Source organism: Phoxinus phoxinus (genome assembly GCF_949152265.1).
Source record: "Phoxinus phoxinus genome assembly, chromosome: 25".
NCBI lineage: Eukaryota > Metazoa > Chordata > Actinopteri > Cypriniformes > Leuciscidae > Phoxinus > Phoxinus phoxinus.
The window spans coordinates 18841878-19345294 of NC_136900.1; the positions used below are offsets into that span (position 1 = coordinate 18841878).

At 37.6% G+C, this 503417-nt stretch overlaps 21 protein-coding genes and 1 long non-coding RNA gene across 48 annotated transcripts in view; 10 read left to right on the top strand and 12 right to left on the bottom strand.

Moving 5' to 3' along the window:
• The window catches only part of washc4 (WASH complex subunit 4), a 17837-nt gene extending 17340 nt beyond the window's left edge, over positions 1-497 (top strand). Inside the window, exon 33 of the mRNA XM_079603951.1 lies at positions 1-497. This exon is cut by the window's left edge and continues 1112 nt beyond it. The gene's annotated coding sequence lies outside the window, so the exon portion shown is untranslated.
• A 406-nt stretch (positions 498-903) lies between these two features.
• On the bottom strand, positions 904-13390 carry cnot2 (CCR4-NOT transcription complex, subunit 2). Its single transcript, XM_079603953.1, has 15 exons — positions 13198-13390; positions 12016-12138; positions 10876-10948; positions 10624-10771; positions 10363-10542; positions 7112-7188; positions 6860-6985; positions 6549-6673; positions 6247-6367; positions 4875-5031; positions 4715-4776; positions 4586-4635; positions 4405-4505; positions 4154-4298; positions 904-1549 (listed from the first exon to the last, which is right to left on the bottom strand). The coding sequence occupies exons 2-15, from the start codon at positions 12124-12126 to the stop codon at positions 1463-1465; spliced, it is 1563 nt and encodes a 520-aa protein (XP_079460079.1). The 5' UTR covers positions 12127-12138; positions 13198-13390; the 3' UTR covers positions 904-1462.
• A 2232-nt stretch (positions 13391-15622) lies between these two features.
• lrrc10 (leucine rich repeat containing 10) lies at positions 15623-16493 on the top strand (the record flags this gene model as incomplete). Its single annotated transcript, XM_079604394.1, has 1 exon — positions 15623-16493. Exon 1 carries the CDS (start codon positions 15666-15668, stop codon positions 16491-16493), a length of 828 nt encoding a protein of 275 aa, XP_079460520.1. The 5' UTR covers positions 15623-15665.
• A 3077-nt stretch (positions 16494-19570) lies between these two features.
• On the top strand, positions 19571-28796 carry fnbp4 (formin binding protein 4). The gene is made up of 17 exons (XM_079603952.1): positions 19571-19924; positions 20513-20587; positions 20802-20932; positions 21372-21522; positions 21631-21775; positions 21973-22069; positions 22189-22515; positions 22706-22907; positions 23960-24051; positions 24766-24870; positions 24970-25103; positions 25945-26105; positions 26572-26813; positions 26901-27036; positions 27135-27328; positions 27655-27812; positions 27907-28796. The coding sequence occupies exons 1-17, from the start codon at positions 19804-19806 to the stop codon at positions 27998-28000; spliced, it is 2565 nt and encodes an 854-aa protein (XP_079460078.1). The 5' UTR covers positions 19571-19803; the 3' UTR covers positions 28001-28796.
• A 548-nt stretch (positions 28797-29344) lies between these two features.
• On the top strand, positions 29345-40027 carry agbl2 (AGBL carboxypeptidase 2). 2 transcript variants are annotated; one of them, XM_079603794.1, is made up of 24 exons: positions 29345-29635; positions 29815-29878; positions 30001-30150; positions 30870-31055; positions 31842-31949; positions 32042-32192; positions 32283-32516; positions 33284-33689; positions 33807-33949; positions 34209-34368; positions 34462-34588; positions 34690-34790; positions 34881-34993; positions 35120-35186; positions 35280-35384; positions 36434-36508; positions 36655-36768; positions 36842-36899; positions 37004-37204; positions 37291-37324; positions 39205-39320; positions 39470-39572; positions 39679-39811; positions 39881-40016. In XM_079603794.1, the coding sequence occupies exons 1-23, from the start codon at positions 29630-29632 to the stop codon at positions 39803-39805; spliced, it is 2949 nt and encodes a 982-aa protein (XP_079459920.1). In that variant the 5' UTR covers positions 29345-29629; the 3' UTR covers positions 39806-39811; positions 39881-40016. The 2 variants fall into 2 exon arrangements, with proteins under 2 accessions (XP_079459920.1, XP_079459921.1); XM_079603795.1 differs by having other exon boundaries at positions 29365-29635; positions 39894-40027.
• A 356-nt stretch (positions 40028-40383) lies between these two features.
• On the bottom strand, positions 40384-43063 carry tmem17 (transmembrane protein 17). Of its 2 annotated transcripts, none has more exons than XM_079603797.1 (5): positions 42832-43063; positions 41321-41424; positions 41082-41195; positions 40870-41013; positions 40384-40751 (listed from the first exon to the last, which is right to left on the bottom strand). In XM_079603797.1, exons 1-5 carry the CDS (start codon positions 42944-42946, stop codon positions 40653-40655), a joined length of 576 nt encoding a protein of 191 aa, XP_079459923.1. In that variant the 5' UTR covers positions 42947-43063; the 3' UTR covers positions 40384-40652. The 2 variants fall into 2 exon arrangements, with proteins under 2 accessions (XP_079459923.1, XP_079459922.1); XM_079603796.1 differs by having other exon boundaries at positions 41321-41427; positions 42832-43050.
• A 973-nt stretch (positions 43064-44036) lies between these two features.
• slc15a5 (solute carrier family 15 member 5) lies at positions 44037-50068 on the bottom strand (the record flags this gene model as incomplete). The annotated part of the gene is made up of 9 exons (XM_079604395.1): positions 49679-50068; positions 48626-48848; positions 47949-48118; positions 47551-47771; positions 47265-47451; positions 46111-46299; positions 44487-44618; positions 44261-44369; positions 44037-44181 (listed from the first exon to the last, which is right to left on the bottom strand). The coding sequence occupies exons 1-9, from the start codon at positions 50031-50033 to the stop codon at positions 44037-44039; spliced, it is 1731 nt and encodes a 576-aa protein (XP_079460521.1). The 5' UTR covers positions 50034-50068.
• Positions 50069-62320: 12252 nt separating this feature from the next.
• Positions 62321-121326, top strand: ptprz1a (protein tyrosine phosphatase receptor type Z1a). 4 transcript variants are annotated; one of them, XM_079603792.1, is made up of 31 exons: positions 62321-62575; positions 82557-82628; positions 90473-90652; positions 91927-92078; positions 92238-92333; positions 92920-92986; positions 93426-93583; positions 99010-99160; positions 101724-101908; positions 102066-102192; positions 103682-103722; positions 103826-104660; positions 105510-106121; positions 107613-107757; positions 110014-110099; positions 110921-111006; positions 112572-112592; positions 112746-112842; positions 112937-113022; positions 113330-113464; positions 114852-114986; positions 115119-115282; positions 115367-115502; positions 115683-115829; positions 115925-116015; positions 116178-116251; positions 116327-116455; positions 116943-117095; positions 117898-118040; positions 119804-119939; positions 120529-121326. In XM_079603792.1, exons 1-31 carry the CDS (start codon positions 62512-62514, stop codon positions 120670-120672), a joined length of 4848 nt encoding a protein of 1615 aa, XP_079459918.1. In that variant the 5' UTR covers positions 62321-62511; the 3' UTR covers positions 120673-121326. The 4 variants fall into 4 exon arrangements, with proteins under 4 accessions (XP_079459918.1, XP_079459916.1, XP_079459919.1 ...); XM_079603790.1 differs by having other exon boundaries at positions 103826-106121; XM_079603793.1 differs by lacking the exon at positions 105510-106121.
• A 1515-nt stretch (positions 121327-122841) lies between these two features.
• aass (aminoadipate-semialdehyde synthase) lies at positions 122842-146489 on the bottom strand. Its single transcript, XM_079603970.1, has 24 exons — positions 146067-146489; positions 144336-144577; positions 140865-141041; positions 140632-140716; positions 139789-139856; positions 139470-139616; positions 137952-138030; positions 137698-137825; positions 137164-137315; positions 136921-137043; positions 134483-134594; positions 134257-134316; positions 133366-133433; positions 129875-129996; positions 129645-129774; positions 129422-129532; positions 128172-128280; positions 127768-127908; positions 127466-127633; positions 127288-127383; positions 126995-127110; positions 126545-126633; positions 126199-126375; positions 122842-123638 (listed from the first exon to the last, which is right to left on the bottom strand). The coding sequence occupies exons 2-24, from the start codon at positions 144573-144575 to the stop codon at positions 123520-123522; spliced, it is 2817 nt and encodes a 938-aa protein (XP_079460096.1). The 5' UTR covers positions 144576-144577; positions 146067-146489; the 3' UTR covers positions 122842-123519.
• Positions 146490-147861: 1372 nt separating this feature from the next.
• Positions 147862-151138, bottom strand: fezf1 (FEZ family zinc finger 1). The gene is made up of 4 exons (XM_079603759.1): positions 150040-151138; positions 149818-149952; positions 148949-149081; positions 147862-148595 (listed from the first exon to the last, which is right to left on the bottom strand). Exons 1-4 carry the CDS (start codon positions 150799-150801, stop codon positions 148333-148335), a joined length of 1293 nt encoding a protein of 430 aa, XP_079459885.1. The 5' UTR covers positions 150802-151138; the 3' UTR covers positions 147862-148332.
• A 3007-nt stretch (positions 151139-154145) lies between these two features.
• cadps2 (Ca++-dependent secretion activator 2) lies at positions 154146-288485 on the bottom strand. 10 transcript variants are annotated; one of them, XR_013796525.1, is made up of 31 exons: positions 287858-288485; positions 256671-256784; positions 240628-240960; positions 223334-223414; positions 221755-221985; positions 221215-221336; positions 214757-214868; positions 214183-214322; positions 209812-209878; positions 209304-209412; positions 208360-208566; positions 205227-205363; positions 198232-198419; positions 188953-189054; positions 186639-186702; positions 186405-186528; positions 185255-185355; positions 180407-180563; positions 172367-172508; positions 170935-171054; positions 168997-169026; positions 166673-166828; positions 166444-166591; positions 164938-164952; positions 163150-163224; positions 162829-162912; positions 162692-162724; positions 157684-157791; positions 156640-156800; positions 155143-155247; positions 154146-154981 (listed from the first exon to the last, which is right to left on the bottom strand). XR_013796525.1 is itself a non-coding variant. In XM_079603800.1 (31 exons), exons 1-31 carry the CDS (start codon positions 288161-288163, stop codon positions 154968-154970), a joined length of 3879 nt encoding a protein of 1292 aa, XP_079459926.1. In that variant the 5' UTR covers positions 288164-288485; the 3' UTR covers positions 154146-154967. The 10 variants fall into 10 exon arrangements, 6 of the variants coding, with proteins under 6 accessions (XP_079459926.1, XP_079459925.1, XP_079459928.1 ...); XM_079603800.1 differs by having other exon boundaries at positions 156647-156800; XM_079603799.1 differs by lacking the exon at positions 156640-156800 and having other exon boundaries at positions 163150-163221.
• A 3647-nt stretch (positions 288486-292132) lies between these two features.
• Positions 292133-298859, bottom strand: slc13a1 (solute carrier family 13 member 1). 2 transcript variants are annotated; one of them, XM_079604483.1, is made up of 15 exons: positions 298623-298859; positions 298223-298351; positions 297953-298089; positions 297662-297849; positions 297518-297557; positions 297362-297422; positions 297116-297273; positions 296849-296968; positions 296273-296368; positions 295213-295314; positions 294988-295082; positions 294806-294900; positions 293857-294018; positions 293627-293764; positions 292133-293055 (listed from the first exon to the last, which is right to left on the bottom strand). In XM_079604483.1, exons 1-15 carry the CDS (start codon positions 298713-298715, stop codon positions 292921-292923), a joined length of 1749 nt encoding a protein of 582 aa, XP_079460609.1. In that variant the 5' UTR covers positions 298716-298859; the 3' UTR covers positions 292133-292920. The 2 variants fall into 2 exon arrangements, with proteins under 2 accessions (XP_079460609.1, XP_079460610.1); XM_079604484.1 differs by having other exon boundaries at positions 292997-293108; positions 293568-293764.
• A 1841-nt stretch (positions 298860-300700) lies between these two features.
• iqub (IQ motif and ubiquitin domain containing) lies at positions 300701-309064 on the bottom strand. 2 transcript variants are annotated; one of them, XM_079604481.1, is made up of 12 exons: positions 308731-309064; positions 307607-307741; positions 307295-307462; positions 307045-307220; positions 305603-305758; positions 305299-305509; positions 304487-304662; positions 304045-304215; positions 303779-303955; positions 303072-303320; positions 302264-302449; positions 300701-301620 (listed from the first exon to the last, which is right to left on the bottom strand). In XM_079604481.1, the coding sequence occupies exons 1-12, from the start codon at positions 308912-308914 to the stop codon at positions 301453-301455; spliced, it is 2157 nt and encodes a 718-aa protein (XP_079460607.1). In that variant the 5' UTR covers positions 308915-309064; the 3' UTR covers positions 300701-301452. The 2 variants fall into 2 exon arrangements, with proteins under 2 accessions (XP_079460607.1, XP_079460608.1); XM_079604482.1 differs by having other exon boundaries at positions 301325-301620; positions 307045-307214.
• Positions 309065-309767: 703 nt separating this feature from the next.
• asb15a (ankyrin repeat and SOCS box containing 15a) lies at positions 309768-329683 on the top strand. The gene is given in 22 exon segments (XM_079604396.1): positions 309768-309943; positions 310072-310112; positions 310231-310277; positions 311122-311250; positions 312220-312378; positions 312476-312631; positions 312634-312708; positions 312791-312962; positions 314309-314879; positions 315936-316089; positions 316320-316475; positions 317582-317669; positions 318115-318210; positions 318317-318354; positions 318496-318627; positions 321945-322103; positions 322174-322419; positions 322551-322722; positions 323217-323745; positions 324048-324201; positions 324312-324499; positions 329324-329683. Coding segments are annotated over 21 exon segments (3474 nt in total). The 5' UTR covers positions 309768-309916; the 3' UTR covers positions 324485-324499; positions 329324-329683.
• Positions 325829-329347, top strand: lmod2a (leiomodin 2 (cardiac) a; the record flags this gene model as incomplete). Its single annotated transcript, XM_079604397.1, has 3 exons — positions 325829-326464; positions 327279-328472; positions 329324-329347. Exons 1-3 carry the CDS (start codon positions 326219-326221, stop codon positions 329345-329347), a joined length of 1464 nt encoding a protein of 487 aa, XP_079460523.1. The 5' UTR covers positions 325829-326218.
• Positions 329684-329833: 150 nt separating the features above from the next.
• Positions 329834-359234, bottom strand: wasla (WASP like actin nucleation promoting factor a). Of its 5 annotated transcripts, XM_079604485.1 has the most exons (12): positions 358533-359192; positions 350629-350763; positions 349966-350052; positions 349676-349772; positions 347187-347210; positions 342155-342335; positions 341970-342012; positions 336608-336761; positions 336296-336313; positions 334629-335143; positions 331626-331731; positions 329834-330964 (listed from the first exon to the last, which is right to left on the bottom strand). In XM_079604485.1, the coding sequence occupies exons 1-12, from the start codon at positions 358635-358637 to the stop codon at positions 330903-330905; spliced, it is 1527 nt and encodes a 508-aa protein (XP_079460611.1). In that variant the 5' UTR covers positions 358638-359192; the 3' UTR covers positions 329834-330902. The 5 variants fall into 5 exon arrangements, with proteins under 5 accessions (XP_079460611.1, XP_079460612.1, XP_079460613.1 ...); XM_079604486.1 differs by lacking the exon at positions 336296-336313 and having other exon boundaries at positions 358533-359234; XM_079604487.1 differs by lacking the exon at positions 347187-347210 and having other exon boundaries at positions 358533-359197.
• A 1646-nt stretch (positions 359235-360880) lies between these two features.
• Positions 360881-372095, top strand: LOC306993398 (uncharacterized protein). Its single transcript, XM_079603130.1, has 19 exons — positions 360881-361223; positions 361739-361867; positions 362014-362133; positions 362290-362442; positions 362620-362802; positions 362892-363069; positions 363694-363810; positions 363945-364130; positions 364236-364373; positions 364982-365122; positions 365238-365645; positions 366897-367034; positions 367247-367390; positions 367811-368224; positions 368345-368557; positions 368655-368798; positions 369915-370217; positions 370319-370459; positions 371407-372095. Exons 1-19 carry the CDS (start codon positions 361026-361028, stop codon positions 371493-371495), a joined length of 3537 nt encoding a protein of 1178 aa, XP_079459256.1. The 5' UTR covers positions 360881-361025; the 3' UTR covers positions 371496-372095.
• Positions 364947-369024, bottom strand: LOC306993399. Its single transcript, XR_013796441.1, has 5 exons — positions 368643-369024; positions 368054-368266; positions 367802-367970; positions 365481-365649; positions 364947-365397 (listed from the first exon to the last, which is right to left on the bottom strand). It is a non-coding gene; the product is annotated as an uncharacterized lncRNA (long non-coding RNA).
• Positions 372096-375469: 3374 nt separating the features above from the next.
• hyal6 (hyaluronoglucosaminidase 6) lies at positions 375470-390972 on the top strand. Of its 3 annotated transcripts, XM_079603383.1 has the most exons (7): positions 375470-375737; positions 378058-378092; positions 379828-379896; positions 381807-381997; positions 382080-382844; positions 384533-384622; positions 385872-390972. In XM_079603383.1, exons 4-7 carry the CDS (start codon positions 381845-381847, stop codon positions 386322-386324), a joined length of 1461 nt encoding a protein of 486 aa, XP_079459509.1. In that variant the 5' UTR covers positions 375470-375737; positions 378058-378092; positions 379828-379896; positions 381807-381844; the 3' UTR covers positions 386325-390972. The 3 variants fall into 3 exon arrangements, with proteins under 3 accessions (XP_079459509.1, XP_079459508.1, XP_079459507.1); XM_079603381.1 differs by lacking the exon at positions 379828-379896 and having other exon boundaries at positions 375507-375737; XM_079603382.1 differs by lacking the exons at positions 378058-378092; positions 379828-379896 and having other exon boundaries at positions 375480-375737.
• A 6693-nt stretch (positions 390973-397665) lies between these two features.
• hyal4 (hyaluronidase 4) lies at positions 397666-412854 on the top strand. Its single transcript, XM_079604398.1, has 9 exons — positions 397666-397838; positions 403342-404333; positions 404717-404806; positions 405339-405798; positions 407398-407424; positions 408821-408870; positions 409630-410550; positions 411268-411357; positions 412540-412854. Exons 2-9 carry the CDS (start codon positions 403380-403382, stop codon positions 412837-412839), a joined length of 2892 nt encoding a protein of 963 aa, XP_079460524.1. The 5' UTR covers positions 397666-397838; positions 403342-403379; the 3' UTR covers positions 412840-412854.
• A 10733-nt stretch (positions 412855-423587) lies between these two features.
• On the bottom strand, positions 423588-428228 carry gpr37a (G protein-coupled receptor 37a). Its single transcript, XM_079604254.1, has 2 exons — positions 427010-428228; positions 423588-425078 (listed from the first exon to the last, which is right to left on the bottom strand). Exons 1-2 carry the CDS (start codon positions 427823-427825, stop codon positions 424254-424256), a joined length of 1641 nt encoding a protein of 546 aa, XP_079460380.1. The 5' UTR covers positions 427826-428228; the 3' UTR covers positions 423588-424253.
• A 123-nt stretch (positions 428229-428351) lies between these two features.
• On the bottom strand, positions 428352-466353 carry pot1 (protection of telomeres 1 homolog). 5 transcript variants are annotated; one of them, XM_079604252.1, is made up of 21 exons: positions 466272-466353; positions 457761-457882; positions 454966-455044; positions 454436-454533; positions 450994-451101; positions 450825-450869; positions 450233-450338; positions 447794-447924; positions 446903-447196; positions 446660-446815; positions 436923-437092; positions 436510-436601; positions 436395-436418; positions 436201-436233; positions 435666-435822; positions 432838-433028; positions 432621-432756; positions 432390-432472; positions 430635-430729; positions 429047-429152; positions 428352-428950 (listed from the first exon to the last, which is right to left on the bottom strand). In XM_079604252.1, the coding sequence occupies exons 2-21, from the start codon at positions 457878-457880 to the stop codon at positions 428844-428846; spliced, it is 2331 nt and encodes a 776-aa protein (XP_079460378.1). In that variant the 5' UTR covers positions 457881-457882; positions 466272-466353; the 3' UTR covers positions 428352-428843. The 5 variants fall into 5 exon arrangements, with proteins under 5 accessions (XP_079460378.1, XP_079460376.1, XP_079460375.1 ...); XM_079604250.1 differs by lacking the exon at positions 466272-466353 and adding an exon at positions 458201-458361 and having other exon boundaries at positions 428355-428950; XM_079604249.1 differs by lacking the exon at positions 466272-466353 and adding an exon at positions 458180-458361 and having other exon boundaries at positions 428355-428950.
• Positions 466354-503417: the final 37064 nt, after the last annotated feature.

A 503417-nucleotide genomic window follows, 5' to 3' on the forward strand; every position in this document is an offset into this window, starting at 1 on the left:
TTACAGAGATTACAAACAGCATGCTGGTACTGTAAGTGCGGTCTCACCCACACAACCCCGTCCCATACAGAGTCCAAACACTGGTTCAGGAAAGCCGTTCTGCTTTATTACAAAGAAAGGGAGCCTTAAATGTGGTCAGAAAATACAAGATTGGTCTGTTTTTCGTACTATCGGTTTTCCCTTTCCTACGAAATGCTTCTATTCAAATAGCTGCAGCTGAAATGTCTCCACCCCCTTGGTTTTTTCCCCGCAATACAGATGTCCTCCTCGGCAGGCCCTCCATGTCGCCTTTTCGTTTAGTTGAATTGGTCTTTAAGTGCACAGGGTAACAAACGTGATTCCCTGTCTGGCAGCTCAACATACTGTTCACTAATTTTTTTTTTTCTTTTGCATTTTTGCTTCTACCACATAATGCCATTTTTGTTTACCTCCTAAAAACGAGGTCAAGCATAGTTACTTCTTCCAAAATAGACGTAATGTATATATATATATAGATACATCTATCTATATATATCATATATATACACATTCATACATACATATCTTTATTCATGTGATGTCAAAAAATTAAAAAAATGTACACGTTTATTACAAAATCGTAACAAAGACTGAAAAGGGTTTGTATTCATTCTGGAACAATGTTTCTCGATAAGCTCACAACCGCCTGGTCCACGGCTTAAGCCCAGCAACGGTCACTGAAACAGTCTGATTGGGTTTTATTGAAACTAAGCAGAAAACAGCTCGGGATGAGGAACGCAGGTGGATGGAGCAAAAGGAATGACAAACGAAAGAAAAAAAGGGGGGGGGGGAAACACCTCCATGATGTTAATGACAGGGCCGAACGTCCTTCCAGACAACGACGTGAGCGGAGCGATTTTCCCACATTAAAAAAAAAGCAGAAAACAATTTTTGTGTTCTTTTATTACTAAATAGTGCAACAATGAACATTGCATTTTCTTTTGCCCTTGTGTATTCACATGTATTGGATTTGTCTTTGTGTCTGTCCTGTTTGTTAGCGCAGCGCGCTTCGGAAAACAAAGCGCGAGCTGCGTATTTTTTTTTTCTCTCTTTAATACCAATGGATGTGTTTGTGTGCTGTACTGCAACTTCAAAGACTCCAGGCAAACACCAAAAGGGGCTTTCCATCAGAGGAGTAAACAAAACATTGACCCTGCTCGAAATGAAATGGAGGGAGAAGAAAAAAAACGTAAGAGGGGGAATTTAAAAACAGAATGAAAATATATAGAAGTGTTTTTTTGTGTTCGGGCAGCACATAATTTGTAGGGCAGGGTCCCTCCCCCCCAGTTCTCAAGGTGGAGACCCCTGCCACCCTCCCCTCCCCCTCCCGCAGTTCTTGTCCAGACAGTTGAGGAATAAAACCAGGTTTTTTGTGGTCGGGCAGGTCGGCTGGCTGTCTCTGGCCGATCGCTCCTAGAGCTCACGGGTGCTGATGGACGCAGCTTCAGAAGGCCTGCTGGGCCGGATTGTAATTGAAGGTGGTTGGCACGTGAGGCCGCTCTTCTAGCTTGTCGTATTCCAGGTGAAACTCCTGAGAGACGAGAGGAAAGCACAGAGCTGACGTCGAGACACATATTTATGACATGCACTTCACACAATTCGTCATTACCAGCATCGACAGATAACTGCACTACTGGTCAAATGAGTACTTCAAGGTGCACGTTTTCAGTTTTCAACTATTTTTTTTGTAAATAATCAGTAATATTTAATCAATGTTCACACTAAAGCAGATCGATTCAAACATTTTTGCCATGTACGTGTGAAAATGAACAATCCCATAAAAAGTACTTCTGATCAAATTAAACAATATCATTTATTACAATTCATTTGAATGCATTTAAAACAAATATAATTCTATCATTAATTACTCACCCTCAAGCCTTTCGTTCATCTTCGCAACTCAAATGAAGATCTTTTTAAAGAAATCTGAGAGCTTTCTGTCCCTTCATAGACAGCTACGCAACTACCACTTTGAAGCTTCAAAGCGTTCATAAAGAGATTGTAAAACTAATTAATATGAAATGAGCGGTTTAGTCCAAATTTTCTGAAGAGACATGATCGCTTTATATGATACAGATTGAATTAAGGCTTTTATTCACATATAAACCATCATCAACTCGCAACCAATGAGGTTCATTCTCGTGTTACGCTTCACGTTTGAGCTTCCGCAAGAACCAATGAGGTTCATTCTCGTGTTACGCTTCACGTTTGAGCTCCCGCAAGAACCAATGAGGTTCATTCTCGTGTTACGCTTCACGTTTGAGCTTCCGCAAGAACCAATGAGGTTCAGTCTCGTGTTACGCTTCACGTTTGAGCTTCCGCAAGAACCAATGAGGTTCATTCTCGTGTTACGCTTCACGTTTGAGCTTCCGCAAGAACCAATGAGGTTAATTCTCGTGTTACGCATCATGTTTGAGCTTCCGCAAGAACCAATGAGATTTATTCTCGTGTTACGCAGCACGTTTGAGCTTCCGCAAGAACCAATGAGGTTCATTCTCGTGTTACGCAGCACGTTTGAGCTTCCGCAAGAACCAATGAGGTTCATTCTCGTGTTACGCTTCACGTTTGAGCTTCCGCAAGAACCAATGAGGTTTATTCTCGTGTTACGCTTCACGTTTGAGCTTACGCAAGAACCAATGAGGTTCATTCTCGTGTTACGCAGCACGTTTGAGCTTCCGCAAGAACCAATGAGGTTCATTCTCGTGTTACGCAGCACGTTTGAGCTTCCGCAAGAACCAATGAGGTTCATTCTCGTGTTACGCTTCACGTTTGAGCTTCCGCAAGAACCAATGAGATTTATTCTCGTGTTAGGCTTCACGTTTGAGCTTCCGCAAGAACCAATGAGGTTTATTCTCGTGTTACGCTTCACGTTTGAGCTTCCGCAAGAACCAATGAGGTTTATTCTCGTGTTACGCTTCACGTTTGAGCTTCCGCAAGAACCAATGAGGTTTATTCTCGTGTTACGCTTCACGTTTGAGCTTCCGCAAGAACCAATGAGGTTTATTCTCGTGTTACGCTTCACGTTTGAGCTTCCGCAAGAACCAATGAGGTTCATTCTTGTGTTACGCTTCACGTTTGAGCTCCCGCAAGAACCAATGAGGTTCATTCTTGTGTTACGCTTCACGTTTGAGCTCCCGCAAGAACCAATGAGGTTCATTCTCGTGTTACGCTTCACGTTTGAGCTTCCGCAAGAACCAATGAGGTTCATTCTCGTGTTACGCTTCACGTTTGAGCTTCCGCAAGAACCAATGAGGTTCATTCTCGTGTTACGCTTCACGTTTCAGCTTCCGCAAGAACCAATGAGGTTCATTCTCGTGTTACGCTTCACGTTTGAGCTTCCGCAAGAACCAATGAGATTCATTCTTGCGTTACGCTTCACGTTTGAGCTCCTGCAAGAACCAATGAGGTTAATTCTCGTGTTACGCTTCACGTTTGAGCACCCACAAGAACCAGTGAGGTTCATTCTCGTGTTACGCTTCACGTTTGAAATTCCGCAAGAACCAATGAGATTCATTCTTGTGTTACGCTTCACGTTTGAGCTTCCGCAAGAACCAATGAGGTTCATTCTCGTGTTACGCTTCACGTTTGAGCTTCCGCAAGAACCAATGAGATTCATTCTTGTGTTACGCTTCACGTTTGAGCTTCCGCAAGAACCAATGAGATTTATTCTCGTGTTACGCTTCACGTTTGAGCTTCCGCAAGAACCAATGAGATTTATTCTCGTGTTACGCTTCACGTTTGAGCTTCCGCAAGAACCAATGAGATTAATTCTCGTTACGCTTACGCTTCACTTGTGTTAAGAATGGTTCAAGCAGATTCGGTTGAGCTGTTTATTTTCACTGATCAATTAAATCTGTTCATCATATAAAGTGATCAAGTCGCTTCAGGAAATTTGGACTAAACCACTCAATTCATATTTCATCAAAAAGATCTTTATTTTTGTTCCGAAGATGAATGAAAATCTTCTGGGTTTGAAACGACATGAGGGTGAGTAATTAATGACAGAATCTTCATTTTTGGGCTAACTCTTTTTTTCTAATTATGGTTATTCAATATCATCATCTACACTTTCTGGATATTTTATTCTGTAGCTGAAGACAAAAAGATTTCAGGACACCGATTTCAGTATCTTTACCTTAGCGACTTTCCTCCAGTTATGACAATCAAAGAAGTAGTATGTTCCTCTCTCGTAGGTGTTGGTCTTTAGCGTGGGCTCCATGCCAGGTGCTCTTGTAATCCAAACCCTTTCCTCTTTATGGTACCGCCAGTCCCGGTTGAAACTGCAATACAACAAAGCGTTCCATTTAACCTTTCGACGTCCACCTGTGGTTGGTTACCAAAAAAAAAAATGGTGGGGCAAAGAATGACTTAATCAGCAGGACGTACAGCTCGACGGCAGCGAGGAGTTGTAAGAGGTCTCCTCCGTTCATGTAGTAGAGGTAGAACAGCAGGTCTTCACCATATCGCCCCAGTTTTATTGCAGCCAGCTGTGTAGAGCACATTATGAGGTCAGCTGGGTGCGCATTACAATTTCAATGCTGTTTTATTGAAGTGTTTATCACCTCACCTTGTCCCTTATGTGAATGTTGGTTAAGTACTCTGAAGGAACATGGAAGTCTAAAAAAAAAAGTTGCATTCATTACTGAAGAGCCCAAATGAGTTGGTCATCTTTACCAGTTGTCAAATTAACTCTTACCAATGTCTTGTGGTCGACATGGAGCTGAAGCCCAGGGAGATGCAAACTTAGGATACAAATTCCTACAAGGTGTTAAAACAGAAATGAAGAAATTAACGTGGGGACGAAAAGAGCACATTGACAGGAAATCACTATTTGGCAAAAAACTAAAGCATCGTACTCTGGAGAGTTGAGGTTGAGTCCTAGCGTTGTTAGGTCGCTTCCTAAAGCCAGGTGAACCATCCCAGGGTCCGTCTCAGCTGCCCGGATGAATGTCAGGAGTCCAATCATTCCAAACTGATCCGTCACCATTCCTGAGGGAATGTTTGTTACCTTGCCTATAAAAGACGAGAACGGATGTCAAGTTTGATTGAGTGTTTCCAATGGACAAGGTTCCCACATCTTTTGACCAATTAATTTGTTTATTTCCTGCAATTAGCAGATGAGGTGTTTGCATTTAGCAGGTGCAGAAAAAGAAGAAGAAGAAAAAAAATCACTCTAGGTGTGTGTATGTATATACAAAAAGACTTCAGATGCAAAAGCCTCTAAGTCCGTCTAAAGTTTTTCTTTAATATTAACATTTTTATCAGGCTCCTTTGTATAGGTTTCTACCCAAGTACCCGCATTTCTGAATGGGTTGAGGCTGGGATTTAGTGAGTTTCAAGTGAAAGTATTTGATGAACGGAGAGTATTCATTCAATATTATTATCTCATTTTTGACAGAGGTGGCTTTTAGAGGCTTTTGCATCAGAGGTCTTCACATATATACATGTACACACATGTCAGGCTGAAACCTTGCATGTTCACGGGTTTTTCATGGTTCAAAAATGTCTTCGGTGGTGCCTGATGGCAAGCGGACTGAGGGGGACACTCCAACTCCACCCCCCCGAAACGTGACTGTGAATGAACTGACGGGGATCCAATATTGAATATTGGAAGATTAAATATTTCCAATATTTAGCAATGATTTAAAGGGATAGCTCACCCAATTTTTTTTTTATTCTGTCATTAACTACTCATCCTCATGTCGTTCCATTATTCTCTTCCGTATCAGTCTCTGATGCGGACGGCTCCTGCGTCATCACCACACGTATGCGTCGTGGTGCTCACGTAAACAGCGCCGGAGACTGACATGATGTCTTTACTACCTTTCTGGGCCTTGAAAGTGGTAATAACGTTGCAGTCTATGGGAGTCAGAAAGCTCTCGGATTTCATCAAAAATATCTTCATTTGTGTTCCGAAGATGAACGAATGTCTTACGGGTTTGGAACAGCATGAGGTTGAGTCATTAATGAAAGACATTTTTGGGTGAACTAACACTAAGATATTGTTTTCAATGACTTTTCATGGGGTTGAAAGTATTATTATTATATTTTTTAAATATAAAACTTGAAATGGAAACCCTGACTGGTGCATTGAAACCTGCCTGAGCAGATTCTTGATACTTTCAAATAATTGATTAAAAAGCACATTACTTGTTTTATTCAACAGTTATGTTTTCAAAGCTGGAAGTTGTTTGAAATACATCCGTGAATGTTGCTAGGGAGCCTCACCGTCAGGCAACACCTGGATCCCTTTCTTTTGCTGGTTGTTATTCTGTGCTGATGATGTCTTGTCGCCGGGAAACTTGGGTCCATCTGCACTTGAGCTGCCTTTGCCTGAGGAGTTCAAGTTCTGTGGAGACAGCATAGGCCAGAACAATGAGTTAAAGGTCATACAATCGTCGCAGCACTGGACAGCATCACTTCAAATTTGAATAGCTAAGTATCCTTACCCATCCTGCAAAACAATGACACATGTTATTTATTTACATCTCTATGAAGCTTATGAAAGATCAAATTCAGGCAATACTGACTGATTTGCTTTCATCCGTGCTCAATGTGGGGTCCTTGTAGTTGGGCCCGGGTAGGGCTGGGAAGTCTTCGTTGTGAATCGAGAAGTCCTGCGACTGTTCGTTCGATGGCTTTGTGACCATTCCAACTACACAGAGAAACATTTTAACAAAGGTTTGAGGGTAATTGTGAGAAAATACAAATAAAACCACTGAACTTGTCATGCATTCACAACAAATCATCCATTCAAGGAGAAGCATGCTTAGTCATAAAAACGAAGAGGGTTTGGGTTTCCGGCTGCTAAGTGATGCGACTGTGTAAAATGAACTCGTACCATAGGGTGCCCTTCCAGCCAGCGGATTATGCAACGGTGTTGGGTTGCCGTTTCCCTCCCTCCGACTTCTGTCTGCAAGTGCTGGGAATTCTGAGAGATCTATTCCTGTCACGTTTTCACTCCCGTCTGCCACACAGGTGATAGAAAAAGAATAAAATGAGAATGGAATGCTTCTTTTTCTAGAACATAATTTAAGCGTCACGTTTCCTGTCGTGGTGTGTCATCACCAAGCACGATCAATGAAGCACTCACCTGTCCCGTTGAAGATGTTATTGGATAAGGAGTTCATTCCAAACCCCTGGCTCCGGCCCATTCCAAATCCTGACATACTACAATGACACACATGAGGATTTGACCCTTTTGTTAAGGTCAGTCTTAATCAGTCTTGATTGGCCTTATCTTGGCCTAAGGTGAAAGTTAATTAAAATACATAATATGTATTTAAGATTATGAGAATCCACTTAACATAAAATCAGCTTTAATTTTAGCAATAAACAAAGGAACAAAGTGTGTATTTAAGAAAGGAGATTCTAACAAGATGGTGTGTGTGCCAATTAACCATAAATGTGCAGAGAAAACAAGCCTTGCAAAAAAAGTAGGCCTGTTATAATGGGAAAAGTCCTTTAACATGGCTCAACAATAAGGATGGCATGCTGATCCAGGGACAGTGTAAGAGAGTTTCGATCCAGTTGACGGAAGTGTGCTATTGGGTCACACTACTTCTATTCAGCAAATCCACATTAAATTGATCAAAAGTGACAGTAAAGACGTTTATAGTATTACAAACGGTTTCAATTAAAAAAATGCTGTTCTTTTCAATTTAATCAAAGAATCCTGAAAAAAAAAATCAGTTTTCACAAAAATATTAAGCAGCACAATTGTTTTCAACATTGATAATAAAAATAAATGTTTCTTGAGCAGAATATCAGCATATTAGAATGATTTTGAAGGATCATATGAGACCGAATACTGGAGTAATGTCTGTTTTATTATCAGTCATTTTTCATTCTAATAAGATTTCACAATATTGCTGTTTTTACTATATTTTTGATCAAATAAATGCAGCCTGGGTGAGCATAAGAGACTTCTTACACTACCGTTCAAAAGATTCAGGTTGGTATCTTACTTTTTTTTTAAAACATTTGTCTTTTGGTGGCAAATTCTACTTGTCAACTTTTTAAAGTTGCTGACACAGAATGACTTGTGATAGACTGGGTTGAATATTCAACACACTTGTAACAAATAAATATAACCAATCAGTAATGTATCCCATTATTTTCCAGTAGAAGTGTTTATTTATTGCGGTCTGAGTTTACGGTGTCATTTTACTAACGGTACAATTTTCAGCTATTAATGCAGATAAAAACACTGACAAAAAGCAATGTGTAATAAGTAATACATTTTAAAGTGTTCCTATTATGCTATTTTAAAGGCTTCTTATGTTGTTTCGAGGTCTCCTACAATATATTTACATGCATCAAAGGTCAAAAAACACTTTAATTTTCTCATAAACATTGCAGCATCACCTCTTTTTGTTTGAAACCGTTCGATCAATAATTCAGTCTCTCCAAACCCTTCCTTTCCCAAGTGCATGCAAAGTGAATTTGCATTCACAGAGCAGAAAACAGCGTCTTCTCGTCATGTCAACAACACATCGCATTTTGGGCAGTCCCTGATGTCTGATTGGTTAGTGTTAGACTGTGTTAGTGCCAGACTGGCGAAATATGGATTTGAAAGTGTGCAGTGATGGCTGGAATCACTTTGATCATGAAAATACAGTTCAGTGCAAGATGAGCAGCACCAATCTGCCATATGCATAATGAAAACACTTTTGTCCGTGTTTCAGAGTTGTTACGGGAAGAGCGCATCCACAACGGAGTTACACATTCAGACAAGTTCGCATCCATTTGTGCAGAAGTAAGTCGTAATATTACTTTCATGTTGTATGTACCTGATTAATCTCATATAGAATGTGTTTGGTTGTGTTTATTAACCCGCTAGCAACGCGGTTCAGTTTACCGGTGTTCAATCACTCTTCAGCGTCAGCTCATAAGCAATGCCTAACATTATTGACTATGATTTGGTTATTTGAGACAGTCATATTCCTTAAAAAAAAAAAAAAAAAAAAAAGTATGATATTATTTTTAAAAATTCTTGCAATTTTTTCAACAGGCCTATGTTTTAGGGCTGTAATGATACGTGATATAAAACCGAAATTGCGATACTCAGATCCACGAACCTGTGTCACGGTGTGAGAAGGCAGAATCGCGACACACCCCTTCCAACTCCCAGAGTTATCCTTCCCGTCCAGATCCAATGCTATTACATCTTCAAATTACTATTAGTATTATTATAAATTATTATTATATTATTATAAGTATACGAACTAGCGCTGATGAAAGCCGACTGTGTTGTCGCCTCGCGTCGGGGTAAAAAGCTGCACTTGAACACACCGAGAGTACTAGAGCCGACTGTTAGCTAGAATGCGCGTTCTGCGCCTGCGTGTAAATGTGACAATGTCTATTTCTGCAGATATATTAGTCTATATTCGTCATGCAAAAACAAAGCAATGCGTGCTTACCGTTTTGAAAATCAATCCTGCTACACACTTTCTTTATTTCACTCTGCTGATGTTGATATTGAAATATTCAGTAAGATAACGTAACATTAGAACAGCCTTCTATCTGTACCGTTTTGACTTCTTTGCTTGCTGTTTTGCTATTATTATCGTGCACTGACTCGTTCAGTAAGCTGAACAGCCAATCAGAGTTCCCTCTTTCACCGACGCCGATTCAACATGTCAAATGGCCGACGAGGACCAATTTCAGCCGACGATGCGGAACACACTGAGAAAACTTAGTCGGCCGACGCACAAACACTGTCAGCTTGGTGTGTTCCAGGCTTTACATGAACCACTGCATCATCAGCACCGAAAACATGGAGATTTTTTTAGACAATAATCGCACAGCCTATTCGATATTCTATAATTAAATGCTCAATGACTCAACCCAACCAAATTATGATTATTTTTTGACATGTTACGTGTCATGTGACTACCTTTCCATGTGACGTGAGCTAGTCTGTTAATAGCTACATTCAGAGAGGGGGAGAGCTGGACTTCACACTCGACCATGGCCCTGCAGTGTGCAGCCTCTCAAAAAAAGCATAATAGGGACACTTGAAATGTATTTTTCTGACTGCTAGCCTAACCCTCAATCCTTACTGTTGAGCCGTGGCATAAACGATAAAGATAAATGAAAGACATTCTATTACTGTGGAAAAAGAAAGCATTCGACGTTACAAAAAGTGTCTTCAGAAGTCAATTTATAGTTAGTTTTATTCCCATTTCATTGAACACAATCTGACCACTGTTTTGGCACTGGTATTTCTGTACATGTATTTTTTATAAATAGTAAACTGTACTAACTAACATGTTAAACTCAGCCTAAAAAAGCCTTAACAAATCAAGTTGTGTTTGCTCACTCGCGTGTGGCCAGTCTTACCTGTTGATGGTGAATGGCTGGCGTGCTGGCTGCTGTTTGGGCATGCAGATAATGCTGGGAGAGCTGCGGTTAGGGCTGCCCAGGCCAGAGCTGCCCATGCTGTTGGTCCTGCCGCTCATACCCATGCCTTGCCCTACCTGCGAGCTCATCATGTTCCTGGTGTTCATGGGAAGGATGCCCCTGCGGAAACATCAGCAAGGCAGGGATTTAGCAGATCACGTCATCCCACACAACATAAATCACACGGAGGAGATGGCGTACCTGTTCGGCGACGGTGGTGTGTGGAGGGACATTGTTGGGACGCCTGTGGTTGGGGTGCTATGGCTCGGTAACTGAGTGCCTTGTGTTAAACTCCGGTTCAGTTGAGGATTGTTGTTGCTCATACCTCTTGTTGAGAAACCTAGTGCACCTACAAATTAAGAACCACTGATCAAATGGTGCTCAAAATGAGAAGCTTTTATGAGAAGCACAACAACTTATCAGTAATAAGCCAGATCGAAGACTTGTACTCACTTTGCGGACCATACAAACTCGCACCAAGTTGTGACAATTGACCTGACAATGACGGCGAGGGAGATGGCAGCATCTGTAAACCAAGTTTTTTTTTTTATACCATGTAAACAAGATCTGACATTATCAAACACACACATTTGAAACCTTTTTCATATACACACATCTATAAGTTATAGAAGGTACGATTTTTGAAAGAAGTCTCTTATGCTCAGCGAGGGTGCATTTATTTGATAGGTAATATATTATTGTTATTATTTTTTAATTGTAATTTATTCTTGTGATTTTCAGCATCAATACTCCAGTCTTCAGTGTCACATGATCCTTCAGAAATAATTCTAATATGATGATTTGCTGCTCAAGAAACATTTATTATTACTATCAATGTTGAAAATAGTTGTGCTTATATTTTCGTAGACACTGTGAAACATTTTTCCAAGATTCCTTGATGACTAGAAAGTTCAAAAGAACAGCATTTATATTAAATGGAAATATTTTGTAACATCACATGTCTCTACAGTCACTTTTGATTATTGCATCCTTGCTGAATACAACTATTGACTTCTTTACTATATATATATATATATATATATATATATTCAATGGTAGTGTATATTTCTAATTTACATTTCTCTCTAGTTCCCTTTCTGACAAATGAAAGACGCTTTTTAGCACTAATGCAACATAAAAACAAATTATGACGCACATTAGATGTGTATTGGATGCTTTATCTGTGTACTTTATCTCTGTTATGTTGCCATTCAGAATGATGGGAAATACAAAACAGCTAAATTGTAGTCATAATTTGTTCCCGCCATGATTCTTTATTGGCACGCTACCAACTTCAACAGTCTGGAAATTATGACATTATAGTGGCATTCACATTAGTTTCTATAATGTAATTTTTATCAGTAATGTTTTGAACCATATATACGTTTATGAAGGACTATTGCAAAGAAATATATTTTAAGCATTTTAAAGCATTTTAACGTATTTTATGGTGGTCAGCTCAGTTGAAATGTTCGCAGTGCATGTAAAATAAGCCAATAATAATGTAATATGTTGTAATTTTATCGGACCTATGGTCAACAAAAACATTAGACAAGATGGACATAATCAGAATTAACCAACTACTGTTCTTACGTCTTTCTCCGATCGATGCGGGAACATTGACTGCTGGCCATAGTACATGCTCTCATCCGGGTAGTCACTTTCGACCCCCTCAACAAACTTCTTTCTCGTTGCACTGAACATTCCGTTTGTCACCTACGGAAAAAGAGGAGACGGTTAAAACCAAGATATTTAATTACTGATCACCCTTATCTGAAGCAAAATCATATCAGATTATCTTTGCACACATCTAGTTGACATCATTAACCAGCTCTATATGGCAATACTGAGAACTTGTAATAAATAATGAATTACCACTGCAGAACAAGACCTAAGGCTATAAGCTGCTTTACTGAGCATTATGAAAACGTACAGTATATATATATTTTTCTTCAGCACAATTTACACCTAAAGTGAAAGATTAAACTTTACTGTAATATAGCGAAAAATCGTATGGTATAAGAGCATAGTCCTGCTATTTCGGTACGTTACTGAACAAATAATGTATTCATCTATTCAAAACACAGCAGATATTTGGTGTATGGTTGGAAAACAAAACAAATATCGCTTTCTGAACTGACACCTGACAACAAACACTAAATCAGCTTAAAACACCAGCTAAATCCATAAAGAAACATCAATTACTAGCCAGATACTTTAACAAACTCACATTTCAATACACCGTAACATTATTCAAAAAATTAAAACTGATTCGTACGTGTTATGGTGTTACGAACATAATTGCAGAGATAAATAAGTAAAATAAACAATGGCATGTCGCGAAATGTTCTCATTTATGTCAGCTAGTTAGCTTTGCCGATAGCTATGTAGCTGCTAACTAGACATTTTCGGCTTAAATAAAGATTAATGAAAACCAAAACACATTGAACCATTTAATCTATATTAGTCATGACGTTTCAGTTCTATACTAGATGTCTAGACATACATAATGCATGTATCTATCTGTTGAAATGGTTTAGGCCGCTGTCTCGGCTGACTGTTTTTGTTAGCACTCAGCGCTAGTCGGCTAACTCTGGCCTCCAGAACAAAAACAGAAACCAGTAAAGCCGTGCAAACGTGTCATTGCATTCATTCAGCAACTAATTATCTGCTTGGATAAACGCATAAAGCTGCAAATGTTCATTTGGCCCTGTATATGCGATGCAAACCCTGTTGTGCAATGTATTTTTTAGGGTGAAAATGAAATTGACTAACCGCATTAATTTACCCTCTCCTCGCAGATCCAAGATGGCTGTGTATCCTACAGGCGAGAATGCTGGGGGAATAGCCTTTACCCTCTGACCCCTTGACCTTCAGTTTATTTCATACTAGACTGAAAATTGTGCTGGACTCATTCTGCTGGATATTAGAGACTCTACAGGGGAATTTTATTATGTTGTAATAGAATGACACCATTACACTCTAGTCTTTCTTTTTATACCTGAAACATCACACCAGCACAGTTTCATTTGATTTTAGTTTATATTTTGCACTTATGATATTTTATAATAATATTTTGTAGTCTGCCATTTAACAAGCCCTGCTTAGAATACAGAAAATCTTACAATCTTACAGAATATGTTTTTTTTTGTTTTTGTTTTTTACATCTGCAGCCAAGTGCAGGTAACATTGATTAAGAATTCATAATTTGAGGTGTAATACAGAAATGGGATGTTTTCAAGATTTAATACTGGGAGTTACAAACAAAGGCCTTTTTCGAAAACACTCGAAAGCAGCATGTAAATAATGGATTATGTACAGTCAACCAGTCATTCTCCCAAAGTACAGCCACACAGTGTGGTGTTTTATCACATTAAAGGTGTTTCTTTAAATAATGTTAACCTACGAACTTGTTTTACTCAAAAACTGGAACTGGGCATACAATTGCTATGTATAGCATAAGCATAGATAATACCATTTCAGTGCTGCTAATCTAATTTTCGCAGCATAAAATATGGTGAAAATGCATTATTATCCTATTTTTTTTACTCTACATAATCTATGATTTTATGTAAAACTGTGTTATGTAAAAAAAAAAATCATAATGAAGCCAAAAGCATTAATAAAATAATGAAATTCTGTGAATTTATTGAATAGAAGGCTTTAGCTTTTGTTTGTCGTCCATCCTATTTGTAAAAAAAACTTCTTACATTGAAATTACGTTTCATAATTTATGATTATGATTTTGAATTATTTTAATAAAAATTACATATATGTGTGTGGGTGTGTATATATAAATTATACTTATTCTATTCTATTATTCTATTCTATATATATACAAACACACACACATATATATATAGAATGCAAAACATGTTAATTGAAAGAATTGTATACCTATATAAATAATTGTTTACCTATGTGATTTTACTGTAACATACTGTCAAATTTATGTTTTTTTGCAAGTACTATGAACTATGAATTACCATACAATTTACAGTAATACAACTGTTGAAATGACATTCCCAGAAGTCCCTGTTTTACACATCACATATGATCATTTAAATAAATAATTTGGTTTCCTATTTTTGTTATCAGTAAGGTACATTAGTCTCCTTTGTGTTACATTTTATGTTATGTAGTTAATGTGTACTGCATTATTTTAGAGTCATGTATGTTACCCTGATGGTGTTTTGTCTTTGTATGTTTGGCCTTATATTGTAAGAACAGGCCAATTACAAACCTTGGTTCATCATGTGGTATTGTGGTGGTTAACGTCTTACGATAAAAAGGCAGCTTTTGTCATTTAACGTATGTATATTAACAATATATCACTTAGTAAAATACACAGTTATAAGTTGTAAAATATACAGGCATTCTATAAAGCTGGATAAACTGTCACAGTATTTTTACGGTGAATTTCTGGCAACCACAGCAGCTTACCGTTTTTACCGTAAATTTAACAGGATATTTTTTTATTATACATTATATTCAGTTTGATTATGAAAAAAAACCTCTTTTTTATTTCCCATTCTTACTCTTAAACTTTCCCAACCAAATACTGTGGCATGCCATGTGATGTTGACAGCCTCTACTGGTTGTCCATAACTGGGTGAGTCTTATCTTTTTGGGGTGGTGCACTCAAGTGGTCTCAGTTATGCAGAGGGTCCTGACTTGAGATAAAAGCGCCTAAATAGAAGGTCTCAGATGACCCTCAAATTCCTTAATCACAAGACACCTTTAGGCTTATCACAGCTCCCGGCCAGCTCCACCTTCCAGAGCTGGAAGAAATCATTTATCCGGAATGGGGAGGAGCATGCTGGATGTCATCTCTGGTGCTCTCGGCGACTGGCAGGGCAGAGGTGTCAGCAGAACACAGGAGCACGAAACACCACACTGACGCCCATTTTGCGCTCTCAGTCTTTCTGACAAAAAAAGCTGGATGGTAAATGAAGATCTACATTTCGGCAACCTGGTAAGAAGAAAGGAATATTTAAGTTTTTATTTAGTCTTTTCATTGTGTCATTCGTATCACTTTTAAAAATAATGGTTCTTAATGGTTCTTTATTGGCATTGTTGGTTCCATTAAGAACCTTTCACATTCTTCCATAGATTAAAGGTTCTTCTTATGTAACCATCAATGCCAATAAAGAACCTTTATTTTTAAGAGTGGATAGCATTGCTGCAGAAACCTTTATATTTGACCCTTGTGTGCCCTTATATTGTGATTCAAGAGACCATGAATGTGGGCCGAGAAGATGGGAAATGTTGTGCGGGGTGCCGTGGCCTTCGTGCCCTCCGAGAGATGTCAACACTTCTTAGTAGGCGACTTGAAGGAGATGCCGCTTGATCGTACTCTAGACCTGAGTAGCCGGCAGTTACGGCGCTTTCCAGCCAGAGCTTCTGCTTTCAATGAACTAGTCAAACTCTATCTAAGCGACAACCACCTGAGCAACCTGCCGTCGGAGCTGCGAAACCTGCAGAAGCTCCAGCTTCTAGCCTTGGACTTCAACCGTTTCGATGAGCTTCCTCTGGTCGTATGCAGCCTCGTTCAGCTGAACATCCTCTACCTCGGTAATAACCGACTGTACGGGCTGCCGAAGGAGCTGAGGCAACTCACCGAGCTTAAAACGTTGTGGCTGGAGACCAACTGCTTCACCAAGTTCCCTCGAGTAATATGCCAGCTTCCCAACATCAAGACCCTTCATTTGGGCTACAATCAGCTGCGTAGTTTACCCTCCGAGCTCGGGCGACTGGAGGAGCTGCGCAGCATCTGGCTGGCGGGGAACGCTCTAAACGACTTCCCTCCTGTCCTGCTGAAGATGCATTACTTGGAGGTGATCGATGTGGACCGCAATCGCATTCAGCAGTTTCCGTCGCTGGCCTACTTAAGAGGCTTGAAGCTCGTCATCTACGACCACAATCCCTGCGTGAACGCACCCGTGGTGGCTGAGGGCGTGAGACGGGTCGGGCGCTGGGCCGACAGCTCTGATGATGAGGAAGACGAGGGTGATGGAAATGTTGTCCAAGCAAGCGTGAAGGTCCAGGGATCACTGGAAGACATCGAGTGAAGAAGATCAGTGAGGAACCGTAGAGCAAACAGCCATATGATACAAAGAGCATCAAGATAATGATGAGTTTTTGAAACTGCAGAGGACGACTGCTGAATAGGGTGAAAAGAGACAATTATATCTCTATAATCTTTTATCGTTTTTATAATAGATATAGGCCTGGTTTCACAGACAAGGCTTAAATTAAGTCAGGGTTAGGCCTTTTGTCATTTTGAGACACTGACATAAGATATTTATGCTCTGTAAAAAAAAAAGTATGATCAATAAGTTGCGTTTACATTGCTTTAACTCATCACAATAAGTTTTATCACTTTTTTCACAAGTTATACAAGATTCAACTAGTTTTTAAATCAGTTTAATGTAATTTAAGTTACAATGACTTAAACATCCAAGTTGGTTGTACTTTAAAATTTAGTCTAAGGCAGCAACTCTTTCTTTTCTTTTTTACAGTGTGCCAGTGCACGTTTCTTTCAGTTAAAACAGCTCAAACATGCATTTTAGTCAGGACTAGGCTTAAATCTGGTCTGTGAGATCGGCACTAGTATATATTTTATAGTAGATTTATAGAGGTGTATAGAAATTATTTAAATGTAAATAATTGTAATATATATTAATCAGATTCATAATAAATAATTGGGACATATATTAGATATTAGAGTAAAAGTATTTATATTTATGAATTTAAAATATTTAATTTTCACATATTTTTTTCTGCCATTTGTAACACAAATATTTAAATTAAAGGGTATCAGCTTTCTTGATATGAAGTGTGCCAACGTCTTTCTTTCTTTTATGATTGCTACATAATTTCAGTGTTTTACAGTATTGGCAACATTTCTTCTTCGGAAAAAGAAACGTTTTTCAGGACTACAATTTTGTTTTTCCAAAATTGCAACCTAAACATTTTCTGTAGAAAGTAGTCTCAGATTTCAGCCAGGAATTATAACCGGATTTCTGAATCTGTTCAGTGAGGTTGGCCATGTCAATGATAAATTGTACAATTCTAACAATGTGCCCCTGTTCATAAATAATGCAGATTTTCTGGAACAGATTCGGGTCTCCATTTTGATGTAAGACTCTTAATAGGTTTTAATCATCCTCTATAATGCTCCTGCTCTGTAATATGAAGTCAAGCAGGAACACTGTTATATTCACGGGTTAAAAATATGTGAACAAGCCAACAAAGGATGACAGAATAATTAAAAGCAATCAGACATTGTTTCAAATTATGTATATTTTTATGTGTATTTACAAAATTGAACCTGTCAATAATGTAGTCACTCAATGGTATTAGGCCTATGTATTTAGGCTAGTAAATTAAACATAAAGGCAGGTCTCATATTCAAAACAGGACTCAGAATTAGCCAGGATTAGGCCTGAGTAAAATTTGCATATTTAAAGGGGTGGTTGATTATGATTTCACTTTTCTAACATTAGTCAGTGTGTAATGTTCCTGTTTGAGCATAAACAACATCTGCAAAGTTACAATGCTCAAAGATCAAAGCAAAGGGAGATATTTGCTTTTAAAGCAATCGTTTTTTAAGGACTACAACAAACCTGGTAGGGACTACATGACATTACCAACCCTAAAATTTACATAAACCCCGCCCCCGGGAACACGCAGTCCATGTTGAGAAGAGGAGGAGTTGTTGTAGTCGAGCACATTTGTGAGTCAGCTCAAACTAGCATCTGTCTTTTCACATGCAATAGAAAGTCACTCTGTGTGCATCTCACAACAGTTCCTATATGAGCGATTTATAGATTATCATGACAGAATACGTTAATTGAAGATAGTTAACGCCACATCAGCAACATAAATTCATCAACTAACCATTCAGAGACGTCCTGTTGCATTACGTGTTGTCACTTCTTGAGTCTCTCCATCATTGTCTGACTCCGTTTAAACATAAAAGGCAGAACAGTTTCTGTCATTTTAGTGTGTGTCTGCATAATTGGAGCTGCTAACACACACACACACACACACACACACACACACACACACACACACACACACACACACACACACACACACTCTCTCTCTGGGGACATCAGAGATTCATTTTACATCTTGTAAAAAGGGCATTTTACCACCCCTTTAAAGAAATTGATTTATGAAATAATTTATGATTATCATGACAGAATATGCTAATCAATGACTAGAAGATAACTACACATAAGCTACATAAATTCGTCAACTAACCATTCAGAAATGTCCTGTTGCATTCTACATGTTGTCACCTCTTCTTGATTATCTCCATCATTGTCTGATTCTGGTTTTAATATAAAAGGCTCAAAGTGATTGAAATTTTCAGTGCATATTTGTATGAGGTAAAAGGACACGAGCTTTCGAAGCTCCGCCCTCTGTGCCGGGAGCAGCAGTACATTTGCATTTAAAGGGACAGACACAAAACGGTGCGTTTTTGCTCACCCTCAAAAAGTGACAATTTTAACATGCTATATACAAATATGTGTGGGATATTTTGAGCTAAAACTTCACATACACTCTCCGGGCACATCAAAGACTTATTTTACATCTTGTGAAAAGGGCATTATACCACCCCTTTAAGTAGCCTTTATAAACGTGCATTAGATAAAAACATTACTGGTGTGCATCGTGACTTGAGACAAAACAATGGTAGGCCTACTAACATATTTTAAATATGTCAGTGCAAGTCGCTTTTAAGACAGCTCAAACATGCATTTTAGACTGGGACTAGCTTAAGCATTGTCTTTGCAAACGGGGGAAGATATTATCGCAAATACCTGATCTGCAGTTAACAGTAGGCTTTTCTAAATCTAGTATAAATATAATATATATATATATATATATATATATATATATATATATATATATATATATATATATATATATATATATATATATATACACACACACACACACACACACACACACACAAACATAGGCTAGCATGAAAAAACAAATACATTTTTTTACGCAGCAGCTTCACAACATGACAAATTTAAAGTCTCCCATCGTAATAATACAAAAGTAAGATATAAACGAAGATCATCGGATCTTTTTTGTTATTAAATAGCCTACGGTTTCATTATACACAGCTGTTTACAACATTTGCGTAAATATTCCTTCCCTGGTAAAATAAAGGTAAATAAATAATAATAAAAAATGTATGTGTTTGGCAGGAAGAACGACAAAACGCTGTCATAAAAGTTATAAGAACTTTTATTTTGAAGGACACGAAGTCAATCAGCCATTTGGAAAGAGCGATCAGTTGTTCCACACACACAGTGCTGACTGAGATTGAGCGGAGCTCCATTGCTAACAGCAGTGATGGGGAAGAAGACTCGCACAGGCACCGGCAGGAGAACCATATTACAGCTCTCACCGCCCGGGCCGAACCGCAGCGCCGCGGGAGCCGCTAGAGAGGACGGGGTCGCCTCTGGATCCGAAGGTGGGCGAGAAAGAGATCAGTAGACATTATTCAAGTCGTATAAAGTCTTCGGTAGAATCAAATACAAAACATGGAGCAAGACGAAACCATTTTAAGATAAACATTCCTGTGGAAAACGGGTTTGTTTAGTAAACTAGTTGGCTTACATTTGCGTCATTTGGCTAACGTTAATCATAATAACGTTACAACAAATAACGTTATGATATTTGTTTTGTTGTGGTATGAGTTAAATTGTTTAATAACCACAGACAAACTGTGTGGTTCTGTTCATACCTTTTGAATAGCCATTTGTCAAGTTTAGCTTTAGCCACAATGGTAACGTTACCGATTAACCGAAAAATGTGCCTGCTGATACTAGTACTTGTCAAGCTGGTTATGACATAAACAACATAAAATCATCCTTAACGATTTACTTGTATATATTAAAGATGTATGTTTCTTATTTAAGTCATTTATAAGCCACATTTGGAGTTAGCAGCACAGCGCTAAGGACAAAGCGTTAGCTAACATGCTAATTCACCCGCACTAGGACAATTTGGTCATAAATGTTTGAAATGTTTTTAACAATCTGGCTGTTTACTTTTGTAGACGAACCTGAGGGAAACACAGACGTGCAAAGAGAAGTTAATGTTGTAATGAATACACCAGCTGTGAAGGCCACACGTAAGTTATACCAAATTGTTGTCACTACATAATATAACCATTGTGTAGAATAATATTGCAAGAATACATATCATAATGTCACACATATAGGCCTACACACACATAAATATACATATATCTATACACACACACACTATTAAAGATTAGTGGGTTATTTATGGGTTAAATAATTTGAATTTAATGTACTACAAATGTCCTTGTATTTGCTCTGTAGAGGGTTTATCTCTGCTTGGAGCTTATGAAGACAGTGAAGATGAAGATTCGGCGGAAAACACCTCGACTGTCCCCAAGGCAAAACTTAACCAGTCTGCAGACATTGACAGCACACTTGCCAATTTTATGGCGGTGAGTGAAGTCATGGGCTACTTGGGTTAATTCACAAATTTGAAAACTGTCATCGATTACTTACCCTCATGTTGTTCCAAACTCACACAGCTTTCGTTTATCTTCGGTACCCCATATTTTTTTGACATCTGAAAGATTTCTGCCCCTCCGTTGAAAGTCTATACACCCAAAACTCTTGATGCTTCAAAACGTTCATAATAAAGTGGTGTAATCAAAGTCTTCTGAAGAGACACAATTGCTTTATATTAGGGCTGGAATTACGCATCGACATAGATTACGTAAATTAGTCGATTTGCTGAAAATCTACCATTATTACACAAGTTTTGAGTGATGTGAGAGTAAGAAGAAGAAACCCTTTAAGACAAGACATGTTGATTTATGCACAGTTTATCTTATCTTTTTTTCTATCAACATGGGTTATCATATGTCTTCCCCAAAGGAAATTGATGCAATTACGACCCTACCAGCCCAGACACCTGAGTCAGGGACAGAGACAAGCGCACCAGCCCCAACTCCTCCTCGCCCCGAACCCAAAACAGACCAGCAGACTCAAGAATTTCAATACAACACTCAGTACTCCCTCGCAGGAGGTACGTTTTCTAGTTGACTGGTTTGGTTTCCTACATAGAGTATCAATCTCAAAATAATTAAAAACGTGAGAGTTAATCCGTATTTTCTTGTGTTCGGGGATGTTGTAGCTGGGTTGGAGATGGGTGATTGGCAGGAAGTGTGGGATGAAAATACCGGCTGTTACTACTACTGGAATACTCAGACCAATGAGGTGGCCTGGGAGCTTCCGCATTACCTGGCAGACCAGATGCAGAGTCCACATTACACTGGCAGGTGAGTGCAGCAAAAGCAACATTTATATAAATATTCAAGTGAATATAAAATTATGTATGTACAATATATAGGAATTTTATCATGTATTATTACTCTTAGTTGAAGTGATCTTAGTTTAAAGGTGTGTGTATATATTAATATATATGTGATTATTGTGTATTTGAGATTCATCTTACTTGGAATGTTATTTTCCACAGCTCATCTGTAAATGGCAATGGTGTTGCACATCATAGCGGTTATACTGAACCGCCTGTTGCAGCTGCTCCTGCATCTAAGAGAGAAACCAAAAAGAAGGCAAGGAGTTTTTTTCCCTTTGCGACTTCCCCCTTAATTGCATGGGATGGGAAAACTACTAGAAATTATTTTATTTTTACAGTTTGGTCATTGGTGTAATTCTTCCTCTATCCTCACAGGAAGTTATCGAGAGTGTTGTGGCTTTGACCAGCGAGGAAGAAGAGAGGAGAGGGGTGGCAGCTACTCTTCTTGCTCCTCTCATCCCAGAAGAGGTGAAGGAGGCAGAGGAGAAGTGGAGAAAGAAGGTGCTGGCCATAGAGGAGACTGTAGAAGCCGCCCAGGAACTAGAGGGAGAAGCCACTCCGTCTTCGGACTCCCCAGCACCCCGGGACACGGATAGTCAGAGTAACCAGCGCAGCAGGAACCACTCAGCAGAATCTTCCGACAGGGAGGAGGAGGCAGAAGAAGACACCATGGAACTAGAATTAGCACTGGAGAGGAAAAAAGTGAGTTGCATAATTATAAATAATTAGGCTATATTATATGAATATTCCTATATTCTGATTATGAATGCATCATGTAAACATCTTGGTCTGATTTTCATGAGCCAGTATTGTCAATTAATTAGTATTTTATTACTTAAAATATAATGTTTCTGTTTTGAAATGGTGATATTGAAAGTTTGTTCTTCTGCAGGCTGAGCTTCGTGCCTTGGAGGAAGGAGACGGCAGTGCCGGTGGGTCGAGCCCCTGTTCTGAAGCTAGTCAGGATGGGCCTCGTAATTTACTCGTGAAGAAGAGCAAATGGAAGACGGCCTTCATCCGTGCGCCAAGTCCTGACTCGAGCAGCCGGGGCTCGGACAAAGCGGGATGGGCCACTCCAGAGCACTCAGACAACGGTAAAGATTCGCAGGAATAACTGAAGTTTGGAAATTATTTTGATTCACAAACTTGTGATTCGATTCAATATCGATTCATTTATATATCAGCTACATGGCAAATTTTCTCAGGAAAAAAAACTCAACTAACTAGTACTGTAAACTAAACATGGATTCGGTCATTACTCTAATATTGAAGGTTAAATAACGGATTTATACAAACAGTTAAATTACACACAATGACGTTTTTATAGCAATAAAGTTATTATACTAACTTTATTATTACAGAATTGTTTCTACTCAAAAGTGTTTTTTGAAATATAAACACTTAAAAGGTGGCTGTCATAAACATTTGATGGATTTATTCAAACATTCATTAAATATTGAAGAACAGTAAAACTTAATAAATATGTAATATAGTGCATAGTATATTTTTAGCAAAATGCTTCTCTAGGTAAATTTTTTCTAGTTTATGGTCACTGAATGGCTTTGAGGTAAATGCAATATTACGTGACATTGTTTATAAGCTGGTTTATTGATGTCTTCCCGTGGTTGAAGCACTGATTGAGAGATTACATGTGACGTGATAGGGATTCTGGTGAGTTGTACTGCATCTTTCAACATACCTTCTGATGTTCATTCATGTTTATTTCGTGCTGTAACTAGTAGTAAAGAAGAAGAGATGATCAGTTCACGTGCCGCTTCGCATGAACTGAGGTGGCGACAGCGATTCGTCACGCCACAATAAAGAGCGCCAAAGCGGTATTTATTGTTTGAATTTCATAAAATGGACAGAATTTGAAATCAGAGACTTTGTTTCATCTCAACCGTAACAAAGCACAAAGCTTATTGCGATTTATTGAATGGGAGGCACGAAAAGCTCTGTTCATTCATCACCTGAAAACAGCAGACTAAAAAAGATCGATTCTTGGGATTTAAGAATCGATAATGGTTCATAAAAATGAGAATCGATTGAAATCGAGAATTCTATATTTTTAGTAATCAACCTTACAGAAATTAGGTTTTGTACATCGTTATGAATGAGTGACTTACTGAACCTTTTGCATTTCAAGCACATTCCAAAACGGCTGAGAAGCAAGGAGAAGAAGATGAAAAGGAGAAGCCTGTAACCAAAGCTCTTCAGAAGGAAGAAGAGGACCTCAAGGTATTTTCAATACACGTCCCTGTTCTTATTGTGCGCAAATAAACTGCACATAACAATTTTTTTCACAATCTATTAGGGATGCACTGATATGAAAATTTTGGTCGATAATTCTATATATGGTATTTGAAAGCTGATAACCGATATATTGGTCGATAAATGTAAATTCAAATTTTTATATAATTTAGGGAGCCTGATTACAAAAACAAGTCTCACCATTAAAAGCCATGTCCCAAGCACACAATTACAATGTTCTCATTATAATTTTATGTAGCCTGTTTGACAGACTTGCTTGCTGCTGTGTTTTTCTTTTTTGAAGTGATTCCAATTATATTTCAAGCAATTTAAAACCATCATGGCGAACAATGCGCATCTGGAGTTTCTCAGCTGAAATATTAATATAGGCTTTAATATATCTGCCAAATTTTCTTATTGGGCCGATAACAATATCATTAAAAATATTGTACATCCCTACAATCTATCGTCAATGTAATGGCTTACTTAAGTTTGGGGTCAGCATCATTACTCCAGTCTGCGGTGTCACGTGATCCTTCAGAAATCATTCTAATATGCTGATTTCGAAATTTAAAGCTTTCTGGTATACCTTATAGATGCTACTACTATGAGAAAATGAGCTACAAGTTACAGTTACTGATATGAAATGTAGTGTGATCGCAATGGTCTTTATTTTAAAGTTGTCCATGTCGCCTGTTTTAGTTTCAGATCGGAGAGCTTGCCAACACACTCACCAGCAAAATGGAGTTCTTGGGAATTGACAAGAAAACCATTTCGAACTTTCAACTGCTGTTGCTGCAAACGGAGGTAAGAAAACACAGACAAAAAGCTCATAAGCGCAGTTAGTTGTTTATGCTTCCGATCGATGTATTGAAGTGGCGCTTCGACTTGTTTCCCTTCCTCCAGACGCGGATCGCAGACTGGCGAGAGGGCGCTCTGAACGGAAACTATCTCCGGCGCAGGCTGCAAGAAGCCGCCGAGCACATAAAACATTACGAACTTAACGCCACTCCCAAAGGCTGGTCCTGCCACTGGGACAGGTACGCGCTCCTTACCTTTCACATCCTTATCACTCCCCCTCCCTAAAAGTCCCCCTCCTCATGTGACGATTGACACTGCCTCCGCCGCTATGACAAAACGCGCGACTGATTTGCACTTGGTTGTATTACTGGGGAGTGTTTACGAGCACGGATAAAGACAGAAGGTAATCCTCATAAGGGAGCGTCTCTAAAGAGCCAGCCTGACCACCAAAAGAATTGGGCCCCATCTCTTCCCCTCAAAGTCAGTCAAAAGGGTTAGGAAGGTGGTTGCGCGTGCGAGAGCTTTGAACTTTGCAGGACTGCCCCCAAAATGATGGGAGAAATGAGTGACCATGTGGAAGCAGCGTGTCACACGAGCATCAGTAAAGGAAGACGATGCCTTGCCTTCGGAGCCTGAAGGTCAGACCAATCTATTTCATTGTTTTACTGGATTTCTTTTCCATGCTCTTGATGATTGTTAAATAAAAATGTTATCTTTTACCCTCTGTTAAAGATGCCTGCCTTAAGGCATCTAGCGGAGGGGTTTTGTCACTGTCAGTGTGAGTATTGCCATGATTTGTAACGATGTTGGTAACTTTTCAGGATTGGAGATTTCTCAATTTTTTTTGCCATGTTTTTTATTTTTTATTCTTTTTTTATAATGATTAAGGTGGGTTCTTTATTAGTGCACCCATTATAATCTGGTTTCTCCTCTGGGCTCCCAATGAAGCCCAGTTCAAGATTCCCTCATTAGGGAACTAGAGCCCCCCTTCCCTTTGACTCTCCAAGGGTCTCACGACCTTGAAATCAGTTGAGGGAAAAGTTGCTAAGACGCATTGTGTGTTTGTTTCTCCACCTCTAGAGAGCACAGGCGGTACTTCTATGTGAACGAGCGGACCAATGCTTCCCAGTGGGAGTTTCCAGTCGTGAAGGAGGAAGAGGAAGCCAAGCCGCCCCTGCCGCCCACAGCTGCACCCGGAGACACAAGCCAACCATCTGGAGAAACCACTGGTGCTTTAACAGGTCAGGGTTGTTGGTCATGACATCTTTACTTAAAAATACATCAAAAATACTAATTATACATACAATGACTTGAATGCACCTCTTTCATGATGAAAAGATTTTTAGATTCTAATAATGTTAAAATCACCAATTGCATAGTCTGCAGTTTTAATTAAATATATGCACTGCATGTTTCAAGTGTAATTTTACAGTTTTAATTATATTTAATAATAATTACAATAGTAATTTTTCATATTTTTTTAATTGGTCAGTATTTATTATCTGGGCCAAAATTTGTATATGAAAAAGACTATTATAATATTAATATCTTAAAACTATACATATATAGTGCTGTTAAATTTTTTTGTTTATATATAATATATGTGCGCATATATTATACACGCACACCTTTGTTTATCATGGCAAAGTAATATAATAAACATGCATGATGTATTATGGAATGCTTTTTATTTATTTTTATAAATAGGAACTTTAGGAGAAGTGCAGTCTTATTGGTTGGCTCCCCAGCCTCCTCAGCCACCATTGCCTCCGCTTCCTCCAAATGTCCCGCCCCCTCCACCCACAGAGCAACCGCCGCCACCCCCTCCACCACCTGAATCTCCACCTCCACCCCCTCCACCACCCCTCGAGGATGACGGAGAGATCGAGGAAGTGGAGATGGAGGATGAGGACTCAGAGCCTCCGGCTCCTGGAACAGAAGAGTTCAAGGTCACCTTTTTTTTGTCTTGAGTTAAGATTGTTTAGCTTGTGCTTTAGTGCAAAGTAAAGCTATACGTTTTCATGTCTCTTCCTTAGGCGGCTGAAGCAGCAGCATCCTTGGCATCCGCCGCTAAAGCACAGAAACGCAAGGCCCCGGGCTCAGTCCCGCTGCCCAAAACTGTCACCATCGGCAGCAGCGCCATTCTTTACTCTCAACCCATTGCCACAGCTGGTAAGAATAAATTACTTTCACACATTACATCTGTATTTTCAAAAAGTCCTGTCTTGTGGCAAGATGTTATTCCTCATGTTCCTCTCGTTCTTTCACAGCCCCTCTTCTTGTTGGTAATGCTTACTGGGGGATGCCTGCTACAGTTGTACCTCCTCTGCCTACAGAAAGTATAGTCCCACCAATGCCAGCACTGCCCCCCCTACCACCCCCTCCTGCTCCACAACCTCCCAGCATCCTGGAACCCATAAACAAAGTCCTAACAGATAAAACCAAGAAACTAAAAAAGGAGAAGGTAGGTGTTTTCCTCTTTTTCTTTTTTCTCGTTTATTTTTTTTATATATATATTAAAAAAAAAAAGTTTTTGTTGCTGTTTTGGGGTTTTTGTTTTGCTATTTTTTTATTTTATTACTTTTTGTTGTTTGATTTTTGTTTTGGGGGTTTTAGTTTTAGTTTTTTTGTTTTGCTTGTATTGTTTTTGTTTATTTTATTACTTTTTTTTTGTGTGTTTTTTATAACTTAATACATATATATTTTTGCCCACTATACTTTTTCCCCTCTTAAATATTTGATTTTTAGAAAGAATAGGGAATAATTTTCTGTGATTTTATTTTCGGAAAGACAAAGAAGAGCAAGACGAAGATGCCGTCCCTTGTAAAGAAGTGGCAGAGCATTCAGAAAGAGCTGGATGAAGAGGAGAAGTCGAGCTCGAGCGACGAAGATCGAGATCAGCTCAACAGCAGACGCATCGAGGAATGGAAAGTGCAACAGCTTTCAACGTAAGTTTGAAGAATCAAATACCAAGGTTATCTACACACATTTGAGAGGGAATACAGATTGTTTAATTACTTGTCTTTTTGTCTTCATTTGCAGAGGGAAGGCTGGGAAGAACGCTAACTTTGAAGCACTGCCTGAAGACTGGAGGGATAGACTGTTAAAGAAAAAAAGAAAGATGCAGAGTTCATAATATCAGTCTTGAACGCTTCTGGCTGGTTGGACTAAACTGCGTTTTGCCGTTGTCTCTCTTACTAAGCTTCAGTGGACTTTGAATGTTTATTTTTGATATACGCACATTACCTGTCGGAGCCTATTTTAGGTAAACTGCGTGGTGTTAAATTCAAATACATCATCTTGTGACTATATACTTTGTCCAAAAGTTATTTTAAAGATGCAGTGAACCTGAAACCAGGTTAAACATGTACAGAATTTTTCTTTCTACTTTTTTTTTTTTATCCCATCTATGAAACCTGTGCACGATTTGTCTATAAATTAAAACGTAATGAAATCAATATTAAAGGACTGTTCCATTTCTTCAATTTCTCAGAATTGTTAACTTAAAAAAAAATTATACGTTTTGTACAATGTCAAGGGTGCGAACATCAGCTGTACAGTGATCTCTGCTCTTTTACATTGCTGTAACTGTATCCAGCTAAGATTAATCTCAGATCAGACAAATTGACCACTTTTAACAAGACTTTCAGCCATGCTTCCAAAAAAAATCATAGTTAAAACTTCAGGTTGTAAACTTCCATAGTTGAAACTTCTTGGCCTCTCCATTGCACTTTAAAGTATTCTTCATATGTGAACTAATTCTCTTTTCCCCCCCACTGATGTGTGATGAACAGTCAACGCAACAAAGATGCCATGGTCACTATGTCTTACTTTTAAATCTTGTGATGTTCAGTGTAAATGTTCCCTGAATTGGGGCTGTAGAGCCATTGAACTTTTTCTACATTGTAGATAATAAACTTTTTTTCCACAAATATTTTGTTTGAAACTGTTTTCTGTTATGTGAGCTGTTATCATAAACTAAAGCTATTTAAACATTTATGTGAAATAAAAAGTTAACGAATAAAGTAAAAAGAAAAAAAGATTCTTCATTAAATAGTATGTTTAGCTCCCAAGACAACAGTTCTAATTGTAGAAGTATGAAAGCTATAGTATGAAAAAAATAATCCAATGGGGTCCATCAACTGGTTACCCATATTTTTTTCAAAATGTGTTATTTTCTGTTTAGCAGAAGAAATAAATTCATACAGGTTTATAACAACTTGAGGGTGGTTAAATTATTTTATTGGGTGAACTACTTTGAGCTAACGTTACTTATGAACACATGACCCCAAGTTAGCAGCGCAAAAAAAACAAGTTTTGCTTAATTTATAAAGCAAAATATTACTTTCCCCTTTATTGTATTTTACATTTACATATTTATCTAAAGACATTAAACAAATTGAAAGGAAAATATATTTCACAACTAGTGTTTATTACTTTCTGCTTTACGTTTTTGTAGCGTGCTTTACACAGGAAACGTGCGTCGTGCCCATGGCAACCGTGACACAAATGGCGTCTAGGGCGCCTCAACAATAATTGTAACGATGAGATTTGCATTAAAAAGTGTAACTGTTTAGCTCTCAACTAGGGCCATACTCATTTTAAAATATTAATTTGGAACAATACGCAGTTTTCCTTGGGGGATTAAAACCAGGAATTCTCAACTAACCAGTGGTGTTATTTGATATCTTGTTAAGCGCTTGTAAACTGTACAGTTGTTTACGATGACTTAATGACCCCCGTCCACTCGCAGTGAGGTTCGGGAATGCAGGTGAGTGATGGCTCAAAATTTACTGCTGCTTTGCAATCTACGGTTACAGTCTAATATTACCCACTGTAGGTTAACATGCCAGCTCACTGATACTCAATGCCTGTTAACATGGATAACCTTCTGCCTCTTTGCTTGTATTTAAACTCACTTCTTTGTTCCCTTATCATGTTGAACAAAAGAAACCAGATGATTCATACGAGAGATTCATTTTTCTCCATCTTCAGCATTATGGCTTCCTCTCAGGTAAGTTAAGTCATTCAAGTCAATCTTTGGGTGGGCTAACGTTAAACTGCTAGTAGATTTTCTGTGTCCTCTAATATAGCATTACATATTATTTTTCTATCTCACATGTTGTTTCTGTATAGACAACGGTGGCTCTGTGCATTCTGGTGTCCCCTTCAAAAGAGAATGGGAGGAAAACCAAGATTCAACTAACTCAGACACGACCAACTCTCCATCTGAGAGCAATGACTCCAACCTAGAAGAGGAACAAGAGGAACCCAAGCCATGTCAAAGTAAATATGTAAAACTGGCTCCATTGACAGTTCTATGATTATGAAGTATGGAATCCCATTTGTCCACATTAAAAATTATGTTTTGGTATATTAAAATTATTATATAAAATGTAATAATTATGGTAGTGAAGAATTATGACCTACTAATCCGAATTGTGACCTTTCCACTTAATTGTCATAATTTCAACATTTTTTGACTTTTTATCTAAATGAAGCATTTTTTCTTTTTTCAGTTTGTTTTATTTTATTTTATGATGTCGTAACTTTGACTTTTTATCTCATGATTATGACTTGTTCTCACAATTATGATTTTCCAAAACATGATTTGTTTTTCTGATGTGGTGAAAGTTGGCTTCCATAATGAAGCATGATATGATCAATTGAAATATTGTAACATACAAGACTATGCTGTGACATCACCATTGCCATCTAAATTGTGCCACATATTTCTTTCTTTCAAGTTGCCACACAATACGTAACACTTGAGGTCTAACCAGTTAGATCCCATTTGAAATTCATTGCCTTTATAAAAGATTCAGACACTAAGAACGCATAATTGTTTTAGGGAGCATGTACCAGTGACGTGTCTTGGTTACATGGGTAATGTGGATAATCGTTGCTGGTGATGGATGCTTCTCACATGTCTTTTAACTACAGCATATCTGTTGGCTAATAGATTTTGCATTGGTATGTCTCTGTGTATATCTTTCTCTCCCAAGGTTTTTTCAGCTTAGACAAAGTTCTCAAAACCCGGCAGCTTGTTTTTGACTTTGATGGGGAGCGGCCCATTCCACGACTAAGGGACCCTTTGGACCTCTTCACAATCTCATCTACCTCCTGTCCATTCCAGGGCGTCCGCTGGCCCATAGAATGTGAAGTGATCCGTGACAAAATACAACATATAGGTATCAATATAGCTTGTTCAAAAATAAAACTTTATAACTTTTAACTTTTTTTTAACACAGTTAAAATAGTATATTAATACGTCAGACTGATACCGGATCTATAGTGATTTGTGTGAAGAAGACACTATTTTTCTGAATTTATTTTAAAGAAGTACATAAAAAATGCAATTTTGGATGATGATGGATTATTTAATAGAGAAAAGTCAAAAAATGAAAATGATCCTGAAGAAAAAAGCCTATTTAAAACAAAGGACAACATAATCACGTTAAAATGTACGTAATATTTTATTATTATTCCTTAGAAAAAAGCAGTACCGTAGTTTTGTTTTATATACAGTATATAGTACATAATATATATATATTTATTTTTCTTCTTCTTTTTTCTATGCCAAATCAAACCAAAACCAACATGCAGGAAAAATGAACATGATATGATATCATAGGTTAATAAGTCTTTTAAAATATCAGATATTTTGATGGATATTTTACCATGCAAAAAATATTTTAAAACATATTTGAGAATTATAATGTTCAAGTTTCACCTGTTTTAATCACCATTTTGATGTGATTTTCACCCAAAACTGATGATAATCATGAACAAACAATTCACAATACATCTATTTTTTGAAAATCCATGCGAAATATATTTAAAAGCATTTTTGAAAACAATCATTTAAAATTAAAATTCACCCTTTTGAAACTAGATTTTTAAAATCTTTTTGCGTGTCTTAATTCATAAACGAGGGCTTTAAACCCTCCATTTCTTATATATCTTCTGAAAAACAGAATGGGACCCCTCAGAGCCAGAGCCGTTCTATCAGCCAACGGGTGAGGAGCAGACTCCCATGCCAGTCAGAGAGGTGAGAGGAAACACTGTCTACTGCATAGACCCAGGTAAGAAAAATATTTTCTCATTGTAAAAACCTCTAACTACTTCCATACTGTGGTTTTATAGCCTAACTTCTTGGTTCACCGCACCATTTTAGCCACAAAACCCTTCTACTTCACCTACTCTCGTGTGGGTGGGAGCAGAGGACCCATTAAAAGTGCCACGTCCTGTGCCAACCATCAGGAGGAGCCTACGCTAGCGTTTGAGTCTCGTTTTGAGAGTGGAAACCTACAAAAATCAGTGCAAGTGTGAGTCATACAGCTTTATAAACACTCCCATAAATACGTATCTGTCTTTTCAGTGATTTAATGTAAACCTGTCTGATCTGGGTGTTCCAGTGGTCAGTATGACTATGAGCTGACTTTGCGTACTGACTTGTACACCACTAAGCACACTCAGTGGTTCTACTTCCGGGTGAGGAACATGAGGGCAGGCGTCACCTACCGCTTCACCATCATCAACCTGATGAAGTCCAGCAGTCTGTATTGTGCCGGTATGCGCCCGTTACTCTACTCTGAACACGCTGCCTGGCTGAAGAGGGAAGGATGGCATCGAGCAGGAACCAACATCAGGTGACAAATAGTGATTTGTCTCTAAGTTCTCATTGTAATGTTTTGTGAAGACACAAGATGTGGCTCAGTTATCATATTCTAATGTCCATGATAAATAAATAGAAAAATATTTGTAAAAACTAGTTGGAAGCCCATTTCTGTTTGAGCTGTTTTAACTGAAAGCAACTTGCACTGACATATCTTAAAATATTTGTTTTAAGATATGTTTTGTCTCAAGATGCACACCAATGGTTTTTTTTTCTAAGGCACTTTTCTAAAAGGAACTTAAATGTCCTTTGAACTAATGCTAAATCCTGGCTTAATCTAAGCCCTGTCTGTGAAACCAGGCCACTAAAGTCATAATTATGAGATAAAACATTGAAATTATGAGGGTAAATTAGAATTATGAGATAAACAAATCGAAATTGAGATATAAAGTTGTAATTATGACAAAAGCTATTTTTGTCATAATTGACTTTTGTGTCAATTTAGAGTTTATCTCATAGTTAAGACTTAGTATCTCTTAATTTTGACATTTTATGTCATAATTTTGATTTACCAAAGCATGATTTTTCCCTTATGATATCAGGACACTGAAATTATTGGCTTTATGCACCCCACAAAATATTAAAATTAGTTTTAATTCAGAAATTACAAACATGCTCATCAAACATGAGGTGTATTCAAGTCTTTGTATGTTGAAATGGCATTTTTTAATAATAAATAGATCCGGACAAAAAAAGGATGGGTGTTATTATTGACCCAACTGCTGTCTCACTGTCTTTTAGGTACTACAGAAACAGCCTTGAGCAGGATGGTAAAGCGCTGTACTCCCTCACCTGGACCCTGGAGTTCCCTTATGACGGTGACACCTGCTACCTGGCCCATTGCTACCCTTATACATATTCAAACCTTCAGCATTACCTGCATGAGGTCATCTCAGACCCTGTCCGTGCAGCTTACTGTAAACTGCGGGTGCTCTGCCGTAGTCTGGCGGGGAATGCGGTGTATGTGTTGACCGTAACATCACCGTCCAGCAGCTTAGCAGAACGGAAAGCCAAGCGGGCAGTTGTCGTGACGGCACGGGTGCACCCAGGAGAAACCAACGGCTCTTGGATGATGCAGGGCTTTCTGGAGTTCCTGCTGAGCGACTTGCCTGACGCGCGTTTGTTGAGGGAAATTTTTGTATTTAAGGTGAGGGAAGGAGGGCAAGGCACGGATGGAGAATGGATTTAGGCGAAAATTTCATGCCAAGTGCTTCACGAAATGTAAACAGTTGGACTACCACAGTAACGGATGTTCTGTCCGCAGGTTATACCGATGCTAAACCCTGACGGTGTGGTGGTGGGAAACTACCGCTGCTCCCTCACAGGCCGCGATTTGAACCGAAACTACCGCAGTCTGCTGCGCGACTCTTTCCCCTGTATTTGGTACACTCGCAACATGGTGAAAAGGTGAGTGATGATCGTGCACCTCTTTTAGCATGCCAATGTGACATATCTTGTGTATGCTAAACATGAAATAAGGTGCACACAGAAGTCACTTTCAAAGCATGCTTTCTGTTGGTTGGCACGGCGAATTCGTGTGACCAACTTGAACACGAGCGGAATCTGCATGAGGAAATCTATCACACGATTCCTATTGGAATGATTGGATTTGGCAATAGTAAATGTGACCGCACTTATACACCTGGCTAATTTGATGATCCCACAGGTTGCTTGCCGAAAGAGAAGTGGTGGTCTACTGTGACTTTCATGGTCATAGCAGGAAAAGCAATGTGTTCATGTACGGATGTAATGATCGGAAAGATGTCTCACGGTGTCTTCAAGAACGCATTTTCCCGCTGATGATGAGCAAGAATGCTAAAGACAAGGTTAGCTATGGCCATCGTTGTGGTAATCGCATGGCGTATAGTCTCTCATGTATGCAACTTTCTTAATTTTGAGTGAATGCTTTTGTCTTTTAGTTTTCCTTTAGGAGTTGCAAGTTCAAAATGCATAAAAGCAAAGAGGGCACCGGCCGCATCGTCATGTGGAGACTAGGCATTAGGAACAGCTACACTATGGAGTCTACTTTCGGAGGATCAACATTGGGTACTTCAAGTTATCAAAAAAGTAGTTTAACTCTTAAATGTGAAAGGTTTGCAGACTGTTTCCTGGCTGTGCTCGCTCATGTGTTTTGTATTCATTTGTAGGGGACAGGAAAGGAACACACTTCAGCACGCAGGACCTGAAATCAATGGGCCATTGCTTTTGTGACACTCTGCTTGACTTTTGTGACCCCGACCCAGCCAAGGTGGCCTGTCTTTGAGCTTTACTCCTTTTTAATATTGCTTTGAAACCGCATAACTGATTGAAAAAAATGCATTTAATACATTTTAAACAGACTACACACTGTCTGGGGGAGTTAGGGGTGTTATTGAGACAAGAGGTCAGACGGAAGCTGGGAAGAGAAGTGGATTCTTTAGAGGATCTGTCTGACATTGACATCGAGTCCAGGTAAAAGTACAGTCAAATAAAAACTATTTGAAACATTTCATTAAAAAAATATTCTTGTGAACATTTAATAACTCTATGTCAGAACAAACCCTATCAATTATTTCACAATGTTGATATTATGTGCAGCACAAGTGGATCAAACAGTACCGAATCAGATGGACTTCCTGTTCATCTTTTAAATGCCACAAACAAGGTGCAGTATGCCCGCAAACCCTCTCAGTGACATCCTTAAGACGATTTTTCTCAATTTGCCTTTATTGCTCTGTGGTTTGTATGACAAAAACAGGGAAAGAAAAAACACCTAAGAAGCCGTAAAGAAAGAAACAGACTCCGGCAAGAACGAGTACAGAGTGCAGGACCCACAATTATTCACAGGAACATCAAACATTTGGTAGGTCTTACTAAACATGCATTTTTATAGGTTATTTCTAATTGATTATGATCTAAAATCTGCAAAAAACACAAATGTTTAGGTACAAGAATCTAATTTATTTATTTAAAGTGGCGGAACCGGTGGCCGTTAAGTGAATTGCAGCCAGCAACTTATTGCTTGTGCTCGCACTCACGCACACATAACATACAAGAGACTGAACACAATTCAAGACCCCAATATAATCATGGCGAAGTTCTTTAAATTTTTTGTCTAGAAGTAAAAAGAAGTTTGAAATAGCAACGATACTGTTAGCGTTAAAGTGATTAAATATGTTAAGTAGTTAAGTAGTTAAATATGTGCTGCGTGCTTTCCTCTCTATTACAAAATAAACATTAAACACACAACAAAAATGACAGCGGTGAGAAAGCATATGTTCATGCCGATGTGGATATGTTTGAATCAGCTCTGCAATTCACCGGCATCATGTCGACAGATGAGGTAATGAAATACACTGTTATGATAGTTTAGATTATATTTTAAAAAAAAATCTTCATGCCTTAAAATAGCTTTAATGTAACTACACCCTTGCCTCATTTAATATATGTGGTTCAATGAATATGCAAATTAGCCCTGCCTCCACTCACTCAGCTCAGAAATCCACTCATTGTCGATCACACGTTGACCTGATTGGTTACAATGTAGTTTGTGACGTCAGAAACACCAGCGATTTCAAACCGTGTCTTTGGTTCACTGCAGTTTTAAGGACAAAAATACTCAGCAATGGTGTTGACTTATGAATGTGCACTCAGCTTATCTTAAAGCATATTAAAAACACCATATAAACAACATTAAAAGATTGATTTTTTGTTTTGTTATAAGGGGTTTTGTTATAAGCTGTTCACATGTTGACAAAAAAAATAAAAGAGATTAATACTTGATTTTAAAAGCGATCTTACATATTGCCCCTTTAAATAAATACATGTATTCATAAATAATAAATGTATTTAAAAGTAAGTATACGGTTTCAATTAGAAGTGTAATCATTATAGCTGTATGCCTTTCTGAAGGATCCTGTGCCCTCAAGTGAAGTGAGAATCCAAGAGAAAACTATGGGTTACATGAAGGACACTAAGAAACAAAAGGTAATGAATCCACATTCTTTGTGTGCGTATGGTACAAATTGATCAGCAAAAACACAAAAATGGGTGCTATAGGATTTAAAATTCCAAAGAAATAGGATTTAAACTCAATAAAATCAATAAAACGATATATTCTTTGTGATGTGTAGGTGCCAAGTTCAGTCAGGGCGAATCAGACTGTGAGGTCTTGGATCCCTCACCCCACCACTCGCATAGGTGTTGTAGATAATGTTGCAGATCTTTGGGGGAACAGACTAGATAAGGTGACCATCAAATCATTTAAAGTATGACAGAATACATGAAACAACAAACAAAAATATATCCTATTTATTCCAGGTTGCGCCTGCCAGCAACCTGCGCAATGGTTTTTCATCTTTTCGTCACTCTGTCTCAGGTAGATACACTTAAATATATTTGAAAAAATGAATCGTATGCTTTCCTTTCCGTCAAGAGAAATTCATGAAGTTTTTTTTTTCATGAAAATGTCATGTTTTTCAGTTGGTCCTGGGGACAAAACGAATCAGCACACTACCTCATCTGCACCCCAAGGGCAATTGCAACGGCAGACCCTTTTAGTTACTGGAGGTTATAAAAGATGTCCGTCTGTACCAGCCTTCAGAGAAAGAGCCCTGACTATACCAGTCCAACCGTACACAATGCCCTTCTACCCCGATTTCAGACCCCAACCAGAAATCAAAGGTATGTCTTTTTTTTTACTTACTTACAGCTTTTCATCAACATTTTGACCACACTGATGACATCTTTATCATTTTGCTGTCTCACAGAAATATCTCATATTTCAGACATTATGCAGAGGAGGTAAGTAGGCTAACTACATCACATGACGGCAATTTACACTTCACAGTGGAAGTGGCGTAATAATACAAGAACACCTTAGCAACTACAAGTTTTTTTCAAGTTTGTAATATATATATATTATTTACATAATTTATTTATTTTGCATAAACAGGATTATACAACATAAATAAAATATGTAAATAAATATATTATGCTAATTTTTTAAGTGTTTATGCATATAAATAAATTGTATGCATATACAGTATATATATGTATATATACCTATTTTATTATATAATTCATTATATATAATGTAACTTTATGCATATAAATAATGTACATAATACTATAATAATATATACACACATTATTTAGATAAATAATTCATACATTATATATATTATTTTATAAATAATGTGTATATTTTTTTATATAAATAATGTATACAATAGTGTATGCATAAAAATAATGTCTATATATACGTGTGTGTTTATATATGCGTGTATATAAATAATCTCAAATATATACAGTATATACAGTCATGGTCAGAATTAATGGCACCCCTGGTAAATATGATCAAAACTGGCTGTAAAAAATAAATCTGCATTGTTTATCCTTTTGATCTTTCATTTAAAAATTTGCCAAAATTCTAACCTTTCATTGAAGCAAGAGAATTGAAAGTGGGGCTAAATCACATTATGAAATAAATGTTTTTCTCCAAAACACGTTGGCCACAATTATTGGCACCCTTTTATTAAATACTTTTTGCAACCTCCTTTTGCCAAGATAACAGCTCTGAGTTTTCTCCTATAATGCCGGATGAGTTTGGAGAACACCTGACAAGAGATCAGAGACCATTCCTCCATACAGAATCTCTCCAGATCCTGCAGATTCCCAGATCCATGTTGGTGCTTCTTCTCTTCAGTTCAGCCCACTCATTTTCTTTAGGGTTCAGGCCAGGGACTGGGATGGCCATTGCAGATCTTGGTTTTGTGCTCAGTGACACATTTTTGTTTTGATTTTGATATTTGTTTTTGGATCACTGTCCTGTTGGAAGATCCAAACATGGCCCGTTATAAGATTTCTAGCACAGTCTGTTAGGTTTCGATTTTTTATCTGTTGGTATTTGATCCAATCCATGATGCCATGTACTGTATCTGAACAAGATGTCCAGGACCTCTGGCAGAAAATTAGGCCCACAGCAGTAAAGATACAGCAGAGTATTTCATTTTACACATTGGGTACTTTTTATCCCTGTGTGCACCAAACCCATCTTACGTGTTTGCTGCCAAAAAAGCTATTTTTTTGGTTCCTCTGTCCATAGAACGTTTGAAAAGTACCGGACACTACTGGCACTTCAAACGGGACGGGTTCTATGGTCAGATGAAACAAAAACAAAAAAGCTTTTTTGGCAGCAAACACGTAAGATGGGTTTGGTGCACACAGGGATAAAAAAGTACCCCATGTGTAAAATGAAATACTCTGCTGTATATTTAATGCTGTGGGCCTAATTTTCTTTTTCATAATGTGATTTAGCCCCACTTTCAATTCTCTTGCTTCAATGAAAGGTTAGAATTTTGGCAATTTTTTGAATGAAAGATCAAAAGGATAAACAATGCAGATTTATTTTTTACAGCCAGTTTTGATCATATTTACCAGGGGTGCCATTAATTCTGACCATGACTGTATATATATACTGTGTGTATATATATATATATATATATATACAAACACACACACATATCTATATATATATATATATAACATTATTTGCATACACGATTACATTATTCTATACATAATATATATTATGTATGAATTGTTCATGTAGATTTAAATGCATAAACGGTCTTGAAACATAATAATAAATAAATATAAGAAATAAAGAACTTTTCCCACAGTCAACAGAAACTCAGACAGGAAAGACAGATGCAAGTGACCCAAATCCCTGTCAAAAACGTAATGCCACTGGACAACATGGGAACACTGAGGATCAGTCATAAGACAGATGGACAAGGTAAATATTTAGTATTTCTTCAAAAATCACGTCTGATATACTTGGACAAACATAATGTATGTGAAATTGAGACTTAAATAAAGCCTCCCAATATTTTTGTCAGTGTTTTACGATACTTGTAACCCGATTCATTTTTCCCATGTTACCAGGTGCTGTGGCTGGCCTTGCATCATCAGATAGAGAGCAGTCCAAGAGGGCCGCTGACCAAATCAGGAAACAAGATGGCTCATGTTTCCTCCCTGACTTGCACAGGTTTAACTCATCATTTTTCTGGAGGTTTGCTTGACACCTGTCACACAGACTGCAGAATGTCACCAGCCGTTCTTACCACCATCATTGTGTGTTCCTCTATCTATAGCCATGCTCAACGGTTTGGGAACCAGGGTGCGTTCAGAAGTCTGAGGTTAGGGAGGCTGCCTAAAGGGAGGAAAACTCCGGTTTTTGGAAGAATTGCTGCTTCTACAGAAAGCCTGAGTGAGCAGTGAGGAGAGGTATGTCGAGAGCATACACATTTTGCTCAATCGTAGCAAGTCAACTCATCAGCTGATTTCCTTGACAAGGTTTCATCTGCAGTTGCCTCAAGAGTCCATGCAGGTGGAGGACGAGTCCACAGATGTTCTTCCTCAAACATCTCACACGCAGAAGTCTCAGGTCAAGCCAGGCAAAAGCACATGAAGAAGATGACGAGAGCAAGAGGTGCTTTCTTGCGAAGCCAAGTGCCTGAGTCACAAGAAAATGTGACTTTTCTTTGCAATCATATGTCATTCACCATTTTAGTTCAGTCCATAATTTTTTTGTACATTTAATAAAAGGGAAAGAATACTGGAAAACAAAGACTTTTTCTCTTGTTTTTACTTTTTTAGCCATTTTCTAAAAATAAATAAAATTAGTATAATCAAGTTATTCTGATACGAACTTCCCCCTTGTGTGTGTGTGTGATGATCAGGATTTGTTCTTGTTTTGGTTTTTTTAAGTGATGTCTAATTTAAATAATGTGTGGAAGTGATTTCCAATGAAGCTGATTTTTAAATTAAATTTGTAATTTTGTTAAATTCAGCATCAATAAATAATATGTTTTAGTGGTTTATAGCATTCTCGTTTAGTGTTCTGTCTTTGTCTTAAAAAGTTCAACTTTTTTTATTTATTTTCCCACATACAAAATATAATACAAGGCTAGATTTGTTTGTATAAAATAAGGCACCAAGGCAAACGCAGTAACAATCCAGCTCAATGACTGACATGTGTCCTCTAGTGGTTGCCACTGCCATCCTTGTAGTCTTTTTTTGTGTTCCCACATTGAATATTTGATCAAGTTCATCAGTGCAGGTCTCGTCACGTTCCCAATTCCTGAATCCCATCAAACTGTCGCAAATGGAAGCGACTTTCAGTGTGTCGGACCATTGCACGCAAGGCAACAAATCCAAAAAGAGCCTGAAAAAAAAAAAAAAAAATTTCAATCGTTAAGTATTTTTTTTAAAACAATTCCTTAGGAAAATATTTAAAGGATCATAAGCTATATAAATACACAAATATATATACAAATGTATACCTCTGCAAAAATAAATAAGGCCAGTATTATATGAACTCCTCTCTCCAGAGGTTGAATGAGAACAGCCTCATTGAAAAGCTGGAACAGAATCAGAGGAAACTGGAGAAGAAGAGTCAGGAGCCAAAAACCAGCCAATTCTGGAACCTATTTAAAAATAAAGGATGTTGGATTATGCAATCATGTAGATTATATTATATTATACTTATATTGACCTTTTCTTGCAGATTTCCAACGTTGCCCAGGTAGAGTCTGATGGCCTCAATCAGGGTCATTAAAATAAGAATTGTGACCAGGATGAACTTGTAATAATCTGCCAGGGCTGGGTACTAGACGAAAATCATATTAATTATATTAATATATGTATTATACTAATAAACATTAATATGATTAAACGGCAGTCAATGATGCCAGACTGAATTGTTATAGGTAGATATAGGTAGAGGAGAATCACCTTTAGTTGTAGCATCACAACCTCACTGATCCACCAGAAGGGAAAGAACCACATGTTAAAGTAAAGTGACATCTGAAGAGGCAGACTCGATACTACATCCTTATCTGCTGAATAAAAGTGCAAAAAAATAAAATTACAGCACACTAAAACTAGCGAGCTGCCCACCTAGACCGTATTTCTGTGAATTATAAGCGCATTAATAGTTCACCCAAAAATCTGTCATTAAATACTCACCCTCATGTCGTTCCAAACCCGTAAGAATCTTGTTAATCTTTGGAACATAAATGAAAATCTTTTTGATGAAATCTGAGAGATTTCTGTCCCTCCATTGACAACTACGCAACTACCACTTTGATGCTTCAAAGCGTTCATAAAGAGATCATAAAACGAATCAATTAAAATTAAGTCCAAATTTAGTCAACATTTTTTTGAAGAGACTCGATCGCTTTATATAAACAGGAGCTTAACTGGATCTTCTTGACGTGTGAGAACAAACCTCTTGCGGAAGCTCAAAAGTGCTGCTTGAAACGAGAGTGAACCTCATAGCTTCCGTTTAACACGTGTGAGTTGATGATTGTTTATATGTGATTAAAAGCCTAAATTCAATCTGTTTATCATATAAAGCGATCGTGTATCTAAAGAAAATTTAGACTAAACTTAGAATTAGTTTTACAATCTCTTTTATGAACGCTTTGAAGCGTCAAAGTGGTAGACCACGTTAGAGTCAATGAAGGGTCAGAAAGCTCTCCGATTTCATCAAAAAGATCTTCATTTGTGTTCCGAAGATGAACGAAAGTCTTACAGGGTTTTGAACGACATGAGGGTGAGTATCCAAATTAATGCCATACTTTAAATTTGTGGGTTAACTATCCCTTTTTAGCATTTTTGGGAATCATAGCCGCGATTCAAGTTAGCTGACTCGGAACCTGTCTATGACGGAGTGTTCGACTCATTTTCGCAAATTTTTTTTTTCCTACAGTTCGTTCATCTAGAAAATTATTTTGTTGTTGTTGCATGTTTAATGCATCCACATAAATGGAATCGTAAAAATATTTTAATTGCGTTTTAATTTTAAAATTAAGATTTACTTATTTGTTTGGTTCTCGGTTTGATAAATCAATAGTGAATTTTTGACTCGTGAACCGCTCGATTCGGACGATTCCTGAACTCGTTCATATCGGGTTTGTGAACAACAGGTTCAATAGATTCATTAAAAAAAGATCCGACTGAAAAGAACGGTTCGTTTCGCTGACTGTTTAACGTTACGTTTAGTAACTTAGGCAGTTCGGTAGGTTCAAGACACTTCCACGGTTAGCCACACCGTTTAACAATGCCATAAAGCATTATTATATCAGCAAATCAGGTAAGAAAAAATGTCCTCTAACAGGAGCTTGACACATAAGCTCGGCTAACCAGATGAATTAGCCCAGTAGCTAGCAGCTCAACCATAGACTGTAAAAAAATAGAGCTCAACACAAAAGTCACCGTTTCAACCACCCAAACACACTTACACTGGTTAAGGAAATTTGCGTGTTCTTCGGGAGAGGGTTGTGTTCGGCTTTGGTCCACAAACACGGTTCTGGAGAAATCTCCAAGCCGTCGCCGTATGGGTTCAGGCAAGTCCATGTTGAGAGGCAGAGACGCCAGTCCGTAGCAACGAAGGCGGATCTCGTGCGGTTGTTACGGTCCAGCTGTGACGGGGTGTGTTTTCTGTTTTCACTCTCACACACACTGCTCAGATGCGCTTATGCTGATTTAACCCAGATGAAGAAGGAAAGTAAATAAGTGGGTTTTAATATAAAGAAGTAATATGATCTATTTATGCAAGTTAAAATTGGTAAAATATGGAAGCCCATTTCTGCCACATAAGAAAAAAAAGCCTTGATAAATCGAAATTATTTATAACACTAAATCATATTTAAAAGTAAAAAAGTACACGTCAAAGTAAAAAAATATGAATCGAAAAAAATAAAAAAAATCGAAATTATGATATAAAGTAATAATTATTACGACATACTAATAAGTAAGATTAAAAAGTCAAAATTATGAGATAAAAAGTTGAAAATTATATCATAATGACGTTTTGTCATATTTCGTATTTAGCATGTCATGATTTTGACTTTCCACCTCATAAATATGAATTAGTAGTAGGCTATGTTATAATTTCGACTTTTCATGTCATAATTACAATTTATTAAATCATGATTTTTTTTCTTCATGTGGCGGAAGTGGACTTCCATAGTAAAAGCCTCAATAAAATTTCAAGCTTTGTTCACAAACAAAAAAAAGTATCATCCCAGCAAACATAACTACGTTGTTAAAAAAAAAGTTCACATCTTTAAATGATTATGATAACGCCCCCCCCGCCTCCCCCAACGTACTAAAATATCACATTATGGATATGTTTTCACTTTCAGAACATTGCAGAAACGTGTTAGGATGTTTTTATCACGTCAACATGTCTCCTTATGTTGTAGAAACATCCTTATCACATACTTCTTCACATGCCAAAACTATGGTTTTGTTTTGTAACATGATTCCGCCATTGTTTTTGGAGTCGTTAACATAATAATTCATATACCATAAAATAACTTTATTTTTTCAATACATTTAAATTGCATTATTTACAGCTTTTGCTCTAGTTCCAAGCGATGAAAATCATTCAAAATCAGTCTCTTGTGTAACGCCAGCATTACAGGGTTTGTGTACGATGAATTCACAAAACGGTTTCCATGGACGTCAAAGTGTCCGAGCGATCCACTGTGTCATAAAAGCGTAGACAGGCCTTGTACTGCAGGAGTTTCTCAGTCAGGTGACTGTGTCCCACTCCGCTACTCAGCTCCACGCTCAGATCTGTGTACCTGCCCAAAAACATCATAAAAAGTCCTGTAAACACTCAAATGTTTTATTATTATGCCATATTCAAAGCTTGAACCGTACCTTTGTGATATTCTCCAAAACACCAGTGTGTTTATAGTCATTAATATGGCCAGCGTAAAGAAAAACCTCTCCATGTTGCCAGTGCCAAGGTTATTGGGATAGAAGTTTCCTGTGATTTATAAAACACAATATTTTCATATTAAACACGAGTTCATGCTGTAAGATGTCACATCTACTTTGCACCACGATAGCAAGTTCAACATTTTCAAGAGAGATGTATGTTTACCTCCAGACACAAAATAAAGGAAGTGAATGAGGAACGCTCCTAGAAAGCAGCCACCTCCGTATGAGAGGGTTAGGAAATGCAAGGAGACGCCTCTAAGGTTGCTGGGAGTCAGACAGAAGGAGATGAGAGAGCCTGAGCAGAGAAACAGGAGAGACGGGTGAGTTAGGTGAATTCCTGACTAATTCTTGGGATTAGAATATATTGTACATTGGAAAAAAAAATTGGTGTAGGATTTACTTTGAAACAATTTTCACTCAGAAATTGCGAGTATATTTCACAAATAATAGCAAAGAAATGGCAAATAACACTTTGAATCTTTGTAAAACACTCAAATAATCTGATTTATTTACAACTTCGAGCCTTTTCAACAAAAATAACTTAATTGATTTGGCACCCTATTTAATTAGCGCTTTAAATAGATAGTTCATCCAAAAATGAAAATTCTGTCATCATGTACCCTTGTGTCGTTCCAAACCCGTAAGACTTTGTTTTTATCTTCAGACCACAAATTAAGAGGTTAAATTAAAGTCTTTAATGTTTTTTTATATGTCTATATGTGGTGTTTTGAATATGCTTTAAGACAAACCATGTGCAAATTCATAAGTCAACATTGCGGAGTATTTTCTCCTTAAAACCGCAGTGATCTAAAAAATGCGGTTTGAAATCGCTGGTGTTTCTGACGTCACAAACTACCTTGTAAATAATCACGTCAACGTGTGATCGTCAACGAGAGGAGGCGGGGCTAATTTGCGTATTCATAGAACCGCATATATTAAACGAGGCAAGCGTGTAGAGTTACATTCAAGCTATTTTAAGGCATGAACAAAAAAAAATCATGGAAAAAAACGTTTAAATGTGTCATTTTGGTGATCAAAGATGAGTTTTAAGGGATAAAATGATTGACTACAGGGGGACTTGAAGAGGTTTTTGTCCTGCCATTGAAAGTCCAGGTGACCAAAACTTAAATGGGTTCTATTATGCCCCTTTTTACAAAATGTTATATAAGTCTCAGGTGTCCCCAGAATGTTTCTATGAAGTTTCAACTCGAAATACCCCACAGATAATTTATTATACCATGTTGCATTTTTGAGTGGAAGGAAAAACACGCTGTTTTCATGCATGTATCTTTAAATGCAAATTAGCTGCTGCTCCCCGCCCTGCTTTTCAGAAGAGGGCGGAGCCTTTACAGCTCCTGCCTCGGATACAAAAAAATTTTTTTGATTATCTCTATCGCGGGCACGCTCTTGTGACATTGCAGTTCTTGATCATCATGAAAGTTTATTATCTGCGTGCGTTTTAAAGCCATATCAGTCTAAATTTCTGATACATGTTTTTTTTTAGCACACACATCCGAAGCACGCGCACAGAAAGCTGGATGTCAGACGGCACATCCCGTGAGTATTAAACTAAGTTCTCTTTAATGTCTTATTGCGCTAAAACTATGTCAAAAACACACTTGAGTTTACTTCTCAGATTTCATAAAAAAATAGGCCCTATGTGTTTTGAAAATTAACCAAAGTCTTATGGGTTTGGAACAACATGAGTAAATTCTGAGAGATATTTTTTGGGGAACTATTATTATGGATACTGTATATATTTTAGAAAGTGAATTGAGAATATTTACACGCTGGTGTTACGAAGGCCTCTGCCACTCCCAGTAATATGTACTGGGGCGTAAGCTGGAAACAGGTCATAGAGGACACGTGCAGGACCTCTCCCGATAGTGTCTGCTCCACTTGTGGATAATCCTTCCTGTGGATTTCTGAGATCCCCGCCAGTAGTGCTGAGAGAGCTGCACAAGCATGACCCACAGCTGTAGGAATATGAAATATAAAGTCTATTGTCTATAGTGTAGCGATGTATGAAAAACAGCTCACACAGATGTCACTTTCAAACCAAGCAGCTTTCTGTTGGTCAATGTGGCGAATTCGCGTAACCGACTTGAATTCGCGTAACCAGCAAATCATTAATTGTAGTTAGCAGAGGCGTTTCCAGCCTTTCATCAGTACTGGGGTACAGGCCCCCCTATCAAAAAACTATGCCCATATTTTGAATAAAAAAAATTGTAATACTGTTTTGGATATAAATGGATATAGATCATATTTACTTGCAGTATAGAGTCATTCACAAGCTACACACACACACACACACACACACACACACACACACACACAATAATTGTCATTGACAAGTGATAGAAGACATTTGCAAGTTTTTTTGAAATATCCAGCTCTTAGAAAAACTCCGTTTTATACTGTCACAAATTATATGATCAATGAGTTATGACTACATATGTTTATACATTGCTTTAACTCATCAAAATAAAGCAAATTTTAACTTTTTTATGTTATATTACAACTCTTTTTTTCTTTTTTGTCAGTTTAATGTAATTTAAGTTGAAATTACTTAAACATCCAAGTTGATTGTACTTAATTTAAGGCTTTTTTTTTTTTACAGTGTACTTGGGTGTGAGAAAGTACTGCAGATGATTCACCGTGTAAGTGAACTTGTTCTAATCTAAAAGAATTATGAACAATTTCAGAGCTTTTTCAAACTCGTTTGATCAATCAGATCAAAAGAGTGATCATTTGCAAATATGAGTAAGTTCTGATTCTAAACAGCTGATAGAAAACATGATTCTCAGGCCAACAGACATTTATCTTCATTGACACATGAGGATTTATCTTTCATTTATTACTGGGGCACAGCGGTATTGCACCGCGGCTCGTACCCCAGTATAAAGGGTGTAGCGACGCCCCTGGTTGCTAGAATGCTCACTTATAAATGTGGCTGGTGAGGGCAGTATTTTCTTTGGAGACTGGTAGCAGGTGTGCACGAGCTCCAGCAGTGGTGCTAAGATCAACACCGGCAGAATACTGATGACCTTCATCACTGCTACTGGCAGGAGAAAACCGTTGAGTTTTAAGTTGGAATGCATAGTCTGCAGATAATAGCCAGATGGAATCTGTTAAAATAATTGTAATGGAGATATTACAAAAGCTAATTTCTGAAACAAAGACTTGTATACAGCTAAGCATTAAGCTGATTTCGCATACACACTTACCTGGGTGATGCAAGCTCGATACAAAAGCTGAAGTCCAAAGAGAGGGAAAAGTTTGACTAGGATCTTGACGTTTTCCACACTGGTCTCACTGTAACAACCCCCGTTGTTTTCCTTTGCACGGTCTAGCCAGTTGGCAACATCTCCGCTCAAATGGCGGTAATGGAGACAGCACATTTTAAGAGAGTTCAGGAACACACCGAGTGTAGTTAGCAAGGAACTGCCTGTTTTTCCACAGAACAAAATTACATGTTGTGTTATTTAAATTTCTAATATTTCACAATATTATTGTTTTACTGTATTGTGATCAAATAAATGCAGACTTGATGAGTATAAGACATTTTTTAAACCCCATTATTACTTTTAAACAGTGTATTTGCATAATGAATGGCATTAAATACCTTTATTTGGACGGAAGGTGAGCTTGTTGCGCACCATGTGTATGGCAATGAGGGCGAGGAGAACAGAGGTGAAAGGGATGAGAAAACACAGGTTTTTGGCAACTGACTGCTGAATGTAGGCAATCCCCAAAAAAACAACTGTTGAATTCAGGTTGACCAGCCAGTAAAACCTGTGGATTGTAGACATTTGAAACTATTGTACAATGCATATTAAAGGTTGCACACATTTAAAACCTTTTTCACGTAAACAAATATATAGTACTTAAAAAAAAAGAAGATTATTAAATAATTTAATCATAACATTAGCCTAATAAAAAAAACAAATTCACATAGAGGGGGTCGACTAATGGAGGCTGCCATTTTGAGATCACGCGATCAGCTGAATGCTACTCACTTTATTTCATTAAACCTGTTTAGAGACATTTGTTTTACGAAATGAATCATGGCGAATGTATTGAGCACATTTCTACAATGCCATCATTAACTGTAAACTTTAGCTTTTTTACATCCACACAGTATAGGTAATGTATAAGTATGTCAGTGTAAGTCATACGATTGCCTTATCTACCAGCACGACTAAGAGAAATTAGTGAGAGCACCTTAAAACGCATGCTGTGTTGTCAAGTACTGCAAATTCTGTGTCTAGATTATGCAATAATAGAAATTTTGCATCTTACCAGTTGAAGAAGGACAAAAGCTGGTGTCGATCACAACCTTGAAGGTAATAGGCTGCCATTGGGCAGAGGATGGCACGGATGCCACCAATGCCAAGTGCCACAGCGACAAGCCCCGTGTAGAATAGGATGTGTTGCTCGTGCGGCTCAAGTTGATGCACAATATTGTTTGTGTTTATATAGAAATCCTCAAAAGGGAATGCGACGACAGGAAGCAAGGCGGTTCCTATAAAGATGGACCAACAACACACTCTTTGAAAAAAAAGGTTCGGTTGGGTTCAATATAGAACCCTAGGGTTCTTGACTCAATTTTAAAGAACTCTTTATGCCAAAAATGTTTGGTTTCACTTCATTTTGATGGTCCCTTTTTAACGCATTCTGTTGACTATAAGTAACATTGCACCTACATGTCTACTAACTCTCATTAGAGTGTAAATAGATTAATAGAGTTAGGGTTAGAATAAGTTGACATGTTACTTATACTCAGTAGAATGTCTGTTGGGGAACCAATATAAAGAGTTAGCAGATATTAAACAGACACTCTGCTAATACTCTAATGATAATTAGTTGACATGTAGATGCAAAGTTACTTCTAGTCAACAGAATGTTCAATCACAATAAAGTGTTACCAAAGGTTCTATCAGGGTAAATGTCTTAAATGATTGCATACTTTATTGTTTAATGGGTTATTTCATTTTTTTCTAGTGATTAAAGTATGTTTACAAGCTGTTTGATTCATAACATTTGTTAAAAATTAATTCAAACCAAATCAATAGGTTAAAAATTATCCCATGATGGGAACCCCTAAAATGAAAGGTTCAATATTGCACCTTTTCTTAAAAGTGCAGGAAGTCAGTTATCCAGTTTTCCTAGACTAGGACCAAACTAGCCTAAACCAGTTTGGACCAGCATGGGTAAGTGGGTTATTCAAGCACGGTTTGTTATATAGCAATACTTAGCTTCTAGTGCAACTCCAAGTGGCAAGATGAGTTAGATGCTAAAGAGAAATGATATGCATATATCTACTAAGGTTTCACTGCAATGGCAACCACTAACCGAGGAAATGAAGGAGTGCACAAAAACAGAGAACGGTTGTCCTTCCCAAAAACGTCTCGGCAAACCATCCCACAAGAACAGGTGTAAGTATGGTGGCTCCCACGAAGCATGTGTTCACCATGGCTGCTTGGTAACTGCTGTATCCCAGCTTGATGGTGCAGAAAAGGATCATATTGCAAACAATCCCAAAGAAGGTGAACCTCTCAAAAAGCTCCACGAAAAGTACACAAACAATCACCTGCAGTTTCTTCCGTGCCTTGTGCGGCTTGCTGACCGTCCCACTGGGATATCGAGATTTGCAGATCCCATGATGGAGGTGGCCATCGTGTCTATCAAAAGCATCTACGGGTGGCATGCTGCTTCTAGAGATCTTCCTGTGGAAGTGATGTTAAGACAATGCTGGTGCCCTGTCTCCATTACTAGAGAGCAAGACAGGCAATTCCTCACAACCTTGTGAAATCTTGTGGAGGCCAAACAACAGAGCCTTAGCAGCAGCCGGCTCACGTGTCTCCTGACTGAGGTTTCTGGGCAATGTTCACGGACTGCCACGAACTTCTCAGTCGCTTGTACTTTGTGCTTGGTCAGTCTCCGGTCGAATCTCATTAAGATGGCTGATGATGATGCAAGTGATTTCAGAGACGTGAGACATACTTTTGTAATGAATGTCTTTAGTTTAGAGAATCAGGGAAGAACGTGTTATCTATTTCCTTCAATGTAGAGGAAAACTGGTGTAAGTTTTGGATGCATTGAAATTCCCAAAGTTAAAGCCTTAAATTAAGTACAATCAACTTGGATGTTTAAGTAAGTTCAACTTAAATTTAAACTGACAAAAAAATTAGTTGTAATAATATAACATAAATATGGACCCTGTGGAGACATGCATATATTTTAATGCTTTTTTATTAAGAACCTAATGATGTGTCTCTCAAATTCATTTCACAAGCATGTATCAACGTGGTGCTAGCAAAAGAAAGATAATTAAACTTTGAAGGACACAAGGTGCCGCTAGTATATTACACCCCACTGTGAAAGATTGCTTAGAAGCAGGGCCAAGTGTCACACGTGAAATACGAAATCCCAGTCCCATCTTGCTGTCTTTCTTTTGAAGTAAGTTAGGAAATATGTTATTGTTGTTTTTGATTTTGTCATTTTATATTTTAGTGATTATTTTCTCCAGTTTGATGTTGAATTGGTTCATTTGAATCAAAAGAGAAAATATTTATTTATTCATTTAATTTTTCCAGTTTGATGTTGATTTGAATCAAAAGAGAAAATAATATTTATATATCCATCCATCCATCTGTCCACTTTGATATTGAATGGGTTAATTTGAATCAAGAGAAAATATTTATTTTTTATCCAGTTTAATGTTGAATTTACTAATTTAGATCAAAAAATAAAATACAAATTTTTCTTGTTTGAAGTTGAATGTAATAATTTGAATAAAAAAATTAAATATTTATTTATTAATTTAATTTTCCCATAAATTATATAATTTAGATTTATTTAATTTCTCCATTGGCCTTTAATTGGTTAATTTGAACCCATTTTAGTTATATTGTTGTCCTAATTTCAGTCTTTCTTTAAAATGTGTTTGTCAATGTATGTGAATTTCTTTGGAAAACCTCTTTGAATCTGTGGTCTTTGGCCTGTGGCCATATAGCATCACACACTCTCTGTTCTGGATGTCTACGGTGTGCTGGGCTTGAATATTTCTGCCTGAGCTCACCAATTATATGAGTGGAGAAAAGACCACTCTGGTGGTGCTGACTGGGCGTGAATACGACTCAAAGCTAGCAGAGCTATGCTGAAAAGAGAAAGAAAACCGGTAAGCGGAGAGAATACAGACTCTGTGTGGTGCATCGGTGACTGAGGCCACACTTTGGTTGCCATGGATCCAACCCTGAGTTTTGTGATTGAGCATATACATATAAACAACAACAAAATAAAAACTTTCGGAGAGACTTTCTGTTCACATTTTTATGACATGAATTGGTGCGCATTCCTGTTTGTTTTAACATTAGGTTATACATATGGTCATAAATACGCACAGTATATATCATGGATGCCTTTTTGATGTTTTTATTCTTCAATTTGATTAAAAAAACTTTAGTGCATCTGAGCTGTATTTTGTAATACGGAAATTATTCCTCTAGAGGGCGCTGTTTAAGTTGGCAAGACATTGCACATAGATTACTGTGAGCTTGTGTAGGATTTAAAACACAAATAGAAACTTTGATTTGTTGATTTCATAGCTATAATTGATGTGACTAAGCTTTAATGTTTGGTTAAATATGTCATATTTTATCATTATAGTGGCTTAATTTTTTTTAAGTGGCTTTATTTAATGCAGAGCTAAGTGGTCTATAATTGAGCGAAGGTTTCCCAGGTTATTTCTTGGGTGTTTAAATGGAATAAAGTTCGGTCACTCTTGGTTATAAGATGAAAAGGATTCACAACAATTATTCAGATTGAATTAGATTGAGAAAACTGCTTTGCAAAACACTCCAGTGTCAAACGCTAAGACGTTGCTTGTTCTAGTCTGACTTGTAGGTTACAGGTCAAACATTTTGAATCACTTCAGTCTCACAACACAGCTTTAAATGACATGCGCACATTCCCTGCATTCGCTTTCACGCACTCTCTCAAGAGCTTTTCTGCTTGTAAATACGACTTCAACTAAAGAGCGGCTTTCCAATGCGTCTTTGAAACCGCATGCATTTTTTCGCCTTTACTTCTATACATAAGGAAACAGAGATCACTTCTCTATGGTGGAATAGCAGTAAAAGGATGGAGGGCTCTAATTAGCAAGGTGGCTTTTGATTCGTGCCACAGAATGGCTGATGTAAATGCACAGGGCAAGAAGATTAGGCGGTTTGCTAGATGACGTACGCCCAGACACTTTTTTCGCCTACTGGGAGCCCGGTCATTGAGACTGAGGAGCCTTGGGGTGTTAAGCTGCTGGGTGCCAAAAGGACTGTTGTATAGGGTGACAATAGGGCTCCCTGGGCCCAGACAGAGGATGTGATAGGGGAGCTAATGCATCCTCTTGGAGAAGGCCCTGGGTGCTGGAGAGAAGTGAGGGAAGCCAAGTCTTCTCTGTTTAAAATGTGCAGCACTCAACCTCGTTGCGTACTGGGATTTATTTTATAGGTAGTTATAATAATGCGGCCAAATTACAACTATGTTATAATAATGTGGCCAAAGTATCATACTTTGATGTTTTGAAGTGCCCCTATAATGCTTTTTTAGACTTTCAGACATTTGTGCATTATATTGCTGTTTGTGAATGTAAAAGGTCTGCAAGGTTTCAAAGATCAAAGTGCATGATAAAAGTTATTGTTTCAGAAAACTTTGAACCGGTTCTGAATTGCCTGAAAACGAGTAGGGATTCCAGTCTTACTTCCTGTATAAATCTATAGGTTTGTAACAAATTTGTATAATACCACCTATGGTCTTCATTGGTCTACTTTGACCCTCAATCATTGTAGTTGTAGCTGAGGCCTGGAAGAGTCTGGTTCGTGTTGTTAATGGATGTCGAGGACACACTTTTTTATGCATAGTGAAAGCAAATCCATTTTGCATACACTTCCAAAGGATGAGAACTTGGGCTCGAATTGATATGGGAAAACTAATGCCATTGTTACAGCTCGTATCACTGTGTATCAAGTGCTGAGGAAGATCCGGAGCTGAAATTCAGATATGGTTATGGACGTTTAGTTTCCAACACACACTGTCAGCTGTTCCGATCACAACAGACTGGCCCATCTGACCAATCAGAGCAGAGTAGACCAATCACAACAGACTGAGCCATCTGACCAATCAGAGCAGAGTAGACCAATCACAACAGACTGAGCCATCTGACCAATCAGAGCAGAGTAGACCAATCACAACAGACTGGACCGTCTGACCAATCAGAGCAGAGTAGACCAATCACAACAGACTGAGCCATCTGACCAATCAGAGCAGAGTAGACCAATCACAAAAGACTGGACCGTCTGACCAATCAGAGCAGAGTAGACCAATCACAACAGACTGGGCCATCTGACCAATCAGAGCAGAGTAGACCAATCACAACAGACGGAGCCATCCGACCAATCAGAGCAGAGTTCTTCCTTTTATCATTTTAACAAATGACTTACTCGGAAAATCGTTACTTACATTTTTAAATATTAACATTTATTATTTTCTATTATATATATATAGTGAGATTTGTACTTATTTATTTATTTTTTACGTTCTATATATATTTATTGTAAACTCTGCACTCCTCATTACCGCAACATATTTCACTTTTGTGAAATTGCATTGCTTTACTTGCATTTGTTTTAAGACCCAGGGGTCTCACTAACCATAAAACTTTACCCATCCCTGAGCCGAGGGAGTTTGAGTTAGTTAGTGCATATGGGGCTGATTGTGAAGAGGAATGCCATTGAATGTGAACCTTTTTTTCACGCGCAAGCCTCTTTTGTGCGCTAGCTGAGGAAATCCATTGTGCAGCTGGACACCCTGAGAAAGAGGGAGCTCAGAGCCGTTGTCTGCAGATGCTTCTGCTCGGCCCCGGGAGCTGAATGGGGTGAATAGCATCGGAAACAGCCATACCCAAGCAAAACAATACCATTGGGCAGCTTTGAAGATTAAGAAATTAGGGATGGGGAGACTGGGGCATAATTACAAATGCTGTTTCATTGTATTTGGATATGCATATGTTTGTGTGCAATAATTTTGTTGGGAACTCTCTGTTTCGCATAGTTTTCCCAATTTACGTACAGTATGTAAATGGAATGGTTATTCCAAAGCACTTCAGCGGGGATTGTTGAAATGCTCCAAATGTGCAACTCTTCTGATTCGCCGGTTTCTTTCCTCCAGTGCGAAATCAAAAGGAACGCAACAACTGGCCTTTACCTCACCGTTCTCCTGTTGCTAGGAAACTCTCGAGCACCGCTTGAGTTCCTTTTCTTTTTAAGGTCTACTCCACTCGCCACATTTTTCTTTAATTGAAGACAGCTTACATATGAGAGGAAAACAATTAGCGCTTTGAATACTTTGTTTGCTGTTTGTCATGGTCGTACTGCTCACCGCCTCGCCAGCCTGGTGGCTCTGTTGTGATATAAGAACAGAGTCAACATCTCATTTGAGCCGCTAAGTGCATTTAATTGAAGGACTTAACCGCTCACGGCACATCACATCTGTAAGAGCTGTAGATGTAAACTTTCTTATTGCTGGACAATGAATGGGCTTGTTTTCTCATTCAAATTGCGTAGGCTTGCAATGGATGTTTAGTGCTTTCTTCTGTTCAGTTGGCTGCCATGTAAATTGGCCACTCAATGACCAAACTAACCTCTGCTACACTATTTTATTATAAATAAGTGTTCTTCAGTTCAGTGGTTCTTGATTGCAATTTAAGTTCTGCACATATTATTTATTTTGACTGTATAATGTCTTTGCTTTCCATAAAATCAGAAGGGAATCTGTCTAGCTGTGGCACCAGTGGACTGGAATGTGTATAAGGGGTCAATGGCCAAAAACAGGTGAACATTCATATGAGAGGAACTCATGGCACTATGATTGACTGATTATTACCCTGCCATTGTGATAAAGCCCGCATCTCAGACATGAATAGGTCAAACTTTTGTAATTGAATGGACTGATTAAAGGGTAAAAGGGTCACTCACTGTGAATCAAAACGAAATGGTGAATTATGGTTTTTAACACACTCAGCTCAGGTGCATTGCAGTGATCATGTGATCATCATCACACCTGTAGTGTTTACTGAGGATTTATTGACTAATTATCTGAAAAATATTTTTACTCTATAGTAGTTGCAATATGAAAAAGATTCAAAAATACATAAAACTTTTGTGTGTTTTAATAATAATAAAATAATTTACAAAAATATATAAATATAATGTATTAAAATAAATATTGTGTTAACAAACATACAAAATACTATTAGTTCAAAAAATGATTTATGTATGAAATATTATTTATATGTTATGTTTATATATTGTAGCCTATAATATGTCTATATATTATATTTACATATGAATGTACTATAGTTATATATTAAATTGTTATTGATATATTTTGTATTACCGGTATGTATTATATTTTATTACAGTTATGATAACGGTCTCATTTTCCTTGTTTGCTGTTTAAGGACTTTTATTGTGTTTCCTGTGTCTAATTGTAGTCCCTTTGTAGTTAGTTTGTTAATTGGTTTACCTTGCTTGTATTCGCAGGTGTGTCTTGTTTCCTTGTTATCCTCTGTGTATAAATAGCCCCTAGTTTCAATCAGGTTTTGTCAGTCATTGTCTTTGCATGGTCAGTAAAGTTTGTGTTGGTTTTTTGTCCTTTGTTTATAAATTATTGTTAGCAATAAGATTCAGCCTCTCCTTTTCCCTGCATCGACCATGACTGACCCTATGGATCTAGCAGCAGTATTGCCTCCAGGAGCTCTTCTCCTCCTCCTTTGTCTGGGTGACTGCTCCCTCAAGGACCACACCTGGGAATTTCTGGACCTTGCACATCAAACTGACTTTCCAGATAAGTCTCTCATTGTTTTTTCTCTCACTTTGGAGTCAATGAACCACTAAAATCTCAACTCCTCTGTGATGATCCTTGAGGGAACTTTGCAGACTTTTTTGAACGGGCTTTGTTGCTGAGCAAATCTTCCCCTAAACAGGAGGAGGATTCACCTCAAGCTCTGGTGGCCACGTACCTCACCAGCCAGCATCATCCCAGCCACTGGATCCATCTCATGGCTGACAAGACTTGCATCCAGTGTAGCGGACCCTCCACTGATGTCTGTGCGAGTTGCTGGCTTCCCAAGTCCAGTGGTCCCAGCACATCCACATCCAGTGGTCTAGAGTCCAGTGGTCTTAGAAGTCCTTCTACCATTGGCTGTGCTTCCTGTGATAGCAACCACCATCTTGTGTGTTATGGCAGCACACATTTCTCCTGCTCTTCCTGAGGCACCGACCACTACAGCTCTTCCTAAGGTTGCGGCGACTGCTTGTGAACCCTTTGCCTGCCCTGTCATGGCCAAGGAGGGCGTCTCTGATCTCTTTGCCTGCCCTGTCATGGCCAAGGAGATCGTTTATGAAGTCTCTGCCTGCCCTGTCATGGCCAAGGAGGGTCTTCACATCTGCCTGCTCCACCTTAGTGGTCTCCTGGTCCGCTATGGTGGTTTTCAGCTCAGTCTAGGTGGTCTCCTCCTTTGCCTGCTCCGTTGTGATGGTCTTCTGCTCTGCTTTTGGTGGTCTCCTGCTCCTCCGGCTCCACCCTGGCCACCTGCTCATTCGACTCCGCCCTTGTTCCCTGATCCGCCTCAGTCTTCAGGCCCTCTTCCACTCCACGGGCCTAGTCCTCAATCCCTCCCCCATTCCGCCTCTGCTCCACCACCCTCCTGGACTTTTATTTGTTGCAGAGCAGGGGTGTCCAATCCTGCTCCTGGAGGGCCACTGTCCTGCAAAGTTAAGCTCCAACCCCAATTAAACACATCTACATCAAGCTGAACCAATTGTGTGAACTTTTAAAGGTTCTCATATAGCATGATAGGAACTTAAAAAGCTCCAGACTGTAAAACCCTTTATTGAACCCTAATTCTTTTTTTAAATGTAGATGGATTAAATGGTTTAGACCTTATTACAGTGCTGAATTTTTTAAATATTACATCTATTTCTATTGTAATGTGTTCTGAACACCAGTAAAAGTAAAGAGCAAGCAATAGAAACAGAGTGAGCATGCGAGTGACAAAGAAAGCAATGACTGAACGAGTCAGATAAAAGCGAGGTAGGAACGGAGTCAACATGTCTACGTCTCGAATCCCCTTTCTTTTTCCCCATATTGCTGAGATCCAAAGTTTGTGTGTGAGTGTGTATGTGTCGACTGTCCCCCATCGGGAGGCTGAGACGTGAGTCTGGGTTTGGCTGCGCCACTGAAGCTCAGATAAAAGGCACTCACTGCTCCCTCTCCTCTTTTCTCTCACAGGGCTCCAGGAACCTGATGTCATTTGGAAGTACTTTGATTTAAAGCCTCTGTTCGAGACTGTGAAGGAGCGTTTTGTTCTGCTGCTGGTATGTAGAGAGCTCCACGCTGCAGTGGACACAACTCTGGACCTGGACAAAATGAGTTTGGGAAATAAGGCTTACACTTGTACACACCGGCCTGGTTGCATTCTGGGCTGCACAATGACTGTTAATCTTCATAAAGTGTGAATGGTAACCATGGGTCTGCAAACTGACAATGGCTCTCCGGGATTTCCAATGCTGATGCTGCATCAAAACTCTGAAAGTAATGGATTGGCACCCAAGCAATTTCCAAATTATTGTGGGGGTCGGCAATGACGGTTTTCTGGAAAACGCAGCCTGTGGTGGCAGAAAGCTTCGCAACTGCATCCAAAACATCAGGCATTGTGGGCTTTGAAGAGATCGGTACAACCCCCTATAGGGCTTCCTAATCAGCAACTTTCCCACCATTTAACCTCACTTTGGCTCAGTGACAAAACACTTTTGCCCTTCATATTGAACTTGGCATTAGGGAAGTTACTCCATTAACATTCGGACTGACTCTAGTTTTTGACAATGTAAGCCTGGAGAGTAAAAGAAGCTGGTCAACACAACATTTGTGGTACTTGCAGTTTAGTGTATCAATTTCAGAGGGATTTTTATTTAAGTAAATCATTTTATTGTTTCCTACGGTTTAAAAATAAAAGTTAAACCAGTAATCCATTTAAACATGTTACTGCAGCCATAGTTGATGTTAATTTACAACAAACATTTAGCAAACAATAATTTAGCCTCAGAGTAAAAAAATAAAAAAGGTTCATTTTGAAATATGAGATATAAAGAGGAACGATTGGAAATGTCAAATTTTTTTAAAGCAGTTGTGAAACAGTCGAAAAAGTCACATTTGTGAGATAAAGATGTGATTGTGATAAATAAAGTCCCAAATTTGAGAGACACTGAACTGAAGGCATAAATACACACTATAACAAACTAAAAGACAAACAGGTGTGCACTTATTAATCAAATAATGAATTGACATGACAACTAAGGAGCAAGAAGAAACAGGAAACAAAGAGAAACATACTAAAAGTCCTTAAACTAAACCAAAGCATCAAATTAAGAATAACTGTGACAGATATTTGTAATTGTGATACATCGCAAATGTTATGTATAAAGTTGTAATTATGAGATATAAGGTCACACTTCTAAATATAAAGTTTTATTTTTCGAAATAGTTGTAAATGTGAGATTTAAACTCCCAAATATAAAATAGCAATTATGAGATCTATATCCCATCTTTTAATTAGTAACTTATTTTGTTATACTTGCATGTTAAATCTAAAAAAAGATGCATAGTTGAAATCAATAATGATGGGTCAGAAAGGGAAGTATGTCATTACAATCAGACACATTGATCTCTTGGACTCCCTATGTGCTGAACTGTGTAGAACTCCACAAAGATCAGCAAAGGCGATAATTCACCGCTTGTTTGCAGTGTTATCACTATAGAGCGCTAAACTCTCCGGAATGTAGAATCCTGTTTTCTTGGAATCATTATGACATGTTTAGGCATATTCATATTTGCCCAACAGCAGTTTACTGGACACTTCGTACTGCAGAAAGTATTTCCGTTCTGAATTCACATACAAAAAAAGTAAACCGAACACCAGCACTTATTATTTGTGCAGTGTAATCAACATTTTAAATTCTGTTCTGCATCATTTGAACAGCTTATATATATTATTTCCAAAGAAAACTGAATTTATTGACAGTGTCTAACAGCTTACTTTTTATTTTTACATTTGTCTTTTCTGGTAGCTTAAATGCACCAAACATCAAAATCATTTTAAGAGTACACTCATATTAAAAGGTAATTTAAGGGCATTTTTAAATATAATTTTTACTGGATGAAATTTTAGGTTTTATAAAAAAGTATTACACACATATACAAAACAATGGCTGCTCCATGGATGTAAACACACTTTTATAGCGGGCCCCCTTGAAACATGCAGTTTTACAACTGAAGAACAGACTCTGCATAAATTAAAGATAATCCTTGGTAAATTATGGTAATGTATTCACATGGTCTCTGCATGCGTAACATGGGTCGTTTATTACTAGTTTTGGAACCCTAATTTTTGTATTGAGTTGAACCGAAACTATAGGCTATATGCCCTTTTAAATGAATGCAAGTCACCAGAAGACACACAATATTGAAAATAAAAGCACTTCCGGTTCCTTACTATGCAATCATTGAAGATGCATCTGAAAGTTATATTATCTGATAGGCCTGCTTTCACATTTGTTTTTGCAGTGAATCATGGTTTGTTTGATCTGTCTGTTTAAACAGTCTGAGCTCATTGTGCCAAATGAGTTGTGCTGCTTATTCAATTCTTCTTATTAAATCGAATTCTTATTAAAAGTTTCTTCAGATAACTTGCTTCTGAAGAGTGTGTGGCCTGCTGTAACTGAAAAATGCTGGAATTAGCATGTTTATCACCTTCAATGTGAATAAATAATATCCAAACGTTTGGCAAATATCATATTTTTATGTCTGAATGCAAGGAATGAACATGTATGCCATCTTTGCTTTGATGCATGATGATAAATAGGAACGTTGATGAATAATAAATATAGCCGTTACTGTAAAGCAGAATATAAGAATCATTGTAGTTAAAAACAGCTGTAATTTTTACTCACCCTTTGCCTAGTTCCAGTCAATGTGACTCACTCTTTTGCTTTTGAATCAAATAACTGTTCAAACAAATGAACCCAGGAACATGCTGATACCTAAGGAGTATAATATGTATAATCAAGCAGTTACACCTTTAACAGAAACTCTTTCTTAAAAACAAATATGTACCTTTTCAAAATCAGATAATCACACTTTCCATTATCTCCTTATTGGAAAGTATGTTAAATGCAGTGCAAGGGTATTTCTTGTTGAGGACTGTTTTCAAACCAGGACAAGAATATGTGCATCCCAGGGGGTGCGCGTGCATAAAAGAGTGCAAATATGCATATAATATCTTGTTTTCAGGGTAATTGATGATGCATTAGCTACTGTTTTACTTAACCATACTCATTCCCTCAAGTTAAGTGGTCTGAATATTGGTTTTTAGTGGTTTTATTTATAAATTCACATTAATTAAAAAAGGATATTGTATCAATTTATGCATGATTATTCCCTAAATACTCACTTTAAAACAAGTAAAATTAAAACACTCACACACAAGATTTTTTTGTGGATACATAAGATGTTGGATCAGTAACGGCCGATATATTAAATCCGATAAATTTATTATTTCCTTCAGCTGAGACACTTCAGATGAGCACTGTTCGCCATGATGGTTTTGAATTGCTTGAAATATGACTGGAATCACTTCAAAAAGGAATACAGTTAATGCAACGTGTGCAGTGCAAGTCTGTCATAAAGACATACAATTATAATGAGAACATTATAATTGCGTGCTTGGGGCATGGATTTTAATGGTGAGACTTTTTGTAGCAGGCTCTCAAAAATTATATAAAAAAATTGGCTTTCAAATATATAATTATCGGTTATCGCTATCGACCAACATGTTCATATTGGTGTATTCCAAATATAGATATATATAGTTATACATATAAAATGCTTTGTATATATATATATTAAAGTGTTCATATCGTCATGACTTTGCGACTTTTTATTACTGTAGCCTACTACAATCTCAAAATTATTCCCCCTTTTTTAATTCATAGATAGCATTGGACATATAATAATATATTATTATTATTAATATATATAATAATAAATCTGGTCACCTTACTCCATATTTCTGTGCCCACTGCGTTCAGTTCCGGATATGAAGAGTGCGGAGTGAAAGCGGAGCAGGAAGCGCTATTTTTTGAAGTTCGGAGCGTGTTTTCTCTCGCTCCAAAAGTGGAAATGAAAACTCGGAGTGGAGCTGGAGCAGAGTGATCATAGCCGATTGATTGAGCGGGTAGGGAAAACATCTGCCTCTCCAGCCTCCACTCCATTTTATGGTGTTCCAGATCAGCTTTCTGTCTGTGAAACATGAAACGTCATTGGCCAAGTTTTGTCTGAAATGTAAGTTTATGAACATTATCAAATTGGTGTAGCCTACTAAAACAATATATGTCGCCTATTGTAATAACACACGAAATCATGCGCATGCGGCCACAGTTTGCTTATTTTTAGAACAGCAGCAAACTTTCTTGTGTGATATTGTTAAAATTAACATCTAATTTTATGGTAGGCTATAGCCTAGCCTAGCCTATAAAGGTATGATCGTTATGTTATAAAACTGTGGGTACAATTATTTATGAAAACATCTAATGTGGTACAGTGTGTATTAGGCTATAAAATGCAGTAGGCTAGTCATTTCTCATGTGATGTGCAGTGCTACCATTTTTTTAATTTAAAAACATCCAAATGTACGGTTACAATTATAGTCTGTGGTTAGAACTATTTATGATAAGACATTACTGATATCAGTCTTATTTATAGTGAATACCTGTATAAAATGTTATATAGAGAGTCTCTATAAGTGTGTTACCAAACTTTTTTTGTGTGGTGGTCTGTGGGCGGCGCGCGCACATCCAGCCGAACTCACGGTGCGCCAGGCGATGCGTTTCATCCGGACGCGCGCACATCCAAGCAGCGGAGAGCGGAGTGGATCTGACCGCTGAAGGGAGCATCTCCTACCGTTATCCAACCAATGTGATACCCTCCGGCTCTTCGGGAGAGGAGTTCCTCTGTCGACGCGCTCGTCTTCGCCTTGTTTACTCTTTCCAGCCATATTTCTCCACATTCAGAGAATAATGGAAGCGCTCGCGACGAGATGCGCACTCTTTCTTGCGCAGATCGCTCTCTTCAGTAACACAGGTATGTAAGGCATCAGAATATGTGGTTTACTTCATCTGCTTTTAATAATTCCTTATTACTTGACTTATAAATGGTTATAGTATCTAGAATGCTATTCAGGTGCGTAAAGTGTTGGGTGTTATAGTTTGCACACCAAGCAAATTTCTATTGAACTTGAGGTTCAAACTTTAAACAGGATTTATTTCTAGCTAAACGTGATTTATGTCCAAAATGTACACTTTGTTGATTCACATTGAGCCATATCATGATGATTTACGTTATTTAAGTGTCTACTGTACTGCCTAGTCAGTCAATATTGAACAAGGGAGCATAAAGTACGTTGTCTAGCCTAGATAGTCTGAGCATATTCTGCTGTATAATCATATGCAACCCTTAAATTCATAACCTGATCCAGTGATAACTTTAGTTTATTTGCTGCTTTATATATACAAATATATATATATAGAGAGATTTTTTTGTTGTTGTTGTTATGGCAAAGTCACATTCTGCAGTGTTAAGTTCATGCATAGTTACTTTCAATCTCTTTAAATATAATTACTAATAAACAAAATCAAGTTTAAACTCAAAAATCAAATCGAATTGACAGAAAATATTGCAAAGAAGTGAGATGGCAACAAAATAATGATAAATAAAAGGAAGGGGCTTATATTCCAGAATATATACATATATTATATATATATAGTCATGCATGTTGAGATCACATGGCCAGCGGTGTTATGCAATTGGCCATGCTACTACTAATAATAATAACTTATCAATTCAGCAACCACCAGGAACAAGCAAAATTTTGTTGAGATCGGATTCAAGAATGTCAAATATAAGGAATGACATGGAGAAAACAGATGAAACAATAAATACAAGAAAGAGAAACACCTTCAGTGTTAATAGTCAGCAGTTATTAAACTTCATTCATCCAGGCCAATAGGTGTCAGTGTAGTCCAAAACCACTGACACTATAATAAGACCAATAAGAGCTTCAAAAAATTAAGTTCACCATTAAGAAGATATTAATACCATACCATTAAAATGGCTAATGGCTATGGCTGTTTTTTGTGTACCCTATGAGAAGAAATGTAACTCAAAGTTTACATGCCAGTATTGTTCAAATAGCCGCCATGTAGTTCAGTAGAAAGAGCCAAATGCTTTAAAACTTAGACTTCAATTCTTGGCTCATTATTTTGTCCGCTTTCTGTTCGGAAGTGCCAAGGAGGCGACCGATATGCCTGGATTAATCTTTTGGATGCAGTCTGAGACAAAGCCCCTAAAAGCTGGCCAAAGCCATTTAACTCAGGACTTGAAAAAAGCCCTTTTGTAAGTCAGCTAGTGAACCGGGATAGCCAACCGGTACCTGCTGAAAAAAAGCGGGGGCTCAGCTGCTTCCTCGTCCCTTACTACTTTTCTTCTTTTCGGTTTGGTGCTCTATAAATGATGCTGTGGTGAAATGTGTGGCACAAAGGAAGGGCTGAATCTTTAGGACGCGAGCTAGTGAATGAATCTCTCTCTCTCACCATCTGTCTTCTCAAGTGCTGTACTATAGCTAACAACTTTTCTTTTTTTTTGCCTTCTACACTTTTTTGGCACTGCTCTGTTTTTCCACTGAGGAAGTCCCTGTGTTGTTTGTTGGGTCTTGGGTTTGTGACAGATGGTAGTTGCGGAGTGTAAAGCTGTCAGTCCGGGGTTCACGCGGCCCCTCCCCTGCCACATGCCTCATGTGTGTCCACCTGTGAGGGACGTGTGGCAGTGTGTGTCACTACATGCTCCAATTAGTGTCCTAGCAGAACAACCATTTTGGGTTTAAAAGGTGAAGTGTGTCATTTTTCAGTGCTAAAATACATGCTCCTCTCCTAGAGTGAAAAAGGACCTAATTTTATACATCAGGATAATTGGATAGTGAAAAGTGTGCGTTACAGTTAGAGTCATGGTGAATGCAAGTTTGCTAAAAAGTAACTACACAATATTGCCATAAGTATTGGGACACCCCTCCAAATCATTCAATTCAGGTGTTCCAATCACTTCCATGGACACAGCTCAATCAAGCACCTAGCCCCCCGTTTACACGTACATGGGTATTTTGAAAAACGGAGACATTTCCCTTCGTTTGTGCCCTTCGTTTACACACACACAAACGGAGAATTCACCTCTGAAAACTATTCTTTCTAAAAACTCCGGCCACAGTGGAGATTTTGGAAAACTTTGTTTGCACGTTTGCATGTGAACTGAGAAAAACAGAGTTTTAGGCAGCCGACATCACAGTAGCCTATGTGACACTGTAAAAAATATTTTCATTATTTGTTATTACAACTTATTTTCCTTTGTCAAATCAACTTTTATAATTAATGTAGTTCAGATAACACACTATTTTGAGTTTCGGTTTATTAAACCAATCTCCTTCATTGCATTAACTCAAATTTTTAATTACAACGAACTCAAATTTTTAAGGCAACCAGGTAACTTACTTTTTTAAGTTAAACCAACAATATTTTTTTACAGTGTAAAAAATGTGGCTGCGATTAGTTATAACAACTTAAAATTTGTTGAGATAACTTAAATATCCAACTTAACTAAACTAAACTAAACTAAAGTTAACTAAACTTAATATTTTAAGTCAAGCATGAACACATACTTTTTAAAGTTGAAACAATGTTGGATTTTAAGTTGTGATAAATAATCGCAGCAATTTTTTTTACAGTGTATTTTCAGGATTCTGATTGGCTAACGTGGGCTTGAGCTTCTCGTTACACTGCCACCTACAGGTTTGGCATGCTCTAGACGGCGTATACACGGGTTTGTGTAAACGAACACTTTTCTGAAAACTGAAAGGTGTGCACAATGTTATTTTTGAAGACGGAGAGGGGTGAAATGTCCGTTTATGAAAATGGCTTTCCACATGTAAACGTAGCCCTAGACATGTAGACTGCTTATACAAACAGTTGTGAAAGAATGGGTCGCTCTCAAGAGCTCAGTGAATTAAACTGTGGTACCGTGATAGGTTGCCACCAGTGCAATGAGTCCAACGTGAAATTTCCTCACTACTAAATATTCCAAGGTCAACTGTTAGTGGTATTAACAGTGGAAGCAATTGGAAACAACCACAACTCAGCCTTAAAGTGGTAGGCCATGTAAAATCACAGAGCGGGGTCAGCGCATGCGCAGAAGTCGCCAACTTTCTGCAGAGTCAATAGCTACAGACCTCCAAACTTTGTGTGGCATTCAGATTAGCCTTACATCACCAAGTGCAATGCAAAGCGTCGGATGAATGTTCTCTCTTGTTTCGACTGTCTACATGTTTGAGTCACATAATCATTTACTCAACCAATTCAACCAATAAAAACACTGATTTAGGAAATGAAACGTGACTTGCTCACTTCAGAATAGTATACAAGTATCACCATACTATATTACCTTTGTGAAATAAATATAGGCCTAGTATATTATTCTGAATTCAGCTACTGTTTTTGTATTGAGTCATTGAATCATTCAGTCAAAACACTTGTTCAAGAACACTGATTTATTTAGAAGCACAACAGATGAGTGTCGTTATGAGTGAGTCATTCAATAATTTACAGTTTTATTTAAAACACAGATTCATTCAGCAAACGAAACTAATTATTGGCAGAATTTGTAATATAATTCAGCCACTGTTTTCATGAATGAGTTATTGAATCATTCAGTCAACCAATTTGTTGAAGAAAACGGATTTATTCAGGAACAAAATTGCACTCTTTTAAAAATGTACAGATTCATTCAAAACACTGATTCATTTTAGGCTTTATATGAAACTGTTAATTATTGGAGCAAAAACAGACTACCCATATTTTGTCTAAAATGTAAATGACTCAACATTAACTGTATAAAATCGATATAACACACACAATCACGTTGTTGTTCTGAATAACGGCTTTACCGATGTAGTCTTTGTGTCCGTTTGTAAAAGTGTCTAGCAGTTTTTTGTCTGTGTTTTCTTCTCTCCTTTTTGCTCTTTGGTGTGGGCACTTGGGTCAGCTTGGCATCCAGACCCCCTGTCCGAATCTGCTTGTGAAAACGGGAGCAGATTTCCCCCCGATGACATCGACGGGGGCATTTGATGAACAGATTATTCGGTATTAGGCTCAAGCACATTCACTCAGGCATGCGGAGGGGACGCACTGAGACTCCGAGTCATGTCTTTTCTCTCCTTCCAGAGACAGTGGAGGGGTTGAGGCTGAATGGACCAGGGCGGTGGATGTGATGGTGGTGAAGGGGGGCTCTGATGGTGAGCCAAATCTCTGCACCATCCTGCCCATGGCCTTGGGCCAGTCTCTCTTAGTGAATTATGCTGTCAGCTGCTCGATTTGTTTTGTGCCTGGCTGGCAAGAGGCGGCCGGTGCTCGTGGGACATGCAACAACGTAGGGTGTCTGGACTGGGAGGGGGGTCTTATTGTTCTGGCATGTGAGTGTGACATTCAGGAGGGCCCCTGATTTGTCCCAATGGTGGTGCTCCCATGTCACAAAGGATGGATGAGCGAGTTGGGGTACTTTTGTGCGTCTGTGTGGGAGAGAGTGCTGAACTTGAACTGAGAGTGTCAGAAGCTTTCCTGTTTGTGCTCTTTTATTGCGAACACCTATGTGGAGCGCTGCTGGGTGTATTAAAGGGATAGTTAACCCAAAAATAAATTCATTTACTCCCCTTCATGTCTGACTCACCAAACCTGTATGTCTTTCTTTCTTCAGTGGAAAACAAAAGATGATATTTCAAGGGAACTCCTTTTGTCTGTATAGTGGACGTTTTTCATTGAATAGATCTTACGTGCTATCTTTAGAATTTTATCTTTAGAATTTTGTCTTGGAACTTCTGTGTTTGCGGTAGCTCTGTATATTTCTACGGTATTGCTGTCGAAAAGTTAATAGCTATCTAAGTGGATTTATTGTAGAGTTAATGAAAATTATCATTAGCATTGTAATGTTTGATGCGGATGTCATTACAAATATCAGAAGCTTTTAAAATGAGCGGTTCATTCATAAATCCGTAAGATCTTACCTTCATGTGGTGGAAATAAAAAAACTTAAGACAGAACACGAGTGTCATGCTGAAAAGGGGCGGGGCTACATAAGGTCTATAGACAAAAAAAAGAAAGATAAAAAAAATATTTTGTGTTCTAGAGATCAAATGTTTTTTTTTTGTGGTCTTTTTGGGCATATCCGACTCGGATCCTTTTTCGATTTTGGTAGTCTGAAGAGCAAAAAAAAACTTTTTTACATTATTTTAGAAATTCCCATTTGAGTGCTATATTAGATTTTAAATTTTAATTTTTTTTTTATTAATCTGTATCGTCTGATATTGGATTTATATGGAGCCCCGGGACATGCAGATGGAGACGAGAGGAAAGATTACATTTGAATGGTTTCAATAGTATTGCATTTCCAGAGAAGATTTACATTTGTTCGCAAAACTTTTTTTTTTAAATACAGTTTTCTTCCTACTTCATATTTCCATCACAAATTTTGGTCCCACTTTGCTTTAAGGACTATGTACTTACATCGAAAAATAAGTACAATGTACTTATTGTGTTCATGTTGTATTGTAAAACACTTTTGCTGCTATTGCGGTGTGATACGGGTAAGGTTAGGGACAGGTGTGGTAGTATGGTTAAGTTTAAGGGTGGGTTAAGGTATAATGGAAGGGTCAACTGTGTAATTACAAATGTAATTACATAAATTAATTACAGTTGTAATTACATGCAGGTATTTTCAAAATATAAGTACAATGCAAAAACATGTATGTATGTACACAACAAGTCCATTGTATCAATGTGTTAATTTAAATTACATAGTACTTAAAGCCACTTAATATAAAGTGGGACCCAAATTTTTTGCTTGCAAACACAGCTCTTCTCAGGGGAATAGAAACATTTTTGTGAGAGAACAAGCGAATGCAAACTTTCTAAAAAAAAAAATGCAAAAGTATAGTGGTGGATTTATACTGTATGCTCATGAGTCCAAATTTTTATATCATAGCAGCCCTAATTAGATTTGTAAATGCATCAGAGTTTAATGGTCAAATCAGAAACCCTCCAGAATACCTTAAAATACACCTAAACTTAGCAACTACATATAGCATCAAGCTAACAACTATTCAGAATACCCTAGCAATGGCTAACAACTACTCAGCAACCACCTAGCAAAGCCTTAGACTTCTTTTGAACACCATAGCAACAGTACATCACTGCCTTGTCAACCACCCCGAACACCCAATATCACAATGCTAGTCTTCATAAAATGTGGAACTCAAATTTAACTTCCGGTCTTTCGTATGCTATCTCATCTCTTCAGATTTTCCTTGATCTCTCTGTCTATTGAAAGTCTGTCTCTTTCTCTCTGTCCCTCGGGAATCTCAGCATCTTCATCTCGGTGGGTGTAGATTGACAGGCTCTGCCGGGGCCCCTATGGCTCTCTGCCGGTTGGGTCAGTATCCCTGACTTGCCACTTAATTAATGACAGCAGACCAGGGTTTGCTGTCATGCTCCTGAAAGAGCTACTCCCGTCTGCCATTGGAGAAAACAAGAGTAGGTCTGTTGAGTGCTAGCTTAAGATGCTTTGAGATCCCTTCCTGTTCTTTTCCAGGCTAGAGGTGTGTGGTCTAGATTCTCTGCTCTTATTCAATGGACCTGGGAGAGGATGCTGAATACAAATCTAAGTAAAGTTTGGACACTATGATATAGTCTGTTGGTCTCTGACACTGTGTGAGTATAAAGTCTGAGGTCATTGCGAGATCCCAAAGAGAGGACAATCAAAGCAGCTTGTGTTTGCTACTTAAATCCCTTTTGTTCTTAAAGTAGTTTCAATTCTGTTTGTATAGAATGTGAGCTGGTTGAAGTTGAATAATTGATAGACTGTATATAGGACTACAAAAGGTTGTATCGTATACTGGCCCGAGAGGCTTGAGTTACACTGTATCTTCTAACAAGGATGGAAGCACTCTGGAGTATCTATCTATCTATCTATCTATCTATCTATCTATCTATCTATCTATCTATCTATCTATCTATCTATCTATCTATCTATCTATCTATCTATCTATCTATCTATCTATCTATCTATCTATCTATCTATCTATCTATCTATCTATGTCTATCTGTCTATCTATCTATCTATCTATCTATCTATCTATCTATCTATCTATCTATCTATCTATCTAATCACGTCTGCCCATCTGTCCATCTGTCCATCTATCTATCTATCTATCTATCTATCTATCTATCTATCTATCTATCTATCTATCTATCTATCTATCTATCTATCTATCTATCTAATCACATCTGCCCATCTGTCCATCTATCTATCTATCTATCTATCTATCTATCTATCTATCTATCTATCTATCTATCTATCTATCTATCTATCTATCTATCTATCTAATCACATCTGCCCATCTGTCCATCTATCTATCTATCTATCTATCTATCTATCTATCTATCTATCTATCTATCTATCTATCTATCTATCTATCTATCTATCTATCTATCTATCTCTATCTATCTATCTATTTGTCTGTCTGTCTGTCTGTCTATCCATCCTTCCTCCCTCCATCCATCCGTTCATCCATCCATCTGTTCATCCATCCATCCATCCATCCATCCATCCATCCATCCATTCATCCATCCATCCATCCATCCATCCATCCATCCATCCATCCATCCATCAATCCATCCATCCATCCATCAATCCATCCATCCATCCATCCATCCATCCATCCATCCATCCATCCATCCATCCATCCATCCATCAATCCATCCATCCATCCATCCATCCATCCATCCATCCATCCATCCATCCATCCATCCATCCATCCATCCATCCATCCATCCATCCATCAATCCATCCATCCATCCATCAATCCATCCATCCATCCATCCATCCATCCATCCATCCATCCATCCATCAATCCATCCATCCATCCATCCATCCATCCATCCATCCATCCATCCATCCATCCATCCATCCATCCATCCATCAATCCATCCATCCATCCATCAATCCATCCATCCATCCATCCATCCATCCATCCATCCATCCATCCATCAATCCATCCATCCATCCATCCATCCATCCATCCATCCATCCATCCATCCATCCATCCATCCATCCATCCATCCATCCATCCATCCATCCATCCATCCATCCATAATCTTTGTTGAATAGTGTATGTCAGGGAATGTCCATCCGTCTGTCTGTCTGCTTGCCTTAATTGGATATTTTTTCAAAAGATTAATTTTGACGAAACATTCACTGTTGTTGAATAAATTTAAAATAAATTAAATGAGACTGTATATCATATGTGAATTATATAAATTGTAACACTCGATATTCTGGCTACAGTCTCATTTTACATATTCATCATGTTAAATTTACCTCCTGTAATTAAAGGATTGGTGCTTTTTTATAGATTTTTTTTGGCTTTTTTGTCTATATTGAAACAAAGTAAGAGAGTGAGGGGTACACGATTGGAAAGGATCACTAGCCAGGACTTGAACGTTGGTCACCTGTCAGAGTGTTTCCCATGAGGCAATCTGCCCAGACGAAAGGGACAGATCTTAAAACTGGACTGATCATAAGAAAGTCTATTCACTGTTGGTGACTGAATGGACATCTTGACTTCGATACTAGCAGGCTAGTTTTGATCATATAAGCAGACTGTTCTGATCACACAAACACAGAAGGATGACACGGATCCACATCTGTAAGAAGGAGACAGCTGGTGGATGAGCTGTGGGTGGTTTGCTGATCTTCCCCAGATGGGACTCAAATGGGACAAAGACCAGGGCAAGAGCTTATCTCACAATCAAGGCTCTTATAAGATTTACAAGCGTATTTGACAGCGATGAGTTACTTTCCTCTTATGACGATATTCTGGAATAAAGGAATAATTCACCCAAAAATGCCAATTATTATAATTTACTCGCCTTTATGTTGCTCCAAACCTGTTCAAAACAGCATAAAGTAACCATAAAAATAAAAATTATGTATTTATATATATGTATGTGAAAAACGATTTCCTGTACTTTATTATTTCGGGAAAAAAAATCTATTGCTGTAAAAAAAAAAAGATTATGCACAATAAAGTTTCATGCCCATATTGATAAAAATATACTATTTACAAAGAATAAATTATGTCAATTATCTAAATTAATTCGGCATTGGGATATGTTTTAAAAAGGTCCAAACACTTACCAAATCTTACAGTTTGACAAAATGCATACACATCCCAATAGCCAAGCGATGATTATTAGGGTTGAGATGGATTTTACAAAATGTTTTGAAACGTTTGAGTGTCACTCAAGGACACTTCAGCACTTCAAACGGTTGACAGTCCTCTGGATACACTCAGAGTCTTCCCCCATCTGAGAATCCATGCCCTTTTCAATTAGGATACCACTCAAAATAGCTATTCGCATGGGTCCTCCAGGCCATCAAAGAAATAATAGGAGATTTCTTAATTAGGGCTGATTCTCGTTCATCCAGTTCCCCCTGCCTGCACCATGTCCCGGGGAAAACCCCTGTGGCCTGATGCAGGTGAAAGAACAATTGCAAATATCTCCCTCCTTTTTCATTCAACCTGTAGTAATGCTTTTGAATTTCCACTTGGTTGAGAGGGTAATCTCTGGTTTGAATGAGAGAAGACCCATCAGAGAGTCTCTCACACTTCTCAGAACTCCCTTTGCTCCAGCCAATTAGCTAAGATTCATCATATTAAACTGCTTTATCACTTGCCAAATTAGATACTCTTATGCAGACTTCAAGGAGTATTTAAAGCTCTTTGGTTTATATGAAATGTTTTATATTCATGACCCCAAAAATGGGTTGCAGGTCTGTTCTGATAGGGTTCGCCGATGGCAGTAGTGGCTTAATATTAATAGTCCGAAAAAATAAATATGTAAAAAATACATTTGATTGGTCTGTTCAGGTTCAGACGTATGGAAGCTTAGAATAATAAAATAAAAAAGGTAATTGTGAATAAGCAAAAAATAAGCCATTTTCTGACTTTTTTTAACTTTTCTCGCAGTTGCGAGTTTAGATACAAAGTCAGAATGGCTATATATAAACTCATAATTGCCAGGAAAAAAGTCAGAATTGTGAAATAAAAAAATAGCTTATTTCATATTCATTCATCTGTTAAAACTTGTGTATTTTTGGAGGTAAATATATATATATATATTTCATTTTATAAGGGCTTTGGGTAATGGCAACAAAGAAAAAGTCGATAAAGTTTCCCACAGAAAAGATTATCAAGACATTTTCACAATAAAATCATGATAAAACATTCTTCGTATCATGTGGCTGTACTATTGAAACGGTGTGTATTTTAACATTTATAGATTGTCCCCATTCACTTCCATTGCAAGTATTCATTGTAGCACATACAATACATATATAGGCTATATATATTTAAAGGACAAGTGGAAATACATTTTTGTGGTATTCAACATTATCGTTGATTCGTGGTTAATCAGAAATGTTTATGGAAATTTTCGACATTTAGAGGTGTGACAAAAGGCTAAAACTTTTATAATCTTGTAGAAGTCTTAAATATGTTTCTATTTTTGGCTCTTACTGAATGCTGGTGGGCTCTAGATTAAGTTGATTTTTTCTTGTGCCAAATCAGAGACTCCTTATGTTCTGAATGAATCCTCTGAGCATGTGGAAATCTGGTGCAAATGATTCGTCTCAGATGTAGAGCGCTCTTTCTTCATCGAGAGACTCTGTATACAAGATGTTCATCTGTGTTGATCATCTCTCAGGATGTTGTTCTTGCTTCGATGTATACTGACATTTTCTTGACAGAATCTTTGAAACACAACTTGAGTCAATTACCTTCCAATAACATTCAAGACATTTAATATGTCACTAATTGGATATACCATATAGTTTACGGTCCAATTCTCACTATTAACTAGTTGCTTTTTGGCATGTTGCTTATTAGCATTCAAAAAATTATTTGTTAGAGAGATCTTAATGTGGTTGAATTGGCAAACATGACTTATAAAGCACTGCAGCCATTCTCATTTGTTTTCATTTTCATTTCAGTTTTGCTCTGCACTCTCTCACACTCGATTGTTTTCTTTCTTTTGTCTATACGTCTTTTATGACTGTGAGATTGCGTCCCCTTTGGACTCCAGCAAAGCACTCTTTCCCTATAAACATAAGGCTCTGATGGACCCCATATTTAAAACACAGCCAACCCAACTGTAAATGTTTACTGCTGTTCTGCTTTGGAGGCAGTGCTGTGATGTGAATGGCACACTTTACTTCGTCATTTTGGCTCAGGACGTTTTTATAGTCACACGAAGAGCTTAAGCTCACTCAAAAGAAGACGAATATAAATAAACTCTCATGTTCAGTGACTCATAGTGAAAGAAACTGGTCTGAAACTGTGTTCTTGGTTTTGGGTGTGAGTTGGCCAAAGGTCCGTTTGTTTTCCCAGAGTAGTAACAAAACGTTTCCCGCATGCTGATTGGCTAATACAGCTCTTTGGCCAAGATAACCTTTTCTAAATGTGGACTGGGGTTGTTACAGTTCTCTTAAAGAGATCATTTGTCATTATTCACTTACCCTCATATTGTTTCAAACCGGTATAAAACGGATACATTTAAAAAATTGAGCTGAACTTGAAAGACAGCGAACTTGAAAGACAGGGAACAAATCATTGAATAAGTTGAACCAGATCAGTCAGATTCATGAACAAATCATTCAGACTGGTACTCTGATTCATTCAAAGAATGATTAATTCATAAATATGAGCTCACGACATGTCTCATGAATACACTAAGAGTTAAAGCTGATGGCAAGATCCTAAATTTAGTGCTCAAATTTAAAGGAAAAGTTCACCCAAAAATGTATTTCATCCCATAATTTACTCACCCTCAAGACATCCTAGGTGTATATAACTTTCTTCTTTCAGCCGATCACAATCAGAGTTATATTAAATGATTTTAATATATGCTTTTCCCAGCTTTGTAATGGCATTATATAGTGCTCCAAAAAGCTCATTCATCCATCATAAAAAGTATAATCCATACGACTAATGTGTACGGCCGTTGCCGGAAGCCAGTATTATACTATATAAAGTTTTAAATATGGATATTTTTCTTACAAAAATCCATCGCTTCGCTTCAGAAGGCCTTTATTAACCCACTGGAGCTGATTACTTTTATGATGGATGGATCCGCTTTATGGAGCTTAAAAAATTCGGCACTAATCAATGCTATTATTAAGGATATTATTTATTATAACTCAGATTGTATTTGGCTGAAAGACGAAAGTCATATACACCTAGGATGGCTTGAGGTTGAGTAAATCATGGGAGAAATTTTATTTTGGGTGAACTCCTTCAAGATTTATATCAAATTTAAATCCATTTGGATTACACAGTTTTAACATTAACACACTAAATAAATTGCAAATCGCTAAAATCTGCATAAATCTGTTCATGTGAAAACAATTACATTTATTCAGTTAAAAAGTATGAACATGGTTGAAAAATGGCTAGCTGTGGAACAAACAATATTCAGTATGAGATTGAAAGAAATTGGATTTATTGATGATAGATAAATAAATAAACCGCTATTGTGTATTTAAAACTAGTACTATTACAGAAATCTTACCTGTTTTATTTATGTCTGACTGACAAATATGCATCATATTCAGTTAATTAGTTTAAGTTAAACTGTGTAATCCAAATGGATCATATGCAATTCAAATACCAAATACAATCAAATCTTAAATTTAGCCTAAATATATGTTTATTAGTACTAAACAGAGTGGCTGTAATGCTAGTGGACACTTACAAACAATGTCCTGTCCTTGATGAACCCAGTCTCCATCCGTCTTATCGGGTAACACCGTAGGGTTGATGCTGGAATGCACTGGAGCGAGATTACAGTCAATTAAAAGCACATAAGCTGTTATCAATAAACGTTTATGATCATTACATGCTTTGTCCATCAAGATAATAATCAAAGATTAACACAACGTTTATGAATTTTGAACCCTAAATTCAGTCACCAGAATGAAAAAGCTAAAGGTAGGCTTTAAATTAACTTCACTTCAGTCCCAAGAATTCAATGCCACCATCACTTTCAGTTTTTATCTAAAAAGCATTTTCACTGATATTTTGAGTTAAGCGGATCTTTTCGGTGTGATGTCGTTTAATGTCCCCGACAGCCTCTGTAGTCCTATTTAGCCACTTTTTAACTGCCTTTTTGAAGTCAAATAACAGCTTAAAAAAATCATGAGTGGGGTAATACTGATTTATTTTATGTCATAGAATAAAATGTGATACCCCAGCCCTTATTTAAGCAATTTAACCAAAAACGCATGAAACAATGGAACCGGAACTGCTAAAATGCTAACTCGTTTCCGCATTTTGGCCTACAAAAATGTGTAATTTGTGCAGGACTCAATAATCTTCTATATATAGATTATTTTTTGCATTATCATTCATAATTAGCAGTCTAAATAGTTGCATGCCAATCCTAAATAAGTGTTTTCTGTTAAAATAGCTATTAGCGTTTAGCATAATTCTATCAATGCCTGATCAAAAATGTAGTAGGCCTATCATGATACCCTGTTTAGCAGGCTAACAGCTTAGCATAGTGTTAACGGCTTACGTTAGTCCTATGCTAAACAAGGCTAACTGAAAACAGGAAAGAAAGGGGAATGTTTAATTTGATGATTTTTGGTATGCTTTTCCAAATTTAGCCAACTCTTAGGCTACTTGTTGTGTTGCTGAAAAGATCATTTGATCAACTGTAGTGATACGCTCGGTATCGATGAACTTAAAGCTAATTGCCCTTGACTAAGAGCCTTGAAACATCAGTTTTGATTTTATTAGATATTTAATATGAAACTGATGGAATGTAGGGTGGCATTTTTCTTTGTTTTCAATAATTAATAGTCAACAATTTTTAAATTAGCTTACATAATACACACACACGCACTCACACACACTTATTGCTATTTCTGTGCGTGTTGCATGTTCTGTGTGTTTATGTGCATTTGGATTGTTGTTGTTTTTTTTGTACAGAATTTTATTTTTATTTTCTATGTCGATTCTGTCATCCTACTTCAAAAACAGAGTTCAGCCCACCTCTTGGCCTTTGAATCCTTGTTCTTACCTCATGTTGACGGGTTTGATCCTGTGTGCTGCTCTCTCCTGTCTCATCTTTTGAGATGACTCTCTTGGGAATACTGTGTGGCTGTACACCTTTAATTTTACTAATGACAGCTGAGGTTTGAAGTGTCCTCCTCTGGCACATGTCTTCCATGTTGGTTGTGTTTTCTCGTTTCTAATGCATTAGAGAGGTGAGGAACAAAGGGTCACCTTCTTTACATTACCCTCTTGATACCTCTCTGTCTTGTCTTGGTTGCTGTTCCTCTTAAAAGTCTTCATGTCAGTCCTTTCATATCCTTTTATCAGATTCTTACTCTTCCGTATTTGTCTGAATAAGCTAAGATTATTGAGCCTAGTTACTTTGCCCTTTTTTCCCATGTATTCACCCTTCATTCACATGTTGGTAAACCTGTATGATCTTTCTTCTGCTAGACACAAAAGAAGATATTTGGAAGAACGTTGGGGCGGAACATACATTTTGACTTTCATTGTATGGACGAAAAAACACAGACATTTTAAAAACAATATTGTTTTTAATGTTTCACAGAAAAAAAGGCATACAGCTGACAGAATTTAGATTTTTGTGTGTACTATCCCTTTAAGGGCAGCAGAAAGTTACCTTCAAATTATTTTTTGTTTTTTTCTAAATATGTTGGAATAGCTATAAATAAATGAACTATTGTACTTAATAAACTATTGCTCTGCCATGACAGTATTTGACTGAAATGAGAAAACTGACAAAATTAAGTCAGTTTATATGACTGCTCGCTATAGCGCCCCTTGTGGCAACAATGAAAATTCAATGTGCATTTAGAACAGCGTTTTATCACATTCCGCGTTTTATCACATTTATCACAGTGTGAGTAAACAAGCTTGTTTAGCTTGAAGCGTTTGTGTCCACATTCTTGGGCTTTAGGATACTCTATGCGAATATAAGTCCACACCGCAACTACTAAAGAAAACGACACAGAGGAACGAACGATATAATTGGAATCACTTTCAGAATGATTTTTTTCCAGCTGATAAACGATAAAATCATTGACAGCCAATCAGAATCCATCCTGGTTTATTGTCCATGCTGTGGACGCTATTATATTTATTGTAATGGTTATCGTTCTGGGTGTGAATCGATCTTTATTTTCATATTTGTAAATATTAAAGGCATTTCAAAGTTTATATGCAGTGGTTTATTAGAACCTCCATGTTGAATGTTTACAACTTCATGAAAGCTTATAAGCTTATAATCGTTCTTCATTAGTGAAATGTCTGTGTAACTGGTCCTACTCGACCCGCTCCGAGTGGGTTTTCGAACCGGGGTCTCCAGAGTGGGACGCTAAACACCGCAGCCTCAAGCTCGCCGCTTGAGATCAGGGATGTGAGAGATTTTTTTCCAGCTGATGAACGATAAAATCATTGACAGTCCATCAGATAGATTGGCCATGAGCAGCTCTTACTGATCTACGTCCATTACATTCATCCCTCTAAACCTCACTCTCATCCGGGTCATGGCACCAAATGTAACCGGTCTTAAGGTCTTACAGGATTCGAACCGGGGTTTACCCGCACAGCTCTGTCCGTTACATCTGCGAAAGATTACTACGTTGAAGAGTAGTAGAGAGTAACCAAACCTTACTCGTCTTATCTAGAACGCAGCAGGTCTTTGTTACATCTCATTCACTCTCTGTTACACCATGTACCAGGAAATCAAGCCGATGTGTAAAGCTCTTGGCTCACATGAGAGCTGTTGGTTGGGTGAAAGGGAATATGGGTCTTTTCAGACAAAAGCAATCACACAGGCAGTAAGGCCTTACAGTGTGTGAACCTGCAGTCTCTCTGTGGCTCTCACGGCTGAGCCACTGATCTCATTGTTGTGTTTGTATTGATACGGTAAATGGGGCAGACCATGAGAAAGTAGACGAATGAAGTTCAACGAGGAGGGAGCGAGTGAATGGCCGCCTCTGCTGACTTCAGTCCTTTTTCATAATTTATTTTCCTTTGTTATTCTCACCTGTGTGCTTTCCAATGTGGCTCAGGTTTCAGAATGGCTCCTGGCAGTTACTGGGCCAAATACACACTATTGTTAAAGTGTTGTAGCTGTTATATTGTAATAACTTACTTTATAACTTACATATTGCAATTTCTTTTCATTTTTCATTTACTCAACTTCATGTTGAACACAAAAGAAAATATTTTGAAGAATGTTAGTAACCAGACAGTTTAAGGTAGCCATTGACTTCCATAGTTTAAAAAAATACAAGTCAATGTCTACCTTTAACTGTCTGGTTACTAACATTCTTCAAAATATATTATTTTGTGTTCAACAGAAGAAAGAAACTCATACAGGCAAGTAAATGATGACAGAATTTAAATTTTTGGGTGAACTATCCCTTTAACACACTTAAGTACATTAAGTACACTTAAGTTTATTTTTAAAGGTATGCTAAAGAGTAGGCCTACTTATTTTAACAGTAACTCTAGCAACTTGTATTTTGGCAAAATTGTTCTAAGACTAAACTAAGTTTAAAAAACAAACACTTCATTGTTGTCGATATTCACAGAGCGTGTTAAATTAGCTCAGAAAAGCTAAACCCTGCGCGAGCTATAATTAGCATGTGTGACTAGACATGACGCTCTGATACACTGTAAAAGTGTGTATGCGTTTGTGTGGCCTAACAGGTGCACAGACCGCCTTGAAAGAACCAAAACCAATGTGTAGACAGACAGACAAAAGCTAACAGAAAGATGAGCCAAGACTGTTCTTCTGTAGCTAGTGAATAGGCGGACAGTTTCCCTCTGCAAACTTGTTCAGTGTAGGGTATCCTTGCTAAAGGTGTAAAGGTGTTTCATGTCAAAGCCATTGTTGCTTTTATTGTGCTCTTTTTCCCAAGGGACAGGGCCCTCTTTAGGGAGGCTTCTTTCATCTTTTAAAAGCATTATGGTCGGGTTTGGCAGTAGGCTGCTGGAACCAAAAAAAGGACGTTGGCTTAAAAGTAATGGAGGGATTGTGTGGTTCAATTTAGTCTAACTTGTTGACAGCTTAATAGAGAACTAAACAGTGAGCATTGAAATAAAAATGTCACTGTCTTAAAGGCAAGTCAGTTCTCTCGGTGGCCATCTTGCTCAATCCCCATGGCACAATATAGGAACTATGTCAAAATACACACCACTGGCCGGTGTATATTTGTGGCAGTACATTGTATGGCAAATTATTTTATGCCAAAAATCATTAGGATATACAAGTAAAGATCATGTTCCATGAAGATATTTAGTAAATTTCCTACCGTAAATATATAAAACATTTATTTTTGTGAGTGAATGCTGCACCATCATGAACATAAATGGACAACTTTAAAGGTGATTTTCTCAATGTTTCAATTGTTTTTGCACCCTCAGTTTCCAGATTTTCAAATAGTTGTATAAATTTCAATATCAAAAAAATTGACCAATGTGACTGGTTTTGTGTTCCAGGGTCACATATGATATAATATAGAGCCTACACGTTTAATCTTATTTCATATCTAGAATGATGTCTTTTATATTGTGTTTATGGACTGAAAACTTGCAGGACATGTTTGGCACCATATTTTGAGAATGATCCTATAATGGTATCGTAAATGTTGCTTGTTTAGCTCAAACCACTCAGAAAACCACATCAAAAACTCTCTCGAAAGGCTCTATCTCTGTTATAATTGACTGCTTTCCTGCAGCCTATCTGATTTGTTCTATTTTTGTTTGAGTTGCAGTGGTGAGACTGAAATGTCACAGACTGAGTTATGGACAGTTATGGATCAGAGGTCCGACCCACATGCAATAGACATGCTGGCTATTATATGCTAACTAGAGCATCGACAGAAGGCTTTTAGGGGTCGTTTACACAACACTATTTTTTAACTAAAAATTGGAAACTTTTTATGCACTTTGGTCATTCATTTACACGACAACAGTGTTTTGGGGGCCTGAAAACGTAAACTTTTAAAAATTGAATTCAGGTTATTGATCAAAAACGTGAATATGTGAAACCGGTGACGTCATGCATGTGTTATGTGTTCAGTCTATAGGCGCGTAGTGTTTCTTTACAAAGTGACATCGCCACCTACTGGCCTGGCATGAAAATACAGCATGTTTAGTCACTTTCGCGGATCTGTGTGATCGTTTTAACAACATTCTCTGTACGCAAAAAAAGCAAAGGAATAACCTTTTCCCTTGTACATCATTGTCGTGTACCCTTAAAAGTTTATATACCACTGCATCTTCTTCTCTCTTTTGTTTGACTAGAAGTTGGTTTTGGAGGATTAAAGGAATAGTTCATCCAAAATGTAAAATTCATGTTGTTCCAAACCCATTTGACTTCCATGAAACACAAAAGAAGATGTAATAACTTATTTTTTTTTTTTGTAAAAAAAGAAATCATATGGATTTGGAATGAATTAAGTTAAACAACATTGATACCTTTTAAGAAACAAACTGAGGTAATTTCTAACCGCTATAAAACTACATTTAATGGCGAATAATTGGTTTTTTTTTTTGGGGGGGGGGGGGGGGGGGGTTAATTGTGTGAATAAATTAATCCTTTAGTATTTTGACAAGGATTGATTTGATGTATTGTGTCCCTTATGGCATGTGATTGGATGACTTTACGTTTAGAGTTTAAAAGGCAAGAAAAGAAAAAAAGACCAAAGCTTGCTGATCAGCAGGATACCCGTGTTTTGTAAGAGCGAAGTGATTATGAGGAAGAACTTTGGAGATGATCTTTTACCTTAAAATCCTGGGTGACGACCTTCTGACAATAAAAGAGACCTTTTTTAAGTCAAGTGAATGAAACCACCAGGCAAAAGACCGAACAAAGAGAATAATAGAGGTTGCCTTTCCATTGAACCCACATCCTCGATGATTTCCATATTGTGCTTATAATCGGACTCATAACTGCATTCTTAAAACAAGTATGCCATTTGAATTTGGCACTGTCACTTGCCTAACACGATTTATGTTGCGGATTACAACCTAACTTCAGTATCTCAAACCTTTAATAGACAAAATACCAAGAAGTCATTCACAACACTGCATTTGACTGTCTGTGGAAGAGCGAGTGTGACAGCAGGTCACAGCAGGCCATGACACGATTTAGCTCAGGCAAAAGGAATTTAAAGATTGATCTCTGTTTTTGAAGCACTTCAATAGCTAATTTAAGCAGTTTTTTTTTATCAATATTTGCCAGACATTTTGAATAACCATGCCACATTTTTAAATCTGAAGATTTATAAGGTTTGATATAGCTAAAGAGACATTTAAACCTATAAGACTTGTATATATCAGTTTTACCTTGGCTTTAAATAAACAAGAACATTTCACTGCATTCAATACAGTGCGATTCCAGTTTTAAGATTTGAATGAAAAACGATATTAATAATAATATAAAGAAATGTAATGGCGTAAAACAAATAAGGAACATTTAAGATTCAGCACTAAGTCACAGATCAAATAATTACATTTGTTTATAATAGTAATTAATTTTTTAATAATAATTTATGTAAGGACTAATAAATAAGTATATATTTAACTATTTGTCATGAAAGCAAAAGGAGGACATACCAAATACTTATAAATTCTGCTTGATTATTTTTATATCATCGCAAAATGTAAAGTATATTATCGCCCAGCTCAACGCGAATGAGGATTTTAAGATATTATAAACATTAATATCATGAAACAATGTGTATTTTGACTTGACTCTGATTAAATTCTATTCTTTTTTAACCTTTCATTCAAATAGTTTACTGAAAATTTTACATGAAAAAGAAAATCATATTACCATTTCTTTTTTCTTTTCTTTTTCAGTGGATGTATCAGAAGCATATGGATTCAGATCACAGAAGAAACTCTCAGAAAACATAGAGTGGTCGTACGCGGGTAAGTGTTGCATTCAGGATTGATATTGTGTTTCATAGTGATTATATCAAGGATTAGACTTCAGTTTGTATAAAGGGCCAGTCAGAATTTGTAAAGATGCACAGACATTTTGAAGTGAAGCACCGTTGGCATCCTTCCCCCATGCCAGCTCAGGTTTAGGGATCATCTGTGTCTAAGCATGCAGAGCTTAACGCCACAGATTAAACTCATCCGTATCTCCTAACTGGGCTTTCAGGGTTAATATGGCCTAAATTACAGGTCCTGTCTGCTCTCGCCCAGACAGTGCACGTCAAATTTTAGAGGGTGTGTTTGGGTCTTCATGCAGGATGACTTCAAGTTGTGGCTCCTTTGTTGTTGTTCTTATATCCTGAAGGATGAAATACTTTTTTTTCATTTGTAAAACTAAGGTTTTTCTCTTGTTATTATGTGTGTATGAAATCATATGTATTTTTGTCTTCTTTTGACACTGACTATTTGCTGTTTAATACCAGTATTGCCATGATTCAAAAGCATGGAACAGAAATATGACCACTTAATGTGTCTTTTATAGTATTCTGTTTGAATAAGTGTAATATTAGAAGACAAGTTAGGACTTTTTTAGATGATTGTTGTACACTTTTGGTAGTAGTGATTTAGTTTTACACAGTGATGGACAGTAACAAAGTAGTTTTTCAAGTAGGCTATCTGTACTTTATACGAGTATTTTTATTCTAGGAAACTTTTATTTGTACTTCACTACATCCCAAAACATAATATTGTACTTTTTACTCCACTACATTCCATAAAAAACATATTTTTCCTCATTATTTCTCCACCCCTAAAATAACCACCCACTGAAACACAAGATTGATGTCCAATTCGAGAACAAAATTATTTTTTCTTTCCAATGAACCTGTTGATATGCCAAAAAAATAAAAGCACTGAATAATTATTTTATGAATCGGAGTGATCTAATTGCAACTGTTTTTGAGTCAACAACTCGCTGACGCTGATTCAATGATCCGGTCAAGAACATGAGCCAATAACAGAGATATCGTGTATATAATGGAATATACTGTATACTGTATGTATATATTATATACATATAATGTTTATGAACTGATTGTGTGAAGAGTAAGTTACTAATGAATTTTAGTATTGATTATTGTCAATCCTTTTTGTGTTGTTCTTGCAGCCGTACCTTTAAGACTTTATGCAAATGACCCCTGTGATGATTGGCTCCTCCTTCACCTTTAAAATGAGTAAAAACAGCCCCAGCAAAATCTTGAGGATCGTATTTTTTGGGTACATTTACACAACAACAATGTAGTAAAAAACTGAAAAGTTTTTCGCGTACAGACGACAACTTTTTGGTAAATTGATCCCCATTCACACGGATCTGCAAAAACTACTAAAAGCGCTGTATGGGCCAGTAGGTGGCGATGTCATTTTGTAAAGAAACACTACGTGCCTATAGACCAGTGTTTCTCAACCCTGCTCCTGAAGGACCCCCAACACTGCATGTTTTCTTTGTCTCCCTAATCAAACACACCTGATTCAACTCATCAGCTCATTAACCCATGTGATAATGAGCTGATGAGTTGAATCAGGTGTGTTTGATTAGGGAGACAAAGAAAACATGCAGAGTTGGGGGTCCTTCAGGAGCAGGGTTGAGAAACACTGCTATAGACTGAACACGTAATACGCCTGCGCATGACATCACTGTTTTTTTTATTTTTTTTTTTATTTTTTATTACAGAGTAAAATAACAAGACAAGCTTCAAACCCCCCACCCACCTCTCCATGCATTCATACCACAATCATCCACGCATTCATAGAGTTATCACACAAAAAAATCAAAATAGAAGGAAGCACAAGGCAAATCGAATAACCTAAGAAACAATAATAAAAAAATAAAAAAAATAAAAAAAACGTAAATAAATCAATAATACCAATCAAGAATCAATAAACAAAATACCACAGAATTAGCAAAACATGTATGCCTTGACACATGGCACATCTTTAAGAAAGTATACATAATATTTATATCTCTAACTCAAGTAAGCAGACATTCCATTTATTTTCATGCTCAGTTTTTCTGTTGTTATTTCCTGCTATAATTGTTTCCAGCGTATACTGATGAAATACTCTATTCCTAAAATGTTTTATACATAAATTTGATAAAGTTTTAGCTTTAAAAATAAAAATTTTACCCATCAAAATAATCATGTTCAAAAAGTGTATGCATTTACCCTCAAAGACATACAACAAAACATTCTGAGGTGTGATTTGAAAAACAATATCCATAGACCTTAACCATAATTGTATACTGACCCAAAACTTAGCCACATGTGGGCAAAAATAAAACAAATGCATCAGGTCCTCCTCCTCATCCCCACAGAACCTGCAACAGGGATCCTTTTCTATTTGCCATTTGTACAGAGATTTTTTTGTTGCAACAATTCTATAAAAGATTTTAAGTTGAAATATTCTGGAATATGAATCGATTGTAGTTTTATAAATTGTTCTAAAATAATCTTTCCACAAAATTGGATCATTAAATTCATCTTCCCAAAACAGGCAGGCTCTGTGTGGAAAAAGTGCAGTGCCTGTAATATTTAAATTCCAAATATATATTATTTTATTTATCTTTACACCAGACAACCATTTGAGGCATCTTATTGGTGGAAGACAAACCTTTAATTTATTTTTCTTTTCATTTTGCAGTTTCATTTTCCAAGTTTTAGGAATTGCAGAAATCAGCTGGTTGAATTGTAACTGGTCGAGAGAAATGCTAAACACATTTCTCAAGTTTTCATAAGAAATAAATTCTCCAGATAAATCTAAAAGGTCATTGACAAAAATTAACCCATTTTTAACACATTCCTCCCACAACAATGGCTTGTCTCCAACCGTAATGTTTGAATTCATCCATAACAACTGTGTCTGAATGTCTTGAATTGTATCTGGAGGGTAGTACTGGAAGTTCAACCAAGCTTTCAATGCATCCTTGAAGAATGGTGATAACTCTTTTAAACTTTTTTGAAATATTTTATCAATATGTATTGCTTTTAATTGGTAAAAAGGAAATATATTATTTGAGAAAAAGGAAAACATCACTGTTTTCACAGATTTGCGTTTTTGCTGTTTACACGGAGACGACAACGATAGTACAAAAACTTGCACTTTGAATCCCGTTTTCAAACGCCGTTGTCATGTAAATAAACGGCCAAAACATATTACAAAATGTTCCCGTTTTTAGTTGAAAACAGTGTCGTGTAAAAAGCCCCATAGTGTGTTGTGTAGGTTGTGATGGCAAGACCATGACCATTTGTAAACAATTAGCATGTAGCATTTTAGCTTCTCAGTTTTCATTAGGGCTTTTCACACTGCGCTTAACCCCGGGTTATTGACTTCTAAACAACGCTTTTAACCCCGAGTAGTTCATACTTGTAATTTAGATGCGGGGTTAGTACTGCGTTTTACCCATGGTTATGAAACCCTGCTCTGGAGGGACCATGCGATGTATATAAACAGTCGTTTCTGCAGGAAAATGTCAATTTGAATGTGCAAATAAAGACGTTAACCTAGGGTTTAGAAATGTACAGTTTGAAACGTCACCTTATGAAAACCCAGAATTAATAGTTAACTATGAGCTGTGTGAAACCTGAAGCAAGCTAACCCAGGATTCAGTTTACCTGGGGGTTTAGAATGACCCAGGGTTAACTAGTTCAAGTGGAAAAAAGATCTATATATACTCTGAGGAGAGAGTGTATATATATATATATATATATATACTCTTTTGTTTGTTTTTTCAAAACAGCAGGAAAAATCTTGTTTTTATTATATGGCCCATTGAAGTTTGGGAAGAGAAAAAGTATCAAATCAAACAACATCAGTGACACATTTTGCCTCTCTCATCTTTTCATCTCCCACTCTTTTCCATTACTAGCATGGAGAATTCCCCAGTCTCGCTTTGTTATTGAAAGTAGGCCAGATTTGATATTCTGCTTATTGTTGTGCACTCTTGATACATAGCTTCGGATCTCTATGATTTACAGATCATTCCTTTGGAAAACGATTCTTCCGACAGGAGCTCAAAGTTTCGGAGCAAAGGTGTTTAATCTAAGAAAGATGATCCTAAGTTTGGATAATAAGTGACCAGTTTATCAGCTTTAAAACTCTTGTCTTCGACCCGTCACAACAAACCAGATCTGGGTGTCATTGAAGTTTTGCACAACAAAGAGGGCATTATAGCGTCTGGGCTGCAGGCGGGCGGTCGGTCGGTCGGTCATGCAGATGGGATATTGTTCATCGGCATTACCCAGAATACCGTGGCCCCTCCTCTTCATTGACCCCTTTTTATATCTCTCATAACGTCTAAATGATACTGAAACATGAATAATCAATCCCTGTACGCTAATTCTGATATACTAAACCTGCAGAGAAGGCCTGAGTAGAGCTAGTGTGGATAATTGAAATGTACTGTGTACACTTTGTTGCTGGCACAGATTGTTTTGCTATTTACAGTACAGCATGACATGTTTTCTCTCCTCATTCAGTAATTGCAACTCAGACTCATTGGAAAAACATGCCCATTTCTGCAAAATGATACAATGTTGCTTCTTGCACATTTTGCGACACTTTCAAAGTGATATGTCCAGAGAGTGGCACTAAAAGCGTTCAGTTTTATCCCAAACAAACGGATTGAACGTAAATCTGGCAATGTTTTATAACTTTGGTTGGTGTACAGTACGTATCATTGCAGTTCGGAAATTAAATGTCTCATGAGTGGCACAGAAAGGTTGTGTTTGAAAATAATGTATCACCTACACGGAGTCCGAAATTCGCGTCTGAAATTTGCGCACGTTATAAAATAAATACGACCTCACGTTATGTCAAACACGCTTGCACACTGCCTGCGAAAACTTCCGAAACTTCGTCCGTCATAAAAAAATTCGGATCAGGTTCGATTTTCTGCGTTTTCCGCATCCGTAGCAAGCATTTTGAATGGTGTTTTGACAATTCAGAGCCACCGAACCACAAATACGAAAAAACGCATGTAAAAATTTCGGACTCAAAAAAAACGTAGGATATAAACGCATTTGCTGAAGCTACAATGCCATTGTAGCTTCCCAGCTGGCAATTTTGCGTTTAACAGATGTCTAATAGCCGTCCAAACACAGCCCAGACGTCGCAAACAAGGCAAAATTTGGGCTGTCAGTGAACATTTTATAGACGCCTAAACCATAGCCCAAGAATATAATGAAATGAAACAACTAGTCTATTCTTGGGCTATGGTTTAGACGTCTATAAAATGTTCACTGACAGCCCAAATTTTGCCTTGTTTGCGACGTCTGGGCTGTGTTTGGACGGCTATTAGACGTCTTTTAAATGCAAAATTGCTTGCTGGGATGTTTGCTGGGTTGCTTCTACAAGTCTTCAAGCTTTTTTTATGTAACTCAAGTTTTGTGGGACTTTTGTACCTCAACGCTTCACAACGCAAATGCAATGCTGTACCAGGTGAGCTACCAAGCAAGTTTACTTTGTCAGAAAAGCAATATATATGGCGCTGATTATGTGATGCAAATGTCAAACTGTAAATCAGAATAAAAGTTGTTGATGTTTTACTGCCATTAGTGGTAATTTGAGATGGAAACTGCAGTTAATTGCATGTATAAGTATGTTTTTGGCGTTTTAAATGGTCATTTTCAGGAAACAGTCCCAGTTATGCTAGAAACATTCAAAGATCATTTTAAACCTCAGGCCCAAAATAGGGGAACCACCATCAGAACACCAGATTTGCAGAGAACCAGTAGTTTAGTTTGACTGACCCTATAGTGGAATATTATTTAAACCCTGTCACAGTAGTACTTAAAATTGGAATTGAAACTGGAGTAAATTTTGTTTATACCAAGCAACTCATTGTATTTCTCTTGACAGCTGCAAGGCTGTAATGGAAATGTGTATTGGTTTGTGTGTGATTATGAGTAACTGGCGGACATGAGTTTGAAACACTTTTTCCATGTCTTTTGTCTATGATCACAATAACCATAATAGGTGCTTTGTTGTTGAATGTTTTGATGATAATATTCTGATTTAAAATAGTGATTAAAAATCCATTTATTAAAAAGTGTGGAACAAAAGTGCTTATTTACGCCACGGCCACGCTAAGATTTGTTTATAAATTGGTTTTAAGTCAGCTTCCGTTCTTTTTCTCTATATCCTTTTATCCCTTTCGATTACACAAGACTGTCTCTTAACGCTGATGTTTCTTAGGGATAACAGAAAAACACAAGGAAACAAATACCGACTTATTTAAATGAAACATGACAGCTTTGAGTGTTTGTATTCTGTTCTCTCTTAAGTCCTTCGCTGAGGAGAGAGGAAATGACAGTACTAATGAAAGAGTGAAAACATTTAACTGGCATTTTCCTCCTCTGATTTACACTTGCTGCAGCTTGTCAGACATCCAATTATCCCTGTCCACTGGAGTCTGAATGGATGGCAGGTCAAAACCCATCAGCATGAAGTCTATTATTACTCTATTGAATGCAATGAGAGTCAAAGACAGATATTAAAAAATCATGCGTTGTTAAAGTAAATGTAAATGTTATCAAGTGGGTTGATACTACATGGTCCTGGAAATTGTGATATACATTTAGGCTATTATGTTACTATAATTTTTTTTTTTCCTGTATTTATGTATGTATGTATGTATATATGTATGCATGTTTCAGAATCACAATCAGCAAGAGCTTTATTGGCAAGTATGTTTGTACACTGTATGTATGTATGTATGTATGTATGTACGTATGTATGTATGTATGTATGTATTAGGGGTGTGCGATATTGACAAATCTCTATATTTTTTATAATGATAATTATGGGATATTTTTTGCTTTCATAACTTGAATTATAGATATGCATTTCCAATAATGTCAGCTCATAACTTGAATTATAGATATGAATTATCAATAATGTCAGCTCATAAGAAATGAATTATCAATAATGTCAGCTCGCACATCATTAAACAACAATTACGATATCATCGTAGGCGATAAATATCGCACACCCCTAGTATGTATGTATGTATTTAGCTTTGTATGTATGTATGTATGCATGTATTTATTTGTGTGTTTGTTTGTTTAAATTTAGTTTTTTATTAATATTTTATTTATTGGATAAAAATATTATTAAAGTGTTGTAAAATAATTGTATTAATAATTCTAATAATTAAGTACCAGTTTTACATATATATTACTTACTATAGTACTTACTTTTAATAATATTAATAATATTAATAAAAAAGTAAAATTAATAATATGGTGTCTTTATCAGATTGCTGATTTTAAATACTTAAAACAAGCAATAAACCACTTAAGAGTGTTCATTACAGTGATTTTGCCACAGTTAACAGGGTTTTGGAAACATTGTTGACATTGTTAAACATCCACATTGTTTAATGCCTACCAACAGCCTTTCTTTATTTATTCATGTGTCGTGTATGTCCTGCTGTTTTTGACTCAACTGTACTGTATCTACTGTACAGCAGTGTTTATGACTCAGCTGGGGGTTTGTAATGCAGCTATTGACATGCTAATGAGAGTGACCTAGAACTGCTGGTGACCTGGTTCATGGGCTCCGTGTTTGCGCTGTAGGAACCTCCAGAGAGAGGACTTTGATTAACCCACCAGCACTCAATACATCTATTGATGCACCTGTGTGTCTGTGAATGTGGTCTTTGGAAAGTGTGTATGTGTGTCTGTACCGGAGCGTCTGTTTTAAAAGCAGACGGTCACCCTCTAACATTTATGAATGATTTTAAGAGGCTTAATTACCCAATTGAACTCTGTTTCTTACAGGAACTCTAAACCAAAATAACTGGGCAAAGAAATACCCATCATGCAACAATGCCAAACAGTCACCAATAAACATTGAAGAGGGCCTGGCGCAGGTCAAAATTCATCTCCAGAAGCTGAGATTAGAGGGATGGGCGGAAAAGACGTCAAACTCCACTACAGTAAAGAATGATGGGAAAACTGGTGAGAACAACTGTATTTTTTTAAATATTGCACAAATAATTTGAATTCAAATTTATTAAGTACATTTTTCCCCCATTATTTTTAGAATATTAATATATATATATTTTTATATTATTTCTTGTGAAATATAATAAAAATAGCTATTTTGTCAGAATACACAGATATATTACGGAGCCCCTAAAGGGATGTGGTGGTGAAAACATTCAAATCTTTTGCGTTTCCCAAAAAAACTTTGCGTTCCCTTGCAAAGATATTTGCGCTCCCTCGGAAAAACGGTTCACTCGGACAAACACTTGCCGTTTAATGTCCCGCTGGCAGCTCTGCACGTTAACAATGGAGCGTTTCATAGTGTTTGAACTTGGACTCAAATATGAAGAAATGCGGTCAGTGAGTGCTTAACTCAAGGAGTTCAGTAAAGTTGGCAATATATTCACAGATTCGAACTTCACGGATCAATAACTCATGAGCTAAACGTTGTTAAAACACAAAACACACCTATTTACAATCATAGTAACGTAGTAGACAACGAGCTACAACCCAATTTTCCTCAAAACGAGCTTTATAATATAAATTGGTATCCAAGCAGGCGGCTGAGAGACAAGTCACATTTTATCAAACTAAGTGTTATATTATGACCAGTAGGAGACCATTGATGTGTAAACTAAATTTGGTGACACTACAGTGTGTTACATTGAAGTTAATAACTATTTAACGTATTTGCAGGCGGTCCCTTCGGACATAGAGATCAATTTATATTCGAAAGCTCTTTTTGAGGGAAATTTGGTTGTAGCTTGTTTTCTACGTTAGTCTATGATTGTAAATAGGTTTGTAAACGTTTAGCTAACGTGTTATTGATCCGTGGAGTTCGAATCTGTGAATAGATTGCCTCTCAAATATCTCTCAAATATATTTGAGAGGGAACGCAAAAGTTTTGTGTTGGGAATGCAAATATCTTTGCGAGTGAATGCAAATATCTTTGTGAGGGGACGCAAACGTTTTGGGAGGGAACGCGAAAGTGTTGCGAGGGGAACAGAAAAGATTTGAAAAATATTTATTTCTCCCATCCCAAATTTTTCCCACCACCATGTCCTTTTAGGGGCTCCGTAAATATACTATAGCATCAATGGAGAAATGCTTTTTGTGGTCACATGGTCTGATCACATGACCAGCAGGTCTACCAGCATGGGTTAAGTAGATTTGCTACCATTGACCTCTCAGACTTGATGTAAATAGATATTAAGCGTTACTTCCTATAATGTGTTGTTTGTCTCCAGTGGCCATCGATGTGGGAGGAGAGTCTTATGTGAGTGGAGGGGGGCTCAGGTCCAAGTTTAAGGTGGGGCGCATCACTTTCCACTGGGGCCTGTGCAACTCCTCCTCTGATGGTTCGGAGCACGGCCTCAACGGAGACAAATTCCCCCTGGAGGTATTTTACTCTCACGTATTAAAATGATGTAAATTTAAATCAGTATTTGTTAATTAGGGTTCATTTAGGCTGGCTTGACTACACATTATACTTTACTTTTCATTCGAAAAGTGAATGTATACAAATGCTGATTAGATGTATTGTTTGTTTATGGTGCAGATGCAGATATATTGTTACGATGCAGATGTTTTCAGTGACCTCGATGAGGCGCTCAGAGAAGGAGGAAAGATCACAGCGTTGGCTGTGCTGTTTGAGGTAAGAATAGCAGCTCAAGTCATCTGGCTGTTTGTTTACACTGCAAAAGATCATTTTATTAAGTAGAAGAAGAAAAAAAATGACAGGCTTAGGCACTCTTCAAAACCTCACCACACCCCCGGCCGGCATTTAGCTTGAGCATACCTTGAGCAGTTTCAGAAATTCTCATCATCTTCACGGTTGTTCTGATGGGAAAGACTGACAGAATGTAACCGCAATGTGTTGCTTAACCTTCGTAATATGTTGGCTTTTCCCTGGGGATATTCTGGTATAATTCATGCGCATGAAGTTGAGTGCTTGTATATTGTGTTGTTCTGTCAGATTGGTCCTGCGTGTTTTGAAATTGAAGCTTGTATGAACGCGTCCTATTTTGAATGCAAATAGTTTGTGGTTAAGATGTAAGGCAGCAAAATCTGATTATTTTCTTATGAAATCTCAAATCCGTTTAGTCAGAAGAGCCGAAAATAACATTGAAATGCTCAACAAGCACTTACATTTGTATTGTTCAGGTGCCAACTTTCTTTTGGCCATATATTGTATCATGTATTTTGTTTATTATGCAGTTAATTAATGCTTCTCTCCACAGACAAGTACTGATGATAATGAAAATTACATGGCCATCATTGACGCAGTCAACAGTGTCAGCCGTTATGGTACGTTCAGTCTTCATATCTACATTTAAAGGGGTCATATACATTTTTTTTGCCGATATTTATCATGAAAATCCGGTTTTCCATGAGGCCCCTTTAAGCTCTTTCATGTCCAAAGGCCCTTAAAGTGACAGTTCAGCCAAAAAGTATAACTTACACAAACCTGTATAACTTTTCTTCTGTGGAACTTAAAAGCAGAAATTCTGACTGTGTTGGTCGCTCTTTTCCATAAAATTATAATAAATGTGAACCAAAGTTTCAAAAAGCACCATAAAAGTGGTCCATATGACTCATGCTCTATATTCTGGAGTCATACGATGGCTTAAATTCTTTTCTCCATGGAAGATAGAAGGTCATATGGGTTTGTAATGACATGAAGGTGGGATAAATAATGGCACAATTTTAATCTTGCGCGTGAACTATTCCTGTTTTCTCCGGTCAGGAAAGAGCGGCCCCATCTCTCCGTTCACCCTGCAGGGTCTCCTGCCCAACTCCACGGAGAAGTACTTCATCTATAACGGCTCTCTGACCACTCCTCCCTGCTCTGAGACTGTCGAGTGGATCGTCTTCAAAAACACAGTGGCCATCTCAGATGTTCAGGTCAGCTTCATGGACAGTTTTTAACAGCATTGACCTGCTAGCACATATAACTGCATGTGTTATTTACAGATTTAAAGGGACCGTTCACCCAAAAAGGAACAATATATCATCGTGGACTAAGACTTTTAAGCTTAAAAAAGGACACATTTTTGTCTTCTTAAACTTGAAAGCCTCAGTTTCATTGCATTTACTTGAAAAAGAGCAACCAGCGCATTATTTAAAATCTCCTTTTTGTGTTTCACTGACGAAAGAAAGTCATACAGGTTTGGAGCAACTCTTAATTTAAAAGCTCTGACACGGTGGGCGATAAACAGATTGTGGCGGGACCGGTGCATATAAAAGATGCATGCATGTCTGAATACTATGACAGATTGAAAGATTGTCAGACAAAAAGACTGCTAAACACAATTGCCTTATACCCACAAAAACATTTCACACATAAATAATGAAAATGACCTTGTTTTGACTAGTATAGTTCAATAAATAACAAATTTTTTTGTACTTTTTAAAAGTAAATACTTTAGTATGTTGTTTTGGAATTGAAACCCTGAGGCCATCGTCACCTGGAATGATATTGTGACTGTGTATTTGTCATTTGGTGTCTGTTGCGCAACACTGACTCTATGTGACGCACGCACTCAGTAACAGAAAACAATTATCAAGAAATGGTACACGCGTCCAAACATGACGGCTAAAACATCAATTAGCATTTCAAGTGTTATTTTACTTTGACGTGTAGATCCGTTTCATTTCCTGTATGTACATTTACACTTGATTTGACGTTTGCTTTCTTAGAAATCCATTCAATCATGTCCAATAATAATAACGTTAGCTGAGCTTTTTGACACTAAATACTAAGTTCGCACAAAAAGGATGCCAACTCCCTCCAGAAGAGGAAGACATCAACATTTTTGATTACTCTGATATTGAATGCCACACATTCAAAAGCAAACTGTCATTAAATGGAATTAGAGGGAGTGAGCATAGAGTTACACGTAACAAAAGACTGTAAATGGTTAAATACAGCCTTTGTAGTGTGTGTCATTCAGTCTGGGGCTGTTGCCCTCGAGTGGCAAGCAAGTCAATACAAGCTGCAGTTGAATCGCATGGTGAAAGCAAGAGCTTTACCGCAAGGTAACATACCCACTCCTGATGACATCACAATGGGAATGACATTGACTCACACACATTAAAAAGCAGCTTTGATGTCCACACAATGGAGGACATCTCGTCTCTGGGCTACACTGTGTTTGTTTAAGGTGTTATAGCTTTTTAATGTATGGAGATTCAATAGTTCTGTCTTAGCTAGGTAAATTCAAGCTTCATAGTACTGTAAGGTTGTAAATATATTATAACATTTTATATATATATTATAAAACGTTAAATTAGCAGTGGTATTAGTAGCATGAGAACGATTTGAAAGCATTGCTCTCGCGGTACGGATTGGCCTGTGCAGCGCCGCTTCAAGTCAAACACACCTTTTGTGAATGGCAGTGAAGAGACACAACTGAAGCCATATAGTATGTCCGAATTTCATTCATACATTCCTTCTATATAGAACATACTTTTTTAATGGTCCCCAAATGTTGATTTCGGACACAGCAACTGATTCATTCAGAAACAGACAAGTCTGTCTTAAAGTCCCTGTAAAGTCAAAATTAAGTATGTGTTCTGAGTTTGTCACATGGAAAAATGTGTTATTAGCCACCCAGCTAAATTTGAATGATAAAAAAGCCGGCAAGTACATAAAATAAGCTATCAAAATCTTGAAAAAATGAGCATTAGTCTCTGCTCTCAAACGCTGGGGGCGTGTCCGCTGGCTGCGCTGAAACCACGCCCACTCGCGGGAAAGCTGCCGTCGCCACACTCAACTGTCACCGCTACAGCCGGAATGGATGCTCCTAGCAGCTTAAAGCTACACTGTGTGATTTTTACCCCCATCTAGCGGTGAAAGGGTATATGACCATCCAGTGAATATTAGTTTCTGTTCCTCTCAATTCCGATTTCGTTTTAACTCCTACGGTGGCCAATGTAGTCCAAGATTAACATGGCTTCCAGTTCGACCTCGTCCATTGTGTTCCTTCAAGTGATGAGGTTACTTTAGAAAACTATTATAATTTGCAGTAATTTAATTGGTCAGTTAACATATAGGTTATGACATCTATGTAAAATGAATAATAGTTTTATGTTTTCGTTATTTTTTTTTACCATTTTATTGCTAACATCAGCTATCAGGTAACTATTGGAAACTATGATACAAATTTTCATGATTCTTTGATGAATAAAAAAATAAAAATAAAAGCATTTATTTACAAACGAAATATTTTGTAACATTACACACGTTTTAATGTCACCTTTGATAACTTTAATGCATTCTTACTGAAAAAAAAAAATCTGACTAACCAACACATTTTTGAATGGCAGTGTACATTCAGTAGGTTATTATTTATTGCAATATAAACACTGTCAGAGTGATCAACAAGGTATCTCTTCATTTACCAGTCGAAGACGGAGCAACTTTCTGCTCTTATGTTTACTCCGTGCACTGTCAAGGTCTTCATCATGTTTGTCGTGGTACTGGTCTTTGCAGCAATTATTTTATCGCAAATACTGCATCGCGCGCTGTTGGCATCGAGCCTGGAGAAATGTACCCACACTTTTGATCGACTTTTCCACATCTTTAAGGTATTATGTGTGTGTGCTCGCGTCTCAAATGAATATGTGCGCGGATAATTTGTGTGTGTGTGTGTGTGTGTGCTCGCGTCTCATATGAATGTGCGCGGAGAATTTGTGTGTGTGTGTGTGTGCTCGCGTCTCAAATGGATATGTGCGCGGAGAATTTGTGTGTGTGTGCTCGCGTCTCATATGAATGTGCGCGGAGAATTTGTGTGTGTGTGTGTGTGCTCGCGTCGCATATGAATGTGCGCGGAGAATTTGTGATTGTGTGTGTGTGTGTTTCTCGCGTCTCATTTGTCTTGTTGATTTGCCTGTTGCGTTGCCGTCTTAATTCTCTTTTTCGCTTCCTTGGCGACTCTGATACATATCCTCGAGAATAAGAGTGATCCTCCATCAGCAACAGACTTTCAAAAAGGCTTTCAGGTTTTTATATAGCAGTCTCAAGCAATCCCCCTCTTCACTTGTGCCAACACGGTGCCGTTCCATCGAGTGTTAAAACGCGAAAGGCGAAGCTTGAATTAACGGGTATGTCCCTCTTTGGCTAATGTACTTTCAAGATGGAGGGGCAACATGGCGACCGGCATTCGAACCCCCCACCCGTATGTATTTTCAATGGCATATTATACACTCACGAGAATACTTTATTACTTGAACGAAGTAAATATACATTAATGAGCACATATATTTTTGAAAGAACTAAGTGTTTTTAGCTAAGAATAAACTAAAGAAGTTACACAGTGTAGCTTTAAATCTACTACCTACTATATTTATAACACAAGCACACACGGCAACTTACACTCATTGGTAGGCACGCACTGCTGATGATGGCACCAGTTGTCGGCGCGACGGGAGGATTATCAGTGAATCCCAGTTGTCTCCGACTAGTTTATAAAACTATCCCGTGTAAAATTATCACTACATAGGCGCGTTTTGGCGGTGATCCTCAGCTCTCTATCAAGGTGGCTCTTCACAAAATTAATCCACCTGTTCTTGATGTGATTGTTTTTCGGAAATTTAAATAAGGACACCGATCTGTTTTGTACGTGATCGTATCCAGGTACGCATTTCTGTGACGAAGGCATAGCTAGCTAGCAAACTGTAGGCTGTAGTAACTAGTACTGACAGTACCTCGCGATTGAGCGGCGAACTGATGTGAATGTGCTCTATTGTTAGGGGAGGGGCTAGCGTCAGGTGCTCCAGTGCGTCATCAAGTAGGGGTGGAGCCAGCGTCAGGTGCTCCAGTGCGTCATCAAGTAGGGGCGTGTCCAGGAGCTCAGTGGCTCCAGTGCGTCATCAAGTAGGGGCGTGTCCAGGAGCTCAGTGGCTCCAGTGCGTCATCAAGTAGGGGTGGAGCCAGCGTCAGGTGCTCCAGTGCGTCATCAAGTAGGGGCGTGTCCAGGAGCTCAGGGGCTCCAGTGCGTCATCAAGTATGGGCGTGTCCAGGAGCTCAGTGGCTCCAGTGCGTCAAGTAGGGGCGTGTCCAGGAGCTCAGTGGCTCCAGTGCGTCATCAAGTAGGGGCGTGTCCAGGAGCTCAGTGGCTCCAGTGCGTCATCAAGTATGGGCGTGTCCAGGAGCTCAGTGGCTCCTGTGCGTCATCAAGTAGGGGCGTGTCCAGGAGCTCAGTGGCTCCAGTGCGTCATCAAGTATGGGCGTGTCCAGGAGCTCAGTGGCTCCTGTGTGTCATCAAGTAGGGGCGTGTCCAGGAGCTCAGTGGCTCCAGTGCGTCATCAAGTAGGGGTGGAGCCAGCGTCAGGTGCTCCAGTGCGTCATCAAGTATGGGCGTGTCCAGGAGCTCAGTGGCTCCAGTGCGTCAAGTAGGGGCGTGTCCAGGAGCTCAGTGGCTCCAGTGCGTCATCAAGTAGGGGCGTGTCCAGGAGCTCAGTGGCTCCAGTGCGTCATCAAGTATGGGCGTGTCCAGGAGCTCAGTGGCTCCTGTGCGTCATCAAGTAGGGGCGTGTCCAGGAGCTCAGTGGCTCCAGTGCGTCATCAAGTATGGGCGTGTCCAGGAGCTCAGTGGCTCCTGTGTGTCATCAAGTAGGGGCGTGTCCAGGAGCTCAGTGGCTCCAGTGCGTCATCAAGTATGGGCGTGTCCAGGAGCTCAGTGGCTCCTGTGTGTCATCAAGTAGGGGCGTGTCCAGGAGCTCAGTGGCTCCAGTGCGTCATCAAGTATGGGCGTGTCCAGGAGCTCAGTGGCTCCTGTGCGTCATCAAGTAGGGGCGTGTCCAGGAGCTCAGTGGCTCCTGTGCGTCATCAAGTATGGGCGTGTCCAGGAGCTCAGTGGCTCCTGTGCGTCATCAAGTAGGGGCGTGTCCAGGAGCTCAGTGGCTCCAGTGCGTCATCGAGCCCCCGTTTTAGCCCCGCCCAAAAAATCTGGAACAGAGCAAGGTTGAAAAACTGTTTAACGGTCTAACTCCACAATTCAGTACTTCATAGTTCAGTCTTTGTAATATGTTTTAGCAATACATTTCTAACATTTATAATGTGTTTAGATTTTTTTTTTTGAGTTCCTTTACAGGGATTTTATTGACTAAGTCACTGAATCATTCACTCAACCGATTCGTTCCAAAATACTGATTCATTAACGAACAAACTAGGTTTCATGAGAATGTTAGTGAATCATTCACTCAACCGACTTTCAGGAATACGAATGTGTGTTGCTCAGAGACGCACAAGCAGCTGTTCTTTTCTATTTTAAACCCCTTCAGAAACAGTTTTGCTGTCTAATCCGTGTCACCGTGTGTGTTCACAGCTGGAGATGTTCTGTGAGGTGATGACCATGCAGCAGGCTGGATATGTCATGCTTATGGATTACCTGCAGAATAACTACAGAGAACAGCAGGAGCAATTTATGGGACAAGTCTTCTCATCCTACACTGGCGTCGAGGAGGTCCACACTCCTAGTACGTACTTCACAAACACATATACATGCGTAAACAAACTAGGGTAGCACGTGTCTAGAATCGCACATTCTTGAGGTCTTAAATCAGTCTGGCAGTTTAAGGGTCATGGATCCAATTAGCCTCCAACACGATTCTAATCCCAAACAACTGCTTCGCAATTAAATAAGGTTTCTATTTTTATACAACGAAGCCCTCTAGACATTTTCCTACTTTCTATATATAAATATAGACAGACATTTGGCCCATTTTTAGCCATACGCAATGCTTTCATGGCCCTTTTAGGGATGATTCCCACTCATTTCACAGTGTTTTCATTACTAGTTCATAGTTCTAAAATGGTTTTAACAATCCATCAAAAGGCTGTGGTTATTTATTTATTTATTGCTTTATTTTATATACGAGGTAAATATCGTCAACCTCAAGGTTTTTGGAGGCAATTTGTTTTTAGCTTTTTGTTATTGTTGAAAAACTACTGTCTAACTGAGTCGATTTTTTTCTTACATTATATTATATTTTACATTTAAGAATAAATAAATAAAAGATTTGGTTGTTGTTGTAAAAGCATAAAATGACTTTTAATGTGATTGCAGAAAATGAGAAAATGAGATCACAAATCTATTACTCGGTTCGACCTGTTCATTTTAAAACACCGCTTACAGATCCGGACTGGCTTGCTCTCAGACTTTCCGCTTTAGCAGATCGTTGATGGAACATCGATGCCCCCATTTCTGATTCCTCCGCTACAGGGCGAACTCTGTAGGGTTGAGAATCACTGGCACGTGGGAGTTGTTTTTATACAGAGACCATTGGCAATGGAAAATGTCCCACTTGTGTCCTTTCAAACATATATATAGATATATAGCCAGGCAAACCAGATTTACTTACTGTAACCTCTCTTTCACTGTGCTCACCGTATTAACAATGTTTACTCACTACTATTCACTCGCATCAATCTCTGTGTCTCTGGCTCATCTATCAAAACATTTTTGAGTTGCTAGGAAACTGTCTTTTTCTGTTTGCCCCTTCACTTGCACAGGCTGAATTCAGTTCAGACTCGTAAATGCATGGTTGTTCAGATACTGTATCCCATACTGTATGTGCTTCCTAATGTATGGGGGATGTTTGGGATAGAGCACCTGCAATAAAGTGAAGTTTAACATGACATCAAACCAGAATAGTGTACATTTGAACTCATAATATATGAGAAATACAGACTTACAAAGTTTCACACATATTCTGCCACAAATTAAACTTGCACAGATTACACACATTATTGTACAATTTTCTTTCTTTAAAAAGAGAGAGAAAAAAAGAGATGAATCAAAATTAGTTTGTTTTATGGGGTTAATAAAAAATTATAATTTGCAAGTACTTCCTGAAAATCGTTTAAAGTCCCCGTGTGGCAAAAATCAAGCTTTTAAATGTTGTTTATATGTCTATGTGGTGTTACCATGTACACATTTATAAGTCAACACCATTGCTGAGTATTTTCTCCTTAGAACTGCAGTGAACCACAGTCTCAAAAACGCGGTTAGAAATCGCTGGTGTTTCTGACATCACAAACTATCTTGTAACCAATCACGTGAACGTGTGATTGTCAACCAGTGGATCTCTGAGCTGGTGTGAGTGGGGCGGGGGCTAATTTACATATTCATAGAATCGCGTATACTAAATAAGGAAAGGGTGTAGTAGAGATACATTCAAGCTATTTTAAGGCATGAATAATTTTTTTCCATGTAAACAATATTTAAATAAGTGATTTTGGTGATCAAAGATGAGTTTTAAGGGATACAATTATTGACTACAGGGGGACTTGAAGTACTTTGGTTGGGAATCAACTGGTTTAGAAGACAGATTGTTTCATCTTTGGGTGCTTTCTGCCCTCTTGTGTTAGAAACTGAGTGCCGGTGGTAGATGAGAAATATTACACATCAGTACACTTTGTTATTGAGAACTCGGAGGGTGATGAATAAGTACATTAAGTAAACCATTGTTAAATCAGGTCATAATTTGACCCAATAAGTGAAGCCTCAGAAATGCTTAATCTGAGTTAAAAAATATATATATTTTGAAAGATATTAATACTTTTATCCAGAAAGGACACATTAAATTGTTCTGAAGTGACATACGATATGTATAATGTTACAAAATATTTAGAAATCAAATTAATTACATTTTAAAATATATTAAATTATATTTCACATATTACTATTTTCACTGTGTTTTTGATCAAGCCTTAGTGAGCATGAGACATTTTTCATGAACATTAAAAAATCTTTTGAATGGTAGTGTTCAAATAGGGTTCAATATAGAATAATAATATATAGAAAAATGAATTAATTTAAACTAAATCCATAAAATTATCCTATTATGGGAACCCCTTAAAGCTTGTACCGTATATATGAAGTGCCAGACAGAACCCTTTTAGGTTCTATATAGAACCTTTTCTTCTAAGATAGTATGGATATTTATTTTGGATATTGCATTGTATTTACAACCATCTTTTCACCTGGCACCATTGTTTAGGATAACATTATGTGTTTGTGTGTGTTTGCTGTCATAGTTTGCAGTTCAGAGCCGGAGAACGTGCAAGTCAACCCTCATAATTACACCAGTATGCTTGTAATCTGGGAGAGGCCGCGCGCCGTTTACGACGCGAGCATAGAGAGATACTCCGTCACCTACCGGCCGGCCCAGGGCGATGATGAATCTGCATTAGAGTACTTGACTGATGGAGACCAGGATGTGGTAATTCAATAACTTTTTTCCATAAACGCCAGATGAATCTTTAAAATCAGGCCTATATCGTGAAGGTCACCTTTCCGTATTTCTCCTCCTATACATTTCATTTGATATGCAACAGAATAATGCATATCAATTATGATTCTTTTTTTTTCACCACCAGGGGGCGATCATTCAGGGCCTGGTGGCCAACACCAGTTACATGGTGCAGGTTGTTGCCGTGTGCACCAATGGTCTGTATGGCAGAGTGAGTGACCAGCTGACAGTGGACATTCCCCTGGATGATCCTGGTAAGACCAATCGCGCCCGCCGCCCTCGCATCCGTGGAGAATAAGTTTAAAACACTCATATCCCCACTTCAAATGTTAGACAAAAGCCAAATGCTTCATACTGTAGATTGATCCTTTGCAAACCAGTTACCTTGTCCAGAAAATTATGTGGTGCCATTTAAGACTTGGAATGGACAGACACCTTGAGTGGTTTACAGCTTTTAGCCAGAAACAAACTTTAAACAAGTACACATTTATGTAACAGAGATCTGAATGCTTGACCTATGCATTGTAAGTGCATGCTCAGATTGAATATACAGTTTGTGCTAATGTACAGTTTTCTCCGGGTATGAAATACTTAATTGGGTCTGACACATTTCAGATCGCAGAAAAACACACTTGAGTTTGCTTAAATATATAGTAGACTTTTTTGTCTTTGTCAGTGTTCTTTGGGTGTCTTTTCCTTTTTTCTCTGTCTGTCTATCTTATACTTTGTCGTCACTATCTGCATTTTGAATTTCCTTCTATATAGATTTTTTTTCCGGTCACTTACGGATATGCATGTTTTCAATGGATAATTTGTGCTTTTTGTGTGCTTTTATAATTCATTGGAATGTTGGGACGTCTGTATTGAGCTTACTAATTTATAATAAACATTTCTGTCTCGCTGAAAGTCCCTGTCATTATATTTCAGTGTCCATGAATATATGTTGTCACAAGACATTTTTTCATGATTATTTGAAAATGTTTAAAAGTGGATTGGGTTTACATCAGTGTAATGGGGATAGAGTGTAATAAAACCATACATGTTCTACCTTTTAATGTTTTCATGCTTCACAAACCGATCTTGTCCACATAACACGAAATCTCTGGGGTCTTTTCCACCATTTTGTGTCATTGAGCTTGATCCCATGACAGGTAAGAGCCTGCAATAGATTGTAAGCTCTCTCCATCTTTGTGTGTTGGGAGCCTTTTTAATGCATGAAGGTGTCCAAACTTTCCTGTCGTGTGATACGTGTGTGATCAAAAACCGACCCTCTGACCCAGAGATTGCTCCTTTTTGCACTCTTTGTATCAAAGATTGACCTAAAAAAATTTCCTATTTGGTGACCTTTCCTTCCTTCTCAACCTCTGTACTCTCAACATTAACAGAGAAGGCCAAAAATGTTCCTTTTGTTTGTGATTGAATACACATTGAAAACCAATTTGTGTGTTCAACTTTTTTTCCCCAAGCATGCAAGTATCTTTGTATATTAAGGATAAAATTATAAACACAGTCTGATTTTCAAATGCATCTGAGGTGTGTGTTTATGTACATGTCTAATGGGAAACTGTTATTTTGAAATTCTTTTATTAACGCAAATATTGAAAATGGTCACAATTGTATATATAAGTTATTGTAACTTGTTATAAAGAGTTAAGGCCATACAGAACACACTTATCTGTAGCTGTGCTGTAAATTATTCACTCATACCATATTTTAACTCTTTTATGTTTGGTTTATTTTCAGATGCAGACAATGACGCTGTATCAATTGAATATGACGAAGAGGTAACTATGTCAATGCTACTTTAGTGCATAGTTTGTTGTTGGTTTCTACGACAGAACTAAATACATGGCTTCTCTTTCTGTCCATCTCTTTCTTCTATTTTAGGAAGAAGATCACATCGACCCCTTTTTAATCAGACCTGATACAAATCAGCTTCCATATCCTTTCCAAACCACCACAACCAGCCCCAGAGTTACTTCAACAGAGCGCCCGGTCCATTCAGTCGTTAAGACAACACCAAGGACTCATGAAAGAAGACTCCCGGTGGAAGACTCCCAGAAGACTCACGATCATCATATTCCAGTGATATACACGGATAAACCTACAGTGAAATACACAGACGAACCTACCACCCCAGCAACCATAACCACCACAGTTGTTATAGATGTACACACCACTAGACCAGATCGTTATAGTGTTGTAGCAGGTGTATCCTCAGAGTCTGATGGCCGAAGCAGTACCGTCACAGATTTTACAGCAAGTGTCTCCCCTGAAACAAGTGTCACCCCTGAAACAAGTGTCACCCCTGAAACAAGTGTCACCCCTGAAACAAGTGTCACCCTTGAAACAAGTGTCACCCCTGAAACAAGTGTCACCCCTGAAACAAGTGTCACCCTTGAAACAAGTGTCACCCCTGAAACAAGTGTCACCCCTGAAACAAGTGTCACCTCTGAAACAAGTGGAACCCTTGAAACATTTGTAACATCAGCTCCAATAGACATTTCGGGGGTTGAGGAAGTGACTCGACCTGTAACTGACTCAGACAGCTATGGGGATAGTTCAGTGACTGTAGCCCCATTGCCTGAAATCCCAATGGATTCAACTTCCTCTGCCTTCCCCCCTGAGGTCCCTCTGTGGCCTACAACTGCTAGCTTGCCTTTTCCAACCACTGCCGCTTTCAGCACTGTTCTGTCGCAGACCACCCAGCCGGTGTCTAATGGTGAGAGCGCCTCGTATGCCCCCTCTGTATCTGACACTTTGTCCTACATGCATGCAAGTCCTGTGTCCCCCTACTCCTTAAGCAGTGTCTTGTCTGAGCCCTTCCCTGACTGGGACATCCCATACACTGTTTCCATGCTGGTGTCTGGTGGTGCACAGTCTATCACCCCTTCCCCTTCCTACCCTACCCTATTCCTCACCGGCTCCGTGTCTTATTTAGACATGGAGCCTGTCTCTAGTGGTGGTTGTAATGATGATGATGGTGATGATGATGTTTTGTCTGGGTCCTTCTCGGCTGACCCCCAGTGTAGAAGTACTCTTCCCCCTCAAACGTTACCAGAAGCGACTGCTTCTTTTGTCTCCATGCAGCCAAACTTTGAACATGACATTTTACACCCCTCTGAGCGCCCCAGTACTGTCTCCATGCTGAGCACTCTTGCATATCTCCAGCCTTCGGTTCCTGTATCTAGGGACTACTCTTTGATGATGACAACCCTTGACTCTGATGCTTCTCTCTCAGGTAGCATTGGGGTCTCTTGCCTGCCGATGGAGTGCGTAGATTCTTCTCTAGTAACTCCTACTTTTAGTCAAGACAGTGGTGGATCTAGTGAAATCTCTTTGCATGCCTCTCCAAACATCCTGCTGCCCTCCGCTACTTCAGGATCTTCCCCTTGTAGTGGTCTCTCGGGTGACCTATCTAGTCCTGTAGATCTAGATTCATTTCTGTCCACCTCCAGCACTGGTACTCCTCTGTGCAGCAACGCAGAATTGGAGCGTCGTGCCGAGGCTCTTTTGTCTTCTCTTCCCTTTTCCACCAAGCCTTCTAGTGACCTCAGCATTTCTGTTGCAGCCACCGTCAGCAGCGTTGCGCAAAGTGCAATAGGACAGTCACAGGGAGCACCTACTCCCATAAGATCTTCAACCATTGCGTCAACCTCTACTCCAGTATTCAGATCCATACCAACTCCGGTGATGACTCCAACCCTTGCGCCAACCTCTGCCCCAGAATCCATCTCTGTGGTTGTCCCTGTTGTGCCCCCAACCGTTGCACTCTCCTCTGCTCCAGAGTCCAGTTCCAGTCCTACACACTCTGCCGATGGGCAGCTGGAGAACAGTGCCTCGGGCTGGGCCCTTGATTTAGATTTGGGCCAGAGCTCAGCATCTGGAGAAGAGAGTATCATCCCATATATCACCACTGCCTCTCCTACAGCGGTACCTCCTGATGAGACGGATGATGGGAATGAGGAGCACTCTTCCTCCTTCTACTTCGAGGGTGAGAACGAGACAGTGAGTGAAGCTACAGACTTCAGGGTCACCCTGCGACCCAGTCCGTCCTGGACTCTACGAGGAAGTGGGGAAGAGGAGAGCGGATCAGGTGAAAACCTCACCGATAATGAGACGTCTTCAGACTTCAGTATTCCAGAGCGCACTGAGAGGGATTCAGAAGAGGAACCAGTGGAAGGTAAAGCTCTCGGTTACTGGCGTCCATTCCTGAAGGTGCTTCTTGATTTAGCCATGCTCAGTGAAGTTTGATCAGTGAATCATCAGTGAAGAGTTTTGAAGTTTCTGAAAACTCTTGTTTCGAGGACAACTAATCCATCCTAAATAATGAATGCCATAATCCCCCACAAATGTAACCTAAACAACTAAAACCTCATCCAGAAAGTGGTAGTTCGCTGGGAAGGTAAGATTTGAAGAGCTCACTACAGCGTCCTTAATTAACGTATACATAAAAGCTTTTGACAAGTTAGGCTAAATGCCATAAAATGTGCTACTAAAGAACCATCATCTTAATTCGAAAATCCCATCATCACAATATGTGTCTTATTCCTAGTCCCATGTGATTCCTGTGTTCTGTGTTGTCTTGCATGTTGATCATGTGATTATTTACTAAAAATGTGTATTAGCATGCTCACACCTGTCATCAGAAACATACCAACAGCATGTTTTCCATCTCAAGTCGAATCCATGTTACCTGGTTACACATTTAGCCATTTGTTTATGGGATCAATTAGTAGATTTATCAAGCGTTTTATGATAGAAAGTCTGAATTGCAAATTAAACCGCATGGAGGTTTATCATCTGAGCTAAGATTTGGTTTAGCTTTGGGAAACAACAATAACAACTGCTTAGATTATTTTTGTTTGCCGATTCCTCCATGGGATATCACAGTAATTTTACTATTTGTCCAGCAGAGGGCAGCACAACTCTTATATGTAGTCACTAGTAAGTGACAGCTGGCAGTGGCAGCATTGTGTTTTGGCTGGGATGCTGAGGTCATCTCAGACAGTCCAAGGCCAGGTCTTAATCTCTCAAACGTGTCTGTCTGCAATGAATTATGACCTGTGAACTCTTTAGCTTCTTAGTGTCAGACCAACTCAAAACACATTTCTGATGGAATAGATTAAGTGGTGCTATGCCAATCCTTATGGGTGACATACTGATTATGGGGTCTTTAAGAATCAAAGAGAAACTGAGTCAATATCCTTGACCTCAGTATCATGGTAAAGGACAAAAGGTGTTGTTTTTTTTGGTACAAATTTTAACTACAAAACAGAATACCTTTACCAAAAACTAAAGGCTTTTTGTCGTCATTATAAATAGCATTGGTTGTACTATTGATTTAACATAGATTAATTCATTGTTTAATCATTTGTGTACAATTTTAAAAATTGTATTTATTGACTTATTTTCCTCAGTTACTCCATGTCTTAAGGCCTACTGGTTTGCAAATGATGTCACTTTAGTGCTTTAGTAAGATCAACCTGAAATGTTGTTACAATTTACGCTTGACTTCAAGGTGTGTAAAACACATATTTTACAATGGTGAGTTTTTATTCCAGTGTAGGCTATATCATACATTTGTATTGTTAATTAGTCTTTTAATGAGTCTGAAAAGAACATTGATTATTGATAATGTTCTGATCGGAGGAGGGTGTTTTTTAACTCATAGACGCCAGTAACAGCAGTCATGAGTCGCGGGTGGCCCTGTCGAGCAGCATTGAGCGGCAGAAGAAGGCTGTGGTTCCTCTGGCTGTGGTCTCCACCCTCACTTTCCTGGGTCTCATTGTTTTGATTGGCATTTTTATCTACTGGAGGTAAGTCTTATGGGTAACAGCATCTTCACAAAACAATTGTAGCAAAATTGTACTCCACAATAGTGGTATTTCTACATAAATTAAATAATATTAAACGGTATTTAACAAAGAATTGTATATTTATACATATATTTATACATTGTATATTAAAAATATATCATATATATATTAGGGATACAACATTTTGGCCGATACCGATAACACTTTATATTTGAAAGCCGATAAGCTATATATTGGCCGATAAATCTGAATCCAAGTTTTTATATAATGTTGTTGAGAGCCTGATTTCAAAAACAAAATTCGCACCATTAAAATCCATGTCCCAAGCACAAAATTATGTTTTCATTATAATTTTATGTATAGCCTATATGCCAGACTTGCACTTAACAGTATTCATTTTTTTAAGTGATTCCAATCATATTTCAATCAATTCAAAACCATCATGTCAAACAGTGTGCTTGTCTCTGCTGAAGGAAATAATCCATTATTTATCGGCTTTATACAGGTGAATCTCGAAAAATTTGAATATTGTGCAAAAGTTCATTTATTTCAGTAATTCAAATTAAAAGGTGAAACTAGTATATTATATAGACTCATTACATGCAAAGTGAGATATTTCAAGCCTTTATTTGTTATAATTTTGATGATTATGGTGTACAACTTATGAAAACCCCAAATTCAAAATGAGAATATTGTGAAAATGTTTTTATAAGTTTATAACAAATAAAGGCTTGAAATATCTCACTTTGCATGTAATGAGTCTATATAGTTTCACCTTTTAAGTTAAATTACTGAAATAAATGAACTTTTGGACAATATTAAAATTGTTCGAGTTTCACCTGTATATCGGCCACATTTTTTTATTGGCCCGATAACGATAAAAACATAAAAAAATAACATGTATCGGCCAATTCCAATATGGTGGCCGATATATTGTTCATCCCTAATATATATATATTGCTGACCATTAAAATTATTAAATCATATTTTCATCATATTTTTGACATGAATAAAAGCAGTTATTTCAAGCAAGCTTTTTTTGTAAACTCTGTTTTGGCATTGGTCATGCAAAGCTGACTTGGACCGGCAATGAAAACAAAAATACACTTCCTCTGAGACAGCTGCTCATGATTTCCCTCATATTGTTACTAATCCATAATCATAACAATCGTCGATAAGGAGGACAAGGGGGAGCAGTGTGGCCCCATGAGAAGCGTGTTGTCTGTCTGTGATGGGGGTCTAATCTTGGGCACAGACCCAATCTCACACCCACCGGGTGAGGGACCACCTCAAAGGGAAGCAAGATAAACAAGCCATGATGTGGCGGTGGTCTATGTGTGTGTGTGTGTATGTGTGTGTGAAACCGGCCAGAATTCCCACCAAAGTGAATAAAATGGTCCTTCCACACCAGGATGGAAGTCTGGAATCCTGTTTTCCTTCAAATATTCCCAACCGTGAAATAAGCAACTTTGGCAATCCCATCAAGAACATGTCTCGGATGTGTAAACAGTTTAGCAGCACAAGATTGTACATTTCTCATTCCGACGTGCCTCTTGACCCTTCAACATATTGCTCATGTTTGACTTTTTGTTGTTACACCGTGAAGATTGCGAGGAGATTAAATCGGTAATCTTGGAGCTGGTGATTAAATCTCCGATATGCTGATCTGTTGTTTGTGGGCCTACAGGGAACACATGCTGCCAGGCTGGAGAAAGAACCTCCACGTGATTATGTTCAACACGACCAAGTCATGTTCATGTCTTGTTAGTGCAGCCGTGGGTGGTTCAATCTCAGCAGAACATGGGCATGTACGACTGCTTGTCCATCTGTAGCTACATGGTGCTCATTTGGAGAGCAGACAGATGCGCACTTAATGGGACGTCTTGAAACGTTAGCGTTAAATCTGTGTCGCCCATCGTTGTGCTCACTAATCCCTTCCAAGAAGTTACGTTTTAGACAAAACAGCTTCCGGTTAAGGAAGTCCTCGAGTGATCCTGTTAAAAACGTGTTGTGGATTAGATTGAATATGGTTTTTGTGTTTCTTTTTTAAGCTTGGAGTTCAGTCTCAAGCACATATGTGGATAAGACACAACAACACAAAGCTTGTGTGTGAGAGCCGTGTACTTTTTTCATGTGTTTTTATTAACTTTGTGTGAAGCAAATTTCCATAGTACATCCACTTTACATGCTGTTCAATCAAAAGTACTTCTGTTACATAAAGTGCTGGTGTAGAAAAAGTGTTTAATGCCGTTGCAGGAAATGTTTTCAGACTGCTCATTTCTACATTGAAGACAGCACGTCACCCAGGGTGATTTCCTCTTCACCAATGCTAAACCCTACAGGTAACACACACTGTTTCATAATCATAACAGGGACTTTCTGTTGATACTATATCTTATCTGTTCATTTATAAAAGAAGAAAAGAAAAAGAATGGCAGTACTTAATGACTTAACTATACCTATTCTGTGATAAGCACAATACACATTTCTGAAATAATTGTAATATTTGTTTGAAATGTCAGAGTGGTGCATAATATTGTTTAGTATAATAAAGAAAAAAAGCCTCATTAAAACAATTCAATTCCTTAAAAGTTGTTTGGCATAATCTTTATTTTTATAATATAACAAATATAATAAAAAATGCTTGTAATATTCACTGTAAAAAAATATTTTCATTATTTGTAATCACAACTTTTTATCTTTTGTCAAATCAACTTAGATAATTAATGTAGTTCAGATAACATAATATTTTGAGTTTCTATTGATTAAACCAATCTCCTCCATTGCATTAATTCAATTGTTTAATTTCAATTAACTAAAATTTTTAAGGCAACCAGGTAACTTACTTTTTTAAGTTAAACCAACAATATTTTACATGTTTTATTTTACAGTGTTTGAACATTTTGTCATGTCACTAACATCCAGGAAAAAAAAATATAATCATGATATCATAAATATCTTCATTTTTGGCCACATGACATTTTTGGTTCCCACAATGTAGGCAAAAACTGACCAACATATAAATGAATCCGGCCGTAAACAGGTTTTTTCACATTATTATTATTATTATTAGCCAATATTACCATTTCTCTGACCACTGCATTCATAAATGCTTTTCATTCCTTTGTTCTTTGTCATTAGTGATTGTGTTTTGCACTTCCAGGTGAACATGAACCCCAGTCAGTAAAGCAATTTGTAAAGCATGTGACTGACCTTCACAACACCAACTCATTTCCCCGAGAGTTTGAGGTTGGTATCCCATCATCCCCCTCTCTTTCCACACTCCTACAAGGACAGCTGTCTCGTACGAGCCTTGATGTAGCAGATCAACATGTCATTAAAGCACGTCTTATAAATGAATTGTTTGGTTCGTTCAGGCACGATTATGCAGTTTCTACCCACTCATGCATGAACCAGGTTGTTGATAATGCACTTGAGTTATAATTAGGTCAGTAACACGCTCAGCTCTATATTCCAGTCAGGTGCACAAAAAGACCCGGTTTCAACTTAATTAACATTAATCAGTGTCAGATAGTACATTCTCACCATAACATTCATTTATTCACACTTGATTAGATCACTCAAAAATCAAGCAAGCTTTAATTGGACACAAACAAGGCAGCAAACCTATTAATTCTTGTCATAAGCGATACCTATGAAAAAGTGATGGATGTGTTTCATAAGTTTCTGTTTAAAAACTGCTACTTTTTGTGTTATGCTCAGGCTGAGTTAAAGTTTATTCTCCACACACCCACTAGTGATACGTGTTTTGTGGCAGGCTAAAACACACACAATGCAAACTGTAGTGTTTAAATGCATGTTCTGGTCAATCCATGACAGAACGGCTTTGGATTCTGTCCATTTTGGTTGATCATAATTGATATTTGTGGTTGTATGAAAGTTCATTCATACAACAGTGAAAAAATGTTTAGTGTGAAAAATGTAGTGGTATTCATTTATTATTTCGACTCACTGTAACTCTAACCCGAAATGCAGAACAAAAAGTGAATCATTCCCTGGATCAAACCAAAACCTCAATTGTCTGTTTAGCACATTGATCTGAAAGAGAAATAATTTAATTAGAAAAGTTTAACTTAATTTGGGTATATTTCCACCTTTCTGCATTTTTAAATATTAAAGAAAAAGATTGGAAAGACTTTCTGGGTCAGAGAAAAAAAGCTACTTGTAACTTCTTGTAATTTAACTTTATATCTCGAAATTGCAGCTTTATTTCACAATTACATTTATTTCTCATAATTTCGACATTATGCCTAACAATTATTTATAAGAAATTAAGACACTTTCTGGCTCAGAGTAAAAATGCTACTTGTAATTGCAACTTTATATTTAAAAATTGCCACTTTATATCTCACAATTACATTTATTTCTCATTACTGCGACAGTCTCACAATTGCAGCTTTATTTCAATTATTTCTCGGAATTGCAACTTTATGTCTCACGATTATGATTTTATTTCTCAAAGTTGTGACTTTATATCTCACAATTGCAGCTTTATTTCTCAATTGCGACTTTATTTCTTGTAATTATGAATTTGTATCGCAAAATTGTAGCTTTATTTCTCATACCTGCACAATGTGACTTTACATTTCAGAATTGCAACTTTATTTCTTAAAGTTGTATCGCTCTATTGACCAATCAGCATCCAGTACTGGAACGTAGGCAATTAGCATAATTAAAATGAACAGAATCCAACCCAGGCTGTCAGTGCTTTTGCTTTAATCTGTTTTGTTTATCAATGGTGCCTGGTTTGTTGTTATATTTCATTGCTTTTCGCATTCTCACCCCCCCATTAGATATTGAAAGAGTATTTCGAGGTAAGCTACATTTCCCTTTAATTTGTTTGCTTTTGATAGCTTTAGCATGTATTTGTGATGCTCACTTGTCTGCATCTTTTGTGTAAAGTCTTTGACAGTGTGTTTGGTTATGGCCGACTGTTGGAATAGAGGATTGTTCGTGTGTTTTTTTAGGAAGTTCAGACATGCACCGTGGACCTTGGAACAACCACAGACTGTTCCAACCATCCGGACAACAAGAACAAGAACCGATACGTCAACATTTTAGCCTGTGAGAACCACTGTCACAATATATGAGCATTAGATGTATGCAGATCTGATATTGACTGATATAAAATGGTCATTTCTTGGATTTCATCCTTTAGATGACCACAGCAGAGTGCGACTCGCACCCCTGAACGACAAAGACGGAAGAAGCGGAGGAGACTATATAAACGCCAACTACGTGGATGTAAGTTGTAGTCAACATTAGCTCAGAAGCATTGCAATGCGGGCATGTCATGATAATTGTATCGTTATTTAATCAGCATGCCTACCTCAAAGTGCAACTGTTTAACTAGCAGATGTGATTAAAACACTTAAAAAGCTATGCTGATTTGCTATTGATTTAATCTTGGAAAGTCAGGCACGGTGTCAGCTCGGGTGTGAGAAAATATTTGGAGCCACTATTGAAAGATTGTGTCAGCTGAGATGTTCTTTCAAAGTTTAAGCTAAGAATACTTGCTAAGAATGCTAGCTTTATTTGTCTCCTCTCTAAGGGTTTTAACAAACAGAGAGCCTACATTGCAGCACAAGGGCCGTTGAAGTCCAGCACACCGGATTTCTGGCGGATGGTGTGGGAGCAGAATGTGGGAGTGATTGTTATGATCACAAACCTAGTGGAGAAAGGAAGGGTGAGCCGTTTTATAAGTCTACCTGAATATGTAAGGAGTTAGGTCACCCAAACATGAGAATTCTGTCATCAACATTGTTGTATGGTTTCAGAAGATTTGGAGTCACATGGACCTGTTTTTTTTTGGTACATTGTGGAGCTTGACAACTCCAGTTCACATTCACTTTCATTGCATGGAAAATACAGCAGTGGCCAAAAGTGATGCCTAGGAAATGTACATCTTTAGCTTTTAATCAAATATGTGACCCTGGGTCACAAAACCAGTCACATGTCGCACGGGTATATTTGTGGCAATAGCCAACAATATGGGTATGTATGTATGGTATGAGTCACAATTATAGATTTTTCTTTTATGCCAAAAATCATTCGGATATTAAGGAAAGATCATGTTCCATGAAGATATTTTGTAAATTTCCTACCGTAAATATATAAAACATTTATTTTTGTGAGTGAATGCAGCACCATCGCGAATATAAATAGATAACTTTAAGGCGATTTTCTCAATGTTTCGATTTATTTGCACCCTCAGATTCTAGATTTTCAAATAGTACCTCGGCCATATATTTTCATATCCTAACAAACATACATCAATGGAAAGCTTATTTATTCAGCTTTCATGATATAAATACATCTCAATTTAAAAAAATTTACCCATGTGGCTGGTTTTCTGGTCCAGGGTCACATATTATTAGAAATCTCTTACAGATTTTGTAAGCATATTGCATAGTTGTGGTTAGAGTCAATTGTTTTATTTGTGATAATGCAAGATGTCAAATTGAGCATACATAGTTTAATGTAAAAAACAAGAGAGAACCAACTAAATATTAATAACTGATTATGTTGTAGTCAATGTATGCTTTTTCCTGTGAGCGTTTTTTTTTTTTTTTGCATAGTAAAATAAAACCTGTAGCTTGTCTTTTTTTTGGTCAGATAAATAGATTAACCAACTTCAGTTTTTTATTCATTTTATTTTAAATATGATACCACTTTAGCTTAGGATCCAATTCTCACGATGAACTAGTTGATTAGCATCCTAGGAGTTATATTATATTATATTATATTATATTATATTATATTAATAAGCAGTAATTATGAGTTTATTGAGGCAAAAGTCATAGTAAATAGTTAGTTAATGGTGAGAATTGGACCCTCAACTAAAGTGTGACCAAAAAGGTTGAATATTTTCCTCATATTTTGATGGTTTAATCTAACTTGTAGGTTCATTAAACACAAATATCCCCTCCGGACATCACTTTTAGCCACTGAACCTGCTTTTTTTCTGTCGGAAACGAAAAAATCAAATGGGTTTGGATGAAGATGAGAATGAATGACAGAATTTATATTGTAAATAGATGTTCACAATGACCAATAGTTTCCCCATTTCTCAGAGGAAGTGTGACCAGTACTGGCCTCTGGAGAACCAGGAAGAGTATGGCTGTTTTCTGGTTACTGTAAAGAGCACAAAAGTCCTCGCGTACTACACCCAGAGAACCTTCACCGTCAGAAACACCAGCATAAAGAAGGTATCCGGCAGGGATGCACAACAGCTCGGCACCATATTGGTTATGGATCGATATTAGAGATTTTTTGTTGTTGTTTATTTGTTACAAAAATCAGCTGAATTGAGACATTACATGCCGTTTTGATTTCCCCAGGGTTCTCAGAGAGGTCATAGTAACGAGAAGACGGTAATACACTATCACTACACACAGTGGCCAGACATGGGCGTTCCTGAGTATGTCCTGCCTGTGCTTTCATTCATCTACAAGTCCTCTAGAGCCAAAACAGAGGACATGGGTCCAGCAATTGTACACTGCAGGTGGGCTACAGGGCTTTCTTTAAATGTAGCAAGTGTCATATTGTATACTTCAAATTTCTTTTGAGTGTTTGTGTGTGTTTTTAGTGCTGGTGTGGGCCGAACAGGGACCTACATAGTGTTGGACAGCATGTTAAAACAGATTAAAGAGCAGGGGACGGTCAACATTCTGGGCTTCCTCAAACACATTCGTACACAACGGAACTATCTAGTTCAAACGGAGGTGAGTGAACAGAAATTAAAGTCTCATAGTGCTCTATAAGTATATTGCAAAGAAAAATGAGCCATGTTTTACCGTTTAATCGATCCTTAGTGTTACTGTGTTTCGCATTATTTGGACTCAAAGTAACATTTTGATGATCAAGTATCCTTCTCAAGATCATCTGGTCTGGTACCCTTACAGGAGCAGTACATCTTTACCCATGATGCTCTAGTTGAGGCCATTTTAAGTCAAGAGACAGAGGTGCCATCAAGCCATATTCATCAGTATGTTAACAACCTCCTGACCCCAGGGTCCTCATGCAAGACATGCCTGGAAAAGCAGTTTAAAGTAAGTGTGCTCTTGGTTTTTAAGGGATTACTGAAGAGCACAGCTGGAAGTGGAAATGATATAACCTCTACATGACAATGACATTGTGGTTGCAGTTGGTGTGCCAGTCAAATGCCAAACAGAACGATTACACCAGTGCCCTGAATGACGGCAACAGGACCAAGAACAGGAGCTCTCTCATTCCTGGTGGGTTCACAAAACTACTGCATTCATGGTTATGCATCATTTTATGTTAGATAGATGGATAGATAGATAGATAGATAGATAGATAGATAGATAGATAGATAGATAGATAGATAGATAACAGATATTTAGTTCCTCAAACTGACTGTTCTGTGTGTTTCGCAGTAGAGAAATCCAGAGTGTGTTTGTCCACATCAGCAGGAGAGACGTCAGACTACATCAATGCTTCATATGCCATGGTGAGACATTCAGTGTTTCTAAAGTCAGTTCTCTCTTCAGACTCATATTAAGACTCATTCATGCGTTCATATCAGGGCTATCGGCAGAGCAAAGAGTTCATCATTACCCAGAATCCTTTACCCAGCACAGTGAAGGACTTGTGGAGGATGGTGTGGGATCACAACGCCCAGGTTATCGTGTCACTGCCGGATACGAGTAACACGGTCAGTACTACGGTAAACATCATTGTAGTATGTATCGCTAACGGCATTATAGTGTCACGTAGGCTGCACGATTCATCAAAATTAAACAGTTTGTTCATTTTCAAACATTAAACAATGTCAGACCTAAATATTAGTCTTATTATTGTATAACTGTTCTTAAATACTTGATTTAGATTTTTTCGTTTTTATTTTGTATAGTAATAATTATATTTTTTTATTAGTAGTTTTATTTTTTAGCCATATTGATATATAATCAGCTCTACAAACAGGCACAGAAAACCTGGATTTGTTTTGTTTTTTTAAATCCCATTTTAAATCGCAATAGCAATTTTTATCAGAAAATCCATTTCCCCCAAAACTGTGCAGCCCTAGTGTCCCACCTGGATTTCCTATTGATCTTCCAGTGCTGAATGAAACAGATTGTCCTTTCATTCATCTCTCGTTCACTCTCTCCCTCCCTCTGTCATGTTCTTTATTCCATTCCCAGACAGAAGACAGCGAGCCAATCGTATTCTGGCCCACGAGAGATCAGCCAATCAGCTACGAGACCTTCTCTGTATCGTTAAGAGGGGAGGGCCACGTGTGCCTGTCCAATGAAGACATGTTGATAGTGCAAGATTACATCTTAGAGGCGACGCAGGTAACATAAGATCCGCTGCACAGCCAATCAGATTTAACGGCTTTTAATTGTCATGAGATAATGAAGAGCGTGCGCTGCTTTGCCAGAGGAATAATGGGAATACATTTTTTATTTTTTAATGTTTTAAATGTTGAATGTTTTTATTGTTTCAGCATGTTTATTAATCTCCCATATAGTCATTGCACGCTATAACCTTAAACCCCGGCGATCGATGATGTGACTTGTTTAACATGATCAACCCAGTTATTTTTGTATGATCAACTCTGGAAGTATTCCTTCATTCAAAAAACGTAAATTGATCCAAGACTGGAGATTGCACAGGAAAGTAAAGTGAGTGAGTGATTTGGTGTCGTGCTACAGACCTAATTTAAATATTATGCAAAAACAGAAATCCGATCGGTTATCCAGATACAGAGGCTACTTAATATGAACAAATGTAAACGCACCGTGTCCTGATTGGATGATGATCCGATCTGCTTGATCGGATCGTGGTGATGGCATGTTAACGCCAAGTGTAAACGCAGCCATACAAAAGCTGCGCTAATCGATTCAGAGAGATGTAAATGAGCGATTTCTGTGCGTCATTTCTCCAAAAACCATTAAAAAACACAAACGCTGGCAGGCATCTGTTTTGAAGATCGCAGCTGGTGCCTGCCGTACGATTGTGGAAAATATTAGGACGAATTTGCTGCTTTTCACACACTTAGCATTAAACCATCTGTATCAAGTGAATCCCATAGACATGAAAACACACACACACATACACACACACACAATTGATCTGTTTTCTCTCGCTTTTCAGGATGATTTTGTTCTAGAAGTGAAGCATTACCGGACGCCACGCTGGCCCAACCCAGACAGTCCTATCAGTAACGTCTTTGAGCTGATCAACATCGTCCAAAAAGAGTCCGGCTCCAAAGATGGACCCGTGGTCGTGCACGACGAGTGAGTTGCATCTTGGCCCTGAAGGAGATGCACATTGCATCTTGGAAAAGACACGTTATGTTTGTTCCAGAAGCTAGTGAGCCGCCTCACTCTCTGCTGTCTGAAAAGATCAGCTAGGACCAGCGTTAGTTTCCAGGCTGGCTTATGATGGACTAGATGTTTGACAGTAATAATAATAATAAATATAGCCGCGAGCAGCAATTATCGGGGTTCAAACGCTTTAAGGCCTTTAAGCATACGCATAAAAATGTATTGTTTTATTTAGCAAGCATGTAATCACTTAGAATAGATCATAGTTGGAAAAGACCATTTGCAGCTAATCCAGGCAGTTTACTAAAGAATATATATCAATTTTAAAGCTTTTTTCACCTTTGTAACAGCCCTTGTGTACATCCCTACATTAGAAAGCCCTAACCCAGTTCAGAACCCACTTTAGAATCATGTGACGCATGTGCTCACCCAATTCCACGAGGTTCTACGCAAATCAGGCAGGAAGAGGGTCATTTTCAGCCATTTCATGGGATTTGCCATAGAAATACAGACACTAGAGCTTAAGGGGAGAATGCTGATCCTATGAAATTTGAACAATTACAATAGAGTTTCAGCGCTATGCACTTAAACCCCTAATAAGAAGCATAATTTAGTAAATAATTATTGGGGAGTATTTAGTTTTTATTTAGCGGACACTGTTTCAAAGTGCACGTTTTTGAAGACGATACCGTTATCGTCTCTGTGTAAACTACAAAAACACGAATTTGTGATAACAGTGACGTCATACGCGTGTGTATTACATGCTCAGTCTATAGGTGCGTAGTGTTTCTTTACAAAACCACCAATTACAGGCCTGGCACGATTAACACCGTGTTTTTAGTCATTTCCGCGGATCCGTGTCAATGGAGATCATTTTGACAACATTGTCGACTGTACGCGAAAAACACACACACACACACACACACACAAAAAAAAGTTTAGCTTTTTAGTACATCGTTGTTGTGTGAACATACCCGTAAAAGTGAAACCAATACAGTTATTGTTTCTGTGTAAACTACAAAAACGCGAATGCGTGTGTGTATTACGGATTCAGTCTATAGGCGTGTAGTTTCTTTACAAAGTGACATCGCCAACTACTGGCCTGGCATGATAATACAGCGTTTTTATTCGTTGGAGTGTTTTAGTACATCATTGTCGTGTAAATATACCCGTAGATACATATTTGTAAGAAGTCTCTTATGCTCACCAAGGCTGCGTTTATTTGATAAAAAATGTGTACATTATACTATACAGTAATATTGTGAAATATTATATAATTAGTATAAAAAAAAAAAAAAATATATATAGCACTTTTCATTACATATATAGTTCCAAAGGCATATTACAGAGTATATATTAAGTGAATAATACAACAACAGTGCAAAATATTCATGTTTTTACAGTGCAAGAAAAGAGAGATGTTTAACTGTTCAAATTAAATGTCAAATACAAATATTTTACTGTAATTGATATGATTATTTTTTACAGAACCCCCTTGTAGCTCACTGGAAGTCCCTGGAAAACCTTTGCTTTAATATAATTTTTTAATCAATACTTGGCAGTATTGAATATAGTACTAAATGCAGTTTACCAGGAATATTTCAAATGATATTTCAAGGTAATAAGTCGGGTGCACGTCTATGATGCCTGAAAATGCCGTGTGGGTTGGCGGAGCAGGCTTTATTTCTGACGGATGTGTTTAATAATGCGCTGTATGCTCTGTGTATCTGCAGAAACGGCGGTGTGACTGCAGGAACGTTCTGTGCGCTGTTCACTGTCCTGCAGCAGCTCGAGGCCGAGAGCGTGGTGGACGTCTACATGGTGGCCAAGATGATCAACCTCATGAGGCCTGGAGTCTTCACTGACATTGTGAGGCTTTCTTTCAATAGAGCTCGTATTACACGCATTTCTTTTATTGGGTTATAGAACTTGAATTAACACAAAAAACATCAATGCTTACCAAACAACGTTTTTGGCTATATAGACATGAATTCTGATATATGTTGAGGAATTTTTAAAACAAAATATATTTAGAATTATACATTATATATGAAAATATATGTAATACTTAAAATTAAAATTATATATATATATATTCATTAAATATAAATAGGTATTGATTTTATTGGATTATTTTATAGGTCTATATTATGTTCTTAGGCAACTACTTTCACAGTTTGTATGAACTCTTTTATATTTGAAGATATTTTTATTTTTGTAAAAGTAGTGTTTTCCAGACTATTGGCATTTAGACATTTTAAAGGAAATGTAGCAACTTTTTTCTCTCTGCATATCTGGAGTTGGCAGCAGTTACGACAAGGAAAAAGTCAGTCATTAATAATCCTGCCCCGAGGTGGAATTAACTCAAATCCACAAGGGAAAATGGAATATTTTGAGTGGTGTGTTGTGGTCAAACTACCAACATGTTCTTGTGTGTGTGTTTTTTTTGGACGGCTAGGATCAGTATCAGTTCCTCTACAAAGCCATCCTAAGTTTGATCAGCACCCAAGAAGACGAGCGAGCGCTTCAGTCCTCTGACAACAACGGCACGGTCCCAGGAGGCGTCTCGAGTGCGGCCGAGAGTCTGGAATCCTTGGTGTAACCATAGTGATGAGCCGGCACAGGAAAAAGACTGTTTTTTTTTCTATCAGAGAATACTCTTGTTTTCCCCAGTCCATCTCTGAACTGATAGCGCTCTGCTGGATGCAGCGCTGTCACTAAATGTGTGCCTTTGTACACTCCGTGTTTTTATTAATTGTTTCTCTCTTAAACCGCCACTTTGTTCTAATGTCTTATGTACTAATGTCTTTTCATAGAGTCTCGTCGTATTTATTTGCTTAAAAGCTTGTTTAAAGGGAAAACAACCTTTTTTATTTTAATAAGACTGTTTTTTTATTAGTGTATTTTTTGTAGTAGAATTTCAGCCACTGTTTTTCATACAAATATACAAAGAAAGTGGCAAAATCAGTCATGGATAAGGGCAGAAAATAATATTCTAATGTGTAAATAATATTACAGCAACCACGTCGATGGACCAAATTTCTATTTATGTCTAGAATTTTATATTTGAGGCAATAGTGCTTTACAAGCAAAGCTGCGTTTGAATAATTTAGTCGCATTTGAAATGGTGTTTTAATATTTCTGACGCCTCACTGTTTTGCTACTGACGTAAGATGAAGCATTACATACTGACACTGTTTAGCTGTACAAGAGCTTTTGTCTGTTTGTAGGATTAAAAGAAACAAGAAAGCACACGAGCAGACTGGGCTGTTCATGCCGAACTTCATAATTCCTGTTTTTTGACAATATCTTTAAAGGTTTAATAATGTTGATTTACGTTCCTTTCTTAAAAAAACTGGGTTACAGTAAAGCACTTACAATGAAAGTTAATGAGGCAATTTTAAACATTAAAATACTTTAAATAGTTTCAATAGTATAGCCATAACAATATGAGTTTTAACATGATTTTAGTAAAAAAAAAACTTTCTAATCTTTTCTTTGTAAAGTTCTATCCAATATAAAACCCTAAAATGACTAAAGTTGACAAGAAAAACTTTACAGATAAAAATTTGTAAATGTTATTTATTCCTGTAATGGTGAATTTATTTTTAAAAATCGGACCCCCAACCATTGATATATACATAATTGTGTATATACAGTATATATACACACACACACATATATATATATATAAATATAATAATGTACACACGCATAACTTTTATGCTTGATCTGATTAATCGACTTGACTGCACTATTATATACATGTGTGTATATATATATATATATATATAAAATCACTTATGTAAATTAAAAATTCATATACCGGTAAATGCTTTTATAAAATTGTAAGCTCCAAATTGGCCCCTTTCACTTCCATTTTAAGTGGCTCACTGTGTTTTTTTGGGGGGGGAAGAAAACAAGGGATGAGTCAAAATTTTGAATAATGCTTTCGTATAATATTGTGCTTTTTTTTGGTAGCAGTTTATCTTTGAAGATCTCTGTAAGATTGTGGTCTTCATCTGCCCTCGGGACAGACTCGTGTTGATTACGGTCTCCAGACAGCAGCCGCTTGGCTCGTGTGAGCTGTTAATTCTCAACTTGCTTTTCTTGTTACCTCGGCATCCTGATTGCCAAACTCCCAAGAAGGTCAGAATAACAGTCCTTCAGTCTTCTCCATCTGGCTCAGGAGGTCAGAAAAAGAGAACAAAGGCAGGTTTCCTCAAAGACGTTCGCCAAATAGGGTTGTTTTTCAATTAACTTCTGCTTCGGCCCTCCTCAGATTCATCTTGGCTTAACCCAACGAGACCATGTTTCTGGTCACTTCTTATTAAGCCACTGCATCTTCAGGAACCGATTATTATAAGTCCGTGGCTTAGGGGTTTGGTGACAAAGATGGCAGCTACATGGAGTTATGAAATAATCCCTTTGAAGAATTGCTTGTAATTATTCCCAAATTCTAATCCAGTCTTAGAGCAAAAGGTTACTCATTTACACAAAAATATGGGTCAAATGGCCAGACACAGTCTTGAGCGGCTACTGGTACCTTCATTTGCATTTTTAACTTCTAATAATTACAGACCCAATTATCCTGCGCTTGGTGGCCTACTTTATAGTGACCGCACACCGTGAACAATGCAGATCGCCACCGGGCAGTCAACACACGGCGGTGGGGGGTGAAGGGTAACTTCCTCTCATTTCTGTCTAATGAAGATGACAAACAATATTTCAGATGTCAATTTGACAAAAAACAAAGGGGGAAAATAACGGATGCAAGAAAACGCAAACCTTTTATTGGACAAATGCTAGTTTTAAAACAACTCTTTGGACATGCTATGGTTAAAATGGCGTAGAAATGATTTTTACATCACATCACCCAATGAAGGTTTACATTAACATCTGAACGTGAAAAGAAAAAAAACAAACAGATTCAAGAAAAAATATTTAAAATAATACACTACAGTTCCAAGTCTCACGTACAAGAAATATTAATCAGAAAATGGGTAATTGAATCAGTAGTATTCAACATGACATCATGTTAAGCATAAATACGACACTACTGCTGGTTTTGAGCTTGATTGAGGCAGACGTTTAAACCCTTTGAGCACAAGGGTAAAATACTGACAGTGTATAAAGTGTCAATGGCAGAAAGCGGAAACTGTGGTTCTGTGTCAAAAGTGCTTTGTGGGAGTTTAACGCTCCTGATTTATGACAACACTGATAACACTGATAAAACGAACACTCGTTTTCAACCAGATCCTCAAAATCTACTTTCAGATTCAAGATTGAAAACAAAGGTACTAACCGTAGTTAATGATCTGCAACCGTTCCATGTGCGATAATGGACGTTTCGGAAACGATTGACTGCTAGCGGTTTCATTACAGACGTGTGGCACAGAGACGAGTGAGAATGAGATGTTAGTGTGTGTGTGTGTGTGTGTGTGTGTGGTTACTCCGATACGGTGCTCGTGGTGATGCACCGGAGACCCTCGTCCTGCAGTCTCTTCAGCACCGGACTGTAGATGTTCTTCGTCATCGGCACCACGAGTCCTTTAGTCGTCAGCTCACCTGCAGTCAGACGTCACACATTCACAGTAAATCAAAGCAGTAGTGTAAAGTTTTTGAGTAAATGTAAATATTTACTGTACTTAAAGTTTCTTTTGGGCTACTTTGTAAAAGGGCATAATAGGACCCCTTTAAGATCTTTGTTTTTTGTTGTTGTACTAGAATATGCGTTCACGCTTAATTGTTTCAAGCACAGATTTCACAGGATGTTTCAGAGTGGTATGTTTTTTAGTTGTCATTTTTTAAATACATATTAGATATGATGTTACACACCATTTAATCATGATATTTGTGTGAATCTATGGTAATACAAACAGTAATCGATCACAAAACTATGGTTAATTTTCCTAAGGGGCGGTGAACAGTCTCACAAAAGCAACAGTAAACACTAGATCAACTCTAATGTTGGCTAGCAGGCTAGCGGAGGTAGAGCTTTGCCTTTGTTTACATCGTAGAAACTACAGCAAACTTGTAGATGCATTTTTTTTTTTATTAGTAGTTCCAATTATAAGTTGTGATCCACAAACAGATTGTCCTGACAAAGCGGGAACTGCTCCGTTTCAGGAGAAGCTTTTGTGCTTAGCCTGCATTGTACTCGCTAAGGGGACGTTTACACAACAACGATATGCTTAAAACGGAGAAGTTTTTGCTTTGTTTTTCTGCGTACAGACGACACCATTGTCAAAATGATCCCCATGCATTCACACGGATCCACGAACACGACAAAAAATGCTGTATTCTGCGGCTCGGCCATTAGATGGCGATGAAACACGATTTAACAAGTAATACGCGTGTGCATGACGTCATTGTTTTCAAAGATTCGCGTTTTTGTTGTTAACACAGAGACCGTTTAAAAAAAAAAACTTGCACTTTGAAACCCATTTTAAAAGTTTTCAGGCACCCAAAACGCCATTGTCGTGTAAATGAACGGCCAAAACGCATACCTTTTTTGACCTTTTTAGTAAGGGTTAGGTTACATGTTAACAGCCTCTTAGTTTCTGGAAGCTGTTCTCCGTAAATGTGCAGCCCACAGATAAACATTGGGGTTATGTTCAGGAACAGTGTTTAAAATAAATTAACCACACTAAGTTTGCTTTAGGAAGGCCAAACAAATGAGTTTTGGAAAAAGGGTGAAAAAAGAGGGTCTCTTTGACAGCAGCAGCTTAAAGTGGATTCTGTTAAATACAATATCTCCCTTTGGAGTGAACTTTGCAAATCTTTGTAACCTTGCAGATCTTTTTTTATGCTCAAACAGCAACATTATACAGTCACAATAACTAAAGTTGAAAAGGTGAAAAAGCATAATAGGACCCCTTTATCAACTTTTACTCTCTACTTGACTACATTTTTGAAGAAGAATATGAAGTCTTTACTCTTTTGCATGGTGCCTAACTTTTTCTGTAGCAATTTATTTCTGCTACAAAAGTAGTGATATCGCCATCTACAGGACATTAAAGGTACTACATCCTGTGCATTTCGCACTTACTCGCTCAAAGGTGTCAACAAGGCTACTTTAAATGAATGTGAGTGTGTTAGCAGGTAGTTGCTGAATCACAGGCGTTTCATATATGAGATGAGGCCGAAACCAGCACGTCCAGTGCAAGTAGGCTTTGACCATTTCATTTTACTTAAAATTATTTTATTTATCCATTATATGGAAAATACCTTTTTGAAGGATATTGGTTTACACTTATGCTCTTTCTGAGCATTTGAGCTTAACTAAGACTTGAGTGTTTGTAGACATTTAAGAGGCTGTTGTGTGCTTGATTTATTTTTTTATTTCAGTTTTATTTTTGAAAAAAAAAAATCGTGATTGCTCTCCTCACAAATCAACCATTTCATGTTTTTCACTGGCATGTTAGGAGTTGAGGACTAGTGCATCTTTGAGCCTACGTTCAGTACGAGTAAAATACTCAAGTACTGTCAACATCTGACACTCTAAGACATTTACTCCAGTTATATTGTAATTGGTGACTTGCAACTTGTAATGGAGTCATTTTCTCTGTAAGGTACCTGTACTTTTATTTAAATTTTCAGTTACTCTTTACACCTCTGAATCAAAGTGACTTTATAAGAACCGCCACTGGCCATCCTGAAAATATTTTTACATTTCTTTTTGAAAATTGTGAACAGAATTCAAACTCCTTCTGAAGTAATTCGAGTGGAATGAAACTAGGGATGCATGAGATATCAGTGATATAATGTTACTGGTATCTTTCCGCTAAGTAAAATTGGTATATTTAAGATACCGGTAAATACTTTTTATAAAATTAGTCTCACAAAATGTAGGTAGTACAGTCAAATCGATTAATTGCACCTAACATACAAGTTTGCAAACATATAACACATTGCATATTTACAAACTTTATGTAAGATGCAATTAATCAATTTTAAGATTGATATATAATATTGGGCAATGTGTCGGTTATCATATTCTAAAAATAAATATTCTGAATTGGCCCATCTTTCTATATCGGTGCAACCAAAAATGAAATGCCTTTTTACTTGATGTGCAGTTAAATGAGCATATAGCGGTAGAGTTTAGTAACTAGCACACACTGACCGCTGAGCACCATGTGGGCTGCGATGGCTGCAGGGTAGCCCACGGTTTTGGCCATGGCCGAGTATCCATTGGGATCCCCATAAACCACCAGACTGATGTGTTTGGTCTCCAGCTCGCCCGTCGGGTGTCTGATTCCAACATCGTTCCTCATGATGATCATATCGCGCTCGCCTTTAGCTGCACGAGACAGAATGATACGAAAACAATGCTCATTTATGTGCAACTGAAGACATTTCTCCTCATCACGGAGCGCAAGGAATGACCATCATAAACATATCATAAATCTTCAAAGCTCTCTGACACACTTGACATGAGTGTGGAAAAGAAAGAGGAGCTGGGTCTTTACCGAAGGAGAGTTTGGCCTCCAGGTGCTTAGCAAGAGCGGCTAAGATGGTGTCAGCGTGAGGAACCGGCTCTTCACTGAGCATCCCGAGCCTGTGGGGATTCAACCATTCACAAACATACTTTATTAGAGATTTTAGACATTATAAAGACATCGTTTATAATTTAAACATTTTCTTGGTCTTGTCTTGGTCTCGGGTTAGGTGGTCTTGACTACAACACTACTTAACCCTAATCATTCTGTATGAATCTGACGTAGCTAGCGCTATGTTTCACTGTTTGAATGTTTTATTTAAATTAAGCTTTAAATGTTACCAAAAAATTACTTAATAAAATCACGCATTAATAATCAATCATATGTTTTATTAATTCGTTGATCTTTTTAATAAGCCGTAAAGCTCCGCTGATAGACAGCAGTAGGCATTGTAACGGAAGGCTGAATTCTTCTACCCACCTTCTGAGGCTCTGCATTCTGAAGTCGTCCCCGCCGGTCCGCTCAAAAACTGCGTCCTCAAAGGCACTGCTGCTCAGAGTTGTGGACAAGCCAATCAGCTTACAGAGAAGCTCTTTCTGTGTACCAGACATAGTGATATTTAAAAAAAAGAGGCCTACTAGTCAAATGAACGCTGTTTAAGTGTTCAGGGCCCTTGTTATAAAACTCATGTCTAGTATTTATCTTTCCATCGTGTATTAATAGATATTTATTAAAGAAAATACATTTTCAATAAAAAGTCAATAAATCCATACCCATGAGAGAGGAGAAGCCGTGTGGCTCAACAGTGGACACGGCTCAGTGTTGATGAGTCCCAGTTTCACAAAGCCACTCATGGCAGAGGAGAAGCCCTGCAGACACATGCAACAAATGACATGTTGGCACTGGAAAACAGAGGCTACAGTGATCCGTACAACCGATCCGCATGAACACCTTGAAGCGCAGAGTTCCTCTGATCAGCGTGTGTGCAGACTCAATCCCATACGGCTGGGCGTACTTGGTGCTGTCTCGGTTGGGGAAGCCTTCCAGGTTGAAACCGGGCATGAAGTCCATGGGCTTTGTGACATCTAGGAGAGCCCCGCCAGGAGGAACACTGACCACCTGAGCAGTGAAGGATGGACAGTTTTGTGAACTGGATTTGTAAAAGCTTGCCTTGGTGTTCTAAATGTTTTTATTGCATTTTTTAAAGCTTCCAGGTGAATTACAGAGGAGATTTTAAAGTGAGCCTGCATCACCTGGTTGTCTTTTAGATAGACGGCCGGACTGATGGTGTTGAGGAGGACACCGTACGGACTCCAGCTAAACTTATAACGCAGTGGGTTGTCCGAGCACTCTGGAGCAGGAAGACCACCACAAAAAGAGCTGTAAGACTCCACCTGTCAAGAAACAGTGATTTCAATTTGGAGCAACTACAAGAACACCATGTGACTTGACCAAATGTTCACAGAGGAGACCATACTCGACCGTTAAGTGAAAATGAACATTCAAAAAGCTGTGAATGATAGCTGAGGTCTGTCAATATGTCTTCCAGACGTGGTGATGAGCGCACCAATGGTGCGACAGTATGTCACTCTATTGCAAATACCCATCAACACATCCAACTGGTAAACAAACATGAGTGCATGCATGCAATACCTACAGTGCAACCGTCTGCCTTGGCCTGGTCGATGCACTCCATGGCCAACATGTGATCAATGCCAGGGTCCAGACCCATCTCATTGACGATGGTGATGCCAGCATCTTCAGCACTTGGGAAACAACAGCCAATCATGGTGAAGCCTCATGCATATATTAATGAACTCAACCAGAGGTTGTTAAAAATCCAACAAAGTAAAAAAAAAAAAAAAGATACTTTCAAAGGGCTTTTAAATGTACCAAAATATAAAGTTTAAATTTTAATATATATATATTTTTTTGTCAGATCTTTTTAATGGATCAAATTGATCCAGTTGACAAAATCTATATGATTCACTTACAAATCTGTTTCTTAACTTACTGACTCTTTTACAGCGGTTTTGTCGACTTGTGATGCAAATTAATTTATTTTACCTCTTCTATGATGAGTATGTTTTTCATTTTTAATTAATTTTGATATTTTTGGGGGGAGCATAGTCAAAAAATGTTGGATGATGCAACTGCTTAAAGGTGACGATCATTATTAATAATGACAGCAGAACAGTTTAACAGTCTTTTACCATTATTTCTTTATATATATATATATTATATATATATATATATATATATATATATATATATATATATATATATATATGTATGTGTGTGTGTGTGTGTGTGTGTGTGTGTGTGTGTGTGTGTGTGTGTGTGTGTGTGTGTGTGTGTGTGTGTGTGTGTGTATGAGACGCCTTTTTCTGGGTTTTTTCATTCAAAAAAAGAAAGAAAAGTAAACAATGAAACGCAAGGTTGGTCCAAAGATCAAACCGTGTCATCATCAGTTGTTTCTCAGTTTTACTGAATAATACTCACAGTTGGAAGGATAATAGTTTGATAAGTTGTTTGATTAGAAAGAGAGGAAATGTAGTTGCATAAAGTTGCATAAACGCTTTAAGAATCCGTACAACTGTAGCAGCGGAGGACTATTATTCTGAAACTGAGGAACAACTGATGCGGTATGGTTTGATCTTTATTTGACCAATCAGCGGAAAGTGAATATTCAAGCTGTTTAATCATTTTCTACCACTGAACATATAAGAAGAAAAATATAATCAAGCTGAATACTTGTTTTTTTTTTAACACCATTTTCAAATTTTTCTACTTTCAATTTTAAAACAAAAACGACTGACTGCACAGATAAAGAACGATGACAGAATTTTCATTTCCTGAGTTATCTCTAAAATAAATACATTTCCTAAGAAACAGGAAGTTCCCTACCTCTTCTGAAGCTCCTTCATGTCGGGGCTCAGGTAACTGGCGGTCACCATGTTCACCTTCATTTTAATGCAGTGCTTGGCTACTTGTGGATGAAACGAGTATGGCAGCATGCTAGACACCAAAAACAACAAATAAATGTGAATTGTTGGCCTTTTAAAGTGTACATTAAAGTAGAATTGCTCATGTAAATGCATAATAAAGTGAATAAAGTTTCTGGTTATGCCTGATGACGATGTCGTGGTCTTTGATCAGAGACTCGAGGTGTCCTTCCTGGCTGGTGATGTCCAGCATCACGGGGATGGTGTTGGGGTACTTGGCTGCCATGTCCTCAGCCTGAAGCATCAGATTTGAAGCTGCGATGCGAAGAGATCACAGGAGATTTAAGGACTGCGACAGTAATTTCGACACTGCAGTAAAACAGCATTCCAGATGGATTTTGCGACGGGAACATACCCACTGTGACCTGAGTGCCAGCGTCCCTGGTGAGATACTCGATAACTGGCCCAGACACATAGCCTGCGCCCAGCAACAGCACCCGCTTCATCCCTCCCTTCTTTAGGATTTGCTCCGATTCCCTGTTTGCCAGATGGTACAGCCATTACTACACACACACACACACACACACTCCTCACTGGCCGAGCAATCTGTGAAATCACAAAACATATCCTGCTGGATAGTGGTGTTAAACTGATTGAAAGGGATGCAAAACCCACAAAAGGACACAGACGATATTGTAGGATTGTCCAGTAGAGATGAAATCAAGAAAATGTATAACACACCAAAGGATCATTCTTCATTTTATCACAAGAATATCCCACCACAAACACATACAAATCATCAAATGGCACTTCAGGAGCAGGGAGAGTGTATAAAAAAAACAAAAACAACAACAGAGGAAAACACACAAATCTACTGTACATCTAGATCGGCCAGTTCTCCAGTCAGAATATAACCAAAGCAAATCAGCGTTTTGCTCCGCGAGTCCCCTGGGAGACACATGTGATCCAAGCACCCCGTCGCTCAGCCTAATTGGATCTGATGCGGCACATGAGCAAATATGTAACACTTAACCCCCCACCACCTGCATGCCTTTCTCAAAATACCACTAAACTAGACATTCATAACCACTAAATATGCGTTTTAGTTGTCAGTTTTACAACTATTTAGTGCTACTTCTACAAAGATCATATAATGAGGTGCATTAGTTCATAATAAAACATTTGAAATAGGAAGGTTTGTCATGGCCTAACAGTTATTCGTACCACAGTTAAAGAGTGTTAAGGAGCATTAACCATTAAAAAAAAAAAGCTGTGCTTAATACTTTAATGACAATACAATATTGATTATTAAAATTATTGCACTGCCTCCAGTGGCTTCAGCCATTTTGCTAAAAGTTTATCATAGGAATGTGCAAACCGGCATATTTTCAAAATCTGTGCGTTGCTTAAACGTCTCAAGAACTAATTAGTCTGCGTACTGTAATTAGTTGAAACACAGACTTGCCAAATAACTAGGTTTAGAACAGATCACAGGGATTTCAAGACGTCTTTTTAAACCTGACATTGCTGACGAGGCATAAGATGTTTAAAACAAATGGGAAAATATGTAGTTTATGGTGGTTTATGCAATGCTCATATTTATTTTTATAATAATACTAAAATGCAATAACATTTACAAAGAAAAATACTTTATAACACTAAAATGTTATAACATAATAATAATAATAAACGACAAATACAGTACTACAGTATTTTTATTTACAATATATTTGTAGTAATAATAAAATAGCATTTTTAAAAATATATTCCTAATGTTATTTTAATAATGATACAATTTAGAAAACAATATATTAAAAATTATAAATGAAGATTCTAAATCAATTTTTACAGCACAAAAATCTAATAACATTTAAAAAAAGAAACCATTTAAAACAAATTAAACGATAATTTTGTCTAAATTGCACGAAGTATCTCAGATTTCAGTGAATGAAATGATGGATCTTTAAAGCTTTCCATTGATTAAATGGAGGTCAATGGTGGCGTGTGGGCGGCTTCATTAAGTATAGACCACACTGGATACAGACTTGCTAATTCAGTCTAACGTTTTGTCGTCTGGTTCTTCACCCTTGAATGAGACAGAAGTGGCATAAAAGAGCTCTGTCAGAGTGTTTCGAGAAAGACGTGTTGACTGCACAGGCACGGGAAGCTTTCATTATGCCTTGAAAAAAGGATTGTGCTATTCCATTTAATGAAAAGGATTAAAAACTAGATATCAATTAACGAGCGTGAAAAGATATTTGGCTCGGGAAAAGTGAAGCTTACCTTGGAGAATAATTGAACTTAAGGAACTTAAAAAGAACTGATGCATTGATTTCTTTTTCTGGCATGCAAAAAATCCCAAGAACAAGAGTGAGTGGGAGAGACTGCGGCTGCGGTGAGAGAATAAGATCATGTACCCATGAGAGAACGTGACGTGTACTTTAGCCAAGAAAGGTGCTATAGCAGAGCAGAGCGAGGCACAGGAGCCGGACCCTGTGTCTGAAGAAACAAACACGGTCAGCAACTCGTCTTCTGTACGGGTGTGAAATGACTGAGGTTTAATGTTTCAAAGTCAGCATGGGAAAATTCATTAGCCTGACAAAAATGAGCTAAGCAGGTTTGGTGAAACTCCTGCTTCGGTGGGTTTTGGACTATTAAAAAAAACGGTCTCAGATATTATAGAAACATTTACATGATCATCCAAAAACACCAACATGTGTCACTTTCACAAAAGGTGTTTGGTAACACTTTATTTTAAGGTGACCGTAGTTACACGTTACTACATGTACTTGCTATAGTAATAACAGGAAGTTATGCATCATTTCAAGTAACTAACCCTAACTCTATAGTAAGTACGCAAGTACTTATTTGAGAAAGTGCAATGTAACTACGTCACCTTAAAAGAATGTGTAACCCAGTGTTTTTCTAAACCATAATAGTGTACACCATTTTATTATTGCAATAAAATGTCTGCAAATGTACACTGGTGGGCAAAAGTTGGGAATAATACATTTTTTGTAATGTTTTTCATAGAAGGCTCACCAAGGCTGAATTTATTTGATCAAAAATACAGCAAAAAGAGTAATATTGTGAAATATTATTATTAGAAAAAGCTGATTTTTCAGCATCATTACTCCAGTCTTCAGTGTCACATGATCCTTCAGAAATCATTCTAAAATGCTGATTTATTGTTCAATTATTATTGATGCACAATTATCAATAATGGTTCTTTTTAACAATACTGAAAACAGTTTTTGTAGAAAACAGTATTTTTGTGGAAACTGAAATTAAGGATTCTTTATAAATAGAAAGTTCAAAAGAACAGCATTAATTTGAAATATAAATATTTTGTAACATTATAAATGTATTTCTGTCACTAGAACCTGTCACTTTACTGTCACTAAAACTAAATCTGTCCTTGTTGAATAAAAGTATTTATTTCTAATAAAAGCAGCTTTGGTGAGCATAAGAGAAACAAACACTAGCATAGTAGTACAGTATACTAGAATAGGGTTGTACAGTATATCAGCCGTAGGGGTTAATGTGCGTTCCTCATATCTTTTGCATTTAAAAGTCTAGATTCAGGCGTAACTGAAAGCATTTTCCTCTATAATGATAAAAGAGCATTTCAAGGCTACAGGCTGTTGAGGGCTGGATTACGACAATGTTTTTACCTGTCTTTCAACCTTTGGAGAAATCTTCTGAATAAGACCACCGTCCTCAGCGTGTAAACACATCATCCAACACAATGTATCAGTACCGTACTTCTGAATCTTATCAGACACATCACATCACGTCCACTGTCCAATCGGACAAAGCAGACTAAAAACACTTTCAGAGCTACTGTACTACAGTGATACCACAAGACATTGAATTCACTTCAAGGAAAGAAAAAGCATTCCTTACTTCCTTTCTCGAAGTTTCTGAATGTATTCAAACTTAGGCGTCAACTTCCCGTTGGACGTAATTACAGCCTAGAATGAGAAAAACAATGCATATGATACTAGTAAACAGACTTAAGAAGCTAACAACAAAGTACCAGGGTAGTGCATTTGGATGTGTATCATGGTATATTTTGAAGTACCTTGAAAATACCATGGCACCAATCATTTAGTACCAAGGTTATGCACCATTCATAAATTAATTCAAAATAGTTTACATTCACATTCAGTTCAGTTTTGAATTTGAACTGAGTTTGAATTGGTAATTAAAGGCATTTCTCTGGCTTGTTTTCTTGAGGTCTCTGAATATCCAAAAGACTGGAGTAATGATGCTGAAAATTCAGCTTTACATTATAGGAATAAATTATATATTTTAAATATATTCAAATAGAAAACAGTTATTTTAAACTGCAATAATATTTCACAATATTACTGCGTTTCTCATAAAATAAATGCAGCCTTGGTGAGCGTAACAGAGTGATTTACAAAAACATAAAAAATATATATTACTGACCCCAAACTTTTGAACGATAGTGTATGTGTGGACATCTTTTTTATTCTGTTCGGTGCTGGTATGAACTTACAATCTCCATACAGATCTAAGATGCGCCCCCTTTACCTCGAATTCATCAGAAATTTGCATTTCAGATTTCCCAGCTTTAGCTCCATACCGAAAATCAATGGATGTATGGATGGACTCCAGCTGACATGCTGCCCGTTTAGCTCGGATTCAAGTTTTTCCACACATTTTTGAGTCTGCCTTCTGCGCACGAACACAACTAATACGAAGCATTGCTCCACGGTTCAAAAGCAATTTAGGGGGGGAGCTGTAAAAACACCCTCTTAATACACTTACATCTCTGACTTGTGGAGAGAAATCCTCTTCCTCTAGCGCTCTGGTGGCGTCTGATGGGAGCTGTGGGACAAAGGCTACCATCACAAATCTGATCAAATATTCACATTAAATCTTCAACAAAAATGCTAAAGTCTCTCAATCAGAACCAGACCAGCACATGTTCAAAGCAATCCTCTCCAGAGCAAAGCTGTTGGGTATTTACTCACCACCCTGTGTCATATCTTACCATCTCCCAGACGTAAGGGAACAGCCGGTCACCAAAATACTCAGTCGCCTCAATAGGCAGCTGGGCGGGAAGATTATCGATGGAGCACATGAGAATGCCGTTACCTTCCACGCTGCACAGAGATACACACACATCAGAGGAGGTTCAAATAGTGGATTTGAAAATGAGTATGTGATGCTAGAGTGTTGCCAGGGTGTTGCTATGCTGTCTATGTTAATGCATTTCCAGGTGTTGATTGGGGGATTGGTGGTTGATAAATGGCCCGCATCAAAATCTCAATGGCTACGTTCACACTGAGAGCATTGAAGGAACACATCGACTTTATGGGACTTTAGCTTATTCACCGGAACTCCCAGAGTTAGATAAGTCCATACATACCCTTTTGATCTCCGTGCGTGCCGTAATTCTGTCTGACGCACCGACCGCTAGCCTAGCTTAGCACAAAGACTGGATGTAAATGGCTCCAGCTAGCATACTGCTCACAATAAGTGACAAAATAAAGCAAACATTTTCCTATTTACATGTTGTGATTTGTATAGTCACAGCGTGTACAAATAACAAGGTCACATGGACACAGCCATCTTCTAACCGTATACATACTGGGAACTATATTCTCAGAAGGTGAAGCACTGCTACTTGGGCGGAGTGATTAGTGCAACACACTGAGCGAACTCTCTGCTCCTTAACACGGGGCTTCACTTATTGTGAGCAGTATGCTAGCTGGAGCCGTTTACCTCCAGTCTTTGTGCTAAGCTAGGCTAGCGGTGGGTGCGTCAGACAGAGTTACGGTACGCACGGAGATGAAAAGTGTATGTGTGGACTTATCTAACTCTGGGGGATACGGTGAATAAGTTAAGTACCAAAAAGTTGGTGTGTTCCTTTAATGCTCAATTTCGATTTATCTGTACAACTGTTCACAAAGTTGTTTTAAATGTTGGCCAATAACAGATTCCAGTGCGAACAGGACTGATCCACATGAACAAAAGAACAATGAACTTTGAAGTGACTCCCATGAGCAAAGAATTGTGACGAATGTTGATCTAGAGTGACGTAAAAGTCGCATGAATTCCTATTTGACTGTTAAGACTGAGGTCGCATTGCAAAACATCTGACCCGTCTCAGATTTAGCACATATGGAAGTGGCCCAAACCGCAGTGCTGTTCACACTGTCATGAGAAAAACAGATCTGAGTCACATATGGTAAAAAGAATTGGATTTGGGACACATTTGCCTGCAGTCTGAACTATGTTGGGGTGCATTTCCATATTAAATATTAAAATGTAAATATATTTAAACAATCAAACCTAGAGAATATACTGAATGGTGGCTTGCTTACTGTGCCCAAGAGCAAGATCTATGCAAGTCCACATGTCATTTTAACAAGAAACTATGCTTTGAACCACAGCTCGAGGGCTATAGTTCAAACCAAACAAGTTTGCGATGCTGTTTGCAAATGTTAGTTGGAACTATGGGTTTGGGAAACGCCAAATCATTCAACTAGGTTGGTAACAATGGAACGTGCGCCCATAGTTGGCTAACAATGCTTTCAGGGAACACACCCCTGGTTTATGGTATTTAAATTTATTGCCATATCAACTTCTCAGGCTTTTACATGGCAGATACGAATTCAACATTCAACAATACAATATAAGGCAGAAGCTATTTTCACTAAATTAAAACAGTATGTTCTTTGCGCAAATAGTGGCAGGTACTACTGGTAGTGTATTGTAGTATATTATAAAACGGGTCAATTGCGTCAAAAGTTAACGCCAGATTTAATAAACATGCTTTTTTTGCGCGTTAAATAATGGTGCAAACACCAGTAAATTAACGAGCGCAAACCTTAGTTAATCACCTTGCGTAATTCATTTAAATACTCTCCTCCCATGAATATTGCGCCTGAAAGGGAAACTCCTACAAATGCATATGCAATAAAGTCAGCCGCAAAAATAACACTGTCCACGCCATTTCAGCGCCAATATTTCACAGCGTGACTATAGTTTAACGCCAAGAGGGTTTGCGCTGGCGCTTACTCTCCACACCACTGCTCCAGGTATGAAACAGGTTTCTTTTGTCATTTTGTCCGGCTCAATCAGACATTGGTGGGCGGAGTTAGTGTATATAGCCTCTGGCAACAAGGTGCGCTATTTGCACTTGGTGTAAATAGACACTCTGATATAATAAATACTATATAGTAAATGCAAACATTTTTTTTTATTCAACTTAGAAAAAAAAAAGATTCCTTCAATGACCTAGGTTTTTCTGGTTCCATCTTACAAAATAATTCCTCAAGCTTGCCCTTAAAAATAGTTGTCTCAGGATAAATTTGGTCACCAAAATCTCTATGACATTCTAGTCTCTGGATATGACTCATATTTATGACTCAGTTTAATATTCATTGTTAGGGGTTAGTTCAGTGGGAGGTTGCAGCGCCACACCTGTCATGGTCAATATGCTGGTTGGCATCATACATGCAGAAGGGTTTCTCAATAGTGGTGCACTCTGTCATGAACTCAATGGAGCCGCCCGTGTCCGCAGAGATGTCGCAAATGGCCATTAACCTGAAATTCACAGATGATCAGATGTGCCTGCTTCTTCAGAAAGGTCAAACCAATTACTTTCATGATACTTTATGGCTTTTTTTGTCATTTTGGAGAACGACAATAATATTAGAGGCTCACTTGTGGGGAAGTGCAGGGCAGCCGTGATCAGGTGACGATGATGCAGGTATAACAGGTCTGATCAGCCGCTGGGCGTCCAGTCGCCGCAGGAGTCTGGGTGTGTGAGGGTCCCAGTATATGCCGTTTATCAGACAGGTTGTGTAAGGGGCCACCTGTGCAAACAAGACTTTTCTAATGCATATCAGTCACATTTACTTTTCAAACACTGCAGCCAATAAAGGTGTGGTCACATTATTGAAATTTCAGCTAAATTTAGTGAGCAAAAGGGTCTATTTTCTATTGTCAATAGTGTAGTGTTGTATGAAGCACAGCTCAGTCAGAAGTTACTTTCAAACCAAGCAGTTCTCAATGAGGAGAATCAGTGATCACTTTGCAAAACATGCATTGAGAAATCTTTCCCAATCGTGTGTATTCCTATTAAAATGACTATCGCCCACGAAAATTTGCCGAACGATGGTAAATATGAGCCCAACTTAAGACGTAGCCACAGGGTGAACCAATCGGCTGCCTGGTACATTTCTTGTGTGCACTCACGGTCTTCCTGAAGTGCGATGTGTAAAGCTCAGGATGGTATTCATACTCCAGGGGGTCGTAGAGTCCATCGCTCTTCCTCATCAGGTGGTGATGTCTGCTGATCACTGTGGCGTACACTTTAGACATGTCTGCAAAGAGGATTAGCATTAGAAAATTTGCAAACACAGCAAAGTGGCAATTACTGCAAACACCTCACATGAAAATACAATTCCTTTTATGTGTAACTGAAATTTACTAGGAAACAGTAGATTTACCTCCACTCTCAGAGACTTCTTTCAATTCATGAGGTTCCACGTACTCGCAGGGTAGCTCGTTGAAAATTTCTTGGGCGCCCTGGAAAGGAAGCATCTTCATTTTTATAACAGTAACACATTTTTGCACATAGATGTGCTTGAGGCGTTTAGTGCGTCTCACATTCATAACACATTCTATAGGCTCACTGCAATAGGCTTTTATGCTTGAATGTTCAAAAAACACATTGTTTATTACATATTTTACATTGTTGCAGGCAGCACCTCTCTTCCCAGTCTGTCAGTAACTCCAGAGCCCGTCTACGGAGAGCCTGGCCACTCCCTATTAAGTCCTATCGTACCGAATTTTGGTTGTAGTTCCACCAGAGTTCCACTGGGGGTGATTGCCCGAGTGCAAAATGAATGGGAGTCTATGGAGCTAGACGGCTACATTTGTCTCTTTCACCCGATTGCCGTTGAGAAATCTCAGATTTGAATGTAGGTTTTGCAAGTTCAACATGGGTTATAAGTCGAAAGTTGAATGAACGAGTACTTATGTCCTTTCGATTTCTTACAGGTTGAGTTGTTGTTGCTCATAACACGCTAGCATTCTGCTAATAAACGCTGATTGGTCAGTGAAGGACTGATTACGACCAGAGGTACCGCTTGATGGCATCCGAAGCGGAACCAGAATGTCTTCAAGCAAAAACTCTTCTAGCTCGTGTATTTATCTGTGTCCGCTGTGTTGTCGATGCCTCGTGAGAAAAGAAAGTGCAGAGCGCGAAAGCACATAAGTGACTGAAGGATTGCCGTAAAGCAGTATCTCTGGTCGTACGATGTGTATGACGTCATTGACATTTTAAAAGACTTTTTAAAGCAAATAAGTGACTCTAAAAAAAATCGAACACCCATCAATGTGTCCTTTCTTTGCATCTCCTTTCGAACACAACATTCAAATTACTAGACAAAAAATGATATCCTGAGAAAAGTGGATTTTGAGGGGTATAGCTCCATAGACCTCCATTCATTCTGCACTCGTCCTCTGAGCGCCCTCATATGGAGCCAGAGTGGAACTGCAACCAGTTCAGAAGCCGGAAGTTTACTGAGAGTTTCAGTTCTCCCCATATTAGACATTCTCTGGTAACGCTCTGTTTAGTTAGCGTCTCTTTAAAGCATCTCCTTCTGAAAAACACAATGTGGTCTGATTGGTTGGCTGGACCAGTGTGTTGTGATTGGTTAACTGCTTCGAGTGTGTTTTGGAAATGTCACAACCCTTACCATAACTGCAAGTTTCAACACACGACTAATTGAGCTCAACCAGGCCTCACCCACATTTATTTTATTATTTAAATGAGGAATATTGAGATGTTGTTCGTTCCCGGAAGAAAAATTGGGATTACAATTGAGGCGTTTCAGGGAGTTCAGAAACAATGCGCACTGATAACTACCTTGGCAATTTTTTCATGCCTAAACAGCAATATTACACACTAAAGAAAGTTGAAAATGTAAAAAACATAATAGGTCCTCTTTAATAGTACTTACCTTAGACACATTGCCGGTGCCAGTGAACACAAATGTGAGAGGACCAATGGACCTGGGCATCAGACCTAAGGATATTTCATACCCACAATCCCTCACTGCCTGGATGGCCTGGCTGACGTTTCTGTAGTTGTGCGCCATACCAATGTGCTGTTAAATGATGAATATTAAAACATATATACCCAAAAATCTTAGTTTTAAACGATGAAACTGAACTAAATAAGCTACTAAATAATCAAGAACCAATAATCAAGTACATAACAGTGTTTGTGCCAAGCCAAGTGTAGACATTAAAATAGAAGTGCAATTGAAAAATTAATACCATAAATGGGGTATGGTGTCCAAGGGCAAGAAAACGCAGGCCCAGACCGTGCAAACTATTAATCATTCCTGTAAAAAACACAAACATCAGGTTAGGCAGGGACAACATACAGCAGGGAAACCCTTTAAAGATTGACACTACTATTCAACAGTTTGTTTTTGCTGAGATTTGTATATATTTTTTAATACGTTTTTACGCTCACCAAGGCTGCTTTTGTTTGATCAAAACTGCATTAAAACAGCAATATTGTGAAATAACCCTAACCCTAACTGTTTTCTATAAAAATATATTTAAAAATGTAATTTATTCCTGTGATGTAAAGCTGAATTTTCATCATCATTACTCTAGTCGTCAGTGTCACATGATCCTTCAGAAATCATTCTAATAAGCTGATTTGCTGCTCAGGAAATATCAATGTTGAAAAAACAGTTGTGCTGATTAATATTTTTTATGAAACCGTGATTCTTTGATGAATAGAAAGTTCTAAAGAACCGCATTTACTGAAATGGAAATCTTTTGTAACACTCTTTACCGTTACTTTTGAACAATTTGATAAATTATTGCTACAAAAAGTAATAATTTCTTTAAAAAAAACTCTCCAAACTTTTAAATGGTAGTGTGGTTCACCCAAAAATAAAAATACATAGCTGTCCTTGGTCTCCATCCACTTTCATTGGAAAATAGTAGTATGGACATTCTGCTAAATGTCTCATTTAGTGTTTCTTGAGTGGAGTTCAGTCAAGCGAGTTTGGAACAAAATAAGGGCGAGTAAATGATCTCAGAATTTAAATTTTTGGGTGAACTATCCCTTTAACTCAGTACATCAGTCAAAAAGTCCCATACCAGCAACTCCAGCCCACTGTCCAAACGCTACAATTCTGAAACCATTGGCGTCCACCATCTTTTCATAATCAATGAGTCGAACTTCCTAAAAAGGAAGAGGTATATGATGACATGAGTATCTTGTGAAACCTGCTTCTCCTGAATAAACATTTCCAAATACAGATGACGCCTGAGAGAGTATTGCAGTTGGCTTTCACTGTCCTTGACCATTTTCATTCTATAAAGAGACTCACCTTTTTAAGAAGGTCGTCTAGGAGCCCCATGTTTGCCTCTTGTGCTTTAATTGTGTGAGAGAAGAAGGCATAGGTCTTGCGGGGGTACACCTTTTCCTCCGCGGGTCTTTTCACACCGATGATGAGAGACGCCTCTGAGATGTCCTCCTGGATAACAGCTCCTGCTTTTTCATAGTACTGAGAACAGAAACAGTCTTGATTCTACTCAATCGGATCAGAATCATATTCATCTAAATCAGCCTTTCTCAAAGTGGGTGCCGCGGCACACTGGGGTGCCCCCTGACTGTGTCAGGGGTGCCGCCAAAAAATTACGTAGGCAAAAAAAAAAAAAAAAAATTGACATTTCATATATAAATATATTTTAATTTACATAAATACATTCTTATTCTTTTTAAACATATAAACGGATTAATAAAATTGTAAATTCATTTTAGATAAAATATATATATAAAATTAACCATAAAAATCCGTCTCACATCAGTAACTGTCATGACGTCCCCGGGGTCGCTCTAGCCCCCTAGGGAGCCGCGCCCTAGAGATACGCGAATGGGCTATTATTTCATCCGCAAAGTTTTGCATCACAAAACTCATCTGTGCGCCATCCATCCACAAAAGCGTTTTTGAAAATTTTTCAAAACCGCACCGCCCGCCATCCGCTGATTGGGCGATGGAAGGAGACTAGAAAGCTTACCTAACAATATCAGTTTGTGAACTCCGTCTCCGATCGGCGCACAGGGACAAAAATAAACAAATAGCATAAATTAAACGCACTTCGGCAAACCTGACCTTATCTGATGCTACTGTACAATATTTTCATTGTAGCCTAATAGAAAACGCATTTTGGCACATCATTTCAACATGCTGCTATTTAGCCTACTACTAATGAATGCCTATTTCACTTTATTTTTTAGCAAATAGATAGAAAGCTCGAATAAAATAACAAGTCATTTACATTATAGGCAAATTCTACGCACTGTTATGTCAGGGTGACAACTAACATTATAGGACAGCGCCGCCGCTCCCACCAAATGCAGACATCCCAAGTCTCCCGGGAGTCTCCCGCATATTGATAGCGGCTCACTGATGCCCGCGAATTAGTTAAAATCTCCCGGAATCTAGAGCGAGCGCGCCCGCGAGACATAGACTGTGCTCCAAACCGCGTAGCGCGTGCACGGCAGAGAGGGAGCGAGAGCAAGAGACCGCCTCATGAAGCGCATGTAATATCATTCCCCTATTTTCTTTTTTTGGATGTAGGTATAGTCAGATATACCTATAATAATAATAATTAATTAATAATTAATACTATTAATATCCCTGATAATAGGGATAATATCCCCGGCTTGTGCATGCGCGCATGTAGATCTTTCTCCCTCTCTCGTTGCGGATTATTGTTTGTGTGTGTGGGTGTATGTGTGTGTGGGTGTGTGCGCATGCGCATATGGCACGGATGAAAACAAGTACTATATGGAAAAACATTCCTGCTTATCTCTGGTGCATTTTTTTAACATGCATCTTTTTCTTATCGTATTGTATCTGATTTTATTTATTTTTGTCATGTCTGCCCCTTTTTATTTTATTTTAACTGCATCCTGCACTTCATGTTCTCCTGTTCTCCTGGTCTGGATATGTTGTTGGGTTCTTGTATTGGGCGGTCCACCTCTTACGGTTTTATGGCATTTGTGTCTCTGATTAATTATTTTGTGAATTACTTTGCAAACCTGTGTTTTTAAAGGTGCTATAAAGTTGTTGTTATTATTGTTATTGTTATTTACAGTTCGCATTATGCTCTGTTCATTACTGTCCTGTCTAAATAAACAGGACTTTTGCATTTATATTTGGGTTATGCAGTGTTTTAAATTATATTTTACACTGGGGTGCCTTGAGATTTTATGCACTTTTGAAAGGTGCCCTGACTGAAAAAAGTTTGAGAAAGGCTGATCTAAATATCAAGTGGGAAAGGAAACATTAAGGGCCCTTAAAAGTGAGGGGAACAAAAATAGAAATGTATCATAGTGGAATGGGGATAGTTGCAACATCCTAGTCATTATTTTAATTTACTATTTATAATTTGTGACACCGACAATGAAAAATAAAATGTGATTTATATATTCACAACTACAATGAAGAGCTAAAATATAAATGGGGAAAAAATAAATTATACAGATAATATATAGATTATACAGATAATATATACAGATAAGCTCTATATTTAAACACATTACCGGTACTGTTGAAACGTTTTTGGGGCAGTACAATTTTTATTATTTTTGAAAGATATTTATTTTATAATAATGTTTATTTATTATCAGAAATACAATAAAAACAGTAATACTGTGATATATTTTAAAATGTAATTTATTCCTGTGATGCAAAGCTGAATTTTCAGCATCATTACTCCAGTCTTCAGTGTCACATGATCCTTCAGAAATCATTCTAATATGCTGATTTGCTGCTCAACAGGGCTCAATGCTTTTGTTTTTCAAGTGGTTCAAATGTACTTGCCCTGCCAAAATGTTCCATATTAAAATGTAAAAAGAAAAAGTTGTTGTTTTGACCCATGTAACATTCTATTCTAATAAATCAGCCACCAAAATTTTAGATACCAGTTAAATTTTACAATTCTCCTATTTCTATACCACAGCAAAACCTACTAGCCTAACTAAAAGTTCAAACATTACTGAAGGCCAGCGAGTCTTCTTCACTAATAAAATAATAACAAATAAACAAATTAAAAGCAACAGCTCAAATACAACAGAACAAATAAACACAACGTAAAATATTGACGTAAAATAACACGGCTTATTACGTGGCTTGGTTGAATTCTAATGTAGAATGCGGTCAGTTATTTCTTGATGACAGACCGCTGCTAAGTATAACACACCGTTGCCATGAAAAACAGAGCGTTGCCATGGACACGGTGTTCTTTAACGGAAGAAATGCAATCGTTTTTAAATCAATAAACTCCTTTTTAAATCAATATTTAGTGTCAAATTATTGATGTATTTGGTAGGTAGCCATGTAATAAGCGGGATAATGTATAGCAAGGCGGTTTTTATAACTAATACAACTCCTTCAGATTCAAGACCCCGAGCCTGTCGGGGGTGTATTCGCTATAACAACTGCCTCGCTATACGTTATCCCTTACATATTCACTGTATGATTAAATATAGATTAATCATTGTTAAATCTAAAAAAGTAATTCAGTCCAGAAAGTGCACAGTGATTTTCTCTATCTTTTGTTGTTTGATTATCAGCAGGTTTATTAGGCTGCTGTCACTTTAATACCGAATGCACGGATCCAATACACTGATACAAACTGACAGTGTTTGTGTGAATACTTGCCAAGACAGGCATTTGACATACTTTTGTTGTGTGTATTTTTCCGTTCCCAAGAAGATGCGAAATAATAATACAAATAATAATATGCACTACAAAAAAGACCTGTGATAGAAATGGCAGTCAGCGACTCACTCTGTCATGGATGGCCCGTCTGTTGGAGGGCTGCACGAGCACCTTGTGTCCAGCCGCTGTCATCTCCCTGACGTGTCGTGGTGCCAGGGGTGCACGTCTCTCCCACACGTTGACATCCTCGCGGCGGATGGCTATGACGCTCTTAGGATTCTGCTGGTGGTGATGGAGATGCTGAGACCTCCGCTGACAGCACATGCAGACCCTAAACCCCCTGCCCTGGCTCCTCACGAGACGCAGCATGACTGGACCGGTTTCCAAAACACACAGGTTACAACTACTACACACATCTGAAACGTATCACACTTGAGAAATGTTGAGAGTAACAGAAGTGCAAACATAAAAATGAGTCTAGAAACACAGTGTATGGTTTGCAAAGGAGAGGATTGCATTTGAACCAAGCAAGTCAAGTTTTATTTTTATATCGCTGTTCATATTGTTTAAAGGACGTTCAAACTGAAAAAAAATAATAATACATGAATTAATGAAACTTAATATCTGCAGTTTGTAAGTCTGGGATGAAACGGATAGGATAATATATATTGAATACAGGACATTTTAATAATACAACAATAGTGGCAATGATAGCTGTTTTATTCATGAGAACTAAACTTATATAACGTAGGAATAACAATATACATGTATGCATGTATGTATGTATGTGTATTCACTTTTTTTGTTGCTCATCACAAAACCAGCAAAAACTTACGCACAATTTCTGTACATGCTGAAAAATGTGCTGTCATTCCTCAAGTTTAATTTATGTTAGTTTTCCTTTAACTTTAGTTTAAAGAGTAGCATATGTCATACGATCACATGAACCCAGTGAACTGACCTGAAATGTAAGTTTGCAGACTTTGCACTGCCCAAGGGGCATTTTTCCACACTATACACGGGTTTCTGTGCAACGTCATCACATAGATGCGCGCGCATAAGAGGCAGAAAGCAACACTCTTTACGGCTATATCTAGCAGAAGCAGAGATGACGCGGAGCTGTTGTGCTGTAAACTAACCTAAATAAATAGAGTATGTCAGGTTTTTATGATTCGCAAACTTAGTTGGACAATTTCATACTAGTCAACTAACTAACGTTTTACATAATGTTATATTAATATGCAAATGAAACACAAGCAAACAGATCCAACTCTGAAATTGCAGTTTATTATTGAGTCAACAAGAATTTACAAACAATGCGAAATCTACGTTAATTACAATGTTCTTTTACAGAACTCGGCATAACATATAGCGGTCTTGCCTCGTGGATGCGCGCGCATCCGGTATTGTTTGTATACAAGAAACCTGTATATACAATCTGTTTAAATGGGAATCTGCTTTTGGAAGACTTCTATTTTCAGATATATGCAACATAAATGCATTTAAAATGTGTTATTACAAAAAAAATTGTTACTAATTAGGCTATTTTAAGCAACATAAATCAATTTAATGAAACCTAAATATACCCTAAACCACATATGACAACTTGAACTTACCCCAACCTGGCTGACATTTATGAAAAATACTGTAAACCTTTCCGTTAAAATTGTCTTTTTGTTATTTAGCTTGAAACCAACATGGACTAACCACTGTTAGAATAACAGCAAGCATTTAGACAAACAGAAATGTGCCTCAAAACCTCAGTGTTCTTGAGAAACAGCCCTTGCTGATTTTCTGCAGTTTAGAAGCAACAAGTGTTTTCCTGCAGCTTGAGTTTTGGCACACGTCGTGTTCACCTACCTGTACTCTTTAAGCAGTTTGCCTGGACCTACAACGTGGTACCGGCTGAATAATCACATTAACGTGAGGTGCAATGCACAGGAGGTTTATATATAAATTGTCGCTCCGGCTCTTATTAGTGACTGTGTCGCGTAAACGTGAATGGCAGAAGAATAACGCCACGGGATTGCCCTGTTTGCTGTTCAAAGGCTTCAGGCGAATAACGTGGCTTTAACTAGCCCTATCCATGCGGTATAGATTACAGCACAAATATTAGTTTCTGCCTGGAATGCAGCGAAGTAATCTGAGCCCTGGATTAGTTCCCACCAATCCCGAGTCAGTACGAGGATCGGCCTCCTCGCGTGCCCTTGACGTCGCGTCGCAGCTTGATGACTGAGCAGAGTGAGGACACAGGCCCCTCCCCTTTCACGCGCTCTCTATTCCGCGCGCTATGTCTATGGCTTCTAGTACAAATATGTGGCAGCAAATAGCGATGACGAGGTAAAAAAGGGGTTATTTCGGTTTTATTTGTTTCTTTTTCCTTCAAGTTAAGAAAAAATATCCTGCTGTGTTATCATTTAAACAACAACAGGCTATTAATGTTAACTACGTTTAAAGTTCCTGAAGGAAATCAAATATATTCAATAATTATTTCTGAAAAACAGCGTTCACATCAGACTAAAGTTGTTTTAACTGGTCTCCCAATGGTCTAGCTTGCTGGTTTTATTGGGTAAAACATCTTGCCGACCAGAAACCAGCTTGACAAAGACCAGCAAATCAGCTAGTTTAAGCGGGGGCTTTTTCAGTTGTTTTCTGTCGGCTGTGAACGAAATACTTAGCCTATATATAAACGTTTATATCTGAAAGGAAATATTTAGGACAGAACAGAGCCATCACAATGCATTATGCAAATAAATGCAAGAAAAAACGCAAAAAATAAGCGAATAAAAATGCATTTTAAGTCAACGAGAGTTTTCCTTAAATTGTCTTACACAGTAGCCTATAAAAACACCTATTATAATAATAAGTATTATTATTATTACTGAAATAATCTTGCCTACAAAACCTGGAATTAAATTTAGAATTAATATTGAATTACATTTGAATGTGCTCCGTTTAATTCAGCGTTGTGGATTAATTAGCATAAACCTAGATAAGAACAGTCGCGCACATCATAAATAATATAGGGATATATTTTGAATTCAGATAATATGGCCTATTTGAGCAATATTGGGAGCTGTTCAGTCCTGTGGTGCTGAAGTAGCTAATTTAAAGTAATTCACCCCATTCCTACAGTGCCTCGAGATCTATTTATTTGAATCAAATCATTGGCATTTATAATCCAATAATATAATATTCACTAATAAAAGCTATTTATTACATATTATTAGTAAAACATTAAATATTTACAAGCAGCCTTTTAAAATCTGACCAATTTCCTCTGAACTCTGGCAACGTTTTGGCAGAAGAGTATGTGAGATGTGAGTCACAGCACGTTTAGTGCCATCATTATCGCAAAGCCTCTTTATTTAATACGTTTATAAATATATTTTTAGAGATTATATTTTCCTTTTAGTTTCGTCCACTAGAGGGAGCATTTTCCCCTCATAATGTGCGCACAGCATCTTGACAGATAATGGTTTCTGCAATTCTATAAGTGCCAATAAAGAGTATCAGAATTATGATTTTATTTAATTAACGTGTGATATATGTCATTGCATAGACCTTAATGAATATTTGTTTGACAAGAGAGAATCACATGGTCTGTTTTTTTCCAAGAGACTGAAAACGCAAAGTGCCTGCATCACACAGAAAATATAGCAATAAGATATGTTTTATTTATTTGGATTCCCTACCCCTTTATCATATGTTTTATAATCTTTTTGACAGATCAGATGTCATTGGAAATATACAACAAGCCTTGCATATATATTCACATTGATTGAACAAAACGTTTACAGTCGGCAAACAGTATAGTTAATACAAAGAACTGTATAAATAATAAACATAAAATGGAGTTTCAAATACACAGCGGTCACGAGAATTAATGTTCCATATACGGGTTTCAATTACTCTCTTTAAGTAAATGACAACAGTACAGTTTCAAATAAATAAGACTGTCGTACCTGAGAGTAAAAAGAATCATGTAATAATCTACCATTCACAGACGAGCTTCAACAATGATGACGGTCGCTCAAAATTATACAAATAATTATTATAAAAAAATACATTTAAAAAAAAAACGTTGCATGCGCGATTTTTTTCTCTCCCGGGAGTCAGAGGGATTTTACTGACCCTCCGTGTTCCCGGTGGGTGTCGGTGGTGAGCGGGATCCTGACGGGGAAATGTCGTGCAGTTTCCTAATGTGTTTTTTAAGATCAAAGTTCCTGCAAAAACCCTTCCCGCACGTCGGACAGGTGAAAGGCTTCTTGTCGTTGTGCGTGTGCATGTGAAATGTGAGGTTGTACACCTGGTGGAAGGCTTTGTTGCAGATATTGCACTTGAACTGTTTTTCTCCGCTGTGAGTCAGTTTGTGGTTCTTGTAGTTTCCTTGAAAATAAAACACGAATATGAGAAGCCAAACCCAATAAACGTGGCAGGAAAACAATACATCCAATCTATCTACTACACTGTAAAATAATAAGAGTTATGACAACGTGTTTGCATTGCTTTAACTCATCAAAATAAGTTAAGCATGTTTCAACTTTTTTTTTTTTAAGTTATACAAGATTCAAAGATTATAAGTCAGTTCAATGTAATTTAAGTCGAAATGACAAACATCCAAGTAGCTATAAAAAAAATAGCAACTTTTTTTTCTGTTTTCTTTTTTTACTGTAGGTTATTGTTATTTTTTTTAAATAACAAATTGCTAGATATTATAACATCCTTTTGAGGACAGATACCTTTCTGATGAAATCCTTTCCCGCAGAATTCACAGATGAAGGGTTTGTATCCCGCGTGAATTCGTGTGTGAGTGTTGAGAGTTGAACTTCGGTTGAAAGCTTTACCACATTGGTTGCATTTATGCGGTTTTTCCTGCAAACAAACGGAGGAAAATAGATTTAAAAACTTGACATTTTATCTCGTAGGCCTAAATTTTTCTTGACATTTTATCATAGGCATACATTTTACTGATAAGCATAGGCTATGATAAACGGAAATATATATTTTTTTAAACATTAACATTATTATTATTTAGCCTATTATTATTATTATTAGTCTATTTATAACTTTTTTTATATTATATAAAAAAATATATTTTTTTAGCTTATATTTTTTTTCATAAGCTATATCATTATTTTAACTTTTATAGTTAAAAAATTAAAAACGTAGCCTATATGCTATCCATGAAACAAAAACCAAAAACGTCTTTAATAGGCCATTTATTAAATATTTAAAATGTAAATATCTAAATATCATAAGAGAGACAAGTAGGCTATGTCATCCCTCCTTTTATTCCATGATTTTTTAAACATGTAAACGGCACGATATGATATTTATAATTGTTAGAAAATGTAACATTTAGAAATTCTGGTAGGCCTATATTATTTTCTTTTTTTATTTTCCTCTATATATATATATACACACAAAATATTTGATATATTTTATAAAAACAAATATATGTTAATACTGAAACATTTATTACATAGCTATAGGCCTATTTACCAATACAATACCACAGAAATGGCAATTTAGTATGGTTAATACATTCATTTGAGATATTACGCAGCAGCAGCTATGTAATTATTTGTAAAATCATGTGCATAATTACCTGAGTGTGTATGATTTTATGGCGACACAGTGTGCTCGCTTGTCTGAATCCTTTGCCGCACACTTTGCACACGAACGGTCTCGCGCCAGTGTGAACCGGCATGTGACGCGTTAAATTATAGTGCGCGTTGAACACCTGAAAAATACAAACCGTGTTAAAAAAAAGTGGGGATCATGTTGGCTAATCTGTGTTAAAACAGAAGATCAATCTCGCTCGTCTCACCTTGCCACAAACTTCACAGGTGAACACCTTTGGTTTGGTTTGAGGAGACCCGCTGTTTAATTTGGCCGCTGAGTTCTTGAACAGCTTCTCCGACAGGATGTGCGCGCTCTCCTTCATGTAATGGTGCAGGTGAGAGTGAGAAAGCTCTTTAAAAGACACGCCAGGAGGACACCTGTCCGCGGCGGCGCTCGCTTTGCTCTTCTCCGAGGAAAACAGGCTCTTCTGGCGCGCGTGCAGTGGCGTGTTGAGGAGGTACGACGCCATGGGGTGCAGGTTCACCAGACCCGCGTGAGACGGACACGCGCCTTCCCCGCAGTTCAGGTAACACACGGCGGCGCCCATCGCGTGGAACGACGACTGGTTGACCACGCGCGGCCGGAAGAGTTTGTACTGTCCGATGGCCGGGGTCGCGTCTTGCTGCTCGTTCTTATAATTCAAACCGATGCTCAGCAGCTCGTTCGCGTTGTGTGAAAAAGCGTCAGGGTGGTCTAATCCGTTAATGTGAAGTTTATGCGGCGGCTCGCAGGCTAGCGGCATGAGGGGGATCATGCAGTGCAGCGGGGCGGGAGACTGCTTGGGCTCCGCTTTCCCCACGGGAGCGTGGAACAAGTTCGGGAACGGTATCGACTTTGGCTCGGGCGTCCTTGCCATAATCCTTTCGATCGAAAAAGCGAGAGGTTTGGAGCTCGCGATCATGCTTCCTCCAGTTGGAGCCGAAGGGGCGCCGAATATTCCCGCTGAGTGGTACAGCGCGCTGTCCATGACTCGAGCGCAGCACCTGTACCTGTGTCCTCCTGTTCTAGATAAGTTTGATTCCTCTCAGTGACCCGCAAGAAAAGACATCATCAAGCGCAAAGGCCCCCTGGCTGCTCCGCTGCTTGTCAATTGCGGACAATCAGCACTTATGTCCGCCCAGGATTGCTCAATAAAGAGTGTTTTGTCAATAGCGCAACTCAGGGCTCACCACGCGCGCGCGTCAAAGACACGTAAAGCAGCCCAGATGCTCGATTTACTCAGGATATATCAATCACTAGAGCGGCTTTTTTTCTCTCTCTCTCTCCCAGCACTTGTCCTACACACTGCTGTGGGTGACTAACTCAAGAAGGTGCTCTTTATTAGCACTGTAAAGCGCTGGGCGAATCTCCGGTCTCCTCGCGCCTCGCTGTGACATCATTGTACCTCGCGCACGATGACAGGCACGCGCATGCATCATGTTTGTCAACATTTGACATATGAAAACTTCGAAATCGCATTTTTTTGGAGGGTTGGACTGGAGGGCGATTTTTTTAACAACATAGCTACTTAATTTAGGACTTTACTGCTTTTTAAATGAGACTTGCCGTAAAGTAGGCTATAGCATAAGAACGAACCAAATTAATGGACATTTACACAATATTTGGATTTAGGGATTTTTTGTTTTTCTTTTTCCGTTGTAATAATCTCACATTTATCTTCTACAAATTAGTTTATAAATCTGCATTTTGTATTTCCCCCTAAACTGTGTAAACGGTTACAAACCGTTAATATAGGCCTATATTTTCATGATTTGTTATCTCAACTGTTTTTCTTTAGTCAAATCATATTGTATAATTAATGTGGTTCATGTAACATAATATTTTGAGTTTCTGTTGATTAAACAAATCTCCTACATTGTATTAACTCAAAATTGTAAGCAACCCGGTAACTTTTTTAAACCAACAATATTTTTTTAGTTGTAACACTAGTTAAAAAAAATAAAAATACAATTTTTGTGCACGAACGTGGTAATCGAATTCACGTAATATATATTTTGCATTTTAATTCGAAAGAGCAAATAAAAAAAGAACAAATAACTTAGGCTAATACCTAAAACCATAACGTTTTAAATAGGGTTTTAAATATGTTAAATGCAGGCAAATGTAGCATATTGCCCTGTTCATTTCTATTATTATACACAGTCTCATAATGTCACCTCAGGGGTGCTGTTGGTCATGTATGATCAACGCTTAATTTTACCCCATGTAGTTATTTTTTAATTGGTTAAACTGTTTCAGCTCCAGTGTGTAAACGGTCGATAAACAGCACATGTTATCTGAATTATAGCGTATGATGAATTCGCTGATTTTTCCAGGCCTATGAGTACATCATTTAATGTGAAATGTAATCAAATAATTATTATAATTATTTGCATGCCATTAGTGAAACTTCACGCGACCATTCCATGGTTTTGACATCACGCGCCACCTCACGCACACATCCCAAAAAGATGATGGAAAAGCCATGTTTCGCATCAGACGACCTTCGTTTCCCAACGCAAACTCGTGAGGACGTTCATCTGGGAATAGTGCGCCAAACGAGAGGTATTAACAGCAAAAACGCCTCCAAGGAGCTGAGATCATGTCATGAGAGAGTGAGAGAGTCGCGCGCGTTACAATCTGTCCGCGAGCTAAAGCAGAAATGAAAAGTGGCAGTTCGGTGTGAAATACAGTTGACACTGATTCGATGCGAAGACGTTTTTTTCGTCAAGGATTATTCTGATTAAAAGGTAACATATAGGCTATGGGAAATGAGTGCGTCAATGACATATTGAGCTTTTAAAATATTTGTATGTTTATTATTAATTATTATTGGCTATAGCCTACTTGGTAGGCTAATATCGTTTTTATTTTTAAAATGGCTATTAATAATCAGCAGTAGGCTACGATACGCTAAAATGATAATGTTTGTGTTTTCAGGGCGACTTTAGAACATTGCTAATTTTTGACTGCTGTTCAATTGGAAGCAGATGGGTGTCAAATAACCTGCAATTTTGAGCTTTTTCACAGAAGCAGTCGCCTCATGTTGTCATGTGCTGCTCCTCAGATTTCTTCAGCTGGGCGAAGGCAAAACGTAAAGAGAGAAATCTAGTAGGCTATATCACGGGCACGGCACAAATGCATCTTAATATTTGTTTATTTTTGTATCTTAATATTTGTTGGCTATTAAAAGCTTGTCGTTTCCCCCCCCCCAACACCCTATTAAATATAAATATACGCTTAATTAGCTGCACATGATAGCTAATTTATAAAAGTTTTTATATATTTTTTTAACGGTTCTATTAGCTTTCTGATATGAAAAATCGTGCATTTAATTTCCCATGACTAATTTCGCTGTAATTCCGTTAAAAGCATATTTCAATAAGATACATAATTTATGATTCGATGACAGCGATTATCTCACAATCGTGATTTATTTATCCGACACTGAAGCTTTGGCATATTTTTTTTTTACACTTAAAAAGGTATTTTTTCAAGGTCTCTGCTAGACTAGATGGCTAAATCGATTTTTTCACAGTAAACCAACGTTATGAAACGGCATTTAAAAATTATTTTAGACGTCGTATAATCTTTAAAAGTAGCCTACAGTATTATCTATATCAATTATCCTTAAACAGATAGTGATGAACAGTTATATATACAGGCAAATGTCTCCTGTTATAGGCCCTACATTTAAAAGTCTTTTTTATATTTTGTTTGACGTTTTATTTTGTTAATTTATAATTTTTCTATTGTTCTTAATTATTAGTCTTATTTAGAGTAAGACGCCTAAATAGTGGGCATCGCGCTATTGTATAGTTGGCAATTTCAGCAATGTGTTTCTATGAACAGAATTCCATTTCTTTTATATGTGTTTGTTTAATATGATGCACAATAAAGATGAAGGCCATTTGAAGTGATAATGAAAAGAACATGCAGAAAACTGCACAGAGTGGGTTTGATATCGAGACCAACAACTGCCATCATTTTTATTAGAGACCCAAAAATGTTGAATAATCCAGGAGAACAAATTCTAGTCATTAATACATATTTTAAAAGTGTTGCTTATTCTTTGGCTGGGAAAAATCTACAACTGTATTTCGTTTTTTGTTTCTACTTTTCCTAAAATGTTATGAGAAATCTAATCTAGAATATGATGAAAATATAAAAAGCATACTCATTTGATGCCTATAAAAATGTTTTTTTTTTTTAAATATATTTTTCTCTTAAGTTGTATTTAGCACTTGTTAAATGTTTTCATTTATAGGCTACTCAGCCTTCATGTACATCACATAACTTCATAATTAAAAAAAAAGACCAGAAAAGTGACATTAAAAACACTTTAATTGTAACACTTAAGACACCTGGGCAATCTCAGGTGCACAAAGACAATAGAAATATACAGCTCTTGTTAAAATCCAGTGATATTTTCTTTCATCGGAAACATAGTTGGACATTGACAGCATACTATACATGACACACTCAACGGTTACTTCTACAGAAAAATCTGAATGTGAACTCATAGCAATTGAGTGGAACAGTGTCACGACTTCATCGGAAAAAAAAAACTGCACAACTAGCATTTCATCCACCATATTTGGAGCTTTGACCTGAGGATCCCAAGCTGATGCAAAAAAAAAAGAAAAAAAAAAAAAGCACATAAGCAGACACTACTTCCCTCACGCTCGGTATTTCTAGCTTTCACTTCGGTACACCGTCTCTATGATACACTTACTAATCATCAGCAGGACCTTTGTGCTATTCGAGCTTGCCGTGCGACGAGCCGCTGCATCACTGCACATCAAATACAAAACGACAGAGACACTTTAGCTGTCTGTAAGTGGCCAATGAGAGTTTTTACACAAGCATGGTGACATCGGCTTAGAAAAGAGGGCAGAGTAGCACTGGCTAGGGAGCATGAAGCGTGAGCTCCAATCAGGAGAGCTGGAATCCGACCTCTTCGTATCGAGTTTATGTCCATCCACATAGGTGGGACGTTAACCCTCCTCTTCATCGCTGTCCCTCATGGTGATGCCCTGCAGGCCGTCCGCGGCCGACACTGCCGCCGTGGCTTCCTCGATAGTGAGCCGGTTGTAAACAGTCTCGTAGCTCTTGTTGTTCAGTGTGCCGTCCAGTACGCCCTGCAGCCTGAAGTCACGGTACGACTTCTGAACCACAAAAATAAAGAGCAAGGAGACCGATTCAATAGTTTAAGGACACGTTTATTTCACTTTTCTGAAACGGCACTCGTGTCACGGTCAATTAGCGTCAATTGAGTTTCCAACAAAAACTTCTTCACGCTGCATTCTTTATTATTTTATTTTTTTACCTTGACAATCTTGATGAGAGTTTTGAGTTGGTAAACGTGCAGCTGTTGGTCTAGTCGGTCCGTCAGCCACACGCACATCGCCTTCATGAAAGAGTTGTACCATTGCTGTGCATGTAAGAAAGAGAGAGATAAACCTTGAAGGAGACATAAATGCGATGGAAAAAACCCTCATCCCTTTAAGCAAATAAAAAGACGTGACCTACGTGGGGCGTGAAAGAAAAAGCTGCTTTTGGTTAAAGTCAAAAGTTCCCTTTTTTTCTTGTTTGTTTGAGCCTTGAAAATTTCACATCTACTAACAAATTTTGCAGGGCTACATTTTTTACAGCCTTTTTAGCAAAGGACATGCAAGAAACCACCGATTACCTATTCAGTGTATTCAAGTATTTAATATTCATTAAGAGTCATTACTTCATTGCTCATTATTGAACTTCCAGCAAGTATCTTCTCCTGCCCCAAGTTTCATGAGGTCACGTTCGCACTTAATAACAAACCTAGAGATACCAAACCAACTAATTACAGGGCTAACACTTGAATCAGTTTGTGAAGGGTCACCTTGCACTCAAAACACCTTTTAAATACACATTTTACTTTAGGTGTGGACACCTTATATAATTAGCGGTTCAGAAGGCCAGACTTCTCTATAAAAGAAGCAGGTTCTTTAATCAACGGCGAATTTGTGCGAGGACCCTCTGACTCCAGCTGGTGTTGGCATTCTGCCCACTGATTTCATTTCGGAAAACATTAGCTCACATCGACGAGATTTGCTTGTGTAGGAGCTCATCACACGCATTCGTTTGAATCCATGCACGAGCAAGACTGTGTCATACAAGACCACACCATCATCTGAAAGACATAAGGCCTGTTTTCATTGAGCTTCCCATGTAATTTACTGTCAGGCTTGGCTTTAACGCTTTCAAATTTGTGACGGGAGCGTAAACGAATCCAAACAGCGCAAAAGTAATCAGGAAAGTCCACTCCTGCCGTTAACGGAAAATGGGCAAAATGGAAAGATGAGAAGCCACTTAATTGAAGCACTTAGGCTGGTTGGGAAACAGATGACTGTGCTCTAATTGTTGGAGGTGAAAGAATGGCGACGCATTTCTCCATGTCAGACGAATCTCCGTCCCGTGTGTCAGTAATCACATGCTTAAGTGTCCACTTGTCTGGTTCATTAGGGAGGCAGAGGAGGGTGGCCTCCACACCTGTGACCAGGCTGAGGGCCGTGCAAACCTCATCGCTCCGCTAATCACAGTGATTTACCGCCCCGGACAAACAGACCGCAGACTGCAAGGGCATGCGGCGACTGATTTTCCTATTTCCTCCGGCATCTCCGCGGCCTGATGTACAACGGCTCGTCCTCAAGAAGCAGCACTGAAATGCATTCACGGCTAAACTTTTAGCCGTCCAGAGATTCGAATTAGATTAAATGTTTTGAAACAGACTGACGGATTGGGAAGACTTGATGTTTGGAGATGCACCACACACACACACACACACAGGCTGCCTGATGAGGATGTTTCTGTGGTGACACACGGCGACCCTTCTCTCGGCTCACTCCTGGTGCATGACTGTGCGCGGGTGACACACATTAGAGGCTGCTGGTGTTCAGCGCACCTCCATCCCACCCGCCTGCCTCCATCGGCGGCCTCGGCAAAGGTCTAATAAATCAAGAGAAGACATCAAACACTGCATCTCTCCAATCTGGCTCGGAATAGAACGTTTTCGAAAGGCAATCTGCTCGGGATTTATAGGGGCGGGAGTGTTGTGTGTACGTTCTCTCGAGTGTTTGTGTCGGTCTATAGATCTGCCGCCTCTGAAAGCGGCTCGGAAGGATGAGCAGTGTGTTTCTAAACAAAATTAAGGAGCGAGAGGTACGCGTTTGCGCCTTCTATCTCTCTCTCGATGTTGTTTGAGAGTAAACGGGTCAACAGGAGCCCTGGGTGAGTGCTCAGACACTGGAAGTGGTCACAATGGGCTGATGAGTGCTCTTGGTGAGGCCTCATTGCCTCTTGCAACAAAAACTTTCCCCACCCCTTCTCACCTCCCTCTGCCTCGGCTTTACAATACCCACGGCTGAGGAGATGCGGCAGGAACGCGGCTGGAAACCAACTGGGACGGATTATAAAAAGGAATAGATGTTGGAACATTCATGCACTTGTAACGGCACACCTGAAAACAACCTTGAAGTAATTCTGCTAGATTTGCGTTGCTCTTTAAACTTATTACGAAACATTTCTACAGCTAGCTAAGGCCTCGTTTACACCTGGTATTTGGATGCGTTTTGGTCGACTGGATCACATAGACGAGGGAGGCATTTCCCGTTTACACCTTATGTTTTAATCCGTCTCTTTTGTTCACTTTTTCAACCACTTCTGTCCTGATTTCTTCAAGGGGAGGGTCTATGGGAGAGTAAATGTATGTTTTTTTTCAGATCTTACGATCTATCGGACAAAATAAGCTCACGCAATTTACATATGACTCTGTTTACACCGGAATTTAACGTAACGGGGCATAATGCAGCGAGTTTGGCATGAAACTTACGTCAAAGATTTTTTCGGTGTACATCTCGTCATTCACACGGTCTCGCAGAATGTCCTGGTTCTGCCGTACGAAGGTGATGTAGGTATCTGCTAGATCCATACCAGGTTTCTGTTGAGAGGGTCACATCCACAGTCAATATGCTCATCAGATTAAGTCATTCTGGGTATTCATTTGATTTTTGTTGATGCATTGCAAAGCGAATTTGACCAGAAAACATGCTGATTAATTTTGAGTCATTCAAACTTTTACTTTCATAAAGGTGCACGAAGTAAAATGTTTTACCCCTAAAGAAATCTACAACATTTTTGACAAATGTTTAAAATATCAGTCAGAACAGTGGCCAAGTAAAAGCCGTTTTATCCCACATAAGGGCAGGTCCCCCAAGCGGCCATTTTGAGATCACATGACCAGATTATTCTTTTACCTTTGACAAATACCTTATTTCTTATTGCACCCTGTTTTTCTATGTGTATTTTGCTTATTTGTGTCAGCTCCTTTTATGATTTAAGGCCTATTCACACAAACTAACTATAACTAGCTATAAAGTTATTATCTATAACATTTTAATAATCGTTATAATAATTATACTAGAATAGTCCACACACCACAACTATAATGATAATGACACAGGAACAATATTATTGGAATCACTTTCAGAGCATTTTTTTTTCCAGTTGATGAACACTAAAAACATCAACAGCCAATCAGAATCCACACGATTTTAAAGAGCTCAAGCATTTAAAGCGACAGATGACAAAACTGGGCGCACTTCTGAATCAATAAACAGATGGTTAGATTCCTATAGTTATCTTTCTTGGTGTGAATTGGCCATTACTGTTCTTTTCTTATTCTTCTATATGTATTACAAATATTAATAGGATGATGATTAACATTATTAATAATAAATACAAGCTGTTTTTTTCTGCTATGGCATTGATAACTAAATTCTTTGTTTTTATATGATGCTGCATTCACAGCAGTTGTGTAAATATGAAGACGTATAAGAAATTCGTGCAGCGAAATTAACAAAAATTACTTCGTACACCTTTAATTCAGCCATTATTTTCTTTGTATGACAGGACGAGCAAATCAAACACCAAGATCAAACACGAATACCAATACATTGACAGTCACCACCATCTTTGCCTGCTGAAGGATAGTTATGAGAAAATGCACAAAAAAACACAAAAAAACAACAACACTTGTAAACGTATTAAACGCACCTACGACACTTATACCCTGTTAAAAGCAATCCTTTTACCTGTGGAAAAAAAATCTATTCACACTGAGGCTGTTAAAACAGGACAAAAATGTCCTAATAGTGCTATAATTGCTGTGACACATTTCCCTCCCATGACTCAGGGGCTGATGTAGCTCGAGGGCTTGAACGCTGGAAAAAAACCTTTTTATTAGAGCGCAAAGAGACACCTGAACATCAACCTCCTGTTCTGGTCAGACCTCGCTTCCTGTGAGTTTGTGTTGGTTGTATGACAGAATGAAGGTCCAATGATGAAATACCTATTTGAAAAATCCTTTTTTCAAAGAATCCTGTAGAGTTGCACGTATAACTTGTAAAAGCAAGCTTGTTCACGGAAAAGCTGCCTTATTTTGAAAGAAGCAAACCGTCACACTATTGACATTTATGTAGTAGCGTCACAAATTCTAGTTAGGTACTCCCCAACACTGGACAGTAACACACACTGGACAGTATAACCTCCTGACCGCATCAGTGATATGAATTGGACAAACAACAGTTGATCAAAAACGACTGGGATCTCAAGAGGGCTTCATATCATGTTGAGTAAGAGGACTTCAGAGGTCTTCACAGACATTTATATTATAGTGGAGGGAAGAAAACTGCCACTTCCTGTGTAGAACCTAATCGCTGACGTATCATGGTAGTCACCTGTGGCTCCACAAAAGGCACTTGGGCGGAAGCAAAAACGGGGTATTTTTAACCCAATGCTCTTCCTTCCATCTTTCTGACAGGACGACAAAGCCCGTGATGGGCCGATAAGTACACAAACACGATCTTCTCACACGAAATCCAACCGGAGGACCGAGGGACAGGCCCGATCCGTCAGGCCAGACAATGCTACGACGACTGGGTGTGGGCCGTGTGTGAAAGAATAAATGGAGAGGTGTGGGATGGTGCGATTAAGGCCAGGTTAATGACTGGTTAAGCTGAGCGGATAAATGGCGTGGATGGGGAAACAGAAGAGAAAGGGAAGGGGAGACGAAATGCGCAGTAATTACACACAACTGCTAGCCTGGCTTCCTGCCACTGCTTCATTCACTGTCCAGGTGCAGGTGTGTGTGAGTGTGTGTGTGCGCGCGCGATAGAGAGCGTGTGAAGTGCGTTTGTGCAAGTTTTGAGTAAATACTCTGTTGTGGTAACGCTAATGCGAACGCAGATTCGAGCCGTGAGTGTTAGCGTGGGTGTGAATGTGCGAACGAGTGTGTTAACAGAGCGCTATCGGGAGGGCGTCTCGCCAGAAAGCCCCGGCGCTTGAATGGCAGCCTTCACAAAGGAGCAGAGGAGCTTAACCTTTCGTGACAAGAGCCCAGACATGTTCAGTGCCAAAGGCCAGACCACAGCCAGGTTCTTCCCTCCCTCTCCGGCTTGAGCGGGAGCTGTGAAAAGGGCTTTACACGGAGCAGCGTTCCTTCTGCACAAAAGCGCAAGGTGGAGGTTACGCTATAATTTGAGAGGGAGATGGGGTGTTCGCCCGCTGCACACCTCGGGGAGCCAGACCCAAGAGCTCAGATGGAGAGATGGGGTTTGGGTGTGCAGGGTTTGAATGACTTTCTGTTCTTAATCTCATCAGTTTGCTTTGCACATTGCCCCCAAATTGTAATTTGGACACTCAAGTCCCACCTAAAAATGTATGAATGTCATCATCAAGAACATCAAGTATCATTTATCTGAAAGAAAGTTAGCATAATTGCAAAGTTTCAAAAATAAAACATAACAAAATAGGTAAACTGTTGGGAAAACTTTACTCGAAGCCTTTATATATAATGTATTGTAAAAGTATTTCTAATGCACATTATAATGCATTGTATGGTCTCATGAATAATTATGACCACAGTCAGTTATAACACATCATAACAATTATGTTAAGCCTATAGAAAGTATAGTGCATTAAAATACATTTAAAAAACTATTTTAGATATTATAATGCAAATATTACCGGTATAATGCATTTTAGCATTGGTTACAATTATTTATGAAAATATATGATACATTTATAATGCATTAAACCTTTATAATACATTATACATACAATCTTTAAGTAAACCGTTATCAAACTTTTTTTACAAAACGTGTTTAGACCATACAGGTGAAACTCGAAAAATTAGAATATCGTGCAAAAGTTCATTTATTTCAGTAATTCAACTTAAATGGTGAAACTAATATAATATATAGACTCATTACATGCAAAGTGAGATATCAAGCCTTTATTTGTTATAATTTTGATGATTATGGCTTACAGCTTATGAAAACCTTTTCACAATATTATAATTTTGAATTTGGGGTTTTCATGAATTTGGGGTTTTCAAAAAAGTTTTTTTAAGTTGCAAATGATAAAACAACAGGTAAACTTTAAAATCAAGACAAAACTTTTTTTCTTTTAATGTTATTGCAATAAATTAAATATCAAATCAAATGTAGTTTAAAAAAAATATATAGTACAACCACTCTTTTGAAGTAAAATATGTTTTTTAAGTTGCAAATGATAAAACACATGGTGACCAAATGGAAAAACTTATTTATACACTTAAATATCTATGAATACATATCTATTAAATGTTATTGCATTAGATCAAATATCAATTAGTTTTTTTAAATAAATATAATCACAAGCACACTTTTGAAGTAAAATATATAAAAAAATACTTTTTTGTTTCAAATGAAAAAACTATTCAAAATGAAGTCAAAAAGTATTGAAAAACTTTTTGGTCATATTTAAAGGATCATGTTGATAGTTAATGTGCTGTGGTTTCTCTTCTAGGACACATGTGTGAGGGGATCTGACTTTTATTAAACGTAGGCCCACATGGAATCTGCATTCACAGAATTCAGCAGAAAATCTGTTTATGACGAGTGTTCCAATTCTGTGGAAATCCAAATAATGCTAATGCTTTCATCTGCCAATAAAAGTGTAGTGCTGTTAGCACTACTGAACATTATACAATATTTAAATTTCGTTCCACAGACTTTCCCTCGATAATCAGAACAGAAAAAGCGGGGGAAATGTCTGGAAATTCTAAGTAAAGATCTTCCTAAAAGAGGCAAAAAATTTACTTTCATCATCAAATTAAAAGACATTAATACAGTTTTTTACGTACTTTTTAGGGCCACTGCATATTAGAATGATTTCTGAAGGATCATGTGAAGTCTCACTGAAGACTGGTGTAACAATGCTGAAAATTCAGCTTTGCCGTCGCAGGAAACTAACTGTAATGAGAAGTTTGTTCATGTTTTAATTCAGAAAGCCCTTCAGTAATACTGCCGTCCTGGTTCAGGAGGTCATGCGATTACTCAGTCTTTCCCTCAACCCGTGTTAGTTTCTTTCTGCTTGCTCACGGTCTGCGCTCTGAACAGTCTTGGTTCCTGGTGATTCATTAGCATCTTTCTCTGCTTGTGACGGCCCATTGTCAACACTGTGGCAGATCGTGAGACTGATTTTAAGCCAATGGGGTTGCTAATTAGTCTTGCTCAGCCAGCTCTGAAAGACGCTCCAATCCCGCTTTCAGTTGGCCATGAGTTGCAAATGATAAAAAAAATATGTAATTGTGTTAAGTAATGATGAAATAAAACGCATTAAGCCTTTTTTAAATATTAAAAACAAAGCAAGATGGAAATGCTTGGCAAAGCTGAATAGAGAATCTGTTTCCCTAAGTAAATAATAAAAACACACACACAAATGCAGAGCAGCATGCACAAAAATATCCACACAGGGCATGCCGGCATCATGCGCACAGTTACCATTTATACACTTACTGGGACGTCCACATATTTGGCTGCTGCTTTTACCTTAAAAAGAAAAAAAAGTACCTGCTTGATATCTTTGGCTTATTTGGTGTTCAGTGCGAAATGAGATCCCGGAAAGGGGGTGTGATAAACGTCACAACACTCACCGTGAAAGACAGGATTGAGGAGAAGAATGTTCCCTCGTCATATCGTGAGATTTTGGACAACACCCCATCCAAAACAGCTGCAAACTGTGAAAGCAAGTTAATGTTTGCGTGACAGGCACAAACACCTTTAGCACGAGCAACAATTAACAATTTAGGACAAAGGTACAACGTAGCAGAAAACACCATATAACGTTTCCTGAAACACACATTCAGTGGAAAGCTACGTGTTGAGTCACAGTGAAGGCCAGCTGAAAAGCCAAATCGCAGTGTTATGAAATGCGGCGTCTCTAAAGAGGCCGAGACAATGCCTGATGGGAGTACCTTTGAGACCAAGGAGGAGATCATTTCCTTAAAGGCCTCATCGATCAGGACATCGATTTTTGAGTGGTACTGCTGCTGTAGGACAGAAGACGGGGGACAAGGAGGAGAAACATCAACAAATACGACGCCGAACAGATCGCAAGGCATCCTAAAAGAACAACACGCTCACAAAGACATATTTCGGGAGAGAGGAAAAATCCTCCCCGTTGCAATAGGGCTGAGTTAAGCAGCTATTAGGCCCATTATGCCAATGAATGGCATTCCTGCTCTCGTTTAGGGCAAAGGAATTTGAAGGATACTTTTTGTGTGGGCCACAATTAGAGCAGCCTTGTGTTTTTCTAAAGAACCCGTCCAGCTGCGGCGACCAAAGGCTCACACTACATTCAATTAATCCGCCATTTCATGTCTGATAAGTCTTATTCACCTATTTTGTGGAAAAAAAAAAAAGAGAGGAGGAAGGAGAAAGCGAGGGCTCAGGGGGTGTGAGAGAGAAAGAGAGAGAGCGCATCCATTTGGGTGTTGAATAGATGCCTTTGCTGCATGCAAGGCAAGCAGGAGTTCATCTCCGCCAACAATGGCCATTCACGCCGAATCTAAAGGACACCCAAATTAAAAATTTCAATCATCAATGCGTGCAGATCGGTGACAAATTGAGGGTGCTAAGAGGTCACTGTCAGCAGCTCTAATTTTCTTTTCACCCTTTTTTTCCCTGCACGCAAAATGGCAGCTTTTTCATAAATGGCATTATAGGAGAATCTCGAGGACTTTTTACCTCAATTAACACTTCCATGTTTGCTTTTTATACGGCTAAACGGCGAGGGCTCTTTTTTTGCATTATCGCCGATTAAATAGGGAGGTCTTCGCCGTGTGTGTGAAAAACCAAAAGAACAATAATTTCTTTTGAAAACATTTATCTGGTAGCCATCCTCTTCAGAGTCACTTCAGCGAGATGGCGGCTTATAAAGCATAACCTTGTATTTTGAAATAAAGCGGCAGACGAACTCGGGTAAAATCATCTTTTCTTTGTTTTTAAATAAAGTCTTTCACAAACGCGCACTGTTGGCCATTAAATTCAATTCCGTGTGAAGGAAAATCAGTTGAGCGTTGAGAAATACCTTTTAACCCAATACTAAGAAGTAAGTGGAAATAAAAGTGGCAGTTTCTCGACTACCTCGCCGCACAAGGCCGCATACTTTAGGTGTCAATGGAGGAGAAAATACAGATTTTTTTTTTCCGTAAAGTTAGCAAGTTTTATTTATTTATTTTGTTCGGACTGGAAAAGGGTAGTATCGACTACGACGACTCGATTCAGAAGAGAGAGAGAGCAGGTTCTCGACTATACAAACAAATAGTTTACTTCTATTTCAGAAGATTTCATACATCTAAATGTGCATTAATATAAAGAAGACAAAGAACTAAGGCAGTGATCAAATTTTAGGGTGCTGTTTAAAAAAAAAACTAAATTATTTGAAGGAGCAACTGCTTTGGTTAAATGAAAACAACACTGGTGTGTTAGTGATTCCACTAATTTGTGATATTTTGAAAATGTCTGTGGTTTTGTCCATAAAATTGAAGTCAATGTTATGTGGTTCCCAACGTTCTTCAAAAATATCTTCTTTTGTGTTCCAGGAAAGAAAGAAAGTCATACAGGTTTGGAATGTCATGAAGGTGAGTAAATGATCACAGAATTTTTCGTTTTTGGGTGAAATATCTCATTAAATGTTAACTGCACAAATTGTATTTTTTCTCTACTCACAAGCACAAAAGAAGGGTAGAGTGTATACTTACCCACTGTTGGTCAACCTTGGGTTCATGCAATAACGTGCAGGACATGCGGGGATGAGTCAAAAAAAGACAATGAGCAAAAAAGATAAAACATCCTTGAATGAAAACTAATCTCAGAGCTGGTTAACAGACAGCCATCAGATAAATACAACTCCTCTTAAGTATGATTTTGATTATTAATTAGGTGAAATCCAACAAATTAATAAACAAACACAACACAAAATCTAACGAACTTGCTTTATACGGCTAAACGGTGAGGGCTCTTTTTTTTTTTTGCAGAAGGACGAATATGAAATGAGATTTACAGTCATTTATTAAAGAGGAAAAAACAAACAAGCCAACTGCCACTTTAATGTCTGAATCACTCATTCTGGAAGCTAAACGAACGTCTAAACCTATTACTAAACTTAAATGTAATCTACAAAGGTCCAAAAAACACAAACGCAAAGTTTATTTACTGTAGAGCAAATTTTTTGTCATTTGTAGCCTGAACAGCACACACAACAAACACAATACACTCCACTTTCACAAATTGAATATGAAGTGTGAAATCAGATTAAAATCAATCAAGTGTCTCAGTGTGAATGGCGCCAAATCTGATTCCGGTTTTCTATGTGGTGCATGTAACGTCATATAAATTTTTTTGTTTAAATAGCATTTATAATTGTCTCGGAGTACACTCATTTTTACTCATTCTTTCCTTAAAGTGAACTGTAACATTCAATTCAGATTCGTCTCTAGTGTGAGCACATCCTAAGTGAAGCCAAACTCTACTCTGGATCATAATTATCCAATTGAGAGCTTTCAAAGACAATCTGAACATCTTTCGCTATCCAGTCAGAAGTTGACAGAACAATGTTTTGATAGAGGTACATGTTTACTGGAGTCAATTCACTTTAGGTAGTATCTGAATACACTACTTATAGTAGTTTCTGCACATTAAGTTGGGATAAAGTATTTTTACTTGAAGAAACTACATCTTTAATGAACACCTATTTAAATGGTTCACAAAGAGAAAAGGAAATTAAATAGCTAGCCAAAGTATTATCATAATTGCCATGCAAATGAGAAGCCAGTATAATGAATTGGCTTGTTTGAAATCAAAATGGCAGTCCTCGGTGCCGAAGGGTCTGTGGAAGTTTGGATGTGATTTTGTTCAAGGCCTCCAGAGCATTAGGACCTTGTGGTCGAGACTTATCTCTAGGCAGAAGAAGAGGAGGATAATATCGCCCACAGAAAGGAAGGACAAACCACTTCAAACCAACCAATAACACCTGTGCTAGTTCAACTCAAAATCAAGTTTGAGGAATAAAAAGAGAAACTGATGGATCCTGACAGCTATTCAAACGGCTGATTAGTGTAACGCAATTTAATGTTCTTAATCTTGTTTTTACCTCCTTGCTGTCAGTTGTACAAAGACAAGATGCTTTTTGCAAGACTTATGGTGTTCATAAAAGATCTACAGCACTAAGATAAACATAGACGTGTCCACTCAAGTTTGTGACGTACCTCTTGACCTTGGTCGAGAACACAGAGCTTGGAGCACTGCTTCTTGGCGTCCATGAGAACATTGAACATTGTGCACACAGACAAGGGAACGCGGAAATCGGTGGACTTGCTAGACTTCTGCATTTTCGAGTCAAAGGCACCTTTGGTCCTAGATATCAGAGATGGCAAGATAAATCAGTTACATGAAGCTGTAGAAGGACAGCCATTTGTTTGTTCTTAAATAGCTGACCTTTTGACACAGGCTTCCATCATATCACTAGCCATCAGTTTGAGCCTCTGCTCCAGATGTTTGGCGAACTCCAGCTCTGGCCAGTGCAGGTCCATCACAAACATCTGAAGAGCATCCAGCTTCCAGAATAGATCTTCGGATGTGGCCGAGCCGTTACTGAGAAAGACAGAAACCGTGACATGTCAGCACACGCTTGATCTTAAAGTCTACATTTCGACTTTACATCATTTGTTCACTGCAAATACATTACAAATCTAAAAAAGAGAAACCATGAATGCCAAGGTCAAAGTACTCAAAACACACTTTATAATAATAATAAAATGAATTTGTTAACAGATTCATGCAAAACAGATCCGTACTTGATGCCCATTGAACTATATTATAATTTCACAGTTTTGTGGCACTATTTGAATGACCATAAACTAACCATTCACTGCATTATTTAACATAAAGTGACAAAAAAGATTACATGATGGCATACAAAAAGAGTATATAGTTGGTCTGGAACATAAATCTTAAGGTGTTTTCACGTTTGCTTTTTTTCAGGGGTCTGAGAATTTTGATTTATTTGAATGTTCTTTATTTGGAAGTTATATAAAAATATATAAAATAAAACTATAAAAAAATATTAAAAGTGATCAAATTAATTAATTAATAAAACGTTTTATTATTATAATAACCTTTTAAAATAATGTTAATATTATAATTAATATATCAAAGGCAAATATTCTTCATAGATAAGATTATTATATATTATAATATTTTAACATTAATTAAATTTTATCGTCATAACATATTCTTGTATAATAATATAAAGAATATTTGACATATGAATTAATATAAATGTATATAATGTATTGTATATAATTATGAATATATTAATTATAAAACAGTTATAATAATAAAAAATATATACATTAATTATATTATAATTACTATAATATGAGTAGTCATTTAAAATAGACCAAAATGACACCTCAGGATGAATGCAAATAAAAAATGTCAGTTCTTTTTAACTCACTTTACGTTTGGGCCTCAATGGTGAAATGATCTCACTTCTGACGTTAATGTAACCCCTACGATGAATCCTATTTCTCATTTGCAAATGTCTGGAAAATTAACTACTGTAAATGAATGAAAGGGTTCAGAGACTGAGAACTCAAATGTGAAAACACCCTACATTGTCAATGAATAGTTAAGTCGTCCCCAAATTGCAAAAAAGCACAGTCGAACCAAACGACTAATCGTGCGAGAGCGACTCAAGTTGTCCTGCAGTCAAGTTGTCCTGCAGCCAGGACTGTCAGTCTAAGAGTGGCTGTTCCACAAGCTGCAGGGAGTCGAGATCGAGAGCGATCTCCACTGATGTTGTGTGCCGACTCCGCTGGGTTCGAAAGGGCTCAAGAGATCTCCGCCAAGCGAGACAGATGGAGCGACATCACCGTGTCAACCGCAGTCGACACAACAACTCAGTCTGGGCTCGAGTGCGTGACGCGACGAGACGAAAAAAGGCCACTCGTTCCACTCGCTGTTAAAAGACTGTTACCTTCACAAGTGGCGGTCCGGGAAAATAAACCGTTTGGCAAAGTCCGCTGTGCAATTAAAAGGGGCGAGCGCGATCTCCCACTCGGTTAATTAGCGGCGGTACGGTCCGTAAGGGCCCCCCCGGGGGTGCGCGCCTCCGCCTCCAGCACAGGATGAACAAATGGACCAGTTTCTCGTCTGTTGAAGAGACTCCCCGAGGGAGAACACAAAGTTCTCGCCGAATCTAACAACCAGCTAACCACAGAGTCCCCTCTGACAGACACCCACAGGACTACACCCACTACAGACACTGTTTCAGGCCTGAAAGCTGGTGTGCTTTTGCAGTTCACACTCTTCAGGCTAATTGAGACGGATGCGATTTAACTTTCCGACGTTATTTAGTCTCTCGTAGCTGTCGGAAGTTCTTTTGTAGAGCGACGCTGTTTACATCTTGCTTTGAGTGAAGCCAATTGTTCAGGGATAAACCTGGATTTTGGTGTATGAGGTCACTATACTATAGTGTTACCCAGATAACCCCCGACGGCAGAGAGAAAATAGTGCTGCCGTTTATCATCACATGCTCACAGCGGGATTAAACGCTCTCGCGCTCCGCAGATTGAACCGATGATACCCGGGCGCTTCACTATAGGAAGAAAAATGAATGTTTATGGAGACTCGGGCGTCCATGTGAATTATCTTTTAAAAAGGTTTCTGTGAATCTGTTGTCTTTCAGACTAAAAACAAAAACAGGATATAGGCACAACACACACCAAACACAAGCATGTGATATCTCTGGTACTCACAAAATATCTGGCAAATTAATTCCTTGTCCGCTGTAAATCAAATGCATAACTGTTAAATTGAACCGATGAATCACACCAAAAAAAGCCACACATCACCGCCTAAAATAACAGTATATAACAGCTATCAAGCAACTTTGGCACAAAAAAGCACTAAAATAAACACACTAATGTTTTCAAGCAAACCATCGCAAACAGGATCATCACACTCTGATGGAGACAGGGATGGGAATCGGAAGTAATTTAATCATTTGGTTCTGGACTTAATACAATAAAAAAAGTAGTAATTAAGCAGAAAAAGTAGTAAATCTTTCGATCATCAGTCAACAACTGAAAGTGATTCAATAAGTTGAGTTTCAAGCATGTCGGTAGATGGATCAAACAAATAACTGTTTAACCAAACATGAGTTTAGCAGATTCATTCAAAAGAACTGACCCATAAGAAATTTTACATAACAAATGAGTTATTTTTCTATTAAAGTAACATTTTAAAGGACTTAAAGCTACACTGTGTAAGATTTACTCCCATCTAGCGGTGAAAGTGTATATGACTACCAACTGAATATTACACTCTAGCCCCTCCCATCCCGAGGGCGTTTTAACTCCTACGGTGGACGTATTATTTCAAATCTATCGGCAGGCGCGAGTCATCTCCCTCTCGCATTCGTCACGGTGCCACTGAGTGTAAAAACGTGAAAGGCGAAGCTTGAATTTCCAGGTATGTCCCTCTTTGGCTAATGTATTTTCAAGATGGAGGCGCAACATGGCTGCCACTATTCGAGCGACTCACTCGAATGTATTATAAATGGCAGATTGTACGCTTATGAGAATACTTGATTAGTTGGTAGAAGTAATTATACATTAATGAGCACATATAATTTTGAAAGAATAAAGTGTTTTTTGCTAATCAACTTAAAAAATGACACCGTGTAGCTTTAAAGTCTGCGTGAACCGGAAGTTGCAAGCGACTTTTCTCCAGTGATGTGACGTATTTCCAAGTGAAAGGGAATATTGAACAGAGGGCAGGGTTTTACTTTAGCGCTCCTCCTCTCCATCTCTCGCCCATAGCAGAGTAACGGTTTGAGGGGAGTGGTTAAACGTTTTCAACCCAAGCTGTCAAACCTACGTCATCAGAAAAGGAATTCCATTCCAGACCCGAAGTAACTTTTCAGACTTTCATTAAAGATTACCACGGCAAACATTTTTTTTTCTGTGTATTAACTTGCACGGATTAATTGTTCACCACAAGACTAGTAATATGCGCTAACAAAGTAAATAGGGTCAATTTTGATTCCATGTCGACTTTAATACAATTAAAAAGGTAGTGGTTCAGTCTCAGCTGCAAGTGATTCAATAAGTCGAGATTCAAGTGAGTCAGCAGACTGATTCGTTTAGACTAAACACGTTTTTTGCCAATTAATTAAAAAGAACAATCAGAAATTACAAGTTGCGTTGTTTTTTTTATTGTTGTGCGAAATAGCTCGCAACTCGGCTGAAACGCGTTTGTTGTGGTGCTGTAGATTCAGCGGACAACAGTAGACATTCGTGACAAGATACATTTTTTTTGGTGGGCAAATTATGGAACCTGTTCTGAATAAAACAACTTCTTGATTCCCAACCCAAGCTGACAGACACGAAACAACCATGCAATTAAGGATGCACTTTATAGGTACTTAAAAATACTAAATTCATAAAGCTCAAATTTATTAATTTTTGTTATAACTTATGTTTAACACACAAATGCTTGTTTTAGCAATAAGTAAAACCAACAATTGGAATCATCCACTGCTGCATTTAAAATGTATATGCCACAATAAATATATTTGAGTGTTTTTAAGGGCTGTAGACTGCTTCTAACTAGTCATGTGACCTCTTTGCAGCTATAATAAGCATATGTCAAGAACAGTAAGCAGCGATGGCGCCCAGCTGGCCCATACACACGTGCTGTCACACAGCGGCCCCATCCAGGACGGGGCTGAGAAGCTGGGCATCTGAGGGAGGTTAAGAGGCAGGTTGGGAACCCTGGGCAGTGGAACGCTTGGCAGATTGTTGGTGATGGTCCTGCCAGAGATCAGAGAGTAAAAGAGCAGAAAGCACTGAGAGGAGGAGGACAATAAGACAGTTCATCAGATGAAGAGCAGAATAAACAGCGGTTGACTGATCATTCTGTGGCATCAGAGAGGAAGGAAGCAGCTTGTTGACAGATTCGGGGAAGAGATTCGCCTTAGTTGGAGAAGACGGCATATTTCATTTGTGAATGTGGTTGTGAGACACGTACATACAATCTGTTCAATGCCGTACTGTATTAAGAGGCATGTTCAGTTTGGAGTCTAAGAGACCCAAGATATATATATATATATATTTTTTTTTAAATTTTGGATTTATTTTTATATTAAATGTCCTTTGCTGGGGTCAAACCAACCCCTTAAGAGTAAAAATGTTACAGTCACATTACTGCAAGGTTCATAACTACTTCTTTATTGTAAAATGACAATAATAATTAAAACATTTTTTATAGAAATAATACATAATAAGTATATAACTATTATTAAAAAAATAAATAATTATATAACTATTATTTGTAATACTATATATTATGTATAAATAATAATAATAAACCCTATAGTGTTTTGGGTCACATTAACAATATACAATAACTATAGAACTTATTATTATTTGAAATGTTTGTGGGCAAAATACAAGTTTATTTATTAGGTCAGAGGAACTTAAAAGGCAAATTATCATAAATAATAATAATACTCATTTTAATTTCTTTCAAATTATTATCATAAATAATAACAATAGGTAGTTATAATAATATTTATTATTAGGATTTATAAAGGAAATGATTATGGGCAAAATATTATTTTAAATGATTATGTAAATCATGGGGGGCATTGGGATACCAAACATTGAAAATGTTTTTTTTTAAAAGGTTTTTAAGGTTTTTTAAAGAGTTAAGGTCCTACGTAAGGCCTAATTTTCCACAACCAGTGTTTTCTGAAGCTCTGGATCCACTGGAAATTGTTTTGTCAACTGAATGATCACAACCCAACATACAGAGTTGACTTCACGACTACAGCCATGTTTTCAGTCACATCAGATTCAATATGGTGAGAATAAACTGGGAACTGAAGTAAATCAGAAAAGTACAAAGCATTAATGGAAAAGGAGGACGACTATCTCGGAGGCTTCATTCTTTTCCCCTTCTCCAATCATCTTTTCATTCTCTGAAACATGAACAAGTTAAATGCTATGCTATTAATAACCTGACATGTTTAAACAAACACGGCACTGTATTCTCCAAAAAGCAAAGAGAATCAATCGATGAAAAAAATAAAAAATCTTAGTGTGCGGTTAAACGGGGTCTTACTTCACAGACTGCCACGTCTCCTGTTCAAAGCCGCGGTGAATGGACTGAGCTATAGACGACTCCATCAGGTCGATGTAGCGCACCACTAGAGGGATGTACAGGTCCTGGAGGTGCTTGTGGAACGGTCCATTGTACAGGTGAGCTGGAGAACATGAAGGAACAATGAAGGCCTTTTCAAACCTTTTCCTACCTGGTTTTTGAAAATGCAAATAATTTTTTGGGGGGGAAAAGGTTTGTACAATGGACCCCTTTAGTCTACTGTACAAGTATAATGTTGAAAATCATCTCAGTCTGTGAAAACGGTCCATTATATATTTAAAAATCTAATTTATGTTAATTGTTCACGGTTTCCAAAAGTTTCTTTTCTTTTGCAGACACCCTCCAATACAATTAGTCACCTAGTAGACAACCTACTGTGTATGTAAAAAAGTGGCACAGCTTACCCCACAGCTTAGCTTAGAGAGAGAGAGAGAGAGAGAGAGAGAGAGAGAGACTTTGACTTTTAGGTCTTCTTTAATTATTCAATAACATAAAAGACCTATTTTAAAAAATGATCCAATTACAGCATTAATTTTCCACACAACGGATGAAAGAATAATAATAAAAAATAATTAAAATAAATAAAATAAAAACATACAATAAAAAACACTCCTGAACACTCATAAATGACATACAAAACCTCCCTGATCATCAGCTTCACATATAAAACCATCAACTCCCCACACATGAAAAAAAGAATCAACATCATTGATGAGGCTAAAATACGCATACTCCATCGTTAATCTCTTCGTTATAAAACCTCTCATCATCAAAACAGTGTCCACGCTTTCCCTCCCTTCTACTTTATTCCTTCTTGTACACCAAATTGCCAACTTTGCTGCACCAAACAAGAAATTTAATAAAATCACTTTGGATTTATGTTTTGTTGAATATTTGGGACCAAAAATAAACAATTCTTGATTAAACCTTCCCACAAGCTGCATACTCCAGCTTTCCATTAAACCCAGAATTTGATCTAAACGTGGACACTCAATAAAAAGATGAAAAACAGTTTCAGACACCCCACAAAAAGGACAACCCTCATCGTCTGAGACATTAAGGAGTGCTTTGTGTCTATTCGTACCTAAAATCCCATGCACAATTCTCCACTGAAGATCCCCCACCCTCTTTTCAATGGGGCTTTTGTACATGGACCGCCAGCTACCTCTCGGGGAAGAGCCTGAATCAAACACCATTGTCCATTTTGTAGCTTTTACATCCTTAAGATGTTGAAAATGTATGGTTTTTACACAAGCTCTGTAAAGTGTTACTCTGCTCAAAGTACTAAAGCTATTCAGTTCTGGTATATCCATAGAAAGCAACTTTCTGCCATCTTCCTGCCAGTCTTCTCTTTTTATGGAAGCGTGCAGCTCAGGAAAAAGGGCATTATCTCTGGCATCACAGTTCTCCACCGGATAAACTTTCATGAAATCCCTTATAGAAACAGGGAGGGCCTCCTCAAGATCATCCAGCATCCTCTTGATAAAACGTTCAGACCTGAAGCCCAACTTTTGTGCCAACTCCTCTACAGATATCCAGCTCAGTCCCCTGCGTAGGTGGCATATTTTGGAGACTCCAGCCTTCAACATTGCTGACCGAACAGTGACAGAGCTCAACAACTCAACAGAGATAAGTGGATTGAAAAACAAAGGCTCTTCATACACCCACTGATTGGATCCTTCCCTTTCTCTTGAAAATGATAGAGTCTTCCAAGCTTGCAAAACACTCTGGTAGAAACCAGCCAATCCTTCCAATGCAAGTCCATCCAAGGACATGACAAACAATTGCTTGTCCAACCCCATTCTTCTGGTTTTCTGCAACAAAGCACATGCTACGTCCATCCACTGCTGATGCTGATAATATAAAAGACGCTGTGCCACTTGCAGACGGAAAACAGCAATCCTGGAACAAATGTCAATTAATCCTTGACCTCCCTCATGAGTTGGAAGGTATAGGACAGCAGCTTTTAGCCAGTGTTGTCCTGACCAGAAGAATTTTACAAGAGTCTTTTGAATTTCTTCAATTATTTTTTTTGGAGGATCCAAAACCATCATCTTATGCCAAAGGGTGGAAGCTATAAGATTGTTGGCTATCAGGACTCTTCCCCTATAAGATAGCTGGGGTAGCAGCCATCGCCATTTAGACAACTTTGCAAGCACTGCCTCGACTAATCCCTCCCAATTCTTCATCCTACATTCATCTTTACCAAGATACACTCCTAAGAATTTAAACCCAGACTTTCCCCACTTAACATTTTCTGGTAATTCAGGTAAAGAGTTTCCTTCAGACCCACACCATAACGCCTCTGTTTTTTGCCAATTGAGTTTAGCGGATGATGCTCCTTCATAAACCTTTAGAGCTTCCTTTACTACTTGGACATCATGCGTATTCCTAACCATAACAGTTATATCGTCAGCATAAGCTGAAAGTTTAATAGCTTCAGCTTTTGGCTTATTACTTACTAGAATACCCGTCAATTTTATTCTTAATAAACAAAGTAGAGGCTCTATTGCCAAGGTATATAACTGACCCGACATCGGGCACCCTTGCCTTATCCCTCTTTTCATTTGAATTGGTACACTTAAACCTCCTCCTATTTTAACCATGCTTACAGCGTCAGTATACAGTATTCTTATCCATGATAGAAAATGTTCTCCAAACCCATAACACTTAAGAACCTTAAAAAGATAGTGATGATCTACACGATCAAAGGCTTTCTCCTGATCAAGAGAAAGCAAACCAAAATCGACATTATATATTCCAGCATAATCCATAATATCTCTCATTAAAAACAAATTATCATAAATAGACCTCTTTGGTATACAATATGTTTGGTCTTTTTGTACTAATACATCAAGAACACCTTTAAGTCTATTTGCCAAACATTTTGATAATATTTTATAATCAGAACATAAAACAGCTACTGGTCTCCAGTTTTTTAGCAGACAAAGATCTCCCTTCTTTGGGATCAAGGAGAGCACTGCTCGTTGGCAACTTTTTGGTAAAACCTCAGCTTTATAGCTTTCTTGTAAAACTTTAAAAAAGTCTTTTCCGATTATTCTCCAAAAAGTTTTAAAAAATTCTGCTGGTAATCCATCGATTCCTGGTGCACGACCAGATGAAAGTTGATTCACTGCTCTTGTAACTTCCTCAAATGTCAGATCAGAGTCTAATTTCTTTACATTTTCTTCATCCAGCACAGGCAAGTTATTAAAAAGTTCATCAGCGACATCATTTCCTGTGCACTCTACAGCATATAAGTCCACATAGAAATTAACAGCAAGTCTCCTCATTTCCAAAGGATCTGAAGTAACATTCCCATCAGGTGTGCGTAATGCATGCATATAATTGGTATGAATACACTTCTTATTCAAATTAAAAAAGAATTTTGTGGGAGCATCCATATCATGTAATGAAACAAAATGTGATTTTACAAGAGCTCTTTTTACCTTTTCATTTAACATATTACTTAGCTCTTGTCTCTTCTGACTAAGAACATCTTGTAAATTTACATCATTTTGATCAATTAACATATTTTGAATAATTAAAATATCTTTCTCTAATTTTGCCATTCCATGTTTAATTTGACAGGAAGTATGTGCCATAAATTGTTGACAGAAAAGCTTAATCTGCGTTTTCCCTACTTCCCACCACTGAAGCAGATTTTCATAATCATTTTTTTCTTCAACCCAACAATTCCAAAACATTTTAAAATTCTCATAGAAATTAACATCATGAATTAATTTAATATCAAAACGCCAATAAAAGAATTGCGGTTTTGTTTCTGATAACACAACATTCATTAAAATGAGCTGATGATCAGAAATAATACAGGGTGTGATATATGCACCTATCACTCTATTACACTGATTCTTATGTAGATAGAAACGATCCAGACGTGCCGCACTAACTCTACCCACTGCCACTTTAATCCAGCTATATTGTCTCACATTTTGATTTTTTTCCCTCCACACATCTACTAGCCCTAACTGAGTGATTATTGCCTTCAAAACTTTAGCAGAAGAGGGATGTGGTTCTTCTCCATTCCGATCAATAACAAAATCAAGGGTGCAATTAAAATCTCCACCCATAATTAAAAAATCTTCTTGTGAAAGAGAAACAAGTGTATCTTTTAGCAACTCAAAAAGCTTAATTCTGTCCTTACCAATATTAGGTGCATAAATATTAACAAAGACAAAACACAAATCTTTTATTTTAGCTTTAATTATAAGAAGTCGCCCCCGTTCCAATTCATTAATAGATAAAATGTTTACATCTAATTCAGGAGAAAACACTATTGCCACCCCTGCACTTAAATTTGTCCCATGACTAAGAACATACTGACCGTCAGACCACAAACCCCAATCTACTTCATTATTTATGTCGCTGTGTGTTTCTTGTAAAAACATCACATTAATTTCTTTTAGCTTTATGCATTCTTTTAACAAAGACAATTTATCACTGGCCCTAAGCCCATTTACATTTAGGGACCCCACTCTTAGGACATCCATAATAAAATAGGGTAGGAAAGCAGAAATAAACAGCATTGTGAAAAGAAAACCAGGAAAAGGATAGATACCCATCGTGCACTTATTTTCGTCTACATTTCACGGCCCGGCGTTTCGCCCTGCCTGGTTTTACTCCTTGTCTAATTGTTGTTATGTATTTTTTTAGTCGAAACCTTTTCTGCTGGGATAAAACTTCTAGGCTACATTCCTGTCTTGCCTTCATAACAGATGACACAAATTTGTCTAAATCTGGAAAAAACTTACCAATCTCGACACTTTTACCCTTTGTCTCATCCAAAAAAGCATTAATCTGCTCAACTGTATACAGATCACCTCCACAATTCGCCACATCAAAGTCAGCACATGAATCATCATCTCTACAACTCTCTACAGTTGCTTCTGACACATAATCCATTTCTTCACTTTGCTCATCATGAGTCTCATTTTCCTGCACTAGACCACCACCACAAACATCTCTATTAACGTTACCAACATCACTACAACTTGGAACCTCAGCATCAATAACAATTTTTCCCAAAACATTTGGCCTTACCTCGGTATTCGTGACTGCCGTGTCAGGTTGTTGCGGTGTACTCTCCGTCACAATCTGCGGCGCGTCAGATGTTTCAGTTGGGCCTTCCTTTTCGATATTAACGTTACGTGCTTTATGTGGGCAGGTGAATCGTTTATGTCCGATATCCCCGCATTCAAAGCAACGCAAAGACTCCGTACTAGCGTACACCATATATGAACTCTCCCCATGAGATATCCGAAAAGATACATCAAGCGTTTTAGTGGGAGAGCTCAAAAACATGTAAACGTGTCTCCTGAAAGACAGCACATGTTTCAGTCCAGCGTTTTTACAACCTAGCGGAATATCTTTTATAGCGCCGGCAATTTTGCCAAATCTGGTCAGCTCTTTAATAATGCTCTCATTGCGGACGAATGGGGGCACATTGGAAATGACGATTTTCGTTGCCGGTGCCGACAACGGTGTAATAGGCACGTACGTTTCATTGATCCATATTCCGCTTTCAATTAAGTTTTTTACTTGATTGTCATTTTTCAAAAAGACAACGACTGCCTTATTCATTCTAGAAGCAGAACTAATATTTTCGTTACCAACCTTGGTTCCTACAGCGAGGAGAACATCCTCAATAGAGGTATTCGCCTCCGGTGCACACCTGAACCCATTCCTGAGGGTGAGAGGCGACGCTCCCCCCGCGGGGGTAGACGTCATACTGCCTCACACACACACCACACGCTATAACCTTAAAACTACACTAAAACCTACAAACGTGCTCAGAGAAGTGAGAAAAAAAAGAAAAAATGAAATAAGAAAAAGGGAAATTCAAAAGATAATAAATCAGTTTGAAAAAAAACAAAACGCTCTCCCACACGTGTCTCTCACACACGCACCCACTCCCAACATCCACTCAGAGAGAGAGAGAGAGAGAGAGAGAGAGAGAGAGAGAGAGAGAGAGAGAGAGAGAGAGAGAGAGAGAGAGAGAGAGAGAGAGAGAGTCTCCTCAGGCATCATTAAGTGTAATTCCCATTGCTCTGTTCCTCATCATTAACACTAGCCTTTTTACTCTCATGGGTGTGTGAGCTCATTCACAACCATTTAATAACAATGAAAGTCATTTGAGTCATTATAGTGTCAATGTCACCAAAAATGTTTGTCATGTGCACGCACTAAAAACTATAAAAGCACTCAAGTAAATGAATCTCTGTCCAAAATCAGGAAAATGTAATGTTTCATTCGTAATATCCTACAAAGTGTTATCTGCTACTTAGGGGCTTCTGGTTGTTCTAAGGATTTGAAATAACATATGATGAATTCAGTGGCTACTTAAGTAGATGACACTAAATGAGGATCTGTCAAGAAAAGTTCAAGGTAACATTGAGATTTATGATTTTTTTATTAAAATGTTTAAAGATTTTTTTTGTCATGTTTGAGCGCTAGTGCTATCGACCTTCATATTGAACAAAATTAAAAAGAGCAGTGTGAACATTCTGCCAAACTTCTCATTTGGAGTTTCACAAAAAAAAGTCTGAAACAACATCAACAATTTCAGGGTGAATTCTTCCATTAAAACTACCAACTACCAAACAGACATATTTAAAATGGTTTTCTAAAAAAAATGTCAACATGTTTCCATCAGGCTTCCCTCATTAGAATTAATTTCGGTGAGATTAATGTAGTGAGAACAGGGCAGAGGAAAGCAATTTGAGACGATCTTCTTCAAGAAAGTTCATACTGTATATGCAAGAGCGTGGGAGTTCCCTATATCTTTCTGCCAACTGACTGTGTTATTACAGGCTGCCATTTCCATTGTCATGCTCCCTAGATAACCAACCAACCATATCTATTCCAAATAAACTGCTGTTTGAACAAGACACTAAAGCAAGTCTCTTTATAACCGTCGCAAATGTCACAGTCGCGCCAAACAATCTTTAACTTGTAGTTGTTGTTCTATCAATACTTGACCTAAAGCTCCACGCACAAGTAACTTCATGTTGTGAAGTATTCAACATTTTCTGGGATCATTTCTTGTTGGTTACGAGAGACCTATGCTCAGGATGTGTCGGACACTTTGTCAGGATTCGGATATTTGACCTGCCGAATAATTGACCCTCCAGAGCCACAAACAGATCACATTGTATATCTAATGAGTGTGTTGACAATAAAAGTGCAGCACGTTAACCTGTTCTCCAAACAAGTATTGTTCTCCAAAGCAACACTGGTGTTAATTAGCACGCTTAGCAGTGAGAACATGCGATCAGAACTTTGGACAAGCGGAAGGGGGGAGAAACAATGCAAGAGCGAGGAGAAAGAAAGACAAACTTATTGCTTATAGCTGAACTCATTTGAACTCATACAGCTGAGCTCAATTGATAAACTTTACATAATTATTGAACGGAATTAAATCTACACTGAACTGACTTTAGCTGAATAAATGACACTTCTGTCAGGACCACTATCGTCAAATATGATTGACAATTAGCATACAGTTTAGATTGGCGAAAGGTGGAGCTGGGGATGGAGGAGGGTAATTTGCTCATGAGAAACGCGATAGCTGCTGATAATACTGAAGAGCTTATATATGTATACGGTGATAGGCGTCGTATTCCTATAGGTAGATGTGGATCAGCTGATGCGAGCTTGACTAACGTGACCTGCCAGAACTAACGCTACGGTTGATTATTATCTTCTTTTGTTTAGAGCTGCTTTACAGCAACATTTTATTTTGTTTGCATCATTGATCATTATTTTCCTATTTATCACTGTAAAGCTGCTTTGAAACAACTGTACACTTTTTTTGCTGCAATTAGTTACAACTTTAGTTTAGTTGGATATTTAAGTTATCTAAACTTAATATTTTAAGTCAAGCAAGCACATACTTTTTTTCTTACATTATTTCTTATTCTAATGTTGAATTTTAAGTTGTGATAGAGCGCTATATAAATAAAGGTGACAAACACTACACACGGTCAGTTCGGAGGAAGTTGTTGAGCAGCTGAAAGAGGGGGAAACTGTCCCAGGAGTCCTGTGGCTGGACGGCCAGTGCTGAGTCCATGTCCACTGTGTAGAGCGACAGGAAGGTCTCGGCGTGCTCACCCATCGCCTCTGGCCACCAGGAGAAGGCCTGCAAAATACACACAAGCATCAACAGCTATATTCTTCAATTAGGGACACTTTTGACTTTTTTCTATTTTAAACATTTATCATGTCCTGGAACTAGTTATTGTAGGATAATTTATCATTTTTGTCATTATTTTGAATTAGATTTTATTTTTAAATTTTCTGTTTTCACTTAATTTGTTGTGTTTTGTCATTTTTATTAGCTGAAAGAAAAAAAACATTTATTTAATTTAATAGTTTGAGTTAATTTCATTTTAGCACTTCAAGTTAAACTACACAACAATGAGAAATGTTGCCTGGGCAACTTGTTGAATTTTTTTTTTTTTTACATTATTAAATAATATTTTATAACATTTATTTTTATTTAAACTAAAGATTTTTTTATGGCTTTACTTTTAAGCTAACAACAATAACCCTGGAACAAAGATCTGATCATGGACTTGAACAACTATCAAGACGTATGTGTGATGGTAATGACATAATACTGAAATATTTCATCAAAAATAAGAATTGTCCATTTTGATTTCATGGTGAATTTAAGCTCTCATTTTTCAGATTAATAGTGCAAAGTAGAAATTGAAATTGATCCCTGATTTTAATACTTTTTTATAATTGTATTAAAAGAGGAATACAAATTGGGAAACTTTGGCAAAATGTAAACTTTAAAATCAGGAAAATATATGAAATTAAAGAGAATTAATATGAATTCTTTATATATTATATAGATAGAATAAATAATAAAGCCCATTGAATCTATCTTTAAAAACATGATTTTTTAATAAATGCATTCTTCATCCCAATGAACATAAAAGTTCCCCTAATTAGACACGAATCACCCATATATGTAACATGCTGAAAATATGCTATGTCTTCTATACCTGTGAAAACATACAATCACAAACAATAATGCCAAAAGGCATAGTGTAGAGAGGAACATGGGTACAATACTGAGGGCTAAGCATTGTGTACTTGGATACTCACAACAAAGCACAATACAAACATGGAATTAAAGCAAGTAGAAGTTGAAGACAATCAATAAAATGATGGGACCTTGAAAAGAACCACACAAAGATCGAGATGGAAAATGGCTTTACAAAACCTGCATGCTTGGTCTACATTTTATCAGTACATATTTGAACAATTTAGACTTATGATTTTCACTTGGTACACTGAAAAAAATGTTTGTGTAGGATTTATTGTTAAATAGATTTCACAGATAATTACAACGGCAAGTAACACGTTGAATTAAATGTGCAATTTTCAAGTAAAGAGGCTGAAATAGTATTTTCTTGTAAAATGCACTCCAATTATCTTTGTTTTATTTAGTATATGTCCTATTTTACCATTTACTTTGAAAAAGATTTGTTCATAGTGTAGATGCACATTTTTAACCCGATGCAAAATCTGTGTGGGGAAATTTTTAACAGATCGTTGTGAATTCCCATTGAAATGACTGGATTTTGCATATTATTTAGGGACCAGAATAGTAGATTTTTGAGCTTGGGCTCCTATGATGTAGACCGATACCCTAGCAACCACTCAGAACACTTTAGCAATGCCATGGCAACCATTCATAAAATGTAGGAAAAATTGGAAATAACATTTGAATATCAACTTTAATCACTTTTAAATATCAACACTGATTTCAATTTTAAAGGTAACAAATAAATGCACATAAAAATAAGTTTATAAGTTTGGAAAAGGGACCTGTACTAGAGAGTAGCTGCCATCAAAAAGGCTAAAGATCAAAAAAGGACAATTAGCCATCCACGTGTCTTTTGTGGTCGACTGCAGCGGACCAGAGCTCATTCATCCTACTGAATTCCCCTGAGAAAAGGGAAAAATTCAGTGCCATCTTTCTACTGTACATAGTGCCGAGCTCCCTATTGTCTGCCAGTATGTGCATTGAAGGCCCTTCTGAAAAGATCCAAGTCCATCAATGCATTTCTCTCTGCATTCTTCCACACGGCCATTCTTGAGGGCGTCTGCAGCCAACTTAATTGAGAGTATCAAAGAAAGCCGGTTCATGTTGTCTTGTATTCTTTGCAGCCAAGAACTTTCCATCCAAAGCGGTCGGCATCGAGCGATAGGAATAAAAGTGCAATCAGCCGTGGTGAAGAATATGTGGTGGAGAGGAGAATGCTGACTTATTGAAGGGTGCTATTGTGTACGGATATCCGAGCGTGTGTGTGTGAGTGTGTGTGGGGAGGGGGTGAACGTCACTCTTGTCTGACTAGATGTTTTACAGTCGCTGGCCTTGAGGGAGATTGTCTTCAGGGCTTTCAGAAGCAGGATTTGAACAGCATAGAGCTGACAAGCGAGTCATTCACGGCTATATCCATTTCAGTCTAAAACATACTCCGAAACGGACCATACTCTTTTCCTGTTGCTTCTAGGAATGTGTCAGGATGGTTAGCTAGTCGATCATATTACAAACTTGTTGTGAGTTAAAGTGTTATACATCTAGTCAAACTGGGAAATACACTACTGTTAAAAAATGCAGGGTAAAATTTGTTCATGTTTTTGAAAGAAGTCTCTTATGCTCACCAAGGCTGCATTTATGTGATTAAAAATACAGTAAAAAACTAAAATATTGTGAAATATTATTAAAATTTAAAATAACTGTTTTCTAATTGAATCTATTTTCAAATGTAATTTATTCCTGTGATCAAAGCTGTATTTTCAGCATCATTACTCCAGTCTTCAGTGTCACATGATCCTCCAGAAATCAAATCCCTCATTATAATATCCACAGATAGTAATTAGCATAATACACACCCAAACCATCTCCATATAAGGGCTGTCCTCACAATCTCAGCCTAGACTGCATGTTATTTGATGCATTCTTATGCAGAATTGATATTCTGGGAAAAAAATATTACATGTAAATATTGCAGAAACTGCAGATCTTACTGTCGTATATGAAGAATATATTTAACAATATGTATATAAACCATATTAATAATTTAATTATATTTATAAATATGAAAATAACTACCGGACAAGTTATTGACTTTCTGAAATACTTAAAGTTTTTAAAAGTCATCTCTTATACTAGCCAATACTGCATTTATTTGATAACAGCAATATTGTGTACAATATTCTATACAATTGTACAGAATTTAAAATCGATCTATTTTAATATATTTAATTTTTTTTTTTTTTTTACTATTTTATTATTTCAACATCATTACTCCAGTCTTCAGAGTCACATGATTCTTCAGAAATCATGCTAATATTTGCTGGTCAATAAACATTTATTCTTATGATCAGTTGAAAACCGTTGTGCTGCTTCATATTTTGTCATTTTTTCTTCACATTTTTCAGGATTCTTTGATGAACAATAAGATAAAAAAAGGCATTTATTTGAAATATAAATATTTTGTAACATTATAAATGTCTGTACTATCACTTGTGAACAATTTAATGCGTCCTTGCTGAATTAAAGTATTAATTTCTCTCTCTCTAAAAAAAAAGAGAAACAAATCTTACTTATCCCAAAAACTTTTGATCTACAGTATATTTTATGTTTATACATATTAGACTTAGGCAGTTCAAAGAGTCAGTGGTTAATGGAGATACATTTAGAAAGTGCAAAAAATTAAATAAAGGCAACATTGATTTCGTTGTCAAATGCTTTAACACACAAATGTACGTTGTGATAAATGACACCGATCTGTTTTGTTTGTAAAAGCATGAATGATAAATAAAAATAAATGAGGTGCAAATGCTAAATAACACAACACAACATGAGAGTGAAATATAAGATGAACCTTACCTCTCTTCCCTAATGCATTACAAACACAGGAGTGGTAAAGAAAGAGAGAAATATCAAATAGACATACACATTCTTAAGCATAGTGAACATAAATATGCTTTCCATTTGATTAGACAATGTTTTACTCCTAGTTTCAAACTGTACTGTGACCATAATTTCACTAACGTAGATCTGAGCACATCACGCACACACACACCTTGATGTTTCCTTAGTGACAGCATGTGGGACATTTGTCTTGTTAGGCACAGCCTGCGTTCTGGCATCATTGTCTCTGTCATCTGTGACAGATGTTGAAAGCTTGAGGCCTAAAAATAGCCCTTGCCAGCAGATGTCTACATCCACATTTTGAGTTAAGAAAATGCTCGCTGTTACTTTCTACGAAGCCTTAACACCTAGTATTGATGAATTTCCTTTGATCTTTTTTTTTTTTTTTTTAAGTTGACGTGAGACCGATAGCGGGCGCTGGCCTTGTGCAGATGGGCCGTGGGCGTTGTTTTCCTGTGCCGCTACTATGAGCTGGCACTGGATGGGTAAGCTGTCACTCGCTAACAGCTGTTACGGCAACGTGGCGAAGTAAATGTACAGCGAGACGGTAAATGATCACAAGTCCGCTCTGAAATGATCATGCAATACCTTCTGGAGAAACATGCAAAACCAAAAGACCCGATGATAAACAAAGATTGATTCTCGGTCTACGTGACTGTGGGGGTTTTCTGAACCTATGTTGTAAAGGACTGGAAGATGTATGAAAGGGTCAATGGCGGGCTCATTATGAACAAAAAGGTGCTGGTATTAAGTTTAATACGAGAAACAAGAAAGAAAAAGCATTGATAACAGAGACATAGCAGGAAATAGTCACGACTTAGACAACACGTGATAACTCTTTATCAAGAGATATTGCACAGGTATTACTGTACCTCCGAGTGATGCTCATCGTTCTGCTGTAACACCTCCATACACAGCTCTCCTAGTCTGATCATGTCCTCCAGTCTTTTCTCCGGAGACGCCTGGCTGCTGTCTGCCGACACACAGACGTCCGAGCAGTCACACCAAATGTCTAACACTCCTAACACTTCACACAAACTAAATGCAAGAACTTAAAGCAATAGATCTAAAGGGCTCAACAATAAGGATTTGGCCAGCTAAACCGTAAAAAAGCTGACTGTATTAACTACGTAGTATACAACTTCACATTTCAAGTTGACTAAACTTCTAAATTTTAAGGCAGCATGTACACATAATTAAGTTGAAACTATTTTTTGTTTTGTACAGGGGAGTCAAACTCATTTTAGGTTGAGGACCGTATGGGGGTAAAAAAATTAACCATGTGCGGGCCGAATTCCCTTTTTTAAACCTTAATGTGCTGACAGTTAGATAAATATTAACCACAAATTAATTAGCAAGAAAACTAGAAAAACACCGCGCTCTTTGAAAACGGCATTTGTTTTTGCTGCGAAAAGACTATTCGATTTTTAAAATAATGTTTTATTTAATTATTTTTTTATTAGTGATGCACCAATTTAGATTTTTCACGGCCAATTTTTTTTACAAGCAAATTGTCAGACTCTGATACCGGTAGCAGATTTATTTTCTTTATTTCAAATCCCCCTTTAGTCAATAACTGTATCCCTTAAAACCCATCTTTGATCACCAAAATGACATATTTCTGTATTTTTATGTGACATTTTTTTTCTTCATGCCTTAAAATAGCTCAAATGTAACTTCATTTAGTATACACGGAACCACAAATATGCAAATTATCCCCGCCTCCACTCACTCACAAGTAACGTAAGAAACACCAGCGATTTCAAACCGCGTTTTTGAGACTGTCTTTAGTTCCCCGCAGTTTTAAAGAGAAAATACTCAGCAGTGTTGACTTATGAATTTGCGCATGATTTGTCTTAAAGTATATTAAAAACGATATGAAGCATAGTGTATTTTTTGGGGCCACTGAAAACATCGGCAGGTGTTCAGCTAGATTTCTCTTCTCAAATCAAAACTACTGACTGACAAGGGCCATCAAAAAAAATCTTCACTGTTGAGCCCTGAAAAGTATTCTGTGAGAACCTTCGATCTGGGCGTAGTCGGTCAGCTGGGAGTAATTGATGAGCGCAGCTTTTTCCAGGCACTTCTGAACTATCTTGTGCATCTCTTCAGTTGGGACAGGTGTGGTGATGTCTTTCATCAGAGCCTGAAGAATGACACTTTTTCTCTCATTTATGTCACTTTAAGCACATGCTAGTACACACAAGACATGCATATAAGGTGCAAAGCATGCACAGTTAATTGGAGGACACTCACCCTTTCTAGAAGAGAGAGTGTGGCTTTAAGAGCCCCCTCCGGTCGCCCGAAGGGGAAACAGTACCTACGGGCAAGAAGACAAGGGGTAAAACTCGAGTGGTAATTAACGAAAGGCATGGAAGAAAGAAGACTGAGCACAAGCTGAAGGAGTCAGTCGCAAACCGCTGTTTCTCAGCTATCATGGGACAATAATGACGTCTTTTAAATAGAGATGTTTTCCAAAGCTTGTCGAGGAGGGACAGGTGTCAGCGTACGTACGGGACAATGCTAAATGGGATGAATGAAGACGAAAGAGAAGTGGTTCTCATAAAGGCCTAACACCACAGGTGTGAAAGTCCACCCGAACGGCCCTCGACGCGCATGTGGGGCAAGAGGCACACTTACCAAGTGACTCAACAAGGTCTAATCAGCTTGGGCTGGGACCCGCGCTTAATCCCCAGCACGCCCCGCACCGGCCTGGCCTCTGTCTGCCGTCTCATTTGCATAATCTGAGATGCTGTTTGTAGCTTTTGTTGGAGTGCTTTTATTAGGTTCTGCTGCAAAAGCAAGACTCAAACCCTCTTTACTAGTGTTTCCAGCACTCCACTGAGGGGGGCCAGCGGGAGGCCGGTTGAAAACGAGGACCAATCAGGAGGGGGTCTGGTAAATGAGTAAACTGTAAGCTGAGATGCTATACAGTGGTTATCAACTGGTTTTGCTTCAGGGACCAGATATAACAATGTTAATACACTGTTATTAAAATGTAATTACATGATTATGTAGTTAGTTTTTATCATTTGATGTTTGCAACCTTATCAAAATAGATCTGAAATCCATTTGCTGATAATATCCAAACATTTGCTGATTTTTTTATATACAGTCAATCCAAAAATTATTCAGACACCAGATATCATTTTTTATATTGTATTACTAGTGGATGCTAGCCTGGGTGCCAGCCCGAACCCCGCCCACAACATTTTTTGGTCGGGAAGTTCGGTCTGGACTCGATCCGTTGAGGAGTAATTATGCTCGGCTCCCAGAATGCCGAGCCAATCAAATTACCAGGGCGGGCTTTAATCGATGATGGACAGATGATCTGCGGTTATGTAATCAACACGTCATCAAAGAGTGGTTGGGTTGAATTGGTTTTCAACAACGATGACTGCAGCTGGAGAATTGAGATGTTTAGATTCCGCTATTGTGTCTGTTATAAAATAAATCGACAGCGCATTAATTTTAAAAGACGAACAGAGAACCGCAATCAAGGCATTTGTCGATCGGAAAGATGTGTTTGCCGTCCTTCCTACGGGATTTGGCAAAAGTTTAATTTATCCGCTGGCTCCGATGGTCACTAAGAAGATAGGACGCAATGAAAACCAATGGAAGGGATGCGCTCACGATCTCTTTTCTCTGAAGCCTCAGATGAACACGCTTCTTCAGCCTGCTCTCTTTCGTCGTCTTTCCATTTTTTAAAATCAGTCAAGTCGCGTTGCAACCGTGCTATAAAGTTGAGACCGGTCCGACAAATGCGAGAAGATTTATTTGCTTTATTGTCGAGATCTAATCCTAAACGGAGAACTTGTAAGTACTCCGCAAATTCTTAAATTATTTTGACAACAACGGCAAAGATCGTTTACACTCATTAATTTACTACTACTTCCAGCGTGCGTGACAACTATGCGTTGCTCAACATACGTCACTTACTGCGTTGCTCTGATTGGTTGTAGGTCTATCCAATTGAGTGCAGAGGTTTTTTTTATTGCTGTTTCGGTTAAGACACGCCTCATAATCAAAGCCCTATAGAGCAGTATCAGACTCACATTCTGCCTAGAGTATGTGTATGACGAAGTCAGGCTAAGTGGGTGCAGGACATAGTTCATTTAAGTAAGTGAGGATAGCAAAATAAAGTAAACTGTGACATTATACCCAAAAATGATTGATAGAGTGGACTACCAGTAAAAATTTGGGACCAAAACTTCAGATACTTTGATCTGACCATGTTTCGCTGAAGTGTTTTTTCTTTAATAGCTAATGCGACATTTTTACACCAGACTGAACAAAATTAAGCATTGCTTTGTAATTTGTTGACCTAAATTGGTATTATCTAAATGTGCACTAAAATTTAACAGCCTAACAGAAGGATGGCCAAAACCAGAGAAATATCGACTAGTTCTTGTCATATTGTATTACCATTTTCTAAACTATAGCAAATAAACTGTGATAATGTGAGAAATGTTGAAGGAGTCCGAATCTATTTTGGTTTGACTGTAGATTAGTTATCTTAATAAATGGATGTACATTATTAAGATTAAGTGGATGTGGCAGCTCATCTTACCTGAAATGTGTGATCTGCTTCTCCAATAAAGTCAACAATCTGCTCCTGATCTCCTCAAACTCCTCCTTCTCCTGTTCTGTAACAGTGCCCATGCCATCCGGTCTGCCAAAACAAGGAGGAAACATTCAATTTTCCGTTTTATTCTTTACAACACCTGTTCTTTCATTCCAAACGCCCTTGGATCCTGTGCTTCAACTTCATAAATCAAAAGATTTTTCAAAGAGATTTGTAAGTTTCACAATTATTCCAGCTGAACTGAACAATGCTTCAGCAGGGCTTTGCAATCCAAAACTCTTCAATAAAAGAAGATCAAAATAAACGTATCCTTGGTGAATCATATCAAGGTAATGCAAGAGGGAAAGCGACTGGAAATATCTTAAAATAATCACACATTTAAAATAAAATAAATATTTTCAATAAATCTTGTGGATTTTGTATATTTTTTTATCCATTTAATATTTGTTTAATAATTAAAAAATGTTCACAATAATCGAAGATATGAGACCAATGAATAAGATGTTTATAAAAATAAAAAAAGACTACAAATTATTCAAAAAGTAATTGAATAAAATAGATTTTAAATCAAATTTAATAGATCAGACATTCTTTTATTTTGAATGAAATTTGTATTATGTCCTAAACATTATTTTATATTTATTGTATTTAGGATGAAATTATTGCATCAATCATCTACTATTTATCAGTCACAGATTTAAACTTAAATACCTCGTAACTGCAATAATCAAATGTAGCCGGCATATGTTCAACCACTAAGTATTGCACAATTGCACTTTAAGCACTAAAGTAATCATTCCAAACTTCAGTTTTTAACTGTAGACAATGGGCAGTTTAGTTAGAAGCCATTGTGTCTTGCTATCCAAACCCTCCACACTTTCTGAATGGCACAGCTTAGCCCTGTAGAGAAAGCGCTTTCCTTACACGCAGAGGTGAAGGCAACTTGTAAACCTGTCTGTTCTGCAAATCCCTCTCTCCATTAAATGAAATCCGCCTTTTCTTTTTGACAAGAGCCAGCTAATCCCGAGAGAACACAAAGAGGGAGTGTGAAGAGCGGCAGAAGATGTGTATGCGCGAGCAGGGGGGTGAGATCAGCACCTACAAATGAAAAAAAAGAAAAAAAAAAGAAAGCTCCTTTTTGCATTATGGTAAAGGCTAAGGAGTGTATAAACTCAACATCGACCCTTTAATCTCAGTGTCTTTGTCTGTCGTACTGTGTAGGCTCATTAGTTCTTAAGGAAGGCCTCTTAGTTTAACTGCTTCTAACAAGAGGCCTGGGAATTGAACTGTTCGCATGAGGGAGAATCACTGGTTTAAAGTCTTTGCTTGTTTGTAGCTCCCAGAACATCACCAAAACCTACGACTACCAAAGCCCTGCGACTTCAGTCAGTAATTAAGTCTCTCACAATTCACACATCCTCCCATTGACTTGACTAATGCTAAACGAATCCTTCAAACCTTGAAACACATCCAATTCTACCTTACATAACACGACGCTATTAGTGGTGTGTGCTGAGGAAGGCATCACTTTTGCTATCATTATTCAGGGCTCTGTGATAAGGACGTCCCACTGGCCGGGGGCCAACGTGAGAGAATTTGGGGCCAGTTGATGGAACCGTCGCTGTATGTCGTGTTGATCATGTGCGTGTACGTTTTATACCTTGCAAAATGTTAACATTTAATTTTCTGTGATATTTGGTCGTAAATTTTCTGCACCTCAAATAACATAGATGACGTTTTGTAGAAACTGGATGAATGACATATTATAGTATTGGTATAAGAAAGAGTTGAAAATGACAAACTAATCAATATATTTTGCCAATTATGCCATTATTTTCCTGTATAATTCTAATACCTATATCATTTGCAGCTATTATTGCAAAACTTTGTGCATGTTGTGTACAATGAAACTAATATTTGCTGAAAAAATGTGGAAAATAATAATAATAAAATATATATGTGTGTGTGTGTGTGTGTGTGTGTGTGCGCGCTTTTAGATTTTTAAAATATTTGATGTATATAAATGATACAATATTATTACAATTATTATACAATATAATATAATATAATGCATATTCTTTGTAAAATAAACTACCCTTTTATAAAAGTAAATACATTTATGTATCATAATAAATAAAACAAATAATCAATTCAACAATAATAAATGTACAAATTAAAATGTTATATTTAAAAAACAAATATTTTATATATTTAAATATTTATAATTTAGTATATATATACACACAATTATGAATGACAAAATTGTCTAATTCAAAAAAAACACACACACGCACACACACACACGCACACACACACACGCACACACACACACACACGCACACACACACACACGCACACACACACACACACACACGCACACACACACACCAACAACCTTGACCGGCACATATTATTCTAAGTTGCTTGGTATGACTATGAATGTCTGCAAAACCATAAATGAAACAGTAAGATTTATAAAATAAGTACACAATCAAAACAAGCTCCGAGATGCTTGATTTCAAAGTGAAGGAACTCAAATGTGCAGAAAGCCCAGTGAAGGTGTTGTTCCCCTCCACCTCACGCAGCGCTGCCTCATGTTTGGCAGTCCTAGGGGGAGCGGGTGCAGTGTGCTGCCCTGTTAGGGGGACGACTTATTGTTCGCGCCTGATGAAGCGAGTGTGTCTGAGGCGAGTGAAGCGTTGACCTGTCCGGGGGCCCGTTAAAGAGGGTTAAACAGCGGCAGGAGTCTTGGGAAAGTCTGGCCGTGCCAACATCTCCAAGAAGTTGGTTGTTAGTTTCAAAGCTGTGCGTTTGCAAGAGTTCAGTCTTGGCTACTAGGGCTACACAATATATATCGAAATAAAATTGATATCCCGAGATGGCTAAGTGTGATTGTAAAATAATGCAGATGGCAATTTAAGCAAATATATGAGCTACTGGTTTGAGAGTGAAGCACGTCATTTACTCGTGTACTTCAGCATCTCATATTGGTTCAGTTTTCACAAGAGTATACAAATGGACTCAATGACAGATGGGTTGGTGTATATCCGATCAAATCAAGACCCAATGGACAAGACAGAAGTGACAATCCAAAGGGTGAGGATCTGGATGTGTGTCATGTTTACAGTGAGTAACTGATTGTGCCGACTGGTAAATACTCTTGTCACATGGGGCAGCCAAGCATGACGGACAGGCGAGAGAGGAGAGAAAGACTGACAGGTGAGAAAGAGGTTAGCTTGTGATTACTGTCACTCTCGTCGCTGTCAGTCCGCCCTCGCCAGTCCATCTCACACACCTGTCCGTTTGCTCTCGCGTACTTGCTTCCAAGTCTCAAGCCTCGTCGAGCCCAGGGTGCATCTGTCAGTCAAACACAGGCGACACCGACTGAAATGTGCCACAAGGATGTTTGCACTGACAAACATGTCTGAAAGGAGTCTCGGTTAACACACCTATCGAAGAGCTTACAGACTCAATGGTTTCGTTTCACATCACAATTGAACAATTGATCTTCTTAATATCAACCAGTTATGATAAATGATATGCTTCAGTAGATGCCATGAGTCAGCTTGATTTCAACGGTCAAAATTGCATTTATTAGCCAGACTTCACTACCCATAATCCTGAAGAGATATCCAACAATCAGAGAAGTTGCTGTTACTATAAAAACAAAAATGAATGCATTAATTTGCATAAAAATGTTTTTTAGCTATTGCTGCAAAATATCTTTGTAATGATAATAACATTAAATTTTGTTGTGGAAAATGTAGATTTTTAAAAAAATATATTTTTTATAATAAATATTATATTACAAAATGTTTCTGTAAAAAAACGTAAAAAATTTCAAAACAATAGGCCTACATATTTGTGTAAAAAATGTATGATAATAAATGTTTAAATTAACATTAATTAAATGTTAAATACATAATTTAAATAATAATATATTTTCTAAAAATGTAGTGCTGGGCAACGATTAATCGCGATTAATCACATCCAAGATAAAAGTTTGTGTTTACATAATATATGTGTGTGTACGGTGTATAATTATTTTGTATATATAAATACACACATATGCATGTATATATTTAAGAAATATTTGCATACACTGATGACAAATATATGTATACACTGTATATATATATATACATAATTTATATTATATATAAATATTTTATATATAAATAACATATTTTTCTTAAATATACATGCATGTGTGTGTATTTATATATACAAAAATAATTATACACCGTACACACATATATTATGCATGTAAACACAAACTTTTACCTTGGTGATTAGTCGCGATTTATTTGTTGCCCAGCCCTAAAAAAAAAAAAGATATATAAAAATATTTTTAGAAATATAAATACCATAATATTGTGAAATAAAATTGTTAGAAAAACGATATATAGTTATATACAATATATTGTTTATCATACAAAATATTTTTTATATACAATATTTTTATTTAATTACATAATTTTCACTATTTCATGTGATTGTAGTCCGAATACACAGTGAACACACGGTAGAGATGCACGGGTCATCACCCGAATACGCCGGTAAAAACAAATCATCCACCCGCCATAGGATTTTCTCCGGTTTAGATATCCGCACCCGTTCGTCACATTACAATCATTCTAATTCTCAGTGTTAAGCTGATGATATGATAGCGTATTACACTGAAGTCGGCTGCTGTTCAATTAACATTAAGTAATTAAGTAAAAATTCTTCTTTGGCTAAATTACATTCCCTTAATAGCCAGGCGTTTCACACGGCTTTACCCTGCAACTGCGTAGTCTGCAAATTAGTGCCTGACAAAAAAAAAATGAAGCTTTAAACACGTTAATATTTCCATCATTAATGGTTTATCTCATCCACATTTAAATGGAATGTTATTTCTTTATTACTTGGCCCGTCTGACCCACTGATATAACTCGGCTTACAACTCTTTATTGATCCATTTAAAAAAATAAAATAATAATCCCTACAGTGAAAATGAATTCCCAAACCCAAGACTGAAGAAAAAGTGTGTGGTCTCTGTTGTGCTCTTGGAGTCGGTGGGTGCAAGATCAGTAGTGAAGATAAAGAAGATGGCAACAATCTTCACAGGTTTTAAGCTGCACACTCACCGTCAGAAAGGCTTACTGTCATAACTGTTCCTCGAGTTATTGACTGACGCATTAGATCAGTTGAGCGGAAGATGAGAGGTTCTCTGGACCAGGGTTAAGGCTGACGTTATTTTCTAGCTGTGCACAAAATAATCTTCACATTAGATGAAAATAAGATGCAAGAGAAGAAAGTTCAACAATAGTGAAACAAATATGATGTCTATCTAAAGTCATTTTTGCTTATTAGTATGGTTGAATTGAATCATCGATGGTCAGCAGCAAAGACATTGGCTAATAAAAAGTGAGATGAGTAAATGCATGCTTACATTTAGTCTAGAAGTAAAGTAACATGTTCACACAACGCCTCCGCACTTGCTCATGATTTCTCTCAACATGGGGACAACTCAAACATTTTGTTGTAAATATATAGGTAATGCTTTACTTTACTAGTTACACATTACTTGTACTGTGTTGTCATGTACTTTGAAAGGAATATCAAAAGAAAAGATCATTTTTTTCATTCTTCTGAACAACAATGCTTAACTGGTGCACTATTGGATTTCCTTTAATACATCCAACACTGAATACATGTACAGATCTGGTCAGAATAATGGGCGACCTTGATAAATATTATCAAAGAAAGCTTGGAAAATAAATCTGCACTGTTTATCCTTAATCTTTCATTGAAGTAAAACAATTGAAAGTGAAAATAAATGTTTTTCTCCAAAACACCAATTGGCCACAATTATTGGCAACCCTAGAAATTCTTATGAGTAAAATATCACATATTTATATCTCAAGCATATTCCCATTGATATTTAATTTGTTCTTTTAGCACACCAGGGCGACTAGGAGCATGAAACTGTAACTTCTTGTTTCATAAATATGAGGATACACAAAGGCCAAATTCCCTTTGAATATAGTTCTGAGAATATAGTTCTGATGTGCAGCAAAAGATTGTTGAGCTTCACAAAATAGAAAGCGACTGTAAGACAAGAGGTAAAGCATTGACAATTTACATTTCCACCGTCAGGGCAATAATTAAGAAGTTCCAATCAACTAAAGATGTTACGAATCTGCCTGGAAGAGGACGTGTGTCTATATCGTCCCAATGCACGGCGAGTCTTGGGGTCAGAAAGCCTAAGAAATAAATACTAAAAATAAAATAAAAAATTCAAACAGCACCAACAATACCACAAGTTGTTTGGGAGGATTTCAAGAAAAATGCTCTGCTCTCCTCCAAAAACAAACTCCAGCATATTCAGTTGTCAGACCCGACTGGAACTTCAAAAAAACTGATGGTTTTGAACTAACAGATGGGATAAAAAGCACCCCATGCCCACGGTTAAATATACCGCTGGATCTTTAATGTTGTGGGCCTATTTTTCTGCTGGAGGTCCTGGAAAAAAATCAAAAAATCAAAACCTGACAGCCTCTGCTAAATCTTTAGATGCCAATTAAACCTTTGTAATTTATATAGACACAATTTTCTATGAACACGTTGAACTGAGCAATGCCATTGTACCATTTTAATAGGCTACTTTTAAACGCATATAGCTCAGTAATGTCAGTTTTATGTATTTGCTGAGAGGGGGCGGGATTTTTGTTGGGAAAGTCGGGGGAGAGACACACACTTCGATTAGACTGGATAAACACATGCAGCATTTTAATTGTTAAGAAAATGAAACGAAATAAATGAATAAATCAAGCCTTTATTACATAACACTAGGCGATATCATACAGCATTCAGAAAAATGCGGCAATCGTGTTGCATTGTGGTATATGGAGCTGCCTGAAGAAGTAGACTCGCTCCCTCGGTCAAAATAAACTTCCCTCGTCTACTTCACGAAGTGGAACGCACTTCAAAATGGCGGCAGGGATTCCCCTGAGGGGAAGTGCTAAGGGAAGTTTGCAAGTGTCTGCAAAAGTGGACTGGAACGCAGCCCTGGGAATCTGAAGGATCTGGAGAGATGATCTTCAGGTGTTCTCCAAACTCATCAGGCATTATGGGAGAAAACTCAGAGCTGTTATCTTGGCAAAAGGTGGTATGGAATAAAAGGGTGTCATTAATTGTGGCCAATATATTAGAGAAACACATTAGAGATTTTCCCCCCATTTTCTTCTTTTTTTTTACGTCAATGAAAGGTTCGACTTTTGTGATTGTTTTTTTTATTAAAAAATCAAAAGGATTAACAATACAGATTCATTTCCACAGGCTTCTTTGTTCATATTTACCAAGGGTGCCAATAATTCTGACCAGGACTGCATAAAGTCATTGAATTATGGCCATGGGTAGTAGCAAAGTACCAAAGTAATAGCAGCACAAACATTCGATATATTCCATGAACACACTCTCCACACGACTGCACGCCTGAACTGTCATTATTCAAACAACACCCCCCTCCAACAAAAAGCTACTCATGCCAATTTTCCTCATTTGTAACTGATGATTATCTTGAGAGGCTAATCATTACTGTTCCTAATTGACTAAATTAGCCATCAAAGAGAAGGAGCACATCCGTGTGTATTTAACATCTAATCAGTCAATTGACGGGTGATTCGAGGTAAGTGGGAAACCAACAGCTTTCAGTACACGCGAACACAAAGGACTTCGCCAACAAGTGGACAAGGGACATTGCTCATACCACGAGCTGCAGTCAGTCCTCTTACCGCTAACGCAAGCCTATTTTAGTCTTTAAGTAATGTCAAACCATCAATAATTCGCATAATCAATTACGGCAAACAAGCTCGTATAAAATTCTGATCCTCAGAGGCCTTATCAAAGAGAAATTATTAAAATATAGAAGGAGCACAAGTGGACTCTGTAATTACGGTTTAATTGCTTTGCGTTTTGAGATAATAGAGAAACATTAATTAATTTGCCAAGCAGACGCTCTCAGTCTCTCTTTGAGTGATGCTGAACATGGCTGCCACGCTGAGCGCCTCCCGAGTGATTAAAGTATTTCTTCTGTCTTCTCGTTCCTTTTGTATGCCCACCCATTATGTGCGGACAAAAGCCATTCTGAGTGTGTGTTTTTTCTTCCTTTTTGTGATCTATCAAACATGTGGGACTTCTCATTTGTCAAACACAAATGAAATCCTTGATTTCAAACACTTAATACGTGAGAATTCAAAATGCACAACCTCCTGGGAAACCAAATGTTCCTTGCTGTTTGAAAGGGCTATAGGGCATTGCTAAAGTGCTTGTTGTTATATATAGTGATAAGAGACCATTTTTCACACGTTGTCAGTTTTATTTAATTTTTGTTTTACTTTCCCCATGACCATGAACAAAAATAAAATATCGGCATCAATAAAATGTGTAAATGTATACTAAAAATTATTTTACAATTGCATATATAAAAAAGAAAAATCTACTATCCCATCTGAAATATAATTATCTGTATATATACATATATATTACTGAGACATTTTTCAAATTCAGAAGAAAGAGAGTCATACAAGTTTGAACATGGAGAGTAAATGACAGAATTAAAATTTTAGGATGAATTTTCCCTTTAATATCCATTAAAAACCCATTAATCTCATGAAATAATTTATGCAATTGTAATTGTAGCGTAAATGCATACATGCCACCTCTGAGCTGCAATAAATGATCTGTAAATATATCTAAATACCAATGATTCAGATGCAGCTTCTGAAAAAAATGGCTGTTGTAACCTAAACGTTTATGTGCAACAAATTCTATGTTGAATCAAATAAAAAATCCCTTCTAAAGTAATTTTTGTAATATATATTTGACGCTTTTCTCATTTAAGACAACAATGACTTTATATTATCTTTTGGGGGTAATTTATCAGCCATATTTGAAGTGTGATTAATTTGTGATTAATTGGATAAAAATGTGATGTATATATATAGTCAATTTAATATTTTACAAATAAAGCAATATTTGAAAAAAATTATTGTATATGTTTATACATATACACTTAGTTAATTGTATTAAAATTCAGAAAGACTTCAGCCCTTCTGTAGCTCAAACAGTACAGCATGGCACTGATATGGTCATGAGTTCGATTCCCATGGAAAGCAAGAACTGATAACAAAAATGTGTATAATTTTGGATAAAAGTATCTGCCAAATCCATAAATGTAAATGAAAATGTGCGCAAAATAACAAAAACATATTGTAATACCTGTTTCCGTGGACATGTGAGGCACAAAAGGCATAGCTGTAGTGCAGGAGGGTGGGGTCCACAAGGGCGTTGTTATCCGAGAAATCCATCAGGTCTTTCAGGTAACAGAGGTGACGATGACAGCCCCTCACCCCGTATCGAGCGCAGTACTCATCCAGAACAAACACCTGACCCGGGCTGAACCAACCCTGCAAACGCAAAGGCACATGATGAGAATAAAACACATTTAATATGAACATGAAATTAGCTGATCTCAGCCATTCCTGACCAGAGTACAATCTTTTTCAGCCAAATGCTTCAGAAATGTTTATCTAATATGACATAACGTAACATAACATAACAACACATAATGTAACGTAACACGTAACGTAACATAACAACACATAGCGTAACACGTAACATAACATAACGTAGAGCAACGGAACATAGCATTGATTAAAAGTGACAGATTTATATCAAATAAATGCTGTTCTTTTGAACTTTCTATTCATAAAAGAATCCTAAAGAAAAAAAACGATTAGTTTCTACAAAAATGTTAAGCAACAACAACTGTTTTCATTTCAACAATTATTATAAGAACCATTATTTTTAATTGAGTACCAAATATAGTTGAGCACTAAATCATAGTATGATTTCTGGAGGATCATGTGTATGTATGCATCTATGTAAGTATGTATGTATGTATGTATGTATGTATGTATGTATACATGTGTATAATGTATGTATACATGTCATGTGTATAATGTATGTATATTTATACATTTCAATAATACTCCTAAATATCCAGCTGTATATAACATTTTTCTTTAATAAACATTTGCACAGCATGTCTTTCATTTGATTCGCTCACATCATAGCCTACATCAGCATCATTCTCACAGAAAAAAAAAACGTATGATTAAGTGCACTTGCATTTGGTGAGTGTTTATTTTTGGACTTTAGATACATGTCACCTAATAAAGGCATAAAACATACACATGTTCTGTATCTGAAGGCCAAAAGCAACAAGTACCACAGTAAACAGTGAAGAAAAAGTTTTTTAAAAATGACCACAGCAGGACCTCCGTGAAGTCATTCGTCAAACGTACACCCGTACCTAGTTTCTCCTCGACAAAACTGCTACGCTAATTGAACTCGAAGTGTCTAATTTCAGCACGCCTCTCATTTCACGCCAAGACACACACACACACACACACACACACACACACACACACACACACACACACAAAACCAAACCGCAGCGTGCGAGACGAGCTCTTCCAAAAAAAAAAATTTGTTAAAAACACCCCGTCTATTTTCAACATTTAAACAAACGAGTGCAAGGTTAAGTGCAAACAATTAATTCATAGGCAGAAAAGTCACACGTAATGCAGGCGGGCGGAGATCGCCGTGAGGCTCCTGTTGCATTCATTAGCTCATTCATCCCTCACATAATAACTAAATTAGGCATGAATCTTACAAACTTAATTAAGACGCCTTCTCTGAAGGAACGTTAGCAAATTAACACTTTGAGGGGGCCGCTCGCCCACGACGGTGCGGAGGGCCGCGAATCAAGGAGGACTGCGATGTCTGAGACGTTCACAGGAGACCGGCAGTCACGAGGGACCGTCGCACGCGAGATACCGAGACCCTCTGACCTCCCGTCAGGAGCAAAGACAGCAAGCTTCATTAAAGTCCGGTGACGCACGATTCCAACAAAGCTGATGCACGGTGTATTTTGAGATGCGTGCACTTGATAGCTCTGTCTCTTCGTCAAACGGTCTGTCTGACCTATGCAAACCCGCTCTGTTGCTATTTGCATTACTCTAAATGTCGGTTAAGTGCTTATATGACAGCCAGACGCCTTTCAAACCTTTCAATATTTACAGATACTATATGAAATCAGTGTGTGCATGAGGTGTTACACAAGAAGCATCCAATCTTGCAATCTCAAAAGTATGGTTTCCCACAGTCATATGCATAAACTCTCAATTTTGAGTAAAAATTGGCTTTGGTGAGTAAATAAACCGGAGTTACTCACCAGTTGGCCGGTAACTTTATAGACATACAAACTATCTACTAAAAGGAAACATCTGTCGAGCTTTCTGACAACTTTGACCTCTGGGGAAAATTTGTCATCAGAAGTTTATCTAGGAGGGCTTTTTTTCTTCCAGAACTTGATGCATATGTGGAGTATTTTTATTTATTTTTATATTGGTGTAGAAACAATCGTCACTCAGATACTGCTATATATTTCACAAATAATTACAAAGAACTGCCATGTAACACGTTGAATTAAACGTAAAAGACTGAAATAGCCTTTTTCTTGTAAAACATACTCCAATAATCAGTTTGATATACAACTGCGAAAAATATTTGTTTTAAGCATCTAAACTTAAAATATATATATATATTTTTAAAATCTCATATATGATGATGATGCAAGTGACACAATGACCCACATGCAATAAAATGCTAAATAATCCCATTGTCATATGGACAGAGCCCAATAAAAATAATGTAAAATTATGACCATTAAAAATAAATAAAGTTTGGACCCTTAAATTTGAATCTCAATAATAACTTGTGATGTGCAAAAACACACTTAATTAAAATGTAAATAATTAAAAAAAGCTAGATAAAAATAATTTTATGGAGCCAACTTCTTTCCCAACTGGCCCAGCAAAAATATATATTTTTTATAAAATAAAAAAAACACATTTAGGGCCTGAGCAACCGCCCTTCTTTCCACTTTTCCCCCCTTCAACTTTCTTCTTTGTCACAGTCCGTCTCTTCCCGTCTTGGTCAGATCTATTAATATTGCACCATTCAGGGCTGAGGCACGGTGGCCCAGCGCCGAGCCGAGTGCCACAAGATGTTCCACTCTGGCAAACAGATGGCCTGCTCGTGTCTTGGCTCCTACCGCTCAATTAACCGCTAACGACCGACTGAGACGGCAGCAGCATCATCCTAACCAACACGGCCCAGTCTGGCTCACACACACACACACACACACACACACACACACACACACACACACACACACACACACACACACACACACACACACACACACGGAGACTGACGACAAAACCTTGCTTGTGGACGACAAAACCAGTTCACTAGAAAAGTTCACTAAGAAAAACAAATATAAGTTATGTATGATAAACTGGATTTTCTAAATCAGTAAAGGATAAAAAAAGAAATGCATTTTTAAAATAGTTTATATTATATGATTTGAATATATATAGTCCACACACACGTACATTTTTTTTTTTTTTTTTTTTATATTGCAATTTATATAAAAAGAAGCATGTTTGCACTGAAACTAATGACTTCATTTAAATATTAGGGCTTTTTCAGCACATTTAGCTCTCGGCTAAACTTGTGTGTCTGTCGCTAGCACCCTAAAATGCCAAAACTTTAGAAAATTCACACCTCAGACCTTCAAAAAAACACATTTATTTTAATATAATTGAAAAAACAAAAACTAATAAGTCAACAGCTTCTCCTGCTGGATTCATATGGGTCTCGTGTGGTCAAGGCTTGAATCACTTTATTTCCTCCAGTAACTGACAGTAATAGAAAGCTTTTTATGGACCATCTATAGGCCATTATGGCTTGTTAATAAGGGCAAGCATGGAGGAGTGTGTCACAGGGAAAGTGTGTGATTATGGGATGGAGGGTGAAGGAGATGTGAGTAATTATATTAAGGTTGGAGCATGACTGCTCATCACTGTCCCTAATTTGAGGACACATTCACAGCCTGAACTTTTTGATTGCAAATATACACTTTTTTTTTTTTTGGAGTCACTTCTGAGGATGCACACACAGTCCAATGAATCTAGTGTTCGCATTCTCTGTAGTTACGAGGAAAGAAAATCCAAATATTGGTCTTTGAATCACCAACAGCTCACTGAACCTAATCCCTGTATCAAACGACAGCTGACGCAAAAAAAAGTTGAGCCTTTACAACAGCATCACTTATTGATTTCCCTTCAGGCCACTTGTATTGATTGTGAGTTTTTTTTTTTTTTGGAGTAAGCTTGAAAATCTGAGACTTGAAGGCTAATATAGTCTATATAATATAATAATATATATGTAATATAATATAATATACTATCTATCTATCTATCTATCTATCTATCTATCTATCTATCTATCTATCTATCTATCTATCTATCTATCTATCTATCTATCTATCTATCTATCTATCTATCAAAATCTGATTTCACACCACATTTGGGATCATACTGAATCGAACACATAAAAAAAGTTTATATATATATATATATATATAAATACACACACACAACATTGACGTTTTCGATGATCCCAAATGTGAAATCAGATTAAAACCAGATTTTTTTGTTAGGATTGGATTTCAAGTCGCTTTTTGACAAATTTGTAATGCCATAAAAGTGAACGTGCTTACATTACAATAGCAACTGATGCAGGTAAACATTTATTGCATAAACTGTCTGAACAAACGGATCGGACTTCATTACTTGCAATCCTACACTGTACACCCGAATAAGTTGGCAGAACTCAAAACATTTAAGGCAATCAATTACCTCAAATTTTTTAAGTTCTGAAATTCAAAGTTTAAGTAAGCAGAACTAGCAGATCTTTATTTTGTACTTTAACATTTCAATTTAAGAACTATTAAAATGTATGAGTACACCAATTCATACAAGTAACTTAAAGCTTTCATGTAATCTCAATGTGAACACTTTTATTAGTATAAAATTAGTTAGCTTTAACAAGCTAGTCCACTAACATTCTAATTTGCTAACATATTGTATGTTATAGAGGCACTTGCTGTATGAGCGCAACAAGGTAAGAATTGCTCTCAAATCAAGCTGAATGCACCACTTGTCACTATGATGGTAACTATCCTAAAACCAATATTAACTTAATTTTCCCACTTAACATTAGTCTGGCACAAAAAAAAACATTATCTTACACTTAATTTTAGCATTTACTCTCCCTTTCGAGTGCCATCGGCAAAGCATGCTGGGAAATAGACATCCCAGCCATTTCAGTTAAACTTAAGTTTGTCTAAATTAAAATAAATAATTTCATAAAACTCAAAACAATGATATAATTAAAATATATCAGTTCTGTGAACTTGAAAGAAAAAGAAAGTGCTAAATACTCATAAAAGTTAATTTGACTGAACTGATTAGTTTAATTTAAGTTTGTCCTACTCAAACCAATTAAGTATTTTGAGCATTAGGGTTTACAGTGAAAAAACCTCATCTGAATCCAAAGATAGAGAGGACTGAAGTCTGTTTTGATTCTATTTACATATAGTCTATATAAGACACATCTTATAGTCAATCATATAGTATGCATGTGGAACTGAAAAATCCGTTCCCCCTCCGTTCGTTTCCCTGAAAACAGGCCCACTCCCCCACAGATGTCGCATCCCAGAAGGCATGGGAAAAGCAGCACATTCAGGTGGCTTTTGTGACTCCCTTTTAGCTGAACACAGAAGTTTGAACAAAGGCTGGGGAGTCTTTACAAAGAGCCAAACGCAGACAGAGTCATTCAGAAGCTGAATGGAAAACAGAAGGTGCTCACTCGGAGCAGGTATGGGGCGACAATGGGGACGAAAAGAGAGAGAGGGGGGGGGGGGGGGGGAATGTTGAGTCAGTGAGGGTGTTAATAGCAAATGGTAAAAAAAAAAATGTATTTATATTATATATATTTTTTCCTGCATATATATATATATATATATATATATATATATATATATATAACTAAATTATTAATTTGCATCATTGGATGTGTACCTCCACCCAACTTGTAGTCCATTGTGGACTATTTACCCGCATATGTTCCTAACGCCTGTTCCAATTTCATCACACGCACACAGGCATAAACATACTAACTCAGTCCCAGCAGGGATCTTTTATTCAAGGCAGTAAATGGAGGAGACGGGATGCAAGTGGATGGTTTTCCTATTTGGGTTGTATTGATTGGAAGTGTTTATCCCTGTCTTAACCGTGAGCCCTCACTCAGCCGGAGGGCTACATCCCTCCCCTCCAGTCATACAATATAAAGCCCTCCTCTATTATACTTTCACCAACACATCACACACTCACTTACGAGCAGGCACAAATAGAATCAACAGACTTTATGCTAATTTTGCAGTTCTCATTTTAAAACAGACAGAACCCAATTTATTCTTATGAATCAGTTTTTTTTTTTTTTTGTAAATCAAAGCCGTACAGCACAACCAGTGAAGTCTAATAAATTCTGAACTAATTATTCTTATATGCCAGTTCATTTTAGTGAATCAAAACCACTCAAAACAACCAGTGTAGTCTGACTTCTGAACAAATGACTCATATGAGCCGATTCTTTTTAGTGAATCAAAACTATTCATCACTACCAGCAAAGTCCAAGCAATTCCTGAATAAATTATCCTTATACGTCGGCTCGTTTTAGTAAATCAAAAACATACAGCGCTACCCAATCGAATCCCAGACGAATGATTCTTACCAATAAGTTATTTTCAGTCATTTAAAACCACTACCAATATATTCCAAACAGTTCCTGGTCATTTTAGCGAATCAAAACCATTCAGCGCTACTAGAGTAGTCCATCTGACTGCTAAATGAATGGTTCTTGAGTCAGTTCTTATAAGTGAATCAAAAACATCCAACACAACCATAGTAGTCCACCATCCAAATGAATTACTTGTATGAACTGGTTATTTTCAACGAATCAAAAACATACAATACAACCAGTGTAGCCCAATTGATTCCCCCAAAAAATATTTTTTTAAGGAGTGAAACACATACAGCTTAATTTTTTACATTTATGCTGCAAATTATATCATCACTCGCCAATTTCCCCCCAAATATTTCTTTCTCAAGTCCTAAAAATACATTAGGAGCCATAGAGTAACCAGAATTGTTCAGAGGACCCGCTAATAAAAACACATCATATAATATGTGTGAGTATTCAAATAACAACACACAGATTTGTGCTCTCTCTCAGCTCACCAGGCAGGAAAAGGAGTCGTTCATGCGATGTGTGAGCGTGTGTTTCTGCAGGACGAAGAACAGGCTGGTGTGGTCGAAGTTGCAGGGCATGGCAGAGATGAGCTCCTCCACTCCCTGTCTCTGAGTCTTCTCCAGACCTGTGCCAGAAACACACACAGTCAGAAGTCTGGCACGCGCTGGCATACGGGGCCGTTTTGTGCTGGGAATCTTATCCCCACCATAAGAGATGGCCAGTTAATGCCCGTACGTGCTGTTAATACATGAAGACATTCATTAGAGAAAAAGGGGGAAAAAATGTATATTTCAAAGAATTTTATACGTACTACTATTCACTGTGACGGTTCACACCTTGCAGCGCTGTGTAAAAGACCAAAATCTGTGTTTGGTTACACAGTCTCCCTCTTCGTACACATCCCGAGTGTTTGCATTTCACCTCTTTTGGCCAAAGCTACGCTGTGAAACTCAGTTTTCCACATTTCAGCTGCGAAAACTGGCAGGCGCTAGGGAAGCGTTGTAAACTGCTGTAAAATATTAGCACTTTGTCCACATGCCCACATAAATATCGGCACCAAAGTGCTCTAATTTATCAATCGAACACCCCTCGCATTCAAACCGGCATTCAGCCTTTTAAAATAAAGGGCAGATGTTCGCTAAGCTACGATGGGCTGAATGTCCTGATCTTTAGCGCATTAAACGTTGTGTGGAAACAGCATATAAACAATAACGCGTGACTCCCGAGCACTTAAAGCTATTTTTCCGCTGGCTGGTGAAGACAGGTGAGTTGTATGAAAGTGATGTCACTCGTTCAGACCGCGCTGATTGAGTCTCGACCTTGAGTAAAAGGAGCGCACCTTTGTGAGAGCGCTGTAATTAGGAGGAACGCGGGCGCACGTTCGCTGACGGTTTGTCCCGTTTGCATTCAGACTTCCTGACACGAGGAAATTGAATGCGGGAGAAGAAGGGAGACAAAAAAAAAGCCGACACGTTGGGCATGATGCAAAGAGGCCGAGGGGTCAGGGCAAGTCAGAGAAAGAGGGAGAGGAAAGAAAGACGCGAGGCAGAAAAAGCAGGAGAAAGCACTAAAAGTGTGCCCAAGTTCATTTCCAGTCCTTTCACAAGCGTCCTCAAAATGGGCTAATGGGAGGTCTGTGAAAAGCCTAACACTCGCTGGCGGCGTGTTGAGAGCCCACATGTGCGGAGCGAGGGCCTTCGCTTCTCAAGGACCACAAAAGACCAAGGCTTTTGAGACGCATCTCCTGACGCCTCCATGGCCAGCGGCACCTTCTTGAGACGAGCATTAGTGATTGCTTTTATTAACGCTGCCATTTCTGGCATGCCAACGACTTCATATTGATGGGGAAAAAGCCCCGTACGTGCCTGGAAGCAGTGTGGGCATTTGTTGGTCCCCCCCCCCCCCCCCCCCCAAAAAAAAAAAACATCACTTGTTGGGTGAGCAGAAGTACGATCTCCAATCGACAAGAGTCGGCCCCATTGTCCGTCCCTTTTAATTCGATGTAGGTCATTTTACATTCATAACATCGAGAAAGCGACAGAAAAGAGACAAAAGGAGATAAAGAGGAGCGAGACGTGGTATTGATCCACGTTGCGAGTCTGACGGATCGGGTTTGACAGGAGCAGCACATTGATCCGTGTCAACTTTAAGTTACCGCTTTTGTCCACGGACAAGTGGACGGAGTCAGAGCGGAGGGGGTGCGTCGTGTTTAATCCCAGCTGAAGGGGCCGGGAACGTGCCTCGTGTGCTTCCCGGTCCAGGAGTCACGTCAGCAGTCACATCCATCTGACATCTCCCGACAAGGAGGACGGGGAGCTTTATGACAGGTATCAACTGCGATATCGCAGGTACGGCCTGGCGGGTCGCTTCAAGTGAAACCAGCCAGGGTTGGGAAGACTAATGAAGCAGGACAGGACATCGGTGTTCACACGCTTGGATATGAAACCCGAGCCTTTGACGTAAAACACAGATCTGTCTATGAGAGGACGCCGGTCACTGTTGAGTATAAGGCAGTGAGACAGCTCAATGCTGAGATCTGTGCGAATCAATCAATGATAGGAAGTCCAATGTCAGGGCGAGTTAATAACTTCACGGACTCGTGGAGCGAAACACGCTGGATTTTGTTAACAGGCATCAAATAGGTCTGGATTTTTGAGTTTTAGGTGAATTCGTTGGATGGCATTTTGAAATTCGTTTTCAACACACGATAAAATTCAATCTGTCAGAAGTATTTCTGAAAGTATGCATGACCTTTTAATTGGCCGAATACCACAGTTATCAGTGGCTTCAATGGTATTCGCACGGTAAGAACAGACAATAATGCTGTTTCCGTGATCCGACAGGCACTCGCCATCACTCGAGGTGCCTTTTGCATCCAATTTCGGAGATATTAAAAGATGCATCGAAAAATGACTGTGTATGAGGTCCAGGGAGACCTTGAAAAATGGTTTATGAAACTCAAATGGCGGTGCTTGCAAGGATAGCGCCACTTGTGAAGTCGAGTGCTGATGCAGGCTTCAGGAAGACACTTTATTCATAACTCAAAAGCCATTTTTTAAGTTTATAATTAATGCTCATAAAAAAAAGATGCTTTACAGTGATTTCATACATATGACCAGATGAGATTGTATCTAGTTTTAAGGCATGTTCCTTAGCACTTCTGCACTAAATGAATGCCCTGTAGCTCTCAGAGCGGTTCTTCAGGAGAGATAATGATATAAACCTCATTCGGCTCACTCTCTGTTTGTTGGAAGTGAGCAAACTGTAGCGTTTCAGTTGTGTAAAGGTTCCTCCTTTCACTCAGCAGCAGTGTTTGGGTTATTCAAGCCCCCCGCTGACATTTGTTTAGACTGTGTCTGTGCAGCGGCCCAATGGATCGATGGCTGGCCACCACAACCTCCGATTTCAAAGTCCATTCACGAGGGGACAGCTGAAGGTGGCAGAAAAAGAGCCCACTTTCTCTTCATTTTCACACATTCGTTTAGCAACCTTAGGAGGTTTTAAATTTGAGCATTAAAAAAAAAAACATTGACGTGTCTGAAATCAAGCAGAATGTAATTTGAAGATGATTAGTGATTAAGATCATATTAGCATCTGAGAGATGAATAAAAGATGACGTACTGAGTAAGGACACAGGGGCATCTTTTTGGGCGTTTCCTCCTCTGCAGTTCTGCTGGTTCTGGGCGGGCGCTAGCGGTTTATAGGATTGGCCTGTGGCGCGGTACATGGCCTGGACCCAAAGAGCGCGGTCCTGATCGTCATTGCTGGCGAATACCACCTGATCACCTTCTCGGACAGCGCTGAAGAACGCTCTCCCCCCCTGAAGACCTGCAGAGATGTTGTTGTTGTAGTTGCAAATTGATCCGTATCAGTCAATTCAACAACACTCCGCTAAGAAACACTGATATACGTGTGTTTTTATTGCTCAATTTATGCTTCTACTACACACATAATGTCTCGCTATGAGTTTCGTTTATTTGATGCTGATCTCAAAAGAAAAACTATGTTATACTCTGATAAACGTAAAAATATAACAAATTAATAAATGCATTTTTATACAGTATACCATGAAAAACATCTCAATTATTTGGCCATTATTGTCTCACATAAGAATGCTGTAGAGATTTTTTTTATAATTAGAAAATAAGACGATAAATCTAAAATATATTATTTAAATATTATAAAATATGCATATAAAATATGCTATAAACATCTAGCTGTAATCTACAACATATTACACTGTAAATATTTATAATATATATATTTTATTTTTACATATAAATTGGCACATTATTATTATTACAGAATATTCTGAATCTATAAATGCTGTTTCCCCCTTATTTCGTTCTCTGTAATTAAACAGATTCTGGTTTTCTTCAATACTTCATAACCCACGTCATTTATTTATTTGTAATGTAAAATTCAAATTTAAGACAGGGCTCACTGAAATTTACTGTAATTATGATTATTCGTCCAATTTTGAAATAAGTAACTGCGCACAGAAGCATTGGACTGAGTTCCTAGATAACTGGTTAGTGTTGAAGCGTGTGTGTGTGTGTGTGTACCTGGCTGCGGATCGGAGTAATCTACCGTATACCCGTCCAACTGCATCAGCTCATGCGGCTCGGACTTCTTCTCCCGGAAACTGCACATGGCAAATGTGTACTGACTCACCTGAACAACAGAAGACACAGAGAGAGGAGATCATTGGAACATTTTTGCCCTACATTTTGTAACAAAAAAAATAGAAATTAAAAAAAGAAGAAAACATGGAATTTTTACATTTTGTGCATGGATGAATTGTGTCATTCTAATCAAATGTACTAAATCTTAAAAAAATATTATGTAAATGTTTACGCCAACAGAAAGCCATATTTCTCGCTCTTTGTGTGTGTGTGTTATACATTAAATTAAACAAGAGAACCTGATGATTCAAATGATACCAAAATTAGTTTTCTTTTCTCTATCTATAAGTAAACACAAAACGCATGGGAACCGTTACAAATAAGTGCTTTTCCCCACAACAAATGAATTAAATTTAAATATAAAGAAGTAATTAGGATGTCAACCCACCTGAACAAGCACAAAATATCTCCTCTTCCATCGCTTCCACACTCGCTGGCCTAAAGCGTAAAGATACCTACATAGAAAAACACATTATGATGAGTGTCATGGAGAAATCGAATTGACATGAGGAAAAAAGAATCATGTTAAAAAGACCATAATCATCAAGCCAAGGTATAAAACCCATATAGGAAGTTTATGGAGTTTAGTTGCTGCCATTCATTAATTCCCAAAAGCCTGAATTCTATCATGTTCGCTGAATGACGGAGAATCGAAGGCTATTGATTAACACACATTCTTGAAAATATAACAAAAAAGAAGGATGTGTGCAGAAATATGGGTGAGGTGAAATCAATTCTTCATAAATGGACACACACACACACACACACAAAACTCCAGTCAAGGTTGAGAGAGCAACGAGTGCATGGAAGCGGGCCAATCCGGGTTAACATGTGGCAGAGGTAATCATCCACTTGTGAAAGTGATTTTCAGCTCACTCCCCGACACCTTTCTGATACACATGATCCCATTTAGACGACAACAATGGCCGGCAAACGGTGGGCAGGACGACCTCCGGGTGAACGCAGGCACTTTCCAGCCGACTTCGCTCACTCCGCGTCAGATAAATAATAATAATGTTCTAAAAATACACAACATTTGTTTGATTATAATGAAAAAGTTTATGTTTTACAATCAGTAGTGTAGATAAAAACCAGTCAGCGGGTGGAAAAGAGCTGCAATAGTAGAGCTTTAAAATGTTTGACATGATTAATTCAGACTATTTAATTTCACACATCAAGAAATGAACGCGACATGGTTGTATTATAAATTATAATACCATAAAACACAACACTGCACTGTAAAAAGTGATCAGTTGACTTAACTTAAAAAAGTAATAAACTTAACGCGTAATTGAAAAAATTAAGTTATGTGAACTTAACAATTCCACATAACTAAATTTTTTCAATAACGCGTTTATATAATAATTTTAATCCAACAGGTTTCCTCACTTTTTACAGTGTGTCTAAACCACTATGTTGAATCAGATTTGATGTATATTTTCTTCAAACCTACTCAGTAGTGCTCAACCTGTTTGTAGGCTATAAAAACTATTTAAATCGCCCCAGCCTGTTCTCAGGGTTCACTAACATCTGGACAAAAAGTCAATAGGTTTGTCACTTATACATTGCACAATGTGCGTTAAGATACTGTATTGAGCTTAAAAACATAATACAACTGTTAAGCTCACAATTTATGCCAATATGACTGTAAAAAGCTAGATTAAACATTACTAAAAGAAAAGCTTCCTTAGATGTTATTACAACGGTAGCAGCGCCGCCATGTGGTTGAACGGCAGTATTGCAGATAAAATAATTTGGGCCTTGTTTGTGAAACACAAGCAGAATGGATTCTCTGTGGTGTAAAAGCATTTGTAAATAACCTGTCATTCAATTTAATGCCATAATATACATAAAAAAACTGATTTGTGAATAATTTGCATAGAAATTAAAAACATTTTACAAGCAGAAATGTTTTAGATGTAAACTGTAAACTATTAGATGAAAAACTAAATTTTTAAAATTGAAATGTTGCATTTGGCAATTAATTGAAATAAACATGATTGAGTACTAAAATAACTAAAACTGTAATAATAATAAATAAATAAATAAATAAAAATAACAGATTTTTTTTTTTTTTTTTTTACAAAAGCACATAGCAAAATTTCCAAAACTGAAATTAAAATGAAATCTAGCAATAGGTAGTATAACAAATTTCAAGCAATAACCCAAACCAATGAGTCCCAAATCCAATGTGCGATTGTAACCCGAAAGGGAAGGTTAAAGAAGATTTTATGAGAGAAAAATGTGAATGTGTAAAAAGGGCTTTAATGTGAGCCCTGGCCCTCAAACGAATGAGGGCAAAGATGGTTTTAAAGGGGTACAAAGAGATGCATAAAAAAAAGGAGCATGGGGGAGAAAGAAAGTAAGTGAGACAGAGACAGACTGATCAGACTAGAGCTGGCAGCTCTCTCTCTCTCTCAGGGCCACGCTGGGTCACTCCACAAAACTGAATGCCTCCCAATTCTTCAGTCGCTCTGCTGATAAACAGATGGCTTCTTTTAATGGGGTGCACTCAACCTGAAAATCCCGCTCCCTCTCTTCCCATGCACTGGGACAGTCATCAGGTGTTTGTTTTGGTGGACGTGAGTGGGTATATGGGCAATTGGACAAAACCGAAGACTGAAATGGTATGAATTTCAAAAGACCTGTTGAAGAAATCAGATACTTGTCTAACTGGAAAAATGAAATAAAATGAAATATTATGTGTACAATTCATTTGATTTAAACGTTGTTTAGGTAGGTAAAAAGTAATTTACAAAACACTTATAAACAAATTATTAATATAATATTTTAATTCATATTTAATGTTCTATATTAATTTTTAGTTGACTTGTGTTTAATGCCGCCAAATTTATATTTAACTTTTTTAATGTAGCTATGTAAATTGGAGTCATTATTCATTAAAATATTGTCTGATGGAAAAAGAAAACAGAAGAGGGTAAAGTAAGCAATTAAATATTGTATAACATGTCACAATCATAAAAAGTTGATTATCAATATGTCTCAGCACCGTGTGAGAATGGCCTGAGATAGTTTGAGCATGTAAATGGTCCTCGTCCTCTGCAATGTCTTGTGTGATCTGCTAAAGAGGTAATTCCAGGTTGAAGAGGCTTCTGCCAATTAGGACAGGGCTCCCAGGGAGCCGCTCTATAGAGGAATCACGCAGGGCCTCTGTGTAATTAGAAGGCTGATGGCACTGATATGACCCCTGACCCCGTCCCACTCAGGGAAGGACCCCAGCAGCTGGTCCCGCACATCTTCTCTGCTCATACTCACTTTTGGAAACTATGACATTTACTGAGAGGGCTCATACTGGATGAGTAAAAACCAACAGACAGAAGGATCAGATTTTTTGTCATAAAATGAACTAACATTTGACAATTCATTAAAGCATTGCTGTTTAGGTAGGTAAAAAAATGGAAAAAGTGGAGAAAAAAGTAATTTACAAATAAATAATTCATTTTATATATATTTTTGTTTACTTATGTTTAATGTTGCCAATTTCTAAATGTTTTTTTATTTTTATTTTGCTATTTATTTGAATGTTCATTATTTAATTTGTAATATTTTTTTCCTTCTTTGCAATTTCCAATGCTTTAAAAAATATCAACCAGAAAATTATTATTTTTTTCTTAAATGTTGCCAAATTTTTAATTGATGTTATTTAATTTAGCTATTGTGTGAACAAAAGGCAGGATTCAATGCGGTAAGGGATGTCGTACATTGTAAAAAATTATATAATCAATAAGTTATGACAACATATGTTTTTACATTGCTTTAACTCGTCAAAATAAGTTAAGCAATCTTCAACTTTTTAAAAAATAAGTTATACAAGATTCAACTCCTTTAAAGTCAGTTAAAAGTAATTTAAGTTGAAATGACTTAAACATTTCAGGCAGCAACTTATTTTTACAGTGTAGTGATGATGCTGAGATCGTCAGCTTAGTGGAACGGTACGCAATGCCTTAGTTTATGATCCAATCAGAGAGAGAGAAAAAAAACGCACAAGTGTGGTTTCGAGAGAGAGAAATCGCAGACCATAAGCAAACTTAAGACGCTGCGGAGAGATTATATGTCATATCGATGTCACAGATCTTTACGGGATGTGTGTGAACGCATGGACAGATTCCAGAAAATCACTGGCAGTGTGAATGAACCCAAATCAAACCATCCCAGGACAAATAATATGTATTTTCCGGAATCTCCATGTGAAAGGGGGCTAGTTTGGGGGATTTTATGAATAATCTTGGGAGTGTCAGTGTGTCAGACAAGATACCATTTCCTGAGAGACTCCTGGAAGTCCAAGTAAACTTAATGTGTGACATAAGAGGACTCACAAGAACAATACAAGGAAATATACAATCCCCAGACACAAGATGGCACTATAATCACGCTTTTCCAAATGTACCTCATTCATGTACACTTGCTTTGAGCTGAATGTTTTTTTTTTTGTTTTGTTTTTTTTACTAAGAAAAAATAGCCCATTCAAACAAATGCTAAACAATTTATATACAGTATATTTTATCATTACAAGCTTACCTAAGGACTTATTCATTCTATATTTAAATAATAATACAGATTATTCCCCACATGTGAGAAAAGACCCTTATATTATTATTAAACAAATGTTACTTATCCATGGATTTTCTTTATAGTTCTAATGTGTGCATTGTTTTTCCCTCATGTCGTATATAATATAAACAAGCAAGAACTTATTCAGATCCTGGAGGTCAGAATACGAGCATCATTATTGACGTACCCGCTATGCTTCATGTTGGGGGGCTTGTCCATGCGGACCGCCAGCTTGATTTTCAGATCCACATCTTGGCTGTTCTTAGGCACTACCATCTTGTGAAACTCAGCCGTTTTGGGCCCGTTTGTGGTGGGGTGAAGGACCACCTAGCCAGAACAAGAGAGAGAGAGAGAAAAAAGAGAAATGATTAGGACTGACACACCTGGATGGGCAGCTGGAGAAATAGGTGTGAAGGGGATGACGGGAGACGAGAGAAAAAGAGGGTTACTATCAGAGAGAGAGAGACGGCAGGAGAAAACGGATGGAGGAGGTGCAGTCTGTTTGGTGCGAGTCTCTAATGGGGAGTCTCCATCTGTTACTGTGGGAGCGTGAGCCCTAATGACTAGAGATTTCCCTCGCCTGTAGCTCACTTTCCCCTCGCACACATACGGACACATGTGCACGCACATCACGGTTCACACACACTGTGTGCGGAACATCTGTTCCCGCAACATCAGCTAATTATTAAGCACATTGTGGAGATCGAACGCAGAGGAAGCTTGCTGTAAAGGATGGACAGACAGACACACACTTGTCTCACCCTGCCCAGCTCTTTGTCCTCCAGAGCCAGGACTCCAGTGCTTTCGGTGAAGAGTTTGACTTTGACCACGGGCAGGGGGTGTGTGGTGGTGAAATCTCCTTGTGTGCCCCACCTGTAGCAGATGAAAACAAATCAGCCGTCACAATAGGAGACTTCATTTTGCATTCACCACTTCTTCAGACCCACAATGGAGCGCCTGCTGAATATTCCCTGTCTTTGTTTGATTAAATTAGTATGTGGGATGGTAACGTATCTATTTAGTTTTTGTGAGGACGTGCTTTTGTTATGCTTATGTTTATTCAATGTTAAACAAGTATGACACTCATAATAAGGTTCAAATTAAATAGTCAAATAAAATGTTATGTTTGTTAAACAGAAGTAATCTGCATTCAAACATATTCCTGTCTCAAAATTAAACTAATTTGGGGGTGGGCTGAGGTTTGAAGCCTTACTCTTAAAGCAAGACTTACAATAAGTATTGAATCCAAAAGCAAAACTTAAAAACAAATTTCAATTCCAGAAACATGACTTTATTCCAAAAGCAATGCATTAAACACCACTTGACTTCAAAAATAAAACTTTAAAACATGACCTGACTTAATTAAAAACTTATTTTGACTCCAAAAGCAAGAATTCACTCCATAAACAATACATAAAACACAACTTGACATCAAAAACAAAACTTTAAAACATGACTTCAAGCTGCAGTCCGTAGTTTTTCCTCTTTGTCGCCATCTCTGTTCGAAATCTGCAATTGTTATTCACAGAATTATAAACTTTACGTGGGTTGTGCCTCGGCACGGCACAGCGCGGATGAACACAATGTTTTGAGGAGAATGAGCGGCTGTCAGTCACCGCGCCGGTGTGGATACTGGCATTCACAATCACAGATTCTACTTTTTGGAAAAAAGTACTTCTTCTTCACCAAAAAATGTCACATCCACTTTTGGGCCCGGTTGCAGTCTCTTTTTTTCTGCAGCCACGAAGTCTTTTGCATTTTACAACGGGTAAATCTCCAGTTGTCACTGGTGATTGTCGTTTATAACCTTTCTGGATCCGCCATCAAATTGATAAGTTTAATTATATCAAGTGCTGTGAGAAAAGGCTATAAATCTCCACCTCCAACATCCTCACACTCATAGCCTGCTAGCTGAGACTCCTTCTTTATGTGTACGGATGTGACGTAGAGACACAAAGACATGCTCGAATTTCCCGCGGAAATCCACCAGTACCACTGGAAAAACATTATTACAAGCCTACCGTTTTGAATCGAGCTAAGACAAGCAGATAGTTTTGAACACTGGCTGGTTATGCACTTGCTCAAAAATTTAAGTACTTGCTCAAAAATTTATTTTGTATCATTTTTAAACCAAAAAAGTTACGGACTGCAGCTTTAACTTCAAAGACAAGACATAAAAACAAATTTTGACTCCAAAAATAAGACTAGACTCAAAGCAAAATTAAAACAATGACAAGACTTCAAAAGCAAGACTAAATACATTTCATTTCTGAAAGCAAGACTTAAAAACCCGTCTTGAGTCCAAATGCAAGACAAAAAAGGTAACAATTTTGACTCCAAAAATAAGACTTAAGAACAAATTTTGACTCAAAATACATGACTTCAAAAAATCTATTTAAATACATTTTAAAATGAACTTTAAAACAAGTCTTGACTTTAAAAACATAACTTGACTACAAAGCCAAAACATAAAAAAAATTGTGTCCCAAAAACATTACTTGACCCCTAAAGCGAGACTAAAAAAACTGTTTTGACTCCAAAACACTTTACACCAAAACTAGACTTAAAAACATGACATCAAAAGGCTTAAAAACGAATGACTCAAACACGACTAGACTTCAAAAGCAACTTAAACAACAAAAACTGACTCTAAAAACAAGACTTGACTCTAAAAGCATGACTAAAAAACACACACATTTTGACAAAAAACAAACAAACAAGACTTTAAACCAAGGCTTTGACTCTAAAAACATGACTTGACTCCAAAGGCAAGACAACCCCCGCCCCACACACACACACACACACAAAACTAACACATCTTGACTCTAAAAAAGACTTTAAAACATGGCTTGACTGCAAAAGAAAGACTCAAAATTTGACTCTAAAAGCAAGACTGCCAGAGAAGTTGGCAGAGCATGACTGAGAGTCGTCTTCAAGTATGGCATGTTTGCATATCAGCTTGTGAGTGTGCGTCTATGTGTGAGTTTCTGTGATAGGATCACCATAAAATACAGACATACTGTATATCTATAGTTGAGTAAACACACAACAACGTAATCCAACTGACTCTCTCTCTCAAGCGGGCCAACAGTTGCTTGTGGCAAACTGACTGTAGGAGTCGGCTCCCACATCTAATTCAGTTCTTCTGCTTTCTAAAGCAATCAAGCCCACCGACAGCGTTCTGAATGTCACATGGCAATGTTTTCTCTATAATATAAAAACTAAAACGAGGCCTGTAATGCAGATAAACTGTACTGTATGTCCACTTGGTTGAGCTTGAGCTTATAGCATATGAGATCTGAATATATTGATGAAGAAACCATACACTTGAGAAGAACGAATGAATCTCTTAAATCAAATTAGGCATTAACTCCTTAATCATGATTCAGCACACTCGCACACTTTTCACAGCTAGTCTAGACTGTGTGTCTATAGCAAACACTGAGTCATAGAGCTGAATCACTGTCTGGTTAGACAGTCTTGGTATCTGAGCCTCTGTGTGAACCTCGGCTGGGTGTCTATAGGCCTTATGATATTACCAAGGATGTGTGCAATATCTGGACAATGCTATCTATTAGCCTTCCCATCCATCTCAATGCGATTCAGCATTTGCCAATGCCAATGACAGAGGAGATCCTTTATTTGTTTTCACTCACATTATCTAGAGCCCAAAACCGCCTTGGGGAGCTCATTCAGTGGAAGAATATTTTGGGTGACTGGTCTAAAGTTGACCTCTCACCACCTAGAGGCTGTATGAAGCCCCAAAACAAGAAAAGAGGACCGTTTAATAAGCAAACTGTTGCCAAGGCAACACAATAACAGTTCTTTGCATCTAATAAAAAAGCAGTTCAGTGATGCAATACATAATTCACATTAAAAGGACTTTCTTAATTTAGTCGCATTTGTGCTCAACACGCTCAAGTTGACAAAACCAGCCACTGAGAATAATCATCTTTAAAACTCAAGAGACCTGCAGTGGAGAGTTTAATCTTTCAGTTCTGCAAGGGAAAACGATTTAAAAAAGAAAAGAAAAGCAGCATTCAACGTATTAAAAAAACAAACAAGTAAAAACACCTTGAAGAAAATGAGTTTCATTACGCTTTCATTTGTAGGTTATGTGCAAAAAGCCAATAAAAGACCTAGAATAAACATCTAATGCCTTAAAATAATGCCTTGCCACATTCTTTTTTATTAATTTTTTTTTGTCTTTTTATTTTATTTTTATTTTTTATTCAACAATTGCACAGTTTACAGGATCGTTCATCCCCATTATAACAATAACATATTGTGCAGTTTCCAAAATTGCAGGTGTTTTAGCCTTGCCACATTCTCTGTAATCACATTTCCAGGAAATGACATCATAGCCAGATTAAAATGTAACTCCAACACAGAACTTCCACTTGAAATACTCGTTACATTAAAGGAGTTTCTGCTTTCACAGATAAAGTCAACATTGTAATTAAGTTTTACATGATTTTGAGGAATTTTTCAGTATATTTTTCATGATATGACCCCTTTTAACAAAGTGCCACATGCTTGAATCTTGAGATCAGCAAGATCTGAATTCTGATCTGATCAAAATTAGGAGCAACATTAATCTAAAGCTGTTCATTGATGGGCCATTTCTTCCAGACTTTGCGTTCCTTGCATCCGTTTAGAATATCTTACTGGATAACTGGCCCAATGAGTGTGATCTGAGTCATATTTCCAAGCAACGCTACATTCTTAAAAGCCACCTGTCTTTCACAGAGAGCGAGAAAAGCTCATCTAGGCTTGATGAATTCCTCCTCTTGTCATGTCGTGCCTATAGTGGAACTCCTGGAGGTGAGATCGATTCAAGAGCTCTCGGAGAAAAAGACTCCTGCATTTACCTGGTCAAAGTAGCAATCACTTCAAGTCAGCAATCAAAGTCCCCTTAAAATACTGAGAACACCATTTACTCACTAAATTAAAGTAACCGCATCTATACATACACAACAACTCCACAACTACTCAACAAACCACTAATATGAAACCTAATAAACTAAAACCAATAAGATGAAATCCAAAAATGAGGGGGAGAAGTATTGACTGACTCTGTATTGATTGGAATAACAGTCCAAGTAAATATTGTTATTGAAATTCACATTCACATTCAATCCAATTTCTAATAGGGTGTGTCTCATTCAGCTACTAGTTAGTTAGTACACTGGCTAGGGAGTCTGCAATCTCTACAGCAGTTCAATGGTGAAAATGATTTGTTTGTTTCCTAAAAATTCTCAAACTGCACAATGAAATGTTCCGTCTTACAGTAAGTGTCTCGTCATTGCGAGTGCCATTGTAGATGTATAAAGACAAAGCCCAACTTTTTTTTCTCTAGTTTTCTCTGCATTGAAGGAAAAAATGTAGCAACATTGATATAGGAACTACTTTTTTTATCGGGTTTGTTTAAGGCGAGCGAGACACAATTTTGAGATTTTGGGCTTTTCATAAAGTGTTTTTTCAGACTAGTGGAAAGAAAACATCCAAACTATACTTTTAACAGTATCTTTTAGAGCACTTTCAATTACAGTATACATCTTTAAAGGCCGTTTTCTCAAAATGAGTTTTTCCTCCTACATTGAGCCAGAAATCTCCACTAGCACTTACTGTACACACACACACACACACACACACACACACACACACACACACACAACTTAACCGTTTTATTCTTATCTATATTCTCAAGTTTTTTTCACAGAGAGATTTGTTCATATATAACTTTCCTGATTTTATACAACATGTTATGCCTAAAAAAAGGACCAACAAATTATTTTTTTGCTGTTGACAGTATTTTCAGATTTATGGAGTGATAAAAAGAGATATCCAAAATCCCCTCTGTAAAAACCTTTGACTAATATATCAACAAACAAAAAAAGAAACACGAATTTTGAACCTGGCTTCATCCAATGTTTAGATTTGTATTCTAGAAATGTATGCAAATTAGTGCATATTTATTTAGATAATGCCTCATTTGCATTTGCACTTGTAATACTTTTTTTTTTTTGTTGCAATTATTAATGTAGTCAATCAACTGTTGAAGTATGGTGGTGATATATCTCTTATTTACCCTATTTACCTTGCCTTAATACACAAAGAGTGTCATTTCGGGGTTCCCTTCAGAGCTGCGCAGCTGGCATATTTTCAGTGTCAAAACTGTCACTACGCTAATGGTGAGCTGATGAGATAAGAGGGATTTCATGCTCAAGGTTTGAAGATAAAAAGCAAGTGTGAGATGTTCTCAGCAGCTTTGTAATTCAGCGTACTATAGAAAAAACAGCGCAGTGACCTTAAAAAGGTTAGAGATTGGCACATTGTGTACATCTGAATAATGAATGACTGTGTAGGAAATGCTTTCAGTTAAAACATACGGTTAACATAAAGAGACATTTAAAACACTATTTTAAAAACATATAGGAACATTTTATAAAAAAAAAAAAGGTTGTAGCTGGCACTTGGACTTGCATCTGTTTCTGATAAAGCAACTCCCAACCACCAGAGGGAGCTCTTACCAGAAAACACTAGCATAGCTTTACTCTATTGTTTGGGTTCACCATTTCAATTTCAGAATAAAGCAGTTGAGGGTGAGATAAAGTTAATAAATAAAATAAGAGATTCAGAAATACATCTCACACTGTGAGACAAAGTCACATTTACAAGATTTAAAGTTGCAATTATGGTAAACAAAGCCACAACTGTGAGATTTAAAGTCACATTGTGAGAAATGAAGCTGTCCATCTTCATGAAGTCTTGTATTTGACCTTTATTTTTCATTTATGGTATATTACTGGATATGATATTGGATTTTTTGACTATCTCGACCTTGCATGACCCTGTTTGAGAACTGACCTTTGGATTTGCTAACCTTACTTTCCAGTACAGTCTAAAAGTACGGTAAAAATGGCAATGCTGTGAAAAATTCTATAAGCAGTACATTTAACAGTACAATTTAAAATAGCAGTTTTTTCCCAACAGTATTTGAATATATTCCTGTGATGCAAAGCGAAATTTTCAGCATCATTACTCCTCATGATCCTTCAGAAATCATTCTGATATGCTGAATTGCTCCTCAAGAAACATTATTATTATCATTGCTGAAAACAGTTGTGCTGCTTAATATTGTTGTGGAAACCTATCTCAGGATTCTTTGGTGAATAGGAACAGCATCATGTAGAGGCGTTGTGAACACCATACTCACTGTGGTCTGGAGGCTTCGGCTTGATCCGTCTGGAGCTTCTCTCCTCCCTCCACCTCCATCGTGCAGTACACAATCCGGTTAGGAGCAACGGATTTCAGCCCCTGCACCTCTATGATCACAATCTGTCACGAGACCACACGAGCAGACTGAGCGACAATTCAACTTCATTTACACACTAAAAAATGCTGGGTTGTTTAAACCCAATTTTGGGTAAAATATGGACAAACCCAAACGTTGGGTTAAAAATGTAATGTAAAAATTTAACCCAACGGCTGGGTTTGTCCATATTTTACCCAAAGTTGGGTTGAAAAAACCCAGCATTGTTTAGATTTGTTTGTCTACTTTTTGGCAACTACAGTAGCTGTTTAACTAAACCACTGTTGATCTATTATTAAAAAATGTAGTTTTGAAAATCCCTAGTGGAACCATTCTTTTGTAGCTGTGTAATGTGATGCATGTAAGACTTGCAAAATGAAAACCATCACAACCACCATGGTGATCTGTAAAGCAATGATTGATGGCATCTTTATCAATCTCTACCTCCAGACTAAATGACAGCACCACGTCGGATTTGGAGAGGGGCAAGTCGTTCTCGTCGCCGATGTCCAGGAAGCTGTTCATGGGTGTGAGTTTGGGCTTGATTTTGGGCTTGAAGTCTTTGGCCACAGGCTGGCTCTCCAGGTTAGCCATCAGCAGGTTAACGGATGACCTGAGCTCCTCCACGTACATCATCTCCATGTCTTTGGAAATAAACTTCGGGAACTTCCTCTCCTATTGGACGCAGAATCAACATTTTTAATGTCAGGTACTCGTACAGTTGAGTCAATCTTACAATTGGTGCACAATATGCTACTGACTGTTTATTTATTCGTTCATTCACTCATGTCACAATATGACTGATTGGTCCACAATAATCTAAAGAATAGCCTAACTCAGTGTTTCCCAACCCTGTTCCTGGAGGCACACCAACAACACATTTTGGATGTCTCCCTTATCTGACCAACGTATTTCTGGTGTCCCAATTCGCATATTCATCCTAAATAGCATTTGAAATTAAAATTAGTGCATCCCAAATAGTAGTATGTTGAAATGAGAATTCTAAAGATACCCGGATGGTCTACTTTTTCCGGTTAGAATCCGAAGTGAGATCCTTGCAGACTCTGGCGACTAATATTGTCCATAACCCATTGCGAGTTAGACAAGGAATCGATTAGACCTACAAACACGGATAAAAAGTGTCAAACATACTTTAATTTGGGAGTAGGACGCACTAATTCTAATTTTGAATACTATTTAGGACGGATAGTATACAAATTGGGACGCAGCATTGATGTGCCTCCAGGAGCAGGGTTGGGAAACACTGGTTATACTATCTAATAGTATTAAAAAAAATAATAATCTTTTTTATGTAATGTTTATCATTTACTCCATAATGGCTCTGAATGACATACCGGTACTTACTGAGTCCACAATATCTTAGTCCAAAATACATTTAAAAAATAGTCAGACTAAAAGTTTATTAATTTTTCTTTTTTATTATTATTTTATGTTATTTTATATTATTTATTATTGAATCCTGACTTACTCCACAATATGCTAAAAAAATAGCATACCGGTAACTATTCATTTTTTTTTTGTTTTTTCAGTTTTTTTTATTACATTGAATTTAATAATTTTTGTAATGAATTTACTTACTTTCTCCGTATTGCTCTGAATGATTCACTGACTTGAGTCCCCAAAAATAGCATTACTAATAATATTTTTTTTCTCCAAAATATTTTTATTTATTTATTCATATTTATATTTTATATTATTCTCATTCATTCATTCCGTAATGTCTCTGAATGATGCACTGAGTCTGACTCAAAATGGCTAGTTTGAGTGAAATGCTTCTGATGGACTCATCAAGAAGAAACGAATAGTAATCATTTGTTCGCAAATCAGACATTCCTGTGTAAAGGAAACACCGAGGTGCACTCTGTAATAAACTATCACCACACAAGATGACATCTACAGTAAATAAAACGCATATGAATGCACACAAACAATTATTATTTTTTTTTACAGCAATCTGTTGGTGTTTTCACTTTAAAGATAGAAGCAGGTGAAGGTTTCTTACTCTGGCTATTTTCTCGGCGAGCTGCAGTCGCCCGTCCAGCTCTCTGCGGATCTGTGCCGCCTGCTCGTCCACATTGTCCAGCTGCAGGGGAACAGAAGACAAAGCTTATCTATTTAACACGGTTTACTAAACCCATTACCCACAGGTAGATTTGGATAGATCAAAGCTGACCGTGGTGAAAAGACAAGAAAGATGAGCTTAATAACTACCATGATTAGTCATGTAATCTCTTTTGAGCCTCATGAAGCTTCGGTGCTACTTGGACAGGCCATACCGAGGAAATATGAGATCATAAAAACGTTTAATGTCTTTATCTGTTCACTGAGGGGCTCTGGCATGCCCTCAAATGAAACGTTTTTGGAGTGTGAAACACACACACACACACAAAGTGGCACACAAATACACCCACACAGCACTGCTGGCATGTTGTCAAGGCAGGGTTTCCTCTCCATGAGTGGGAAATCTCTCTGTATCATGCGCACACACACACACACACACACACACACACACACATACCACCCCCACCGTAGCACTGTTTCCACTTGATAAGCTCTTCTCCCTGCGGCGGCAGTAGGGTGGACTCCGCTCCCATTTCACGCTGCACTATTACTGCACCATACTAGTTCGCTCTGAAAGTTTTTAATTTTTTTTTTATTAAGTGCCACTTGCAAGGGCTCATACTTGGTGATTTGAACAAAGTATTAGGTAACTAGACCAGTACAGTTTGCACTGCAGATCCAGTATAAGTGATCACACTATAAAGCACCTGCAACACGCTAGAAACCACCAAGAACACCCCAGTAGTAACCACCCATACTCTATAAATCCCTTCCCCCACCGCCAGAACACCCTAGAAACCACTTAGTAACCCCCAGAACACCATAATAACCACCCACACTCTATAAACCACTCAGAACGCCCTAGTAACCACCTAGTAACCCACAGAACACCCTAGTAACCACCCACACTCTATAAACCACTCAGAACGCCCTAGAGACCACCTAAAGTCATGTGAAAAAGAAAGTACACCCTTTTGAATTCTATGCTTTTACATATCAGGATATAATAGGAAAATCTTCTAGTCTTTAGCTCATCTTAAAATGAGGTAAATACAACCTCAGATGAACAACAATACATGACATATTATACTGTGTCATTATTTAACCCTCTGGGGACGGCAAACGCACCGGCGCGTTTTGCTCGTTTTTTTTTTACATAGCAGCAAAATAGACTTAAAATACTGTCATTTTTGGTCATACAGACTAGAGGGCTGCATTGGGATTGAGTCCCGCCGGGTCCCGCGGGACCCAACGCAAATCTCGCGGGAGCGGGCGGTTTGAACTTTGCTGCGGGCGGGAACGGGCGGCTAAAAAAAACACAGCGGGATAGGGAGGTTGCCTAGCGACATGATGGAGATGTCAATAAATGATGTAGAAAAGAACCTCAAACTAGGTATTTACAGCACAAAACCTAAGCAAGGCAAGTCTGACATTTGGAGAAGTTTCTCAATTGTTTGTGATAAAGATGGAAAAGAACTGGACTTTGTTCATTGTGACAAATGTCTAAAGAAACGCGCGGTAGCCAAAGCGTTTTAGATGTCCCCGATAGCCTAGCCAGGCTACTATTCGTCTTCCTGACCAGTGCGTCAGAATGCATGCAGGCCAGGGAAACGAAACAAACAACCGCATGAATCTCTTTAATAAAAGCAATCCAAATACGTGTTTTTTCCTGCGGGACAGGAGAAGACACAAAATCAATGCATCTCTATTATTGTGCGGGAATAGATTCTCAGAGTTTTGCGGGCGCGGGCGGGAGTGGACATACATATTGCGGGAGCGGGCGGGAGTGTAACACATACGTTGCGGGAGCGGGCGGTAATGGTCAGAAATTCAGCGGGCGCGGGATGAAGAAAACAGTCCCGCGCAGGGCTCTAATACAGACTTAAGAAATATGAAAAAATAGGCTGTTAAATGTCTACTTTTTTATGTGTCCACTTACATTCGAAACAAAACATTGTGCTTTGTTTTAAACCGAAAAACGGTTTTCGCAGGATGAATTTTGAGTTTGTAAGCTTTCGAATGATACCTAATCTATGATGATTACTAAAATATGTGATATGAAAAAAGGCAATAAAAAAAAGAGCGCCAGTCGCCCCGCTAGCAGGACATGAGTTAATTAAACCCGTTTTTCTCAAAATTCCATTCCTGAAAATCATAGCGATCAGCCGACTTCAGATAACCATAACTTTGGTTACAGACAAACGATAAAATAAATAAAAACAGATTTGGAAAGGGCTTGAACCCAGCTTTAATGTGGTATCAAACTGTATGTCACATTTCACCATGTGGTGGGTTTTCCCAGATCGCATCACAATTTTCTGTCTCTCACATTATTGTGGAGGAATTTTGGCCAACTCTTCTTTACAACATTTCTTCAATTCGTTGAGGTTTGCGGGCATTTGTTTATACACAGCTATCTTAAAGGAACACTCCGACTTTTTGGGACTTTAGCCTATTCACCTTATCCCCCAGAGTTAGATAAGTCCATACATACCCTTTTCACCTCCGTGCGTGCTATAAGTCTGTTTGACGCATCCACCGCTAGCCTAGCTTAGCACAAAGACTGGATGTAAATGGTTGCAGCTAGCATACTAATCCAAATAAGTGACAAAATAACGCAAACATTTTCCTATTTACATGTTGTGATTTGTATAGTCACAGAGTGTACAAAAAACAAAGTCACATCACATGAGACACAGACATATTTTAACCTAAATATTGGGAACTATATTCTCTGAAGGCGAAGCACTGCTACTTGGGCGGAGTGATAACCGCAGCACCTGAGACATCACGTTGGTTTTGTTGACAGAAGAAACAACGGCACGTCTCAGGTGCTGCGGTTATCACTCCGCCCAAGTAGCAGTGCTTCGCCTTCAGAGAATATAGTTCCCAGTATTTATACGGTTAAAATATTTCTGTGTCTCATGTGACTTTGTTTTTGTACACTCTGTGACTATACAAATCACAACATGTAAATAGGAAAATGTTTGCGTTATTTTGTCACCTATTTGGATTAGTATGCTAGCTGCAACCATTTGCATCCAGTCTTTGTGCTAAGCTAGGCTAGCGGTGGGTGCGTCAAACAGACTTATAGCACGCACGGAGATGAAAAAGGTATGTATGGACTTATCTAACTCTGGGGGATAAGATGAATAGGCTAAAGTCCCAAAAAGTCGGAGTGTTCCTTTAAGGTCCCGCCGCAAAATTTTCAATTACAGTAGGTTGAGGTCTAGACTTTGACTGGGCACCTTGATTATATTCTTTTTCAGTCATTTGCTGGTGTGTTTGGGATCATTGTCCTGTTGCATGACCCAATTTCAAGCAAGCTTTAGCTGTCAGACAGATGGCCTCACTTTTGACTCTAGAATACTCTGGTATGCCTGCATAGTATCCCTGAAATGATTGCAAGGTGCCCCATACATGTGGCTGCAAAACAAGCCCAAATCATCACCCCTCCACCACCGTGCTTGACCGTTGGAATGAGGTGTTTGTTCTGATATTTTTGCCTAACTTGGCGCTGTGCATTATGGCCAAACATCTCCACTTTGGTCTCGTCTGTCCAAAGGACATTGTTCCAGAAGTCTTGTGGTTTGTTCGAATGGCTGCAACATTTGCTTTTCTAAGATCATTCTTAAAAATTCATTTCTGATGTCTTTCCTCATTGGCATTGTGATAACACACACCTGATAGCTCCAGACCAGCAAACTGCCAAAACTTTTATTTTTTATTATGTAAATTTATACATAATATTTGTTATGATTTGTTGATTTGTAAAGCCATTGAATTAAAAAGAATGTACTTTCTTTTTCACATGACTGTATAAACAACCCACAACACTATAAACCAACCAGAAAACCTTAGCAATCATCTGTAGCACAATAGCAACCACCCTAAACACCTTGGCAGGGTGCTTAGTAACCACCTAGTAACCACCACAACACCCTAGAAATCACATATTAACCACCCAGAACACTTTAGAAGATGCATTACAACCCAAGTAACCACCCACACTCTATAAACCACCCACAACACCCTATCAATAACCTATAACCACTCACAACACCCTATCAATAACCTATAACCACTCACAACACCCTATCAATAACCTATAACCACTCACAACACCCTAGCAAGTAGCAACCACATATAAATCACCCACAACAACCTATAAACCATCCAGAACACCATAGTAACCACATAGCAAATTCCCAGAACACCCTTGAAACCATTCACAACACCCAAGCAACCATCCAGTTCACACTATAAAGTGCCCACAACAGCCTGAGCCTAGCAACCACCCAAAAAATCAACCAAGGATTTTCAATGGTCAAATGGCATTTATATTTTCGTCTGAAATAATCCCATAGAAGGAAAAAAATGTACACTGTGTACACAATACCTGTTAGAACTGTTCTGATTTCAATTGTTACTTCAAAAACACTTATCTAAACAGCAGAAGAACATGCAAAGATCTGGTTTTATCAGGACATTGTTTGAGTGAAGCAGTGTGACACTCTCTGTAATGAGGCCGGGTGATGTCGGCCATGCTTTGCTGAGCCGATCTACTGCTCCCATCACATCAACGTTCATTATCGACTCATTCTATTAACATATGCAAATCAACAAACGCCTCAAAATCTCACATAAGGAGTGTGTGGGAGCAAGCAGACCAGATGAAGGCCTCCTGTCAGCCCGGCGCTGGTCTGGTCACATGTGGGAGGCCTTAATGATGTAGTTAGCCACATCTACGCAGATGGTAAGAGGAGTTAAAGAAAGTGCACCTGTGAAACGTACAGGAAGTAATGAGAGCATCACAGGGATGAAAACCACATTTAAAACCCACTAATAATATACCTAATGACCCCACCAACAACAGGAGGTCAAGGTCAGGGTGAGATCAAATAATCATGTGATAATGGCTGCAGTTTTCTGGGAATTGTGAACAACATTTTCACTTTGATGGCTACACCGGAAATAATACAGTGCCCATGGGTTTGATTTTACCGCAGAGGTCTTCATATCTGTCAGGTTTCAAGAATATTATTTATTTAGTGAGCAATATATGCGGAAGCGCATAATTAAAAGAACATTCTAAAGGGAATTAGTGGATACTGGCCACTAATTAAGAATTAACGGTGCCATCTATTTCAGACAGGTAATTAAGGCCTGTGTAAAATCACATAACCAACAACATTCATAGCTTATTTATAACTAATTAGTGACTAATAACTCTGGTGTTTGCTCTCAGCACACTATTTAGACTGTGAGCTACTGTACATGTCTGAATGCACACTGCAAAAATGTGACATTTAATTAAGATAAGGTTGGACCTGAGGATCAGGGCCAATCAGATTCTGCTTCAGCTTCACTTGGTGAATTACAAAAAGATCCTATAAAATGACCCGTCTGTTACTTCCACAGGATACCACAAGATTCATTTAATATCCCAATAATCTCAAAGATCTGCTAATGCAATTCATATTCCTAATGATTTGCTCTTAATTGATGTATATTGATGTTGCTCTTAAAATAATAATACACATTTGTACAATTTGAAAAAAAAAAAAAAAGTTTTTTTTTTTAAATTATGCATTAAATAATTAAAGTATAAAAGTATACTATAATTTAAACAACAACAACAACAAACATTTTGCAAATTTATGTTTCATTTACATAATTTTAATCAATTTAATATGATCCATTAAGGAAGGAAGGAAAGAAGGAAGGAAGGACGGACGGATTGATTTATAATATTTATAATTATTGCAGTAGCAGTAGTCATAACAACAAACAATAATTGTACTTTTATAATTTTTCATTTTTGTAATTATTACATTTTTGATTCCAATCATTTAAATTAATTTAAAGCAGATGCTAAGATAATATTAGTCATTTTATTTATAATTGTCATGTCTGAGTGCTGACAATTTATGTTTTTCTTGCCTTAATACAGTAAGCTTTGGAAATCTATTATGATTGACAGCTTGAAAGTTTGAAATGTCCCCAGCCGAGCAGATAATTCTGTCATGAATTGCTGGTTTTGACAGCCAGAATGACCACATCAGCCATTTCCCAGCACAATGACGCAAACAGTGGCTAAAGAAAGAATAATAAAACTGCCAAAACACGGACAGCGGCACGGACATCCCACTGAAATATACCAGCGGCACAGCACAGCAGGTTTGTGTTCATAATGCATTAAAATGGCTTTCGTTTGAGGAGAATGTATCACCTCCCCAGAGCCACACACATATGCACACCAGATTCTTTTCTGTTGCCGTGTTACCAACTGGTTCACTTTTCTCTAGCTGCTCTATTTTGGTTAGTTTGGCAACAATTTCTATGACAACAAGCCTTAGGAGTGCCCTAATGAAAGACGTCACCAGCCTGGAGAGAAACATGCCGCTGTCACGCTCTAATCTTCCCCGAGCTTTCTTTACCCCCCTCATCTAAATTAGCCAACCAATTAAAAGACAGCCGTCTCCAGTCACACAGATTTATTCTCGCAATAAAAAAAGTATGGGTTGTCTTTCTGTGCTTTCTGGCCATTTATTGAATATTGACCATTTTTATTTATTTATTTGACAGGGACAATGCACATTAATGAACATCTGCATTGAAACAACAAAAACAGACGTAAACATGCCGGATTATAGCCACAGGGCTAATTTACATCCGTAGTCCCTAGACAAATACAGAAATACAGAGATTATAACATACAAAATAACAAAAATGAACAAATACAAGCAAAAAAAATCAAATAAATAAAAAATTCACTTAATGGTCACAAGACTGGTTTGCTTTAAGCCACACTTTGAGTTTAAAATACATTTCTAATGATTGTGCCGGATCAAAGAACTGTGCTTTTTACTTGGTTGTCAATACTAGCTTTCATTTTCTGTTTTAATAGCATCTCTTATTTAAGCTTCAGTAGCTAAAAAGACTGATCAACAACAATCAAGTTCTGTGAAACAGTTTATTTCAATGAATCGATTCAAAACACTGACTTCAATATACCAGTAGTGACGATAGCCATAAAAACAAAAAAATTGGAATACTCACATCATGTCAAGAGGTTAGTTCACTCAAAAAAGAAATTTCCTGCCATTAATTACTCGCACTCATGTTGTTCCAAACCCGTAAAAACTTTGTTCATCTTCATTTCTTTTTTAAAAATTAAATGTAACTATACTGTTGCCCAGCTCTTTTTTACCAACACTTTATTATGCTTTTCTTACGAACGAAGTTACCAGCATTAACACTGACACATTTTCACTGACTTAATTGAGTGTGGACATAACGGATAACAAATATACAAAACGGGTATACACAAGAGAAACAGATAAACAAACATAGAGAATAATAAATAAATAAAATAACTATATACATTACATAATGTCAGAGATAGATGATTTACAGGCAGAAACTGTCTGTTGACATAAAGATAAATTTATGAAGGATTTATTTATTTATTTAAAAAGGAAACCGATAAAACAAAAACAAAGAGAACCTGCAGTCCCATTTGCCTTGATCTACATCTTGGTATACTCTCATATCCTATACCTTTAGATCACTTAAGTTTTAAGAATAGAAATCAAGCTGTCATGAGTTTGGTTCCAGTGCATAATAGTTATAATCTTTGCTCTATTAATTAATGCAGTTGATCGCTCCAAATGAACAATATCTATAAAATAGGACAACCGTTGCTGTTTTGACAAAGAATTATGAGGAAACCAAGAACTAATGATAGTTTTCTTGGCAGCTGTTAACCAGGAGAAGAAAGTCCGTTTTTGATTTAAAGTTAAGGTTACAGAGGAGACATCATTAAGAAGGAAAAGACATGGCTAAGGATCAATTGTCAGTTCCAAAGGTTGTGAAAGAACAGCAGAGACTTTAACCCAGAAGTTGAAGATCGGTGGACATTCCCAGAATAGACGGAAAAAACTGCCAATTGTCCCAGTGCTACATTTGTCACAGGGGAGGGAAAGTAGCCTAGAAATGTAGACGCACCCTAGCGGCAGCAAATGTAATCTGCAGCCGGGATTGTCTAGCAACTCTCCGTTGGCTAGCGAGCTGGAAAAACCAAACTCTAGTCAGGCCAATCACATCGTGTATAGAGTTGGTGGGTGGGCTTAACATAATGACGGCAGAGTTGCAACGGTTCAAAGAAGCAAACAAAGAAGATGGCTGCTGCCGCTGGCGAACAGCGGTCTTTCGAATCGGCTTTGGCCTTGACTCTGGAAGACTTGGAGTTAAGCTTTTCTTTGAGAAAAGAACGGCACTGAAGTCATTCTTTAAAAAAGAAGATGTGTTCCGTCGCTCTGACTACGTCACCACCATCGTTGCTCTGGTTGGTTGGAGCGCTATCCTATAGCGTGCAGAGGGAATTTGAAAGACAACCGTTTATCCCGGCTCTCGGATTGAGCCCTGCCAATGGTGTGTTCCTAGACCCAACATCTTGATGTGGGTTTGGCTTGTCAGGCTCGAGGGAAAGAGTTTCACTCTAAAACGGTTCAGATGTGTGTAATATATTCTGTGGATTACATTGTAGTTTATCAGCTGGTGGGAAGGGTTTTTAGATGAGACTGAAACATTTTGCCATATTGTTTCCCAATCAAAACTGTGATCCTGCGCTCTAAGCTCTCTGTCCCAAATGCAGGTAATACCAAGAGTTCCACATTTCTCCATGACAAGACTACCATAAATAATAGAGACCGTGGCTGTTTTCCCCTTCATGGATTCAAAGCAATGAGCCATATATGTCCCAAGGAACTCCATAAGCCTTAAGTAAAGATCTCAGCTGTAAATACAAGAACCATGAGAATCCAGGCAGATTATAACAAGACTGCAGATCCCGGTATGTCCTTAACCCTGTCTCCTCATAAATATTCTCTAACGCGTTAATGCCTCTATCTGACCACAGCTAACAAGTGTATGGTTTCATGTCTCGCAATAGGTAGTAATTGTTCTAGATAGGAGACTTCATGCAAAAATTATATGAATAATCAACATATTTTTCCACCAGACGCCATGTAGATATTGAATTAGCTATAATTAGGACAAATTCTTTAGAGGCTTTTTAAACATGTCAACGTCAATGTCACATGCTTTTAGGGACTCAATATTTTTTAACCTTAAAAGAATAGTTCGCTTAAAAAAAAAAAAAAATGTTGAAGATATTTTGAAGAATGTTGATGGACCCCATTGACTTCTTCCATAGTATTTGTTTTTCCTAGTCAATATGTCCATCAACTGTCTGATTACTTTCTTCAAAATATCTTCCTTCCTTTGTGTTCAGCAGAAGAAAGAAATTCATACATGTTTTGAAACAACTTGAGCGTGAGTAAATGCTGATAGAGTTTTTATTTTTAAGCCAACTATTCCTTCAAGTCTGCAGTGTGATGTCACTGGGACGCGCCGCCTCTGTTTTTGATGGTCCGCCCTGACCCTGTCAGACAGATATGAGTATCGCTGTGGTAATTCATTACTCTTCCCGGTGTCTCAGCTGCGGGGCGCGTCCTCCGGCCCCGTCGCGGCGAGCTAACGAGAGATGACAAGGCCAGGCTGAATGTGTTCATTAGAAAGATGATGACAGGTGCTGAGAAGAGAACAGGGGGGGCTGGGCTACAGCGACGGGCTTCTCTGATCAGAAGGGCACAGCTGGATTTCTCAATGTGTCCACCTGAGACACGACCCGCCTGCCTGTCTGCCCGACCAGATGTTCCACACCTCACAGGGTGCTTGATTTATTGATCAGCTGACTGATTTAATGTGGTCATCTATGGTTGACCATGAGATGATGTGATTTATAAGATTAGTTTCCCATGATTTCCTGTCCATTTCTGTCTTCCAATCAGATGAGTTACAGAATATGATATCACAGGTAAAATTCAGCCATAGCAGGTAAGCATTCCAGATAAATACATTTGCGGAGAAAGCAAACAGTAGTTGCGAAGTAGTGACAGATCTTTTCTTCTGATTTGTGACATACATGTAGGGTGGGGAGTTGGAACAGTTGTTAATTGGATTTTGATATGTGGGCATTGCATTCAAAAATAAATGCGAGCTTGCAGTCAGTTGTAAAAAAATTATTGGAGAAGTTCGTCATGCGTCAATAGAGAGAAGTCCGTCGTTTTTACTGGAAGATTTGGATTAAATATAACAAAAACTGTTAAAACTAAACATATACATGAATGAATCGGTCACATTTAAAAATAGATTTTCATTTCATTTCATGCCAAATTTTCTTATTTAAGCTGTAATGTGTTGTGTTACTAGTTTGAAAAAGTAACTCAGATATTACTTTACTTGTTACTTCAAAAAAGTAATTGATTATGTAACCTCAAGTTACTGTGGGTTGAGTTTTCTATGTAAACAGTGATTTATGGATGTTTTAACCTTTAATTATAACATAACGTTTTTGAGCACGCTTTCCTTTATATCTCAACTTTTGATTTTGATAATTGCATACAATAATTTTTTTGATTTTGCACAAGAAAAAAAACACAAGTTGGAAAAAGTCATGCAAACTATTCGGTCTTCATGACAAATCATGATGGATAAGTCCCGCCCTACATTTGTTTGCTTTTCAAAAATCGATTTCACTCAAATTTACGCATTCATAGCATTCCCAGTTTACTACTGCTGTATTTAAACTTGTACCAGTCAAGGGTTAATATTTTTTGCATCTAAATACACATCCAAAAATATTATTTTTTGTCCTTTGTTCTCTACTTCTCATTACCTTCCATTAGTCTCTGTCTGCATCTACAGTATCCAGTCAATCTCACTTTATCTGTTTACTTCGCGTTATTGATCTTTGTTTCATCCACCTTTACCTCAACTCGAACACATCACTCTTTCTCCTCAGTCTGTCACCTCTCTGCACTCATCTGCCGCTGTCTCCTAGTCCTGTTATATATCTTCCTCTTCCTTTGTGTGACACCCTCCACTTACTGACATTTCAATTGTCATGCTTCCAGTCTCTTTCGGTTTCCTTCTTTCTCTTCTCTCGCCAATCACTCCATAACATAATCTGACACCGGGTGGAGCGGCTATCAAAGAAAAACACTTAAACGTTTAAAGCAAGACAGATCGAGCAGGAGAATAAAAATGAACAATGCACGATGTGTTAAATAAGTGTTTGGCAGTGAAAATGATATATGTGATTTATCCAGGGAATGTAGCTTTAAGTGCAGGTACATCATCGTGATTGACAACATAAAACGCTGATAGCTGTAGTTGTAAATGAAATACTTTTGAAAAGTTGACTTGTCACATGGTTTAATATTGCTATACTTCATCTAATACAGCATGTTGCCATTTTTTCAATAAAAATTTAAAATAAGAACAAAAACGGCATTTTAATTGAGACTACATTGAATATTTGTACATTTCTTACACCACAGGAACATGAAATGATCTAGTGAAGACAAAAAGGATGACTAAAAAATATGACCTATTAAAAAAAGTGTATATATAAATATGTACACACACACACACACATTATACACACAATTTCCATTATAAATGTACTGTATATAATTTTGAACCTAAAATAATGGGAATGTTATGCATAAATCACCAATATTCAGCCTTATGAAAGATAAAACTTTCCCATTTTAAACGGACACACATGAACACACGTGCAAGTAAGTGTAAAGGTACAAAATGAACAGCAAGCTGGTGAGTCAATGTGCAAGAGTGTAAGATAATAATCAATGAAGGAAATGGCCGAGAACGGAAAGATCCAAGAATAGCTCTCACTGACTCCCCTCCCCCTTTCCCCCCCATATCCTCTCATTTCTCCTTCCTTTTTTACATTTAACACCCAATCCACATGCCATCCAAATCTCATTTCAAGACTCCTCTAGTTTAAAAATCCAGATGCGTCAGGATGGTCGACAAGTCGATTAGTGAGATTGACTACGGAGTTAATCTAGATTTTTATTTATTTTTTATGCAGCAGTGCTTTTAAGGCAATGGATTTCTCTGAGAGGGTCTTCCCTTTGAAGCACATCAAAACAGATTTGGTAACAATAGAGTGGTGCAGGGATATAAAACCCAGAAGACTAATTCCCTCGATTTTTCCTATGGGTTTTTACATTTATGAGTGAAATGGTCTGTGCGACACTTGAACGTTTTTTTTTTTTTTTTACAAAAATGCATTGCATTTTAAAGACGACAGAGCTCCTTTAAGATTGACTAATTAAATCTGAAAATACCCTGTTCTGCATGTCTCTAAATCGTCCCTAGTCATTATCATCCACTCTGTTTGCTTTGCTCTACAGTATTCCTTGTATTTTTTACAACACCACTCGTAAATTTGCACTCCTTTGCCCTTTAAACACATGCGCATGAGTGATTTATCGAATGCTGAGCCACCAACTAATGCCGAATCTAACATCATGCAAGCAAACGAACTTTTAAATGTCAGCTGACACGGATCCATAAAATGCACACAGGTGCGTAAATTCTTAATAAGCGCTGAGAGAGATTAGCACCGGTAGTTCAAGCTTGATTTGATTGGAACCAAGCTGCAATTTCACATCATTTGTCTAACAATATTAAGTACGAAAAGAGGATTCAGAAAATGAGATCCGTGTGTGCGAGCTTTCAGAAAACGACATGCTGCCTTCTGGATTGTGCCGTTAAAAAGCAATGCTGTGCTTAATGGCAATAAATCCCTGCACGAAACAAATGAACACAGAGGCACACCATTTAAACCGAAAGAAAAAAAGATCCCACTTTTCCTTTTTTTTTTTTTTTTGAAACATAAACTGTAGATCATCTTAATTCAAAGAAATGTTCCAGGATCAAAACAAGTTAAGCCTCTCAAAAGCATTTGTGACATGCTGTCGATTACTAGATCAAATAGTGTTTCTTCCCACAGTTTGTAAAAGAAAGCAAAATTGTATTTACAATAATGCATTTACAATGGAAGTCTATCCAGCAAGACACTGCACTTGTTTTCATGTTAAAACAAACTGTTTTGATATTATTGCCACAATACTTCAACATTACATGTGCTAAAATGATGCTAGCATGACAAAATTGCTTACTAACCTTGTTTGTCCAATTATATCACATAACCAATGGAGTTCATCCACCTACAACAGAACGACCAAGACAGTTTCACGGCTCAAATAAAACAATTTTTGCAGGTAACAATTAATATGTGCCATGCACTGCATATTTCAGCCTCATAGACTTCCATTTGTTACCGTAAATGTGATTTTGCTTGTTGTTTTTTTTACAAATGAAGGGATGAAATTATTGGTATGTATCATCACTTGTATTGAACCCAAAACAGTATCTTAAGATGTAGAATAGCTAGTAAAACAGCACAAAAAAAACAACAACAAAAAAACAACCTTTAAATAAAAATACATTTAGATAAATAGATTTCAATCAATTATTGTAAATAACAAACAAACACTCGAAGATAATTAAAAAAGGATATATTAAGCATAATGTGAAGTCCCCTGCTTTTACCCAACCATAAGATCCCAGTTAGATGCCAAACGTGCCAATTAATGTTGGGCTCAACCAGCCTAATTACACTGATCTGCTAACTGCAATTGCGATGAAAAGAGACGTCCGTGAAGACCACCCACCACATCTCTTTTTTACTCCTCCTGTCCCCTGGGGAAAGGCTAGTGAAAGATAACAGGAGGGCAAGCCAGTTGGACCATTTCCTATCAACCCCTGACCTTTCTGAGATGTTTTCAAAGAGGCTGATGATGGCGTAAAGCCACCTGTGCTCAGGTGATTAAAGGTAAAGGGCAAAGGATTAAAGGCACTAAATTGCTTACTGTGATTATAGGAAAAACTATCAAGACAACATGTAATTGTCAAAAATCATTAAATTCCGAAAGAAAAGCTTTTTGTCCTGGGTTGTTTGTCATTTGTAAGCCTTTAAGTTGAGATATATCTAATAAAATTAGTAACATTTCCACATTTTGTTATGTTACAGCCTTATTCAAAAAAATGGATTAAATTCATTATTTTCCTCAAAATTATACAAACAATACCCCATAATGGCAACGTGAAAGAAGTTTGTTTGAAATCTTTGCAAATTTATTCAAAATAAAAAACGAAAAAAATTACATGTACATAAGTATAGTGCATAGTGCTCAATACTTTTGTTGAAGCACTTTTGGCACCAATTACAGCATCTTAAGTATTTTTGAGTATAATAATTAATTAATAATTCGTTTAAATAACGCTTTTCTGGGTTCTCAAAGAGCTTTACATAGAAGGGGGGAATCTCCTCAACCACCACCAATGTGCAGGATCCACCTGGATGATGCGACGGCAGCCATATTGCGCCAGAACGCCCACAACACACCAGCTTACTGGTGGAGAGGAGACAGTGATGAAGCCAATCAGTATATGGGGATGATTAGGAGGCCATGATGGAGAGAGGTTGTTACCGGGGTTACACCCCTACTATTTTTCGAAGGACATGCTGGGATTTTTAATGACCACAGAGAGTCAGGACCTCGGTTTAACGTCTCATCCGAAGGACGGCGCTCTTTGACAGTATAGTGTCCCCGTCACTATACTGGGACTATGGCGAGTATGATACTACAAGCTTGGCACACCTATTTTTGGGCAGTTTCTCCCATTCTTCTTTGCAGAACCTCTCAAGCTCCATCCAGGTTGGATGGGGAGAGTCAGTGCACAGCCATTTTCAGATCTCTCCAGAGATGATCAATCGGGTTCAAGTCTGAGCTCTGGCTGGGCCACTCAAGGACATTCACAGAGTTGTCCCGTAGCCACTCCTTTGTTATCTTGGCTATGTGCTTAGGGTCGTTGTCCTGTTGGAAGATGAACCGTCGCCCCAGTCTGAGGTCCAGCGCGCTCTGGAGCAGGTTTCACCATGCTTCACTGTAGGGATGGCATTGGCCAGGTGATGAGCAGTGCCTGGTTTCCTCCAGACATGATGCTTGCCATTCAGGCCAAAGAGTTCAATCTTTGTTTCATCAGACCATTTTGTTTCTCATGGTCTGAGTCTCCTTCAGGTGCCTTTTGGCAAACTCCAGACGGGCTGTCATGTGCCATTTACAGAGGAGTGGCTTCCGTCTGACCACTCTACCATACAGGTCTGATTAGTGCAGAGATGGTTGTTCTTCTGGAAGGTTCTCCACTCTCCACAGAGAAACGCTGAAGCTCTGTCAGAGTGACCATCAGGTTCTTGGTCACCTCCCTGACTAAGGCCCTTCTCCCCCGATCGCTCAGTTTGGCCAGGCGGCCATAGATCTAGGAAGAGTCCTGGTGGTTCCAAACTTCTTCCATTTATGGATGATGGAGGCCACTGTGCTCATTGGGACCTTCAATGCTGCAGAAATGTTTCTGTACCCTTCCCCAGATCTGTGCCTTGATACAATCCTCTCGGAGGTCTACAGACAATTATTTGGACTTGATGGCTGGGGTTGTGCTCTGACATGCACTGTTAACTGTGGGACCTTATATAGACAGGTGTGTGCCTTTCCAAATCATGTCCAATCAACTGAATTTACCACAGGTAGACTCCAATCAAGTTGTAGAAACATCTCAAGGATGATCATTGGAAACAGGATGCACCTGAGCTCAATTTTGAGTGTCATGGCAAAGGCTGTGAATACTTATGTACATGTGATTTTTTTCGTTTTTTATTTTTTAATAAATTTGCAAAGATTTCAAACAAACTTCTTTCACGTTGTCATTATGTGGTATTGTTTGTAGAATTGAGGAAATTAATTTAATCCATTTTGGAATAAGGCTGTAACATAAAATGTGGAAAAAGTGAAGCGCTGTGAATACTACACGTTTTATTTACTAGCATTTTACATTATTTCTGAATGTACCGGTAATGATAAAATGTGACCGATAAACTGTTGCGACTTATGTGTGTTTTTTTTCTCTCAACAATGACATTTTGACCAGGTGTGACTTAGCATAGTCAGGTGCGCATTATTTTCCCCCGGAAAATAAGGTACTGTAGTTCCACAGATTTTCCTAAAAATCAGCATAAACAAATGTGACCACAGTGTAAATCCAATGTCTACACAATATTTTATTCAATATTAAGGATATCTTGCACCTTAACTCAATAATGTATGATATGCAATTCACTTCCATTTTTGGAGAAAAATTGATTACCGGTTTACACCAAAAGCACAAAAAGACTTAAACGGTTTGGTACCAGCAGACTTTTTCCGATTGCAAGGTGAACACTGAAGGTCTGCTGGGATCAAAATCCTTTGTCCAAAAAATCTGCTAAAGGAATCTGTGACCCAACAATTTATTTCTGTTCTTTGTAAAATCCCCTTTGAGGACATTCGTGGAAATTGGGCAATTTTTCTAACACTATACAGAACATGTCAAGTCAGAACAATGTCAGAGAACAATGAAACATCAATGTTACTCTGCTTTGAAAACTCAGAATTTTTTTCCTGAGATATTTATTTATAAGGAGGATTGTGAAAAAATCAAACAACTGATAATTATGACTGTTCTTTTTCGTTTTTTTTTTTTTTTTTTTTTTTACAAATGTTTTGAATTGTGGTGTCAGCCATTTTTAAAAGCCTCAGAAATGAAGCTGTCATGGCCAAACTCCCAGACTTTTGATATCTCTCAAAAACACGCCATATTTGGTCTAAGAGAAAGTTTTTCCTGACAAAAGCGGAAACAACTTAAAATACTCAGTCATTTTTGTTTATACAGATAAGAGTAATCTGTATGAACAATAGGATGTATAGTACTGTGTGCACCACTGAGTTTATTGTGAGACGGACTAACAGAAGTGCTAATAAACAATATATTACAACAGTTTCACTATGGTTTATGTGCTGAGCAGCCATATTAGATTCTTAAGTCAGGATTGTTGCACTTTCCCTGAGTTTCCCAATCGCAACTCCGACTTGAGTGGGCGTTCCAGTTAAAAGTTCTTACTGGGAACGAGGAATTTCCCCACTTCTGAGGACAAATGGAACGCATCATTATTTTCTTCATTCTCAAACGTTAAACCATCAAACTTCTGTTTTGAAAGAAACATTGCATTACGTGTTTGGGAAGTTGGTTGGCGCATGTCTTCCCAAATGCATGGTAAAGCAACCCAAACTCAGAGCAGAAGCAGAGATCCATGGTTTTGCTTTTATTTCTATTTATTGTACCGCCCTATATAATACCATCCAGTACTTTCGGGGGGGAAAACCCATTACAAACCCTTAAAACTCAGCTACTACTGACCTGCAGGGCATTGTAGAGCAGCTGATGTTCAAACTTCTTGACTCCCAGGATCAGCTGAAACATCTCATAAAGCTGCTCCTTGCTGAGGATGAGCTCGGACACAGCGCTGAAGGGCATGCGTCCCTGAGGCCGCCGCTGGTCCTCTTCTCCTTTATAGATGGCATCGTATTTGGTGATCCAGGAGCTGAGGACAGTCTCTTTGCTCAAGCCGTCGATCTCGGGCAGGCTGCGTACACGGCGCTCGATGTTCTTCTTGAAGATCTCACGGAAGTCACTGGCAGAACTGCCTCCGCCCTGGACCATGCGGGCCACTCGCTCGCTCTTCAGAAAGCCCTGTCGGAAGAAACGGACAGGGTGAATCCATCCGTACATTATGATGAACATTGGAAAGCTTTTCATATCAAGTATTGCAAAGACATAATTTAAGATATACTGAGGAACTGAGATAATTATCAATGTCAATGGCTTTGACACCTATTCATTCAAAAATACATTATAAATTCAGTTTATACATACAGTACAATGAATGCACTTCAATAAACCACTTGAAGAAAATGTTTTTTAATTTCTGAATTAAAATATACGTATATTGTGATACAACTGTCCTGATATCAAAATATTTAATTAATTAAACCTTGATTTTGAGTATTTTGGCATTTTTATTTTTATTTCTCAGTAAAATAACTAGTCAATATGTCAGGGTCAATAAGTCTTACATTTTTTGTAAATATGAACTTTTTAGATGTCGTTGATTAAAATAGTTAACGGTGTGACTCCCCAAAAATGCAATATAGTTTATAAACGAATAATTCTCGAAATTTGTGCATTACACCTCTTACACATCGAAGGTACGTTTCTAAGAATTTGGCATGTGTTCTACACTACTATTTTTTTAAGATATCATTTTCTTTATCTTATTATAATTGCTTCAACAGTTTAGTAAATTCAGGTCCAAATTTGGTGGAGGTTCCTGAATGGCTACAGCACCTTTAATACAGATTACATACTTGTTTCCATAAACTTGTCTTTATACGCATATTACAGACAAAAGATACACAAGGAACGAACTGAAGTAACAAGCCAACATTCAATTAAATTCAGAAAACACAATGATTCATTAGAGAGAGAAAATGCCCCGCTGAGAGTGGCAAATCTGCACAGGAGACCATGAAAACACTTCGCCACTTTTCAGTAATTTCATTTTTTTATATTCGGTGACCGTGTCTGGGGGAAACCGAAGTTGGTGAGGCGCGACAGAAGCAGCAGATGGAGACGAATCGCAGCTCCTAACCGCGAGTAATGGAGCAGAACAAAGACACTTCAGCTGCCTCGTCTCAAGGAGGCGGGGGAATATATCTGTGTCGAAACTGCCATGATCTGGTAAGATGACAGAGATCGGTGCGCAACAGGAGGCAACCCGGCAACCTCATAGAGCGAAATTCCACATCAAATTGCTTTTACTTGGACACCTGTAGAGATTATACAGTTTTTTATTTAGATTTGAGGAAAGTGTTCATTTAGGTCCATTTGACAAAGTAGTCTGAAATACTTACCTTAAGAGTACGGGCTACATGCAATACAAAAATATACAGCTCAACTTGGTACAATACAAGGACATGAGAGGGAAAAAAAGGCTTGAAATTTCCTCTCTGGAAATTTAAAACGTACCTACTTGTTTGACCATGAATAGTACATTGGTTCCATTAAAAAAAGCCCATTCAAAAGGTGGCAAAACAACAACAACGATATTGGATATCTTGCAGTGCTTCTTAGTACCTGAATGAGTCAGTGAATAAGTGGCTTACTTTCCTGTAGAGAAAATTAATAGTTTCCTCCTGCCTCAAAAAGGACACGCAGGTGAAGTGACAGACAGGCAGGCATGCTGGGAGGGCAAGGGTCTGCTCATTTCCTCTGTGCCATTTAGAAACTGAATTCAGCAAAATCATTCTGATGCAACTAGACAATTCTGGGGTTTTTTGTACTAACCTCTCTAGGCCTTATGTTATAAAGCCAGAGTCATAAGAGTCTAGTTATGAGTCGATTTTTGCAATTATCTCTACATTTGTTGTGTGCGTTAAGCTTTTTTTCTCACTTTTTCCTACAGTGCTGCCTAAAACTGGTGTGACAAAAAAAAAAAAAAGTGGTCAAAGACAATGTGTGTCAGATTAACTGGCCAAATGCAGGACACTATGCACTAGTCTTCATGTCTATATCATAACACACAGAATATGTGAAGAGTCAGCACTAAAGAAGAGGAACTATGTAGTATTTTACATTATTTTCAAAGATGATTCTTTATAAATGGCTTTTTAAACTGGATGGTTCTGGTTTATGCTTGGCCAAACCAAGCATGCTATAATACACAATAGAGTAACAATACATGCGAGGAACCGTTTCGTCCAGAAATATGTCACATAAAAAAGAGATTGCAAATAAATAAAAAATATATATTCAATTCAAATATAAAAATGTACAACATGGACAAATAAATGGCATTTTTAAATTGTTTAATTAAAGCTTAGTTACATGTAGGATTGGATATCAAGAACCGGTTCCAAATTCTCAAGAACCGTCAATTTGATAAGACACGTGCATTTCGATTCCTCTAGAAAATGTGAAAAGGAACTAAATTCGGCACTCGCGCTCTACTTTCACTTTTATTTGCTTATATTCCTCATACACATCTGTCCAAACTGTACCACACCACTATGTTTTGTCGATATATAATATACGCCTCTGCAGACATAATTACACAATGGTGTCCAATGCCTCCATTTTGTGGTGGTGAAAATGTCAAACATTATTACTAATGAATCGCCCACCAAGGGATTTCCTCTCTCCCTGCTGCTTGACTTAATTGGTGGTTTAAAATCTCATTCAATTATTTATAACCAATGGTGTGCAAAGCTGTGCTCCGTCTGCAATGAAGAGATTAATAAGATACAGAGCCATTTGTGTAATTAAAGCTAATATGAGGAATTAATCCAGGCAGAAGAATGAAGGAGAAAGTCATAAGAAAGATTGTAGATTAGAGCAGGAATCATGGCCGAGCTGCCTTGCGAACAGCAGGGAACAGGTTACGAAGGAAGACTTGGAGATTATATATGGCGTATTTGACTTCATAGGGGGCGGCGTGTCTGCCATAAACGTGAAGAGGGGAGAGATTACTAGCATGTGAGAGCGAGGAGGCTGGAGGGTGATTAATTAACAGAAAAGGTTTAGCGATGACAAATACTTTCATATTTGAGAGAGGTGATTTAACGGGCATTATATTAACATTTAATTGTAGCTATCGTTTCAAACCTCATACTATTGCTCTAATGAGTTGCCTACCTAGACCACACCATGAGGACTGTCCTAAAAGTAAGGCAGTAACCTTATCGACAACTTTAAAGAGTTCTCATTTACTCATCCTCATGTCATTCCTAACCTGAATGGCTTTCATTGTTTGGTGGAACATACCAGATGATATTCTAAGGGCTGTTTTAACTGTTCTTGTCCATACAATGGAAGTCAATGGGATGCAAAACAGCATCGGATTCCATTGACTTTCATTGTATGGACAAAACAGACTTTTTTTTATTTATTATTATTTTTTATTTTGGGTTGAACAATCCCTTTAAAATACCTTGCTTGCACTCTTTCTAAAGAAGGCTGAGGGGACATGACCAGAACAAAAGGCAGGAGACACGGCTGGCAGTCAATTAAACATTTTATTGACTTTAGAAAAATAATAATAAATCAAAAATAACATCAACAAAGACACTGAAGGTGACCCTTCTCACGGAGGTGACGGTCCCTTACCAGAACTGACTGAACAGACAAAATAAATTATTTTATACTGAAAGGTTCAACCATTTGATAATAATAGGGAATTTAAATAATATGTACACATACATAATACATAAACACACGTAAATGAAAATAATATTCAAAATACATTAACATTAATTATACAAGAAAAATAATACAAATAATAAATACATTCCTACATACTACCAAAATAAACAATAAAACAATGAAACAATAACCCCCTGCTTACACTGGGAAATGGACTGTGCCTACACTACCCAGAATTCTTAGGGATGGCATAAAATGAGGAACAGGAAGACCGCACTTCCTCTTAAACCCCCACCCCAGGAACCATGCTGCAGACATGAACCCCCGAAGATACGTTTTTGAAAATGAGGATATAAACTAATATTGATGTAAATTCTAAATAAACAAAATAAAGAAATAAAAGTCTTGGTGTCTTTTGTCATCAGTCTATTGTGGACCGTAGACTAGAAAAAGTTACCAAGCTCATATTTAACCAAACAATGAAAAACAAACATTTATACAAAAAATATAAACCAAACAAACTGTCCTGTGCATGTGTTTGTAATAAAATGCACATTTTAATAAATAAATATTGCGGGATAAATTTACCCCGCAATCAGGGGTAACTTATGACATCGTCACAAAGGCAATCCCAGAATCCACTGCAACAAGCTCACTGTAAAGGTTATTTAAGATGGTGGATGAGGCAGAGAAGTTGATTATAAAATTGTTTGAATATACGGTACAATTAAAATGTTATAATGTTTTTGAAAAAAGTATCTTATGCTCACCAAGTCTGCATTTATTTGATTTAAAAATACAGGAAAAACTGTAATTTTATAAAATAATATTACAATTCAAAATAACTGTTTTCTATTTAAAATGTAATTTATTCCTGTGATGCAAAGTTGAATTTTCAGCATCATTACTCCAGTCTTCAGTGTCACATGATCCTTCAGAAATCATTCTAATTTGACTGTCACCAACGCATCTACCTGAATGATAAGAGTACCGGTACTAAGAATGTATATCCAATTTATTTCAATACTTGATTTATTATTTGATACAACAACAACTACTTAATCTTCTTTTGTGCGATATCTGAATACTCAAGAATGTAAAATAATAAAAACAGCCATAGGACATCTTTTGTTTTTAATAGGCAACTGCTGTTTTATTAAACACTCAATGTCCTAATTTACATATTAGTTAGTTTCTTTATAACAAAAAACTTTCTTGAAAGTGCAGTCAGTAATTCTTAGCAAAATACTGCCAGACTTCTTGGATTTATACTGACACCTAAGCTCAGTTTTGGTCACATTAGATCATGCAGTGCAACATTAAATTCAGTTGTTGCTTGTAGTTTTAGATTCAGTATGCTAATAACCCAGTGTCCTAAAAAGTTGTCACAAGTGTTCTTGAATAAGTAATATATTATACGTTATTCATCTAAAATTTTGATTACAACATTATGACAACCAGTTGAGAACTATTTTACCCAATGTATGCCTGTTATGCAGTTTCAACAAAACTGCGCTGTCAGTGTAGCAACATGCTAACATTTCTATGCTCTGTGTTTAACGCAAACAGTCACTTACAAGGCTCCTCCATCTGTATGCACTAGATCGCAAGGCCGCTTACTAGATTTTAGAAATGAGCTTATGTAACAGTCTTGATTTCAAGCAGAGGATATGGACGACTAACGCAACTCTCTCTTGTGCCAAAATACAAATGTATATCTGTTTCGTTTGGGATCTATCACATTTTTACCAATATCTTTTAAAGCAAAACTAAGCCTGAGGGTTGCAATTCAATACTGATATATAGAGCCTTCAATGGTCAAAAGTTAAAGATTGTTTATAAATCTCTCATAAAGTCTGGGAAAGACTGTGTGTGGCAGACCGAATTATGCTTCCCCATGAATAAAACATACCTGCTGTTCGCACATTAAAAACATTTAAATCTTCTGTCTCGCTTTCTCACCTCCCCCTTTTTTTTCAAAATCTAGATGGAGTGAGTCGATAAACAACTATAGGACGGCTCATTGCTCAGGAGTCTGAGAAAATGACTGCGGAACTGAAGACGCCTTTAGAGTCGCTCATCATGAGACGCACTGATTCAAACCCTTTTGTTTGATTTCTAGAACAATGAGCAATTCCCTTACATGTGTATTTACATAAATATGAATGTTGAGTCACATCTCCCACTGGCAAAAAAAAACCTGCTCCATTTATATCTCTATTGTGTTTGTCCCTTTTCACAAACTCGCTCAAGCATTTCGCCTTATCGAGTTTCATGTGAACTCGAGCTCTGCCTCCGGACTCGCTCCTGGCAGTCAGATTACTCACATCTGAATAGAAATCTGTGCCGCTTTTCCAGCCTCAATCGTACCCCAAGTTAAAAAAGAAGAAGATAGGGAATCACCTCAAACCTGACAACATGATGTTTTGTATATAATTCAAAACTGTTGATGCTGTTTCGAAGAAGTATGGTGCAAGTTTCCACTGGCAACGGAAAGGGACCTACTGACAAACTGCTTGGCAACACACAATACCACTCTGGAAACTTTCTAGGAGTAAAAGCAGAAAAACAAGAGAACAAATGAGAGCGACTCGAAGTAATGAGCAGTACAGGACCATGCCTGGACACACGACCAGTCAATCAACTCTGTAATTGGCTCTTCTCTAGTAAAACCCATAATACTAATCAGACCTACTGTACATTGAGTTTGTTTGGAGAGTTCTGTGACAATGAATACAAAGAAACTGATGAAGAACTGTATGAGACAAGCCAAAAATAGAAAGACAGAAAAGTAGGAGTTATAGAAAGCTTTTCATAAGTTTTGAAGGAAAGCAAAGTAAAAAAAAAACGATGAAACCGTACAAATGAACGACGGAAAGAAATGTAGAATGGGATTGAGAAAAAGAAAGAAGGCAAAAAAAACCTTTACTTATGGCTCTGACAGCCTTCAAAGTCGGCGCCTGCAGCTATTCTGTTTGCAATGCTGTCACACAGTAATCCAATTGAGAACCTTTGGGTGGTAAACACATGGGAAAAGAGTGAAAAACAAATGTGAGGTAGAGAGAGAATGTGAAGGGGGCAAAGGAACAAAACAAAAAAAAGCATATCATGACAACCTCGGGCTGGATGTGTACAGAAATGATTCTGCCCTGGCTAAAGGGCAAACAACTCGCAACAAAACAAACACATTGGGACTGTCTATTGTCTCGCGTGTTTGTGTTAGGAACATGTTTAAGGGCAAAGCCTTGTTGATTCCTCAAGATACTCTGCAAGACAATGATGAAAAAGTCAGAAGCAGAGGGACTGGTCAAAATGTAATGTGCAAAACTCAAACACCATGATAAATCAACCAGAGATATGCTTGTTTTGGTGAGGTTGCACAAAATCTTTTCGATCCTGCACCCCAAAATGATTTCATTAGCCGAAGGAACTTTTTGAGGAATTCTATTTGCTGCCTTGCAAGGAATCCTACATGTAGTAGCTAGCAAGAACTAACAATGAATAATATTACATTTTTAAATCAACATTAATCCAGAATTCCAGATTAGAGATTAGGTAGTTTTGGTATGTTAATGAATACATGAATTAATGATAACAAATCAAACCTTACTGTAAAGTGTAACCTACAATTACATTCAAAAACCAGAAATTATACAATACTATCCTCATTAAAGGGTTAGTTCACGCAAAAATTAAGTTTCTGTCATTAATTACTCACCCTCATGTTCAAGACATTTGTTCATCTTCGGAACACAAAGATATTTTTGATGAAATCCGAGAGCTTTCTGTCTCCTTCATAGACAGCAACGCAATTATGACTTTCAAGGTCAAGAAAGGTAGTAAAAACATTGTTAAAATAGTCCATGTGACTACTACAGTGGTCCAACCTTAATGTTATGAAGTGACGAGAATGAAGTGAGAATACTTTTTTGAATGAACATTTTTGGGTGAACTAACCCTTTAAAGTGTTGTTTAAATATGAATGCATTTTTGTGGTGGATTATGTGTTGGAGTCCAAGGGGTACAGGATTTTTGCACGACACAATCATGAAAAATGACAGACCACTGTGCCACATTACACAATCAGCCATCCATAAAGTGAGGCTTATTTTATCATAACTTATAACTACTGGTTATGGCCTGCAGACAACGCAGACAGCCAGTCTATAGGGAGAGAGGGCTGACTTCATTACCTAATCGCTACAATACAGCAAATCCTACAGCCTCTCAACACTAATTTCCTGCCCTGTCTGCCCTCGTCGAGCACGGCTGAAATCATTTTCATAAACAGCATTGAGAAAATAAGTGCTCTAACCTGCGGGGACCCAAATGCAGCTTTCACTCGGCATGATTGGCTATTTTTTCCATAACAATACAGGGAGGTTGAAGGTTGATCTTGTGGAGGCATTTTATTACTGTTGGTGATGGGCTCTGAAGTGGACATGTTAGCCTGGATGGACCCTAAAGAGACCTTTATTCTTTGAAGAAATTTTCAAATGTAGTTGTTTTTTCTAAGTTCAGTTTTTAATTGATGTGATTACCATGTCCAATTTAAATTTAAATCACAGCTTCAGGAGTGAAATTAGAGAAAACACAATTAACCAAACTATTTAGGAATACCAATTAAACACTGCTGCGGTGCCCGAGGAATATGGGAGTCTTAACTTATGCACAACTCTCTGTAAAATGGAAGTAAAAGGTCATACGGTGAGTAATGCACCCCAGGATCGATTTGATTCTCACCCCATTATCCATATCTGGCCGCCAGTTTCTCCCCCAGTTTCTCCTAACCTTTTGGATATTATTTTAATTCCACAATAGTTTCTCATCGCACAAATGTGCAGATGCAGCAGTGAAATGCTTTAGGTGTGTGTATTCTTCTTTACCTCCACCGCGTAGATGTCCACTATGTAGTCACGAGTCAGCTAGTTCACAGTCCACCCACTGACCTGCTGCATAGAAAACTGGAAAGCACTTTTACTACCTGATTGGCTGACTACAAGGTAATAGGTTGATATATTGTTTAAAGTTCTGTGGTATCTACAGTGAACCCCCACTAAACAGCGCAAGAACAAAACAAACCATGACTGACCATACATCTCAGTCAGGCGGCTTATGTTTAAGTAGGCGGTTTTTGGCCAGAATAAGCTACAGCGTGGACCAGACTTTATTTTAGTCAGAGTCGCTTAGGCGACGCGAGTTCAAGTCCCGGCTCGAGGTCCTTTGCTGGTCCTGTTCACCTCTATCTCCTTCCTGTTGTTTCCTGTTTCATCTACACAGTCATATTTAATTAGGCATAAAAAAAAACACAGGCCAAAATAGGTCTGGCTATTAAGATCAGGTCACATTTACCATTGCTCTGAGAAATTTAGCAAGCAAAAAATCTGATAATCACACCTGATACAGATCAGAATTTGTTGCACATGCTTAAAACACAAACATTCGCATGAGATCGGATTTTTTCCGCATCCGTTCTGAGTCACTTCCAAATGTGGTTTTAGATCAGATGCATATTCAATATCAGGACACCTGACCTGGGTGTTAACGCGTATATCCGATTCCCCTTGGAATTCCAAGCCATCACAAGGCGAGGGCAATGTCGTATTATGATGCAGACGTGCCTGTATGCGCTCGCACAAAAACTCACAGATTTGTCTTTTACTAAAGTGGAAACTTTATAGTTAAGAAAACACATATACTAGTTTTCAAACTCTGCCACGTGAATCAACAGCTTCACTACTGAAGGCTACATCATAGGCTATTTCTCAGCAAATGAGGTGATAACTTTTCTGTTTTTGTAAACAAACTTACAAGCATCATTACATACAGACGCACGCAGGCAATTCTCTCTCTCTCTCTCTCTCTCTCTCTCTCTCTCTCTCTCAAACCAAGAGTCAACCATGTTGCATAGTAAAGCGATCAACGGAATCATTTTGGGAGGGGATTAAAGTGAATGTAAACAGGTTGGACAAAAAAAAAAAACTGCATATGGTCAAAAATCTGATCCCTGCATTAAGACATGCAGTGTAAACACAGCCTTCAATAGGAAACCACACGTTTGGGAGTTTTCGAGTGAGGGAAAAAAAGTTCCCCATGCAGATTTCAATCATGTTTATATTGGTCACAAGGATTCGCCATGCTGACCAACAGAACAGTGCTTGGTTTGAAACAGGGCTCTACAGTGCGACCATTTCAGTCGCACTTGCGACAAAAAATTTCTGTGTGTGATCATATTAGATATTTAGGAGCACTTGTGCGACTTACCCGATCAAAGCTAAAAACTACAACTCTAGTTTTGCCCTAACAATGCCCTTACACGTACGTTACGTATCAACAGTGACGTTTCGGACTGTGATTGGTTGCTTTTCATGCCAGTCAACCAAGCGGCGTGAAAAAGTTTAGAGACGACTGGCATTGAAATTGTCTTGTGTTGGGATGAAGAGTATCACATTTTACTTTAAAAGTTCAGTCTCAAATGAGGCAGAACAGAGTAGCTTCGAACAAAAAGAACAAGAACAAGATGTTGGTCTGTTGTTCCTTGTAAGAAGCAGGTACAGGTTCCAAAAAGAATGTCTAGACGCTTTCCCGGGGCTACAATACGAGCAAGATAAAGATGTTATGCTGTGCAAATACTGCAAAGAAGCCAGTGCAGAATTAGCAGGGCCAACAATGTTTGTGTGCGGACATTCACACTTCAAGCGAGAATCGCTAGTGAAGAATTGCAATTCCCAGCGTCATTTACGCTGCAGGGACATATTCATTACCGGGTCGCAACCAAGGTATAGTGTAACCAAGGTAACACAAGGTATAGTGATTCTCACTTTAATATTATGGGTGTATAATGACATTTGGGTTGGTAAAAGGCAGAATTTTTATTTGTTGGCTGTCCTTTTAAACACATTTTCAATGAAAGTGACTTCTGTGTGAGCTGTACTTCATCATTACCTTACTGTAAATTAACAATGGACCATTTTCCCCACAAAATTGTGACCGCACCTTTAGACTCTTAGTCAGCTGGCGCGCGAGTGGTTCAGACAAGATATAGCCAGATTAATCTGGGTTTAGAGCCTCTTATCAGACCTGAGAGCACTGTTTGAATCTCTAAATCCATTTGGACTGAAACTGTGTTTTCGAATTGAAGATTACTTCAACATTATTTTTCGCTATGTGAAACTGATTCTATCAAGCCACAAGGGCTCTTATTGCCCGAATAATTTCTGAGAAGATAACATTATTGAAATCAGTGACATGAATGATACAAAAACTGAACCACCTCTTTTCTAACAAATTTCCCCCAGCCATTTCATTTCAAATAAGCATCCAAGTCAATATATCTTTGTTTCTTGGCATTTATCAGTCAGACAGTAAAACTAGAGTTTTATTCTAGAGAAAAGTAATAGCACGCCTTTCCTTAAATGTGCAAAGTAATAGCACACATTTCTTCAACAAGCCATATGATCTGATGTATTACTCATGTACTAAGTACCAATGAAGCAGGGATGAGATGCACTAAATGCAAGGTTGTCTCAGGTTTAAGGGTTTATTTGAATTTCTAAAACAAGTTAAATCAATAGTAATAGGTATGCCTGCCTTTGGGGCAACGGGGTAAAATGTCTCACCAAGGGGATAAAATCGTTTAGCTTTCCAACTCCATGGTCACCGTTACGTGAAATCGATATAATCTTTATATAATATTTATATAAGCATACCTGAACTTTAACCTTCAGGCTAATACCACTCATTTGGGGCCCTAATCATGAATTTTACATTCTATTAGGCCGTAATGGGAAGGTTGATGTTATTATTGATTAAAATGAGTCTATGGCAACATACTGATGCTGCGCACAATGAAATGCTGCCATAATCAATAAATGGCAAAGGCTGAGGACGGAGGATAAAAATGGCAGCTCTTCTGTTCACACACAATAGCTATATTATTATAATTGAAGATGATTTGACAGGTCCTCAGTGTAATAAAAGGAAGTGCATTCTAAATCACTGCCTTTTTTAGCTTAGTGCCCATATAGAGCAGCTTAACTTGCCAAAAGCAAGTACTGAACACCTCCTTATCAGTCCTTTATCAAAAACAAACAACATACAGGATCTGCAAATGTGAGATTGAAGCTTGTGGGAAATAATACACAGGCTAGAGGAAATATGTTAGGTGGTTGGAGGATTAAAAAAAAGGATGTATAAATAAAATATGAAAACAGACGAATTCCCCCTGTATTCTCAGACTAACCCCCAATTTCCACTAGATGCGGAAGGGCTGCGTTACGTTTCCGGCACGGCGGCGGAGTCAATCGGTTTCCATTAAAGTCAATGTGTGTATTTCCACTGACTGCGGAACGGCTGCGTTCCGACTCCGGCGATCCGCAGCCCTCCGGAGCAGATACGCATAGCTTCTATTTTTGCCGGATGCCGGAGAGCTCCGCAGCACTACAGGGCAGAGTGCGCAGGACAGGAAGTCGAGCAAAAAACAGAACAAACCAAAACAAAATAAAAGATCCGTTTAATTTTCAAAATAAAATACACCGTGATCATGGCGGATCATATTTCCCTACACTACACCTTGAAAATGGATGGAAAACTGTTCCTGGTTTGGTGGTTCTGTTTATCGAAACTACATATTGCTCGATCACACGTGAATTAGCGAGATCTCGTGGGTCCTCGGCCGCAGCCGTTCCGCAACAAATCCGGACCTGGTGGGTATTGACGGACGACGGAACACGGAGCTGTCACGCAGCGGAGCCGTTCTGCAGCCGTTCCACATCTAGTGGAAATTGGGGGTAAGGCCCGAATTCTATTAGAAAATACTGTAAAATAGGTAAATAAATTAATACTTTTTTAAAATGTATATAAAAGTAAAATGTAAAATGATTGAAAGTTTAAAAAAAAATTAAGTTTCTATAGTTTTTCTTTCCTATTGTGACATATCTGAATAAAACAGCTTCTTGAACGAGAAGGGCGGGACTTGGTTTTGTCGCTGGGGAATTGATTGGACGGTTGGATTGTTGTGGTTTGCTATTGGTCGATCTCATGTGATTGACAGGTTGTCCCGCCCTTGTACCAGTAAACACATCATCAGAGAAGAGAAGACGCTGCAAGAGGGAGGGGAAGTTATTTTGATTAAAGATTATGAGGGCACATGAATTTTAAAAAAGGATGATGTGCATGGAAAAATTCTTAATAAATTCATAATAAATACGGCAACATTCCATAAAAAAAAAAATAAGATGTCAATTTTGATTTCATGGTGACTTGAAAAGCTGTTAACCTCTTTGACAACCACTGAGCTCTGGGTAATCCAAAGGCCAAACCAAAGGCACTGAACTATCTCACACCTGTTGGTTTTGGCACTTTCAGCATCCGTGGGACGCTCCCACGTCCTGCAAACCCAATACAAATATCTCAGCGGAGAGGAAGAGATCTGCAGGGACTAATCCTACATCTTTAATTCACAGCACATTCTGTCATAATCAATGAAAGCACTGGCAGGCAGCTCCTGCTTGACTGACACGCTAATGAGAGATATGTCTACACCATGAACATGAGAGCTATTTTTTGTGTCAGAAATAAAGAGTGTAGAACCTCTTTTGAGGATTTTATGAGGATTTTACTTTACTGATTGCCTCATACAGTGTATGTGAACATGTATGATCCACAAAGTCTCACAAAAAAACTAAATGGGGATCTATTTTCCACACAATAATTAACATTATTTAGGGGAATCACTCTCGTATTTAAATAGGATTATTTGCGAGAAAGCTCAAATATACAACAGGTCACTTGGTAACCTGGCTTGTCGTCATAAAAAATGTGTGTTTGTGATTTATGAGATCTTCAGAGTTGATCTCAGTCCTGCTTGGCTTGGCTCATACTAATTGACTGTGATAGTGAGTGCAACAGTAAAGTCTACAAAGGGTTTTCAAAGAGTTGAGTTAAAGAATAACTAAACGCTTTAATTTGAGGCCAGTCCACTCACACTGAAGTAATGACTATTAAAAAAGCAAACACAAAACGGAAATGGGGAGAAGTAGGAAGAAATAATGAAATAAGATGCAATAACATACAGTTTTGTCAGAATCTTAAATGACTAAATTCACAAAAACAACTTGCTCTTAATTTTATACATCATTAGATAATTATTAAAATGGGCAAATATTTGAACATATAGGCCTATGTAATCATTGCATGATCAAATGTTAGATTAAGGTCACAGGAATTTTATCTGTGATAATTCAAAATCATTCAAAAAAGGATACTTCTGTTCTGATCCTACATGCTGATTGGTCAATACAAAGTTTCATACACGAATCTAACCAACCTATTTAAATTAAAATCAGCTAATGGAATAAGTGTTTGCCATCACCATAGATGTTCCATTTCATAATTGCAGACCCCCGGATACGGTTAAACATTGAGAAAAATGGTCATGCACTCGCGTATGATACAAGAATCTCGTATTAATTCAGTCACACGTGGCCTTGACCAATGACGTACCAGAGTCCATACATTCTTCTGTTTAGCCTACATCATGGTCCGTCTCTGTCATTCTCGTGTTTCTTAACATTGTTTCTTAATACAACAATCAACCTTTTTTTTTTTTTTTTTTTTTTTAAAGCAATGCTTCATGGGATTGCAGTTCTTTCCTTCACAAAAGCTGGTAAGTACACAGTCTTGAAACTTTGTTTTTTATTTAGATTTTTTAAATAATTTTTTGCTTCAAATCAAAGTTTATAATGTGCTTCACCTCGCAGCTGCTTGGTTTGGTTTATGGCTTATAACTCTTCATTGAAGACTTTTTTAAATCTTCCAGAACCAAGTCCACTGAAGAAGTGGGCAGTCACTGTTGCACTCCATACAGGTTGCATGAATACCCTTTTTTACTGTCTGCACTACAAGTGATGAGTGACAAAACTAGGATGCAACAAAACTAGTGATAAACCAACCAATAATTGACTACTCAGTGCAACCCCCATCAGACATTTCATCTACTCTTCATCTTCTAAATAATGAATGACAACACAAATCAAGACTCCCAGTGTCCACAAGTCTCTGGTGAAACACTGAGGCGTAAGCCACAAAAATCCCACAGAAGCCGAAAAGATGCTTTGATTTCTGCATGATGGCCAGTGAATGACAATTTGAAACTTTGATCAGCCAACCCAGAGTCCTCCACGTGTGCTTGAGCGACTATCGGACCAAACTTCAAAGAGCTGCTTCCCATCCAGTGCAATTAATAGAGCGGAGAGTCAACTGATATGACATGATGATCCTGTTAGGACGTGAGAGGCATATCCTGTTCTAAAAGATACTAATGAAATTAAGCGAGAGAAAGTGATGAAAGCAAGAAAGAGGGTTGATTGACAATGAAAGACAAAACACTGATTCGAACGGCTTGTCTGAGACTGTACATTGATGCGGCGGTCTTATTTTTGCCTGTTTGTTATTTGCTGGAAACGTTACATGCCTCTTCGTACCATTAAACGAACATGAAAGACTTGAATAGAGATAAAAAAAAAGTGAGTGTGTGAAAGAAAAAGAAAACGGCATAGAGGTAGGTAAAGCAATTTTAAAGTCCACACATATAATTCAGCCAGTCAATTTGCAATAATTTATCAGCTGACCAAAGCCCAGGCTTCTTCTGCAGGTCCAAAAATAAACACTTCTTGGATCTGGGATTTTTATAGGTAATCCAACGGCTCTAAAAAAAAAATTTAGCTAGTTTGAAACTTCCTACAGACATAATTTATCTTTTAACCAACCACCAAAGAGAAGGAATCCTAGTAGACATAATATTACAAAAAGAATGGCAGTGTAGTGACCCAACTGATGCTATAAGTCCCATAACTACAACAACATGGTGGATGTAGTACGTTTTCTTTCATATTTCTTTCATACGACACAATAATAGTCGATAGAGCAATTTTTTTAACGGTCGCAAATTCGTTCATCATTGAACATAGTACCTACTCTCAAACAATATGCATTTTCAGACTCGGCTTTAGTTTGAAGCCTGTGTAAATGAAGCAAGTGCCCACCAATGCAGACACACAACACAACAATAAGACAATAATTCTACAAACTCAAAATGACAACATGAAAAAGGTCACTTCAACTATAGACACTTCAGTCACATCCTAATGGCCCGCACACGCTGAAAGTAGTATATTTGATACGGAAATTAATTTGGTTCTTGCCTCGTAGTAACTGCGCACGGCGTTGCAGAAAGCCTCATCGGCGACAATCTGTGTCTCTCCTTTCAGGAAGGCCTGGAAACGCTCCTTTACCACCTGTAACTGCTGCTTGTTTAGCTGAGAAAAGAAAAGAGAAAAAAAAACAAGTTTACTGAAGATGTGATCAGTGGAAAATCAGTGGCATCAGTGAATAAGAGATATAGTTTTTAATAATGCTTTCTATAGCACCTCTTCTGGTAACACTAAGAATGCGATGCGGTGCCGTTGAGCGTGTGTCAATATAAAAATGCCATTTTCTGCTAAATTGTTATTTGTAATTGCAATTCACTAGTAAAAGCACATAGAAATGGCTTTCCATAAATACAAATATCCTCATTTTACTCGTTTGTATTCATAAATGTTTTTTGCCATTATTGATGTTTTGGTTATGAATAATGAGGGGAAAAACACAATTATTTTCCCATCCCTTAATGTGTTTCCAAAGCTGATGCAAAATCAGCAGGAACTGTGGCACAAATGCATCGGTAATGTTTTAGAGGGAAAACATCTTTATTCAAAAATACCGATTTAAAAAAAATGCTTTTTGCTTGAAAAAATAAATAAATAAATAAAAACATTAGTCATACTCTTTGATGTTGTTTGGAGGGGATTATATCCAATCAAGTTTACCCACAGGGCGCATAAGACTAGGTAGCTTCAGAAATCAGGACTATTAACAGTCATAATCATACTTATGACTCATAAATTGACATCCAGGATGGCCATTTCAAAAACCGGCTTTGGCACAGACCTTGCCTATGGTTGGAAATTCCTATATAGAAGGAGCCGTCAAGTAACAAAACACAAATACATGAGACGGCAGTTCATATCCCACCCCAAAATGCAGTTCAAACAATCTGTTCAAAAACATTTTTTTTAAAGAAATTAATACTTTTATTCAGCAAGGATTAAATAACATTTATATTGTTATAAAAGATTTCCATTTCAAATAAATGCTGTTCTTATGAACGTTCTATTCATCAAAGAATCTAATTATTAGTATCAAAACTGTTTTCAACATTGATGATAAAAATAAATGCAAATCGACATTTTAGAATGTTTTTTGAAGTATTATGTGACACTGAGGAGAGGACTGAAGTAAGTTTGATAAAATTATTTACAGTTTTGGTGAGCATAAGACATTCAAAACCATTAAAACATTAATGGTTAAAAGATAGTGATCTCCCACACACCCACACAATCTCATTCATAAATTACATGTATATTATATGATTGTATATGATGCATATGATTAATGTATATTAAACCTTTGACAAACTCACACCGGAACATTCAGATCTGCGCTGCCACTGATGCTGACCCAGAGAAAGTCAAATCATGTGTAAGTATGAAACAGCTTTACAAATCTTTTCAACCACAAATAAGTTTATAGTTCGGATAAAAAAGACTTATGTCTACGGAAGCGATAAAAGTAGTCTCCTTTTGAATTTAACGACGCTTCAAATACCGATTGTATTAATTACATCGTTACACCACCAAGTGGTGACAAGTGACTGTTAAAAAATGTACGTGTCATTGAATCATTCATGCAATATATTCGTTCAAAAATGCTGATTCATCCAGTAATAAAACAAATGAAGTATTTATTAGTCATTGCATCATTCATTCAAATTTTTTTTTGAATAATTCAGATAAATTAAACATTTTAAATAGACTGCAGCAATCAACAATTTGTCAGAACCTCTTGTAAATGACATTATTTTATTTTCAATTCATCCAAAATTGTGCAGCTCTAGTTAAAACATTTCAAAATGCACCTGCATTGTTTTGCATTTTGTGACTTTCAGTCGAATAAAAGACTAAGTTTCGAGTCATATATTTCATCATTGAAGATTTCTTAAAAATAGTGCTAAAATAATGTCTTATCTTGTGAACCCAACATTGTGTATCGTCTTGTGAGCTAAGTGTAACGTCACACCCTTAACTGATACATTGTACGAAGTGTAAACAATGAAGAAGTCAGATTTGTTTGCAAATAAAGCATGTAAATAATAGCCTGGGAAAACCCTGACGAACTTCCAGGAAATTTTAGATTTGCTCTGCAAGTCCGTCTGGCCAAGAGCCCATTTCCAATTTTTCCAAATCGAGGCACCAATCACAAACATTGAGGCAGGCTTTACACGATGACGATCACTCTGATTGCTTTAAGGTCTTTCCAATTGACCCTTCGCAGGGAGCTTGATTGACAGGTGATCTGACCAATCATACTTCACCATCCGCCATTTTGTCCGACAAAGCAGTCAGGAGAGTTAGTAGAACATGCGAGGATTTGAACTTGAGAAGCGGAGTGTACTGACGCCTTTCCGCGGTTAAAACAACATTCCTTCTGATGTTCATTCATGTTTTTGATACTATAAATAAACTAGAAGGAAGAGATGATCGGTTCACGAGCAGCTTTAACTGATGCTCTATCTGTCACGACACATTAAAGAGCCACAAAACGGTATTGTTTAAATTTATTTTTAAAAAATGACCAAATTTGAAAGGTGAGACTTTGTTTAATATGTTTAATATCAAAAGTAACCTGGTCTGTCCTGTCTGTCAGTGTGTTGTCAGTGTCCTCTCTGCTCAGCCATGTATTTTACACTGCGTGAGAACATGGTGTGTCTGTGAGAGCGGCGTAGCTTATCGGACATAGCAACAGTAACTAAGGGGGGGGCGGGTCTTTGTGAACGGTCAATTGCGCCCAGAGGCATTTGAGCGACGTCCATTGGTGACGCCCCTTTGGAAATGGGCTGTGAATGAACCTTCCCCAAACCCACTCTCAGTTACGACTGAGGTGTCAACCAGGCTATGCAAATAATGCATCGACGCTAAGAGTTTCAAGCAGAAAGCTATGCCACGAATCACTCTTGAAGGACACAGGTAATTCTTAGGACATAAATGGTCATTTCAGATGTACAGTAAAGCCCTATCATATTACCATTTTTAACAAATTCAAGACACAACGTAATCGAACACAAAGCGATCGCTGACCCTGACCGTGATCCTGAAAAGCAGTTGAGTTTTGTAGCAAACTGCTCTGTTTATTTCCCTTCCTGTTGTATAGATGGTGAACCCTCAGGCAAATGTAACAGATGAAATGTGCTACGACTGTCAAAGGTTTTAAAGCCACTGTAAATTCCCACCGAGTTGCAGCAACCTACAAGATATCCTTGATTTTGATGCCATGAATCTGTTAGACATCTAAAGTTATGCCTCGTGAAGTCTTTGAATTAGCATTCTAGCAGACATCCGTTTCTAAACACAAACAGATCCCATGCTGATTCAAACACATACAGATGGTACTCAACCAGAATGCCTATTACCGCCGCGACAGGCACCGCGGCGAAACTACCGCGGTAAAAATAATCCAGTCGCATTTCAAAGTCATTCGCGAAATGACCGCCAGGTGGCGCAGAGGGACATTGTGCAAAACAGCCGCTATTGCCGTATTTTGAAATGTAAGCGGGGTTTATGTCAATTAACAGATGAAATAGGCTACTATAGAACATTGTTTAGGACAGAAAAATAGAATCATAATTTTAAAATAGAGACGAGAACAATATAGCCTTTATTTCATATTGTGTAACCTAGACGTCGGTGGGCGACATAAGCCTATTGCCCGTTGGGAGCAGCGTGATAAAATAATAATAATAACAAAAATAACGAACAAAAATAAATTAGGTGCAAAGAAGCTGATTATTTGTTTACTACTCAACTGAGGAATGAGACGAATGATGAGCGCTTTTCTGGAAGAGATTGGATAAACCGGGCATTTTTAAATAGCTATTCATGGCCGAGTGGTAGAACTTACGTATCGGTCATATGGATGACACGGGTTCGAATCCCGGACAAACAAAGATTATTGTACATTTTATATTAGCCTATTAATGCATGTCATAGCCTATTATTAATGCAGATAATCAAACAAACAAAACATTTTTTTTATACAGGATAGCCTTTTTTTTGGTTCATATAGCCTAGAGTTTGTAAAACATGGTTTTAATAAGGTGCGATTTGCCAGGGGGACGGGGATTTCCTTCTGGTCTAAACATCCCTGCTTCTGCTGAATTATTTTAATCCCCCCTCCCTCCACAGTAACCAATGCTATAAATTACTTCACCAATAGACCATTTAAAATATATAAAATAAAGATATGCAACAGGCACGTTTAAACGACAAACAATAAAATCAGAACCAGTTTCAGTTCATGGTTCCAGTGCCTTAATGCATGCACGGCTTTCAAAATGTCACAAAGCGTTTTGAGATTATTTTGAATAAAATATTGAAGTTTTTAATTAAGTATTTTGGCACACCAGGCCGAGTGGCGCTATCCATTGTTCTAAAGTCGGGTTTTATTCTGGCATGTTGAATTAGTGTTCGACAGACGCGGCTGCGCGTTCATTTGGATTTATTTTTCTCATAACAGACAGCTAAAATAACTTAGGCCAGTTAGGCTACTCCGTAGTTTTTTAGTCATACAGATCAGAGTAGAGTAGCCTAGCCTACATCGGTCAAAACTGTAAACTTGTATTCATATTCAAACTTTTATTCAAAAGTTTATCTGTCGTCTCTGCATGTCTCCGGGAACTGCGCGTCACAAAAATGAACCGAAAGCCACTTTCCTCCGCTCAGTCACGATAAGAAATTGGCTATGTCTAAAGCTTTTAAATGTCTAAATATTTAATAAATGTTATCTGATTAGGTAATCCGTATATGAAACCGAGAGGTGCAGATCTACTCAAAAGCTGTGAGCGCTTCCCAATGATGAACGGACAAGGGTGAAAATCTCGCTATAATTAAATGTAGTCTAGGCTAAATCACCCTGAATTAAATTGTAAAAATAGATCAGATAATTTATTTGTCGAAATGTTGCGATATTGTTTCATTTAAGTTCATAAATATTATATAAATGTTATTTAGTTTAGCAGCAGCACAAAGCACTGTGGTTCGAGATTTATATAAAAAATAATAATAATAGATAATTCACAAATCGCGCACCCTGGTTGTAAGGATCCAAAGATCCCCGTGGAATTTAACATTGAGTTGAACATTGTATTCATGACAACAAATGAACATGCGTTTGAACAAATTAACATGCGTTTGTATTTAGGCTTGCTTGGAAAAAGCTGCCCAAACCGAGGTAGCGTTTTATTTCTTCAATTATTGAAATAATTAAATGTTTATTAATACACTTTTATGACAGAAATATTAGCCTATTAGCCTACATGTAGCCTAAATAATTAAATTATTTCATTATCAACACTTTACTAGCCTAATGCTATGTCAAGAATTAAGTGTGAATTGCGACTTCTCTTTGTTTTAAGTCGGTCTCAGACTCAGATCGCCTGTGGGGGGTTGGGGGTTCAGGAGGTGTTAATGTTCCGTCTTTCATATGCAGAGTGAGTCCAGGCAAAGGCAAAATACTTTTAAAGATAAATCTCTCGATGTGTCCAAATGTAGGCCCTTAAATTATAAATATTGTAGTTTTATGTAGGCTATTGTAGCCTATTTAAAGGGGTTTCACACACACTTTCAGTTGAAGTGTTCAATCCATTTGTTTCAACTGGTTTTGTAGAATTTTAACACGTTTGAGTAGCCTAGTGTGTGTGTCACCAATCTGGCATTATCTAAACATGAACTATCGACGAAACGCGTTCTTGCCAACTAAACGAATGCAAGTGAGCAGCAGATACAGAGCGCTTATTTGCGATCCACCTCGTTTTATTGTACGGTGAATTCAACCAGGCATTCTGTTTGAAGCAAGACTCAATCATGTTACAGTTTTTTTTTCGTGATTTGTCTGGATGACACACAGCGACATCAGTAGTATCAGCTGTATAATGGGGTTTTACCCTGAAATCTTGTTTAATTTCGAGAGAGACCCGGCGCGCGCAGTGCAGGGAGACTAAATAAACTAAAATAAAAGAGATCCAGCGCGAGAGAGAAGCAAAGAAAATCTTAATTAATGTTGCTTTGAACTATTTTCGTTTTGTAGACTATAGCCTACTGTTTTAATTGTTTATTTAGCTGCAATTTCTTTGGCAATACAGATTTAAAATGTTGCAAGAATAAGATTCTGTTTCTTACTTAATAAACTCTAACTCGATGCAACCCTGTTTTAAATAAATAAACTGCCCCGACACTTTATTTAAACCTTGAAATGTCCAGATCTGTTTTTAAAAATGTCTTCCTTTGCTATGACGGGTATCAATTGTCAGTCATCTCAATTTCGTGGATGATTCACAAAACAATAATTTAGCAGATTAAAGATAGCTTCCATTTTCATTTTCTGACGCGATCGGCTGATAATCTTTCCTTCATCAGTTTTGTTGTCTGTGCAGCGGCTCTACTGGAAAGTAGCAAATTTATGTTGTAATGTGCCATTGATAATTAAACAAAACGCTTGACTTCAATAAACAGTTACCCATCTAAGCATTAAGAATGGTAAAACATTTTACGCTGTCAGCCAAAGCTAGTGAGATTCGATCTCGCATCGCTTGAAGCTCCGTGAAGCTCGTGCTGTTGCGTTATCCACTGCGCTACCGTCGGTTCGCTGATGAGACGTTGCTCTTGCAAAGCCTCATTGATGTAGCCTAATATTTTTCTATTGCAATGTTTTGTGTTGAAATGTTTTCATTATTTATTAAATGTATTAGGCCTACATTTAATTTCAGTCTTGTGATTATATGAATTCATTTAATACATGTTTAACTTGAATTGATCTGTTTTACCACATTTCAATCACTCTCAATGAGCCGCGGCGCGGCGGCAGATTACACAATAGAGAGAATAAACTGACACTTTTCAAAGTCTCCGATTGTAGCGCCTCTTAGCGGTCAAAGCCAGCAAATACACCCCCGCAATTTTACCGCCGCGGGAACGGCGGCGGTAAAAGTCTCATTCTGGTTGAGTACCATCTGTACTGTAGCTGGTGTTGTTTACCATGTTGTGAATATGTTTGTGGTTTTGGTGCTATTAGTACTTTAACCAGAGACGGTCATTAATACTGTAAATGCACTTGACTGACATCAGCACAGCAACAGCATAGTGCTTGCATCTCCTCCATTTGGCATTCGCTGTCGTCTCGCTTTCAATAGCTTATTCGCTTTCTGTTGTGATTGATTCGGCCTTGTCTCTTCGTGAGACAGTCATTCAGTCTCTCTTGTTTGTAAGGCAATGCTCAAGGGTGTCGACAGCCTCGCTCTAATATCCCTCACACCGGAATGCAGTGAGAGGCAAAGAAAAAAGTGAAAGTATAAGACTGTTTAAATATCATTGATATCAATGAAATTTAAAAATTAAATATTGATATTTTAATACTACACATACATTGCTTCTTTAAATAATCCATTGCCAGTAACAAAGTATCTGGTTGACACTACAAAACAGTAGGTGGCAGTATTAACACTGCATGCCACGGGTCATAAAAAGGAAAAAAAGACGACAACAACGCAATGGCTGCGTTCGAAATTGCACTCTCTAGAGTAGGTATTATTTTGAATAAGTAATTACTTCAGGATCGCTAAAAAAGTATGTTCTATATAGGCCTAGTATGAATGTAATCTGGACTCATTACATTCGCTATGCTGTCATTATCATCTGACCTACCATTCACAAATCCTCTCCTCATGGGACAGAAATGTGTCTATTATATGCACGCTTCAGAATCTCTTCAGAAGTAGTAGGTCATCTAGTTACTTTTTGCCTACTACTGCAAATTCAGACATTCTTATTTAGTCACATTCAGTTTCAACATGAAGCTACTGCTGCCGCACAAAATCATATCAGAAAAAAGTCAGACAGCGAGAAAAAAAGTGTGACGAAAGTGAGAACTCTACCCTTCCCTGAAAAGAGTGCTCTTCGGTGTGGGAGTTTTTCAGAAATTCATAAATGTGTTATTCAACCTAGTCAGCAGGAAGTGCTGAACAACAGCAAGTTCTTGTTGCATGCTTTCGAGAGATATGGTTACAAACTCTCTCTCCACCACTATAGTCATACTTTGAGTGTGATTCGTTGGTCAACAAAGACATAAATAAATATTTTTTCCCAAAATGTCATAATTTGACACAGGGTGTCGTGGTGATTCGTAAATGACAATGGGGGTCAGGATGCAAGAATCGATCGTTTTAGTGTTTTATCAAGTCGCTAGTTCCGCTTTCTCGATGACATCACGCACGTCGTTGAAGACGACAAGCGATGATTGGTCGGGAAGCAGCGTGTAGTATGACATGCTTCTTGTCCACCTCTTTACAATAATTTAGGAGTCAAAATCACATAATCTGACGAAATCGAAATCGTGACACCCTTATAGTTTAGGGTCCAATTCTCACCATTATCACACTATTAACTACAACATTTGCCTCAAACTCCAAATTACTACTTTAGTTAGTTAGGTAGTTAGGTACTTTAGTTAAAGTAGTTCAGTTTAGGTATTGGGTAGGATTAAGGGAGGTAGAATATGGTCATTTAGAATAAGGCATTCATATGTGCTTTGTAAGTATTAATAAACAACCAATAATATCCTAATACTGTATGTATGCTACTAACCAACTAGTTAATAGTGAGAATTTGACCCTAAACTAAAGTGTTACCAAATATTGTAAAGTCTGAACCCGGTATACGACTGACAGTGAATCAGATAATCATCAGATCAATTTATGAACCAAACTCGGATAAATTCAGACAATTTCTGACAATCTCTTGAAACTTGTGATACTAAACTCACTGGACATGCGATGGTCGCCAGCATTCATGTCACTCAAAATCACTAACTCTCACTGAAAATGAATGACTTCTAGTGACTGCAAGATGCTGACTGTGTGAAAAGGACATGACAGTATTTTCTCACAAGGTTATTGGTGGTGGACTTGAGCCTGGTGGATATTGTTTGCTGTGAAGGTGATTTTCCAAGGGTCACCGGTAGGAAAATGAAACTGGGATTTAGTCGCACTAACATAACCGCTATCTGTATATAGTGATATACATTGGGCAAAGATTTTTATCTACATGATTATTGTGGGCAAAATAATTCACAATAAAGTTTAGGGGCCCGGCATGACGTAAGTGTTTTTTGCTAGTTTAAGCCCGACGCAGTTATCATTTTCACGTCCTGCGCCACGTTATTTAAATAGCAATTGCATTTTTTTGTTATTTAAAGAGCGTGTTGGTAATATGCGCCTATAGGCGGGTCCACAACGCACATGCACGCTGCTTATTTCACACACAGGGACGCACAGCATCACACAAACCTGCCAAATATAAAAAATAAAAGGATTACAATGTAAAAGATTAATATTGTGTACATAAAGATATGGTGGAATCCGGCCTTTCCCATAGATGGTCTGCTTGCACGTTTTAACCTTGCACACGCCCAGATCCATTTGCGCTCTGGAGACGCGTTCAGCCTTTCCACTTGCAAATTCCGCCATGTAAATCGCAATCCACCATGGTGCGAGCGCAACTGGCTTTTAAAGGGAATGAGAGATGAGACTCTGGTTGGTTTATTTCACGTAATGCCCAAAACACACACATTACTCATTAAGAGAATAGGCACAACCATTTTAGACCATGAACATCATGCACCGACCATTTTTCCCGTCGTTAAACTAGCAAAAGTGGATTCAGACACGACCATGCGCTTAGATCGTTAAAATAGGGCCCTAGGTCACATTTACCGCTACTTGGCGAAATTTATCAGGTCATTCCGATAGGAATCCGCACAAATAGGAGATTTCCAAACTTTTCCAAAAGTTCACCACACAGATTTCACCTATGTTCTAGTTAAACATGTAAATCAACCAAGCAATATGTAATAAACATGTAATAAACCATGCATTTATTGACCAATTTTTTGCATTTCACTGAAATTTTGCTAATGTGATCTCACTTTTAATAATATTCATTCTAATAATTCATTTTTAACTGTGTTTATTGCATTTACTCTCTTTAGTAGCCAATGAATCACACTCAAAATACAAGTGTAGACAGGCGGAGAGAGAGTTTGTAACCATTTTTTTCAAACGCAAGTCTAGAGAGCATAGAACTACCTGATTGACGGAGAGGTCATTCAAATGACAAGGACAGAAATGAAAAGTTTATTGGTTTGTGGCTTTAATAGTGAAAAATCAGCTCAAATGGTTACTGTAGTGGGCGAAATCATTTTAGCCTTACAGTTCAGGTTTACTCTAGTTCACACACCCACCCAGAAAACACAACAAGAGTACTTTATAAACATCATTAATGCTCCCAAAGGAAGTCGAAGGGTCTAAGATCACCACGCTTACAGTATGTACACAGCTGCTCACTTACTACAATATTGGGAATTTCTTTTAGTTTCTTTTGCTATCATATCAAAAGCCTGTTACTCAGATTGTCTCCATTTTCTCATTCTTAATTAATTTTTCTTTTGTTCTTCTTTCTCACATTCTTACATTGAAGGCGGTTTGCTTTTGCCACTCCCTGAGCATGACAACCCCTTCACATCGTCATGGCAACATCTTCCACTGCGTGGCAAGAGTCAGCTTCCAAGGACCAGCCTGGCTGTGCAGCAATCCAGCTACAGCAAGCCGCTTTCTTTCTTTTTTAATATATATTTATATATCAGACAAAGGGTAAGACCCCAATCATTAAATGACTAATAGCTGCCACCATTAATTGAGGAGTAAAAGAAATGCATATCAACTTTTGAACTAGAAATATGTCTCAAGTATTTCAAGGTAATAAGTCAAAATGCTACAGCAGATACAATTTAACACAGGGTGTATTAATCATAAAAATTGTTATGCGGGCACAAAATGAATCTAGAAGTTCTAACAATTCTGTCATAATTTATTCACCCTTGTGTTGTTTCAAAATCTGTGTGACTTCCTTTCTTACACGAAACACAAAAGCAGAAACTCTGACCAATGTTTATACTGCTCTTTTCAAATACAACTAAAATATACAGTGACTAAAGCATATCAAACTAAAAAAGTGGCAATGAAGTAAAGCACCATAAAAGTGGCTCATGTAACTGAAATAAATAAGTGCTGGATCCCTATTACACTTCTTGCAAACACTGACAGCCTACAATGAAACATTAAAACACTTAAAACTAAAATAATTTATTTTGGATTCACAACCTTAATTTAAAGGGTTAGTTCACCCAAAAATGAAAATAATGTCATTAATGACTCACCCTCATGTCGTTCTAAGCCCGTAAGACCTCCGTTCATCTTCGGAACACAGTTTAAGATATTTTAGATTTAGTCCGAGAGCATTCTGTCCCTCCATTGAAACTGTATATACAGTATACTGTCCATGTCCATAAAGGTAATAAAAAGATCATCAAAGTAGTCCATGTGACATCAGTGGGTTAGTTAGAAGTTTTTGAAGCATCGAAAATACTTTTTGGTCCAAAAATAACACAAAATAAGACTTTATTCAGCATTGTATTCTCTCCCGGGTCTGTTGTGAATCTGCGTTCACGACTCCGCAGTGACGCTGCTGACGGAAGACGCTGATGACGTGTTATCTGGTGCGCCCGAGCTTCGTTTACAGTCTGAGGGAGACGCACGCTATATTCAAGCTATTCTACATTGTTTGCGTGGATATCATTTTTTTAATGGTGCGTAAATGTGCATGTCGCGGATGAGACACTTTTACAGCGTGCGTTTCCCTCAGACTATAAATGAAGCTCGGGCGCACCAGAAATACACGTCATCAGCGTCTTACGCCATCAGCGTAACTGTGAAGGATTGACAACAGACCCGGGAGAGAATATAATGCTGAATAAAGTCTTATTTTGTGTTATTTTTGGACCAAAAAGTATTTTCGATGCTTCAAAAACTTCTAACTAACCCACTGATGTCACATGGACTACTTTGATGATCTTTTTATTAACTTTATGGACATGGACAGTATACTGTATATACAGTTTCAATGGAGGGACAGAATGCTCTCGGACTAAATCTAAAATATCTTAAACTGTGTTCCGAAGATGAACGGAGGTCTTACGGGCTTAGAACGACATGAGGGTGAGTCATTAATGACATTATTTTCATTTTTGGGTGAACTAACCCTTTAAGTAATTATTCACTGTTGACATTTTGCCCCAGTTTCACAGTTCACTTCCATTATAGCGTAAAGAGCAGTGTGAACAGTCTTCTAAACTTCTCCTTTTGTGCTCCACAGTATAAAGAAAGTCATACTGGTTTGGATCGACATATGGATGAGCTAATGATGACTACATTTACATTTTTGCTTTCAACACCTTCAAGGAACTAAATTGATGACTTGATCATAAAAACTAGCATAATTTACAGTGATCACTGATGGAAATGTTTCACAAGTCCACAAGGCCGTAAGGGAACAGGTATCACCCGGCACTCTCCTCCCAAGCCTTGACAAAACATACACCCCTCCTACTAATCAAACACACATTCACCTCTCCTTCAACAAACATGCTATAATGCAGCTCTACACTGAAACACCAGTATGTATTATTAGATAGGCTAACACTTACTGGTACTTAACAACAATTTACATTAAATCAAATTAAAGGGGTAATATTAGAGCTAAAAGATAAACTCCATGTTCAAAATAGTAAACTAGCATATAATTTAAAACATACTGCACAGCATCCTGCCAACAATTTTTATGTAAAAATGTGTTATAAAACGACAAATACTTCAAACATTGTGCTACACTTGTCACTTGACCTTATACGACCTAATATGCAAGTTTAATTCAGTGAATGGCCTCCATCTTGGAAATATATATGTATACTTATTTATTATGTATTAAATTTTGCATTCATAAAAACAATTCAACAATCTAATGCAGCTGATATTACAGTATCCAGCACATCCAGCTCTGTTGTACACTGCACATTTGGGCAAATTCAGTCGATTATCCAGGTATGCCATACAGTATATATATATAAAAATGCATACTATGTGCAGTATACATACTGTATACTTACAAAAATAGTAAAAGTAACATACGGTGTAGTAGGCTATGATATTATGAACACAGCCTAGGATCTAAACTTACAACCCTGCCATCAGATCGATTACGAAAGACTCACAAGAGGGTTAAACCTGACCTTGCTAGAGAAACACATTCATGGCATGTGATGGAGTTCTTCTGAAAACAAATATCCACTCCTATACGGATCAACAGGCAAAAGGGAAGGAAGGGGGGGAGAGAGAGAGAGAGAGAGAGAGAGAGAGAGAGAGAGAGAGAGAGAGAGAGAGAGAGAGAGAGAGAGAGAGAGAGAGAGAGAGAGAGAGAGAGAGAGAGAGAGAGAGAGAGAGAGAGAGAGAGAGTGAGTGAGTGTGTGTGTGAAGTGAACGTGTGTATGTGAACGTCTATATGACAGTGACTCCCACCGGCACGATTGGGAGCTAATGGAGAAGAAACACTCCAGACATTTATCACAGAAAAACATGCAGAGCTAACAACCCTGATGGCTGCTCCTGTCTCCGCCACGAGCCTTTGTTCAAGCCCATTAGTGGAAACACATTGCAAAATGGCACCAAATAGCCACTCAAACCAAAGTGTGCCTCACATACAGGTTTGTTGTGTTGTAAACCTCAATATTTGAGGGCAACAAACCAACTTTCTGAAAGATCTGTACATTTGTTCTCTAAGTGAAAGTCATAACCCTTTTTCATAAGAGACCTAAGGTCAGGAAGGAAATTCTCTATTTATTCAGCCATTTCCTGTCATTGTATAAAGAAGATCTTCATTTGGGGCCTGTCCGTGATTAAAGCCTACATGAAACTGCATTCTCAACCCCATTTAACTTTTGTAATGTGACATATTTCAAAGCGAAACGATGTTCAACAAGAAAAAATAAATTTTGGGAGAAACATTTTATTGATTGGACCATAAAAACAGAGCTTCCAGACCTCCTACAGAGTTTACAGTCAATTGTTGAGAACTCAAGTAGGACAGAACTCAGAAGAATAGGTGGGAGTGACTTGAAAGTTAAGAAAAGAAAAGAAAGTTAAAGACATTTACAGAGAAAAAGAGAGAGCAGGGAACAAAGACAAAGATCAGACATTCAGACGAGACAAGCGACGGGCTGAATGATATTGAAGATGGAAAAGAAAAGAAAAAAGGAAAACATCTCCCTATGGCTATTCTTTCAAAGATGAGAGGATATCTAAGTAGTGGCACAATTAGGTTGCAGTTGATGGAGACACTACATGAAACAGAATAGCACTCCAGACCAGCAATAAGAACCAGACTCAAATGATAGGAGCCCACACAAAATCCTTTCACAAGCAGCACCACGAGAAGGTATTAAACAGGTATGTACTACCTGCCATAGCTCACAATTTGTCATGTCATATGAAATTATCCTGACAAACAGTCTGACAGTACTCTGACACATGGATGTGGACAGGAGATGATGTGTTGACAGACTGGCACTGAAGCTTGTTTGAAAACTCCTCCGGAAATTCAAACACTGTCAATACGTCTACCATTAAGTCAAACCAATTTTGTCTATCTGAAACCGAAGGTTACTTTTTTAAGGCAAGATGTAGTCTTGTGAAATGTGTGTCCCTTCCTATTGCGTTCCACCATCTGCTAAGGTGAAAACACTGATTCCTCATGTCAAGTTTGGATCTCACTGGTGCTTTCCCACGGGAAAATGAAGGAGCTGTGGGTAGCAGTAGGGGAGAGGTACCACAGAGCATCTCACTGTCCTACAGGTCTGTCACGACTCCCGTTGCCCTAAAGCTCCTCTCTGCTCACCGCTGATAAAGAGCTGCATGCTGTGTGTGAGTGTACGTTTACACACCCACACCATGTTTTCAGCTGTTCCTTCTTATTTCCGAACCCTCCCAATGCTTTGAGAATGTGTCATAACTGGTTGAGGGAAGCGAACAAGGTGTTCTGAAGGTTCTGAGCTTGTCAGTTGGACTGATGCGATCATGACTAGTCGTCATGCGATCATGACAAGTCTACATGACTAAAGTAGACCATCAGAAAGTTTGGCATATGCTTCCTTTTTTGTTATTCTGGTACCTTTCACACTAGTAGGTAGAGAAAGAAAAGTCGTTGATTCTGGCTGTGGCATTTTTCCTTGATTTTTGTTTTCAGTCTGGTACAGTCTGATCTACATGTTGTACTGTTGTGTACCTGGATGTCAATAGTTCTGCTGAACAAGGGTTATGAAAATCAGATGTGACCAAGCATAAGACAGTACAACAAACCAGACTTCTATGCCAACTGTCTTGTTTTCATTGCCGTCAAATTAAATACTGTGCGTCATCTACTCTGACTAAGGGCTTTTTTGTATAGGTAATCCAGTGGGACTTGTGTAATTATTGTAGCTGGGGACACTACTCATTTTCATTCAAATCTCTGCTTATTACTTTGCAGCATCTCAGCAGCACCAGAGAATGTCCCTCGTTTGAAGTGATATTGGCATGCTGTCTCTCAAGGGTACGTAGGTGGGTGACTGAAGCACATTTATCTGCATACAGATGTCCTCTATAGGCGAAATGCTCGCATTCACCTCCTCTCATTCAACAGCATTCGCTTCTTCAATCTCAACACTCCTCCTCGCTTTCCTTTTTTAGCCCCCATTTTTGTACCATTCTGCACTGAGTCACACAAAACGTGAGGCAGAAGGGAGCTTCCGGCATCCTCTAGCATTATGCTGGCAAGTGTGAGAACCGTTACCCAGATAAGGAGCTTGCAATTATGCTTTTGACCCTTGACAAGCTCTTCTTCCTCCTTGCAATCTCGACCCTCTGTCGCTCTTTAAAGTGACAGAGTCAACCCCTCAATCTCCTGATCTGTACACTTTTCTAACATATCAAGCCCTCTCTGAAGCCTTGAATTTCCAGCTCTTAATCTGAGCTCAACAGACTCAAGGCTCTCCACTTCACATCATTACAATCACCAATGAAATCTGTATTAGGTGTAAAGAAAAACAAGAAAAGGAAAGGTTTTTGATTTTTTGAATTGATATATATTTTGATGTTCTCACAAATAGCTAGAAACAGGAGACCGAGACTAATATTTCAGAGTAAACAAATGAAAAAGCTGATAGACAAATAAATCAACTAATATTTGGCAATTTTGAGATAAGATTTTGAATATGTGCATGCACAAATTAGATTTGAGAGCTACATGGAGGCTAGACACAAATCTGTCATATGGACTACTTTTACTGTATGTTGAAAGAAAAACCTACTAATAGCCTAATTTAAGGTAAATATTGGGTCAAATAAGTAAGTAATTAAAAATAATAACATTTACATTAGCCTTCAACCCCTAAAATTTTAAAGTTGCAAGTGAATTGGCTTCCACCTATGGGCACAACCATTCATAAAAGAACAGTTTAAAACGTACTGTAGCACACACACACATACGGTAATTGAATCAGAGAATAGTGCAAGCTGACGGATAAAGCATGAAAGTCAGAATGATCGCTTATATAAAGTGTCATTCCCAATTTCACACAAAAGGATCTACCGAACCAAGCACGTTTCATTTAAACAGTAGTGGAAACACACACACACACACACACGCCTGGAAACCGGGTTAATGTTTTAATACTGTAAGATCTTTACGTTTAATCCATTGTTCCCGTATTGACATACAGAATTACTAACTTCCGGATCAGCATTCATATTGAGTTCTTCTATGCACAGAAACAACCAGACTGCAGAGTACAGCATGTGGCCACCATAGGAAAGCTTCAGCTTTGCGACAACAGGTGTTCTGGGAGCAGTTTGTCAAATGAAATGGACATTAATGCTTCTTTACTGCAGCCGTTTATATGATTTATTCACTATTTAATCTATGTAATAACTCAAGACAGACTTATAAAAGCAAAAAGTGAGAATTTCAGCAAATAACGACGTGATGCTTGAACAGATATTCAGATCAACCAAATTTGAGCAAATCCAAATATAACGCTACCTAACACTGACACAAGTACAAAGTTTGTCAAATACGAAGCTGCCACTGGCTGTGACTAAATAAGAAGCAACACCCTAGCGCGTGGTTGGCATGTTCCAAACCCTATGGGCATCATTAGATAGAGAGATTCTGACTGAGTGAAACCTTTCAAGAAATAGACCAAGGTTTAATGGGGATTGAGGATGACATACAGATATTCCGATAGCATTGTAAACCGGACAAACAAATCATTAATTTCGACCACGCACCTCAGTACAGATAAGACCGCAAAGCTGACAGATGGTCTTCGCCCTGCATAACGCCAAGGTACTTTCACCACACAGCAAAGTTCCTGCTTGGCTTCTGGTAGAGCCTAAACCTTTTTCAGGAGGAGACAGAGATTACATGGGTAGGTGGGTAATTACCCTGTGCAAGAGATTTCAGCGAGCACAACAATTGTATTTCAGAGTTGTCGCCACTCCACAACGCCTCATTATGCACCTGCTGTTCCCTACAGATTCTCACAAAGCCGATTCTTCTGCAAGGTTATAACCTACCTGCAGACTCCTCACAAACAGTGAGTTGCTCACAGACTGTCAGTGTTTGAATTCTTCCTTTATACAGTACACTTGCCCCAAGTGTGCCCTGTAGAGCAGAGTGCAAAGCAGGGTAAGCACCCACTGAACCTTGCTGTGACTTCCTATCGTTGCACTGCAAGGAGATGGCCTTACATAACACTGTGTGGAGATATGCATCTCATGGAGAGCAAAACTGACAAGGGAAGGGAAATGTGACAAAGAAGATGGGACTCTGCCTCCAGCGAGGCATCCGCCTGCCAATCTCCCCCACCAGAGTCAAGAACTCATCTCCCGTAGAGAAACAGAGGCAAGTCTGCTTGCATAAACTAAATCATACAGCTATTCAGAAGAGGAAAACAGACCACAAAACTATGCACAAAACTGTGCTAAGGGATTAGACATATGTGTAGGGATGAGTGGGACATCCATCAGTGTGATTTCCAGGCTGCTGTTTGCCATCAAGAAATGGATAAGCTATCATAATAGCAAGCACATGAGCGCAAACATATGGGGCTTCTCTTCAGAAAAATGGGAAACAATGAACAGATGAGAAAATAAAGCTGAAAAAAGAAAGGAGGGATGCAGAGAGAAAAAGGTATGAAAGAAATGCAGGGAGAAAGCGAGAGAGAAAAGCCTCAGCCCACTTGACAGTCAGAGTGAAAAGCAAAAGGAAAGCAAACAATTTGTAAGGACAGAAGCAAGCTCTCATCTGCAGGGAATCTGGCACTGGCTCTGGCTCATAAACAGAGATTAGTCTCCCAGTGGGCAGATATTCACATTTAGATTTAGTTATTCAGCAGACACTCCTACTCATATTAGCAGTGTACAAACATACTGTACGAGTAGCCATTCCTTGTTTATACTTGTACCTACAATCCTACATATCAAATAAAAATGGGTAATGCTATAAAATGCTTTAAAAAAAAAAAAAAGAGGCCAGTCGTCCAGCCATCAATTGGAACCGAAACACAGAAACTGGACTGCAGTCATTTCTCAAAATTTTGTTTGCATGGAAATATTACGCGCTAGCAGAGAAAATACTATACCAGGTGCAGCAATCACAATGCTAGAAATATTGGAAGCCAGGTTTTTCCTGCATAGAGAACTATGAGTCGGCCGCCTCCGTCAAATTTCGTGCCGCCTACAGCTCTCGACAAACCTCGGACAGTCACATGCTCTGATACACTTTTTCCACCATGACGGTTAAGTTGCGGAATCCCGGCCTGTAAAACCGTAAAGTTTGCAGATAGTGCTGCGCACATCATTATCTGCGGGGTAAAGGCCATTGCACACTGAGTCAGAAATTTTCGTATGCGTTTTTTCGTATTCGTGATTCAGTGGCTCTGAATTGTCAAAGCACCATTCAAACACCATTCAAACTGCTTGTTACGGATGCGAAAAACGCAGAAAATCGAACCCGTTTCGATTTTTTTTATGACGGACGAAAGTTTCGGAGGCAGTGTGCAAGCGTGATTGACATAACGTGAGGTCGTATTTATTTTTTAACGTGCAAAAATTTCGGATGCGAATTTCGGAGTCAGTGTGCAATGGCCTTAAAGGAACACTTCACCCATTTGCATTAGACTTTGTATCTTTAGAAACCCAGTCACATTTTCGAATGGTCATGGTTTATTCCCTTATTTTCCCCTGAGATGGGAGAAATAAGGATTTAAGTGTTCCACTTCCTGCTTTTTATGACGCAAAAATCGTCAATTTGCGTCATAAAAAGCAGGAAGTCAAATTTCTTTGAATAAGGGTAAGACTACAAACACTAGCTCATCATTTATCCAGTAGAAGGCGCTGTTCCGCCTGTTTTCAACCCGCCCATAGAGGGATCTCACTCACAGAATGTACATATAGTGTCAGCCATTCTTTATTTGGAAGCTGAGCTAACAGTTTCTTATTCTGTGGAGAAAGCTGAGTAGTAGCGGTGACCATCCTCTTTTTCCCGGACATGTCCGGCCGTCGAGATCGTCCAAAATGTCCAGGATTCGGCTTTTGCTTTCTGCAGTCGCATTCATGGTTTACACGCACACCTTTTGTTTCAATCTAACTGAATTCATTCCGATTGGTGAATCTGAATGTAGTGTTTACATGAACGCTAAACAAGTGATCGTTTGATGTGCGTTTTAACATTGCTAGGAAAATTCCCGCTCCTCCGTGAGAGATACGAGACTGGTGCGTCTCACAGGCGCCGGCGCCGCTCATCAGTAATCACGCCACCGGGCTCGCATCGTTCTCCGCGGCCGTCAGTCTCGTTCCTGCTCGTCACAGTAAACATGATGAATGGCGACTGAAGAACGCAAAAGCCGAATCCTGGACATTTTGGGCGACATCAAAATACTGGGCAGACTCACGGAGACTCACTAGTAGCATAGCCTTGTTGTTTACTGCGATCTCTTACCGGTAGGCGTGGCCTCCTAGGGCAGCGAAGCAAGTGCATTCTGGGAGTTGATGTCTTTCATCCCCATAAGCCAAAAATACATTTTCTGGCTTTTCTCAGTCTAGAAGGCTCCAAATTCAAAAATAATTTCACATTTCTTCTACATAAATGACCTATTTTAAATACACATTCATCTTTCCAGAGGTGAAGTGTTCCTTTAAGTAATAAAAACATAACGTAACAATCGAGGGTGGATGACAGATAAATCATTATAGTAGTGTGTTGAGTTTAATAAAGACACGGATCTCTCATCACGGTAAAACGCAATGAACGTGCATCACTCTTTTACTTAAAGGGTTAGTTCACCCAAAAATGAAAATAATGTCATTAATGACTCACCCTCATGTCGTTCTAAGCCCGTAAGACCTCCGTTCATCTTCGGAACACAGTTTAAGATATTTTAGATTTAGTCCGAGAGCTTTCTGTCCTTCCATTGAAGCTGTATATACAGTATACTGTCCATGTCCATAAAGCTAATAAAAACATCATCAAAGTAGTCCATGTGACATCAGTGGGTTAGTTAGAAGTTTTTGAAGCATCGAAAATACTTTTTGGTCCAAAAATAACACAAAATAAGACTTTATTCAGCATTGTATTCTCTCCCGGGTCTGTTGTGAATCTGCGTTCACGACTCCGCAGTGACGCTGCTGACGTAAGACGCTGATGACGTGTTATCTGGTGCGCCCGAGCTTCGTTTACAGTCTGAGGGAGACGCACGCTATATTCAAGCTATTCTACATTGTTTGCGTGGATATCATTTTTTTAATGGTGCGTAAATGTGCATGTCGCGGATGAGACACTTTTACAGCGTGCGTTTCCCTCAGTCTATAAATGAAGCTCGGGCGCACCAGATAACACGTCATCAGCGTCTTACGCCATCAGCGTAACTGTGAAGGATTGACAACAGACCCGGGAGAGAATACAATGCTGAATAAAGTCTTATTTTGTGTTATTTTTGGACCAAAAAGTATTTTCGATGCTTCAAAAACTTCTAACTAACCCACTGATGTCACATGGACTACTTTGATGATGTTTTTATTACCTTTATGGACATGGACAGTATACCGTATATACAGTTTCAATGGAAGGACAGAAAGCTCTCGGACTAAATCTAAAATATCTTAAACTGTGTTCCGAAGATGAACGGAGGTCTTACGGGCTTAGAACGACATGAGGGTGAGTCATTAATGACATTATTTTCATTTTTGGGTGAACTAACCCTTTAAAGAGTCAAACGTGAAGACACGTGTGAGAAATAGAGAGGCCGAATGGAACTCTGAACCGTTACATCTTGCCCTGAAAAAAGTGAACTGAAGAAACCTTCTGTGATGTGGGGTGATGGGAACATGAAAATACACGTACTTCAGGTCCACCAAACTCTTGTCTGAGGTTTGAATGGAATCTCCCAGAATGGATATGGGGTCTACGAATTCTATTCCACACTTGTCCAACTAGTTTTGGATCTCAGTCGATCTCATCCTGATGAGGATCCCGGATCACTGTTGGATGAACCTGGGTGCTCACTTGGAGGTCTGTGACGGAACTAAAAAAAAAAACCTTCTATCTATTAACTCGAATGTGTAGTTTACGTCGATTTGTTTGAATGAAAATCGGTTTTCTCTTTAACATCCGGCGACGCTTCACTCTGGGCTCCCGTAGTTCCGAACGGGCTCAGCGTTTGCCATAGAGATACACAAACAACATGGCAAATGAACAAGACCGTGGCAGACACGCTCTCACGCTACGCATCCATTTTCTTACGCAGAGAAAATCATGAAGCAAAGAGGATGACACCGACAGACAAGGTTACAAAATTCTAACAATAAACCCTGTTTTGGCGCTTGTAAATGTGACGTGACTAGGGCTGCAACAACGAATCGATAAAATCGATTATTAAAAGAGTTGGCAACGAATTTCATTATCGTTTCGCTGTGTCGCGCGATGCAGAGATGTTTGAGTATATAACATTTTTTGAGTTGAGCGCGGAGCAGAGCTATGAGGCGCAGGACTGGACAAAAGCGAAGCGAACTCCGCGAGCGAGCCACACACTCCGCGAGAGAGACCGAGTGAGTCCGAGAGTGCGCAGAGAGAGACCGAGTGTGTCAAAGAGTGCGCAGAGAGACCGAGTGTGTCTGCGTGCAAGAGAGACCGAGTGTGCCCGAGCATTAGTAAATTGGTACATAGTAATATATAATTACTATATAAGAGGCATGGAAGTTCGATAAATGTACAACAATACTGTATATATATATAAAAAAACAATTAAATTCTTACCACTAAATTAGCAGACTGATTTGAATCAGATAGACAGAAGATGCAAATACTTTCTTGTCTGTCCCAAGTACCACTACAAGGGGAATATTTTTTCCACAATTTGCAGCACTGAATTTTTCCTTCTTTCCTCTAAATTACTCGGAGAAACTTCACTATTTGCTCGGAAAGGATGAGCTGCAAAATACACACCATACGAGGTGGTCAATCCATTGTATTTGTTTTTTCTATTATTTTCTATTGTATTTATATTTTATATACATTGTATTTATAATTAATATTAGGATAGACTAGAGATATTATCTTCTGTTATAATTATTTTTATTGCTATTATTATTACCTATTATCCTGCGCGAGACTTGTCTTTTGTGAGCATGTACTGGTCAAATAATGCCAAACATTTAGTTAAAGATTATAACATCTTTGACAAAAAAACAAAACACAAGTTGGTGAGTGTGTGCATCTGTGAGTGTGAGAGTTCATGAGTGTGTGCATCAGTGAGTGTGAGAGTTTGTGATTGTGTGCGTCTGAGTGTGAGAGTTTGTGAGTGTGTGCGTCTGTGAGTGTGTGCGTCTGTGAGTGTGAGAGTGTGTGCGTCTGTGAGTGTGAGAGTGTGTGCGTCTGTGAGTGTGAGAGTGTGTGCGTCTGTGAGTGTGAGAGTGTGTGCGTCTGTGAGTGTGAGAGTGTGTGCGTCTGTGAGTGTGAGAGTGTGTGCGTCTGTGAGTGTGAGTGTGTGTGCGTCTGTGAGTGTGAGAGTGTGTGCGTCTGTGAGTGTGAGAGTGTGTGCGTCTGTGAGTGTGAGAGTGTGTGCGTCTGTGAGTGTGAGAGTGTGTGCGTCTGTGAGTGTGAGAGTGTGTGCGTCTGTGAGTGTGAGAGTGTGTGCGTCTGTGAGTGTGAGAGTGTGTGCGTCTGTGAGTGTGAGTGTGTGCGTCTGTGAGTGTGAGAGTGTGTGCGTCTGTGAGTGTGAGCGTCTGTGAGTGTGAGAGTGTGTGCGTCTGTGAGTGTGAGCGTCTGTGAGTGTGTGCGTCTGCGAGTGTGAGAGTTTGTGAGTGTGTGTGTCTGTGAGTGTGTGCGTCTGTGAGTGTAGTGTAGAGAACAAGTTCTGACGTTTAAACAAATCCTGTTAAGTTTTCTGATTTGTATTTTTACAAAAAAAATTTTTTACAAAATTATTTATTGTTCTGACAGCTCAGGTCCCTTTAAACAAAAATAAACTTCTTTTTGTACACTTTATTTTAAAAAAGCCTATATATTTGGCAGATGTAAAGCATACATGTGTATTTTTTTTGTGTTAGTCCATTTAAAACAATTTTTTTATTACTTTAACAGCTCTTAACCTTTTTGTGCACTTTCTGAAGATTTATTTGCACTGTGAATTTGCACTGTCAGTTCTGTTTTTGAATAAAGGGTTTGAAATTAATGCTTTTTCCCCCTTTAATTTAATCGATTTTTGATTAATCGAAAAAATAATCAACAGATCAATCGATTATTCAAATTATCGTTAGTTGCAGCCCTAGACGTGACAGATCGCTGACAGATCTCAGTTCAAGTGAACCAATCATCTGTTACTCTTTTTTCTTTACAACTAATTTAGTTAATAGTAGGCTAAATAAACATGAATGATCAATGGGTAATTTGAAAGCTACAGTTCAACTTACCGAAATGTAATAAAATCGATCGATCAGTGTTTTTCAACCGCGGAAAGAGGTCCACACAGCTGGAGAACAATATGTCACGTAATGTTACATTTACCTCAGGAAAGTAATTTAATGACCATAGCACGTTAATTGGACTTTAAAAATTGTGAAATTTGTGTCAAGCAATAATAAAAACAGTAGTATACCAGTCATTGTAACATGTAAACATTGTCATTAAACTTAATAAAATTCTGTTTAGTCACAAAATGTTTTGACAATCACAATATACTTATAATTGTGATGCAAGTTTTTTTGGGGGTTTTTTTAACAAACAAAATGGTTTCCCAATATAACCCCTCTCCTCGCTGTGTATTAATCTTGCTTCTAGCCATGCAGTGTTCAATCATAAACCGGAAAGCAAATGAAATGAATGAATAAGACTCTACAGGTGATGAAAAAAAAAAAAAAAACACAACACAACAAGATTTTTTTTAACTCAAAATCAAAAGAAAAAAAAATAAGAAGTCTGTCTCAGATTCAAGCCAGCATGTCATCAAAGATTATACCATGAATTTCACATTACTGAAGGAGAATGTGAGGGCATATTTCAAGCTGAAGCTGAGCTGTATGGACTTTGCAACAATACAATGGCTAAAAAAAAACAATAAAATCCATTAAGGAATGGATGAAAGAAATGAATGGAGAATTACAGCATGGGAAATCACAGCTTGCAGCTTAAACCGGGTAGTATAGGCACGAAACCCCTAAATATCACACATTTGACTGCAGTTTCTAACTGTATAAGTTCCAACATATAGTGGATCTCTCGTATTTTAGTATTCACCACATCACCCAATTCACCTCGAACTGTCAACATTTATTAACAATGAGGACTTTAGGTCATTTTCTTACTGCAAAACTAAACGGAAACACAAGGATGTTTATTATTCTTCATGAAAAAGTGGTGTTACAATCGAACATCTTGCTAGCCTTACAATTCTGACATAAAATAATTGAGTTTATCATCTGGGGGAAGTATTACACAACAGTCTTATATGAAACATTTCCCACACTGGCATATTACTAGTAGATCCCTGACATGTGCTAACAAGGCCGTGAACAAGTGTATGATGGGCTTTCTCTCAATCGTGCGAGTAATCCATTAAGAATGAGTACACAAAATCTGATTAGCAAGTTTACCTTCCACTCTTCATTAAATTTGAATTTGAATTACCTTTGAAACAGATTTAATGACGATGTATTTTTGCCAATGAGACAGTAATGTGCGATAATGCCTACGGGGATGTCGGTTTTATTTACAGGTGAAGCACATCTTGGCATCTTTATTACACCTTCCATATTTCAGGTTACAGAACTAGCCAGTGGCAATAACAATAAGACTATGCCATTCAAATAATGAGTGTGATCTGGATTACATACAAATAAAGGGAACAGGCTGAAGCCACTTTTAGTGAGCATCCAGTGAAATATGCCTTTTGTCAGTCATGGGCAAAAAAGGTGACAGAATCCCACACATGTGCACTGAAACGGGCATCACATACATTGGATAGATTAGAAGTTTTATGTGCTCTCGTGTTCATTCATATTTTTAAGTAAGAAATGCTGTGGTAGAAATCAGGCAACAGAGTCCATCATGTGAACATTATACTGTAGCTGCATTTTTGCAAATTGTCTAAAATGTATGTAGGCTGATATTTTAGAATAATAAATAAGGTACAAAAAAAAGTAAATAAATAAATACATACAGGTAAAATTAGCATGACACCGGTTCCCTCGGCATAAAACCCATTAGGATTTTTCCATAGGCTTTTGAATTGTTGCAAAAAATAAGCTCTCAGATCAACAAAAGTTTATGATACGTAATTTTCACAAATGAACAACTATAAATGAACCACACCACGGTCGCTCAACTTGTGTGATGACTTTTAATGTCCCAGACAACATCAGTAGTCCCATTTAGCAACTTGTTAGCAACCGCCTTTTTCAATACCCCATCAAGAGTGGGGTATTACTGGTGTGTTTCATGTTGTAGAATAAAATGTAAAAATATCTTGAGCTTGTGTTCACCACAGACCTTATTATAGGCTTTGTTTTAACAAAAATCTCATTCAATTGAATTAAATTGAAATTAAATAAATAAAAAACATGCTAAAATATTCAGGTTTTGGCCAACAAAAATATGTCATTCCTGCAGCAATCTGTGGACTGAGTAATTTTTCAGTGGGAAAAAAATAGGTATTATTTAATTTACTTTGTTAAACTGAAATTCCACACACCCTCATGTCTGTAAAAACTCACAACTTTTCCTCACAAAAAGTTAAAAATGCTTGTTTTTGTGATCTCTTACAGTCAAGTTCAACTGCAATTTTGCTTGGTTTAAATCAGGATCCTGAGTTATATAGTATGCATTTAAACTGTATTATATTTTTGAATATACTCCATTTAAAGTCATCCAAACACTTTGGGCAGCTCAAAAGACAAAAGATGTGTGTATGTATCCCTAGTGACTGTAAAGGGGTAACCGGCAGCATACTTACACTGACTTTCTTTTATCATGTGAAGTGGAATATCAAAAGTGAAAGATGGCTGATTATATGCAGCACAGTAAAGGAGTTCTCTCACAATCTGCACCATATCCATGAAGAAAATAGTGCCAGCAGGAATACTTGAGTAGCACCTGATCAGATCTGCAAAGGCAGGAAGGTTACCTTCTCATTTAGGCAGCAAAGTTACCTTCTCTATTGTTTGTTCTCAACTTCCTTTAGTTCTAAGCAGAGTCTCAAATAATAGTTCCCTCAAAATCTGGGTTCAATTTAAGAAACATTATGGTTTACATAGTCTCTATTCACGTGCCTATCTTTAACAATTACTCTTCCCCCATCCAGTTCAGACCATGCATTTCACCTTTGGTCATCTAATGGTCTTCTCAAGATTATTGACCTCTTCGAAAAGGGAGTATTTGCATCTTTTTACTTCTAATCTAAAAAAATATAACCTACCCAATCATCACTTATTTCAGTTCTTCCAAATTAGATGTTTCATACAGAAGCAGTTCCCTCACTTTCCTAATCATCCCTCGGTAACACACATGGAACACATTCTTGCTTTGAAATGTCAACCATAGGAATCTAATCTCTGTCATATATAATTTAATAAATCGGACCATACTGACAATTTTAGATACCCAAGATACTTGGGAGCGTGACCTAGGACTTGCTATCTCAGAGGATCTATGGCATAACATCTTGAACCAGGTACATTCCTCTTCCATTTATGCCATGGTTTACTACAGTCTAAAATACTATTCAGAGCACTCGTCTTAACCAATGCTCAATTGACAAAAAATTTCCCATACAGGAGCGCCGCCTGCAACTTTTTGAACTACCTTGCTCACTGGTAACTGACAATGAATAATATTTGTCAGCTATTAGAAGGAACTTTTTTTCTACTTGATCTATTTTATTTATCTTTTTTTTTTTTTTTTCGTTTGCTTGTTTCTTGTCCAATGGATCATGGAAGGGATTATTAACGGACAATGTCTTACTGTTTAACTTGTCATCGATGTACTATTCTGTATGGTCATTGGCAAATAAAAAAGATTTGGACATATACAAGTAAAAAAAACATGTACACTTGTCAGTAGGGCTCCAGAGATTCTTCCTTTACTATTTGTATGTGCATTTGTTTAATGTGAAGAGGATCCAAGATACACTTAATTGACAAGGTGGTATTTATGTGTTGTAGTTGTGTGGTTTACATAATAATAATTATGTAAGCCACTATACCAGGATCCATGGCAAGTGCCTTTCTAAATAGTCACTAAGGTGTTAAGGTTTGGCTGGTTTTTACTAGCATGACCCCATTACTAAGACAACTACACTGTCTGGCTGCAAAAAAAAAAAAAAAAAAGTAACCCTCATTGATGGCCAATTTAAATGGATTTAATATCGGATGCAAATATTTCGTTATATTGTAGAAGATGTCACTTATATTTTACCTGTCTGCTGCCCTTGCCCTAGTTCAGGATAGTCGCTTATGGTGCCATCAGCCAATCAACACTGTTTTGATGACTTTCTCAGGTACAATTCTCCTCGACAATCCACCAAGAACACATGATAATTTAAGGTTTGTGGGAGGGTAGTTTACGCATAAAATTAAGATTCAGACGTATTTCTGAAAAGTTAAGATTAGCACCAGGAATAGGAATGTAATTTACAGGTCCCAAAGGTGCAGAGCTGATAACTGGTATCAGTCCTTTTTTTATAACAGTTGCTCATATTTCCAGCTTTAGAAGTGTACATGGATTATACAGAATCTAAAAACACTAATAGGACGAGTCCAAAAGCTGTATGTTAGAGGTAGTGGGAGTGTGCTGGTAAAAATAGCATCTGTGCTTGTTCTCATAAGTGATTCTACATTACACCAAGAGGAGAGAAACAATTTCAAAACAAAGCTGCTGTTCAACGATATAGGTTACATTAAAGCTTGTTCACATATTTAATTAGTGGACCTATTATGCAAAAATTCACTTTTACACAGTGTTTGAACAAAAATGTGAGTTGGCCATGTACACAACCACGCTATAATGATAAAAAAATAAAAATCCACCCATAAATCATACAGTGTCTCAAAATGAGTTCGCGTTTCAATACATTTTGACGTCACAATGGAACAGGCCCCAACCACGACTGGTGACGGAATCTGCCCTAGCTTAGATGCTTCCCTGAGTGAGCCCTTCACAGTCCGTCATGTTCATCTCCTCGCTAGGTCCTCAGCTACATGATAAACAATCTAAATGTTCTGTTAATGACTGTATCAATGAACACAGAAATTAGTTTTTCCATTGCCTTTCTAAATGTGTTAGACGGATGCGTTTGACCTTTGCGCTCGCCTCTCGCATCTTTTACAGCATCTCGCGCAGGAAACAGGGTTTTAAAAATGCAGAGCTCAAGTTAAACTTTTAAAAAACGCACACCTTGCATTTTCAAACTGCCCACGTTTCGCATTTTTAGACACAACGACGCATTGTTGTGATAGTGTGGAGCGGGTTAAGAACACTAGAGACCTTATTCCCAAGTGATAGTGTTCGAACGGAACGAGACGCCGTTCGACTCTTTGTGAGACTCTTAGACGGGGTTAGATTGCGGTCAGGTAACTATAATTCTTAGGCATTTTATGCGGTCAGAATGGATACACTTATGCGTCAACCTGAGCGGTCAGAGGTGAACAAACTGAGTATAATATTTTCAGTTACATGATAATATTTTAATTTACATGATTCAACCTAGATCAAGTGCGTAGGGGAAAAATCTACCACAGTCTGCTCTGCATAAATTATAAATTAAATATAGATTAATCCTTGTTAAAGCTACACAAATTCTTTAGTCAAGAGCAGTGAGTTATTTTCTATGTTACTTTTGTTCTTTGATTAACTTTAATGACAGACAGCATTAGTGGCTGGCTGTCACTTCAACATCTGCCGCTGCTGACATTGGAATGCAAAAATGTGTTCTGTGGAAACGGACCCATAATGTCTCTCCTGTTTTGTTGTTGCATGTCTGAGGCAGGAGGTGTATTGGCACAGCCCCCTTCTGGAAAGGTGGGAGAGGAGCAGCATCTCATTTGCATTTAAAGATAAACACCCAAAATGGGTGGAAGTAAAAAAACACAGTTTTTGTGTATGGTAAAATTACTGAACTGTGGGGTATTTTGAGCTGAAATGTCACAGACATATGGGGACACTTTTGAATTATATTACATTGGATCTTATAAAAATGGACATAATGTGTGTTCCTTTAAGGGGATATTTCACCCAAAAATGAAAATTCTGTCATCATTCACTCAGACTCATGTTGTTCCAAAGCTTGAAAATGCTGATTAGCAAGACTTTCATTTCAATGGATGGTCAAAATTATGTTTTTAATATTCTCTCATTTGTGTTCCGAAGATGAATAAAAGCATTGGTTTGGAACGACATAATTTTCAGTCTCTGCACAATAATATTTTTTATTAAAATAACCATGACGCAGTGTGACCAAGAGTAGGCTAATCATTTAACTTTTTTTTTTCCCAAGTCATCTTTATTGTTATCAATCTCATCTGCGAGACAACTGGTTTATTCCCCTGAAGCAACATGGTGCAACAATCACTGTAAAAATGAAAAGATACTTGAGGCAACATTTGGGGTTCCTCAGTCTTCCACACTGGCAGAACCCTCTTGAGAGCCTCAAGGCGCTCTTCTGAAGGTGCCTCAAATATTGTGTTCACAAGAAGTTCAAAATATGTTTCAAGTGCCTCAAAGCATTTCCCTTCTGAAGGGGTTACTGAGGGAATTATTGACAGTCTTTAGGGTTCTTGCATGAAGTTGCATGTTCCTTGGAGAACTGACCTTTCGTTAGGGTGCCAAGAGGTTATCTAAAGGAGTCTGAGATCCCCAAATGGCCCCTGAAATGATCAAAATTATATTTTTGTATTTAGGCTACAGTGATATTGCACCCTGTAACCTCAAAGTAACAAATCCATTTTGTACATTTTAAGCACATGCTGCATATAATCTGACAACAGAAATATGAAGAGATGCCATGAAGCAATAAAAAGTTGTTCTTGCTCACACTACATCCTGGTGGTCATTTTAAGATCCTTTTCTGGCATGGAGCAGCACAGGGTTGCTCAATTTTGCTCTGGAGAACTGCCTTCAGAAAAGCAATTTAAATCGTTTTTTTCTCACATTAATGACAAAAAGTCACATATTGGTATGCCATGTTTACGCAATGAATAATATCGTGCGTATTGCAGCTGTCATGTTATTTTCTTTTATGAATGCATTATTCATAATTAAAATTTCAAACTTAGAATTTACATTTCAGGTGAATTAAGGTAAAAGGTTAATAATAGTAAGTTCTATAAAGATTGTCATGTTGCAGTTAGTGTAAAATCACACTAATACTTAATATAAAAAACTTAAAAATGCCTGCAATAGAGAGGGTTAAAGCGTGATACTAACCTTTGCTTGCACTATTTTATCAATGCTTAATTCATTTAGCGTGATCCTCAAATAGTTCATAGCTGACACAGGTCAGTAAACAAACATATTTCTGATGCACAAGAATTTGCAGTTGTCAGACTTACACATATTCTCTAAAACCTGTCAAAAGTACGCTTCTTTGGTAAAAAGACATAAGTTTGGAAGCGGCAATATCAGTGGATTGAGTTAGTGTAAAGTGCGGCACGCGCGCATTAATTTCAAGCGCGAAATAATCTAAACAGTAAGTTAGTTTAACGGTCACTCACCTTCTGCTGACGACGAGCCATATCTGTGGGCTGTTTAGCGTTAAATGGATACGCGATACATCTCAACACAAACACATAAATCTGTAGTTTAATTTTCCTCTCCGTCTCCTCTTTCTTAATTCTCTCCTGCTCGGTTTTGTCCGCCTCAGCGGGAGAAGGGACCTGTTCCTTGGGTTGGGTACGCGGGGCGTCCGACGTCTTTTCGGGTTTGGTACTCTTTTTAACAGGTTTCCCAGTTTTAACGGGCGGTTCGTCCTCAGGTGGTAGTTCTCCCTCAGATTCATCGCTGGAGGACGGGTCCAGCATAGTCGACAGTCAAGAGGCGACAACTCCTCACAGCTGTGAGAAAAGCAAAAGCTACGAACCCCGAGAGGTTTCTGACAACCTCGACCACAAAAGCTGTTTTTTTTTTTTCTGAGAGAATGACAAAATGTGTCAGTCGCGAGACTTTTGAGGGCGGAGTCAATCCGAGAACGATTCGGGGACGACGGGATTGAGCCACATTCTTTTTTTTCCTCTTGAGAAGAGAGCGCGAGTGTGTGGAGGTTAGTGCAGAGTTATGCGAGACAGGTAGGCAACCTGTGGCATGAACAACATGCAACACGTGGGAGGTTCCCTTCTTAAAGGTGCAGTCTGTAGATTCCGATACAACTTTAATGATTTGTCAATGTTACATTTCACACCACAATAAATTGGTTAGCACATTGATATTCATAAATTCATTTTGATTATCAAAATCCATGCCAAACAATGCTGACAAACAAGCTCACTATAATTGTGCATATCTGTTTTTCTTGTTGTTGTTCTTTGGCAGAAAGAATATATAGATGGAACAGATAAAAATGTGAAATTGTAGTAGAAAAAAAAATGTATGTACATATATCCAAATACAGATATTAATTAGTGAATAATTCACTCAAAAAATATGAAAAGCCCTGGCTGTCAACAGTAAGAATCAATTTAGTCAAAGTCGGCACTGTGTGTGCCCGAAATTGCATACTCTCTTGAGTAGGTACTTATTTTGAAAAAGTGATTACTTAACAGCCACTAAAAAGTATGTTCTACATAGTACTATGAATGTTTGTAGTATGAAAGTAATCTGGAAGTATACCGTATATTCTCCATGTTGTCATTATCACGTGACCTAACAGCGTCAGTTACTTTGCTTCACTGTTTCCACGGCCTCATGGGATAGTTAAGTGTCCATCGTATGCATCCGGGTACTTTTTACCTACTCTTTCACGAGTATGTGAATTCGGACGTACTTCTTTTGTCACATACTGTTTTTTGCCTACTACAGGCTGTAGTAGGGAAGTATGTGATTTCGGATGCAGCGATGTGCTGCGTCCCACTTCGCCTACTTATACTACACCCTAAAAGTATGTACTCTTTTTATGAAGAAAAAGTACATACTTTTGAGTGTGTAGGAAAAGAGTAGACAAGCTTTGATTTTTTTGACAGATTTGACAAGATTTAAAAAAAAAAAAATCCACATTGTTATTGCAAATGAAATATAACACGGATGATATTAAATAAATATTTTTTATCAGGTTAAACCTATCTAAACATCTCACCATCGGTCACACACATCCGCCATGTTTTGTCGTTTTTAAACACTTTTTACTCGTGTTTGTTCTTAAGCCTGTTTTATGCTTCTGCGTCAACTCCACGCCGTAGCTACGCCGTCACTCCTACGGCGTCGTGGACGTTTTATGGTTCTACGTCGGGTTGTGTTGCATCGCGGTGCATTTCACCGCCAGAACGCTGGGGGGGGTGGGGTTCGAAGAGGAATTGTACAGATGGTCGTACTTTCGTACTTCCTCGATCAAACGTTCCTCAACTTGATCCATCGTTGAACACAAACAGTGCAGTGGTCACTTTAAAAATGGCGCTATAGCGGGAGGGGGAAACCGGAAAAACTACACTCCGGAAATTATGTATAATCTGACCAGTCACAGCCCTTGTGGTCTGCGTCGCCTCGACGCGTAGTTACGATTTTTTGGAGGTGCACGTCGAGCTACGGCGGAGGGGGCGGAGAGGGGTTCGCGTCGACGCCGAAGGGTCTGCGGGGGTACGCCGTCTATTCGACGCAGAAGCATAAAACAGGCTTTAACCGAATCCTCCTCCAAAGCGGAGTGTATTAGCCTTTATAGTGAGCACGATCCACACTTCAAAAATCTACCGCAAATAGTAGATCATCCGGGGACTTTTGACATACTTTTTTCAACTTACTATGCTTTGGGACATGCTTATTCTAATCTCACATACTATTTAGAATGGATATGGACATTGGGATGAAGGGATAGTATTTTCTTCCATTTTGTGAGTGACGTATATCCGAGTGAAACGGCTTCTCAAATAAGAAAAAATGTGTAGGGCAGGACTTGATTTTGTCCATCGGGAATTGATTGGATCATTGAATCGTTGTCGCTTGCTATTGCTGCGATCACGTGAGTGACTGGTTGTCTCACCCTCGCCAGTGAACACTTCATCAGAAAATAGATTTGGCTGCAAGAGGAAGGGGACATTATACTGATTATAGATTATCCTGTTTTGAAATTTTCCATCAAGTGAATGATCGATAGGAAAGTGAAAAATATTACAATCATTACAAAATGTACCCTCACAGCCATTTTCAATCACAGATCATTTGAGGTAAGTGCGACACGCATTATTCTAAACAGTGGTTTAACGGTCACTCACCTTCTGCTGACGGCGAGCCCTGACTAAAGCAACCTTTTCACTGCTTTCCACAGACTGAAGCAGAAGTCATTCATTTCTAATGGAGAGTCACACGGGCTTGAACAGAGTTGCCACCCTCTGTGAACGCAGGATTTTTAGACCTAAGTTGTGCTTAGGTGCGTTTACATTTTTTACATTGTCTGACCACCCAGTATGCATCCCAACTTTTGTCTAACTTTAGCCTACCCAAAACACATGCTTCTTCTAAAGAACAGACGATTATCTTCAATAAAAGGAAAGTACATGTTTGCACTCCTTTATTTGAGCTGTCAACAGAAGCATGTCAGGTCTGTATCATGGATGAATAGGTAGATTCAGAAATAAATTCAGAGTTCACGATACGACTATCACTATGGGGCGAAAGCGAAACTTGTCACGGGTCACGGACAGTGAAAAGGCACCTTAGTGTCAATGGATACCTAATTTAATAATGGACATTTTATGTGAAAAATATCTGAACAATAAAAGCGAACCACAGTTCATATTCAGTTTGCTGACCTGTGTACCCAGGGAGAAATTGTATGATGTTGATGACTCACAGCACTTTCCTAAAGGTTAAACTCAATAGTCCTTGCACCATAATTAAGTAGATATAAGAAATAAGTATTAAATGCATAATCAGATTAGACCCTTCATACAGGCTGTCATTAAATCAGACATTACTGAACAGTGACCTTGAATTACAACTATTGGCTGCAGGATCCAAGCATAAATCTTGATAATGTGGGTGGTTTACAGAATTAGTTCTCATCACTCCCTCACTTTGAGAACAAATATTTGCCCAGGCATTTAGATGATACATTAGTGCCTCCTCTTTTGTTTTACATTCGTTCTAAAGTCTTATATGTTTTTATTATTGTACAGTCAACCTAATGAAAATGGGAAGACATTATTTTGTTAAGATAGATATTTTCAGAGCTGTTTTCTGTGTATGTGCATTACTTATCTTCAAACAGCCTCCACTGCAGACATATATAAATAGATGAGTTTTTCTCTGTAACCTCATTTCATCAAAGCTAATCTGCCTCTTGAATCTCTTTGATAAGGCTGCCACCCTGACTAGATTTGTCAAAACATTTAATTTTGGGATTCAATAATTAGAGACGAGACAATCCACTCAGTTCAATTAACACTGATACAGATGGCAGTTTTTCGAAGTATTGTTTTTTTTTAAATCAGTATGAAGTCCCGCTAGTACATGACTATGAATGGTTCTGGTTGTATATTATTTAAATGTTGTTGTTTTTCTTGCATAAACAGTGAAGCACATGTCCACTCCAGACTGACTTGACTTTGTGTTGTGTCCACATGGACTCATATTGATAAAAAATTCTCAAAGAACACACAGACAAAAAGTAACTGTCCCACGGTTTTAGTCGTAACAAGAAACATCTCACAAGGAGCACATATGAACAATACATGTTAACCAAAATCATCGCTGAGTTTCCATTCAAAGTGCAGTATTCTGTCAGGTGAATTTTAAAATAGTATTGAAACAAACAAAAACACATTGTAAATTTAAAAAACAAAATATGTCTTTGTTATCTGAACTAAAAAACTATTGAATACTCTGACTGATGCCCTTAAAACTCAACAGGAGCAAAAGGTAAAAATGGCCACTTGGTTACTTTTAGTAACTTGCCTAAAATCAATAGCTATTATCTGGTGGCCACTGTTATGTGCAAGTCTGTGATAAGATCAGTGTCTAAAGTTGAACATGATATTTTGTCTGTTATTTACTCCTTTGTTCACAGTGTAATTTCAACATTCTACTTATACAGTTCACTTATCTGTATATATATATACACATGCTAGAGTATAACAAAAATATACAATCATATATAACATTAAGTGCTATGTTTACCGACGGGACTAACCCTGTCATGCAAATTCTTAGAGTTTAAGAAATATTCTTAATATAATACATTTTGTATAAACATTGCACTGTTTAATTGTGCACATACATTATTCACCAAAGCATCATGTTTTAAGCAGCGTTTACCAGTCTATTTGAACCCCTCAAAAGAATAAATGGCAAAAGGAATTACAAATTTGGCATGATCACAAAGATTAATAAAACTGCTTATAATACAAAAATATATAAACAATGACGTTCAAACCGAACATCTCCTGGAACCCAAAGCATTCAGTCTGTTGTATATCTTAGGGCAAGCTGGTTATACCTTCTTGTCCAAGTGATCCAAACAAGTAAAACATTTGGATTGTGGAAGTTGCCCTGTCAACAATTCAGCCAACTGTGAGGGATCCCGTGTAACTTTTGAACTAAACTGTCCACAATTCTATGATTTTCACATTGATGGTCATACTCCAGTGTTGTTTAGCACTGGTGCCCAGTCTGGGTAGGTGTCCAGGTTAAGCAGAGGTGTAGCCCATGTTGTGAGGGCTAATAGGACTGTAAGAATGCCTATAACGTTTAAGCCCAGCCCAGCCTTTACCTATAGTGACAAGGAAACCATTCAAAGCTTAGTTACTGTATACAAGTATTTACCTTTAAAGGTAGGGTAGGTAGGATTTATATAAAAACTTTTTACCAAATTTGATTAAACTTTCTATATATATCAATGCATAATTAAAATGTAAGTACTCTGATAAAAAGAGTATAAAAATCGAGTGACTCTAGACCGTTTAATCTTCATTAAACACAGCTCATTATTTACATTCGGGACGAATCACAGGATTGGCTTGCGCGACTGTCACTCTCCGTCGCCATGACTACCGCCGCTATTACTGGCTCTGCCCACGTGCGCGCAGTCGCGCACTCGTTTTTAGGTGGGAGTGAATGGAATTAATGAGCTGTGTTTATTTAAGATTAAATACACTAGAGCCACTCGGTTTTTTATACTATCTATTTCAGAGTACTTGCATTTTAATTATGCATTGGTATATAAAGACAGTTTAAACAAATTTGAATAAAAGTTTTTTTTTAGACAATTCTGACCTACCCTACCTTTAATACATTATGAAATCTACAATGTAAAATACAAGAACAAAATCCTAGGGACTCACCATGTCCATGCTTGTAAGATGACCGTATGTGAAGACAATGGCATTAGGAGGATTAGAAACCGGAAGCAGGAACGAAAAGGACACACACAGGGCCGAGGGAACCAGCATGTACAGAGGGTTGACTCCAATTGCCTCAGCCTGACAAAAATCATTTGTGATGAGAATAGCCCAAAAAAGTGACATGAAAGTAACATTCATTATATTTGGCATTATATTGAAATAACACGTACCAAGGAGGCCAGTATTGGCAAAAAGATTGTGGTTGTGGCAGCATTGCTGGCCACCTCTGTGATAGTGGTAACAATAAGGCAGGCAATGGTGACAGTAGCTAAAGCAGGAAGGCTTCCCAAGGGAGTCAGCAATTCAGCAACCCAAGACGATAAACCAGAAATCTGCCGGGTGAAAAATAAAGGAAAATTGTCAGATCATCTTTGAAAGGTGAGTGAAAGTGTCCAACCAAGATATTCATGAACTTTGATAAATGTACTGTAACAACATCTCTTTGTATGCTTGTCAACAGAGTCTGGAGTCGTAATTTAGCTGTTTGTCAAGATATGGCATGCAGACAGCCTGATATTGCATATGGAGAATGCAGCACAGTAGTCACCCTTTCTGCTTTGAACATTTTAAAGACTGGACTTGCCATGACATTTGGGTGTCTGTATTGAAACAGCGCTGGAGCCTTGATGATAAGACCCCACCCCAGCATACCTACACCAGGAGAATATTAAGAAGTAGACGCTCTTGTTTCCAGTTTTTGCGACTGACATGAAGGAGCCGTTATGCTGAAACGACGTGCTTCAGTGCCAGTCTTATAATGGAGGCATGTAATTAGCTTAAATGGGACGTCAAAGCAGACTGAGAGTGACACAGTAAAATTGTTGTTCTCCTCGCGACGTTAATGGGCTGCACGCTGTTATGAGGCTTTGATGTGATCTGTCTTTCATTTATTTCTTCTACAAGGAAATGAATGTTTTAAAATGATGAGTAAAAGGAGCAATTGAGCTGTCCAAGTCTGTCCAAAGCCACCAGTGAATTAGACTGGCCTGTTTAATTGAATCCAGGCCTGTAAAAAGGACCAGTAATTGATTCATCTATTAATGCGGTTAGCACTTTTATATTCATTTCTCTTTTTTCTCTTACAGATGTAGTTGAGTTTCCATTAAATCATGATCCTACCTTTGTTCCTTCAGCCAAAGCAAAACCGCCGCCCACGAGCAGACCGATCTCCCATGGCATACAGGCCTCGAAGTCCTTCCACGTTATCAAGGCCTCTGTCACAGGGATCGACAACGTTAATCAGAAACAAAATTGCTAACAGTGAGCCTCTAACATGCACAAAGGAAATGAGTAAGCCATACCATAGTGATCTGCTTTTAGTTTGTGAGCAGGGATGATGAAGAACATGAAACCCAGCAACAGTGCTACAGTGGCATCCGTAGCGTAACCTGGTTGGCTGAAGAAATAACAACATACAAAGGATAAATAAGAAGTCTAAAGACAAGTATTGAATGATGACTTCTGAGGTGCAGTAGTTTTCTGTAAATCTACATAAAAAAAACGTTGAAAAATATGAATACACTCACTCAGAGAACAGTGATGACCAGCCTGGCATGAAACCTGGGTTTCTCGTAAACCACAATATTGCCATCAGAATAAAGATGATCAAGGTGATAATCTCCTGGGAGCTGGATCAGAAGAGAAACAGTGATATAGAGAAATGGTCAGCAATTCAAGCATTTCATTGTCCTAAACACGACAACATCTAGTTGCTAAAAGTCAGAGCATCAGTCTGCAGATTTTGAACAGTCAGAGTTGACATGTTTGATATTTTGAGCCGATCTTAAAGCATGTATTGTTTTCATTTGTCATGCGTCTCCTAGCTACGAGGTTCGTGTTTCTGCATGAGTTTGTTGTCTTCAGACACAACAATCCACACTCATTTAGGGAATAATGCCCAGTTTTTCTATGCACCATTTTTAATGGCAGCAACTGCATGATGCCTAGTGTATTAAAAGTTGTGTGGTGTATTCCAGTTTTAAATGGGTCCTATTATGCCCTTTTACGAAGTCTTGATTTTTTTTTTTTTTTGGAGTGTACTAGAATATGTTTTCATGCTTGATTGTTCATAAAACATTATTTTTCATGTATTTGATATTATCACAGCACCTCTATCCCCAGTCTGGCAGTCTGTTCTTGATTCAGTTAAATAAAATATCTCCCTTTTGTGTGGACTTTTGAGCTTTAACCTTGCAAATCTTTTTTATGCTCAAACAGCAACATTACACACTAACTAAAGTTGAAAAAAAGAGAACAACCATAATAGGACCCCTTTAAGAAGAAATAATCTATGGTAATAAAAAAAAAAATAAAGACATACAGTAATCAGGTCTCGGAATCCTTCAAACCTTGCCCAAATTGCACACTCTATTATGTTAACACATAATGCACATTAACATTTAAAGGTAAGTGTTACTGTATGAATAGGTCTCCCACTGTTCAGGGGGGAAAAACTAACCCAAAAACATGCCATTGAGCAATACATGGGGACAAATACATTATTATTTTTTTTATATTTCTGGAAAAAAAGTCAATTTTACACTTTTAAGAGCCTTCTAAAAAATAAAATAAAAGAAGAGTTCCAACCTTATGGGCCCCAGTGAGTTGTACTGATCCTGAAGCAGTTTGGCAGTGTTTTTTTCCCTTTCGGATCGCTGTTTGGAGCACAGACTGGCACGAAAGCTAGGGATGAATGGAGTAGCAGATATACTTTTATTGTTTGGTTCATTCACTGCCATTTCAATGCATACATGTAGTTAATTTTGAGTGGACGAATTGACTGAAATCTCTGTATATGACAAAAAAACATTTAAACTACGCATGCAAACAATCACATCTCTGTCGTGACGCCATGCGTCCATGTTCTGTGAGTGATTCTAAGAAGAAAATCTTGGCAGTTGTGAGATGAAAAAGTCTGCTCAATGAAACATGATTATCCGACCTAGAGCGATGAGATTGGGAGGCTGTGAGTGAGACTCAGAGCAGGATGAAGAAGATTGAAGACACATAGATGAAGCTGAAGTGGTGAGGTGGGAAAAATGCAAATGGCAGCGTGATTTGAAATGATGAATTTAAATGAAATCTGGAAATAAACAGTAAAAATGAGGGACAGAGGGGGGTCAGGGAACGACTTATTGAATAGAAGACATTACGATCACTCACTTGGAACCAAGGAACATCCAATGCAGGAATATCCATGACAAAATCAGCATAATTATGCAGATGGGAAGACAAAGCACGAACCAGTTTCCAAAATTAATGATGGTGCATTCTGGGTAGTACCTGAGGAAGGTCACAAAAGTGCACAGCATGCTGAGTTTAAATGGATAGACTGACCAAATCAGATAATATAGTAGAAACAATGGGACCAATATACACTAAAACTAATAAAGTTGCACACATCAGTTTAAAGGTAAGTACTGAACTCACTGATAGATGTATTCAGCAAAGATGAGGTTTGTGGATGTTCCTGATAATGTGGTCAGCCCCCCAATTGATGAAGAGTAGGCAATGCAAAGTGACAATCCTTTGCACATCATGTGATCTTCACGGGTCCTGTACTTCCCATTATACGGTGGAGTTGGTGCCTAAAATAATGAGAAATACCATTTTATATTAAGGTAAGGAGAAGGATTTTGTGTTTGTGAGTTTAATGTCAGAGTGTGCTTTACTGACCTTAACAGTTTCTGGTTCTTCAGGAGCTGTCTGAACTTGCTCCGTAATACCTGCTTCAATGCTATAAGAGTACCAAAAACAAATCTCATTCAGTCTTAAAATACATTTTCTGTTTTGTTTTGTTGTTGTTTTTTTGATAATTTTATACATGTTTACCTTTTCATCTTCTCAGACTGGTCACACTGGGCCTCAATATCTGAAAACAGATGTTTAATGTTAAATGTTGGCCTTTTAACTAGAAGGTTAAAGGTTAAAATGATAATTTATTGATTAAGTTAAATGAAAGCTGCACCAACTTACCTTCAAGCTGTAGAGCAGGGTTGGAGATGCCACTTAACGCCCCCTTGTGGTCTTTGTTGGCCTCTTCATTTGCATTCAAAACCTGCTGGATCACTGCCTCCACAATTGGCATTACCATTGCCACAGTTGAGGTGTTGCTCAACCACATGGAGAGGAAAGCACAGCCAACCATGAACCCCAGCATCAACCTGTGAAACACATTTCACAGTAAACAAGCTGTGTTTGCATCAGGTCGATCCTACTATACATCATCACAACATCCCACATATCTAAATAAAATAAAAGTCTTACATGCCAGGGTTGACTCCAAGCGCAGTCACCAATCTGAGGGCAATTCTCTGGTGAAGACCCCATTTCTCAATGGATGTTGCTAGACAGATGATCCCAAGAAGCAACAAGTGGAAGTCTTTGAAATATACAGATGCAACCTAAAGAAAAATAGCCTGTCAATGACATCTTGTGTTTGCAGTAGTTATCCACATTAGTAGTCCAGAAATATTGCAGTCAGGTTTCCATGAGATTGTTTTCCAAGAGTAAAGCAACTAGCTCAGGAAAGTGTACCTGGGAGGACTTCATAAGCCCAAAAAGAGGGAAAAGCAGCGCGGGGAGAAGTGCCGTCACAGACAGAGGCAAGACCTCCGTCATCCAGTACACAGCCATTAATATCAGGATGTACGCACATTCTGCTTCCTAGTGGACATGAAATCAGTTTGTATCCATTCAGAAGATAAACAGACAAATGTATATCAAAATGTCTTTTTGTAAAAACTAGCTTTTGTTTGAAAGTGATGAGAGAGAAAAAGACAAAGTTATTTTTAAAGACATTTCAAAGGCAAAAAAGATGTGCAAAAGTATTTCAGAAAACATGCAATATAATATAATAAGAAAAGACATTACATTATTCTCATTCAGAGCTGACCATATAGAAAGTCTCTGCACATGTGATTCTCGCATGTCTAACCTTTGTTTGGATGACCAGTGGCAACGGTAGCAATGCCAATGGTGTGCTGATGATGATTAGGGGCTTCACAAAGCTCCAAGAAAGCCGCCTCATTCTGTGACTGAATCGGAGTCAACTAAGGGACTTTGTCTTATGCTGGCCTTTAAATAATGTGCCGCTGATTAATCTTTGCCCTGGTGCCATCCGCATCCACTGTTACTGGTCCATTCCGGGCATGTCATAAACCCTTATGGCCATGGAGATTAAGCTTTAAGATTAGTATCCAGCCAGTCAGCTCATGTAAATCCCTCCTAACCTGATCCATTTATATTTATATTTTATGACCAAAGTTAACAACAAATTTGCATATGAGATTATAAAAGCAAGACCATGATAAACATACAGTAAACCCACTGAAACGTGACATTTCCACAGACAATGACCTGGAATTCACACCTTTTTCTCCTAACAGCAAACGTCATCACCGTTCCCCATATTGGGCCCTAATCTGGCACTGGGGTCTGTTAAACAACAACCTGGGAGACTTCATAAACACAAACTCTCAGAAATCACACAGCAGGCGATAATCCGTACTGGGGTTTGTTTCCAAAGAATTCAAAGTTGATCTCTGGGAAACATACAAGAAAAAAAGAAAAGAAAAATACATTAAAATGAAAAGAAATATGTTAACTCTTATCTCTTTCAAGGTTTTACTGTAATGCTCACAATTTTGTATGAAAACCTTCTGACTTGCAGTAAAAAATTATTGAATAAAAATATTATTTACAATATTTCTCATAATTTTGAATTTACACTCAAAATCTCACAATTGTGACTTTCTTACGATTGCGATTTTGTATCTTACAATTGTAATTATGTCTCATTACAAATGTATATCTCGTAATTGCGACTCGCAACTTCACATCTCACAATTGTTATTTATTTCTAAACAATTCCGACTTTATTTCTTACAGTTGTGACTATTTATGTATAATCATGACTTTTCACATTTGCAAAAGTACTATCTCACAATTTAGAGAAGATTTATTTCTCGTAATTGCAACTTTACATCTCAAAATTGCAACTTTATTTCTTACAGATCTAATTCTTACTTTAATCTTTATCTCACAATTGCCTTTTTATTTTTAACTGAGGCGGAAAAAGGTTTTCACAACTTTGTGAATCATATAATGTAAAATGTGCCAATGGAAAACTTGAAAATCCAGTGGAAAAAGTCACAAAGAGCTGGCCTATGACCATCTGTAATGTCAAATCTGTCTGAAGGTGTCGAGGTTAGTTGATGCTTGTTGAAGTTATGACTTCATGACCTCCCTTATTGTCATTTCACAGTCAGGATTACCAAGGATCTGAAATGCAAAATGGTGTTTCCTTGAAACATCATTGGATAACTTGGGCTCGGTGCAGAACACTCTCTATATCCTCTAAACAATATCCCTTGTACTATTACACATTAATCGCAATCCTCAAGCTTTCTCAAGGAGCAAACAGAACAGCTCTATCAGATTTTACATAAAACTCCACTAATTAGTTATCAATGAGCATTATAAAGATCAAAAGCCTTTTCCACTGTCCAAAGATTACAAAAGATTGCACAATACTGGAAAAAAAAAAATGTAGAAAAGCTTGACTTACCTTTGACTTACTTTATTCATACACAGACAACTTAAGCGAAAAGATCGAACAATAACCTAACAACCTCATGTTGCTCTTTTTCATAATACCTTCACTTCCGCAAACAAAAGTGTTTTCTTTGTTAAAGCAGGATAACAGTAAGCATTACCGTTTTAAAAGACGCAGGAACCTGCAAAAAGAAAAAATGCTGATATTCCTCTAATTCAATAACAAAAAAGTGATTTGATCTTTGATGTTCTTTCATCTGCATCACTACAACCGATCAACAACAAATGCATCTTTTAGTCCTATTTGCCAACTTGTTTTTTCGCATTTATCCTCTACTACTCTATTAGCTGCCTTTTTGTTATCAGTTCTGAAGTTTGATTAAGTATTGTTCCTTACAGGATCATTGAATGACAGAGATAAGGTTTGTGCCAATTGCCAAAGAACATGATAAGCCAAATGTCTAATAAAAACAGTTTTATTAAGCTCATCTCATAAACTCACGTCATGGAGGGACAGAAATAAAACTCAAACCTTTCATCGCTAGTCGTTCTTTTTAGCCGTTAGTCCTGTGGTGCTGGTGGTCTCGTTCGCATTTGTTCAAAAGGAAACGCAGGAGGAGGTTCTTGACCTTTTCCTATAATTGCAGATCTTAGATTGCTCACCTCCTGATTAGATCTAGGCTATATATCATTTGCAAAGGCCTAATTAAAGCATCTTGAACTTGAGCTTTTTAAGGGTTTCAAAGTGTTCCTGGAAATAATGTTTCAATTCATTCTTGTGTGGCATTATGGAGTAATCATGGAGGGATTTTCATTTTTTATCTGTCTGATCTCCCTTTTACATGCAGCTTTTGTACTCAAGTTTAACACTGGAAAACATGCTAATGCTGCATTTTTCACAGGATTGTAGTGTTGCTGCTTGTTTTACCAATTAGTATTTTACAAAATACTAAAGAAGTTATCAAAAATCACACTACTACTTGCTCATTTACTGCCAAATGATAACTAATTAACATTAATGAATGATCCTAATGAATGGAAAACAAAACGGAGAGAGGCCCAATAACTCCCGGTTTTAATTACCATATAAGATATTCAAATTCGATAAACGATCTTGAGGAAGAACCCTTAAACTGTCCGAAGTAGAGAAATAGTGAAGCTGCAGATGTCCCTGAGCACCCCACAGGATTGTGGGTAGTCTCTTAGCGATTCTAATTGGTGGCCTTGGTGATGGGCTGGGAGACCAGCAGTTTGCCGAGGGCACCAGGTTGAATCTCGGCATTGTGCAGACATTCGGCCATCGCAGGTATCTGAGAGAAATACTTCCTGGCCAGTGCGTGTTTCTGCTTGACATTATGGATAACTACCACATCGTATGCCTGCAAGTGAAAACAGCGGGCATTTGTATGGTGGGGTTCAAGTGGTGGCAGAGATAAATGTGTTCTGTATATGCATAACATGTAAACACCATCTCTAAAATGGAGCTTTGACTGGTGCACAGTGAATAGTCACGATTATAGAGTTTTGGCAGATAAAGCTTTATTATATATTACAATATTCTGCACAGGTTTTCACTCTGGTCACCTCTAAAAAAATTTTACTCAACTATTCAATACTTAGATTAGTCTACTAGTTATTGAAGTGATAGTTCACCCAAAAATTAAAATTAATTATTTAATTACTCACCATCATTTCGTTCCAAACAAATGAGGATATTTTTGATGAGAGCTTTCTGTCCCTCCGTTGACACACAACTACTACGCAACTATCATTTCAAAAAGTTCATAAAACTAATCTATACGAATCGAGCGGTTTAGTCCAAGACACTCGATCGCTTTGGGTGATGAACAGATTTTATTTAGTCTTTTATTCACATGAGGGTGAGTTAATAAGGACAGATTTTTCATTTTTGGGTGAACTATCCCTTTAAATATCTGCTATTATATAAATTACTGAGTTGCGGTTTGACGTTTAATCATTCGAAGTGTGAAAGACATTCAAAAGCAGTTGTAGCCGCAGTACCTTCTCGATGTTCTCCAGTTTCAGATGTGCAGCGGCCTCGTCCTTCGTGAGGAGGATGCAGTTCCAAGGGCTCCAGTCCAGATGCTTCTCCCAGCGCACCAGCATTAAATCATGAAGGTCTTTCCAGCCGCTCAAAGCGGACTGAGCTCCCCAAAGTACATCCACCAGGTACCGAAGGTCCTGCTCCTAATGAGGACAGTAAATGTCTTGAGCACAGCATTAACTTGGTGTTCCATTCATCTTAATCTATTCTATTAAAGGTGGACTAAGCAATAGTTTCTGGCATTTTCCACCAAAAAATTTACATTCCACATATTTAAAAAAATTCATGCTGACTCACATGAGATATACCTATAACTATAAAGATAACGATAAAGTTCTAAAAATCGTTCTCAACATTAGAGAATAGCAGAGTCCACACCACAGCTATAACGATAACGGCACAGAGAAACTGAATCACTGTCAGAATGATTTTTTCCAGCTCTCTAGTCATTTCTAGAAAGTCAACCTAGAAAAAGCGGTTTTATTCTACATAAGGGTTGTCCTTCCTGTTGGTGGCCATGTTGAAATCACATGACCAACAGGGTTTTTCACAAGTTAATAAGCAAAAACGTCACACATCCACACTAGTAGGAGTCAAGTCATGTACTATTTGTTTATGTAGACTAAATTCAGTGCGCAAAACACAAATGTGAAATTACTTACTGCACCTTTAAACCTACTGATTTCATTGGTGCAGGTTTTACGGAAAACAACCGGCTCTTTTCATGCCCTAAAAATGAATCGCCAACACATGCATAAACTTTACCTGCAGCAGGTAAGTGATTTTGGCATCTGGGCTGCACTCGGCCTCAGCGTCACGCAAGCATCTGAGAATGTTCTTGTAAAGAGAGAAGTCTTCTCTTTGACGGGCTTCATTGTCTAACTCCATACAGCGGTGACAGAGGCCGACTGCAGATGCGTTAGTATTCAGAGCGAAGTCAGTGCATGACTGATACTCATTACAGCCACGACACAAATAGATGTTCTTTTTCAGGTCGGCAGGATCCTGAGGCACCTGTGGAGAGCAGGGTAAATATTAGCTTCAAAGAGTGAGAAAACCAACCAAAACTTAAGTTGTATTTCAGTATCTTGAGAACTGGAAGTGATGTTACAGCTAATCTCATATTAACTTTATAGTACAGGGTTAACTTTAGCCGAGGGTTGTAGTCAAAACCAACTTATTCGAATCCAAGTTAAGACCAAGACTAGAAAAGGGTGACCATGAAAATATGGTCTTTGGACTCAGACTTGAGGACCAAGACTATGAAAATATGTTCGTAAACTTGGACTCAAAGGACCTAGACCAAGACCAAGACCAACACCAAATAAAAATATGGTCTCTGACTGAAGGATGACCATGAAACATGAAAATATATGTCTTGATGTTGTCATAGACGTGGGAGCATGTGGACAAGGTCTTGACTCAGACTCGAATGAGTTAGTTTCGACAACAACACAGTTTTAGCCACATACCCGTAGAAGTTTGGACACCTGAGGGTTGAACGGAGGGGTTTTGATGTACTGGAGGAAGAGGGTTGATATCCTCTTTCTCAACCCATCCAGGTTGCTCTTTTTCACACCCCTCATCAACAGGTCCATCTCCCTGTCAATCAAGTCCACTATGTCCTGTGTTAGCTTGCATTTATGTTCCTGGTCACAAATAAATTTTAAAAATTAGATGAGCAAATATAATGTGTTTATATTTTGTCTATATTTTGGACAACAGATCTGGAACTGGCCTTCACAGTGTGTTTGAGAGTGAGTAGCACATCCAGACGTTCGTCCTTTGTGAATTGAGCCTGTGTGACGCTACTGTACAGGTCTCGCAGCTCCTTGGCTCTGATGGTGAACTGGGTGTCCATTTGTGTCACCTTCCCGTCAAATGCACGCCATCTCTTTGGCTCTGCAGACTGAAGAGAAGTCAAAAACAAACATCTTTAAAATTTTGACATTTGTGTTTTGCATTTAGGAGGATGCTAGGATATTAGATTAAAGAAAATGTTTTCTCTCTCTCTCTCGCTCTCTCTGAAAGTAATATTATAACAATTATTGTGTGCTCTATTTGTTTCCAGATCAAATAGACATATTCAATCATTCTTGCACTGTAACCAAACAAAGGTTTTGCTCTAAAACAATACAGCATGTTCATGATGAGACAGCCGATTAGCAAAAGATTGGCACCTTGTTGAGGAAGGCTTGTATGGCCTTATCCTGGTTCCTCGTGCCGGCAGCCATTCTGTGCTGTTCTATGGAGGAGATGAACTGGGTCTCTTGCTCCAGTAGAGCGCACAGCGCTGCCTTTCTCTCCGCACCAGATAAGGTGACATTGATGCGTTCCACTTCCTCTATCCTCCATTCTGACATACAGAGATGAAGAATAAGGACCATCACACTGACTTATATCCAAATCACTGCACACATTACAACACATACCTCCATATCTACACATATATCATAACAACTACAATGTAGTCAACTTCAATGAAGCTTTAAAAAAAAGCTTTAAATATTTAAACGTATTTCGTAAAACATAAATATCAGCTGATATTATTTAACACATTTTTCCATCACAGCAGTATTTATCTGACACAAACCATTTAGTTCATTTGCATGAACCGGCTGAACCCACCAATTGACTAAAAAGTTGCAGATGCAATATACTGTACAAAAAAAGGCAGTAGCTTGTAGAAGATATTATGAGTAAATATAACTAATTTATAGGTTGATGTTCTTGAAAAGTTGCAAAACACTGAAAATTGCTTGGTTTGACTGAGTGTCCTGACTAGCCTGATATAGCAACACTGTTTCAACCAATGGCGAGTTTTTGGAGGCGGGACTATCTGTGTGATCGTGTGTTTCTTTTTCAGAGACACTTGTGACCCATTATTTTTGTACTTCCATTTGGTGATTCTAGTGGTGCAGAAACTCCACTCTTCGCCTTTAAGTTAGTAGCATTGCTGCTTGTAGTAAGCTAAAAACACTCACACACTCACTTTTCAAGGCATTATAAAGCAGATCAAAGTCTCTCTTCGACTCCGGGTTCATCCTGCGGTGATATTCATCTTTGATCTGCTGCTCTTTCTCCTCTTTCTTCCTTCTCTTTTCATTTGCCATCCACGCCAGGTGCTGCTCTTTAGCCTGTCTCAAGTTGTCTGTGAAACACTTGGCAAGCCAGCGCCTGACATGTGACTGTAGTGTAATGACCTAAGGAAAAACATATACATATAAGCATTTGTCCTGAACAGCGAATGCACAGAATGAATGCAATTCTCTCTCAACCCCTTCAAACAAACGTACAGCTCTCAGTCTCTTGCTGTGATACTCTTCTGCAGTGATGTAAGTCCCTGGGGCGATGAGCTTGTCCTCCATGTTGGACACATAACAGCCGATTTTGGTCATCTGAGTTGAGGCGTTCCTATAGCACTGCTGATCCTGGTGTTTCAACTCCACCGTCTGGTTAAATGGCAAAGAAAATTAGGGGTCTGCAGTCCAAATTGGTCTAAGATTTGAATCTACACTACTGTTCAAAAGTTTGGGGTCGGTAAGATTTATTAATGTTTTTAGAAGAAGTCTCTTATGCTCACCAAGGCTGCATTTATTTGATAAAAAATACAGTAAAAACAGTAATATTGTGAAATATTATTACCATTTAAAAGAACTGTTTTGTATTTTAATATGTTTTAAAATGTAATTTATTCCTGTGATGCAAAGCTGAATTTTCATCATCATTACTCCAGTCTTCAGTGTCACATGATCCTTCAGAAATCATAATATGCTGATTTGCTGCTCAATAAATATTTCCTATTAGTATTAAGGTTGAAAACATTGATTTATCCAATATTTGTACTGACTACAAATGTTTGAATGGTATGTTTAATGTCAGTGTTAATTGGGGTTATGAAGCATGATTATTATTCACAATATAACATGACCACAAGTGTGCTTCTATTTATTTTGTGAAAAAGACAGAATCATTGGAATATGTATTTTATTCATCAAAACTTAGAACAAAATAAGTTTTGTATTATAATATATAGTACCTGATTTGGATTACAAAAGTGTTAATATATATTATATTGTATATATATATATATATATATATTTTTTTTTTTACCCCAATTATAATTGGTCAATAATACTGTAATTTTGGCAAAATAATATATAAATAAGATTCTCTAAAAATTCACTCCCGAGCGAAGGCTTGTATGCCGAAACGCGTCGGAGTGTTTTAATAGTGTTGATTATGACCAAGCCATAGAAATAAAGGCTTTTTAACTTTTCCAAAGAGAGTGCCTTGGATGTTCCTGATGATTTCTACATGTTTTTTCTATCCAAAGAGCACCTAGAGCTTATTTACTTGAGTCCAGGAAGCGCTTCTCTACAGACATTTGTTTAAATTGTCTTGACATTTGTGATAAATCACACAAGTGATAAATCATAAAAATTTATGGGAAACAACTTTCTCAACAATTACGTCATTTCTAAAAATCTTTACTGAAGATTAACTACTTGTGTCTCTATGTGTGTGTGTGGGTGTGTGTGTGTGTGTGTGTGTTATAAACAATAAACAATGAATCACTATATCATTATCTGCCATCCTTCTGCTAAATTATCAGTTCCTTTAATTTAACTTAAATAAAAAATGATGCAAAGAGATGAAAGTTCTGTCCATTTAATGGGTTTTATTACTGCACAAGAAGTCCTTCACTCCATTGTATAGTGTGTATGTGTGCGTGCACCTGTGTATCCCTGCTGAAGGACTCAATGCTCCTGTCAGGCCTCTTCTTAGGCATCGTCTGTACGGCAGCATGATGATACTCAGTTTTGGTCACCGTATGACGGAATCCTCCCAAAAATGCCTTCCCGCGAGTGGCTCTCTCTATCTCTACCACCACGTCCTGATATGTCTCTGTGTCTTAAAGCCAGAAACTTGTCACAAAAACGTATCTATCCTCATAATGCCTTAGTCAGCTATAAGTTCGTCTGTACCTGTTTGCACTCTGACAGTGATGACATCCGGCATGTTGTACTCCTGCTGTGGTTTGTCTGGTCTCATGGGGTACTTCTCCGGGTCTAGCGAGCTCATCTCGAATTGGACCATCCCATGTGGCTGTACGCCAATATCCATCAGCGTCTGGTCATCATCTACACTTTTTTCTAGACAAAAAGTAAAAGTAAATTAAAAAGATCTGAGAGACTTTTAATGTGTCCTTTACATCATTGCACAGTAAATGTGCATTATTTTATACTTCACAAATTTTCCACGATTTCTCCTATGAAGGACGATCTTTTGTGTCTTACCGTCTAGAGTGATTTGTATGATGTCTATTGGGACCCTCAGCTTGAAGCTGAAGTGTTTTTTCAGATCCAGGATTGAGAGGCCAATAGTGAAGGCCACCGTTATCATGTGCCTCTCTGGCATCAGCAATATCTTAACTGGAAGAACAAGAAATACAATTGCATTAGAATTATAAATATTAATATGAATATACAAAAAAAAAATTGCTGAATATTTATTTAAAAAATTGTGGTGGTACTATGGAACAGTAATGTATGGTAATAATACCACTTTCTTTCTTTTTTTACCACAGTACTACTGAATGATTTCCATATTTCAATACCATGGTGTTTACTTGGTATTCCAAGCCAGAGTTATTTTGGTATTATTATATTATTACAGTTTTTATTCAAATTTGTATTTGTATTTATTTTTCTATTTCGGATTTTATTTTTATTTCACTTTATGTTCAGTTTTATTGCTTAAACAAACTGGTAACACTTTAGAAACCAATTCTTAACTACTTGCGTATTCACTTGCATATTACTATATTGGCTGTTTATTAGGACCCTGAAGTTGTTGAATTTCTTTCTTCTGTTGAACACTAAAGAATATATTTTGAAGAATGTTGGTAACCAAACAGTTGATGGTTAAGTCTATTGACCTCCATAGAATTTTCATTTTTGGGTGAACTTTTCTATTAAACCTACACCATACCTAAAGTTAACCCCAACAACAACTACCTTAACTATTAATAATAAGCGGTAAATTAAGAGTTTATTGAGGCAAAAGTCATAGGTACTAGTGATGTGTTCCTCAAACTAAAGTGTGACCAACAAATGTAACGTTACTTCAGTAAGTTGACAAGGCTAACATATTTAATTTTCATTTAGAATTTTTTCATCTAACTTAATAGTTATATTTTTCTGCATTAATAAACAAAATGTTTTTTGATAACTAATGATAAGATCAAGATGTATTATTATTACATTGACATCCATTGTATGGAGCAATATGTCAAAGAAAAAACACAGTATTACCAAGATAATGTTACTATGCCCAAACCGACCATGCTTACCATAGTAACGTTACCATAGTACTTTTCTAAGTGTATAATGCTGGGGTAAAATGCAGAATTATATTTCACCCGTTGCTGTTGAGTTCCCAACATCACTGGAGGAAGTTATTTCGCCTCCTTGTTGGTTTCTATCGTCTTGACGTCTCTGGTCTTCAGCATCATCATCTTCCTCATGAAGGTCAGTCTCTGTCTGAATGACTTCTTGTGACATTCTTTGCTCCGCGGGTTCAGTTTCACTCTCCTGCTCTGACATGACAAATTTCTCACACCTAAACGGTCAAACCTTAAAGTTCAATAATAGCACGTTCACCTCTGATATTCTTAAAAGCAATTTGACGGAAAAGTCTTTATTAACGTTTAAAATGAAAGAGTAGAGCTTAGGTTTACAATGACTGGAGTCTGGACAGTGTTTGGCCGCTGCTATGGTAACCATTGTGTCACTGGTGATGTCCGATTCGCAAATGAGTCAATCTCTTGAGCCGATTCTTTTTAATGAGTTGGTTGAACCGATTCGCAAAGCGTGTGCAAGGGATTACTTCAGTAAAACTGTGAAATGGTTACAGCTCTATTAACATTATTATTCAATCATTTATTTATTTAGAGAATTAACTTTATTAATTAACAAAAACTGGGAAGAATTGTGGATTTCCCTTACCATCCTATGTACTTGTTAGTGCCTGTACCATGCCATATACTGGGTATTTAAAAGAATGTGCTGCATATGTTCAAAAACATGGTAGACCATCTTTTTTTTTGTTAGTGTAGGTTAACACAATAACACTTGACACGATGTATATAACCTAATAAAACAGTGATGAAGTACCAACTTTATTACAAACATGAAAAACAAGATGCCTGTGTGGGGGACAAAAATATAGTAACTCGTTTTGGAAACAGTTCATCGAACCGAATTACCGCCCGAATGAATCGTTTCACTGAAGTGAATCAAGCTTAATGTCACATGACATGATCCTGCCTACTGGCGTGTCTGTGATATGCCTCATGAAAAACAGACAATGCGTCAGCGTGCAGATTAGATTAGGATTATGTTATTTTGGGGGATTTCATTGAAAAAGTAATTGGGGGGGGGGGGGGGGGGGGTGAATCATCTCATGTGTCACTTCCTAGAAAATATTTTATCCAGGTGTGTTGCCTAAGTGACTACAATAGGAATAGACTGTACCTAATGGCATGGCATTTGTTGCATGGCATTTCATTGGCAATGAAAGCAGGTCATGCTTGAATATAAAAGCTCATGTCACTGGGAACAAGAAAGTCACAAAGATAAGCCTGCAGCTATGTTGGTTCATGTTTGCAAATATAATTATTTAGTTGTATTCAGCTCTGATTAGCTCCAACAGTCACTGATGCTCTAATGTTATGGCCTCTGATTCATGGGACACATTTTCTAGATATATTTTGTTGGACAAGATGAATGAAGATGAATACAGGTATGTATGTTATATATTTTATGTACAACATGCTTTGAAGGAAACTGAATAGTTAAAATAGCAAAAAGTATAGAAAAATACTTTCTCTCAGATCCTCCATCTTATTGTTTTCTTAAAGCTCAGCCAGTGATGAGAATTTGAAACTGCTGGCAGCAATCGAAACAGGTAATGTATTAATGCCTTGAAATATTTTAACTCTGTTCTATCACCGTAAAAATGAAAAGATACTTGAGTTTCCTCAGATTGCAACACTTGTAGAACCCACTTGAGGACCGCAGGACCCTTCTGAAGGTGCATCAGATATCCTAATCCAGGGGTATCAAATCCTGGTCCTGGGGTGCGTTTCCCAAAGCCAACTATGATCCCAAGTTCTGTCGTAACCAATAGAGTTCAATGGAACTTGCAACCATAGTTGGCCATCAATGCTTTTGGGAAATGCACCACTGGACGGAGTTTAGCTACAACTTGTCCCAACGTTCCTGTCTAGAAAATTCTACAGTAATTAAATATCCACTTATTTATCACAAGAGCTCTCTTTTTTGTAGTTTATTAGACCAAGGGCAGAGAGGCAACAAGTCAGCTGCCTAAGCATTCGGATGCAGCCCTTGATGACCTTGGTTCAAATGTGTTTAATGTGGCCTGGAGCAAAACTCTGCAGGACAGCAGCCCTCCAGGAGCAGGAATGCTCACCCCTGTCCTATTGTGCATTCAAGTCTCTCCCATAAGATGGTGTTATGATTCCTTAGAGTTCTTTCAGGAATGTGTGAGTTCTTATAAATTCCTCATAGAACTGCCCTTTTTGAAAGGGGGCCTAGAGGTTCTCAAGAGAGTTTCAACAATCGACAATCCCTAAAATGGGGGTACATTTCCATTTCTACAATGAGATTTTTCCACATTGATATACAGAAATGTTGATTGATCAAGCTGATACTGTACATGTGTTAAAGGAAACCTTGGTGTGGAACAAGGCCAATATGTCTATAATCTCTTCATGTATCCTGATCATAAGGTGATACTGCAGTCATCCATGAGCTCAGGCGATTTCCTTCAGCCTTTAGGGAAGTGGACAGTAGTGGACTTCTTCCACTCCACAGAGCCACCATGCAATCATCAGGGAAAGTACTAGAGTCAGTTCTGGGTGAGTCCTGGACCTGGATGGACACGGGTTGGATAAGTTGCTGGAAAACGAGACTGTGTCTAACATATAGGCTATGTTCACACTGTCCGTTTTTGGGATTGACAACTGCATTTACTTACAGGTATGAGTCTCGAAATATCCCGTTCAGACTGCAACTTACAGTGGCGTCTCGAATATTGTCTGTGTGAACGTGCAACGGGAGTCAAGCCTGTATTCTCTGACTAGTAACCATAGCGAAAGTGACCAAAGTAATATCAAAGATGGTGACGTCCAGAAAACTGAAAAATCGTATCACTTTTGACTCAAGAAGACAAATCGAGCCATGAGTTCATCTGTCAAATCTTTATTAACCGACAACAGCTTTTATATCTTGGTGGAGAGTTGCGCGTAGAACACAAAACTGACGGGAGCAGCTCCGGTGATGAACAGTGACTGAATCTAAAACCTTCAGATGACAGTTCATATCTCCATCGCTGTAAGTTACCGAAACCACACATGAAAACCCGCAACACAGGGTAGACATGTTTGTGCAGTGCAGAATGGCTCTCTCACACTGTAAGACGCAACAGACAACTAGTCCAGACCGGTTCCGTTCACACAAGCAAGGGTTTTCCAAGAATGCGTTTTTTTTTACAGGTGTGAATTCGGTTATAGAATTTGGTTGTCACTCCCGTAAATAACTGTGTGTGAACATAACCTTATTAAAGGGTTAGTTCACCCCAAAATTCTAATTATCTCAAGCCATCCTCGGTGTATATGACTTTATTCTTTCAGCCAATCAGACAATCGAAGTAATATTAAAACAAATCCTGGATCTTCCAAGCTTTATAATGGTAAATTATTGGCTAATTTTCATTTTTGGGTGAACTACTCTAAGGACTCAAATACAAAACTGACAACCGTATTCTGTTGCTGTTTGAAAATGTCCATATACTCTACATTCGGTTTTGATTATCGTTCAATCCATAGTCTCCAGCCATCTTGAGATTGAGGAAAAAGGTTGGAATGGAGAGACCGCCTTGACTTTAGCCGTTCAATCTGGACTGGAGGAGAACGTCAGGATCCTTCTTGAACATGGGGCACTACCACATAACCTCAACAGCAAAAAGGAGTCTCCCCTTCTGCTGGGTGAAGCACAACTTCATTGTTGATTTAGTTACCATGTTGATGGTACCTGCTTGTACTTTCCATAACAACTATAATAATCTTCTTTATTTTGTCCTAGCGGTAAGAATACGATCTTATCAAATGGTGTATGCTCTTACCACACATGGAGCTGTAGTGGATCAGGTTTGTTCGAAGAGGTGGACGGCACTGCATGAAGCAGCACGAGTGGGCTGCATTGACATCTTAATGTTGCTGCTGAGACGAGGCGGCCAAGTGTTACAGGAGTGACTCCATTGGGTGTAGCAGCAGAGTACGCCAATCTAGAAGTCCTCCAAGTGCTCATTGAATTAGGTGAGAACCTTTCATCTCGCAAATGAGACCAAGATTAACCATGGTATTGTTTAATCAGTTTTAATCCATTCATCTTGACAAGGAGCTGACGTGAATGCACAGTCTATTAAGGGCGAAAGTGTGTTGATGGATGCAGCTGGTTCTGGAAACCCTTACTGTGTGAACCTTCTGCTTCAAAATGGAGCCTCACCGAACCGTGTCAGTTTTACCAGGCATCTTCCTATACATCGTGCGGCCTTCGAGGGCCACTACCTGTAAGTCTACAATAAACTTTAATACATTAACGTAGTTGGGTCCTTCTTCAACTATTGGCACTTTTGGTCCATTGGAAACACTTTTTTTCACTCAGCTTTTTAACACGTTTATTTAACATCATTTAAAATTTTCACCAAAAGTGTAATTTCCACCTGATCTCAGATTATGTACCGTTTAATTGGCACATTTAAAAAAATATATATGTTTGGATATATTTGTCTTGAGGCTAGTTTTAAAGGCTAGCATTTTATGTATTATAAATACACACAATTAGAGAATATTTTCACACTTTGTGAATGACACAAAATGACAGTTTGACTGGAAATAACACACAAAAATATTCCTTTGTGATATTTACCTTGTTTTTCATCTTATTTTCCTTTTTATTTTTCTTCTGCACATAATTTTGGTAAATGAGCAAGAAAAAAAAAAACTTTATTAGGAGAAGAAATAGTAGCTGTGGTGGGAAAGTCGGAGCCCCCAAGAGGACATATTTCAACTGAAATGTAGTTTTTCCTCCCATGAAAAAAGTTCCTGAAATTGAAGAAACCCCCATTAACAGTCAAATGGCGCTTTTCCACTGCATGGTACGGTACGGTTCGGGAACGGCACGGCACGCTTTGGCGCTTTTCCACTGCATGGTACGGTACGGCTCGGTTCGGTACGGCTCACTTATGGCGCATTTCCACTGCATGGTATGGTACGGCACGGCTCGCTTCGGCTCGCTTTAAATGGTACCACCTCTGTTGAGGTTCCAAGCGTACCGTACCGATACTAAATGTGACGTGAAAACACTGCAGATCACTGATTGGTCAGACAGAATCGTCACTTCAGCGTCATTGTATTTGCTACACGAGACACTAAACCCGCTATATTTAAATAGCCAGACAACAGCCAACGCAGTAGCACCTGTTTTTAGAGTTTTTACTTGACAAAAAAAGTAACAAAAAATCACACAAGAAATGGCTGAATCGTGGTCAGTGGACGAGGTGCAGACGTTCCTCTCGTTGGTTGCCGAGGAGCGGAAGTAGCACAGCTCTTAGCCGCACACGGCTACCACCGGACCTACAACTTAACGATCAGTCCCACCCACTTTGAAGCGGTAGGCCTACTACCTGGAGTGGAAAAGCAACCAAGCTAAAGCGAACCGAACCGTGCCGTACCGAGTCAAATCGTTCCACGCAGTGGAAAAGCGAAGCGAGCCGAACCGCTCCGCGCCGCGTTGAACCGTACCGAGCCGAACCGAGCCGTAGCATGCAGTGGAAAAGCGCCAAAAGTAAAGGTGATCAAAACAAATTTACAGATGTGAACTTGCTTACCTGTATCATACCAATTCTATTTACAGTGTGTTAAAAATACTGCTATCAGTGACAAGCAAGAGAGCTATCATTGAGTCTGGCCAGAGTCCAGTACACTCAGCTGCAGATGGAGGTCATGTGCAGTGCCTACAGCTCCTGATAGACAGAGGTTTTGATGTGAACGCTCTACTCGACCGAACCATCTCCATCAATTACAACGACATGCGTAGGAGCGCCCTTTACTTTGCCGTCTCACATGGAGATTTGGCTTGCATCGAGATGCTGTTGAATGAAGGAGCCAAACCTGAGCTGGATCCCCTGCACTGCCTCCTAGTGGCAGTGAGAGCTGGGAGGTATGAGATTGTCAAGATGCTCCTCGCTAAGCAGGCGGATGTGAACTGTTACTTCACAGTGATCAGTGACACAATATTTCCCACATCTCTACAGTACTGCCTGAAGGATGAGAAGATGATGCGATTACTTCTAAATAATGGATATAATGTAGACAAATGTTTCCATTGTCACCATGATTACCATTTCAAAATGAAGTTTCCTTGGAAGGACATACATGCACATAAACCACGTTGTGTCATATGTGATGGAGAAGACAAAATATCTGTGAGTTTTGGGTCTGATTATAGACTACAAATCTTACAATAACAACATTTTGGCAAATAGTTCAGTTCCAAAGAATACACAGACGCTCCCAACGTATTCCAAATAGCAGCATAATTACCTTCAAAGATACTTTGATTTGGCCCAATCCTAAGAAAGCATCACGAAGGAAATCTTGAATGCTACATTAGTGCTTATTAGTGTACGGTATTATCTTAGCAACATGCTAACATCAAAATAAGCTCCAATGTCCTTTCTCCTGTCGCTGTCACTCGAGTTGCCTCAAAAACCACCTTAGCTGGGGGGTTGATGTGAAAAAAAATTCACACCAAAAAAAGGTGGAGCCCCAAAGTACACATACTTATTATGTAATCGCCACAGACCAATGGTTGTTTAAAGGTGTTTACCAGGCAAGCCATTCCAAAACAAACGTAATTTTGGCCTGATTTTGTTTGTTATGATGCTTCACTAGTTCGTTTTTGATTTAACTTGAAATATATATCGGGGCCTTAAAGTAACTAATTATGTTACTTGGTTACTTTTTATGGAAAGTAATGCATTACATTACTTTATTGTTACTTTTTCTCACGTCAGCTAGCTGCAGCTCGCAAATCAAATATGACAATCGCTGGCTGCAGACCACTAGGTTTTGGAACATGAATTAACTTGATTTATTTATTTAGTAATACTTAACAAAAAGGTTTGATTTGTTGACATTAGTTAATGCATTAGGTATCACAGAATAACAACGAAAAAAAAAACCCTCTTATGGAATTTCAACATATACAAGTAGTAGTATAAATTAAAATGAGTTCATGCATAATGAACAAACAAGTTCACAAATCAACAATAGTATATTTAGAAATAAACATTAACCTATAATAATAAATGCTGTAAAATTGTTGTTCAGTTTTAGTTTAAGATGCCCAATTCGTTAACTAACTGAACCTTATTGTAAAGTGGTACCATTTATTTTATAACACTAAATTGTTAATATTACCTTTACAATGCTTCATAGGAGACACAACTTCACTTGTTTATGTTGCCTTTACATCACAGTTCTGTGACTTCATAAGTTTGTGCTGCCTGGTTGATCTGTCTGGACGAGTGGTACTGATCCTGCTGGACTACGTCAACCACGTCCCCATCTGTTCACATCTAAGATGTATCCTGGAGAAACAAAAGGAGTGGGCAGAGATATGCACCATCTTGAGTGAGTTCACTGGGTTCGCATTCAATCATTTATTTAGTTTAGCCCGTCTTTCTTGACATATGGAAGTCGCATTCTGGGTCATATGAAGAAACTTAAACTTACAGCTCATAGTCCCAAAATGGATAAATGCATGTTAGACGATAGTACCCGTTATATCACTTTTCTAGAAACAGATCAATGGTTCTCTAGTCTCGGGGAATGCAGACTAATAGCTTTTGAATTTGTTTCAGACAACCCACGATCCCTGAAGCACCTCTGTCGTCTGGAAATCAGAAAAACATTGACCGTTAAAAGACTCCGTAATACCATAATAATGGATTCCTTTCCACCGCCGATTAGAAATTACCTGCTGTACAAAGAATATGAACTGACATTGTCAGTTATATAAATTATTAAATTGATATAAAAAAAGTGTTTTCCCACAATAACTATTTGAATATCAAGTTCCTCTTTCCATATAGAGTAATTTATGGATTAGGTTTTAAAACACACATTTTGTGTTTTTATTTCATAATATTAATTGTGATCATGCTACATATCTTGAGATTGATCTTGCAACTGTCTGGGATATTAAATAAAATGTATTTTCACTCATACGTCAGTGCCAGTGTATTATCATCAAGCATGTTGCTGTCATTTATTCTTTGTTTTAGCAGCTAAACTCGGCTTTTGAGGCAGAACAAAACTCTATTTTTGTTCTCCATCCATTATCATTATCCATCATCCTACTCTTTCCATTTTTATCCTCTAATTTTTTTTTACACCCTCCATTTCTCATAGACCATACAGTCATAATCACCAACCTTGTAATTTCACGAGGCTATTCGTTTATAAACATCTTTATGCTGTTAATTTGTAAACTCTCATTTATATTTATGTTCACATTCGTAGTTATTCTTTCATAATCCAACCAGTTTTCACTCCTTTATTCATTCCTTTTGAGCATGTACACCGAAAACCAGTACATTGCCCAAGGCCTGTAAAAGATTAAATATTAAGACAATTTGAAGCATTTTTTTTTCAAAGTTTCTTCGAGCCACTGTATAAGACTTTCCAAGATTCCTTCTCTAGTTATTCATTGAACACATGGTGGTTACAATGCAGTGACTCTGGGATTTCCCCAGCTGCAAAGTTATGCCTGCACTGTATACAATATATATCAGTAGCTGCACTCTGTACGGGCCAATTACTTTTACAGAAGGCTGTAAAAATGGCCTGAAGACTGTATGCAGAAGTTGAAAAGTAGTTGAATTGCCATAATTGGTATTTGGTGTATTAAAATAAAACAAGGTAATTCATAAATTATTAATTTCAGCCATAAAATCTAATTACAGGTGCACCTGTTTAAAAAAATATTTTAATGCACATATAAAAAAAAAAAAAATCAAGTGACCATGTGGTTATTTGTCAGTTGACTGTGTGCATGGCAAAGACCAGAGCAGGTGAACGCCAAATTTAGATGCATGTCTGTTGCTGTTTTGGGCCTGGAAAGGGGGGCTCTCAAGTTCAGATTGGGTGCAGCTGAAGTACTGGCACAGCAGTGCGAGACGCGTGATTTCACAGGAACTGTATTTCATAAGGTGAGATTAGAGCCTTTGTTTACCGTTCGGTGAAGCGTGAATGATTCATTAGAAGTGGTGGACGAAGTGTCGGTTGTGCATGCCCTAGTTCAGCATTTCTTTGAAACGAACGCAAAGTTCGATTCTAGCTGTGTATAAATGTTCAAGTCCTCCTGTGAGAAGTAAAAATGTAAATGTTTCTGTGAAAACAACTCCCTTGAAACAGGCAGACGAATCGAATTCCTTTTAACTACAGCAGAAGCGTCTTTCTGGAAACTGACTGCTCACTTCAACCTTTCTATTATATGGCTAAAGTGTCAAATGAAAGCATTCTGAGAATTTCTTTTTGGTTTAAAACAATATACTTGACATCAAAGATGACTTATAACACATAACCAGAACAATACAAGTACGAACATTCTATAACTCTGCACGTGTTCACATAAACGCTTTTATTTACTTCCAGGACAATGGATGGATCAGATGAGGAAGATGAGCTTCTTGACGCTGCAATCCAACTGAGCATTCAGGAATCGTGGAAAGACATCGCCTCCCTCGGAAGGTGTGATGTTCACATAAGAAGTTGGCTTTTGGAATCTTGAAATAAAAGCAAATATCTTAGAAAATGTTATTACCAACTACTTTTTCTATCCTGCACATAAATCCAGTGTGGAACATCAAAAGATCTTGGATGCAATATTCCGAGGTGAAATTTCCCTCCAGAATGTATGCTTGCTGTAATTCGATTAGGCTGAGTGGAAAATACACATCTAAAAGTACATTTTATTTTGGCGAATTATAATTAGCTGCGTTGCTAAGTGCAAGGTCATTTCATCTGGCCCCACAGGAGACCTCTTTGCTCTGCAGGAGCTGTCCGATTACCCTGCCGCATTCACTGAGATGGATACCAAGGGGTGGTACCCAATTCATAGGGCTGCTGTCCAGCAGTCTGTGCAGGTGCTGGAGATGGTACTTTATGGTGAGCTAGAGTAGAAAGTCCACTGCTGTAGTTTTCAACTTATATACATTTCAATAAACAATAATAAAAAAAAAAAAAATGTTTTTAGACACATTATCGCAAGTTAAGGTCATTGCACACTTGTATTCGTGATTCGGTGGCTTCGATTGTCAAAACACCATTCAAAATGCTTGCTACGGATGTGAAAAACGCAGAAAATCGAACCCGATCCTAATTTTTTTATGACGGACGAAAGTTTCGGACTCGAATTTCGGACTCAGTGTGCAGGGGCCTTTACTCTGACCATTTTTGCTTTGCCAGTGAAAATATTTCCAAACAAAGCCACAGAATCAACCGTTGCATGTTTTGGAGCAACATCTAGGATACGTCTACATTAATTCGGACAAATAAAAATTGTATTTTCTTTTTAAAATGCCTTCTGTCCACACTAGCGTTTTCAAGCATATTCCAAAAGTTTCTCGTCCACACTGAAACACTGGAAAACGCTAAAATAATCGAACTGCGTATGAGTACGACGTAATAAAAGCTCAATGAGGTGATACCGAGAGACCAGGCATAATAAAGTTCTCACGTTATTCTTCTAGCACAATCATTTTATTAGCAAAATATCCCACCATTTACTGGTGCGTCCAGGTTGCACTCAATAGCCCTTCCATGTACAGTCTTAAACACCTCAATGAATGTTTACAGGAAGTAAAGTCAATTTTGCGAGTAAATTAATCTTTGCAGGAACATAATATGAAGATTCATAAAAAGTTATATTTATCTTTAGCAACACTGTGAAAGTGAACAACACATAGCAGGAACATACCGGTATGAACGTGGCTTTCTATTGGTACAATTTGTGTAATATTACTAAAAATGCATTATCGTTTTCAGATACTGTACCTCCATTTTCACAGTTCATGGCCACATTTACACTCCAGGTCTTGATGCCCAATTCCAATTTGCTGACTATATCCAATCCAAAAGACCAACTTACGTCTTTTAAAAGTGACCCATACAGTATCTAATATTTGCATTTTCACTACCCTTGGTGAAGCAACCCAAGTTAGATGTTCAGTTCGTTTTTTTCCCTAACTGACGCCTGTTAACCGATCATTAACTGGTGGTAACCGACAAGATGTTAAATACCATGTTAAAATAGAATTAAATTAAATTAGAATGGATAAGTCTGGATCTGTGACCCTTTCAAAATAACACAATTAGTTGTACAGGGGTTTAGTTTTACATGCATGTGCAAATAGCAGCATAAACACAACATCGGTATACATTGTCAAGCACCTGTAGCACTTCCGCGAATGGAGAAAAACAGAATAAAACTAAGGAATAAAAACTTGAAATATATTTTACTTAAATAATTATCAGATTAACAAAACAAAATAATTTTTTTTGACAAATAGGCTATATGCAGAGTTTAATTTTTGTGACGCGCTCGAAAGGAAACCAAGATGGCAGAAAGCGGCATTCTGTTTATTTTCTTTATTTTACAAAAGCACAATGTTATTTTTGTGACTGTACACAAATGAAAGTAAAGCCTTTAGGAGTTTCCAATTATTAGTATGACCATGATGATGAGTGATGAGTATTTTAAATTGTAGCTGTTATAAGTAGGCAAGTGATCGCGCCGGCGTCTCACGCCCACACACATAAATTCTAGCAGTTGAGTTCTGAATACCGTTAAATTAAAAAGTTTTGCCGTGCAGTGAGGGGAACTAACAGCATATAGCTATGTTGTTTGTAAACATTTCTATTTATTTACCTGTAGCCTTTACATTCTGAATGTAATATCTTAATAAAATGTGATTTATATACAACTTGAGTTGACGTCATTCACCACCGTGGCTTTTTCTATATTATACAACTCACATTGACATGGGAATATACGATCTGTCCGCTTACACGGCAGATGTAAAAGCATGTATCTGATTCATATCAGATTTATTTCCACATATGAATGAGGCCTGAAACTAGGGTGACCACCATCAGACAAACCAAATGTGGGACGATTACTAAGTTTGTGTGGGACAATGTGGGACATGTTACCAACACTAAAAAATAACCTGAAACTGTTATATAATGTAAAGATTATATAATATAATCTAACTTAATAAAAACATTTGTATTCTGCCTTTCAGCTGATTAAAATAATTTGTTCTTTAGTCCCTTCCAGAAAACACCATTACATTACAATGTAACATAACATGTCTTTATTTTACATGTCATTTAAGTTCAACATCACTGAGCCCAATAGCAGCAGGCATCATGCAGATAACTATTTTTGAAACAGTTCTGACCAAGTCCAACTAAAATCCAACAAAATAAATAAAGATCAAATAAAATAAAAAACAACATAAAATTAGTTAATTGACAGTCTTATATATTAAGAATCTATTAAACCAAAAACTTTTATATTTTTAGAAAGGATGTGAATTAGAACAACCACAGCAGGCAATAAGTTCTAACTCTGTTAAATTCACATTTTAATTGACCGAATTATCCATTTGTTTTCTGACAGGGAACACATGGAACGAATCACCGCTCCACATTTTGATTGACAGCCGCCACAACCTACCAGTGACCGTGTTTACTCCTTTCATTTCAACCATTGGATAGGATTTTAAAAACGGCTTTTGTATTTGCACTTCTGACGAAGCGCTGTTAAATATAGGTGAAAAACTACGCCACAAAAACAATAAATAAAATGCTTTCTTAAAAAGGCAAAAGATCGCATGCACGTTTTCTTAATATGATCATTAAAAACCAACAGACTGATGGAAATGCGGGACATTTTCTCAATATGCGACGTGCGGGACAAGGGGTGAAAATGCTGTGCGGTACAACGCAAAGCGGGACGGGTGGTCACCCTACCTGAAACTGAGAATATCGGAATCCATGTACTTTTTTACTGCTTACATGTTAACAGGTCATATCCGATCTGTGCCACATTAGAATCGGAATTGGGTCACTTGAACCATGCAATGTAAATGCAGCCAAAAACAGCTTTTTCAAATGTATACACTTGGGAGAGCATCTACAAAAAGCTCAGTTTTAGCAGGCCAAAAATGCGGACTCAGTGTGGATGGAAGGCAAAACTTAAAGGTTAAAGATGCGTTAGTTTTGACGTAGCCTGAATTGGTTGAGTAAATGATTCAATGACTCACTCATAAGTCGTTCCTGAATTAATAATATTTTTTGAACAAATGAATGATTCAGCAACTCATTGACAATGACGTTACTGAATTAACAAAAAAGCAAGTTTCAAGTTCAAGTTTTAAGTCAGACATATTCATATACTCAGTGGTTTGGTTGAAAAGCTTCTTACAGGTTGAGTTTAGAGGAGGAAACCGCAAATGGAGAGACACCACTGATTTTGGCGACTCAAGCTGGGCTGGTGGAGATTGTTAGGACTCTGCTTGAGCATGGAGCTTCACCTAATAGGATCAACAGCAAAAATGAATCGCCTTTATTATTGGGTAGGTTCTTATTTGAAATTTCTATAATGTCTTTAGTGCATTTGTAATAAGTTCCTGTTTTGTTTTTGAGCTGTAAGAACAGACTCATTTGAAATCGCCTTTACACTTATATCACGAGGAGCATCGGTGAACCAAGCATGCCCTAAAAATTGGACGGCCATTCATGAGGCAGCCAAGGTGGGCTGTACCGACATACTTGCGCTCATGCTGCAACATGGAGGAAACGTTTCGGAGACAGATGAGAATGGAGTGACGCCCATGGGAATTGCCGCAGAGTACGCACAAGCAGAAGCGCTGGACATCCTTATTCACTACGGTAATACTGGTATTTCTAAGAAAAAAAACAGAAGATGTTATTAGATATTCACAAAGGAAGAATGCAGTTACACCATTATACATATAACTTAAACCGTTGAACTAACAGAATGATGTCCTCCACACCAACAGGTGGAGATGTTAATTTTCAGGCACCAAATGGAGATAGTGTGCTATTTGACGCTGCTGGTTCTGGGAATCCTGACTGCATTGAGCTTTTACTTCAACATGGGGCCGATCCTAATGTCGCTAGTCTTTCCTTGCAGCTTCCCATCCACTGTGCAGCATACAAAGGGCATTACCTGTAAGTTCAAAGAAATATGCTACCACTTTGCTAGTTATGTCCCCCCTGATCTCGAACTAAAGTTATATTGAACTTTGGAACTGGAAGCCGACTAGAGACAGGACTAGCATTGGATGTTATGTCTGAAGACAACAAATCTAATCAGAATTCAATACATTTCACTGTATATATTTCTGCTTACCACTAGAGATTTTGACCTCTAACCGAGTGGATCTCAACTCTGGCCCTAGAGTTCCACTTTCCTGTAGAGTTTAGCTCCAACCCTGATCAAACTCACCTGCCTGTATCTTTCTAGTAATCCTGAAGAGCTTGATTAGCTTGTTCATGTGTGTTTGATTAGGGTTGGGCTTAGCTCTGCAAGAAAGTGGATCTCAAAGGCCAGAATCGAGAACCGCTGCGCTACCCCCATGTATTAAATGTTGATGAGTAACTGTCCCACCATTTTAATTTTCTTCTGATTTTTTTTAAAATCAAGTTGTACAATCTCTTTCCAGTGCCTTGAGAATGTTAATCCCAGTAACCACAAAGAGAGCACTCAATCTCTCAGGCCAGAGTCCAATTCATGCAGCTGCAGATGGAGGCTATGTCCGATGTCTGGAGCTCCTGGTGGACAAAGGTTTCGACGTCAATGCTCTTCTAGACACGCATATTTCTGATAACTATGGGGACATGCGAAAGACCGCCTTGTACTTTGCGGTCTCCAATGGAGATGTGACCGGCACCCAGTTACTGTTAAATGCTGGAGCCAAAACGGACCTGGATCCTCTGCGCTGCCTCCTAGTGGCGGTAAGAGCTGGGAGGTACGAGATTGTCAGGATTCTCCTAGCCAGCCAAGCAGATGTGAACTGTTACTTCACAGAGATCAACGACACAGTGTTTCCCACTGCCTTACAATACTGCCTGAGGGATGAGATGATGATGCGAATGCTGTTAAATGGTGGTTATGATGCCGAAAAATGCTTCTGTTGTCCTCACGATACAACATGGGGTCACTCCTCAGAACACACCAGTGAGAAGATTCCAGTAAGTGCACCACTAATGTCTCTGTTCCAAAACCTACCAAGTTGCCAATGTATGCGCACTCCAAACGTTTGTTCCAAAAGTAAAAAGTTCAAATCAACCCAAAATTTTTCCAATATTTGTATTTTTATACTACTAAATGTGATTTGGGAAATTAACAAGCAGTTGAGTAACAAAGCACTTCACTAGGTTGTGGAACAGAGCTGATGTATTTTAAGCTAACTTACCTCTGATGGAAATTTGTTTTCATCTGTATATGTGGCCTATATATCTTTACTTCTGTCTCTATCTTCTGTCGCATGTAGTTATGTGATTTCATCAGCGTCTCTTGGCTAGTACAGTTCTCTGCAAGAGCTGTGCTGGTTCTCCTCGACTATGTCAATCAAGTTTCCATTTGCTCCAAGCTGAAAATGATTCTAAAGAAGCATAAAGAGTGGGCTCAAATTACAGAAATGTTGGGTGAGTAGTATAAATAGTTCTAGCATGGACACTTAAACTACACTTACAACAATATGAATCTATAGCATTAGATAACAAAACTCAATTTTTTTTAATGGATGTATTCCCAGGGAGTCCTCGTTCACTGCAACACCTATGCAGACTAGTCATCAGGAGAGAGATGACCCCACGAAGGCTGGGCGACCCAAAGTTCATAAACTCGGGTCCTTTCCCACCAGGACTGAAAAGCTACTTAATGTACAAAGAATATGATTTGTATGGAAGAATCATATGTCAGGAGTGATGGTCTCTTCTCAAGGTAAACGTTGAGGAGGAAGCACTTTGAATGTTATTCAGAAATGAACAAGGTTGACATGACCAGATCTTTCGCTAGTTGTCCATCATGAGATCAAACACACTTCAAAGTGTGAGTGTTAAACGTTAACACTTAACACTACAACGTGAATTTTGCATCACTTCAAAATGACTTCAAAATGCCTCCGAAGGAATGTCTTGGTGCTGTTTGTGCAATAAAATAATGTACTAAATGTTGACAAAAACATGTTTATATCAGATAAAAATAAAAGGGTTGATGCCCGTTCTATGAATTCAATTTTGTGCCACATACAAGTGTAGTTTATTGTGTCTATGACATTGACCATGTGATTACATGCATCAGTACTGCTAAACTGTGGTTCTAGAATGACCTGCATAACCACAATTGAAGTAACTAAAGCAGGTCATATCTATTTATAGCTTTATGCCCTTTTAACATCAACAAGCATGTTCGGCAACCTCTCAAAGTGAAACCTTTGACTTATGTATTATCACAATCTCATCACCCAACCTTGGGATAAACTATCAGAAACATTAGACATATTTGTAGTTTATGGTGTACTTATCTGTCCCTGTTCAAGTACATGTGATCATTTCATCCGACAAAGATGGTTGTGATAACTTTTTGAAAAGTGTAACCAAATCATGACAGTGCAATGTTTGTTGGTTCTTTGGCTCCGGAGGTCATGAACTGTCTAGCTTACTATGCCATGAATGGTTATCAAAAAGTCGCAATATTGGACAATGATAACTTTCATGAAATCAGTTCATTTTCTGAAGAGAATCTGGGAAAAGTACTTACTGCACAAATAGGTAGACCAGACCTTTTAAATAGGAACAGATACTGATCTAATGTGGAAAATCTCCTAAAATGACCCTTATGCATGAGACAACCCTCCTTGGCATGTTCATCATAACATCAACAGATTTAATAAAACAAACTTAACATTGGTATTATTATTATTACATGGAATCAGACTTTGGTTTTCAAAGGACTTTCAAAAACGTGGACTTGGCTTTAAATTCTAGCACTGTTCAAAAAAACAAGTCAGCATTTGGGAGACTATGTACAGCAATATATTCACAATTCAAAAAGTAATTTATGATTATTGGTTAAATCGAGTGTGCAATTGGGGTGAAAAAAAAGTTGGACTGACATAAGAAAAACAAAACTGTAAAAATCAGAAATGTTTCCATTTTATTTGAACATATGAAAATGCCCCAGGCTAGAACAAAATGAAAAATGTCAATTCAAATGGGATTTTTGCCAAAACACAAATGTCAAACATTAAACGCATATATAATATAGAGAACAAAAAAATATTTTGACACCACACCTGTATGTGCTTATCTAGCATTTAACTTCGAAACAATTGGCATTAATGGGTACTTAACACAAATTAGATTACTTTTAGTGGTCTCCTTAAAGGGGTAGCTCCTATGTTGTTTTTGGCCAACAGTTGACACGTCTCGCCACTACAAAATGAACTCAAATTCTTCATGTAAGCTAATCTTGGTGTCCCCATGGATAGGCACCATCATATGCAGATACTCTGTTCTGCACCCTCCTCCCCTTAAGTTCCTCCACCAGCTTCCCAGATTAGACAAACAGTGCATCTAACCCACACACAAACTCACACTAATCCCAGATACAAGTCAGAGTAAGAGTTCATGCACACAAAGGAGACATCGGGTTACAAGAATGAGCAACTTTGGGTACCGAAAAGAGCTTGGAAAGTATGAGGACATAGATGAAGATGAACTTCTGGCCTCCCTGACCAGCGAGGAGCTCCAGGAGCTGGAGAAGGTTATGGCTGAAATGGAGCCGGATGAGAACATACCCACTGGGCAAAGGCAGGAGGACCAGACGGCCAAGCGGCCAACGGGCACTTTTTGCAGAGAAGCTCTGCTGAAGTACTGGGAGGACGAGACTCACATATTGCTAGAGGTAGGGTCTGAATGCAGCAATTGAATAATATGTTTAAACTGAGGTACCGGTTAAATTTTTTTTTTTAAATGTTTGGTCAGTACCCTTTGTGGGGTGCTGACCAAGTGACAAGTTGTGCACACACCTAACGGTACTATTTGAGGTATTCTGAGAGAGTATCCGCATCCGCAAAACATAAAATTATGTCTATATTTGTGTAGGAGTCAAAATAGACTTTCTTAATGGGAACTCAAGAAGTTGCATTTCTATGGGAGGTCTCCACTAGCAGGGTCCCAGCTCGGGATGAGAAAATCTGCAGCTTCATAATAGGATTAAGAATGAGTATAAGTATCTGTGAGTTGTCCACTGAGGCCAGGCGTGTCCTCAATTCTGCTCCTGAAGGGTAGACATTAAATACCTGGTTCAGGCGTATAAAAAAAAAAAAAAAAAAACTCCACGGGAAAGTACCTTCAAGGAGCAGGATTGGACATCACTGTATTAGTGTTACAGTTAAGTCAGGACTGTCAAACTTAGCTCCTGAGTGTAGCTCACACCTTGTTATAAGTGGTGATTTGTGGGATAATTAGGATTAGCTTAAGAACAGTGGAACTCAATGAGCAGTTCATAATTTGAAATATAGATATAACTGCCATAAAACATTCAAATTTTAGTTTCTTTAATGAGAGTACCAAAAACTGTAAGTGCAACATTGCCTCCATAAAACATAGCTATTGCTTGTGCAGTTGTCTCAGCTGTTGACAGTCTTTCTTAATTAAGACTCATTGCTTGAGTTATGCCAGTGCTCAACCTTGTTTTCCTTTCTATGGTGACACAGGACAGCATGGATGAGTGCCAGACAGATAAGAGCGAACAGGAATGTGGCAGTGAAGAGCCTGAGGATAATGAAGAGGAGGGAGAGCAACAAAATAAGGGGTTTATAAAGGGGGGTGATGGGGAGAAAAAAGTTAGGTCAAGCAATTGGAACTTTGTGGACTTGGATTGCAAGGGGAATGGCATTAGTGGTCGAAAGCCTAATGGCATCCATGAAGGTGACCTCCACCATCACATTTCTCCAGATAGGCCAAGTAGTAATCCCACTGATATTGATAAGACCTTGGAGAACATCTTGAGTAATGACACCTCCTTGAGTGAAGTCAACCTAAACAACATCGAGAACATATCCCAGGGGGTTTTAGTGAGTTTTGCTAATGCCTTAATCTCAAACACTCACGTTGAGGTTTTCAGCATTGCCAACACCCACGCGGATGACCAAGTAGCTTTGGCCTTGGCCAAAATGCTGAAGGAGAACTGCAGCATCACCAACCTTAATGTTGAGTCTAACTTCATTTCAGGCAAAGGTATCCTGGCTTTGATTGGGTCACTTCAGTACAACACCACACTGGTGGAGCTCCGATTCCACAACCAGCGGCATATCTGTGGAGGCCAAGTGGAGATGGAGATGGTGAAATTGCTGAGGAAAAACAACACCCTGTTGAAACTAGGCTACCACTTTGACTTACCTGGCCCACGGATGAGCGCAACTGGCATTTTAACTCGCAACCAGGACAGCCAGAGGCAAAAGCGGCTACAGCAAAGGAAAGAGCAAGACAATTTGGAAAGAAGTGAAGAACAATCAAAGACATGGGACACTATGGACAACACGCAGTCTTTTCATTTCCACACTTCGACAGACAAGGACACTACGCTAATGAAGCAGAACTTGGTCTCTTCTCATTTACCACAACAACATCACAGGCAGCCAAATAGTGTGAAGAATGTGCCGACTAGGAAAATTGCTGAAATGGTCAAGCAACAAGAAGAAACAGCAATGGATAGTGTAGGTCAAAACCAGGCTAATACAAATAAAGGGGACAAACTCACAGGGGACAAACATAGCAAGAACATTCAAGATGAAAATATATTACCTTTGAGAAGAAAAGATGACAGAAATAATCTGGGAGGCGCCCAGGGGTCACGTGATGATCTACTGGCAGACATTCGTGGCAGCAGCATTGGTACACTACGAAGGGTAAGGCTCATCGAGGCTCCTTGTTTTATTTAGTTTATGTTACGTTGTTGTGACATCTGGATACATACATTACATGCCTACACTTTACTCTACACCACTGATCTGACTGACGCCATGTTCGCACTTGTTTTGGTTTAGTTTTGGTTCTTCTCTGGTAATAAACATTGCGGTAAAAGTAACAGCAATGTGTGTCCCTTTTTTGTTGCGGCCTTTTTTGGAGCCAGGTCGTAACAAATGGGTTACGACCATGTTTAACATTTGTCCAGGACATGGAGAAGCCAAGCCTTAAAAACACAGTACCCAAATATATTGCAATATAGCTGGACAGAATAGGAACTTTCAAACTAAGGGTGTGGTGAGCACCAACCCTGCCAAATCAGGTATCTTGGAAATTAATTACAAGAATTTAAGCAATAATTACATTTTATACCAAGAACTGAATGATTCATTCAGTGTTTGTCCTGGCTGAGATAATTTAAGTTACTATGAAATCATTAGCCAGGCAGTGGAAAACACTTCTATCAGTAAGTCAATTCCAGTTCAAATTTAATAGATGGACATTTTTCTGTTGTTATATACATGCCAATCTTTTTTTTTATTTGAGGGTTTCAAAACAAGTGCTTATTTTTATTTTATGCCAAAATGAAAATGTTGTCATCTATTTACGCTCTTGCCATTTCATACCTGTATGACTTCAAAATAAAAGTCAAAGGTGTCTATAGTGTGTACCACAGAAGAAAAACACAAGTTTGGAGTTTATTTTTGGGAGAACTAGTCCTGGTTCTGTTTTCTGTAATATATTTGATGGTTGTAACATTAAAATGACCAGCATTTTCTTTTTTTTCTTGCAGGTCACCAATCATCATTGTTCCTGAGGTATGATACAGCTCTGATCAAATGAATCTATATATAACACAGATGAAAACTTTTGTTCTCTTTTCCAGTGTTGAAATTGACCTAGTTTTTTTTATATACATACATATTTAATAATAGCATATTTCCAAATTTCTTTTCACCAACAAAATATTATGCTCAATAAGTACAGTTTGGACAGCTGCTTTATAACTTACATCATATGGTAAAACTCAAAAAAGAAAATAGTTGACACTTCAATAACTTTGAATAGTTGAAAGCTCATTCCCATAATTTCGATTCCAACGGATCAGTCATGCAACTAGTTGGTTCATTCAACGGATCAGTCATGCAACTAGTTGGTTCATTCAACGGATCAGTCATGCAACTAGTTGGTTCATTCTGTTTGATTTGATCAAATAAATTTAGCCAAAGAAAAAAGATGTACAGACACACAAGTATTTATAAGATGGCAACGCTAAAAGGTAAAAAAAGCACCATATCTCAGGTTTGTAAATATTACCATTTATTTAAGTATAGAATTTAGTGTTTTCATTCCACATTCCAACCCTTTTGTAAGATTTGATGTCAATTGTACAAATCTTTCAGCACTATCCTTAACAGACAAGGACAGAAAATTCAGTTCAGACAGACAATACTGTTAAACCAGCATTAATTGTACACAAAAGTTTGTTGTTTTCTCCATGACCTTAAATGTAGTTGTCAGTCAAGCATTGACCTGTAAAAGCTTCTAACAAATGTACTTTGTGAAGTGTTTTTTTTTCTTTTCTTTTTTTTCTTTTCTTGATATGACTGGAAATTCTATATTTGTGAATTGATGGCTTTTCACATTCAGGAGCAAGCTGTACCCATGACTTTTGCCAGTTTGAATTCACCGTATATTATTTTCTTGTTAATAAAGTGAAATAAAAAAAAAACTCCAAACTGTCTACTTTGTGATGTGTAGCAATGTAGTGTAACGCTGATCGTGATTACCACAGAAATCATATTTAGTGTTCAGCCAATGTGTTCTCATCCTGCAGTGAATTTCCTTTTGTTATTCGTGCAAAAATATATATAGCCTCAATATATCAGCCTGGTGTACATTTACAAGGGAAACAATACAGGGGACATACATATTCTGATAGGAGAACCTCTTACCAAATCTAAGAATGCTAAACTAGGATTTGAATAAGAAAATCGAAGGTACAGAAAAGTAGGGTATGAAAATAGTGTTATCTAAATCATTAATCAACCATTAATAAGGACATCAAGCGTCCCGTCCATCTCCCTTTCCCCGTTCACAGGGAAACAAATCATGAGTCCTGGCATAAAACTTCACATGGTTATTCCAGGACATTATTTTACAGAGGAAAAATGACAATACTTTACAGATTACATGAGGTATTGCACAGATTATTAAAAAAGCAAAAAAAAGCAAAAAGGCAACAAAAATATACAGCAATTTTGAAATAAAAATAAAAAAAGAATGAGAATAAAATTTGGGGAAGTGAGAATTTAGTATCATTTACTCTACTGGGGGGGGGGGGGGGGGCATGGGGGGTTAGTGTTGCGGGATTAATCATCCCATTCGTCATCATCCTCAAAGTCTTCCTCGTCGTCATCATCCTCATCTTCATCTGGGGGCCCAAAAAAGATGCATAACCATCGTAAATAACTCATTACTTACTGACAATGGAGCTCATGCTCATATTCAAGTGAACCAAATGAAAAAGGGCCTCAACGGACTTTAAAGGGTTAGTTCAACCAAAAATAAAAATGATCCCATAATTTACTCACTCTCAAGCCATCCTCGGTGTATGTGGCTATAGGATATTTTTCCTACAAAACGCTTCGCTTCAGAAGGCCTTTTTTTAACCCTGTGGAGCCGTGTGGATGCGCTTTTTTTGGGCTTCAAAATCTCAATTACTATCTACTCCCATTTTAAAGCTCGGAAGAGCCACGATATTTTTCAATATAACTCAGATTTGTCGATTGTGTTTGGCTGAAAGAAGAAAGTCATATACACCTAGGATGGCTTTAGGGTGAGTAAAATATAGGATCATTTTCATTTTTGGGTGAACTAACCCTTTAAATGTAGATGTTGTGTTTTAAGAACGAAGAGGAAAAAGTGATAATCTGTCATTTGACCAAAAAAAGCAACGCTAGAGCATTTTTAGTATGTAAGCTCCAGCAATCATACTGGAAGCGTCAAACCGAGGGGGAAAAAAACAAACAAATTTGCAGCCGTTGAGTGGCATGTTTATGAGAAACCCTTGAGAGAGTGAAACGGGCACTTACCTGAGGAGTGGATGGCTTTGCTCCTCTTCTGCATCACCTCCATCAGAGCTCCAACAATGCCCGCTGACTGAGCAGGGGTGGGTGGTCCTGAGTCATTATCTGATACCTGAACATTCAACAATATAGCAATCAGATAAATAACTCTCCCTAGAAGATGATATACTGATTTATATTCTAAAAAAGTATATGGAGACTTGAGTTACACTTAAAGTGTCTGATTGCATTAGATTCAAAACATCAAATCAGTCTACATGCAAATGATAATAGATCTTTCCTCAGAACTAACTTAACTTTTCTATTTTATAAATGCACGTTTCACCATCAATGTGATACTCGCACGCTGTTATAACAGTTGAGAAAGAAATTGGATGTGTATCATTATATTGGTGGATCAGTGCAATCGGTCTTAACCCTCTGGAGTCTAAGGTGTTTTTGGGGTCCTTGAGATGTTTTGAAATGCCCTGATATTTGTATTTTTTTCAGTTGCTTATAAACATATTAATGGCAAAGGTGTAATTACACTCTATTTAGCACGAACATGGCTATCATAATATGTGAGCAACATATATGTACATGTTTGCATTTTTGAGAGAATATTATTTATGCGTGGTTATTCAAAAAACTCAAACTTAAATTTTCTGATATAAGACCACAAACGACCAACTTCACATATTCCCACAATACTGTTGACTAATGGATCTTGTCGGCTAGAGTATTTACTTCAAAATTATCTGAAAATCATCCGGGCTAATCGTTCACATTAAACAATAGATTGATTTAAATTTTGTAAGACACTTTTTGTTTGGAAAGGCAATATGCAGGTGGGCGTGAATGATCCAAGAAGGTCATGAATAATGTCCTCATTCACACCTGGAGACAAAGACTTGCTAATGCTGCAGTGCATACTAATGAGCCTTAGGTGTCACTGTGGCTACAAGAAAAAATGCAAAGACAACACACACACATATATACATACATATATACATACATACATATATATACCGGTATATATATACATATATATATATATATATATATATATATATTACTACAGAATTGGTTCAGAGTTGGAAACATCTTGAAAAAAGTGTATTTTTCCACAAACTGTATGCTTGCAAATTGTATAATATCCAAGGTAAACATTTCTAGTAATTGTGCAGTTAATTCTCATTCGTATTTTCAGAAAGTTTTGGATTATGTAGGCTATCCTCTCCCCAAATTTGTCACTAATAAAACACAAAAATAATTTATAGAGAAGGCTTATATTGACCTTTTAAGATTTTGTTTGCACCTTGTAAATTAGGTTTTGATGTGGCAGTAAAAGCTTTATAAATAATCTATCCAAAACGAAATTTTGTCTTTCATATTTCGTCTGTAACATATGGTCTTTTATAATATATATTAGGGAATAAATGTTAATTTGCAGTTTAATATGTTGCTTATACAAATACATTTTATTTCAACGTATTCAGTCGATTTTTACTCATCTCAGTAGGCAATATAGATAGTTTGCTAAAAGCGAAACTCCGCGAGCTGTAGTAAACAACAGCATGCGCCGCGCCGTTCATTCATTCAAACACAGAAACGCGATTCAAATTTAAACAGTCTTTTGCGGTTTACAGACACCATTTCATATCGCGATTAGAACAAAGCACTTACTGATGATCTGCAGCTGGATCCGTTGTTCGGCTACTCCAGCACGTTTGAGGTAAAATGTCCAGGATTATCACGATATTATTATTCCTCACAGCGAGTGTGTTGTCCAGCTGTTGTGGGCGTTGACTGGTTTGCATGTGTTGTTGCTTCAGATCTGCGTTTGAATAGCGCGCGCGCTCTCGATGGGCGTGTCACATTAGCGGAGTAATGAGGTGCCAGAAAGATAATGAGCACAGCTGATCTCTCGCTCTTTTTATATAGATTACATAAACAGAGAATATTTGTTTTAGTTTTGAATTAGATAATTTAAAACTACACACTTAAATGATTATAGAGATATATAGCTCATGTCTGAGTGAATAGTATTCGCTGAGATTTGTTTAAATTTAGAAACGTGCTTCAGAAAAAAAGTTCATGGAGACGGAGAGGCATAAAGCACTCCCTGTTTACTTTCTTTATTTTACAAAAGCACAATGTTTTATTTCGATTGTAAGTGGACACATAAAAAAGTAGACATTTAACAGCTTATTTTCTCATATTTCTTAAGGCTGTATGACCAAAACTGACTGAGTATTTTAGGTCTATTTTGCTGCTATGTAAAAAAAAACGAGCAAAACGCGCCCGCGCGTTTGCCGACCCCAGGGGGTTAAACAGCAGCATGTATTTATAGGCTGCTGTCACTTTATGTCATTAATGGAAATCAAACCGCAAAACAGCTTTAACAAAGATGAATCTATATTAAATGTATACAGTGAACAATATAGTGATATTTTACATTTAAAGCCTAATTATTCCATATCTGGACCTGAATACACTACAGTTAGACTTCATTTTTGAACTTTAATTACAAGCATAGATAAATACAGTATAACAGTGAATTAGTTCCATTTTTAATAATGTTTGAACTGTATTAGTTAGGCTAAGTAGTTTTTTCTGTGGTAAAGAAGTACTTAAAGCGTTTACATTTGCCACCTCCACCTCATTTTTTTTTTTTTTGCTGATCTGAAAAATGATCTGATCTGTGAATCAAAAACCATAATATAACCTGAACGGATAGTTGTGTGATCCACTGAACCACTAATTACCGGTATACATGTCTTTACTGTCACTTTTGATCAATTTAATGCATTACTGAATAAAAGTAGTAATTTCTTACAATAAAATATATATAAACAATTATATAGAGACAAATTCAATTCAAATATTCTGTGTACAGTTTTGAACTTTAATCGCCACAGGTTACTAGTTGTTTAAACCCTTTTAAGCTAAATGACAGGTGAGCAGGAGATCTTTCACCATTTTCTGGATGGGATGGAATCAGGATGGGTAAGCGTTTACACTCCTCACCGTTTTGAGCTGGATGCCCTGTCGAATCTGGCCGAGCAGCGCGTCACGTCCCGTGGACGACAAGGGCCTGTTGTTTTGCTCCACTTTCTTTAGCTGAGTGCCCTCCCTGATTTGATCCAGCAAAGCTGACTTCCCGCCAATGGGGGAGGGCGTTGATTCGCCATGGCCTCCGTCCATATCAGTAGGTGGAGGAGGTCCTGGAGGAGGTGGTGGAGGAGGAGGTGGAGAAGGGGCGGCTCCTCCAGATGAAGGTGGTGGTGGCGGGGGAGGTGGCATAGAGGCGGGGGCAGGCGGAGGGGGGGGTGGATGCCCTCTGCTGGGAGGTGGTGGAGGAGGCGCTCCCATACTTGGCCGGGATGGAGGAGGGGGAGGGGGGGCGCTCGTGGGTGCTCTTGAAGGTGGAGGGGGTGGTGGGGCTCCTCGCACCCGCACTGGGGGTGGTAAAGGTGGTGGCCCGGAACTATGAGGAGGGGGTGGGGGAGGCGGGCCGCCCCGCGAGGGAGGAGGCGGAGGTGCTGAAAAAGATTTGTTAACATAAAAATAAATACATAGACTCGTCATGTATTAGTATAGCTTAAAGACCCCATGAAACCAAAATTGGAAATTAGCTTATTAGCTTTGAAGCATCAGTACAATTGTGTACTCTTAATTGAGAAAATAAGCTAGCAAATATATATATATATATATATATATATATATATATATATATATATATATATATATATATATATATATATATATATATATATATACACACACAAACATAGTTAAAATTTATTTTCTGGCAAAACAGAAGTAACAACTGAATTACATAAATACTAAAAATGATGATAATACTCAAATACAAAAAAAAAAATTACATTATAAAAAAAAATAAAAAAAAAGAATAATATGTTATTTATGATATTTACAATTAAAAATAGCAACACCACTTCCTTTAAAAGACCAACAGTATGGTCACATTAACGAAATGTTGGTATATTTACCAAGTCCCTTTAAAACCAATCAGCTTTCTGTTGGTCAGCATGGTGAATAGGCTTGAACAACTTCAACCTGCTATGAAATTAGCGCAGAGAAATGTTTCGCCCTCACGTTAAATTTGTTAGATTGCGTGGATTCCTACTCAAATGACTGGATTTCGAACTTGAAAAGCTCGCCATTGTTGTTCCACCCGCATTTGTTTTAGTAGGTTGTGATATTAGCCAATGTACCACTTCCAGACACTTTAATGTCTACATGTGTACCTTACCTTCCTGGTTCATCTAACACAAGAAAACAGTGTACCCGTTTCATGGGGTCTTTAAAGCTGGAGCAAGACTTTTATTCTAAAGGAAGAACCCTACCAAAGTTTTGCACCACAAAAATCACACCAATCAGCAACAAATGCCACTTCACACTTTACTTTCTCAAGGCATATTATTAATAGATCAAACATGTTTTTTAAAAGATCAACGCAAATACCGCATGAAGAATCATTAAACGTATCCACATATACACAAATATTCTCCTATAAAGTTGCACTAAATGTAGGTTAAACAGAACTCGGTTACACTTACGATGCACTTCAAAGTGTTAAACAAATCTTTCAAAAACAACTCATGCCAATCTGCCAAAATTCAGACCTCTTATACATGCAAATCTGAGCATGAAACACACGGTCTACCTACCGCTCCACCTGGGAGGACCTGAAGGAGCACCACATGTATGGATCAAATATAGAAATGCTCATATATGCACCCGACTTCTGTGTAAAAACCTTGGAGGAACATGTTACAGGCCAGCTACATTATTTGAATATCATGCAAGGATGAATTGGCCTTTGTTTCTGAGAGAAGATAGTTTGTACGCCATTGTTTTTTGTGTGTAGTTAGAATGAAGTTGCCTCGGGAAAACTATTTCTGTTGATTCAGGCCAGACTTTCTGACAGCGTATGGTTGATAGTCAGAAATCGCAGGTGTTCAGTGCAGCGAGCGTCTCACCTTGTCTCCTCAGCTCATTCTTCACAGCCTCTACGCCACCCTTCTTCTCAATGAAGTCGTAGATGACCTTAGACGTCTCCTTGTCCTTCAGCTGGGCCTCCGAGATGCCACACATGTCAAACAGGTTCTTCAGCTCTGGGTCCAAATTATTCAACTGCAAAACAAAAAGGTTTAGCGGTGAGGCATTCCTTTTAATAACTCTCATTAATAAATCATAATTTCATAATGCTTAACGGATGATTAGCTAATATATATTCACATAGCTAGAAATATGAGATAACTATTGCATAATGGTTATCAGATCATTATTTAATGTGAATTTAAATGCTTAAAAATTATATGATCATACATGATTTTGACAGATGGATTACCGTACAATGATTTAAAACTTATTTACATTTATTAATTTAGCAGACGCTTTTATCCAAAGCGACTTACAAATGAGAACAATAGAAGCAATTAAACTAGCAGTAGGATAACAGTATTCATAAATGTAATTAATAAAACTTCAATAATAAATCATTAACAAACATTATGTAATGCCTAAAAGATCATTAGTTAATATATATTCAAATAGCTGTTATATAACATGCTTGTTAATGTTTAAATGAACTTATCAAACATTACATAATGATCAGCAGATCATTAATGTAAATTTAAATGTCATTCAACTTTCAATTCATATGATCAAGCACTTTTAAAAAATCTACCAATGATTTAAACAATGTTATACAATGATTAAAAGCTTATTTGTAAATGTACATTTGAATGTTTAATAAACTATTAAAATGTCTCCTTGCTATTTCCCCAGAAATATTCATAATCATTACTTTTGCACGTGCTTTCCGGCAAGATTTCTATAATTAACATAAACGTGCGTTTAGTCGACTCTAGAAAAATCTTTAGTTGGGGGGCATCCCTAGTTAAATCTGATTCTCTCATAGAACTGAATGAAGAATAATACATTGATATTCAATATTATTTTAATATATTTTCTGTCCAATTTTGGTGTGCTACTTTAAATAAAAGTGGTTATTTTATTTTATTGGCTTGTATTTTTAAAATTCAGACTCAGTAAAGTTATTGAATTTAATTAAGTCTAATAATAATACAATTAGATTAAAAAAAAAAACTAATTTAAAATAAAAAATAATTATAAAAATAAATAAAAAATAGATTCAGGATTTTCGGTTTCAGTCCAGAATTTATTTCGGCGCATCGCTAATTCTTACATTGTTCAATTTCCAGTTGAACATCCGGATCATAGCTACCAAACACAACACCTTTCTGCATTTGTACATTTGTAAATATAAATAAGTGCATTAAGTAATATATGAACTGAAATTGAATGACATTAAAAAGGTTATGAATTGAGAAATCAAATGTTTCTGTCTTGTCAGTCCAAAAACAGCTTTTACTGAAACCAATCTCAGAAAACGTCCCGTTTCGCATGGTCACATTATTACGTCAAAGTGCGTCAAATATTAGAAGTAAATACGAGACAGACGCAAACACAGGATTACTCCATCAACAATACGATTGCTTTGCATTGCCTTCCTTGTGATCCTAACATTACGAAAACACAGACAAACAATTTTTAACGAAGTTCCAGTCAGAAAGACACTGTTGGTTTGTTCGCTTCATTTTTCTGTGGATTAGTTTTTAAACGAGACAGTTAGACACAGGCTTTACAGAGAGATGAAAATAAAAGATGCTGAGCCAACTACATTAGATTTGACAGTAATGTCGCAACACAAGTGTGAGCAACAGTGTTTACCATGCGTCACTATTGCTTTGATACAGATTGCTTGATATGTACTGAGTATCTAGTGCCGCAGTCAAACTGAATATTGTGATATAGAGATGTGATTTGCTTCGGCATGCATTGAATTATCAGATATGGAAAAACGCTTGTAGAGAACGATGCTTTTGTTATTGTTTTGATCTAAGCCATTCGCTGTAATCCCGAATAAAAGCTTCAGTAATTACAACACGTTTCATTTTATTTAAAACACACTGCAAAGACAATGTATACGTTTTTTAAATGTATCGAAAAGGATGAACTATGAATAGCCTATAAGAACTATGGTACATTTATTAATCATTCCCTTTACAAGAAATACCATAAGTCATCCTTTGTCAATTATAACTGTCATAACTATAAGTACATTTCCTGAAGAAAATGTGAGTGGTGCTTTCAGTGGCAAAACTCACCACTCGGTTGCTAGGGTGTTTCTAGTGGGTTGCTAAGGTGTTCTGGGTGGTTGGTATGGTGTTGCTAGGGTATCCTGTGTGATTGCTAGGGTGTTGCTAGTTGGTTGCTAAGGTGTTTTGGGTGGTTGCTAAGGTATTATGGGTGGTTGCTAGGGTGTTCTGGGTGAATACTAAAATTGCCAAAACCAAGAATTATAAAGCATAAGTAATACGCATAAATGTTTCAATGGTTTCAAAATGTTTTTGTTTATTGGCGGGGACGTTGAAAATTATTTTAATATGCAAAACTGTTACCCAATCACAGTAGCACCCCTTTCAATCTGGAGGTTCAAAAACAGGATAGAAAATAGCTTATTACTTCTAAATTAAGATGACCTCAGAGAACATTATAAACAATGCAGTTCATTAACCCTTTAAATGAATGTTAGCATTCAAATGTACATTAACAAGTAAGCTTTTAATCATTATACAACATCTGTTAAAATCATTAGTTGATAAATATTAACAAGCAAATTATCTTATATTTCTAGCTATTTGAGTATACATTAACTAATGCTGTTAAGCATTATACGATGTCTGTTAATGATTTATTAAATGAACATTATTATAAAGGTTTACCTTTCTTTTTTCTTCATATACAATAATTTGTAGTAGACACATATTCAATCAATATACAATAGTTTATAGTAGACACATTCACTGAAGGAACAGTTTGTTTACTAGATTTCATACTAGTGCTTGCAAGGCAGCAAAAGAATAACACTTTAGGTAAAACTAGAAGTTTTTTGAAGAAAATCTGTGCGGCCATCATACTACGACACTAGGGTGTGGTGAGTGGTTGCCAGGGTGTTGCTAAGCAGTTGCTAATGTGTTCCGGTTGGATTGGTTGGGTGTTCTGGGTGCTTTCTTATCTTCTAACTTAAAAATTTAAGTAAAATAGATTTTTTTTTTTTTACCCCTGAATTCTGTCTGCTAGGTAAAACTATTAGCGCTCCTCTCCTCTATAAACCGAATAGTTTGAGGTATCATTCATGTCCGCGTGGGTAAGTTATGTGGCAAAATGTTAGATTTAGAGTTAGGGGTTTGTTTAGATCACCAACCTTTAGTATGAGCAATAGTATTATTGATGCTTGCCTTAGTAAGCACAACTAAATATAGATAAAGGGAGAAAGAGAGAGATATTAATGATAATATGCCAAAACGATGAATAAATGGATGCAAAAGCAGAAGGCCCAATCACATTCCAGTATGCAAACAGATGGAAGACAGCCAATCGTAACTCAGTCTGGAAATACCACCATCACTGCAGGTTAGTTTTTAAATGCTGAACTGTAAGTTAATGGCTTCAATTCAGCTTCAATCTCTTTAGGTAGAAAATGAAAACGAGCAAAATAATATTAAAATAAAATAAAAAATATAAGTGTAAGTTAAAGGCATTTTCAAACTTTAATCTTAAATATCTTTAAAGGTATAATGTCTATATATATATATATATAAAAAAAAAAAAATCTTATGATGTTAAAAATAAATACAACAAAAATTTCTCTCACACATTACTATCACATTTCTTTAAGGAGTATAATGTTTTATAACATAGTATAAAAATGTTGGGCTAAAATATATATATTTTAAACGAAATAAAATACTGTAGATATATATTTCTTAAAGATATTTACACTTTCAAGGGATTTTATTTAATCTTTTCTTAAATTTCTTTAAAGGAATAACGTTTTTAGAAACTGAAAATAGCATTACAGCTAAAATAAATAAATAAAATAAATATGGTAAGTACTTTAAGTAAAATACATTTTAAAACGATTTTATAATATAATATATATATATATATATATATATATATATACATACATATACATATATACACACATTTATTAAATTAAATTTTAAGATAAGTAAATAATTTTTTAAATATATTTTTAAGTATGTAACAAATAAAATATTGAATTAGAGATAAAAACATTTTAAAGTTTAAATTAATAAGGATTTTCACACTTCAATATTATTTTATTCAAAGTTATGGCTAAAACTAAACTAAATCTCATTAAGGCTAAATACAGTAGTCAACATTTGAAGTGAATCAAAACTTTCATCAAAGTTATACATGAATGTTGAACAATATCCTTGCCTTAGGACAACTTTGATGAACTTTTTTGATCCACTTCAAATGCTGACTTCTGTATATAAGTGCCATTGATAAATAATTGTTTAAGTAAAACAAATATTTTTTAAAGTTAACAATAAAAAACAAAATCTAACTTTTAATCAAATGTTTTTCAAACTGTAAATTAATAACATAAAATAAAATAACACATTTGTGCTAAAATAAAAATAAACAAATATTTCTTAAAGATAATACAATTTTCAAGTGTAAGTTATTTGGAATTTTCTAAAATATAAGCTTAAATTTATTTAAAAGGTAGAACATTTATAGAAACTTAAAATGCATCAAGGCTAAAACAAATAAATAAATGCAATTTTGAATATATATTTTTATGAATTTACATTAAGATGAATTAACATACAACCAAGATGATTCAAATAAAAGTTGTAAGAGAAATTTCAATGCAATTCTGCCTTGCAAGCACTATATAATAACCCAGCTTCCATGCCGTTCTCAAATACAGCACAATCCTGCCGCCTTGTGGGGAAACTGCTAACGGTAAACATTTCTGGAAAAACCCTCGATTATGTCATGCACAACATTCCAGCCGCATGCATAATGCAAAACTTGAACTGCAAGAGCTCCTTCAGAGAATCTGCACATTTTTCCAGTGACTTCAGTATCACCGTCCCATTTTACTAAGGCCTGAATTTCTGAATGCGTCATAAATGGGCAATCTGCATAAACGGTTTGCCATAAAATCCCGGTGAACACAGTGCAAGTATGTGTAGAAACGCAATCTGGGTTGTTTTGTGGGCGACAGGCTGCATATCCAAGCGTCGGATGCTTCAGCCTGCATGAACACAAGGCTATTGAGGCATTTCATCATGCCATTATTACACAGGTCAGCATTGTTTTCCTATGAGTGATTCTTCAATACGCATGTGAGAGCGTGTACGACATTGAGAGCGTGTGAGTGTGTCGGTGGGGGGGGGGGGGGGACAGAGCAAGTCATTGTGGTGTACTCACATCGAAGCCTGTGTTCGGATCCCATCCTACATGACCGATGTGCCTGGAAAACATTGCGTTAGGCACAGTCAGAACGGCTGGAAACATGCACAGAAAACGACATCATAATAAAAATAAAGACTTATTACTAATGCCACTTCCTGCCAGCACAGGAAGTACGGAATCAGTTACACTTCAAGACTCACTGGAAGTTGCTCGGTGTCCCAATGTCAGCCTTTGTCAACTTCTTCCTCTTGCCCTTGACCTTCTTTTCCTTCTTGTTAATGCTACTGTGCACAATGTTATTCATGTGGGAATTGTTGTGGAAGCGCATGTTGTTTATCTCCGGATTCTTGATGTCCACCGTCGCCATCGGGAGAGTGGGTCCTGGGCACATGACACAAGTTATTAGCTACCGTCTAGCAATCTCCAACCTGTTGCACACATTTCCCTGTGAAAGTGACAGGAGTCGCCTCTGGCCGAGCTCTGAGAGTTTGTGTCGCCAACAATAGCGGATTCGGTCCATGCGTAATAGCAGAGGGGGCGTCTCAGAAAGATGTGCTTCATGAATGAATCACACACACATTCCTGGAGGTTTATGCATTCAAAGTCCAGAAGATGATGCTGGTGTGGTTGGAACAATAATAATAGTGTAATAAGCAAGAATAAAACAAAACATTTAAATAAAATTTCATTAAAAGAAGTCTTCATTTCAGGAGATTTATTTCATTCAAAATAAACATGACCGTATCACGCAAATATATATCAGTGACCAACACTGAAACTTTGAATCATGACACATCCCATGATTCTCATCATAGCAACATGTGGGCGATAAAAAGCAGCTTTCATAGAAAGGAACGCGCTGGAAAAACAGGCTTTGTGTAAAACTTTCCCTAAAACCACGAGCATTTCATTTCAAGATAACCATAGACGACATATGATGTGCCTTAATTCTATAGATTGAAAACAAGTAAATCAATTATTACTATAATGCCTTCAAAAAGTCCTGACAAATTATTATGTTTTACCTAACAGCCATTCACTTAAAATTTTAGATCATATTTGTTTGTTTTTTACAATGGCATAATAATAACAATAATAATAAATACTGGTAATAATATTTCTGTTAATGTATCAATTCATATATAACATGTATAAATAATAATTAAACAATAGTAATAAAAGAAAAAAATAGGTTATCAAAAATATATATTAAATGCATATATAAATATAAACGGCACAACACTTATGTATCAAATGCATTAAATGCATATAGTTATTAATAAATAATAATAATAATTATTATGTTTATGTATCAGAGCATACATAAAATGTATAAATAATTATGAATAGCAATAACAAAAAAAAGACTATAAAGACAAAATATAACGTCACAAAAAAATGCATGCATTAAATGGATATAGTTATTATTATTACTAAATAATAATAATAATAATAAATGTAAACTTATAATTATTTGTGCCAAAGCGGTAATATTATATTATGCAATTAAAAAAATCCTGCCCAAGTTCTCGAATTGTTAAAAAAAATAACTTTCAAGTAATAAGCAGCTTTTAGTCCAAGTAGTTTAATAATTGTCAAATAATATAAGAATTATTAGTAACTACTACTACTACTAATAATAATATTATGTAGTCTAATAATTCTTTGTGCCAAAATCAGAAATATTATATAATTTGTCATTTAAAAAAAAAAAAACCTGCCCTGGTTTTCAAACTGCAAAAGCTTATTACTTTTTAACACATCTAATCATATCTCAAAAGCTTCAAACCACACCATGTCAAACACTGCATTAATAAAGATAATAAAACTCATGTAGTCAAATCAATTATATAATACAATATAATATAGCGATATAATATAATTCTTTGTGACAAAACCAGGAATATCATATTATAAATAGCCTAGATTATTTTTACAGTTAAAAACAAACTGCCCCTGTATATACCAGCAAAACACATGACCCAAGATCCTTAAAAGACATGTAATGTTGAGAAGAAAAAAAGAGAGAAAAAGAAGTCTTCAAGTCGGACAATCTTCAATGTCAGTTTTTCTGAAAAAGATCACGAGACGCTTTACTGCCAGTTTTGGAGAAGCTGAAATTCTTCCCTGTAATCGTGAGACAGGAGCCGCATAATATCTGCTAAACCCCTACCTCGAGCGAGAGCCGCGAGCTTCCGGTGACCTCTACCGTGACCCACAGCCCCTCCTGACAGGACGTCCTCTGTACAGACGGAGGGCCTGTCGCCCCTGAACTTCAGCAGCGTATTAAGACAAGGTCGAGGTAAAGCCCCGTTCAGTTCGTCCCGTGACAACACCAGGCATTGCAGAGGAACCACACCAGCATCTGCCCTCGAAATGCTGTCTAAAACCTCCTCACATGGGGCAGACAGGAAGGTCGTGCAGAACATCATCTCATCCCAGCACTGAGGTGTGACGCTACCGGACTAGATAGCTCATTGATTTTACCGTAGCAAGAGGCTAGCAAGCCACAAACCAGCCTGCGTTGTCCCCAAAAGACTCTCTTTAAACCAATTGAGACTGATCAGGCCGCCCACTGAACCAATCCCACTCATGCTAGTCAAATCCTGAAAAATTACAAATGCAGAATATTACGTAAGTAACTTCTAATCCGGTTTAATCTCTGAAATTTGCTGTAAGCATTCCAAGTCTTCAACTGCAGGCAACGTCACACATAGCTAAGATGCTCAAGTGTGTTCGACAGATGTTTCAGTGCAGAACTCCTGATTGGCTTCTTTACTCATCAACGCTGAACTGAAAGCACCTTTATATGACAGAGATAAAACGGTCGCACTGAGCATGCTCAGTCGGATATCGACCACCGATCTGGTTACACAATGAGGAAGCGGAGGAGAAGGAAATGTGCTGGAGAAAGATTACATTGGCTTTTTTTTATGCAGGTGAATACCTTATACAACACAAACACGTTTTTTTTTTTTCTTTGAGAACATTGGGACGCGGCGTCACACAAATCGAATTTGAACGACAGCATTCTTCATAGCGCTGTCAAGCAGGGGCACAATATGGTTGGAACAACAGCTATAAATTATGAAGGTGAATTTGAAATGTGAGCAGATTGTAGAAAGAGGAGAACATTTTTTAAACTGGCCTCCAGCTGTAGCAAATCTAGGGCAAATATGTTGATTTTATGTCAAAGATAATAATATTTCAGACTAGAAATTATTCTGACTGGCTGGCAATGCTAAAAAACAAAAAACAACACTGCTCTGTTTGTTTGAGGCTCTTGACCAGCCAGCAACAGTGGCTCAACCAATAGTGTGAGTTTGGGGGCGGGACTATCGGTTTAGGCATATTTTAGCACTTCGGTTTGGTGACGTTTATGTAGAGAAATTTAAATTCACCTTTAATTACCACATGAAAATCAAACTTAACATGTATATGTACAGTATTTATCTTTCAGGAATCATTTAAGGCATTTAAGGCATTTTTTGTGTGTTTTTGTCATAGACAGTAAATAAAGATGGACGATGCCCCTTCACTCCCTTCCATTTGTGAAAAGTGCTAAGTCAAATGGAGCTGACATCTTGCACTGATTCGGGACCCTAGTCTGCTCAGTAGTGAGCGTGAAGTGGAGCCGCGATATCAAGGCCCGCCCACACCGCCCAAACTGACAATGACAGAAACATCTTTGGAAAAAATGTATTTGAAGTGTAATTTGATTGTTTAGTTTCCACTGCATCCCATTAGACTTCATGGGGAGGGCGGGGTTTATGACCTATACTGGGACCAGCCACCGGGGGGCGATCGAGGCGCTTTGGCTTTACTTTTGAGGACTTGTTTTAAGGCATGCTTGGTTTTTGTCCGTTCAAGCACTGTCTGAAGCGGCTTTCAGTGTACACGAGTTGTGTGTGTGTCACACAGACAGGAGATTCACAGACAGACACGAACCAGTACCGCACTGAGTTTGAGTCTTAAGTTAACGTGCTTGAATGTTTTAAAAGTATTTGCATGAATAAGAGCGTGACCATATATTGTAATACTAGCCAAAGGGCAATGTCATACTGCATTAATTGTGTTAAATATTTTTTATGCGCTAAACCGAAAAAATATTAAATAAATGTATCGCATGGGTTAGCGTTAATGAATCCGCGTTTTGAGTGAATCAATTGGGTGAACCAATGATTCATTGCCACATTCATAGAGTCATTTACTTAATTCCTGAATGAATCAGCGGTTTCAACGAATCGAATGAATGGACTCAATGACTTACTCATTTAGACATTTACCGCCACCTTCTGGCAGTTTAGTTTAATTTTTAGAGTGTCTTTTCACTAAAAAAAAAATCTATTTCATATTTCCATATCAATAAAAAAAACTAAAGGTAGGATATAGTTGGATAAAATGAAAATTGTGTCATTCACTCACGCTAATGGCCGAAATTTGACACAAATTTGATGTGTGATTAATTAACCGCCTCATTGTGTTAAAAAATACGCTTGACAGCGCTAGTATAAAAATATCTATTTTACAATAATAATAAAAGATAAGCTCTCAGATATTCCCTTTCCCAAATCATTGCATCAATTGGAAATATTTTGGGAATAAAATTAGAATTTATATATTTTTTAAAACACTTCATTAGTTTTGATATATACCACTTGATATTTTCTATAACATTCTTAAAATACAAGAACATTAATAGGCCTGTAACTTGCATCACACGTGTACTGCTACAGGCTACAGTAAGATCATTTAGTAACTAGCAACCACATTTCCTAAGTGATTATGTCAAACCAGCGCCATAACCATGATAAACGTCCATGAGAAAATCTTTAAGCTAAGTGAGGAAACGCGGTCTCTTTGATGTAATTCAACGGGAGAGGGTCGCAGTAGTGCAGTGGCATGGAAGGATCCATGTGGCATACATATGGCTCCCAGCACACACACACACACACACACTGACCCCAGGCTTCCTGTAAGGGGTTCAACGCTACTCTCATCTAGGTCATGTACAATGCGGATGTGTGTTTGTGCAAATCATGCTTGACGACGCTAACACAAGAACGCGTTTTGATTTCTGTGGGAGATGCAAATGTGTGCATGTGTGATGTGTACATTTCAACATAATTCTATCAAAAAGGGGAGTAAAAAACATCAACAGCAAAAGCAAATTGATCAGCACTGTCAACATTAGGAGTAAATTCATGTGAATGTAAGGACCAGGACACATACCATTTGGTGGGTCACGCCTTTTCTCTGCAAAAACAAAATTAACATTGTTAAAATGTGGAGGGTGAATTAAAAGACTAGAAGTCAGTAACAGAGGGAAAGAGCCGGTAGGTCACCAAAAGAAGAGGGAAATGTTTAATTACGTTAGTTTTGGAAAGGTTAGGGAAGAAGATGGTAAACAGAGATGCCCTTTCTCAAGACACTAACATCTAGGAATTCAATTAGCGGTTTTAAGTTCTTTCTTTTTGTATTGTTTTTAATCTATTGACAGTCCTATTTAATAGTACATATTTTTAGCACCAACATTTGTGGTTCATTCATGTGCAAACGGATCATTTTCTTATAACCTTGATCTTAAAGGTGAAGTGTGTTTTTCTATTCTGCGTTAAAACGCTCTTATTTTCATCTGAATGGCAGTTGCTCAGCAATTTCGTATTTTTAAAAGCTCTCAAACTAATAATTCATTACTATTTTATAATTTAATATATAATACAATGTATAACAAAAATAAAATATGTATTTATATTTTAAATTTTTGAGGGCTCATAACAGTGACATTTCCAAACCGCCTATACCTATATTTAAAAAATATATAAAATATATTTTTAAAATGAAACAAAATTACAATTATTTTAATTTAGAATATTATAATAACTCAAATATAAATAAATACTACATACTCATATTGTGAAATATTAATATAAAAAAACTTTTCTATTCTATATTAAAGCTGAATTTTCAGCATCATTACTCCAGCCTTCTTCAGTGTCACATGATCCTTCAGAAATTATTCTAATATATTGATTTGCTTTTCAAGAAACTATTATTATTATTAATGTTGAAAACAGTTGTGCTGCTTAATATTTTTGTGGAAATCGTGACCATTAATAATTTAATGGACAAAATTTTCAAAACAGCAGCATTTAACACACACAAAAAAAAAAATCAAAATAAAAAATAATTTGTAACAATGTCTTTACTGTCACTTTTGGATCAAACTAATATATTATTGCTGAATAAAAGTATTAATTTCTTTATGGTAATGTATATACATATCTGTATGCATAAATAAATTGCTCACTGGCAAAAATATTTACTATAACATTATTTATATTTATATATCTTTCTCAATTAAATGCGTTTTAAATTCCATTTCCAAATTCCACTAATAGCAACAATTTCCACACTTCACCTTTAACAACCAGAAGATGACTGAATAATTCACTGTACGTGTGAATGAATTAAACTGCACAAGTGACCCAACATTGTTCATAAGTCGACCACATGAAACGTAAAGAGAGGGCAGACATAAGAGGCGTATAAGGCACCAGGGCCTCTTTAAAAACCAGTTAGTGCAAAGAGAAGCCTACACTTCAAAGCCCAGCATGCAAAACAGAGCAGGAAGTACTGGAACCCAGCCAGGAAGTGAGGAGAGAGAGCCTGCTGCGTTTACAAGAGGGACATGAGGAGAAAAGGCCCACTGTGAAGGTTTACGACACACCCTACGGAGAGGATACCAACACACTTGCTACGACTACAACACTACAGACTGAGAAGAACAGGAGGAAAGATGGGGAGAGATAAACAGAACTGCATATGAGCAACCGGCAACAGGAAACAACAAGTTAACAGGAAATGATGAGCCATTAATGAGCTTGTTGATGGAAGAGTTCACCCAAAAATTAAAACTCATCCTTATGTCATTCCAATGATGACTAGAGCTTTCAAGCTTCAAAGAGGACAAAAAAACCCCCCTATGAAACCAATCAAAGGCTTAGATGTATGGTAAAAACAAATAAATAATTACAAATTATTTATTTGCTTGTTTTTTTTTATAGGCTATATTCATGGTAAAAATGTATTAAATAAAAAGTGTTTATTCACTTGTTTCTTTTATTGCTATATCAGAATCAAAGACTTTACTCATGGTAAAACATTAATAGTATTAGTTTGTTTTTTATTAATCGCCATATCAGAATCAAAGACTATATTTATGATAAAAATGAACAAAATACAAATTAATTATTTGTTTGTTTTATATTTTATTGCTATATCAGAATCAAAGGCTATAATCATGATATAAAAATAAATAAAATACAATTTGTTCATTAATTTGTTTGCTCCTTTAATGCTATATCAAAATAAAAGTCTATATTTACCGTAAAAAATATAATAAAACAATATACAATGGTCCTTTTGTAATGACATGAGAATGAGAAAATTATTATATAAATCATTTATGGGTGAACTATTAAGTAAAACACAGATTTAGGAGAAAGAAAAATGTTTTAGGCACTTTGATATTGAATGTGAATGTTGATTGCTATTGAAGGTGAAGCTTGTTAGTTGTTAAGAGTGTGATAGTTCACCCAAAAAAATAAAGCCGAATTGATTGGATTTGAAACAGTATGTGAATAATGGCATAATTTTCATTTTTGGTGAACTATCATCTCTTCAAATGAAAAGAAAGAAATTAAAAGCAGCACATTTACCGGTTTTCCTCTGTCGTCTGTTGAGCAGTTCGTTGAGTGCACTCCGAAATCGCTTGGCTTCCTCTTCACTGGCAAAGTTGAGGCCCATCTGACAAGACTAAAGAGCAAAACACACCATATGACCAATAAAGACGGATCATAATCTCACTAATGCTAAAAGCAGTTTTACAAGAATGACAAGAAGCGTCTAGCCAAACAAACATTTCTCCACAGAACATCTCTGGCTAGTTCTCTGTTTGCTTTCTTGCTAATGGTGAACAATGTGAAAAAAATGAAGAAAAAGGACTTACATCTCCTGCGAAGGTAATGAAGTATGATCTCGAACTATTGATCATGAAATTATTGTAGAGCTCCTGCTCAAACTTTGTTTTTCCATCCTGCAAAAATTAGAAACAAGATATTGTAAACTATGTAATTTCAACTGTTTGCACTGGCTTTATTTCAATTCTAACAGGAATAGTATAAAGCGGAAGGGAAATGCAGGGAAACGAGGGGGTTAAAGGGATAGTTCACCCTGCAGAGAAAACTAACGGCCAAGGGCAAGAATTTTGTTAAATAATACATTAAATTTCGGCTTGTTTTTTTCCAAACCCTATCGTATACCCCCAAAACACTTGGAATATACGGCACGTGTCACATGGGATTACTCTGTGATACTTTTGCGTCTTTTTTTAAAAAGCTTGATGCTGGTCGCTATTCACTGCCATTACGTGGATGAGAGCGAGCAAACTTTTCTCCTTTTGTGGTCCATAAAAGAAAGAAGGGCATACGGCATTACAACAACACCAGGGTGAGTAAATGATGACTTAATTTAAATTTTAGGGTGAACTATCAACAAAAAGTTTAAGGAAATTGTGTTGCACCACAGCTCAATTTGTTGGAGCACATGCACTAACTGATAGGTCACAGATCTGTTATTTTTACAATTTATATAATCATCTCTGAGAGCTCACCCTGTTATCAAAGACACGGATATAATAAGACCTCTGAGGGTTGTCTTTCACCAAACAGGCCACGCCACAGCACCTCTTGGCCCAGGACGAGCCCCTGTCCGCCCCATACACCTGGACCACCGCTGAGCACAATGTCTGCAAAAAGATGAACAATCATGAACTTCGTGAAAAAGAAAACTACATGATTATGAGTCACTTTTTTTCAAAACAACCAAACAAATATGAAGCCCTAAAACACACATGTACTTATAAATAAATAGAAATATGATGGAAATTCTCAAGTAATCCTTAAAACATCCAAGATTCTCCAATCCTAAAGGTTTTCAAGGAAAGAAGGAAGGAAGGAAGGACGGAAGGGAGGCAGGAAGGAAGAGAGGAAGGAAGGCAGGAAGAAAGGGGGGAGGAAGGGAGAAAGGGGGGGAGGCAGGAAGTGATGAAGGGAGGAAGGAAGGAAAGGAAGGCAGGAAGGAAGGGAGGCAGGAAGGAAGGGAGGCAGGAAGGAAGGGAGGCAGGAAGGAAGAGAGGAAGGAAGGCAGGAAGAAAGGGGGGGAGGAAGGGAGAAAGGGGGGGAGGCAGGAAGTGATGAAGGGAGGAAGGAAGGAAGGAAAGGAAGGCAGGAAGGAAGGAAGGAAAGGAAGGCATGAAGAAAGGAAGGAAGGAAGGAAGGAAGGAAGGAAGGAAGGAAGGAAGGAAGGAAGGAAGGAAGGAAGGAAGGAAGGAAGGAAGGAAGGAAGGAAGGAAGGGATGGAGGCAGGAAGAAAGGGAGGGAGGAAGGCAGGGAATAATGTGGCTGGATATTTGTGAATTCTACATTGCTTTGGAATACAGAAAGAAATGTTATTAGTTTGTTCCTTTGATTCATTCAAATAAAGGAATAAATAAAGACATTATGAATGGTAAAACATTAAGAACCTTTGCGTATTTATTTGTTTGTATTTGTTTTTTTATTGCTATATCAAATCAAAATCTGTATTTATGGTGAAAATAAATGAAAATAATTTATTTATTCGTTCGTTTTTTATTTATTGCTATTATCAGAAGTCAATATTCATTGTAAAAAAAAGTACAAAAAACAAACAATTGTCTTTTGTTTTGTAATGACATTAGTAAATAATTACATAATTAATAAAACTACACAATTACTATAGAAGCATGCTAAAATTAAGTCAAATTAAGAACAATTGATTTTTTTAATGTAAAAAAAAGCACAGTAAAGAGCATAAAAGTATACTAATTATCAATACATACATAGAAATATTATGTAACTTCTCAACTATTCCATAAAACATAGGTTCTCCAATTCTAAAGTTCTTCATTCAATCATGTATGCATGTAGACCCAAATTAAACAAACCAAAAATAGCCAATATTCATATTCTAGTGAACTTGAACAAAAAGAAAATTGCTCAGAAATCAGTGTATGAATACTGCATGATGTTCTTTGCTGCACACACTGCAGATATCAAGTACTGCTGTAATTTAAACTGCAGTCAAGTACTTGGAGACACACTTGATGGGGCATTTTATTCTCTCTCCACAGGGACTCTTACTCCAAGAGTGTCTGCGCTCCATGCACATGACCCAAAGCAGCATTTCAAACACACTTTTTCAGGACATGGGTTCACTTACCAGAGAAAAATAGGCCAGAATCTTGGCACTACTGTCATAGGGAGGACAGCCAAGATCTCACAGAAGATGAAATATTTTCCATGGACAAGTAACACACACATGCACACACACACATCCAGGCATATGCTGAGCAATAATAGAAGACCCAAAAAAACAACAACCTTGTCCTGCACTGAACGTACACTCACGTCACTTTAGATGGGAACAACATTTCTGATGAAAGCGTGCAACACCGCCACAGACTAAATTAAAATGTTTTTAGGTTTTATTCAATGATCTGATCAATATGGACCTATAAAGTACAAATTAAGAAACCTTCCTGTCAGTAGCACTGCAACAACACATCAAATCAATAAATAATTGATATATTCAATAATCAAAAGTACTCCGATCAACTATCAGAAACAACAATAAACAGATTAATCAATGATCAAAAGTAATATGATCAATTAACTGAAATTAACTAAATATTAAAAGTAATTAACAGGATTAAAGTAAGTTAATTGGAATTAATCAACTGAAGAAATAAACCAATTTACTAATCAAACCTAAATTAATAGGATTAAAGCAATTTAATTGGATTAATACTGTTGGATTAATTTAATTGGATTGGATTAAGAAATAATAAACTGATTGATAAGTTCTCGAGAGTAACAATCAGATTAAAAACAGATTAATAGATAATAAAGGCAGAATTTATCTGTTAATCTGCTGATTCTAATTAATTAATTATCAAAAGTAATTGATTAACTGAAATAAGATTAACTAATTATTAAAAGTGACTGGATTATCAACTAAACAAATATTTCTGAAAGTAATACGATTTGATTGTTTGAAATGTTGAATTGATTATAAACTGATAATCAATTTATTAAATAAGGTTCTCAAAAGTAAGATTAATCAGACAAGTATCAAAGTAAAATACTTCACAAAATAAACTACAAGTCAAAATTGATCAGACATTTCATAATCTTTGACTTTTAATCAATTAATCTGCTGATTATTTCTCCAATTAATCAATTATCAAAAGCAACCGGTTTAACCAAAGAAAGAATAAACAATCAGTCTGTTCAAAGTGTATTGTGGTGAACCTGACATAACTCTTGATAATCAACCGTTTATTCCATTAAATCATTCATCTGAAACATCTACCAGTAACAATGGCACATGCAAATATTTCATAAATAATCAAATACATGTAAATGTACAATGACATTTATTTAGAGACCGGCAGAAAAAGAGGATTCTGGGTAACCAGTCGACTCACTGCGATCCTGCCACGTCAATAACGGCAGCATTGATGAAACAAGACTTCCCTTCCTTTCTTCTGATGAAAAACTGCGTCCTCATGCTCGGAACTGAACATTCAGCATTTCAATTCGAGCACTCAGTCTCATTCTGTCCCGGTGGGCCGAGTGATTCAAAGACATCGTACTACCGTATTCAGAGTTCATCAAGTTCAAGAAAGAGTCGAGTTTCCATATGACAGGAACAATGAACGCTCTTTGCATTCAAATCCACCAAACACGCTCATACTCATATGCAATCCTATATGCTTGATCGATCAGCTGGGTTTAATCGCACTCAATAACACAGATCCGGGGGAATGATGGATATACGCCAGGCTTTTCCATGTTAACTGCATCCGTACGGCATTCCTGTGCAGTCTTTGCCAAGAACATACGTTTTTAAGACATGTTCCCCCCACTTTCACAGGGATCAGCGTCTTTATGTCAGAATTTGGTTTGGTCTACTTGGAAACCTGATTCTGGATCAGTACTGGCTCAGCAGCCCTATTCATTAAAGCTCAAATCTCCATGGAAAGGAGGCAGATCAGTTCACTTCCTGTCCTCAAAGACTGCTGATCACGCACAACCCACCCCCAACCCCTATCTTTTTCCTTCTCTCACTATTGTGCGATTTGGACACCATCCACCCTCTGCCCTTGGTTTTCGGTGCCGGTTCGGGACACAGTGATGAATGAACCCATGACTGCTGGATCTTGGCCCCAAACAACGTGTCTCATATTTAGTCATTCCCAGTGAAAGCCCACTTTATGGCCTGGCTCTTGGCTGCCGTTCCTGGATTGACACTGCTCGCTTACGGACGCTCTTCGCTTCCACCTAGACATGGACGAGCAACTTAAGTAGGTCTGATGGGAAAGAATGCCATATTTGTGAATCAGATGTCATGCGAAATACGTAAAAGAAACACTTGTTTCTTTGCCAAGCTAATTTCCATTTCTACAGTCCGCAGACTCCATTTTAACCCAATTTAATCAGGCAAAATCACCTTTTCTTTAAGAAATCCAAGTATATTACTATCAAAAAGACCATCTTGTTGATTTATCCAAACTCTACTAAAGAGCCGTTTACAAGACATCGTTTTCAGCTTAAAACAGAAAGCTTATAAGCGTTTTAACCATTCATTTACACGACAATGGCGTTTTGGGGGCCTGAAAACTTTTGAAAAATGGTTTCAAATTGCAAGTTGAGAACGATACTGTTATCATCACTGTGTAAACTACCTATAAAACATGAATTTGTGAAAACGGTGACGTCATGCGTATTACATGTTCAATCTATACGAGCATAGTGTTTCTTTGCAAAGTGACGTCGCCACCTACTGGCTTGGCGTGATAATACAGTGTTTTTAGACGTTTCCGCAGATCCTTGTGAATAGGGATAATTTTGACATCGTTGTCGTCTGCATGCGAAAAAAGCAATGGAAAAACGTTTTTGTTTTTAGTGTATCGTTATCATTTAAGCGTATCCTAATAGCCAAATTTGTGACGTGCTTAAAATGTGACTTGTCACCGGTCTCTGCTGCAAGAGGAACTTTGGAAAAATACGGAAACATTACTAAAAACTGCTTCCTTGTAGGTCAAGGGACAGGAAGAGCAACAGGGAACATTTTTTTTCACTCAAAGCATACAGTGAAAGGTATTTGGACACTTTTGGATATTTAACCACTTGGCTATCGGTTTTAAGCCATGTACTGAGCAATGATTTTAAACTAACTTTTGTCATGGTGATTTCTAGTTTCTCAAGCTCACACAGAATAACCACAGGTTACTCTTAGTAAAAAAAAAAGGTTCAATATAGAGTCCCTAGGGCTCTTGACTCAATATTAAAGAACCCTTTAAGCCAAAAAGGTTCTAAACAAGGACTTACTATCATTTTTTACAGATTATTTCAATTTTTTCCAGTGAATAATGATTCCAGTGAATGTTTACGAGTAAGGTTGGGAATCGAAAATCGAAATCAGATACTTAAGGTCAGGAATCAGATCATTTTTCTAAATTAAAATGTGTTCACTGTGTGTGCATTTTAATGTAGTTCTAAACCATTCAAGCACAAGACGAAGCGAAAGAGAACTCAATTCGGCACTCACACGCCATTTTCTGTTTTGGGCACATCCAGCCGCCTCTCAGATAGTGCGCAAATACTGAATTAAGTTCTCTTTCGCGGCTTCTTGCACTAGAATGGTCAAATACACACAAAATTGTCAAGGTATTTACTGGTGTAACAATAGATCACAATGCAACAATGCAACATGCAAAATGAAACATGCAAAAAGTGGCTAGTGACAATATGTATTGTGGACAGTTCACCCCAAATAAAAATTAGTGTGTGAGAAAACGTTTTCAGAGTTTTAGTGTCAGTACATTAAAGTACTATGGGCTATATAATGTTGAATATAATATAATGCAATTGGTGAATATGTGTGGGTCCTTATAATGCCTACATTATTTAAATACATCTAGTCAGTGACAGAGCGCAAGCATATTTGTCTAAAATAATTCTGTATTTTCAGCTTCAGAATCATGAATATTTTTATTCTGGTGTCACTATTGTCCTGTGCATTGGGTTACCAGCACCAAGTCCAAGTAAATTAATTTACACCCACAATGTAATATCAAATTTTGCATTTTAATCAACAGTACATTTTTTGCTAACCTTTTATCATATCTTGGAGTATCGCAATAATATAGTATAATATTGTAACTTTTATAAGGATTAATCTACATTTACATTTGATTTAAATTTCTGAACTTTGTTCAGTTGTATTTATTTGTGTTATTGCTGCTAATATGCTTTTTGTTATTATTTTATAACTGACTGTTTTGTTTTAATAATGTTTGAAATGTACATTAGTTAGAAACTCTGCCGGTTTCATGGTCTCTGTTATATTGTCAGTTTCTGCCCGTTCGGCACTTTGCAACAACACAACCTTGTTTCTGCAGCAACTTTCAGCGCGTTTCCTATATCAACATCTGAGGTTTACGTTTTACATGGTGTGAGAAAGTCACATAAACCATGCGAAATTCCCATCAGAGCAGTCTGGATTTCCAGAAATGCGATATTTGAAGATTTGTAAAAACCTCATTGGAATCGAAGCTGGAAATCGCTAAGAATCTGAATTGTTTAGCGGAAATAGAATCGCTAAAATTTAAACGATACCATCCCTATTTGAGAGCAGCTTAATTATTAAAATGAGGGATGCACCGAAATGAAAATTCTGAATGCACTTGGCCGAAAACCGAAACGTAAAATGTTGTTTTATTTTTTATTAATTATTTATGATTTTAGCTAATTAGCTTTTTTTTGGTATAATTGTATTAATATTAGACCTTTTTTTAATGAAATTCAATCATTTAAATGATACGGAATAAAAAAATAAATAAAAGCCAATAAAATAAAATAACCACACTTTTATTTAAAGTAACACACTAAAATTCTACATACACTGAGGAGTGGGGCGACATTATTTTCAGCCGTTTTTCTCTTTCGGCCAAAAACCAAAAATGCCATGTAGGCTATCTATAATTTTTATACATTTCTACATAAAATTTAACTCCTAAAAGGTTCTGCATATGAAGTGCCTGACAGAACTCTTTATGGTTTTATAACCTTTCCTTCTAAGAGTGTGTAGTTCATCACATTAACTATAAACATGTTCAACTAACAATTGATAACCAGAAGGAAGAAAAAAGTATCTTCATTTTGATCAGTACATGTGAGGTTTTATCACTCTTGAAATTTCTCTTTGGAAAATGTTTTGATCAAAAAGTGTGTTTGATATTTTATTATACAATGTAAATTAAGAAAAAACAAACTAAGTGAGGCTTAAAGGGATAGTTCACCCAAAAATGTAAATGCACTCATCCTCATGTTGTTCCAAACCTGTATGTGTTTCTTTCTTCTGTTGAACACAAAAGAAGATATTTTAAAGAATGTGGAAATCAAACAGTTGACGGCACCCATTAACTTCGGCTAGCTATTTTTTTTCCTGGAAGTCAATGGCTACCGTCAAATGTTTGATTGATTACCCATATTCTTCCAAATATCTTCTTTCGTGTTCAACAGAAGATAGAAACTCATACAGGGTCGGAAAAAGGTGTGTAAATGATAACATTTTCATGTTTAGGTGAACTATCCTTTTAAGTGTCCAAATAGGCTACTTCTTAGGACCACTGTAACTATGTAGGACATAGAAAAAAACTAGACTGACTAGACATCTCCACTTTCAATAATTTAAAGATAAAAGATAAAATTACAAACACAAACTTTTCTTTGTTTGCAAATTAATTAAGTAGTTGCTGATAGTGGGGGTCATCGACTACTACACATCACTGAATATCATTAAACTGACTAACTCTTGGAGAAGAAATGAATAACCACTAGAGACAGAACACAGCAAAAAGAGTCTTGCTGTTATAGATAGATAGATAGATAGATAGATAGATAGATAGATAGATAGATAGAGATAGATAGATAGATAGGGTGTAGTTTACGGGTCATCTGAGACACAGTAGTCTACATAACTGTGACTGGTAAGCTGCCTACATAAACAGGACATTTGAGCATCACAGGCACGTGCATCATTTGCATCATTTAGCTGACTCAGAATGCACTTATGATGCTGTCTACGTAGGCAGCTCACTACATTTTTCGACGATTTACTGCTTTACTCAAGCAAAAGACCCATTACCATCTACTCTGATATCACAATGTATTATTACAAACTCTCAATCATACTAATATCGTACACAACATCTAATTTCACTCACAAGAGTCTCATACCCTTGACAGTCAGGAGGAGAATATTCCCAATGCGCCCTATGGACATCACAAGCGCGTAAAAAGACAACTGCACTTGCCAGAACTTACAGCCTTTCGTTTGCATCTCATCTCGGGATATTTTCAAAGATTTGCATGTGCACTTGCGGTTAAAGGACTACGGATCGGCCGTGAGAGAGTAAACACAACTTACGATGCATTTCCTGCCCAGGTAGTTGAACAGACAGTCGTTCTCCTGCGGGGTCAGAAGCAGAGAGCCCACATTTGCCACCCTCCTCTGGGGCGGGTGGCCGCTCATGTTGAAGGATGAGGCGGATGAACTCGAGCGTTTGTCTCGTATTAGATTATTTTATGTGCAATCACAGATCAACATGGCCTGGGCTCGGTTCATCCCGTAAGGAATTCCGCTTACAAGTAGACCCGATGCGGTGTTGCCCTCAATGCGCGGGCGGTGCAGATGCGACTCGTTAACTCCTGCGGGTTATTTATTCTTTAATTCTTCCACTTTTGACAGACTGCATAATATAAACTTTCATCCCGAACTCAGTCCCAAAGCAAAACGATCCTTCAATCCAACATGGCAGCAGGACGGTAGAGTTCAAGGCGCACTTCGGGAAAGGGGGGAATTAAATTTGGTCGCGCTAGGTGTTAGCTTCATTTGTACAAACATACCTTTTTTATTATTTAGTAATGAAAAAAACAAATTTAGATCACCAAAAAATCTGTTTAGAGTCTAAACACGAGTGAATATGAATAAAAACAGGGATACGTAGAAACCAAACCCCTCTGTTTATCAGAATGATCTGTCCCTGTTTTCCCGTGCCTCCTGCAGAATGCGGTCGGGATGAGGCGGAGTGTTTGATTCCTTGTTTTTCGGAGTCGACTCCGACTCCCACCGACCATCGTTGGTAAAATCTGGGGACGGAGGTATAATTAACGTAATTGGCTGTTATTTAATTGTAAATGAGCTATATGTATAGTAAAACTCTGTGACTGTGAGGTTGTTTCTGTTACAGTGACAGCTCTCTTGCGATTTCAGACACAGCAACGGAGTCGACAACGAGAGTCGATTCCGTTGCTGGAGTCGACTCCGACACTAGGGCTATTAAGAGTTGAGGAATCGACTCTTTTGGAGTCGACTCGACTCCCCATCACTAGGCGGAGTTTCTGAGGCAGAGGGTGGAGCACAGCGCCGTCATTGATAGAAGGAGAAATAGTAGGCTATACTTAACGGATCTGATGCTGTGTTTTACACCCAAATTTTATAATTAATAATTGAACAACATGTTAATGATTTATAGGATGTTTCATATCATTAATTGGTAACTTTTAATCTTTTCATTTTGTATTCCCTTGAATTGTTTACCATTTATTTAAATTAAACCCAGCACCAAATCCTGGAAGTTGAGCCAACGGGATATGTTTTATAAGGTGAAAGTCTGGGTTTCCCCAGTCCAGACTATAAACTATAATTTGCATTTTTTTGTCACTAATCAAAACCATTTTATTTGGAGGATGACACACAAATTGTGTGGCTGTTGCGTGTTTAGACAGTCTTTTCTTATGAGATAATGTTGACCTCAGTTTTCCGGAGATTCAGCACATTCTGTTATTACAGAGTAAAAACTTCACGTCGACATAGACTAGTAATTTGGGCGTAATTACTAAGATAAAGAGATATCACTTTAAAGTTTAAACCCATGTGACCAAAAACTTCTGGAGCCAGAAACTAAATCCCCACACTTGTAGCATCACACAACAAAAATTATTATTGCTTTTCACAGCTACTATTATTCATAATGCTTGTTTAATAGTCGTCCAGTCTTATGTAACAGCCATCAGGGACAGAGTTCACCTTGTTCTTCCCTACCGATAAACATGGAGAAAGGAGAAGAAAAAAGGTGACAGATGGAGGATCTTGTTTGTAAGCGGAGCCCTGCCAGGGGCCACCTGGCCTGCTGTTCTATCTATCTATCTATCTATCTATCTATCTATCTATCTATCTATCTATCTATCTATCTATCTATCTATCTATCTATCTATCTATCTATCTATCTATCTAAGCTCGCTCTGATTCTGATCTCCACTAGATGGCGATATTAACTAACAGCTGTTTTATGTTGCTTACTTAACAGCTGCTCCGTTATTGTAGCCTGTGTTTTGCATACAGTTCTGTTCACATAAACAAAATTAAAAAATTAAAAAAGTTCTGTTCACATGTGTTCGCTTGCAAGTGATATTTATTTAGATTTTTCTTGTTTTATTTAAACATCAAGTGTCCATTCTCAATCCCTTCACTGACAGTGTTGTAAGAACAAAATAAATGACGTCACATTTTCAACGGTTATTTTTGGTTTCATCTCTGTTTAGATCAAAATGGAATAATTTACGTAAATTCGCTTAATTTGATACAAAAAATGTCCGTGGATGCAGAAATACCCAAATACCTTCAGAAGTTTCTGAAAGCTCCCCATGATAATACCACGGTTACCATATAAGTATGACAAACATCAACAAAGACGTTAAACAGCTGTATAGTATGCAACAGTAAAACACGACGTTGACGTTTCGATTATCTGGCAACCTGAGGAGTCAGCTGACCGGCTGAAGATGACAGGAGTCGAGTCGAGGCTCTCCTGTAACAAAGAGTCGTTTCTCGCAATCTGTGGGGTTTTAATTGGCAACCATGAGCAGCACACAATCTTACACACGCTTAGGGGACGAAAAGTACAAAAACTGGTTGAAAACAACGAAGAGTCTTTCCATACTGAGGGACTGCATTAAGGACTATATTGAAAAGGAAACCGAAACTTATCACAACTCTCTTCGAAACAAACCGGATCTCAATGGACAGACCTGTAAGAAAACGTGCGATGTTAAGAAGGTAAACTAAATGCAATGTTAATGTAAACTATCGGAATAGCCTTCTTTATTTATCGTTTCGCTGTATAGTGTTAAATAAAATACAAATAATCACCCAAATAGGCTGCTGCTGTAGAACTATCTATCTATCTATCTATCTATCTATCTATCTATCTATCTATCTATCTATCTATCTATCTATCTATCTATCTATCTCTCTATCTATCTATCTATCTCTCTCTATATCTATCTATCTATCTATCTATCTATCTATCTATCTATCTATCTATCTAGGCCTATCTATCTATCTATCTATCTATCTATCACTGTATTGCATAAAAATATGATAATAGCCTACTACAAAAAGTCTAAAGAATGTCTGTCTAACGTTATCTATCTAACTTGTATGTCTGTCTGTCTGTCTGTCGCGTCCACCCTTCCATCACCATTAAGCCTAAAAAAATGTCAATTACAAATAAAGATTCTGGGAATGTCTGTACCTGTCTCTCAAACTGTGCTTTGCTGCTACCCATATAGTCTCTCTGTGAATTGTGTAAATGCTGGAAGAAAGAAATTGAGGCCAAATATAATGGGGGGAGAAACGGTATACACTGGGACAACTGCCGGCCACATCTCTGGTCTACAGAAAAGTGGGAAGTTGCCAAGGTAAGTTACTTTCATCATTAATAACCATTGTATTATTAGTGTTGCAACTGAGTGCATTGACTTGATGCATATGGGGAAGTGTCAGTGAACAAAAATCAATGTCCATTACATTTTTATCTTTGTTGATTGCATGTTTCACATGACAGGCGTATATGCCACGTGGGCACAACAAACATAGCCAGTTTTCCCAGTTTGATGTCTCTGCCATCCTGAACTTAATGAGTTCCTGTAAACATTTCAACATCCCAGGGAAATGTGTGACAAATGTAAGTATTAATTTTCAGCATTATGTCAGTCTGAACCTCAATATCCGTTTTAAACAAATGCTGTGTGCTATAGTATCAGTTCGGATATTCAAATAATGTGGATCTCACTGTGTGCTGGATAACACATTGTACACTTATTTCTTTTCAAAAATGAAGGTCATAAATGTACGGAACTGTGCGATGCACTCCCCTGACTTGAAAATTAGTAAAGAGGACATGATCAGGCATCATAAAACAGTCCTGCAGCTGGCCAAGATGCTCGAACCTCTTATCCCGGGACTGAAAGGCTTGGAAAAGAAGATAACAAAGGTGGATGGAAAATAATGAATAATATTTTAATAAATTATTATTATTAAAATAATATTACCATTATTAATATTTAATAATAATAAAAGCAATAAGGATAAATGTTGCTCTTTACCAGTATAATTGTATTAACCATAATTCAATCCAGAACAAACGTGTGTGTGTTTTTTGTCTATGTAGTTTAATAACATCTTGGACAGGAATTTCAATGAAGCCCCATGTGAAGTAGACGGCCAACAGGTCGATCTTCAGACCAAGAAAACAGACCAAGATCTTCTGGACCGCGCCGAGCAGCAAGCATTTAAAGACATGATTGAAGACTTTATCTCGCGCTTTGATGGGAACCAAGACGAAAATGTTGAAGTAAGTAAAGTAGTAAAAGATCAACGCTCAACTGTTAAGCGGTTAAGTGTGAACTGCATCATGTTCTAAAAATATGACTTTATGTTAAGGAAAAGCCACAGGACATGAAGAGTCTCCTGGACTTCCTGGACCAAAACAAAGATCTCCTGGTGAACCTGGGCCCTGAAGTGGAGAAACTTAAAGAGATGCAGGCAAAAGTAGATCAACACGAGGAGCAAATCCACAACCTGGCAGACAGAGTGGAGAACCTGGAGAAGGGGACACTTGGTGAGAGGAACATAAGACCATTAATATTTATCTTTGATTTAGTAATTTAGCAATACAAACATGCAATTATCTGAACTTTAAAGTGTTTTTTTGATCCACTTAAGTAGGTCTTATATGTAATTTCCTACATATATGGTTAAAGTGTACTGCCGAACTTACCGATAAGCATTTATGGTAAAATAAAATATACTTTAATGCCATTTTGATTTAAAATTATACTAAGTGCTTTACGTGTGTTTTAATATGTTACTCAGCATATCAAAAAAGTGCACTTCTTTAAAGTACGGAAAAAAAAAAAAAAAAAAAAATATATATATATATATATTTAAAGGAAAACTTTTAATTTGACATTTTTAAAAGCATACTTAAGTGTGTTAAAAACATTCATGAAAGTGTGCTCTCTTTTTATAATCAAATCAACGGTTTAAAAAAAACACACTTTTGAGATTTGAAGTACTGTACACTACAAGTGCACATTAAGTGCACTTCTTTTTCAGTCATGCTTTTAATACTCAGAACAAACCAATGAATCAGATCACACATTTAACGCACCTTAAATCATTTGGAGTTTGATTTCTAATATATTTCAGTTCGTCTCATTCTTTCGTGCTTCTCCATCCACAGATCCTGTTCTTCCTGTCAACCCACTTCGATTCAAGAATCATCTTTATGAATATTGTCGTGCAAAGAAATGGCCAGAGGACAAATGGCCTGTTTTTGCAGAGTGTCAGGAAGCACAGGGTAACACATTCATCAAGAGTCCATGTAACATTAAATGCATAATAGTCCCTTGAATAGTCCCTAATGCACAAATGGAAACTCTTTCCTTTAGGTTAGATTCAACAGTAATCATACAGTTCATATCCTCTGTACAGGTTATAGGGCTGAAGTGAAGGTAAATGGGCAAACTTTCAAAGGCACAAAGGTGTTTAATGACAAAAAGGGCGCCCATCAGGAGGTGGCATACATTGCACTAGAGCAGCTGAAATTACAGGACGACAGCACCGATGAACCATCAAGCTCAGTCACGCAGCCTGAGGCCTCCTGTTCATCTTCCTCAGGTAAAACAGATATTGCACTGTAGTGTTGAAAAATGCTGCACAGTGACAGTCCTTGATTGAGATGAAACTATGATCACTGTGTAATTTAGTCTTTTGACATTTCAGGAATCACTTTCTTTGGTAAAGTGACTGTGGATCTTGATCAAGAAGTTGCGTCTGATAGATGTTCTTCAGATGAAGAAGCAACTGAAGCCGCTTATAAAGTTTTATGGGAAAGATTTCGCATCAGTGCTCCTGCAAAAGGTAAAGAACAAAGCTTAAGCTTAAGATACAATGAAAAAAGAAAAAAAATTGTGAGTTTGAATCTAGTATTTCATTGTTTTTTGAGCCCTAAATTACTTAATTTAACACTAATAAAAGTCCTTTATAAGCATAAGCTTTTTATTAAATACTGAATAGTGAACCAAACTTTATTTTTTTTAAATAAATCCATTTAAGGTTTGTGCAATGTATGACCAGTTTTAACCCTTTAATGGGCAAGATTCCCTCTAAAATACCTCTGAAAATGAGTATTGGTTTTTCCCAACACTAGAACTCAAATAACATATATTCACCAAATAACATATTACTTCTATTTTCCATTTTCCATTTTGTATTTCTAGGGGCAAAAATATTATTGGTATTTCCCAACATAACATATTTTCATCTAATAACATTTTACTTCTATTTTCAGTTTTACATTTCTGGCCAAAAAGATTTAAGGTTAAAAGATTTGAACCTATATTGCACAATATTTTAACATGACCAGACCTGTTTTTGGACACATATTCTCTAAAATACTTTGGCATTTTAGGGTTTAAATGATTTTCTGAATAGCACACTGAAGTCGCTTTTTATTCCCGTTGCAACAGGTCAGACATACAGGTTGTTGATCATGGAATATTTCCACACACAGCGTTTCCAAAAACCGACAGAGCACTTTGTTCAAAATGATGACGACACAACCATTTGCAAGCTCAAACTCATCGGCCCTTTTACTTTTTATGACAAAGGTAATTGCACTTCTACTGTTAGTCATAGGTTAAATATTTCATCTGACTAAAGGTTTGTGTTGATTTACAAGCTATTGTTTGCTGATCTTTAGTTTTCATGTCTTACATTTCTTAGATGGCTCCACCAAGAAAAAACAGGCTGAGCAACAGGCAGCTAAAGTTGCTCTGCAGCATCTGTCAGGGATCCTCAACGGTGCTCCAATATCAGACACCGAGAAGAACTTCAAAGGTGAACTGAAGGAGCGTCTAGATAAGCTGGGTCTCAAAAGTCCCGTCTATGACACAGAGAAAAAAACAGAGATCAGTGATGAGCATGTGACCAGCGGCATCAGCTCGGACCTGGCTACTTCTGCAGTACCTGTCAGTCAGGCAGCAGAGAAAGACCATTCAGAGCTGAAGTCTAAAACCATCTCCACAACAGCACAACTCCCATCAGGACAAGATCCAGTCCGTGTTCCTGTTCCTGCGCTGCCGGACCCTCAAGAATCCAGTTCTTCAGCCGCACAAAAGAAAAATTGTCCAGGTAACTGAGCAGCATATAAGAAGAAAAAAGTTATTAGTGCTATAGAGTGGTGCAGGGATAATATGTATCAAAACCCAGAAGACTAATTCGCCAGAGGTGCCCTTGAGATTTTCCTATGGGTTTGTATAAAATAAACATAACAGCTTCAAAATTTGCGTTGTCGATATGGTTGTGTGTAATTTATATTGTAGAACAAAACGTCCCAAGTATCGCAAACTTATTTTTACCACAGACCGTATCTTAAACAGGAATTAAAAAACCCTATTATAAAAACCAGAAAATCTCCGGGAACCACTGGCGAATTAGTCTTCCAGGTTTTGACATCATGTCTGCACCACTCTATTGTTGGTAGCCCACGTTTTTTTTTTTCTACTCAATGCATTTATTTTAGTTACAAAATGTGTACAGGACATTTACATTTCAAGGAGTCTGTGGAAAATAGAAAATACAGCAGAACATACTATTGTATGCTGTGAACTGTACGGAAAAGATTATTTTGAAAAAATGGAAGCATGAAGGTCCTCCCTTAACCTCACCCTAAGGTCCTTGCACACTGGAGTCCGAAATTTCCCGCACGTTAAAAAATAAATACGACCTCACATTGTGTAAATCACGTTTACACACAGTCTCAGCAATTTTGTGAATTTTTTTTTTGGATGGGGTTCGATTTTCTGCGTTTTTCACATCCGTAGCAAGCATTTTGAGAGGTGTTTTGACAATTCAGAGCCACCGAATGACGATTACGAAAAAGCGCATCCGAAAATTTAAATGTACAAGGACCTTTAAACTTACCTGCCAGCCGCCACTGAGTAAGCAGATCGTACAAAATCGTTAAGCACAAGAATTAATACGCATTAGCAACCAATTCACCAAACTGTAAAATAAGTTTCCATGAGATTGTGTTGTCTCTTCTCTTCTCTTATGACGCGTTTACTGGCGTGAGGGCGGTACAACCTGTCACTCACATGAGATCGACCAATAGCAAACCACAACCATCCAATCAATTCCCAATAGATGAAATCATGTCCCGCCCTACATTTTTTTGTTTGTTTGAAAAGCCGTTTCACTGGGATATACGCCACAATTGAGAAGAAAAGATCATCACAACTTCCGTTTCATGCCGACTTTAAAAAATAAAATGAAAAGGATACATGAAAACAGCAGATAAAATATTAAACATGATTAATAAATAAATAACAAAAAAGAAGAAGAAATGTGATTACAATTTTTTATTTTGTTTTGACATTTCAGGAATCACTTTCTTTAGTAAAGTGACTGTGGATCTTGATCTAAAAGTTGCGTCTGATAGATGTTCTTCAAAGGAAGAAGCAACTGAAGCCGCTTATAAGGTTTTATGGGAAAGATTTCGCATCAGTGCTCCTGCAAAAGGTAAAGTACAAAGTGTAGATTTGATATTATCAAATTTATTATCAATATTATTAATAAAGCCAAACATTAAGTCATACGCTAGTATTTTCACATGTAAAGTGTTTCACTCTTACTTGAGGCTTAACTTAAAATAAAATACGTTGTGAGTTTGCTAATGTGGTTTTTTGGTGTTATTGAGAGCCAAATAACGGATTTAGTTTGTGTTACTACAGGTCAGACGTACAGGTCAGTGATCATGAATCATTTCGACACCAATGATTTACAAAAGCCAACAGAAGAGTTTGTTGTTGTTGTTGATGACAGCACAGCTACCTGCATACTCAAATTCCATGGACCTTTCACTTTTTATGACAAAGGTGATTTCTACTTTTATTGATTGTTTGAACACTATTCGGGTGAATTACTAGGTCATATTTCACCCCAAAAATAGACATATTTTTCCCCCCTAAGGAAATGTAGTATATTTTAAGACCATTTTAAAGTGCCCATATTATGCTTTGTCAGATATTATCTTTCGAGCAGTGTGTACTACAGCTGTTTGTGAATGTAAAGATCAAAGTGCACTGTAGGAGATTTTACAGTTAAAGACCCAAGGACCAGATATGATGAATGAAGAGAATGAAGAAGAGTTGTATATATATTATATTTTCCAGATGAAATATGACCCAGATTAAACTGTGAGATGCGCCCATTTATTTTCTGTTTACTAAAATGTGTGTTTTGATTTATAAGCTATTGTTTGCTTATCTTTAGTTTTCATGTCTTACATTTCTTAGATGGCTCCACCAATAAGAGACAGGCTGAGCACCAGGCAGCTAAAGTTGCTCTGCAGCATCTGTCAGGGATCCTCAACGGTGCTCCAATATCAGACACTGAGAAGAACTTCAAAGTTGAACTGAAGGAGCGTCTAGATAAGCTGGGTCTCAAAAGTCCCATCTATGACACAAAGCAAAAAACAGAGATCAGAGATGAGCATGTGACCAGCGGCATCAGCTCGGACCTGGCTACTTCTGCAGTACCTGTCAGTCAGGCAGCAGAGAAAGACCATTCAGAGCTGAAGTCTAAAACCATCTCCACAACAGCACAACTCCCATCAGGACAAGATCCAGTCCGTGTTCCTGTTCCTGCGCTGCCGGACCCTCAAGAATCCAGTTCTCCACAGAGGAAAAAGCCCAGGATTGATTGTCCAGGTGAAGATAATATGCTGTTGAATGGGACACCAGTAGGGAGTGCTAGTGGTACAGTGTAAAAATGTGCACTGATTTGCAACTGCGCTCTCATCTGCTTGTACATTTTTGTGTATTTTACAGAAATCAAAGATCTTTTTAATGTATATAATCTCAAGCCCCCACATGTGAAAATGGAGAACATGACGTGTAATGAAAATTTCAAATGTAGTGTGGAAATCAACCTGGAAAAATGTACTTGTGTTAACAAACAAGGCTACGACAACAAGAAAGAAGCCACTAGAAAAACCTACCTGTTGTTTGGCTGTGCAGTGTCAATTTTCGATTCTAGTACAGGTACGTTCGTGTTTTTACTTTTGTGTATTGCTCATAATGTGTGTGCGTATGCATGTCCACTAACTAATGCTTATATTTTTCTTACCTCAAACTCAAGATGAAAAGACATCCAGTGCGAAGGTGAAGCAGTTTTTTTCTCAGAATTCTCTTCCTCTTCCACAAGAAGATTTTGAAGGATCTGTAAAGCCATTTTACTGCTCACTAAAGAACATAAGTTACAAAGTTATCTATACAGGACAAGGTTAGTATGAGTGTCTTTTCAAGGTCATTGACAAATAAGTGCGTCCAAGATAAAGAAAATGAAAACATATTTTGAAAGGTATATTATACTGGGTCTTAAATTGTAATATTTCACTGATTAGACAGCATGATTATTGCACAGGTGTGCCTTAGGCTGGCCACAATAAAAAGCCACTCTAAAATGTGTCTGATGCTGTCTAATCAGCATCTTGATATGCCACACCTGTGAGGCCTCGTTTACACGTACATGGTTATTTTGAAAAACGGAGACATTTCCCTTCGTTTGTTTCCCTTCGTTTACACGCAAACGGAGAATTCACCTCTGAAAACGATTCTTTCTAAAAACTCCGGCCAGAGAGGAGATTTTTGAAAACTTTGTTTGCACGTTTGCATGTAAACTGAGAAAAACTGAGTTTTAGGCAGCTGACATCACAGTATGTGACTATTTTTGGGATTCTGATTGGCTAACGTGGGCTTGAGCTTCTCGTTACACTGCCACCTACAGGTTTGGCATGCTCTTAACGGCATATGCACGGGGTTCGTGTAACAAACACTTTTCTGAAAACTGACAGTTGTGCACGATGTTATTTTTGAAAACAGAGAGGGGTGAAAATGTCCGTTTATGAAAATAGCCGTCCACGTGTAAACGTAGCCTGAGGTGGATGGATTATCTCGGCAAAGGAGAAGTGCTCACTAACACAGATTTAGACAGATTTGTGAACAATATTTGAGAGAAATAGGCCTTTGGTGTACATAGAGGCCCCGTTTACACGAAGGTAAGACGCAGATATTTCCCTGCGGTTTGGCCTCTCATTTACACGAAAACCCCGTTTTTATCACAGAAAACGTTTATTTCTAAAAACTCCGGCCAAAGTGGAGATTTCTGAAAACGGCGGTTATGTGTTGCCGTGTCAACTGGGAGAAATGGGGTTTTAGGTTCTCTCTTGTCGATTCTGAGGATTCTGATTGGCTTGCATGGCTTTATCCTTCACCCTACACTGCCGTCCCTTGGGTAATATATATACAGGGATATATTGGGATATATATACAGAAAAGTGAAAGTATGTATTACATACCTGAATAAATTTTATTCAAATATGATGTGGTCTTTTTTTAGGGTCCTCAGAGGGTGAAGCCAAGTTAGTTGCTCTCCAGAATGCCTTGCGTTCACTATCACCTCTCTTTGGTTATGATTCACTAACTGGAGCTGATAGTGCTGAAGAGGTGCAGAATCAGCTGAGCTCTATGCTGAAGGGGTCCGGTCAGAAAGACCCCGTCATTTCCCTGATGCCTGTGGAACAGGCCAATATCCAGCTGTCGTTCTGTGACTATACGCTGAAGTGCTCATGCCAGAACACCAAGAGAGCAGCTCGGAATCATCTGAGTGCACGAATACTGGGCCTTCTGGGGGTAAATTCAGGTCAGAGCAACTGAATATCAACCAGCTTGTCTAAACACTACATAAGTACATTATAAAATGATTATTTGAATGATTTTCATTCAGTTCTCAACCTCTTACAGAAGCAAACGATGTATCTGTGAGAAACCGTTTAGATGACTGGTTCAAACAGCAGAATCTGCCACAGCCAGTGTTTGAGGACACAGAAGAAGTGCTTGGAGCGAAGGCTATTTTCTCTGTCCGGTTCACCTGCAGCAGTTCAGGTGGGCTGTCACTGTCTCACAACACAATACATGTTCAGTAAATATTTTATGTCATTTATAAATAATGAGAAAATATTCATTTTATGTATAAATATTAACTTATAAATACAGTACCATTCAAAAAGTTTGGGGTCGTGAGATTTCTTTAAATGAAAAAAAAAAAAAGTCTTATGCTTGCCAAATGCTGCAGTTATTTAATCAAAAAAATACAATAAAACCAGTAATATTGTGAAATATTATTACAATTATTACATTACTCTAGTCTTCAGTGTCCCAGCTGCTTGCTGGGCAGAGACATATGAGCCCACCCGCAAGTCTCTGTCATTCTGATCCTGAGATATCATCTCACAAATTTTGTGCCAATGTTAAGTCTGTGGGACTTTTTCACACAGTTTTTTCGCCCAACAGGTGAACTTCGTATCGCTTATAAAAGTCATAGCACATCTCTTCTCATTAAGCCACACATCATTCATGGGTCTACGACAAACGGTGCAGGATGAGTTACGCACCGCAATTTTGTCCAGAACAAAAATGTATTGGCAGTATGAGAGATAAAAGTAGTGATACTTTTCTTTGCAAGCACCACTAACTAGACATGTACTAACTATAGGGTTAGGGTTTGGTTTAGGGTTAGTTGCATTGCATGTTATTATGTAATTTATAGTTTTTACTACAGTAACTACATGGACACTGTAAAATAAAGTGTCACCTAAAAGTTTTAGCTAAAAAAAACCTGACTCCAAACTTTTGAATGATAGTGTATTTTAATTTAATTTAAAATATATTTATAAATGATTGTTTAATGATATTTTAATCATATGAATAACCAGAGTAAAAAAAAAATTCTGTCAAGTAAATAACAACTGTAGAGTGTGTACTGCTACTTAAATAAGTTCCAAATATTTGTGTATAATATTAAATATTAAAGTGAATTGTTTGACTTCTAGACTGGGAGGACAGCTGGGAGACAGCGAAGATGAATCTGCTTCAAGTGCTCAAGCTAAGATTTCGGTTTCTGGACGACAAAAACAATTGAAATCGAGTTTTAGCTGAAAGAAAAACACCACAAATGCACTCATTTTATAAATTGTAAACAAAATTTGTTCAGTACAAATTTGCATTTATTATTATTATTACATTTATTACTATACATTTCCCTGGGATTTCACTGAATGACCATGGCATTGAATACAACTTTTACAAATATGTATACCAAAGGTATACCAATAAACACTACTTCATTTTAAAATCAGCAGAAAATTACAATGAACAAAATGTAATTGCATTGACTGCAAAAACCAAAGCTGTAGAAATGACATAAAGAGATGAGCCACATTTTGAATGTCTTTTTAATGACACTTGACTGCACAGCCGTTATATGGACCATCAATATTTACTTTAGTCTTGGACCATCAACATTAATCTTCACAGGCTTACAAAAGAAAGATGTTGTGCATTCATCGTTCATTTTTATTAATATTACCCTCTAACTGTGGATTGTGCATTTTAAACCCGTTTACAATGAACTACAGAAACTGCCTACAAAAGTTATACTTTGTCATCAAATATGTGTGTGCTGTGTATCTCCAATCCACAGTTTCTGCAAGTAAAATAATAAAATAATTTTGCAAATCAGTGTTTCATGTCCACATTTATTTTATATGGTTTGCTAGCTTTGTCTGACATTGTTACTTACTTTTATCCAAAGCAACTTACAAATGAGAAAATAGTGATGCTGCTATTATTATTATAATTTAAAAAAAGAAAAGCAAAACAAATAACATACCAATTAGAAATGTTTCTTCAGTTGTATCTTGGCCAGTGTATATTTCATTTTAGTATTTTAGACCTTTAGTTTTTATTAGTATTTTGAATTAGACACGCTCGAAGTCGTTGACCAATCACAACACACTGGTCCAGCCGACCAATCAGAGGACACTGCAATTTTCAGAAGGAGAGGCTTCATAGAGACCAGAACAAAACAGATGCTGAATTCGATACTACTCGTACTACTTTTACCATATCTTTCTGATATGTGTTTTTACGCCAACTGGCAACCCTGGTCTGATTTCACAGATAGGGCTTAGATTAAGCCAGAATTAGACCTTAGTTCAATTAGAACATTTAAGTAGCTTTTAAAAACGCCTTAGAAAAACACATTACTGATGTGCATCTTGAGACAAAACAATGTCAAAAACAACAAAACAAAAGCAAGTTGCTTTCACTTAAAACAGCTCAAACATGCATTTTAGTCTGGGACTAGACTTAAGCCTTGTCTGTGAAACCGGGGGCCGGAGTGTCGAAATACTATTGGATAAATTGGCAGTGGGCGGAGTCACACAGACCAAAACAAAAAACAGACATTCCGACCAAGAACTCACAGCATTGTTTTTCAGAGAAACCAGTGTGAAATTCTAACATATTATGGTATTTTTATGCTTAAGTACAGTCATAAAATTATGATAATAATAAAAATGCCATAGCATAACTCAGTTGTTGCCATGGACACAAAATAAAACCAAATATGAGAGAGAAGGATAAGACAGAAGACAGAAAGATAGAAACAGAAACTCAAAGGGATAGTTCAACCAAAAATGAATATGTATTAATTTACTCATCCTCATGTCCACATCATCCAAAAAGTTTTCTAAACCTTATGATATAGCCTACCAAAGACTATAGAATAACACAAGACGTACCACTCGTATTGTTTTGAATGGGGAAAAGTGCAGCGCTCAATATGGCGGCTTCTAAATAAAAGCCAATCGCCGATTGGTAAAGTCATCGCATCACTGCAGCTGCCGTTAGAAGCTCCGGTTCCTATAGAAACAGTCAGACGCGCGCTTCCACTACGCATTAGCCTGATCCAGCCTGAAAATGTTGTTTTCTGTCATGATTCGAGCGTTTAGAAACAATATTTATGAGACAGTTGTTGTCAGTTTCATTGGTGATTTCAAATATGAAATTTAATCGTAAGCTTGGCGAACAGTCTTGGAGAATTTGATGTTTCCCCATTCAAAGAGATAGAAGCTGCACTAGCATGCAGGAGAGGCGTTTCAAAGATGGCCGCCGAGTGAAATGACTTGTCTTGAAGGGACTTTCGATATACAATAAAGGTGCTTCATGCAACACTTAACGTTTTTAGACACAAGTACATTTTTAAAGGTGACGTTTCACCTAAAGAAACTCTTAAGGGTTATTTTCTGCAACACTTTTACGTTTAAGAGAAACCAAAGGGCAATCTTAAGGGAAAATTACAATCAAGGTGCTTTATGCAACCGGACACTGGTATTTTTCACATTTTTGCACCTGCCAAGACATGAAGCTGTGAAACAGACCTCCGGGCCATAGCACTCTCAGGGTGGGCCGGACACTTCGGGAGGTTGGCCAAGCTCATGTTTGGAGCCAAACCTGGTGGATAATGTCTAGGCCTGTCTGCCATACATATTCCTTGCACAACTCACAAATGCATTGTAAAACTGATACACTAACCGTCCACCTCCGCCACACTGTATTTGTACTTTGCTGACTGAGACCAGCTCTCCTCCCCATTACTGTTACATAAGAATATGCTATTTAACCTAGTCCTTGATCTGTCTGTGCTGCCAAATACTGCTGAGGTATGCAATTTTCATGTTTTGCAAGCAGAGAAGGGGGACTTCCTATGAACTTCATTCCCTCCCCGTGGGTAACAAAATCAGATAAACACCAACAGGAATGCACCATCAGGCCTTCAGAATTGGCAAAACACATTCTTTTTTAAAGAAAAAAGTAACTATTATCTTATTCGAAAGGAAACCGTAGGAATGCTTTAATGTGTGAAAACGTGCATAAGAAAGAAAGAAAGGAAGAAACTGGCAGGCGGTCCCACGTCAGTGCCAGAGATACTCGCCCCCACCCCGTCATGTAGTCTAAACGTCCGTGTCTGAAAAGTTAATCCACCTGACATTACAGAAACTGTCTACTTCAGGGGATTTACTCTCCATAACAACAATCATATTGCATTACGGTAAGAAGGACGACTGTGTTTTCACAACTGTTTCAATTCAAGAACGAATATCAAGAGTGTTTCTGGGTGCTGTGCTCAGCATATTCTCTACAGGATCCTTCTATAGGCTGGACGCTCTCTATTTTATATCAATGACATGACATCTATTTTTATAGATTGATACATAAATAAATAAATAAATACATTAAACAAATGCAATTCATATGTACGATCTATTTTTAACGTTTGCTGAGTTCGAGAGAGTTATTCATGCTTGTATCTCATCGCGACTAGACTAAACATTAATGTTTTTTTTCTAAACATTAATTGTGTATTTGTGTCTTATTGTCATATTGCTTTATGTTATGTTTTCCTTTTTCTTTTAAATTATATTGTTCAGCACAATGATCAACCACCGTTGTTTTTATTGTGCTTTATAGCCTAAATAAATTGAGATTGAGAATTGAGATACAGTATATATATATATATATGTTAATATAATAGTATACACACACACATATATTAGCCTATGTAAACAAAAACTTTTATGTTAGATGTGATTAATCGTGATTAATGGATTTTGACAGCACTACTCATTATATTAATATACATTTTTTATCTGCCATAAGTCATGTTGTGCAACCAACATGAAGTTTTTATTTTTATTATGAAATAAAAAAAGTATGTTTTGGGGTCAATAAGTTTTTAGAATATCAGATCAAGGTTTAAGGAAAATAATAAGCGCTTACTTTTTACTTGATGTTTACACTACATTTTGAGAGTTGCCTGGTTGAAAGGTTTCTTGAAAAATGTTTTTCGAAACTACATGAAAGCAACATCTAACAACTTGACACGTTTCAAAACCCTCCTCATCTTTTATTGACGTGCACTGACCTATATTACCAGGCCTTCAAGTGTCAAAGCAACAAAAGCAAAGGCATTTCATTGCAATCAGGCAAAAAATCAGCAGTCCTGGATCGACACGGACTGCTTTGGCATGTTGGCCATCACTAATTGCTGTTGATTTCATTTGGGAGCTTGATGGGGAGGAGCCAAATCAATTAACAAAGCAAGAGAACGTCAATGCTGGTGCCATTCACTGACACAACAAACCGCACAGCAAATCCAGATAAACTGTGAAATCTTTGAGCACATACAGTATACAGTAGCACAACAAAACAAAGCCTCAGCCTCAGCTGGATATTCAGTACAAAGACGAGATAATTACACCGGATGTGCTGAGCGGTGCTGGAACTAAGGAAGTCTTGTCTTTAAAAACAGGCTCGCAAGGTTAGTGCAAAGTTTTTATCTGAAATCAAAAACTAGAATCTGTCTGTATCATGTCTTCAATGAAGGGATAGTTCACCCAAAAAAAAAAAAAATTGTTATCATTTACTCACCCTCAACTTGTTCCAAACCTGAATTTCTGTTGATGGACCCCATTGACTTCCATAGTTTTTTTCTTTTTCTTTTTCCATATGGAAGTCAATGGGACCCATGTACTGTTTGGTTACCCATATTCTTCAAAATATCTTCTTTTGTGTTCAGTAGAAGAAATAAACTCATATAGGTTTAGAACAACATGAGGGTGAGTAAACGATGACAGATTTTCCATTTTTTGGGTGAACTAACCCTAGTATTCAAAGCCACATAACAGAAAATGAGGCGGATATCAAGACAAGTTTTATATAAGCGTAAACTTTCAGACCCTTTGCACCAAAGTCATGGGGATGTCAGCTGATTATCTCCAACTGACCATATTCAAAATGGCAGATCATTATTATTAATTGTAAAACCCTAAAATCACTCTAAATTAATTCAATAAATAATTTTAAATGCTACAAGTGAATTTAAGCATCACAGCATTATAACTTACAGAAAACATGTATATGCATTTTGAGATTTGGTAAAGATTACATTCAACAGTGGTATTAAATGTAAGTGTTTTTAAAGTATAACTAGAAGTGAGCATTATAGATGACGGCAAAACTGGAAACGAACATACAATTACATTTTTTTTAAATCTCTCATTTTGATCAATATGCATATATGTGTAAGTGCACATGTTGGGTATAAAGCAAGCAATTAACTAAGTAATGAATTACTGCAATTTCCTTGAAAAAGTAATGTAAGGGATTACTCTTGATTTCCTGTAATGTCAGTAACTTCTGATGTAATTGCATTAAACACTTTATAAACTAAAGAACAATTGGATTTAACATCAAAATTGTACATCTAATGCTAAAATGTATGTTTTTAATACAATCTCCCTTTAAATACTTTGGTCAGTTCAAGATTTAGAAAGTAATGCAATACTTTTTTAGAGAGAGTAATTAGTACAGTAATCTAATTACTCTGTTGAAAATGTACAGTAATTACTACTAGTAGTAAATAATTACTTTCTTACAGTAACTTATCCAATGTACTGTATGCATGTACAATGTACATATATATATATATATCAACAAATTAATCACTGCGGAATTAATTGACCTGCCGTATGTTACCAATGAAATAAATGTTTTGTTGTGGACTAAATGATTAAAAACTGTTACATGGAAACGGAGCAGAAATACATGTTCAAGGCAAGTGAAAAGAGCTTTCTGCTGGTAAAGTGTGTGTGTAGACTAGAGCGAGTTCCTCCTAATTAGGACTGGACTCTGGAGGCTTTCAAAAGCTGCTTCCCTCGGCAACACCAGTGTATTCATTGTTGTGAGGACAACCTGCTTCATGGGAACCATCCGACTGTACAGCGACAGCACATAAACAAACACCCACTGGCATGTAGTATGTCCGGACCAAGTACATAAAGTGCTGTGAATATCTTTGGGACACTGCGGGTCATTCAGACATGAGCCAAGTGAACATATTTACAACACAAAGACACAAACACATTACAGAAAGAGTCTTGAAATACAACCTTTTTTCCTCTATACAACTGTATTTTGCATTATTTTTTTATTATTAATACCAGGCTAGGGATGTTCCTTATAAAATGTGACCTATTGTTAACTATACTTCACTTTACTCGCCAATTTTTACAATTTTCTTTTTGGTGCTTGTGGGTGTTAATGTTGGTCCCGACCTTCAAGCCCTTTTCCTTAAGGTATACGGGACCAACGGCAGTTATAAACACACTTTTTCCACATACGGACTCCAGCAGGCAAAAGACTCATACTGACTCATTTCTTTTTCCTTGCCGAGGCAAAGCGAGGCAGCTGTACGTTCTTACCCCCATGTACCGTATCCCACATCAGCCATGCGCCATATGCAAATTGTATTCATTAGCACATTACCACATATACACTTCTGTTTAAACAGGCTGTAAATATCAAAATCATAGGCCACATGGGCCAATGTCAAATGTTTTGTAGAGCACTATGGCTTTTCATCATTGAATTTCATGCAAAAGCTCGTGTTTAGAGGAACGCCACGGTTTGTTACTGTCAAGACTATTTGGTCGCAAACTTTACGAGGATAATCTTGGCAAACCTCGATGAAAATGACAATCTTTTCCCAATTATCAGATGCAGCAGGATGTTTCTGTGTTTAAAGGCTTTGCACAGGCCTGGTTTTACATTTATTTTGTGCTCTGTCTCCATTTTTCCAGATTACTTTTCAAGTTCGGGAACACAAGTTTCGGAGGTATGCAACACGAGCCCTTCTGATTACAGCTGACCACTGTGTTTTTTCCAGCTGCATGCTGGTTACAATATGAAGTTAATGTTCTGGTTTGATCATAGAGAATAAGAGAGAAGAGTTTTTGCAAGGCATGTTCATGTTGAAGAGGGTTACTATGGAAGCTTGTGTCCGCCTCAGAGTAAAAAAGAAAAATAGGCGGCTGTGAGAAGAAAGAAATACACTTTGTGCCACATATAGAGCCACAATTACGAGAAATATAGTGATTTTAAGATGCAGTCACTTGAGTTTAGTAAAAATTTTCGATAAAAAAGAGATATAAAGTAACAATTATGAGAAACAAATTCAGAATTTTGAGACATGAAGCTACATTGCAAGATATAAAGTTTGGAGGTAGGCCTATAATATCACAGTTTGGAGGTATAAGATTGCAATTGCGAGACATATAGCGATTGAGAGATATAGTCATTATGAGATAAGACAAATTTTAAGTTAAAATTCTGATTTTTTTTCAAAATAATTATGACTAAATCTCACATTGTGAATTTAAGAGGCTACATTGTGAGATATAAAGTCACAGTTTGGTGGTATAAGATTGCAATTGTGAAAACGTGGGATTGAGAGACTTGTCATTATGAGATAAGTACAATTTTGAGATATAAACTCAAATAGTGTGACTAAAAAGTCATAATTATGTGAAAGTCGGAATTGTGAGATATTGCGATATGACTTGCGATACAATGATGATAGTTTTGAGGTATAGAATTGCAACTGGGAGAAATAAAGTACTGTAGCAATTGAGAGAATAAGTCATTATGAGAAGTCAAATTTTAAGATAATTATGACTCTCTCACATTGTGAATTTAAGACATGAAGCTACATTGTGAGATATAAAGACAGTTTGGTGTTATAAGACTGCAATTGTGAGAAATAGTAGCGATAGAGCGATATAATCACTATGAGATAAGTCAAATTTGGAGATATAAAGTCACAATTATGAGAAACACATTAAGAATTGAGATATAAAGCTACACTGGGAGACATAAAGACAGTTTTGAGGTATACAATTTCAATTTGGAGAAATAAAGTAACCAGTGAGCGACGTAGTCATACTGAGAAGTCAAATTTTGAGATATAGTTACAATTATGAGACAAATTCAAATAAACATTAATATAAAAAGTCACAGGAGGTGCAGTATAAGATTGCAAATGTGATAAATAAAGTCACAGTTGTGAAATATAATTTGCAATTTCAGTGTTTTTTAAATCTTCTATAGGTTTAAGAACATGGATAAAACGAGAACGGATAAAACAATCTTGTATAAAAGGATAAATCTTACATTTTACATTTTTCAGAACCCTATAAACTTTATTTCCAGATCTAAGTGAATAAAATAAAGTCCAGTGCAAAACATGATGTGTAGCTCCTTAGTCATCTGGATTCAATCAGTCCATTTTGTAAAGAGAGAAATAAAAAAGCAGTTGGTTCTCATGTCCCACGAGCACTGTCTGTCTGAGGAAAAAGCCAGTGCCAGTATGTCTCAGACGGGTTTTTTGGGGGGTCCTTTTTGTGGTTGGGCGCACTGTAGATGGTTGTGGTTTATGAAAAGACTTGGTGACTTCACCACATTGTTGCTCTTGGGTTAGGTCGACAAGTTTCACTGCCATTTCACTGGAAGAGGAAATGCAGATCTTCCCCATGTCCCGTAAGCTACATCATCCCTTTTATTTTATCTGACAGACTCCCACAAACCCACGAGAAGGAGATGCTATCCATTACAAATATCTGAGGAGAAAAGCACATCAGATGGTGAATTGACATAATTGTTTTCTTTGTCCTAATTTTCTCTATGAACAAAACGTGTCAGCCTTAATTCAAGAGAATTATTTGAAAAATAAACAGGCAGAGCAGGCACGTTCAGGGCTGATTTCATTTGCAAAGGCTCCTTTGGGTACACAATCACACTTGTAACCATGAGAGGAATTCGACAGAGATTAGCCAGGAATTTTAATGTAATACACATGTCATTTTCAAATCGAGAGAGGAGGAAAAGTAAGATAAAAATGAAGCATTCCAAAAATCCAGTAAATTATCGAAATATTGCTACAAAAAGTTTACGACGTGTAACTTATGCTATCCAACCCAAAACAGCAAAATAGATTACAAATATTCAATGGTCTATTTAAGAGTCTATATAAGCCCTGTAATTCTATTGTCAACAGTTGTTTTGTGGTTGGGTAAAATCTTTATAGCAATTTTCATGCACAAATGTTAACAGTTAAGTGATACAACTATTAAAAGTACAGCAATATACAAAAACTATCAATAATTATAATATACTATTTAAAGTCCCCCTGCAGTCATTCATTGTATACCTTAAAAACTCATCTTTATAGTCAAAATTACATATTTAAAAAAATGTTCCAGTGAAAATTATTTCTTCACGTCATAAAATAGCTCAGACTGCCTGATCCACTCGGTCAACTGCAGCAAACGCTACACATTAGCAAGTGGAAATATTGGTTTAATTCAGCAATATATGTTTGAACCAGAAACTGATTCAGAAATCAATGTATCAGAATGGCAATGCATTTTATGTCGTACTCTGCAACGTCGTAAACATAACTGTCATTTTTATGATTAGCATATGATTAGACCGTTATCAAACAGCAAATAATGTGATGCTGATGTTACACAAACCATGTTCCTGTTCGCCATCTCAGAGTCAGACAGCTGATTTATAAAAAATAGGCATCCTTAGAAACACTTTGAACATCATAGAAAGTCAGTGGAGAAGACCAAGGGGCCAATGGTGTTTACTTATAAATTTGCACATTGTTTGTCTTAAAGCATAGACCACATAGACATATAAACAATATTAAAAACTTGATTTGGACTTTAATTCTACTATGTGTGTATATGTGAAGAAACAGACAACTTTTTGCATTTAAGATGACTGTCTAAAATTGTCCCAATATATCATAATTTTGAATGGAAGAATGGCCAAAAATATGAATGTGATGTTTACGAGGGAACGCAAAGTTTCTGGGTGAGTGCAAAAGTTTTGTGAGGGAACGCAAAGTGTTTATCGGGGCAACGCAAAGTTTTTTGAGGAACGCAAAAGTTTTGCGAGAGAACGCAAAGTTTTTCAGGGAAATGCAATAGTTTTGCCAGGTAATGCAAACTTTCTCGGGGAATGCAAAAGTTTGGCGAGACAACGCAAAAGCATTGAAATATATATTTTTTCCAACTCATATTTTTTTCCATCACCATGTCCCATTAGGCAAGGTTTGGCACACTTTAAGCCAAGTAAAATGACTAAAACTGAAAAAAAGAAAGAAATCTAAATAGAAAGTAATATATATATATATGTATATACAAATGACACAGCAATATAAAAAAATTAAACTGAAAACTAAAAATAAAAGCCAATTCTAATGATATTAATAAATACTATAATAATATACAGCACAATTAATACTTAAATAAACACTGCTGCTAGATTACGGTTACATAATCAAGTCTAGTATGCATGAATTACTTGAGTTAATTGGATGCAGAACAGAGAATCATTGTGCAGTGGAATCTAGAGCACCGCTGCTCGCTGACCCTCGCTTGTCTGTCACTCAACCGTGTCTTTGATTATCCTTGCCAAATTACCCTTATGATGTAATCATTTTTTCAACATATGTGATTTTTCATATTTTATTTCTCTTCAGGTTGAGGCATGTGTGTTGATTGATGAGGGTATTTGGGGATGGCGCTGATTGGCTTTCTGGCGGTGGCAGTGTGTGGGTCGCTGGTTGCTTGGGCCGATCAGTTGAAGCAGGCCCGAACGCCTTTGTTACACCATCGCCCGTTTGTGGTGGTGTGGAACGCACCCACCGAATCCTGTCGTCTTCGATTCAAGGTTGAACATGTGTCAATGATCTAGCAAATGTTCTGTGTGGTCCAAATGATGGGAATAACATCTTGTCTGTTTCTTTTTCAAGGTGGATTTGGACCTTAGTGTCTTCGACATCGTTGCAAACCACAACGAGACTTTGAGCGGCCCCAACGTGACTATCTTTTACCACAGCCACCTGGGTTACTACCCTTACTACACCAGCTCTGAGATTCCCATCAATGGAGGCCTTCCTCAGAACCAAAGCCTGAGCAAACACCTCAGCAAAGCTCGAGCTGACATCGACAAGCTCATTCCCTTCAAGGACTTTCACGGGCTTGGTGTCATCGACTGGGAAAACTGGCGTCCGCAGTGGGTGCGCAACTGGGGCTCGAAGGACATCTACCGAAACAAATCCAAGGAACTTATAAGGAAGCTGCATCCTGGCTGGCCACAAAGTAAGGTGGAGAATGAAGCAAAGGAACTCTTTGAGAGGGCCGGAGAAGTATTCATGAACTCAACGCTCTTGCTGGCCGAGAGTCGACGACCGCATGGTCTCTGGGGGTATTACCTCTTCCCTGACTGTTACAACTATGGTTATAAGCAGCATCCGTTGCGTTACACAGGAGAGTGTCCTAATATAGAGCATGTACGCAACGACCACCTGATGTGGCTGTGGAAGGAGAGTACAGCCCTCTATCCTTCCATCTATCTCGACTATGAGCTCAAGTCTTCGGCCAACACGGTCAAATTTGTGCACTACCGTGTCAAGGAGGCCATGCGGATCGCCTCGATTGCCAGGAATGACTATACGCTGCCTGTTTTTGTCTACTCCAGGCCTTTCTACGCCTACACATTTGTTGTCCTATCAGAGGTGAGTGGAATATTAGGTAAAAAGTGAATAATTAAGTCCAAATCATAGAAAGACTAATTTAAGGCCATTTCTATGCATATAAATATATATTTATATATATTTTAAAATATGTAAAATAAAACAAAGACTTTAACTCTTTAATTTATGGACTTTTCCATCATTTCTGAGACAACACTTTCCCGGCATGGACGGACATTTTAGGGGCGCTATTACACGTCTTCTGAAAGAGATATTCTTTGTTGTTGTTTTAAAGCAGAGGGTCTGTTCTTTCTTTTGATATACACTGCATATTCAGATATTCATACAACAAAATATTCTGGGGGCCATGAACCTTTAGTGAAAATTATTTAAAAAATGCTGGCAGGGAAAGAGTAAAAAATAAAGTTTGTAATATCTACATTACTACTGTCAACAAACAGAATAGCAAAATAATTACAGTTTTCAAACAGGATTATTTAAACACTCCCTTTATTTGTCATTGGCCGGTTAAACAGATAGCCCCGCCTCTCCCACACGCCATTGGTTAAACCAGTGTTGCTATGCTGGTCAGAATTTTCAGGAGCCACAATGTTTATAGCCTAGATTTTAGCTAAATCAACTTACGAATGACTAAAGGCCGATTCAAACCAAGGACGATAACTATAACAATATCAAACTAGAATAGTGAAGTCCACACCACAACCACACCGATAATATCACAGAGGAATGATATCATTCTGAAATGACTTTCAGAACGATTTTTTCCAGCTGATGAATGATAAAAACCTTGTTGGCAGCCAATCAGAATCCATCCAACTCAAGCTTGAGTATTTAAACTGGCAGATGACTGAAGATAACACTATTAAAAAACACAGCATTATTGTCTGTTGGTGTGAATATATTAATATAATGGTGGTGGTTGAGGAGATTCCCCCTTCCATTGAGTACCTAGAAAACCACTATATAAATGTAACAAATTATTATTATTAATATTATAATAATTATCGTTATAGTTCTTGGTGTGAACAGGCATTTAAACTCTATTTAGTTTTATTAAGTTTTATTAAGTTATTTTAATAATATTACAGCACCGAATTGTGTTTGCGCACTGAATACTTTACGCACTTTCCAGCCGTCTAAAGGGACCTGTCAAACACACATTGTTTTAATCACTCGTCAAATACTTGAGTGACAGACCCACTCCCTAAATCACCCTCCTCCCTGGCATCTTAAACGCCAGAGATATGCTTAAACACTCATCTGTCACCTCATTATGAGAGGAATGTTCCAAATCAAACTCTGCAGTAGGTCTGCAGGCGTGTTTTCAGTTTGATGGGACCACCCGCCTTCCTAGACAGTGAGGTACGTCAAGGTAATGTACTTATTATGACTAGTTTAGGTTACAACCGATAGCTTCCATATGTTCATTGTGATAGGCTCCAGACCATTACACGTACAGGTCTTCTGTATTGTTTTACTTCCCACCAGGCACAAAATCAAACGTGCGATTACACACCTCGGTAAGCCACATGATTTAAGGTATCATTCATATCTGAGTTACAAACCCTATGCATGGACAATGGCAATAGGGATGTTTATGTTATTCAATAGTAACACATTTCTTCTCCAGGCCTGTTACTAGAAAGCTATGATCTTTTGCTTTTCTGCTTTGAATTGCATTAACATAAATAAATATTTATCTTGAACAGAGTGACCTGGTCCACACCATAGGAGAGAGTGCAGCACTGGGGGCCGCTGGGGTGGTCCTGTGGGGGTCATCTGAATATGCAAGATCTCAGGTACTCATTATACACACTATCGTTCTAAAGTTTGACTGAACGGTAGTGTATATCAGACACAGAGCACGTTCACAAAATAAATCCAACAATACATTTTCTTGACTGGGTTGGATGCATATTTAGGGGTAACAGCTAATATTAAAATTCATAACCAACAGCATTTAGAACCACATGGGGATCAGCTTGAGCTGATGGCATTAACATATTTAATATGTTTGAAGCTTAGGGAACAATCTGTCCTCAGTTTCTCTCTTAAAAGGGACACCTCAAAGATGATTTGGTAAATGGTAAATGGTGTCATCATAGCTTCTCTATATCTGGTGATATATACAGTATCACACATTTGCTCCTGATGGACACATACTCATTTTGTGAGTGGATCCCATATCCTGTTTACAAAAAGCACAAGATAGAGAATACATTGAAGCCGGTGGAAAGAGTTAACAAACCGTTAATGTGTTTTTCTGTTGTGGGACATAATGGTCATTTTGTTTATTTGTCTTGCATGTGAATGAGCTTAAACATTTTAACTGACTTGGAGGACATTTTTGATGAGTTGTATCATGTACAGTGATTTAACAGACACACTTTGTCATATACACACACTACCGTTCAAAAGTTTTAGATCAGTAAGCTTTTTAAATGTTTTTAAAAGAAGATTCTTCTGCTCACCAAGGCTCATATTTTTACAATTTCAAAGAATTGTTTTCTATTAGAATATATTTTAAAATGTAATTTATTCCTGAATTTTCAGCATCATTACTCCAGTGTTCAGTCACATGATCCTTCAGAAATCATTCTAATATCCGATTTGCTGCTCTAGAAACATTTCTTATTATTATCAATTTTGGAAACAGTTGTGTACTCATTTTTTTCAGGATTCTTTGATGAATAGAAATTTCAAAAGAAATACATATATTTCTAAACTCCCCAACTCAAAATTTTCTAGTGACTGGTCACATCAAAATTTTTCATTTGGCCCAAGTGAAATTCTGCAAATTCAATTTGCTTGATGTACTAAACTAAAAAAAAAAAAAATTTAAAAAAATTTAAAAAACAATTACTACTGTAAAACCTTTTTAAGATTACTTAACTGAAAATTTTAAATTTAGCTTTATTTTAATTCATGTCAATTATTTTTCAATGTCAATGATATAGTTTTACTTCAAAATAACATTATACTACATTATATTGACCAATATTTCTTAAAAATGCCCTAATGTCTTTAATATGGGTTTGTCTTGGCCAGAGAAACTGCATGACAGTCAAGAAATACATTGACGGTCCTCTGGGTCACTATGTGATCAACGTGACCTCAGCCGCTAAACTGTGCAGCAAAGCCTTGTGCAAGAAGAACGGCAAATGTGTCCGCAAGAGCCTGGACTCTGGGGCTTACCTGCACCTCAACCCTCGCTTCTTCAACATCCGCCTCAACCAAGGCATTCGTGGGCCGCGTTTCCACGTCAGCGGCCACCTCAACAACCACGATATCCTGGACATGAAGCAAAAATTCACCTGTCAGTGTTACCAGGGCTGGACGGGCATCTACTGTGAGATGCCCCAGATAGCACAGCCTCTCCCACCCCACCCGAGAGACAGTATCCTGGGAGAACTGCTGCTGGTCCTGTCCCTTCATTTCTCCTGTCTGTCTGTCATCATGTTCTTGGGTCTGTGTCTCATTATTAAGTGTCTGATACTGTAAAGCACAGTGTAGGTGGTACTTTAGACTGTGTCTGTTAAAGAAAAAGGAAATAAAGGAAATTTAGAGTAGGTGAAGCTGAAGATATATCTAGCTATAAGGTTTTGAGTCAAAAGTTTTATTGAATTGCCAATTCATTCAAGAACATCGTGCAAATTTACTGCAACAATGGCGCCACGAACTTCCCATACTATTGAAAATCCAGTGTTTAATTGATCCAGATAAGCATTGTCACGGTTGTAAACACGGCGGCTTTCATCTTCCATGACGGGGTTTGACTTTGTTTCCAGGCGGACCGTTAAAGAACGGGAAACACGTCTCCTGGAAATCCTGGAGAATACAACCAATCAGATGGCGACTTCAAAACTCCCGAAGTGTTTCCTGTTTTGTGTGCCATATTCATCAGACGTTCAGCCAACGGTCTATGGGCTTATCTGAGGCTAAGACTACACAAAAACTGATCAGACATTCATGAACAAAGCACTTTTGTAAATCAAATCTTTTCAAAAACATGAGGAGAGTAACTACTTACAAGAGAATTATGAAATAGGTTAAAATGAACTAGATCAAATCAGAATCTAATTAAATTGGGAATTTTTTTTAATCGATGCCCAGCCTATTCAAACACTCCCATACAGTATGGCACATTGACCATAGTTTGTGTCATGAAGAAATTACTCTTTTAAAACCAGATACTTTTGGTGAATCAAAAACAAAGCTCAACCAATGTAGATCAATTCATGAACAAATGACTCTTTTGAGACAAATCTTTTAATGAATAATTGAATTATCATTAAATATGCTCAATAATTATCAGTGAATATGCTCAAATTAATAGAAATCTAATCAAATAAAATAAATCAGAATCTGAATTGAATCAAGAAATCCCCATTATACGTCTTACGTATCACACACTAGCATATATGCATTCAGATAAGTTTTTTTTTTGTAACTGTTCAATAACTTTCAATAATAAACCACCTTGAGAATTTTCACTGGAGTAAAAATAGTGTGATAAGTAGCCCCAATCTCCTCTACAAGTGTACATACAGTACAGGTACAGAAGTGGCAAGTTTTACTCTATATTTTAAACATACATCCATCATAAGTAATGAATAGACTATGTGCTCATCCTGTCATCTGAGTGTTCATAGTCTCATTTCTAATCTTCAGTGTTCAGTATAATAAGCACAAACGCATCATAATTCATTCAAAAGAACACCAAATGCTCTTTCCCCACCCAAACCGAGGTGAATATTCTCAACTATTTACCCAGAAATTAGACATAACAGCATGGTGTAATAAGACAAAGTTGGTTGACCAACATGTCTCAGTGTAGACTGAGAACCGTAGATTGTGATTCAGCTTGGCAGCCAAAAACTGTCAATAAATTACCAAGCCTGGGAAACCAGCAACTCCTGCTTATTTTAAGCTAAATTACATCTTCTTTTGTAGCAACCATCATCTGTTAAGGGATTTGAGGTTCTGTTGTTGGAGATAAAAACCTTTTGTCCATTTTTTTGGCCAAGACATTACATACAAACTGGTTTTTGCAAACAATATGTGGTGCATTGTTGATTTGGTCAAGGGTAAAATGAGTCACAAAAAGGGGAAGAGAAGGTTTTGTGCTTTGCACACAAGCTAAATATTCAGTAAAGATATGTTTTTTTTATTTTTTATTTTACCCAAGCTTGTCTGTTATTGATGGAACTTGGCATGTTAATTTTATCTTACATCAATATTTGCCGAAAACAAACATGCTCCCACTCAAAGACTAGAAAACACTCTCTGCGTCTTACATCAAACATATGGTTGGATTTTCATATTTATATGCATTCATGTTATTTGTTGAACCTGGATCGCTGTGCATGTAAGAAGCAGGAATGTGAGGAAAGGTTTTCGGCTACCAAAGTCATGCATAACAGAGACACACCTCACAGCTGTTGGTCCGAGCCCAGGATACACTCGCAAACACAGACCTGGAACCTGATCTAGAGATGGAGGAATTCCTGAAGTTTTGGGTGGGACAGACAAATCCAACACAAGCACCTCCAGACCCCTTGCCGGGAAGTTAAGAGGAAAAAAGTCCAGTATATATTGGAGAGTGGGGTCATTCGGTGCCTTTCCATAGTTTTTTTGCTCTGTGGACCACATCAAAGCAGTACGGTATGTGTGTTTAGGTGGGTGGGTGGGTATTTGTGTCCTTTGCAATAAAGAGTAGTACCATATGATTGAAGTACAGAAGTACGTTTCTAAATACAACATAAACAAGAATAATGTGGTTAAACTAATGGACCAATGAATCATACGTTCGTACCTTAGATTCTACAATTTCCCTCTGTGATTTATGTACGCTGAACCATTCATTAAGAAGTTTTCCTTGATTTCCAGGCTTATTGTCAAAGGGATAGTTCACCCAAAAATTCACCCTCAAGTTGTTCCAAACCTGTACGAGTTTCTTTCTTCTGTTGAACACAAAAGATATTTTAAAGAAAGTCGGTAACCAGACAGTTGACAGCAGCTATTGACTTGCATAGTATTTTTTTCCTACTATGGAAGTCAATAGCCGTCAACTGTCAGGTTACCAACATTCTTCAATATACAGGTGAAACTCGAAAAATTAGAATATGGTGCAAAAGTTCATTTATTTCAGTAATTCAACTTAAAAGGTTTTAAGTTGAAATACTGAAATAAATGAACTTTTGCACCATATTCTAATTTTTCGCTTTTCATCATGTATATATTTGTTTGTCTTCAATAAAATAAAGAAACTCATGCAGGTTTGGAAACTCTTGCAGGTAAGAAAATGACAATTTTTTTTATTTTTGGGTGAACTATCCCTTTAAGCTCAGCATGCCTTAAGCATACAAATGCTGGAACATTTCTAGGCTTTTTGAAATCAATCATGCATTTTTGCAGTGCAGAATTTGACATGGAAAAATGAATAACATTTTAGCAAAATGATATGTTTGGTTTTAAAGTTTGTACAATGAAACTGCAATGTAACACAAACAAGTACAAACAACAACTAGCATATTATTTTTGGACACTGACCACATACTGCCATGTTTTTTGTTGTGTGTTTTTTTGGACATGGATTAAAAAAAGTGGGTTGGGTTGATACCAGGTTATGAGATGCTAATGTCCAGAAAACATGTTTAGATATACTATGATCCTTATCTTGGTATTTTTTAAAACATCTTGCAGTACACTACTATGTAAATACCACGGTTGAAATATTTGTATGCACATCAACGACTGATCATTTAATTCCTCACAGTGTCTCCATGTCAGGAGTGAGTCTAAAGTACAGTTATTATCAGGGGCTCTTTAGCTCAGAACTGAAGAGAAAGGAAGGACTCGTTGGTGATGTCGTCTTTCCCTTCCATAATTTCTCCACAAACTACCAGTTTACATTACCCCACTCTCTCACCACTAATAACAGGTTATGGGTTGCTAAAATGTGCCACATATCCATTTATCTTACCCACTGACAGGTATTACATTAAATATTGGTTGCCACTGCCACTGTATGTCTTAGAGTAAAAATGGGTCAATGTTAATTTAATGACTCTGAATGTGTTTTTTTCTGTAATATTTTGAAATAGCCACCCAGATTAGATTAGATTATATAGATAGATAGATAGATAGATAGATAGATAGATATGTTTTTTATATATAGATTAGTAGTGCATACTAAAAGGCATAATTGCTAATAAAATGTTAATATAAGAATGAGTAAATTCAACATAATTACATTTCACATGATTGCATATAATTATAGCTTATTGCAAGATATATATATTTTTTTTTAAATCATTGCAATTACATCATATTTTAATCAAACTGTATGAAACGTCCAATCAACTGACAAATATAGAACAAACAGTCCGGCGCAGGCCTGATATGTACAATGTTGATGTTTTCAGTGTCAATCCACGACTAAACAATGCAGACTAGTAGAAAATCTTTTAAAATGTGCAGCATCTGTTAAAATACTACTTTGCCACAAGTCAAAGGTTCATTTGTTATGACCTATGGTTAAAAATACGAGCTCAGTCATTGTCTGGACATGTTCCTCAGAATGGAGTGTGAATGGCTTTGACATTGTTCTTCTAGAGCTAACTATACAGGAGGCCATTAAAATGCTCTATTTGCCACAGTGGAGATGTAGAATACCTGCTACGCCAAACGTTCCTCTCCTCACAGATCACATTCTCTTGTGCATCGACCAACACCTTCTATCAAACATCTTGCATCACCTCATTCACCTCAGCCACGACACCCGTTACTTCTGCAGTTACTTCAAACATTATTCCATTTGTTTATGCAGCCCAACATGGCAACACTGGCTTAACCAATAGTTTGAGTTTGGGGCGGGGCCATCTGTTTGTTCAACCAATGGCAGATGAGTGTTCGGGAAACCTGTTTGAAAACAGTTTTTGAAATTTAGTTTTGTTGCACTAGTGGTAGAGAAATTACACGCTTCAGCTTTAGTAATTTCTGAAAAATGTAATCAAAATCACTCAAGCTGACATGCGGAAAGTTGTTTAAAAAGCCAAATGTTGCTGAGGCTGCACTTTCAGATGACTCATGTGTAAATTGTAAAACCAAAAAGAAGTCACAGCAATAAACATATTTTTGTATTCTGTTTTTAAAGATTAATTTAAGTGTTACAGTACACTGTACTTCTTTTTTTTTTTTTTTTTACAAAAGCTGTCACTGGGGCGGTACGTTTTTAAAAGGTAAACCTTTGTACATGAAGAGTGCATTTTAGTCTCTCAAAGGTACATATTGGTACCATAAGTGTACATATTAGTACCTAAATAGTGCATACAGTATTATAACCTTTTTGAAGGGTACCGTCCTAGTGACAGCTTTTGTACCTTTTTTTCTGAGAGTGTAAATGGTGGCAACATACTGATTTGCACTTTTGTACCTATTCTTTTCCTTATTGATGGTTTTACATGTAAACAAGTAAAAAAAAAAGAGACCCTTGATCGTGTTAAGATTCTGTTTTGACAATTAAATTCATCTCTGTCGTAAAGTTACCCCTAAAATTGTCTTATGCCGCCCCATCAGCAGTACTTACAAAGCATTTTGAAAAACACAAATATTTAATATCTATCTATATAAAAGCTTCTGTAATTTGTACCAGTAATCATCAAGTGCATTTGAAGGACAACCCCATAAATGATTCATAACTAGTACTAGAGACCTAGTTTACATTAATGCTGTTTTTGAAGTACAAGAAGCAATATTTCCATACAAGTATGCTATAATTTCTTGTGCCAAAATCTACTCGAGTGAGGAACATTGAGAATATTGGAAGAATCTTTATTTTTATTGCGGAGGTTCAGATCACATGCCAGCCTGCTTTGCCCTTAAAACGGGCAGTTCAAACAACACTTCATACTCAGCAAGACATGCCCCATCTGAACAAGCAAACCAAACACTAGATTCATGATACAACAAACTTTAAAGTGCTGCTAAATCAACAGTAGGGTCGCATTTCCTAAGCTGAGGTTTAATAAAACAGACCTCCCAGTTTGTATGATGAAATGCGGTTTTGTACCAAAGGACATGTGGTGTTCAATGTCCACAAAAATCACACTCCAATCATAATATGAATCCAATCATAACATAAATATATGACCTGGAGGTTATTGGTGCACAACTAAAGCTTTTTCCGCTTTATTTTTTTGGCCTTTTTGCCTTAACTGGACAGTTTGGACAAAGGAGAAGGAACTTGAGTGGGATTAAGACATGATGCACTTCAGATTCGAACCCGCAATCTCTTGAACATGTGCACAATCCACTATGTCACATCTCCAACTAAAACTAAAACCATTGCCTATTTATTTCACATACACAATTCCACTGCTAGCATTAGCGTGACTCTTGAAGAGCGTGGGGTGTGTCACACTCACACACACTCACACAGTCCTTGCTAATTGTTGCTATAGTTGACCAGGAGACAGGAAGTCTGTAATTTACTAACTGTCTGAATAAACCTCTTCGAAAGGCTTGGGGAAAAAAACAACTCATCTTCATTACACAGTCCATTTGTTCGCATGTTTCATAGCCCAATCTTGGATGCTATATAACCAAAATGACTAAAACAACACTGTTGTCATTGTGTCACCCCTTCTGCAATGTAACAAGTCAATGTCAGTTTCACTGCCCTGATATTATGTTCTCTCACTGTAATCTTCTAAGGATTATACTCTGAAATTTAAACCATTCAGCTATTCCCAGAGGAACATTTTACTGCTTAAAGTTAAAGTTTGCACTTTCAGAGCTCAGGTCATGAACTCAGTATGTATGTTTAAATGGGCTTTAAAGTCAGCATGAAATGAAAATTCTATCCATCTATATTTTTTCTTTCAATTTGTTTTAGTATAAATCTCTCAACCCAATCTTCAATCGCCTCTGACATATGCCAGACTTCACCAATCCTTTCGCCCACTTAAAACCCGCTCCTTTCTTAATTGATAACAAGCTCGCATTCAGATCTGCCTCCAACCAACCAATCAACAACCACTGGATAGAACCAAGACCCCACATACATTTAGTTTGTTTCACTCGGATGTACGTCTCAATTCGGATAAGAAAACGAATGCTACTTCTGTTTGATTTAGTTTGGACAAAGACAATAATCACATTTTTTTTGTTATGCAAGCACTTTAGTCTGAAATTGCATCTTAGATAATCTACTTTTAGAATAATTTGACAAGAAATGTTAGAGTTCAAACTGAGACCTATGACTTTGGATTACAGACCAATCTGAACATTATTCGAGACACTTAAGACCCTGATATACTTCAGACGAAATCGAAGAATGAACTGATATGATGTAATTTCGAACGAAATCAGGCCAAAGCGAAGTTCGTTTTGTGTTCGTTTCAGGAGTTCGAACCGGCTTGCCAGAGCAAACTTTCCGGGAACAGTTCGCTCCGGCTGGTAAACAACTTCGAACTCCCATTGGTCCGTGGCCATTACGTAATAGGTAGGAGTGTGCTGAGGCTCCGCCTTCTTTCACATGGAACTCTTTTCCAGTTAATTTCTTCTCTTGAGTCTGTTGAAATCAGACGACCGCGAGTGAAAACATGAACACACTGGAGAGCTCATTTATAGCAGAAACTGAAGTTTTACTTCTAATGAAACGAGACACTGAAACAGTTGTTCATGTTTAATATGGTAAAGCTACTTGATTTTGTGCAATCTATTGTATAAAGTGATAGTTAAATAAACGTGACATGACTTTACTAGAGTGCCGAATTGCAGAGCTCATGGAAACATATCCACGTTGCTATGATGATCAGATATAATACATAATATGCAACTTTATGGTATTAATATGCACCCTTTAGGGGTAAAAAGTTGTACCATACTCCCTCAGTGACAGCTTTTGTATCTTTTTTTTTGTATAGGAGGAACACATGAGATATTAAGACCTAATTTGGATGGAGAAAGTGTGTGAGGGAGAGACTTGAAGCGTATGTTCCTGAATGGTACAATGCCAAAAAAACGTCTCCCTGACCACTTGGCCTGGCACGTCGCCCTGAGGTCTGGAATCTGATGACTGTGCTCAACTAGACCTCACTGGTTTCTCTACAGTTCTGCAGATCCCACTCATTCAGCATCGATATGCTTTTCAGTTCTCATTCAGAATCTACAGAATCATGGTTTAATCTTTTATTTTATTAGCTAGACATCTAGATCCAAATCAGGCCCATCAGGCTAATCCAATAGCTACATGTATTAAATCAATGTTAACACATCTCACAGGGTTTACCGTATAAAGAGGCTAATAAGTTAAAACCAGAGCAGAGCAAGAACAAGGGAACGTGTAAATGCAGAAAGTTTCACCTTAGAGTTTCAGTTAGACTGGATAGTTGTGAAAAAAAGTTGCAGCATGGACTTGTGCAGTTATAATGGAGCTTAAGGTTTTTTTGTTACCGTAGTTTTTTTGCTTGGTCGAGCTACACTTCATATGACTCTTCACCAGTGTCCAACTATACATGACAAAATGGGTAATTGAACATTTGAAGCATTAAATACATTGCACATCACCATGCACACAGAAGTGAGGCCAAAGAGATTAACGTTTAAACCTGTTGGACAAGGCCGTGCTACAATTGCATTACATTCTGTGGGTCTGTTAGTCCAATTTCACACAAAAACAGACCAGTAACTAAATCAGTCGAACTAAACCAACCTTCCAGTTGTACACTAGGAATAGATCTGCTTTTATTCTTAAGGCACAATAGGTCAGGGAGGTTTCAAAGCAATGATCCACAGTGCTGGCCTAACTTGACCTTCTCATTCCTTCAACTGTGGGAATGTGGTTTTCTATTGAAGCACGCCAACCTTTTCAGCCGTCCACCACCTCGTCTCCCGCCGCTGAATAAACTCCTCTTGAATAAATTAATTTCCACTTTGACTGAACTATGAGGAGGCTGGAGAGCAGCCAGAAGTCAGAACACGGCATCCGGAAACCAATGGATCTATAGTAGCTTTTCTTGGTGTGTTGGTGGTCCTGGTTAGTTATGATGACGTTTTATTTTCCTGAATAAGTAGCTTTTCCCACATGAAGACCAGGTCAAACCATTTTGTGCTGCCGCTTTCCATACAATCTAGTGATAAAATGAAACAACTTCAAAGAATTAGAGCTCTTGTTAATTGGGTTAATGCTTCTCTTAAAATGTCAGATAATCATTTGGCCTTTTTATAACAAGGTAAGGTTCCTACAGTTTTCAAAACGTCATATGATGAGACTCAAATGTAATGACTGGCTCATGTGTTTCTAGATCCTTTTCTTTATCTTATATCAATGACCCAATTGTTGACTGCTTGTTGTGGCTTTTGCTTGGTATCTTTTTTATGAAGCCATATACAACTAAAGGACCATGCACAAGCGGAACGGCAGCGCAAGGCCTTTAGTTTGAAAATTGTGTCCACCAAGACAACATGCCTCCACTACCCCTACGCACTGACCTAGACCCTATCATTATACTGAACGCCTTACACAGCAGATGACTTGGTGACTGTTGGCTGTCAACAAGCTCCATTCAGCTAACTTCCTCTTAGATAATGACATGAAATTGCTACAAGATCTAGCAAGTTTCTATCAAATATCATGTTTCCAGATACCAACAGTGTCAAAAATTAAATGACAACATGTTTTTATATTGCTTTAACAAGTTTCTTTTGTATCAGTTTAATGTAATTTCAGGTGAAATGGCTTAAACATCCAAGTTGACTGTACCTAAAAATGTAAGGCAGCTACTTAAAAAACAAAAAAACAAAAAAAAAAACAATTAACTGAATAGTCACACTTATTTAAGAAGAACAAGTACTATTGCATTCAGACATGCAATGGTTTCGGTGAGAATTGAGACTTTGTTTGAGGAAGAGAATCAGCATTCCTTGTGTTTATCTCCGTTTCAACCCCGGCATCTTAAGGAACCCCATAAAATGAAGAGACAGCTGCACCACAGGACTCATGCACTTTAAATTGTCTTTAAATTAGAGTTGGAGGGAGTGCATTTTATGAAAAATGTGCTAACAAAGTTTGGTGACTATAACACTATTCACATGGTAATTTAGCACGGTTTGCCATAGGAATGCATCTAATGTTTCCAGAGATCCCACCATGGACATTTGCAATTAGATTATTGCAATCATTGCAAAAAAAAAATATATATATATATATATTCTAACCAAAACTCGGATCATGTGTGTGTTTAGGCATGGAAAAATGTAAATGTACAAACATAAATACATAATTATTGTCAAGATCACAAAATAATAACTGTACATAATACAATAATGTGCTGGAAAACGTAAAATATTATGTCAAAATATATTATTATAGAATATAGAATATATATATATATATATATATATATATATATATATATATATATACAAACACTCACAAACTCTGTTTAGCAAGAGTATTTGCCAAATATGCGCCATTATTAAAATTCAGGCTGATATTAAAATTCTAATATTATTTTGTCTAAATAAACTAGATTTAAGACACCAGTCATTTTAAATGCTAAAATGTGAATTTAGGCATCACAATTTTGCACATTTAATTTTGCACGTTAAAAAATTATTAGTGTGTTTTATATTAACTTAAATTGAGCAGATGACAACAAAGAATCTGAAAAGAGAGGTCCCTCCCCTTCCGGTTGACAACCATGGGACATTATTTCGGAAAAAATATTGTATGTTAGTCAATGGCGAGAGACAACAAATATTTATATCTCGTTTGAATTGTGCCCTGAATTACACATATGATGTTTGTCAATTTAAAATATACATTTTAAAGTCAAGAAAGTCGCAGTTTGATGTAAAACTGTTGAGGTATAAGACTGTGAAAATACGTAATTACAAAGACTACAAACCGAAAAGGCGCACATGTGACGTTATACCTTTTCACTCGATGAATGAAGCTAACTTTACTGAAGCTAACGTCTGGCATTTTTTCTATAGTCTTACGTTATAATCGTAACGTTACGCCGTCATGCCTGAGTGTTTTGTACCAGACTGCACACACACGAGCATCGGTGACGTATAGTGCGAGACGAGAGATGTAGTTCATTGAGCGATTTTCACATAAAACTAAATGTTACTCTTCTGCTTTATGACAAACTGCGACTTTCATAATTATCTTTTAAATTGACTAACATCATATGTGTAATTCAGGGAACAGTTCGGACGGAATAAAAAAGATAAGTTGTCTCTCGCCATTGACTACCATACATATTTTTTCCGAAATAAGGTCCCATGAGCCGGAAGCGGAGGGGCGGGACTTAGGCTCTCTATAAATACAGGAGAATTGAGCATACACAAGTTTTAATCTAACATTTTTTGCTTTCTTTTTTCCTCTTTTTCTTGTTTTAGGTCTCGTTTAGGTTTCCTCACCTCTTGTTTTTTTCATTTCCAGCCATATTTCTTGGTAAATGTCTCCTCTATAGCCACAAAAGACAGTGACTAAGAGACAAAAACAAGACAATCGCAGGTCACATGGGACAGTAAATCGAGCAGGAAAAACGCTCCCGCAGCTTCAACAAGGCTTGATTGTGTCTGTAGTGTATTAAAACCTCTTGTGAACTCACAGCCAGGTGATTGGAGGATGCTAAACCCGGCTAATGCTGAGTGATGTGGATGAGCGTAAGACTGTCTTGAGGATCAAATGTGCACACACTTACACACATGTACTTTCACATGCTCACTCAGTCAATGGGATTTAGACTGGAGTCCTCCCTCCCTCCTTCGCTACTCTAATCGCAGTGTTGTGGTTTTCTCGCTGTGGCTCTGTGGTTGTATTCTCCTCCCTCTCAGGAAACTCTGTCTCTCTCTCTTCGCTGTGTATATAAGTAGGATGTGGGTAGGCTTTTCAGCAGACAGAGAAAAACTATGCTAGTGTATTGTAGATGTAGAGAGGTGTGTGTAGTGTATCATCAGCCGTATGTGACAGAGGCAGCGGCGTGGGATCTACAGGTGAGTGACTTCTAATTACTGACTCAATATATTATACACACATTTAACATGACCCTGTTGACATCAGCATACTCTCAAAATAAAGCGCATGACGAAAGTAGGCACATTCCATCTTCTTATAGCGTTTCTAAAATTGTTGTCTGTGTTGTTCTCAGTCAACTATACTCTATAATTCATTGTTTTCATTTCTGCACATACTTTGTATCCCGAGTTCAGTAAATGTTTTTGAATGACTGTAGTCACATGATTTGTGTTAACCTGTGAAGCAATATGAATTTTTTGTAAAGCTGTCAAAGAGCAATGTTTGCCCTTTTCACCTAGTCACATAATATTATTGATTTTTGACATTTATCTGTATTGAATTTTTAAGTGTGCATGCTCATTTTCTGTATTTAGATTACATTTGCCATCATCTAATGCTCACTTAAATGTAAATATTTAAAAACAAACAATTTAATTATATTATTAAATGTAATCGTAAGCAAATCTCAAATTAATATCCATTTTCCATACTGTATGTTAGAATGTTGTGATGCATAAATTCACTCGTAGAAAACAATATAAACCATACACATTTTAATATAGCATAAATACATTTAAAGTCCCCCTGTGGTGAAAATCCAGTTTTGAATGTTGTTTATATCTGTCTATGTGGTGTTTTTAATATGCTTTAAGATAAACCATGTGCAAATTCATAAGTCGACGCCATTTCTGAGTATTTTCTCTTTAAAACTGCAGTGAACCAAAGACATTCTCAAAAACGCGGTTTAAAATCGCTGGTGTTTCTGACGTCATAAACTACCTACCAATCACGTCAACTAGTGGATCTCTAAGATTGTGTGAGTGAGTAGAGGCGGGGCTAATTTGCATATTCATAGAACCGTGTATATATTAAATGAGGCAAGAGTGTAGAGTTACATTCAAGCTATTTTAACGTTTGTTTTTACGTATTTTTTTAAAAAAACTTGTTTTTTTCCCAATGAAAAATCGATTTAACATAATTTTGGTGATCAAAGATGAGTTTTAAGGGCTAAAATGATTGACTACTAGGGGGACTTTAATATAAAATTTTATATAAAATTTCCATTTTAAAAAAGTTTCAACAATTCCAACATCCATCTCAAAATAATTATCACTGTAAATATATGTTTGAGAGTGTAGTGACATTTTTTTTTTATGTAAAAGTGGCAGGGCAAGACCTCTCCGCAAAGGAAATCAAATGAAAGAAAACCTAATTAGCCCATTCCAAATATATGTTTTCCTCAAAGGGTTTAATTTAAAGTTTACTGTCAGGAAATGTGCCGTGGCACCACTGAGGTCTTTGAACAGTGGCTCTGTAAATATTTTGAAGCGAGTTAATCAGAGGGAAGGGTTTACAGATGAGATAACGTACTTCCGGATGAAGAGTTTCTCTTGGGCGACGGCTAGTGATGTTGGAGAAACTGACAGCCGCTACAGTCAAAATTTCCCAGGAGCCCATGATCATTGTGAAGACATCTTGTGGTATAAGGTGCAATTGAAAGCATTGTGTCAGTATACCATTTCACCGTCAGCTTTACTTAAAAGTAGCTTAGTGTGTCAGCAGTGCCCAAAATAGGATTCTTTGATCTCCAAGAGATCCCTCATCCTTAAACAATCCACCTCAAAGCAAAGCACGTCCTCAGATTAACCTGACGTATAACTCTGTTTGGGTTCCACCGTGATTAAGATTCCCTTTTTAAGGTTTTGTTTACCATTCGAGCATCAAATGCAGCAACAGATAAGCAAATTAAGCCTCTTATCTGTGATCTTGGTGTGTGATCTTTGGATTCCAATGACTTTGCTAGATATTTTCCACTTGATCTTTCCTCAATGACACAAAGCTACGGATGTCACAGAACATCATCTCATTTAATTTGAGGCAAACAAACGATTAAATGGAAAGACTCACGTCGTCCTCAGAGCCACAGATATTAAACCACACATCTTCAGAGGTTTCTTTATGGCGGTTCAAGAAACCTCTCTGTCTCCTGTTGTAAATCTAGCTCGGTCATATTTATGTTTCCAATTTGGATCAAATTCACATTCGGATGGGACTGAATGAAGTAGCATCGAAATCCTAACATCAGGTCGACTCCATGCCTTTTGTGGCTTCTCTGAAGCCGTCGCCTGAAAGGTTCCTGTAAAAACCACTCTCACTAAGCCACATGTATCTTAATTACTGCCAGAGAGGGCTGAGGGTTTTAGGAAGCTCGAAGATAAATAAATCTATCTGGAATACAGGCACAATCACTTCAATTCTCCATACCCCAATGTTTTCATTGATGGCTAACCGTAAAGCTTCATGGAAAGTTTTATTCATTCCCGCCACTTGAATCTTCTCGCATACTTCATCGCATAATCATATGAGAAAAACCATTGTCACAAGCCTGTTCTGGATTACAGTATATTAAGTAAAGCCTTTAATAATCATCAATGTGTGAAGGTATTCCATGTGCAAATACCATGAAGATCATCTGTGAAGCTCGGTGCAAGCAGAGGTCTTATTATGCAGGAAGTGGTTTAATTCTTCCCCCTCATGGCACGGGCCTGCCGCCAGTCCTAGGGGAAAAAGGAGCTACAGCGCTCTCAGTCAGGCTCTTTCCACTCAATAACAACCACCACGGGGCTCCACAATTTGCCTTTATCCACAACATTCCATGCCATACCTCATTTTTCAACCTCTGATTTAGCACATGACTGCCACTAATAAGCTTTCAATGCATGCGTTACCGCCATATAGTGATTGGTTCCATGCCTTGCTCAGAGAAATCAGAGACTCCTGATTATCTGGTACCAAATAACATAATGTACTGTAACATCTTAAAACACTCTTGGAGACTTATATATATATATATATATACTATCCATACTGTAATAACGAAAGCCAGATGAGAGGTTTTGGATACTGTACTTTACATTCAGTGGTCCTCTTTTTTTTACACTTGAAGTACTCTTTGAAATAAATAAATGGCATTGTATGATATGCCAAAATATCAAATTGTGTGGCATTTGTTGTAAAGACAACTCAAGCACATTTTAAAATGTCTTTTGTGTTTTAAATTTTATAGAGCAATTGATATACTGTTAAAAAATTATCACACACACACTAAACGTGAGTGGAACATGTTCATAATTGATATGATGAACTAAACCTGGTTACTCTGCTAGATCCTGGCCTTAGACTGGTTCAGATCCAGGAATACTACGGCATGTTACACTGGGTACCTACACTTTCAGGCTTTACGTCATTTCTTGTGGTGTTCCTCAAGGCTCAGTTTTGGGTCCTCTATTATTTAACCTATACATGCTTCCTTTAGCTGGTGTAATGAATCAATACAATATTTCATTTCACCAGTATGCAATGACACACACATCTATCTTTCACTTGCACCAGATGCCCACAATTCAATTTCCACCCTACTGGACTGCATAGTGAGCATAACACTGTGGATATCAAAGAACTTTCTACAGCTAAACAAAGATAAGACAGCGGTACTTGTTTTCGGTTATTATGATGCACAGAGAACATCTATTGCTACATATCTTGACTCTCTATCACTAAAAGCCTGTAATTAGGTCAAGATCTTAAGAATCATCTTTGACAGTGACCTTAGTTTAAAAAAAAACTTATCAGCAATGTTACTAAAACAGCATATTATCACCTCAGAAACATCACCAAAGTATGTGATATTCACTCCCCTGCTGACACTGAGAAACTTGTTCATGCATTTGTTACATCTAGACTTGACTACTGCATTAGCGTTTTTGCTGGGTTACCAAATAGAGCACTATTAAACACATACTGTACAAGGACTTCAGAATGCAGCGGCATGAATGCCAACTCGCTCTAAAATGAAAAATCACATTACGCCAACACTCAGATCGTTTCACTGGTTGCCCGTATCATTCAGAATTGGATGCAAGATTCTCTTATTAGTTTTTAAACGTCTTGATGGTTCTAATATACCTTTCTAATTTGTTGAATAAATATACTAGAGCAAAATCGCTCCAACGGCTCACTATGCATTCAGTACTTACTAGATACCTGATTAGATTAACTAGATTAACTTGAGGGTATCTGACTTCACACACATACATAACACACATATATGTATATGTATATGTATATGTATATATATATATATATATATATATATATATATATATATATGTATATGTATATGTATATATATATATATATATATATATATATATATATATATATATATATATATATATATATATATATAAATAAATCCACCTTGACACAGGCTGCTTAAAAGGCATTGCATGGCACAAAAAAGTAAAGTTTGTTGTTAGAAAAGTTTTCTTTTCTTTTTTTTGCAGATGCCACTTGGTTTCACATTTGGTTACATCTAATGCCATGGAATTCATACCTTTTTCTTTGTCTTTTAATGCTCTATCATGCAGACAGGGCATCTGGCGAGGGCAGCTATGATTATGGCTATGGGCGCCACACTGGTGAGAGTATGTGGCTGGATTTGGCCATTACCCTTGTGGTTAACTGCTGGTTTGACTGATGACTGCAACCCCCAAAGTAACATTTGACTCATATTCAAACCAAGCTGAAGCACAAAATGTTATGTTTACGCTTGACCTCTCCCTACTTTGCACATTTAACTTGGCTCGAGACTTAGGGCATCACATCCATCTTAAACATGAACACCTTAGCCATTTTAGCAGTAATCTACTATGTCAGCCAACCCAGTGCTTTATTTCTTGAATGTCTATACAGTCATTTAGTAGCAAAATCTTCACAATTTTCAGCTACTGAATTTTAGCCGCATTTTACTTTACATTCAGTCATAATTGCTTTTTCCTTGCCAAAAATATATATTCAAAGTTTGCACCATTGAATTTAGATGCATTCTAATGCTAATTTTAAGTTTGTTCTACAAGAGCATTTAAAACATGAACATGAAATCAAAACTGATGAACTTCCTTAATACCCTTTTTGCAAATGATTCATCAGTGCATGTTATTCTGAAGAAAAACAATCATCTCTGTAATCTTTACTCAAAATGTAATAACTGGATCTGCCTCGAAAATTACTTGTCAATAAAACCATCCCAGAAGCACAGTCTAATGTTAACCAAAAAGCTATTTAGGAATTGTTTTAGAAATCTCGCATTCAGGTTTGGATCAGTTCTGGTATGCAAGACCCAATTTTCATGATGTAAACCATTTCAAATAAATAAAATCTGGTTGGGAATGCCATTTCATATTGATTTTAGCTACTGTTAAACTTAAGTGCTATCAGTAGCTAAAATAGTAGACCATGACACAAGCAAACGACAAGTTAAAAGTTTCAATTCCTGCATGACCTGATAAAATATCTACCTTGAATGCAATGCAAGTGGCCTTGAATAAAAGCATATGCTAAATGTAAATCTTGCAGTTATGGTGTAAAAATGGCATAACTCTGTTAGCTTACCTCAGACTTTGTTTTTGTCCCACACAGGATGATTGACAGTTGCCTGTGCTGAGTCACGTAGCAGAATGCCCGGTGTGCCCTGCGGGGCCTTGCAACACCACACTGTGCCCGTAGCCTGTGCCATCATCTGTTCCTGGCTGTTGATCCTGGTCCATTCTGCCTTTTGCCAGAAACCTGCAAAGCTGCCTCTGGTGGGCCGCAAGCCTTTCCTGGCAGCCTGGAATGCTCCACTGGATATGTGTACATTGAAGTACAATATCAACGTCAACCTTGATATTTTCCACATCAGCGGCAGTCCACGAGCCGTCCACACGGGCCAGAATGTCACCATCTTTTATGCCAACCGCCTGGGTTACTACCCTTTCTACAATGAGCAAGGGGATCCCATCAACGGAGGCCTACCTCAGAACAACAGTCTTGAAGCACATTTTCACAAAGCCCGAAAAGACATAGCGCACTTCATCCCTTCGGAAGACTTCCGTGGACTGGCCGTGATCGACTGGGAGTTCTGGAGGCCACAGTGGAGTCGTAACTGGCACAAGAAAGACATTTACCGACAGCAATCCCGCGAGCTGATCAAACAGGCCTACCTTAATGTGACCGACGAACAGGTGGAGGAGCTGGCGCGCTTGCGCTTCGAGAAGAGCGCCATGGAGTTCATGCAGGGCACGCTTCAGCTCGCTACACAAACTCGTCCGTATGGTCTTTGGGGTTTATATCTCTACCCTGACTGTCACAATTACAATGTACATGCACACAACTACAGCGGCACATGCCCCCTACAAGAGAGCCTCCGTAATGACGAGCTGTTTTGGCTGTGGAACAGCAGCACTGCCCTTTTCCCAGCCCTCGCTATACGCAAGAGCCACACAGACAGCATTCGCAACCTGCACTTCTCGCAGAACAGGGTACTGGAGTCACTGCGACTGGCCTCCCTTACCTCATTGCCCTATGATCTGCCTACATACGTATACACACGCCTGGGGTACAGAGACGAGGCCATGGCTTTTCTGACTCAGGTAAGTATCTATGTTCAATGAGAAATGTAAAATGTACTTTGTGAATCATACCCAAGTTCTTGGTTAAACCCACGCGAATCATACATAAGTTCTTAATACAATTTTACCTTACAGTAAACATCTCATTTTGCTAGTCTCTATATTTACAAACCATTATGGACTCTAAAATCAAGAGCTCCCTCTTGTGGTCAAACAGAATAAATAGAGAATGTTAAAAAGGATGTTTGCATGCTGGGTTTGACTATCACACCCATCTCAATGACTACATTTAAACTTATTATAATAATTTCAGTAAAACTTTATGTTTTAAGAAACTGTGGCAGTGAACTAACATTCTAATGATGTTATGTACATATACACACTAATTTATTTTCATTTTACAGAATGACTTGATACATACGATAGGAGAAAGCGCTGCTTTGGGAGCTGCAGGATTTGTCATTTGGGGGGATCTTAACCTCACTTCCTCAAGGGTAAGATTTGTTAACATCAGAAGATTCTTACACATTGGTCAAGACTGCTGTTTATCAGTTACAAATCTGCCTCAAGAATTCAATTCCTAGATCAGGCACTTAAAAAAATAATAATTGTAAAGAGTGTATGGAATAATTCAGATATTTTTTATTTTTATTTTACAGAATTTACCATTTTGAACTTTACCATTATTAAAGACTGCAATTATGAGATTAATTACAATTATTTGTATTCTATTTATTGAACTGTTTTCATGTCTCTCTTTAAGTTTGATTTGTCACATTTAGGTGTCCGTGGCATGAAAAAGTTTGAAAATGCCTGCCCTAAATATTTTCTGCCACACTTTTACGCATACATAATGGCACCAGATATGATTTATCATTGGGAGTGCAACAAAATATGGCATTCACATTGATTTCTTGTCCAATAGAGAACGCATTAATACACATACTTGCCAGCTAACTTTACACCAAGTTCCCTGCAGTTTAATGGCACAGTTTTAACTTCCTGAAAATTCCTTTGTCCCCTCAGCACAACTGTTCCAAAGTCAAGGCATTTCTGAACTACAGACTGGGTCAGTACATTACTAACGTTACCCGGGCAGCAGAAGTCTGTAGCGACTTCCTGTGTCAGTCCAACGGTCGCTGTGTCCGTCGAGACCCACAGGCACCACACTACCTGCACCTGAGCCGCGGCAGCTATCGGATCCTGTCCAACCGGAACGGCACCTTCACTGTGACCGGATTGCACTCTCAGCGCGAGCTCCAGTTGCTCGCCGACAGGTTCCAATGTCACTGTTACCAGGGGTACGAGGGAGACCGCTGCGATAGCATAGAGCCTGAGGAGACCGAAGAAGACAACATGATAAAAGAGGACGTGGACGAGGAGAATAAGAACGAACCGGAGGTCCACAAAGACATAAGGGATAATGCTGTGCCTTTACAAAATGCCTTCATCCTCACTGCTCTACTCCTTTTGTTGAACTTCAGTTGTATTTAGAGGTGAAGTGTGTAATTTGTTCACCACCAGCATCATCAGGTGGAACAATAATCAAATGTTTCCCCAAACACTCCCCCTATCTGTGATTGGTCAATCAAACAGATAGCCCCGCCCCAAACTCACACCATTGGTTAAGCCAGTGTGTTGAGCTGGACGGATTCAAAAACAAACAGAATAATGTTTTGAAAACACTACAGAGCCAATGTTTACACTAGTGGTCAACCAATATGGATTTTTGATGAGCTATGACAATTTCTTAAGCCCCTTTCACACAGAGATTCTGGAAAATATACTGGTAATGTGTCCCGGGATCATTTGATTTGGGTTCATTCACACTGCCAGTGATTTTCTGGAATCTGTGCATGCGTTCACATACATCCCGTAAAGACATGTGACATCAGGATGTGATTGCAGACATTTTTTCGTCCTTCCTTTGTTCCTTGACGAACACAAACTTTTTTCTTTGTTCGTTGACAAACAGAAACTTTAATTTTAATTTTCTGGGATCAACACTCCATGTGAAAGGGGCTACAGAAAGCAGAATGGCTACTAAATTACATATATCATCAGCGATAAAGACACTAAATAACATGTTACATAATATTTACAAAATTAGACATTAATCATTTGAAAAAAAAATCTGTATGAAACAAAAAATTTACTATAAAAATTATATGGAAACTATATGAAACTTTATATATTAGAAAAAAAAAACTTTATATATATAAAGATTTTATATATAAAAAATGTAAGACACTTCACCTTTAAGACAAAGTGGTCAAAGCTTCACTTGATGGCACATCATGACTTAGGTTTTAATATTTGTGATTTTGGATTATTGAAAAATGATAATTGTTACAATGGTGCTGTGTGATAATGTAGATGAGATGCGAGCCTTGTTTGCACAAACTTCAGGCTGAATAGATTCGAATAACTGTACTGGATGAATGCTCAATGGTTATGTTAATTTGTCAATGTTTTTTGACAGGAAAGGTCAAATCTATGCTGTTTTTACAAAGCACTGACACCAACATGCTTCCTGTGACGTATATTAGCAAGCTTATCTCAAACATCACTGCTTGCTGTCAGAGCACTTCAAAGTCAGGGAGCGCTGGGTATACAAATATTACTTACAATTAGGTAAGATCTACACATGATATACACGTGTCATGCTTTATAATCTGTCAAAATAGCTACAAACCAAATCGCTCAACATAATATAATTACAGACTATATGACTGACTTGTGCTAGTGGAGCAAAATAATCCTTAGCCTACTGGATAAAGTCATAAAATATTATGTGCCTCAATTTATAATATGAATATTTTCAACAACAAAAAAAGAAAAACAGATAGGCTACACAACGTCATGTTACTGTTCTAATCAAATACAGTACAAATGACAAATGTCATTATAATCATTATATCATTCTTCATATTTTAAGGTTTTATCAATATTGCACAATAGAATAAATCATTGTACTCGTCAGATTAATGATGAGCAAACTCAGTGGACACAACCAGAATTGAAGCTAGTTAAATTTCATTACAAAAAAGTCCCTCAAATTCCTGAAATGTGTGTTAAACCAAAGATTATAAAGATGTATTCATTTACAAAGGTAAGTTTGCATTTGCTAAACTACAGAATGCTGTGGTGGGTGAAAACACATTATGATTGTATGTTAAACTGTGCTTGTCTTTTTTGTTCTTGTCTAAATGAAGCCAGAATGATTGATACTAAAAACATAAAAAGGTATATACCTCAGAATCTTTCAGTACTTTGAATACTTTTGATTAGCAGAATCTGCAAATCTTTAGAAACGATTTTAGATGTGATTGTATTCCATGTCCAGTTTCAGGTTGAAGGATAATTGGGCCGTGTTTTATCCCTATTGTCTGACCCGTTCTGATTCAAGATAAACATTTTCTCAAAAACTGCATTTTGTAGCATGTAAACAGTAGTTAATATGAGACATTATCAGAGCCTTCAATATCAGTCAAAGTGTCTTTTTTTACCTCAGTGCTAAACTTTGTCAGTGTCCAAATATATTTCCACAGAGCTCTTTTTTCATCTCAAAGTCTTATATGCAATGTGTAATATTTTTTTTACATTAAGCAATACAATTAACCAAATACTCGAAGACAAATGTTGCTTGACTCTTGATGCACTGCAAATAAATTGTAACCTGGTCTTGATTTTCATTGTCAAAATTTTCTTTGAATTGAAAAAGGAATTGCAACTAAGTTAACTGTACCTTCATTTACAAACAAAATCTGCTGACATTTTCATGCCTTCATCAAATACACTGTGTAAACATTCACAGTGCAGGGTGGAAAATGTATGTGACTTAAAAGTAGAGCCTCCCTCTTTGAGTCATTGTGAGGATTTTTAACCAACTTCTGTTGAGCTTCAACTGCCAGACTGACGGCTGTCACGTGTGGTTGGTTTTAAGAAGACAGAAGTATAAAGTTCCAACACAAAGTTTAATGATAAATATCCAAAAGGCAGGCAAAAAGGCAACACACACTGTGATTGGACAGAGAATGAATGTGAGGGACCAACTTATATAATAAACATAAATGAGGATGCTTTGAACACAGCTGACACATATTAACTAATAATGAGGAGCAGGAAAACTGAACAAACGAACACATGATGAACATAAAAACAAACTAAAAGTCCATGATAATGAAACTAACTGAACATAATGTGACAACGGCATACTTATATATACATATTTTTTTCCTGCAAAACCATTCATTTTGCCATTGATAATAGCAAGCTATCCAGACCGGACCCTGAGGCAGCCCACAAGGGCCCTCCACCATACTGTACATTACAGTTGGGATGAGGTTGTGATGTGCCTCAAAAATCCAGGTAAATACAAAGGTTTTATCACCCAGTCTCAAAGAGCGATTTCCATTTTTTGTAGCCCAAGAACATTGAACGTTTACACTAGTCCTAGGTACATACTTAGTCTTGTGTTTTTTAAACATTGACCCCTGTTAATATTTAACAAGAACCTGAACAAGCTACATTTTCTCCTTGCTACCCATTTCACTCGGTAAGACTATTTCTAAATCTCAAACAAACCACCAGTTTATTTAAAATGCCCTAAACCTAAACGTAACCTTAACCAACCTTACATTACTCAGTATTTTCGTTGGTAAGTACACTGTAAGTACATTGAAAGTGCACATACTGTAAAATACAGTGCAACCATGAATTTATTTCAGCAACATTATATGTCCAGTATTGTGCCATAACAATCTTATAAGCTACTGAGTGATTGGAGATACATTTTGCGTTTCAAAACGTTAAGGAAAAAACTGTTCACTAACTTAAATTCTTTCCAGTATCTTATTGAAAATAATTAACATTTTCTTACTTTTTTTACTTTAAAGAAACATTTATTTCTTTATAGAATTGTTTGTTAACTCTGTTACTGTCAATTCTGTTACACTGTCAAAATTGTTACTCTACCTTGGTAACAGAGTTTGACGGTAACAGAATTGACCATTTTAAACTTTTTAGCCAAAAACTCCACTTGCTAGCATAAATGCTAAGAGCACATGGCACTAATTAAATCATGATTAAAATACTTTTAAACAACTTACTGTGTGATCAGTGATAAATTCTGTTTTCCTTTTGAGTAACAAATGACAAATAATAAAAAATATAACCATTTGAAAAAGCTGAAAAAAAATGACGACTTTGGACTCCAAACATACCTTCAATTATAGAATCACCCACAGCACAAACTTTTCACTCGTTTCAAAATATCATTAAAACTGACATTTTTGTTCTCAATCAATGTACACAGATGGAAGACCAAAGGAAGCAACGGTTACCATTTTACACTATTCTCTTCATGACATTCGGGCATCTTAACACATCGTCTCCTCTACCAACAGCAGCACCTCTCTTTCATAGGCCTTTTGTGCTGTTATGGAATGCTCCTATTTACAAATGCCAACAAATGAAGATCCCTCTAGATTTATCGATGTTCCAGGTGGTCACCACACCTTCCAGGGTACGCAATCAATCGCTGACCCTGTTCTACAAAAATCGACTTGGGCTTTACCCCTATGTAGACCTCCACTCCTTGAAGGAGAATAACGGTGGCATCCCGCAAAGAGGCAACCTGTCTGCTAGTTTGGAGAAAGCTAAGGCAGAGTTTACCCAATACATTCCGGACTCAACTGCTGGTCTGGCTGTCATGGATTGGGAAGAGTGGCTTCCAATGTTTGACCAGAATTTGGACGTCAGGGAGATATATAAAGAACTGTCCATCAACTACACCCTGGAGCAGAACGCTTCTCTCAACCTGCAACAAGCAAGCAGCGAAGCCAAACGACTATTCCAGAAGGAAGCCAGATGTTTCATGGAGGAAACTCTGAAGATAGGAATCCATCATCGACCTTGGTACCTGTGGGGCTACTACTTGTACCCAGACTGCTATAACTATGACTTTGAAGAGTCAAACTATACAGGTACTTGTTTAGAGAAGACAACACAGTTGAACAACGAGCTGCTGTGGCTGTGGGAGGTTAGCACTGCCCTTTACCCCTCAGCATACCTGCCGGTCTCCGTGAGTGGAAGCAGGAGTGCTGCACTGTTCGTACGTCACCAGGTGCAAGAGGCAATGAGAGTGGCATCCCTGCCAAAACACCACCACACTGCACCGGTCTATGTCTACTTACGGCCTCTCTTAAGAGACCAAAAGGAGCTTTACATGAATGAGGTACAGTATCGAGACTACTGGTTATTATAGGCCAAAGGTGGCCAAACTCGGTCCTGGAGGGCCACTGTCCTGCAGAGTTTAGCTCCAACTTGCCTTAATACACCTGCCTGGAAGTATGTATGTATCTAGTATGCCTAGTAAGACAAAAATGAGCTGTTTAAGGCATGTTTAATTGGGGTTGGAGCTAAACAGGATTGGATTGGACACTGTTGGACTGTTATAGGCCATAACAGAGCATTGTGTTGGCAACTATGGTAAACGGAATAGTCTAGGACAGGGATGGGCAAATTCAGTCCTGGATGGACAAGGTCCTGCAGAGTTTAGCTCCAACCCTTATCAAACACACCTGAACAAGATAACTAGTGTCTTCAGGATTACTAGAAAGCTATACAGGCAGGTGAGTTTTAATCAGGGTTGGAGCTAAACTCTGCAGGACAGTGACCCTCCAGGACTGAAGTTGCCCATCCCTGGTCTAGAACAGGGGTGTCAAAACCTATTCCTGGAGGGCCAGTGGCTGGCAGAGTTTAGTTCCAAATTGCTCCAACACACCTGCCTGGAAGTTAATTGTAAGCCTGAAGACCTTGATTGTGGTTCAGGTGTGTATAATTGGGGTTCCAGCAAAACTCTGCAGGATAGTAACTCTCAGGAGAAGGATTTGGTACCCTTATCTAGGCCACATAGGTTACTTGCAGTAATAGGCTGTCTGTTTCTCTCTAGTTTGACTTGGTCAGCAGTATTGGTGAGAGTGCAGCTCTGGGGGCTTCTGGGGCTGTGCTGTGGGGGGCTAGTGCTGATTACAACGACAAGGTGATTTTTCTCTCAGGTGGACAGTTCACCCAAAAATGGTTGTTCTATGTTGGGGGTGTCCAAACTCAGTCCTGGAGGGCCACTGTCCTGCAGAGTTTAGCTCCAGCTTGCCTCAACACACCTGCCAGGAAGTTTCTAGAATGCCTAGTAAGACTTTGATTAGCTGGTTCAGGTATGTTTAATTGGGGTTGGAGCAAAACTCTGCAAGACAGTGAGCAATCCCTCCAGGAGCAGAATTGGGCACCCCTGTTCTATGTTGTTCCAAATACATATTTAATTTTTTCAGTAAAACAAAATATGAATATTGTTGCTGCCGGTGTTGTTGAGCTAAAAAATGCTCTCACATCGCAATCACGTTCAGGCAAATCAAGATGCTCAATGGCAGGTTTGACATCGATGACAATTGGTAGGGGTGTAACAGTACACACAAATTATAGTTTGGTACTTACCTCGGTTTATGCAAAATATTTGAGCAAAAAAATTTATACTTTATTTAGACTTATTGTTCTCCCATTCTATTGTGTCTGTTTGACACGTTTGTGTGTATTGGCAATTGTTCAGTGAAGTATGTGAAGTTAAATGGAGGAGACTTGCTTTAAAATCTATGCATAGGTGTTAGCTGAAGTGCTTACAAAGCACATCTAAAAGTTTAGGACTCTGATTGTGTATTTTTAATCAGAGCTGACTCTGAATCATCCGCTATCGTAAATCAATATAAATGGTATAGTCCCACCCAATATCTAATTTGGAAATATATATTGATATACAATATTGATATACCTTACAAAGTCGATATACTGCCCAGCCCTAACGATTGGTCACAAAATACATGATGTTTCCATGAAATCCATGATCCATTGATGTTTTTTTTTTACTTGAAACGTGACATAAGTCGTGAAGCGCCATATTTATATTACACAAAAACATAGGAATTGAGAGCAACGACTCTCAGATTTTCAGTAGATAATTTTCATTTTGATCTACATATAAATCTATTAAATGGATTTAGAAGACTTGGAATATATAGGTTTTATGGACCACTTTTTATGGTACTATAATGTCATTTCTAGAGCAATGATCCACGGTAGAAAGAAAATAGTATATTTGTGGAACAACATGAGCATGAATAAGTTTTAATATTGTGTGAAATTTCATATTTGTAATGCTTCTTATTCCTTTCAGACCTCTTGTGAAGCCTTGTCTACATACCTGTCTGACACTTTAAACCCCTATATCGCCAATGTCACCTCTGCAGCCCATTTATGCAGCAAGAGTCTCTGTCAAGGCAATGGACGTTGTGTCCGCAAAAACTACAACTCGGACGATTACCTCCACATTAGTTCAGAAAGCCACCAAATCCGTAGAAAAGATGGGAAATATGTGGTCACAGGTAGCCCTTCCCCAAGTGATTTCACTTACTGGGAAAATACATTTACATGTCAGTGCTATGAAGACAGAAAGTGCACAGCTACTGTACGATAACTTCTTTCTAACAGAATAAGCAGACAAATTTAGTGTATTTGAAAAGAGTATCATTCATTTAGTTACTTTACAATTTGGCAGATAAGATAAGCATACAGTATGTCAGAAGCTGTCTTTACTTAAAAGTGACTGAATATAACATGCAATAAATAAATTTGCTCTTGCAAATAAAATATATATATACACACACACACATGGCAGTTGTGTCATTGCAATGCAACTGTCAATCATCATCATCAATCTACTTTACATCTATGATAGCACATCTGAAATGACAAACCTGCAACTTTTTCAAACTGTTTCTTCTCATCACTTGTCATGTCAGACACCAGGCAGACTTTTCCTGGTTTCACACAAATGTTCCAAGCTTCTTCTGAACATTAACCTCTTGACCTCACATAAACATGTTCCACACATGTACAGTAAGCCATGTATTTCTCACAGCATTGAGACTGAGGCAAAGAAAATCTCCTAAGCTAGTCTAGTCTACCACTTCATCCACTTAGGAAGTGTTTTACCCAAGAGGTTGTCGATTTCTGGAACAACCACTAGGCGTCGCTGTCTCAACATCTTAAACTGAATACACACTTAAACTGGTCCTACCTGTAGAATACACTATCTTTGAACCCAAAGGGGCAAATATTTAATCTTCAAGAGCAAAGGTGGCTTTACACAGTTGGTAAAACTATTATTTAGAAAGAGACTAAATAATAATACATTGCATATAGGCTATATATATATATATATCCTTCTCCTCAAAATTAAGGTTGCATTATAACCTTTCCGATCACCCAACACGTCAATATAGTATCAATAAATATATAGCCTAATCAATATATTATTTTTTAAATCACAGCGTATATTACTGAACTATAATCAATATAAACATTGGTAATAGAATGGAGGTTACATTCCATCTAACATTTACTTAACGCGTTGATAAACTTACTCCTACGCAAATTGACTCAGTCTTGTTTTGAAACCCTTCAATATCTTTTCAATAGTTTCTTTTCATCTGCGTTTACCACCAGCAGACTTGATGATGCGCTTAAGTGATACTGAAAAACCTGATTGTCTTAAAATGTCCTCTTTGACAATGATTGCTTATTGATGCGAAGGAGGCAAATCTCTTTTTTTAAAGAGATTTAATTTGCCTGAATTCACCCTAATACTTAATATTTCATAAATATTATAGCAAATATAAACTCATATTTATTACTATTTGTCACTTATCCCTGACTGTAGATGGCAGTGTGGTTACGTCACAGCACTAGCTAGTCCATTATTCACATTAATACTTTGTGAATCTAAATTTCTATTTTGAATCTGAGGTTCCCAAAAGTTAGGCTACTACTAAATTGTAAGCCTATTTTACGGAACACATAGGTCTCTAATGGCAGACCACGAGTTGTTTGTTTCCAATTCACTCAACAAATCTCAAAGAAGATTTAGAAATACCCCCACGCCCCCCGCCAAAAAATGCACCTGTAAAGTGTGTGCCATATAGTAAGACCAGACGTATGTTTTGAGCTGAAACTGCAACATCAACATGATCAACAAAAGAGCCTGCAGTGACCGCCTGTGACAGGCATAGTGTTCTGCCTCTGAAGGGGGGCTGGTCCGCGCTTCTACAGGGTGGCATGACGCAAATGTCCCAGGACAGACAAAAGACAGCTTTTACTATTGAGTATCCAAACAGAGACTGGCTGCATCAGTGACTCTATAAAATAAAGGAAAACATGCAGCTAAAAGGCACGGGTGAGAAAATGCAAGTCAGCTGTTGGGAAATGTGTGGGCACACATTGACATGAAAATTATAACAGTCAATTTTCCTATGATAGGCTACTTTTTTTTATGGAAGCTTGTTTCTGCCAAAGAATGAAATAGGCTAATTGCAATTTTTTATCTTACAATTCAGATTATTTTTTTCTCAGAATTGCTAGCCAAAAAAATTTCCTGAGGGGGAAACATGAATTGACGGATATAAACGTGCAATTCTTACTCTTTTTTTTTGCATTCACATGATTGTGAATTTACAGACAATTGGAGTGCAGTAGATTTCTCTGATTCCTGCAAATATGTCGACGCCTCGGGTCAAAATCCGGGCTGTCGTTGCTCTAACAAGGATTTGTAGTGTTTATGGCTCCCCTTCACGTCGACCTACTGACATATATTCTGAACCCTGCCTTTGAGAGTAGTATGAAGCTGCAGACTCGGAGCCTGCCGCATCTACAGTCCCCGCACCCAGAGTCCCGCATTCTCAGTCCCCTCGTTTTTCGAGACAGCGCCACCTATCAAATTGGATCGGATAAACACATAAACACGTGAAGAACCGAAACGTGAGTATCGTCAATTTTATTCAATGTTTTCTTTTTTTAATCAAACTACTTTATAGCTCATCGATACACCAATATATGAACAGTCTATTTAATATTTGTAATGATAGTTTGTAACAAAATTTGAGCCGTTAACATGTTTTTTCGCCTTTTTCCCTAACGTTAGCCTTTAACCATGGACTTATTGTAGACAAGCCATTGTAAAAAATTAGTTGACATTAAAGTTGACCAATTAAATACATTATATGTGTTAATATCAAAGAATGTCATCATTAATTATTTAATCAGATTTACCTTTTTTTAATTATCGGAACTTTTCTCCTAAAACTATTGAATTAATTAATGCCGGAGTAGTTATTTTACTTTATATAATTTATGTAGACTACTTAAATTAGTTCTTATAAAACGTAAAGTATTCAAATGGATCAATATTAATTTTACTGTGATATGAAGTTGTTGCCAGCCATTCACAACTCATAGGTTACAGTTGCCTAATAATCTAATTTGCTATGCCTTCACTATGTATTAACCAGTCTATGGTATTAACATGTGAGTTAGAATGTGTCATTTGGTCTTTTTTTGAGGGTTCCTTGTTTTAATTTGTATTTACTGAAATTTGACTGTATGGGCTCTGTGGGGTGGTCTTACATTTTTAATTTGAGTTTGACTCTCTCTTTTTTTTTGAAGATGGATATAACAATTCAAACGGGGAATTCACTTCCAGAAATACAGAAATGTATTAAATGCTGCAGTGATTTTCACTGCCCATTCTGTGCCCCGATATATTTGAATGGTAATAGATAATAGGTTTTTTGAATGCAATTGAAGACACAAATAAAGTCACTAACACAATTCTTTTTTTTTGCTTTGTCCTGTTTACAGCAAGATGACAGTGATTAAGGTGATCGTTAAATAAAGTACAGAATTGTTTATTATTGGTGTTTTGTCTATTATTTGAGTTTTGCTTCACATGCAAAATATCAAAAAACAGGTTTTGTAATGTTAGCATGGTATAATGTTAATTAGACCATTATATGTTGAACTGAAAGAAAAAATGGAATTTGAAACATTGTACAAAAACAAACTAAAACATTGTAGCAATATAATATCACATCATATTTTTCAGATGATAGTTAAATCTGTATTTGTATCTGTTACATCAGTAATTTCCTTTCAATTACACCCACGCTCAAAAAATAAATACTGGGTAATTAGTTAGTTTGAGAACACAATGATTTTTTTTTTTTTTTTTGGTACATGCATCAAGCAGGGAACGCAAATATTTATTTGGATAACTTTAAATTAAAAGAGACCGTAATCTTGCATTCCAATGTTTTCAATGGCATTTGGATAAGGGTGTTATACGATCTTCCGAACAGCAGGAGGCGCTGTCTCGAAAAACGAGGGGACTGAGAATGCGGGACTCTGGGTGCGGGGACTGTAGATGCAGCAGGCTCCGAGTCTGCAGCTTGATAATGTTGGCCTTTGAGGCCATCTGTCAGACTCACTCTGGTTATAACCTCCCCAAAACACATGCGAATTCCCAAAATACTATGTGCATCTTACAACATTAAAGGGAAAGTTCACCTAAAATGTTTAATTCTGTCATTAATTCAATTCATAGATAATTTTACAGAAAATAGCCTACTGGTAATTAATTCAATGGATTTGGCTACAGTATCGTAAAAGTATCGTAAGTCTTCTGATGGCATACGATAGTTTTGTGTGAGGATTGGAATAGACCAAAACTCATTCAACGTTAGCTGACACGCCCTTAGAGTCCGATTCGTTAATGAATCAATCTTTTGAATAAGATCTTTTCAGTGAATCGGTTGATCCGGTTCACAAACGGTCTGAATACGTGTGTCCAAAAATCGTTTCATTCTGTATATTCGGACGCTTGACATTCGCTAGTGAATCTGACATATTCTCGAGTTCAACTCAGTAGGCTAATCCGGTTTGTTAAAGAGATATCATAGATTACCAAAAAATGAAATATTGTCATCAATTATGCCTACTCACCCCGTCGTTTCAAATCCATAGCCTAAGTCTTTTGTTCATCTGCGAAACACAAATTAATATATTTTAAATAAAATTTGAGCGATTTCTGTCACACCACAGAAAGTTTTTCCACCCAAAACTTGTTTCAAAACGTTGAGAATGAAAGATAACATAAGAAAATGTAAAATAATTCCACATGATTCTACTGGTTTAAATTCCAAGTCTTCTGAAGAGACATGATCACTTTATATGATGAACAGATTTAATCTAGCCTTTTATTCACAAATAAACCTTGTATCAGCGAACGTACATTAATCACAAAAAAATTATAAACGGAAGCTCAACCGTACTTTCTTGATGAGCTTCTGCTTTTGCACTCATCTTGTATAATTGCATGTGAAGACATATCATTTATTAATATAATTTGAATATTTCCAGTAGACATACTTCATCAAAGGTGACTCCCAAGCACCCTAAGGGTGTCCTTGATCTACGTGGACCAAAACATGGTAGCAAATGAAGAGATATGAAAATTAATTTCCAATTTTTTTTATCTCTTTCTTATTTATGATTAGGATCAACATTATGAGGTATGGGTATTTATTAAAGGAATACAGTACTGGTCTGTGATGGCCTGAAATTATTTTTGTAAAATAAATTTTACTCTCTGCTCTAACATACAAATGAATGATGACACATGGCCAGTGTTTTGCCCTTGAGTTATGTGATTCATAATGCCTGTAAAGCAAACGTCTGAGGACTTCAGTGGACTAAAACACCTCTGACTAATCACACAAGGGGAACGGTGACCTACTTTTAGGACGGTCCAATTTGACGTTCTCGGTTCCATTTGAAAAGTACACATTTTATTTTCTTTCACAGAAGTCTATTTACATGTCATGCTTATTTGTTTCTTCTCTTAAAGGGATAGTTCACCCAAAAATGTTAATTCTGTCATCATTCGCTCATCCTCAGGTTGTTCTAAACCTTTATGAGTTTCTTTCTTCTGTTGAACACAAAGGAAGATATTGTTGGTAACGACAGTTGATGGACCCCATTGACTTCCATGCTATTTTTTCCACATGGAAGTCAATGGCTACCGTCAGCTGTCTCTTTACATTTTCTTCAAAATATCTTTTGTGTTCAAAAGAAGAAAGAAACTCATACAGGGTTGAGACAACATGAAGGCGAGTAAATTATTTATTTTTGGGTGAACACGTTGTTCCACATGGCAACTTAACCCAAACGCTAACCTAATAGTGCTAATACTCTAATGAGAGTTAGTTGACGTATTTGCAAAGTTACTTCTAGTTATTAGAATGTCTTAAGTGGACGTAACCATCTATATTTTAATGAATAAGTTCAGATGTTCATTAAGGACATCAGGTTCATCTCTGCACATACACATAATTGAACTCCCATCATGCATGAGGAGAGATTTGCTGGGGGATCAAGACGTCTCATTAACACAGGCCTGGCACGTTCAACAATTATTCAATTCACTTGTCAGCTACGGGGCTAGAAGTAATGCATCGCCATTCCTGTGCACAGATGGGCAATAACAAACATCACCCTCTCTCCACTTTCTTCTTTTCTTTCCCTCTTTTTCAGCCTCCTGTGACTTTCTGCTGATGGAGTGAGCTGTCTTTTCTCCATGTACTACCACCCAGTTCAGAGAAAGTGGAATCACAGTTTGCCAACTACTGGCCTGGCAGCAGAATACAGCGTTTTTAGTCGATCCGTGTGAACGGGGATCGTTTTAACAACGTTGTCGTCTGCGGAAAAAAACGCCGAAAAACTTTTCAGTTTTTAGCACATCGTTGTCATGTAACACCCTTAGTTTGTAAACACCTCATTTTTACATTTATTGTTAATTATAAATTTCAATCTTTTTTTTAAATAAAACAAATGTAATCAAGAAAAGGTGTAGGTTCGGTCGGCGCTGATAGCCTAGTGGTTAGCGCACTGACATTTTAACATAAAATAGTTTTTGCGTGCATGATACGCAGTTTTTGCGTGCATATGATACGCACTTTATGGCATGTAATACGCACGTTTTCAGTGCGTAGCATATGCACGCAAAAAAAAAAAAAAAAACATTTTTGCCATATAAATGGCACGAGAAATAACATTTGTGGTATAGATACGCACTTTCATGAGATCGTGTTGGTAAAATTAATCAAAAAAAGGTGAATTTGCTTTATTTGACAAAATCATTTTGAGTTACACAAAATTCTCAGGGGATAATTTTAATTTTATGGTGACCTTTACCTTGCATTCTGGGAAAGAAGTGACAAGAGACAACCACATCAAAGTGACAAGACTATAATATGCAGGATTGCCTTTGAATTCTTTCCATGACAGCTCTCTCTGGAAACCCTTCAGCACAAGCTGCTGTCTGTCGTGCAAAGCATGTGAGGTCTGCTATGGAAAAAGGTGACCTTCTGGCATTCTCAAGCTTTTCACCCACTGAATTGTGCAGACACTTCTGATTGTATCACTTTGATGGATTTTGACAGCAGAGCAGCCATGATGTTTTTAAAGTAGAGTTTTGCATCAAAAAGGAATGATAAAAAAAATACCTAAAGCAAGCAAAACTACTAGGATATTTGCAAAATTTAGAAGGATTCCCCTTAGTAGATAAGGTGGCCATGATTTTGGATATCAATGCATGTCACTTAATAGTTCATTGGCCCCTCGGATACTTAAAATGAATTATAACACCTCAGTGTCCCTTGCGGCCCTTTTGTTTGTGACCACTGAGTCGCAGGCCAGTAATGCCCCTTTGGCTGTCTCCCACATGCCATAAAACATCCACACAGGGCAGTGATTGTTTCCTTTCGACCCCGAATGCCACAGTGACGCAAACAGTTTCCTTTGTCCAAATGAAAACTCTACAAATTTCAGTTTTTGTCTATTTAGCTAAAAGGTCCATGTCAGAATGTGTTATGATATGCCGAGACAAAGAGTTTTAGCTCCTCGGTGAGACACTGTACGCGAAAAGAAAGAGGAAATGGAAACTGAATCAAAATGAAGAATCACTTCATGAAAAAGACTTTCTGTATATTTGCGAATGTAAATAAAAACAGAACTGAGCTGCCTTAACTTTACATGTGAATACTAAAGAACAGAGATGGTTGAAAAAGGATGTTTTCTCTGTTTCTGAGAGAGAAAGAGGGAGGAAGACAATGCAGATATTGTGTACACCCAGTGAAGCGTTATTATGCCAGTGGATGTTGATGCACATTTGACCCTCCTCCAAACAAATACAACTGGGTCCAAACATCTGGGACAACTAGAGGAATGTGTTGGATTTTCCTCTTTCTTCCTTCCTAAAAGCCAAATGATTACCCTATTGGTAGGTTTAGGATTAGTTGTGGGGGTTTAGGGTTAGGATTAGGCAATCAGGTAGCGACTTCAACGAGGGGGTAATAATTTGGGTGGCAGTCGAAATTCGGCACACTGGCAGAAGTGTGAAAGGTTCATTGAGTGAGAACAATAGAACATGAATTGAGCAGTTCTCCTCGCCATGAATTAAAATGGGGGTAAATTAACTAATAGCTTGGTAAAAACATGGTAACATTTAAAACTTGTGTGCATTCACTCATTAATGAGAAATTACTGATTAATATGGTTTTATTTTTAAATAATAATAATTATGACTGTTTTATAAAGCTTAATACAAAAGGTATAGGGGGTTAAAAATAAAGGTTCCAGAAGAAGGTTCTCGCTGCGATGCCTTAGAAGAACCATCATTGGTTCCCAAAAGAACCTTTTAGTGGACAGTTATTAAAAAAACACGTTTTTCCTCATATAGTTTGCAAAAGAACATTTTAATAATCTATAGGACCTTTTTCCACTATAAAGAACCTTATGTGTAATAAAAGAGGTTTCCATGGATGTTAAAGGTAAAAGAGTGCAGTGGTCACAGGCTTTAGTACCACTCTGTATATATTTTAAATGATATATGCAAATAGCAATTACAAAGTAATAGCCCATAAATCCCTATAAATATTAATAATACTTTAATTAAAGCATTTGTTACTGGGAAAATGACTTTGCCAAGTCGAGATAAAAGGAATTTAATAATTAATGAGACACTCATTATGTAATGAGCAGAGGTCATTTCCCGTACATTGTCATGTGTGGTGCACAATTCCACAGGTTTGAGAACCCGTTTGGTTTTGTCATGGATAATCTTCCAGTTTTGAGCAGGGAATAAAATGTAAAAATCTGTTCATTTTAATTGGCTCATTCTCAAAATGACTTTAAAATGGCTGAGCATATTAAAGTAATGTAGAGTGTCAAACTGTCATAAGACACAAATTGCTGTGATGATTTCCCTAAGGACCAAATCAAAGGTTTAGGATAATGCTGATGACGGGGCAACAGGAGGGAATGTGTGCGCTTCCGCTGTGTGAACATCAGAACAGCTCAATTAGGCTTTTCAAAAGGGACCTTTAAACAAACTTGAAGGTTCTCCTACAACAAACAGCAATTTGGCAGTGCCAACAATCCCATAATTCCCCTTCATAGGGCCGCCGCGGAGGGGGACTGCAAATAGTACATACAGTGTGTGTGTGTGTGTGTGTGTGACAAAGAAGAGAGCCGCTCACACACAGGGAAGAGTTCACAGGGATCTCATTAACGCATTCAAGCGTTCATCACAGGCAGTGACCTAGAAATAAGGGACAATTCCACAAAAGGAAAAACAAGACAATAAAGCCCTACTTTTCCGTCACCGACATCCACTCAATCAGATGGATCCAATTAGAAAAGACGCTAAAAAGCGGACAGTCTTTTTAAGTATGGGTACCATTGTGGCCCATCCACCTCAAACTGTTCCCATCATCGTAAACAAGTGTGCATAACCAGACAAGGCAAAATGAACAAATGCTATAGTAAACCTTGATTATGGTATAAGAAATTATGACATTATAATAAGATGCCCTAATAATAAGCGATAAGAGTTCAACAAGAACAAACTAAATTTTGAAAAACATTAAATGAATTTAGTCCTTGCGGGTCCCAACAACGTAGTGGCATGAAGCACTCATCATTCATGAAATATTAATATGACACGTGCCGTTCAAAAGAATGACTGTTTGTTGGTGCCTATGAATAATTTATTAGGCCAAAGTGTGGGTCTGAATGATGCAATCTATTTAAATATGCATGAGAATGTCATCACTGAACACAAGTGCCTTCAAAATATTGAAAAATGTCATTTGAAATGTTGTTGTCCATACATTAAAATCAATGGGGTTCAAAACAACATTAGCCTGAATATTTTCCCCAAATATCCACAGTAGAATGTGTACTACTGTAGGTTTGGATAAATGTCTAAATGATGACAGAACTATACTACCGTTCAAAAGTTTGGGGTTGGTACAATTGTTTAAATGTTTATAAAAGAGGTCTCATGCTCACCAAGGTTACATTTATTTGACCAAAATACAGTAAAAACAGTCCTAATGTGGAACATTGCCACTTATAATAAATGTGTTTTTCTATTTTAAGTTATTTTAAAATGTAATTTATTACTGTGACGGCAAAGAGTGTCTCATAATTCTCCTGAAATCATTATAATATGATGATATGCTGCTCAAGAAACATTTCTCATTATCAATGTTGAAAACAGTTGTGCTGCTCAATATTTTGATTCATTCATCAGGATTCTTGATGAATAGAAAGTTCAAATGAACAGCATTTATTTGATATAGAAATCTTTCTAACAACATAACATTCTTTACTGCTAATTTAATGCATCCTCGCTGAATAAAAGTATTACATTTCTAAAATCTTCAATTCTTTCTGACCCCAAGAGTTTCTGAACTGTAGTGTGTTCTTTTAAGATATCATCAGGGTCTTGATGTGAATGCAGTTCTAAGCGGTAGAAAACACCTTCTAGGATACTCTGTGTTGGCCAAACTTTTAATCTGAAATCAAGCTATACTTCAACAACAAAGAGTTGCATCTCTTGTGTAGCAAGTAGACAGCAAGGCAGCGCACTAGGTTTTGGAGCTGATCGTAAATGTAAAAGAGATGAGATTGTTCCTCAAGCAGTGCAAAAGTCCAAATATCCCTTTCATACTAAATGGCCAATAAACAACCAGACCACAATAACGAAACTCCAGCTGTCTTGTTAAGCCAAACAGGCTTCCTACATCTTTCCCTACACTCCCAATCCAGTCCGCACTTCTATCTGTGAGGTCATGGAATCCGCTGCAGCATGAATGCCTAATGCTGAACTGGCCATGGCTTTAAACAAAAGCCTCTGTGTACTAGAGTACTGTATGGCATTGATGATCCAGAGGCCTGTGAACCAACACCATCAAGAATGAACCAGCCATTGGAGAAGAATTGATTGGTAAAGGATATACTGATTGGTTAGATCACATAATCTGAATAAATAGAAAACACCATGTCCAGTTTCAGTATAACACTCAAGTTTTATCTGTAATGTTTTTTTTATTTATTATTATTCAAAAGTGACATGTCTTGGCTAAAACAACAGCGTCTTCAGTGCTTTTCAGTGGCTGAAGTGCATCACAAGTACTTCTGCTAGCAAATACAGAGTGAATTTAATACTTACATAGCAAAGGAGCTAGGCTTAACGTTAAATCGATTCACAAGAATCGCCAATTTCCACAACACCAAAACATACTATGAACAGCCATTTTCTATATATTACCTTCAGTACAGTAAGTCTCAGAGATACTTTTAACAAAAATACAATTACAACAAATTAAATTGGAAAAAAAAAAGATACTGGGGTAAGAAAATTGTGCAAATATTACAAATGCATGTGAGTTAATCCATAATATTTCTAGACCTAGTCAAGGTACTCATGTCTTCTTCTGTAAACATCAATAGGCAGTCGCATCTCTAAGACAATGTGTTCTGTAATAAACGTGGTTCTTTCCCTTTTCACAAGTTAAAATATCCAGTTTGTGGGCATCCCTCCCAAAACACAGCAGAGTAAAATCAGAAACTGCAGCGTGTGAAAACATCTCTGGACTGGTTTATTCCGTATGTCTAAACCCTTGGAAACGAGTACCTCTTCAGTAAGGTACCTTAACAGTGCGTTCCCGCTATTGGGAAGGTAGATGGATCCCTGCGCACTACAGTGCTGTAGGGGGAAAGCTCCAGCTCGGTGGTGCCATCCTGATCGTTGTCGTCACTGTTGGGCTCGGAAGACTTTGGTGGACCGCACTCCTCAAAGCAGCAGCAGCAGCAGTCCAGAAAGGCTTTGCTGAAGGGCCGGCAGAGAGCCAGAAGCAGCACCGGTGTAACCGCGGACTTGCAGAACAGCATCATCTGACTCACCAGATGCAGGATATCCAGTGTGCGACGCGGCACACCTGTAGCCATGTACACCGATACGATGTTGCTGATGTTCTCCGGAATGACGCAAAATCCGTATAGGATAGCCAGGGCAACAACAATGCAGTTCATTTGGCTCTCCAATTGGATCTGCTTGCGGTTGCCGCGGACGCTGGCGCGTTCGGCCTTGCGGATCTTGCGTGCGGTCACCACTGAGCTGATGATGGTGAAGAGAGTGGGAAGGCAGAAGTAGCAGCCGAAGTACCACCAGAGACGAGCGCTGTTGTAGGTGAGTCCGAGGACGTAAAGCGTGTCCGGGAGAGCCGTGGAGATTCGGACCACGCAGTGTTCGCAAGGCGTCACTTCCGGAGGCTCCCGGTCCTCTCTCACCAGCTGCCGGATAAGAAGCTCGGGCAGGGCAAGGAGCAGAGCGCCGATCCAAATCACCATTAGCTTGGCTGCAGTGGAGGTGCAGTTCTCGATCATCTCGTAGTACATCTGGACGTTGCTCGCGGCACGGAAACGGTCAATGCACAAAGCACAAAGAGTGAAGGTAGTTACTCCTAAAGACGCCACCTGCAAGGTAAAGGGGAAGTGTGGTCATTACTAATAAACTTTTAGAAAATCCTTCCACTGACAAACAGCGTTGGGATCCTAAAGGAACATTGCGGGTGAAATTAAAGTTAAGTCTAATTGACAGCACTTATAGCATAAAGCTGATTACCAAAAAATGTAATTTGACTTTTTTTTTTTTAACAAGCAAAAATCTGGGTTACATTGAGGCGCTTGCAATGAGGCCAATTTGAAAGCATTAAAACTCATCTTTTCAATAGTATAGCCTGTAAATGAGTCGACGTAACACCTTAAGCTACTGTAAAAAGCATAAGAACTTCACAGATCATATAATACCAAAGTTTTTACATACGATTTCTGCTTTTAAAATAACATTTAAAAAATGGTCACATTTCACTTAAATTGTAAGTGCCTTATTCCGTAACCTTGATTTCTGATTTATTTCAGGAAAAAGGAGGAATGAGCCTGAAAGCATGTGGCAAAATTTCAAGTTCAACCATAAAAATAAAATGGTTTGAGCGCAACTTGTATTGAACTCCTGAGCGTGTGGAACATTAACGAAATTCAATCCCACAAAACACCACAGCCTTTCCATTCAGGGCCATAGACTTCATTGTTAGGTTGAAACATTGTGATCAAGTTAGCGGGTTGTTCTGAATCAAGGGTGTAGGCATTTGCGCTCAGTAGTGTGTCAGGAGATTAAAGCCACAACTATGGCACCAATCAGGTCAATTCCTCAGAAACACATGATACAATCTGAACGCTGCCTCAGGGCAATACCACTATCTCTTTGTGTCTGCAGAGAAGACACTCCCCCTTACTCAAGTAGACAAAACACAACAAAGCTGTCTGTCCTGACCTACACGTATAATATTTGCATTGAATTTCTGACACAACACTTTCACACAGCATAATCTAATTAAAATGCCAACAAATCAGCTCTGGAAATTTGTTACTTAAGAATGTTGCAAGAACACTTCAATCTGTATGTTATTTGATAACAATAGCCATAAGATTATTGGTTTGATCATGTACTGTACCATACGCAGTTAGGGCGCTTTGATGCAAGAAGTCTTCGGAATCACAAAGTTAAGAGCGGGTTGAAAAAATAAAATAAAATTATCATCGTGTGTTGTGGAATTACATTGTGAAATTGGACAGACGCTGAATGGCGTAGCTTTTTACGCAAATATACGTAAATTAATAACGCAATGCAAGTATTTTGTAATTTCAACGTTGCCACAGAAAGTGCTATAGCTGTTAATGGCGTTTCACTTTCATGTCAGTAACTGTCTTGGCTGAGAAACGGTAGCAAAAATTTTGCTAAGCAAGTTTGTTTAAATCAATATGTACAGTAACTTACCTGACCTGACTCCGTGACCTAACACATACGGTTCAGTAGCCCAGACATTTGTAGAAAACTAACATCATCTTTAAATACGTCTAAAATGATGAAAGCAGTTACATGTGAATCCCATGTGCATTTACCAGAAAGGATAAACCAGCAATTTAACCAGTTTCAGGTGCAAAAGTAGCTTACTGTAGGCCTACTGTACATCTGAGAACCTGCTAGACTAAAGTCAAGCTCAATCAAGAAACCAAGTCCGGCTGGTGAACCAGACCCACTCAATCACGAGTCTGACCCACCCTTAATTTTATAGCTCACCTTAATCCATAAAAAATACATATGTTATACAGATGCAATGGAAAACTACATAGAATGTGTGATGTGATCAGGTATAGCCCTTATTAACTAACCAAACAGACTAACTTATATTAATGATTCTTTTAGAAGTCTTGCCCCATGTAGCTACCATAAACATATTTTTCAAATAGTAATACCAATTTGACACATTAGTAAAAGAAAGAACTGCATTTCAATCACCCATTGAAAGTGACCAACCACAGTTCTCTTAATCCAATATGGCGTTTACCTCAATGTATGGAATGATTTTACAGGAGAATTCCCCAAGGAGCCAATCCTTAGTGAGTTCGTGGAATATAACAAGTGGCAAGCAGAAAAAGAGGATGACAAAATCCCACAGGGCGAGGTTGGCCAACAAGGAGTTTGAAATGCTTCTCATGTAGTAATTGTGGCACACTATGCACATGATTGCTATGTTCCCAACAATCCCCACAGTGAAAATGACGATGGAGAAACACATGACGGCATATGCACCATACGATTCACCTGTCACGGGGAAAAACGGATTCTTCACCCCTGGGGTTTTTGATCGTGTGTTAAAGGGAATTAACGGAGTGAAGTCTTCCTCAAAGTCTTCCACAGGTGAGGTGCCCCATTCAGGAATAGTGACATCAGTAGGAAAGTCTGTAGGCTGGATCTGTGCTACAGGCTTCGGCAGTGACTCCACGCGCTCAACTTCATTTCCCGCCGTCGCTCTTCCTCGTCGACGATGAATTTCACTTGTTATTTCCCTCAGAAATGATTTTGAGTTGCTATATTTGTCCATTACATACGTTTTTTCGTACTTCTGTCTGGAATATGCGCTCACCATTAAATGTTTTGTAGTACCGACCGATGAAATCACATCTGTAGTGGTTTCCTTACCTGTTCCATAACGGACTTTATCTAACGTCACACGTCGTTCTTGGCTGTGTGTGTTAATTGTACGCTCTTTATTGGAAACTATTTTTGACTTTAAATCAGTCGTGTTGTTGCTACTTGCGAGAACTACAGAGAGTTCACAACAAATGAGCAAACAAAATACAGTTAAAAATTGCATTTCCATTGCGTTTTCCTTTAAAATATCCAAACCTGATTAATCCAGTATTTTAAGGCGTACTTGTAGAATTAACATCAAGCTTCGTCCCACTCACTGGTCTCTCGTTTAGATGAACATCGCTAGTTTCCATTTTTTAAAATCAATAGTTTTGTAACAGCAGGTCAAACAGGTGTTCAACCAAACAAAACAAAGGTAGTTGAAGTCCTTGAACAGCAGAGATATTTCCAAGCGTTTCGTACAAGAGGAAAAATAGACTTCAAGGAACGAGCATCCAGCATCTCGATAAAGTGAAAGTCCTTGAGAGCCGTTTATGATCTCCTGATGGATCTGTGAACATGAAGCTCTGTCAGGGACTCAGGGAGGCGCCGCTTTCACAGATACAACAGCACAACACAGTGAACGCGCCACCTTGTGGACTGAAACACAACTACATTTTGTTTCCGGCAACAACCACTTGCTGTCAATGCTCATCAGTTTCACTCCAGATGGCTTGTTAAAAATGCCAAACACAAGTCAAAGCAGAACAAGTAGTTATGTATTCTAAATAGAAATATACTTTATTTTATAGATGAATGAATTGAGTGTTTGACCATAAAACATATTTACATTTCTTAAAAGAATAGTTAACCCAGAAATAACAATTTTGTCATCATTTTCTCACCCTAAAGTTGTTCCAAACCTGTAAGAGTTTCTTTCTTCTGTTGAACGCAAAGGAAGATATTTTGAAGAATGTCTGTAACCAGACAGTTGATGGAGCCCATTGAATTCCATAGTATTTTTTTCCTACTATGGAAGTGAATGGGTGCCGTCAACTGTGTGGTTACCGACATTCTTCAAAATATCTTCCTTTATGTTCAACAGAAGAAAGAAACTCATACATGTTCGGAACAACTTGAGGGTGAATAAGCAATGACAAAATTGTAATTTTTAGGAGAACTATCCCTTTAACACAAAAGATTTCTAGCAACTCCTTTTTTTCTTGTTCTTTGCAGATGCCCATCTATGATATTTTACTTTAACTTCTTTATTCCTCTCTGATTTCGGAGTCAGTGATCTGGTAGCAAACTTTATTTATGTTATTGTCCTTTACAGTGTAGACAGAGAGGCAAAGATCCAGCCATGGACGTTCTTCTGCAAAGAAAATACAGAAAAAAATACATTCTCTTACTCTGGAATATTCCTTCAATATTTAAAGGGAAAAAAAATAGCTGGGAATGAAATCTTTACCTAAACTGCTTTGTGGTGGTTGAATTGTGTCGATGATGGTCTGAATCTTGTCCTGCAAATCCTGACTGCCTGAAGCATCGACAGCAGAAACATGGAAGAACTTCTCCTGCAAAGAATAAGACAGAGGCCGTTTCTCAATATGCGTTCTTGTCTGTACTTGTGTTCTTGTGGACTTGTGAAACGTCATCAGTCGCTGCCCAAGTACTGTTCCAATTCAAAGTTCACATCTAGCCAAGTCCAGTTCAAATCCCCAGATGTGTTCTTGATCCGCCCCTTTTACCGAGGATGCATGTAGAGGTGACTTGTGCGGACTGGAGACAGACAGGTATCCCAGAATGCATCTCGCACCACCAGCAAGTGTCAATGGCAGAGGAGAAAACCAACGTAATATCAAAACACTACTGTTATCGTGCCATGAAATGTAATTCTAAGAGTGTTTCAGTCGAGAATGTAGTTGTTTAAAGCTCAAATCTGTGGTTTATTTATAAAGATATTTGAAAAATGATTCTGATGTTTTCGGACTTGTGAGATCCGGGCAATAACCGGGTGTTCAACGCTCAATAACCCCGACTGGAACAGCTTTTCCTCGGCTAGTGCTTCTGATGTTTGCCGCTGGCTCTGGTGTCACTAGTCAAGTGGTTAAACATGAGATATAATGCGTCTTCTCTTGTGTATATCTAACGGGCCATCATCTTTGGTCTCATTAATCTATAATTTGTTCCATGGCAAATCGTTTTGGCTGAGGGCAAAATTATGAAGAGAAGTTTCATAATTTTATATATTTAGGCTGTTTAACTTGCGTTATTTTTAGGCTATTTTAAGCTGACTTATGTTTGACTGAATTGTGGAAATCAGATCATTAAAACTGTCATTTAACAAAAAGAGTCAGGGTTGTGTAATTTTATTTTAGGCTATATATTTAAAAATATATAGAATATTTTATTATACATTCTCTTCACTGTACATGTATAATAAAATGACACAACCCCGTCTCTATTTTTTAAATGTCAGTTTTAATGTTCAATAATGTTTCATATTTTTAAAATGAAAACAAAAAGAAGCAGGGTTGTGTTTTATATTTCGTGTTGTTATAAATATATGCAGTGCAGATAATCAATGTACACGTTGCCTGAACCACATTTGTGTGGCCATTTAATGTTTTTAAGATTTTTTTTAAATGAAAAGAGGTAGAGTTGTTTTATACCATATTTTGTTTTATTGTTGCCTAAAATATACATAAAAAGATAACCGGAGTAGCCAGAGCGTACTGAGGGACGCGATCAAGAACGCCGCTGTTCCATTTGCAGAATAACCGGACTTGCGTCCTCTCGTCCTCGGGAGTTCGTTCTCCTAAGTCGAACTTGGCAAGCCTGAACTACCAAGGATGCAAGTCCGAAGTTTGCGTACTTGGTATTGAGAAACGGCCAGAGAGACAACCACTAAAGCATATTTCAAAAGAGAAAATAGCGCCCTCTGCTGATCAGGTAATGTACAGCTATATTTTTTGTGTGTTTTACAACTTTTAAACAAAAAGAAGTAATTTTATACTAAGGTGCAGTTTTTCCAGAAATGGCATTGATATACTCACAGCGTTCTCCCACAGCAGAGCCTCTAATGTGTCCGTCCCGTCGTCCAGTTCAAACTGGATTAACAATCCGTACCGCATCAGCTGAACTCCCAGAGCTGTGTGACAGAAACAGATGAACTGCCGAAATATACGTGGTGGAAGTGTCCAAATTCTCTTTAGGACAACAGTGGCACAATAGACATTCAAAATGTTGGAAACACTGAAGTGATGCTAGGATCAGCCTTTTTTTTTATTTCTTTTTTAACTCTGACCAGGACATTTATATAGATATTTATATATACTGCCGTTCAAAAGTTTGAGAGCGGATTTTGTTTTTAAAAGTTTCTAATGCTCACCGAGGCTGCATTTATTTGATTGTCATTTGATTGAAAAATACAAATAAATAATAACATTGGGAAATACTATATTATTACAATTTAAAATACCCGTTTTCTATTTTAATTCATTTTAAAATGTAATTTATTCCTGTGATGCAAATCTGAATTTTCAGCATCATTACTCCAGTATTCAGTGTCACATGATCCATTCTAATATGCTGATTTGCTGCTCAAAAAACATTTAGTATTATTATCAATGTTAAAAACAGTTACACATTTTTTCAGGATTCTTTGATGAATAGAAATTTCAAAAGAACAGGATTTATCTGAAATAGAAAGCTTTAGTAACATTATACGCGAACGTGTAAAAGTTTGGAAAAAATAAAATAATAATATAATAATATCATATACACCTAGGATGGCTTTAGTGTGAGTAAAGCATGGGCTAATTTTTATTTTTGGTAAACTATCCCTTTATTAATAATACCACCACCAAAAACAAAGACAAAACACCCAATAAATAGATCAAAACACATTTTTACATCTCCAAAATTAAAATGAACTTGTCTTCACATATTTATATCATGCACTTTTAACTACGGTACACCTGTAAGGCATAATACCTCATTTAACATAAAAAAAGTATTATTTTGCTCTTAATTTCATGTTATTCACGTACTTTGGAAACTAACTAACCAATCATTTACAACTGGGATCTATTTTTGTTTTTGCTTTAAGCGCTGAAATTCTCAATATTCTAAATAAATAACCCCATCTTTATTAAGTAACACAGATCCTATACCCAAGACTATATTTTGCATCTTTACTATATTTGGTTTCTTAAAAATTTGTTCTATCATCTAATTACATATGTCCAATTTTGTTTTATTATTGTACAAGTGTTAAAAGAAATGAGTGCATAATGTGCTTTAAATACGCCACAGCTTCTCCAGCATCCTAAAGGAGGACTGATTATATTTAGATGATATTTTCCTCTTTTCATTAGGGTTGCGCCATTCAGAACTGAACTGAAAATGTAGTTTTAAATTCTATAAATTTAATTGAGGTAGCAAACATAGTATATTTTTTTAAAAAGTGATTAAATTCATTAAAAAAACGTCTTTATGAATGATTCATTACGAATGTTAGAATTAAGAACAGAAACTGACATTAAAAATCAGTGTTTCATGTGGCACCTATATCAATTTGTTCTTAGTTTATATACATTTTCTTATTCTGGGTAAATTAGTAATTTATTTTATTATATAACGGTTATAAACATTTTGATGTCAAAATGAATTTAAAAAAGTTATCTGAAACTTTATTTTGTGTTTTGAGTGCTGTATTATTTGTTTTGATAGTACAGAAGTTAGATAAGAGAAATGTTGAATCATAAAAATATCATAAAAATAAGGTAATAAATAGGCCAAAATGATACCTTCAGCAACCGCCTGTCCATCATAGGTCTCCACTCCAGTAAACACATGGTTTTCAAACGTGTTCAGAGAGCACCGCTTACACCTGAGACACGCACACAAACACACATTTAACTAAAAAGACGTGATCGTATCCTTCCCTGGGGTTTGTCAAACAGTGTTTACACGATAAGAGATGTACACGCTGAATACCAGGGGAGTTTAAAATGAAGTATGTACGCCTGTCCTCTTACCCGTAATATCTTTTGTCTCCAGAGAACAGGAAGGGAGCTGTGAGATCCATCAGGGCCATCCTGCCGTTCTCGGATCTCACGGGAACCAGGTTTTTGTAATCGCGTGATAACACACAAATCTCATCCAGCGTCGTTCCTGTAAATGCAAAGCTATGTTTTTAAACTTATGTCACAAATATATATATGAAAAAAAGCTTTTGTTTGTAGTCAGACGCACCCTCAACGAATATCAGCTGCATGTGAGTGCTTTGCCCCACCATATCTTTGGATATGTGCATTGAGATGGTTCTGCCGGCTTCTCTAGAGCTCGCTGATGAAGTGGCGGCCCACTGCTCATCGCAAGGCTGGCTCTCTCTCGCAGACTCCCGAAAGACTTTAGCAACAGCGCCGTCATCGGGAACGTCTTTCCTGTCACATACAAACAAACAAAATGTGCACTGCCATTTCAAAGTTTGGGGTTGGTAAGATTTTTTGTTTTTGAAAGTCTAGATCAACGACATCAAAGCAGACGGGACATTCTTTACAACGTCTTCTTCATGCGGGTCAAACAGCTTGAGGGAGCGCAATAATGACAGAATTTTAGCAGATTTCTTTTTGCCGTAAAGCAATTCTTTACATCGCGAGACCCGATATCACGCGATACCTCCTGACGCCACGCGTCCGTTGGCCCGCCGGCTCAGTTGCAAGTGTGTTTTCCGCTCACAGGCGATAGAGGGGTGCGAAACGACCACCATTCAACCCGAAAAAAGTAATAGAACCATTCCAATGACTCCGAAGCTGTTCGGTTAAGGTAAAAAACCTGCATAGTTCACCTTTAAAATAACTGTTTTCTATTTCATATATTTTAAAATGTGATTTATTCTTGTGATCAAAGCTGACTTTTCAGAATCATTACTCCAGTCTTCAGTCTAAGATTATCCTTTAGAAATCATTCAATACGCTGATTTGAACCTCATTTCTTATTATCATCATTGTTGAAAAAGGATGTTCTTAATACTTTTGTGAAAACAGTGATACATAAATGTCTTTACTGTCCCGTTAGGTCAATTTAATATGTCCTTGCTAAATAAAAGTATTGATTTCTTTAAATGTATAAATAAAAATGTCTTACTTAAATCTTAAAGGGATGGTTCACCCAAAAATTTAAATTACCCCATGATTTACTCACCCTGAAGCCATCCCAGGTGTATATGACATTCTTCTTTCAGACAAATACAATCAGAGTTATATTCAAAAATGTCCTGACTCTTCCAAGCTTTATAATGGGAGTGCATGGGCACCATTTTTTAAAAGTCTATTCAAGTGCTCTGAGGGGTTAATAAAGGCCTTCTAAAGCGAAGCGATGCGTTCTTGTAAGAACAATATCCATATTTAAAACTTTATCGACTGAAATAACTATCCCTTTAAAGGGATGGTTCACTTTAAAATTAAAATTCTGTCATCATTTACTCACCCTCAAGTTGTTTCAAACCTGTATTAATTAATTTATTCTGCTGAACACAAAGAAAGATATTTTGAAGAATGTCGGTAACCAAACAGTAGTCTGTACCCATTGACTTCCATAGTATTTTTTTTTCCTACTATGGAAGTCAATGGGTACAGACTACTGTTTGGTTACCGACATTCTTCAAAATATCTTTCTTTGTGTTCAGCAGAATAAATTAATTAATACAGGTTTGAAACAACTTGAAGGTGAGTAAATGATGACAGAATTTTAATTTTAAAGTGAACTATCCCTTTAACTTTTGCAGTTTAGTTCTGTTGAATAGCCACCAGGTGGCAAACAAGACTCCTAGACGAATCTAGAAGAATTAAAAGGTTTAAGTCTGGTCCTCTAGAGCAAAACAAACAAGATATTCTCTTCATTATTTTTAAATTAATATAATTTTGAATTAAAGGTGCCCTTGAACCGGTACAAAATCACATAAATTAAATTTTATTATTATTTTATTTTGTGATATTTAAATGAGGAAATGCGGTACACTGTTATAAATAAAACTGCCTGGCGAAGATCTTTTTTGATCAAAATATCTTCGCCAGGCAATGTTTTATTTGCAAATAAAGGGAATAGTTTAACAGTGCGTGGATTTTCTTTGTTTATTTTCATATCTTTCGTTTTGACCCTGCACCTTTTAGATATAATTTGGATGTGCATAATTTTTCCCTCTTTAATTTAACATTTTATTTGCAAAGAGTATTATACAATTTAAAATGGTACAATTATGCAGTATTATGCCATTTTATAATCTCCTAATTTTGTTTTGACCGTCTTCTACAATAGGTTTAAATGCATCCAAGACCTGATTGGTCAGATGGTCCATGCTGTTGTAATTGGGGCATCTGATCAATCAGAGCAGAGTAGACCAGTCTGTTGTGATGGGTCTACTCTGCTCTGATTGGTCAGATGGCCCAGTCTGTAGTGGTTGGTCTACTCTGCTCTAATTGGTCAGATGGCCCAGTCTGTTGTGACTGGTCTACTGCTTACAGCGCGAGTCTGAAAAAAAGAAACGGCCTCAGCACTGTCATACACACTGATACAAACAGTAACGATGGCGTCGGTTATAACATATAAATTCAAGTTGAGTTCTCTTCTCATCCTTTGGAAGTGCATCAAAGTGGATTTGCTTTCGCAGCGCAGAAAACAGCGTATTCTTGACATGTTGACGACACAACCTAAACTCTTCCAGTCTCAGCTACAACTATAGTGTTCTAGGGTTAGTAGACGTTGCTCACGAGCAGCCAATGAAGACCATAGGCTGGCATTATGCAACTTAACAAACCTACGTAGGTTCAAGCAGAAAGTAAGACTGGAATTCTTTCTTTTGGGATAAAATAAATCCATTTACCTGCACTTTAATCTTTGTGAATGTAAATGGTCTGCAAAGTTTCAAACAGCTACATTACCTTTCTTCTTTTAGTGAGTAATACTCGAAAAAGTATAATAGGGCACTTTAAACAACTAACAATTAAGTATAAATTCAACCTTCTCTGTATTCTTTTCATGGATGGGAGTCAGGAGCTGGTTGCTGTGAGTGTCAGACTCACATTGTTTTACACTTGGAGCAGAAGAGCTTCAGGCACTGGTATAACTGCTGGGGATGGTACTTCTTCACCCGGGCTCGGACATGGCATGACAGCGGCGGTGTGGAGCGTTTCACCCGGGCCAGTGTGAGCTGCTGAGTGTTGTGCTCACATGTCCGCACTGAACAATCACATGTTAAAATATTAGTATTGTCAGAGCTGTGGCTTAGTGGTTATAGTCACCATGAAACGGAAGTTGCTATAGTCTTTTCTTCTCTATTGCTATGTGTATCTAAGTGAAAAGGCTTGTCAAAAAAAGAAAAATAGTAGGGCGGGACTCGATTTTGTTCATCGGGAACAGTATAATAATCATTATGTGCACAGATAAATTATTTATCATTTTAAATTAAATATAGCAATATTCCATAAAAAATAAGAATGGTCAATTTTGATTTCATGGTGACTTTAACATGAAGCAACATATCGAGCTGTGGTGAAGGTGATGCACAGTAGGTTTGAATCTGGCTCTTAACATTTCCCAGTTTTTTTTTTTTTATACCTGTATAAGAATGTGCTGTATCTGCTTCTCCATCTGAAATAAACAAAAAAAACAAAAAATTATAATATAAGATAATAAAACCATTTAAATATTAAAGATTATTTATAATTTTTTTTCATCTGTGGTGGAGAAAAAGCTTTGAGAAGTCATACAGAAGTCATATATAAACCTAGTAATATACAATATATCTATACCTGGTTCTTCATCATTTGACAAGACTAGAAGGAAACATAAGCATACAGATGAAGGCCAGCTGAACATGACACAAAACTGGATATAAATTGGAAAGCAAAAAGTGGCACCACCAACCTACAGCCTCTGGCGGTGTGTACCAAATCTCCAGTAACGTGCCATCGTTCACTTCATCATACTCATCCAGATCGACATGATTCTCTAGCACGCTGAATATTGATCAGTAGAGAGAGAGAAAGAAGAAAAGAAAGAGACAGAAGATATTTTATAATGGAAATGAATTTGACTTGGTGTGCCTCATTTAATTTACCATCAAAATACTCAAGACTTCAGCAATTTCTTATATATCCAACCTGTGTGTGTGTGTGTATATACAAGTAAAGTACAAAGTAACATTATGAGACAAAATAAGGAATCTTTAAGATTCTGCACCATTTTTACATCACTAATCAAATTTGTTATGCTGATAATATATTTATTGTCTTTTTATTTTTTAAATAAAATTTTTTTTCAGTGGTCTTCAGACTGGCCTCTTGAGGGACTGTAGCTCAGGGCTCCCTGCAGGAAGGCTGCGTAAACCTCGTCCATACGTCGTCCCCCCGTGCAGGTGGAAACTCAGATGTTCAGCTTGATCCGGCTGCTGGTCCGGAGCTCGCTGAAGGAGTGAACGGAGATTGTAGAACCGCAGGAATGTGCCGGGCTAAACGCAAACAGAAGAATGTTTTCAATACAACATCAGTTTCTTCAATTCTAAAGGCTGAGGAATATGGAAATTCTCCAAGTACGAGCTGCTCTTTCCAGGTCCTGCCACAATATATCTTTACAGGATTCAAGTCGAGACTTTGATTATACCACTGTAAAACTTTTATTTTGCTTAAAAGTTTTAATAATGCAACATTCTGTACCTATATACGTTTTAAAAGAAGCCGCTTCTCTCTCTATATATATATATAAAGGTTGTCTTTGTTCATTGTCCTAAAACTAATCACCAACCCAAAAAGCCGTTTCCTTCGTTTCAAGCCTAAGGGGGCAATTACTTTCAGAGGGTTATCTCCTATTAAATAAATAAAATAATGACTTCAAAAATATGCTTTGTTTTCTCAGGTTAAAATTTTATTTGAAGATATGAAACAATCCTGATTCTCTCTTTAATTATGTATTTCTATTTGAATGGAGTAAACATTTGTTCGCAGTACTAACTAAATAATAATTAAATCACCTGTCCATAGTTTACTTTGTAATAATTAGGATACATTTTTAAAAGTCTATTATACTCACCAAGGCTGCATTCATTTGATGCATTTTGATTTGCATAAAAAATACAGTTAAAATAGAACTATAGTGAAACATCACAATTGAAAATGTTTTCTACTTATACTTTAAAATTACTCCCATCTTCAGTCACATGATTCTTCAGAAATCATTATGCTGATTTGCTGCTCAAGAAACATTTCTTAATATTATCATCGTTGAAAACAATATTTTTGAGGAAATTATAATTTTTTTTAGGATTCTTTGACAAATAAAAAATTCAAAAGAACAGCATTTATTTGAAATATAAATTTTTCTAAGATTATAAATGTAATTACTGTCCGTTTTGATAAATAAATAAAAACTTGCTTAAAAAAAAAACTTAATTTCTTCAGAAATTTTTTTGGGAAAAAAATTATTCCACCTTTTGACCTGCATTGTAAATACATAACTTACAATACAAAATTAACTAATAAATACTTTCTACACTTTGACCATTTTTTTTCCATCTCTATTCTAGTACTTACAGTAAATTAATAATTGTAATTATCAGTCCAGCAGGGGGAGCTACGGCACTAGAGTTGAGCAACAGAGTCTCAACAGAACAGTGAGATGGAAAGAAAAAAACTGTTGGTCCCCTGAGATCACTATGAGCAACATGAAGACAGACAGAGAGACGGAGAATCACTTAATGAACTCTTGTGCAACAAGATGGTCTTCATATCCATCTTGACTTTAAATAGACAGGAAGTGGATATGATATCAAAACACCTCTGAACAAGATGGTGTCAGATTTCTGTTCTGCATCTATAATCAGGTTCTGGGAGGCCTCCTATAGCTATACACTTTTGTCGTCATATATGGGGCTTCGGGCGAAAGCCATCTCTTTGTTTACCCGATTTTACCTCCAAGTCTTTGTTTGTACAGAGATTTGAAGTAAGCCATATTGCTGGCATTCACAAGAACTGGTTGGATGCAATACAGCCTCTAGACAGTGCTTCTAAATAGCCTAAAAAGGCATTACGACGGAGCCAACCAAATCATTTGAATAAACTGAATGGTGGCATCAATTATTCTGCATCAATATTTGATTGAATCAGACTTATTCCATAAACGGAACCAGGTAAGGTAACCATATCCAAGAGTGCAAATTTGATTCAGCTCATTACCATCTAGCTTGATAAGCTGACAACTGAAAACTGGGGTGTGAGATTGGAGCTAAAAAGAGAACTTGGAGTGTGGCTTGATAAAGTTGGCCTTGAAGAAACATGGTGGGATCTATTGAGAGAACCAAATGTTTTTCATCAAATCCAACAGCAAAAACAGACAATACAGTCTCACTAAACTCAGTGCTTTCTTCTTCTGGACAGACAAGACAAGAATTGATCATAATGTTAGTCTGTTCTGCCATTATTTACAAGAAAACTTGAGATATGAGTGATACACTGTAGTCTGTTCTTGACAAGAAATTAATGGATATGCTGTACCATTTTATTACAACTATTATCATCACCACCATCATCAATTTTTGATTTTGAATACACTAAATAAAGTAATAAATCTTCAAAAAGGAGTTGTTTCAGCGATGTCATAGAGAAATGTTTTTGGTTCCCCAAAGAACCTTTCAGTGAACAGTTAGCCATTTATTTTCTTAGTCTGACTCTTGAGGAAACATTTTAATAATTGGAAGAACCTTTTTCCGCTGTAAAGAACCTTTAGTGCAGTGGAAAGGTTCCAAGGATGTTAAAAGTTCTATGTGGAACCAGAGATGCCAATAAAGAAACTTTATTTTTAAGAGTGTATTAAAGGAATGGTAAAAAACGAAAACTCAGTCCATATTTACTCACCATCATGCCATTCCAAACTAATGATCGATATATCAGTTTTACCGTTAAATCAGTGACGATAGTTGCATTACCGAAATGCTAGTTACTGTAAAAAATCAATTTGAATAAAAAAAACACATTATTTCTTCAGATACATTTTCAACCAGTTTTATTTGTATAAGTTCAGAATATTGTGTTATTTGGAATGTTCTTTAATTAATTTTGTATGTACCAATTAAAATGTATTTTACTAGCTGTTTATTATCTGTATTTTAGTAATACACTAATTACAAAACATTTTCATGGATACAAATATTTTCACTGTTTTACTTTAAATTAAATGAAAACTTTAAACTGATTTTTAAAATCATTTTCCCGCCTTAGTTACCATCAAAACAATCCCTATCTGATTTTTCCCCATTGGAAGACAAAGGTGATTGTTTAAACGAAAAATCAATATACATTTTTTTTTTTACTTAAAAAAAATAAAAACTTTTTGCTAAATAAATATTTAAAAAGGTACATGGTTACTTTTTTTCTTTTAAAAACAAAACAAAATTAACAACATTTAAATGAGTCCATACATCATCAATCCTTCTTCCAAAACATGTTTTTGTCTTACCCTGATTCACTATGGTAAGTAATAATAAGTGCTTAGACCAGTATATTTTAAACCTGTTGGGATGGTTTGAGGGAAATTGCGAACATCACTCGGCTCAGTCACCCGTGCGTGTCTCATCATATCCGTAAATAGAGAAAAATTGCTCCGGGAATGGCATAGGTTAGTTGTTACAACGAGCGAGAGAGTTGGAGCAAATAAATCTCAAACCTCCAGTGAATAACAAATGAGAATCATTAACTTTGAGATGTAGAGAAGTGAGGGATTTGAAAATGTAAAAAGCGTCCTTTTTACATTTCAATGTAAAAGCAGTGATGGCGTATTATAGCTCAACAGGTGAGTAAGGCATTTTATTGAACAGGTACATTTCCATATGTAGCGCTCTAACAGGGTTTACTGTAAGCATTATCCATTTTGTGAAGGGTCACTACATTATGGTTGTTGTTGTGCTAGAATTTATTTTCAAGTGTCTATTAATGGAAATAGCGACAGTAATGTCTTCAGCTAGTCAGCTTGTGATCCTTTCCATTTAAACTGGTTATATCTCTTAAGTCTAGTAGTGAATATTTTGAGCAGTAGGATCACCATATTCATCCGTGTAGTCATGCAGAACCGAAGCACAACCATAACAATGTTCTTCCGCAAAATGCATGTAGTTCTGTTTTAGAGTGCCAAAAGTTACATAGTGTAACTTTAAACAGTTATTCTATTAATTCGTTATTGATTGGTCAGCTGTCAGCACATCCGTTTCTCTCAGACAAAGCTATTGTACGGCTTCAGAAGACTTGGAACATATCACAGAAAGTTGCATGAACCCCTTTTATGATGCATTTCTGTTCCTTGCAAGCCCCAGTCCCAACTCACTTATATTATATGAAAAAGGATCTTCTAGCATCTATAGCTTCGCAGAAAATGACATGAGAATGAGTACATGTTGACAATTTAAATCCCATCCCATCAGGCTTGCAACATTTTCCTTGAGAAATGACTGAACATAAAGCCAATGGTAGAGACAAATCTACATATACTTGGTATTCTCCTACTCGAGCTCACTGCACGGTTGGTTACGCACAGCAGGGGAAGGAGCCGGGCTGCTCGGCACAGGTGTGCACTAGCTGGCGTGAAGCTCTTCTGACGGTGCTGGCAAAAGCAGCAGAAAAACGCCAACGTTTCTCAACTCTCACATCCTACATGGAAAATTCCATTACCCCCAGCTTTGTTGATGTGTGTGGCTGGATCGCACAAACCTTGTCCGGACCCTCATCTATATGGAAAAAACGAATGGGGCCGGGGAAGCACGCTCCGTAAACAAGAAAAGATGCTTTCCCTGCAAACAAACCAATTTCCGTAACACGCGCTGGTGAAAATGAACAAATAGAGGCAAAGCGCACTCTTGAGAAAAAGTATTTTGTAAAGACATCAAACAATAATTCAAAACCCACGAGGTTACAGCCTAAGGTATATGTATAAATATAATAGATATTAAAGGTAACTGACTGAAAAAACATATGGCGCTGACCAGATGGGTGAAAAAAAGCTTCGTTTAGCAACATAATGAAGTGTTTCATGACCAGAAGAACATATCCATATTGATTAATGATCCAAGTGTATGACATCGCACACAATAAATTACAAAACGGCCAATGCAAAACCCACAAACTTACAGGAAATTCCAGGTTCAATATAAGTTAAGCTCTATGGACAGCATGTACCAAATACAATCATTTTAAACTTCAGTATGAGTTATGAATTTACAATATAAGTCAACATGGTATGAAATATATACTTAATTTTTCTTTTATTAAAAATAGTTTTATATGGTAATTGACACACATTTAAATTGTTTTTGTATTATTTCAAGACGTGTGCGAGAATTAATTATTTAGAATGGGGATGGGTCATGATGGTCAACAGTTAAAAATAGGGATACACTAATATTAAAATTATGGCCCATAAACAATAATTATTTTAATGTTTTGATAGGTAATCAATAAATAACCAAAATTTAAATAAAGCTATTTTGTATAAAAAACAACAACAAAAACACTAAATTAAAATTACTAATTTTAAATGCTACAAATGAATTTATTGATACCTTTATAATGTACAGTAGAAAAAAAGAATATTCATTTTTAGATTAGCAAAAGATTAAACAGTGTAAATTAATAGTGTTTTAAAAATTAACTCTAAATGAGTATGAGATGAAAGCAAATGTAATCTATCTGTAAGAATAAGAGAAATGAGGACCTTCACTTAAAAATTCTTTCTGGAATCATCACTGCCAATGAAAAAAAAATGAAAAAAAGGATTTTGATTGATTGGTCATATGTATATATTTGTGCACATCTGTATTTTTAAAGATGTCCGATTATTGCAGTAATACAAATGTCCTATGATGCCAAAAAAAGCCATGAAACGGCACACACACACACACACTCTCTCTCTCAATGGATAAGTGTCATATGCAGGCTGTCTGAAGCGATTACAGGCAGGGGCCGTCTGGGTGTTAAGTTAACCCAGGTGCTTGATTTCTCTCTCACACTATGAATAATTGATAGTCACATGTGTATAGAGGCAGGATGTCACCGTATACTGCATCAGCGCTAGCCATGCTGCAGGTGCTCGTATTCATTTAAGATGTTTTAAGCAGATCGGACACTCTTTCCTTGAAATCCAAGTGGCCAGAGGAGTTGCATTTGAGATGCATATTACAACCTGGTATAAACAGCAACGTGTCTTGCCTCACCAAAATACAAAATCTTAATACCAGGCTATCATGGGAGCCTATGATAATCTGGTCCCATGGCTCAGGTCTCTCCTCCAATGTAATTCTGTGATTTATCCATTATTATTTTATAATATGTTAACATCTCTTAGAAATGTAAAATCTCACCTCTCCTCAACAAGCCACACAATTTGAGGTATCATGCATGCCTGTATGCCCTGAATTTTAATACTTAGGATTAGGGGAGTTGAACAAATCTGAAGTAAAAGTAGTAGTAAAAGTGTTTCTTGCCCTTCATATTGTGCACATGCAGGCGTCTGGCACTACTTTAATCTCTATTATTATTGTATGAGGCATCCATTCCCAGTTTATAAGAGCGATGACAAGGGCATTTGGCAACTGGCCTGGGACTCAGATGATGCAAATGGAACAAAAAGCATGCAACACACAATTTCACAAGACAGACAGGGAAAACCATTAGGTGAAAGATCTGGTGTGTCCTCAGAGATTTCTCAAGAAGATCCAGTGGGGGGAAAAAAACTCACAATAGTAATTCTAACTCTGACTAAAATAGGACTTTACATGCTTGATGCCACAAAGAATGATGAACAAAAAGTCAAAATAGTAGAAATGTATTGCCATTAAAGCAGACCATTCCAGGTGATTTGTAATAAAACAGAATAATATACTGGATGTCTCCTTTAATGTGTGCCACACTAGACCTATATGATATGTGGAGGGTGAATGATATATGTTCTAAGTCGAAGTCAAGAAAGTGTGTGTGTGCGCAAACCCCCACAATGAAGGCCCCCGTTCACCATGACAGCCGTATTGATTTGGCCTTCTCTCTCCTCTCTCATAAAGCTATCTCTCTCAGACCACTTAATCCTAATGGCTGGCTTTATTCGCCTTTTCTCCCTCCTCAACACTGAGCTCAAGCAATTTCACACAATATTAGAGACGATTTCGCCCAGGATATTGATAATGGTGGGGAAATATTCTGACTCAATGCAATCTTTAGTGGTTAAATTGCATTTTGGATCATTGGGGATTAAGTTACCAAAAAAAAAAAAAGTCCTTTAACATTGTCATCAGTGTATTTTACTGATATTATTAAATACCCTAATGCATCGTTCATCAATTTCCGATTTGAAACGACCTGTTTGATGCTTTGCATGTTGCTCAGACATGTGCCAGTGGTTCTTAGCAAGAATAAAAGCTGCTGTCACATTTACCATTGCTCAGAGACATTTTGCTGCGAAATCCAGTCATTACAATAGGAATAAGCATAATTGGGATTTTTGTGTGAGGGCGAAAAAGTTCCCCATGCAGATTTCCTTCACGTTCACGTTGATCACGTGAATTTGTGGCACTGACCAACAGAAAGTGACTTCTGTGTGAGCAGAGCTTCATACATCTCAACACTGACAATGGACCTGTTTTTGCACGTGAAATTTTGCTAATATGATCACACTTTAAATTGCAAAGTGGACCAGACATTAGGCTAAACATGAACTATGAACCATCCCAAAAAGCAAAGCTCAAGCAAGACTGACCATAATGTAATACAGTGTTTCCCCTACAATGTATTCAGTAGCGGTGCAGCGCCGCCGCTGGATTTCCAGCGCCGGTGCAAAATCTTCACATGATCAGTAATATTACAACATTCACTTACACACTGTAAAAGAATAACAGTAAAAGTAGACGCCTCCGTCTCAACACGCGACCGTTGCGATGTATATTCACATCAAATGTTAACGCAGAGGAACTGGACACTACAGTTCACAAAAGTTCATTATTTGCATGTGATTTCAAGCTTTGCCGGTTAAACATGTCATTCACACGCTTTTCTGAGCGCAAACACCCGACGCGCACATGCACTAAAAGCCTGTCAAACAGCGCCTGGTTACTGGGATAAGTTATCTTTCGCGTCTTATTGCGCTAATATACTGTCAAATACACACAAGGTTTACATTAACAAAGTTGGTTATGTCTAAAGTGAAAGAAAACAGAAAATGTAGAGAAAACTGCTCGTTAAATGCGTGTATATTAGACGCATCTTGTTCAGGTCTTAAAGAGACAGTAGCATATACCGGTAATAGTAAACATGCTGCCGCTTGTCCTTAAAGTGATAGTTTACCCAAAAATAAAAATTATGTCATTATTTACTCACTCTAATGTTGTTCCAAACCTGTATTAATTTATTTCTTGTGCTGAACATAAAAGAAGATATTCTGAAGAATGTGGCTAACCAAATAGTTGCTGGTCCCCATTGACTTCCATAGTAGAAAAAAATATATACTATGGAAGTCACATTTGTACATCAACTGTTTGGTTACCCAGATTCTTCCAAATAACTTTTATTTTCAACAGACGACAGAAACTTATTTGGGTTTAAAACAAACAATCAGACCTTAAATCGTCATGTCATATTAAATGTTAAATGGTATGTCATATTTGTATGTCTCAAAATGTCCATTTCTATCCACAAAACTTGTCAGAACTCATGGTTTAAGGGGTAATAATAATAAATAAAAATCTTCCGGAGGTGCATGCCCCCGGACCCGTGCGGCTTGGTAACAACTTCCGGCACGCAACAGCACCGCTGCTGAAAAAAATTCTAGGGGAAACACTGTAATATGGCACTGTTCATGATGACATGCAAGTGGTCTTACAGGGACTGTACAAAACAACACATAGGGTGTCCCTCTGCGGCCTTTTGCAAAGCCTGCATTAATACAGGCTCAGACAGTGGACTACAACAGTTGAGGAAGTAATTAGATCAATTAAATATGTATTCTAATAATGAAGGAATTCAGCAGGGGTCATGGCTGAATAGAAGCTCTAACATCAAGGACTTGAATAGTCAGAAACTCGCTGTTTCTTCTTTTGAACACTCGGTTCACTCCACCCACCTTTGTTCATAACTCACACAGTGCATATTCAAAAGAACTACTATGCTGAGAGCCAAAAGAAAATGCAGTACTGCTTAAAACAAAAACACAAATCACCATCCTCTTCGAAATATTGCAATAATGAACCAAACATGTACAATAACAAAAAGAAAAGTAACTATCTGGGGCTCCAAAAAGTAGCATTTACAGCCCTGCTGCTGTTTAAATATTTATAGAAAGGAAGACAAAAATGTAGCCAGTAGTTCTGGAGACTACGTGTTTCAAAAGCCATTATAAGACAATCAACTGGAGAGGACATTTTGATGGGTTTTTACAATGGAAGCAGGCAGGGCAGGATTGAAGTGAGAGCAGCAAACACAATCGGTAGACTGAAGCGGAATGAACTCCTCCCAAATAAACCATGAGAAGATGTGCCCACAAGTGTCCTACCTGACACCTAATTCATCATTAAAAGTGTTGGAGTAGGTGCGTTGGTCTCCGGCGATGGATGGTTCAAACAGGCATTAACAGTAACCGCATCATAAGGGACGCTCATGTGGTAGAGGTTGTAGGCTATTCAAATGAGATTACAACTTCTGTAGTATAGGCTTTCTTGCAGGAAGTGGACCCAAGTTGTTCCCCATTGAAGCTTGACAACATTTGTCCTTATAAACATTTTTTCAAACCAAAAGACAACATAATCTTGAATATCTATAGAACAAGGGTGTCGAATTCTGCTTCTGGAAGACCTTTCTACAAAGGTTAGCTCCAACACACCTGCTCAGAAAGTTTCTAGAGTTGCGTCTGAAATCTCAAAATGTCGAGGTACTTATGAATAAGTACGTTGCTTCTAGTATGACTGTGTGTAGTATGAATGTAATCCGGATGTACTACATTCAACATGTTGTCACTCCTGCTCTCGAACCACTGCAAGATCAATGGCAAAACCCACCTTCAAGTCTTGAGCTGCCTCCATGTGATTGTCATAGACCAGAACATTGGCTGTCAGGTTCATCCTGTCTTTAGCAACAGTGGATTCTCCTTCTAATGCGTCAGATGCAACTGCAACGTTCAATAGGGGGTGTTCACACTTGGTCCCATCCCACACCTGATCAAATTGGGGAAACTGTTAGTTTTACAAATTGTATTTAATGATTTTGAAGATTCAGATTCAAGGTAAAATAGCAGAAAGCACCTTCAGTAGGATACAACGACTATCCATGACAGCCTTGGCCAGCAACTGGCAGGTCAGATCAAAGTACATCCCGGGATGTACCGAGGACAGCGAGACAGTGGGGTCATTGGATATCAGAGACTGGCTGGCAGCCCATTGGCGAAGCTCCTGCACTGTATTTTTATCAGATTCTCCAAAGTGAAATGATTTGCTGGAGGTCCGAGGGTCTACTGGGCTGTCAATTATTCCATCGAATGTGACTGCAGACCAACCATAAGTGTTCAAGAGTGTCATGGAGTCATTGAATATTTCTGTCTGGGAGGAAATGGGAGAAGATACACTTAGCCTTAAAGTCTGAATGACTTGAAAGTAGTGATACTCCAGAAACTCATCTTGATACAAGTCGCCAAGACATTTATTTGGGTATTAGAACTACATTTGATCAATGTTTTTAAGATTTAGGGTGAATTTACACGGACAGATCTTTAGTTGTTGGGAGGTCGGCAAACTACTGCGTTATTGCACGCTAGTAGCAGTTCCTATGCAACTGCAGTTCATGTAGGACAGAGTTTTCAGCTCTACACAAATGAGATGCTTCACATAAAACGTGATGCTTTCGAGAGACTCTTTCACAAATATCTTGGCGATGTATGTGTGATTACAGGGAATATGTGGTACTGCTAGATTGCTTTAAGTCTGGGTGTTAATTTCTGCTATTGGAGGGCTGCACTCCAGCAGAGTTTACATGCAACTTGCTCCAATGCAACTGTCTGGAAGTTCCTAGTAGTCAGGTGTGTTGAATTACAGCAAAGGTAGCCCTCCAAGACCAGAACTGGACAACTCTACTTAAAGCACATAAGTGGTTTAGGCCCAATTTTCTGAAGAATGAATAAACAGGTCAAACCTCCTCACCTTGAATCTGTGGAGTCGGATAATGTCCCCAACTCTGAAGATGACTGGGTGATCCTCCAGTTTTTTAGAGAAGATGCTGCAGCTCACTTTAACATCTGATTGATCTGTGATCTTTAGTGTAGAGCAGTAATCTAGTGACAAATAATGAGGTACGGACTAAAAAAACTCTAGCTTAACGTTTATGCCAAATGTAGTTAAGGCTTAAAGTATCGTTTGTACTGTTAATGACATAAGTAGCCACACCTATGCATCAACATTTACATAATACATCAAATGAATAAAAACAGTTTACAACATTTAGCAATTTTCTTTAATTTGATGATGATTTTGCTTGCACAAACATCACTTCTGCGTTTGCCCAAGCATTTCAAAACTGAGAATATGCATTGATCCAGGATTAATTGGTTACCTTTTGGACATGATACACAATTCCCTCCACTGATTACACTGAATGGATGCATACATTCTCTTCACTTATCAAAACATTGTTACTTCAACAAGCCAATTGAATGCGACAGACTGATTTCTGGTATTTTTCCACAGCGTACATGTTACAATCCAAGCCATGATCAATGAACAAAAATGTATTGATTATGAAAATGGCATGAAGGTAGTATTATTATGCACCAAGAGAAATTGGTTTGACAAAAAATGGTTTGCATCAGCTTTTCTTGAAATGTAGTCTGCAACTTGATGGTATATCTCATTCAAACACTGCAGAGAGCAAACCTCATTGTTCACGATCAGCAGTACAAGCCAAGGTCGCGGTTTTGTTTTAGCTGTCTTTGAAACATTATATGATCACTGGAGTGCAAAGAATAATGTACAAACTAAATACGAATTTGTTTTCGGTAACACTTTATTTTACAGTGTCCTTGTTACACTTTACATGTAGTTAATGTAGTAATAAATATAAATTATACATAATTACATGTGACTAACCTTAAACCAAACACTAATCCTAACCCTATAGTAAGTACATGTAGTTATTATTAGGGGTGTGCCAAAAAAATCGATTCACAGAAGAATCTAGATTCTCATTGGCAACGATTCAGAATCCATCTGAAATGTCCAAGAATCGATTTAATAAATAAATAAAATCAGCTGGCTATTCGCCTCCATTTTTGTAACTAGCCTATACGGGACGTGAGCGGCAAATCACTAAAACAAAAAGGAAGCAAATGGATGAGAGGGAGATCTTTCGTTCCTACCATTTGCATGTGTTTTAAGTCCTGTCAGTTTAACAGGGCATAAGAACGAGCAGAGAGAGAGCCCCGGCCGCGCGCGCGCACTCACCCGAGCGCTGTCTGCTCTCTCTCTCCCTCGCGCATATGAATCAAAATCAATTAATACGATGGTGTCGGGAAAAAAACTCTCCAGTGATGAAATGGTTTCTGTGTTGACAAATCTTGTGCGATATCCTAAACTGCCGAATGCATTGCTTGTTTTTTCTGTTTACATTTCATTGTGAATGCTGCTACGTCAGAGCGGCCAAAGCGTCAACAAGATTCCCCGTACTTTTTGACAAGCGTCCTTGACAGGCCGGCCATAGCTTTTTTGCAGCTCAAGTCGGCGGCGGTGTGAACGTACAGTCAGCCGCCAGCTGCAGACCAACGCACACTGCAGTGCTTCACGAAACTCCCTGCCAACTCCGAGAGGGCAAAAAAAAAAAAAAAAAAAAACTCGGTCTATCGCTGCTTCATCGCCAGGTAGCTTAGGGGTAGGACTATTATTCATTTTGAAAGAAGCACTTTATTTTCATAACTTGTTATTCTTTAAGTTACTGTGTCTGACTGAGAAATATAGATGTTTTTTTTGTCTTCACCGGTTGTGTTCTACATGATATTTGTGGTAAACTGCATCTATTTTCAACCATTTTGTATTATGAAGAAGCACTTTTTGTTCCAACTTATTTTATAGCTAGCTACTAATGAGTAGCAATTGAGAACCAGACAATGTTTTTGATAAAAGGCACTTCCCTGAGAATTGAACTTAATAAATGTGAAAAAGACACTTTAAAGTCTCCGTTTGTCATTCTGTATAGCAAAGCAGATGAGAGTAGATCATGATCAGAAACCCGATTAGAAATCATTATGGATAAAATCGAATCGAATCGTTTTGAATCGAAAATCTTTTTGAATCGAAAATCGATTTTGAATCGAATCGTGGCCTCAAGAATCGGAATCGAATCGAATCGTGAGATGGTAAAAGATTCCCACCCCTAGTTATTATTACTCTGAACTTAAAAGTATAATTACACTGTTACATGGATACATTAAATAAAGTCTAACCAAGTTTATTTTCTCTGTTTTGACGGATATTTCATAAGTGGACATAAAAGTCATTTAGAAAGCCATTTTTCCTTTGACTCTCCAGAGAGCTCAAATAACAATGGGAGAGCCTATTACAGCCTGGCTGGGATGAAGGAAATTTACTGACCTGAGCCTTTAGAGGGGAAAGGCTGTTTGAAGAAGGTCACCACGCCATAGACGTTCACCACTGTCTTGTGCTTCAAATTGTTTAGAGGAACATAAGTGTATTTGGCCTTCACAGAAACAGGAAATATTGCCATTAAAGGAATGTTCTGGCTTCAATACAAGCTAAGCTCTATAATCTCATTTATGGCATAAAAAGTTTACCACTATATAACATGGTTACAATAATACACAATAATTATATCAGATATCAATTGTCAATGTCAACAAATCCAATGGAGGCAAGAAAATGAAAACTGAGCAAGTTTCCCCGAATTCCTTCATTTAGTCTAGACTGAATGTGCCTGGAGGCATGTAGTGTTAAACCACTTGATCTGGCTCAAGCAAAAGTAAAAGAGGTTGGCAAATTAAAAGGGACGCTGTACTCAAGTGAAGAAACAGCCAATCACACAATCATACAGAGACAAGCTGAGAGAGACAGTAGACAAGCCAATTTAGATAAAGAATCTCCTTGATCTCTGGCGGATAAACTGCATATGGTATTAGGACAAATTGGAAAGGATTTTTATCTACATGAAAAGAAATGCATACTGCACCTCTGAACAGGAGGGACCTTGGGAGGGGGCAGCCGAGGGACATACCTATCAAACATCACAAAACAAGCTAAAAATATTAGAAAAAGTTGTTCTAGTAAGAAATATGGTTTTCATGATGGTTAAGAATAAGATGGTAGGGATTTAAAAAATGCAAGCACATAACACTCACATAGACACAGGCATCATTGCCATCCATCTCTAGCTGACAAGGATGTCGTTTGTCTCTGAGAAAAGATGGAGACTTTTTGATAGTGAAGTCTGCCAATAGGACAACATCCTAAAAATAAAAATAAATAAATCATTGTTTTAATGCATTTCATGATGTATTATGCCGATTTCATAAACATTTTCAAAACCCCAGTGAAAGATAGGTTAAGGGGCGGGTCATTCGTACGAATTCATATGAATTGGGCAACTCGGAAAATAAGTACGATTTAGCAAAAATCGTACGCATTCGTACGAATTAGCCACCTCGTAAAATACGTCCGAATTGCCTTGAGATCAGGCTGGATATTCATATGCAGTTTTTAAATATGCAGACTGCTATATCATTTATTTATTTATTTAAACTTCATTATATACTGTGTGTATAAATATAAATAAATATAAAATATGATTAATAACCTGCTTCCTTTGGTAGTCGAAAACAAGAGTTTCAAAGAACAACAAGAAAAAGAAGAAGAAGAAGAAGAAGAAAAAAGTCTGTTGTAACATGTGAAATAAAAAGCAAGGATTTATTTTCTCCTATTTTGTCTAAAGATATTTCTGGCTATTACATTTCCTTATTTGTTCCTTGTCCTGTAAATGGGATTTTCTATGCCTGCTTTATCACCCAACAGGCAAAAATCATAAATTCGATGGCTTAGAAACAACATCTGCACAACAAGCCACATGATTTGAGCTATCATTCATGTGTATAGCAGCTCAAACGGGTTTATTCAAGTCCCCAAAGCCAAGTATGAGCAATAATAGAGATTCTTGCTTTGGCAAACACCACTAACAATGACCTTGAGTGGAAAGGACTACCAAACAAATGGCGTCTCATCCCTTAATCTTTAGGATCAAATTCAAACTTGTGATTATTTTTAGACTTCAGCATCTGGATAAATTAAGCTGACTTCCATCTAAGAGTTTAATCCTTGCTCACAGGTATTCTAAGATTAGACCGATAATGTTTAGCTCTATCATTATAGGAGCTGCCAAGTATCATGATAGCTCATCAATTCAAAGCTTTATCTTATGCCACTGTTTTAAGAATCGCTGTTACCCATGCCAAATGGCAGTTTTATAATCGGTCTTCCAAAAAGCTCCTGGCAACAACAAAAAAAAGTGCAGGTTGTTTGTCAAAAACTTGTTTTCTACACTGCACTTCATAAAAAAATTACGTTGTTGTTGTTGCTGTCATACAATGAAACGCTCATGACGACTAACCATTGCATATCACAATGTTCAACCTCCAACTTCGAGAATAGGAAGTTACAGAGCCAAAGTTTAGACCCTTCTGGGAAATATGAGTGGTGACACGGCGTGTTTTTTTCCAGTAACTAACAGATAATTTTGAGAGTGACACAAAGGAGGATCTTTGGGGAGCAAACGGCAGAGTTTTGACTGAAGGCATGTCTCTCAAGGCCGATTTTCTCTCTCAAAGCCATTGTCTGTCAGTGGGGAGCTGATCTGAGCAGTGACCATTGTGTTGCTGGAGGAGAATGGCAAAAAAAAAACTCGCTATCTCAAACCATCTTCACACAAATGAGGTTACATCAGATGATCTGTTTTCAAAGTAAGTGAACTCCGGCAGAAAAATTTGCCACATAGATATGGCAGGGCTTTCATGTACCGGTAGTTAGATTCTCTTTATATTGCTTCTTCGATAGCTTTCAAACTAATCTACTTCTAGAAACATTGACATTCTCAACATAAACATTTAATATTTTTTACCATAAATTACATTTAAACTGTTTATTCATTTAGAAGATGCTTCTAGTGATTTGCCCAAGTGCACGATTGTTGTTCTTGAATTGGCCCTTCTGGGACACAAACTATTTGCATTGTATCTTAACCAGGCGCAACATAAGATTTCATAAGATTATAGACCAACAATACTTTACTGTAGGTAGGGCTACTCAATGCGATATGACAAAAATAGAAACCAAACAACTGACAAATTGTCTTGTTGTCATGCATCAATTGTCACAGTTCCCACACTTGTTAGGACAAAATCTCCCATTAAAACAGATGAGATGTGATTTGCCACACCAGACTTGGACAAAAAAGTTAAAGTGCAGATCTTTAATTCACGAGGGGTGCAACTATCAATTATTTTGATTATTGATAAATCTGTTGATTATGTCTTGGATTAAACAATTAATCGGATTGAAAAAAAGACAAATTAAAAGTGCTTTGTTTTTGTTTTTTTATGTTTTAGAAAACTCCTTTGTCCTCTGCTATTTTTCTGATGCATTTTTGTCCATAGAAATGCGTTATTCATACTGTAACGTTAAAGGGTTAGTTCACCAAGAAATGAAAAATCTGTCCTTAATTACTCACACGTCGTTCCAAACCCTTAAGACTTTCGTTCATCATTGGAACACAAATGAAGATCTTTTTGATGAAATCTGAGAGCTTTGATGATGAACAGATTGAATTTAGGCTTTTCACCACATATAAACTTTCATCAACATCCACATCAGTTTTGGGAAACGGAAGCTCAAGCTTGTTTGTTTGGCTTGGAAGAACCAAAGCGGTTCATTCTCATGTTACGCAGCACATTTGAACTTCAGCAAGAACCAATGAGGTTCATTCTCGTGCAAAACTGCTCAATTCATATAGTTTTACGATCTCTTTATTAACTTTTTGAAGTTGCCAGTTGCGTAGCTACCAATGGAGGGACAGAAAGCTCTCAGATTTCATCAAAAGGATTTTACTTTGTGTTATGAAGATGAACGAAAGTCTTACGGGTTTTAAACAACACGAGAGTGAGTAATTAATGACAGAATTAAAAATTTTGGGTGAACTTAACCCTTTAAGTGAATGGCAGATGTTTCAGTGCACAAACGATTAATCGATAATCAAATTCATTGTCAATTATTTTCTTCCTCGATTCATGAGACAGTCAGTTAAAATGTAGTTAACTAAAGGTTGTATTCATGATTATAATGATTTTAATGCACTTTTTATTTGGCTATTGAGTTTTATTAGCAATCTTTGTCTTGAGGGCATTAGGACAGTGATTTATTTTTATAATCCCGACTCAAAACTCTTTGAGTAGGAGTCTTTTTGTGGCATTTGTCATGCATTAAAATGCTCAAAATATAGATAAATACTGACATGAATAAAGATCATGAAACTATGCCTTGCTATTTTTTACTGAATTTTGCTTCTTCCATTAAGCATTCTGAATCTTTTGGGGATAAAAATAAAATAAAAATCACAAGTGAGCCATTATAGAGCAAATACACAAACACTGAGATGAAAAACATCAAGATCTACTTTAGCTATATGACCCAGTCCTCCTCCTTCCTTTTTATATCCTGGCAGCCTGAAAAATATGTACATTTCCATATATTTTCAAAATACTCACATGAATATTTTAAAGTTTTATAGAAGCCTACCCCTTGTCTGACAGACTGGGAGAAGTCCTTGGCCAACGTGCCAAAGAAAATGACGTTGATTGATGTATGTTCAGTGGTACTCTGAGGGAGGTCCTCCTCTGAGAAAGAGAGAGAAAACAGCAAGGACAGAGTGAGACTGGCTACGCTTTCATTTCAAGACTCAAAATCTGCAGGGCTGAGAGCTAAAAATCATAGACTTTAGTAAGTCTGAAGCACGCTTTGAAGAAGCCACTCCAGGCAATCAAATTGGCCTCATATTGTGCCTCTTTTCTCTAGATACATCACAGCATAGAAACCAGTGGCAGTTTATTAGTTAACATTTTAATGGAGCAAAGCCATGCAGTCTGGACGGCAGATTTTTCTATACAAATCTTTTAAAACCCAAAGCGCCAGAGCAGCTTTAAACAGGATGCGAGGTGTGAATGCCAGACAGATTGAGTGTCGCTGCTGACAAAACAGATCAGCTTGATACATCTCAAGCTTGTTCATGATCTTTGTCTTTGAATTGAAATTCAAATGGGGAAACTCACCTCTGATCTCAGCTCTAAGCATTTCGATGCCATCTTTCTGTGCGCAGGATATCACAGGACCTTTGTGAACCACTCTAGCCTATTCAGAGGAAATAACTCCTATAAGCACTTGAAGAACTGAATAGCAATAGTTATGAAGTATTAAGCCACTTTCTCACCATATAACCTTAAATCAAATGCACATCAAAGACTATTCTAAATTACATTTCTATTAAAGATCTGGGAGGCTAGATAAGTTGTGTCAAATGAATGATGCACTAGTAGTTCATGCAAAAGCAGTTGCACACGTGAACATTGGCAGACCATCAATACAGACCAGACAATAGAGGCATCCAATAATTGGTTTAACCAACATTTCTCTTACTGATATTACAGCAGTTTTTAGTCACACCATTTGGTGGGTCTTAGGGATGCTCATATTGACCATTTAACCGTTAACCGACAGTAAAAATTTTGACCGATTAATACTATCAGTTAAGGCGAGACACTACAGGTGAATAGGGAAATATTTGTAACTAGCAGATATCACCATGAAACTTTCCCAGTTGATTACCTACATTAAGATGAGAAAAAAATGTATTACAAGTTTTCTGTAATTTATTGTTTAAATATGCAAATTAGGCATTATCTAATTAAATATGCGCTAATTTGTCTATATTTAAAAAAACGAAATCTCAGAATTGGATAAAGCCAGGTTCAAAATTATTTTTTCATTGTGTTCACATATTAGATGGGGAAAAAATTACAGAGGGATTTATGGATATCTACTTTTGTTATCCTGTAAAACAGAATATACTGTCAATAGCCTTAAAAAATGTATTTTCGCCATGTTTTTTGGAATAAAATGTTATATAAATCAGGCTAGGAATAATATATTTACAAATCCCTCTGTAATTGTCTTCATAATATAACTAGGTACAAGACTGGAAAGTTTGGTGTGTATAGGTGCTACTGAAGAGGAGATTTCGGACTTGGAGTATGAGAGAAAAGTCATTTTGAGAAAAAGGCATTTAAAGATTTGTAATGTAAAAAATCATACTTTTTTAGTGGAAACAACTATTTACTGACACAATATCTTATCAAATCATTAGCAACAACAATACAAACGACCTAAATCACATCAAAACTTATAAACACAGCATTTATGGCCTTTAACTGAGCAGAAAAACAGTCAAAAACACACATCTGAGTGTCAGAGCGCGTCACGTGATGCTTCTGAACCAATCAGGTTGTCAGAAATTGACATCAGCCAATGAGATTTCGCTTTTAGGGTTAAATGCCCATTTTACTTTCACGATTGGTTACTGATTAAAAGGAAATGACCATATTTGGATCCGACAGCATTGTACAGAAGAGAGAGAGCTTTCCAGACATGTGCGTGATTAAAGGAAGAACACAGAGATCACGGAGCAGCGCGTTGATTTAGAACGGCAACTTTTGTTGAATTTCAGAGAAATCTACTGACGCAAATAGACAAAGTGTAGTAAAATAAAGACCTAAATGTGTATTTTGGACTTTTTTTCAGCACAAGTCTGAAAGAAAACATGTTATTGAAGACAAATAGCCCAAAATCTCAAAATTGACCAGTGAAAAAAAAACGATGTTTTTGCCTGCCGTGTCTCGCCTTAAACGGTTTAAAAGTAAAAAAATAAACATATATTTTTAGATTTTTTTGTAGTTGTTTGTTTGCTGCATGCTTAAAAAAAATAGTATATAGCCTATATTTGTTAACTCACGGTGTGCGTCGGCATGCGCAACCGCACGCGCCTAAAGACATATTTCGCTGAGCAAGCAAAATGAAGCAAGCGAAAAGTAGTAGCCTACTGTGTGGGACCATTTCGACAGAAAGAGCGACGAAGTTACTTGCAAAATATGCTACGCGGTGTTAAAATAAAGCAGTAGTGCAAGTACAATGTAATAGGCTATCACTTGCGAAGCAAACATCCACAAGCAAATGAAAGGCGCTTTCCGAAGTTGGCCACTCTAGCGATACGCTATCTCTGTATTCCCGGGACATCTGTGCCATCGGTGACCCAGACTAACCCCACATCATGTAGACATGTTACTTTTTTTAAAATATAAACTAGACAAGCAGCCTAACAATTAGAAAGTGCCCAAAACAAATGAACATTTGATATACATGTAATACTTTTGTGACCATTCAGATCTCAAAACAATATGGTAAATCATTATTATTATTATTATATTTTAAATAATAATAATTAATAGAAATCCATTCTTGTTTATTAGTTAATAATAATAATTAAAAAATATATATAATAAAAATAATGCATTGTTTATAGATTTCCTTATAACTCATATAACTGATATATAATACATATAATTTAATACTGTTATAATTTAATACTGTTGTTATTAAATGCCTAATAACAGATTGTTATTGTTATTAATAAAAAAATATATATATATATATATATAAATAGTACATTGTTTTTTATAGTTGTAATCTAATGATCATTTGTTGTCATTATTGTAAATTATTTACATTATTGTAAAAAAAGTAAACACCATCATTACAATTTCCTCATTCATTTAATAAGTTATTTAACTGATGACAATGCAGATTATTATTATATGCAGTCATAAAGTAACATGGATTAAAAGTACAAATTATCAAATGAATCAAAATGAATGCACATACCGTATGCCATTTTTTAGAAAACAGTAGGTGCAGAAAGTCATTAGATACTAAGTTTTGTTGTAATTCAGTGTATAAAGTTCAGAGGATGTCTGCGGTTGTTAAAACAGAAAACACTGAAAGAGCAGCATCACACCTTAACACATCTGTGCGAGGGGTCAGAGGTCACTGTGAGGCCTGTTATAGCCGTGCGCTGGAGATGAGCAGGGACCTTGGCGTCTAGGTCGGATGAATCATTGACTTTTTGTACTGGCATGTCTGTAACAATAAGAAAAATAACTGTGTGTGTTTCCAAGCAAAAGAAAAAATGCGTCATGAGAACTAAAGCAACATACTGTGCCAAAGTCACATGGCAAACCTCTCAGAAACAATTAAGCCCGTGTGGCATCGAGCCACAAAAATAGACGTGTGAATAATTGAGAATGAAGAATTGCATGTGCACGCGTGTGTCCATGTGTTTGAACTGATACACATCTACCTAAAAGCATCTTGAGAAAATGGTGTGGATCACAAATTATACTAATTAATTCTGAAAAGACTACCGGTGCTGCTCGCCTTCAATCAGAAGAAGCAAACCTGAAGTGAAAAACCTCTCAAGCGGCACCATAGAGACACGAGCATGTACAGCAGCCTATCCAGAGGAAATGGAGTTTCATTCTATGGACTGGATGAGCTTCTTGAAGACCTGAACATCTGGGAGAGCGTTCCATCGAGGGTCTTGATCTTTTATAGACCTTCTGGCCCTTACCGTCCTTGAGCGCTGTAGAGTCTCGAATCTCGACCCTCGTAAACAACATCTGCTGGATGCACGTGCAAAAGGATTTGATGAATCAAATCATAAAACAGGACTAGAGGTGTAAAAATTCATTGATGTAATAGAAAAAGTGTTCAATCAAGCATTAATCACAGAATTGTATCATTGATTATCATGCAATCTTAGATTCAATGAATCAGCTTGATTTAAAGATGGCCTTTGTGACCTATATAATAATTCAGGAATTTTTTTGTTAGCCTATATAATACAAATCTATAATGCATATTTAACCGTTTACTTGATGTTTATTTAGTTTGAGTTAGTTGTGTTTTGTTGTTAGTTTGCCAATATTAAATAATTTTTATTATATCAATAATATAATACAATAATCATTTATATTCATTTCTTATTCAAAATTATTTTTTTTGTTAATATAAAGCCTGATTATTTTGTCAATGTCTCACTATAGTGCACAACAACCCTTATGAAAAAAAAGACTATTTTAGCCTACAAACTACAGAGACCGTAATGAGACAAAAAAATAATTTTGCGTTCTATCGCTATTCGCTAATGTTTTGTGTTCCTATGAGAAACTTTCCGTTTGATTGCAAAACATTTGAGTTCTTTAGGAGCAAAAGCAAAGATTCTCGGGAGGAATTTTTTTTTTTTTCTCCCATCTCATTTTTTCCACCACCATGTCCTTATAGCGACTTCGTAAAACATACTTTAAACATTTTAAAGGAATATACTTTAGTGCAAACTGAATGTTATGCTTTCAGATACTTAATTTCATGTTGAATTGCAACTAAATTATATAGTTTAATCAGAGTTCATTCATAATCATTATAGTTTAAATTTAAGCTCATAAAAATGTACTTAGTAAGTCGGTCATACTTCATAATTCGATCGTCTTTGAAATATGATTCAAGTTTACTGTCAAATGTAACGAGAAGCATTTATGGTAAACTAAAATATAGTTTAAAAAAATACTATCATGTCATTACTACTGAAACGTATAGGTCACGATTTTAAACATATTACACATTAGTAATAAAGTATAGTTGCAATTTTAGTTCATTTGAAATATATTAACTTTAAACGCAATATCGTATAACAATATAGTTAAAATTATAATCAAGTACTTTACATGTCGTCACCTTCCTAAAATAATTGCCTAAGTCATTTGAAAATGACTTAGGCAATTATTTTAGGAAGGTGACAATGTGCTTTAGTATGTAGGTCAATACATCAAAATGTACTTCTTTAAAATATAAAAAAATTAGAGATGTACCGAAATATCAGCAACCGAAAATCTTCGGTTTCGAGCTGAAATCAGACGTTTAATTAGCGCTTCTCGGATAGCATGTTTCGACTGTGCTCAGGGTCAATTTCGTGCAGACAATGTGGATAAGCTACAACAGTTAAACATGTCAGTTTTGTGGACACTAGCTCTGGATTGACAATATTAATTTCTTGATTTTAATCGGTAACGCCATGTTTTCTTAAGTCTAAAATCTTTTAGTTTGTTCCGTTTTCTGTTAATGCGTTGACAAAACATTTCCAGCTCGCCTGCCATCCATTAATTGCAAAAAGCTTTGTGCTTTGTTACTTTTGAATATGTCTTTTGTATACATTTGTATATGAAGCAAAGCCTCAACTTTAAAATGTAGTTGATTTTATTATGAAATTCAAACAATGAATGTTGTTTTGGTGCTATATTGCTTGACAGATCTCTGTAGCCGCTTTATTTCAAGCAAAATGGCAGCACAGATCAAGCGCACATGAACCGACATTCATTTAGTGATCAAATGTAGCACTCTTATGGGAAATGATAATATTTTGGGATAATCATTTAAATTGGGCTCATTTTCAAATTGTTTGTCATAATTCAACATCTCAGGAAAACGTTATTGGGTTTCTGATCAAAATATTTTCAATTGTTTAAATTAAAGCTGCAGGACTTAAAACATGTTTATCAGGCATTTTGGGAGACACAACAAGTGAATAGGGAAATATATTATACATTAATATTCCCATGAAATATTAGATATTATTATGAAAATGTAGAAAAATTATTATTCACATTATTACACTTCTTTTTCTATGCCCCAAGAACACATTAATATGCAAATTAGATACAGTGTATAGATACATTGTATTTAAGGGGAATGGAATTCATGGCCACGCATATTGCATAAAGTAAAATGGTATATCAATTCATTTCATTATATTTTTCATAACATTTTTACACAAAGTTTGGTTAAAAAAAAAATCTTAAAACTTAATTTATTGAATAAAAACAAAAAAACATCCCGTTGTTTTTGCCTACATTACATGTCATTTTTTGAGTCCTGGTATCCACTAGAGTGTACATAGCATAACATATGAATGAAATATAGCATTCCCTAAATACTAAATTTACAAAAACGGCCTTTCCCAGCCTCTCAATCAGGAAAATACGTCAATAAAACTGCTTGTAGGCTATGGAATGTGCATCCTGAATTTTAAGTTTTGTCCCAGAATTTTCATTTTAGTGCACCAAAAAAAAATATATATATATATATATACTTTAAAGTAAAACTTTTAATTTGACATTATTACAAAGAGCACTTTTTAAGTGTGTGCATTTTCGGTAATTATGAATCAATCAAAACTGATCGGATTTTGGCCCAATTTCTGATTTCACAATGCATGGCATAGTACGATTGCAACCAAAATCACAAATATTTACACCTCTAAACAGACCATGAAGAGCAACAGAGCAAGCTGGAAGTGGAACCAAAGGACTTCAAACCTGCCGGCTAAGCCTCCACTCTCTTGGCAACACTTGAGTAATTCGGGACTCGATTTGGATGAATCTGTTGAAAACACCACCTGACTGGTGGCCCCCTGTTAATTTGAGTTAGAGGCCCCTGTGTAAGAGTGTGTTAAACTGAGTGGGCTTATGGGTAAGAGTGTCTCCATCTTCACTGACCTTGAAGAGTGTTTTTAAACACACCCAAAATAAAGCTTACGGGTGATAGAAAGTCCACCTCTGACAGGACATCTCTTCAGATCGAAAAGCCGATAAATCCAACAATTTACACTTCACTGAAAGCACACTGAATGATTCTTAGAGTTGTTTAAAAGGGTTGGAATTAATCATGTGTCTCCTCACCTCAATTTCAGAACTGAAGAACCATGACAATAAACAGTGACAGAACTAATGTTTGCATTCCCGGTTTCAAACATGTCCCTGAAAAAAACGTATTTAGATGTCTTGGCACTGCAGATATATTACACTGTACATTTTGTTCCAGTTGTGCCATTCGCCCCAAGACGACGTACAGAAGACATCATTACACAGGGCATCAGGATGAACCGCAGTGATGTTGTTAGCGCTTATGAATATTCCTACGCATTTCTCCCAGGCACTCCAAAAAGGAAATTGAAACCTCCGAAGTGGAACGGAAAGGAACTAAGCCTGCACAAAGTGAATTAGGCTTTACTGTTAAAAGTACAGAATTCAGGAAAAGACAGAAAAATCAATACATTGGGTGTCTAATTAATTCCTGAAGTGATTTCTCAACTCCAAACAAGAATTAATTAACCTAGACAAGATTTTTTTTTCCCTCCCTTTTCCAAAATCATGACCTAATACACCATTTTACACCACAAACATCACAGCAACACACAACCAGTTGCATCCTGAACAATCTGAACATGCTTGATGGACAACAGTAGAAAAATCATGTTTGCTGGACAAACAAATTTTTTTTTTTAGGGTGTACGCACTTGTAGTTCAGTTCTCTTGGTTCATTTGACCAAAAGAGAATTATACATTTAGTCCTGGTTCGCTTAGCATTCACATTGTAAATTTTAACACCAGACCAGACCTAAAGATACGAAACATAACAAATAAGGATAAGGTCACAACCTGATTGGACAGATTTTATGACGCATATTTGAGATGGAACTTACATATAAACAACGCTGTGCTGGGCTAAATGCGCATTTGTATGCATACGTATGGTGGTATTTTTAACAGCTGAGAACTCAAATTAAACGTTTAAAGGAGTCAAAAAACAGCAAGAATTCCTCTGTCGTGCGCGCGCATGTATGCCCATTTATTTAATTCCCAATATTTATCTTAATATACTGTTTTATGCTGCGGTTAAAGCCAAATGGGAAAACCTACGAAATGCATACATGAAGAAAAATGTATTCTCGGTCAGCGCCACCAATCATGAAAGTGTGAATTAGCTAGAGGCAATCAATCATTTCGCTTTCAGTGTGAAAAGGGTCTTAAAGGGTTAGTTCACCCAAAAATGAAAATAATGTCATTAATGACTCACCCTCATGTCGTTCTAAGCCCATAAGACCTCCGTTCATCTTCGGAACACAGTTTAAGATATTTTAGATTTAGTCCGAGAGCTTTCTGTCCCTCCATTGAAAATGTATATACAGTATACTGTCCATGTCCATAAAGGTAATAAAAACATCATCAAAGTAGTCCATGTGACATCAGTGGGTTAGTTAGAAGTTTTTGAAGCATCGAAAATACTTTTTGGTCCAAAAATAACACAAAATAAGACTTTATTCAGCATTGTATTCTCTCCCGGGTCTGTTGTCAATCCTTCACAGTTACGCTGATGGCGTAAGACGCTGATGACGTGTTATCTGGTGCGCCCGAGCTTCATTTATAGACTGAGGGAAACGCACGCTGTAAAAGTGTCTCATCCGCCACATGCACATTTACGCACCATTAAAAAATGATATCCACGCAAACAATGTAGAATAGCTTGAATATAGCGTGCGTTAGGGCTGGGCGATATGGCCAAAAAAAATATCACGATATTTTTTTTTATATCAGTCGATATCGATAATTATCGATAAATGTCAAATCTTTATTTATTTCAAGTTTAAAGACAGATTTGTACTCCTAAATGAAAGCTGTAGAAACCAGAGCGTTGTGTTTTTAAACGACTCTTTATTGTCAGAACATATCATGACAAACACTTGCCAAACAGGTGAACATTTCACAAATTATTTCAGTAGTATTAGCTTGAGTTAGGATGCAGATTTACTTTATAAAATTTAAGTTCATTAACAAAAACAGTAACATCTGTTAAAAAAAAGTAACAACATTATTTTTATTTGGTAAAATGTAATATTCTTTAGTTTTATTAAAATTAACCATTGGTCATCCAGCATCATGCATTTAGATCATGATAACCACAGATAAAATGTAACTTCATGGTTTCTATGGTATTTATGAAAACCAGTAGCCTAAATACATTATTAAAAACGAATTATATTCCATTAGTCCTTTAATACATTGTATACATTAATAATATTATACAATTCAATATATATATATATATATCCCACATTTCATGGTTTCTAGGCTAACGTTACAGTAACGTTAAATCCGTGGTAAATGATGGGAATGTGTAACTTAGACGGAAAAGCCTTCTGACTGTATCGTTGCGCTCAGTGCTTCTCCTGTTCGTCAGCGCGGTCTCATCTGCCTTTAAACTGATTTAAATCACTGAGACATTTGTGTTCCTCGCTGAATTCAAGCGCTCTCACTGGATCTAACGTTAGTGACCGAGACCGATCAGAGTAAACGCGTCTGCTCGAGTGAGCTCAGCTCGCGCTCGCGCTGCCGTTTGGACTTAGTTTGAGCCGAGCGGATAAACGGTCCGTGTGGCGCGCGCGGTTCAAATGAGATTCGTTCCGCTTTTGGCGCAAAACATTATCGAACATTTATCGAACTCTTGATATCGTTTTATCGAGAAAAATTATATCGCGATAATTATCGTTATCGTTTTATCGCCCAGCCCTAGCGTGCGTCTTCCTCAGACTGTAAACGAAGCTCGGGCGCACCAGATAACACGTCATCAGCGTCACTGCGGAGTCCTGAACGCAGATTCACAACAGACCCGGGAGAGAATACAATGCTGAATAAAGTCTTATTTTGTGTTATTTTTGGACCAAAAAGTATTTTCGATGCTTCAAAAACTTCTAACTAACCCACTGATGTCACATGGACTACTGTGATGATGTTTTTATTACCTTTATGGACATGGACAGTATACTGTATATACAGCTTCAATGGAGGGACAGAAATCTCTCGGACTAAATCTAAAATATCTTAAACTGGTGTTCCGAAGATGAACGGAGGTCTTACGGGCTTAGAACGACATGAGGGTGAGTCATTAATGACATTATTTTCATTTTTGGGTGAACTAACCCTTTAAGTTAGGCAGGGCCATCTGACCAACATGCAAAGCAACAAACTGTAGTTCATTTTAAAGGTTGACCGATTGATCGGCACCGATAACGGATTGCTGGAACAATCGATTATCGACAAAAATCCATACCGATTGTTTTTACGGGTTGCGTCCGTTGCTGGAACGGCTGAGAGAGGTCATTATACAGTACTCCGGCGAAATAAAAACTATCACTGATGCCTCGTGGAGTTTGTATTGACACATGTGATGTGTCAACGCCTGTGATGAGACGACTCGACCCAACGCCGGCGATATGTTATGCCCTAAATTTATGATTAACTAACTGTATTTTTGTTTGTACATTTTTGAAATGCATTTTCTGTAAAGCTGCTTTGAAACAATATGTATTGTGAAAAGCGCTATACAAATAAATTTGAATCGAATTGAATGTGCTGCACAGACACAGATTTAAAACAGACAATTAAACGGTATGTCAGTAGTACACTACCAAACATGTTTTCATAACATTATAAAGTAATGCATTTGTTGACTAGATGCCGAATTAGTGGAGAACAGCAGTATGTTTGCAGTTGTGGCTAAGAAGATTCTAACATAGTAGCACCTCAATAATTTTGCCATTTGTCTCATAATTATGTTAGTTTGTCATAATTTCAACTTTTTATGTCATAGTTTAGACTTTTCATGTCATAAATAAGATTTAATAACACATTTTTTCTTACGGTTTAGAAAAGGGCTTCCATATAATTCAGTCTTGTACAAAAAGGACTTTTATGTGTGATATTTAAAAAAATGGTTGTAGACTTGTACCCAATGCCCAATTTACAGATATGGGCACTGCATAACTATAATATGCTTAGACTGGACAAGCAAACCTTTCACACATTCATGACCCCGTGGAGGTGCTGTGTTTAAATGGATATATCCCAGTGTAAAAACAGCAGCGCACTTCAGGAACATGGACCTTATGAGCTTTTAACAAAACGCTTCAGTAATAATGCCAACATTACAACAGATAATGTTAGAGGAAACCGCTCCTCAGGCACATTTACCACAGACACACACTAAACGATAATGAAAATGGAGGAGAAAGAGATGTGGTCCACTTTATTTTTTCCGAATCTGGCGAGGTAAATGTTGTTTAGCTGCAATAACTGCTGGCCTTTATGTAATTGAGTTTATACATTGACGTTTATGCAGAAGAGCGGCTGCCATTACGTAACGGTCACTGGTAATGTTAGCGATATTACACGAGCCATCAACATGAAACAATATCGCTCGCGTTTAACTTCAGTAAACATTACGTTAATCACTTAAATACGTCTCTGATTAAAATCTAAAATCTTTATATGAGGACTTTCTAGACTGCAAGAGTATTTAATGCATCTTCCGTTTCACAAATAGACGTTTCATTGCAGTATGAATTGCAATGAACAGTATGCATTTCTTAATGCCAAGCAAATGGAGCCGCTGTAGAAGCAGCAAAAGTGTAAGTTAAAACACTTGCACTTAACAACAAAGTTAGCTTCTGCTCTAGCTAACTTTCTGCTGCTTCGTTTACTCAAAGCAAGCTGTCTGACATATTAATTCCACATATATTATATATATATTCTTTCTGACAGCTGAAAACTATTGCATACAGCTGAAATGTCAAACTCACTGTGTTCTCATGCACCACACGGTGTTTCGGCTTCCTCCTCCTCCTGAAGGTTTGAATGGCCGGCGGGCGCTTAATGTACCGGATATTACGTCACTAAACCGTGCATTAAAACCCCGCGGAAATCATATCGCTTGGTAGCAAAAAAAAAAAAAATTATAATAGCCTACGTGAATATTTGATATGGTATTTATTGACACTGAGTACTTTTGCTAACGTATGAAATACGAAAGCAAAACATTATTCCACAACATGGGTTATGTTTAAAATGTAGGCTATGTTGTTTTTGTGTGGGCTAATATAAACTTTGAAACAATTGTGAAATCTTAAAATGGAAAAGTTCACATAAAAAGCAAACATTGGATTTGGCCAACAGATATGGTGAATAACGAATTTATAAATAATTAATTTGGAACATACGTGATTATGTTAAGAAATTAACCAGGGTTTGGTAGCACAGTAAAGATGAGAGTTATTATTTATTATAAGCAAATGTCCATGATGAATTATTTTTTCTTCTTCTTTTGGATAGCCTATATTTCACTGTAAAAAAAGGTTTCTGTCTTAATTTTTTAAAATATATTTTAAACATGGATTTAATTTCAACTTGAATTACATTAGACTGACTGTAAAACATTTTTATCTTGTATTTAACTTATTAAAAAAAGTCGAAAATTGCTTCAATTATTTTGATGAGTTATCGAATGTAATCTAAAGCATATGTTGTCATATCTTATTGATCATGTCATTTTTACAGTGGTATTAATATTTTATGTGTAGCTGCATATATCTTTTTTGTTGTCTTTTGCTTACATAGCCCACTGTATGTAAAGTTTTTTTTCTTTCTTATCTACTTATCTAGCTCCAATGCTTTAGATTAATAAGGATGACATGTATATGCTATATTGCTCCTGAAAATGTTTGATTATTTGGAATTTATTATATAAGGTCCATCTGTTCACCATTTAACCATGTTTCAATGCATTTTTGGCACATCACCGTGGAGAATTGAGTCCTGTGCTAAGCTGGTCTCTGTCTGATATGATGTCGCCTCTGGCTACTTTCCTGGCATTGCTGCATTGAAACTCAAAGACACTGTGAAATCATATAAAATGTCAGCCAGGATGCGCCTGCCCTCCAGCGTCCCACCTGCTTGATACTGAATCAGGTTCCTCTCTGTATCCCATAGGATTCTATGACAGGATCCCTGTGTGAGTGAGCCAAGATTCTCAAAGATCTTACTCCAGGATGTCTGCCTGCTCAATACTAAATTAAGATTATGCAAGCACATGCTATAAGATTCTTGGCTGACTCAGTCAAGAGTCAAGACCATGATCAGATTTTGGACACAAGGGGCCGCCATTAATGAGGCACAAATCATGTGTAAACCAGACACTTTTTCCATAGCACTAATCCGATTTTTCCATAAGATGTGTTTGTAATTTGCACCTTTTCGTGATCAGGCATGTTAAATGAAAAAAAGAAAGAAAAAAGAAAAGAAAAAAAAGTTTGTATATTGGTCATTTGCAGTGGCATTAGCAAGACAATGTTATCTAATCTCTAAAATCGGCATGAAACGGAAGTTGCAATAGTCTTTTCTTCCATATTGTATCATACAATATACAATATAACAAGAACAAATGTAGGGCAGGACTTGATTTTGTCTATCGGTAATTGTTTGGATGGTTCGTGGTTTGACTTATGACAATTTTGGAGCAAAATAAATCTTATGGCAATGCATCGTTTCTAGATCTTTCTTTGTAATATAAAAAAAAAAAACCTTATTGACTAAGTAAACCATAAAGCACACTGTGATGAGAGAAATACTAAGTGTATCCGTCTGAAGTTTGTGCTGTGTTTAGTTCGTGACAAACGAGTGAAGACAGGTTTGGCTCATTTCACACTTTTACAGTAGTCTTGTAGAACCTATTCACACATTCTCACAATCCCCGAGCTGAGACACTGGGGATATGACTGTGTTTGATTATTTTATTTGTCTCTCCTAGACAAACTTTTCCAGGTCAAAAAGTATACTGAAGATGACAGCCAATTGTAAGGCTTCAAGCTGGCCAATTAGGTGATGCCGCATTCTCTCGGAAGTCTTGCTTTCGATTTTTGGTTCTTCTTTGGTTATGTAAAATGAGACCCGTGAGTTCAAAAGTTATCTGTGCACATCAGTGAAAAAAGTATAAAGAAGACTAGTAAAACAGCATAGCAAAGATAATATGCTATGATAGATCATAGATTAATTAAACACTATTGTTTTTTATTAAATGGAAAAAAAATTATGATTGACAGTTGCTATACCTACTGTAAATGCTTGCAGCTTCTTCTGATTGGTCCACGGTTTTAAAAACTGCATTGACAATTCTTATTTTTATGGAATATTGCAGTACTTATTTATTCATGCACATCATTCTTTTTAATTTTTTTAATTCATGTACCCTCATAATCTTTAATCAAAATAACGTCCCCTCCATTTTGCAGTGACATCTCTTCTCTTCTCTGATGATGTGTTTACTGGCGTAAACCACAACCATCAAACCATCCAATCAATTCCCCATGGATAAAATCAAGTCCCGCCCTACATTTTTTCTTGTTTTGAGAAGCCGTTTCACTTGGATATGCGTAACAATATGAAAGAAAAGACTATCGCAATTCATTTTCATGCTGACTTTAACTTTACCCAAAAACGCAGTACTCATGTGCGAATTGCTGAATGGTCAAAGATGTCCATCTAGCACGTTTACATAAAAACAATTAAAAAGCATGCAGTGCAATACGAAAACGCCGTACGGGAAACTGGCTTTGCTTTCAACAGATGTCAGCATTTCATCTCGTCTGATTTTGTTGCAAACATGCTTTCAATCCCAGTGATGTACAGAAGATGAAGATGAATCCTTAGCGCTATTTGAGGCGTGCAGAATGGAGACCGCAAGAAGATCCATTTACAAGGAATTCCCATGCAAGCGATTTTTGATTCAATAGCAATTGTCCGGTGAATGTTGATGATGGGGTGTTGAGGGTCCATTTTCAGATAAGGAATCAACCTGTAGGTTTTTGTGGAGTCAATTAGCATAAGGAAGAATCTCTCACAGGCTGAAACACTCCAAAGCAGTGACTTGCCACTTACATTACCTGATAGACCTTGGGTCCTAGTCGAAATCAATACAAATGAAGAGTTTGTTATTTTGGGGTCATCACATGACTGCATGCAGGTCTTGGGGTTCCTCAGAGCATCAACACCAGAGCCTCGGAGACCTATTATGAGCAGGCCCTGGACAGAGGCTTTGCTTCCAGCACTTTCCTGATGAAATGCCGCATGTTTTATGGGTAGTAACTCTGTGGTGGACAGGGTCATAATGAGCCCATGGAGAACACAGGCATCTGTCAGCGCTGGGCTTGTGTGTGTGTCCATATGTGACAAATATGAAAGAGAGACTAAAGAGAGGGAGACTGAATGAGACATTCCAAGAGACCAAGAGACTCCTGTGGACAGCAAATTCAACAGTCAAATGGACACACATTACACCTATAGGGAAATTCTTGGCTTTGAGAAAAAATAATATGCTGATCGTACTCCCATGTTTGTTACGGAAGCTTGTTTCCATCACAGAAAAAAAAAAAAGTAAAAATAATTGGGACTTTTATCTCACAATTGCGAGTTTACATCTCGCAATTCTGACTTTATTTTTCCGAAATGCGAGATATAAAGTCAGAATCGTGTGATATACAGTCGCAATTACGAGATATAAAGTTAGAATTGCGTGACAGTCGCAATTGCATGTTATAAAGTCAGAATTGCGAGATTTAAACTCGAAATTTAATGTTCTCGCAATGGCGACTTTATATCACACAATTCTGACTTTATAACACGCAATTGCGAGTTTAGCCTATACATCGCATGACTTTAACACGCAATTGCTAGTTTATATATCGCAATTCTGACTTTATAACAATTGTGAGTTTAGGCTATCGCAATTCTGACTTTATAGGAGAGGGGGTAAAATCTTTGCGTGGCAGGGGGAGCTGCCACTCGACCAGTCACGGAAATATGCGTGGCAGGGGGAGCTGCCACTCGACCAGTCACGGAAATATGCGCCTGCCACTGCGTTATATGCGCCGGCCACTCGACCAGTCACGGAAATATGCGCCGGCCACTCGATCAGATGCGCCTGCCACCCGAACTTACACAATATAGGTTTTTTTTAACCAAATGCAGCAAGTTTCAGCCATGTCAGCCACTACCAGCCACACGATCTCTCACTGTTTACATCTTTCAGACACTCCTATTGATACACAAGAGCACACAGACAGTGCAATACAGATCTTATTTACCTAGCCTATTTCTCATATTATGTGATTTTTTTATTCGCTCTTTTTACCCATATATGGGAGTGCGCTCGTGGCTGTAAGCGTTGCCAGCCACTACCAGCCACACGATCTCTCACCGTTTATATCTTTCAGATTCTCCTATTGATATGCGAGAGCACACAGACAGTGCAATACAGATATTATTTACCTATTTCTCATCTTATCTGATTTTTTATTCGCTCTTTTTACCCGTATAGGCTATGGGAGTGCGCTCGTGGCTGTAAGCGTCGCCAGCCACTACCAGCCACTACCAGCCACACGATCTCTCTCCGTTTACATCTTTCAGACTCTCCTATTGATACGCGAGAGCACACAGACAGTGCAATACAGATCTTATTTACCTATTTCTCATCTTATCTGATTTTTTTATTCGCTCTTTTTATCCGTATAGGCTATGGGAGCGCGCTCGTGGCTGTAAGCGTCGCCAGCCACTACCAGCCACACGATCTCTCTCCGTTTACATCTTTCAGACTCTCCTATTGATACGCGAGAGCACACAGACAGTGCAATACAGATATTATTTACCTATTTCTCATTTTATCTGATTTTTTTATTCGCTCTTTTTACTCGTATATGGGAGCGCGGTCGTGGCTGTAAGCGTCGCCAGCCACTACCAACCACACGATCTCTCACCGTTTACATCTTTCAGACTCTCCTATTGATATGCGAGAGCACACAGACAGTGCAATACAGATATTATTTACCTATTTCTCATTTTATCTGATTTTTTTATTCGCTCTTTTTACTCGTATATGGGAGCGCGCTCGTGGCTGTAAGCGTCGCCAGCCACTACCAGCCACACGATCTCTCACCGTTTACATCTTTCAGACTCTCCTATTGATATGCGAGAGCACACAGACAGTGCAATACAGATCTTATTTACCTATTTCTCATCTTATCTGATTTTTTTATTCGCTCTTTTTATCCGTATAGGCTATGGGAGCGCGCTCGTGGCTGTAAGCGTCGCCAGCCACTACCAGCCACACGATCTCTCACCGTTTACATCTTTCAGACTCTCCTATTGATATGCGAGAGCACACAGACAGTGCAATACAGATCTTATTTACCTATTTCTCATCTTATCTGATTTTTTTATTCGCTCTTTTTACTCGTATATGGGAGCGCGCTCGTGGCTGTAAGCGTCGCCAGCCACTACCAGCCACACAATCTCTCACTGTTTACATCTTTCAGACACTCCTATTGATACACGATAGCACACAGACAGTGCAATCCTGCTCGTATTTACCCTTTTCTCATCTTATCTTATATTTTTATTAGCTATTTTGACCTGTAATGTAGCGCGTCTTGTGGCGCGCCAGCCACTATCTCTCTGTTGCAGCTGCCTGATATACTCAGATAGACATTCTGAAGAATGATTGACCACTCCATTAAGTTTTGTTTTGTATAAAGCCCTTTTTAAAGTAAAATTCGTTTTGTATAAATTGTATATTAATTTTAATCAATGTTTGATCAAACAATTCCCTGGCTGGATTTAATAAATAAGAAGCGAATAAGAAAATAGCCTATAAAATCGTGGCATATGGTTTCTGTGCGATCACTTGCATTGTATGTTCCTCACAATGCAAGCTAGAAATGTCTAGCCTAGTATACTTTTGAACGAAACATTTTAAAACGAAAAGAAATAGGCTATTCTCATATTATCTGTATTATCTGGAAGATCTGTATTGCACTGTCTGTGTGCTCTCGCGTGTCTGAAAGATGTAAACGTGAGAGATCGTGTGGCTGCAGTGGCTGGCGACGCTATAGCCACGAGCGCGCTCCCATACGGTTAATAATAATAATAATATATTTTATTTGTAAAGCACTTTTCATAGTTAAAAACAATCCCAAAGTGCTAAAGAGTATAAACAAAGTTTAAAAACCGAGTAGTTTCCACGGGTAGTTAAGAGCGAATAAAAAAATCAGATAAGATGAGAAATAGGTAAATAATATCTGTATTGCACTGTCTGTGTGCTGTCGCGTATCAATAGGAGAGTCTGAAAGATGTAAACGGAGAGAGATCGTGTGGCTGGTAGTGGCTGGTAGTGGCTGGCGACGCTTACAGCCACGACCGCGCTCCCATATACGGGTAAAAAGAGCGAATAAAAAAATCAGATAAAATGAGAAATAGGTAAATAATATCTGTATTGCACTGTCTGTGTGCTCTCGCGTATCAATAGGAGAGTCTGAAAGATGTAAACGGAGAGAGATCGTGTGGCTGGTAGTGGCTGGTAGTGGCTGGCGACGCTTACAGCCACGACCGCGCTCCCATATACGGGTAAAAAGAGCGAATAAAAAAATCAGATAAAATGAGAAATAGGTAAATAATATCTGTATTGCACTGTCTGTGTGCTCTCGCGTATCAATAGGAGAGTCTGAAAGATGTAAACGGAGAGAGATCGTGTGGCTGGTAGTGGCTGGTAGTGGCTGGCGACGCTTACAGCCACGACCGCGCTCCCATATACGGGTAAAAAGAGCGAATAAAAAAATCAGATAAAATGAGAAATAGGTAAATAATATCTGTATTGCACTGTCTGTGTGCTCTCGCGTATCAATAGGAGAGTCTGAAAGATGTAAACGGAGAGAGATCGTGTGGCTGGTAGTGGCTGGTAGTGGCTGGCGACGCTTACAGCCACGAGCGCGCTCCTATAGCCTATACGGGTAAAAAGAGCGAATAAAAAAATCAGATAAGATGAGAAATAGGTAAATAAGATCTGTATTGCACTGTCTGTGTGCTCTCGCATATCAATAGGAGAGTCTGAAAGATGTAAACAGTGAGAGATCGTGTGGCTGGTAGTGGCTGGCGACGCTTACAGCCACGAGCGCACTCCCATAGCCTATAGGGGTAAAAAGAGCGAATAAAAAATCAGATAAGATGAGAAATAGGTAAATAATATCTGTATTGCACTGTCTGTGTGCTCTCGCATATCAATAGGAGAGTCTGAAAGATGTAAACAGTGAGAGATCGTGTGGCTGGTAGTGGCTGGCGACGCTTACAGCCACGAGCGCGCTCCCATATACGAGTAAAAAGAGCGAATAAAAAAATCAGATAAAATGAGAAATAGGTAAATAATATCTGTATTGCACTGTCTGTGTGCTCTCGCGTATCAATAGGAGAGTCTGAAAGATGTAAACGGAGAGAGATCGTGTGGCTGGTAGTGGCTGGTAGTGGCTGGCGACGCTTACAGCCACGAGCGCGCTCCCATAGCCTATAAGGGTAAAAAGAGTGAATAAAAAATCAGATAAGATGAGAAATAGGTAAATAATATCTGTATTGCACTGTCTGTGTGCTCTCGCATATCAATAGGAGAATCTGAAAGATATAAACGGTGAGAGATCGTGTGGCTGGTAGTGGCTGGCTACGCTTACAGCCACGAGCGCACTCCCATATATGGGTAAAAAGAGCGAATAAAAAAATCACATAATATGAGAAATAGGCTATAGGTAAATAAGATCTGTATTGCACTGTCTGTGTGCTCTTGTGTATCAATAGGAGTGTCTGAAAGATGTAAACAGTGAGAGATTGTGTGGCTGGTAGTGGCTGACACTTGCTGCATTTGGTTAAAAAAAACCTTACATATTGTGTAAGTTCGGGTGGCAGGCGCATCTGATCGAGTGGCCGGCGCATATTTCCGTGACTGGTCGAGTGGCAGCTCCCCCTGCCACGCATATTTCCGTGACTGGTCGAGTGGCAGCTCCCCCTGCCACGCAAAGATTTTACCTCTACACGTTTATAGTACGCAATTGCGAATTTATCATGCAATTCTGACTTTATAACTCACAATTGCGAGTCAATACAATACAATTCTGACTTTATAACTCAGTTGCGAGAAAAACAATCAGAATTCTGAGATAAAAAGTCTAAAATTACCTTTTTTATTTTTCATTCTGTGACGGAAACAACCTTCAACCTCTTGAAGGTTTAAAGTCTGATACGAAGCATTTATGAAAACTTTAAAAGAGAAAAAGGTATTATACATTTTCCTAAAAACATATAGGCCTACGTGAAACTGTGAAACTTACAGTAGTGCATCAATATGTGATTGCTAAGGTGTTTTTATTGTTTTTAAAATTCTTTGTTATGTCGGTGATGTAAGTGGCTTCTTACAACGTGTCCTAAGATGGGATTCTAGAGACAAAAATATCAATCACAAATCACTGCCAATCAGAAGAGCATTGCACTCACAATGAAATGGATAAGTACATAACCAATAAGGCTGTAAGCTCTACAGATCAATCCCTTAGTCCCTACTGTAAGTGGCTGACCTGGAGGATTCCCAGGGCAGACGTGCTGGAGACGGTGATGAAAGTAAAATGAGTGATATTTTGCCTACATTTAAAGGGACAGTTCACCCAAAATGAAAATTGACACACACACACACACACACACACACACACACACACACACACACACACACACACACACACACACACACACACACACACACACACACACACACACACACACACACACACACACACACACACACACACACACACACACACACACACACACACACACACACACACACACACACACACACACACACACACACACACACACACACACACCTTTTGTTTAAAACGAAATTGTCCCCATGTCCGATATGTATAAAAATGGGCTTCACAGTGCAAAATCAAATCCCTGTGAAACCATAATTAAACTATGAAATTACATGTTCTGCTCATGGTTTGTTCCCCATGGCCATGGCACTAATTAGACCTTCCTATTTAATGGCACAATGAAAGCAGAGAGTTGCATATGTAATATTTATTTGGTTCGTCAAATTTATTTTTATCAATGTGTTATTACTGCGTCAGAGCAATTTTGGGAAGAAGGTGTGACAATGACCCATTTCAGACAGACTAGACTTTTGTGTGGCTGCAGTATTTTTAGACATATCAACCAGGGAATTATTTCCCTTGGCTGTTTTTATACCCCACAGCTGTTTTTGTTAAACATATAATTTGTGTAACTTACAAGATATTTGGGAAATGTTTAGGTTCACAAAAAAAAAAAAGAATGCAAACGGGACTAGTAACAATATGTTAATTCAGTCATTCTGACCTGCTTCCATATGATGCATGCTAATTTGCAAGGATTAATTAGAAATAAAATGTAGTGAACTTTAGTTAAACAATGAAGTTTGAGGGTGTTTGATCAGCCACACTTGCACACAAACGTGGTTGAGAAAGGTGGAAGAACTCATTTGAATGGTTTGCTGTCATTGAGAGCATGTGAAGTCCACATAGTTCTTGTGTTCAGTTCATTGATAATTATATACAATTAGGCAGAGAATAATTAAATCCATCATTATCTCAAGTACAATGCACTAAAAAGAGAGCAGAACGAGAAAATGTTTGATTATGATAATTACTGATATTATTACATGAAGACATCACCTCGTATATTTCAGGAATACTTCATTCCCAAACAAGGCTATGAAACATATTTAAAAAGTTAACAAAGTTAGTGAACAGGTAAAGAAAATAGCATTAAAAACATTAACTTTTATTCACCTTTATATCAGAATCAGTGTTAGAGAGATGGAACAGGAAACAAATGCTTTAATGTGCAGTGGATCTTATTGATTTTTTTTTATTTTTTTTTTTTACTCTTAAACTATGCGGATTTATATTAACAGATCATAAATTATTTTAAAATTAACTTTCAAATTGATAGAGTTCATAAAACTGTTGATATTCAAATATTTTCAGATACAGTTTGGACTAGGAAACTAAAATCAATCAATCAATCAATCAATCAATCAATCAATCAATCAATCAATCAATCAATCAATCAATCAAACAGTCCATCTTTATCTATCTGTCTATCTGTCTATCTATCTGTCTATCTATCTATCTATCTATCTATCTATCTATCTATCTATCTATCTATCTATCTATCTATCTATCTATCTATCTATCTATCTATCTATCTATCTATCAAGACTAAACCCCCATGAGCTTCACAAGCACAACTGGTACGTGTGAATCATTATATACTGTAATTTCTGTTAATGCTGTTGTACTATATAAAGTTCTACAGGCTACAGAAATGATTCCCCAGTCCTTCTGTCATAAGTGTTATTGATAGGCATCCCCTTACCAGAGGCACTCAAGAGATCTCCAAAAATCCTTTATAAGCCAAGCCCTAAAATACAACTTCATTCATATTTTATTCAAGCTAAAAGTTTAACCACTGCAAAATGTATAACTCTTCACCCCGTTCAAATGAATTATTGATGTTACTTAAGCCTGCAGGCAAACGCATCATCACATTGACTCTGCAACAATGTATACTGTTGTTATGCCCTTCACATCGTAACCTGGTTTTCTAAGAACACTATAATCAATCCATTGAGATATTTTTAAACATATTTAAACAAAGCAGGCAAAGCAGTCAGCCATTTATCTTTACAGCACTTGCAAGTCAACAATGTCAGGATATTCTTCAAACGCTCTGGTTAAAGTTTGTTCAAGACCCCAAACCGCAAGCATTAAACATAGTCAATCAATTAGCCTGAGCCTCTTAACATGGCGAATTGGCCTTCCAGGACAGGTTGGCTTAAAACTCACATCACGACTACTATATATGAGTATTTCATTTACACAGAACCAAAGCATAAAACCTACACTTATTGAATTTGTAACACGGTTTGTTGTTCAGTGAAGGAAGTGGGAACCGACGAACGTTTAAACACTTTAATAATCACAAAACACAAAACGAATATAAAAACGGCAGCCACTCATGGACGACTACTGCACACACATAAATAAAACATAATGTAAAAGTCCAGGTCTGGTCCTCTCTTGTCCTTCACTGTTGTCGCACCTCCTTTTATGCTTCTGTAGCTCCTCCGTGAGAGATACAAGGCGATGTGCCCTCCCTCAATCGGCCTTGCGCCTCTGCCTCATCCTGCTTGCCACATACCCCAATCGCAGGCCGGGGAATACCCACAAGACTGTGCTCGACAGCCCCTGACCAGAGTTTAGTGTTGGCACTCCTGAGTCAGTCCCCGAGCCCTCCAGTGCAGCCTAGGAGGGCACTCCTGAGCCATGTCCAGCGCCTGTCTCTGCAGGCCTGGAGGGCGTCTCAGCAGCCCCCGAGGCCACCCCAGAGTTAAGTCCGGTGTATATCCTTGTAGCTATGGAGGAAGTTTCTGAGCCAGTGTCTAGGACTGTTCATATAACTCATGAACCCTTTCCCCTGACAAACACCCTTCCTGCCAGGTCAGTCATGGCCCTTGAGTTCATCCCCAAGTTCTTCCCCAATCAAGAATTTATCCCAAAGACTGTTTCTGACACCATGGCCATTTTCAAGCCCTGACCATTGGAGCAAGCCCATGTTCCTAGGAAGACCACTAATTTTGTCCCTACCCCTCCCATCCCGGCCACTGTGTTACCTGGTCATTACGTGTTTCCAAGGCCGGCATCTTCCTGGTCAGCCCCAAACTACTCCCCTGGATTATGTTCTCCCTCCTAGTCCCGCCCCCTGTGTTTCCTGGATGCCCTGGAACTCCCAGTTTTGTTCCCCGCCGTCCTCCCAGTTGGTACCTCCTTGGACTTCTTTGCTCAGTGTGGATGCCAGGATGTAGCCATCTAGTCTCATCACCAACTGTTAAGCCTTTGGTTCCCTGAGCCGCTGCCTTGTCTCCATCTTTGGCCGTCACATCTTTGCGGTCTCATCCCCGACCTGTCACAGTGTCTGGTGGTTTCCTGGGTTTAACATTAGAGGTCTGAGTTTTCACGGTGTCTAGGCATTTTCACTACATTTCCCATAATCCTGTCTGTCACTGATTGTTCATTTCCTTCAGCTGTTTCTTGTCACCTTGTTTGCACTTGTGTATATATACCCTGTCTGTTTCAGTGTTTGTCAGGGAGTCCTTGTTTAATGTCCCCACACTTCCGTTCCTGTTGCTGCCCGTTTCTTGTCCCTGTCTTGTGTCTTTGGATTGCTTATATGGTTTTGACCTCTGCCTGGACTGGATTGTGAGTACGGATTACCCCTTAATAAATACTTACTGCGATTGGATCTCCCTTGTCTCCTTGAGTGTGGATCGTGACAGAAGGGCTCCGTCAAACTCAAGATCCAGCGGTATGTTTGTCCATGTCTCTTCCCCAGCCACCGAGCGGGAGAGAAGACAGTTTTTTGAGGGGACCCGTTTGGCCAAGTTTCGCGGGACCCGTGGAGGCCGCAGTAGAGGCAAGGGTCGAAATCAAAGGCAATCCAAATAATACAAGATAGACACGAACAACAGGAACGGAAGTGTGGGGACATTAAACAAGGACTCCCTGACAAACACTGAAACAGACAGGGTATATATACACAAGTGCAAACAAGGTGACGAGAAACAGCTGAAGGAAATGAACAATCAGTGACAGACAGGATTATGGGAAATGTAGTGAAAATGCCTAGACACCGTGAAAACTGAGACCTCTAATGTTAAACCCAGGAAACCACCAGACACTGTGACACGACCAACCTGTTCTCCAGCTGTGTGCCCTGCCCTGTTGTTTGGACTGTGTTCCTACCTCACCCATCTTGTGCTGTTACTTTGTCATAACACCCCTTTCTTATTCTGCCTCTGATCCTCCCTCAGAATTTGTGACTTCCGGTCCTCCACCAACTGGGTGAACTCCTCTGCAATGCTTGGCGGTGGTGCTGGATAGCCCTCTGTGAACTGCACTCTGACTCTGCTTTGGGTAGCCGGCAGCAAGTCCCACATTCACTGCAAATAAAAAGCTACATGACATTTCTAAGTAGCAAGGTGGTAACGTCACTGTTTTTAAGCATTTAAACTTCACACGGTTCATCTCTCCTTCTCTCTCTTTCTACAAAACATTTTAAGCTGGGTTACCACTTCAGGTGTGCATTATTTGTCAATAATACATCAGTTATTCTTAATGCATGCACTTCACATGACTCACAACCCATCTTTCTTTTGCTCTAACCTATTTGAGATACAATTAAATGACCACAGTGTAGACTGATACTGATCTACTGCCGTTCACCCTTATTAGTCATAGGATTGAGAAACTTCAAACGAGTGTACACTGAACAAAAAGAAAGGGAAATACTCATTTATCCTCTCATTTCCAAAAGGAAATCCGTTTCACAGAATGCCCCCGAGCACGCGTTCACTCACCTTTGCTCCCACGCCAAAGTGAATCTGGAAAATGTACAGAAACAGTGCCTTATATTTAGTTTGATGTTGATGGCTCAAAAGGTTCTTGTTTTTCTCGTTTTCTTTGTCCTTGTCTTTTTCACTTTGTAGCTTTTGCTTTATAGTCCTGTTTTGACATATTTCATTGGCCTTAGCTAGTGGGGCAGAAAAGAACTCAACCTTGCAATTCCTTTTTCATATCTATCTTTTGTTATTATTGTTATTTTTTGTAAAACCTCTCTCTTGGTGTTGGTGGACTTACTAACCAAGGGCCCGTATATAATGGAACTCCATTCATCCAGATAAAAAGAATGTTGTTTCCACAGCAACAGGAGCCCATTAGACAGACACAATATGAAGCATCACTCACAGGGACATAAGATCTCTGACTAGTTCATTATTCCACACTTTACAAGGAAAATTAACTCACATTTTCAATGTGAGATGTTGTCGGGCTTTAATGGCATTCAGTGTTCAGTTTTATCACAATATGTTGAAGACATCATTAAGATATTTGACTATAGTAATCATGGATATGAGTTCTGCAGTATGGTCTGCAGAAATCAATATACACACATTCTTGGTCTTACTGTGAATTTCTAAGATCTGTCTTCACAATCTTTTATTAAAATCGAATCACTTGCTTTGCCTCTAAAACGGCTGATCTTTTCAGGTGACATCACCATCAGTATTGCTCGCCCGATTGGGTCCACAATTTCTAGCCCAAAACCCGCCATTAACTGCCAAAATAATGTGATAGAATTTTGAAAACCCATGCATAATTTTTAACCCTTAAATGCATGAATGTTTTGCATTATTACATATTTGGGTCTATCGACCCGGATGGATCTATACCTAGCACGGATGGATCTCTGTCGCAACAATAAAAAACTCTCCTGATATTAGAGTAACAATTACAGAAGAATAAAATAAAGCAGTTTTGTTGACTTTTGGAGCTTGGAAGGGTTCAGTTTGAGCAGATGTTTTATACCATCATCACTGTCCTCATCAGAGCTCATTTCCCAGTACATTCACAAACTTTCTCAAAACTATAATTTTCAATATCTTCAAAATCAATATTTGAATCACTGACAGCTTTTAAGGGTCAACGGTAAGAATATGCCAATTTAAGTGCAAAAAGTGCCCAATATAAGTGATCGGAATAAGCAACATACCAGTAAATTTCACAAACATTCATGCACACACCACAGACGAAAATGTGTCACTCATTGATAGTAGGCTATACTGTACGATGATCCAATTCACGTTCATTTGCTTTGGATAAATCTAAAATGCAAAAAGGAAAGCTAATATCATTTTGCAGAAATGTTGCCACATGTACCTTTTTTCAGTTAGTCTGGGTTGTTTTCCCCAAATATTATTGATATCCTTGGTCTCGGAAAGTGGTTCGTGACTTTATGCACCATAAGCAAAGGGTCATGTGAAAAAGTGCAGCAACTTAATTATTACTGTGAAATTGTGAATGGGATATATCATACATTCTGTCTGCACAGATGACTAACCAAGCCATTTAATTTAAGTTATGGAAACTTAATCAGTCTCATTTAAATTAAAAGCATAACCATCCCTCTTGAAAGTAATTACCTCACACTAACCGCTAGCAGTGTAATGTTTTGATCTGTCCTCCAATTGTTTAATTTCATGCAAATGTATTCTCCTCATGCTCACAATGGTTCTTGGTGCAGTACAAGGCAGACAAGCGCAAGAGATCTGTACCACTGCACAGTTAGATCCAACACAAAGCGAAGACAAGAACTCATTTATTTGAATCAAAACTTATGAAGTTTGGTGTGTGATTCTGATTAATGTGAAGACTGATGCGAAAACGAAAACAAGTGCGCAAGCAAACTGCACTAATGAACATTAGCACTCATCTGTCTTTTTTTTACCACAAAAGTATGTATTTTTTTAATGACAATATTTGCCAGTGTAATATGCTGAGACAACTATAAGTATGTTCAGTTCCTTAAGAAGTGTAAACACTGTTGCTGCGTCCTACAGTAAATTGCGTCCATTTAAAATATGTCAGTTATATTATGGAAGCTGGTTTCTGCCAGCTAGGGAGTAAAAAAAAATACAAAAGGTAGCCTAATTGCAACTTCTTATGACAATTCAGACATTTTTTTCTCGCAATTCTAACTTGCGAGTTGTTGCTAATGCCAAAATTGTGAAACATAAACGCACAAATCTGAGATATAAAGTCACAGTTAAGATGAAAAGTGATAATTGCGAGAAATAAACTATTGCGAGTTATAAAGTAAATTTAATAGAAAACTAGATCTGATAGCATTTTCTTGCAATTGCAAGTTTATATCTCAGAATAGTGACTTAATTTCTCAGAATTGTGACTTTATTTTGCAGAATTGCAAGATGCAAACTTACTTTTTTTTTTTTTTTTATAGCCTATATAGTAGCGGAAACAAGCTTCCATACTGTAGGCTATACAGTATGTGACCCTGGATCACAAAACCAGTCACACAAGTAGCACGGGTATTTGTGGCAATAGCCAACAATACATTTTATGATTTCTCTTTTATGCCAAAAATCATTAGGATATTCAGTAAAGATGTTCCTTATATTTAGAAAATTTCCTACCATAAATATATAGAACATTTATTTGTGTGAGGGAATGCAGCACAATCATGAACATAAATGGACAACTTTCAAGGCAATTTTCTCAATGTTTTGATTTTTTTGCACCATCAGATTCCAGATTTTCAAATAGTTGTATCTCTGCCAAATATTGTCATATATCATAACAAACTGAAACCATACATCAACGGAAAGCTTATTTATTCAGCTTAATATTATTCAATAATGTATAAATCTCAATTTAAAAAATTGAGCCATGTGACTGATTTTATGGTCTAGGGTCACATATAGTATGTGTGTAGTAGGAATGAAATCGAAAGTAATATATCTGCCATGTTGTCACTGTCATGTTACTATTTATTTTTTATTTATTTTTCACAACACAAACGTCCGTGTCCTCATCTGATTCAGAGATTTCGTCCAGGAGAAATTGGCATCGTTTTGGCATCAGCAGACCGACTCTATCTCTGTGTCTGTATGCGCACAGGCACCACCAGTCCGCCCCAGTCCGACTTCCTGCTTAGAATGACGCAAAATTACGATTTTTACATCATTATAAGCAGGAACTGCAACACTGAAATCCTTTTTTCTCCCTTCTATGGGGAAAATGAGGGAATAATGCATGACCATTCAAAAATATGACTGGGTTTCTAACAATACAAAGCTTAATGCAAATGGGTGAAGTGTCCCTTTAAGGAAAAAAAGTTGATGAAAAAAGAGACTAAAACTGGTTTCATCCCATTCAGAGTAATGTTTTTCTTGGTTTTGGGGATGCCTGAGGTGATCTCTTCATGGATCACAGAGAATCCTCCGAACTAAGTCAGTATAAAAAAAACAGAATAAAAACACCAATTTTCTCTGGTTATGGACCACATGTTTATAATTAAGAGTTTCTCAATTTGGGAACATCTTTCATTTGTTTCAAAAATTATGTAACATCAGGATGGCACATGACTCAGTGAAATAACATTCTCTATAAACTCATGCAGTTCTAGGAATGAGTGTTGTTTTTCTTTGAGAATCCATTGCAGGCAGGAAAACAGTGCTCTAAAATTCCATATGGGGTCCATTAAAGAGTTATATAAGAACATATCAAACTTTAAAACAGCTCCCATTTGTCTTACCTTAGGTGAGAATTGACCTCTTTATCTCTTCTGCAATTCTGTCTTTCTTCCTCTCTATGGTATTGAAATACATGAGCTCTTTCAAGCCCCGTTTTTAATGTAAAGATCATCTGTAGTCTATAGCACTCAAGGGCTCGAAAGGTCCATGGGTCTTCATTTCTCCAATAATTCTGAGAGCTTTGTGGTAAAAGGTTACAGGGGTTTGAATGACAGATAGAGAAGCACAAAAAAGTTATATCAAGGCCAACGTCTTTCAAAAGAAAAAAGCCAACATTGACAGTCCTAAAACTGAAGGCATCAGCTGTACAATAATTTTAAAAAAAAGCTTATTTCCTGATATATATTGAATTAATCTAAACTGAATTCTTAACATAAATAACATAATTATCTTAAACAGTTTATGAAAGCCTGATACATCAGCGAAAGATAAGCGGTAGGCCTATTAAAAATGAATGATGCGTCATGGATGATGTTCACCCAATCAAAAGGGTGCAAATATTTCAAACAAACTTTAGGATTCATTAGCATTCAGAAACAACATGGATGGAGAGTTGTGAATGCAATACACTGCCATACATTTACGTGAATAAGCTCTGCATGAGTGACTTATGCAATGGTTATAAAATAAAAGTCTTTAAATGAAAAGACACATGTTGATTTTACATCTGTTGTCCATTTCACACATTTGCCATGTCCTTTTAGGCCCATATAACAGGTTACTATATTCACACAGCTGCCTCTCAGTAGTGCTCATATATAAAAAAAACAGTCCCAAAACTTGGCCATTTTACTTTAAAAATTCTTTCAAACTCGTATTGCAACATTGAATATTGCATTATTGGAATTGTTTTATCACTGCCTAAAAAAGTGGTAACCAGTGCTCATATGACAAAAAAAAAAAAAACATTTTAGATTGCAGGGTTAAAAAGGCTTTCATTTTGAAGACCTTCAAGTACAGCACAGTATAATTTATTATAAACTTTAACCAATAGGTGGTGCTGTTATTGAATTGATAGGGAAAAAAGGGGGTGAGGCCGTTGAGTCATGTTAATAGTGTGTTGAAAATGGGAAGAGAGGTGCTGCAACAATGTAAACTATGCTACTTGAACTTTTAAGCATGATAACCTATTCTAGTAAACCCCAAAAAACAAAGACTTAGCACAAGGGAATAATAGGGCCTCTTTAATATCAGGTTTCTAGACTCACACTTCATCAGTCAAGCAACAATAACCCTGAGCACCTCATAACTTGCTCACTTTAAGATCAAAGCTGCTTTCCGCCATTATAGATGCAAATTGATTAAATTATGCTGGCTAGTTTTCAAATTCCATGAAGGTTATAAAGATAATTTTTTAGAAGGAAAAAGAAGGGAAAGACATGTTCTTGTGCTTCTCACATGAGTAGTTATCTTACTCCTCAGAGGCAAAGTGCTCTTCACATAAACAGTTTTCATCTCTCCTCCATAAACTACTTTTAACATCATACTTACTGGTTCATAGGACTCTCTCTGGCCAATATGAGACGGACGCAGCATGCACATCAAGATTTCTTCACAGTCTGGTTAATGAGCCCTCGTGCTCTGGGATCTTCTAAATATGGCAGAACAGATTCACTGTTTCAGAATTCCATATTTTAGTTTAGTCCTTCACGGGAACACTGTTGCAGTTTCTGCTTGAGAATGTCTCCTGATAAACAGTGTGAGGGTTTGAAATAACATGAGAGTAAACATTTGTCATTTCGGGGTGAAGCAGTAAAGGTGATGTCCTTTGTGATATTTGCACAATAATTGCTTTTAATGACCCTTCAGGTTCAATAAACAAGCAAAATATGAGGAGTATGTTATATTAGGAATGAAGAATATACTAAGTTTGGTTTTAAAAAAAAGTTTTCAAATGACAATATTATTTGGCGAAAAAGGCATACCATGGGATATGGGTTTTCCAATCCTCCTTTAGTTTTCCCCAAAGTTGAGCTTCATTGGAAGACCTGCATGACTTTTTTTTAATAATTTTATAAAAAAAACTAAATTATAATTATAAGAGGTTTATAATTTCCCAAATGTTTTCAATGGGTTTAAGGTCATAGGGGACGGAGGAGGCTACTTGAAGACTTCAAAATGGTGAGCATGAACACTTGTATTGTGCACATCTTTGTTGCATTTGCGTTGTGGGATTGTTATCATGTTGGAAAATGCACATTTGATCTCCAAACAGATCCTCCATAATTGGCTACATAAGCAGGAGTCCCAAGTATTGGTCCATTGGCCAGCAACTTTGTGGATCCATCCAACACCTCCTGCAGACATGCATCCCAAATACCATTGTTTCCTCTGTCGTGATTAATGGCGTCACGTATGCATTTGGCATTAAAACACTCCAGTCGTCCATCCAATGCTAGGTTGTTAAATTTGTACTTTGTCGGACTGCAGAACACGGCTTTAATCTTTCATACTCCAGTCTTTATCTTCTTTGGCAAATGCAAGGTGTCTTTTTTCAGTTGAGAGAACTAATAAATGGTTTCTTTACTGGTACACAACCTCTCAATCCAGCTTCTTAGAGCCATTGGCTTATAGCTCAAGATGAATTTGGAGGTTGGAGGTCTCATCCAGGTCTTTAGAAGCTGTTTTGAGGTGGTCCCACATTCAGCTGAACTCATCCTCTTGTTAAAATGCTCACTAGAACTAGTGTGCAAACTAAATTTGCACAAATCATCTGAAATTACTTGTTGGGTTATACAGTATGTGTATAAAAATGGCTATTTATAAAGAAATGTTGGGGTTTATATTTGTTGCATGTTTCTTATGTGAATTCAGGAGGTTATGGCATGAAAGAAGAAATGATCACTCATGACATTCCTGCTGCCAATTTCATGTGTGCTTCCCCAGCTGTCCTGTCCTCCACACAAACATCCTGCTCTCTTGAAGCCCAGCTGTTTGTCCAATTTGTCTCTCTGCCACTGTTTTGGGCCTCGTTACCCTCTCGTCTGGCAGTAAGTGAGCACGGTTTTGAAAGATTATCCAGCCCGATGCTGTTTCTGAGACCTCCTGCGATCACAGACATGACAAGAATGAAAAATGTAACTGCGGTTTTTGACCAGCTCTAATGACCAGCGAAGAAATTAATTCAAGTGTAGAACAAAAAGTAACTGTTGCTAAATACGTTCAATTTAGATTTTAACATGTGGCTACGAGGTTGCTAACATGTTCAAAGTATATTTTAGCACATTGCTATGAGGTTGCATGTTGAGATTCATTTTTAGCATTTTATTATAAGGTTGCGTACAGGTTCTGTGTTTAGATTTTAGCATGTTGTTATTTTGCTAGTGTGTTTGGAGTAGCCTAGATTTGAGCATATTATAAGGTTACTAGTGTATATTTTAGCATATTGCTATGAGGTTGCTGAGAGTAGATATTAGCACGTTGCTATGAAGTTGTTTATGTGTTTGGAGTAGATTATAGCATGTTGCTATGCGGTTGCTAATGTGTATAGAGTAGAGTTTAACAGGTTGCTATGATTACTAACGTGTTCAGTTTAGATTTAAACCGGTTTATATTATAGTTGTGTTTGGAGTAGATTGTAACATGTTGTTAGCCTGCCAAGCCAGACTTACATCAAGATGTTTAGTCTGGCAACTCTCCATAGACGCGGCTTAATCCGAGGGGCGGGATAAACGGTTGTCTCTCAAAATCCCTCTGCACGCAATAGGATAGCGCTACAACCAACCAGAGCAACGAAGAAGGTGACGTAGTCAGAGCGGCAAAGATCCGGTCCAGCAAAACTCCGAACACTTCTTCCTTTTTTAAGAATGACTTAAGTGCCGTTCTTTGCTCTTTTCTTAAAGGAAAACTTAACTCCAAGTCCTCCAGAGTCGCGGCCAAAGCCGATTTGAAAGACCGCTGTTTTCCATCCGCAGCCGCCATTTTTTGTTTTCAAGTGGCAGCCGTTGCAACTCTGTCGTCATATGTTAAGCCCGCCCCCGCCTACTCTATACACGACGTGATTGGCCTGACCCAATTTAGGTTTTTGCAGCTAGAAGGTCTATGGAGAGTTGCTAGACTGCCCTGGCTGCATACATTTTGCTGCCGCTAGGGTGCGTCTAGATTTCTAGGCTAGCATGTTGTTATAAGTTTGCTAATATGTTTAGCCTAGATTTTTATTATGATAGGCCTAGATATAACAGATATAGATTGAATATCCCTCCTGCATAGATTTTTGAGTATTTTTTTCCATGGTCAGATATTTTAATTTGTTTATTGGATAATTTTGGTTCAGACGTACTTTAAAACAGTCTTTCTCTTCTGATATAAACAAACCAAAAATGTGATGACTCATACTACACTCAGGGGCGTGTTAACATTTATGACCAATCAAACGCTCTCTACAATGAGAATGTCCCCTCTCCTTATATCACCTGCCTATCGCTAGAATTAGCAAGCAGCAAATCATAGTTCATGGATTTGACGAGACATCAAAATTTCACTCCAACATTCTATTTCAATAGAAAATGTCGACGCAGTAAAAAAAAACTGGCTTGTCAAGCCATTTCATGTTATCTTTGATAACTATCCCAAACCTGCACCATCCGATTGCTTTTATCCTCAGCGGCTTATCAGAGCAGTGCTGTCCCTCCGCGAAGCACTGAGCTTCACACTCGCAAGCGCAGACAGATAAACAAGGTGTCATTTGAGCCGCCACATGCCAACTCACTGTCTTTAGAGGACAATTTGTTATGCGTCTCTAACATTCAGTAGAGAATAAATACTTCATGGAAGCAAAGCCTGATGATCAGGGGTGTGTTCAATGGTAAATAAAACAAGCGAGGCGCGACTGCATACAAACGTGGCCATCTGTTGTTTATCTCATGCACAGCTTTTGGCAAATAACGCCTAACATCCACATGTGCTGTTCAGTTGCATCAATGTCAGTATGCATTAATGCACCATACAGCAGTATAGATCAGCAATCAGTTCTCCGCTGATAGGAACACCTCAAGGGAAATGTTTGAATTGTGGCTTTGTGCTTATCTGAACTTGTCATTGAGTAATCAGTGATTAGATGGCGACAGATGCATTTAGTGTTTTGTTATTTATTCAGTTATTTTAGAACATAAGGACAAGACGGTCCATGTTCTTTCTTATGACATGATCTTTTCATTTTATGTATTTATTTATTGTAGCATGATGTATCCATCAGTATTTATAAGCTTAAAGTGCAGCTGTACTGTTAGTGGTGTTTGCTAAAAGTTAGGGATTTGAACAAATCTCTTACTACATTTTGGCCCTCACTTTTGACATTAATGATACCTTAAATCATGCACCTTGTTTAGGGGAGGTGTATATAACCTAATCAAATTTAACCCTTTCACGCATAGAGGTCAATGGACAGCTACTTAAAAAGCCATTTTCTTGTGTATGCATGGGTTTTGAAGGCATAGTTGCACATCAACCACTACAGTGGACACTTGTGCATCATCCTATACACTGCCACAAAGTGGCAAGCCTTTGCATGTGGAATGTGTTGTTTTCTCCAAACCAAGATGGCCAATGGCCAGTCAGAAATGCCAAGTTGATCCAGAATATCCGTCTATTCCTTCTATCCTAGGAGACTCTTGCAGGTAAAAAATAAATTAATAAAATGTTGTAACATCAAGTAACATCTAAGGAGTCATTGTTACATTTTCCAAGTATTGATTTTAAATTCTGATTAATCATGCATCATTAGCTATATTTCAGCCACAATTCATACTATTACCGTGATTGTTGTTCTTGAAAATAATTAATCTGCAGTCACTTTTCTGGCTGTAAATAAATGTATTTGTGTAATTAGATTGTAACTCGTAGTTATGGCAAAAAAGTAATCTGATTACATAATGCATGATACTTCTAACTTGTTACTTTACTTGTTAAAGTACAAAAGTAATCTCATGTTATGCGCATTACTTGTAACACATTTATGTAAAGTAGCCTTATTGACAAGTTTGAGTGAGTAAGGGCAAAACGCACAAGATGGCGGTATCACTTCTTTTGTAGCAGAAAAAAATTGCAATACTCATCACAAATGTATTGGAGTAAAGACTACATATACTTATTTTTAAAAAATTGTCAAGAGAATAAAAGTTGCTACTATCTTTGATACTCAGTGAAACTATAAAGTTGTCAAAAAGATACTTAAGTACAGTAACCAATTACATATACTCAAATCATTTACACCACTGTATAAAGCGCATAATCAGTTCCTAAAATTTTAATTCAAATACATTGTATGTTGTTGTTCCAGCCATGATGCAGAAAATAAAACAGAAATAGACATTTTAAAAATAGAATCCCATTGCTTGTCGCATATTGGCATTGTTGCTTGGTAGGAAAAACTATTAAACTACTAAAAGTAAAAGGTACTTCTAATCGTATGTCATCGCATCATGTCTGGTTAGGATTTTACTATAGATGGTCTCAAAATGAATAGAAAAAAATCTCCAATTCCAACTCCACCTTCAAATTAAGTACTAACTTGGCTTTGCCATCCAGGCATTTTCGAAAATCAACTTGCCTTCAAATACTGAACCCCCTGAAGGTTTGGTATAATTTGAGCACTCCGAAGACAAAGTTGGCTCAGAATATTTATAAAAGAGTCCATGTTGAAGACAAGGACTTTGTGTTTACTGTTGCAGGCCCTCGGAGGCTACAGATCCTGCTTCTGTCTTTGCATGTGAGATCGAAGTATTGATCACAACCTCCCTGTCTTAACTTGGATGGCACCAATGGGTCAAGCTCTGACTGGTTAGCATGGCCCTATAGACCTAATTCAGAGCAAAGCCATGACATGTATGAGCATGGCTTTGAGGGATAGACTTACCGTGTTTTCAATGGTACACTCTTACAAAATAGAGGTTCCAAAAGAGGATTTTTGCAGTGATGCCAGAAATATTGAAGAATAAATATTTTGGGTTACCCAAAGGACCTTTTAGTGAACAGCATTATTTTCATAATCTAAAAAATATTTCCACAATAAAGATGGAAATGTTCCACTGATGTTAAAAGGTTCTTCATGGAACCATCAGTGCTAATAAACAATCTTTATTTGTATCCGCTGTAAAAAGTTATATAAAGCTTCTGGATCACTTCCACATTTTCCACAGCTCATGTTTTCTTGATTTTTTTGTCCACTGAAATTTCTTGGAAATATTTTTGCAGTGTTTTGTCAGGAGAACAATCCAAAAAAACACATTAAATAACAGGACAACCCACTGAAGTGATACAGTATCTATCCCTCACAGCCTCGCTTTCATTTCCTGTTAAAAATCAAAGATGGCGCTGCTGTGAATAAGGTCTATTTGCCCCTGTTGTCCGTAACTATCTGGATTCAGTTGAAAAATTGTTGGAAAAAAGTACAAAGGCTCACTTCTTACCACGCTTACTGACAAAATCCAACGACCACCAAATTGCCTTGTCTTTTCCAAGCTGTACAAGATCATTGGCATTCAGTTCTCATTGGCACTTCTTACGCAACCACTTGAAATAACCATGTTCAAAACCGGCATCTGCCATGAACATAATTCCAAGTGAAAATGTTTCATTCTCCAGCAAAAGAGGTCATGATCTCCGAAAATTAAATAGAAAGCTAAACTGAAGCTATGCAAAAGATGAAATCAAATCCAGAGGAAAGTGAATAATGACCTAGTTATACCATGAACCAGGTCCACTTGCTGCATCAGCTTCTTATGCATAACCTAGATTGCTTATCCAAAGTCTCCTGCTTTTACATTTATGGATCAGTAGCATGTTCATATACACATCAAAGCGAGATGCAAACACCTTAGGTGTGTAGCTGAAGTGAACATGTCACTGAAAAGAAACTGAGGTAAAAAAAATTAACATGCAAATATTTTTTACCTCTGCTGATCTTATCCTAGCAGGGAGTATATTGGACATAATATACGTTCTTCAAAGCCTGAATCTTCATTTCATTCTCTTGCACGGTGCTTTTATGTCCAACCTCCTTCAGTTCAAAACCTCCCCCAACGTAGTAAGACTTGTGCTTTGATTAAAAGAATCATGCCGACTGAAAATAGAGGTAAGCAATCAAGAAGTTTGCTCTCAGTGTGATTGAACAGGAAAAAGTTCACTAACAAGTAAAACAGAGTAGACTGCACTCTTGGTTAATATATCCTGAAAGTCACTAGTCACCAATGAATGGATGGATGGATGGATGGATGGATGGATGGATGGATGGATGGATGGATGGATGGATGGATTTGAAACATGTGTATTGTGGAATAATGCCAGATCACTACTATTTAAAAAAAATGTAATCAGTAAACGGTTTGTGAGCTATTCTTAGACAGAGATTGTCGCAGAGCATTCTGGGATTACTTTCTCCACAAAGATGATGCTGTTAATGTGGCTGAAATAAGGTTTCTGAGGAGGGAGCATAATTAAGTTGCCCACCTTTTAAAAATGCCTTTGTGTCAGAAGCGCAACTGTGATGCCTTAAAACGCTGCCTATAGTGGCAGCTCATTAGATTCTGGAACAGAGCCCTCGACTTAAAGGAGGCAGCAGGTAATAGTAGACTAAAACAAACTTATAGAGGATTGTGCAAACTCAGCAGCGACGGCCCACAGCTATGATATAATCCTGATCTCCCAGGTCTGTACGTCGCACAGCGGGAGATAAAAAGATATCTGTGCTGCTTTGTTATTCATATCACCTCACTCTGTTTCCAGTTAGACTCAAGGGACAATCATTCTGTTCCCCCCAAAACGTCGATGTGCATTGTGCTGCATATAGTAGCTAAAGGAAGAGAAGCGAGTATGCTTTTCTGCATTTCTCAGAGCAATAGGTAGAGCTTGAAACCAAAATACAAAGAAAGGAGGTGTGACTCAAGGGAATGCTTTGAGATATTGATGGATAATAGTTACTGTGCACAAATAAAAACACATAACGTTTACATACTTTTTTTTTGGTATAATCATAAAGGACTTGGGTTTGGGTGTCCCCCTTGTGTACTGTGGGGACAATATTGTAACTGACAATATTGTGTCTAAAATGTAAGTTAATCTATGATGTTTTTGTTGATTTAACTGGCGTTTAAAGTCAGCTTTATATTGCTTAAGTTCCTCTCACGTCGTGATTATAAAGTGATAACGATTTCAGATTTCCCACTTTGCAAAGACCACTGGGACTCACATGGGACACTCAACTCCCTGAAGTGGTTTGTTTATACATCTTGTCCTTGAGATTTTTACTCAACAGCAGGAGCTTCTTCAGGTGATCCAGATCCAGGTGAGTGTCTAAATGATAGCTTGTGTGGTGTTGGCTCTCAGCTGTCTCTTTAGGCCTCTGAATGACTCCTATCATCCTGCACAAAACGAATCTTTCAATAACACACACATAGACATAGTGTTAGGTTTGTTCTACTATATAAATATATGTTATAAGTGTGTTGAATAAAATGTAATTGAAAGTAATTCAAGTTAAAGTTGCATTAGGTGATCTGGGAAATGCTAACTTTAGCCTGCTATCGCTATTTCTGTATCATGCCGACTTTAAGTTTGTGATGTTGTCAGTATGTATGCTTCAGAGTCTGTGCAAATGTACAAAAATGTGTGTGTTCATACATTCTCACAGGTTTGACTACTTACAAATATATACATTAACCATGAGATCACAGACATACAGTGATTCTAGTGAACAGGTAAATGCTTTAGCTTTTGACCTTTTGTTACAGACTATTTGCAGTCAACTGATCATCCTATCACTTTTGCACTAGTCCATTCTTCCAATTAAAAAATTAGTTCCAGGGCACAAACAGGCTATTCTGAATGCATGCCGTTATCTTCATTCAGCACATGGTTTGGTTATTTCAGGCCTTGTCTCAATTATCACCTTGCAGAAAGTAATTAACTTCAAGCCAGTTGTTTGCACTTTCTTTTCATGGACTAGCTATCTTTCGCAAATCTCTTGAAGGAAACTCCCCAGCTCCAATCGGATCGATTTAGCTGTGGCTTGTTTTGTAAAAACACATGCACTTTCAAGAGGTTGTGACCAAGGTCATCTTAATCAATAAATGATCTAGCCGTCCCCCTGGCGTGATCTTGAGATAGCATTTTCTTCACAGACCTGTCAGAATCGATGAAGGCCTGGTCAGCAGCTTGTGGATGTCACAGTCTCAGCTCACTAAGTTGCATCAGCCACTACATTTGTAATGCGCTCTAAGAGTCTCAGCGTCCAAATGATGCACCTGTTTGGCGCTCTATGTCTGATTTATTTTGATTGTAAATTAGCATGTGCAGGACATTAGGGGATTTTCCTTATCCTGACAAAATTGATAAAACCTCCAAACTGTCAGATTGGAAAATTGGTTTTTACATTTCGAGAATTGAAAATTAGAGACAGATGCTTACGCTTTAGCACGGCTGAAGGATTTACATCAATAGCAATTCCCATTTGATGGACATTTTCCATCGTTGAAATTGACAGGCCACCGAGAAACTCGACAACCTGGTATCTCAAGTTACAAACATTCAATACTACGCCAGGAGTAATGAATCAGAAATTTCAAATAGTGTCAAAAACTGAAGACCATAAGGTACAATGCCATCACAGGGAAGCAGCCCAATGTTGTTTTGCAACATTTGGACATGTAAAATAAACCCATGGATGAAAACTGAATGTCTCCTGTTATTCCGACAGTGCTCAGGCCATTTGTGCTTCTCACAAAATAGATGCACCGTCAGGTGGAGTCTGTGGATATCCTTGGGGTTAAATACAAGAGACAAAATAGCGACCCATGGTATTGCAAAAGGAATGTTCAATGATGCAAAAAAACTTATATTATTGAGAGAGAGAAAAAATCCTTCCAGTGTCACTGCTCTGCTCTGAGGTGACATGGCTTTCTCTGGTCAGAAACAAGAACTGAAAAACTACTGAATAGTCTAGTTGTCAATCCATTCCAGCTCTACTCCAGTTTTAGCTAATGAATATTAATTAGTTTATGCTTTAAAATGATTATTTACTTAGTCTATTATGTACTGAGCCAGAGATCAGTATTTGCTCATTTCGAAGTCAAAACATAAATGTAAACATTAACATAATCAGAAATCGTTTAAATTACAATTTCAATAGCACACTGGGTTTTTTAATTGATTTACTTTTTTCATGCTTCGTTACACAGAGATTTGAGGGAGCAATCATTTTTGAACTTGTAAAAATCATTTTGTATACTGTATCCACAATTTGTATGAAAATATCCAAAGCCAAGCTTACCACAAAAAAAAAAACAGCAGAAAGTGTATGATTATAGTCTTAAATACTACCTTTGTGTTGAGCTTTAAATGAGAAAAATCAACGATTTTCAAGAAACAAATGATGTAGCCTAGTGGTCGAAAAAATTTGGGTTGGTAAGAAAAGGTGGAACGTTTCAATCCCATAAGGACTGAAATAACCTATCACCTATTCCATAACATATCACTATTGTGTGCTTGAGCAAGCCACTTAACCCTATGTTGCTCCAGGAGGACATCACGGTGCCAGCTCTATGGCGATGTAGAGAAATTTGCGGACAAAAAAAATCCTGGCCTTGAATGTGTCCCATGTGGCAATTTAGAGTCTATAAACTGCAAGGATCATTTTGTCATGGCTATTTGAGATAAGTGCGTGTGCAGGTTGGGAAACTGATAAACTCCACATTATTGGGCATCCAAAAACTAAAGTTTTAAAGTCGTAACACATCAGCATTCCAAAGTGAGCCAGAATTTCAAAGGACATTTCTTTAGGACTCCAAGATAAAGCTGAAAACTGATATCACGACACCGCATTGAGAATAATGAATTCAAGCATAGACAGTTCACTCCAGGCCGCTGTTACTGTCCATTTACAGGGACTACACAGGGATAATTGCGGTCCTTCCTCACACGGGGAAAATACAATAGCCTGCGTGTGTTTCTCCATGAATTGTTTGCATCTTGTACATGCGTGTGCATATACATCGCATATTTGTATTAACTCATAAATCAGGGAAAAGTGTATAGGTGAAAAAAGTAATTTGCTCAAAATTAAAATGATGTTAGGATTTAGTCACCCTCAGGGTCATTCCAGACTTTTAATTACTTTCTTTTTGTGGTAGTCAAAATAAGATGTTTAGTGGCATGTTCACACTGCTCTTTTTCAGAAAGTGAATGGTGACCAGGAGCTGTCAGGCTAACTATCTACATGAAATAAAAAAAATCCGCCAATATTTTTTCTTCATCTAAATGCATGTTATATCGTATTGTGAATAATTCACCCGTGCATATATTTGTTTATTTATTTATTTGAAAAACATAATGTTTAATCAATATGTCATAACTGGACCTCTCTGTAAAAAATCTGCCTCCATTTTTGAGTGTAACATCCACATCTCAAAATCTAATTAACAACCAATGGACAGGATCAAATTCTCACTCTACATCTTTTCTTTTTTGATTATCTATTACACTCGGATGGGCATCACAATACAGAAGAAAATATCTGTCGCTACATTCATTTCATTATAACATTAAATAATATTATAGTTTGTGGTATTATCTAGGATTGTGCTAAACTGCTTCTTTTTGTGTTTCATATGGGTTATATGGTTGGAACAACATGGTGAATAACTGACAAAAAAATTATTTTAGGTCATTTATTCCTTCAAAAATGGATTAATCCATCTAAATCTAAGAAGAAGAAAAAAAACAATACAGCAATCAGTCAGCATTCAAGGTAATTAGAACAACAGAGATTACATTTGCAACTTCTACAGCCCAATTCACAATGGGACTGTTGGCCCATATGAGGTGCATGACACTCTGTGCCCTACATTTGTGACTTATGGTCCAATTAGTATCTTTAGGCCTTGATTGATGGATTCTTGGGCCAGTAAAAAAAGATGAAAGTGCAGACCATGTCTCCCGAGCATAATGATGATATACTGCCCACAACAGGAAAAAGATGACAGCCCATCATTGGGTCACTTTCATTCAAAACACCCCTTTGTAAAAACAACTGTACACACTAGCTCATGTTAGCACTGTCTATAGGCAGCTGTCTTCTAAGGCATCACCCTACTCATCTCCCAAACAACATTTCATTGTGGGGCCAATGCAGGCATAAAATGGGCTTGGCTTTTACCATGGGTTACAATGTCAGCTCTATCTGAAATAGCACCAGTATGGGCCCTACATGGGTTTGTCCATGGGTTCAATGTCAGCCCTATCTGAATTAACCCCAGTATGGGCCTTACATGTTTTTTTTTTTTTTTTTCATGGGTTCAATAGGGCCAACATTGAACCCATGGAAAAACCCAGGTAGGGCCCATACTTAGGCTAATTCTGATAGGGCCGACATTGAACCCATGGTTAAACCAATTTAGGACCCATAACTCACGCCCATATTACACCTATATTGGCCCGCCATGAAATTTTGGCTGGGATTCTAATACTTCTCATGGAGTTTAGCTTAGCATGTTGCTAACCTAAAAATGGCGGTGTCTGTCTTAGACAGCTTACTTGTTGACTCCCTGCACTATCAGGCAATGACTTTGCAAGCAGCATTTGCGCACAAAGGTACCTCAATAAACGGACAGACTCCTGAGGTTACATAATAACGGTTAATGATCTACAAAAACAGAGAGCGTTTTGGTGAAGGCTAGCAAATATTTAATTACTACAATAGAAATTTTCCATTGGAAATGACATCAAAAGAGAAAAACATTGGTCAAAAACATACATTTACACACAAACTGCAACCTTCAGCCCAAATATTCTGCCCATCATCTTGGATTTATCACTGAGCTCATTGCGATGCATTTTGCGATTGCCTTATCTGCAAAGAATTCATGTGATGTCTAAAAAATGTTTGCACCTAGGATGCCTTAAAATACCATCTAGGTAGGCAGCGCACTATTTGAAGCAGAGATACAGAGAATAACTCTCTCAGGCAGTTACAACCACAGGACACAAATTCTATTTAGTCAATGTCAGATTACAGAGATTGTGAAGACAAACACACACACATTAGCTTGCACAGAACACAATCCATTATATATCAAAGCCAAACGGATTCTTAAAAGATGGCAGGAGCTCTAGAGTACTAAGTATCCAGAGCAGACAAGCAGGATTGGGCCGCCATATGTCGGCACTATCCTCTATGGCCACAAAAACCTCAAAGGACCTACCTGTCTCTGAGTATTGTATCACATAGACATGAGACATTTCACTTCTTTTAAACGGCGTCAAGTCTCCAGTATGTTGTTAAACTTGAATCCTGCATAAACTTGCATATCGCAATATGAGAAAAACGTGCATGCTGCTACATATTAGTGCCCACATTCTCCACCACAAACAAAGTATAATGCATTCACGAATAGACTGAAAAAATTATATTTTTTTCTCTCCAAGGAAGCATTTAGTCAATCACAGTGAATGTTATTAAATTGTAAAATTCATTGTGTGCACTTACACTAATAGGATGCGTGTGCTCAATAGTTTAATTTATGTTGTAAAGTGGAAGCTTGCTGACGTGTGTACTAACATTGTGTCTTTTCTACATAAACTTCACTAAGCACGCATCATCTCCCCCATTATACCATGGCAGTACGCCCTGTAACCTTTAGCTCATTACGAATTACGTACTGAAGGCATGTCTGTAAAACAGAACAAACCTCAATTAATTACGACGACCTCAAAAACTGTTAGCAACCTTTAAAAGACTAAAAGGTATTTTCCCTATAGGGAGCATACAATTTATAATTTTTGCAAGAATATATTTATGAGTACACACACCTTTAGGCCATGTTTTGTGCTAAACTAAATGTCAAACACTGTGTTCTAAGCAATGTGACAGAAGTCAGTGAACTCGCAGCGTTATTATGTATAAAATTAACAAAACAAAAGTCTGTCCAGGGATCTTTTAATTTATTTATTTGATCTCATCAAAAGAGTTTCAAGTAGTTTTTGTTCTCTGAGGCGTAATCTAAATTTTCCAGAAATTTCATAGATTATTTGTGTTCACGTTTGGGCAAACTTCTAAAATGTAAAACTATATATATTTATTAAGAAACATTTCAGGAGTTTCTTTTTCATTTGCCGTAAAATTTAAAATATTTAAATAAAGCATATTTTCTTAATATTTCTAAATATTTTCAATATTTGTCATTTCATAGAATCCTGTCCTCAGAATCACTTTTCATCTGTTAATATTTAGTAATATTCCATTAACTAAAAAAAGGTATTCAGTTATATCATCCATGAGAGTGACATTATTGTGGTGGAAAAAAACCCCAGCAAAAATATCAGTGAAATATAGCAGTGGATTTGCTAAATGCTCATGTTTTGTGGTGTTAGTTATTATTTTTTACAAAAACATCACACTAAGTGATAAATAAATAAAAAAACTACAGAAATTAAAACATTTAAAATGTGTTTGTTACAAATATCAAAGTAAAATTCAAACTGACACTGTTGTGTAAGCTTTTCACTTAAAGAGCAATGTCCAATTTGACATTTATTTCCATCCTGTTATAAATTCCATTCAGTAAACTCTCCTTGTCATTGTCTAAATAATCAAGTCATAATTGATGAGCTTTAAGTGCCTGAATGTAACTAGAAGCTGTTTCTGTAAGTCTCGAATAACCTTTTATGAAAAACACGTTTTTTTTTTTACAAATTACAGCTATTATTTTTATTTTTTTATTAAAGTACAGAGTTCAAGTGGTGTTGCATAAAATGGCCCAATGCTATTCCTGAATGAAGAATATTTCTCAAGGTTTCTCTTTTTATTTCTCTAAATATTTCTCTAAAGTTTTTTGTATCACATTCTGTAGAGTTGCTCAAACCTCCTAATTCTCTTGTTTTTGTTTTCAAAAGGTTTAGTTTTGAACTGCAATTACAGAAATATCTGTAAACTTGAAATCTGACCCTAAAGTGACATGCTGACGCATTTAAAATTCAATGCAAAATCCACTAATGGAGTCAGCGATGTGATGTGATATAAAGAGATTTGGTTCTGAAAACTTCAGAAAGACATTCAGGTTCATGCAACCACAACAGGAAAGGTTATTTCAAAATGCATCCTCCCAGGTTTGTTTTGATAGGAGTCTGTACGGTAAGGGTTGAGCAGTATTGCATCGAACGATTAACAACAGATCTCAACAGTGGCCTTGGCTCTGGAAGTGTGTTTCCCTTTTTTTTCTCTCCAATGACATTAATTTTTATTATTTTTTTAAGTACAATTTTTTTTAAACTATGAACCAACCCAACCAACAATAAAAGCTTTTTGAAAAGAATGGAGCAAAATAGTTGTCTTTATGACTGAATTAACTATGTATGAAGCATTACTCCCAAACATTTTTTAAGGGAAGGGTCCTCCTTGACCCCCTCAGTAAAGGAAGAACCACTTAACAAAAGTGCATAGATCAGAAACTCACTCAGTGACCCCCGAGGACCATCACGGATGAGTATGTGATGGTAATGGTTATTGGCAGTAAAAGTCGATAAGGGCAAAGTCTGGGAAGTCTGGGAGGTAGGCGATATCCTACAAGGATGTATGATATTTGTTGGATAAGACTCAACAAGGAACACAAGAAATACTGGGGTTTAAATACTAGAGGAGTAATAGGCAAAAGAGACACACCTGGGAATGATCACAGAACTAATCAACTAAAAAGTACTACAAAAATGGAACACTGGACAGGGAACAGGAACAGAAACAGTTAACAAAACACATGAAACACAAAGCCAGGGAATACATAACAATTACAGTAAAAACCTGTTATTTGTTTAACTGCAAGTTCTCTTACCATACAATGTGATACATGTAAATTGTTTAACATTGCATCATATGTAGTTTTACTTTAAATTAAATTATAATTAAATTATAAATTTACTTTAATTTAAATTATTGATGACACATATCTGTTTTGTTTGTTTGTTGTCTGCACTGTCACAAAATGGTACCAGGAGTCTCTATAAGAGGCAAATTGAAATAGCATGGTGTCTATAATGTCTATACTTACTTTAATTACAAGCCTGAAAAAAGGAGCACAGCAGCTCATTAATGCTGAATAAAGCATATTACTTCATCCTTGTTTAGAGAACGGAGCTGAATAAATTAAAAAGGAAAGGTTGCTTAGGAAGGAAGGAAGGAAAGTTGTACAAATGAGATATCCTTACCAGAGCAAAGCCCTTATAGTTGCTGCAGAAAGTAAAGGCCTTCTGGGACATCTGTGTCTAGGTCAATGCCAGGCAAATTGATCCCATAGAAAGTCTGCAGATTAAAAAAAACAGCTTTACCCAGATTCTCCCTCATGCTTGGCTCTCGGGCTTGAAAGAATCCGATCCTGTGATCAATTAGCCCCCCGCATCGTATTTGAATCAATTAGGGCTGGCATAGTTCAAAAAAGCTGACTCAATAACAGCAGATTACATTTCTAATGATGAGATGAGGGCAGGGCTTCTGTTTTTTACACTTTATGACTTTTAAATTTTTCCTCTAAGTCCCATAAGACACATTCCCCACTGAAATCAATAGATTCACAGCATTCTCTGATGCAGCCCTAAATCTAGTGTCCTAAGACATGAGATTCATCATTCTTCCCTACATATGATTAGAGGCATGATTACACAAAAAATAACTAAAAAGATAACCATAATGATAACTGTATTAGCGTCCACACCAACGAATGATAATGTTATGTTTATTGTAAGCATGATCAATTGCTGCTTTAAATGCTCAAGCTTTAAATTTGGGTGAATTAGCTGTCAATGTTTTATCATTCATCCGCTGGAAAAATCCCTCTGAGAGTGATTTCAATGATATTGTTCCTCTGTGTTATTATCATTATAGTTGTATTGTAGACTTAGAATGATTATTAAAACAATTATAGTTATCATTATAGCTGGTCTCTGGTGTGAACGAGCCTTATCATGAAAAATGATAGTGACACTTACCATTGCAGTTGTTCTCAAACTGGTGAGTCGTGACTAAGAAAAAGAAGGAAGGAAAGAGATGGTGGGAGGGAAGGAAGGAAGGAAGGAAAGAGAGGGGGAGGAAATGATAGATTGAATGAAAGAGAGAGAGGGAGAGGGGAATGAAGGAGGGAAGGAAGGGAGAAAGTAAGGAAAGGGAGGGGAAGAAAGGAAAGAGGGAGGGAGGGAGGGAAGGAAGGGAAGAGAGAGGGAGGGAAGGAAGAAAGGAAAGAGGGAGGGAGGGAAGAAAGGAAAGAGGGAGGGAGGGAGGGAATGAAAGAGAGAGGGAGGGAAGGAGGAAAGGAAGAAAATAGGGAGGGAAGGAATGAAAGAGAGAGGAAGGAAGGAGTGAATGAAAGAGAGAGATGGAGGGAAGGAAGGGGTTAAAGGAATGAAAGAGAGAGGGAGGGAGTCAGGGGAGGAATGATAGAAGAGAAAGGAAGAAGAAGAGAGGGAAGGAAGGCAATAAAGAGACAGGGAGGGAGGGAATAAAGGAAGGAAAGATAGATGGAGGGAAGGAAGGAAGGGGATGAAGGAATGAAAAAGAGAGAGAGGGAGGGAAGGATAGAGAGGAAAGGGAAGAAATATGGACTGCAGGCTTGTTCTTATAGGGTCACAGGCAGCAAAATAATCAAATATGCTAATAATTAAATGCAACTAATAATATAATAACATGTAATACTTCAATAGTTAGGATAGCAAAATAAAACTGCTTAGAAACTTTTCAAATAGAGGAGAAAATACTTCCCTTATCTCACTTCTGCTTGGATTGGTAAAACTTTACCAATTCCATTTGTTAACATGAACCAACAGTGAGCAATACTTCTAGTTCCAAAGCATTCATTAAACTCAGGAATGTTAATTTCAAAATCAAAAGTATCTGTTAAGAATAACTGACGACGGGCACAGCTAAAGTAGTTCTAGGCAGTACTTGGCCGCATTACTGCTCCATATCCCTTAGCCAAATGATTTCAGTTATTTCAAAGGTCCTTACAGCCTACAACATCAAAATAACCAAAACCCATAAGACATTGACCAAGTAAATATATATAACACACAATATGATAAAGAGGACAAACTACTTCCATGTTTTACCCACAAAATTATGTTTCATTATCTATGCAAAGCTCTCTCTCTCCCGTACAACGCACACACATACAGTACAGACACAGACGGAAACGCGCACAGAAACAAAATAGTTCAGCATCTGCAAAACTACATGACATTTCTCAGCATCGAGACAGTAACGTCACTGTTATTGAAGCGTTAAACTCACAGCCTCGCTATTAGTTGACGAACACTGTTGAGAGACGAGCAGACTCAAGTAATTCACACACGCTTAAGCAATCTATCAATCTCTCACCAATAACTGCATTAGTCTGCATATCATTGGCGCAAGCCTCTATAGCTCTAAAATGACATTTTGGAATTAGCAATGGAGGCTTGGTATGAGATGTGTGAGAAATCAGTCCTGCACACAGTGTTTTAAGGACAAAAACCTGACAAATGTCTTGAAATAAAACATCTAAACACTGTCTTGAGGTATGGTAAAGTGATAACAATGGAATAAAAGCTGTTAAATGCTCCGAATGCTGTTTGAATTCTCCATAAACAATTTAAGTTGCCATTATTATTGCTGTATTGATGTTCCTCCCACAGGTGTAAGTTGTCTGTCGCCGTCTTCCCCCACAGTACAAATATTGATCACCGACGACACGTGGTCAATTTTCTCCATTATTTTCTTGTACTCCAGCCATTCGCAGTGTGTTTGTCAAAGAGAAGGATGCCATCCGCCAAGCTGTGCACTGCGGAAACATCTGAAGTGCCAGAAATATTTAACGGCCTGTTTATTTTTGTTATCAATGCGGGGTTTTTTTCATATCTCATGAGT

Excerpts from the sequence above, each read along its gene's own strand:
- pot1 (XM_079604249.1), bottom strand. The coding sequence starts at position 458,231 with ATGGTGCCGCTTGAGAGGTTTTTCACTTCAGGTTTGCTTCTTCTGATT. Across the intron at positions 455,045-457,760 it reads CCTCGCACAGATGTGTTAAG|GCTAGAGTGGTTCACAAAGG; the intron begins GTGTGATGCTGC and ends TCCTCTGAATAG. Across the intron at positions 432,757-432,837 it reads GCAGCTGATATTCGTTGAGG|GAACGACGCTGGATGAGATT; the intron begins GTGCGTCTGACT and ends TTGCATTTACAG.
- agbl2 (XM_079603794.1), top strand. Across the intron at positions 29,879-30,000 it reads GCATTATGGCTTCCTCTCAG|ACAACGGTGGCTCTGTGCAT; the intron begins GTAAGTTAAGTC and ends GTTTCTGTATAG. Across the intron at positions 33,950-34,208 it reads ACTCGCAACATGGTGAAAAG|GTTGCTTGCCGAAAGAGAAG; the intron begins GTGAGTGATGAT and ends ATGATCCCACAG.
- iqub (XM_079604481.1), bottom strand. The coding sequence starts at position 308,914 with ATGTCAGAGCAGGAGAGTGAAACTGAACCCGCGGAGCAAAGAATGTCA. Across the intron at positions 307,463-307,606 it reads CATACAAATCACTCTAGACG|AAAAAAGTGTAGATGATGAC; the intron begins GTAAGACACAAA and ends CTTTTTGTCTAG. Across the intron at positions 305,759-307,044 it reads CCTTCAGCAGGGATACACAG|ACGGTGGAGTTGAAACACCA; the intron begins GTGCACGCACAC and ends CCATTTAACCAG.
- fnbp4 (XM_079603952.1), top strand. The coding sequence starts at position 19,804 with ATGGGGAAGAAGACTCGCACAGGCACCGGCAGGAGAACCATATTACAG. Across the intron at positions 20,933-21,371 it reads CACTTGCCAATTTTATGGCG|GAAATTGATGCAATTACGAC; the intron begins GTGAGTGAAGTC and ends TCTTCCCCAAAG. Across the intron at positions 25,104-25,944 it reads TGGTCCTGCCACTGGGACAG|AGAGCACAGGCGGTACTTCT; the intron begins GTACGCGCTCCT and ends CTCCACCTCTAG.
- wasla (XM_079604485.1), bottom strand. The coding sequence starts at position 358,637 with ATGAGCGGCCACCCGCCCCAGAGGAGGGTGGCAAATGTGGGCTCTCTG. Across the intron at positions 342,013-342,154 it reads GGGACACCGAGCAACTTCCA|GCACATCGGTCATGTAGGAT; the intron begins GTGAGTCTTGAA and ends AATGTTTTCCAG. Across the intron at positions 331,732-334,628 it reads AGGGCATCCAGCTCAAAACG|GTATCAGATAATGACTCAGG; the intron begins GTGAGGAGTGTA and ends TTGAATGTTCAG.
- hyal6 (XM_079603383.1), top strand. The coding sequence starts at position 381,845 with ATGGCGCTGATTGGCTTTCTGGCGGTGGCAGTGTGTGGGTCGCTGGTT. Across the intron at positions 381,998-382,079 it reads CCTGTCGTCTTCGATTCAAG|GTGGATTTGGACCTTAGTGT; the intron begins GTTGAACATGTG and ends TTCTTTTTCAAG. Across the intron at positions 382,845-384,532 it reads CATTTGTTGTCCTATCAGAG|AGTGACCTGGTCCACACCAT; the intron begins GTGAGTGGAATA and ends TATCTTGAACAG.
- ptprz1a (XM_079603790.1), top strand. The coding sequence starts at position 62,512 with ATGGAAGCGCTCGCGACGAGATGCGCACTCTTTCTTGCGCAGATCGCT. Across the intron at positions 90,653-91,926 it reads AAAGAATGATGGGAAAACTG|TGGCCATCGATGTGGGAGGA; the intron begins GTGAGAACAACT and ends GTTTGTCTCCAG. Across the intron at positions 112,593-112,745 it reads TATTGAAAGAGTATTTCGAG|GAAGTTCAGACATGCACCGT; the intron begins GTAAGCTACATT and ends GTGTTTTTTTAG.
- tmem17 (XM_079603796.1), bottom strand. The coding sequence starts at position 42,946 with ATGGACTTGCCTGAACCCATACGGCGACGGCTTGGAGATTTCTCCAGA. Across the intron at positions 41,428-42,831 it reads CGCAAATTTCCTTAACCAGT|CAGATAAGGATGTAGTATCG; the intron begins GTAAGTGTGTTT and ends ACTTTTATTCAG. Across the intron at positions 40,752-40,869 it reads CCTTATTTATTTTTGCAGAG|GCTCTTTTTGGATTTGTTGC; the intron begins GTATACATTTGT and ends TTTTTTTTTCAG.
- fezf1 (XM_079603759.1), bottom strand. The coding sequence starts at position 150,801 with ATGGACAGCGCGCTGTACCACTCAGCGGGAATATTCGGCGCCCCTTCG. Across the intron at positions 149,082-149,817 it reads ATAAAATCATACACACTCAG|GAAAAACCGCATAAATGCAA; the intron begins GTAATTATGCAC and ends GTTTGTTTGCAG. Across the intron at positions 148,596-148,948 it reads GAAAGGATTTCATCAGAAAG|GAAACTACAAGAACCACAAA; the intron begins GTATCTGTCCTC and ends TTTATTTTCAAG.
- gpr37a (XM_079604254.1), bottom strand. The coding sequence starts at position 427,825 with ATGGAAATGCAATTTTTAACTGTATTTTGTTTGCTCATTTGTTGTGAA. Across the intron at positions 425,079-427,009 it reads AAATCATTCCATACATTGAG|GTGGCGTCTTTAGGAGTAAC; the intron begins GTAAACGCCATA and ends TTTACCTTGCAG.
- cadps2 (XM_079603798.1), bottom strand. The coding sequence starts at position 288,163 with ATGCTGGACCCGTCCTCCAGCGATGAATCTGAGGGAGAACTACCACCT. Across the intron at positions 169,027-170,934 it reads GGGCCGCTGTGTGACAGCAC|CGGACAAGGAATTAATTTGC; the intron begins GTGTGTATGGGC and ends TTTGATTTACAG. Across the intron at positions 157,792-162,691 it reads CCAAATATGTGGACGTCCCA|AAACCTGGTATGGATCTAGC; the intron begins GTAAGTGTATAA and ends CCCTCTCAACAG.
- aass (XM_079603970.1), bottom strand. The coding sequence starts at position 144,575 with ATGCTGCGTCTCGTGAGGAGCCAGGGCAGGGGGTTTAGGGTCTGCATG. Across the intron at positions 134,317-134,482 it reads TCCCTTACGTCTGGGAGATG|CTCCCATCAGACGCCACCAG; the intron begins GTAAGATATGAC and ends TTTGTCCCACAG. Across the intron at positions 127,909-128,171 it reads CCAAGGCAGACGGTTGCACT|GTGGAGTCTTACAGCTCTTT; the intron begins GTAGGTATTGCA and ends GTTTCTTGACAG.
- hyal4 (XM_079604398.1), top strand. The coding sequence starts at position 403,380 with ATGCCCGGTGTGCCCTGCGGGGCCTTGCAACACCACACTGTGCCCGTA. Across the intron at positions 407,425-408,820 it reads AGATGTATTCATTTACAAAG|AACAAGAACCTGAACAAGCT; the intron begins GTAAGTTTGCAT and ends CTGTTAATATTT. Across the intron at positions 408,871-409,629 it reads CTTGCTACCCATTTCACTCG|ATGGAAGACCAAAGGAAGCA; the intron begins GTAAGACTATTT and ends CAATGTACACAG.
- LOC306993398 (XM_079603130.1), top strand. The coding sequence starts at position 361,026 with ATGAGCAGCACACAATCTTACACACGCTTAGGGGACGAAAAGTACAAA. Across the intron at positions 367,391-367,810 it reads TTTCACTTTTTATGACAAAG|ATGGCTCCACCAATAAGAGA; the intron begins GTGATTTCTACT and ends TACATTTCTTAG. Across the intron at positions 368,558-368,654 it reads AATTTTCGATTCTAGTACAG|ATGAAAAGACATCCAGTGCG; the intron begins GTACGTTCGTGT and ends CTCAAACTCAAG.
- cnot2 (XM_079603953.1), bottom strand. The coding sequence starts at position 12,126 with ATGTTCAGTGCAACGAGAAAGAAGTTTGTTGAGGGGGTCGAAAGTGAC. Across the intron at positions 6,986-7,111 it reads TAACATCTTCAACGGGACAG|ACGGGAGTGAAAACGTGACA; the intron begins GTGAGTGCTTCA and ends CCTGTGTGGCAG. Across the intron at positions 5,032-6,246 it reads GATCCAGGTGTTGCCTGACG|GCAAGGTAACAAACATTCCC; the intron begins GTGAGGCTCCCT and ends CGTCTTTTATAG.
- slc13a1 (XM_079604483.1), bottom strand. The coding sequence starts at position 298,715 with ATGAGGCGGCTTTCTTGGAGCTTTGTGAAGCCCCTAATCATCATCAGC. Across the intron at positions 298,090-298,222 it reads GGCTTATGAAGTCCTCCCAG|GTTGCATCTGTATATTTCAA; the intron begins GTACACTTTCCT and ends ATTTTTCTTTAG. Across the intron at positions 294,019-294,805 it reads CTTTGGCTGAAGGAACAAAG|ATTTCTGGTTTATCGTCTTG; the intron begins GTAGGATCATGA and ends TTCACCCGGCAG.